At 40.4% G+C, this 576716-nt stretch overlaps 5 protein-coding genes across 7 annotated transcripts; 1 reads left to right on the forward strand and 4 right to left on the reverse strand.

Annotated features, from left to right (window-relative positions):
• Window positions 1–124675: 124675 nt before the first annotated feature.
• Window positions 124676–131645, reverse strand: pcare2 (photoreceptor cilium actin regulator 2). Its single transcript, XM_033648215.2, has 2 exons — window positions 128626–131645; window positions 124676–125351 (listed from the first exon to the last, which is right to left on the reverse strand). Exons 1-2 carry the CDS (start codon window positions 131349–131351, stop codon window positions 125282–125284), a joined length of 2796 nt encoding a protein of 931 aa, XP_033504106.2. The 5' UTR covers window positions 131352–131645; the 3' UTR covers window positions 124676–125281.
• Window positions 131646–141252: 9607 nt separating this feature from the next.
• olfcb1 (olfactory receptor C family, b1) lies at window positions 141253–159393 on the reverse strand. Of its 2 annotated transcripts, none has more exons than XM_078174098.1 (6): window positions 159166–159393; window positions 155186–155429; window positions 151145–151987; window positions 150724–150939; window positions 146082–146199; window positions 141253–144589 (listed from the first exon to the last, which is right to left on the reverse strand). In XM_078174098.1, the coding sequence occupies exons 1-6, from the start codon at window positions 159351–159353 to the stop codon at window positions 143457–143459; spliced, it is 2742 nt and encodes a 913-aa protein (XP_078030224.1). In that variant the 5' UTR covers window positions 159354–159393; the 3' UTR covers window positions 141253–143456. The 2 variants fall into 2 exon arrangements, with proteins under 2 accessions (XP_078030224.1, XP_033505186.2); XM_033649295.2 differs by having other exon boundaries at window positions 155138–155429.
• A 10768-nt stretch (window positions 159394–170161) lies between these two features.
• Window positions 170162–171835, reverse strand: LOC117270582 (ankyrin repeat domain-containing protein 9). Its single transcript, XM_033648261.2, has 2 exons — window positions 171783–171835; window positions 170162–171670 (listed from the first exon to the last, which is right to left on the reverse strand). Exon 2 carries the CDS (start codon window positions 171581–171583, stop codon window positions 170699–170701), a length of 885 nt encoding a protein of 294 aa, XP_033504152.1. The 5' UTR covers window positions 171584–171670; window positions 171783–171835; the 3' UTR covers window positions 170162–170698.
• A 36723-nt stretch (window positions 171836–208558) lies between these two features.
• Window positions 208559–451475, reverse strand: lrfn2b (leucine rich repeat and fibronectin type III domain containing 2b). Of its 2 annotated transcripts, XM_033648679.2 has the most exons (6): window positions 450979–451475; window positions 367216–367276; window positions 314507–314607; window positions 292221–292320; window positions 223402–224798; window positions 208559–209674 (listed from the first exon to the last, which is right to left on the reverse strand). In XM_033648679.2, exons 5-6 carry the CDS (start codon window positions 224790–224792, stop codon window positions 208708–208710), a joined length of 2358 nt encoding a protein of 785 aa, XP_033504570.1. In that variant the 5' UTR covers window positions 224793–224798; window positions 292221–292320; window positions 314507–314607; window positions 367216–367276; window positions 450979–451475; the 3' UTR covers window positions 208559–208707. The 2 variants fall into 2 exon arrangements, with proteins under 2 accessions (XP_033504570.1, XP_033504571.1); XM_033648680.2 differs by lacking the exons at window positions 292221–292320; window positions 314507–314607; window positions 367216–367276; window positions 450979–451475 and adding an exon at window positions 248162–248299.
• Window positions 451476–529527: 78052 nt separating this feature from the next.
• LOC144466599 (uncharacterized) lies at window positions 529528–544688 on the forward strand. Its single transcript, XM_078174150.1, has 11 exons — window positions 529528–529822; window positions 530385–530494; window positions 535491–535619; window positions 535810–535952; window positions 538482–538566; window positions 538897–539041; window positions 539189–539382; window positions 539806–539944; window positions 540778–540904; window positions 543632–543638; window positions 544292–544688. Exons 1-11 carry the CDS (start codon window positions 529756–529758, stop codon window positions 544595–544597), a joined length of 1452 nt encoding a protein of 483 aa, XP_078030276.1. The 5' UTR covers window positions 529528–529755; the 3' UTR covers window positions 544598–544688.
• The last annotated feature ends 32028 nt before the right edge of the window (window positions 544689–576716 follow it).

Consider the following 576716-nt stretch of genomic DNA (forward strand, 5'->3'; position numbering starts at 1 on the left):
CTGGCTGCTTCAAAAGTTAAAATAAAAAAATAAAAAAAGTAAAAATAAAATGTAGTGGGGTATGTATGCATATTCACTTCCATTGTTTGCAGTTAATCTTTCATCATCAAGGATAAGTTGTGTCATCTTTGCCCTTCAGGTTTCATTCAGTTCATGTTCTTGACACTAAGTGATATGAACTGAGCCTGTCCATGTTAAATACGTCCTACTCATTGCATCATCACAGCATCTATTAAATTCATCAAAAGAAGGTTTATAGTGACATTTCACACAACCAGTCCTGCACAAGTCAAGTTTTGCAAACCCACTGCAACAATGTAAATGATATGGTTATTCATTTTAACAGTATTTGTTTAAGAACTCTAGACCAAATAGCCCCTTTGAAAGCTAGGCCATGTCATCCCTCCAACCCAAGGCCCGGGATAAATGACAATATTAGAAAACCAAAAAGAGAATGCAGAAGAGCCGAATAGCAATGGAAAAACACCAAACTTCAAGTGAGAGTTAATCTCATCGTTTAATTCCCTGATGAAGACTGAGAGACTTTCTTACTTCTCCAATCTAATCACCTCAAAAAAGTATAACGCAAGATCTCTGTTTAACATCATCAACAGGTAGGTGAGCCCTGCTCCAGCTACTGTTTCTGCCACATCTGTAGATGACTGCGAGAAGTTTTTAAAGTACTTTGTTGAAAAGATAGAAAACATCAAATCATCGATTACTTCCATTAGCTTACTTCCTCTGTCACCACAGCCTTCGCTCTCCATCACAGTGTTGGATGAGTTTACCCCAATTAACCCGAGGGATTTGGTTAACATTGTGTCCAATACAAATCTCAGTACCTGTAATTGGATATTCTGCCTTCCACGTTTTTCAAAGAGGTCTCTGAAGTCATCGCCCCATGGCTTCTAAAAGTTGTTAATGAATCTTTTGTCTGGTCAGGTCTCATATTACTTCAAACAAGCCTATATCCAGCCTCACCTTAAGAAACCTGGTTTAGATCCCACACTGCCCAGTAACCAGCAACTTCTAGAAAGACAGAGGAAAACAACACATTTGATAAATTCCAATCTGGCTTTAGAAAGAATCACAGAACAGAAACTGCGCTACTTAGATTAACAAATTAGATTTTGATGAGTGCAGCCTCAGGAAACCATACCATTCTCATTTTACTGAACTTTACTGCAGCCTTTGATACAGTTGGTCACACGATGTTACTCAGCAGATTCAGGAACTGGGTTGGTCTAAGTGTAACTGCTCTTAACTGGTTTGCACCCTATTTGTCAAATGGAGAGCTCAGAGTCATTGTTGATAACTTCAATTCCTCAACTGCTCTAATGTCACTTGGTGTCTCACAGGGTTCAGTCCTTGGCCCTATTTTATAAAACTTGTCTCTTTTACCCCTTGGCCATGTTATCTGCAATTTCACCTCTGTGTCCTACCACTGTTACGCTGATGATTCTCCATTGTACATCTAATTAAGCCCTGAAAATAGCAACATGGACTCTCTGCACTGCAGCCTTGCTGCCATTAAGGACCGGATAGCTACCAACTTCCTACAGCTTAACACAAATAAGACAGAAGTCCTGGTTATTGATCACTAACTGGCCACCAACGATCCCCAGTTATTCTGACAGAAGCACAGAGTTCCAGTTAAGCTGCTTGCTCTGATTCATACAGATTCTGCATGCATGAATTTATTGTTCCCCATGACTGTAAGACATATGACTGGTCACAACATGCCAATTTGAGGACGGCCCATAGACCTGTGTCTTCCACAATGTTGACTGACTGGTCTGCAGTCAGTCGCCACCGGATTTAGTCGTATTTAGCAAGTGCTGTAGTAAGCTTCCTCTATTTAGTTTCATCCACAGGTCTGTGGCGATTTGCACACTCCTAAATATGGCAGATTCAGCGATATGGTTACCCGCTGACATCAGTCTGATTAGCTGAACCTGTGTGCTTAGCTCGTAGGATGTACTGTAGCTCTAACTTGAATTTTTCAATTCTGTTTGACACAAGATGCATATTATTTTTGACTTGTCAACCGAACCGTCTGGGGGTCCTTTAAAGTGAAAGGAGCCAAAGTGTCTTATTTTCCATCATTGCAGGGGCAGGAAACAGTTTTAATACAAGTAAGTGTTTTGAAGGGGCAAAATAGCAGCACACCATTAACACAAAAAACAAAAAAACAAAAAGAACAAAAAACACAATATGTTTGGATCTTAACAGCACTGCGATTGACACGTTAATGCTGACAGCCTTAATAGGCTATTACTTATTATACAACTTTGTTTTTGCGGGTTGTGCAGAACCCTCTAACAAGGAACAAAGTGTGCAGAATAAAAACAGCAAAAATGAATAATTAAAAGCCTCAGTTGTTTTCTGTGGTTTGGATGAGCACTATTATTAGTGTGGATGTTAAATATCTCAGTGTCTGAGGTCTCAGACTGCTCTTAGCTTTAATTTGAGGGTTTTTTAGAGGTTCACATTGAGCAGTAGACTTGTGACTTGAGCCTGTGATTTAAATCCCAGAGTGGACTACTGGATTAATGTGCTCACTCCGCTCCCTGCTTCTCTAAAGTTGTTTTTTTCTCTAATCCCTTTGTATTATTATTGTATTAGTATTGAATATATAATAATCATTTGATCTCACTTAACATCACAGTTACCCTTCACTTCCTTTTTATAGCAGCCATTTGTCATCTCTCCCTGAGTGGTTTCATTCCACTGCAGCACAGGCACAAACAACAAATAACTGAAAATAATGACCAACCTTGCTTAGAGAAACACGGAGAGGAAAACATACTGCAGACTATAATGTTCTTCTCATAATATGTTATAATGACATATTAAACCTCAGGTTTCTCAGATTGTTGTATAGTGGCTGATCTACTCTTCTTTTGTAATGAATGTTTATATACATTTTCAATCTTTATATACATTTTCCAGACTGGTAAGATTAATAAATTTCCTTTACATTCACATTTTAAAATAGGTGATTTGTCATTTCCTTTCAAATGACCCATAAAACTGCTACTAAAAACATTTATATGAGTTCTGATCTGCCACCTTTAAGAATAAGTTATATTTAGCAAATGAAACTACTTGGTTACAGTTAGGCAATGACCATGATAAAAGGGAAACAACCCTTACTACTGGTAGACAAGATGTGAACATCTGCCTCAAGTGTTAAAGGTATACTATGTATTATTTTCCTAAAAAATAATGCATAGACTCATTCACGCTTATGACCCAATCTCAGTGTGTGGCAGTATATTTCTGCAGAGACTCTGCCCTCTGCCCAGGTTTTCTTATTTTCCTCTTATTTTGCTGTATTTCAGATGTTCCTAGGCCCAGCAGGCATTTGTGGTCTGGACTTTAAAAAAAGTATCGACCAGGTGCCAGACTGCAAGCAGCATGTATCCAAGAGGAAACTGCAAAAATTACAGACACAGTGCCGAAAAAATGCAAATACAACAAGGTGAAATGCCAAGCGGATGAAGCTCATTCTAAGACAAGAGTGAAACTGGGGTTGACTTTCACTTTTTCTTTCACTGGTGATACAGTTTACAAACAGTGACAACAAACATGACAACTACAGCATAGTAGGCTATACCTTTACAGGATAGGGCTGGTGTTATTCTATATTTTTGTTGTTGTTGCCAACAGAGCCGGCTGCTGGCATAGAAGTATCAGCCTGTTCTCCCTCCGTACACCAACATATAAGGGCACCCTTTGCGGTGGTTTGATACACACTGGGCAGCAGCAGTTGCTGACACAACGGGCAACAACCCAACTCCTCAAATACTGCTGCTTTGTCAGTGAAGTGTAACTGTGCATTCCCACCAAAAGCTTCATGAGCATCATAAGCAGCCGGCTGCCATTCATTTTCAATGCACGCTGGCGACGAAGGGCTTCAGGGGTGTCAGCTGCAGCAGCTGTGAATCCGACTCACGGCCCTTTGCTGCACGTCAGTCCCCACTCTCTCTCTGTCTCCCCATTTCACTCTCTGTCCTGTCATTAAAGGCAAAAGCCTACAAAAATAATCTTTAAAAAATAAATAAATAAAAAATGTACGGACTTTGGTGAAAACTACGAACTCGCGCAAGTTTTCTGCAGAACCGGAAACAAAACAAGTCTCGCATTCTTGTTCTTCTTCTACGTTTTATGGCAGTTGGCAACCAGCTTGTAAATGCATTACCGCCTTCCCGACCCGGAGTGTGGATATTACCATGGAGAGAGGTGTGCTACATCAGACTTAATTCGAACATAACTGTTTCCATTCTCCGTTTTACGAATCAACATTTTTTCGAATCAACCAAATCCCGGCTAAAGTGAGCGTATTTTAGTTTGTGTGAATCAGGGGATTTTAATTTGAATTTTGGTGTTTCCATCATAATTTTCTGATGCAATACTTCTAGACGCACATCTAAACAGGCTGATGGAAACATGGCTAGTAACAACTGTACTTATTTTAAGCCAAATCATGATGTTTTCTTTTAAAAGAAACCACCAAGTTTTGTTGCTTAAAGCTAACCACCGAATTTTGTTACCTAAAGCTAACCACCAAATTTTGTTGCCTAAAGCTAAACACTGAGATTTGTTACCTGAAGATTACCAGAGTTTTGTTACAAAGCTAACCACCGAGTTTTGTTGCCTAAAGCTAACCACTAAATTTGTTACCAAAAGCTAACCACTGAGTTTTGTTACCTAAAACTAACCATCAAGTTTTGTTGAAGCTAACCACTGAGTTTTGTTACCAACGCCAACCACCGAGTTTTGTTACAAAGCTAACCACCGAGTTTTGTTGCCTAGAGTTAACTACAGAGTTTTGTTACCTAATGCTAATCACAGAGTTTTGTTATCTAAAGCTAACTACAGAGGCTTGTTGCCTAAAGCTTCTGAGTTAAAGGTATAATATGTAGTTTTTCCACATAAAAATGTCTAAAAATGACTAAACCAATATTATATATTTTGTTTAGCTGTGTACTCTGATTATCAGAAATGTTTCCAACAATTTTTCAGACCCAGATAAATATGAAATATTAATAAAAGTTACGGACCGTGTCATTAGATCGCATGTCAGTGGCTACGTAACTCCAGTTACCATAGCCATTAAATGAAGGAGAAGAAGAAGAAGGAGCAGACCGGATGAGACGTCAGAGAATGACCGTTACTGTTGCTAGGCTAAGCTAACTCGTCATGGATCATGATTATGCATTGACGGTTGCTGCACCTTCTGACACCGAAGCTGTCCCGGTAAACAAGCCGGTAAAACGGAAACGTACGGGTCAACCAAGCAATCCCAGAAGAATGTGGGATAAGAAGAGCGCTAAATCAAGGATAAATATTGGTGTGGCCTTTCCGAGATGGAGAGAGCTTCGTGAAAATCTAGGACTACAATTCGACACCGACCTCGTGTGTGTTCTACTAGACAGGTAAGCAAACTTCTGGCTGATGTTATCAAAATATTAATCATTTCCACCAGTGTACTGCAAGCACTGCTGCCCGCCGGGGCACCAGCCCTCCGGCCAGCGGCCTCTGCTGCGGAGCGGTGTGGAGTGGAGGAACGTCAGATCTCTATCTGTTATATGACTACAACTCCCATGATCCCACGCTACTTCGTGATGTCATCCAACTCCGTCTTCTGTTATTGTTTTGGTTTGAGACCCCTAGCGGCAGAAAATTACATATTGCATGTTTAAAGCAGACGAAATGAACCTAAAAACAAAGCCAAACCGTGTTTTAATCACTTGCTTAAGTATCTAAACCTAAGGCAATAAATGGAAAAACAAGTTGTTTTATCTACTTTCTCAGTTTATTTTGAAAAAGACTGCATGCATGAGCAGAAACGGAACATTTTCTGTTTAAATGGAGGTGTTTGAAAAGACACAATGCATGTAATGAGTATTGAACCCTGGCTTCCATTGCAAATCAACTTAAAAATGAAACCCACTGTTTCCCGTACTTGTAGCAGACCGTATATCAACACTGACCACTGCTAGGATACTACCGCTGTAGGAGTGTGAGTCCACCCAGCCACGTACACACAGAGACAGGACTAAGTATTAGCATCACGTGGCTAATGACAGAGTAAAGCCATTACGTTGTTGGTGTGACTTTGTTGGGATCATAACGCAGGATTGCCAACTTGGGGAACTTGGGTGGAGTGAGATTTTGATATTTTGGGCTTAATCACGTGCACACACATTTAATCATGCACACGGCCATTTCACCACGCACATTTAATCACCTGCACATACTCAATTTACCATTAAAGATTAAAAAAATGTAGAACCTGTGGCAGGGGCTTAGGTCTAAGATTTACACCTAAGATAAAGCCTGACACCACTCCGGGACTTACACCCAGGGAGATACAATTTCACAATATTAGACATAGCCTACAGTACACTAACCCAAAAAAGGACAAACAGGTCCATTATCTAATAAAGTCAAAGACCTGTTTTCCAATATCAAAATTGTTTTATTGATATGGCTCAAATTGTGATAATTAAACAGTATTCATTATATTTCCCAACTCAATATTATTTCCCAATTCAATATTAATCACATCCATTCATATAAGACAAGATATAAATTCCAAGTAATTACAAACAGTTTCAGCCTGTTACGCTTAGAGGATGTCACGACCCGTCCTCCGTGATGCTGTGTGTGTGTGTGTGCTTTTGTTTTTGTTTTTTCAGTCATTTGAGTGAGTGGGTGTATGGCTGGTGTGTTTTTGTTCTTGTCTCTCTACCTGTTCTCTCCCTCCCCTCTCTTCTCTCAATCAACACACCGGCCGCCCAGCAGTAATCAACACACCGGTCTGCTATCAAGCCATCATCCTCACCTTCAAGTATCCCGCAGCAACAATCAGTCTCCGCTGGATCGTTGCCGTTTACGGTAGTACGTCTAGCTCCTAGTTTGCTGTTTTGTGCCCAGCTTAGCCTCTGCCTGCTTTTGTTTTTTCCCGCTGGAGCTAACTGTTAGCTGTTAACGTCATCTCTATAACGTTATAATTTGATTTATTTTTTCTTTTGCTATCCAATTGCCTGAGAGCAAGATACATTTGCAGCCTGAGCCTACTTTTGGTATTTATGTGATAGGTAGGCTACCGAAGACATCAAACTACCAGGGAGCTGACTTACCTGTCTTCAAGTTCAGTCAAGTGTCTTTCAGTTCACTTGAAAAGTCACGTCCTCCCCGGGACGTGAAACTGCCCGTAGTCGGCAGACTGTGAGACTAGAGCTGCCCAATCAAAGCGCAAATATGGATTGCGCACCAATCAGAGAGTTCCACAGAATCATTTGGCTGCACTGAATTTCACTCAACCGGTACGCCAGTCAGGTGGAGTCTGCCCCTCTCCTCTCCTCTCCCCTCTCTGAAGTCTGGCTGCAAACTTCAACTCCGCCCACCTGGCACACCGGCTGTTTGAAATCAATTTAAAATACTCAGCTGCCAGCCTTTTTTCTAGCGTTCCTCGCTGGCATGAGAATTGGTTGGGCAGAGTGAGACCGTGAGATGGAAGGTGAATGCGTGTGTCACACGCCAGATATGTGAGAGTTGGCAACCCTGTTTAACGGCTCGTTGTTGGATGTTAGCCGCTGCTGCTTTGTTAGCTCAGGAGGAGAGCGTCCCTGGGAGACGGTCCTTCAGCGCTACATCTACCCTGTGTAACAGAAGCAACAGTGTTTGATGATCCAGCAGGGAGTTGGGGCAGCCCCCAGTCAGCTACCACCAAATAGAATCTAAATCTGTAAGAAACACTGAAACTGTGAATGCTGACCTCAGTGGCACTTTCATACTACAGCTTGCCGTGTGACTGTGAGTGGCTCACATTGGAATCTGATATTGGCCACATTTAACAACCAAACACAAAAAGGCTTGCTGTGTGAACATAGCCTAAAAGAGGCTGCTTGGCAGGAAAACATGAACATGACTAGTTTTATGCAACAACAGTGTTTCTGGTGAGGATAGTCTCCATATCAGAAGCCTCTGCTTCTGTATGATTGGTACACCATCCAGTATTTGATCTATAGCATGTCACTCTGTCTCAAAACCATTATTTCCAGAAGCTCTGTAATATAAACAGCTTACACAATGGCAAGCTGAGTCTGTAGTTATTTTAATAAGCTTGATGAGCTATAATGAACTTGCAGCCAATGTACAGTAGGAGGCTGAAGAAACTCATCAACACCCTCAGTGTAGAAACCCAGCAGGACGCTCTGCAGCACAAAGATGAATTGATGTCTTTCCAAACACAGATAGCCAGCATCTAGCAAATGTCTGATGTCTCATGCAGCAACAAAGCCAACACTAAATTGAAACTTAGCATTACTAAAGGCTCTACAAAATCCCTGAGAGGATTTCTAATGCTACTGGACAGCTTGAAAATAAATTTGCTGTGGATATTCATGAGACTCATGAGAACGTTTCTCTGGTGCAAATACACTGATAAGCCAAAGCATTAAAACCACAGACAGGTGAGGTGAATAACTTTGATTATTTTGTTCCAGTGCATTGTTCTGCTGGGATACCTTTAGTTCTGGCATTCATGAGGATACCACCTGACATGTTCCACCCACTCAAACAATGTTGCAGACCAAGAACCCCCCTCATGGCAACAATACTCCCCAATGACTCCCCAAAAGCTCAAGATGTCTATCTGGCTTCTAAATTTCCCAGGTCCCAATCTGCTCAAGGATTCTAGTGATGTGCCAGTACCCCAGATGTACCTCTAACCCAAGGTGGGGCCTCCTTGGATCGGACTTGGCTCTAACCTGTCGAGGCACTGACACAGGATCTCTGGGAGTGCCCTGCGGTGTCTGGCACCAGTGCGTTGGCAGCAGATCCATTTAATCCAGTGGGTTGTGAGGTGGGTTAATGGCATGTGCCACAGATGCTCATTCAGATTGGGATCTGGGGAATTTGGAGGCCAGGTTGACACTTTGAGGTCTTTGTCACATTCCTTGGGCCATTCCTGAGCGATGTTTGCAGTGTGGCATGGTGCATTATCCTGCTGGGAGGCCACTGTCATTGGGGAGTACTGTTGCCATAAGGGGGGGTACTTGGTCTGCAACTGTGAGTGGATGGAACATATCAGGTGGTATCCACATGAATGCCAGAACCAAAGGTTTCCCAGCAGAACAATGCATTGGAACAAAATAATCAAAGTTATTCACTTCACCTGTCAGTGGTTTTAATATTTTGGCTGATTGGTGTATATGAAAATGAAATGGACAGATTTCTATTAAATTGACATTAAGTGGTGCCAATGACTACACTATGCTCTGGGTAGAGGTACCAAACTTTAACCTCACTACTGATAAAGCTCTAAAGAGAGATTTATAGTTGTGTGTTAATTTAGTGTTCTTAGCACCAAAAACAATCTTAACTGCCATTCAAGCCGTATTTACACAGCATTATACTGGATATCTTCTCAGTAGGGTCTTAGTACAAGCACGGCTCTTAAGTTGTCAGTATAGTCCATCAGAAATGCCTGTCTGATGATCAGCCTCCATCGAAGAAAATAAGCAGGGTTTGAACATCTCTTATATGGGATGCCGTTTGTAAAGTGGCTCACGCTGAAAATAACATCAACATTTTGCCACATTTAGCTTCAAACAATGTTTAAAAAAGTTAAATCTAAATATTAAATGTGGCACATAAATGTTAAATGTTAAATCTAAATATTAAATCTAAATCTAAATGCTAAATCTAAATATTAAATCTAAATCTAAATGCTAAATCTAAACCTAAATCTAAATGTTAAATCTAAATCTAAATGTTAAATGCTAAATCTAAATCTAAATCTAAATGTTAAATGCTAAATCTAAATCTAAATCTAAATGTTAAATCTAAATGCTGAATCTAAATCTAAATGTTAAATGTTAAATCTAAATGTTTTGGGTGAAACTAAATATTTAGCTAACATGCAAATTCACACTGCTGGTCACCGGAAGTACCAAAATAAAAGCTCGAGATGGTCAGACTGTGTTTCTAGAATCAAATAATAAATTAAAACCAACTTATCGGGGGAAATGGACACTTGCATACATTAACATACATTAGCGTGATAATAACTACCTAAAATAACAAGAAACATTTTTGGAGAAATTTTATTTGACTTGTACTTTGAGTTGTTAGTGTCCCTTCGGAAGGAATCACCTTGTTGTTTACAAATACTTTCGGGTAGAAAACCAACAGAGTTTAGCTACATATATATATATGAATATCTCACATTTTTCACGTCACTATATCACCATTTAGACTAATCTGGTGTTTGTAAAGTCTATAAACACAATGACTGAACAAACATTATTATCACGTTTTGAAATTAATAACACGGTTATCGTAGATTAGCGGGGCTAACCGTTAGCTGTTAGCCCCGTTAGCGGTGTCTGTAATGACTCTAACTCTAAATGGTCCGTGAAAAAAATATTTTTTTCCAGCGGATGTCTTAGTTACAACATGATTGAGCTAACTGGAGTAGTTTCATGTCATATCCGACTACGGGAGGCTTTTAACAGATGACGTCCTGATGTTAGCTTTGCTGCTGCTGCTGCTGCAGCCACTGATGCTTTCTAGACATCGTGATTTCCCAAAACTGAATAAATACCACACATGGCAACACAAAACTGCTTTGCTAGCTCAATCATGTTGTAACTAAGACATCCACTGGAAAAAAATATTTTTTTCACGGACCGTTTGAGTTAGAGTCATTACAGACACAGCAAATGGGGCTAACAGCTAACGGTTAGCCCCGCTAATCTACGATAACCATGGTAATATTTACAAAACGTGCACACAGAAATAGTAATGTTTGTTCAGTCATTGTGTTTATAGATTTTACCAACACCAGATTAGTCTAAACGGTGATATAGTGACGTGAAAAATGTGAGATATTCATATATATATATATATATATATATATGAATATCTCACATTTTATATATATATGTGTATATATATATATATATATATATATATATATATATAGCTAAAGTCTGCTGGTTTTCTACCCAGAAGTATTTGTCAACAACAAGGCGATTCCCTCTGAAGGGACACTAACAACTCAAAGTACACATCAAATAAAATTTCTCCAAACATGTTTCTTGTTATTTTTAGGTAGTTATTATCACGCTAATGTATGTTCAAGTGTCCATTTCCCCCGATAAGTTGGTTTTAATTCATTATTTGATTCTATAAACACAGTCTGACCATCTCGAGCTTTTATTTTGGTACTTCCGGTGAACGGCAGTGTGAATTTGCATATTAGCTAAATATTTAGTTTCACCCAGAACATTTAGATTTAACATTTAACATTTAGATTAAGCATTTAGATTTAGATTTATTATTTAGATTTAGATTTAGTATTTAGATTTAACATTTAGATTTAGATTTAATATTTAGATTTAACATTCAATATATTTCTAAGTTAACAAATATTGCTGTAAATGTGGTAAAAGGTGACATTAAAAAATTCACAACACTTTTTTAAACATTGTTTGAAGCTCAATGTGGCAAAATGTTGATGTTATTTTCAGTGTAAGCCACTTTACAAACGGCACCCCATACTCTTAAACTCTTTACCCTCTATGACGATGGGCTTTTTACTACATCTTTGACTATGGCTGTTCGGCACAGTTAAAAACTTTTGCCCTCAGACCTGTCGTAGTTATTATTTTCCATCTAACCCTGAATCTTAAAAAAGTAAAAGCCACCATGATTTCAGATTGAGGTCTTTTATTCAAGTGTCATACACCAAAAGATGTCCAGCTCACATGGGCTTACATGACACTATGAAACATTATAAACAAGAGCAGTAACATTGTGGTACCAACTGTGATTGGTACTGTAAATGTACGATGTACCTGTCTTTATTGTCTGATGTTCCAGTTGCTGTTCGTAAGCTGTTGTTACGTGTGGTAGTTTTCTGGTTTGAGTGGAAAATTATTTTAAAAGTAACAAAAATGTCCCCCTGGAAAGACAACAAGGTTTAGGAAGTTTTCACGGCGAGGATGCCAAAATCTTCAGACAAATTAAAAGAACATCAAGACACTACATTGTGGTGAAATTCGAGACAAGGCACAGGTGAACAGCACAAACAGCAGTGGATGATGGACCGGCCAACTGACAGAAGAGCTGCTCAGTAAGGGGCTGTATGGAGCACTCCCTTGAACTGGCTATTATGCTTATGTAAAGAAAAAATAGAAAAACAAGCGAATGAATATATCTTATGGCACCACTGTCTGGGGTGAAAATGTGTAAAAGAATGATGGCTATACTTCAAGTAGCACAGTACTAATATGAGCATGGGTGATGGCATTGAACTTTGTCAGAAATCTGACTGCTGAGACAATATATAGAGACAGGGCTTTTTTCTCATCAGCCAGTCAGGGACTGCACCACAGGTCAAGAAAAACCTAGTCTGGCTTTGGAATAATAAAAATGCAGTAATGACCTTTGCAGACCAGCAGGTATGAAGCGATCTGTGACACGTGGCTGGCAGTATTATGCAGACTGTGTAAGTGGGAAGCGTGGGATAAAAGATGTTCTTAATCTTCTCTCACAAAGAGCAAACCATTATACCGAGAAATCTAAAAAAATATACCAGAGGAAACTAACACTTTCTACTGCCAAGGCCACAGAGGACTGTTTGAGGAAAAATGTGTTAACACTGCTCTGTAACACGGAGTGTACTTTCCATCTTGTCTCTTGAGTCTGTGATAAATTTCCAAAGATTTTAATTCACAATGTCAGCCTCAAGCTGCACAATGAAATATGGCTCAGTTGTCTCAGTCACAAGAGACCATTTTCAGTGCACTAAATATGCAACTGCAAATTTTATTAATTGGTGTCATTTCTAATCATCTACTATAACTAGTGTTGTTTTTTAGAAGCTTTGTTTTACCCAGCAATGCCAGAGGCCACAACATGCAAATTTATTATAAAATTAAATTTGGGGTAATGTGCCTTAGTGGAACAAAATGCTAGGGCTCTGTATCTGCAGTTTGCAAGTTTAAAGAGCATCTGTGTGTTAGAACAGTACCCATTAAAATAAGTAATCTGGACTGTGGACCTGTTGTCACCTAGTCAAGTATCCTTAGGAATTATGTCCATATTGGATGATTCTGCATCTCCTGATTTACAACCAATGCCAATGTTCAGTGCCGATGCAGGATATTATGTGCCCTGAGGTGGAAAGTAAGGGTGTGGAGGTCAGGGGGTGGGGATTGGGTGTTAACAAGTTTTTTTTTTGTCTCCAGTGTCCTTGCTTTTATGCAGGAGAATGGAGATCTTCCTGTTTCAGACCTGCAATTTACGTTTATCTCTTTAGTAACTCTAAGTATTTACTACTACACTCTAATAGTGAAGTGGGGATCACCTCCAGCACAGATACAGAACCACAACACTTATCAGTCAGCCCACTCATGTGCCATTGTTGTATTAAAACAGTTCAATTCTATCATGTATACCAACACTAAGATGTCTTGACATCATAATGTTAAGGCCTGATATCCATTAATCTATTCCATTAGCTACACCCACTTATTCTTTAGAGCCGGCAGACTGTGACCTGGGCATGGAAAAAGTGACGGTTTTACCTCCCTACAGACTGCAGGTGCTGTCATGCTCCTGGGTTTGTTTATAATCTGTTATCCTATGGACATTGTTTTGGAGTTTTCTGTTTGTGTTCCTTGTTTCGTGTTATTTATTCATGTTTAATCTGCTTCCTGTTTTATTTTGTAGATCCTCTCCTCATATGTCGTGTTTGGTTTTACTTCCTGTCTTTGTGTGTTTTGCCGCCTGTTCTCTGTCACACCTGTCTCATTAGTCCTTCCCTGTTCCCAGAGTCTTTACTTCACACCTGTTCTGTATTAGTCTTGTTTGCTCCACCCAAGTGTTCCCCTCCACACCCTTGTTGTTAGTCAATCTCCATTTCCCTCTTTTTGCCCATGCCCTCCTACTCCAGGGGCCTGTATCACGAAGCAGGATTAATGTCTTAGCAAGGTAACTTTAGGGTTAACCCTGGGTTTTCGGTCTCACAAAGCCGGTTCAGTTCTTATCGGGGTAGATCACCATGGTAACTTACTCTGAATGGCTATCCTGCTCCGGAGCAGGGTAAGTTCAGGGTTGAATCTGATCCTATAAAAAGCACCACCCACTGGCCAATCAGCTGTTCGGAAAAAAATGGCCTGCCCGTTTTTCCCAAACCCCGTTGACAGGAGAGCGCAAATTGTGAGGAGAGCGCTACGGCGTGAAAGGATCTTCCAGGACCGGGCAGATCCCTTACAAGCGGTAACGGATCCAGCCTGGCTAGCCCAGCTAATCCAGATCTGGAATCTGGATTAGCCTACATTTGCCAGATCTTGGAGCCCCATGTCACCCATGCGACCCGCAGGAGCGCTGCCCTCACTGTCCTGCAGTCAGTCTGCATCGCCCTGCGGTTTTTAGCCATGGGCAATTTCCTTTACAGCATCGGGGATGCGGAGTGGCTGAGTAGCCTAAGCCGCAGCCCTGAACCACTTGATCAATGAGTTCACTGTGTTTCCAGGCCACCTGCAAACACACGTTATCAAGCAGCAGCTTTATGAGATTGCAGGTAACGTAACCCATCTGACCACTCAATATAGCCTACTATGCAGACATACTATTATCACAGGCTTCCCCAGAATGCTTGGCTGTATTGACGGCACACTCATCCCCATCTCCGCGCCTCTGGGTGAGGATGAGGGGGATTATGTTGACCGTCACAACCGTCACAGCCTCAACGTACAGGTAAATCCCGGGGGGGGGGAGGGTTGACCCCAGTTGTCCATGTTAAACAGAGTGGGAATCACCATCACATGTCCGTATCTAACATGTCTTATAACTCGTGTTCTTAATCTGCAATTCACAATTGCAACTGTATTTATGTAGTCATGGTACTTATTCATTGTATCATATTATTCATTGTATTTGTATCATTGCATTTTTATTGTATTCAGTAGGCTATATTCTTTTATTGTATTCTAAAGCCTCACCAGGGACAAAGACTGCAAATTAGCTGAAGCTAGACATCTTATATGCATCACATTTTCCCATTCTATGGGGCAATGTTGTATGTATTGTCCCTGTTAAATGTTAAACTTTAATATAAATAAATATACAGGGTATCAAATATACATTAATGCTGCAGTGACTGATGCTGTGGAACTGTTACCAAATCTCTCTGCAGATGACCTGTGACCCCAACTGCATAATCACCAGCGTTGATGCTAGGTGGTCCGGGTCTGTACATGACTCTCATGTGTTCAAGGAGAGCACACTCTGCTGCAGACTCCAGCAAGGTACGGCAACTGTACATTGCATGCTATTGTGTGTTACAATATGTGCTTCAATCAGAATCGAGTTTATTGCCAATTTATTGCGAGTTTATTGAGAGATTATTGAGTTTATTGTGCCTCACCAAGGGCAGCCCCCTCACTCTCACATCTCTCCACTTTGTGCATGTATAGGTCCTGTTTGTGCATGTGTGTGTCTTTCAGACCTGTGTGTAATTGACAAGCAAGAGTAAGAGTAAATAAACTTTACACATACAAGGAATCTGACTTGGTCATTTTGGTGCTTATGTACAAGTTGAAAAAAAGGAACAAAAAGTACTGCAGAAGTAATTTCATAAATAATAGGATAAGATACAAACTGCAAATTGTAATACTGATCCTGCCAATTTTCCTTTCATCTACAGGAGACTTCAGTGGGGTGCTGCTTGGAGATAGGGGGTATGCTCTCCAGCCATTTTTAATGACCCCCTACCCTGATCCTGACCCGGGACCACATGCCCTGTACAACAGGGCCCACAATACCACAAGGGCCAGGATTGAGCAGACTTTTGGAGTTCTGAAGGCCTGCTTTGCCTGTCTGCGCCGGCTGAGAGTGGCCCCAGACAGGGCATGCAAGATAATTGCTGCCTGTTGTGTGCTGCATAACATTGCGACAATTAGGAGGGAGAGAGAGCCGCACTTTGACCTTCAGCCCCCCTGATGTGGTGGACCCCATCCACCTAGAGTTTCCTACAGGCCAGGCAGTCAGGGAGGCCATTACTCGGCAGTTTATGTAGATCCCCTCATAGATAGAGGCCGGTTTTTCTTTTCCCCTCAGATAGAGGCCGGGTTTTTTTTTCCCTCCCCTTAGAGATAGAGGCCGTTTTTGTTTCCCCTCAAAGATAGAGGCAGGTTTTCTTTCCCGCTTAGAGATAGAGGCTGTTTTTTGTTACCCCCTCAGACACAGAGACTGCCCCCTGCCCCTCAGAGACACAGAGGCTGTTTTTGGCTTACACTTTTTATTTGTCACTCAACATTTAGTCATTCATCCATCCCTGTCAGAAAGAAGAACATAAGCACATTAGTGATGCTTGCATCTTAATGAAGGTGTTTGAATTTTGACTTTAAGAAAGTGCTGACACCCTGAAAAGCTCTTTGTATTGAATGGTACAGTATGAATGTATCAACTTATGTTAATGGCTTAAATGGTGTGGAATAATGTTGTCAGGGTCACAGTAGCAGTACTGGGGGTTGTAGTGAGCTAATGTACTTATCCCTGTGACTACTGACAATGTAGTTGTGATGTCTAGTTTGTTAACTAACATACACCCAACAGTGACCCCATGCACTGTGCATTTGAGAGCTGAACACAAAAGAAGTTTCACTTAATTATTTAAATTAATGTGACCTTTATTTAGCCAGTTAACCAACTCCCACTTACAGTGCAATAAATGTCATTACTCACTTACCTTCCCTCTTTAACTTCTTGATTTTTAATTTCAAGTAGTCAATCTGGAGCTCTGTTTTTTTTTATTTTTCAAGGTCTGTTAGCCATGCGCTGATCATATGCTGATGTGTGACTGGTGTGTGACATACTGTAGGCCTACCTCTGCCTGAGACACAGTGTCCGATGGTGGCACCTCTGGCACCACCAGCACCAATGTATCTCCATCAACTGAGGGGAAAGTGGATGGGCCTGTGTTAGTAAGGTCACAATGATATGATGTAAATTGCCCAAGGTTTGACACTGACACTGTACTTGGGACATATTTGAAGTCCGAGGTGGAACCAGGGACAGAGGCCACCCCCCCTTCCACCCCGTCCATCATGGGGCGACCCTCATTCTTGGACAGGGCCAGCTCCTCAGCAGGGGTGTATTCTTGTGAGGGACCACCCAGCCCTGTCTGCTTGCACAGATTTTTCTTCCTGTTGGCTGTAGCAGTGTAAATCAGAAGGGGAAATGTGGTGACACTGAAGCTGCTCCCATGTGGGATTAGAGAGGTGACTGTCCAATAGGTAATATACAGTCAGAGGTAATATACTAGGAAGGGACAAAGGATGTAATGCTAATGTGAGACACATTATTTTATAATGTATATGAACCTCAGCCTGCAGAGCTCACATTCTGTAGGAGACTGAAACAGAAATGCAGCCCAGTCACTACAGGAAGTTTAATTATTAACTAGTAAAAGAAATTGAGGCATTTCACAATATTTTGGAGGCACTTAATAGCACCATCAATTAGTGCCGAAGGTCTGGGGGAAATTGTCCCTGTTAGAGATAATGTGCCTGATTGACAGCTTTGAGGCTGGAAATGTTAAATATCATTTCTACATGTTTTAAATAAAGGGAGAGTATATTTTGCTCAGCTGTTGATTTCTAACACTCCTCAATGGCAGGACAATTTTATTCAGACTATTAACTTGGTATATTGATATGCAGGGTATGACATTAAAGAGGCCAACTTACCAGACGCAATGATGTTTTTGTGCTTATTCTTTACTTGCTGCCATGTCCGTTTGACCCCTGAGGGATTGGATCTGGGAGAATTAGATGATAATTGTAGTACACGCAATTCATCTCTACAGAACATTGATTTCATGGGATTCACGGGTGTGATAGTGTCAGATGAGTAACTTATGCATTTATACAGCCGGCAATGCGGTGCCACGCATGCTGCCTCCTCTTCGCAGCCGCCACAGTGTTTCCTTTTTCCGTTATATATTTTTTTTCCTCTTCATATTTTGTGAGGATTAATCTTTGCTCCTCACAGGAGAAGTACGGCGCTCTGTCTGCAGTGGGGGTGTGTTTAGCGCTCATTATTGCCATTGGTCGGCTGCCTTGGATCCTACCCCTTTATACTTGCGTGTTCACGGCTCGATAAGACAAACCTGGGTCGAGTTACCAAGTTGATAACCTGCGTCATGATACTGATTATCCTGATTGCCATTTTTAGGGTTAGTCAACCCTGGGTAGGTCTGAGTAACCCAGGAAAGGTTGATCCTGCTTCGTGATACAGACCCCAGCTGTCTCGTTCTTGTGATTAGATTTTTGTGTATATATACCTGTGTTTTCCTTCATTCTTTGTCAGTTTGTCTGTGTTCATTCCTGCATACATCCTGCATTCATCCTTGCATTCATTACCGTGTTGGTTCCTGTGCTCACCCCCGTGTTCTTTGTGTCATTCCCTGCTGTTTTCGTTAAAAAGTCAACCTGCCTGATGGTCTGCATTTGGGTCCTCCTTGAACTGATATTTAACAGGTGCAGCTAATCCAATTGTTTAATGTAGTGATGGCAAGATGATGCTTCTTGAAGCCCTGAAGTCCAGCCAAATGGTTCACAAAAAGGTTAATTTCTCGAGGCTTCATGTGCACACAAACCCCCCTACTGGTCAAAGACTGTTAAATAGCCAGATATAGGTAATTTTATCAATCAGTAATTTTATCAATTTCTAATACACTCAAGACTGTCCTGCAACAGTGCAATCATATGAATGACTGCCAAGTAGTGATGGTCTGATGAAGACTTGTGAATGAGTCGAATCTTTCTGGCCTATTGCTTCGCTAAACGGCTGATTACACAAAGCTCTGTTTCACAGCTCATTTGGGAGTACTGATATCTGCTGGTCATTTGATGTACAGCAGTCCTACTGTGATATTATATGTGGGCTTCATGCCATCCATCCATTTTTATAACCGCTCATCCCCTTGATGGTGTATTCATATACACACACATCAATAGTTACAGGAAGTGCTTGTGTGTCAGGCATATTTGAGATTGGGAAAGTGGGAGGGGCGTGCTTTATTGATTCTTATTCAGGAGTAAAAGTGTTTTGACAGTGTTTGGGCTCAGGTGATTGCTTTTCTTTGATATAACTTCCCCAGCCTTAGAGAACACCCTCTCACAGTGGACTGAAGAAGCAGGCATACACAGAAACTGAAGTGCCAATTTGTACAGGTGAGGATACAAATGCTTCTGAGTGTGCCAGTGTAATAGTGGGTCCTGTTGTCGTTGAATGTTCTGTTCTGCCAGGTATTGCTGCATTTCCACAATGACCTCTGCTTTGGCATTGGTCCAAGCCTCTGAGTCACAGTACTGTCAAGCAGGTGCCACAGGCTACTACCACCTACAAAAGACTACATAACAGTATTGCAGTAAACACTCACAAATATAGAAAACATCATATAAACACTTACCTGAGCTGGATGTTGATGCTTTTGAAGCCCTGGTGCAGCAGCATCACGGGTGGCTGATGGAGGCATCTGTGGAGGAATATCTTGCAGTGTGAGTACATTGGCACACTCCATTGGCAGTCATTTCACTGCCTCATTTGCTTTCAGCTGGCTGTGAAACCCCAGGACTTTAAACCTGGGGTCCAGCAATGTTGCCAGCGTCGTCACACTCAGAGTCTCTAAACTGGCCAGATGTTCTGAGTCGATGAATTAGGATGTCAGCTAACAGTTTGACAGAGTCAGTCTGTAAATTTGAGGCCTCACACTGAACTGTGTGGTGGAGCATCTTCATGACGGGTATTACTTTTGAGGCTGACACACGCGTCTCCTCAGATAGTTCCACTGTGGTCTGGTGGAAAGGGCCTAACACTTTTAACGTTTCCTCAATTGTGTCACATTCACGTGAACTGAGTGGGCGAAGGTCTGTGGAAAGAGATGCCAGGGCTGCACCCACAGCTTTACGCTGTTCAAAGAGACGCTGTAACTGTTACAATTTCAGTTCAGAAGAGGACCCAAATGCAGATGAAAGTTTGCAGTTCTCAACAAAAGGTGAGCTTTAATGTAGCTGTTCCAGGTTTTCCAAAAGGCAGGCAACTCAAAACCAGGGAGCAGAAACTAAATCCAAACAACAAAAAACCAACCAGGAAAAGACATTACGACCAGGGATGGATGCAGAATGATGAACACAGAAGGTACACAGCGGGTACACAAACGGACGCAGAAGATATGCAGAAGTACGCAGACGGACTGACAAAGGGAAATATACAGGTATATATACACAGAAGACTAATCACAAGGACAAGACACAGCTGGAGAAGGAGGACATGGGCAAAAGGAGTGAGATGGGGATTGGCTGACAACAAGGGTGGAGCAGACAAGACTAATACAGAACAGGTGTGAAAGAAAGAATCGGGGAACAGGCAAGACTCAACGAGACAGGTGTGGCAGAAAACAGGCGGGAAAATACACAAAGACAGAACGTAAAACCAGACATGACACATGAGGAGAGAACCTACAAAATAAAACTGAAAGCAGATTAAATATGAGCTAAAGAACATGAAACATGGAACACAGAAAAGCTCCGACACAAAGTCCACAAGATAACAGAATATGAAACCAAAACCCAGGATCATGACAGTTACATAAATAGGCCATTATTCCATCTGGTTTCTACTTCTATTAGTAATTTATATTTGGGCCTGCCCATTGACTCCTGTATCTGGCATAAACGTTTCCTTGCTGTAGTGCTGGTCCGGAAGTACATCACAGTCTTCCTTGATTTTGCCCGTATGACTGCAAGAATGGGGACCTGCTCAAATGACTTGCGCACTATTAAATTGGGAGAATGGGCGACACAGATGCTGTGCCTGACCTGCAGTGCCCTTGCACAGACTATCATGTTGGATGCAGCATCTGTGACCAAGCACCTCAACTTACCCTTGATCCCCCATCTCCTTTACCTGGGCTAAGTTGTCAGCTGTGACTGTGTGGAGAATATTCCACGTCTAGCAAGATGGTATTTAGGATGTCCTCCTCTGTGATATAGTGGTATGTTAAGCAAAGATAGGTCTCAATAGTCATGGAAGATGACATGTCTGCTGTCAAACTCACAGCTGCAGCCCTTTGAACCTCGTCCTTTTCCTTTTCCTTTGCTGTAGTATATTTTTCTTCTACCATAGTCTTTAGAGCCTGGAAAAGAAAATGAAGGAGCATGATAGTCTATATACTAGTAGTATATCAATATCTAATTTAGCAGTAGTGGTATAATACTACCACTGCTAAATTACTTGCATATATGATGCTGGTGTTGGTGTTACTTAATTGTAACACCAACACCAGCATCATATATGCAACGCATACCTGGTCACTTTTTTCACTGTGAGAAAAAAGACAAGTCTTTTAAATATAGTATTAGTTCTGTCAATTTCATTATTATACAATAGTTGATAATAAAAATAACACTTCCGGGATTTCTTGACATTCGCTCCGAAGCATCTGCACGGTACGACCCATCACTAGTTTACTGTGATCATAGCATCACTCAAATCGATTATGAGAAGAGAGCTACAGGGATGAGAAGACATGGCTTGCTTGAAAGAGAGAAATGTGATTTAGTAAACAGAATGTTCAAAAGTGAATGGACAGACCAATATGTCCATTCTTCCAGCAGCCAGTAATAAACTTTTATTTTTTATTTGCAAAGTAGGACTCAAGTTCATTGCGTTAGCTATAGGACTAATTTTATTTATGATACAGACAACAATTTGTTTTCCTTGCTGGAAATATCCTACTTTGAAAATTGAAAATAAATATTGTTGAAATGATATGAAATATACGGTGTTGATTTATTTGATAGACATAAGGGTAGGCTACTGGATGCAATTTAGACATTATGAGGTAAATAATGTTAACTTTTCCATTATGGTGTCAATATTTTACACTATAGAAGTTTGTTTATTAACACTGTCTTAGTGTTAATAATGTTAACTCTTTCAAAAGTGTTAATTTAACACTGTACTAGTGGTTCCCATATAAACCCTGGGTAAGTGTTAATTTTAACTCTGAGGGTGTTAAATTTGGCACCGGTCCAACTTGTTAAGGAGTACAGCTCACAAACTCCAGGCATTTCACCACTTTACAGAGACAGGTGACATGGGAACAGAGTAAATGGCGCTTTGAATATCAAACTTCAGAAAAAAACACTCTTGGATTTAATGCAGCTAATGTTACTAATTTGACTACTCACGTTTTCTCCTTCAGCTCATTTGCAAATCAACAAACTGCCAAAAAAAAGGAAACTTTCTCCACTCGGCCTCTTGTATCTTTGAGAAAAGACTGAAAAATCAACTTCACCAGCATAACGACGAGTTAAACTTTGGAACAATCCAGGGTGCCTCTGACTCTGATCCCATTCAGCCAGGAGAGAGTAATAATTGGCAAGGGCTGAGCTTAATTGGCACAGAGCAAACAGGGCTCTGATTGGCTGATGAGGCAATCAGCCCTGTATCATGTGCACATAACATGAACACATCAAGTTCAGCACTATCCTCCTCCTATGTACCCTGAATCTTTACAAATGTTACAAAAATGAGCATTTTAAACACTTTCACCTCACTTTAAATGAAATAAAAAATTAGAGTTTTACATTCTTTTTAAAATGTATTTATCTATTAATGGACTCAACTTATCAATTTTTGTATGGAAAACATGAATTTTTACATAATAGCTTGTTTTTAACTGACTTGTTCTTCATCACTGTGTAACATCTCATGCCTAACAGCCTGGGTTACAATAGCTTTGTCAAAGCTTTTTTCATCAAACTTGTTCAATTTGTCAAGTTGAGAGGCCAGGATGGAATCTAACTGATCACGAATTAATCTTCTCCAACAAAAAAAAAGGTCATTTCATTTGGATGGAGATGTTTTATGAAAACCAAAAGTACAGACAGGCTATTTGTAATTTTAGTGTAAATAACACCAAACTACCTAAAGTCATTGGAATTTATAAAAGGTTGAGCAGAAAACGCAGGATCTGCAACTTCTGTGATGTGTCATGACCCGTCAAGTTACCTAGATTCATATTTATTTGTCATCCCTGTGTTTCCTGTTTTATTTTGATAGCCATTGTCTCATCTCATTTCAGATCCCATGTCCTGTCAAGTTTCCCTCCTTTGTGATTACTTGCCTCTGCCTAATGTGTTTCACCTGTGTCTCAATGTCTTTCACCTGTATCTAATTGTCTCCCTTCTTTTAGTTTATTTATGTCCCTGTCTTCCCTTTGTTTGTTGCCAGATCGTCCTTATCCTTGTGTATGAGTTCTAATCTTTCTAGTGTTCCCTCTGTGAGTGTGCTTGACTGTTTTTGCCTGTGACCACCCTTTCTGCCTGTATTTTTAAATTTGGGCCCTGGCATCAATTCCAAATTAAAGATGTGTTGTATGTCCGACAATTGCATTTGAGTCAGGCCCCTGCCCCTCCCTCTTCAACCTCACTTTTAGCAGCTTTTGGCAGGTAATGATAGTGTTTGCCCTAAACTTTGGCATTGTTTGTCACGGTTGTGAAATTGAACTACTATTAAAACATATTACAGCTAGCCTGACATAGGCAACCCGCCATGAAGCTTAACAACAAGTAAGCTAGTCTGGCGTAAAACCATACCGTCTCCCTCCAACTCTGTGTGAGCAGAGACAAACACCAAATTGCTCTTCCACTTTCACATGTCTTTTAAAACCAAAACTCAGTTTGAAATAATGTTTACATATCCCACCTCCCGTCTTTGATAATTATTCTAAACAAAACTGACACGCAGTTTGGGGCTGCGGTGTGTAAAGAGCACAGAGGAGGAGCGAAGGAGCGCTGTGCTCCATGTCTCTGCTCCCTAGGGATTCTTTAAGAATATTTAGCGCTTATTTAGGACATAATTATAAGAATTAGCGTGTGACTATTTAGAGAAGAGTAGAACAGAATGCATTTTTCTGATTGTTGCTATTGAATACAGGCCTCCTTTGTGGTTTGGAGGGTATATTGGTTGGCTTAATATTTTATTTATTGAGAGAATATATTGGTTGATTGTGAATGGTTGTTTATTAAATAGACAACTAAAGTGTGCACAGTGTAGCATTGTTGTCTTCGTTGTTATCTGTTATAAATAAATGATAAACGTAGAGAGTGAAAGTATGTGTGTAGAAAACACATTTAAAAAAAAGAGAAGAAAAAAAGAAAACAAGACAACAAAAACCCCATGGTGAGAGGCAGCAGGACCAGCAGTCCCCACACCAGAGGCCTCTCTCCTCTGCTGCTGCCACAGGAGCTCTTAACCACCTCCTCCATGCCAGGTGCAATGCACCTCGTTAAGTAACACAGTACACCTGGGCAGATCTACAATGGAGGGAAAAGGAACAGCAGCACAGAACACACACAGCCATAACAGTAAGTTTGACATTTTCCCTCCTCATTACTGTGCACAAATGTACTGTATGTGCTCAGGCCTCAAGAAACCCTTTGGTGCTGGCAGATAGAAACCTCCCAGCAGGGTGCAATTTGCATGCACACATTTTTTTTTCTTTCACCAGCATGTTGCATGTGCAAAAAAAAAAAAAAAGAAAAAGAAAAATGTTGAAGGGATGGACCTTTTTTCCACTTTTTTTTCTCCATGAAATAAACCAGCACTCTCCTCCTCTGCCCTCTTTATGCAGCGCAGCCCCAAACGGCATATCATTTTTGTTAATTGCGGAAGCAACAGGGCAGACGTAAACACTATATGAAATTAAGTTTTGGTTTAAAAAGACTGGTGGACATGGGAAAGCAATTTGGCATCTGACTCTGCTTACACTGGGCGGCTGGTGAACCTGTATTGAGATGTTTTAATGGTGGCTTAATTTCACAACAGAGACAAACAATGTTGAGACTAAATACAAACACTATTGTTGCGTGGCTGTTGATGATGGCAGATGTGGGAGACGTCATGCTGCTCTGCAAGGCGCTTGATTTGCGTGCAGCTGCCACAAGGAAACCTGAAGAGGGAGGGGCAGGGGCTCAATTCAAATGCTGTTGTGGGGCTAACAACACACTTTGAATTAAGAATTGATGCCCCGAGCCAAATTTAAAAACTAAAATATAAAATTCTCGAAAAGAAATAATCACGACACTACTAACAGAAGAAAATAAAATGTATGTCTCAACTCCACTTCGCCTAAAATAACTTCAATCTCAGTGTTGGAAAAGTTTTTCTTTCTTTTTCTCTTTAATTTTTTGCACCATGTTCGTGGGTTGACAGGATGCACATATCCATAGTAGTTATCACCTCCATATATGGTGGTTACTGGCTATTCATGGGCGTGGATGTATGCTAATTGCTGACTAACGGGAGCTCGCTGTCAGTTTACGATTGATTGGCTGTCATGAACATGCACACTTGCCTACGATCAAATCCAAGTTTTCTGCATCATTCATGAATTCAGCGTAGGTTTTTAGTACCAAGGTTTTTTATGTGCAAATGTACTCACAGAGATACTAACATTTCATGAATGAGACCCATTATTTTTATTGTCCATAGTGTGGACTGGGACTTAGTCACAAGTTAAACTAACCTGTGCGTCTTTGGATTGTTGGAGGAGGCCGGAGCACCTGCAGAAAACCCTCTCTGATACTAGGTGATCATGTAGACTCCACACAGAAAGACCCAAGCAAAACGATGGCTTTGAATCCTTCTTGTAGTTACTGTCCCTATAGCCTGAACAGAGTGTCATCTCTTTTGGGGCAGGTTAGGTGTGCAGCCTGAGTTACCATGGTGACGTACCTGCTTAAAATGAACCACTGTAGAGAAACAGAAATGCCAGAGTTAAGCCAACAAATGTGTGACTGGCTTCTGGCCAAGCAATCGCCGCTGAACGCTATTGATCAACAACCCCATCAGCCACCCACAGACACAGTATATTATCATGGGCACTTTGTGCTGCTGCAGTAAAACCTTCCTTATTGCGTCTTTTACCACATATATAACATGTTTCCATAAACAGAACTTACTACTGCAGATAAATTAGATTTCCTTACCAGAGCCAAATGCAGGATCCACACAGAGTGCTCAGGCTCTGTGGAGACATGCTGCTGCACAGAGTGAGTGAGTCCATTAATTGGAAGCAGGTGCACTGATTGAGCTAAATGGCAGAGGGACTCCTGCTGCTGAAGTTTATACAGAGGATTTCAATCCTTTCTACATTTAATGATAAACATCAGTAGCAACACAGTTTAAGCAGTATACCTCATTTTTTTTACAACCTTATTATAATCAAAAGGAGACATTACAAAGATTCTTACTTTCTTATTAATTATCACTGGCTACTACTTATTTATACACAGATACAGCTGTTGTAATTTCTCATATAAAAGCCTGAATATGAATAATGGTGGAGTCTGAAATAATACTAATACTATGCTAATAAAGGCTGGGCAAAACGGAAAAATTTTGAGGGGAATGAAGTTATATAGCCAACACCAACCTGCCTGAATACTTCCTGTACTTTTTTCAAATGTAAAGCTAATAACAGGACAGCTAAAGGACTTTTAAGGTGAAAAACCACCACACTGTACACTTTACCTTCATACTACCTTTCATCAAATGCGATCATGTCAGCTCCTTCAGCTTGTACATTGTAATCTCGTCCTTTTCCTTGCCTCTTATTAAATGTCAGGCTGCTGCTTTATACAACAATTCCCCATGTTTCCAGACCAGCTGCAGTGTGTGTGTATTATTGGCATCCTGTATGGTTCTGGTTATCCATGTTTTCTGGTTGTGGAATCATTTAACCATAGTTTTGGGAACACTTGCTTCTGTTGGCTTACAAACTAAATCCACCACAGACTCAGTGAATCCATTGATGTCATCAGTGACGTCAACAGTGGTGTCCTGGAATGTGCTCCAGACCCTTATTGGCTCTATCTCTCATATCACTGGGGGTGTGCCTCATGGTTTGTTTACATATCTTGACCTTAACAAGTTGGCTGTATGGTTGCTGCCCGCGAACATTGGCAGCAACTTTGCTCAGCAGCCTCCTTGCAATGGTGCATAACAGTGATCCAGAGTGTTTATTCCCCCTGTAGCGATTGGAGAGCAGGAACAGGACAGTGCCTCACATTCCCACTGTCACACCAGTACTTATTCACTGTAATGCACACTGCTCTGTCAGATCCACACATAGAAAAAGAGGCTTATTATTAAACTGATATACACTGACTTTTTTACAGGACACCAACATTTGAATATATACAATACAATTGATCATTTTGGATAAAAATACTAAATAATTTTAGATAAATATACTAAAGAATTAAATAATTCCAGAGAGCATTAGAGATGTCAGATAGTTGATCTCTGTAGGTAGACTCCCAGTGAGGGCTGTTGTATCTTGGAGTTGTTATGTTACTACTAAAGACTGTCCAATGATTCATTGTAACAAGGCTGAGACACAAGAACACCAGTTGATAAAACACAATAGGTCTGGCTCACTTTAAATGGTCTGGGCATATGTTTTAAGATATGTTACAACTTTTTTATGTATGGACCGTTTGAAGATAGGATGCCCCTGAAACATAAAGAACTGTTCCAACTCATAATCAGTACTGTATGCTTCAAACTGTGGAAGACCAGATGTGCTATGATTATACAACAGACTGTCATAGACGCCAATATGGTTATTAAACATATACTTACAGATCTCCAGAGGAGAACTCAGATACTGGATACAGACTAAATGACATTTCTTTCTAAATAATTTATAATACATTACATACAAAGTATATTATACTGCCTTGCACTTTTATTGTATGTTACCCCTTTTGGTTTTGTCTTGGTATTGTATGCTGTTTATAATTGTTGTTGAAATTTAATACAATGCTTTAAAAAAGAGAGAGAAAGAGCCAGCTGTAGCCTATCAAAACAAAGGTCAAAATGTGTCCTGTGACAGACAGTAAGGCTTGTTGTTTTTAGCTGAGCCTGTCACACCTTCACTCTCCTAGTTTCCCTGCTTTCCCTCTCCCTTGTAATATTCCACTTTTCCCGCCTCTGCTCCACTCTCCCTGCCAGCCACTCCCACCTCATCAGTCCAACTCCACTCACCTGCAAGCACAGCTGCAGCTCATCTCCACTCAGCCCAGTATAAGAGGCCGTTTACACGTACATGGTTATAGGAAGCCGACGTCACAGTATGCGCCGGAACTTGCGCCTGTGTCAAAAGTGCGACCTATGTTGCTACGATGACAATGGAAGGCTTGAGTTTCTCGTTACACTGCCACCTACAGGTTTGGCATGCTCTTGTGTGTATATACACGGGTAAGTGTAAACGAAGATCTTTTTGAAAACGGAGACGGTGAAATGTCCGTTTATGAAAATAGCCGGCCAAGTGTAAACGGCCTCTCTGCCTCTCCAGTTCACTCACCCTTGGCCAGATTGTTCTGCGCCCACATGCAAGACTTTCCAGAACTCCTTACCTGCCTGCATCATCTGTTTCCTGGGACACTCACTAGCCTTCTGTCCCCGACCATGACTTCTACCTCTGAGAACAGACAGATGTACACACACGCAGGGCCAAACACATGATCCCTTCCCGCCTGGCAGAGATAATAAATGTGGATCTTAAAGTTCAGGGGAACAGTAAACATTATATGTCGAATAGGTGAACAGTGTTATGTAAACTAATATTATAGATTGCTTAAGTGAATTTCTTTTGGCTGATGTGTAAGATACCCAACGATCATAAAGGTTTGTTCTTGACCTTGGAAATAGTATGCTGTTAGTGGCACTTGAATTAGGGTTTGTTGTCAAAGATGCATGATGTTTCGAAATGACACCATATACACTATCTGTCAAAAACACTGCTAATTTACAATCCAGGAAGGCACCAACTCATGACAGCAGCAGAGCCTCTGCAGTTTTATTCCAGCTTGTCTGGCAGGAGCCCAAATGAGGCTGCCTCCACATTAATGAAGCTATCTGGAATGTTACTGGAGTATGAAACCAGTTTACCACATGGAAAGCAGAGTAGCAGGATAATTGGAGACATAAAGTGCGTCAGCTGCTTGCAGTCTTCCCATCTGTCCCTGCTCCAAAGGACAGTGCTGCTGTAGAGACAAACAACATCAGCACTGCTGGATTAAAACTCTGTACCCAATCCCCTAAAGGTCTCTGTGTTTTTAATCAAGCTCCAGGAAGGTTTCAACAGCCTGAAGGTTATGGAAGCTCATCAAACACATCACCTGTAAGATAAAGAAAAGGAGACCCATGAAGAGTTTGGTGGATCTAGGAAGCCCAACTGTTTATAGGTGGTTTGACGGCTTTAATGCTGTTCATGATAAAAAATGTTTCATGTTACATGTGTATGTATCAGAAATCTTTCCAATGCACTACTCCCAATAGATGCTCAGTAGTAAACTATGTAGGGAGCAATAAATTGAAACTTTGGACACTAACTTTTGCAGGGAAAAAAAATGCTTTTTCTATTCCATGGTGAAACATTTTGAGGGTACTTTATAAAACCAACACATTTTCACATCCAATTCTTCAAATACTTCATCAGTGATCCTTTACATCAAACTAGAACAATTTAGTTATTCCTAAAGCAGTTTTAGAAGCTCGGGGATGGCATGTCAATTTACGCTTGTTAAATGCATTGTGTCTTTTCAATAAACTTCCATTTTCACAGGAAATGTACAATTTCTGCTCATTATATGCATGCAGTCTCTCTCTCTCTCTCTCTCTCTCTCTCTCTCTCTTTTTTTTTTTTTAAACTTAATTAAAAAACTTCCTGAGGTTTAGGCAACAAAAGCATGATGTTAGATTTCGAGGAAAACATCATGGTTTAGCTTAAAATAAGTACAAACAACAAATAACATAATGTGACGTCACTTGACATATGTCCCCAGCATAGTACTACACATACCAACACAACACGTTATAAAAAAGAAAGGCCTTAGTCATCTGACATTTGGTTTCACACTGGACATGAATAGCTCCTGGGTAAAAGTCCAGAGTTTGTTTGACCCATCCACTTCCCAAGTGTCAGAATATTCATGATTATAATATCTATTTCTTTTTTTGGTGGGAGTGGAACCAGTATTGATGATATGATAGTATTGTGTAAATAATCCAGCATCTCTGAAATCATTTCCATTTCTTTCTGTTGTCACTCTCCTCCATTATCATTCTCCTTCCCTTAATGCCATTTAGTTGCCTTTTCACTATCCATTAATGGTGCATTCCATTTGCACTTTGAAGTCAGAATTTCTGAGTTCCCAGTTGTAAATTTCAACAGGAATAACCCCTGATGTCAGATTTCCAACTCCAAAATTCTGAGGAACCTCACCAACCTAAACCTCAAAGTCCAAGCTGGCTGTTCTATGCATCAACACTATAGTGAAAGCTGTAGTGATATACTTTTTCGTGGCACTTTCTTATTTGTGTCCCATTAAAACAGTCACACATACAGCCCTGTCCAACTTTTATCTGTGGAAGATGTTGCTAGTTTGTGGATCGGATTGTTTTTATTTTCCGCACTTCTCTATTCCAGTATTGACTCTGACTTCTGATTGGTTAAAATTGCCTTTCTGTTAGAAGTTACATCACCACCTACTGCTTTGGCATGTGTATTACATCACTTGGTAGCAGGTTTTTTTTTTTTTTTTTGGTCTTAAGACTTGACACTTTCTGCAGGTTTTCACATTCAAAGCCCACAGTAAAGGGAAGAATAGTGCCTCCTAAGCCACTGTGACGGTAGCTTAACAAAAAAAAAAGAAAGAAAAGAACTAACAAGTTAGAAAAACGTTATCTGATTGAAACAAGAAGGTGTTCTCAACAGATGGCATGCCTCTTGTTGTACTGATGGAATCAATGCTGTGGAGATGTACATCATCCTGAATTTAGCACAACAGGTAACTTAAACATGGTAACAACAGCAAATAATGATTAACTGATTGATAAGAACACGAGCAGATCAGAAAACATGCAGGGGTCTCAAATATACTTACAAAGCAAGGAAACTCGGGAATAAAGGCTTAGTGTTCTCTGCAGTTGAGTTAAACAAAAGGACACCACTTGAAAACATATAGTATGTGGGTGTCTTTTCATCACATTCAATGAGGCCGGGCTGCACTGAACAAAAAGAACAAGGACTTAGAACAAGGTCTAGACTGATGATGCATGAGCTATAGCTACGCCATGAGTTTCTGCTGCAAAAACTTTGAAGAAACAACAAAGAGACTCTCAGAGACAGTTAAACATGTCACGCGACAGACTGTCCACACATGGCTATGCCAGACAGTGAGTACTGTATGTGCAGCCTGGCAACAGGAAGTCAAAAAAAAAGGAATTGAAGTCAGTGTGAAATCAATGAGGTTCTTCTCTCTGTCATTGTTGAAAAGCCCCCACCCACCTCGACAGACAGACAGACAGACAGACAGACAGAGAAAGAGAGACACACACACACACACACACACACACACAGTTGAAACAAGTCATCCTCTGTTGATTGCACTACCGTGGCTGCAGAGAGGTGGTCAAATTGACTGTGAGAAGATGAAAGGGAATTCAGGGTCATTGTGACAGAGACTTTGAGACCCTGGTGTTGGTTTCAGTCACAGAGTACTCAGTGCTTTAAGTCTAGTTGTTTTTTTAAAAGTAATGTCAGTTCTCTCTTTGGCCATCAGAACACAGAGATTTCAGATTCCACTTTAAAGCAGAAGAGATTGAAAAGAAAGCATTCCAGACTAAATCCAAGACTTGCCCAGGGCTAAATACGACACAAGCTGCAGAGAGTTTTGAACACTCTACAAAATCAGTAAGCATGGGCATCGGTTAACAGATATGCCAACTGATGTGCACTTGCAAGAGTTAAATGGAGTGAACATGGTTCGAGTTTTGCACTCAGGAAAGATGTGGGGTGATATCGACTATCATATTGCAAGAGAGATAAAGGAAAAATTGGCTAATGAAATCATCATAAACAGAAGAAAAGTATGTGTGGTAATTGACTAATCCTCCAAAATCAGTGGCAAGTCTGTGCTGGCAGTCTGTTTGCGGGCAACTATTGCAAAGACAGAGCCAGATATGAAACTTTTTGAGCTGCTTGAGTTGGATGGGACCACTTCAAATAATTCCACAGAGAAATATGGCTTCAATGAACACCTTTTAGGTGAGTGTTTTGTGACCTTTGTCAGGGCGTTTCTAGGGTTTGTGGAAATTTGGGGCTCAGCCTGGACCTCTGTTGGGGTCTGGGAATGTTTCTATGATAAGCTAGCTCTATTTCTATTTTTAATGCACTCTGGCAATATATCTACATTTGAAGTACATGTCTTAATCATTAGAATTCAAATAAACACAAGAAGTTTGTGCTCTAATAAAAAAAAAAAAAAAAAAAAAAGGGATCAGCACTCAGTGAATAATCCTCCTAAGCCCTACGATAAGCTATTATGGCAAGGCTTAACTATACAGACCCGTGAGCAGTGATAACTAACATGTCTTTGGGGTCATCGGGTGGGAACCTCCTTTCACCAGTGTTTCGTCTAGTTAGTCCCACGACACCTCCAGGAGGCTAGACAGTGATCTCTGGCGTCCCAGAGACACTCCCCTAATGCCAGGTCTCACTGCTCCCCACACTAACCGAACAACCTCCTTTACCTTACCTATACTACCACAGAGGAGGTAGACCCAGGGAAGGAAGCCTTGTTAGGCTATCACACTCCCCCGCCGGGTTAGGCTGTACAGTCTACCTCCCCAGGACGAGCCCTCACAACAATGACACCTCCAGGAGGCTGGACAGTGATCTCAGCCCAAACAGCACTGCCAACTTCAACCAAGCCCAGGCTCCGTTTATGCGAGCTCCAGGCAGAAGCAATGCTGATACTACCTTTACTAGCACATTCACCATACTCTATTTCACATGCTACATAGCATAACTACAATGTAAGCTAAAGTTAAAGGAGATAAATGAACTCACAGGATCAGCAAACACACTCACTTTGCAGCATGGTCTCAAACAAAATGGATTCAAATAGGCCACTCCCACACTTAAATAACCTTCCTCTTCCTGGATTTCCTTCTTACTTACACATGGCTTTCTCAGCCCAAACAGCACTGCCATCTTCAACCAAACCCAGGCTCCATACATGCGAGCTCCAGGCAGAAGCAATGCTGATACTAGCTTTCCTGTCACATTCACCATACTCTATTTCACACACTACATAGCATAACTACAATATAAGCTAAAGTTAAAGGAGCTAACTGGACTTACAGGATCAGCAAGCACACTCACCTTGCCGCATGGCCTCAAACAAAATGGATTCCAATAGGCCACTCCCACACTTAAATGCTTCCTCTTCCTGGATTTCTCCTGACAGGAAGTGGATCTCTCCACCTGATCTCAAGGAGTTATGTGCCCTGCTTAGTAGTTCCCCCTGCTGGCCCCCAGCTGACATTATTTCTTCTGTAATAGATAAACTGGCTGCATTTAATTGCTTCATCTGACATTTCCCTCACTGTCTTCCTCAAATTCTGTCCCCGCACTCCGAGTTCCCCCAGGAGTGAGACAGTTGATCTTGCTATGAATCCCCTACACCCCACTTCCACTGGACAAATCCTAGTCTTCCATCCTCGCTGCTCAGCTTCTGCTCCTAAGTCTGCATATCTAAGCTTTTTTCTTTCATAGGCTTCTTCCACTGAGTCTTCCCAAGGAACTGTCAGCTCAATGAAATAAACTATCTGTTGACTCACTGACCACAACACTAAGTCAGGCCTCTGCCTGGTACAAACTATTTCCTGAGGAACAACAAGCTTTCCCCCTAAATCTACTTGCATTTCCCAATCACAAGCACCTTCTAGGCGGCCACACCCTTGCCTCCTCACTAACTTATCCCTTCTGTATTTCTCTCCCTCACGGACAAACTGAATTACTAAGCCCCTATCCTTAACACCTTCTGAATTCACCTGTCTTCGTTTCCCTTCGATGCCTGCAGCTAAACATTTCAACACCTGATTATGTCGCCATGTATATCGGCCTTGTGACAAGCCAACTTTACAGCCTGACAAAATATGCTTTAAAGTTGCGGTACGTGAACACAATGGGCATGATGGGTCCTCATTTACCCACAGTTTTAGGTTCTGGGGGGTTGGTAACACATCGTATGTAGCCCCTACCAGGAATCTAATACGATTCTCCTCCATACTCCACAGGTCCCTCCAACTAAGCTTCCTCTTCTCTACACTTTCCCAATTCAACCACTGTCCCTGTTTAGCCTGGGCCACTACCTTTGCACCCCTTACTATCTCTTCCTGTCTGCGTATCTGTTCTACAACCAGCTTTCTTTTATCTTTGAGGCCTGCTGTATTCCATACCGGTTTACCTGAGCCAAGCCCCAGGCCTCCCCGGCCAAACTGAACATTACCTACAATCTCTGCATGTCTAAGAGCTGCCTCTGCCTCCTGAACTGCCGATCTTGGGTTCCACTTCCTCCCCTTGGTTGGATTTGGAACCACACTCCTAACTACCACGTCCTTACTCCCAGATAACAAGAGCTCTGTCCTGACCTTGGTACATTTAAATTCCTCTGTTAAACTAGATACTGGCAGCTGAAGTATCCCTTTTCCATACAATGCAACACTACTTAGGCACCTAGGAGCGCCCAACCACTTCCTAATGTAGGAGCTAACCGACCTTTCCATTCTCTCCACAACAGATATTGGAATTTCATAAACTGACAATGGCCACATTAACCTAGGATATAGCCCAAATTGCAAACACCACAACTTCAACTTTCCTGGAAGTTCTGATTTATCTATTCTATCCAATCCTTCAGCCACATCTTTTCTAAATTTCACCACCTGTTCCTTATCATTCAACATTAAATAGAAACATTAAATGTTTACCTTTACTATCAGATTAATTGTGAAATGTGATGTTAAAAATGTTAGTAGCTGTTAATAATTAGCATACGTATTGAGTAGGAACATAATACTTCATTGGGTTGGAGAAGCAGTTAAATGTATTTATGTTCACAGTAGTTCAATGTAAATCAAGTTTATTCACTCAAATACTTTGCTTAAAGAAGTATTTCACCACTGTAAAGATAGTCTTTTCATAAAAGCAGGCTGAAGTAGAAAGACGCAAATACTTTCGAACTTGTAGGTGATGTAATGCGAACTTGACCATTTGACACGATGTCAGCCAGCTTGTAACAAAAGAGTTACAAGTTATTAAAGTTAAATGCTAAGCTAAAAACACATTCCGAAAACATTTGAGGTGAGAAATATACAACTCAGTAACAGAATCTTGGTTTATATTTGATCAGCACTGCCTAGTTTAACAGTCTGATCTCAGTTTTTAAGGAACAGTATGGTGCCCACTTAAGGCATTAAAATATGTTTTGAAGAACATTTAAGGCGAGAAATGGGCAAGTACATACACATACTCTTCATTTATATTTGACCAGCAGTGCTTAGTTTTCACATTTGATCGCAGTTTGGGCTGAGCTTGACAGGGGGACGAGGGCAGGTCTGTCTCTTGATCCACATCTATGCTCTTTGTGTCTTTGTTTCGTTTTCCCATCTTTTGCTCAGTGGAGGGCAAGGAGATCTAAGCAGTGGCTAGATGGAGGGAAGTTTACCACGGTTCATTTATACATAATATCCACCTTGTTGTGATGCAAAGCTGGTTGAAAATCTGTGAATTCCCCTCTCTTGTAAAATTGTGAGGGACTAGTTATTAGCCCAGCCCATAAATCTTAAAATCTTCACCCAATGACTGCACCATTTTCAAGATATTTCAGAGTAAAATGAATATAAGATGTGAAACACTGTGCTTTGACATTAGGTTCTGTTCAGAGGGGTATTGCACAAAAGTAGAATAAAGAAATCCAGGATAACTGAGAAAGTGCGGCTTGACCTAGCTCAATCAGCGCATCCTGGCTTAATCAGTTGCACATTTGCCGAGCCAAGGTGTAGATAGTTGGGATAAGTGCACTCTTAAATAGACCATGGGATCGATCACAGAACCACTGATGTTGAAATCGACAAGACTTGTGCGCCATACTTTTCACCAGCTGAACAAGAACTTATCATGGAACCGTACGAAGAGGTGAAACATATCATACGAAAACAAGGAAATACAGCCACTTTAAATAAAGAACGAGAGAAAGCCTGGCAGACAATAGCCGACTGGCTAAATGCCTAAGTAGTCCAAAAATATACAATTAATAGTTCACTGAAACTGTCATAATTACTATTAAAGGAGTTACCTTTCAAGTCCATGAATTAACAGTTGTACATTTTGCCTTCAAAGTGGAAGTGCATATTACTCAGGAAATGTAAACTTATCAACAGTAATCCACAATGTGCATCTATATTAAATATTTTATATGTTTTTCCTTCTGTCCACTCTGTAACCTATTTTATCTTGACCTACCTACTTTTTGCCTATCTTATCTATCTTATCTATCCTATCTATCTATCTATCTATCTATCTATCTATCTATCTATCTATCTATCTATCTATCTATCTATCTATCAGGACCTGGCAGCAAGTCAAAATTAAATACAAGAACATTTTGCAGGCTGGTAAGTGGCTTGATTGTTTAGCTATATACAAGTGAGTAAATAGATGTGTCTGCTCTGCTGACATTTTATCATCTGTATGATTGTAGCAGTTTAAAAAAAGGCTCATAGATCCGCCACCGACTCAGGACTTCACTCCAGCAGAGGAACTGGCACTGGACATTAATAAAGGAAGGCCAGTGATGGAGGGGATCTAGGGAGGGACATCCACAGACACTGTCCCAGCGACAGAAACTGGCCTCTTCATACAAGGTACATTATTGCAGTACTACTGCACATGGAACACAATCAAATAATTATGTGTTGTGTCCGACTTTTACTTTCTTTGCAGTATCCGGTAACACATATGCTCCTGGAGCCACCACAAGATGATCCAGTGAGTGCTCTTTATTAAAATCCCAGGTATGGCATGTCCTGTCAAAAATACTAATACAAGTTCTATGTATGCGTGTATATGGCAGGGTGAAGGAAGGCACATCTGCAGCTGTGGAGCACACTCCAGAAGATGATGAGGAGACTGGACTCCAGAAGGTTTGGTTCATGTCAGGTTTGTGGAAATATCCTGCTTATTTAGTCCATAATGGATAAGAAGTCAGTGATGTGGTGCTAATTGAAAATATATTTGTAACAGGACTCAAACACTGCACAGCATCATCAGCTGCCTGGTAACCTAGTGTGTATCACCTGAAGTAAATTAACATTATGCACAACTCCTGCTGTGCTAATTGACAGGTGTTTTACAGAATTCACAAACTGTCATACATCTCTATGCAACACATTTGAAGAGACACATAGAGCTGGCGAAAATGAAGATGGAGGTGAACAAGAGAAAGGTCCAGGACATGGAGCTAGAGCTGGCGATAAAATGAAAGACACTGAGAAAACTGGACCTGGAGAGACATACATGATCTTTTATTAAAGGATGGCCTATATATTGTTCTCTGACTAGTCTGCCATTCATGTTGTCTGCGAAGATGGGAGGATTGTCCCAGTCAATATCCAAAGCCACCCTGGGAGCCCTTTTACTTTCTCAGGCTGGCAATGATATGCAGCACTGTGCATGCAGCAATCACATCACAGGCCCTGTCTGGGGAGACCCTCAGGTGGTGCAGGCACTGAAATTGAGATTTCAGAAGACCAAATGTCATCTCAATTTGAGCCCTTGTTCTGGCATGGGCATGATTGTAGGCCTGCTGTGCTGGGGTCTGGGGTTCTGCAAAGGGAGTCATCAGAAATGCTTCACAGGCATAGCCTTTGTCTCCTAGCAGCCCACCAGAGAATTCACCTGAGAATACAAGATATAATTCTTAAAACTATAAATAGAGGAGTAAAACACTCATGATGTCCAAGGTGCTTAAAAATAAACCGTGTGGCTTACCTTGTCAGAGTCTCTGGTAAATTGCACTGACCCGAAAGATTCTGGAATCATGAACTGAGCCAGGCCACTTTGCCTCTAAATTGCTGACAAGGCAGTCAGCATCACAGATCATCTGACACAATAAGATGTGATCTATTAAGGTCATTGAATGCACTAAATCTATGTAGCTGACAGTAACCATAATTCATTCTTACCTGAACATTGATGCTGTGGAAGGATTTCCTGTTGACATAATCTCCCTCGTGTTCCCCTGAGGGGCGTTTGAACCGGATTTGGGTGCAATCCACTACACCAATGACATTAGGGAAAGCTGTAACACAAAATAATGAGTATCCTACTGTGACTGTTAAAATGTAAAACTTTTTTGTTGTAATTTTAAATTCATGTTACCTGCAATCTTGTAAGACTCCTCCTTGATGTAGAGGGGTCTTCTGTGTCCAGGAAAGGTGATGAAAATGTGTGCTAGTGACTTCAGTGCCAGACTAACACGTCTTATTGTGCAGCAAATAGTTCCTTTATTGAGATTCTCTGCATCTCCAACAAAATATAAGGAAGGTGCCACTTGCCAAGGACCTTAGCATCACACAGACCATTTGTGGTACAGTGAGGGCATGGCTTCGCCCTGTCTGATGTTTGATTTTGGGCCCAGCAGCCTACATAAATACCTGATATCATCACCTGAGAATCTATATCTCTCAGTGAGATGGTCATCCTCAAAGGTCAATGGGTCTGACTTGTCTCGAAAGACTCTTTCACGCCTGAAAGCTCGTCCGATTATTAATGCTTCTTCATCTAGAAAAGGGCATGCCATTGTGAAGAGGAAACAGGTAAATGGGACTTGAGCCTTATATAGACCTAGTAGGCCTACTATGTTGCCCTCATCACAGAATTAATTGAAACCACCTTTGTGACTTCATCAGCCATTTATTAGAATCTCAATAATTGCTTTAATATACATATTAATCAAACTTCCAATGGCAATTTAACAAGCATAAATAAGTAGCAACTTACACAAATACTAGCCATTTAACACTAGTAACAGTAAACACACTTAAATTAAATGATGAATGACAATAATAGTTTAATGCAGAATGATTACAATGATGCAACATAGAAATGCTGTAAAACACAATTTCTCACAGGACTGACAGTCGAACTAACAGATGAATCACTAGGATTAATCTTTAGCCTGGTTGTTAGCCTGCTCTGGAGCAGGCTAACTGCAAAGAATCTCCATAAAAATCTCCATAGTAACTTGACCAGGTTTAATTTGAGCTGCTTTCATGCAACTGAGTTGAGGCTAAATTCAGCCAGGATAACTGGAAAATCCCGGCTTAATCAGTGCTTAATTTGTAAAATTAGAAGTAGGGGAACACTTTGGGCCTCTGAGAGAGCAGTGTTCCCCCACTCCCAAAAGCGGCACCCGAGCTGCCTCACTGCACGACTCCGAATGGAATGGTTGTGACATCTAGTGTTGTCACCGTACCAAAATTGGGACCCACGGTAGGATACCAGTGAAAGTATCACGGTTCTGAGTAGTATCAGGATACCACAGCAAAAATGAGGCAGATGTGCCTTTTGTCATTTATAAAAAGATAAATCACTTTTCTAAAATACATCACTGATATTTCAGTGGAATAAATTACTTATTGACTTATTGACTGAAAAAGCCTCAGGACTGCCTGTCACATACTGCTTTGTACTTGTGTTTGTGTACATATATATATCCGTGTTACTAAAGTCTTACATTTTTACATGTATCTCAGCATAGCAAGTTGGAAGTTGACATATTCTGCCATATATGAAGAGGGGAGACTCTCTAGAATCTGGTAATATAAGAACCATGATGGTGGGACATTCTGTCACTTCACAGCTGTCCAAGACATGTGGTTTGTGCCAGACGGACATGATTGCCAGTATTTTTTCATTATTGCGAAAAATTCCATTGACTCATTCACAAGTCAAAAATGTGTTTCATCTGAAAGAAACATGCAATATTTACATCTAAGATCATAGAAAAATAGTCAACCAAGTGCAATGATGTCCTCCAAGATAATATTTGTCACTTTGTTTGCAGTAAACAAAGTTTGTTGTTGTTTTTCAGTTTCAGTTATATATTGGGGGGACATTTTGGGCACTGGGGGGGACATGTCCCCCTCAATGTATATGGTGACTACTGCCCTGTCAGCATGCATAATTAGGCTACAGTTGTCTGGGTGCGCAAAGGTGAAGTGGCTGGTCTTGTCATACAAAGTTTGACAAGTGTCAACCGGACAATATGGAAATATTTGCATCTCGAAAGGGGTCCATGTCATTGGTCCGACAGCCCATTGGTTCGACATCCCATTAGTCCGACTGTCCGCGGTGCTGAATGGCTCGCGGCGGGCGTATGGTGCGCCGTGACCGGCTCTGGGTCAGCTGGGAAAGGCTTGAGGCAGAGGAGACTCACAGCTTATGTGTTTGTCACTTTCTTTTTCATTTTAACCCACACCATGATCTTTTCCTGACCCTAACCAAGTGGTTTTTGTGCCTAAACCCAACCAGACCTTAACCACAGGGCATCATGATGATTTCGGAACGGACTTTGGAACAATGGGTTTAACATGTTCGGAACAATGGGATGTCGAACCAATGGGCTGTCGGACCAATGGGCAGTTCCCCTTGAAAGCCGGACTACAAATGTGGATAGACAGGGAGAAACACACGCAAGCCTAAGACATGGTAAGATACGATATTCCTCACTATATGAAGTGACTGATAACAAGATGTGTATGTATGGATTGTAAAGAAATTCATCAGGTTTTTATTTTGTAGACAATTGATCTGGATTTATAGTGTGATGGGATGACAGCACAATGATGTGTGTGGTATCACTGGAAAGCTCTGCTCTTGCACTTTCATGTGATATGCGTGGCATTTCTGTGCGAGCCTGCATTCGCGAGTAATCCATCCAAAAGTAATGTGTGTGCAAAGCTGCATGAAAGCTCTGTTATACATAATTTTAGTGTAACTTTATCATTTTTTTCGCTGTGAAAACATTGGACTACCGACCAGTGCTTGGTCTTGTCATAATTCTGCTGTTTCACGTCATATGCGTGGCTTCTCGCTATGACGCATGGTCGCAGAGAAAATCAATAGAGAAGAACAGGTGTGAATTTGAACGCACTATGCGTCGTTCGGGCCCATAGGGTTAATACATGTTTTTTTTAATAGAGAGGTATGGAAAACACAATGATAATGTGGAATAATAACTGGTGCACTACCTGTGTTGTTGATGGCATTCCCCTCTCAGCCCTCATGACTCCATGTTGCCCATGGCACTATACACAGCATGGAAGAACTTCCAGTTAGCTGCTGTTGTTTCACCACCCTCTGTTCCCATTCCCGTTTTTAGTAGAAAGAGTTCCTGTTAAAATAAAGTATTACAAAAAATAAAACAAAGTGAGAAAAATGACGAATAAATCCTTTGAAAAAAATATGAATACAACACTGTTTTTACACCAGTGACATTCAGCAACCACCCCAATTAAAATTAAAGTGAGGAAGGGCCCCAGTAACCAACCATTAGTTGAACAGATATTACTTCATAGCTATCTTTTGCTTTACCCTTTTCTGTTTTGCTTGCTTGCTTGACACAATGCCACTGAGCTTCATTACAGTGACAGTTTTTCTGGGAAGAATCCACAGTATTCCACAAAAAGCACAAGATGCAATTCCACAGATATAGCTGTTTAATTTATTGTGATGTGCATAATGAAACTAAGCCCCAATAAGTGGGTTTAGCATAATCCATCATTACCATATTCACAAAAGCCCTCATGCCGTACACCTGTGAAAAGGTGATCATATCCCTCATGCAGTTTAATGAGCTGAAGTATTTGCTCATCTGTTCCTGTAGATAACAAGATATAAATCCCATTTATAGGTTTTTATTGTGAGTGAACAAAATGACATTCATACACACTGGCGAAACACATTCAAAAACAGAAATGTTTGTTAAAAGGAACCAGACTATTACTAAAAAATGTGGGTATTACTTACATTGGAAGATCCTTTTGTCATTTGTTTGGCCATTTTTTTCTTAGCCCATGAGTTTGGGTTCAAACTGCACATCTTTTATAGGCTAGGCTGCAGTAATAAAATGCATTTTGATTACCTCTGTAGTGCATACTTCTGCACATTTCTGCATCATGATGTGGTTGAATTTTATTTCTAGCCTACATTATTCAAGGTAGTGATGTTACGTTCCTGAACGAGCCTAGTCTTTGAACCGGCTCTTTTGAAATGAACAAGTGAATCGGCTCTTTAGAGTGAACGAGCCAGTTCCTAATTTCTTTTTTTTTGCTTTAATTTACTCTGTATCCATTAATTTCAGATTATTTGGTCCGGAACAAGTTGAGAGAGACTAGTTTGTGAGGGAGAAAGACAGCACAGCCACCCAGTCGTTCACTTCAAAGAGCCGGTTCAAAGACTCGGCTCATTCGCAAATTTCACATCACTAATTGACAGGCTTGTTGTTTATAAAGGGCGTTGCTATGGCTACACCAAACTTTATATCTGCTGAGTCTATTTTGGGTCCACGTTACAATATCCAGATCACGTAATACGATAAATCAGCAATGCGATTCGTCGTTGAACACCCCCCCCCCCCCCCCCCCCCCCCCCACACACACACACACACACAGAAACAAACAAACAAACAAACAAACTGCATCTTTGAACTGGCTCTCACAAGTGAACGACAAATCCCATCACTAATTCAAGGAACGTTTTAATATGATGTATAACATGTTCCTGTGGTTTTGTGTGTGTGTGTGTGTGTGTGCACTTTTTTTTTTTTTTTGCAATTTTAAAAAATTAAAAATGTCACGTCCGTATTTGTATTTGGTTTGTGGGTAATCAAACCAGTGCAGTCTACCAAAGTCTGCACCTCAAGCGGAGTCTTTGGAGGCCTGCCGAAAGTCTGTTTGAGGCCCCTTGTGGACTGGATGAACTGTGCGTTAGGACAGCCATCAGCACTTACAAGTGCGTTGAATCCCGGACATTTGGATTCAGCCTATCTGTAACCTTATCTGTATTCAGAGGTGCAGGGCTTAAACTGGAAATGAGTGGACCCTAACCCGAAGTTGTTATTTGAAGCCTGAATGTCATATGGGTTAATCAGACGTTGCCATATTTATTTTTCTTTTAAAAACTATTAACAGAACAGCCTCAAAATTGAGCTTCATATTATTTTTGATCACAAGAGTCAGAGATTGATCACAGCTACCCAAATGAGATTTTTTCTTCATCATGAGTACGAATATTGACTCATTTTACTCGGATGATACTACCGGACAGTATTCATCTCAACGCTATTCATTATTCCAAAGTACAATAGATTCATCACCAAACACATAGCGAACCTATTTCTACCTTTGTGTCTCTGTTTCTTTTTAGCCTCTGCCTGGCAATGGCAAGTAGAGATGCTGATGAAACAGGAGTCAAAAAACCTTCCTCAAAGTCAAAGTCAAAGTCCATTTATTTGTCTCCCTTGGGAGAAATTTGGATTGGAGACAGGGTACTGTTGCTTTAAACAGCACAAAACATACAACTGGTAACCAGATAGGGACTAATGTGCAAAAGATATTTGCTCATCTGAGCTGTGCAATTTTGCCATGCCTTCACGTTGAGTTAAGGTGCTGGTACACATTAGAGTGCTGATACATATTAAAATGCTGGTACATATTAAGGTCCTGGTACATATTAAAGTGCTGGTTCACAACAAGGTGCTAGTACACATAAGGGTGCTAATACACCTATTCAGTTTAACTCCAGAACATTCCGCTCATTCAGCCAGTGGATTATCCCACCCAGGAGCAGAACTGAATGATTCAGATGCTCTTTTGTGCCCACTGCCATCAGACTGTACAATAGTGGTTTGGCTTAAGCTACATCCAGCTCTCAACGGACTTATCTTGTCCAATATGACACTTTATCTGCCACCTGTCACTTTATTTCATTCAACACTTTGTCTGCCATTTTTTAGTCACTTTATTCATCTGATGTAGCAATTTTATTTTATCTTTTATTTATCTAGTATTATCGTTAATTTTTAAATTTTATTTTTTTCTCTTTAATCTTATTCTATTTAATTTTTTATTTGATTTTGTCTTGTGCTGCTGTGATACTTGAATTCCCCCCCTGGGGGATCAGTAAAGTATATCTTAGAACATTCTGATGACATCTCTGTAAGTATCTGAAGATCTTATTCATTATGAATAAAAGTGTTGTTTGTCCTTAAAAAATTCTAGTGCTTGCTGAATTTGTGCTACCACCAAATATTCAATCAGATAAGAAAAGCTATTTTTCTGCTGTTTCCTAATTACAGCCAGTTAGGTTAATCTAACACAGCAGTATGGCTATATTGACTGAATTCGTTGCCACCTGCGTAATTAACTACTCTGATTTTCTTTCTGCTTAACTTCTTCTTCTATTCCTGTCTGTCTCTGTTGTGTCTGTTCATAGGAAACATGGAGTGCCAGTTTGATGGGAAGAGACTACCACATAGATTCTCTGATAGATGTGGAGTCACATTATCTTTGCCCCCCAGTGGAGTTCTCCATTGCAGGCCTGATGACTTTATCACACCACACCACACACCATAACTGGTGTAGATACCCTGAAGCACAACTGAAAAAAGAGCATGGTGCTGAAGAGGTACTTAGTTTGTGTGATACACTAAAACTAGAGAGACGATTTCAGGCATTTTAAGGGCATCCTGGCCAAGTAACTCCATTGCACCACACACCACAGCAAGTGTACATAGTCAATTATTGTTTACCCTTATAATTGAAATGGTTGTCCATTAATAAACAAATTTATATTGGGAACATCAGCAATATCTACTTGTTTTTTTAATTCACTGTTGAAAATCAGAATATAAGAATGATTTGCTGACACTAGCCAATATACACATCAACATGTATTATGTATTATTATTATTATTATGTATTAATTTCTTTTCCACTTAAAGCCACATTGTGTAGGAATTTCTCCCATCTAACGTTGAAATCATATATTGCATTCAAACGGATAGCGCACTCTAGCACCTCACTGTTTCAAACGCGATAATACAATAAAGACGAGGAAGGCTGCGGGTCCAGACGGCATCAGCTCCAGGCTCCTGAAGTCCTGCGCAGACCAACTGTGCAGGATAGTTGAAACCATCTTCAACCTGAGCCTGAGGCTGGGGAGAGTACCACAGCTGTGGAAGACATCCTGCGTGGTACCTGTGCCCAAGACTCCGCACCCCAAGGACTTCAGCAGCTTCAGACCGGTGGCATTAACATCGCACCTCATGAAGACTCTGGAGTGCCTGGTCCTGTCTTGTCTCTGCCCCGCAGTAGGCCCTTCAATGGACCCGCTGCAGTTTGCTTACCAGTCTGGCATTGGGGTGGACGACGCCGTCATCGTCCTCCTGCATAGAGCTCTTTCTCACCTGGAGAAGCCTGGAAGCTCTGTGAGAATCATGTTCTTTGATTTCTCCAGCGCTTTCAACACCATACAGCCTGCACTTCTGAGGAACAAACTGGAGCACATAGGGGTGGCTAATCACCTCACATCCTGGATCCTGGACTACCTTACTAACCGGCCGCAGTATTTCAGGACCCAGGATTGTGTATCAGACTTGGTTGTCTGCAGTACGGGGGCCCCGCCGGGGACGGTGCTAGCACCGTTCCTCTTCACCCTCTACACTACAGACTTTTCATACGACACCCCCACCTGTCATCTGCAGAAGTTCTCTGACGACTCTGCCATCGTCGGCCTCATCGCAGATGGGGACGACAGGGAGTACAGAGAACTGAACCAGGACTTTGTTGACTGGTGCCTGAGGAACCACCTTCAGATCAACGCGGGGAAAACCAAAGAGCTGGTGGTGGATTTCCGCAGGCGCAGACTCCTCCCCCCAACACCGGTTAACACCCAGGGAAAGGACATTGAGATGGTGACATCTTGTAAGTACCTGGGTGTTCATCTTAACAATAAACTGGACTGGACTGATCACATAACAGCACTGTACAGGAAAGGCCAAAGCAGACTCTACCTGCTGAGGCGGCTCAGGTCTTTTGGAGTGCAGGGGGCACTCCTGAAGACCTTCTTTGACATTGTGGTGGCATCAGCCATCTTTTACGGAGTGGTCTGCTGGGGCAGCAGCGTCTCGGCTGCAGATAGGAAGAGACTGGACAAGCTGATCAAGAAGGCCAGCTCTGTCGTGGGATGCTCTCTGGACTCTGTGCAGGTGGTGGGAGAAAGGAGGATGACAGCCAAGCTGTCATCTCTGTGGACTAATGACTCCCATCCTCTGCAGGAGGAGATAAAAGCTCTGGAGAGCTCCTTCAGCGATAGACTGATTCACCCAAAGTGTGTGAAGGAACGCTATCGCAGGTCCTTCCTGCCTGCTGCTGTCAGGCTACACAACCAGCACTGCTCACAGTAAACTGCACCATGGACACTTTGGGGACACTATGGACACTTTATGGACACCATAATAAGCATAACTGTCCCCCATGTTGTTGTTGTTTATTTGCACATACAATATTCACTTTGCACTAAATATGTTCACTTTAATCCATTGCTCACTTTTTATTCACTGCTCATTATTATCATTATGTATTGCTGTTTCTTGTATTTTTGTACTCTTTTTGCATGCCTAGTTTGTTTTACGTTTTTAAATTTTGAAATCTTTAATCTGACTCTTTCCCCTTGACTGCTGTAACACTGGAATTTCTCAGTTGTGGGATCAATAAAAGGTGTATCTTATCTTATCTTATCTTATCTTATCTTATTGCAACGATAGCCGCTGTGTACCAAAAAGCTATGATAACATTGCTGAAACCATGTCATCCGATACTTGATGGAGTATTCATTCAGGCTCCTACACAGACAAACGCGATGCAAGTTGACAAACCCCCTCCTCACCATGCTGGCTGTGTTTACAACGTAGGACTGTTGGGACAGGTGTAAATTGAAACAAAGCAATCACGTCTTGTCTGACAGAGTATTTAAAGGGTTTTTTTGGGGGGAGTTTTTCCTTATCTGCTGCGAGGGTCCAAAGGACAGAGGGATGTTGTATGCTGTAAAGCCCTGTGAGGCAAGTTGTGATTTGTGATATTGGGCTTTATAAATTTGATTGATTGATTGATTGTGATTGATTGATTTTGACAACTGACAAGTGGCTCAACCACACACACCTCATCCCTCTCCTGGCATCACTGCACCGCTGACAGCTGTAAGCGACCAGCAATGGGGTAGCCTTTCCCGGGAAGACAAAGCTGCTGAAGGAGAAAGATAATGAAATCACAGCTAACAGCTAACAATGGCGCTAACGGCGCTAACAGCTAACAGTTAACAGTTAACAGTTAACAGTTAACAGTGGCACTAACAGCGCCACTAACAGCGCTGCTGTTAGTGGTTACACATCAGTCAGTTTATTACAGCGCTGCTGTAACAGCTAACAGCGCTGCTGTTAGCTGTTACACATCAGTCAGTTTATTACAGTAGCTACAAATGTATTACAGGTGTGTCTTGTCTGTGACAGGGGCCAAGGAACAAACGGTAATTGGAAGTTGGGAAACAAACTGTGGATGTACTTCAAGTGCTTCCAAAAAGATGCACCTGAACCGAGTTTTCATCATTCCAAAGGCATGCTCAATGATTGAGCAACCCTTGGAATGATGATCATTGAACCATTGTTCTGCCATGCCTCTCACTGGCCTCTTTTATGGTGTGATAAGGGCCAGGGGTTCCTATAGACATGGGTAACTGCCATCTGCTAGGATGAAATACCCAGGTGGAGGGTATGTCAATGAAACGACCCTGGTGGTTACAGACTTCTTGGAGCAGTATTGACGGAAAGAGCGTCCTGCTTTGGTAGTCGTGACCATCAGGGCCCCCAGGACATTTAATACTGATGTGGCAGCCATCCATTGCCCCTGCTGCCTTAGCAAAGGCACGGTACCGAGCCAATGTGGCGAATCCATCCCCGACTGCCTGGACCTCTTCCTGTGTGCGGGCTAGGTAAACGAATTGGGGCAGGACAGCCACCAACTTATCTGCCATCCTGTGGATGATCCTATGAACTGCTGGGAGTGGCATGTCAAAGACCATGGAGACCACCCTGTAGGCAGAGCTAGTGGCCAGCCAGAACAGGAACACCAGCATCTCCAAAGCTGGGCCCCATCCATGCTGCCGCTCTGTCCTCAAGGCCACCAGGAGCTGCTCTATGGCCTTCCTGCCCAGCCAGAAGTCAGGGTGGGTGTCCTCACCCCCAAAATTTGACTTTCATCTATTACTTTGTCATTGTATCATTTGTTTAATTTGTGTGTTTACATATATTATTTGATATTTTACAACTAAACATTTTACAGATGTCACTTCAAGCCTATTGTCATTTCAGTGTGCCATTTTCTCTTGCTGTTTATTACATTAGGTTATTATATAGTGGTGTCTAGGTATGTCTTTCAGTTGCTAATCACACATCATGAGGTCATAAGCTCAACATTTTGTATGAACGCTGGGAGCTACCAACTGAGGAGCTACCATAGGCTGTATGCAGTCAACTGCAAGCTACAGTTAGGTGACTGTCTAACCTCGATGGGGAAATACTATTTTTTTAATTGGTATGATAACTTGGAACATGACCTTTCACGGACTGATTATGGGTGCTTGACATAATTTATTAACACGGGGGAACTAACCTTTGACTATTAGTGTACCTGTTCACCCTCACTTTTTTTTACCTACCTCTCCACTTAGTTGGCACAGACTCCGACAGTACAATCTCCTTCTCCTCTGTGCTGACTCACGTCGATATCTCCACACATTTTCATCCTCCATTCCAACAAAACTGTTGTAGAGGGCATCTGCTACTGTAGCATCCATTGTCTTCCACGTATGTTTGGACATGTGTGAAATTGTCTGTTGGGAGCAGGGCCTCCTCATTGACGCACAGCTGCGCACTCGTAAGCCTGTTCCAATGTGTGTTCATCAAATGCTAGGGAGGACTCCTGCCTTGCCTTTGCAGGATCCTTCCTTTGGAGGAGGGGTCAAGGATCCTTGACTTTGAGTAACACCCACACACTAAATACTGTGGTGAGGGGAAGGCTAACGAGACACAGGTGAGGCTAATCAGGATGGGACAGACAATCAGACACAGGTGAAGTTATCAAAGGGGAGGTAAAACACAAATGGCAGGAAGTGATCTGAAACGAGAGGAGAGTGAGTTCCAAAGTAAATCAGGAAACAACATGAATGATTGAAATAAAAAACATAACCGTAACATAAACTTGAGCTGTAATATATGGTACCAGTTTGCCGTAGCTAACTTGTTTGTCGAGTGTTTGGTCTGTGACAGAATAGGTCAAATGGAAAAAGTTCCAATACTAACAAGCTGAGAGGGGCGGTGTCGGTGGCGACACGTCCCCTCTCAGAAATAATGTGTTAAATTTGTACCTTTTAAGGGTCCAACAGCTTGTCACTGGGGCAGTACCGTCAAAGGTACACCTATTGTACCCCTTAACATGGGAACATTTGTTAGTACCTCATGCAGGACATTTATGCACTGTGGCATACAAAAATGGACTTAAATGCTCTAGGGACTAAAATGTACCCTTGGAAATGGTGCAAATTTGGTCTCACAGAGGGTATAGCCCCAGTGACAAAGCCTTTGTACCTTATGATGGCAAATTTGTACTCAATACAACACAAAATAGTCAAAAAATGTGAAAACATTAAATCATTGCATTTTTTTATTACCTTTAACATTTAAAATGGTATTACAATTGTTATAAAAAACACCACTACAATATTTCATATTTATATTGCATTTAAAAATCAATCTGTTCGATCTGTAACAGTTTGCAACACAAAACAATCCTTTTAACTTTTACTTAAATTTCAAATGAACTTTTTGTTTTTTTGAATAGATCACATTTAAAATTCCCCTCAGCTTCAAACATTTTACAGGGTCACATACAACTTGTCTTCAACATGGTACAAGTAGAGGGCCTGAAAGTCCATTTCTTGTCCTGGTTTGATTACACTCCAGTCCAGATCAACTTTGACTCTGTATGCATGCAGGTATGAATCATAAAGAGTTGGGATAAGAAGCTTACCACACAGAAACTACAATGTGTTAATATTTAAAATGTATTTGATCAGAAAAAAAAAGAGGAATATCCTCTGCATGTAAGTAATCAACAATCAAAACATCTTTACATGCATATTTCACACTGCCAATAGTGACCCCTGAAACATGCTGCATGTTTTTAAATGCATCTTCACTCCCCTGTACATCAGCAAGACGTCTTTGTAGCTCAAGTGGGAGAGATGAAAGTAGGGTTTGTGTACTTGTCCCTATCACAATCTCAAATTCATCAAGGATGTTAGTTTGGGAAAACTCCCAGCATTTGGTGCCTGTCACTTAAAGTTTTTGCTACATTGATAAAATTCTGCAGGTACTCGCAACAGTCTTAAAATGTTGGTGCTTTGCTTCAAAGCGCACGCACCAAACCTTTCGTAGGGGGCCGTACATGGCTATAAATCTTGCATAATGTGTCATATAGTGGCATTTTGGAGTGATGACATTTCCAAAAACATCCTTAAGTAAGAAATTCATAAACAAGCAAGTTCAAAAAAGACAAACTCTCCTTTTGATTTTAGGAGCAGTTACTATATCAACTATGTCACAACAGATCAGGAGCACATCCCAATAACTGCAACTGATTAGAACGAGTTGCACAATTCCTGGAAAAAACATCGCAGTTCCTACCAATATCCAGCACCTTTGCACAGCCATTAAAGAGAGGTAGGCTAACGGGCCACAATCAACATCTTCATCAGCTTTGGATGAAGAGACTGTCGAGAAGCTTGAGGTCAGTGCTCCTTCCAGTGTAGAGCTGTAACCCATCATACATTCCTTCAATGTCAAACTAAAACAGAGGTGAGATGACCAGTTCTGCGGTTACCTCACAAAAGCAAAGCTGCAACGTATCTCTCCAGTCGATACAGGCAAGGCAAGAAAGAGTTCACTGCATTCATCAACACTGCCCTCAAGTACGTTGAGAAATGGTTCAACTTCTCTGAAAACATTTGGCTTCACTGTCTTCTTTCTCTGTATCGTCAGGACAATCTCACCTTCAATGACCTGGAAAAGATTTGTGAGAAGTTTTACCTCATGGCCAAGGCGAACACTAAAGACCTCTATGATGAGTACACTACACTGAACATCGCACTGGAGAAGCTCCATTGGGAGGATCAGTGGAACAAAAACAAGGTGGCAGCCAACTGGAAAGGCTGTATTTCATGTAAGTGATCTGCCAAATATGCTCTCCATATGCTCTCCAAAAATGTACACATGGAAGAAAAAATTGAGAGGTTGGGGGGTTAAGTTCACATAAATTAAGAACGACTTTGTTTCTTTGCATTTCCCTTACTCTGGAACAGGTTGATCTTTTGTTGTTCTGTTCTGATCAATTTGACAGATAATAATTAAAAAAGTTTCTTCATTTATTTTTTTTTACTAATAAATCTTTAATTTAATCATCCACCATAGTGATCTTTTTGGTCATTTGCTATTTCCGAGATAATCAATGAGTTCTTGCAGGGTGTGCAGAGGGTCTAATAAAATAGTGCTGGGTATCATTTAAAATATTTTTTAAAACCAGTACCAACACCAGTACCCTTATAGCGATGCTAATACCAATAGAGTACTTCATTTGATGCCTTTTTTCTACTTCACTTGATTTGAATACATTCATGTGAATAGAAGCATCCAGCTGCGTAAAATGCCACCAGATGCCACAGTCATGTAGTGTAGCATCTTAGTACGCTGAACTACCAACTGTCAAATAAACCATGCACAATTTTGTGTTTTACAACTTTTTGTTGTAGCTGCTGCTGTAGTGGGCCAATCACACATCGTGTCAAATTGAAGAATGCTTGACGTAATTAACTGCGAGACACACCATGAAGATAGTCATGTTTTTCTAGATTTCGGTACAAAAAAAGGATTGCATTCAGATATTGTTGGCACTGTGTTATTTCAGTCAATACCTTAAAGATATCGAGCACAGATACCCAGCCCAACTTAAAATTAATAAAAAGATGAAAAAATCAATTTTGCTCAAATTAAGACTGTTGAAAAGAATTAAAAAGTCTTAAAGGTAAATTTTCTGAGGTAATACATTTTGTAGCTTCTTTCTAACATGTATATTTGTCCAAAGAGGTATATGCTATGCTTTACATGAATTTTTGAATTTCATTGTGTTGGCAAATAGTGGGATTCTGTGTAGTTTATTTATGAAAGCTTGACATCATCGACATCATCTGACTGAACAGCATCACCTTGTGTGCACTCACTAACCTGCTGACTGACTGACTGTTGCTTGATAAAGTTATGAGAAGGTGGCTTTACACCCGCATGTTACTAACTAATGAGCTAATGGATTTATAACGCTACACTTTCTCCCTGATTCTGTTTTAGATATTTCAGTCACTGTGGAGCTGGGCGCACATGCACAAGGCTTGTTTCTACTCTCACAGTGCACCATAAATTTATGTAGAAACACCCAGAAATCAGTCTGCATTATTGTTATTTGTGCCCACTTCATCACTTATTAGACTTGTCAATAAGAAATACGGCCAAGAAGAAATGTAATTTTACAGACTGTCTTCAGTCATCAGTGAGGTTCTTCAGCAGAACAGCTGTTACTATGCGTGCCCATTATGCACGGCTGTGGCTATACAAAGTGCCTGTACTACTAATTCATCACATGCACCAGTAAATCATCATCATTATAAAATGTCAGATAATCAACGAGTAATTTAGAGCACTCACATTGCAACAGACTTTAAAAATTGCTTTACAGTTTTGGGTAAAATCAAAAGATCATAAACAGGGAGATAATTACTCAAAGGTAAGTTAAAGGAATGATAATAAGATTAATCACACAGAGGGTAAATAATTAATAATTTCGCACATTCCCACTGCAAGTTCTCTTTATTAGTTAGCAGCTTATTTGGGATATGGCATAGCCTATGCATGTTTTTGTGCATGCTTTAAATATCCAGGTCCCTAATTTTTATTGCACCTTTATGTGCATATGCCATGATGGATATTTGTGAAGAGGGAGCTCCTACATGACGTCACCCCTCTGAAGCTTGTCAAAGTTTGATTTATGACTTTTTTATGGTTCTACATATGAAATTCTTTCTGTTCCTTTAATTATCCCATACCATGAACATAAAAGACAATATCTTAAAGAATCAATATAGACCTATAGCAGTCTAACAACAAAGTGTGTGTGTGTGTGTGTATGTGTGTGTTATAGGGAACAGGATATATATACAGTACAGGCCAAAAGTTTGGACACACCTTCTCATTCAATGCGTTTTCTTTATTTTCTTGACTATTTACATTGTAGATTCTCACTGAAGGCATCAAAACTATGAATGAACACATGTGGAGTTATGTACTTAACAAAAAAAGGTGAAATAACTGAAAACATGTTTTATATTCTAGTTTCTTCAAAATAGCCACCCTTTGCTCTGATTACTGCTTTGCACACTCTTGGCATTCTCTCCATGAGCTTCAAGAGGTAGTCACCTGAAATGGTTTCCACTTCACAGGTGTGCCTTATCAGGGTTAATTAGTGGAATTTCTTGCTTTATCAATGGGGTTGGGACCATCAGTTGTGTTGTGCAGAAGTCAGGTTAATACAAAGCCGACAGCCCTATTGGACAACTGTTAAAATTCATATTATGGCAAGAACCAATCAGCTAACTAAAGAAAAACCAGTGGCCATCATTACTTTAAGAAATGAAGGTCAGTCAGTCCGGAAAATTGCAAAAACTTTAAATGTGTCCCCAAGTGGAGTCGCAAAAACCATCAAGCACTACAACGAAACTGGCACACATGAGGACCGACCCAGGAAAGGAAGACCAAGAGTCACCTCTGCTTCTGAGGATAAGTTCATCCGAGTCACCAGCCTCAGAAATGGCAAGTTAACAGCAGCTCAGATCAGAGACCAGATGAATGCCACACAGAGTTCTAGCAGCAGACCCATCTCTAGAACAACTGTTAAGAGGAGACTGCGCCAATCAGGCCTTCATGGTCAAATAGCTGCTAGGAAACCACTGCTAAGGAGAGGCAACAAGCAGAAGAGATTTGTTTGGGCCAAGAAACACAAGGAATGGACATTAGACCAGTGGAAATCTGTGCTTTGGTCTGATGAATCCAAATTTGAGATCTTTGGTTCCAACCGCCGTGTCTTTGTGAGACGCAGAAAAGGTGAACGGATGGATTCCACATGCCTGGTTCCCACTGTGAAGCATGGAGGAGGAGGTGTGATGGTGTGGGGGTGTTTTGCTGGTGACACTGTTGGGGATTTATTCAAAATTGAAGGCACACTGAACCAGCATGGCTACCACAGCATCCTGCAGCGACATGCCATCCCATCCGGTTTGCGTTTAGTTGGACGATCATTTATTTTTCAACAGGACAATGACCCCAAACACACCTCCAGGCTGTGTAAGGGCTATTTGACCAAGAAGGAGAGTGATGGAGTGCTGCAGCAGATGACCTGGCCTCCACAGTCACCAGACCTGAACCCAATCGAGATGGTTTGGGGTGAGCTGGACCGCAGAGTGAAGGCAAAGGGGCCAACAAGTGCTAAACACCTCTGGGAACTCCTTCAAGACTGTTGGAAAACCATTTCAGGTGACTACCTCTTGAAGCTCATGGAGAGAATGCCAAGAGTGTGCAAAGCAGTAATCAGAGCAAAGGGTGGCTATTTTGAAGAAACTAGAATATAAAACATGTTTTCAGTTATTTCACCTTTTTTTGTTAAGTACATAACTCCACATGTGTTCATTCATAGTTTTGATGCCTTCAGTGAGAATCTACAATGTAAATAGTCATGAAAATAAAGAAAACGCATTGAATGAGAAGGTGTGTCCAAACTTTTGGCCTGTACTGTATATATGTATGATGTATAATTCAAGAGTTATGGTTATCCCTCATTTTGACCTGTCTATCACAAATTTGGGAGTAGACATAGCTCTAACAGTCTCCCAGACTTTATTTTTTAGTTACAGCAACATGTAACCAATCAAATGAAAGCTTAGAGTGCTGGGCAGTTTTCTATAGCTACTAAAAAGCTGATGTTTCTCACCAAATACCGACAAATTGGGAAGATTTCCTATAGGTCATAGCTTTTTTCATATTTTTTCTGCTAAATTTTGCAAAGAAAAGCCAATTACGCATAGACATACATTTTAAATCATTAAAATAACCATTTTAATTGATTTTTCATGCTTAATGTATGCAAAAAGATGGTTTATTTGTCTCTGTATAATATATGGTTCAAAAGTTGAGGATACATTTGATTTTTAATTTTTTCCATATATTCCGATTGATGGAATTCGAAATTCTGCCGGAATTCCAAGGACTACCCTTTTTCGCGATGGGAACATCAAAATTCATTATCTACAGACCTTCACGATTCCAAAAATACAGGTTTCATTTAGAAATCCACCGTGGCCATGGGGACCCCTATGTGTCTAATCTTTTTCCGTGTTGAGGATCATCACTCTCCTGCCAACAAGCCTCACCTGCACCCCACGCTTCCTGCACTGTCTGCCTCCTCTAGCTTCAGCTCAGCTCAGCCTCCTCCTTCCCACAAATCCCGGACCCCAATCATTCCGGTTTAGTATGACAATAAACCCTTTCATCATCCCCATCCTGTGTCCTGCACTTGGGTTTCCCATGTGATCATAACAGTTTCTACTATCCTGATGTCAATAGGGAGCTTGTTCCAGTAGAACAGTCATGAATGAATGGTGGTTTGGAGTCCTTAGTATTAGCGTTTAATTGATTTAATTGTTTCAAGCATTACAGAATGAAAATGTCTTTACTGGTTAACAACCATCAGTCAACTGATATATTTAAGTTGATGGCTTAATTTGTGATCACTGCTCAGACATTCTTATCAACCAACTTTGTTACTGTAACATTAGGCAAAAATGTCCCCTGAAAGTAAACTGGGACTTCAAATCCTTTTTAAAGCCTAGCTACTCTGTAATCAGGCGAAACATATATCATTTTTGTCATTAGTAACCTGTGGGATGAATATTTAATGAATTTTATCCCCTCCCCACCCTTCACATGTTTTTTTACAAGTGGATCAGCAGTAGAGTTGGTATGGGTCATTATATTATGGATACTGTATAAGCCACAGCTTATACTCCAACTTATTAGTTGTTTGTACCTGTCAGGCATCATTTTATAATCCCTTCTACCTTAATTAGTATTTCCAACACAGGACATAATGTATTTGTTTTCTGTGATATACTACAAAGCAAGATGTTATCAACATTATATTTATCTTTGTCTTTTCTGATGTTGTTGTCTTTTCTTCTTCACGTTTGTCTGTTACTATTGAGGACTATCTTTAGATCAGAAAGACACCCTTTAGATTCATAGCCCATTTTTAAAACGATCTTGGTGGGTTTTTAGAGGGGAAAATGGAAGAAAAAGATTTTTGTAAGAAAAGAGAAACTGTTCTTAATGTACTGAGCTATCTTTAAATGAAATATATAACAAAAAAAGTGAGTGTTACATTTCAGTGCATGAAAACCTTGAATTAACAGGCTTTCAGGTATTATATTAATCTTTTCATCTGTGAAAATGAGACTGTCGCAGTGATCTGCATTCATGCTGTACATGCATGTGTACTATTAGATTTGTGTCGTTTTGCACATGGAAAGGGTAATAATTTGACCCAGCTCTTTGCAATGCTGCTGCCACTGACAGTAGGATCTGATTGTTTCTGCACGGACGTGTTGTGGGTTTGAATATCCATGGAAACACATTGGACAGCAGCAGTGGCCTGCTGATAATTAATGTTTGAATCTGTTCACTGAAAACATATCAGATATCTGAATCCAGATTTCGATAGCCACTGTTACATATTTTTGTTTAAAGAAACAGTTCAACATTTAATAATGTATATATATATATATATATATATATATATATATTTATAGTACAGGCCAAAAGTTTGGACACACCTTTTCATTCAATGCGTTTTCTTTATTTTCATGACTATTTACATTGTAGATTCTCACTGAAGGCATCAAAACTATGAATGAACACATGTGGAGTTATGTACTTAACAAAAAAAGGTGAAATAACTGAAAACATGTTTTATATTCTAGTTTCTTCAAAATAGCCACCCTTTGCTCTGATTACTGCTTTGCACACTCTTGGCATTCTCTCCATGAGCTTCAAGAGGTAGTCACCTGAAATGGTTTTCCAACAGTCTTGAAGGAGTTCCCAGAGGTGTTTAGCACTTGTTGGCCCCTTTGCCTTCACTCTGCGGTCCAGCTCACCCCAAACCATCTCGATTGGGTTCAGGTCCGGTGACTGTGGAGGCCAGGTCATCTGCCGCAGCACTCCATCACTCTCCTTCTTGGTCAAATAGCCCTTACACAGCCTGGAGGTGTGTTTGGGGTCATTGTCCTGTTGAAAAATCAATGATCGTCCAACTAAACGCAAACCGGATGGGATGGCATGTCGCTGCAGGATGCTGTGGTAGCCATGCTGGTTCAGTGTGCCTTCAATTTTGAATAAATCCCCAACAGTGTCACCAGCAAAACACCCCCACACCATCACACCTCCTCCTCCATGCTTCACAGTGGGAACCAGGCATGTGGAATCCATCCGTTCACCTTTTCTGCGTCTCACAAAGACACGGCGGTTGGAACCAAAGATCTCAAATTTGGACTCATCAGACCAAAGCACAGATTTCCACTGGTCTAATGTCCATTCCTTGTGTTTCTTGGCCCAAACAAATCTCTTCTGCTTGTTGCCTCTCCTTAGCAGTGGTTTCCTAGCAGCTATTTGACCATGAAGGCCTGATTGGCGCAGTCTCCTCTTAACAGTTGTTCTAGAGATGGGTCTGCTGCTAGAACTCTGTGTGGCATTCATCTGGTCTCTGATCTGAGCTGCTGTTAACTTGCCATTTCTGAGGCTGGTGACTCGGATGAACTTATCCTCAGAAGCAGAGGTGACTCTTGGTCTTCCTTTCCTGGGTCGGTCCTCATGTGTGCCAGTTTCGTTGTAGCGCTTGATGGTTTTTGCGACTCCACCTGGGGACACATTTAAAGTTTTTGCAATTTTCCGGACTGACTGACCTTCATTTCTTAAAGTAATGATGGCCACTCGTTTTTCTTTAGTTAGCTGATTGGTTCTTGCCATAATATAAATTTTAACAGTTGTCCAATAGGGCTGTCGGCTGTGTATTAACCTGACTTCTGCACAACACAACTGATGGTCCCAACCCCATTGATAAAGCAAGAAATTCCACTAATTAACCCTGATAAGGCACACCTGTGAAGTGGAAACCATTTCAGGTGACTACCTCTTGAAGCTCATGGAGAGAATGCCAAGAGTGTGCAAAGCAGTAATCAGAGCAAAGGGTGGCTATTTTGAAGAAACTAGAATATAAAACATGTTTTCAGTTATTTCACCTTTTTTTGTTAAGTACATAACTCCACATGTGTTCATTCATAGTTTTGATGCCTTCAGTGAGAATCTACAATGTAAATAGTCATGAAAATAAAGAAAACACATTGAATGAGAAGGTGTGTCCAAACTTTTAGCCTGTACTGTAAATGAACCAATTTTTAATGTAATTTTTTATTTTACAAATTGATTATGGTGTTCTCTTGATGACTGAAGTAGTTTTTATGTATTTAGTCCAAATAGTATTTCTATGGGCTGAAATATGTGCCACCAGAAACTGAATTTGAATCACATAATTTGAAATTGTATTGTTAATTTGAATCATTGCATTGAAAAACTGAATCTGAATAGTATCATTTGAAATTGAATTTATTTCTATATATCTTCACATTCAGTTCTCACAATTCAATTTCAATTTCATCCGGGTAGTTTAAGGATGAAAGAAGAGCAATTGAGCGCAGATACACAGGACTCCTCTTCGGCCAATCAGCACCTACGTTTTTGAGCACGTAGGAAGAAGCGCTCGCCTTGATCCATAGACAATAGACAATAGGCTTGTTCAAGATGAACTGCGCCTCGCCTGAAAAGTAGACGAGAGCAGGCGACCGCAGCGGGGGGCGGTGACAAAAAGCTGCAGTGAAGTCGGACAGTTTCCCGACAGTTTCCAGCAGCCTTCAGTCCGTACAGGAAGTCACAGACACACTAACATCCTGTCTGGAATGATGTCACCGGCGATCGGCGCACAATGCATGCCGGTTAGTTTTGTGTCCGACTTCATCCCAACTTGCTCTGACGTATTACAAAAGTGGAAGGCGATAAAGCCGCGAGAGCGAGGCGGCCGCAGTTTGTAGAGCCAGGCGCTGCAGTTGCTCTCCACCGACTGCACCGCCTGGCTCTCACCTGATCTAATAGCTGATTGGTTTAGATGTCGACTCAACAAGATGACGTTTCATATAAACTCTCTGTTTGTGATGAATGGGAGAGAGTTTGATTTTATTTGTCAGATTTGACGGTTTTGTCTGTGGCTGATGGTGACATTTAATTGAGATTTATATCATAGATCATAAACTGCACATAGACTATTGTATATTAAGACTTAACTGTTTTAATTATTTAAGTATTTAGCAGCGCAGAGACTTATGTTAAGTGGGGTGTGAGGTTTTGTAGGGGGAGACACCCCAGGTGAATAGGGCAAACATTATAATTACAGATACCACCATGACTGGCTCTTAATTCAGACAACAAACACCACCTTTATTCATAAAATCAGAACATTCACTGTAATTACAATATTTAACACTGTAGGTTATTGGTCTTATGCTGTGCAATAAAGGTTTAATCTGTTAACAAATATATCTTGTATGGTTGATATTATTATTTTTATTATAGGTTTATCAAACAAGCAAGTACAAAGTGCATTACAGGGCACACATGTAAACAAAGGAGAGAAGAAGAAATTATGAGAAAAAAATGATCTCATGTATGGGACAAGTACTTACCCAATTAAAAGACATTGGAAGGCAGCAAGAACAAATTATTGACTTACTAAAAGAAAGCAATACGAAATAAAAATGAATGAGATTTATGTGTCTGTCTTTTTGATATGTTGAATGTAAATGTTTGAAAACTGAAACACTCCACAAAGGAAGCAGTGGTTGGCTCGTTCAAATTCACAACCATGAAATGACTGCCTCTGGGGACCACTGATACTCCGAGATCCCCTGCTGATTTCGCCTGGGTTCTTACCACCCAGTTGCCATGAGCTGCCACTTGGAGGCACAGCAGAAGTCTTGATGATGTAGAGGCACTTCAGTCAAAGGGTTACTAACTTAATGCCTTAGAACATGACATTTGTAGTTTTTGATCTCCATGATAAACTTGCCATTTGAGCTGAGGTGCCTCACATCACCCTGTGGCATACTGCACACCAGCTCACAAAAACTTAAAAGACTGTAAAGAAAAGGGGATGAATGTAAAGGTGTGTCCTGTCTTTAAATTAGTGCAGAAATCCTGTCTCTGTACTGAGATGCATTTTGGTTGTTGGGCTGTGGTGGGTGTACATCAATGTCCACTCCGACTTGAAGGGGACCTTGCTCCTCTTCATCAGGTTGGTCACCAGAGTCCAAACAGATATTGTGCAGAATGCAGCATGTTGTCACAGTTGCACTGATGTGTGCCACTGTCTTCATGTGCAGACACTTGAGCCTCCTGAACTTTGACTTCATGATTCCAAATGCATGCTCAATTGCCACACGAGCTGCATTCAGCTTCCTATTGAAGCGCCTCTGCCTGGCCGTTAGGTGCCCATTATCCCTGTAGGGCTTCATTAGTTGTTGCAACAGAGGGTACGCTGAATTTCCAATGATGTACATTCCCTCTGGGACCAGGGCCTGGGGATCTTCCTCTAGTAGCCGCCCAACATCTGTGTGTCGAAATGCTCTCGCATCATGCCAACTCCCAGGGTGACCTACATTGACGTGGCAAAAACGCCGCTCACCATCACAGAAGCCGGTGAGGATAAAGGAATAGAACTGTTTCCTGTTATAATAGGCAATGGGGTTGATGCAGTGGGGTTTTATGATGGGAATGTGACATCCATCAACAGCACAGATTGTATTTGGAAATCCGGCTGATTGAAACTGTAACTGAGATAGGTGTAGTGCTTCTCCTGTGGGCCATGAAATGTGATGTGAGAGATGTGAATTTACCAAGGAACAAAACTGATGGACATGGGTTGACAGTGTAGACTTTGACATGTTGAATCTGTCTGCCACACCCCTATATGACTCTTGGTTGGATAGAGTCCACAGGCAGGCAAGAACACTGTTAGTGATGGGTAATTTTGTTTGTTGTGGGTTTGAATAGAAAGGTCCCAATGTGATCATAAGGTCCTGGTTAACAGAGAGGAGAAAATTATCCAAATAACATGCAACTATCAGTCATAATACTTTGGCCTTGACATGCTTTAGATAAGCCTACCTCTAGTACAAAATTCATTTCGCTTCCTGCCATAGAGAGATCCATGTAAAGCGGTTTGTTTTTACCAAGACATGACTGCATTTCCTAATACTTCCTCAAGGGTACAACCTCCTCCACAAAATGTGGCACTTTGGGAACAAATCTAGGAGAAACATAATGCATATTATTCTAAACAGAACTCAAAAGAACTCATTGGGCTTGCAGAGAGCAATTATTAAATGAATATCATTGCTGACCAAAGCAAACAATGTAGGCCTGTCTCCACAATGGCACCTTTACATGATATAATAAAGACACGACCTTGTTTTCAACTTTGGACAATAAAGCCACCAGATTATTCAAATTTTTATTTAGTGTTTTAATTTGCCTAAAAAGTAGCAGGATTTCTAAACCCATTAGCTGGTAACTTGACAAAATGTGGTTCTCAACATGTGCTGACTATTAAAAAAAAGTGCAAAGCACTAGACTAAATGAACTGTAACAGTGGACATAAACTCTGGTTTGTTTTAAATATTAAGAAAGAACAAATCACCTTCTCCGTCCAAGTTGATCTTCGTGGAAAAATACCTCTTCTGCCTCAATTTCATCCGCTATGATGAACGCGTAAGCTATATCTTCAGCCATACTGAGTATCCGATCGTTGCCTGAAGACTACAAGTAGCCTACAGATCTGTTCAACAGGATGTACGTATTTCTGTAACTTCCTGTATATACTCTCGAGGCTGCTGGAAACTGTCCGACTTGATCGCAGCCTTTTGTCACCGCCCCCCGCTGTGGCCGCCTGCTCTCGTCTACTTTCCAGGCGAGGCGCAGTTCATCTCGAACGAGCCTATTCATTCATTCATTCATTCATTCATTCATTATGATAGATTGAGTTATTAAAATGCTTTACAGGTGATCTGTAGTTTATGTTCATGGTTTATCCTCAATTTGATATGAATTCTCCTGTAAATCAGCATCATATCAGTTTGACCTGTCCCCTCAACTACACAGGCTAAATAAACTATGTTTGACTACAAGGTTCATATTTTCAGAGAAAAAAAATACAAGACAACAGCTTTCATTAAAGATCAGTCAGATACAGTCAGGGCTTCACATCTGTACAGATGTTAGTTTAAGAATCCTCACATCCCACTGACCACAAGTCTCTGTGTTGCTAAATACTTCAGTAATTAAACCGTCCAATATTAATATACAGTAGACTCTGTATAGTTTATGATGAATGTATTCAGTCTCTGACAACTAAACTTCACCATCAGTCACACAACATGTTTTCTGTTACAGAATAAACCTTCAAATCAGACAAATACAATCTTAATCTCTAAAATTCAACAAAAATGAAAAGTTTATCTAAAACGTCATATTGTTGAGTCGACATCTAAACCAATCAGCTGTTAGATCAGGTGAGAGCCAGGCGGTGCAGTCGGTGGAGAGCAACTGCAGCGCCTGGCTCTACAAACTGCGGCCGCCTCGCTCTCGTGGTTTTGTCGCCGTCCACTTTTGTAATACACCAGAGCAAGTTGGGATGAAGCCGGATACAAAACTAACCGGCATGCATTGTGGGCCGATCGACGGTGATCGAATCTGCGCAGGCCTGGCTAATCTCGAACGAACCTACGTAGACGCCGCATCGAGTGGGTTTGCCCGCTGCAGTGATACGTCAACGTCATTGCCATATTGGATGTGGCAAGGCTGCGCTGTAAACTAATACAAGTAAATGGACTTAATTTCATAAAGTGCTTTTCTACAAAGAGATTTACGTTAATGCCTCTCGTTTATTCATTCACACACGCACTAATATACTTGGGAAACAGTTAGGCACCAAAAACAATGTATTTAATCTTCTCAGATGGCTAAGATAAGAACTTTATTGATCCCACACAGGAGTAATTCACCTTACATCAGCTATAGAAAACAAGGTAGTGCCGAAAAACAATACGCGCAGATTCGATCACCGGCGATCAGCGCACAATGCATGCCGGTTAGTTTTGTGTCAAACTTCATCCAGACTTGCTCTTTTTAATGAATTGACATCATTCCAGACAGGATGTTAGTGTGTCTGTGACTTCCTGTACGGACTGAAGGCTGCTGGAAACTGTCTGGAAACTGTCCGACTTAACCGCAGCTTTTTGTCACCGCCCCCCGCTGCGGCCGCCTGCTCTCGTCTACTTTTCAGGCGAGGCGCAGTTCATCTTGAACGAGCCTATTGTCTATTGTCTATGGATCAAGGCAAGCGCTTCTTCCTACGTGCTCAAAAACGTAGGTGCTGATTGGCCGAAGAGGAGTCCTGTGTATCTGCGCTCAATTGCTCTTCCTTCATCCTTAAACTACCCGGATGTCTGTCACAGTAAATTGAAATTGAATTTTGAGAACTGAATTTGAATTGTGAGAACTGAATGTGAAGATATATAGAAATAAATTCAATTTCAAATGATACTATTCAGATTCAGTTTTTCAATGCAATGATTCACATTAACAATACAATTTTAAATTATGTGATTCAAATTCAGTTTTTCAATGCAATCATTCAAGTTTAGAAATTCAAATTCAAATATAAATGATTCAATTTCAAATTATGTGATTCAAATTCAGTTTTTCAATGCAATTATTCAAGTTTAGAAATTCAAATTCAAATATAAATGATTCAAATTCAGTTTTTGGTGGCACATATTTCAGCCCATAGAAATACTATTTGGACTAAATACATAAAAACAACTTAAGTCATCAAGAGAACACCATAATCAATTTGTAAAATAAAAAATTACATTAAAAAATTGGTTCATTTATATATGTAGAATGTATAATTCAAGAGTTATGGTTATCCCTCATTTTGACCTGTCTATCACAAATTTGGGAGTAGACATAGCTCTAACAGTCTCCCAGACTTTATTTTTTAGTTACAGCAACATGTAACCAATCAAATGAGAGCTTAGAGTGCTGGGCAGTTTTCTATAGCTATTAAAAAGCTGATGTTTCTCACCAAATACCAACAAATTGGGAAGATTTCCTATAGGTCATAGCTTTTTTTCATATTTTTTCTGCTAAAATAAAGAAAAGCCAATTAGACATACATTTTAAATCATTAAAATAACCATTTTAATTGATTTCTCATGCTTAATGTATGCAAAAAAGATGGTTTATTTGTCTCTGTACAATATATGGTTCAAAAGTTGTGGATACATTTGATTTTTAATAACACACGAGGAAAATGGTTACTAAGAATGTCTTAGTTGGCCATGAGGTTTATTTACCACATGGTTGAACAATGATCTGGTAGTGAGTGGTTGGAGAGCCAAAGTAGAAATACTGCATTTTGAGCTGATGAGGCAGGTGAGTATGATGAGCAGGAAACCAGCCGGGAACCAGGGAAAACAGGGTGGGGCAAACAGGAACACAGGGAGAAGGAAACGCAAGGAAACACTAGGAAACACAAGTTATGGCAATGCTGTAACAGAAACCGTATACATCTTACATTGCAGACTTAAACTTATCTGTTCAGACTGCACTCCGGCTCAAAATAGAATAAAATACACTCTCTGTCTCTTATCCCTTCAGCCCAGTTGCCAAAAGACAATCTTGGCATTGTATGTTTCTTTAAACCAAGAATAGATTACATTTGTACATTTTATATTTAGCAACCTTTCTAAAGTGATTTGGTTTATGAGCTGACTTTGTCATCAGGAGGTGGAGAAATGGTGGATAGTGTGACACCTCTGCAAGATGCCTGCTAAGCTGCAGACCACTGTTTGGGACCAACAAACAACAAACAGGTTGTATTTTAGCAATTCATTTTTTTTTTCAGCAGCTTTTTAACTCCAAAATGTGGGTGTTTCCTTAGCGCACGGGTATAGTGCCATGAAAAGCAGGTATTTTAAGCCAAACATGAACTTTTCCAAACCAAGTGGTTGTTTTGCCTGAACGTCACCACACATTAACCACAGCGTTGCTGAAAGTTTCCATGTATCTGCTACATAATAACATACAAATGTGTGGTTTGCAGAAATGTACAATGCCAACAGTTTTTCTGGTGATTGGGTTGATTTCTTGCACTTCACCATAGTAACCCACATTTTGCACAAATACTGCAAAGACATTGCAGTCCTGACCTTATCAGTAATATGTGGAGTTTAATCATATTGGGTCATGTGGTAATCATATTTAATCATAGGGACATTTTATTGAGTGAACATGGTATAAAGTAGGGTTCACGAGTTGTTAAAGTACAAAAGTCTGACATTTTGATAAAAAAAAAAAAAAAAAATCTGATGACCCTTTAAGAGACAGTGTTCCTCAATTTAATGGTAAAAATCCTCAAGCCAGGAAGTTCCAACAAAATACGATCACACCATATATAAACCTTTATATCACTTTGTTAGAACAGACTTTGTGGAACACCAATAATTGCAGTTAATGAACATGGTTTTATCAAAATCAAAGAATACTGGACAAAGTTTCAAAGACGCACTTGTAATGTATCTTCTGTTGTGGACAAGATGAAAACATATTTGCAAGACAAGTTATGGTCTCTGTCACATTTGTCATCCATAGACCTTTTTCACAACAGACATTTTGATTTGTCACAGCAGGAAAAACACAGGCGTGCTAATGACATTAATGATGGCTCTGGCCTTTTCAAGTGTCCCAATAAGCCATGACAGCATGACAGTGAGCGAGCATGAAGGATACCAGGAACTTTACACCTGTGCTTTTCCTACTGACACGTCAAAATGTGACCTGTGAAAAAGGCCTGTAGAGGAGAATGTTTTACCCTGTATAAAGTCTGCACATGTATTGCACACCCACACAGACAATTTCACATATTTTGGCTAGTTAAAGCTCTCAGGTTCTCAGGTCTGTGTGGGAGTGTAAAGACTGTTTGATTTACATCTCCGTCTCTCTCTTGTTAGCTTTGTTGCAGTATAGTTTTGCCCACCTGCAGCCTGAGCAGAGGTCTAACCAGCCAAAATAACTGAAAGCATGCATAGGGGTGCGCAGGGCCTTTAAACTGCAGAAGACTTGAGTGAGCACAGATAGTCACAGTGCTGATTCTTTTAATTGCCCTGTTTCACCACTCTGTGGCATCACTTCTTTATTTCCTAGCCTTAAGATATTTAGCAACCAGATACATATCAAGAATCATTACACTTTCATGTACTTGTGACATCAAGTAGTTCTGGACAGTGAGCTATGGAAAGTAAAAGCAAGACATTTTACAGCTAGAGTGGAGTTAAACAGAAAAATTAGGAAATAAGGTTGTGATACCTTAATGTTACATCCTTAACGTACAGTTAGATAATTAATGTAAAGTTACAGAGGTAAAGTTTAGGCAAGCAAACTTACAAAGTTGGTCAAGTGATCACAGCCTTTCAAAATGAGTGGGATGCATTACTTTTTGTTGGAAAAAATACGTTTTATAAGAATAGCCTGTTTGTTTTTCATGTGAAATTCTTAATAGGAAAAGTGGATAGAAATAATTACGTGATTTTGATATATAGTCTTTATATATAGCATAGCCTTGTATGTATGAAGTCAGAGCCTGTTGAGAGCTCAGTGTAGCATTGAAACATACTGTATACCAATTTTAAAGAGAAGAAAGAAGCCACTGATTGTTAGTGTATTGAAATGGCAGCCCATTCATCAGAGGAAAATGTCAGCATTGCAGAATTCTGTAGACAAAAAAAACATTTCATAAGTTATCATATCAAAATTTCTCCTGTTATGTAGACCTGACTTGTCATCAGGAAGTGGAGCAAATGGTGGATGGCATGAAACCTAAGCGATATGGCTGCAATGCTACAGACCACCATTCAAGACCAACAAGCAATAAAAATTGGTGTTTTTTAGTGAAAAAGTGCTTTAAATGATCGCAAAACAGGGCAGCAGTCTGGGTTCGACTCGAGCCTGTGGCCGTTTGCTGCATGTCATTCCCTCTCTCTCCCCTATTCACACTTGACTTCCCTATCAATTAAAGGCAAAAACTGCCCAGAAAAATATCTTAGAAAAAAAAAAAGATCACAAAACTAGAAAGGCACTTTACAAATACATGTCCGCCTACCATTTACCCTTACCTTCCACATTTCTACAAATAGAGCAGAGTGCTCCTGCATTGGCACAGAATGTTGGCCCTGGAGATGCAGAGAGATGCAGAATGTAGACAGAATTCCTACGAGGCTACACTCTTAGAAATAGAAGTGCTAAGTAGAACCATATAAGGTTCTTCGGCTTGTCCTCATAGGAGAACCCTTTTTTGGTGCCTGGTAGAACCGTTTGTAAAGGTTCCACCCTTTTGGAGGGTTCCATCTAGAACCCAACATAAAGGGTTATACCTAGAACCATCTGTGAAAGGTTTCACCCAGAACCCCCCATGAGAGGTTCCACAAAGAACCCTTACTGGGGGTTCCATCCAGAATCTTTTCACCTTCTAGGGGTTTTGTGTGAAACCCACCCAGGGGGTTCCAAGGAGAACCTTTTTATATGTCAAGAGTTTCATCTAGAACCCACCCAGGGGGCTTTAAAAATAACCTCAGCAACATGACAGATACACAATCCGGGCACATCAGGCCGTCCTCAGCAGGTGAATTCATGGTGACATGGTGGAGGGGGAAGAGAAAAAAGACAGTTAGTACCATCAATCAAAGGTACACTTACTACAGCTGATGAAGCAGTAAGCCATCTACAGACAACAAAGTAATGCATGGTTCAATGAGAGCATTCAGTGTATGGACACATAATGATAACAGTGGAACAGATTGAATAAGCCTGTCCTCCAACTCCAATACTAAGAGCCACCAGTGGCACACAATTAGGTGAACATGAGGGAACCCCACAAAGTTTTAACATTCATTCATTTATTTAAATAATGTTGAAATACTTTTCAGTGTTTTGTAGCAGGTACTAGGGAAGTCTGTAAGTCAACATAAAATATTTGAATGCTCCAAAATATGTATTAAATAAGGAATAATTTTCATCAATATTTAGCAAAACACAATACTGGGCAGCAGCAGGAATTTGACCATTCACATTTATCACAAAACTTAAATCAAAAAGCATACCATGCTACAATAAATCTACTCACTACTACCCACACAGTTGTACAGTCTCTTCACTGAAATTGGTACAACATTGTGGTCCTTGATCCCCAAAACAAATCTTTCCATGAAAATGAGAGTTTTTGTCAGTTCTTTTGGGTACTGGACTCCAAAAACAAAATAGAGTGACATCGATGCACTCATGGCATACTAACCCAGCAGGGCAGCCAGCTCCCAGGCACCTAACACCAGATCCCAGCCTTTCCCCTGGGAGACCAGGGTTCAATTCCCGGCATCAACACCCCTCCACACTGTAGCCTTCTATTCCCCCAGCCCTCCCACCATCCATAATAAAGGAATAGTTGATAAGGAGGGTCAACTGCCCACTCTCCAAAAAGAAATAAGAATACATTTAAGGCATTTCCAGAGGTTGAAGTTACAATGGTTAAATCAGGGTGACCTGGTAGTTGAGTGGTTAGGTTGCATACCATATAGACACAAGTGCTCTGAGCACTGAGTCCCCAGTTCAACTCCCGGCCAGCCGGACTATTTGCTGCATGTCATTCCCCTACTTTCTCTTCCATACATTTCCCATCTCTCTCCACTGTCCCTGTGCAATAAAGGCATAAAATAATAAAAAAACAAAACAATGATCAAACAAAACTAATATTGTGACTCAGTAGTTAAGAGCACAGCAGTGCTATTTTGAAGATTGAGGGTTCAAGACATCATCTTCCCACCAGAGAGCACATCATGTAGCTACATTATATATATGCACTGTATTCTTAGCCACTCTTTATAAACGCAACAATTAAGTATTGTCTTCAACAGACAGATCCCTCTCAACTCAACCCTTGTCGCTATGGTCTCTGCAGCCTACAACTGCTATGCACAGTGTATCTGAGAGAGACTAACCAATTAACATATTGTCACAAAGCTGGGGTTTGTTGTGACAAGAACTCAAGCAGAGAAATAATCTTGGTTTTTATGTCAAACCCTGTGCCCCATACATCATACATGTACAAGAGAGTTGCTGTTTATCAGCAACAGAACACATCATCTGTAAGGTACAGACTGAATGGAGGTTACTAACTGTGCACATAACTTACACTCATGGTGTGAAAGTGCCTATTTCTGTAACAATGGCAGTAAGCTACTAGAACGTCGTAGTTAGTGTGAAGAACAGTAACACTAATAACTGTGTACCAGATAATATCTATGTTGATTTAGAACACAATTTACTTGAACTTATGTCTATTACACATGGTCTCAAAGCATGCTGGGAAAACTCCACCCACCTACCCCCAACACACTACAGTGTTTGTTCAATAACAGTACACAATTAACTATTGTATGGCATGAAATGATGGAAAAGACCTTGGCAGAACACAAGTAAAATGAATTGATTAAGGGGATTACAAGCATCTACACACTTGAACATGGATAAACCTGGGTAATTTGAATATTTGAGGGTGAGGATCTAATACTCATGCTTTCAACAATCCTTGAAGAACTCTTGGTTCCAAAAAGGGTTGTAAGAGTGTAGGCTTATCAAAAGAAATGAGCCCAGCAATGACATAAGGGAAGTGGAAGTTAAAAAAAGAGATTCTAGTAATACAGTAATGGTTTGAGATGCTGGAATTGACTCCTGTATTTATGTTTTGGTCAGCCATGCCCATTAGCCACCATTCCTGTTGATTATCAAGCACCGAAAGCCTTGAGATCTGCATCACACACTCAGTATTTCTATTATTTTCATCAAAACCTTGTGATGTGCAGTCCTGCCCTCCAGGTTATTGTTCTGCACAGACCCAGCACATAGCATTCATTATTTTAAATGAGCTCCTTTTGAACTCTTAAACTTCTATGGACATTTGGCTTGTATGATTTATTAATCTATACAGGCTCTCTTCTCTTTGCTCTCTTCCTCGAGCTCAGGGTTGTGGCTAATTAGCCCCCGGCGGCCTCTCACAGCGAATGTCCTTGATAAAGATTTCATTAGGCTTCCCAGCGTCCTCTGGGCTTCACAGCTGCTCCCCAATCAACACTCACTTGCAGGCATTACCTTCAATCCTTTGCTCTCCAAGACAGGTAAACAGATCAAGGTGGGAGACATAATTAGTGCAGCTGCATCACAGGAGCCAGAGCCGCTGATAGATGCAGTTTGGACATTAGAGTTTAGATAACTCTGCCCTGCTTTGGCACATTATACCAATCCAAGAGTTGAGTCCCCTTGGCAGAGCAGATGAATGCAACAACATACAGGTCATATACAACAGTTGTAGCCAGCTCACAAATAAGCAGCTCATTCTTGACCTTGGAAATAGCAGTCTGACAGCAGGTCTCAGTGAAAGTGCCATAGCACTTGCAGGACTTTTTGGCCATTAAAGTTTATTCTTTACTACCAACTCAAGGTCCATTAATAAGCTTTTTCAATAACAAGACTTCCCCAGGGAAAAATCTAAGTAATGGAACTACTGTAACAGTGAATAATGTCTGAGACATTCCAGTAGAAACTCACGGTCACACAGTACAGTTAGCTTCTTGTAATGACAGTTTTGATCTACATGACATATTTACTGGATTGATTGATTAATATCAACATCACGGGCAGTTAATGTTAATGTTTGTCTAATTAACAAACAAGCATTTACTTGACTTTATCTGCCATAAACTCCCTCAAAACCCCAAATTTCCTCCCACCTCACTGTTTCGAATGTTTTGAAAATCAACATTCAACCCATTGTGGACCTGACGGCTTTTGGTCTGATGATGATAAGCCTCTGGGGGCAACGGGCAATATTTTGGCAGATCTGGTGTCGCTAGCAGATATCCCCGCCAATAATTTCCCTTCTGTGCATCAGTCATTTCAGCTTATCTCTATAAACAGATATCTGCATATCAATTAAATTGTTGTGAAATCTGCACACCCCCCACCCCCCCAAACACACACACCCTTACTTGCTGCCACTGAAATTCTAAAAATATGTACAAATTCACTAACACATGAGATACGTTTCTTTTTTCTTAGTGAAAAACATGGATTAAAATCTTATCAGCAAACTACTGACTAGAAAGAGTATTGATACACATCATACACATGGGGGCCAACAGGAGTCTGTACATTAACATAAGACTGCTGTAATGTCTTTATTAGATCTTAACCATCAATATTTGCTTCTTTCTCAATTCTCACTCACCTCCATGTCACCAGATTCTGTCCTCCTGCCCTCAACATGTTCTGCCTCTGCCTCTCTCACTCTACTCTGAACACACCAAAGGGACCATGGAAGAAATATCACTGATATCAGTAAATTATTTACTAGAAAGACTACTGATACACACTATACACATGGGGGCCAACGGGAGTCTGCTGTGATGTCATTATTCGGTCTTAACCATTAATATTTGCTTCTCTCTTAGGCTACGCTACTCACCTCTATGTCACCAGCAGATTAACACACTCTCCCTGTGCTTTCATCCTCCAAATGTTCTCTCCCTCTGCTTCACTCTCTTTATTCTGAACACACCAAAGTGAACATGGAAGAAATATTATCAGATAACAAGTGGTGTCTCTTGCTCAGATAGGCTACAAACAATTTCTAATCTGAATGACAATAATTCTTATATCAAGAAACACTGACTAATTTTTTGTACTAACGTTACCGTACCGTACAACTAACGTTACTTCTATAATCCGACTGATAGGGTAATGCTTCTCATTTTCTCACTGCTCTTAAAGGGATAGTGCACCCAAAAAATGAAAATTCAGCCATTATCTTCTCACCTATATGCCAAGGGAGGCTCAGGTGAAGTTTTAGAGTCCTCACATCCCTTGCGGAGATCCAAGGGGAGAGTGGCTAGCAGCGCAACTTCACCTAATGGAGGCTGGGCGCCCCAGATTAAAACGTCCAAAAAACACATAATTGAAACCACAAAAGATCTCCATACTACTCGTCCGTAGTGATCCGAGTGTCCTGAAGCCCCGACATAAAAAGTTGTTTGATGAACTCCCTTCCAGACGTCGCTCTCCAACCCACTTGAGATCCAGCCGCACTGACCGGCATAGTCACTGCGACTCACAGCCTGGTCACTCCGCCCGTTCCTCACCTCCAAACATATCTGACTGGACAGTCGCTTGTCTAAAGCACGCTCTCAGTCAGCGAAACATCCCTTTCCACCGCTCCGAGAAGAAAGTGAAACTTTTCAAACTGCTCACGGAATCACAGCGAAACTCTACACGCTCTACTCTCCCTCACCAAGCCTCCAGACAACTTCCGGGTTCCCAGCGTTGCGTCTGCGGCAAAGTCGATGACGTCACGACACATCCCTCATCCGAGCGACATCAGCCTTCCACATCAGCCCTCTCTGAGGGCCAGGTCGTATCGAACCTCGTTCAGGCTGTCTTCGAGCAGTCCATTTCTCCAATTTTCCTCAGGTTTCACACAATTCCTGTGCACATGCATCCCTCCATCCCCACATCCTTTCTTCTTCTCTTACTTCAACCGTTCCTGTCCCACCTTCTTCGGGCATTTCAGCTCCTCCCAGGTCGGTACCAACCACCACAGCTGCACAGACCGCTCCCTTGACCACAATCCAAGGTGGTTATGGCAGCACTAGCCAAAATCCATCGCTTCCACCTGCTTCCTCTTTTTACATACCGATCATAAACTTTTCAAACAGACTGGACCCCCGGAAAAAAAGCACTACTCACAAGACTCAATGACACCATATCCTCCAATTACAATTTCATCCCTGAGATCAATCCACTACTGTTTCAGACTGGTAACGATAACATACATTGGACTGCCCAGTTGGCCGAGATGTTGTTCAGGTACTGGAAACAGCAATCAAACTTAGGACGGGAGACAACTGTTCCATTACACCTCCCTCTGACTTATCCAACATCACTAACCTCTCTGCTGTTTTCTCTCTCACAGTTGCACAGTCGGAGATACTGGAAAAAGGGCTCACTTTCATCCCAACACCCAAACCTCCTACCCGACCGGAACTCAGGAAGGACCTCCATACATTTCACAGAAGGCTGAAAATAACTGACCACTTCCAGGGGGAGCAGGGGCGGGAGCCTGTGCTCTTCAAGGGGCCGTCCCACTGGGAACCACACATTGACACCATCTCACCTACTATATTACAGCTTATCCATAAAAACAACCGCACACTCACACATTGGCACCCCCTTCCACACAGAGCACCCAACATTAGTCAGGAACATAAACACATTCTCAGCACACTAGGTAACTGTAAACACATAGTTATCAAACCTGCTGATAAGGGGGGCCAAATCGTCATACAGGATAGAGATAACTACATATTAGAGGCACAGAGACAGTTAAATAACGGCATGCACTATAAACCATTACAATCCTCATTACAATCAGAAACACAGACACTAGTAAGGGACATTACAGACACATTATAGAGACAAAAATTCATCAACACAAAACAAAAACAATATCTGGACGGTCCCGATGAGCCCAGGCCCCACTTCTTTTATTTGCTTCCTAAGATCCACAAGCCCCCTGGAACGTGGACTGTCCCTTCTGTTGTTCCGGTTGGCCGACCCACAGGCAGCAACTGCGGATCAGAAACCTACTCCGTAACAGAATACATAGATCATTTTATCAATCCACTTGTCAAACTTCACCCCAGCTATATCAAGGACACATATGAATTTGTTAATAAAATAAAGAACCTTCAGGTATCCAGTCACACTCTTTTTTCCATAGCTATAGATTCTCTTTACACCAATATTGAAACTCCACTCTGCCTAGCTGCCATACAAAACATTTTCAATAAACACCCCAACCCATCCAGACCTGACAGGCAAATTTTACAGTTGCTGGAAATCACCCTCACCCGTAATGACTTTATGTTCAACAGCCAACACAATCTCCAACTGTGCGGCTGCGCTATGGGCCATAAATATGCACCTGCATATGCAGACATTTATCTGGCCCATTGGGAGGAAACGGCTTTCACCAAACTTTCCATAAAACCTCCTGTATTTCCGGTACCTGGACGACATCTTTGGCCCCTGGGACAACACACCGGAAGAATTCATCACATTCATCAACACACTCAACTCACATCACCCCAAAATAAAACCCAAACACAATCTGCAACCTTTAACAGTCGTACTTTTGGATACATGTGTTTTCTTCCGTGACTCCAGCGACCAGAATAAGGTACTGGCCACAAGGACACAGACTGCCATTCACTCCTCCATAAATCCAGTTACCTCCCCAGGGACACGTACAGAGATCTGATAAAATCCCAGCTGATACGCTTCCACAGGATCAGCACCTAACCGGGGCATGTGGAGGAGGCTACAAGCACCCTTTTTAGTGCGCTGAGGCCTAGGGGTTACTTCCTCAGGAATGTTAAGGCAGGGGTCTATTGGTTTTATTCATCTTCCCCACATTTTAACCCTTATGCTAAAACAGGAGTGAACCTGTGGCAGGCCTTATCAATCAATCAATCAATCAATCAATCAATCAATCAATCAATTTTATTTATAAAGCCCAATATCACAATTCACAATTTGCCTCACAGGGCTTTACAGCATACGACATACCTCTGTCCTCATGACCCTCACAGGGGATAAGGGAAAAACTCCCCAAAAAACCTCTTTAACAGTGAAAAAAAAAACAGTAGAAACCTCAGGAAGAGCAATTGAGGAGAGATCCCTCTTCCAGGACGGACAGACGTGCAATAGGTGTCGTACAGAACAGATCAACAGAATAAATTAACAGTAATCCGTATGACACAATGAGACAGAGAGAGAGACAGAGACAGAGAGAGATGCAGGACAGACGGTAATGACAGTAGCTTACAACAACATTACTGAAAGTAATAATATTATAATTATGATTCTGGCTATTGTGGTACAATATGTTGAAAGTAAATATTAATACCACCTCCTCCTCCGAGAACCGTCACCTTATCGTGGTGGAGGAGTTTGAATGCCCTAATGACCCTAGGAGCTATGCTGTCGGGGGCATTTTGCCCCTGGTAGGGTTTCCCATGGCAGAATGGTTCTGGGCGAAGGGTCAGACGAAAAACGATTCAAAAGACCCTTCATGATGGAAAACAATAGGAGATTGTGTACCCGGCCCGGAGGGTTACCGGGGCCCCGCCCTGGAGCCAGGCCTGGGGTTGGGACCCGTGGGCGAGCACCTGGTGGCTGGGCCTTTGCCCATGGGGTCCGGCCGGGCCCAGCCCAAACTGGCTACATGGGCTTGGTGATCTGATCCTCGGCTACGGAAGTTGGCTCTTGGGACATGGAATGTCACCTCTCTGGCGGGGAAGGAGCCGGAGCTTGTGGAAGAGGTTGAGCTTTACTGGCTAGATATAGTCGGCCTCACCTCGACACATAGCTCCGGCTCTGGAACCCAAGTCCTTGAGAGGGGTTGGACTCTCTCCTTTGCTGGAGTTGCTCCAAGTGAGAGGCGGAGGGCTGGGTTGGGCTTTCTGATAGCCCCCAGACTCTCTGCCTGTACGTTGGGGTTCACCCCAGTAGACGAAAGGGTTGCTTCCCTGCGCCTTTGGGTTGGGGAACAGGTCCTGACTGTTGTCTGTGCTTATGCGCCGAACAGCAGTTCAGAGTACCCGCCCTTTTTGGAGTCCCTGGGACGGGTGCTGGACGGTGCCCTGTCCGGGGACTCCATTGTTTTGCTGGGGGACTTCAATGCTCACATGGGCAATAACAGCAGGACCTGGAGGGGCGTGATTGGGAGGAACGGCCTGCCTGATCTGAACTCGAGTGGTGTTCAGTTATTGGACTTCTGTACGGGTCGCAGTTTGGCCATAACTAACACCATGTTCGAACATAACGATGTCCATCGATGCACGTGGCACCAGGACAGCCTAGGTCGCAGGTCAGTGATTGACTTTGTAGTCATATCATTTGACCTGCAGCCATATGTTCTGGACACTCGGGTGAAGAGAGGAGCAGAGCTGTCAACTGATCACCACCTGGTGGTGAGTTGGATCAGGTGGCAGGGGAGGACGCTGCGCAGACCTGGCAGGCTCAAATGAGCAGTGAGGGTCTGTTGGGAATGCCTGGTGGAAGAACCTGTCAAGATAATCTTCAACTCCTGACTCCGGGAGAGCTTCGACCGCGTCCCGAGGGCAGTGGGGGAAATTGAGTCCGAATGGGCCTTGTTCCGCTCTGCCATTGTCGAGGCGGTGGTTGTGAGCTGTGGCCACAAGGCCGCTGGGGCCAGTCGCGGTGGTAATCCCCGAACCCGCTGGTGGACACCAGAGGTGAGGGGAGCCATCAGGCTGAAGAAGGAGGCCTACAGGGCATGGTTGGCCTGTGGGTCTCTGGAAGCAGCTGGTGGGTAACGGCGGGCCAAGCGGAGCGCAGCAGCGGCAGTCACGGAGGCAAAGACTCAGGTGTGGGAGGAGTTCAGTGAGGCCATGGAGAAAGACTATCGATCGGCTCCAAAGAGGTTCTGGCAAACCATCCGGCGCCTCAGGGGGGGAAGGCGGCAACTTGCTCACACTGTTTACAGTGGGGGCGGGGAGCTGCTGACGTCAACTGGGGACATTGTCGGGCGGTGGAAGGAATACTTTGAGGAGCTCCTCAATCCCACCAACACATATTCCTGTGAGGAAACAGAGCCGGGGGTCTTGGGGGCGGGTCGTCCAATTTCTGGGGCAGAAGTTGCCGAGGTAGTGAAGCAACTCCGCAGCAGCGGAGCCCCGGGGGTGGATGAGATTCGCCTTGGATATCTCAAGGCTCTGGATGTTGTAGGGCTGTCCTGGTTGACACGCCTCTGCAACATTGCGTGGACATCGGGGGCAGTGCCTCTGGAGTGGCAGACCCCATCTTGGTGGTGGTCCCCATCTTCAAGAAAGGGGACCAGAGGGTGTGTTCCAACTACAGTGGGATCACACTCCTCAGCCTACCCGGTAAGGTCTACTCCAAGGTGCTGGAGAAGAGGATCCGGTCGATAGTTGAACCTCAGATTGAGGAGAAGCAATGTGGTTTTCGTCCTGGACGTGGAACCATGGACCAGCTCTTTACCCTCGCCAGGGTGCTGGAGGGGGCATGGGAGTTCACCCAACCAGTCCACATGTGTTTTGTGGATTTGGAGAAGGCTTACGACCGTGTCCCCAGGGGCATCCTGTGAGGGGCGCTCCGGGAGTATGGGGTTGGTGGCCCCTTGCTATGGGCCATTCAGTCCCTGTACCGTAGGAGCGCGTGTCCGGCAGTAAGTCGGACCTGTTCCCGGTGAGAGTTGGACTCCGCCAGGGCTGCCCTTTGTCACTGGTTCTGTTCATAACTTTCATGGACAGAATTTCTAGGTGCAGCCGAGTGGTGGAGGGTGTCAGGTGTGGTGATGGGAGGATCTCGTCCCTGCTTTTTGCGGATGACGTGGTCCCCCTAGCCCCATCGAACAGTGACTCTTGCTAGGACGGTTGCCGTGCACTGTAGAGCCAGTGCGTTGCTGGTTCTGCTGGCCTGAATAGAATATAATCCAATCCAATCCACTTTATTTATATAGCACGATTTTAACAAACACAAGGTTTCCAAAGTGCTGCACAGCAAAATAAAAACACAATAATAGAAGCACAATAAAACAATTAAGTACACAATAGGATAAAAGTAATAAAATAAGATAAAATAAATAAAATAAAATAAAATAAAATAAAATAAAATGCACTGCCCGCACAAGATAAAAAATATGCACATACACATAAAATCATAAAATCAACACGCTACATGGTGTCAAAAGCCAAAGAAAAGAGGTGGGTTTTAAGGAGAGCTTTAAAATGAGACAGTGAGGAGGCCTGTCTAATGTGCAGTGGCAATTCATTCCACAGTTTTGGAGCTGCAATGGCAAATGCTCACTCTCCTCTGAGCTTAAGCCTAGCTTTAGGCACTGTCAGGAGCAGCTGGTCACCTGACCTGAGAGAGCGGCTGGGAGTGTAGGGGTGCAGCAGCTCAGAGAGGTAGGGTGGGGCAAGGCCATTCAAGGCTTTAAAAGCAAATAAAAGAATTTTAAAATGAATCCTAAAATGGACGGGCAGTCAGTGGAGTGAAGCTAAAATAGGTGAAATGTGCTCATACTTGCTTGTGCCAGTTAAAAGACGTGCAGCAGCATTTTGTACCAGTTGAAGTCAAGCAATGGAGGACCCACTAACACTAAAGTGCATAACAGTAATCCAGCCAAGTGGTCACAAAGGCGTGGATTACTGTTTCAAAGTGTTGTCTCTGAAGGACTGGTTCAATTTTTGCCAGCTGCCTCAACTGGAAAAAGCTTGACTTCACCACAGCTTTAATCTGGCTGTCAAATTTAAGGTCTGTGTCCACTTTTACCCCCAGATTGTTCACAAAAAATTCAGAAAATTTAAAGACATCCAGGCTTTGATGTCATGTAAACACTTTAGCAATGGCTTAACACAGTAGGAGTCTGACTTTTTAAGGGGGACATAGGTTTGACTGTCATCCACATAGCAATGAAAAGAAATGCCATGTTTCCTGAGAATTGAAAATAAAAGAGGGTCAAGCACAGAGCCCTGTGGTACCCCACATGAGAGGGGAGCAGTGGAGGACACAGAGTCATCAAGGCTGACACAGAAGGTTTGATGTGACAGGTACAGGGGCGGAAATCCCAGGGGGGACAGGGGGGACATGACTCCCCCTTCTGTAAAGCTGTCCCCCTCTAGAATAATTTGAGACACAACTAATAATTTTTGAACAATGCAGTAGTATTTATTAAAAGCACAATGCACAATGTGTGCTCATTATAAAAGCGCAATAATGTGCTATTTAAATCTTAAAAGATTTAGTCCCCCCCTCCCATTCCTAGTAGTGGTATATCCCACACTCTTTCCAACGGGCGGGGCTAGCAGCCGTTAGTACTTGGCAGCAGTTGCAGCGTGTGGCTGGACCCGGCTGCCCACATCGCGCGGGGTAAGATGTATACTCGCAGATACAGTTTAACTTACACAAGTTACAACACATCCCATTTACTGTTACAACAAGCCCCAGGCCCAGGCTGATAATATAAACTGTCTGCAACATTCCTCCTGCATTGTTCAAAAGCCAGAGTTTAGTGATAGTCAGAGGGGACAGGAGAGAAGAAGAGGGAGAGGACAGGACAAGAGCAGTCAGTGACGGAGCGGCTCGTAGTTAATATCTGTAGGCTCTCCACCTGTCAGTGAGACACACATGACAGACGTGCAGTTTAACTGACATTACGCGCGATTATTACGCATGGTTTTGAGGTGCGCAGCGGTAGATCTCACAGCACACTGTTTATAAACCAGTTCACCAGTTTAATTGCAGGAAATGTTTATCTCACTGCCGGTAAAAAAAACGAAAAAAACAAACAAAACTGTTTGCTCCTGCAGCCAGCCAGAGATGAAGGATCCATTCCACACACCTGAGCCAGAGCAAAAAGAGGGAGAGAAAGAGAGAGATCGAGTTTCGGTCTTTGATGAATGAAGCCTTATTGTTTTGCTGCTATTAAACAATGAGAGACATGTTTTCTCCATTTACTTAATAGCATAAATATTCACACTACTGCGCATGGGGAGATAGAGACCTGCTCTGCTCCAGACACACTCAGCACCGTGGACAGCACGGCACACCTGACTGTTGTCGTTGTGTACATGTTACTTTGATTTCAGTCATTTTGTTTTAAATCTGGACATGTGCAGGTGGACTCAGCCAGTGCTAAGAAAGGTCCTATGCCTGCCTGTTGGAGAGATAGAAAAAAGATTAAAGCATCAAATTGCAGTAAAAGATGTTGCATAAAAGACAGGCTACAACTTTTTTTCCTTGTCCCCCCCTGGAATTATTCTCTAAAATTTTACTGTTTATTGTCCCACCCCAACTATGAAATGGGATTTTCGCCCCTGGACAGGTAGGACCTGAACCATTCAAGTGCGGTGCCACTGATGCCCACCCACTGCTCCAAACGAGCAATCGGTCAAATCTAAAAGTACGAGGACAACACAGTGACCAGAGTCAGTAGCTAAAAAGAAAAAACTCTTAAAAGCGCTGATTCAGTGCTGTGCAATGTTTCAAAACCAGATTGGAAAATCTCAAGAGTATTCTGTTCCTTTAAAAAGTCCATGAGCTGAGAACAGACAATCTTCTCTAAGATTTTAGAAAGAAAGGCAATTTAGAGATAGGCCTGAAATTTGCCAAAACAGTAGGATCCAGCCCAGGTTTTTTAAACAAAGGTTGCACAACGGGATGTTTAAAATGAAAAGGGACCACTCCAGAGGACAGACTGCTATTAATAACTGCGAGAAAAAATGGTCCAATAGTGGGGAAAACCTCCTTAAAAAATCGGGGAGGGACAGTATCATCTGGAGAACCTGTGGGCTTCAAATGATCAACAATCTCCTGAACAAAGGGTAGGGTCACAGGTTCAAATGTGTCCAACACAGCAGAGCAGGGGACAGACACAGAAGAATCAATGGCAGGAGGTGAAATAAGTGCTCTGGTAGAAGTGACTTTATCAATGAAGAAGTGAAGAAAGTTTTCACACACAGCAGGGGAGGCCTCAATTCCAACAGTCTGTGGTGCATTCAGAGCAGAGTTGATAACTTTAAACAACACACGAGGCTTGTGGCAGTTTAACAGAACAATATCAGAAAAATATTTTCTTTTAGCCTCTTTCACAGTGGATTGGTAATGACGCCAACAATCCCTCAACATTTGAAAATACACTTGCAATTTGTCCTTTTTCCACTTCGACACTCCTGTCTGGCAGCACGGGTCGTTTCATTCAGCCATGGCTCCGGTTTAGATTTATGCTGCCTGGCCTTTAATGGAGCTGCAATGTATGTGGCAGTTTGACAGCTGTCGAGAAACTATGAGTTAAGAGCCACTGTATCCTCACACACCGATTCGGGAATGACGCAGTTCTGACTGAAAACAGCTGAGAAGTGAGCAGCAGTGGAAGGGTTAATAAGTCGACATCTGCGAGCAGCAGCGCGAGGTTTAACTGTGTGACAGCAAACAGCAGCTTCAAAAAGTACAGGCATATGATCAGAGAAAAAAGCATCACAGATCTCCAGGTTAAAAACAGGCAAACCATAAGATAAAACAAGATAGAGTGTGTGACCACACTCATGTGTAGGCCCAAGTACAGACTGCATAAGATTAAAAGAGTCGATGTTTAAAAAGTCTCGCGCCAAAGGGTTTTCAGGGCAACACACATGAATATTACAATCACCAACAATAAGGACCCGGTCATATTTGGACATAATATCAGCCAAGAACACAGAAAAATCTGTTAAAAAGTCTCTCTCTGTTACGTTTGGGAGGCCGATAAACCACAGCACACAACACCGTGTGAGAATGCCCCAGCTCAAACAAACTCAGTTCAAAGCTGGTGAAGGAGGATGACAGCGATATCTGTTTACATTTAAAGTCACTCTTAAAAACAGTCGCAAGTCCTCCTCCTCGGCCAGACGTCCGAGGAGAGTTAAAATAGCAGCACTCGTCAGATAAAAGTTCTGTGAAGACACTGGACTCACCAACACCTCAGCCAAGTCTCGGAGATAAAGAGGAAATCCAGTTCCCGGGATATGAAGAAATCCTTAAGGATAAATGATGTGTTCACAACTGATCTGGCGTTAACCAGGCCATACCTGGCAGGAGCTGGTGGGTCAGCCAAGGAGAGCAGGGTCCGTGGGGCTGGAACACGACATCCGAGCCTGCCACCGGTACCAACCAGGCAGTGACAGGGTCCAGCGAACGTCAAGAGACACACAGGCGAGGCCCAGTTCCATATCCACCTCGATCAGGACGTACCAACCCGGCCCTTAGCCTCACCAAACAGCCACTACGCTTTCCCCAGCGGCGATGCTGTTTTCGTCGCGGGGGGTGGTGCTGGAGTGCGGCAGAGGTATGTCAGGATATCCAATAGGAAATGAGGCTCAGTTTTTTTGTCCATAACAATCAAAGTTGACAAGATTTTTGGCGGAGATTCTCAGATCTAGCAGCGTTTGGCGATCATACACCAGCAGTGTGTTGACGGTACATGCAACAAGTGTTACAAGCAGCAGAAACACACACAACAGTCGAAGCAGCTGACGGCCCGCCTGACACACTGCCGCCATCTTGCCCTCTGTCTATAGCCTTACTGTTGTGTGTACAGCCTTTATAGACTGAGCTGAGTAGTGATGCGTGGGTCAACCCGTAACCCGCGGGACCCGCAAATGGATCTGCAGGTCGGGTAGCAGTGATCGTCTGTTAAATCGGTCTGTAAATGATATTTTGACATTATTGGCTATTACTGTCATGGCATCCAAAGGTACTGATGCGTTGAGCAGGTGACAGTCCACGGCCGTTTTCAAAACACACTTGTGTCACGCACTCCAAAAGAAACTTGTTGAAACTTTAAACAATAATTTATTGTACAAAATGGGGGAAACAAACGTTGACAAAAACGGTTCCATTATTCCTATTAAATTCAAAAGATAACGAAAAAAACAGCTACAAGTTAGAGGGAATAGTGATAAATTGGTAAAACTTGGCATTGATCCACAGCCTCAGACGGATGCGCTCAAGCGTGCCATGCGCACAAGCTCCGTTGGTAGGCCATACTATATTTTCACATTTTTAACAATGCAATTTAAAAGTTTTGATTTTTATTGATAACCTACAACCAACAACAAAAAGACTACATTTAGCACCAAAAAATATGTTAAAAAAAAGTAAATAAAAAAACAAATATCGAATACCAAATTTTCATAACGAATACCTACCCATAGAAACAAATATTCGAATATCCGAATATTTGAGTACAACCCTAAAAAAATTACATGGCTGACTCACTTTCTTGTCTCTCGTTTCAGAGATTCAGACAATTGGCGCCATCCTCAGACCCTCATCCAGCTCCAGTCCCACCATTTTCAGCCACCATCTTCAACTGACTTCGCAGCAAGAACACCTAGTCACCATCTCCCAAGACGCTATCCTAAATAGCATTGCTCCCCGCACTCTCTCCTCCTATCTCACCGGCTGGAATTGCTTTAAAGCTTTCCACGCCTCCCTTAGCCTTCTATTCCCTTCATTCGACGTCCTTACCCTCTCCAACTTCATTACGTAAACCCATTCCATCCTCAAGATCAAATCCTCCTCCATACAAGTCATCAAAGGTCTACGAAAGACTGAACCACAACCTATACAGAAACATTTGCCCCTCACTTCCGACCTCCTCACCTTCTGCTTTCATACACTATCTGTCTCCACCTATAGACAAAGTCCTAGAATCCATGTTTCTGTTGGCATTCGTCGGTGCTTAGAGTTCACGGCTTCTTCTCTCGACTTCCAACCTTCCAGACACGCGACTATATCTGACATCACCGTTCATTCTCCCACCAATCTCATCTTCCACCTCAAACGCAGCAAGACCAGCCAATCCGACCTACCTCAACCCATTCACCTCTTTCAACTAGATTCATATTTAAGTCCTTACGAACCCATCCACAACTACATTAACTCGAGACTAGCTGGACGAGCTTCCCCTCAGGACCCTCTTTTTGTTTCAGAGACAGGCGGGGTAGCCACTCGCTTTTGGTTTCATCACCACCTCAGCCAAATCCTGTCCAGATCCAGAATATCCCCAGAGCTATACTCGGGGCATTCGTTTCACATTGGAGCCACCTCTTCCGCCTCAAGACGGGGAATCTCCGACCATCTCTTTAAAATTCTCTGTCATTGGTCATCTCCTGCCTACCTCACGTACATTCGTAACAATCTGGGCGACCTCAGAAATGCCCATGCCAACCTTTGCTCTTGAAGTTCTCTTGGGGGCTCTGATCGTACCCTATAGATCCAAGAGACGGCTTCCCCACCCAGAGTCTCAACTTCTTTGTTCCACCAAGCATCCATCCATCCATCCGTCCATCCACCCATATCCCTCTTTCCTCCTTTCATACCTTCACCCCTTCTTCCCTCATCCCTCCTGCCCTCATCCCTTCATCCCTTGACCCTCATCCCTTCATCCCTCAACCCTCTCCTCCTCAGTCATTCATAACATGTAATATATCATTCTGAAAATACTATTGGTGTGTTCTTGTTAGTGAAATGAAGTTTTATAACTAAATTCGGGAACAAGACCACGCCTTGAACACGTCCCATTTCCATTGAATTAGTATTTAAGCACACCTCATCCGTTTCCTACTCCTTTGACTCAGTTTCCATCTCATCATCCATAACATGTAATAAATCATTCTGAAAAAACTATTGGTGTGGTCTTGTTAGTGAATTATATATTAACAGTAACTGAGCATAAAATTATTTTAAAATTCAAATTGCACTGCTAACAATGTTGTGTTCATTGTCAAATCTTACTTACATAATATTGAATGGATTCAGTTGAGAGGGCTGGCTGAGCCTCACTGCGTGGGAGAACAGCTTGGTTGTTAGATGAAGCAATTACCCAAAAGAATCTCCTGCATTGTAATTACATCGTCTACAGCAACTGCATTTGTTCTTCCAAACAAGGACAAATGCTGTTCTTTTTTAGACCCTGACCTTTGTGAAGCCGCCTAATTTGTAGTTTCAAGTTTATGTGATTGAAAGGACAGATCCTGCATGCTATGTTTAAAGACAGTGAGTCACTTATTATAATACTGTCTTATAAAATTGTTCATTTATTCATTACTTTTCTTTTGGACTTCTTGATATGGTATACCATAGATTATATCTCTACACGGCATGTAGACATTTAGGATTTGCAGGAATAGTTCAATATTTTGTGTAATACCCTTTTTTGCTTTTCCTTCTTGAGTGAAATGAGAAGATCAATATCAGTGCCATGTCTGTGTGTTCTGTACAAAGCTGGAGTCAGGATGTGGTTAGCTTAGCTTAGCGTAAAGACTGGAAACAAGACAAACAATGAAGAACAGCTTATTCATTCACCCATCACATCCGTGCAACCTCTCTGGCTAGTGTGGGTTACCAGATATGGTCCACCCAACAACACTTTACTGGCTTTCTCCTCCTCCTCCACACCAGCTTCTCTCAACAACACTGCACGGCCTATCCACTGAGTGTAAAAATAATTTCTGTAGCTACTGTGACATCACTCATTGGTTTGTGGACTCCTGTTTTGAATCCTCAAGTTTGTTTTTTTGGCCATCTTGGCTTTTTAGAGCCAGAAGTTACCATATTTGGACGAGAGGCTGGTGCTGTGGAGGAGTGAGGGTTGGATCTGACCAAGAAGTCGGGGAATCTATCTGTAGACAGCCGGTCACTCAAGCGGCCCGCCTTTAAATATGCATAACTTTAAGCCGTTAAGAAATGTAAAAGGGTGAGTTATATGAAAACTCACCCCCATACAGTTGTCATGAACAGGGAAATTAGCTATAGAGACTCAAACCATTTTTGCACCAGGCTGTAAACATGTTTATTTCTGCTGTTAAGTTGGGCATTTTAAACTTTTAAACTTAAACTTGAAACTTAATTCACCGGGCCATCTGCCGACGACTTCTAAGGTGAGACATTAACTTGTAATGTTACTTAATGCATGAGTTGACGACATAAATCCATCAGCACACTTTAAATATTGCACTGACAACTGTGACCATCGCTTTCGTTGTTTTCATATGACATACACTTTTAGTGATGAGTAGATCCTCAAGTGTTTATATATATACTAATTATGGCTGGATTATGTGAACTGCATATAGTCTGATCCTCACTCAAAGAAAAAAACAAGCGCTGTGGAGCGTCGGACTACAGCAACACTTAACCCCTGTGCTTACCTGAGAAGGAGTGAATGCACAAAGCCGCTATTTTTAAATATCCCACGGAGAGACTCTCACTGCAGCCTGTTATATTTTGTTCTGAAAATGTCAGCATGCAGCCTCGATACAGTGAGTGCTGGATGGAGCAGGTAGTAACGCCCACACTTAAGGGTGCTGTTTGCTGACGAAACACTAGGGTCTAGGTAGCATGTCTGAAGGGTTACTTTTGGTTCCAAATGTACCCTACCGAAAGTGTGGGGTGGAAACGGCTTAAGGGGACTGACTGGCTTCTGGAGCCAGCCTCAAGTGATTATTCAAAGAGCTGCGTTTTTTGGCTTCATTTTTCAGCACTGCAGGTTGCTGCTTGGGCCCATCACATCCTGCACAACAACCTTCACCCCGCCAGAGGGTGGGGCTCCCAACAGCATCCCAAGGGTATTCAGACTGTGTGCTCCCCAGCTGCATGGAGTCTTCCAGCACATCTTTAATCTGAGAATGTGTCTGGAGAGGGTCCTGTGCTGTGGAAGACATCCTCCCTGGTTCCTTTACCTTAGAAGGTGTGCCCTAACACTTCTAACGGCTACAGACCGATGGCACTTCTTATCTTATGAGGTCTCGGGAGAGACAAGTCCTGTTGCACCTTCGGCCCCTAGTTAAACCACTACTGGACCCCCCTCAGTTTGCCTATACTCACCTGGACGAATCATATTCTTTGATTTCCTCAGTGTGTTGAACACGATTTGGCCTGCTGAGGTGCAAGCTGACAGTGATGCGGGTAGATGCTCCCCTGGTGTCCTGGATTGTGGTGTTTGGGACTGGTCCATCACACAATGTTAGACTGCAGGGCTGCTATCTGACACTATAATGTGCAACACATAGGCCTCACAAGAAAATGTTCCTGTCACCATTTCTGTTCATTCTTTACACCTCAGACTTCAAATACAATGCCAAGCTCCCGGACGACTGCAATGGTGGGCTACATCGGGGAGCATAAAGAGACTGAGAACAAGGGCGTGGTGCTGAGTTGTGTGGGCTAAACCACCTGGTAATATCAATGAGTTGGTGGTGGACTTCTACAGGCTGAAAGCACCCTGCACGCCCCTTTCCATCTAAGGGGGTCATGCTGACACCTTGCAGGATTACAAGCACCTTGGAGTACACCTGGACAACAAGCTGGACTGGGCTGAGAACTCAGAGGCTGTGCACAAGAAGGGCCAGAGCCAACTCTACTTCTTGCAGAGGCTCTGCATGTTCAATGACCAAGCAACGTGCTGAGGATGTTCTAGCAGTCTGTGGTAGCCTGTGCTAGTGTGCTAGGGCAGCAGGGTGAGGACAGTCAATGCTAGTGGATTTAATTAGCTTTATTTTTGCACCTTATGGATTGTTATGTTTTCGCCGGCGTTGGTCTGTTTGTCTGTTTATTTGTCTGCAAAATAACTCAAAAAGTTCTGAACGGATTTTGATGAAATTTTCAGGAAAGGTTGATAATGGGACAAGGAACACATGAAAAAATGTTGGTGGTGATCGGTTGAAGCGAAGTGGATAAAATAATAAAATGGTGGGAAATCCAAGCTGCTTGGCAGAGGTCTGTGCTCTCCAAGTGCTTTTCTAGTTTTATTTGCACTCTGAATATTTGCATTCTTTCCCACTTTGTACTGCAACTGCTGCACAATAATTCCCTCAGGATGAATAAAGTTTTATGTCTCTCTCTTATCTTTTAAAAGGTTTGGCTTTGGTCTCTGTACAGGGACGATGGTACCAAACCTGGTAGCTTTACTGTGAAGACAGCACTTCAGGAAGCACACTGTCACTGTACCCAGCTATTGTTAACCAGAAATACAGCATATAATTCCCCCTAAAGCCTCAAACTGTCTTTTTCTGCATTTCTGTTTGTGTAGTTAGTGAACATAAGGTTAGATTTTGGGGGATTTAGTGGCAACTAACAGTGAAGACTAGATTAGCATGAGCAGAATCATCCACAGAGGTCTCTTCCTCTCCAAAACAGACCAGGGGTCTCATTTATAAAACGATGCATAGGATCCATACTAAAAATGTACATATTGACAAAACCCCAAAAAAGTGTGCATCAAAAAATATTTTTTTACAATCAGGCCTCCACCTCACCATCTGAATCACCAATATCCCATCTCTAAAATGTTCATAAGCATAAAGCCTGATTTATGGTCCTGCGGCGTACCTACAATGTACCTACGTCGTTGCCGTGACGTCGTCGTGAACCCTTCGAACTTCTCCGTCACTCCATTTCATCGCGGTGCAATTCACCGCCAGAGTGGTAGAAGGCTGTGTTCCTTTCCTGAATGGTTATCGTCCTCTCTAGTTGATTCTTTGTTTAGCTTCCGGCTTTTCTGGTCACAGAGAAATGAACGCGGAGCACGGACAGACGGCTCCGTCCGTATCCGTATTGAACGTTGAGCATAAATGGGCCTTAATACTGCAACATCTGCAACAGAAGATGTTTAAAGACGGCGGGGATGGCGCAATCTGGAAATATGGAACCGGAAATGCGTTGCTACCAAGCAAACCAATCACAGCCCTCTCGGTCTGCACTGGGTCTGCGTTGCCTCGACGTGTAGTTACATTTTTGGGGAGGTGCACGTCATCTTGGCTTTTTAGAGCCAGAAGTTACCATATTTGGACGAGAGGCTGGTGCTGTGGAGGAGTGAGGGTTGGATCTGACCAAGAAGTCGGGGAATCTATCTGTAGACAGCCGGTCACTCAAGCGGCCCGCCTTTAAATATGCATAACTTTAAGCCGTTAAGAAATGTAAAAGGGTGAGTTATATGAAAACTCACCCCCATACAGTTGTCATGAACAGGGAAATTAGCTATAGAGACTCAAACCATTTTTGCACCAGGCTGTAAACATGTTTATTTCTGCTGTTAAGTTGGGCATTTTAAACTTTTAAACTTAAACTTGAAACTTAATTCACCGGGCCATCTGCCGACGACTTCTAAGGTGAGACATTAACTTGTAATGTTACTTAATGCATGAGTTGACGACATAAATCCATCAGCACACTTTAAATATTGCACTGACAACTGTGACCATCGCTTTCGTTGTTTTCATATGACATACACTTTTAGTGATGAGTAGATCCTCAAGTGTTTATATATATACTAATTATGGCTGGATTATGTGAACTGCATATAGTCTGATCCTCACTCAAAGAAAAAAACAAGCGCTGTGGAGCGTCGGACTACAGCAACACTTAACCCCTGTGCTTACCTGAGAAGGAGTGAATGCACAAAGCCGCTATTTTTAAATATCCCACGGAGAGACTCTCACTGCAGCCTGTTATATTTTGTTCTGAAAATGTCAGCATGCAGCCTCGATACAGTGAGTGCTGGATGGAGCAGGTAGTAACGCCCACACTTAAGGGTGCTGTTTGCTGACGAAACACTAGGGTCTAGGTAGCATGTCTGAAGGGTTACTTTTGGTTCCAAATGTACCCTACCGAAAGTGTGGGGTGGAAACGGCTTAAGGGGACTGACTGGCTTCTGGAGCCAGCCTCAAGTGATTATTCAAAGAGCTGCGTTTTTTGGCTTCATTTTTCAGCACTGCAGGTTGCTGCTTGGGCCCATCACATCCTGCACAACAACCTTCACCCCGCCAGAGGGTGGGGCTCCCAACAGCATCCCAAGGGTATTCAGACTGTGTGCTCCCCAGCTGCATGGAGTCTTCCAGCACATCTTTAATCTGAGAATGTGTCTGGAGAGGGTCCTGTGCTGTGGAAGACATCCTCCCTGGTTCCTTTACCTTAGAAGGTGTGCCCTAACACTTCTAACGGCTACAGACCGATGGCACTTCTTATCTTATGAGGTCTCGGGAGAGACAAGTCCTGTTGCACCTTCGGCCCCTAGTTAAACCACTACTGGACCCCCCTCAGTTTGCCTATACTCACCTGGACGAATCATATTCTTTGATTTCCTCAGTGTGTTGAACACGATTTGGCCTGCTGAGGTGCAAGCTGACAGTGATGCGGGTAGATGCTCCCCTGGTGTCCTGGATTGTGGTGTTTGGGACTGGTCCATCACACAATGTTAGACTGCAGGGCTGCTATCTGACACTATAATGTGCAACACATAGGCCTCACAAGAAAATGTTCCTGTCACCATTTCTGTTCATTCTTTACACCTCAGACTTCAAATACAATGCCAAGCTCCCGGACGACTGCAATGGTGGGCTACATCGGGGAGCATAAAGAGACTGAGAACAAGGGCGTGGTGCTGAGTTGTGTGGGCTAAACCACCTGGTAATATCAATGAGTTGGTGGTGGACTTCTACAGGCTGAAAGCACCCTGCACGCCCCTTTCCATCTAAGGGGGTCATGCTGACACCTTGCAGGATTACAAGCACCTTGGAGTACACCTGGACAACAAGCTGGACTGGGCTGAGAACTCAGAGGCTGTGCACAAGAAGGGCCAGAGCCAACTCTACTTCTTGCAGAGGCTCTGCATGTTCAATGACCAAGCAACGTGCTGAGGATGTTCTAGCAGTCTGTGGTAGCCTGTGCTAGTGTGCTAGGGCAGCAGGGTGAGGACAGTCAATGCTAGTGGATTTAATTAGCTTTATTTTTGCACCTTATGGATTGTTATGTTTTCGCCGGCGTTGGTCTGTTTGTCTGTTTATTTGTCTGCAAAATAACTCAAAAAGTTCTGAACGGATTTTGATGAAATTTTCAGGAAAGGTTGATAATGGGACAAGGAACACATGAAAAAATGTTGGTGGTGATCGGTTGAAGCGAAGTGGATAAAATAATAAAATGGTGGGAAATCCAAGCTGCTTGGCAGAGGTCTGTGCTCTCCAAGTGCTTTTCTAGTTTTATTTGCACTCTGAATATTTGCATTCTTTCCCACTTTGTACTGCAACTGCTGCACAATAATTCCCTCAGGATGAATAAAGTTTTATGTCTCTCTCTTATCTTTTAAAAGGTTTGGCTTTGGTCTCTGTACAGGGACGATGGTACCAAACCTGGTAGCTTTACTGTGAAGACAGCACTTCAGGAAGCACACTGTCACTGTACCCAGCTATTGTTAACCAGAAATACAGCATATAATTCCCCCTAAAGCCTCAAACTGTCTTTTTCTGCATTTCTGTTTGTGTAGTTAGTGAACATAAGGTTAGATTTTGGGGGATTTAGTGGCAACTAACAGTGAAGACTAGATTAGCATGAGCAGAATCATCCACAGAGGTCTCTTCCTCTCCAAAACAGACCAGGGGTCTCATTTATAAAACGATGCATAGGATCCATACTAAAAATGTACATATTGACAAAACCCCAAAAAAGTGTGCATCAAAAAATATTTTTTTACAATCAGGCCTCCACCTCACCATCTGAATCACCAATATCCCATCTCTAAAATGTTCATAAGCATAAAGCCTGATTTATGGTCCTGCGGCGTACCTACAATGTACCTACGTCGTTGCCGTGACGTCGTCGTGAACCCTTCGAACTTCTCCGTCACTCCATTTCATCGCGGTGCAATTCACCGCCAGAGTGGTAGAAGGCTGTGTTCCTTTCCTGAATGGTTATCGTCCTCTCTAGTTGATTCTTTGTTTAGCTTCCGGCTTTTCTGGTCACAGAGAAATGAACGCGGAGCACGGACAGACGGCTCCGTCCGTATCCGTATTGAACGTTGAGCATAAATGGGCCTTAATACTGCAACATCTGCAACAGAAGATGTTTAAAGACGGCGGGGATGGCGCAATCTGGAAATATGGAACCGGAAATGCGTTGCTACCAAGCAAACCAATCACAGCCCTCTCGGTCTGCACTGGGTCTGCGTTGCCTCGACGTGTAGTTACATTTTTGGGGAGGTGCACGTCAGGCTACGCCGGGGGCTACGGGGAGCCTTCTGCATAGCCACGTACCCTACGACGTAGCGACGCAGGAACATAAGTCAGGCTTAAGTCAAAGTTTCCTCCATCAAGTCTGTTTTTATAGCTCAACATTTGCATGGGAAATGGCGTATGCCTCTTTCAGAGCTTGTTTTGTGCATTTGTAATGTTTATAAATGAGACCCCAGGTGATTAAAAGCATTAAAAACACAGAGTAAAGCAGTTTCATATTACAAATTAGTGTTTTTTTGATGGTGCTAGTTGCAGATGGGCTTCTATCCTTAGTGGCTGACAGGAAAACAGAAATGGCTCTGTCTAGAACCAGTGTTTGGTATGTCTGTTCTGGGCTACTGTAGAAACATGGCAGTGCCACATGGTGATCGCTATAAACAAGAACCCACTCCCTGTATAGACAGAAACTCATTCTAAGGAAACAAAATCAATTGTTATTTTCAGGTGATTATACACTGAAAAAAATATACTCATTATTTTATATTCCATTTCTGCCAATATATCTCCCTAAATCATACACACTGGACCTTTAAGAGGTGTTAGCTGGTTGTCTTTATGCTAAGCTATAACCACATCTTGCCCCCAGCTCTATGCTAACACACAGACATGAGGTTGATATCCACCCCATCTCACACTCGGAAAGAAAGCAAATTAGAGTATTTTCCAAAATCTTAAACCATTCCTTTATATATATTACATGAAATATGGATTTTGATCTATTAGTATGTATGCTGTCGGCAAAACTACAGTCCACAAACTTTCAAGTTTCAAGCAGGTTTGTGTTTACATGCTTATATTCACTTACATAACTGTGGAACTGTGGAGACTGGTGAAGAAAGTATGCAATGTATATATCTGAAGCTGTTTTATGCACAGCATAGGTGTTTCTAGCCCATTTTTGGTGGTGCTGAAGCACCCCTAAATTGAATTCCAGCACCCCTAAAGTTTGAGAGATTTTTTTAATTATTTTTTACTGCATGTCCTTTTTTAACAAGCTAGAAAAGTGTGAAAACCATACAGTACTTGGTTGAAACATAATATTTTAACAACAAAAATACAGCAGCAGCAGCTTCTCCCAGAAATTAGGGTTACGATATGTTTCTTTTATGATTCCAATCCATTCCTCTTTTGCTGTGGCTCAGCATTTAAATAACTTTTATCAGATTTGATGGTTTAGTCACAGACTAAAGTGTTGTGCTTTCCTTTAACAAATGTGGGAATGAAATTGCGTTAAAATGTACAAAACAGTGAAATTTATCTTGCCTGGCCGGGCAGCTCTCTGGGTGCTCAGCACCCCTAAACCTCTGATCCTAGAATCGCCCCTGATGCACAGAATCACACCCTTTGCTTTACATTTTCTGACATACAGCAGGATGATTCATCTGCACAGCCAAAAGATCCAAAGTCCTCTCCCACTGGTTTCCGGCAAATTTACACCTGAATCAGATAACTGATCATCAGTATCAGTGTTCAGTCAGCTCATAAGCTCAAACCACTTTCTCTTCTTCAAGGGATACCTAACTTACATTTCATCAAGGAGTGGTTCTTACTTGTCCCAGAGACAGTTTGAACACCTACAAGTAATAACCCTAACAGTTTAAGTCAGAACACATTGTCAGGCTGTTCTGTACTGTGACAGCTGGACAGAGCAGCTCCTTGTCTTTATAAAGTCATTAGATTAAAGGCCACCTATCGACCCACAGTACTGTGTGACTGGCAAGCTGCATTACCTCACTGCACAAGCTGAACTCCTGCCTCCTGCTTCTCATGTCTGTCCACAGCTAATAAGCTCTGCTGGGTCATGGAACAGGTGGCAACATGCCCACAGTTATTTTAAATGAACTACGCCTGGCTCCTATACTGCTGCATGTAGAGTCTTATGAAACAAAGTCATTTAAAATCACAACTAAGCAAACCTTTGTAGGGTTTTTAAGAGGATTATGACATTTTTCCACAACTCAGACAATCTGGATGAAGTGGAAAAAATGTGTAATTGCAAAAGCTTAACTGAAACAAAGCTGCTAACAAAATTTCCAAACAAAAAATGCCTTGAAGCTCACACACACACACACACAGACACACACACACACACACACACACACAGAAACACAAGGAACAATCCAACATTTAGGAAAATATGCTTATCTGTTTTCTTTCAGCAAGTGACATAAGAGGACTGATATCAGTCTCATGTTAGAATGTTGTTAGCGTAGCTTAGCATAATGACTGGAAGCTGGGTGAAACAGCTAACCTGGCTCCATCCAGCGTTTCCTTGCAGCAAACAAATATCGCACTTATTTATGTTGGGTTTTATACAAATCATGAAACTTGCGATTCATGTTTTCTTGCATTGTGAATCAGAGGCAGATCAAAGTCTTGTGGCTTTAGAGTCCTTTCCATACATCAGTGTTAAGGCCCGAACATACTCAGGCGGAACATACGCGGAACGGACTCCGCGGAGGTCCGCGCGGACTCAAAGCGGACGTCCGCAAGGCCTGTGCGCGCAAAGCTCAGATTTTACGACCGCGCGGACCGCGCACCAGTGACTGCTCGGCATGTATTTTTCACATCGCGGGGATTTTTCACGGACATTTTTACAGGAAACTACAACGCGGAAGTGCGCTCGACTATGGAAGCCCGAATGACTGTGGACATTCCTCGTGGAGTCCACTCCGCTTATAGTACGCCTGAGTATGTTCGGGCCTTTACATGTGAAGTTCTGCCTTCAACCTGTATTTATCGCACTGCACTGTCTTTTTTTTTTTTTTTAAAAAATGTAATGCTATTAGTAAAAAAACCCCGCTTAGTGCATCTTTTTATTGTTGCTATGCAAACACCCGATCACTTCCTTACCCTAACCTTCCCGTGTAATCAATCTACAGTTTTAATTTATTCATTTTACAGTAATCAGACAGGCAGAGGATACCTGCTCTGTGAGATCTGTGTGGGTACATGAGAACCTAAACAAGAGGGTGGATCATGGGGAGTACTACCAATTCAAGAAATCATGAATCATCTTTTAAAAGGAGCAGATGTTTATGTTACAGGTACCGGGTTGCAGCACCAGTATACACCTGTATGAATAACTGAAACAAAAGAAAACAGAGGATGACACAGGAGACGTGGTTTGTCTTTACACCGGAATCAATCAATCATCTCTCTCCCGCTTACAAATGGTACAAAACGCTGCAGCCAGACTTCTAACAGGAACCTGTAAGAGAGACCACATTACCCCCATCCTGGCCTCTCTCCACTGGCTACCTGTTCAATTCAGAATTGATTTTAAACTGCTTCTGTTTGTATATAAATCCCTGAATGGTGTGGCCCCCACCTACCTCACAGAACTTTTAAGCCCCTATACTACCTCCAGATCCCTCAGGTTGGCTGACCTGGGGCTCCTAGCGGCACGACGCTCCAATTTTAAACACAGGGGTGACCGTGCCTTTGCGGTCGCAGCCCCCAGACTCTGGAACAGCATCCCCCCTTCTATCAGATTTGCCCCTTCCATTGACTCGTTTAAATCTAGGCTCAAAACATACCTCTTCTCAAAGGCATTTGTATCCCCCTGACATGATATTTTAATCTCCCACTCTGTGCTTATTTGTGCCTTGATTTTTTATGCTGCTATGGCTCTGGTTTTTGTGTTATTGTGTTTCTTCTGTATTTTTTCAGTTTTAATTTTTATATGTACAACACTTTGGTCAACGTGAGCTGTTTTTTAAATGTGCTTTATAAATGAAGTTGACTTGACTTGACTTGAAAGTTGACTTTGCTGAATCTTCCTCAGTTATGTTTATTTATGTCACGTCATTCACTGTACTGTTAACATTGTCCATTTTAATATTCACTCAGCATCATACTGTATTGTCTTTTCAGACACATTTCAGTGTTCATAAAACACACATTTTCCACAAAACACACTATCAAACCAAAAATAACCACCTTTCGTCACAATATCATCTTTATGTCACCTTTCAATGTCCCAGCTCAACACTGGTCATAATTGCACTTTAAATGTACCTTAAAGAGATTACTGTAGTATTTCCTGGACTTACATGTTACACAGTAGCATGTCAATAGACATGAGCTTTTAACATACCTGTCAAGTTTTGGATTTGAAAATAAGGGAAATTTTCCGGCACCCGCCGTGAGCTGTCCCACCACCTGAACCAAGCTCCAGTATCCCTTACATTTTAAGACAGGTGTACAGGAAATCTAAAATAACCACTTGTCAACCACTTACTAACTACAATTAAGTGATCAGAATCTGATAGACCAGCCTTTGTTGGCATTGAAATGCTGTGAACATTCCTACGTTATAATACAGCCTAAATGAAAACACAAAAGGATATATGAAGCACATTTATTTATTTTACATATTTTCAGTTTATATACAAGTCAACACATTACATATTTACTGTTCATTTCACATTGCTTGTCTTTAAGTTAAACATTGACATTTTATTTTCATTACACATTTTATTTTAATTTCTCACGTTCACTCATGTGGCTCTCTGGCATTCACTAATGACTTATACAGATTTGTTGCAGACTTTGCATCCTTTAACACTTTTTTGGAAGGAGTATATTTGTGGGCTGGGCCAGAGTGGTTGATTTTACATCCATCCATCTCTCTCTCTCTCGTTTGTTGTTCCGGGTTTGTTCCCACTATCGACCCTAACCTTGCGACAACTGCCACCCAAGCTACTGCAGGTGGCAGTTCTCGCGAGGCTAGTGACAGAGTTCAGTTTGGAGAGGCAGAGGAATGGTTTTTTTTTTAAATTATATTATAATACAGGAGATTTATGGGAAAATACTAATACGGGAGGACGGCGGGAAAGAGGGGTAAAATACGGTAGTTTCCCGGCCAAAACGGGAGACTTGACAGCTATGGCTTTTAACGTTTTTTTTAACTAACTACTATATCAATCCATTTAACAAACATATTTCTAATGAATTTGTATACTTTTACTCAATTACTTTTGACATATGAATTTTCAATATTTCTTATCAACTAGTTTTTTTTGGGGCGGCAGTAGCTCAGTCCATAGGGACTTGGATTGGGAACCGGAGGGGCGCCTGACCAAAGGGCAGCCCCCTCACTCTGACATCTCTCCACTTTGTGCATGTATAGGTCCTGTTTGTGCATGTGTGTGTCTTTCAGACCTGTGTGTAATTGACAAGCAAGAGTGAAAACATTGAATTTCCCCTCAGGGGGATTAATAAAGTAAATAAACTTAAAACTTATAAACTTAAACATAACAAAATAAATCAAGGAGTTTACCACGGCATGTATTAAACCAAAAGAAAAGAGTTTTGCAGCTCACACTAGCCCTCCACATCTAGCTACTTGCTAGCAACGACAGAGCACGGCGCCGCCACCACCACTTCCTCGGCAGGCGTCAGTTACAGCTACTTTTGTTACGTTTTCACATACCACATACATGAAACAAAAGAAAACAGAGGATGACACGGGAGACGTGGCTTGTCTTTGCTGAATCTTCCTCAGTTATGAGGGAAGACAGCGGGATGCAGGCAAACCACAGGTTCACAGTGCCTCCTACTGGCAGGAATGCGGCAATTATCTATACTGCGTCTGGCTTTCCTAATTTGTTACTTGTGGTATAAATAAGCATTTTTTTAAAAAACAAAACAACAAACAACTAATATTAAACCAATATACACAAATGTGAACACACATTAGTGGGCTTCATATTTACCATAAGCTAGCTTGGGCTCCATTAAAGGGAAGGTCTCCTATCGTCCTAAATTTGTTTCAAGTGACTAGTGACATAAAAATAATAGTTAGCATGTTAGCTGTTAGCCTAGATACAGCCGGGGCGCATAGTAGTGTCAGACCTGTTAAAACGTAAGTGAACGGGCATACCTTCAAGTGCAGTAACTTTGCACTCACTTGCAGTCACTTGAAACAAATTTAGGACGATAGGAGACAGATTGAAATAAACCGAAATTTCCCTTTAAATATGATGTAAAGTAGCAAGGCAAGTTGAACGCCAACTTGCTTGGTTGAAAATGAAAACACAGACAAGGATCACTTACAGACAGAGGTATGATCATGTCATAGCACCTGAGGTATAACAGGTGATTTATTCCACTTGTTTCAGTTTCCAATCACTCTAGAAAAGAGGATAAGCGTACTGCTGATATTGGAAAATGACAGTTCTGCTTCAAAGCTGGAAGTCATGCCCATAATTCACACAAGGTAGGAATAACGTGTATAAGAGATACTACAACTACACAAGGGTTAAGACTGATAGGGAGATTATTTTGTTTCCAAATTTATTATGGTATGACCAATTCTGTGGGCTGCATATACTCCCATTTTATTAAAAAAGGGAAAGAGAGACAGCCATTCTCCTTTTCTCTTCAGTAACCAGTCCTTGGAGAGCTCAGTGACCTCTTCACTCTCTGCATGTGATGTCTATTTTTAGCATTATGCAAATGCAGGCGCATTCAGCGCTTATCAAAGCAAAGACCTTGGACCAAATGACCTTTTCGCAGTGCTGTCTTTTTTTCCCCATTTCTGTTTTTTACCTTTGGGCTTCAACCATCAGGCACCCCATGGCTCACTGTGTGTTCCAGTACTGTTGTAAATCCTGGTAAACGCCAGCTTTAGGCTGGCCTCACACTTGCAGACCTGTGAACTAATGTGAGAAAGTGTAAAATGTAACAATTTCAGACAGTAGCTTAGTGCAGCCACAGCAATACCTACAGTCCAGGGTGATGATGCTTTAAACTGAAAGCGGTTCTCAATCAGGGCTTCCTTTTACTCCGTGTGCATCCTTACTGATTATTAAGTTAATGCCTCTGCTCTGAAACACAATGACATTTAAGAGCATTAACCTTAAAGCAGCTGTGCGGAACTTTTTACCATTTATAAAACTGTCTCTAGTTCGTATCACCCCCCCTTGAAGATCCGCATATTTATTTGAACCCAACAGCGACAAAAAAGCCTTTCTCTATATGGCTATTTAGCGTAGCCTCACTCGGGTCGGACACAGCGGAAGTCAGCAAACCAGAATACAGCACCCGAGGCGGAAGTGATTCTGCTCGCCCGCAGCGGCCCGCAGCAATTAAACCACAGAAGCAGGAGCCATGTTTACAGTGTTCTTCGAGTAAGCAGTACGCAACGAGCATTGCTGAACACATAACACCTAACAGTTTTACCAGAGATGTATCTGAGGACTTGGTTGTACTTTTGATGTCATGGCGGATAACGAAGGAGCATCATGTAAAATTATCTGTGACTGTGACCATGAACACAAATATACAGCAGGCAGTTGTCCTCACTTTATAAGAAATTCAGAGCTGCACCAGAACTTTTATGAACAGGTCTTACTTTACTACTAATTTGTGTGTAACGTTAGCATGTTAGCATGTTAGCATGTTTCCACTAATTACTTGGACTGACCTAACGTTAGTAGCGTTAGCTTTGCAAGCGAAGGCTGCAGGTAACAGCTTTGCAGTGTCAGGATTATGTTATGTCTTCACTGTGTATCTTCACATAAAAGAATACTCCATTTGGGAGTTATGCCCTTTCTCTATCATTTTCATATTGAGACAACATGATCGATATCTTTTTTGTGTCTGTACGTCTAGTGGCTGGGTCTCAGCGGTTAGCATGGCGCTTAAAGGGGGTCAGTACGTCCTGCGTTGTGATCCGCGGAGGGATACACCGGTGAGCAGGCACAGACGTAGCTTGTAAACAAAACTCAGTTGTTTATTTAGCCTAGCAATATCTCCGGACTATAGTAGCTGCAATGGACGACTTTGAACGCGATTTTGAAGAGTTTCTTGTAGCGGACACAGATCCAGAGCCATACCTGTTTGAGCCAGAGTACACAGATGAGGAACTCCATTTGTTGCATGCTGAGCAGGTGAGAAGAAAGGCTGAATCCTCCGCTCCCTCGGTGCTACCATCGTTGGGGAGATATATCATCAGGAAGAAAACCGCCACAGAGAGTGCATCACAAGGAATGAAAACTTTGCAGCAATCACTAATCCTGGCGTGATTGAAACTTTTTTTCATGTTCCTAAGATGAACTGGAAAAAACGCCCCAGGCCTGCAGGAGCTGATGGACAGCTTTCAGTCGGGTGAGTAATATCATCCATGTCGTCTCTTTGTTTGCTTTTACCGAGTGACCTAGCGTACCTGTCCCAGAGCCAGCTGCAGCTGTTGCTCACCGGTGTATCCCTCCGCGCAAGATATACTGACAAGTGCCATGCTAACCGCTGTCTCAATATGAAAATGATAGAGAAAGGGCATAACTCCCAAATCGTCGGAGTATTCTTTTCACATAATAATGCGGACTCAGCAGATGACTTGTTAACTGTTTATTCCTCCTTACACCGAACGTACACGGCTGCTTCTCATTGTTTCCAGTAGCACAACAACGGTTACTACATTACCCAGAATAACTTGAGGCTCGCACTACTACGGTAGCTTTAGTAGCTCAAAATACACAACAGATTACATTAGATCAGAACAGAAACACGACAGGAGAATTTACTGAGTAATTTTGCTGTTTCCACTAATTACTTGGACTGACCTGACGTTAGTTAATCCTCTTGCTCTCCAAAACAAATGCATGCAGTAATTACCGGCTGCAGTTGGAATTTTACGACACCAGGCTGTGGGTGTCATACCGCTCCAACCAAAGGGGCGCTATAATCAACGAAACCGAAAAGTTCCACACAGCTGCTTTAAGTTATAGTTGTACAGCTGCTAATATGATAGAAATGGACTTTTGATTAGAAATGACTCTGTCTTTGCTGGACAAATATCAGAAAGGCCTCATGCAGCAAGTTAATCTAAGTTGGATGGCAGTTGGAAGTTGTCTTCAAATTTTGTTCCTTGCAAAAATAAATGATGTGAAAAATTGTTTCTCCAAGTGCAGTTTTTTAATATGAAATCACAATGGCATAGAGTTCCACTGACTAGGATGTGAAATAAATCAATTTCACATGAAGTGTCGGGTGTGTTTGTAAGTCCCATACTCTGAGAGCTTCTTGTGAAACAATGGTGACTGGATAAAATAAAAAAAACACAAATCATGATGAAACTAGAGGGCACAAACCCATGCCTATATGCAGTTCGCCATGTCTGCTAATTTGCTGCAAGGAAGCCTTCAGTGAATTTGATTACAACATTTTTTCAAGCTCAGAATATTGGTTTTATTGTATCATTTCATAAAAAAGTTATGTTGTGCTGGACCTCAGGTGAGCAGGAAGCTTGTTCCAAAGAGCAAGCAGCCTTTCTTTAGGTTTCCACCCACAGACAAACAGTTAGACTGAGTGGGCAAACCAAGATTTGGAGACCACCCTGCTTTGCCTTGTCTCCTGTAACCCCTCCTGCTGGAGTCGACAGTTGGCCTGGTAAGTATGCTCATAATTCTTTCTTTCTTTCTTTGAACCCCCATTTGTACCAGCTTAAGCACTGGCTATTCTTCCTGGGGTCCACAGACATACATACACACTTACAACAATACTAGAAATAAACACAACAAACTAAACAGCTCATCTTGTTGGTTTAACATTGAGTACAGAAAAGAAACAAAATTGTCATCAATAACAGACCTGACTTGGATCTTCATAAAAATGCATAGTAATTTATAATAAGCATAAATCCATCCTCCGTTTCTATGGGGTGCTGTTTGTAAAGTGGCTCACGCTGAAAATAACATCAACATTTTGCCACAATTAGCTTCAAACAATGTTTAAAAAAGTGTTGTGAAATTTTTAACGTCACCTTTTACCACAATTACTAATATTTGTTAACTTAAAAATATATTAAATAGTTAAATCTAAATATTAAATGTGGCACCTAAATGTTAAATGTTAAATCTAAATATTAAATGTGGCACCTAAATGTTAAATGTTAAATCTAAATATTAAATCTAAATATAAATGCTAAATCTAAATATAGATGTTAAATCTAAATCTAAATCTAAATATAAATGCTAAATCTAAATATAAATGTTAAATCTAAACGCTAAATCTAAATCTAAATGTTAAATGTTAAATCTAAATGCTAAATCTAAATCTAAATGTTAAATCTAAATATTAAATCTAAATGCTAAATCTAAATCTAAATGTTAAATGTTAAATCTAAATGTTAAATGTTAAATCTAAATGTTCTGGGTGAAACTAAATATTTAGCTAATATGCAAATTCACACTGCCGGTCACCGGAAGCACCAAAATAAAAGCTTGAGATGGTCAGACTGTGTTTATAGAATCAAATAACTAATTAAAACCAACTTATCGGGGGAAATGGACACTTGAACATACATTAGCGTGATAATAACTACCTAAAATAACAAGAAACATGTTTGGAGAAATTTTATTTGACGTGTACTTTGAGTTGTTAGTGTCCCTTCGGAGGGAACTGCCTTGTTGTTAACAAATACTGTTAATAAACAAAAACCAGCAGACTTTAGTTACATATATATATATATATGAATATCTCACATTTTTCACATCACTATATCACCATTTAGACTAATCTGATGTTTATAAAGTCTATAAACACAATGATTGAACAAACATCACTATTTCTGTGTGCACGATTTGTAAATAATAATATGGTTATCGTAGATTAGCAGGTCTAACCGTTAGCTGTTAGCCCCGTTAGCGGTGTCTGTAATGACTCATTAACTCTTAAACGGTCCGTTGCGATGTGTGGTATTTATTCAGTTTTGGGAAATCACGATGTCTAGAAAGCATCAGTGGCCGCAGCAGCAGCAGCAGCAGCAGCAGCAAAGCTAACATCAGGACGTCATCTGTTAAAAGCCTCCCGTTGTCGGATACGACCTGAAACTTCTCCAGTTAGCTCAATCATGTTGTAACTAAGACATCCGCAGGAAAAAAATATTTTTTTCACTGACTGTTTAGAGTTAATGAGTCATTACAGACACGTTAGCCCCGCTAATCTACAATAACCATGTTATTAATTTCAGAACTCATTATCTCATTATCTTCCAAGAGGGATTTCTACTTTCACCCAGGTATTTAATTAATTCATAGACCAATTCCATAATTTACAAACACAATTCATATAGTTCCTAAATGTTTGGAAATGTTGTTTAAAACAGTTTTTAAGTGATCCTTAATATTCTCTTGAACAATATGGACTGGCATCTGTACATGACTGTTTACGGCATCATACTTGTTTTAGCATTACGTAGCAAGAATCTTTTTTCTGTTGTGTATCATGTCTGATAATTGCGTTGAGCAAACTGAGTGAATAACCTTTCACATAATATCTTTGGTGATTGTGTCACCAGTACATTTCTGACAAAATTTAACAAAGCATAGGTGAATCTCTTCCTTGCAGTTATCCAACTCAGTCTGACATGCATGTCTTTTACATTAGTTCTGTAAAAGCACTGTAATGCACAGCATGCCACTTTGTTTTGAGCTACCTGTAATGTATGTATCTCATTATTTAAAGCATTTGACCAAATCACAGAACAGTGATCGAGCATTCAGAACTTGTCTAATGACATCTTGTTGCATAACATACAACTCTTCTAACAGCTGACACACCCCTTCCCATTTTATTCACAATAATATAAATTTGTTTAGACCATGACAATTTATTGTCTATGGTTATACCAAACAATTTTATGTCATGTACTAGTTCAATGGGTAAATTGTTTATACTTAATTTTAGTGTTGGTTCAGCCTTTAACTGATACATTGATCCTAATACAATAGGCTTTGTTTTACCAATATTAAGTACCAGTTTGTTGTTTGTTACCCATCCAACCACTAACTGTAACTTGTTATTTAAAATATTATTCAGGTCTATCATGGATAACGCAGCAGCATATGTATTAGAATCATCCACATACAGTACATAGCAGTTTGAGCCTTTCCACAAACAACAGAAACTCATTAGTGTCGACAGAAAACAATAGGGGCCCGAGACAGCTGCCTTTAGGTATCCCACATGTAACAAGTCTGATCTTTGAAAAAGTGCCATTAAAAAAAATGTCTGCCTCCTAATTGTCTGGCTGGAGTAAAACTGAAGCCATACTGTTTGAGGAGGAGCTGATGAATACCCATGCAGAGTCATTTGACCCAGGTGTGAATGCTGATTGTCCCGTTTCCCATTATATTGAAGAACCAGATGCAAGCGGGTGTTAGTGCGTTTAAGTTTAGTCTACAAAAGGACTTTCACATGGCTTCAACTGGGATTTACTGCAGAGAAAATTACTGTTTTATCACAAATCAAATTCTTTGCTTAACAATCTAATTTGATAAGACTGGGTAAAGCTTGACAATATTGCAATCTCTGAGGTTTAGGATTTCAAGCTGAACACTGTCTTCACATCACTCCCGTGAGGCACAGACAATGGCTTGTATTTCATTACAGCAGAGTTTTAGCCTAGAGCGGTTTCACATTATTATGCTGTACCTCAGCGGGGACTATTCTTGTGATTATAGATATGCATTTAAACCAGCATTAATGCATAGGTGAAGCTAGTGATACCAACTGACATAACTGCTGTAAAGTACCAAAGTAATCACAGTGAATAATGAAGATATGCTTTCTAACTTTTATGGTGACGTCTAAATAAGGAGGCACATAAAGGAAGGCAAACTCACGGAAGCCCTGAGAGGCAAGGTGAAAAGTTTTGTTTTTGTTGTTGCTTCTATATGTTTGCTATTTTTCTATAGATATATAGTTGCAAATATCCATGTGGCAAAGTATAATGTTGCCTTTGCACCAAGAGCACAGTAGGCAGAACAATGGCAGAGAGAAAAGAAAAATGAAAACCACAGATTGAGACCAACAAGGTGCAGAGGCCCCCCTGAAAACATCAGAGAGGAATTAAACATGACAGAAAAATGTGATATTACACTATCTTGTCGAAAAGGGGGCTAAATAATGTTCCAAATGGACACAACATTTTGGTGAGGGGAAAAAGAAACATTGCCTTTTTTTTTTTTTTAAATGGTGTATTCAAATATTTCTGCATACTGGGGTCCCTTGAAATTACATAGATTGGCTATGACTGGAGAACTGAGAGTTGACAACCATATACTCTTTACACTATTTCAGTTCTGCACACAGTTTGACCAATATATAATTAAAGTAGCCTCAAGATTGAATTAATAAATGAAGAAACAAAAAATTGCTCACTCCTGATTTAATCCTACGATCGAATACCTTGCAGTAATTTCCTCAATCAGTGTTTTTATTATTATTATTATTATTATTATTATTATCATTATTGTTTTTAACTAATATCACCATTGTTGTCACTATTATTAGTAGTATTTTATTATCTCCATTATTATTGTAATAATTTGATTACTTCCTGCACTCTTAAATAACACACACAAACACACACGCACAGTCACAGATTTTTACACCTTGTATGTATACTGTTGTATGTCCACTATATGTTGCTTGTCTTGTCATATTTCACAATAATAAAATAAAATAAAATAAATAATTAAAAATACATGCCATCAATGATAATGAAAAAAAGGTAACAGAGATCATCATGAGGGCTCACTCCCAAATAGTGCTTTGTCATCTTTGGTGATGTGGTTGCTAAGTTTAGTTTGTGTAAAACTGGTTTTGCAGCTCATCCCCTGCAGAGTGGACCAATACTGTTGATATTTTTTAGAGATGTTTACAACTTAAGCTACTGGCCACTGATGATATTACCATGACATTTTCAAAGCAAGAGAAAACGTTTGTGAAAACTGTAATGTGTTACATTAAAAGCAACTCTCCCCTACTATTAAGGAGAATAAAAAATTCTTCACAAGAAAATAAAACTGTTGTCTATTAAGTTCCCCTTCGCTATTGTTTGAACCTTGAAGAATGTCAAGTTAGTAAATCAGGGCTCGGAACAGAAGTGATGTTGTGAAGTAATTTTCTTTGATGTGTTTTATGACAGGGCAAAGGTTCACAGTAGCCTTGCAGGAAGGCCTTGTGATAAACGCCATAACATAATTAAGAACAGAGACAAGACATTCCCAGTAATTAATCACATCTTGACCTTTCTTTGTTGCCTGTGGTCTGCTAATGTTGGCGTTATGATCCATGATTGCCAGCTGGGTTCAAGCCCTAATGGCATCATTTCTGTAGTGCAGCTTCTTCTAATCATACTTCAGCATGGAAGAATGGTACACCCCTGGAGATCTGGTCATAGTACACCTTCGAATACCACAGTTGGTGCTACATCCACAGATTCTAGGTAACATAAGGGTGCTATTGGCAATATAACTAAACATTGGCAAATCATATAAACAGACTTTAAAAAGGGGCATTTCGAAATAAGAATCATATAAATAAATAAAAACTGAACTCCATTAAAATACATAATAAGATTTCAATAAGAACAACATAACAGCGTTTCACTTTCACTTGTTCTAGCTGCAACAACATAGATAACTTTCTACAACCTGCAACATGCATTTTCAATCGTGATTGGGAATCTACAGTGGATTTTTGATTATGTTACATTTCAGCATATCCTCATTCAATGGTTTGTATGATATCCTATGAAAATAAACAGTGGTTTTTATGATGTCCTACATATGAGCACCATGTGAATAAGGTGTATATACTTAACACTTGTATAGCTTGTATACTCAAGCCTCTAAGTTATATTTTCAATCTTTCTTTTCTCACAGGTATTTTTCCCGACAGAATAAAAACTGCAAAAGTTATTCCACTTTTTAAAACGGGAGATAAACACAGCTTAAATAACTATAGACCAATGTCTCTGCTCTCACAATTTTTAAAGGTATTTGAAAAAATGTTTGTGGAAAAACTTGATAATTTTCTTGAAAAGAACAATCTGCTGAGTGAGAGTCAGTATGATTTTCGAACAAATCGATCAACAGCTTTAGCATAAATGAAAATAGTAGAAGATATCACAACAGCAATTGAATCTAAAAAATACACAATAGGGATATTTATTGATTTGAAAAAAGCATTCGATACTATAGATCATAACATATTAATTGCTAAATTACAAATGTATGGGATGAGAGGTGTAGTTTCAAATTGGTTGAGCAGTTATTTAGAGAACAGACAATAGTATGTGCAGTTTGCCGGTAATATATCTGAGTGCAGGAAGATTGAGTGTGGAGTTCCCCAAGGCTCGGTCTTGGGGCCTAAACTTTTTATTTTATATATTAATGATATATGTGAGGTATCAAAGATATTGCAGTTTGTGTTGTTTGCAGATGACACAATTTTTTTCAGTTCTGGAGATGATTTGAAAGTTGTTCACAGATAGTATTGGAAAAAGAAATGGTTAAATTGAAAAAATGGTTTGATGAAAATAAGTTATCACTGAATTAAAAAAAAACTAAGTTTATGGTCTTTTCTAAACGGAAACAGGATGGAAATGTTTCATTGACTATTGATGGATCTGCTATTGACAGAGTGTCTGAGTTTAGATTTTTGGGTGTAATTATGGATGAAAACAAAAACAAAGGTGTCCAAGAATATTTTTGTTATGAACAAAGTAAAACATGTATTAGACTATAAGACAATGAGAATTTTGAATTGTTCACTTATTTTGCCTTATTTTAGTTACTGTGTTGAAGTGTGGGGTAACACATACACAACTAATATCAAGCATTGATCATTTTACAGAAAAGAGCAGTACGAGTAATACATAAAGTGGAGGCTAGAGAACACACCAATGCACTATTTATCGAGTCAGGATTAATTAAACTTATTGATATTGTTGAGATACAGACCTTATTAGTTATGTTTAAGGCAAAAAGCAGAACATTGCCAGAAAATATACAAACATTTTTTGTTTTTACTTCAGAGAATAATAATCACAGAAGAAAATTTGATTTTAAACATCCCTATGCATGAACTACTTTGAAACAAATGTGTATTTCAGTATATGGTGTCAAAATATGGAATTCTTTAAAAAATGATTTAAAAGCTTGCACTAATATCCATCAGTTTAAGAAAACTAGTCCATACCCAGGGATGTGTTATGTATAGAGGAATAAGAAATCAAAAACAGTATATTAGAGGAGATGCACTGTGTAATAAATATTAATGTAAGACAAACAATGCACACTGTATTTAGAAACATGCTTTATGGCAAAATACATGGAGCATAGTTTTGGCTGACGGCACGGAGGCACCCGCGTGCGCGGGGCCATGCACGGGCACACAGGTACACACATACACACGCAACACAGAGAAAGAATGAAAGAAACAGTGCAAAGTGCAGAGTGCAATGTTTAGTTTGTAATGTTTGTAGGCTAATATCAGTAAAGTGAAAATACGTAATGGCTGGCTCGCGCACACAGACACATACGCACATTCATTCAGTAAAAATAATTACCTTAGTCTTCAGCAAGTGTTGGTGCTTGCAATTGCATGTCCCAGCCATAAACTGTGGTCCGAGCGCAGGTGGTCTCCGCGCATGTGCAGCTCGCGCTGCTAATGGTGCTCACAGTATGAATGGGTAGTGGACAAAAGCGCGAATATAAACAGTAGAATTGTAGGTTAAAATGCAAAAACGGCATTGTGGCTGTCTGCACATGACCAAGATGAAAGCCTGTGTGCAAGTTCAGAGAAATAGGTCAAAGCAGTGAGGAGGAAAACGGATGATGACAGACGGAGGGAGGGACAGAGGTTTCTCCATTTAATAGTAGGATGTATGTATAGAGAAAAAAAATTAGAGAATATGAAATTCTGCTGATGTTTGATTTTTTTGTTTTGTTTTGTTGTTGCTTGGTTTTTTTGCCGTTTTTTTTGTTTGTTTGTTGTCCCAAATTTTTTATTTTTTTTTGCTTTGTTTGTTTTTTGTAGACGGTAAGTTGTTGTGTATGGTTCTTGTTTGATTCTTTTGTGCTTTCTACAAGTAGTGACTGTGAAATAACTGACTGACAGACCATGTATTTATTTCATTGCTGGTAATATAAGACTTTCTTCTTCCTGCCCCTTTTCGATCATGGAATGAAAGTATGTAACAAAATTGTGATAGATCTTGCAATATTGTTTCCATGATGCGGAATAAATAAAAAAATAAAGAGAAAAAAGAACATAACTTAAAGTTTCTGTGGTTAGGTTTCCTCATACAATGGTTGGTATGATATGCTATGTATGAGCACCCCACAAATAATGTTACATTCTTAACATAATTGGTAAAAGGTAAATAAAAGGTAAATAAAAGGTACTGTGGTTAGTTATCTTCATACAATAGTTTGTATGATATCCTGTGTATGAATGCCTTGTGAAAAACGTTATGTTCTTAATGTAATTAACATAATGTTACTGTGGTTAGGGTTACTCATATAATAGTCTGAATGATATCCAACATACGGATGCCTTGTGAATAAAATTACGTTCTTAACCTAATAAATGTAAAGTTACTGTGATTAGGTTTAGGAAAAACAAATGGTGAAGACGTACATTAAATTGACTCAGTTCCCACATGGTACAGAACACTGTTCTCCTGCGGAAAGTGCAGTGTTGAGTAACCTATCACTCGCACCAACCTGCACCCTGCTTCCTTCTTAACTCCCATCAGCCCATTGGTCACGTGATCACAGTCCTACAAAATATGTGGTCTATGCACGAATTACTGGCTCATGATGACATGGGATCCTATTTACATAGGAAAACGTACGAATAGTGCATGAGAACATCCTGTACATTTACTGACTATATATGTCTGTTTTCAAAAATAACGTATTCAATATATATTGAAAACCTCTGCAGCAACTCATCAGCAATACAGGGCTCTGTGAAAAGATCTTGTATAAGATTCTAAGGACTAACTGTGATACCTGTTAATGAGAACAGAGGATATAAGCAGCATATCTGTATTTGCCTTATGTCCCCAGTTCGTGTCCATCCCTAATGTAAATACCTTGTGACAAACTAGAGCTTATTAACACCCAAAGCTGTTCAGCGGTTTGCAACATTATGCATTTTAAAACGTCAAGTCTATAATTGGTGATGTTTGCTCAAGTATGCTGTAAATTGATCAATGCAGGCAGAAGTCGGGCTGCGTTATCAGTATTTCAGTTAAATCACTGCCAACAGCTATGCAGTGTGGGGTATAAAAGAGGACAAAAATTAACATAGCCTGAGCATATTCAGCTTGTAATTAGCATGGTCAAATTTGAAGAGCCATCCTGGTACTAGCTTAGTCCTTTATAGTGCGTCAAACACATGATAACAATGACCCTAATCCTGAGAAAGTTTATTTGATGTTGAATATGTTTTGCAGCGCAGCCTCTTAGTCATCATGCCAATTCAATTAATGTGCTTGATATTATTCCAGTTTTGAATCCCTGCCCCCAGACCAACAAGGCAGACAAAAAGCATGAATATTACATAGGATATGTTATTAAATTTGCATCAGATACAAATATGAGTGTCCTTTCAACAACATCTGTCTGCACTCTAAGAAAAGCTGCTGTATTCAGCACAGAGGCATTTGGTGTTAGTTGCTGATTTGTAGTCTATGGAAGCACATTGCATTCACAAAAGAATTTTTTTTGACATTTTATCACAAAATTACGGGATAAGACTACATAATTCTGAAAAAAATAAATGAAGACCCATCATGGCCTTTATGTTCAGGCATAGCTTCACTTGAGCACATTCTGTCTGGGCGTAACACAAGCTTGCCCTTTTCTTTCTTTGTGTATATCTTTGTATTGACATCTCTTGTTTGTAATCATTTTAAAGCTCACAAAGGCCAGACATCCACTAGACTAGTTCAAACTCTCCATATTTGCAGGGGCTGTGTGGGACTTTGTTGCTGCTCTGCTGTGAGATAGATAGAGCATACGTAGAACTTCCTTCTATGCCAGTAAACTCACTGGGGACACCATGTTTATTATAAGACATTAAACTGGTTTGTCCTCATTATTTTCATTTTTGCGCCCCGGTCTAGGGCTCTGAGAGTGCAACACAAGGACAAGAAATGAAGAGTGATTTAATGTAACCCTGAGAAATTTACTGCCAATAGGAAGGTGGTTTTAAATAGTCTGCAGTGCTATTTGTGTTGCATTGTGTGTAAGGCAGTGGCTACTGTGCTGTTACAGGTGGAAGGTAATCAAACTTCATTTGCAGCAAACTCTCGCATACCATGGACAATCACTCTCACATAATTCACTTAAGCCTGAGCAAATACAGAGCCGCACTGTAGCTTCTAAACATGATAAGAGTAACAATGCACGTTTATGTTCGTTACGAAACTAGAAGCCTATCTCAAGTTTTGAGTCATTTTCTCATCACACACCTCCTGTCCTACTGTTGCAAGATCTTATCTGTGGACAAAGCAGATTTCTTGGTTCTGTTTGGCCAAATCACATAATGAAATGAATTACAGCTTTTGCAGTTACATTTACCAGGAAAAACTACATCCTCTCAATTCAACCCACTTTTCTCCTTGAAATGACAAACGGTAGTAAACAGAACACAGCCTCATGCTTCTGCAACCTGTGGTGTGTGTCTCATCTTAATAAAATCTGCTCTACATGCCTCTGATGATTCATTAGCATGTGTCATAGTGACCATCAGTAAAGAGTTGACACTGACCACAGCCCACAGAATGGGCAGACTTGCTGCTGCTGTGTTGGCCCAGAAAGAGCAACACCCGCACAGTAGGATTTTTTCCCACTCAGCCAACAAGTGACAAGTCCTAACTGGCTCTTAACTCCTGCACACAAATAATTCATTCTCCTTAAGTATTAACTTGTGCTCAAGAATTAACACACCATTAAACAACAGTGTTAACAATTTAACATATGTTAAAGATAATAATAAATGGTAATATACTTTATTTACATAACACCTTTCAAACACAGTTACAAAGTGCTTTAAAGTTGAACTAAGCATGCTTAAAACACAAGGAATGGAACAAACTAAAATGTCATAAAATGTCACCAAGATAAAAGAAAAACTTAATGCAAGAAAATAAACAAGAAATTAAAAACACTCTGGAATTCTCTCCCCAAACACATTTGAGACTGCACTGACCTGTCCCAGTTCAAATCATTACTCAAAACATATCTTTTCAAAACAGCTTTTAAATTGTGAATGATTTTGTGTGTATTTTATTGTAGTCCATTTTGTGATTGTTTTTAACCAATATGAAGCGTCTTTGAGTACCTTAAAAAGCGTTCTATAAATAAAATGTATTATTATTATTAACATTGAAAATAAATAACATAGTATAAAATAGATGGACAGCTCAGATAAAGTAACCTTTTAGGAAAGACTTAAACTCAGCATACTGAGGTCACTTAGCATAATAGCTGTGAGTCATCCCCGTAATAGTAAAAAAAAAACAAAAACTACAAATGACATCACCCAAAGGGGGCTTGTATAGGGAGAACATAACTGGCCCAAGGACTCACCCCTGAGGCACACCATACTTGAAGGCAGCACTGTATTTAACATTCAAAATCTGAAGTATATCTATGTATCTCTGATCAAGATTAAATCAAAACTGCACTGAACTGAAGCTGCTCATCAAGATTTGATTGTCTGTGGTTTGACAACTTTAGCTGTATATTTTTCATCAGACTTTACAATAGGAAGCGTGCAGCTACTGGAACTGCAAGCAGCTTAAGATGACTGGTATTTCTGAAACAACGTCCAACGTGGCATCACAAGGACACAAGGATATATGAGAGTGAAGTTATTTCAAAAACCTGCTTGAGCCTCATTTCCACTCCCATAGTCAGCCATAACTGATTATAGAGATGCTCTCAAACATCCGTTTGCACATTGATCCTTGTGCCTTCCCCCACCAATCTTTAGACCTGTCAGTGAGAAGAAAGGCAAAGAAAGTGCAATTTCACAGATGAGGTCCTCCAACAGCACCAGGGCAGTTGTCATTATGCACGGTGGTGGCTATTTATAGCAGCCATATCACTGATTCATCACATGTACCTGTTCCTTGGTGCGCTAATAGCTCAGTCATCATTATTAAATGTCAAAGGGGTGATCAATAATGGAGCTCATATTGAATGAGACTTTACAAAGGGCTTCTTCATTTAGGATCAAATGAAAGGGTCACTAACAGATAATGACTCAAATGCAAATGAAAAGGATAGTAAAATTCATAATTCATAAATGATTTAAAATTGAGTATAAGGACCTGTCTACATGTATTCAGATATTTTTAGAAAAGTATATTTCCCTCTATGTTTTGACCTCTCCTCCATGTGTAAATGGATTTTAGGTCACTAAAACAGAGATTTTATTGAAGCGTTCTCTAATGTTCAGATATTTCATAACTCCAGTTACTGTTTATTTGTGTATGTGTAAGGGCCATAATATACTTGCTGCAAACAACACAAATGCGACCGCATCATGGCTGCAACGCGTGATCTGCGTTCGTTTGATGCGTCGAACACACATCTCAATGCGAGGTACCGCCATGCGTGCGCGAGATGCAATATTCGTATAACTGCTAGAGGCGCTGCTGCGAATGCACACAGTGACCCGACCGGATGACCAGACCAGATCCTTCTTCTTCTTCTCATGAGATTCTTCACGATTTCCGGGTTATATTTCTGTTGTCTGCCCCAAGTGGTGACCGCCACTATTGTGTATTTTGGCTGCATAGTGCTGCATACACAACGTGCCGTGCACAGACACAACGCACTGTGTACGCATTGTGTACGTATACATTCGATCAAGCAGCAAGTATATTACGGCCCTAAAGCGTACAGAGAAACGATGACATCATCTTCTCAATACATGCATGCCTATTGTTGCTTTGCGTAATGAGCATACCCTAGAAACAACAACAACAATGACCACCCACCAGTTTGCTAATGTTTTGTTAGCGCTACTTTGTCTAATCACTTGAACTTGGTATTGCTGCACAACTTCACAGAGGAGCACAACCAACCCAATGTTTGGAGGTTTGGAATTTTTTTTTTTTCTAATTTAATCTTTATTTTATCAGGCAGTCTCATTGAGATAAAGATCTCTTTTACAAGAGAGACCTGAGAACAAGGAACATTCACAATCAGCAGACAAAACAACACACAACAAACAAACAAAAACAAGATATAAAAGGAATTAGGAGAAACAGTTACAACAATCATAGTAAACATCAGACAACAGAGATTTAAAATATCCAAGATGAATGAATGTCTCAAGTTTAAGGACAGATTGCAGTTCATTCCATTCAAAGGGAGCATAATATCTGAAACCAGTTCTGCCAACATTAGTGCGTGTATATGGAATATCTAAAGTTAGATAGTTACTGGATCGTGTTCTGTAGTTACTGGATTTAAATGAGAGAAGAGATGTGAGGTAATTAGGAAGTTTCAGCAGTAGAGCTTTGTAGATGAATAATATGAGATGGATATTTCTTCTAGACTGTAACGAAGTCCAACCAACCTTTTGATACAGAGTACAATGATAAGTGTGAAATTTGTCATTAGTAATGAAGCATAATGCACTGTGATACACAGGGTTTAAATGCTGAAGAGTTGATGGGGCATCGTGACAATACAAGATGTCCTCATAATCAAGGACAGACATGAAGGTTGACAGTACAATGATTTTTCAGTTGGAGGGAGACAGACAGCCTTTGATCCTGTACAAGAATTTGATTTTTAGTTTTTGAGTTAACTGCTGAATGTGAATCTTGAATGATAAATTACTGTCAAGCCAAATTCCTAAGTATTTGTACGAGTCAGTGAGAGTAATGTGGGTGCTATTTAAGGTCTTGATGGCAGGATAGTTGGAGTCACTAGTGGTGGAAGTGGAGAATACCAAGTATTTTTTCTGTATTTAAAACTAGTCTGTGGTTATGGAGGGATAATTGTAGGGCATCAAAGGCAGTCTGTAGATGAGTCAGGGCTTGGGATGATGTAGAACTGGGGGCATATAAGATACAATCATCAGCAAAAATGTGGATGTTAAAATATTGATTCGGGAGAATTATGTTATTAATGTATAATGTAAATAACAATGGTCCAAGGATAGACCCCTGCGGCACCCCTTTTCTGATAGTGAGTGGACTTGATTGAGCACTGTCTGTCAGTGAGGTAAGAGTGGAACCATTTAAGTGAAGAAATATCTAAGTCTATGGACTGTAATTTATGAAGTAGAATTTTATGATCAACAGTATCGAATGCTTTTGAGAGGTCAATGAAAAGAGCAGCACAAAACTGTTTACTATCCAGGGAGGAGACAATGTTATCTATGACTGAAACTGCAGCTGTAATTGTGCTGTGACCCGGGTGAAATCCAGACTGTTGTGTCTGAAATAAGTTTGATGAGTCGATAAAATAGCTTAGTTGATAATTGACCAATGATTCCAGGATTTTTGCTGAGAATTTTGGATATTGGACGGTAATTATTGAGGTCAGAGATGTCACCATTTTTATGTAGGGGAGTTACAAATGCGCTTTTCCAAGAAGGTGGAATGATGCCAGTTAAAAAGGTTTGGTTAAAAATGTGAGCTAAATGTGGACTGATTAAATGGGCAGTTAGATTAAGAAGATATGGCTCAAGGTTGCAGCTTGATAGATCCTCCTAAATCCTACACACCTGTCCTTTCAGTAGAAGACTATTTCTGTCTGAGTCATAAATATGATTGTTAGTGTGTCTGAGTGTGTAAATTGGACAACAAAATGATGTTTTTTTTTAGTGTTTCACCTCTGTGCCAGCAGACAGCAGTAAGCATGCTGATAGTGATTTAGTCAACTGTCAACGAAATGAAAACTACAGCCAGCACAAACTGAGATCAGACTGATAACAGGGCCGACCTGATTGATATGAATGTCACTCTCTGACTCACTGTTGAAATAATAAATACATCCTGTTGCAGACAGGCACGGTGTTTTGCATCCTCAGGCAGCATCATAACCAGGAACACTCTGTTCCACATGAATATCCTGCAGACTGAGAACAACTTTGTCTCCTAACAGAAAAACTGAGGTGTCACAAGGGTTGAAAAGGATCCTCATGTCTTCACTGACCAACTGACACCAAACTAATCGGCGTTCACCTCCCTGCAGTGAAATCAAATCACCACTGATGTGATGAATACATTAAATGATGATGTTCACATCAGTGTAAATCCTCTGTATTTACTTTTCTCATCACAGCGTGTCAGTCAGGGGATTGTGGTGATGAACTATCTTTCCTCTATATTTTGAATGCCTTTCAAATGATCTATCACACGCTTGTTCTTGGGCGGCTACCTTCTTGTCAACGAAATAAATCTTGCTGCTTCTCTGCTGCCAGATGTAAAGTACTATGCAAAAGAGATGGAGCTATATAAAATCCCCTGTCATGTTGAAGAACATGGAAGACAGAGTACTTTAGTGTGTATAAATGAGTTTTGGCAGAGAAAGAAAAGTAAAGTCTAATACTGATCATCTGAATTTATGAGGTGGAATCCATTTAAAATGCAGCTTCCTTGGATTGCAGGATCTATTCCATTTTGTGAATAAGATTTTGATCAGTTAAGAATTATAAAAGAACAAAGTGAATATACAAATCAAATTAAGTATTGAGTAATAGCAGTACTTAAAAAAAAGGTGGAACATCCTTTGAGGTTCATGTGTGCACAAATGGTTAATTATCTAAAGACCAACAGTGTAAATGTATTGAAAATATACATACACAAGGCATACAAAGTTTGGATTGATGTTGATGGACTTATAGTAGACCAAAGACTTGAAATAAATACTTAAAGGGCCAGTGTGTAAAATGGGTTGAAAACAGTGACATCAGTGGTCAAATTCTAGATTGCAGGGCTCACTCGCTTCTCTCTCTCTCTCTCTCTCTCTCTCTCTCTCTCTCGTATTCTATTACTGCATCTTGCTAACTCGGCCATTCTGGATGTCACTAACTCGGCTTCTTCTCCGGAGCCTTTGTGCTCCACTGTCTCTCAGATTAACTCATATCGCAGCGGTGCCTGGACAGCGTGACGTGTGTGGTTGTGCTGCTGCCGTGGTCCTGCCAGATGCCTCCTGCTGCTGCTGCCATCATTAGTCATTAGTCATACTTCTAATGTTATTATACACATATGACTATTGTCACACATGTATACTGCTGGATATTAATACATACTTTCAACATATTGTACCACAGTAGCCAGAACTATAACTATAATATTATTACTTTCAATAATGTTGTTGTAAGCTACTGTCATTACCTGCATCTCTCTCTCTCTCTCTCTCTCTCTCTCTCTCTCTCTCTCTCTCTCTCTCTCTCTCTTTCTGTCTCATTGTGTCATACGGATTACTGTTTTACTGTTAATTTATTATGCTGATCTGTTCTGTACGACATCTATTGCTCATCTGTTCGTCCTGGAAGAGGGATCCCTCCTCAGTTGCTCTTCCTGAGGTTTCTACCGTTTTTTCCCCCATTAAAGGGTTTTTGGGGAGTTTTTCCTTATCCGCTGCGAGGGTCATAAGGACAGAGGGATGTCGTATGCTGTAAAGCCCTGTGAGGCAAATTGTGATTTGTGATATTGGGCTTTATAAATAAAATTGATTGATTGATTGATTGATTGATAGTAGGTGGCAAACGATGAAAGTACAGGCAGAGGGCAGAGTCTCTACAGATAAATACACCCACCGCTACACACTTTCAGCCAGTCATAAGTGATGATTGATTGAGAGGGATTCCTTTTGTATGAGTCCATACATTGTTTTTTGGAAAACCCCGCATAGTATACTGATGAAAGGGGTTTATACAACAAAGAAAAGTATTTTATCATAATCTCTCCCAAATTAAGACTGATGAATTTTAATATATTACGCTGTAGAGTAATTGGCAGAGCTGCCATTGTTGAGAAAATCACTATGGAAATCAAGAGTGTATATTAAAAACAGAACCATTAGAGGTATTAGAGACAAGCAACAACAAGAAAAATTAAAAAAAAAAAAAAAATCACGAATATGCAATGGGAGATTCTGTACAACCCCTTTAACATTTAGAGAGGAATGGAGTCTGCAATGAAAGACATATGACAAACCCTATAAAACACAAGATTGATTCATCATCATTAAACTTCCATCATGAAATAGCCAAGAACAAAATCTTATTAGACCAATGAGGAAACACAGAAGATTTGGAGCCACTCAATAACTGACCGTTATTTCATGTAGGACACTGTTCATGAAATTTGCAGTTAATCCCTGAATATGTATGACATTGTTTCCAATTATCCACTGAGTTTACATCACCTACCATTCACATAGTGGTTCCCTCCTGTATAAAGGAGCACATGGAGACAGTTTTAACAGACCCCATCCTGAAACTAGCTGTAGCCCCTGACCACACAGTGTTCTCTGCCTTAAGCATCTCAGTTCACTGTTCGCAGCTGATTAGATTTACAGCAGCACTAACAGCTGCATGTCCCTGCGCTTCTCCGTCCTTTCATCTCACAACCTCATCAGGTATTGAGACTGACAGCGCTACGAACAACAAAGGAGCTCATTAATCATTTAGAAGGAGGATGGGGAGAATCAGAGGAATGGGAGTCTTTTTTAGTAGGAGATGAGGAGTGAAGGCCAAGTAGCAGCACACCACCTTCATGCTAACATTAAACTATATTTTATTCACTGATCTGTACTACAGCCTCACTGAATAGAATGCAGAGGAATGGTAGTGCATGTAAGAGGGCTCTTCACACTTGCATTTCTTAACCTAGAAAAGTTATGTAAAGCCCATGCAACACTGATATTATATTATTTTATACATTTGATCAAATGGCTGAGTGTAATGCCAAAGGTGTTTGTTGTAGTAATAAACCCACAGAGAGCTATGCTACAGTATATTATTATCTATATTATATGTCCACTGTACACTACCTGAGTCGGACATTTGTCACAAGAGTTGATGAAGACCAAACCAGAGCAGCTTTAAGCTTGTTTCACATTTGTATTTATTAATACAACACAGGTAAACATCCATGAACCAGTCAAGCTGCAGTCACAGTTTATATCTATGTCTGTCAATACATGATTGCTTCACACACATGTCCCTCCCCAGAAGAACAGTAGATCTAGACAATCAGCACAGTTTTAAGGTGGCTGCCCAAGATTATTGTCACCAATTCAGTATCAGACCAAATGTCTCTTCTTCTGTTCCTGAGATATGATGCTGAATAATGGCAAGAAAAATATTTTTGAAGAATATTATGAGGTCACAGTGAAGCTGACCTTTGACCTCTTGGATAGAAAATGTCATCATTTTATGCCATTAGACACATATTTTGCCATATTAAGCAAAAGAATTGTTGAGTTATGGCCACAAACATGTTTTGTAAAGTCACAGTGACTTCTAATCAGGTCATTGTTGAGTCCAAGTGGAATTTTTGGCAAATTAAAAAAAAAAACCCTCAAGGTGTTCTTGAGATATTACATTCACAAGAATGAGATGAATGCAAGGTCACAGTTACCTTGACCACCAAAATCTAATCTGTTCATCCTTTAGCCCAAGTGGATGTCTTTAACAAATTTCAAGGAATTCTCTCAAGTCGTTCTTGAGTTATCATGAGAATGGGATGGACAACTGACAAACATTATACCCCTGGACACGGCGTGGAGGCATAAAAAAAGCAAAACTATATTCATGTCTTATGGAAGTTATTGTATTTACCAGTTTCTGAATTACAGTATCATTAGATTGTAGTCAGGGAATAAATGAATAACTTGTTGGACAAAGAATGGATCGTAAACACCCCCATCTAGGGCAAATCTATGGCAAGAAAATGCCATCAATACAGCACTTATTTACAGTACACAAGCAGTACCAGGGTTCAGACATCTCATCCAATGTGTCACTGTTACTGTGCCCACAGTCGTTTGCACTCTTGCTGTGCACAGCCAACACAGACTCTAATATCTGCGGTGTGCTTGTTTTGACAGTAAGATGCTGCATATAAAGCAGTAACTCACTGTAGAAGTTAGATATAAAGCTTCTCCAAAACAAAAGGTATGATTTGGGGTTTTAATGGTAATAGAGGATAACTCTTTCATATTCAGTATATATGCCACTGAATAAATATATATTCTATTATTTCTAATAATGCTGCATTATGACAAAACGGCCATGAAGAAGTCAAGATCATTTGTATACAGCCACTTCAAAGAAAAACTCATTTATTTGAGGCCAACTCAAATAAATGCAGCTTAGTTTAATTTATATAAACATGTCCTTTTCTGAAAATACGCATACTATGATGTTATTTGAAGACAGAGAATGCGTGGGACTCAGTGCTGGCCATAATTTACTGTTTTAATTATTTCTTAACACCTAATGAATTATTCTATCTTTTGACAGGCATACAAACTGAAAAAATGCATGTGTTAAAATTGCTTTCTGTGAGCACATACACAAGGGCCTAAAACTTTCGTCTGATGAGATTTTACCTGAAAGGTGACTAATAAATTGGAGACTCTGGGCTGGATACGATCTTCAGTGTTAATTGTGGGGCGGTGATATTGAATATTGACTATTAAAAAGGAAATAGAATGTCATTTTTATGGCAAATGATATGGCAGTGATAATTTCCTGTGATTGGTATCAGTGATTCCTCATTTTGTTAAGAATCCCCTGGAGCACATTCAGGACACTTATTACAGGTCATTTTAAATGGTGCAGTCGGGGGTCTTTTATTATTACAGGGTCAGTAGTTTGATCCCTACCTTCTCCTGTCTAAATGCAAAGTGTCCTTGAGCAAGAAACTGCCCCTACCTTGAACGGCAGGGTGAACAGCACTATAAAATGCAGTCCCATTAGTGGACATGGTCATGTTGAAAAGTGCAAAACTCTAGGTAATCAGTAGTTTAAATCTTGGCAGAGATCAAAATTAAGGGAGAAAAGAAAAATAATTCCTAGAAATAAAGCAAAATGTATGGACAAAAAAAAACAACAAAAAAACAAAAAACAAAGATGAAATAAGTGATATCATCTGAGGCTATAAGCAGGGAATGTAAATGGACATTCCTCTTGGCAATGCAAGACAATAGATGGCAGCATTTCTTCACGAAGATCTGTAACAATGTTCAGTGTTCAACTCAGTTCAAGAGTCCCTGCTCCTATTCATTGATGCTTGCACACAACATGCTGTGGTGGTATGTGATTATCATTGATTTTTTTCACCTAACTAAACTGAGACATTCCACTACAGTCTTTTGTAAACATAACCATATAAGTGAGTCACTTAAACTCCTATAGAGGAGGTCAGTTTCTAGAAGCTATACAGTCATCACGATACATGGTAGCTGCAGGCTGCTGTAAAGTGATTTGAGTTAATAATGACTGGAGAACAGGGCCCTGTCTGGGATGTGTAGCAATAATATTTAGACAGACCTGTGTTATAGTGCAAAAGGTTGTTGTTTAAAGACACCCTGTGGAGTTTCTGACCACTGGTGGTGCTATGGAACAATGTTTTGATGACCGTGTTTCATTTATATCACATGTACGACGTGTTCGTTGACATGTAACTCCACAGGGTACCTTTAAGGATGCACTGTACTGATATGTAACACATAGTAAATTTGTTACATATGTAACACAAGTAAATTTAAAAGTACTGTGGAATAGCCCTCTGGCCCTTGTGGAGCTTTGCCTAAGTTAAGACAGTAATGCTGATGATAGGCTGGAGACTTAAAATGTATAACAGGAAGCCTGACTTAAATGGGGTGTCTGTGGGATTTTAAAGATGTTAACATCATTGGCATGTGTTGTAAAGAAGCGGTGACCTCTGGGCTGAAAAATGAAGCCAGTGCAGAAGTGACAAAAACTGCAGTTTCTCAAATTCCCACTTGAGGAGGGCTCCAGAAGTGAGCAGAGGTGGGTAGAGTAGCCAAATATTATACTCAAGTAAGAGTACTGATACTTTAGAACAATATTACTCAAGTAAAAGTAAAAAGTAGTCATCCAAATAATTACTTGAGTAAGAGTAAAAGAGTATTTGGTGAAAAAACTACTCAAGTACTGAGTAACTGTTGAGTAACGTCTGATTTATTTGTAAAATAAGAACATGAACGTAATCAATCAATCAAAAATAATAATCTGCAAATTCATGTATTTTAAACGATACCCCTTTAACTAAAACAAAAATAAATTAAGTCTTTACAAACATAACATAAATCAAGGCACAAGAAACACAAATATATTCTTATATATACTGTACATATATATATATATGTAATTATGTACTCAGAGGTGGGTAGAGTAGCCAAATATTGTACTCAAGTAAGAGTATTGTTGCTTTAAAACAATATAACTCAAGTAAAAGTAAAAAGTATTTTGCATTAAAACTACTCTGAAAAGTACAATTTATCCAAAAAGTTACTCAAGTAAATGTAACTGAGTAAATGTAACTAGTTACTACCCACCTCTGGAAGCGAGATAATAGAGTGTGCCAGGGCTGACGTCAAAACCCGGAAGTTTAGCATTGCGCTGGTTCCCGGAAGAGAAAGTGAATGTGATTTTTGCATTGCGTTTTGGATTATGTCAGAAAATAACCTCTGTGGCTAACACAAGTTTATGATACTTACAGGTTTTGTTCAGTGAGATAATCTTCACATATGAACACCTTTCATACTGCATTTGAAGCTTAAATGCAATCGCCAGAAGTAAAAAGCTAACGTTAGGCTTTAACGGACTACATGACTACTCCACGGTCGCATGACTCTTGACGTCACCGCCACTAAGCTTTCAACTGATTTCGGCCGCTTTATTTTAAAAACATTGTATAATTTGGAAATCGGACTGTTTAAGCTAAATAAGAAGCTGTAATGGCGGACTGCCAGCACTCTCGCCTGTTCGGGGGTGATTACGTTTAATGTCCCCGACAGGGTTTGTAGTTGTATTGAGCAACTTGTTAGCAACCGCCTTTTTTACGACAAGTAAAAGCTTCAAAATTCACAAGTAGGGTATTTACTGACGTGTTCTATGTCGTAGAACAAAACCTGAAACTCGCTTAAGCTTCTGTTAACCACAGACCTTATTTGAGGCATTTTACCAAAATCCCATTCAAAAAACGTATTGACTTTTAGACGAGAGAACTGGAAGTGCTAAAAGCGCTAATGGAGTTCCAGGTTTACTGGCACACTCTATTCCCATAGACAGCCATGTTAAAATGCTCAGCTTCACAGCAGAAATAAACAGGTTTATAGCCTGGTAGGGAAAAAAAAGTTTTGCTCTCCATAGTTAACATTTGTGACAGCTGCAAGAGGGTTAAATATTTTGCCCATATAACAACCTGTTTAAATGTTATTAAGGTTTAAAGTTTCACATAATGGCAAGTTGGTGCTGTTCATTGCAAGTTTGTTACCATGGCAATGTTGATTGGCGTAACCCCAGATTCACACTGTGTCGGTGTAGCTGTAGCCTTCACTATTTCAGTATGTTTTTAGTTCATGAAAGTTAATTGTAACATCTTGGTCGCTTAAAAAGTTGTGTTCAGCATATGGTTGCACTTTGATGGCCAAATAACATCATGACCCCACTTTTTGAACCCCTTTTTGAACAGAGAGCACATTCAGCAAATTGAGCAACACAGGATGATTGCATCAGTAAATGCTGTTATTTTTGAAAATGTGCTCTGTTTTATTATTTATATAACTAATTACTCCTACCTGCCTATTTGCCCTGTTGTATCTTGTATATTTGTACGTTTTCAGTGGTGTATTGTGTTATGTGTTTCAGTGGTGTAGTGGAGGGTATACTTAGGTATACGGGGTATACCCACTTCTTTTTCTATCCAGTGACAGTATACCCACCTATCAGCTAAACAGCCACTGTAATATATAGGAAAGCATGCCCACTTCCTCATTGGTAACCTACCTATCTACCTATAGTACACCCACCTAATCAACTACCACTACACCACTAATGTGTTTAAATGTATCTATCTATCTATCTATCTATCTATCTATCTATCTAGTGGGCTCAGAAAATAAAGAAAATGTTTCATGAGTCAAATGTTCATTGGAAAGTATCTTTTGTTTTAATGTTTTTAAGCCTGTTTTTCACTAGGAAAAATGAGCATTAGCATTATAACAGTTATCCACAGACTGTATCATGCCAACCGAGCTAGCAGCTAGTATTAGGACTTTTTGTCCAAATATGGTCACTTCTGGCTCCAAAAATCCAAAATGGCAACAGCCATAATGCCAAACACGAGGCTTCAAAATGAGAGCCCACAAACCAATCGGTGACATTGTAGTGGCTACGTCCATTTTGATAGTCTATGGTTGTAAAGCAGTTTTAGTGGTCGCTAAGACGAGGATATATTTAAGCTAGCACTATATTAACGCAGTCCTCAGTATGCAGAACACAGTGACACACCGGTGGTCATTTACAAAAACTCTACAATGTACCTTCAATGATTTTGTTGTAGCATACCATGTTTCTAATGATGCACTGGGTGGGAATAACAGCTGAACATTCCCACAAACAGCATTCAAGAAAAGACATGGTAAGCATGGCTTTGGTCAGATTTTTTTCTTTTATTGGGACACAGTCGAGGTAGAAAACATGGTTAACACAAATGGGAAGCTAGTACAAATGGTCCAAACACAAAATATGATACATACAAAAACATTTGAGTTCAACTGATTACATAAGTAAAAGGCGTACTCTCTTTGATTTTGGTAGAGCAGCTAAGAGCACCCCAGAATCCCAAAGTTTTCTCCCAGCTCTGACGTTCAACAGAGAGCTAAGGAGACATTTGAGATTTGGGGTGCCAGTGGCTGGAATAACAAAATTTATACATGTATCTTCAACTTCAAACAAATTCAAGGTAGATTATAGATTCAACATTTAGTACAGATTAAATATGCTCTTCTAAAAACTGATACAGACAAATTCTGACAATGTTTTTAGAAGTCAATCAGAAAGAAACGTTCAGGCCCTTCACAACTGCCTGATTTAATATAAATGTATCTAAAACCTGCCTGTGAACAAACCAATTTTATCAAGAGAGGGAAGAAAAGTGAAAGGGACTAAACCTCCTGCTAATCCATAATCCCTTTCTTCATTCCCTCATCCACATCGTATTTCACTTAAGCAACCCTGGCCAATCACAGCTGGCCTTTAGGCTGTAGTCACAGCGGCACTTGGATCCAACTGGGCATCGTCTCCTGTCATCAGAGGGCTGCCCGACCTATAGGAGAGCAAGAGAGGAGGGTAAAAGGAGTTTTAGTGCATGAGTGGATTATGTGGGGTAGCAGGCCTAGGAGCTCAGCAGGGGAGGACAGTGGGGTAGGAGGGCTAATCCTTTCTGGATTAGGCCAGGTGGTTTCTCTGGAGAGATGAGGTAAGCTGGTAACATACAACTGGGCACTGTGACTAAGTTTGAAGAGCAACTGTAGCTTGTGCTGCAGGTGTCCAAACACTTTGTAATGAATGCAGTGACTAAATCTCTACCGTTAATTTCCTCAGAAGTAAAGCTCTACGGAGATATAAATCATAGATGGTAAAACTGTTAAAAACTAACAAATGAGACTGAAGGCTAAAATATAATAGACTCCTTATCTCCACTACACAGGACCGGACCACAGAATATGTGTTTAAGTATAGAATGCATTGTTTTTGATGCTTGACCCATACTAGGGACTAAAAGTTGGGATATATTGGTCTCCAGCCTGGTCTCAGAAATATGTGACATGGACACAAAGTCTTAACCAACCGTTACATTGTGGTGGGCACAAAATGTGTTAAAATTACATGCTGGCAACAAGAAAACAGTGCCAATGCAAACTCAGTGAGGATCCTTTGTTATGGTGGACAGATGAATTTAGAATAAAGAGTGAGGAAGTCCTCATAGCGTGGGTGGGAGGGATGATGGATGGGTCAAACAAATATGGACTTTCAACCAGAAGACCACTGTTTGTGTCCCATGTGAAACCAAAAGTTAATGTAATAACGTAGCTTTATGGACTTTATGTAACTACGCAAAATTTACATAACTGATGTCCTTTACGTAGTTATTTTAAGCTAAACCACAATGTTTTTCTAAACCTAACCAAGTATTTTTTTTAAAATGTTTTTACTTCCCTAAACCTAACCAAACTGTAACCATTTCCTGATGAAACTGCGCCAGTTCATAAAAGACTTTGCATTGACATTGTTTTCGTGTTGTCAGCATGTAATTCTCGCAAATTTTGTACCATGTAATGTGTTTTTCAACAACTACCTCGTCAACCTTACCCCACCTACCAACTTTACTTTCTTTCTTTCTTTCTTTCTTTCTTTCTTTCTTTCCTTTAAGTTTATTTGCTTACCTATAATTAGTTTAAATAACTGAAATCAAAGGGCCTATATCTGAGACAGGCGCCTATATGGGACAGGCCTTTAATTCCTTTCACACAAAACTGTTGCCCAGCAAAGATGGGAAATACAACTGAATTGTTGATTTAAACCAGTATGAATATTACTTTAATGATTAGGCTTCAGATTATATATCAATTATGAATCATCCATTTGATCTAGCTCTGACAGACAGCACATCAGATAGAGAGAGTTACAGTATTTGAGGATTATGGCACCCAGCATATCGACACACCACTTTAACCTGTTAAAACAATAATCACAACTTTGATTGATTTGAATGAAAAACATTTTTGATTATTTTGATCTGAGGGCCCTTAAGAGTAAAGAAGTATGAATAACTTACAGGATAATTGAGGAATGGACACATAATTTGAGGTAGCCAACAACCGGGTTTTATACATCAGAAGAACTTCTATGAAAAAATTAACGACTTGACAACTAGACCAGGTGCCTAATTGAGACAGGTGTGTATTTGTCAGTGTGAAGCCACACTGGGCTAGTTAAAGGGACTGGGCATTAACTGGGATCAGGCTTTTAATTTAAATTTTATGGCATTTTAAATATTTTTCTGTCCCCATGCCCCTTGTTCTTTATCACATTTTCATACAAACATACATTCATATACATACAGTATACAGCACATACATGTAGATACACTGACATGTTCATCTAACTAAAACATATACAAAAACACTCAGCACTTCTTTGAACTATAATAAACTTAGTAGTGTAGTGGAGGGTACACGCAGGTATACATGGTATACACACCTCCTTTCCTGGCTGTTTACAGTATACCCACCTATCAGCCAAAAAAAGTCCAAAAAATTGAAATGTATGGAAAAGTATACCCACTTCCTCCTCAATAACCTTCCAATCTACCTAGTAGTACACCCACCTTATTAACTACCACTACACCACTGATACTACTATTGTAATTATATTGTCAGTGAGTCTGTTTTTTTGTTATTTTTTCTGTATTTGTATATTAGCTGTTTCCACCCACAATCCCTACCCCACTCCATTCTCCTATCAACCGCAGCATATATAGTATGTCTCATCCCTTTTTTGTCTCCGTTCTGTAAAAGGCCACCTTCCATCAAACAAAGACTTTTGAAAAGCTTGTTACATATGACTAATCGGAATTTAAGTGCAATCCTGGAGTTTCATTGTCTTCGTACACTTTATTCAGTGGATTCAATTTGTCATTATGCCTTGGAGAGCTGCTGAATGCTTTCAGTTCCAGAGAACTTGAAAGGGCAGAAATGCTACATCAAAGGCCTTGTTATCCTGACAAGAATTATTTTTGGTTGACAACAGAGCATTGTTACAGGAGGCGAGTACATGTTGTCTTTCATTCTTTCATTGCTTTCATTACAGTATAGTTGAACTTTTCTCACAACTTAAGTCGAAGGTATAAGTCAGGCCAGTTATATTTCAAATATGCAGCTGACATCAATTGATTTATGTTTCAATAACAAGATGTCCTGTTTTACAACTCCCACAAAACTTGATCAGGAAAGACAAGCTATTGAAAAACTTGAGGGCTATTTTACAAATAAAGTAGGGGACCTATTGTAGCACATACAAATAGATAAACCAGGTGTGGCACCAGATTGGTTTTGTCTGCTGGGAATGCAGATGATCAGACATGTTGATGTCATTCACTTAAACAATAATGCAGACAGCTGGTGGAATCCACACAGGTGGCTCCTGATTAAAAGTAAACAACCACCAAAGGTCAAACTAACCTTACTTACTGCTTTAATTACACTAATAAAACCCTGATCACAAGGATCTAACCCTTTCCCGTTTCAAACTCTTGCAATTTTTTTGTAGACTATAAGAACTTTAGCTACATGGACACCATGAAACTGTCATGTTTTAGAAGAATATACAAAATACCAGATTTTTAATAGTATCTAATTGCTGCTTCAAAACCCAAGTTAAGACTCGACAAGTGCACAAGTTAAACAATGGACACTGATGCTCAGTTTTGCCAAGTAACACTTGTATTGTTAACTAGTCAGGTTTTCTTTCATAGCAATGAAACAGCTACAAAACCCAGTGAAGTTTACCTGGACCCACAACTTTGTGATATTACTTACCTATATTTTGTGGTAACAGGCTCATTCCCCTTGGGCTGTGTGGAGGCTGAACAGCCATCTTTAGTAAACTCTGAATAGGAAGTCACACTAGGCCTCTGTTCTGATTGGGTGCGACGGGCATTGTTGTCTATCCCTCTCATGGGAAGTCTGCCCCGGGAGGCCTCACCCCATGGTTTGGGAAGTACAGAACTTCCAGGAGGAATGCAGGTCTTAGAGTCCTTTTGACAGAAAACTGAGCGGGCATCTCGAAAGGACACAGATGGAATGATCTCTTCAATGTTGTTATCTGTGGCACGTGTAACCGTTCTTGGAGAACTTGGGCGGGATGAGGGCTTTGAGGCAGACTGAGGTCTGAACACAGGAGGGCTTGGGAATCTGTGGCACACAGAAGGACAAGATGGTGGTAGGCGGACTCTAGAGACAGGTGGTGCTGTTATAGGCAGGCTGTAAGTGGACATCTCCCCCTCAGTGAAGTCATTGCTTCCACATCTCTGGCTCATTCTAATTTGAATAGGCGAAGTTCCTCTTCCGCTTAGTTCTGTAATATCTCTGTTATCAGGGGGTTCCTCTGCAATGTGCGGGTGATTCATCTTACGTGCCTGTTGATAGTGACAGTTAACCTTCTCCATTTCTGGATCCAGATCAGTTTCTGGTTGCTGCTCTGTATCTTGTGCTCCCATAACTGCATCCTGTCTGACAGGACAGGCAGAAGAGATACTGATCGATCTTGGCTTCATGCTGGCTTTGTTTGGCAGCAGTTCAACATTCTGCACAGATGACTTTAGGCGCTGGGAGACGCCACTCTTTTGGTTTATTATTGGGAGATGTACAACCGAATCTTCCTGTGACCCTTCTTTATTTCCTGGTATGCCCTCAGTACTCTGAAAGGAATTGTCCATGAGGACCTCTGGGGGCGGAGGTGGTAGGTTGTCTACATCTAGGTCATCCCTCCCTTCAGGCCAGCTGTTGTTATTATTGTTGCCATTGATGACTAACCCCCCCTCATTACTATTCACTGTGGCAGATGACTGAAGGATCCCAGTTTTCCTGGGCCTCCTGATATGAGGTGGAATATTAGCAAGGCTCTGCCCTGGTCTACCATCAACCCCTTGGCTAAAGGTATTTATCAGCCTTCTGACTGATTGGTGCTTGGGTGGTTGAGGTGTTAACATTGGTAAGGAACCAGGTGACTGATTTATTCTGAGGGGGCCTTTTTGAGCTGATCCACTTACTGAATGCCGTCTTAGTCCAGCTCTATACAGGTTATAATGAGGCCCTGCTATCTCTTTCTCTCCTCGGATTTCAGCCATCTTCTTCATTCGTTGATCCAAGTCCCTCTGGCTCTTTTGTAGCTCAATCATTATGTTTACACACCTGGTGGATGTAGAGTGTTCAGGTTTGTTTACAGAGATAGCAGTCAGGGGTCGTTTGACTGTAGGCTGCCGATCCTGCATGTAACTTGCACACATGAAAAGAAGAGGTTGACTGGGATCTGGTGGGGAAGAGTTAGACCTCTTCCTTTCAGGCCTGTCCCCTTCATCATCCTCATACTCTTCATCATCATCATCATCATCATCGTCCTCCTCGTCCTCTTCATCATCTTCATTATAGCCTTCCAGGTTGTGTAAATTACTGTGCAGAATATCAGATGCACCTCGAATGTTGTTTCCAGATCCACAACTTCCAGATCCGGCGCTCCCGCGGTGGCGGCGGTGCCTCTCAGACCCTGTCAGACTCTCATTTTCTCCCCCGATGCCGCTGTCCTCACTGTGCAGTGCAGAATCCTCTGGATTAGACTTCCTCATGGAAGCCCCCTCCACCCGCGCCAGCACTTGAGTCAACCTTTGCTCTGCTGCCTGCTTGGCCTGCAGCTTCTCAATCAGCAGTTTAGAGACAGAAGAAAAATACTCCACTGCCTCTTCAAGCGTGGTGTCACCCAGTGCCTGGACCGAGCCCCCCACAAGTCTCATTTTCTCTGTTGAATGCTTGAGCAGTTGCTGTAACAGATCTGGATGTGGATTTGCAGGGTTGGCTGTGTCAGTCATAGATTTAGCTGGCATAACAACTGGGCCCAGCATCCCAGAAGGCAAGGCCATGTAGTCCCCATGCTCCTTCAACATGAGCTCCCCCTCCTCAGCCATCTCCTCTAAAGCTTGGTTGATCTCCTCGAACCGGAACACCAAAGCAGACATTGCAGGCTGGAGAGCAAGCTGTGTCTGGGCAGCCTGGTCCAGCAGGCCCAACAGGGTCTCATATTTAGAGATGTTTGGGTTTAAATAGGCATAGGCTGCCTGGTGAGCCCTCACCATGTGTGGTGGGAAGTCAACCTTCTTCTGGACGATAGAGGATTTTCTGTGCTTGTCAGTAGACCTTCTCTTGCCTTTATTTTTCTGTCTTTTCTCTGTCTTTTTAATCTTATCTGTTTGTAAAACCTCATGGACTATTTCTTGGGGCATCACATTCACCTCTGTTTCTTTAATGTCCTCTGTGTTTTGGGCATCTGTTGTGTTGCAGTCCATCTGAGACCATGCAGTGTCTTTTGTAGAATGTTCTTCAGTGGGTCGAGGAAGTTCATTTTCTTTCTCATCAGTCTCGAAACATTTATCCCTCTCCTCTTCAGGTCTTGAATCAACACCATCTTGTGGTGCTTCAGCCAGCAGAGCCTTTTGAGGACTGGGGCCTTCTGGCTTTGAAAATAACTTTCCTTTGGATGGAGAGCAGCCCATGTTTGCATTCAGAAGTTATTCAAGAAAACCTTGAAAAATCTCTTCTCTGAAGAAAAATGATTCAGGAAAATAGGTGAAAGCCGAAGTGTAAATCCATAGGTAAGGATGTCTGTAGTTGCTTTGACAAGGTCCTCTAGAATCCTCCAACTCTGTCCTTTTGTCTGTCAAGCCTCCACGTGCAAGTCTCCATATATCTCTTCAATCAATGTATGCTTTCTCCTCAGAATTGTTGCAGTCAAACAGTGCAGGAAAGTCATCTGCAACCTGTTGAGTGAACTGACTACCTACCAAGACTTGCGATGGTAAGGAGCTGAGAGGATAAGACGGATTGGGGGGTTTCTTCCCTCTCTCTTCTTCAGCACGCACAGATGGTCACGTTAAGTGCATCAACACGCACACGCTCGCACACACATACACAAACAGGCATTTGCATGTAAGACTTTAAGCTCATCAGGTTAATCAGAGCCAAGTTTGTCAGGTGGTGTTTTTAGCCTCATCCAGCATGCTGTTGGTAATTTACATGCAACTGTTGGGTTCACTTGAGAGATAAACAACTCTGTTTTCTGCAGGCTGATTGCCAGACATGTCTAGTTTACGTTGATATAGAAATTATTTTACTTTATTCTAAATAAAGAAATCTACTACTATTTTTTGATGTTGCGTCATGGTTTTCTAACTATTCACACACACACACACACACACACACATGTAGCTTTTCCTGTAAATGCTGGGGTAAGGTAGCCTGGTTCCAGACCATAGACCCCGCCCACTCAACTGAGTAGGCTTGCATCTCTGGTCTGGCATACTTCAATGAATTTGCGATTTATCTCGTCCAAACGCTGGACGGACCAGTGAACGCCAGGGGTGGAGGCGGGTCTAGCGATTAGCCAATCAGCGCCACGCTGATGTCAAGCTGTACGCCGGTGGGTAACTGGTGAGGATAGCAACAATGGCGACCGCTACAGATCCTACAGACCACATTAACGATGCTATCGAGGTATTTCGCCACTACTCGCGTTATTGGAGGACCAAATTAAGGAAGCTGCTAAACTGGATTTAACAGCGATGCAGCTGGGCGTGCACGACGACGGAGACATTTTAAACAGGCAATGCTCGCTTGTTTTCGGCACCCCCGAGGCATGGATACTAATGACGTCAGATTCTGGGTGAGTCGTTGATCTCTACTGATTGGTTAGGGAAAAAATCAAATTCCCTCCCCCTCCCCACGAGGCACTTACAGTTTTTTACAGTTGTTTACGCACTAAAATGAAAATTTTCACACAGTTAACAGCTCTTTACACTCAAGAAGCAAAACACTTGTCCATAGTTGCGCAACAATAAGCACAGACTCAGCTTCACACTTTTTGCAAAACATTACACACAGTGATTTGCAAAACTCTACCCGCATTATCACACCTTAGACACAGATAAGGATTGTGAGGTTACTTCCTTCTCATTATAAAGCCCCTGCTTGCCAACGACCACACTAATGAACGAATTGGATAATCACATCCACCTGGTGTGGAAGCACACAGGTGCTTACTGTAAACCAAGTGGACCACATGCAGTACATTGTTGTTTGGGACAATGTATCTTTCCATCTATCTGCGCTGGTCCACAATTGGTTCCATGAGCACCCTGAATTTGCAGTCTTATACCTTCCACCATACTCCCCATTCCTAAACCCAGTAGAGGAATTTTTATTTGCCTACACTTTACAGTAGTAAGAAAAACTACTATTTTGTTCTGATTTTCATTGTTGATCTGTTACTGTAACTGAGTATGGTAAGAAATAAATATTTTCAGTCTGCAGCAGTCTGCAATCAGTGTTGTGTTTGTTGTATTTGTGTACTTTCTCTGTATACCTCAAAGTAATCATGAAGAATGTTGTGGGTTTGACAATATCTTTTTGTCATCTAAATTATCCCTTACATAAAAATGTCTGGCAAAAAAGTCTAGCACTAGACCAGCTATTTCCTAAAATAGGGGTTTTTACAAATGTATTTTGTACTGATCACTGTAGTGTGTAACTGACTGCAATAGTGTCTGATCATTTGAAGACTGTGTTAGTGAGATGAAAACAAAACAGCATTTTTATAAATATGTGTATATGTTTTGACTGAAGTGTATATGTTTTGACTGAAGTGTGTCATTTTGCAAACAATCTAGAAGTTATGCAAATTGAGTGTGGTGTTTGGATAGTTGTGTGAATATTTTGAAAAAAGGAGCCCTGTTTTCAAAATTGCAGGTAAACATTTGAGAAAAACTGTAACAGGTTTCACTGTCATACCTTCATGCCAAAGTGACAGTTTGGCGCTCGTAACTTTATCTCTTAGTAAAAGCTCTCTCTTGGATTAACTATTATTATCACCCTTGACTCAGTTAAAATCCCCATTCAAACTTGACTAACCTCAACATCATCAACAAAAACATTTTTATCACCTGGCACTAATCCAGCCCCTAAAATGAACTGCACCTGCATGCTATGTAGAAGATCCCTCAGAGCAACAGCTGAATAAGAGCAGAAGAAATCACCAGTCATTTGCAAAAGAAACTGGACGCTTAACATCATAATGTGTGCAATAGGAAATGGTTCCTGTTTCAGTGTCACATGCACAATAATACCTATAAAAAGCTGAAATGAACAAGTGTGGTGCTTTTGCGCCAGGCTGACAACTGGCAATTGTTTTGAATTGTGGAGATTTGGAAAATTGGCAAACTTGTGTATTCCTGTTGTTACTGAAGTTATTGTTCTTGGCCCCAAACAACTCAGAGACTCTTTATCTGATGACATAGTTTCTCCAGATGGCATTGCTCTAGCCTCTAGCACTACCGTAAGAAACCTCGGAGTAATATTTGATCAAGATTTGTCTTTTAATTCTCATTTAAAGCAAACCTCACGGACTGCATTTTTTCATCTGCGTAATATTGCGAAAATTAGGCCTATCCTGACCCAAAAAGATGCAGAAAAATTGGTCCACGCTTTTGTTACCTCAAGGCTGGATTACTGTAACTCTCTATTATCAGGTAGCTCTAGTAAGTCCTTAAAAACTCTCCAGCTAATTCAGAATGCAGCAGCTCGTGTACTAACAGGAACTAAGAAACAAGATCATATTTCTCCTGTTTTAGCTTCTCTGCACTGGCTCCCTGTAAAATCCAGAATTGAATTTAAAATCCTACTGTTAACTTATAAAGCTCTAAATGGTCAAGCTCCATCATATCTTAGAGAGCTCATAGTGCCATATTATCCCACCAGAACACTGCGCTCTGAGAACGCAGGGTTACTCGTGGTCCCTAAAGTCTCCAAAAGCAGATCAGGAGCCAGAGCCTTCAGCTATCAGGCTCCTCTCCTGTGGAATCATCTTCCTGTTACGGTCCGGGAGGCAGACACCGTCTCCACATTTAAGACTAGACTTAAGACTTTCCTCTTTGATAAAGCTTATAGTTAGGGCTGGCTCAGGCTTGCCCTGTACCAGCCCCTAGTTAGGCTGACTTAGGCCTAGTCTGCCGGAGGACCCCCTATAATACACCGGGCTCCCTCTCTCTCCCTCTCTCTCTCTCTCTCTCTCTCTCTCTCTCTCTCTCTCACTCTCATCCTATTACTGCATCTTGCTAACTCGGCCATTCTGGATGTCACTAACTCGGCTTCTTCTCCGGAGCCTTTGTGCTCCACTGTCTTTCAGAATAACTCATATCGCAGCGGTGCCTGGACAGTGTGACGTGTGTGGTTGTGCTGCTGCCGTGGTCCTGCCAGATGCCTCCTGCTGCTGCTGCCATCATTAGTCATTAGTCATACTTCTACTGTTATTATACACATATGACTATTGTCACACAAGTATACTGTCAGATATTAATACATACTTTCAACATATTGTACCACAGTAGCCAGAACTATAACTATAATATTATTACTTTCATTAATGTTGTTGTAAGCTACTGTCATTACCTGCATCTCTCTCTCTCTCTCTCTCTCTCTCTGTCTCATTGTGTCATATGGATTACTGTTAATTTATTATGCTGATCTGTTCTGTACGACATCTATTGCACGTCTGTCCGTCCTGGAAGAGGGATCCCTCCTCAGTTGCTCTTCCTGAGGTTTCTACCGTTTTTTTTCCCCGTTAAAGGGTTTTTTTTTGGGGAGTTTTTCCTTATCCGCTGTGAGGGTCTTAAGGACAGAGGGATGTCGTATGCTGTAAAGCCCTGTGAGGCAAATTGTGATTTGTGATATTGGGCTTTATAAATAAAATTGAATTGAATTGAATTGAATTGAATTATTTTCAGCCATAAGTGCAACATTTAAAAATGTGTAGTTAATCTAGGTGGTCTGACCTGTCTGATGTTTCTGCTGTGCTTATTTTATGTACTGTGTTGCTTTGATAGTTTTTGATAAACCAACTCTACCAGCATGGAAGGTAAGCAATATATTGCCGGCAGCAGAGGCAGCAGCAAAACATATTTTAGCCATCTAGAAAGACCCACTTTAAGAAAAAAAAAAGAAATCAATATCATTTTGAATATACTCTACTGTACATTGGGAATACTTTCACCACTTTACCTTACACACTTACTGATTGAGGCAGCAACTCCCACTTTCTAAAATGACTGTTTTTGTTTATGGCTTTGAGATAACAGCCTCATTGAAAGCAGTGAAAATATTCTAAATATAGTGCACCTAAACAGATATTGTTGTTTTTTAGGCGGCTAAAAACTAACCATCTGAGCTCAGTGCCGTTGCATTTGATGTATGTGACATAGGGGTTTTCTACTTGGAAGTTTCTGTAAACAAACATTGTGATTTGGCCTATTGGACTTGGATCATGGAATATCAGCTGAACATACTATGGACTCACAAACTACATTTTAACCCTATTTGGTCTAACCACTGAGTAGACTGCAGAGGACCCAAAGAAAAACAGTTTCTAAAATATTTAGAGAATTGCATCGTTGTGGCTTAATAATCATCAACCTGGTCTCACTTCAAAATCATCGAAATCTGGCACTTGGTCAGTGAGTTCTGGCATCAGATTAAAAAAAAAGCCATTCTTTCACCTCAGCATTGTACGCTGCCAGTAGCCGTTATTGTTTAACAGCGCCTGGTGGCATCAAAAAAATTGCGGCGGAAGTCCAGGTAGGGTAGGCGGGAGGGGTGATGGATGGGTCAAACAGCCACTGACTTTCACTTGGGAGGCCAGTGTTAACTTCCTGTAAGATTGTAAAGCCATACCAAGCCATGTGCTTTTGTTGTCTAAACCCAACCATGTGTTTCTGTTGGCTAAACTTAACCATATGCGTTTGTTGTTGACGCTAAAAAAAAAAGGTAATTTGCAGTGATGTGCCGACTAGTGTGTTTATTTTAAAGGGGCTGCATGCAAACTGTACATTTCCTGTAAAAAAGATAAGTGCATTCTGAAAACAGACAATGCATGTAGCTTGCAGAACTTGACTCGGCATCCCAGAACGTCAACAACCAACGCACTCAGTGTACCTTACATATATGTGATGAAGTCGGAGTGAGAATGTGTTGTAATGATCGAGGGACACTTAAGCTTTTCTGTACTGAAAAACAAATTCAAAATCAAAGGGTATTTGGGGGGAAAATGTTACAACAGTACTTTCCCCTGTTATGCAACACTGTGCAAATGCCCAAATTCCATAAACGAATTCCAAGAACATGATCCCCGTTGTAGGCTCACTACTAAACATATACTGTAAGGCTGTGCTACTTATTCTTGGCAGTGACTTCATTTTCACAGATTTCAGACACTGATTGTGACTGTGTGAATAGGCCTTCCCTGAAAACAAGCAGGCTCATTGACTCTTCCCCGAATTAACAGAGTTTATAAAAAACTGTGCCCTCAGATAGGGGGTAATCACAGCATCACAGAATGCCAGTGAGCCTGAGCCCAGCTATCTGTCTCTAAACATCTCTGTAATCCTTACCACCCACGCCCAGGTGTATCACATTTACAGGAATTGGCACGCTGTTGGCCAACAGGGCAGAAGCAGCTTAAGCTGCTGGAGGTCTACCGTCTGCTCAAAGGGCTGTCTCTTATTTACAAGACTTGTAGGCAATTTTGAAGTACTTTGCTAATGATAATTTAGTATATTTAGTAGATGTTACATTATACTTTTAATCCACTTAAATTCAGAGGGAAATCTTGTACATTTAAGTTTCATATACTCTCTTTTAATATACTCCCACTTATTATTGTCTGTAAAAGGTGTGCTTGAACTTTGCTCTTGTGTGTTTATGTAGTCTGTCTTCTTGTTCTGTATACATGACATCTTTTACATGACTGCCGGTGCAGGAAGAGGGATCCTTTCTTTGTTGTTTTAACTGACATTCATTCCATTTTTTTACCCACTAAGTGCTTTTTAAAAATCAAGGACCTAAGCACAGAGGGTAACATATGCTGTACAGATCAAAGGCCCCTTGAGGGAAAATTGTGATTTGTGATATAAAGCTACTTAAATAAAACTGACTTGACTTGATTTGACTTGTCAAACTCCACTATATTTATTTGACATGTATAGTTACTTGTTACTTTTACTTAAGATTTATAATCATAACATATGAATGGTTTTTAATGAAGCTTCCCAACACACCAATATAGCATAATAATAATCTCGGTATACTTAATTACTTAAGTCAATGTATTTGCAAACAATGGTTTGTTTGATAACCTAGGAATTGATGTCCCACATATGACGTTACACACTCAATGGAAATATACCTAATTAATATAAAGTTATGTAGGTTAGGTTTAGGCAGGTAAATGTTGACATCGTTAGCAACAGGAAAAGAAACATGGTGATGACGCACCTTAAAATAAGTCAAAGTTTACTTAAAGTTCAAATCGTTCCATTTCTGGGGGAAAGTCTTGTGTTTTGTGACCCTTCCACCACCCAAACCTGCCTAATTAACGGACTGCTTCCTTCTTTACTCTATCAGTGCATTAGTCAAGTGATCACAGACTTCCAAAACATTATGTACATATCGCTGGTTCATAACTACATGGGATATGTAAGAATTGTGGTGCATTACTTTTCATGGGAAAATGTACAAACAGTGCATGACAACTGCCTGCTTAAGTTGAGGACTTCATGCTTAAGAACTGCCTGTTCCTGATCGTCAACTCTGACAAATTAAAGTGAAAGTTAAAACTAGCTTGCAGGACTTGTGTTGTAATAAGGTTGTGATGTAAAGAACCCTGGAAGTCTGAATGCATGTTTTTTAGGTTGTTATTGGCACACTTCAGTTCCAAGCCAAAATAGCTCAGTCAGGGCATTCACTGCTTATTTTGCTCTCAATATGTCTTGTAGCATATTAAAAAGCCCATATGCAACAGAGGTAACAAAAATCGATTTTCACAGTTTCACATTTTGAAAAAGCTACGTTTATAACATGCATCAAACCCTGTCAACACCCTACAAAGATAGGACTGAAACATCACATGTTTGAAACACATATACAGGAAAATATAAATTTATACAGGAAAAAAACCCAGTGGTACCAAAAACGACAAAGTTTTAGAGCTCCCAATATAATCACACATAATCCAGGTATTGCAACTGACATACTGTATCTTGCGTTCTTAGACACATGCACAGGTGTAAAAAAAGTGATCTGATTGAGATTAGAAATGCTATCTTCTGATTGGATAAAAGATAACGTCTGCATTCTTGCATTGCAACACTTGATTACGGTAAATCTTTAGTTTATATTGGCACATCCTCCCAGTAACACAAACAGAGAGGCACTGTCACAATAGCTGCATTGTGACTTTGACTGTTGAATTACAGAATGGGCATTCACAGAGAGATGGAAAGTACAGCATGTTGGCTTCCTATCATTGCTGATACAAGGAAGTATTCAAACTGGGAGGAAAGATTTCTGCACGCTTACATGTATGCAGTATTTTACTTTATTCTGAGCTTTCAGTCTATCAGACCTTCATCAGAGTATACATCTTTACTTATATAGGATATAAGTTCTGATGAAGGTCTGATAGACCAAAAGCAAGGCAAGAAAAATATATTTGTACAGCACATTCATACACCACGGCAATTCAGTGTGCTTAACAGGATAATAGTAATACAACAAAGGTGAAAGATGTGCTTGCAAGCGATACAAGAGGAACAACATTTTAGAAGTAAGCCTGTGCAATTTAAGTCAAGTTTAATTAAAATAAGATAATTGCATAAATAAAAAAGCACATTAAGTTCTCCCATATTTAGATGTACAGGTAAATTAAATGGAAAACAATTAATAGGCAGATTATGCAGTTTAAAATAGGATTTCTTGTTTTTTTTTTTAGCTTTGACTTGAAAGTGGTCTGTGTTGCATGATAACAAAAAGCTCCTTTACCATGTTTTGCTTTAAATCTTGGAGCGACCAGTGGGCCAGCCCTAGGTGTACCTTAGGGTTCTTGGAGGTTCATTTGGCACAAGCATATCAGATAGTATGTATTTAGGCCCAGAGCTAGAATATATTTTCAGTTTTTGTCATGACCCTGGCAGCAGCATTCTGAATAAGTTGTAGTTGTCGAAGAACTTCCCTAAACCTAACCTCTGTAACTACTACAATTATATAACTTTACATTAAAGACGTAACATCATTAATGGGCTGCTAAGTCGAAAGACAACATACCAACTTTTGTGTGTGCATTTTCATAGGATATCATACGAAGCATGGTATGAGGATATGTTGTCCATAGTGTCGAAAGTGGCACTAAGATACAATCTCTAAGACCTTTGTGACCTTTAAGTACCTTTATGAGGGCAGTCTTGGTGCCATGATAGGGCCTAAATCCTGATTTTAACTTATCAAAGCAATGTTAAACAGTTACAGGTTGATGGTGACCAACATTTTTAATAACCTCAGCTAAAAATGGTGGCTTTTTACATATATCGATAGTTATTTAATGCATTAGCATAAAGACTGTTTTTAAAGAGACTTTATTACTGCAGTGTTCAAAGCTTTTGGAAAAATGCTGGATTGGAGAGGGTTGTTAACTATAACTAATAGTTTCAGGCAATAATGCTCGGAGTAAAGTGAAGCACTGCATAGATGTAAGTGTGCGGGAATCTTTTCTACCACTTTAGACTCATCTATGTTTCCAGCACCTTGCAAAGATTAAGTCAGGTGGAGGGGTAGATGTTGCAATATCTACAAGGAAGTCTTCAACCATTTCTGTGAAGGCTGACAGTCACGTCACTGTTTTTGAAAAGATCAGATTTGGATGTTGGACAATAGGGGCTGTAATCAGAGAGAAAATGCTGTGTTTTCTCATGTAGTCTTAACAATGAGGACATGCCACCAGTTGCAGTCGAGCATGGGCAGTGTGTCTGTGTGTTGGCAGGACAAGCCACCTTAATACCTCTGAAGAGATCAGTAGTGCCTACTGACTGACAGTTGTGTAACAGTCTCAGGTGGCTATGCTGTTCCAGCTATTTCTCTCAGGCTCGCACAACAACAGCGCCATAAAACTCTGAAGCTGACTTCCCCCCTGAGGACAGAGGTCACGTCAGGGATATCAGGAGCTATTTATTGTTGTGTAGAGGCATCAGCATCTTTGTATGAATCTATAGTATGGTCAGCACAATGTACAGAAGGCACCCCTGCAGGGATTGACTTTTCATTGTTATATTTTATAATTATATTAATAATGTTATGGTAATAATAGAATAATATTTTGGTTAAGTTCAGTTTTATCTTCATTCAGCTTTTTGGTTAAATGAAAGTGTTGTGCAAGTTCACACTCTAAAGTTCAGATCATAGAGATTAAAATTTTGTTTGTGAACACATTGAAGGGTTTTTTTTTTAGTGTTTCCCTCAATGAACTTACACACTAACAGACATACAGCAGAACAAGAACAACAACAACAAAGCTTGAAAAAGTCAATTCACATCAGTTTTATTCATGAGTATCCCTGTTTCACAAATCAAAAAATTGCCTCAAGGTGCTTTGCAATCTGTACAGCACATGGCATCCTCTGTCATTTCAAGGCAAGGCAAGATCAAATGTATTAATGTAGGACATTTCATACCCAAAGGCAACCAAAGGGCTTTTCAGATTAGTCAAGTCACCATGTGATGATGCTCTCTCTCATACTTCTGTGTAAAAATATCCTTTAGTGAAGACAGCATGTTTCTGACTGGAAATCATTCATTGGAATCAAACATGGCAATACAGTGATTTCCATTTCACCAAAATTACACTTAAAACATTTTATTTAATTCCTTCCTTCCTTTTCTCTTTATGAGTCTGGACAGATGTGACTGTAAATTGAAACTTGACTGGTTGGTGGAGGCATACAACCACAAGGAAGTAATTCTAGTTTTGTAATTTAGATGACACCCTTCCTACTTTTATGAGTCAACGCTGCCAAAATGTTGAGTTGGCTAGTCACATACATGCAAGCCCATATTCCTGGTGGAATTACTTTGCGACATGAATGGGTGTCTTTGAATTACAAACTGTTGTGCAGTCTTTGGTGTCTGTTAAAGATTGGCTGTAGGGTTTCTGACCCCTAGCAGCAATGTGGAGCAGGGTTTTTTGAGTATAGGTCCATGCGTTATTAGTCTCAGATACCTATAATTTAATTTTGATGGGTTCTAATTACATGTTAACATATCCATTTTGAAATTTTGATGACTTGCAAATAAATGCTACAACTCAATATTCACTAGTCAAAATGTGAATTCTTTATTTCAACAATTAAATTCTCTGTAGTGGAAATATACACTGTTACCAACAATTGAATTGCTATTAGTGGCAATGTTCATTATAAATATCTTCAATTGTTCTTACATTACAGATAACAAAAATGGAAATCTAAATATCTAAAGTTCAATTCTTACTAGTCAAAATTACATTATGGATATGTTGGCTTGGAATTCTAACTAGTCAAAAAGCAACTGGTAATATGTACAATTTCTGTCACTGCTACAAATCAAATGTTAAAATGGCTTCCCATATTGTTACTAGTCATAAATGTAATTTCAGATATCCAAAGTGAAAACCTTTCCAGATATCCATAATGTTATTTTAGCAGATATCCACAATACATTTTTGGAAATCTGCAATTTATAGTCGTAATGCCAATTGTGGATATGGATAATAACATGTTTACTTGTTAAAATGTATTTTGGATGTTCAAAATTACATTATGAATATCTGGAATGGTTTTTCATTCTGGATATCTGAAATTAAATTTATGAATACTAACAACTGAACTGTAGATATCTGAAATGCAAATTAAATGCAAACCTTCCCATCTACCTGGTGGTACACCCACCTCATCAACTACCACTACAGCACTGGTTAAAACAGCTTACCAAAGGGCCTCTAAAATCCTTTAAATGCATTAATCTGTTACTCTAACTGGACTTCCTGCATGTATTTGTCTCACCAGTACGTTAAGTAATACTCCCCGACCAATGTGCATTGTTTTAACACATGGTTGTTTTAGATCTGAACATCCACTCGGCTTGTATCAATCTATGTGGCCTAGCCACAAAGAGTGCATGCTTTTGAGATTCTTAGCAAATTCACATCACCTTGCCACAAAGAAGACCATGTTAACCCAGTTGGCACTAGATGTCGATGTGATGTCAAATAGACTTTGGACTCTTACGTTGAACAGATGTTAAATGTTAGTTGGAATGAAAATTGGGTTCACGATACTTAAATGTTTAATGACGTTAGAGTTTTATGTTGTGTGGACATTATGATGTTCTGCAGATGTTGTTTTTTTTCTCCATGTTTGTAGCCAGTGAGGAAGCAACAAGTTATCCAGCTCACCTACAGTAATTACATTGTTGATCTGTTAAACAGCTGACTTATGGGTTGTAATGAAGGAAAAATGGTGCACATGCTTTATGTTTGACTTTAATATCTCCTGAAGTTGTTCACAATATAAATGAGTCATATTTGGTTCTCTGTACAATAAAGAATACAACAGTTTTCAGCAGAAAACAAATTTAAACTTTACATGGATTTACAGTATAAACAATCTTAAAAAAAACATTGGCTCTAAAAAAGGGAAAAGGTATAAAAAAAATATCAGTGCAATACATATCAGATTTTCCTGGAACCAGTATTAGCAGGACACACTCCTACATCTCTGTATTAATTTTGTTCCTAACCTATTAGGCAGATGGTAGGCATGGATAGGCTTGGACATAGACATGTCAACCGGCACCAAAACGGGGCTGTCCTCGCCTAGTTCAGTTGTTGTACTTGATATGGAAAACCTCTCATTCTTTTTTGGGTGTGTAGTGTTTCCAGAGATATCTATATCTGTCTCCAAATCGACATTTGGGCTGGAGAAGACTCGCCATCTCCTCAGAATCTTCTCCAGTGTATCTGTGTTTGACCCCCAAAGTGCTTCGTGGCACTTGGGTAAGAAATGGCAGAAGATGATGCCATAGCTAGACACTAGAATGGCTGAAGCCTGCACAGAAGTGCCTTGTTCACTGTTGGTGATATAGACTGGGACAAAACATACCCATACAAACAAGTACATCAGCATGCTAAAAATGATGTAGCCTGTTTCGCTAAACTCCTGAGGAACCTTCCTGCCTTTGACGGCCAGCAGGAAGCCAACAAATGCTAGGAGAGCTATGTAGCTCAACATAATGCCAAAACCTATGTATGTGGCACCTTCACTACACTGCAGTAGTTTCATCATGCTTTGTGGGGATGGAGGTGTGTCATCAATATCAGGAGAATCAAAGATCAGCCAGAGAAGACAGATGATCCCCTGGAGAGAGGTTATGACGATGACAATTAGAGGTGGTCGGTAAAGTTTGTGTAGTCCTTGGTTCGTCAGCTGACCAAACGGAAGGAAAGCCAGAATGGTACGAAAGGCCTTGACTATGATACAGGAGACACACAGGGTGAACCCCATGGCATACATTACCTGGCGGGCCCGGCAGAGATGTACATTGGGCTTGCCCATGAAACATATCACACTTGCGAAGCTCACTGACAGACCAGCCATCATCACACAGGACAATCTCACCTCCGCTCTTTTCATGGGTGAGGACTTTCTGTACACCAAAAAGATAATGAAGATAACTATCAAGAGCAAGGTGCCAAAGCCTGCAGCAGCCATCATGGCGATGGGATGAGGATCGCTCCATCGCATGTAGGACTCCAATCTTGGCTTGCACTGAGTCCAACCCTTGAGAGACCAGGTTCCATTCGGACACTTTTTGCAGATATGGAGATCTGTTAGAGAAAATGGTGATGAACATATTAGCCAAAATAAGGCCATTGTGTGTATGAGTGTATGTATCTATCTGTCCACAGCTAATCTCGCAAACTACTGGACCAAGTAGCCTTATGTTTGTTTATGCATTTATGACTGTATGGTCAAAGCTCCATTGTGGTTACATTGATTCACAATTATGGCCGGTTAACTGTTTGTACCATCACTCCTGGCTCTTCTTAATGGTTGGTAGTTTTCTGGAAATCAGCTAAAAACAACAAGCCTTAGTGTTGCAAGCCACATTTTGGTCTTAGTCATGGTTCAAAAACTGCCATCCATAAAATGGTTTGGTCAATACACAGTGAGTGTGTCAATTGCTTTTGTTGTCTTCACCACTATCTTGACTGCAAGGTAACAATTCCACCAGCCATAGCTGTGCCACATTCCGGCCACCATCGCTGCAACCCAGTTTATTCCATCTGCCACATGGTGTCATACCACACCTGGTAACATTTAAGAAGTGGAGTGTTTTGCCTGCCCAATTTTGCAGACTTGCAGATTTTGTTGATTTGGTTATTTTTTTTCTTAATATTTGTGCCTCTACTCTAGTAGGTCGCTATGTAAATAAATTATGTCTTTTTTTTATGGTAAATGGACTTGCACTTGTATTGGGCCTTTCTAGTCGTGTGACCACTCAGAGCACTTTTACACTACATGACATTCACCCATTCACACATACACATTCATACACTGGTGGCTGAGGCTACCATAAGGTGCCACTTGCTACTCAGTGAACCAGTTCACATGCACTCACACGGGGCTCAGTGTCATGCCCAAGGATACTTCAACATGCAGAGTGGAAAAGCTGGGGATCTTCTGATAAGTGGATGACCCGCTCTACCTCCTCAGCCACGGTTATTATTTCCTACTTTGTTATGCTGTAGCCTACAGGCAGAGTTAAAAGTCCAGCTATAAACAATGAGCAGGAAAACTGGATCTGCTTTTGCAACCCACCATGGCTCTGTCAAAAATAGATGAGGGCCATATTTTTCTTTGCTATTTGGGTGCTTCTGAAAACATGCTGCACCATGTAAGATGGAATTATTACAAGAATTGTCTAGAGTGGCTGTGGTCAGCCCCGGCAGCCGTCTGGCAGACCTCAGCACTCTCTTTTTATTTGAAAACAGACCTCATATAAACAGCATTATTCAAATGTTGGCCAAGCATACAGGCACAGCCAAAATTTCACCTCTCAGAGACCTGTTGTCTCAAGTCGGTTTATATTTTGATAGGATATTTGTACGTTTTCCTACATAAAATGATGCACTCACACTCATTCGTAGGATATCCTACAAACCATTCTATGAGGATACTTTGATTTTGAAGGTAAACTATAACATTAAAATCAATTGGTCAGTCAAGCATACCATAGGCATCTGAATAGGTCCCCATTCTATGAGGATACTTGAAGCTAAACTTTAACATTGAAGTCAGTTAGTCATTCAGGCATACCATAGTCATCTGAATAGGTCCCTTCTGCACACAGGGTGCAGTTGTAACAGCAGGATACATTCAAGATCGTCTTTACCCAGCCAGGGGCGCAGGGCGTTGAGCATCTACACTGAGGGATCTGAGAAAGCAAGACAGAACAAGAGTGATCAGTCTGAGGAGAGATGGCCTGTACATTTTTAAGTAATTCTTTCTTCACTAAAGATTGTCTTTCTAAAAAGCTGAAACACACTGAGGTTTATAGGGGAGACCAGGGACAGTTGCAGAATTTTCCCAGTAAATAAAAAAACATTAATCAATCAAATACTCAAATGAAAAAGATTGTGACTATTCATTCTTTTTTTTTTCTAAACAACAATAACCTTTTATCTTTAGGCCACATGATAAAAAACAGATTGAGGGCTGTAAAATTATAATGCAAGGATATCATTTATGGGTAGAACAAAAACAGTATACTCCAATAAGTTTCAGCATGACATTAGAATGGATGAGTTTGAGGACAGCCTGAAACTCATCCATTCTAGGCAGAATGTGTAATGCAGAATTCATCTTCATCAGATGAGTCCTGAATTTCCTGTCTCTACCTGTATTGGGTTTTTTTTTGTCCTTAAAATTTAAATTTTCTGAGCTTTAGACCTGCTTTTTCACTCACTATTAGCATGCAGTTGATTATCATTGACTTAGCATCTAGTGTATTGAGACCTTCAGAATTTTAAAATATAGCCTAAATGAAATTAGCGCAGGGATGGTTGTAGCAAGGCATTACAATGGCCTCAGTATCACCAGCTATGTTTTAGTTTGACATGTTAGCCATTTCTAATCTGAGCTCACAAAACAGTGATTCCAGGCATTTGATCTTTGGACAGTATCCAAAAAACACGTGATAGAAAAGTTAAATTTCTACCTCAAAAAAGCACTTTTCTATGAAACTTCCTCTAGGAGTTTAAAATGTGGTTCCTTTTTTGAAAGCAAGAAGACAATCAAACTGAGCATGTGCACAGTGAGTGCAGTTACTTTAACTTGTTTCTGATTTGAGGAATTCCGGGTGTCATAACCATCCCAATTAACGTCTGTCTCTGGCCTCACCATTGTAAAAAATATAAGAGTATCTGTTACTGGAAAATGAGCCCTTTCTTGTCAGAGGTTGCGCTATAGTGCTGCTACGAAGTCCCTTCTTTATGCTACCTTTGCAGTTTTACACAGAGCCAAACAACGGCAGCATCATGCTGCTCCAGTGTATAATTTTATACAGCAAGCTGGCATCACGGAAGGAAAAGAGGCAGGCCTGTGACAGTGACAGGCATGACATAGAACATATGCGTTGGCAGCTGTTCTTATTTGAGTTAGCTGCTAACTGCCAACAGCTACTTTTAAAATCTCCCATGAGGGTTGCAGGCATAACACATTGTAAAAACATCACACCTGTGCCGCCCATGATCCGTCCTGCCAGCTGCCCTGTTCATACAGACATCTGTTACTGCCCCCAGTGCTGCCCTAAAGGCGAGACAACTCTGTCCCCCTATTCCGTGATTTTACCTTTCATACAGAACAGAAAGGCGGCATAATGGTGTAAAATTCCTGCCGCGAAAAGCCAGTATAAAGGGGCTATAGAGACTATATTGTTTGCATTCAACAGCTACAGCTTCCCTGTGTCTTAAGGCCCTGACACACCAAGCCAACGGTCGGCCGTCGACCAAAGTCGAGCTGTCGGTGAGCGTCTGTCGGCCTAGTTTTTGCACCGTCAGCACTTCGGGGTCGGCGTCGGCGGCTTTTCAGCCGATTGAGCATGTTGAATCGGCGGCGGAGCTCGTCAATGAGAGAGATCACTCTGATTGGCTGTTCAGGTTTTATTTCCTCGCTCCTGTAGCGAGTGAATCTTCCTGTTGTGAAACCGAGGCTTCCTCCTCAGGCTCCACTTCACTCAGCTGCCCACAGACCCGCTGCTTTTTCCCACTTTAACCTGAATAACAAACCGGAGCTAGCTGGGAGCGGCTAGCGGAGCATTAGCCGCAGCATGACTGGAGGGAAGCACAGCCAGTTAGACTCTGCTAGCCTCCCAGCTAGCCCCGGCTTTCCGTTTGGATTCAAACAGAGGGCTGGGGCTAGCTGGGAGCGGCTAGCGGAGTGTTAGCCGCAGCATGACCAGAGGGAATCACAACCAGTTAGCCTCCGCTAGTCTCTGAGCTAGCCCCGGCTCTCTGTTTGGATCCAACCGGAGCCCTGAGCTCTGGTTTGTTATTCAGGTTAAAGTGGGAAGAAGCAGCGGGTCTGTCGGGCAGCTGAGTTAAGTGGAGCCTGCAGAGGAAACAATGGGACCGTCTGGGTGTAATAGTCCGTGGAGGTGCTGTGGTGCTCAGCTGCACAGTTAGGAAACCCCTCGGCTGACAGGATGTACCACTCTGTCACTCCACTCTCTCTCACGCAGGTGCAGAACCTACGTGCTAATTGGCCGTCGGATGTAGTCCATGTAGTGTGTTCAAATGCAACTGACACAGGCGACATAGATGACGCAACAGTTGGCTTTCGTTGCTGCTAGTTCTAGCCACTGGCACTCTCTCAAATTCTCATGTGAGCCATCTTTACAGAGAAGAATACAGAATACAAAGAATTATTGTTTTATCATATGACAATGTTTTTTGTCCGGCGAAAGATATCTGCAAGCTAGATTCCTATATTGCTAAGGATGTTCATAGTCCCCAGATGATTTCCTAAAGGCTCAGTACACATTCAACACTACACATAACATCTTTTTCCTCAGCGATGGCATCTTTTTCAATTGCTCTCAATGAGAAGAGACTAGAGAGCACAAAAGCACCATGCACAGGATCTTTCTTCAGAACGCTCCGGCATTTTTGCGCGGCTGCTCTAAGTGCTTCTAGTTGAAAATCTCTGGACTTTTCAGAAAGGCCCTGGTGATGTCACTGCCACTCCTTTACCTAGGCCACGGTCACAACAAAGACAGAAAAGCCCAGTTGTGGGAGCAGATCAGCCGGTGGACACTGAATGTTGATCAGTGTGTTGTACTTTTATCACTGTACTGTAAGCTTCTCGGCAAATGTAGTCAACCCTCTGTTAATTTACTGTTACGTTAGCTATCTAGCTAACACTGATGTCATTATATTGTTGTCATAGAAACATAACCTACATGCAGCCATCACTGAAAAAAATAAAACAAACAGACAAACAAACAAACAAAAAAAAAAAAACACTGAGAAATGCTGGGATGAAGCCCTGCCACCTTTCTTCTGCTCAAGAAAAATCCTGTGTAGACACAGGCCCTAATATATTGTCCCATCACATATAAAGGAAAAACTGTATATACCTGTTCTAAATGGCCATACAAGGGAAGGTAGTAAAAAAAAACAAAACATGCCATTTTAGCCTCCTCCAGGCTACATCCTGCTGCCTCTCTGATCCCCCTTAGATAACTCTGTGTCTTTTGCATGTCTGTGTAGTTCCAGTGCTATTTATTGTACAAATGGCGATAATGGTACGAACTTAAAGTGATAGTTCAGGTTTTTGGACATGAAGTTGTGTGAAACGCTGACCATCTGTAGCTCTGATGTGACAGTGTCACTACTCTCAACGAGCCTCCTGCTCTGAGAAATGGCCCGTAGCTTACCGGAGAAAAAGTAGTTCTGAAGATGTACGGGGGACACGTAACCAAAAGGTTTTAAGCTACAAAAAAGTATGCATGTGTTTTGTTAGACTATTTCAATCATTTTAAAACATCCCCGCATTACGTCAGACCTTGCTATCAATTGGGACTATTTTCTGGCCAGTATCACTCCGCCGTGCAGGCCCGCAAGACAGCACGGCAACAGAAATCAATAAGACAGTTCATCACCACGCCGTGCAGGTGCGCAGGATAGCAACGGCTAACGAAAACTACATTGGCTGTTTCCAACAGAGAACCAGTAGGCTATTATTAGTGAGGAAAAAGATGTACTAGCCCTATATATACCTACTACTACAGCGCGAACACCGGCTCAGGCTCACGACACACCCTCGTCAGCTGCTGTAGGTAAACAGAGGAAGCAAGCGTGCTGTCTTGCGGCCCTGCACGGCGGAGTGATACTGGCCAGAAAATAGTCCCAATTGATAGCAAGGTCTGACGTAATGCGGGAATGTTTTAAAATTAGTGAAATAGTCTAACAAAACACATGCATACTTTTTTGTAGCTTAAAACCTTTCGGTTACGTGTCCCCCGTATATCTTCAGAGCTACTTTTTCTCCAGTAAGCTACGGGCCATTTCTCAGAGCAGGAGGCTCGTTGAGAGTAGTGACACCGTCACATCAGAGCTACAGATGGTCAGCATTTCACACAACTTCATGTCCAAAAACCTGAACTATCACTTTAAGCACAGTCTCCTCTCAAAGGCCTCAAGGTGTTGCACTCTGTAACACTGGTATGACTGAGGGATTGTCTGTTTTGGAGAGCTATGATTATTCCACCATCACAGAGGGGTTCTCAGAGTGTTTTATGATCTAACAAGCAGTTTAAAGTATGAGGGCCGTAATGAGCTGATTACCACTTGCCCTTTTCTCTTGCCTCAGGTACTGCCTTGCCTAAGGACAGTGACTACACTGACTACTGCAGCAGTCAAACCTATGAATGGATGCTGTAAGTATGGTGATGTCTTACCGTGGTATTGCCTGTTGAAAGCCAGGTGAAATTTTTAATATCGAGTTCAATTTCTTTATTAAGGACACTGTATTTCCCAATCCTGAGAAAGCTTCTGTGGTCTCCATCTTTTTTCCATGTGATCAAATCATAAAAATTTACAAAATCACCATATTCATCAAAGTAGAAATTGTGGTTGTCATACTCAAAGTTAACATTCTTCAGCTCTTGAAGAAGCTGCAAAGCAAAGGGGAGAATGGCAATTAAAATGGTCCTTTTGCAGTGGTTGGTAACCGTAGTATACAATTTCCCACTATCTAACTATAATTCACAAGAATTCTAAGGGACAGAAACACACACAACATTGTAATTCCTACATTATAAGGAAGCTACACTTACAAATTTAAATCTGTTTTCTTCTGTGCATGATATCAGTACTCACCTTCCATGGTTGGAAGTCAATTTCTCCCGAGCATGAAGAACTGTTGCACTTTAGTAGCTTTTTGAGAGCATGTGCTACAGCCTGCACAGCTACTTTGTGAAGGAAGGCATCACTGGTATCCAGAGCCTTTACAAGATAGTCATCAGTTTGCTCTTGGGGATCCGTGAAATTACATGCATTGCCAGATTTTATTTCCAGGAGATCAGGTGGGGGACAATAGGATGGAGGCTTGTTTGAAGAACATTCTGGGGTGCAGTTGAATCTCAGGTTCTTGTATTCTTCAATGAAGCGGTTATACCCTCCTGGGGTTGCTGTGAGATTCTTGAGATAATTATCAAATGATTCACTCTTGTGTGAAACAAAAGTAAAGCCCAAGATGTCCCCAACCTTGTTGATGCCAACCATTTGGGCAAGGGTCATGCTCCTGGACCAGGCATCACTGGCAATCCAGATCCTTGATGTGTTGGTACTGATCATTTCCTTAAAGAGGGCCTTCACCAGCTCTTCCCTAATGATCAGCAGTACCACGTGGGCAGTGGAGGAGCGGATCTGCTGGGCAACTTGCTTGATACGTTGATTGCTTTCTGAATGATCGAGGTAATGAGGCAGCACCTCTTGGAAGGCCAAACATACACTATTTTCCTCAGCAGCCCCAAGGAAGCTCTGGAAAGCTGCTCTGCCATATTCGTCGTCACCATACACAACCCCAACCCAGTTCCAGCGATAGTAATGCATAATTTTGGCCAGTGCTTTGGTCTGATGCTTATCACTAGGAACAGTGCGCATAAAAACTGGGTAGCGTGTCTTATCACTCAGCTCTGGTGAGGATGATGTGCTGCTCAGCTGAAAAGAAGATATAATTTATACAGAAATTATTTTAAATACACACAAAATAAAAAAATAAATATAAACTGTAAGCATGGTTTACATTTGTCAATCACATTCCTAGAATTTGTAATGGCACCCAAAAATCCCCCCAAATCCCCAAATTTCCAACCAACACATTTTGTTTTATATTTAAATGACAAAATTAAGGAGTACATCTTTATATCTTAGTGGTATTAGTAATATTACTATATCTAACATAGTACTAAAATAGTACAAATGTTACCAATAGCCCACTACAAACTTCTGAATCAAATTTAAAAATACAATCACAAGCAGTGATTCTGGCATTCAGGCCACCATGAATGATCAAAAGTTTTGACGGTTTTTGACATCTGCATTAAAGATAACATGTATTATGACAACTGGACAGACGCTCATTCATTTACAACCAATCCTGCTCTGGGGTGTGCTTTCTTTCAGCAACGCCATTACCCCCTATCAGCCAATTTCAAAAACTTTCCAAAAAAAATCCATAGAGAAGAACAGGTGTGAATTTGGACACACTATGTGTCATTCGGGCCCATAGGGTTAAAAATATAGTTTGGTAAGTTTTGGACAAACTGTTCAGATTTAAAGTAAAATTTGCATTTGGCCCATGCACGTTTGGAACTGATGGCTCCCCCCCATGAGTGATTTTAAATAGTTTTACACATGTGGTTTAACATTGTTATGTAACATATTGTGCAAGTTTCAAATGATTAGACAAACAATTTTTGATTTATAGTCTGATTTATACTAAGCCATGCCCATTTTTTTGCATTTATACTTTCAGGGTATGTTTCTGGTACAGATGTGGAGAAATCATGGCAGTTTCGAGATGATTGGCCCAACAGTTGCCATGTCCCTTTTAAAGTTTATTGGTAAATATCTAGAAAACTAAATATGATATCAATAGGCTTTATGCAACTTCTGATAAGCGTGGTCCAGTAATGATCCAGAGAAAAATTTGATAGGATTCAGACTCACAGTTTAGATGGAGATATCAAAGATGTTTTTACAAAAATTTTAAAATCCCATGTTGGCACCACCTAGTGAGCAATTTCAAAATAGTTTTACACACATGGTCTAACATTTTCATAAAAACATATTCTGGGAGTTTTGTAATGACTGGACAAATTATTTCTGATTTATTGTCTGACTTGTGTTATTCATTAGAGGCTGATTTTGGTACAGGTACTTTAGGTACTTAAAGGGGCCACGCCACTTTAAACGTCACTGGTCAATGTCTTCAAAACGCGATAAGATAAACTGGAGCTTTTGATAAACTTGAATCAATAATGATCTATTGGTAAAAATCTGACCCATGGTTTGGGAGGAGATGTCAAAAATGTGTTTTTCAAAAAAAATTTAAACTCAGGAAAATCTAGTCAGGTGGACCTCAGCCATTTGGGCTTGAACCCCTAAATTTGCTTGTTTTGGGCCTTACCAAGAGTTAGACAAGGAAATCATACCAATTTAATCTCTGACTTCAGATTGTTCCAGGATATGCTTGACTGTAACACAAACACAGGAAGCTGGCGCAAACAGCTAGCCTCTGACAAAATGCCGAAGATATCCCTTTCAGCTGTTCCAAATTTGTCTTATTTTAATGCTATAGCAAGCTAGGCAGCTATATTTAAAAAAAAAACAAAAAACTTGTGTTATATAATTGGAAAAATCCTGCCAATTCGTTGTGGGAATAGGACTTCTCAGGTGTTGGGCCTATCAGTACCTGATCTGTCACGGCTGGCTGTTCGATACTTTGCATGTGCAACCCTCAACTGTGATAGTTTTTCGATCAGCGTGACGAGGAAGTGGCTGACTTCTTTATGCTATGCATTTCAGAATCTTGGAGTAAATACACTGTGGCTGCGGTTTCTGATTTATTGTAATGAATATGAATTAAAAAAAACAACAATCTTTTGGTTCTTTTGCTCTGAGGAACCTTACAGACTAAAACAATATGAATAAGTTACATGGTAATTGAGGAATGGACATCAACAACCCGCTTTGATACATCACAAGAACAAGTCTTAATCAATAACATTTTGAATTAAACATCGTTTTTCTGGAGCTAATGATGGAAGTCGCCAGCACAGATCAGGCACTGATGGCGCTGTTGTACTATAAAAAAAATCTACACATGTAAATATGACAGCTTTGGAGTCTCTGGAAGGTGTCTTTGATGAAGCTGGGCTGACCATTTCCATTTGCTTTCATTATATGTGCTATTCAGTGATAAACATTATCTGTTCATTGCTTCTGTTATTAGTGGTAATAAGCCTCATAGATATGGTGAAGACGGCCCTGCTCCACCCACTGATAGGTTCAGAAGGCTGTTATCAGCCTATTCAATGTTTATTACCAGTTCATTAGATTCCACTTTCACTTTCCTTAGTGTTATTCACCAGAACCAATATGGTTAGGTTTAGAAAAAGATCATGACTCAAATCCTGGTGAAACAACTATGTGTGACCCACCCGCCACCACTCTCTTTCACCATATGTGAAAGTACTTTCCTGCAGAAAGCCTCTCTAGCAGAAAGTTTAATTTCCTGGCTTGATAATGGCCTTCTCAACTAAGCAGTAGGTATGGCAGGCCCCTACTAACCCATATGTATGACCCTTATCACCCCTAAAAACTGCCTTTTAATAGCCTCAAATTGATCACCCACCTCCCTATAAGAAGCCACAGATTTTTCCCTAATTTGTTGTAGTATATTGCAGCTTAAACATTAAAGTCTCCACAGCTAACACCAGTGCATTAATCACCCAGAAATTCTTATGATAGCTGAATGAGTGATCATGAATGACAGTGGCAGTAAAATGTATCAGCCTGTTCTCATTACCAGGTCGTCAAATGTAGACGCTTTGTCACACCCCTGTAAACCTTGGTGCCTTAACCTAACCATAACCATTTCACAACATTAACCACACATTACGACGTTTCACCCAGGACACAACTGTGCGTCACATACGGATGCGAAAGGGTCATTCTTAAGGAGATGCAAAGAGTGCCTTCGGCGTCAGTATCACACCGATGGACGTGAGAAAATGTCAGTATTTGACGACCTGTGATGAGAACATGTTGAATGTGCTTGCTAAAGAGACAGTATTTGCGACTTACTAGAGGGACCATGTACACATTAAGCAGTCTGGCCACAGCAATGGTCACCTCAGAGTATACAGCTCCCAAAATAATCTTGACTCTGGGCCTGTAGTCGGTGTAGTCGCACTCCACATCTAGAGAGCTGTTGACTGCGAGCATGGGTCCCACATTCTGTAATGCCTTGCTTGCAGAGGAGCATGTGTCACACAGCAAATATCCCAGACGCACTCCTGGGAGGAAGCCAGCTGCATTTATCTTCTCAATTTCATGGATTGCAGCCAAGGATCTCATAAATGACTGCAGATCAAAGCTGAAAATGGACAACGTAGAAAAACATTAATTTCTCTGTGCTAGAGGCAAAAGAAGCAAGCTGTATACACATGTACATCTTTTAAGACATTTTGATTAGAGGTGTTTTAGCTTATAGAGGAAGTCTTCAAAAGACCATGATGGGGAAACCTCCAGCTGAACTTTCTGAAGATCAGAAATCTTTGTTTAGAGTCATCAAGATCAAAGCACTGGAAAAAGGTGGGAAAAGACCACATCCTCAGACCTCGAATAAGTGAAAAAGTAAAATTCCAGAAGTACAATTTACAGATACATGTACTCCAAGAGGAAAAAAGTGGAAAAGAGGTAGGCAATGTAGTCAATTGAAAATTAGAATGATACATCATAGAAAAAAATGGTTACAAATCATCTTTCCCTCTCATAAATTGTAAAATTGTTGCCAAATAAACTTTTTTTTTCAGTGTAATAGCACTAAGACTGTGTCCTCTTTGGGGTTTTTTTCTCAGTCTCAAGACAATAGAGGTGAATAGAATTTAGTTGGTGCTCACAGTATTGATTAATTACATTGAGACCTAAAAGGGTAACACTCTCTATGAAGACCACATCTATTTTATAAGGTCATTCATAGTGAATTATAATGCATTTATAATGCTCTACAACTACACTCATAAACACACATAATGCTCCCTGATGAACTATATCAACAGTCACAAAACAATATAGATGCGACTAACAATGAATTATAAGTGTCTGTCTTATGGATGCTCGTGACTAGTTGTAAACGAGAGGATGACTGATGGGGCTTATAATATCACCTGTATACACCTCAACCATCAACTGTAGTAAGGACTCATAGCATGTGATAATAGTTAATGCAGTATCACCAGTTAAAAAAATTGGGCATCTTGCGAAGTCACTATTTGCAAGATTGTTAGCTTGAAAAAGGAAAAAAAATAGAAATTGTTGCAGCTTTTTAAAATCCCCAAGGGATATACTTTACTATAGCTAGTTAGCAAGCTAACAACTTTCCCCATTTCAAATAAGGCTGCTAGGTAAGCTAACGTTAGCTACTGTAATGTTTGCAATAGCCCACAAACTAACTGTACATTTCAGCTGAGGATTTCTTCTTTCTAGCTATGGACCCGCCATGTCATTGGTCCGACAGCCCATTGGTCCGACATCCCATTAGTCCGACGTCCTGTTGTTCCGATATGTGATTATACTAGGCTATACTGTATTTGTGTACCATAGAGAATCAGCAAACGCAACAAAAGTAGGCTACTGGTCGAGATACAAGTGTCATAGAGAGAAGAGAGTGAAACACCATAACCTCCTGTTATTAACTCTGGGGTCCGGGTTGTGTGGGGAGCTCTCCGCGGTGCTGAACGGCTCCCGGCGGGCGTATTTCTGCCTTGATGGTGCGCCGCGACCGGCTCTGGGTCAGCTGGGAAAGGCTTGAGGCGAAGCAGGCTTACGGCTTATGTGTTTGTCACTTTCTTTTTCATTTTAACCCACACCATGATCTTTTCCTGACCCTAGTGGTTTTTGTGCCTAAACCTAACCAGACCTTAACCACAGGGCGTCATGATGATTTCGGAACGGACTTCGGAACAATGGGTTTAATATGGTCAGAACAATGGGATGTCGGACCAATGGACAGTTCCCCTTTTCCTGACCCTAACCAAGTGGTTTTTGTGCCTAAACCTAACCAGACCTTAACCACAGGGCATCATGATGATTTCGGAACAACGGGACTTCGGAACAATGGGTTTAATATGGTCGGAACAATGGGATGTCGGACCAATGGGCTGTTCCCCTAGCTAGCTAGCTTCTAGCTTAAGTAATATGGACTGGTTAATGCCACTGAAGCGACTGTGTCGTTTCTCTTAGAATGTGGAAAAGGAGGAGAAAGTGGAGTTGTGGAGTGAACAGGAGTGCCTCTTTGACATGTCCTCGCATTTGTGCTACAATAGAGAAGGGAAAGAAAAAGTTGATAGAATTTGTTGTAGCCCAAAAAATCCCCTGCAAGTATGCTGTATGCTATAGCTAGCTAGCTAACCACTGTATAGGCTAGTTGCAAGCTAACATTAGCTACTGGAATGTTAGCCTATGAGCTAACTGTATGTTTCAACTACAGATTACTAGCCTCAAAAATCACATCATGTAACCACTTAAATGAGTAAAGCTAGAAATCTTCAGCTGAAATGTACAGTTTGTTTGTAGGTTAATAGTAAACATTCAAGAAGCATTAACTTGCAAGTAGGTTAACCTTGTTTGGGATGGGGCTGGTGGTTAGCTAGCTCTGTGACACTCACTCGGGATTTTCGAGGGCTGCGACAATTTCTCTCCACGTTTTTTACCTCTTTGAAGCTAACAGTCTTGCAAATAGTGGGTCTGCAAGATGCCCAGTCTTTGCAAAATCTGCTCCTGTGACTAAAAGCTCTTTGACTCATGTCATATTGTCTTTAGATGTGAGAGGGTGTCACACTTTAGATTTTAAAAGTATTTTCAAAGTATTCTAGTGTAGGCATTAATCACTTCAGTGTGTGTGTGTGTGTGTGTGTGTGTACACACACATAGATATTCTGAATAATCTGGTTAAGTACTTTCTACCAAAGGAATGGTGAGGTATCTGTGAACATCACAAACTCCGTTCACCTCCGTGGTTGAATTGTGGCGGTTGGGGTGGAGACAGATATTTCAAATTCTCTGACTGCATAGATACCACTGGAGGGAAGAGTCAACGTGTGTTTTTCATTTAACCCAACAGTTACCTTTCTGGAAATGTTACACTTTTCTTTGTTTAGGTTAAAATGTTATAAATAAGCTGATGGCACACTAAAATGTAAGTGAATTCCACCAGAGATAAATACTACTAATATTGCATTCGGACCAAATGCTATGATTGGCCGAGCATCCTGTCTGTCTTCCCCACGTGGTGGCCTCCGACTGACGTAACCACTTGCATAAAGCAAAACATATTTCCTCTGCTAGCTGGATGAGTTTGCAAATCCTGTGAAATCTGGAACATGGGCTGAGGTGAAAGGAACTGTTGTTAGTTTTACTCATTAAAGTGGTATTTATTAATAATTCAGTGAGCCTACTTTGTAAAGAGGGCCTCTGATAAAGGCACGTTAGGCTATGTGTTATTTATGACGTATAGTTTTAATTTATTGAGGAATGACTTCTTTTCGTAAATTGATTGATCAATCAATCAAGTTAAAATTAATAGTAAAAAACTGAGAAGAAATGTACCCAAGTGCTCTCAAATACAAAAACAGAACAAATTAAGTCAAAAAGAGATCATAGCAATGACAGAAACATGTAGACTGAACCAAGAGGTTATGACACCTACCCCTCTCAAAATACATAGGCTACATGATAAGACTTGTGAAAATATACATCATCAAGTTATGCATGTAGCTACACAAATTTGCCCCTTGTGTTTCTTTTTTTGTAATTCATGTAGCATAAAGTATATCACTCATATTTTGTTATGTTATTTTGTTATGTTTTTAAAAATGTATGAGCCACAGTTCACATTGTTGATTTTCTTTATCAAGTGTTAATGAATATGGCTGTATGAAATGGGGGTTTCCAAAAATGATTTCATTCCAAATATCAGCCATTTCTTAAAATTACTGAAAATATTTTTTCTCACAATTACTAATAACAGTACAACCCACATACTTCAAATGCAAGACATACTTCTTGACACATATATAAATAGCATCTAATGTATCTGTTCTTGTACTCACTCTGAGCATTGGAAGTTTCCAGGTCTAATCCGTTCTTGGAGACCGGTCACTTTTCGATGAGAAGGCAGCATCATACCTATTATAACGTCCCCGGGGGCTTCAGCCCCGCAGATGGGCTCAGCAAAGTCACATCCATCCACACTGCTCAGTATCATCAGGGCCGAGAAAAGGCTGCACAGTATCTGCATCTTGAATGGTGCAGGTGAAGAGGCACATCTAGGATGTGTCTCTCACATGGAATCTGGAAGGCACTAAACACAGTGTTCTGCAAACCTGTTTTAAAGCGGAACTGAAAAGAATGTTTTATGTGAGAAATGTTGCCCTGCAGGCATTTCCTTATGTGCATGCTCAAGGAAGTATCAAATAAAAACTTTAATTAACACAATTGTTGGATAGAATAATGAAGACGATCGTTTCTGTGGTTGCTGAAGTAGGGTCAAGGCACTTGGGAGTGGGTGTCTCAGTAAATGAGTGATTGGATCAACCAGTCAAAAAATGCTGGTTGTTTATTTGCTCCATATTCTGATAAAAGCAATGTCATTCTCATAACTGTTAGCTTTTTGAACTGGTATGCTCTTTGTTTCATGTGACAGCTCTGCAACAACTGTGTTGGTGTTTATGCCTTCAGCTTGGCTGGGCTCTCTCTTTTTTTACAGTGAAGTCTGAGGGTGGAGTGCCTAGCTTCTATTAGAATAATGAATAATTTGTTGTCAGACCTGAATTAACCATGCCAAAAAATCTGGCAGGACAAGAAAACATGTCAGCAGGGCGGCAGGCATAAGATGCTGGAGCCAGTAACACTGGCAGGCTAAAGACAGCATTCCACAAACTGCTGTGGGACTACTTGCCTTTTTAAACAAATGGATCTTTGTCATTCCCCTTCACTAATGTGATTCTGTTCACTGCAGACACACTGTTGACCCACTTTTGAAACAGGTTGTTTTGGGACTTGCATGTCATTCCAGGTTAGTTGAATGCTATTTCTAAACTCTTAATCAATCCATTCATGCAATCTAAGTCAATCTGTTATTCCTGTTCAGAGTCACAGAGGAGCTAATACAATTTACCATGTTAGCACCCTGATAAACCAAGCTGACAGTCGACCATTGGTCAGTGTCGAGCCGTCAGTGAGCGTCTGCTGCCCTAGTTTTTGCAGCATGTCCTGCATCGTTGGCTCTAGTTATGGTGTGATAACTGAGTGGGCCTACCAGGCACAGGCCTAGGGGCCCAAGGTGTTAGGGGGCTCCCCTGGCCTTTACTTGAAAAATGTCACTCAAATTAATAGGTACAGACCAGGAAGTCACTCGAAAAGACCACAAACAGACACAAAAAGAACACAAAGAGATGCAAAGAGACACAAAATGACCACAAAAATGGGCAAATCAACCACAAACAGACACAAAACAACCACAAGGTGACATAAAATGACTACAAAGTGTCATAAAAAAGCCAAAAAGATGCATAACAGCTACAAAGAGATGCAAAACCACAAAGTTACCTCAGAGATACAAAATTAGCTTTAAGAGACCCAAACAACTACAAAAAAAAAACAACCACAAAAAGACATAAAATAACAAAAGGCACAAAAAAAGACCACAAAGAGATGCAAAGGAACTGCAAAGACACAAAAAAACCCTACAAAATTGGCAAAGCAGCATAGAAGAGACACAAAATGCCTACAAAGAAACACCAAGCCAATACAAAGAGGCACAAAACAACCACAAGAAGACATAAACTGACCACAAAGCGACATACAAAAATCAAAAAGATTCATGACAGCTACAAAAAACGACGCAAAACTACAAAGTTGCCTCAAAGAGACACATTAGCTCTAAGAGACCCAAACAACTACAAAAAAACAGGAAACAACCACAAGTAGACACAAAACAACGACAAAAAGATACAAAATGACCTCAAAAAGACACAAACCGACCACAAAGAGATGCAAAAGAACTGCAAAGAGACACTAAACGGGCAAAGCAGCAAAAAAGAGACACTTACACAACAACAATGTGACACAAAAAGACTACAAAGTGACATAAAATGACCAAAAAGATGTGTAACAGCTGCAAAGAGATGCAAAACCACAACGCTACCTCAAAGAGAAAAAGTGCTTGAGAAGAAAACTGAAAGTGATGAAAGCAAATGAATAGAGGGTGTGACATCAAAACAAACTTGTTAGATAAGATTTTTTTGTTACCATTAGGTAACCATTAGTTACCATTTGTCAACATTAGGTTGTGTTGTCAATATGCTAACTGGCTAACAAGCCCTTTTAATGGTAATGTTTTAATGTTTATGATACAATGAGTGTGATTACATGAACATGAATAACCTGTTCATAACCAGGTTTTTGGAGTATCCTGCTTATGTGTTTGAGCATGTAAACACCATATTCCATTTGTGAGAAAACTGAATATGCTAGCTGTAGCGCTCTGAAAGAAACCAGGATGTATATGGGGAATATAAATAACCCGGTGTCTGTGCTCATGTAAACACCATATCCCGAATATGATCATAACCAGGATAAGCCTCATAAACTGGTTATTCATGTCCCTGTATATGCACGGAATGATATTTGGTGGCTGTAGCTCAGGAGGTAGAGCAGGTCATCCACTAATCGGAAGATCGGTGGACTCCAAGCAATGAACAGAAAACTGTCTGAACAGTTTTGAAAAAGTGAACTTGATGTAGAGAAATGTAAAAAAAAAAAAAAAAAAAAAGTAAAAAGTAATGGTGGCAGTACACATAGTCTACATCAGACTTTTTCTCCAGTTAGGATCACCTGACCAGCTGACAGTTTGATTGACAGTAGCGCTGGCCTCTCAGGTGGAGTATGGCCGGGACAAGGGCTCCAGCTGGCAGGTCAAATAAAGTTCAACATGGACACCTGACTGCATGATGAAGCTGCAGGAAACTAGATCATTGCTGAGAGACAACAGTGGTCTAAATGTGTTAAATCTACATTTTATTGAGAGCAAAATGTGTTAGTGTTCACTTCAGTTTGTATTCTAGTTTATTTGACTCTATTTATCAGGTTACACATAATACTTGCAATATTTAAATTTATTAAGTGGATGAGTGAAAAAAAGTGATTTAATGGAACCAGTGGTTGGTATACTTTCAGTACCTAGGACTGAAACTAGAGTTACAGTGAATAGCTATGTATTTCAGGAGGTTAATAATGAGCATGAAGAACATTTCTGAAAAACCTTGGACAATGCTGCCCTCTGCTGGCAATTTTAACAACCAAACATGTTGGACATGCACAGGACTTTACACAACTCCAGTGATCTGTGTGAAGATAGGTCTAGCTGGTCAGCAAAGACTTTCAGACAGGAAGCTGGCATGCTATCTGGGCCTGGTTGCTTCCCGACTTTCTGACTCTAGCCCCTTTGACACAGAGATTATGCAGTACTGCTGTAAAGAAGATCCTCCATTACTCCAGCTTTGCTTTGTTACACTGCACCAAACAACGCTGGAATCTTGCTTCCACAGTGTGTGATTACAAATAGTATGCCAGCATTAAATGAAAATAAACAAATCTTAGATAAGAATTTTAACTACTTATCATATAACTTCGGCAAGGCATTAAAACAAGCTGATATTGTCTTCACAGTGTGGGGAACACCCCCCTTTTTGGAAGAAAGGACACTTTTTAGCCTGGAAAAAGTAGTTTGACGAGAAAATTTTAACTCAAGGTCCACTTACTTTTCCAGAGCTTTCAACTCCTAAAAAAAGACCGTTGTGTTTGAGTGTCCTGCCTCCAACTTTATTATTTCAGACAGATAATTCCGCAAGTCCCTATTCATGGGGCACAGGAACATAAAATGAAATTCATCTTCAATAACACCAAGATCACAAAAAACATATAAAATATTGCTTCTGTATCTGTCCACCTCAGTTACCAGTTGTAAGGTGTCAGTTCTTAACTGAGCACAAAGGGACCTCTGCCCTTTCTAATTACATTTGACGTAAGGGTTCAGTGTAGTAATCCTCTTTGATTTAAACATATGAGCTTTGGCTTATTCCAGATCTTATCCTTCCACCGTTCCTTATGGATCTTCAGTAGTTTATTTATTTATTTACTATATTACACTGCAAATGATTCCTAAAAAATAAAATGTAAATCAGAAAGAGAAAACATTGCAGGGACCTTTATTGACTAAAGGTAATGGTGTGCTCTCTCCCATTTAAAGATCTTTTTGGTCAGCCTTTCCTCTGGCAACTGGACCTGGTGGCTCCAAAACTGAGCTTTTTCACTCCCCTGCTTTAGGACATGGGTAGTGATGGCCTCATGAAGCCTCATGAAGCCATATGTAGTGATGGCCTAATGAAGCCTCATGAAGCCTCATAAAGCCTTTTCTGAGCCCACTAGATGGCGCTTTTTGTTCAACAAAAGGTTGAAAGCACACTGAATTGCTATCCTTTGAGGCTCCCTCTTAAAACCAAGAGCACCATCTAGTGGGCTCAGAAAATAAAGAAAATCCTTCATGAGGCTTCATGAGGCCATCACTAATAAAAACCCTTTTGATTCTTTTGATCTGAGGACTAAAGGAATATGAGTAAATTACAGCGTAATCGAGGAATGGACATATAATTTTAGGTAGCCAACAACACGGTTTTATACATCCAAAGAACTTCTACTAAAAATATATATAATAATAATAATGCTTAACTTAACTTATAACTGCTTGGCAACCAACAAAAAGCACCATCTAGCGGACATCGGTAGTGTAGTGGATAGTGCCGGCGCCCCATGTATAGAGGTGATGCCTTGCTGCAACGGTTGCGAGTTCGACTTCAGCTTGCAACCCTTTGCTGCATGTCGTCCCCCCACTCTCTCTCTCTCTCTCTCCCCCCCATTTCTCACACTGTCCTGTCCATTAAAGGCAAAATGCCCCCAAAAAAATCTTTAAAAAAACAAACAAAAAAAGCGCCATCTAGTGCGCTCAGAAAATAAAGAAAATGTTTCATGAGGCTTTCATGAGGCTTCATCAGGCCATCAATAGACATGGGACCCATCCCACAAGCCCATCCATGGCCCACTTAACAGTATATTTATGCACTCCAAGAAATTACTGTCAGGGACATCTTTAAAACCCCATACTCTTGCATTATAAAATAAAACTGATCTTACCCCTAATTCATAAAGTTTTTGAACTGTTGAGAAACCAAAAACAGTTTTATTGTATTTTTCATATACCCTGATGTTTTCTGCTCACTCTGTCAATGCTTTTCCTCCCTCTGCAAAGCTCATATATTCATTAGGGACTAAGTGATGGTATTTATATGAACTAGTGTACTTTAAATGACATTGACCCGAACTGAAATATATGGTTGCTCTGCTGCTCACATTGGTTTCCGAAATGTAAAAACTGTTTTTTCACTGGTAATAGCAAGTCTGCATTTACTACACCATAAACTCATAATATGCATCATTTTTTTGTACATGGCATCTCTGTCTCTGCAACCAACACAATATCATCAGCTAACATTGTACTGTATGTTCATATTATCAATCAATGTAATTAGACCAGCCTGCTTCATTTGTTGAGTTGGAAAACTTACTAAAACTGAGCTTCTATAAGGCAATCAATATTGCGGAGGGCGTGGCTCATCACATAAAGGTGTATAACATCTCAAGGGTTTCACCGATCACCACGCAACTTTGTAGGCATATGACCACACATTATCTGAGGGGAGCCCTCCATTATTGACCGGATCAAACAAAATGGGGGCGTTAGAGAGCTAATTTCTTGTCTAGGCCTAACCGCCATATCGATTTTTACTAAACTTGGTAGATATGTAGAACAGGATGCCTCATTCTAATTGGCAACTGGGTGGCGCTATAACAACAGAAAAATGCTTAAAAATGGCTAAAATGCAACCGATCGCTGTGGCTCCCCCTGTGGACCAATGTTTTTGTTTTTTTTTCTTCTAATTTTTGGTATGACTAAGTCATGGTATGGTATGCTGTACATAATCAAGGAAACTGTCAGTGTGTCATTCTGTCAGTCAGTCAGTCATTCTACCAGTGCGCCCCACTTTTAAGTCAATACAACATATAAACACTTTAACTATCTGCCTTTCAACGTGCTACCTCAACTACTAATGTTTTAGCCCACTAACCATCCCACTATTGGCAATGGTACTACTGTACTTTCAATAAAGCAATCGTACTATCAAATTCACAAAAACTGTCTGAATACATTGCTCTTCTTAATGGGTTCAGTTGACTATTTAATGTGCAATTTCCTATGACCTATATCCCAAACACACACCATGTGAAACTGTACGTGGGCAACTGTGCACTCAATGGGTATGGACTAGTTTAACTGTAAACATACAACTGGGGAGTGCCGAGTAGCTCACCTGGTAGAACAGGCGCCCCATGCACAAGGGCTACGTCCTTGCTCCAGCGGCGGCAGGTTTAATTCCTACATGCAGCCCTGTAGTGCATGGCATCTCTCTCTCTCTCCCTTTCATTCTATCACTGTCATATTAATTAAAAGCCAAAAAAGCCTCAAAAATGATCTTACAAATCATGCAACATGCATGTTACAACATACATATATATAAAATTAGATGTCTTTAAGCCACCATGTAGGTTGGTGTTTCACAATTAGTGCAGCTTAGTGTTGTTTGATTTTTACCATGCAGGGATTGTTCTAGTTGACTTTCTTTCAAAGTTCAGAGGTTTCTGGCCGACAATGCAGATGTTTTACTTAAATAAAAAACAGACGATGAGACCATGAGACAGGCAGGTCAATTCAGACAGCCTCTCTGACTCTCAGCAAATCATTATGCAAAGATCCAATAAAGAACTTGTGCTGTACTTTGCACTACATGCTCTGTTGTCCTGCTTGTGTCACTGCAGACCTTCAAAGTCTTGTTTTTGTCATCACAGTCTGCAGTTTCTGCAAAAAGCTTGGAGAGAACTTCAGCTGTCCCAAAGTGAATCATCACACGTGATGATCATTAATATTCTTTAATAGTTCATGTTTATTGTTAAAAAGTTGAGCTGCATGATTACTTTACGTTATCTAATCATCACTGATCTGTTTTTGACATTTGGCAAGCTTTCTGTTAAACTTCAAGTTGGGTTTTTCTCAAGATTTATGTATTTGCTACAATAAATACACTGTTTACACTGTATTAGTCACACCAGTCCTCTGTTTACTTACTGAAAGTGAGCCCATGGAAAGTTCTGTCATCTTCTTATCATTGCTTACATAAAAAAAATACAGACAGTGGGGACTCATCAGTGTTTCTTTATAGTTACAGTAAACATGCAACCAAAACCTGACCAAACATAGCCTTAAAACTAAACCCAAGGAAGATGGGTGGCACCTTTGTATTCTCACTAATAATAGATCCTTTACTTGATGTAGGACTGTGTGTAACAAACTGTTGTATTAACTGTTGTGAATAGCTTCAAGAACATGTTGCTTTATCTGTTTGTCTCATTTTCCTTACATTTCAAATGTCACACGAGTATAGACTTGAGACAAACAACAGCAAAGCAAAGAAAAGGCCAGCACAGGGATGTTGGCGACTCTCATATGGAAGATTTCATCCCAGAATGAATACATTACAGGTCATGCATGTCACCAAGTGTGGGTTTACTGACTCAGTAAAAACCATACCAGGTCCTTTAACTTCAATCTCAGTGCAGTTTTGAGTATGTAGCAAACATATCCAGCAAACAGAGTAAATAGGGTTGAAGGGTCAGATCACCCAAATTACAAAGCACATATTTTGCTGACTTCCCTCAAGTTGTATCTATCCTTACAGTTTCAGTTTTAAGGATGTGTGATAAATTTGGTATTTAAAGGCAGTCTAAGTCTTCCAAGCTTGAAAAGCTTTTGTCACATATAGCAAACATCTCCTCACAATCCGCTAGCTACATGTCCTCTGAATATGCTGTGAAAAAGTCCAGTCTCTGTAGGCAGCCCAGGCTCCGCAAATGGCAACCAAAACACTTCACTTCTGTTTACGTTCAACAATGTTATCAAACACAACGGAGCTAGCACGCCTTTTAGCCTCATTGTAGCTCTCTGGGCACCGCATTCACGTGTGCGCGAGACCGTGAGACATGGGCACCGCGTTCATGTGTGTGTGCTTGCTTTCGCCTGTCTCGCACTGGCTGGTTGATGCAGCCTGGACCCAAATGTTTTTGTTGTCATTTGCGGAGCCTGGGTTGCCTACAGAGACCGGACTTTTTCACAGCATATTCAGAGGACATGTAGCTAGCGGATCATGAGGAGGTGTTTGCTGTATGTGACAAAAACTTTTCAAGCTTAGGAAGACTTAGAGAGCCTTTAAGTATTCAAGTGAGGCAGCATTCCTCTTCTATAGGAAGGAGTTGACACTAATAAAATTGTTACACCTCCAGTTGAGTCATTCCTATTTAATACCGCAGGGCTGGATCACCAAATGGGCAAAATGGGCAACTGGCTCAGGTCGAAGACCCATGGAAGCCTGAGAGCTCATGGTGGAGGAATTAGTTTGTGGTAATTTTATGAATTGAGAATGTGTCTGTTAATCCTATCCACCATGGTGCATTATAAAGGGAAATGACAGGAGCCAACACCTGCCGTTAAGTCGTTAAGTTATTTTCATATGGTGCAATAGAATAAACAGCCCAGTCTCATTTTGAGGTAGTCAAATACTGAGACTTTGTCACACACCCTGGCAAATGATATCAATGCCAAAAGCACCCTTTAGCTTCTTTAGGAGATGCAATGAGCTTTCATCTCCAATGTAAACCCAATCCCAGGCAATACTGGACGCTGAGAGTAATTGATGTGGTATAAAGAGCGAAAAAGTTTGCATAGCTGGGCTGGTCAAACAAAGCCAGACTTTTACTCAGGACACTGCTGTTGGTGTCACATTTGGAACCAAAGGTCACAGTTGTTTCAGTGCAATGTTACGTGACAAACGTACCTATTTTAACCCATAACATTATGTTTTCTTAACCTAACCAAGTTGTTGTGTTGCCTAAACCTAACTGTGACAGTTTCACAATATTAACCATGTGTTACAATGTGTTTCAGCTGTGCTTCATAGAGATGCTAAGGGGTGCCCTCTGCATCACTATCAGATTCTAAGGGGCATGAAAAAGCAAGTCGTTGAAAACTGCTGCTTGGTCAGTGACTTCCAGCATCAGACACCGACGAAAAAAGTTGTCCTTTCACATCGGCATGATACACTGCCAGCATCAGAAGGAAACGAGGCGGGACAACACCAAAAGTTAAAGGAGCAATAAGCGAAATTCATCATTTCTAGATTGAAGGAATTAAAAAATTGCTGTGAAACCAGGAGTGTATTTTGAAAACAGACACTGCATGTAACAGGCTGAAGTTGACACGGCGCCCCAGAACATTGACAACCAACGCACCCAGGGTACCTTGCAAATCATATGTCTCTGTGGAAAGACCACGACCAAATGTCCATATGTGGCGAGGTCAGAGTGAAAACGTGTTAGTTACTATAAAGTTATTCCTAATGAATGACTACTACATACACTGTGCATGGAGATTGGGAGCAATGGGGAGGTCACTATTCATTTTTGCCCCAGGGCCCCCCTGGTGGGTTAGTCCAGCCCTGTCTACAGGGTGGCATAATTCAACATACATAGATACTACAGTTTCTAATAAGGAATAAATTATTAAAACCATTTACTTGCGTTTATGTGGAGCAGTTCTTTTAAGAAAATTCCTCTGGAGATTGAAAAGATTCTCTACTTAATACAACTAATCTAAATCTAATAACTGTTGCAAAAATGTGTCTCCATTTTGCTTTATCTATTATCTAATTACATAGCTCTTTCTAAGAAGGTTTTAAGACATGATTTAATTATTACTGGATATGATGGACTACACGTTGAAAATAAAACCCTCTTAAGACTCTTGTATGAGCTTCCTCGATTGATGAAGTTGCCAGTGTGGTAGAGAGCTCCAGAAAAAAGCTGGGGCCGGTTGCACAAAACATCTTAAGTTAAGATTTTCCTTTAACTCCTACTTAAGGTTTCCTCAAAATAAAATCTGTTGCACAAAACACCCTTAAGTCTTCTCATTAAGGTTTCCTTAAAAAATTTGTCTTGGTCTTATACTTAAGGAATCCCTAGACCGCTGTGCAAAAGACCTTAGCAACCAAAGCAAGGTAAAAACAAAAAAACAAAACAAAAAACGTAGGGTACATCTGACTCTACCTTAACTGCATCATGACTGAGTTTATGGTGATAAATTAAAGAAACTAAAACACCCTGGGTAGAGTGTTTTGTGCCCAGGAGAACCCAATGGATATGCTTTTAATATTACACTATAGATTTGACTGAATTAATTTTTGTTGCAATTTCTTCCTGCAATCGTTTTCTGTTTTCTGGTATTTGGGGATCAAATTTACTTTGTACTTTGTGCTTTCTATGATTGTATTCCTCCAGAAGTATATATATTTTCCTCCCCTGACCAATTTGGTTTTCTTGTCTTCTTTTCTACTGACATTTTTTTTTACTAGCTAACTATGGGCCAACACTGTGAGATGATAACAGGCATCACAACCATGAGACCAAGCAAACAAACAATCTCCATGGAAACTTTTACCACTGGGAAATCCCTTTCAACGCAGTAAGTGAGCTGATGTTTTTCTTTAATTAAGGAAACCTTTTAAGGGATTCTTTGCAACTGTGTAAGCCCCTCAGCTAAGGAGGCATTAAGTGTCATATTTAAGGAGAAATCTTAAAGTGTTTTGTGCAACCGGCCCCTGGACCTTGAGTTAAAACATTTTTGGTCAAACTCCAAATTCGAGAATAAACTTTGACACTCAACAATTGGAGTTGGATTATTTTTTCACCAGTCATTCTTTGTGGGTAAATTGTAGTGAGGTGATGAAACCGATATGTTCAGTGGCGTTCAAGAAAGGCGTCAAGAAAGGCACAATGACATTATCTCTTGGATTCCTGTTTATTTAAAATAATCAGTCATCCAAAGAGTTTTCAAGTCACCTGATATTCTCCAATGATCTATAAGATCACTTTCTTTATCATTACTGTTAAATAAAACCCAGAATAAATTAAAATCACCAGTAACACAGGTCATGTAGACTGTACTCATCAGTATCTGTCTACTATGATATGATACAGTGGCTTAAATAGCAGTAGTATTAGTAGGTAACACTTTAGAATGAGGTTAGACAAATAAACTGCTTATGAATTCCTGTATTAGTGTAAAAAAGTTTAAGAATATGGCTGTATATTCCTTGGTGTTACCACTGATGGCTGCCCTGCAAACTGCCTCCACAGTCCCATCAGCCTCCAGCTCCCAGTAAATGCAATCAGTGGGCTAACTGTGTGATAAAAGTCACATCTTTAGGCAAAATTCATTCATTTGTTCCCTGACTGTTAGTGTTTATTTGTGCAGCCCTATAATGAAGTGTTACCGCTTTACAGACAGATAAGCTCTTCAAACACACACTCCCACACACACATCATGCTAAAACAGAACACAGCATGCATCATGTCATACTGATGCTACACCACCCTCCTCCTGTCCCGGGGGGTCACAGGCAGGCCGGGCGGTTTCAGAGAGGAGGGGATGGGCAGCTCATGCAGACTGTCCTGGAAGGTCGCAGGGCTCAGCTGCTTCAGAATAGTCTGCATGGCAGTGAGGACCAGCGGCGCCGGGCTCCTTCCTGTTAGGTACATGTACGTCTCCTCGCCCAGCACCTTGCTCCACCGCTCCGGCTCTCTTCTCAGAGCCGCTTTCATTTTAAAGTGAACATTTGGAATGAACATGAGCAGGTTGTCCAGACACTGCCTCCTCGCCCCGCCGTTCGCCTCCTTGGGGTCCCTGAGTTTCTCCAGAATGACATCCAGCGGCGTCAAGCCGTTGTGGTCCAGGGCGTGAGGGGACGCCCCGCTCCCCAGCAGCATGATGACCGCCTCGGGCCGCAGGAGCTCGCAGGCCAGATGTAGAGGCGTCCTGCCGTCCTCCATGTGAAAACACCCAGCTCGGTCCGTGTAGGAGGGCGACCTGGGTGACCGGTGGGTCTCCTGTAAGATGAGGCCCAGAATGTAGCGCCTGTCGTAGCGGACAGCCATGGCCAGGTGTGGAGCGGAGGACGGGCAGCAGCAAAAGCGCTCCCCGGGCTTCGCCAGCGCTTCGTCCGGGAACCGGTTGAGCAGGTACTGCGCGTACGCCTGGTGATCGTGAACTATAGCGTACAGCAAAGCCTCCGACGGGGTATAAATCCTCTGGCTGGAGTCCTCCTCCTGGTAAAAGGTCTCCATGGTCCTCACATCCTCCAGCATCCAGACCGGCTTCAAGTCCCGCACAGCCCGGTAGAAGAGCAGCGAAAAGGACTTGCGATGCTTGTCGATGCTCTGAGCCGCCGAGCTGACGGTTAGAGAGGCCATGGCGACAAGCGAAGCTGCCCGGGTAAACTTCTGTCCTCAGCGGGTTACACAGCGTCCTTCATCGCTCTGGAGCCATTACTCAGACAGCTGCGGAGTTACATGAACACAACACAAACTCGTTATGTTAGCTAAGATAACAGAGGGTAAAGATGTGACTGCAGATTTGTCTTTAAAGCCATTTATAAAGTGACACACTCACATTCCTGAACGCTCCTGACAGCTGCGGGATTCCTCTCTGCAGTACTCAGCTAGTGCGCATGCGCAGCATATAATAACGTCAAAACAGTCTTTGAAACTTTATTGACAACGTAGTGAATTATTATGGTCAGAATTAGAACCGAATACTACAACACACTCACATTTAGTCATTATTACTATATATGTGTTTCTTTTTATAAACTGAGATGCTTCGATAATATCTTTTAAGAAAGCACAGAGGTGAGTACAATCATGAGAAGTATAAACTTTCACCAACACTGTTACATCAGTGCCTGATCGACCACATTTGGAGCCCTAAACAATTTAAAACATGTTAAAGGCTACAGATTTACAACAAAAGAATAAAGAGAGAAAATATAAAAGGCAAAATTAATTACTCTATGATTTACATAAAGAAAAACATTGCCTTTAAAAATAGCAAAAGTGCAAATTCGTCTTCTTTTCTTCAATCATTATTTTATTGTAATTGTTGTTATCTTTTATATGTGTTGTGTTTATTACAAACATGAACAAGAGTGAATGAGAAATCAAAAATAAACAACATAGCTAACAAACAATAATACTAAAAAACAAACAATGGGTGCAAATTTGGTTTTTGGAAAATCTGCCGCTGTGTTGTATACATGAAAACGTATGTTACAAATGGTTATTTTTTGTTTGTTTGTTTTTGTTTGTTTTTTATTTGTACTGCACCCCATATAGCTTTTGCCTTTACATTCTTTACATTCTTTCTCTCTCTCTGTCTCTCCCTCTCACTTTTTTTAATTGATGAAATATTGTAAATAAAGGGTGGTACATGTACATAGAAGGCGAATAGGGCAATAACATAAAGCAGTTATGATGATGTATGTGGTGACATGATAAGAGTCCAGAACTAGAGTTTAGATTGAGGGTGTGTGTGGGTAATGTGTGTGTGTTCATGTTTTGATGTTTGTGTGTGAGGCAGCTGTGTGTGTATGTTGTTACTGATTCGAGAAAGGTTTGTTTGTGGGGTAAGGAGTAGGCTATGGGATGTGTGGCAGGGTGGGAGAGAAATACAGGCTGTGTTGATGTTAAAGTGACATTAAATATATCTAATGTAATAGCAATATTATTTAAATAATAATATATTGATTAAGTTATAAAATTAGGTGGTATGATAATAATGTAGTACTCATAATTACAAATAATACATTACAATATAATAAGCACTACTGTAATAAAGTTTGAAACTATACAGTGATGAAGAGCGGGCCTGGACTGGTGCAAGAGAGAGGCCTTTACATTTTCCCATACTCTATACTTCACATACACTCCCTTATGTTCAATTCTTTTGAAAAAGAAAATGTAGGAATGCGTTACAAATGGTTATGCTACATAACAGTGGTGTAATACTTGTTACTGCGAGCTAATGTAGATTGTTACTTGAGCATTTTCAAACTGAGCTTCCTTTACATTCCTCAATGTCACTGGGTGTAAGTCATTACCAACAGCTTTTACACTGGCTAACTTGCACGTTATCAGCTTACACTGATAAGGGAGACAGCTATATTTAGCAAAGGCATTCTATCCAGCTGTGGCTTCAGGGTGTGTGACAGAAAAAATATTCTACAAAAACCTAAACTTAGACTGAAACCAGGCCTTCTTCAAATCCGTATTATTTCTCAGCCGATGGAACATATTTTGGAACAAATGAAGCAGAGGAACATGCTGTGAAATGATAGGAGTGCTATATATGTCTAGATATTTTATCCAAATATGCAAGAATCAATCCTACTGTGAAGCAGAATCTGTGATTAATTTTAATACATGACAAAGGATTATTTTTGTTTCACCTCCAGAAAATAAGCTACTACAAACAAGTTTTGACTTTGTAAGATTAGCCTCCTTTTTTACTGAGGGTTTGGCCCCAAGTTAAGTCTGAGGGGTGTCAAGATAATTTATTAAGGAAGAAAAGCAAAAACAAAGAATATTGCTGAGACTTTTCTCAATTTTCCTTTTTTGTCTTGAAAAATACTGGTACTTTTATTGCTTCTTTTCCATAAAACCCTTCAAATTAAAAAAGCATGACAAGGTAAAATCACTTTTTGGTGACTCCATTTTCAGCAGTCACTGCAAAAAACAAAAACAAAACAAAACATTGCTTTTCTGTGTAGATATCCTAAAAGTTATTGGTAATGAAATTCCAAATTCCCAGACCATCTATTAAAGATAGTATATATCGTCTTCTCTTATTATGTGTGTCAGCACAAAAATGAGAGTACATAGCTTCAGTGCGCTCTTCCCAGTGCAGTGTGCATGAAGCCTTAGTGTTGTGTAGTAATCACCTTTAATCACACTGTGGCAGTATTGATCTACTAAATGCGGACTTACTCTGTGTTGTAGATGCAGAAATGTCCCCTAAACTACAGGAAACACACAATAATAAATGTTCTGAGTTGGAACAAAATCAAACAGCTTCATCATTCTGTTGCAGTTTTACACATCACAACATGTCTGAATGTCTTTAGGGGTACTTGGACAGGATAGTAAAGACAGAATAATGCTAGGGATCTGTTACAGAGAAAGACAACAGACTATGTTAAAGTGCAAATGGCCTTACAGTCCCATTACAAAAACAGAGTCAAGCTCTGACAAGCTCCTGAAGAAGACAACCTCCTGTAACATGTTAAAAAAAAGGAACACTGGGACAAAACTTAGTTGTGGACATTCAGACAAAAAAACAAAACAAAAACAAATATCAACCAAAGGGAATAAGATAACTAAATATGAGTCCAATCATAAGGTTATGATTCAAATGTTGATATAATGACCCCGTTTCCACCTGGTATTAATATGTGATCTGTATCTGGAGATCTGATCTTAATAAGGAAAAACACATGTTAATGCAGGTCTAAATGCAGACACTTCTGTCACAGCTGGAGGGGGTCGGGCTTACTCGCACTGTGATCAGATCTCAGCCAGGCATAAATCATATCTGTATAGTTTGAATGCTTAAAATTGTTTAAAATTATGGATATTACACTTATTTTCTTGCTTTCCAAGAGTGAGATGAGAAGATTGAAATGAATCTCCAGATCTGGAGCAACGATGTGCATGCAGGAGACTGACGTGAAGTTAAGTGGCTGCACCACTCACGACATAAATTATAAAGCAGAGACAAGAGCAAGACAATGAATTGAAGACAGACATGGAAAAAATAGCATCAACTAACAGCATGACTTTAAAATTGAGCTTGAAGGTTCATTCCTGACCTTAAAAATAACAGTTTGACGAAAACAATTCTCAATGCAATTTCCTTCTTACTACTGGTTTGGAAAGCTTTCAATCGCAACTCTTGGTCTTCCTCTGTTGGAGTTGATAACTAGTGATGGCCTCATGAAGCCTCATGAAGGATTTTCTTTATTTTCTGAGCCCACTAGATGGCGCTTTTTGTTCAACAAAAGGTTAAAAGCACACTGAATTGCTATTCTTTGAGCCTCTCTCTTTAAACCAAGAGTGCCATCTAGTGGGCTCAGAAAATAAAGAAAATCCCTCATGAGGCTTCATGAGGCTTCATGCGGCCATCACTATTGATTACCACTGGGGAGAGGTCAAAGGCTGTCAAAGATCAAGGACAACATTCCCTCCTGACACCAGGGATCTTTGAATAAAGACCAGGGTTGCCATCTCCCCCCATATATAACCAACTGTTATGTGATTAATCATTTATTATAACCGAGAAAGCAGCATATGCTGTGGAAACAAGTAAGTTGGCCCTTGTGTTGAAATTTTTTTTTTTGTCAGAAGGACTATAAAGACATATATGTAGGTCTATTTTGACAGAAAAACCTTAAATCAACGTCTACTTACTAGCTTTTCAAGAACTTTCAAGCACATCTTCTTCAGCAGGTGGAATTGGCTTTGTTGTCTCACTCTGCATACAAGAGATGAAGTTAAAAAATGAAATCATCATATTAAAAACATTTCTGGGGGCAGTTTACAATATTGTTCCCTTGACCATGGCACTAAACAGCCCTGTGCTCCTGTGATGTTTCTCATTCCCTGCCTCTCGCCTGATGTCACCTGGGATAGGGTCCAGCCCCCCCGCGACCCTCAAGAGGATGAAGCGGTTACAAGATGAATGAATGAACAATATGGCTTTTCTAAGAATACAGTACTGAGATGCTTTGTTAATTTGGCCACCATATATAAAGCTAAAAGAAACATTACTTTGATTGCTGCAAGTCCATGCTGGTTTGACTGTTATCAGGCCATTTAATGGTCATTGTCAGTGGTTTTAAGCATCATAAATATTAGTTAGAAGGGGCCTCAAGGAAGTTAGGTGATGTAGTACAAAGAGCGATAAAGTCCACATTGGGCAAGCAGGAGTCGTGACGGATTGGTCAAACATACATGGGAATTTCACTTTGGAGAGAGGGGTTGGGGTTTGTGTCCCCCTGAAAACCAAAAGTCAACGTTGACTTATTTTACCAGTGATGGTTGTTACCAGCCCTGATGTTGCTGGTATTATTTTCATCCCGTGAGTCCGTGTGTGTGTGTGTGTGTGTGTGTATTGTAGTGGCAACAAGATGCAGTCACGAAACTGGTGAAACTAGTGATGTTCAAATGAAGCCTCATGAAGCATTTTCTGAGCCCACTAGATGGCGCTTTTTGTTCAACAAAAGGTTGAATTGAACACTGAATTGCTATTCTTTGAGCCTCCCTCTTAAAACCAAGAGTGCCATCTAGTGGGCTCACAAAATTAAGAAAATCCCTCATGAGGCTTCATGAGGCTGCATTCAGCCATCACTAGGTGAAACATGTGAGGTGTGTAGTTATAGAGGTCAAAAGGAAGGCCAAGTTCAGCTGAACTTATTTTAAGAAGTTGGTCAAAATCAAAAACATTTTGACATTTTTTTGAGTAGGATGGAATTAAGATAAATAAGTAATCTTGAATAAAATAGCTTGACCACTAGATCTCAACAAAACTTTGGGATAAATATTTAGTCAGTTCAACTTAATGAAGTTTTTTGAGGTCAAAGCAAATCATGTTGGTTGTACTAAAATACTTTGGTTTGTCAGACTATAAAAGACTCATGGGATTGGCTCAATGATGAGTTGGAACTGCTTAAGATGATGCATGCAAATTGTTACTTTTTCTTTTTTTTTTAACTTACCTTCTTGTTTTGTCATCCTGTGGTCTGATCTCATGTAACACAGTACAGTGCAGCCCTGCTGAGTCACAGCTCTCAACACATAGGACATCTGCCTTATTGTCTGCAGCTCTCACTGTTTGATTTATTTGTTTCCTCCTGGATCGCACACTACAGCAGAATATGGCTGTGCATATTTCATATTTCACTGTGACTGATCAAATTGCCACGACTAATAGTGTACTCTAATCAAAGATTCTTTTGATTAGAGCTGCAGCCTCTCATCACCTCTGGCTAAGCCTTTGATTGAATTTGCATTTGGTGGGTGGTCAGCAACGCATTTCAGCTGTGACCACGTCCCTTTTATCCTCAGTAATTACACTCTTCTATTCCGACCAATTGAATTAAATGTCAGAATGAGCTGGCTCAACAAGCACTTTGGCACACTTTGAAATATAATGTGAGCACTGCAGATCTGTATGAGGCCCTGATTTCTATGCAAAGCGTTCGTTTAATTCCCCCAACAATTAATGTAGTGTCTGGTCGCCTCTGATCATCAGCGTGTGTGAAGATCTGTTTGTGAGATACTGATCTGGGAGCAGCATCTCTGATGCCACAAGCACTCAATGAGTCTGTTTACCAGGGTTAGACCTTTATATTAGCCTGCAAATATAACAGCGTGATATTTGGATTTTAAAGCAAATACTCACCACAAAAAATTTCAAAGATCCATTCCAAAAGAGTAGATATATTAAAACTGCATTCCTCTGCTGTTGACAGAAGTCCTTGTGTTGCCTGGGAGGCTGAAGTGAATCCTTGTAGGATGCAGTGTTAGTCCTCACCAAAACAACACACTCTGGTTTATTCAAAGGCCTTAAATGCATCTGTTGTGTTGACCTGATTGGGACCTCCAGGTGACTTTTGACTGTTCCGTGTCAGGAGCAAAGGTGTGACGCAGATGTCTGACCATTGTTAGTTTCCTGTCTCCTACTAACAGGCAACATCAGTGTCTTTAACTATGACCACCATCTTGACCTCAGCCGAGTCATAAACAGAACCAAACCTTAACCACAGAGTTGGCAGATTAAGAAACAGTTGTATGTATAATTTTTGCAGCACTAATTTGCAATGCTTATACACATGTATACATATACTATATACATCAGATCAGACAACATTTTAATGTTCATTTTAGAGCACTGGCTGGTTAGTTAGAAAGCCATCCCTGCAGGGACACATAACAACAATCTAAAGTCCCTAAAATGAGGAAAAGGAGACCTAAGAACAAGGAGGAGAAGCAGGCTGCAGTCCAACGTCGAATCTTAGCAATATATTGCTGTGGAGGGTCAGCAACAAAATGTATTTCAGGCACCCAAAAAAGTCCCACCTAAAAAAATGCTGAGCCCACTAGATGCTCAACAAAAGGTTAACAGCACACTGAATTGCTATTCTTTGAGCCTCTCTTTTTAAACCAAGAGCACCACCTAGTGGGCTCAGAAAATAAAGAAAATGCTTCATTCGGCCATCACAACTACGGCATAACTGTCCTATTAAATATTTTGATCTCCTTTGACGTTTTTTTTAACCTTTAAATCCATGTGTTAGAAAACAGCCTTGTCCCGGGGAGAAGAATTTACAACTTGAATCAATTAAAAAGCCTTAAAAAAAATCTAAAACTAAGAGTATGCACTGATAACACTGGTGTAAAAATGTACTGTTGTCATCATCATCTTTGTTTTTAAAAATATATTTTTATGAAAATGTTGGCCCTTTAAAGATGTGCCCCAAATTTTTATCAACTCCATCAGATTTCCACAAAAACAACATGCTGATTAGCATTGAGAGAACTCTTAGCAAGTCTGAAAAATACTCATTACAACTGCTATGAAATTAATAAATATCTCACTTTTTGTCAACTACATAAGACACCAACTCCATCAGATCTTACCTCCGACATTCATTAAGAATGCTACTCAAGAAAAAAATAAAATCACTGGGAGGCTGGCCCTTTACAAGGTTTAATAGTCAAGACAATTATCTTTTTAAATATATTTGCAGCCTATTTTAAGAGTAAAGAAGAAAAAAACAGTTTTCAAGAATGAGTGATATTTAAATACAGTCTGTTGGCTCTGGCCATTGCAATTTCTGAGCTGTTTGTGGTTAAACAAAAAAGTTTATCTCTGTAGGTTTCTTTCCATAATGTTGTTGGACACTTATAAAAACAATCTGAGCCTGTCAGTGGCAAAAACAAACACTTTTAGTGGATGTACATTGAGGGTGCACCAATACCCCAAGTGATTACATTGCAGCCTGTTCTGCCACTGCAGCTCAATACTGGACCAATGTCAAAAATTGTTGACACAAAAATATGCAACAATAGTTTATTAATTCTTCTCATTTCTGTAGCTAGGACATTGTTTTATAATAATAAAAATAACTTCTTACTCACCAAGTTAGTTGTTGAGATCTGATAACAGGATAACATCATTAAAGAGTATTATGACAGACCTGAATAAAAATAAATATCTGACACAAATGGCCACATAGTCACATCACAAATTGATATCAACCAGTGCAGGAAGATCAGATGGTAGATGCTTCTTTAAAAGAATCAGAGGGTCAGCCATGTTCAATAGCTGTGTTGAAGATGTGACTTGACTCAACACCTTCAGGCGTGTCATTGTGTAAAAACTGTTGTGAATCCTGCTTCAGCCTGCCTGGAACAACTACTTCCTCTCCTGCAGTACAGAAAAAATATTTTATTAGTCTGGGTTTCAGTGGAGAGCGTCACTGTCTCATAATGCTCTAAATATTGTTTTTACTCACTCAGACAAGAATAATATTTTGTAGAAATATTCAAATTGTTAGGCCCTGACTGAAAAAAAATAAATATTTGTTGATCAGCAACATATAAGCTGTTATTATGTTTTACTCAACAATAAAACCTCAATCTGAATGCATTCATACAAGAATTTATACACAGTGGCATGCACAAGTTTGGGTACCCCTCATCAAAATTTCATTTACCATGCAAACGTTTGGGCACCCCAAGACATTTAAGCTCTCAGACAACTTTTACCAGGGTCTCAGACCTTGATTAATGTGTTAGGGCTCTGGCTTGTTCACAATCATTATTTGGGAAGGCCAGGTTAAACAAATTTAAAAGCTTTATACGTAAATAGTCTGATTCCTGAAACCTTGTTCCAACAATCAGCAGCCATGGGCTAGTCTAAACAGCTGCCTAGCACTCTGAAAACTAAAATAATTGATGCCCACAAAGCAGGAGAAGGCTATAAGCAAAGTGTTTTCAGATAGCTGTTTCCTTAATGTAATTAAGAAATGGCAGTTAACAGGAACTGTGGAGGCCTTTCGAGAGAGCTGCTCGTAGGATTGTTAGAAAGGCAAATCAAAACCCCCATTTGACTGCAAAAGACCTGCAGGAAGATTGATCAGACTCTGGAGTGGTGGTGTACTGTTCTACTGTGCAGCGACACCTGTACAAATGTGACCTTCATGGAAGAGTCATCAGAAGAAAACCTTTCCTGTGTTCTCACCAAAAAAATCTAACATCTAAACAAGCCTGATGCTTTTCGGAAATAATCCTGTGGACTGATGAAGGTAGAATATAACTTTTTGGAAGCAATGGGGAAAGGTGTGTTCGGAGAATTTAATGAAAAGAACACCTGTCCAACTGTTAAACACGGAGGTGGACTGATCCTGCTTTGGGCTTGTATTGCAGCCAGTGACATGGGCAACATCTCACAGGTAGATATGGGGTGCTGTTTGTAAAGTGGCTCACGCTGAAAATAACATCAACATTTTGCCACATTTAGCTTCAAACAATGTTAAAAAAAGTGTTGTGAATTTTTTAATGTCACCTTTTACCACATTTACAGCAATATTTGTTAACTTAGAAATATATTAAATAGTTAAATCTAAATATTAAATGTGGCACTTAAATGTTAAATCTAAATATTAAATCTAAATCTAAATACTAAATCTTAAATCTAAATATTAAATCTAAATATAAATCTAAATGTTAAATCTAAATGCTAAATATAAATATAAATATAAATGTTAAATCTAAATATAAATGCTAAATATAAATGTTAAATATAAATCTAAATGTTAAATGTTAAATCTAAATGTTCTGGGTGAAACTAAATATTTAGCTAATATGCAAATTCACACTGCCGGTCACTGGAAGTACCAAAATAAAAGCTCGAGATGGTCAGACTGTGTTTATAGAATCAAATAACGAATTAAAACCAACTTATCGGGGGAAATGAACACTTGAACATACATTAGCGTGATAATAACTACCTAAAATAACAAGAAACATGTTTGGAGAAATTTTATTTGACGTGTACTTTGAGTTGTTAGTGTCCCTTCGGAGGGATTAACAACCTAAGCTAAGCTAACAACCGTTAGCTCTTAGCCCCGATAGCAGTGTCTGTAAGGACTCATTAACTCAAATGGTCTGTGAAAAAAATATTTTTTTCCAGCAGATGTCTTAGTTACAACATGATTGAGCTAGCAAAGCAGTTTTGTGTTGCGATGCGTGGTATTTATTCAGTTTTGGGAAATCACGATGTCTAGAAAGCATCAGTGGCTGCAGCAGCAGCAAAGCTATCAGGACGCCATCTGTTAAAAGCCTCCCGTTGTTGGATACAACATGAAACTACTCCAGTTAGCTCAGTCATGTTGTAACTAAGACATCCACTGGAAAAAAATATTTTTTTTCACGGACCGTTTAGAGTTAATGAGTCATTACAGACACCGCTAACGGGGCTAACAGCTAACGGTTAGCCCCGCTAATCTACAATAACCATGTTATTAATTTCAGAACGTGATAGTAATGTTTGTTCAATCATTGTGTTTATAGACTTTACAAACACCAGATTAGTCTAAACGGTGATATAGTGACGTGAAAAATGTGAGATGTGCATATATATATGTAGCTAAACTCCGCTGGTTTTCTACCCCGAAGTATTTGTAAACAAGGTGATTCCCTCCGAAGGGACACTAACAACTCAAAGTACACATCAAATAAAATTTCTCCAAACACGTTTCTTGTTATTTTAGGTAGTTATTATCACGCTAATGTATGTTCAAGTGTCCATTTCCCCCGATAAGTTGGTTTTAATTCGTTATTTGATTCTATAAACACAGTCTGACCATCTCGAGCTTTTATTTTGGTACTTCCGGTGACCGGCAGTGTGAATTTGCATATTAGCTAAATATTTAGTTTCACCCAGAACATTTAGATTTAACATTTAACATTCAGATTTATATTTAGCATTTAGATTTAACATTTATATTTATATTTAGCATTTAGCTTTAACATTTATATTTATATTTAGATTTAACATTTAGATTTAGATTTAGTATTTAGATTTAGATTTAATATTTAGATTTAACATTTAAGTGCCACATTTAATATTTAGATTTAACTATTTAATATATTTCTAAGTTAACAAATATTGCTGTAAATGTGGTAAAGGGTGACGTTAAAAAATTCACAACACTTTTTTAAACATTGTTTGAAGCTAAATGTGGCAAAATGTTGATGTTATTTTCAGCGTGAGCCACTTTACAAACGGCACCCCATAGGTAGAGGGAAGATTGTAATCAGTTAAATTCCGACAAATTCTGGAAGCAAACATCACACAATCTGTAAAAAAGCTTAAAGGTGAAGAGAGGATGACTTCTTCAACAGGACAATGATCCTAAACACACCTCGAAATCCACAATAGACGACCTCCAGAGGCACAAACTGAAGGTTTTGCTATGGCCCTCACAGCCGACTTACACATTGAAAATCTGTGGATAGACCTCAAAAGAGCAGTGCATGCAAGACGGCCCAAGAATCTCACAGAACTAGAAGCCATTTGCAGGAAGAATAGGTGAAATTCCTCCAAACATGAACTGAAAGACTCTTACAAAAAGCGTTTAGAAGCTATGATACTTGCCAAAGGGGGTGCTGCTAAGTACTGTCCATGCAGGGAAACTAAAGAAAAGATTACATACAAAGTCAATGCAAAGATGTGGTTAGACGCGAATTCGCGCCAGGTGGCGCGATGGACGGGATAGACGCGTAGGCGCGGTGCGATAGCCGCAAAATTTGCATCCATCGCCTCATCGCTCAAGTTGAAAATATTGAACTTTTGAGGCGAATTTGCATGATGCTGTGCTGCAAAAGCCAATCAGCGTTGAGATTCTCCCGATGTCACTGGCGTCAGTGACGTCTTGACGCCCTGACGTCCAGTTGTTGATGCCAAGATGGCATTGCGGTGTGCAGCTACCCAGAGCTATATGACACTACGTGTCTACTCTACAGAGACCGCAACAAAAAGGAGCAGACTTGGGTGAAAGTCGCCGAGGAGACTGGTCTACCTGGTAAGTTCTGTAAATATGTGTCTTTTATTAGTTTGCAGAATGGTTGTACTATGAACGTTAGCACTTGCTTAGCTCCACTTAGCACAGCCGGCTTCCACGCCATAACGTCCTTGTCTGTTACAATTGTGTTTTTTGTCAGTGGAACAATGTCGAAAGAAGTGGAAGAGCCTCAGGGACACTTATTTAAAGGAAAGGTGGAAGGAGACAGAAAAAAAGAGCGGGGCAGCGGCAGGGCCAGTGAAGAGGTGGAAGTACTCTGCGGTCCTTTCTTTCCTCGACCCCTTCATAACCCCAAGGACATGGGTCAGGGGTCAAGGATAGGGCCGCAGGGTACAGAGAGTCGGAAGCAGGGCCAGTTGAGGACCAGGGAGACGCAGCAGGCCCCTCAGGGATTGAGTCCGGAGGTTTGTTGACAGATGAAGATGAACACACATAAAGCAGTGCAAACTTATAGGAGAGATTTCTGTATCAATGGCTGAATAACTGACTTGTATAGATGTCTCAGTATAGAGATTTCTCTTCACAGCCTGTACTATAAAAACTGACAAAGAAAATTTGAAAATACCCTAAATGAATATGTATTCTCACCTACAAAACCTGAAATTAAAACACTTGGATATTGAATGGAACAAGCCCATGGAAGAATACAAAAACACCCGAAGTCACTGAATGGGAGAAACTGCTTCCTTTGAATCCTCAGTAGCTAGAATGAACAAAACAAAAGGGAAATTAAAGTAAGTCAGGGATCATTTCTTTCTTTACATGAAGGGTTCACTGCATTAAAGGGTTGTGGAGGCTAGATACTACCATGGCTGGAACTGTATGATGTATTAATATGGGTGCATTTGTAAAATGCTTTATGTGCTGTAATTGACAGTGAAAACTACAATGACTGAGACAATTAAAATGTAAACAAAAAACTAAAGACACCTTTGTCACTACTACAGACCACCCAGCACAAGACTCTCCCAGCAGCAGTGACACTGAAGCTGCTCCTGCTGCCTCTCCTGCTGATGGCCCTGCTACTGGCTCTTCTTCTGGCCTTGCCACTGCCCCTACTGCTGCTGCTGCTGCACGAGGGAGAGCACCCAACTGTATGAGTATAATTTTTGCATGGTGTTTTTCACTATGAAAAGTACCTTTCAAAGTTACTTTAAGTTTGACTCATATCTTTTTGTCTGTTGCCTGATTTCAATATTTTAACAAATATTCACTGAGATATTGTGTAACTCAGACCTATTGAATTGATTGAACGCAGCAGTTTATGTTTCCAAAAAATATGTTTCCATTTCACACAGTGACAAGGAGGGCCAGGAAGAGAGGGAGGGAGGACGGAGAGATGCCCAGGCAGAGCCAAATTGAGGAGCTGCTTCTGGAGGCCCTCAAGAGGCAAGCGCAACCAGGTCCACCTGCTCCACCTGATCCTCCTCGTCAACCTCCCTCAGAGGATGAAATGTTCCTCCTCAGCCTGGTTCCTTCCCTGCAGAGATTGTTGCCCCAGCGGAAGGAGTATGTGAAATTTAACATACACAAATTAATTTTTGAAGCCAGCCCTGTTATGCTAAATTTTGAACAAAGTGAGTAGCTTTTTAGCTAGTGGTGCAACAATCTCTGCAGGGAACGAACCAGGCTTTTCAGTTTTTTTTTTTAAAAATAGGTGCCCTTGAGGCCTCCATTTCAGATTGTTAATCACCCAAGCCTGCTCCTTTTTGTTCTCTGTAGACACATTATTTGTATATGTTCATCACTTTTTTATGTTTTGTTTATATCTATGTATATTTTTATAACTTTTTTATGTTTGTGTTTATATCTATGTATATTTTTATAACTTTTTTTGTTTGTGTTTATATATATTTTTATAAGTTTTTTATATTTGTGTTTCTCTGTATATATGTTTTATATTTCAAGATTTATATATAAAAGAAAAAAATAATCTACCTCAGCTGTCTTTCGGCTTCTCTTTCCTACAGAAACAATTCTCATCTGATTTCATATATTTATTACACACACAGAGCACTGTGAACTGTATTCTGTAGGTTCCAGCTGTGCAGAAGCTTTTAACATAAAGTACACAAAAGTAAATAAATATTGCAGGATGTTTGCTCAGTAGTAATGTGTAGGTGGCTCTTAAAAGAGCCGTTTTGTGAGTGCTTGCACACTAGACGTTGGCCTGCCACGGGACCGTTCCCTCTGCTGAGAAGTAAGCTGCGAAGGTCTTCCAAACCCTGATGGCCTCTCTTGCCGAGTTGTTCGCAGCCAGTCTTCCCAGACCTGGCAGAGGCTCCACCACACCATCGGAGATGCTCCCCCTCATTGCAGGCACTGGGGTCGTCTTCTGCAGGAAGTTGTGCAGGACACAGGTCGCCTTCACACACTTCTCTGCAATGTCGGGCTGGAGCTCCATGGCACGCCGGTACGTAGGCTGAGTTGGCCAGGATACTGCCACCACTGGTCCTGCCGTAGCCCCCGATATCGATCACCCTTAAGCAACACTGGGAAGGAGAACTATCGAGAATGTCCCCTTGTAGTTGTAGTACTGGGATCCCGAATGTGCAGAGGCTTTCAGGACCACATGCTTCCCATCCACAGCGCCACAGCAGAGAGGAAAATTCCACCGCTCCTCAAACCCCTCTGTGATGGACCTCCACTCCTCTGTGGTGGGCACAGCCATGAACTCCTCCACGAGGCAATCCCAAATAGCTGTGACTACAGCTGGAACAATCAGGGAAACAGTGGAGACCCCAACGCGGAAGCTGTTTGCAATGGTCCTGATGGAGTCACCAGTGGCCAGGTATCTGCAGCATAGAAGAAAACATTAAATGTAGCTGAGTTGAAGTGAATGTAGGTGGCAGTCTATATCAAATCTGTTGTTACTTGTACTATTTTATTGATATGACTGAACAGGTGAAAGTATTTATGCCATTACATTATTGCAGTGGATAAAATGAGCTAATTTTCTATTGAAATGCATGACAAGCAGGTCAAGATCTAGGATTTACCCATAAATTGTACAAATTGCACATGAATTCAGACTTTTCATAAATCGACATCATGAAGTAGACTAGTAATTTCATCAGCCTTTCACATGCTGTTATCTTATATACTGTATATATGTGTGTGTGTGTGTGTGTGTGTAAAATCTTATGTAACATTACGTTTTTAACATGTTTTTTTGTTCATTTTATGTCTATTTTTAAAGTGAGGCACACAGTGCATGTAATTTCTTTGTTGTAAAGCACTTTGAGCTGCATTTCGTGTATGACAGGTGCTATACACATCAAGATTATCATTATATTATGCCCTTATTACATCATTATACTTTTGATCCGTTTATTGAAATTGAATCACAGCAAAATGTAGGTTCATACCACTATAGTGTCAGATAAGCCGACGTATGACTTGCTAGATACAGTGAATATTTACTGATTTTGACACAACAATAAACTGCTACTCACCGGAGACAGGTGGACAGACACTCTGCAGCTGAAATGGAGCGCCTGTAGTTGGTGTCCTGCCGGGAGATCCTGGTGCCAACCCTCGCTAACAGGTCCTCAAACTGGGCCCCAGTCAGCCTCAAGTACCGCTAAAAGTGGCTATCATCCAGACGGAGTTCCTGGAGGAGGTGGTGAAACTCGCCGAGCTGGATGCGCTTCTGCAGGATAGGGTGAACCCAAAAACGATGGCGTTTGGCCCCCCAACACATCTGGGACTTCCAGAGCAGGTACAAAGCAGCGATGGTGGTTATCTCAGCCATGGTTGAGGAGAGAATGGCGGGCTAGATGTTGTTATCTAGTGAAAATGGGCGGGCTCGCAACTGACGTGATAATGCGAATTAACAAAATGGTCCGGCGTCCAAACTCACGCGTTACGCGCTAGTAATTCGCTTCATTCGCGCCCGGTGTGAACACACAGTAAAAGACTAAAATATTAAATAAATGTTTCATTTTAACTTCATACCTTTTGGAAACAGTTTATCTCCTACTTATCTTACTAATCACAGTCAATGAAATTTTTACCAGGAGTGCCCAAATGTTTGCATGCCTTATAGAATACATTCTGTGGATGCACTGGGATACATCGTCAGTGATGTATCCTGGGGTCACTGGGTGTTTCGGGTCTTTTCAAACTTTTCAAAGACATCCTCACCCAGGCCACCCAGCTGGGGGTGATCAGTCCCCAGCTTGCATCCCAGTATCAGCAGACTATAGGGCCTCCTTCCTCAGCCAGAGCCACCTAGTGCCTCTCTCTGTGGTACTAATGATATCCTTGATGGCCCTCTTCTTAGCCAGCCCCACTATCTTGCAGGACTGTTTCTGAAGTGTGTTTGTTCACAGCAAACATCCAGTGAACCAACTACACAGACGTCAGCTGGGATAGCTAACAATGTACATGCTGATATTCTACTATATCTTTACATTGCAAATAGTGGTTTGCTACTACGTTAACGTTTCGAATGTTGCATACAGAATCTTTAAAGGTAATTTAAGACTATTTCAATTAATATAGCCTAAATATGTACAGTATACGACATCCACCACTTTGTCTTTGGACCCCTGTAAAAGTACTGTCAGTCAATGGCACAAATCTGAACTAAACAGCTATGTGGGTTTACTTTCTATTTCTTTCTTTCTATTCCTGTATTTCACTGACAATCAGATCTGCTGGTATTGCTTGCTGAACTGATGATCTGCTGCGTCATAGGCTGTATGTTGTATTTCATGTCGGAGTCAAAATATATGTGTTCATAACGATGATGATGGCATCTTACACTGCAGCAGCAATTGTAATAGCAGAATTAACTGTTTCCATTACTAAAATGGTTTACCTTTTGTTAAATACAGTTACAACAGTTTTGAGCTGCCCCTGGCAATTGTTTGTGAATAAACTAAACACTCTATCAAAAACTGTCATAGTCCTCACAAAGGGAGAAAGTACCAGGGGATATTTACTGACAATGTCCACGTCTACATCACATGATGGTTTTTCCACTTTAGAAAAAGTCAGCAGTGGAGATATTCAGTTGTGCTTTTGTCAATGTGGACAGGTGGAGAAACATAAAAAAAACCTCACCTTAAGCTGCGGGAAACAAACGTCTTGGCAAACCGTTGCAACGTTTTGTCACTGATTTAAGAGGAACAACAAATCTTAACACCAAACGGCAGAATGGACATACAGGGTATATCACAATTTTTTGCTTCAAAAAAGGACATGAGGGGATTATCACTCAGTGTTGTCCATGCATCTTAGCCACACTTTGGTCCACTGCATGATTTCGTAACAACTATTGACCAGGTTGCCATTAATTTAGATATTCATGGTCTGGAGAGGATTGCTCAAAATGATTCAGGTGACCTCTTGACCTTTTGTTTGGCCCACTTGTGTAGTTGTAGTTGATGAGGTGGGTGTTTTACTAGATAGATGTGAAGGTTACTGAGGAGGAAGTATACTCTCCTACAAGCCAGATGTTAGGAAATATGGGCAGGGGAACAACATTTTCAAAAGTGGGTCCCTTATCTGCACCCATCGCGGGGGAGGGGGCAAAATCACTTTAACCCTATGGGCCCTAGGCCTTTTTGGGGTATTTTTTACTGCCTTTACTTTTAAACTCATATCACAGTCATTGTAAAGGCTACATACATATGCTATATCTTGTTTTTTTCAGGACAATCTGGGCTAACCAGATTTAGATCTTTCTTTCTTTCATTTACAGTAGTACAATTTATTTTTTTTTTTTTGTTACTGGAACATTTAACCTTGTACACTGTAAGGGCATGAACAAAATTACATCCACAACTGGAACAAATTTCACTTCAACTAAGAACAGTTATTATTACTGACTCCTTTATAGTCACTTTTAAACAAAACTTAATATAACTAACTAAATTATTCAAAATTTGCAACTAAATTTAGCTAGAGCAATTATGTTCAAACCCAGTGTACTTAAACTCAACTCAACTTTATTTATAAAGCACTTTAAAAACAACCACAGCTGAAACAAAGTGCTGTACAAAAATAAAAACATAAGACAAACAATGAAAACAATAAAAACAATAAAAGAAGAGCAGAGTCTCACGCTGGGTTAAAAGCCAAGGAGTAAAAATGGGTTTTAAGACTGGTTTTAAAAATGGACAGTGAGGGGGCCAGTCTAATGTGGAGAGGTAAATCGTTCCACAATCTGGGAGCCGCTACAGAAAAGGCTCTATCCCCTCTGAGCTTCCGCTTAGACCTCGGTACATCCAGGAGCAGCTGATCAGCTGACCTGAGGCACCGAGCAGGAGTGTAGGGATGAAGCAGCTCAGAGACGTAAGGGGGGGCGAGAACATTTAAAGATTTAAAAACAAATAAAATAATCTTAAAATGAACTCCAAAGTGCACGGGCAGCCAGTGGAGGGAGGCCAGAATGGGTATAATGTGTTCCCTCTTACGTGCTCCAGTTAAGAGCCGAGCAGCGGCGTTCTGAACCAACTGAAGACGTGCGAGGAAAGACTGACTGCCTCCAAAATAAAGTGCGTTACAGTAATCCAGCCAGGACGTGAAGGCATGGATTACTATTTCAAAGTGCTGTTGTGCAAGAAAAAACCACAAAGTTTAAATTGTTGGGACCCAACCAAAAACAAACAAAACAAAATATGAGATCTCATAAACCAAAATGTATACATATATAGAGACAGCAAGGTGAGTATGAATTAGTCTTTGGTTACTCAACCCAAGTTTGTGAATTGTTCCTGTTTGTTTGAGTGCACTCAAGTTCCTACCACCCTTAATGAGGAAAACTGTCCATCCTGGCTCCTCAGAAGATGAAAAAGATGAAGACTGCTAATGGGATGAGTAGAGAAGATGAGGGATGAAGATGGTGGGCGGCAGCGATGATCCAGTGAACGATGATGGAAGGAGACGATGAGGTGGAAACCAGGACGCAGCAAGATGAAGGCAACTTGAGCAGCTCAATCCAGTCTGTAGATCAGGCTCAGCAAAAAAAACAGCCTGCACCAAATGTGCAGGGAAATCATTAATTGTCCTTTTCAATAGTCCACTTTGTGTTTTTTCCCCTTCATCAATGTTACACAAACACACAATATCCCCACATACTACACATTATAATATTTCACTCACACATTTATGCTTGAACCTAACAAAGTTCACACAGCTTAATGACATAGCTTACAAAGAACATATAACAGTGCAGCAATTATATAAAACATGACCCTGCCTAAGTTAGCTGAATCAACTAACCATTATCTCAACATGTCTCTAATACACAGTATTCAAACATTTCACATACACATAAGCTTAACGTTACATCTGGTAATATCATCAGGTTATGAGCTTATCCCGACTGTTGCTGTTTTTTAGCACAAATAAGTCACAAATCTCAAAGTTAACACATTTCAAAGCTATCAACAACCAATGCTAGTTCACGGTTTTAGCTAGCAGCTAACTCACCAGGGTATTCAATACGCCGTTTGGACGGTCGGCAGCTCCGTGGCGGTCATGTAACTTCTCTTCCAATGGTCAGAACCTCTTCGGATGTAAGTTAGCCTTGCTGCTCTTTTACTTTATTCAAAGTTCAAAGTTTGTTTTATCTTTCTAACTACGAGTTTCTGCTGACGCTGTTGCACAGTGCTCAACGCTCGGCTCGTGTCTGTCTCTGAATGGAAAATTACCCGTCAAGTGCACTCTCATTTATCTCACTCAGTTACACCACTAGGCGGCGCCAAAGACCACCAAACTGAGGAAATAACTTCTAATACTAGAAAAGTATTTCTGATGACTGTTCTTATAATAGCTGCTCAGACTACCTGGCTACAATTAGACAAAAGTCAAATCAAACATTGACTAAAGAAATAACTGCAAGGTATTATCAAATTATAAGATCAAATCATGTGTGAACAATTTGTTTTTCTTCAGTTATTAATTCAATCTTGAGGGCTGCTTGAATCATATATTGGTCAAACTGTGTACAGAACTGACAGAGCGTAAAGAGTACATGGTTGTCAACTCTGAGTTTTCTAGTTATATCTAATTTATGTAATTCCAAGATTTGATAAAAATGGCAATGCTCCTTTTTACCTCACCAAAGTTTGGCGTAACTTTGGAGCATTATTTGGCCCCCTTTTCCGACAACATGGTTGGAACCAATGGATGCCTTAGGTCCTGTAGTTTAGTTTAGTTTAATATGATATGTGTCTTTACCGTAAAACTGAGCCTAATACAGCAGGTTTTGTTCACTAAAAATGACTCTCACTCACTCCTCACCTTCAGCTCCGCCTGTCATACCTGCTGCTTCTTCACATTTTTTTCCGCCAGACATCTGGCCACTGCTTCTCTGTTCCTTTCATTTTCTTGTTCTGTCTGTACCCTGACTTTTCCTTTAGGAGTCCCTGATTTTTGGTGAGGCATTCTGACTTAGTCAGGCTGCAGTCAGCCTCACATGTTTACATTGGCGGAGCCTGTGTGTTCTGCGCATCTGAACCCTTCTTTTAGATGGACTGAACCATTTCATAATACCTGTGGGGAGTGGGAGTATCAGATGGTACATTTTAATAATAAAAATACATTTATTTATCATGTAAATACATATAACTTGTACTGTCAGTGATATAAGTAAGTAGGGAAATTATTGTTCTTGATCCTATTTAAGGGGCAACCATGGACCTTTTCATCAGGCAAGCAGTAAACAGGTAGTTAGCAAAGGAATAAGTCTGTAAAGTAGAGATGCTTTCATAAGAATATGTGGGACGATGATCATTACGATGAGGAGCTCTGACAAGAAGGTGATTACACTTTCTACAGATCGACTGTCATGGGCGTAGAGTATCACTTTGAGCCAGAGTATATCCAGGAGTAAATCATGCTGAGAGCAGAGCGAAACAGAGAAAGAGCAAGAAGAGAGGACACTGCTGCTACGTCATCGGATCAAACAGAACACCAGCTGCTCAAAACCAACAGGCGACAGCTGCTGGTAGAGCTGCAACACATGACAAACAACTGAATGTTTTTGCTGCCATGAATGGAACATTTTGAAAGTGCTGTTGGAGGAGTCAGAGCAATGCAGTGATGCAGTGGAGGAAGCTATGTGTGTGACAAGCCATCCCGACCTGAGGGGAGTCTTGTAAGTACAATGTAAAGTTGACAAAGTTGTCGATCCCTCCTAGCTGAGGATTTGGTCAGAAACATTTGCATGATGGAGCAAAGTCTGTCCGCTATACTCAACTCAAAATAATGCCAGTCAAATCAGATTTGACATGTAATGTTGTAAACAAGCTAACTACACTAATGACAGATCCGAAATTTGAAATCACCTTTTTTTGCAGACACTAGATATAAAACAAAAGCCAAAGACTGTATTGTATCAAGTTGCTGGGAGCTCTAACCTTACCGCTTCTAAGCAGAATGCAAAAGATAACCTCACTGTGAGGCCTTACAGGGAAAAGCCTCTCTTCCTCTGGGCAGCTGCCTCGGTGTCCACAGCTGCCTGTACTGAAGAGCAGCTTGAACGTGAAGAGTGCTCATGTTGCAGCAAAATCTGTGGACCAAAATATTCCCAGAATTAGGCCACATTGCACACTAGTGATGGCCAAATGAAGCCTCATGAAGCATTTTGTTTATTTTATGAGCCCACTAGATGGTGCTCTTGGTTTAAAGAGTGAAGCTTAAAGAATTACAATTCAGTGTGCTTTCAACCTTTTGTTGAACAAAAAGCGCCATCTAGTGGGCTCAGAAAACAATGAAAATGCTTCATGCGGCTTCATTTGGTCATTACTACTGCACACTGAGTGACAAAAAAGGACTGCTTGAAACAGAGTGAGCTCTAAAGTTGCCTAAAGGGTATCCAAGTGATAATGTGAATCTTTGACTTTCAGGGGTCAGGCATATTCAAGAGCATGCCAAACCAACAGGTGATGATAAAACCCTAACCCTAAAGCCATGCAAAAAAGATGTTGGCCAAACAAAAGCTAGTAAAAAAGCTCAGCTAGCAGTGACATCTGTAGCACTTTCTGATGGTTCTGTGCCTCAATAAAGTGAAATAAGTAACTGTACATTTTTTGTAAACATAAAATTTTTCAAATTTGCATGGAGACAAAATGCCAAAATGTGGAAAAAGCTACACTGTAAAATCTGACAAGCTGATATTACTTAATATGGACGCCACGTCACCTTAAGCCTGTTACATGCATTGTTCTTTTTTCAAAATACAATTCTGTTTTCACAGGAAATGTACAGTTTGCATACAGTCTATTTCAATATAAACACACTATGTCAGTACAACGATGCGAAATGACGTTTTTCCTTCAACAACAAACGCACTTGGTATGTTTAGCTAAAACACACATGGTTAGTTGTAGGCAACAAAAGGATGCTGTTGGGTTTAGAAAAAAGAACAGAGTTTGGCATTACATGCAAACAGGAAGTGAACACCAGCCTCCTGGGTGAAACTCAGCCTCAGTATCACGCCTATGTGAAAGAATGGCTTTTTTTTATTGGCGTCTGATGCTGGAAGTCACTGACCAAGAGCTGGTTTATGATGACTTCGGAGTGAGACTGGGCTGCCTAACTAGTGAATGAAGTCACGCTACCTCCGTGTGTTTTGTAATTTGAACTTCTCTGTTCATTGTCATAACCGGTCCAGCCGCATGTGCATATTAATCCCTGTGTGTGTCTGACATCGGCTAGCTAATTGCTGCCTCTTACCACTGTGCTTATACAGTGCTTACCACTGAGTGTAGCGCCCACTCTCCACCGCTCCCCAGGTTTACATCATTAGCGCCATCAGCTCTCAGTGCCCTGCCATGTTACTATATTGACTCTGTGTGTGTGTGTGTGTGTGTGTGTGTGTGTGTGTTTATATGTGGGGGTGGGAGGGGCGGGTTTTCAATATTTGTAGTATTTTTGTTGTATGTTTTTATTTTGTGAAGCACTTTGTGTTGCATTTTTAATGTATGATGAGTGCTATATAAATAAAGTTTGATTTGATTTGATTTCACTTGTTAGCATTGTTTAGCACCATTAGCTGTTAGCTGCTAGCCGCCAGCTCAGACACCTCCGTGCTGAGAGCCATGCGGAGACAACCTCTACATCATAGATTTGCTCTGTGGAACACCTTTAAGGTACTGTATAAGCAGATAGTAGTTATTAGGTTTGAACATGCAAAACCACTGCTGTAGGCCCTTAATGCTCATTTGGTTGCTACATGATCTTTTGTCTTGCACCATGCAAATGATCCGTAGTAATTATGAACCTTGTTAAGATGATATCCAATTAAAATAACCACTGGCTGGGTTGTCACGGAAGTAGCTGTGGATATTTATACTTCTCAGAGAAAGAGAAAATTAAATGTGGTGTCTCCATGACCTGAGCTACAGCGCTGTCCTGAGGTAAAAGCTTACATTTCTGTCCCTCTATTCGTAAGACTAAAAGCAGCAAAATCATCAGTCTGTTGTTTGTTGTGCCTGACACTTTAGTTTTGTTTTGACCATTGTTCAGGTGTTTGAAGGTAGATTCTGGCTTGAAAGAAGCTCTAAGCCTCTGGCCTATCTCCCTCTAAGCACTCCCAGCACAGTCCCACAGAGACACACCTTTGGCTCTTTTACTTGCTGCAGCAGTGAGACTTGCTGGCTGGATATCAGTAAACACAGTGAGGTGGTTAGTCAGACAGAGGAATCAGAACAAGATGTAAAACACTGTTTTGATCCTCTCTCAATGTCTATCTAAAGGAAGTGGTTTTTGCCTTGGTGTGCCACAGTGAGTGTCCCCTTAAAATCAATGTTCCTTTTAATTTCCCCATAGCTTTAAAGCCCCACTCCAGCCAGTGTTACTTCCTGCTTTTCAGCTGACTGTATTTTCTCAGGCAGAGAATTGGGTGTTGTTTATAGGCAGATGTAATCCAAGCATCTTACCAATCAGTGAAACGACCACCACACTATCCAAATTCATCTGTCACTCACAAAGCAAGGCACATAGATGTGTCTTTGTAGCTAATGTATTAGTTTATTGGCTGGTCAGATGTTAGCGTTCTACCTAATGTTTGACTAGATCTTTAAAATTTCATATGAATGACCTGTCACTTGCTTGACATGAGTAATGACTTGACTTGTCTTGTTTAATTTTCACCACAGTAACTAAGACTTGAAGATTAAGATTTGAGACTTGAGCATGTGTGACTAACTCCAGCCTTGGCTGATGGATTGTTAATAGTTTTTAGACAACAGTGGAGCTCTATGGCAAAGAGGAAGAAGATACATCAGGCTTTGATACACACAATACTTGTCAGTAATGCTGGTTCAGTTTTGTTAACAATAAGAGAATATCATCACACTTATCTGATAACTGCCTTGTTTACCAGCAGGAACATGCAGAGGCAGGCTGCAGGGTCACAAACTGGCCTTAAAATGCCGTTTTACCTTTGCCTTACACTAAAGAAGCTGTGAGAAGCAGCTTGAGGACTCTCTGAGTTCACCGGCCCAGCTGCTCCACTCATCAAATCATTCCACGCCGTGCAGTTCCTCTAAAACAAAAGCTAAATCCTGTGACGGCCTGTTCTGAACTGCTGAGCCCAGTATCGCACTTGAGATTAAGTTGGGTGACCTGGTCGAGTCCTCTGATGACCTCTAATCCAGTTTTTCTACAGCATTGGAGCACGAGCAGTTTAATGATCTTGACCTCAGGATGACATGGGCAAAACACTGTTTTCTTCACAAGCTCCTTAAAGGGTTAGGCTAAATAAGTGGGAAGAAGTTCTTACACCAAAGTGTAATGGTCACAAGCAGGAGTGTAGACTTGAGTCACATTACTTTGACCTTGTGAATTAAGCAATTTTATGTGATTTTCATAAATTAAACATTGGTATCTTTTTATTGAGCACCTTTTACTTGTTTAGGACTTGAAAATCAAAGTTTAGGACTTGAGACTTGCCTATCTTGACTTGGGACTTGAGCGCAAAGACTAGAAACTTACTTGTGACTTGCAAAACAATGACTTGGTCCCACCTCTGGTTGTAGGCTCTCAGTTATTCCCTACTTTCAGTTAAGTAAAACTTTGGTTTTATTTTTATAGTTTTGGCTACCACTGTGATCAGTCATCATAAACATTGTACTCAATGTAAAATGAATAGTTTAAAGTTTTGGGAAATTTAATACTGATATGTCCACCGCTAGATGGAATTGAGGCAGCCTGGGAACAAGATCTGGGACCCAGATCTGAGGACCAATGGGTCTATTCTTTCAACAATACAGTACATAGATCCGCACTTTGTGCAAGACCTTGCTTATTACAATTCAAGGTGGTCTATAGGGCCCACATGTCTAAGGTTATGCTATCTAGCATTTGCCCTGACAAAACCGCCACCCGTGACAAATGCAAAAACGATGATGCCTCTGAATCTTATCTACAGGCTGTGCCCTCACTTACAAACATTTGGAAAAGATATCCTCCATACCCTGTCTAAAATCCTTAAAAGTATCCAGAACAAGACTCTACTGTTGCCCTGTTTGGCACTGCTGCTGGAGATGACCCCCATCTCATACCTGCAGAGCACCATATGGTGACTTTTGGTTTGCTCCTGGCCAGACGCGCCATCTCATTTAAATGGAAGGAGGCTGCCCCACCCATATCCGAGATGTAATGTCCTGCCTAAAATTATAGATGCTACGCTTCAACACCCAAACAAAATCAGCTCTCAATGCGTTCTAATTCAGCTCTTGATATAAAAAAGTAAAATCGGACTCCATGGAGGTTGCTACTCTGCACAATAAATCCAGACATTGTGCCTTAGAAATATTTAAAGGAAGGATAAAAACAGGGGACAGGTGGAGAGGTGGGGAGTGGGAGGGAAGGGTTGTTGTATCATATAAGGTATCACTGTAACCCTCAGGGTTATGTTTACTTCTGTTTGCTCTGCACACTGATATTTACTGTAGTGTTGTGGAATATGTCTGGCCAATCCTGGCGTTTTATCTTTTTGAAAACCCTTCTAAAAATATTTTGAAAATAAAAGTGTTGAAAACATACTTGATTTCCTTTCTGTGGTTTTGGTCAGTACCCTGTTGCTGTCAGGTTAGTATCCCTATGATTTAATTCAAGAGACAAGGCACCCTGAAAAGATTAAAACAAATAAATTGGATATTTCATAATTTATTTTTCTGTCCACATCCTCTGGCTTCTAAAGTCAGCAACAATCACAAACCTCTGAAGGGTTTCTTTTAAATTGCAGATTGGTTTTCCTTTGTGCCACTGGTGGCTTTACAGATGAGTGAGTACTGTACCTCAGCCTCAGGCAAGGTGACAGCTCATCAATATGACTGACAGGTGTCAGGGCAGGAGCTTGACCGACGGAGTGGAAGGAAGACACTATGAACAATACACTAACAGCCTCGGGGCCAGAGCTGCAGTTTGTGGCTTTAACACCATTTGTTTGAGTGGTAACAACACACAGCTCTGGTGGTGCTGATCAGCTCTGAGGTGCCGAGAAATCTAAAGATCATCATTTAATCAAGAAATTGGAAGATTTGATGAAAGCAGTGCTGATGTCATCAAAATAAAACCATTAAATAAAATGAAATCATTTCTTCCTCTGGCACAACATTTTATCATTCAGTATTATTCAACAACCAAATCCAATTTATCATTTCAGGTAAGCTCTGAGAAAGCTCGACGAAATATAAACTGACAAAAGCTGGTTATCAAAATGAATATAAAACAGCTTAACTGTAAAAACGTCAGTTTTAGACAGACGAATATTTGCAGCCTGCTAAAGCTGGGTTTATACCTGAAGCATGGGCTTAACAGCATGTTCTGCCATAGATACCCACATTGTTTGGATGTATAGTTAGCAGCAGAATTTCCCTTGTTGATAAAACCACAACATCAGATCAATGTGTTGAACATGACTCTTTGAGTCAGTGATTCAGGTCATGGTGGTCAGGTCGTCTTGTGTCATTACTGAATGAGACTATTCATTGCAGTTTCCATATTCATGTTCTTCTACTTACTGTGATAGAGAGTGCAGATTGTGGTGAGTGCTCCTTCAACCCATATGACCACATAGGTTGTATATTCCTACCTCTAAATACAACCCACAGTAACGATTCCTAAATTAGCGTCCCTACCAGTGGATGACGGAATAGCTTGTACGTGACCATTAAGTGTCGCAGTTTTAAACAAGTGTTTAACATTGCAACCTGGTCTCACTCTGAAGTCGTCGGAATCCGGCGCTTGGTCGGAGACTTCTGATGTCACACACTGACAAAAAAGCCATCCTTTCACGTCAGCACGTTACACGCCCGGTCGCTGTTGTTGTTTAATGGCGCCTGTGGCATCATGGGGAGACACGGCAAAACAACAAAGATGGTGTTGTATCGACGTAGTGTGTTTATTTTTAAAATAGACTGTATGCAAACTGTACATTTCCTGTGAAAATGGAGGTGTATTTTGAAAAACAGATAACGCATGTAAAAGGCAGCTTGTTCAAAACAGCACTGCTCTGTGTGGAGGGGATACATGTCAGCCTGTCATGATGAGAGCGGAAGACAGACTGGCATACAGCCTTATCCAGTACATAAAAATATCTGTGCCTTAAGAAAACCTACACACCTGTATTCACAGCTAACACTCACTAGCCATGTTTCCATCAGCCTGTTTAGATGCGCAACTAGAAGTATCGCATCGGAAAATTATGATGGAAACGCCAAAATTCGAATTAAAATCCCCTGTTTCGCACAAACTAAAATACGCTCGCTTTAGCCGGGTTTTGGTTAATTCGAAAAAATGTTGATTCGCAAAACGGGGGATGGAAACAGTTATTTTTGAATTAAGTCTGACGTAGCGCACCTCTCTCCATGGTGATATCCACACTCCGGGTCGGGAAGGCGGTAATGCATTTACAAGCTGGTTGCCAACTGCCAGAAAATGTAGAAGAAAAAGAATGCGAGACTTGTTTTGTTTCCGGTTCTGGGGAAAACTCGCGCGAGTTCGTAGTTTTCACCAAAGTCTGTACATTTAATGGAAACACACAGGATTCGTATTTCTTTTAATGCACGTTTCCCAATGATTCGAATCACTTTTGGATGGAAACATAGCTACTATTGATAGACACCTTCATGACACCAGACATGCCTGCTTTGGAAGCTTTACTGTAAGAGCCACTTAAGCACATATATTTGTCTGTGCTGATATGACATGTCATGTTAGTTTTGATATCATTTAAGTTTGCATAGTTTGTATATTTTGAATAGTGTATAGTCATGGACTACGCTAAGTTTGTGTTTATATTTACTTTATTTCTGCGTAGCTGCGTTCACACCAAACGCGAATTTGTGAATTTGCGTTTGGTGTGAACGCAGCTACGTCAAGATTACATACAAAGTCAATGCAAAGACGCGATTAGACGCAAATTCGTGCCGGGCGACGCGATGGACGCGTCTAGCGCGACGCAATGGACGCAATAGAGGCGTCTAGTGCGGCGCGATAGACGCGAAATTGGCATCCAACGCCTCATCGCTTGAGTTGAGAATATTGAACTTTTGAAGCGAATTCGCGTGACGCTGTGCCGCGAAAGCCAATCAGCGTTGAGATTCTCCCGACGTCACTGGCGTGTGTCAACAATGTCCAGTTGTTGACATAACAATAAACTGCTACTCACCGGAGACAGGTGGACAGACACTCTGCAGCTGAAATGGAGCGCCTGTAGTTGGTGTCCTGCCGGGAGATCCTGGCACCAACCCTCGCTAACAGGTCCTCAAACTGGGCCCCAGTCAGCCTGAAGTACCGCTAAAAGTGGCTATCATCCAGATGGAGTTCCTGGAGGAGGTGGTGAAACTCGCCGAGCTGGATGCGCTTCTGCAGGATAGGGTGAACCCAAATACGACGGCGTTTGGCCCCCCGACACATCTGGGACTTCCAGAGCAGGTACAAAGCAGCGATGGTGGTTATCTCAGCCATGGTCGTCAGTGACGTCTTGACGCCCTGACGTCCAGTTGTTGATGCCAAGATGGAGGGGAAACTTATCATTGCGGTGTGCAGCTACCCGAAGCTATATGACACTACGTGTCTACTCTACAGAGACCGCAACAAAAAGGAGCAGGCTTGGGTGAAAGTCGCCGAGGAGACTGGTCTACTTGGTAAGTTCTGTAAATATGTGTCTTTTATTAGTTTGCAGAATGGTTGTACTATGAACGTTAGCACTAGCTTAGCACCAGTTAGCACAGCCGGCTTCCCCGCTACTCGCGCGAATGACGCGATAACACAAATTAACAAAATGGTCAGGCGTCTAAACTCAGGCGTTATGCGTGGCGCGTTACTCGCGTTACTCGGTAGTAATGTAGCGTTCACACCGGGCGCGAGTGAAGAGAATTACTTGCTCGTAACGCGAGTAACGCGCCGCGTTTGGTGTGAACGCAGCTTAATTCGCTTCACTCGCGCCCGGTGTGAACGCTACATAAGAATACAGGCATAAATTATTCACAACAGGTATGGTGCAATAAGGCAGTTTAGTGTGTATGACAAAAGGAGATTGTTGACAATGTTGTGCATAACGACGACATGACTTTTGTGTTGGTTTGGATCTTAACAAGTTTTGACTGTTATGCAGTGTTAAAGTGTAACAAGTAATACACTGTGAATATATAGAAACAGGACAGTCGGTGGTGGATCGTATGAGATGTACTTGGCCTGCCGTTTTGTTTTCTTTTTTGAATTCTCAATAAACCTCATTAAATTTTTTCCCTGCCTCGTGTGAGTACTGTTGATTATCAGAAAAGGAACAGGAACACAAGTCAAAACTGAGGCAACTTGCAGGCTAAGTGGGCTAGGAACTTTGGTATGTTGAAATGGCCACTATACTTACCAAAGACCAGTGCTTTAAAGAAAACTGTAATGTACGGAGCTATGTCAAATTGGAATAAACCACCACTATATTTAACCCAGGTTATCAGTAGGATTAGTTTTAGAAAGAAACCAAGAACAGCAATTATTAAAATAGAAATTTGTTTTACCAACGTACGATGTAATGTTTGTGAATGTTAATTGTATGAGTGGCACTCACTAGGGTGATGCCTCACAGTACATCCACCCTGTCGTCACATTTCGTTCATGCAGTTGCATATAATTCTTTGTGCCTAGTTTATGGGCTCTATAGAGTGTGCCAGGGCTGATGTCAAAACCCGGAAGTAGTATTGCGCTGGTTCCCGGAAGAGAAAGTGAATGTGATTTTTGCATTTTTCAGAAAATAAGCTCTGTGGCTAACACAAGTTTTATGTTTTGTTCAGGGAGATAATCTTCACATATGAACACCTTTCATACCGCATTTGAAGCTTAAATGCGATCGCCAGAAAAAGCTAACGTTAGGCTTTAACAGACTACATGACTACTCCACAGTTGCATGACTCTTTACGTCACCGCCACTAAGCTTTCAACTGATTTCGGCCACTTTATTTTAAAAACATTGTATAATGGGGAAATCGGAGTGTTTAAGCTAAATAAGAAGCTGTAATGGCGGACTGCCAGCACTCTCGCCTGTTTTGGAGTGATGATGTTTAATGTCCTCGACAGGGTTTGTAGTCGTATTGAGCAAATTGTTAGCAACCGCCTTTTTTATGACACGTAAAAACTTCAAAATTCACAAGTAGGGTATTTACTGACGTGTTTTATGTCGTAGAACAAAACCTGAAACTTGCTTAAGCTTTTGTTAACCACGGACTTTATTTGAGGCATTTTACCAAAATCCCATTCAAAAAACGTATTGACTTTTAGACGAGAGAACCGGAAGTGCTAAAAGCGCTTACAGAGTTCCGGGTTTACTGGCACACTCTGTTGGTTTGCCTTGATGATCTACTGATGTGGTGACACTGTAAATGGAAGATCACTACTGCTGTCTTGTTTTTGTTTTATTCAGTGTTGTTAATGTACATTATCTGTGATGTGAAAATTTAATGTCTTGTTTTTTGCATTTTATGTGGACCCCAGGAAGGGTGGTCGTTACTGTGGTAACAACTAATGGGGTTTCTGACTAAAGAATAAAGACCGGCCTGTAAACTAGAGTGAGCTTTTCCACTCACTGGCCACTTTATTAGGTACCCCTATTCAACTGCTCGTTAGCGCAAATAGCTAATCAGCTAATCACTGATCTACTGGGACTTTAACATGCAACCATCTCTTAGGTTTACAGAGGATGGTCCGAAAAAGAGAAAATATCCGATGAGTTCTCTGGCTTAAAATACCTCGTTGATGTCAGAGGTCAGAGGAGAACGGCCAGACTGGTTCAAGATGATAGAAAGGCAACAGTAACTCAAATAACCACTCGTTACATCCAAGGTATACAGACGACCATCTCTGAACCAACAACACGTCCAACCTTGAATAAGATGGGTGACAGCAGCAGAAGACCACACCAGGTGCCACTCTTGACAGCTAAGAACAGGAAACTGAGGCTACAATTGGCCTGGGTTCCCCAAATTGGACAATGGAAGGTTGGAAAAACGTTGCCTGGTCTGATGAGTCTGGATTTCTTCTGTGACATTCAGATGGTAGGGGCAGAATTTGGCGTTAGCATAATGAAAGCATGGATCCATCCTGCCTTGTTTCAATGGTTCAGGTTGCTGGTGGTGGTGTAATGGCGTGAGGGATATTTTCTTGGCACACTTTGGGCCCCTTAGTACCAAGTAAGCATTGTTTAAATGCCACAGCGTACCTGAGAACTGTTGCTGACCATATCATTGACCATTATCACCACAGTGTACCCATCTTCTGATGGCTACTTCCAGCAGGATAACGCGCCATGTCACAATGGAGCCAATATGGAGTAAAATCTCTCAAAAGTTCTGAAGGCAAAAGGGGGTCCAACCCAGTACTAGCAAGCTGTACCTAATAAGGTGGCCAGCGAGTGTAGGTTTTGTTGTTCAACCACCAAATGTAAACATAATTTTATCCAATAACCATGAATTGATCAAATGAATAGATACAATAAACCATAATGTTTTAACTCATATAGATATTCATTGCCATTTTGTAAATCCAATCCACTTTCATCACCTTTTTTCTACCATGTGCTTCAACCTTGTGGGTCTCATGTTGATGATTGCCTTTGTTTTGATATATAGCATTCATTTTCATTATATAGTTTCTGTGATTTTCAGTTCCCATATAACCCAAGTGCTGCAGAGAAAATGCTGACATCACACGGCTGTCTCAGGAATTTTTTAGTTTTATCTTAGTAGCAAAAACAACAAATTTGACCACACAAACATCTTTTACAGCTCCAGGTAAGAAATGTGCAGTTAAGTTGCTCCATTGCCCCTCCCCTCCTCTCGTACTGTACAGTTCAACTGCCACACATATTTCAACTGGAGTATGGTAAAAAAAAAAAAAAAAATCCAATATATAGAGACACTGTACACACGCAATCATATCAGAAATATCACAAAAAAGTCATTCAGACAGCATGTGAGGAATGACAGCATGGGTGTATACACCGAACCAAACTGTCTCATGGGGTCAGTTCAGCAGAAACATGCAACACCAGACAGTAAAAGCAAACAACTTCATATTGTTTAATAGAAATGTTCATTATTACTTTTACTTATTAAACCCATATCTCCCGTGGGTGGTTTAATATCATCTGTAGGAATTCTATGAATACTGACTGGTGTATAAGGAGGAAATGGAGAAATTTAGTTTCCAAAATGTGATGTCAATCAATTGTAAAAGGTGTATTTGTATAAAATAACTTAAAGCACAATCTCAAAACAAATTCCAGGACTTTTTGAATGATGTTAGTAATTTACAACCTTGGTGGTCATGAAAGACTTACTGACTGGACCTGTATATTTTAAAGATAGCCTACTGATCGAAGGAGTAAAGGGGAAGGGGAGTGTCTGGTTTATACAACTTGGGTCCCAAAGGAAACATGGCAAGAGAGAATGCTATGTTGTGCTTGTTGACACTGGTTCTGTAGTTTTAACCTGTGTAATAATCAAGTACAATGCCCCACTTTGGATTTCATTGTGGTTTGTTACTAAATTAAAACTGTACGCCTCTCAGCAACACTCACACAGATTTCATGTCCTGCTGTGATAATGGACCATTATCACACCAATGGACTGTTATCACACTAATGGACCTCACATACAGATGACCTATTTTGGTAAAGAATCAATATATTGTTGCTGGTGGCATGACAGGAAGTGATGAGGAAAATCACAGTATTGACTTGTCCAAGTTCAAGTTAATTAAAATAGCCCATGATAGGCTAAAGGAAAAGTAAAGTTTTTAAAAATTATTTGTTGAGCTTTTTTTAGGAGAGCTGAAGGTAGCTAGGAAAGATTAGAGAGAGGGGTCGACATGCAGCAAAGGACGACACGACATATTTGTCTGTTCCAGCAGTCACTATGTCAGATTAGGGTGTTTGTGGAGTCATAAAATCTTGCTGTGACTTGGCCGACAGACAGACTACATGTTAGTCCACAACCAACCATCCCTGGTCGTCTTTTATGACATGCATGATGTCATCAGATCTTGTCCTGTTGTTATTATAATTATTACTATTTCAGTCACTATGGTTGTTCATGTCCCAGCTGAACTGTTAATGTAATAACGTAAAAAAAAAAGCACCACCAGATGGCAGGAGCTACATTTGAAGTACTGCATGCAAACTATGCAGGTCTTTGAATTTTCCATAACAAGTGCCTGCAAATGTTTCACAATAAAAGCCCTTTTATAAAATAAAGGGAATCTTTCAGCTGAAATGAATTAATTTTAATTTTAATTGGATACAGGAAGTGTTGAGTTTGAAGTGACAGCACACTGCCTAAAACTTATCAAGGCAAACGGGAGCAGATTATAAGTCAAAATATAAAAATACAGAGGGAATAATAAATAAAAACCCGTTTCTAATGCCCTCTGCAGTTGTGGTAAGTAAAAGCCCTGCTACTATTTTTACTTTTATAACTTTATATCCTCCATTATGAAGAAACAACATTCTTTGCTAGCCTTACGCTAATGGCAGTGCCTACTGGGTTGCTAAAGTGCCTCTGCCTCACGCCATCATTTTTCCATTTTTACTCTGTGGTAACATCCCTAGAGGAAATATCAAAAAAGCTGTTGCCGTACAGTTGGACACAGCAGCAGATTGCTCTGTGTTTCTATTGGTCAAAGTGATGGCTTTTGTCATGAACGACAAAACAGAAAATCAAACATGCTTTCTGTCCAGATGTTGTGAGGCATCCCAGATGTGGCGTCGGTTGTCATCTACTATGACACACTACATGAGAAAACGATGGATTATCACGTATGACACTTATTGTTGTTCACAATCCGAGCCGACACCGTACAACACTGTACCAGGCTATCATTGGGGTGATATCATGTAGTCTGGACCTGCCATTAGTACATGGGGTGCTTGGGGTGAAACTACCATGCCTGTGAAGTGATCATTATCACTATTATCATCATCATCATCATCATCATCATTACCCATATTGCTTGGAACTTTTGGTGAAAATAATATGGATAAATTATTGGTATTATGGTCTGACTACTTGTGTTTCTTGCCCTACTGGGCTTTGTTATGGTGATGCTGTGTTTCCAGATTTCAACAATACCTTTGACAAGTATAACATTATTATTACTGTTACAACTGATGTTTAAAAGTACAAAAATAAGACTCAAGTTGTATGAAACCAGAACTATGTATGTATGTCTGTATGTATGTACACTGAGCAAAGATAATAACACTTTTGTTTTTACTCCCATTTTTCACAAGTTAAAAAAATATCAAATACTTTTTCTATGCACACAATAAACATGTTTGTCTTAAATTCTGTTCACAAATTGGTTAAAATCTGTATTATTAATGAGCACTTCTCCTTTTCCAAGATAATCCATCCACCTGACAGGTGTGGCCAACACATTCATCACATATTGACTTTGGTCATGGACTTTCCACGTCGAGAAACTGTATGGTGTGTAGTGTACCCTGGGTGTGTTGGTTGTTGTCAACTTCAGCCTACTACATGTATTGTCTGTTTTCAAAATACACTTCCCTTTTAACAGGAAATGTACTGTTTGCACTTTCAAAATAAACACACTTAATATTTTCTTTCAACAACAAATGCGAGTGGTTACGTTTTGCCAACAAAAGCATGTAGTTAGGTTTCGAAAAAAAGAACAGGGTTTGGCTTTACATTGATTTGAGAAGCGGGCATCAGCCTTCCAGGTGAAAGTCGCTGGTTGTTGGTAGTGATGGCCAAATCAAGCCTCTTGAAGCATTTTGTTTATTTTCTGAGCCCACTATATGGCACTCTTTGTTCAACAAAAGGTTGTAAGCACACTGAATTGCTTTTCTTTGAGCCTCTCTCTTTAAACCAAGATCGCCATCTAGTGGGCTCAGAAAATAAAGAAAATGCTTCATGAGGCTTCATTTGGCCATCACTCGTTGTTGGACCCATACACCACCCCTCCTGCCCACTTACTCAGATTTCCGCCACCTCGGATTTCCGCAGCAGTACAACAACTTTTGTTGCTGTCCTCCTGCGTTTCCCCCCTGACACTGCCATACGCTATGGTGACTGGCCAAGTATTGTACAGACGTGAAAGGATGGCTTATTTAGTTGGTGTCTGATGCCAGAAGTCATTGACCAAGTGCTGGTTTTCAATGATGTTGGAGTAACAAGATGCTGATTAGTAGCATCATTACTACACAGGTGTACCTTGGGAAGGCCACAATAAAAGCCCATAATTACTACCAATGTTGCAAGTTTTGAGGTAGTGTATTATTGGTATGCTGATTGTCGAACTGAACTGAATGGCGTTTTATGAGGATTTGGCAGTACATCCAACTGTCTTTACAACTATGTTAAACCACAACAGCTCAGAACCTCTGCATCCAGCATCTTCAGTCGATTGGTCTGCACTACTGAAGAATTTCTGCACAAACGCTCACAAACCATCTGGATGTTCATGTTAGTAGCTTGCAAGTGAAGGTGGAGGTACTGAGCTGGTTTCACAAGGTCTGCCATTGTGAGGTTTGTTGCAGAGTCTCAGAAATTACAGTGGAGACAGCTTATGCTAGTGAAATAAACATTCAGTTCAACAGTTTTGGTGGACATTCCTGCAGTCAGCATGCCAATGGCATGCTCCCTCAAATTTTAAGGCATCTGTCAGGTGGATAGATTATGGATTATGTTAGCAAAATGCTCATTTACACAGATTTTAATTTTATTTATTTTGTGAACAACATTTTAGAGAAATAATTCTTTTGTGTGCATAGAAAAAGCCTTAGATCTTTTTTTTCGACTCCTGAAAAACTGGAGCAAAAACAAAAGCGTTTTATTCTTATTCAGTATATCTGTGTATATATGTTCAAAAATATACATCCTGGTTTTGTTGTAGTATCCAACATTGCCCTGAATGTGCAGTTAATTTCACTGAACTTGGAGGAGATGTTTGGTTTCAGGGCATTATAAGGTGGTGTAACAAAACAGGGATTTCATCTTTTTTTTTAAAAAAAAAAACTTCAATTAATAACAACAAAACCCATAAAAAACATCCATTTTGCTACTGGATCTACCAAATGTACATGAAATAAACAGGCCTAATTGTCTTGGGACATCCTGCCCATTGCACCACTTTCCTCCTCGATAATTTGGCATTTTTTAAACAATGAACTGAGTCTTCACATATAGTACAGCCATAGTTTAGGAAATGATGGGTTTCATAATCTATGCAGTCACATAAATTTTGATATGATAAGCATACAGAATCATTGAGTGACCCCTCAAATATATACTCTGTATAGAAAGTAAATATATTCACATACAGCTTTGTCAATAAATCTTTTTCTTAAATCTTCATGAATCATAGCATCACATCTACGTATATATACTTCACCATTCCGTCAAAGAAGGTTAAACAGCGTCGGTAGGTAACTGAAATGAGGATGAATTTACAGTAGAAGTTTTTATAGTGTAATGACCTTGCTCTTATGTCAAGGCAAAGGCCAGTAATGGATCATTTGTGTTTGACCAGCAAAATAAAAAATATAAAACTTTAATTTCATTACATACTTTAAATTTATACAGTATAATAACAGTCCACGGGCATGATCACTATAGCAGAGGGTACTGCTCAGTCATTTCCCTTCAGCTCTTGGTGCCGTGTTAATCCATCTCTGTACAAAGTGTGAGGCAAAACAATCCAAAGGTCTTATTCCTGAAGTTTGTATTTGGCTATGACTGTGAAAACCCCTCATCCTGTCCCACTTGAGTCTGAGCGGTGGAGTGGAAGGGATGAAAATGTGTGTGCTTCATGCGGGACAAAGGCTCTGAGAACAGTGGGTCTGTCTTGGCATGGCTGTTGGCCGTCCAATTAGGCAGTGTTTGACAGTGTGATGGTCCTCCATCTTTCCTAGACAGTACTCTCCATCACCCAGTCAGCGCTGTCTATCGTACCCTTGCTCCCTCCCGTGTCCCCCTCCTCCTCGCACTGCAGCAGCATGCCATTTACAGAGAGGCTCCTCTTAGTCCAGATACTGCTGATCCTGCGTGGTTTGTTGCACAGCTGTGTGGCCCCAGCGCTTGGTACGTCTCCCATGTCGAAGGACTGGCTCCTTTTTGGCTTGGAGTCCAAAGGTAGCATGAGGAGCCGGCTGAGGCTGGAGTCCAGCGTCCGGCCCAGCAGCGGCTCCCTGTCTGTGTGTGGTTTCCCTGTCGCCATTGTGGCGCTACTGGAGGTTCCTGGGTCACGGCCCTGCGCCCCCCGCAGCTCCAGCGAGGTGAAGGCCCCGAGCAGGTGGTCCAGGTTGGGCCGGGGCTTGGAGGGAGCTGACCTCCAAATGCTGGCAAGTGTGCTGTTGGGGCTGTAAGATCCCGCCGCCATGGAACCTGAGGACGAGGAAGAAGAGGTGAGGCTGCTTTGGAGGGAGCCGCACTTGAACTCCACCACCTCATCCTGCAGAGTCACTTTGGCCTTGACCAGCTCAGGCTGAGGCTGAGACTGGGGCATGAGAAGTCCATTTTGCCCGAGTCGACCCCCGTTGGTCTGAGAGTGTGTGTCGCTGACGTTGGTCAGTTTACCCACTGGGGGCTCAGTATCTGCAGCTTTGTAGCGCACCATGAGGATGACGATGAACACGAGCAGAGTGGCCACAATGATGCCCCCCACCACCAGGATCATGGTGCCTCCAAGCAGCTGGCTGGGCAGAGACTGGCACTGAGGGTAGTCATCCTGGGTGAAGAAATGGGTGCAGCCCACCACGTTTGTGGCCGTGAGCGTAGTGGCGGTGTCATCCCAGGCGGCCAGCACACACAGATCGTAACGCGTTCCCGACACCAGATTCGTCACCAGGAATGCTTTGCTGGAGGCCGGGATCATCCTTAACAAAGACAGAAAAAACAATTAACACCTGCAGGTTAATTACACTATTAAGATAAAGAGGTGCTCCTCCACTAATAACCTGGGCTGATATCTCCTTTAAAGACACAGAGGCAGCTGTAAAAACCTAGAGGAGTGATACAGCAAATGATTGAGCCATCAGCATCTGAACAGGGTACACATGTAATTTCAGCACATGGAGACTTAACTAACTGCTGCAGGAGGTAGCGAGAGCTCTATTCACTATGCAATTTTTCATTAAAGGAGAGCCAGGATTTCCATTTGCATTCCCTGGAGGTTCTCTCCACTGCTAAGTCTCTGCGGTGGCTGCTTTAACAGACAGCCAACAGTAATTGGCTTTATCTCTCAGAGCCATCTGTCTTGCTGCAGTGAACAGAGGGTCCATTTGATATTGGAGCTCTGGAGCAGTAATAAATAAGTAAGTTAAAAAACAGGAAAGGCAGAAAGACTGGAGAGTGAGGCGTATTTTCTGTGTGCCAATCCAAGATAGATTTGAACCTGTGGGAATTGTCAGGAGACCTTGTGGTAGAGACAACGAGAAAACAACCAGCCAAGTCATCAGGTGATAATGTTGGCATTGTATGCTTCTGCAAACTATGGAAATGTTTCATTAGTATGTTTCATACATTATCAACATACCAGCATTTCTAAAGTGACATCATTCTGGTTACATGTATATGGCTGACTTTGGGGGAAGGTTGAGGGGAAGCTAAATGATGTAACACCTGGGCAAAATCGCTACAAAGCTGCAGACCACTGTTCTAGACCAACAAACAGCAACACTGGTTGGTTGCGGTGGCATTTCTGGTGACAATTGTGCTACCAAAATTGGTTGTTTTTTGGTGAGATATTGACAGCATGTCTAGCAATGATTGTGCCACCAAACTGGACACTCTTTTTAGTGAGATAGCGGCCGCATTCCTGGCAGCAACTGTGCCATGAAAACTGGGTGTTTTTCAGTGCAACATCTGGGGCTTTTCCATCATCTGCTGAAGCCGGCGGTTTCTTAGTGAGAGATCAATGGCATTTACGGTGGGGATCATGTCGCCAAAACTGGTTGTTTTAAGCAAGAAATCGGCACCTTTTCCCCCTGTGAATGTGCCACCAAAACTGATTTTTTAGCAGGACATCTGCGGTATTTCAAGGGGTGATCGCGCCACAGAAAATGGTTGTTTTTCAGTAAGACATTTGCGACATTTCTGGTGGCAACTGTGCCACCAAAACTGTTTTTAAGTGAGACATCAACAACATTTCTGGTAGCAATTATGGCACCAAAACTGGTTGTATGTGTTTCTGGCGATTGGAGCATGTCCAATGTTGGGATATTAAGCTCTGGTGAGCTGCAATGCTGTATGCACAGGTATGTATCTGTGTGTGTGTGTGTGTGTGTGTGTGTGTGTGTGTGTGTGTGTGTGTGCGTGTGTGTGTGTGTGTGTGTGTGTATGTACTGAGGAAGAAATGCTACTTCCTGCTTTAACAGCTACCATCAAGATGCTAAGGTGCCTCAGAGAAAGACAGCAAACCACCAACTGCCTGAGGTCAGCTGCTCAGCACCCGGCAGCAGAGGGCTGGAGGTTGTACTGCTGCAGTAACACTCACACCAGCTGTTTACATGATATTACTCATTCATTTCCAGACCCAGTTTCCCCCGCAGAGTAAATTCACGAGTCATGAATCTGATGGTCTAAACTTAATTCGACTCTGGGTAAAGCTGCACGGTAGATCTGATATGAAAGTAACATGCCACAAAGGTAACAAGTCTGTTATCTCAGAGTATTAGGATGATAGAAATGTTTGTGTCTGTAAGGCTGAGTAAATCATGCCAGCTTTTATTTCTCTGCCAGAATTCTGCCAGCTTTGTCTATTTTTCTAGCTTTACATCTGAAAATCTACCCTCAATAAAAACTGTTTGTGATGTGATGTCAGTTTCATACTGGCTTATAATAGAGCTCATTATTATTTATCATTTTCTGCTTTCTGTATTACATTGATCTTTTTAAAATAGGACAAGGCCACATTAACCCACTTATAGGCCCAGGGGCCAAAAATTAAAAAAAGAAGCTGAACCTATTGATCAGGTTACAAAACACAAATACAGGTCATTGTAAAGGCAATGAGAACCACTGTATTTGTCATTTAGTTCAGAGGACTTTCTTCATTAAAGGGATAGTTCATCCTAAATCAAAAATACATATTTTTCCTCCTACCTGTATTGCTATTAATCAGTCTAGATAGTTTTTGTGTGAGCTGCTGAGTATTTGAGATATTGGCTGTAGAGGTGTCTGCCTAATGGAACTAGATGACACTCAGTTTGTGATGCTGAAAGTGCCCAAAAGACACATTTGAAAAACTCAGCAGCAATGCCTCTTTCCAGAAATCATGACCCAGTTACTCAAGATAATCAACAGACTTTGTTGTGAGCAGTTTCCTGTAGGAACTGTTATCTTTCTACCGAACCACACCTGCCAACCATATCACCACACAGAAGTTAGCATGCATCTACTGCTAGCTCAGCTAGCACCACTGAGCAGTTTAAGAGGACGCCATTACTGTTTTTATCTCGCTCTGTCACAAGCGCAAGCTTCTTGTCCATGAGTTCTTCTGTGTGGTGATATGGTTAGTGGTGTTCAGTAGACAGAAGTTATGCTCACAACAAGAGGCTTTGTGGATGGGAGAAACTGTTTCATAGTTGTAAGAACCCCCCTTTTTGTTGTGTCTGCTTTTTCAGAGTTGGAACTCTCCTAAAAGAAAAACCATGAGTAATGTAAACGTAGGTTGATTGGTCAAACACAGCCAATGCATTTAAAAAACCTAGTAGCTGTGTAAACAACAGACAACATAAAAAAAACAAACAACAGCTTGTAACCAAAAAAAGGGAAGAAAACAAGGACATATGGACCGACCGCGATGTCCAGGCTTTACTTAGCATATATGTGATTTTAATTCACTCAAGCATTCCTTTTGGGAACACTGAAAACAGTAGTAAAAATAGTACACAGTAAAAAAAGCCCTTGAAGGTAAGTAGTTCTCAGGGGAGCTACCTGTTTGGCAGTTTCTCTCAGGGAGTCCCCAGACCTATTTGATCTGAAAACGCAAGCAATAAAAACATTATGACATCCTCCTCGGCCTAGCTGTAACATTGGCTAACTCAGTGGTGCTAGGTGAGCTAGTAATGGAAATGGTAGAAAGGAAGTAGTTCCTACATGAAACTGCTCACAACAAAGTCTGTGGATTATCTTGAGTTACCTGGTCGTAATTTCTGGAACAAGACATTGCTGTTGAATTTTTCAAATGTATTTTTTCAGCACTTTGAGCATCACAAGCTGAGTGCCATCTAGTTCCACTATATTGGAGAGAAGTCAGACATCTCTACAGCCGATATCGCCAACACTCAGCAACTCATACGGTCTAGACTAATAAATAGCATAAATAGCACGACAGGTTAAGAGGAAAAATATGTATTTTGATTTTGGTGTGAACGGTCCCTTTAAGGTTAGGCATGCAGAAACATCCTTCATGTGATACAAGTATGATCACCGGGTTTGGACCCTACTTTTGTTTGCTCCTTGAGACTTTCCAATTTATCTCACATCCTTCACCAATAGGACATTTATCTGACATGTAACAAGGATCAGTCTGACCTCAGCCTTTTCCCAATTAGTTGCCACAGCTCAGACAAAAGAAGCTGTTTTGCAATAAAAAAGTTCTACTTCTCCAACAATGTGTGCTACAGTTCATTACACTATTATAATTGGCTGCCTGGGTTTGGGAGCGAAATTCTTTAGCCTAGTGATGCTTTCACTGCTCGCTCCTGTGTCTGGGTCTAATTGATTTCAGGTTGTCTGCATAGACTGGCTAATTCATTTTAATTCATAGGAATAAAGCCCAAGTCCAGAGAAACCTATGCCCACGCTTATCACAGTGAGATAAAAGTTTTTCCCGCCCCTTCAGGCTGCAAAAGGCAATTTGTGGAGTGGCCTGCTTAGCTCGCCATGATGGCGTGAGGCCATAGCATTAATCAGAGTGAAAGCAGAGGAGAGAGGAGAGAGAAAGAGTGGGAGAGGAGACATAGGAGGAGATGGGCTCTTGGCTTAGGCTTCTTTAAGCTTTTGCGAGAGATTTGTCAGTTACACTTTTTATATTCTACATATTTTCTCAGTTCAAAGAAAGAGCTGACAAAACAAATATATCATCACTCCAGGCTGCAACTTCCCTGTCCACCACCATTACACTATTTCCTCTTCTGGATTCTTTTTTCCAGCTGCAAAGAATCGCTGAATCATTATTCATTACCAATACTGAGTTCTCAAGGCCTTTTTTCCTCTGGACAAATACAGACAAGGTCATGCCAAATGGTCTCCTGCCCCATTGATTCAGCCTAAACATCGGGGTGCTGCTGGGAAATTTGATTATGCTTATATAAGCAAAATCCCTAATGGCCTCTCCCTGGCTGCTCCTCACTCTTAGACTCCACAGCTGTATTGTCGAGCATTAAATGGGCCGTGACATTCTTCTGTGTCTGTGTCTATACCCTTGAATATCTCCTGGTCGCAATAAAACATCCCCTCCGTCTAACTGTAATGGATGAATGCATTAGGAAGAGGAAGTTGTGCTGAAAATGGTGCCACCTCAGGCCTGTGGTTTGTGTTACAGCCTCCACTTGATAGAACTCTGATAACAGCACAGCTCATGGAAACATGAAGCCAGCACTGCAGGGAGCCTTCATGTATCTGGCAATAAGCGCTCATTAAAGACAATCATGGCATAGATATGAGTACACAACAGCCAACATAAAGGGAAATTCTCGCCGTCTATGCCATAAAAATCAAGCAGCTTGAAATTCAAAACTTCACAATAAACTGAACAACTAAAGCTGCATTAACTGAGTTTTTTAGGCAACTCAGAACAAGCTGAAGACATGAGACCTCATGCAATTGTTTTAACATAAGTGTTGAGTATGTAGACATGAAACAGAATTAAGGATCTATAGGTGAGACTATGTAATGTTGCACAAATGAAAATGATAGGATAATGCCACATACTCAAACCTACTGTAATATTAGCATAGGTGAACGTGTTCTCATCCCAGGTCCTAAAATACTGCTGCTTTCACATGCCCAGCATGTGATACTGCAACATGTTCTCATCCCACGTCATCACATACTGCTGCTTTGTCAGTGGCCTTTCACGTCTACATATTACACGCTAGGTATCCTGCATCTGCTGTTGATGTTCCAGGATGCCTCTACCAACACCAGGATGTCAACCAAACACAAGGTTAGGTTTAGGCAATACAAGCAGGCTAGGTTATGGAAAAAAACTTTATGGTTTGGCTCCTGGGTGAAAGTCTGGAGGGACCGTGGGCTGGCTAGCTAATTCTTGTCTCATTTGTGGCCTGAGAACCAGCAGAGAGAGCAATGAAATAAGATTTTTTTTTCTTTTTTTCTTGGTTTGTTTATTTGTTTGTGTGGTTGTTGTTGTTTTTTTTTTTGCCTTTTTCAGATTCCTAATGTCCTCAGCTTTAAATCCACACGTGCTTTTCTCTGCTGCTGACACTACTAAGACATACAAAATTCCTGCTGTAACACATTCTTTTACATTTCTCTGCATACATGATATTTTTCTGGAACACTGCCTTGCTCCTGGTGGAATTTCAAGCTCCCCGTGGAAGCTTGACATTTCAAAATGACTTGGTATGATCCTTGTGTTGTCTGAGCTGTGATCAGAACACTACAGTATGTTTTTCAGCACAGAAGTCATGAATCCAACAGGCCTTTAGGCTCAGCTAATAGCCAGTAATGGTAGCCTTGGGAGCTTGCTTTCACTCCTGACATACAGTACATCTCTGTAACAAAAGAGCATAGGCATTAAATCCCATGACATTTGACACTGCAACCATTATGTGGTTAAGTATTGCTCTGCGTATTGCAATTTGACTGAAATATCACTGACAGGCTGCAGCTGACCTGTACCTTCCATTAGGACAGCCACACACAGTACCGTCACACTGTTCACACATCTTAGCACATTATGGCCATGGACAGTGTGTGTTCCTGTGGTTAAAACAATATCATATACCCATACAATTAAACAAATTCATACATACTTTAGAAGTTTGTCACTTCTCACCTAGTTTTATACTCTTACTCAAGTTGAGTATAAAATCTGAACATTGCATAATGCCAGGTTTAAAATTCTTGTGTCATTTTGTTGGCATATTAGAGTCAAGGTTTTAAAGAATGAATTTCAGATCTCTTTTTGACATTTCGTATAACAGAAAATACTATCAGCAACCATGAATTAACACCTCACCATTGTATAACGCCACACACTCACCAAACTGCAGTCACAGTTTACATCCATGTCTGTGAAATCATGGATGCTTTAATACATCCCCCCACGGCAGCACAGAAGATCTCTACAATCAGCACAGTTTCAAGGTGGACACCCAAGATTAGTGTCACCATTTCAGTATCTGACTAAATATCTCTCCTTCGGTTCCTGAGATATGATGCTGAGTTATTTTTGCACTACATATGATGTGACAGTAAAAGTGACCTTTGATCTTTTGGATAAGAAATGTCATCAATTCATCATTTTATCCTTTTAGACATTTGTGTGAAATTTTGTCAAAATTTGCACATGAATTCCTATGTTATGGCCACAAACATATTTTGTGAGGAGAGAGTGACCTTGAGGTTTGACCTTTTCACCACCAAATTTAAATTAGTTCATTCTTGAGTGCAAGTGGACATTTGTGCCAAATTTGAGGAAATTCCCTCATGACCTTCTTGGGATATTTCATTCACAAAATGACATAGACACGAGGTCACAGGGATCTATGACTGCTAAATAGCAATCAGTTCATCCTTGACTCAAAGTGGATGTTTGTGCCAAATCTGACTTAATTCCCTCAAAGTGCTCTTGAGAAATCACATTCACAACAATCAGACAGATGCAAGGTCACCGTAACCTTGACCTCTGACCACCAAAATCTACTCAGTTCATTGTTGAATCCCAGTGGACATTTGTGCCAAATTTGAAGAAATCCCATCATGGCGTTCTTGAGATATTGCATTCACCAGAATGAAACAGATTCGGTCACAATGACCTTGACCTTTGACATACGACTTCCAAAATCTGAAAAGTTCATCATTTTGTCCAAGTGGATGTTTTGTTTTTTTTTACCAAATTTGAAAAAAATCCCTCAACGAGTTTTTGAGATACTACATTCACAAGAATGACACAGATGCAAGGTCATGGTGACCTTCACCTTTGACCACCAAATTCTAATCAGTGTATTGATGACCCCAAGTGGACATCTGTGGCAAATTCAGAGAAATTCCCTCAAGGCCTTCTTCTGATATTGTGTTCACGAGAATGGTGAAGGATGGACAAATGGACAGATGGATGGACAGGCAGATGGACAGCTGGACAGATGACAACCTAAAAAAGCATAATGCCTCCGGCCATGGCTATCACCAGCGCCGGAAACTGGAAAGCTACTGAAGTCGAGATATTTGGGTATGGGAAAAAAAAAAAAAAAAAAAAACCTTTAAGAAAACAGCCTTTATGTATTGTAAAATTCCATACATTTTTAGACAAAACATAAGACTATGGTAAAAAAAATTTTAATTGACAGATTCGCCATGAAACTTCCCTAGTTGATTACTTACATTTAGACAATAATTTTTTGTAATGCAAGTTTTCTTAAATGTCATGTTTAGATATATAAATATGATTATGCACTTTTTTGAAATCTAAATTAAATATATATTTTGGACGTTTTGGCAGCTCTACCCACCTCTGATCATACTGCAATCACAAACTTTGGAGCATCCCAGAATAGTACACTTTTCAGGAATTTAAAAGAACCTGGCAATGGCACTTTTTTTTTTTTTTTGAAAGTCCTGTTTTGAATAAGTTCTCTGGGCCCTCAGGCCTTCACATTCCACCATCCTACATAAAGGATCACGTAAAACCTTTAGTTCAAGTAACAATGTGCCAATCATGCAAACTGGAGCAGTGATAACATTGTCCTCCAGCTCCAGTGTTTGAAGAGGAAACAGCTGACAACTCTTACCTCTTGTGCACAACAGTGGAACACAGCTGAAATGATTAAGCTGTCTGGATCCCAGCAGCTACAGACCTATTTCCAACTTCCACCCTTATCTCAACTTTCACTGAGAGTTGTTTCCACTCAACTTTTCTGAATTCACTTTGGCTTTTATGAATCAATCTGTGAAATATTTCCGGCTGCTTTCAGAACAGGTAGAGACTGCCCTTATTAAGGTAGACAGCCACATTCTCATGGCAGCATGAAAGCTCTATTTTAATCCCATTAGATTTGCTGCAGCTTCTGCTAACATCTTAATTGATCAGCCTGGGTTAGCATTAAGGGCTTGTTGGTTCAGTTCTTATCTGTCTCGTATTCAAATTTGAGACATCTTCAGCAGACATCATCAATGGGGCTCAGCAAGGTTCAGTTTAAGGTCCCTGCTTTTACTCGTATGGCTCCCAGTGAGCCACATCATCATACACACAACTTATTTCACTTTTCCACTGATCATATGCAGCTACAACTAAGCTTAAAATACAAAGCGTCTGAGAGCTGCTGCTTCCAGAGGATTTTTTTCTCCCATTTTGCATTTAAATCTTTCTTTCAACAGTCCCCTCAGTGTTTCACAGAAGCACAGGGTCTCCTGGACAATGTAATGATTATTCTAATGGTTTGAAATTCTCTCCTCTACAGAACACTGTATGCTAAAACAGCCTGACACAAAAACAATTTCTTTCCACGGGCTGTTTTTCTGATAAACACTTACAGTAACATCAGTCTCATTTTATCAGGGACAATTCCTGTGCAACGACCCTGTAACACGAACATCCATTGTACCTGTGAATTATATATTTATAGTTTAAATACTGTTTTTAACATGTGCATCCATAAGTTCTGCTGTGAGAGGGGACTGTGTAACACCCTACACCTTCTTCAGTCACTGTAAGAGGTTCTCACCCTGTGGAACACCGGGTGCACTGAACTATGAAACTTAGCCGGCTACCATACCGTCACACTAAGTCTCAATGCCTAGCTTTTGAAAAGACAGACGTGAACATTTTGAATCTACAAAGTACATTGCTAATTATGATTATTATTGTCAAGACTGTCTGACTTTCAGCTGACTTATCCCCTTTTTGCACTCCCAAATTAACGGATTTGCGTGGGTATGTATGACATATTTACTAGTACTTAATTTGACAGTGTGGTATGAGTTTCTATAGTTGTGTCTGTGGACCCTATTTAAACAATATATGTTGCATGGTAAGTAAGTGGATTGTGCAAGAGCATTTAAGGCATGTCCAGCTTCACTTTTGACAGTTAAATGGCGCATAATCTGGGCGCAAAGTAAGCCTCAAGGGGTAAAGGGATTGTATTTAGTCCCTTAATTAATCATAGGTGTTGAATTCACCTGGCACACTGTGGGACATTTAAGCAACAAAACTAAAAGCTATAGTTATGAACTTGACAGAGGAAATAGAACTGAACTTTTAGCTTCTGAAATAACCAATGAAGTTATGCTGCTCTTTTTGCATAAATGTGCACAGCGTCTCTCTTTATGGGAAGTCGGACAGCAGCTCTGCAGCTCTGCAGCTCTGCTCTGATCTCTGCTACGTCCACATTTTAGTGACTTTCTCATTTATAACGTATTATTTTACCCACCTGCGCATTTTACTATCTGAATAATGTGCCCTTTAAATAACAGGAAAATAGTCTACCATTCTGACTTTAGACCAGCTTTTTGTTGGTCAATGGCACAATCACTTTCTGCTGCCTCAAAATAGCAACACATGAACAATGCATCTGACCACACCTCACTTTAAGACCCACAGCCCCATGGGCATATAATTTAGATGGGTGCTACTTAAACAACTTGGACACTGGCCATGAAACTGACAAATGCGTCAAACTGAAACAAGCAATGACAGTTTGTCACATCCCACTGTGTGGATTACATTGTTTTTCCTGTTTGTATTTATCAGTTATCATATCCTGTTTGTTTTGTATACTCACCTCTTGTCTCATTTCAGATAACTTCACTTCCTGCCTTTCTGTGCCTGTGTGATTGTGTCATTAGTTTCACCTGTCACTCATTACCCTTCCTCCCTTGTGTATTTAGTCTGTGGTGCTTCTAAAAGTCAAAGAAGGGTCCTTAAACGGCTGAATTTCAAGGAGGCTACATCATCAAATCCTGTGGATTCTTTGACTCCTACCAAGGACTGTGTCCTTCCTTAAGAGAATTTTCAAGAATGCATGTGTATGTCCTCAGTGGGCATGAAGTACCCACACCTTTTAGCGCACAATTTGTCTGATTGTCTTTAATGACGCACAGCTGGGCACTTCAACGTCCACTAGGGTTGCAACGGTACGAGATTTTCACAGTACAATAATCGTCTCAGAAAATATTGCGGTTTCATGGTATCATGGGTTGTTGTTGGTTGAACAAACGTTTTATTTCTATAATTCAAACTAGAAACCATTTTGTTAATGGAAGTATGTGTAAAAAGTCTGCCCTTAGAAAATAACTAAAATAAAGAGGAGATTCAACGTCCAGTTTAATCAGTATTTCAATATCACAGATAAGCAAATTTACACGGTATGATAACCGTCAACTTATATGTCATGGTATACCTTGAAACCTGTATCAAATCAAATGCAAGGAAGAAGTCTTGCTTAATCTCTGTAGAGCCTGACTTCGTAGGACCTGTCCTACCAAGGAAGCATTCATGACTTTGAGAAGGAGCATGCATTTTTCCCTGTTCCCTGTGCCAGTTTGTCTTAGTTCCATTGTGTCTGTGTTCCAGCGTTTATCTCTTTTTGGAACGTCTTTTGGTTTTTTATCTTGTGTTGTATTTTTGACAATATCTTAGCCAAGCATTTTTGGATACCTCTGCTTGTTAGTGGACTTATTCCGTAGTACCGAACCCAGCCTGTTAAGTTAACCTTTTTGACTTAACCGGCTTTTGTGTGTACAGTCTTGCATTTAAGGCCTCCTTTGTGCCAGGTGGAAGATCGGGCCTTAAAATTGTGATGCATGGCTTATGTATTAGATGTATGATATCATCATTTTACTACCTTGTAACAGTATATTGTAACATCAAGACCAACATTATAATTGTCAAGCATGGCTGCTCTTCATGGCTGCATGTGTTAGAAAACAGTTCTAGCTCTTGAGATTTGTATTCTGTTGCCCTTATTTGGCATCTTGTTGTCCATCACTTCACTGGTTTTAATACATCTCACACAAGGACTTCAGTTAAAAACTGAACCAGCTGGCACACTGGCACATTTACAGAAATGTTGATGTGATTAATGATTAATGTGTGTTGCCCTTATACATAATTAAAATGAAATTAGGATTTGACTTTACAACAGCTGTCATTTCTCTAACTCCTGTGTGGCTTGGTGCATACGTCATTTCAATATTTACATAACATGAATACTGTCAATTATATAATATAACCTTTACACATATTTAGATTCAAAATGTTGATTTTCAAATGAAAATGTTTTGTGCAAAAAAACATCAAAAATATGAATGCTGAATAGAACACACACTGGGTGAAACAAGAAAGAAAATATGCTTCATAATGAAGGGAAATATTGCAACAAAAGGGTGGCCACCACGGCCCTGAGGGTACAGCTCTAAATATCTTGCTTTCCACAGTTCTGAGATGAGATTTAAATGGCATTAAGTAATTGGATTTTTTTCTGGCTGGTTTCACATTCGTTTTAGAGGCGGTGGCGGTGGAATACAAGCCTCATCTAATACAGTTTCATCCCCATCAAATGCTGCTGGATTGACAGAAAGCCCTGCCTCCTCAGCTTAGAAATTGCTCCGGTTCTGGACCGTTGAGCATAATGGAGCCCAGTACAGCCCAGAACTGTGCTTCATCACATGATGAAAAGGTGATGAAGAAGAGGAAAGAGCTGTTTTCATTGCTGTCAAACAATTTGATGGACAATGTAGATATATATATATACAGTATATTGGATGTTGGATGAATCTCTTTGGATGTGCAACATCATTGTTAAACATTATAGAAAGCTCTGAATACACTGATTCTACAGGGAGGTCTGGCTGTTTTGTTCTGTAAACACTGCATCCTGTAAATAGACATCATTCATGTTTAAGCAAAATGCATCCATCTTTATCTGAGACCAGATTCCTCTCTAAAACTCAACATTCTGTGTATTTAGTTTTGTGCTGAGCCTCTCATTCAGATACCGTGACTTCTTCCCTCCATGCCATTCTCTCCTCATCTACCAGTAATGATGATGTACTCAGTGCTGAACAAATATTGAAACAATATTGACACTGCCATAATGACAAATGTAATTTCCAAAATGCATAAGGCTGCTGCCGTTTTAAATGAGACAGAAAGCTCTTCCAGACAGCTTCTCAACATGTTTCTGGTGAAACTGAATGGATTAACAGCATCAAACTGATTTTTTGACCACTTGGGGGGCAGTGGACCAAGCAGAAAACACATTATCTGATATATCTAATCCAATTATAATTATATTAGTGAATTATCTAATTATCTGATTTAAAGGCGCAACTTTTTCACTTGCTTTTAAAAAAATTAAAAGGGGACATGACAAATGCCACTCGACAGCCTCAAATTTTTTTTTCTTTGATGCCCTCTAAGTGTTCTATAAACTGTTTTTGGTTTTATTCAGTTTCTAGTATTGTGTTTTTTCTCTATTATTGTTTTAGTGTAATATTGTATTTTATGCACCTTTATTTCTTTAATCATATATACACCTTTATCGAGGCAGGTCCTAACCTGTCTGCCTCCACTGGAAAGCATTTTGGGTCAGCACTTGCTGTTTTTACATGTGCTATATAAATAAACTGACTTGACTATATGATCATCTTATCATCTAGTTATTATGCCAAATGTCTGACCAAACTATTACTAATTAAAGCATCTAGCAGACACAAATCAGCTTTCATCTGGAGTTGTTTTTTATGGCCACCTTATGAAGTGTTAAACAATCACGCTCTGTTTAGGTCTGATTTGTTCTCCACCAATTTCTAAGAGACTAGATGTTCAACCCAGTTGCAAGAGAAAATGCTGGCATTATATGTTTCTTCAGTATATGTTGTTTATATACTACCTTACTCTAGAAATGCGTATATGTATGAAACACGCAATAAAGTATTTATAATTTACAGAAACATACAATGCCAATATTTTCTTCAGCCAACTGGGCTGAGACATTTCACTATGTTCACAAGCCAGTTCCTAACTTTGCCTATGGTTTGGTACTGGGTCTGTAGTGCATGGTGAGTGTAAGAGTGAGAGCGTGATTAAGTTTTTCTTTCTTTTCTGCATTTTCCATTCCAGATCCTGCTCAACCAATCCTGTATAGAAGTTGTCCCTGATCAATATCTGCCTGCACATCTGCACCTAATTTCCCCTAATCAGGCCTCCCACTTCATTCATTTGACAGTCTATTTACAAGCCTTTTTCAAAGAGGATATTTTGAGAAGTGATAGCAGGAAAAGCACAGGTCTAAATAGTAACAATGATGGCAGAATTCCACTTAGCTGCATCAGTTTCAGGATCACGGTATTGTAGTTCACTGTCATAGCTTACTGCTACACTTCAAGATTCCTAAAAGAATATGCAGATATTTACCTGTAGATGAGAACCTCATCATCAGAGCAGTTGTACTGGAGCTGGTACATCTTCACTTTGGGAGATGACTTGCTGACTGTCCACTTGACCAGCGCTGAAACAGCTGTCACCTCAGAGACGGACACAGTCCTCTCTGGTTGGCTCTTGGGAGCGCCCTTGCTGATCCTAGTGGTCCCTGTGATATCAGAGAGGCGTGACTTCGGTGGTGCTGGCTGACCAGTGCCGTTGCTGAGGTGCGGGAGCTGAACGATGGACACCTCCACAGAGGCGGTGGACTCCCCGGCCACATTAGCAGCGATGCAGGTGAAGGTGCCGTAGTCCTTCGAGGTGGTGATTGTGATGCTCAGGGTTCCGTTGCTGTACACTGCGGTTCGGGAGGAGTTGCCAAGCAGCCGATCATCAGGGGAGATCCAATGGATGGTAGGAGAAGGGTCTCCAGTTGCTTCGCACCTTAAGCTGGCCGTTTGGCCCTCCAGTACCAGCATTCTGTGGGTGTGCTGGGTAATAAGAGGCGGCTGACACAAAAACTCCTCCTCCTTCACATTCCAAAAGTAACGACCCTTCACAGCAGGAGGGGAGGCACAAGTTTCCAGGTCGTCGTCTCTTTCAAGCCTGCGCAGCCACAGCATCTCACAGTTGCAATGCAGTGGGTTCCCACCTAGACTTAGAGACAGCTGGGGAGCATAAGGTGTAGTCAGAATCATTGAGTCCTGGGCACGGGCAAAGATGGGGTCTGGGGGTAGCTTTTGCAAGCGATTTGAGGTCAGGTCCAATCTCGCCAGCCTTTCTAGGTCAGTAAAAGTCCCCTCTGGAATAAAGTCCAGAAGGTTGTGGTCCAGACTAAGCTGGTGCAGGTTAATCATCTGGCGGACTGAGTCCCAGGGCAAAGACATCAAGTTGTTGTAGGAGAGATCCAGATCTTCCAAGGCAGGTGCCAGGTCCTCAAAGGCCTTGTCATGGACGCGTCCCAGTTGGTTATTGTTAACGATGAGGTGCTGCAGGTTGACCAAGCCTCGCAAGTCATCAGGGCCTAGCTCCACCAAGCGGTTGTTGTCCAGATGAAGCGAGCGTAGTGTTTCCAAGTCACCAAAAGAGAAAGGCTGAATGTAGCTGATGGTGTTCCTGGAGAGGGTCAGGTCCACCAGGTCGGTCATATTGGCAAAGTCCTGCTGCGTAATGCGGAGGATGTAGTTGCCTCCCAGACGGAGCTCCACCGTGCTGCGGTCAATGTCCGGAGGCACAAAAAGAAGGCCTTTGGAGGGACACAATGTCCCCAGGGATTCGGACAGATTCTGGCATACACAGTACTTGGGGCATGCATGGGTGATCATCACTGTGGATCCCAGGACCAGCAGGTAGCAGATGATGTGGTCCATGGTAGAGTCATACATAGGAACCTGAGTGAGAAACAGAAAAATATAGACAGATGAGGTAAGGTAATATTCATAAACTTAATTATTTTTCAAACGTTATCATTAATTCAACAGACCCCTCTGAAAGACCATAGAATCAGGTGCAAAACAGATTTAACGATCTGTTGGGGAGCTACAATCCCAACTATGCAGTGTTAACGGATGAGTTTTCACTCTGCTCACACACAAAAACTCTGAAGTTGTCAACAAACAATATGCAAAAGTATACAAAACAGGTGAATGGAAAATTACAGGCAGAGACACAACATTTTCCAACTTAATTCTACATCTGAAGTTTCACAAAGAACGATGGAAGTAGTTGAGGCAAATTAACATAGTTATTGAGCTAATGCGGGTGCTATTGTATTGTGCTAATTGTGGTAGTAGTTAATCGTGATGAAAGTGCAACGTCAGCAACTTCAGTCTCACTTGTTTAACAGATAAATACAGATTTTAAAAGCATTCATGACTTTTGTTACTTTAAATGGAACTTAGGTAAAGAGCACATTATGACTTGTTTAAGACTTGGAACTCAAAGGTAAGACTTGTTGTGGGACTTGTCAGTCTTGACTTTGGACTTGACTTCGAACCTGAGTGCAAGGACTTGAAACTTGTGATTAGTAAAACAATGACTAGTCCTACCTCCGACAACTTTATTATTACAAGTTAGAAAGGTGGCTTAGGAGACAAAAATCCAAGAAATTAAAGGCAATCAGGTTACAATAACTGTGTTTCCAAGGGATATATAAAGCATCTGAATATTGACATTTTATTCAAAGCAATATACACTCCATCGTCAGTGGCATTCATCTTGTGTTTGTCTTGTACAATTTGCTCCATAATGGAGCCTGTCAGTTATCGGCCCTCAGGAAGACAAGAGCGGCCTCTGTCTGGGACGTCATGTGATTCAGATCCATTTCTCTAGGTGGATAGAACACTCAGGTGTAGATAATTCTGCAATCATAATGTCTTCCTGTGATCAGGGAATACAGTGCAATAACTCAAGTGAAGAGCATTAGACAGCAGGTGCTCAGAGACGAGGTGCGAGCTGTAACAGCGGGCCACCAGAGGGACTGTGGTGATGAGCGGTATTTTTATGCGACGATCATAAATGAGCATATCTCAGTCGTCGAATAAAATAGAATCATTCCATCCTGCTACATATGACACAGTCTTCTCCCTTGTTGTTACTGTAGAGAAAACGGCACACCTGCAATTTTATGTATGCATTGTTTCACATGTGATAATCTTTCCGTCATGGAGTGTAATAACTCAGACAAAGACAGTCAACAGTCTAAAATAGGAAGGATTCCAAATGAATTCAGCATACCACTGTGCACATTTACACATCATTTCATGCAGTGTCATTATTCAATATTATTATTCAGAACAAACATGCAGATAAACAGCATGAAATAAAAAAACAGCATGCTTTCCAATATAAACTGAGATTATCCTTTTTTTCCTTGCTGGCTCACACCCACACATCTACATCTGTACAGCACACGTATACACTCGCAGATGGTGGCACACACCCACACTCACATGTTCAAACACCTAAGTACACACCATTGCATTACCAAATATTGTCTGTGATGAATCCTATCTTTGTATTGAGTAGAATTATCTCTATTCCTATGCACTTCAATTGAACACAAGGTTTTTTTGCCACACAAAGCATCATTTGCTTTATATAAAAGAGGTGCTAACAGTTGAGTGAAACAGTTGGAGGAAAGCATAAGGACAAGGTTAAGTCAATGGCTAACTCAAAACTCACTCAAAAAATAATGTCAATTTGATGGAGGGCTATGTGTATTTTGGTGTCATTGAAAAAAATCTCTTTATAAACTTTGGGCATAGTGTAATTCAAGACAACTAGGCTTCTGCACCTCCTCTTGGCTCTGTTTTAGGTTGTAATTAATCTAGACCGTAATGGGAGACTTTGGCCAATTATAGAAGATTTCAGAGTGAGGATGTTCAGCTGTTCTGCAAATGCAGATGCATGTGCACTTTCCTGAAAGCCTGATTCAACTGTGGAACATCCTGCAGAGAAAGCTACTATTCCAACATTGGCAACAACTGCCTACACTGCAACACAACCCAAAAAAGGAAGACAGACTTATCAAAAAGAGAGTCTAAAAGACAGTCTGACAATAAACTAAATAAAACGTGTCAGTATCAAGGAAGTGTTTCAGAGATGGAGAGAAAACGTTGTTACTAGTTTAGCCCTCTGCTAACCGCTGCAGCTAATTCAAGTTTCTATTTATGTACCTAATGTTAGCTACAGCCTTGAATCACAGTGTGTCCTCCACCTCCCCAGACGCAAAGTGGGCAGCAGCTCTGAAAACAGACCCCAGGCAGTGGCCACAGCAACCCAAATCCAGCCAGCACAAACCCCAGCTCAGGTGGGACCAGGTAGCTTCGACCCTGACTGGATTAGCAAACTTTCTATTGCTGCTGTTGCACAGGTTAGACCCATCGCTACTGCTGGTCACCAGCCTGCTGTGACACCTGGCACTGAGGGGGTTGTGCTGGCAAAATGTGCTATAACCATCAGGGTAAGGAGGGGCTGAGTGAGTGCGCTGCGCACAACTCTTGAATGAAATGAGATCAAATAAATCAGTGGGGAAACACTGGGTAACTGTTTCCATCCATTTTCACCTGCATATCCGTCGCCGGGTTGCGGGGACAGCAGACCGAGAAAAGCACCCCAGACATCACTCTCCCCAACAACGCTTTCCAGCTCCTCCTGGGGGACCCCAAGGTGTTCCCAGGCCAGATGAGATACGTACTCCCTCCAGCGTGTTCTGGGTCTGTCCCGAGGCCTCCTACCAGTGGGACATGCCCGAACCACCTCAACTGACCCCTTTTGACGCGAAGGAGCAGCAGCTCTACTTCGAGCTCCCTCCGGATGTCCAAGTTCCTCACCCTTTCTCTAAGGCTGAGCTCAGCCACTCCATGAAGGAACTCATTTCCGCCGCTTGTATCTGTAGTCATGTTTCCATCAGCCTGTTTAGATGCGCATCTAGAAGTATTGCATCAGAAAATTATGATGGAAACGCGAAAATTCAAACTAAAATCCCCTGATCCGCACAAACTAAAATACGCTTGCTTTAGCCGGGTTTTGGTTGATTCCAAAAAATGCTGATTCGCAAAACGTTGGATGGAAACATGTTCGAATAAAGTCTGATGTAGCGCACCTCTCTCCATGGTGATATCCACACTCCGGGTCAGGAAGACGGTAATGCATTTACAAGCTGGTTGCCAACCGCCAGAAAACGAAGAAGAAGAAGACTGCAAGACTTGTTTTGTTTCCGGTTCTGGGGAAAACTCGCGTGAGTTCGTAGTTTTCACCAAAGTCTGTACATTTAATGGAAACACACAGGATTCGTATTTCTTTTAATGAGCATTTCCCAATGATTCGAATCACTTTTGGATGGAAACATAGCTAGTGATCTCATTCTTTTGGTCACTACTCAGAGCTCATGACCATAGGTCAGGGGCGGACTGGGACTAAAAAACAGCCCTGGACTTTGACTCGGCCCAGCCCACAACAACCGGTGCGCATACGGTATGCGCTTCCTTCTTCTTCAATTTGATTGGCGGCCAGCCGGCTCATAGATATCTATGGGCATCCAATTTAAAGGCTGCCACCTAGCGGACTGGACGTGGAACAGTAGATTATTAGGAAGGAAAAAAAACAAAACAAAACGGTGATGACTGCGTGGCGGCCGCCGGCCGTTCTGTGATTCTCCAGAACCTCCAGATGGCCAGTCCGCCCCTGCCATAGGTGAGGGTTGGGACTTAAGCTTGTATATATGCTGTTTGGTGGGAGGGGCTTAGGACATAAGAGGGAGAGCTGCCTATCCTAGCTTTAAGGTTTGCTCATCAAAAATAAATTGAAAATCCCAGGTTAATATCACTTCATATTAATGATTCTCTAATCTTTGGCAGAATATGTGCTTTTATTTATTTTTTGCCACAGGAAACATTATGTCCCTTGCTCCTATGAAATAAATATTACTGGTTTATGGTCAAATCTGCAAAGGTAACTTGTGAAAGAATAGCTAGCAGGTGGCTATTTTGAGTCTAATATTTATTTTTTATATGTTTTTTTCTTACTGTACACCATTGCTGTAAGGTTAAAATTTACACACTGTAAATGTGCTTCGTTATTCAAAGTGCAATGAGTCCAATGTGTAAAGTGCCAAAAAATTGCATTTCCTCTATTGGCCACTTGAGGCTAGCTCCAAGAGCGAGTCACTCTCCATAGTGCTATCATGACAACTGTACAAGGGCTGAATTTTTATGTTACTCACCCATTTACATCTTATTATGGCTTTAAGTTTTGCATTTTTAAGAGTGTGGCCTCTTTGAGTGACAGGCTGTCTGTGAGGGATCACCACACCCCTGCTCCTTCATAGCTCCACCCTATCATCCAAATATGGTCACGTCCAGCCCCAAAAGAGAATTACTGCCTTGCAGTTGTATGGCTCAGTGCACCAGTCAAATTGCAGTTACAGTTTATCTCTATGTTTGTGAAAACATGGATGCTTCACACACATTTTCCCCTGGCAAAGAGGATCTATACAGTCAGCGAACGTTTGTGCTAAATTTGAAGAAATTCCCGTGAGGTGAGACATCGCATTCACAAGAATGGTATGGATGGACAACATGAAAACATAATGCCTCGGTCCGTGATTTTTATACAGTCTATATGTAAAAATGTACCTCAGTTTTTTAAAAATTCAGATAAGGTGGCAACTGGTTTTCATGCTATTTATACAGTTTTCTAGTTTTCAGTTTTTCCTACCTGCTGTTATTGTGTAAATGAAGATCAACCAAGTGATAAACAGTATAGCAGAAAAATGGCTCAGATTAATGCTGTACCCAAGGACCTCAATGACCCTGAAACTGTTATTTATATACGTAATGTACAGTTGATGGGTTATTTTTCCCCAAACTTCAGCTTAGAAAACCATACATTGCAAATGACCTGCAAAGTCCTTTAGAATGTGCTCACAGGGCCAAGGGAACACAAATAGAAGCGTTCCATCACAGAGAGCAGAGCAGCTCACTGACGAGAAGTGTTTAGTAAATCATCCGGTCAAAGTCAAGGGCGCTCTGCGGAGGATGGATGGTGTGGAGGTCAGGGAGTTAGCAAAACGAGATCTCTCCTGACAAGTCAAGCATGGCAGCAGTGCAGGTGACTCTCTTGTATGTTGAATGGAGCCAGGACAGCAGTAATCACTGGAGGCCTTGATGCGAACACTCATCACAGCTCCTGACAGACGCCGCCAGACCTCAGGGCCCACCAGGCTCCAGCGTCCGTGCCCTGTCTGGCCCAGAGGTGGACGGAGAGCGACCAGCTGCAGAATCATTTCACAGCAACACTTATCTCAGTGCAGGCAGGCCCATACTGTCACTGGAGATAGACTTGGAAATGTGGGTCTCAGTGTTGTCGTGAGATCCACAATTTCAATACTACTTCCATACTGTTGTGAAAGATTGAAGTCAATATTGAATTTCTGGAACATTCACAGCATTCACCGACTGTGTTGTGCAAGGTGAAATTTCATTTCAGCATGAGCTCCAGAGGGTATAGAGTCTGCACAGACAGCACCTGAGTTTGAATGGTAAAGAGGAGAAGAAAAAGTGGCAGAACTGAAATGTACAGAGCCGCAGTCTGTCTCCTGACAGCACACTGCTGCAGTTGATGCAAAATTCATCCGAAAAAAAAAAAAAAAGTCAAATGGGTGGAAAATGGGAACAGCATCAGTGTAGCTCACAAAACTGGATCCCAGTTCACCTACAGCGGCTGATTAAACTGTATCCAGCAGATGAATACAGACACTAAAACTACATATGAAAACTCTGTGCAAGTTTCTGTCTCACTGCTTCCATTGTCTCTTGTAGTATCATGACACTGGAGAGCACTGAAAGAATAAGAATTCCAATATGTTATTTCCATGGCCTCGGAGAGTTCAGTCAATATTTGTGAACATGAGCTACTTTCTCAAAGCCAGAAACCAGAGAAGTACATGTCAAGCTTGTGATGTCATCAAGTGTGAAGTGTGGAGCTGCTCCATAAACAATCAATCCAGAACATGTAGGTGGTTTTGGTGATTGTGTGCTAATGCTCTATAACTTGCCCATTTAAGACTGGTTGGACGACATATTGCGTGAATGCTCATCGTTTTAATCGAAGGAGACTTGTTGAATTCTGCTTACAGTACAGCTGTACCAACACCACTGCTTATGCGATTAGCAAGCAGATAGTGAAAGTGTGGAAGTAGTATCTCCCAACATAAGTGATGTAGGCAACAAGAAAATTTGACCACAAGTGGTCAGCTGGAGACGCATGACTTGCATTTGGAAGACTTTTTACTTGACGACATCATAAGTTTGAGTTTTAGCACTCTAGATGGGACCTTCACCCAGGAGACCACTGTTTGTGTCCCATGGGAAACCAGAAGTCAGCGTTGTTTAAGTGTACCTTACGTATGGGCATCAAGTAGTTACGCCATTCAAGTGATGTATTTACGTTATGTCTAACAATGGATGGATTACTAAACAGGCTTCCCTGGCCTTCCAATGCAAAAATGTCCCTCAAATTAACATGTACTGACCAGCAAGTGTTAAAATTACTTCAAAGAGACACAAACAGATCACAAAGAAACACAAAACAACCAAAAAGAGACACAAAAAGTCCAAAAGATGCAAAGGAGCTGCAAAGATACGCAAAATAACTACAAAAAGGGCCAAATAACCACAGACAAAAAACAACCAAAACAGAGACAAAATTACCTCAAAGAGACACATAATGACTACAAAGAACACAAAACAACCACAAAAGGGCACAACAATACATAAAACGTTCGAGAGATTAAAGTGTCTGAGATAACACGAAATGGCCTCGAAGAGGCAAAAAGCCATCAAAGAGATATAAAATGCTATTAGAGACACAAAAATGTCATTACAGAGACTAGAATGGCTACAAAAAGACACAAAATGATAAGGGGATACAAAATAACCATAAAGACAAAATTACTTTTAAGATACACAAAACTACAAAGAGATACAAAACAGACACAAGAAGACACAAAATGACAAAAAAGATACCAAATGCCCTCAAAGAGACATAAAATGCTCTTTAACAGACATGACATGCCCTCAGTGAGACACAACCTGCCATCAAAGAGACATAAAATGTCTACAAACAGATATAAACTGCCATCAAACAGACGAAATGCCCTCATAGAGACACAATATGACTACAAAAAGTGAACAAAATGACTACAAGAAGACACAAAATAACCACAAAGCCAAAATTACTTTTCAGAGAAAACAGATGCCCTCAAAAAGACACAAATCAATGACAAAAAAGCAGTACAAACACCACAAAGTCTATGTGAGTTGTGCACAGGTGGGGTGGTGGGGCCGCCCACATGTCTGTGTCCAGGGAACCATTGTCTCATAGTCCGCCCATGCATCGCACCGTAACCCTGTAACAACCGTACAAATTGTATCCAAATGTGATCTTTTTTTCTAAACATATCCAAGTATTTTTGTTGCATAATTCTAACCACAGCTGTTTCACAATGTTAACCATGTGCCACATTTTTCACCCAAGAAACTGCTGCGCCTCACAAACAGATGCTGAAGGGTGCCCTGTGTGTCGTTATAAGACACAGAGGGGTGTGAATCAAAGCTTCTGTATTTGACAACCTGGAATGAGATTTTCAGTTACTCTGTAAAGGGACTCTATAGAGTTTTCTTGTAAAGCCAATTTTGGGAGGGGGATTTCATAAATCCTGCCTTGTTAACATCCATGTTTGTAGGCTGCTGTAGTTAGCTCGCTCAGCGGCCATGGGTAGGCGGAGGTGGTGGGAGGATGTATTTACGTACCTCTGTAAGCCTGATGAGTACCAGCCTCCAAAATGAATCTGCACCATAGAGTTGTTCATTCAGTTTGAGCAAACACTTATGTATTCATCCGAAACCCAATGAAGATAAAAACCCTTCAGGCTTTCAGGCTCCCTCACATTAGTTTCCCTTTTTTGTCCATATGACAGGGCCAGCGTGTGTTTAGGTGGTACATTTTGCTGTTCTACATCGTATGCAATCCACTAATGATAAATGATGATTCAGACATGGTGAATAATGTGCCTCTCTGTCCTTACATTTCCAGAACAAGAAGCCTTCTCATTAGTAAACAGCTGGTGGTGGGAGGTTTCTCTGTTGGTTTATTATTTCTCTTCCATATCACAGATAGCATGTCGCCTTTTCTCTGACTCATTCACACCTTGGTAATTGGTGTCTACAAGTCCTCTTAAGAATATATCTTTAAATCAACTCCAAAAATTAAATAATGGATGATATAAGGCGATGTACACTCAGCGACAACAACAATATGAACCCTCTTGCAGGCGACACGGGCCCTCGCCTTTCATTTGCATAGACGTGATCTATAGACTGTGAAAGAGGCATAATCACAGGGACGGGGGTGTGAGTATTTGTCGAGACTGTAAAGCTGCTGGGCATTTTGAAGGGCAAACTCAAATGTGTACAATGAATGTTCCAGAACACAAATTGCAGGCTGCCCTTCATAGGCAAGTCTAAAACACTGTAAGGCAAGGAGGCAAGCTTGCCCCCTCTCCCTACCCCTCCAAAAATGTGTTGCTTGTTGCTACATGTAGCATGTTCATTGGCCTGTGAATGTGATACGATCATGCATGTAAGAAACAGAATTCCAGGACAGTTACTTTGTGGGTGGTTGAATGGTGCTTAAGCAAGACAATCATCCTCACCAAGTATTTTGGTCTAATTTCTATCTGTGTCTTACTGTTAAACTAAATAACTTAAACCAACTGAGCTCAGTGCACAGCTGTTAAAACAAGAGGACTGAAGCAGGCTGGCCCAACAGTTGAGTGAGCAACACTAGGCCTGTCACAATAACAAATTTTGCTGGGCGATTAACTGCGTCAGAAATTATTGCGATAAGCGATAATATTGTGCTTTTAAGACCATTTTTATTATTGTTGTAATTTTGCTGTTTTTAGAACATTTTTTAAACTAATATAATGATAATAAAGGCATAGTGATGCAAGTACACCCTTTTAAAGAGAAATAAACACTTATTTAACAAGAATATTTAGGAATGCAAAAAAGACAAAATAAATATCTGAAATAACATGTAAAAATATCGAAATAAATAAATAAATACAAAAAAATAGACTCTCAGTCTCTCACTCTCAGGTGTGCAGTTAAGTTGGTCATATTCGCTCTTTTTGTTGAGATGGTTTTAGAACAAACCCGGCACACCAGCTCATCCAAATTAATGGGCTCCCCTCTGTCATTTGGTTTAAATCCAAAACACTCAGGGGCCGTGGCATTTGGTTTAGGAACAAGCTGTCTTTTTCTTACGTCTCCCCCTCGTCTCCCCTTCACTAAGATCGCACTGTGTGTGTGTGTAGCCCATAGCCCCGCCTCCTCCACAGAGACAAAGACACTCGGTGACAAGAGCTTTCCCTCCGTTCATTATGCTAATGAACCAACTCACCTCGTTGCCAGACGATGCATGGCAGTGAATGCTCTTGTCGTCCAGTCTCTTTGGTGGAGAGAGACGAGGAAAACAAACACGCATGAATATGGCAATTAATCGTGGCTGGAAAAGTTACCGTCTCCCTTTTAATTTACCGTGCAATTAACCAACTTATGGCATATCGCGACAGGCCTAAGCAACACTGCTTGGAACGAGTGAAGCGAAGGTGGAAAGTTGGTCAACTTCATTGTAGTTTAGGTAAGGCATGCATTCTTTCCTTGTCGAATTAAAACCAAGGCATAACATTTATGTTGCGGCCTGTTAGTATCGCAGGCACAACCAAAACACTTAGTGGTAACTAATCCCAAGACCAAGCCACACATTTTCCCAGTGCTGCTTGTGCTGTGACTGGTGATGTCAGTTTTGGTTCATTTTGGCTTTGGTAGCCCCACCATCTGTGAACCTGTCACTAACCATAAATTTTCAAGTAAAATCACAAAATGACGCGAAATACAAAAGGCCTTTCATTTTAGTCCAGTGCTTCATTGACTCTTGAGCTTTTACATCCTATTTGGAAGTGCTATCCATTTAAAGTTGGTGAAATAATAATGTTTTGTGCTGTATGTCTTGCCTTTTATTTTATTTTCTAGCCAGCTAATTGCGCTCACATGCAGAAACATAGCACCCACCCTCCAGTCTCAACTGGTTAGCTAGCCTTAGCACTACCCAGGTCCAGTAGGGGCTAGCTAGGTGCACTACAGATAACTGCTGGTGGTCCCATCCAGACTTGTTGTAGCAGGCCGGCGGAAACATGGTGTCCATCCTCCAGTCTCCCTGTTATTAGTGGACCTAGTAAGCAGCTTAATTTTAAGTCAGAAAAAGCTCCTTTAGCACAGTAAACTATGTTATTACCACCAGCTGCACCGACAATGCTAATGGTGCTAACAGCGCTTTCAATAGCTAACAATGTAAAAGGGGGTTCGTGGCTCAAAATTAAGCCGCTTACACACCAGGGTGACCAGGGACCACAATGTTTTCACAATGTTTTACCAGCAATAATTACTGAATGTACAGTGCTTCTAGCTAGCGTGCACCCGACCCAGGTGGGGCACAGTGCAGTACACTGAAGAGAAGCAAAATTAGACCAACATGTGTAACCTGTCAAATTTTCTTGGTGGTTAATCCATTAATGGTTAACTCATTAAAGGTTAAAAGCTGACATCCTCAGCTGTAGCACAGTTAATACAATGATTTTGTTCTCTATATTTACATATTCATGGAAAAGTTACAATTGAATCACTGCAAAGCAGCTGCAAAATGTATTCACTGTGTCAGAAACATGTTAGCTACAGGTTGTCATTTAGAAGTGTCTCTGCTTGCTCAGCCAACACAAGGCGATCACACATCCACATGAATTTTTGTATTTCAATTATTTATCACTTACATTTCTTACAAATGTATAAAATGTTTAGAGGATTCAGTTTGATAAATGGATTCAGATGGATTAAGATAAAATGCCGTGTCCTTTCACTGTTTTTCTGAGGAAGGTCTCAGACAAAGGATTGTATGCATTTAAGTTCTTTGCTTATGACAACTGTCAGTAAAGTTGTCATAAGCAATTAAGCCTGTTTCATCTGACCAAACAGAGCAGATTTCTCCTTTCAACACTGAAAGGCATCAGATCACAGGGGGAAACTGTGTAGCTGTATAGAACTAATGCGATGCATATGTCACATGTAAGAGTGCATGTCGGGTTAATGACTCAACTTGCCCTGGGCATGGTGGTTTGCTTTACCCAGCCACTATGTTACCCTCTTCTATCCTAATGATCAGATCTATCCTGGAGTTTCCACTGCCACTGAATAAAGGAGTTGAAGTGTCACATAATTAATGCTGTTTCAGGTCCTTTTCCACACTAATGAAGATTAAAACACTGCACCATATGGCATAATAACACTCATTACACCTTAAACACTGCACTTAATATCTCCTTATATTCAGCAGTGAAGAATATAAATGCTACTGTATTAGAGAGGGTATATGACCCTTTTATATACTATACTTTGCGTTTCTGCTGTATATTCTGCTGCAATGAGGATTTGGCTGGGGAGGCTTCAGCTCAGATGTGACAATCAGACTTATCACATCCACAGACATGAGTTTTGGGTGTAAGTATGCGTGTTGAAACATTTGTCTACAGGAGAGCAGCTAGAGAAGCAGGATCAGGGCCTTGATATTTAATCTAATCTCCAAGACATGGCAGACTAGCTCCTATTAGCATTCTGCCACGGCTGGGTTTTGTGAACAGCTCTAAGTAGCTTTTGGGCAGAAATCTGCCTATCGTCTTCAGAAGGCTGCTGACTCTGCAAGATGATACATTGAGTTTGCACTTTAGCGGATGAATGCAGAGTGCAGAGCTTAATAGAGACAGTTAAAGTGTTAGACTGGGAAGGTGTGACCTTTAGAAAGGAGCTGTAGTTTAGGTGGCTGCAAAGCAAGGTTTAGAGAGGAGACTAGATGAGGAAAGAATGACGGGTATCATACGAATTAGCACCCCACAAATGATGTTACATTCTCAAAGTAAAGTTTTGTAGAAATGTAACGTTATCAAGGTTAGTTTTAGGCAAGTAAAATTACTGTGGTTAGGTATTGGGTGAGACATGGTGAGGACATACCTTAAAATCACCCAAATTTCACATATTTTCAAACACACGTCTCACACATGATCACAGCCTTCCACAATACGTGGGTTATGCATGAATTACTGTGTCATGATTACATGGAATATTTACAAATTAGGCAAGGGATAATGCTGGGCAAGATGTTTAAGGCAGCCCAGTCACCAGAAGAACGAATTCATTGTGCGTTCATGTTACATTTGTATGTTTTAAACGTATCTTATCAAAGTTTCTAAAGTGATGTAATTCTAAATACTGTCTGTGAGCTGACTTTGTCACTACCCAGCGAAGGGGATGGTAGATGGCGTGAGACCTAACCAAAATGGCCGCCTGGTTGCTGACCATTGTCTGAGACCAACAAACAACAAAACTGGGTGTTTTTAAAGTTTTTTCAGTGAGACATCACAGCATTTCCAACCATGACTGTGCCACCAAAACTGTGCATTTTAAGCAAAAACATGACCTTTGCCAACCATAACAGAGTGATATTTGTGCCTAAACATAAACACACATTGAAACAGAAAAAAATGTAAAGTTTCAACATATCCGCAACAAAATAACATACAAAAATGTACTGTGTGAACATTTACTCTGGCAATTCAGCTGATTTCAAACTTGGTAAGAGAAACATCGTTCTGCACTGAGGACAAATCTTATATGCATTAGACAGATGTTAAGGAATACAATAGAAAAAAATTACAAAACAGTGATGTGATGCTCTGAAATTCATAAAATATCTATAGAAAAATGACTTCTTATTATTATAAGAAATAAGAAAAAAAAATCCATCGAGCATTGATCATATAATTGGAGAAAAACTACAAAAAAAGCAAACCAAAAACAATTTCTATTTCTATTAATTTTGGTTACTTCAAATACCTTATACAAGTGCTTCCAGAAATGTGACTATAGCAATAGAGTGGAAATGGAAATCTTGTTCATTGTCTGGATAGACATTGTTACTATAATGCTGGGTTCACTATGTAGGCAGGAGCACCACAAAGCACGTGGGTGACTGTGTGACAACTGACATAGCGAGTGCTTCTGCACCCAGTGTGAGCATGATGTAAGTTAAGGGCTTAAATGCCCTGGTACACCAGGGCGATAGACAGCCATCAGTCTATATCAGGCTGTTGGTGAGCATCCATGCTTCTACTTTTTGCAGTGTGTCCCACACCCTTGGCATTAGTCTGCCTTTGTCGGCTTTTTTTCAGCTGATTCAGCATGTTGAATCGACATCTGTGCCAGACTAGCCTGTTGGTGAATGAAATCACTCTGATGGGCAGTTCAGCTCAGTGCATGAGGACAGAAACAGAAGAGAGGAAAGCAAACAAACTAGTAAAGTCGAAAGGGTGTAACATCAAAATGGCAGAAATGGTTCGTAATTGTTTGTGTTATTGGTCGCTAGCGCACAGTAAATATAATTTGTTCTTTCAACATCAGGTTGTGTTGTTAATGTGCTAACCGGCTAACTAGCATCTTGAATCTGTCTTGACAGTCTTCTGGTTTTCCTTTTTAAATTATATATTCAGACAACCACCACCTGCTGGTATGGAGAGTTATTACCTCTCATGCAGGTGCAGAACATTTGTGCTAGTTAGCCGTTGACTGTAGTCTTTGCAGTGTGTTCAAGTGCAACTTTTTGGTGGAGACACAGGTGACATGAGGTGGGGTGAACAGTCAGCCTTCATCCCCACTCATTCTTTGATGTCGCTTTGGTGTGTCTGGGCCTTGAAACTTAAAAGGCTTAGATGGACATGAAAGTGTCCCAGCTAATTATCAGCAAGACAAGTATGTTTGAAAATCTCAGGCCTGTGGACATGAAATTGTGACGCTCAAGGAGCATTTCAGTGACAAATGTCCAAAGCTGAAAATTCTTTTATGTGTTACATTGAGGGCACAGTGGAGATACAATTACACTTGATAAAAAAAAAAATATCAGCAGTTCAGATTTCAGTTCACTCTTACATTCTGGGACAATGTTATGTGAGACAGAGTTGGGATTTCTGGTACAACTTCACCTAACTCTGAGGTAAATGGAGAAGGGAAAACGTACACCAACACACATAGTATAAAGAATCATTTTATCGTGAGAGCAATGAATTGGGTGGCCCTGATGAAGCCAAAATGCCTTGGTCTCACAATAAAATTGTTCTACTGTCACTGGAGTCTTGAGCCCTTGGAAGAATTCAGTAACTGTGGTCTCTTGTCTCTTTGTTCCCAGCTGCACCTGGCTTTTTCACCATAGCAACAGACATGACAGAAAGCTGCTGCATAACACAGTTTAATTATCAAGCAGACACTTGGATTTCTATGTTGAGGAACACTGAGGATCACTAGAACAGAACTTTGAAATAGAAATATACATTGGGGAAAAACACTTCCTTACCCTGCATATCCCCCACTTGGTGACTCTATGTTGTGGTTAATGCATCTTATTAGTGATTTCCGATTGCTTATCTAATTGCTGATGTCTGTGTTTCCACACATTATTGTGTCAATCACAATCTAACACACACACACACACACACACACACACACACACACACACACACACACACCCATCCCCCACGTTTTTGAGACATAAGCACTATACTTTAGAATGTGTCTTTTTCTGCTGCAGTGCCATTTCAAGTTCTCCGGAATGGCTGCAAGTATTTTTCTAGTTACACCGATCTCATTTATCAAAAGTGACAGGGAGGCGTTTTCGTAAGAGCCACTCAGGGTAAAGATCAGCTTATTCAGCTAACTAACAGAAAGAACACATAAAGAAACCAGCCTGACAGTCATCCCACAGCCCTGTCGCTCTCTGGTTAATAGTTCAGACATGGCTCAGCGTCGGCCCAGCTCCACTTAACGCCTGCCTCTCTCTCTCTCTCTGTCTCTCTCTCTTAGACAAGTCTCAACCCCGCTTCCAGGAGGCTCTGTTCAAAAGATTAATAATTTCAGTTGGAAGCAGAAGTGACATCATGAAATTGCTTTTCTATTGTCTGGCTAATTAACCTTCTTGCTCAGTGCCCTGAATAGTCTCTCAGATTCCTCTTTGGTGTGACAGCAGTACTATGGGCCTGCTTCACGTTGCTTCCAAAGAACAGACACCAATACTGGAACAAAGATACTTTCCCCTCGAAAGAGCGACAGTGCTGTGAGGCGCCCTTTTGGGTCAAAATTCTCCTCAGATACAAATTCGCGAGGGATGCTGAGCAATGGCATTTTACATTTTAGACATTCTGCTTTCAATCAAACAAAGAAACTTCAGCAAGTATGGCTGTCAAAGAAACTTTAAAGCCTGGACTGGCAGCATCAATAGAATATTATGGTAAACTAGGATTACGGCCTTGTGGTTGTATGCATCCACCAACCAGTCAAGTTACCAGTCAGTGTACATGCATGTTTGTCCAGACTCCTATGACAATAGACAATGATTCACATAATGTTGTTGCATATAATCTACATATTTTAAACGTGGATGCTTCACATACATCTTCAACCAGGCAGCACAGAGGATCTGTACAATCAGCACAGTTTCAAGGGGGATACCCAAGATTAGTGTCACCTATTCAGAATCTGACCAAATGTCTGTTCCTGTTCTCTATCCAACCTGTTCTCTCTTTTAACTTATTAAATAGTGATGCTTGGTCATTGGCCCTTGGGGTCGGATACCTACACCCCGAGACACCCTTTACTGTCTGTATAAGAAACACTGTGTTATTATGTGTTATTATGTGTTATTATTAGACGCTCTGAGCAACTGACATAGTGTAAAAAGTGAGAAAGTCTGCATTAGGAGGAGGTCAGCCAGGGTTTTAGAAATACTGAGATCATGGCATTAAAATCCAGTGGAAAAATCCCATAGGCTTTTCGACAAGGGAACCAATGCGATGCTAACTTCCTCATTGGCCTACATAAAAATGTAATCTCTGGAGTAGTCTCGCCACCAGACAATCAGAGATCTCCGCCTTCTGATAGTCTGGGGACACTCCTTTCTAAAGTGTGTTTAACACACCGGAGTAAACGGCCGTCAACAAAGCAACGCCTCTTGCATTTTTGAAAAGGACACGCCCTCCCGGAAATGTGCGCTCCCCCTTTTCTCGTCCGCAAGGAAACAAACACACAGAGAGCTTGAAAATGGATGTCGAGAGATTTAACTCCGTTTTATCAAACGTGTGCTCAGTCCACAAGATTGTGGAGAAGGACTTACAGCGACTTGAGCCATTTTGTACCGCTACACGTGTTTCTAGTGGGACTATGTTTACGAGCACAAGAGTTCAGCGAGCCACCGAAGGACCACCCTGCAGATTTACTATTGGTTCTGCAACGTAAGGAGTTTTTTTAAACTCTGAAATTGTATCCGCCCATCTAAACACAAAATCAGGGAGAAAGTCATCAGTCTTTAGTTAAGCAAAGCGTCTAAAGACTGACTTGTGAGTCTATCTCTGGAGCACTCTATTTCATGTCATCTGTAGAAATGAAATCATAGCTGCTGACTAACTTCATAGTGCTAGCTAGTTGTTATAGTTACCGTCCCGCCCACTTTTTGACTTTTTTTTTCCCCTGTCCCATCCCAGTCACATCATGAGTAGGGAAATTGACTTCCATCCGGGGGAAATCCCACAGGAATCATGTGACCCACACGATTCCCAAAAACATGCCAGCCTTTAATGCTGATTTGTGACAACTACCAGAGTAATATTGACCCAAAACAGGGTCTGCTAGAGGTAAGTTGTTGTATAGCCTAAACTACTGGAAGCTATTCTATTGAGTTTCCTTTTAGTGAAATGCTCAGAGTAATTCAAGTTTCCTCTAGTAATCACTTGAGCGGTGTATATGCCAAGAATTTTTATTCTGAAAGGTAAGAATGGAGGGAATAGAAATTAAGTTTGCCATCTTGGTTCAGGTCCATGTCATTGGTCCGACATCCCATTAGTCCGACGTCCTGTTGTTCCGATATGTGATTATACTAGGCTATACTGTATTTATGTACCATAGAGGATCAGCAAACGCAACAAAAGTAGGCTACTGGTCGAGATACAAGTGTCATAGAGAGAAGAGAGTGAAACACCATAACCTCCTGTTATTAACTCTGTGGTCGGGGTTGTGTGGGGAGCTCTCTGCAGTGCTGAACGGCTCCCAGCGGGCGTATTTCTGCCTTGATGGCGCGCTGTGACCGGCTCTGGGTCAGCTGGGAAAGGCTTGAGGCGAAGCAGGCTCACGGCTTATGTGTTTGCCACTTTCTTTTTTATTTTAACCCACACCATGATCTTTTCCTGACCCTAACCAAGTGGTTTTTGTGCCTAAACCTAACCAGACCTTAACCACAGGGCATCATGATGATTTCGGAACAACGGGACTTCGGAACAATGGGTTAAATATGGTCGGAACAATGGGATGTCGGACCAATGGGCTTTCGGACCAATGGGCAGTTCCCCTTGGTTCATAGTATGGAGCGTGTTTTAAAAGTGTAGGCACAATGTGGTGCCTTGATTTGTGGTGCAAATGTTAGACACATCGTTCCAAAAAAAACTTTGTTTTATTGCTGCATATTTAAATTCTATGAAAAAGATATTGATGAGCAAATTAAAGAACTGCTCCAGTGTGTAAAGGCCTTAAGGAGAAGGAAAGAGCAGCCAATATCTACCACCTGACCACGATAAGCTGAAACTAATGTCATTCAAGCATAAATCATTTTTCAGTCTAAAAATCTATTAATGAAAATTTCATCACAAAGACACAGAAGATTTTAAATGGTCTGTTGAGAGAATAACATATTTGGTCAAACATGTATTGACTCTCTATTCAAGACATGATTTTGAGGCTTTCCAAAGCAAGGCACAAGTCTGCATCTCCATACACTTTCATATTATATTGATAAAGGTATCACATGTGCAAATGTGATATCAAATACTGATAAGAGGACAAAAGTAAAAAAAAAAAAACTTTTCAGTGAGCAGCATTCAGCTCATATCTGAAAATCCCCTGCTCCTGTAGTGTAGCAGCATCCTGTAACCTCCTTCTCTGCACTATAGATCACATAACTGACCTTCACGGTTCAGCCTCTCCAGGGAAAATCCTGAGAGAGATAACAGGCTCCAATGAAAGGAGTCTCCTCAAATGCCATGGCAGCTGAGTGAAGGGTAACAAACACCATGGACTGCTCAGTGGCATGGCCGTTCCCTCTTTGATTGTGTTGCACGTGAGCTCAGCTGACGTGCATAGGAACATGTGCAAGCAAAGATATTTTTGAGAGGCAACAAGTAAGAGTTCTTGAGGGAAACCGGGTGGGCTGCTGCAGAAATAATTATGGGTGTAACTGCTGTCAGAGGTATGATTACATTGTCCCATCTGAGGTGTAACAGGTGGTGTGCTCCACATGTTTTATTTCCCAGTTACTCTAGGAAAGAGGATTAGCATACCATTGGAAAACGTTGGTTCCGGTTCGGTAACAGAAGACGTGCCTATAATTCATGCAAGGAATCATGGGGGCTAGGAATATGGTGGATAAAATATCATTACTCGAAGGTCTTCTGGTTCTAGCCTTTTGGTTGTTCTAAGGGTTGGTGAAGGCTTATCGTCTTGGAATACCTCTCCTGTGCAACTGAACACTCTGAGTTATGTTTTCTGTGAAGCACTTTGCATCACTCCTACAATTAAATGTGCTGTGTAAGGTTCTGCTTGCTTGCCCCCTTTGTAAAAAGTGGCCTCATAATGGAGGAGGATGCCAAATATTCTTAGGCACAAAACATTGAAAGGTCAACAGCAAAATAGAACCACATCACAGCTGTAGGCCAGTACCAACTAATCAAGTTGCAGTTTACATCCATGTTTGTCAAGACTCATAATGTAGCCATGACAGGAGACAATGCTTCAAATATGGATGTTGCTGTTAAGAAGCTACATATTCTAAAATATGGATTCTTCACACACTAATTCAGTATCTGACCAAATGTCTCCTCCTCTGTTCCTGAGTTATGATGTTGGGTAACGGCCAGAAAAGTGTTTTATGCAGAACATTATGATGTCACAGTGAAGTTGACCTTGACCTTTTGGATATAAAATGTCATCACTGTATCATTATATCTGATTGGACATTGCATGGAATTTTGTCATATTTAGTATATGAATTCGAGTTATAGCCCAAAATGTATTTTGGGGGGTCACAGTGACCTTGACCTTTGACCAATAAATTCTAATCAGTTCAGTCGTGGGTCGTTTGTGCCAAATTTGAGGAAATTCCTTCAAGGTCTTTTTGAGATATTGCATTCATTAGAATGAGACAGACACAAAGTCAAAGTGATCTTGACACTTTGAACTTCGACCACCAAAATCTAATCAGTTCATTGTTGAGTCCAGGTGGACGTTTGTGCCAAATCTGAAGAAACGTCCTCAAGGTGTGTTTGAGATATCACATTCAAGAGAATGGGATGGATGGACAATCTGAAAATAAATGCCTTCAGCCATGGCTGTCGCCAATGCAGTGGCATATAAACTCAATGGTAGTGTTAACTGTTCTTATAGCCTGTTTTGCATGCATTACCATTTCACATTAAAATGTGGCTGTTAGCATCAGATATATAGTAGAAAACAGCGTTGGTTAAAGAGGAAAAATACCATTCTTGAAGTCAAAAGTCAGGTTTGATCCCAGGACCAGCCAGAACACCCAGCTGTCTGAAAGCTGTCCTTGAGCAACACTCCCACTCCCACTGCTATTGCTCATTCATTGTGAGTAACTGTGGATAAGAACATCAGCTAAATGTCAAAACTGTAAAATGTAAATTACAAGTTCAATAAGGCTTCAGGACATTCAAGGACACAACAAGCTTTGTCTCCCCGGCATGGCCCGAATACGTATTATTGTACACACTGCACTCTCTAGTTCCTGAATTTAGGAAGGGAGTGCAGTGTTGAAGCCACAAAAACACACACACACACACACACACACACAAAACACAAACTTCAGCTCAACACTGCGCAGCATCTTACTTTGATATTCTGTACTCTCACCTGCTTCTGATTATTTATGATGTGGCCTGCATTGCTCTGCTGTCGAGAGGGGACTTGCTTGCTTTTCAACCTATAAGCGAGTCATAACACACATACATTATGCATGCAGCTCAGCTCATACATCTCAGCTCCCGGACTCCGAGGCTCATCACATGAGGAGCCAGAGAGAGAGGGAGTGCGGAGTGCTGTGGTTGTGAAATTATCTTCCAAACATGAGGCAGTAAGCTATAGTTAACCCATCTGCCTGCCAGCGTTACTCTCTCACTCCTGTCCTACACCGTCCACACAGTCACACAATAAAAGCTTTTAATCAAAGGATGAAAAAAGAGCTCTCAACCCTTCTTTTGACTTTTTCTTAAAGTTTAAAACAAACCCCCAGACATTATTTATCATCTACTGATATCTTGACCCTCATCACAGTTTAACAGAGCTTCATCCGTCAAGTTTCAGTTCACCACTGGGATCCACCAGCCTCAGACAAACTCAGATTTACCTCCTGCTGCTGACACAAATCTGAGGAGAAACCCCTGCACCATTAGTTGCAACTAAAAAGAGATGTGTCTGCTCTGCTCTCTTAAAAGTCTAATTTCTCTAATATGGTTTATTGAACCAATTCCAATTGTGTGTCCATAAAAATAACAACTCTAAACATGCAGTTATGCCAAATATATTTCATTAAAGTATCCTAAGATGAGTCATATTACTCAGCAGGACTGCGATAAAGCCGTATGTGGGGTGGAAAAACTAGTAACTATCAGATCAATCAGATCCGATCACTCCAGCTGTGATACAGCCTCAAGTGGCCAATAAAGCAAATGTGGTGCATTTGCTTAGAGCATGTCCATCCTCAAACTCTGCCTACATTTTGATTGTGTTTTGTAACTGCATCTGGCACAGTTTTTGATGCTATTGCATTGACAGTTCCACAGACAGACATATAACACACCAGACAAAATACTCAGAACTGCTTCTGTAGTAGTTCCCCATACAGCTGGTGTCACCAGGACAATATTCTTGGCCACCCAGTAGCTCAGTGGGTAGAGTAGGTGTCCATGCACAAAGGCAATGTCCTTCCAGGAGTGGCCACAGGTTTGACTCCAACATGCAGCCCTTTGTATTTGCAATACTACTTCTCATTGTCATATCATATACAATATAACATGATTATCAGGCTCAATCTGCATTTTTCCACCATTTTAGTTAATTTTTAATAACACTTGTACAGTACTTATCTTACTTCTATAGTTACATTATTAGGCAACACGTTTGCTTTATGCTCCTTAAAAGCTGTATATATTGTATATTTTGAATATTTTGCCATATATCTAACACTCTTGTTTTTAAAACTGGGCTCAGTGTGTGACCCTGACCACTGGAACCCACTGGTTGTTTTGGTTATTACTGGTTTGTGAATGTTAATTGTTACTGTATTTTGTGTTACTGTGATTGAAGTAGTCTCTGGCACAATAATTTCCTTTTGGATAAATACAGTTCTATTGAGCTGAATTGAATTGAACTGAATTGCATTTTGCCATGATGGCACACACATACAAGATGAAAACTAGAAACTGTGTTGCAATGGGATCACTACAGCTGTGATACAGCAATCCGTGACTTAAAACAAATGTGGGCCAGGTGCATAAATAAGGGGGCCAACATTCTCGGAACCCATCGGCTGTATTCGGCGTCAGACTTCCGGCAGATTTTTTGACATTCCGGTTTGATTTGGGCGGAAGAGGCGAATTTCCGTTTCTGACGTCCGTTTATATTTAAGTAAATATGCTGAACCATTGCGATGGATTCAGAGTTTGCAGTGACGCCAATTATGTTCCGCCTCGTTAGTTCACTGCATGGACCGTTTAACCTGGCAACAACTGCAGCCGGCTCAAAAGTGATTGGTCAATATCACGCGGACTACAAACAGCCTACAACCGGAAACCAGGGCTCTTCCGCTCTTCTTCCGGAGGCAAGATCTCCGGGGTTTGCCTGCAGACTCTACATTAACTGAATGTAGAGTCTGTATATAGAGACTAGGGGGCCAATGACTATTTCCCTACTTGCTACCCCTGTACTTCCAGCTCCCTTGCTTGGACCACACCCGACTTCAAACTCGGCTTTCATTTTGATCTCAACTATACACCTGCAAAATTTCGTGATTGCATCTTGCACAGTTGTGATGCTATTGTGCTGTCATAATCTGTCCACAGATACAGAGAGTAAGCAATAACCCATCTGCTTTCCAGCGTCACTCTATCACAGACCAACATTTAAACACCTGGCAAAATACTCCTCTGTGGTAGTTCCCACTACAATAGGCGTCAACATTTGTGACAACATTTTGCCATGATGACACACAGACACACACAGACTCAAAACAATACAGCCATTGCACCTTGTAACAATACAAATCATTTTACTAGTTTACTTGTTTTATCAGTTTATTGGCTATTTCTATAAGCCCCAACAAGAGTGTCACCAGACAAGAATCCCAAATCAAGTCCAACAAAAGTTCTCACTTTCAACATCTGCGCAATACAATATTGAATGGATATGTTTAGGCAAAGCCTGTGGTTATGGTTAGTAAAGAGTGAAGGTCTGAGATGGGGCATGAACTTGGGTCGTTTGCATGAAAGTTGGGTGTGAAACACAATCTCCACACCCTTACTTTCCACCTCCCTGCATTTAGAATATACTACTCCCTGCATTGGCACTAAATGTTGGCAGTGGATGATAATTCAGAGGTCAAAAATTGCCCAATATGACTACAATTTCTTGGATACTGGGCTGTTTTACCCCAATAGCATTCTGAAACTGTGTGGGTTGTTGCAGAAGGTAGCAAGTCTATCAAGATTTGGGTTGTTAAAGGGGAACACCACCTGAATTAATAACTCCAATATGTTATTTGCATGAACTAGGAAAGTCCAATCAATATTTGTGATTATGAGTATGAGTTTTGAGAGTCTCTCAAAGCCCAATACCAGAAAAGGAAATCTCAAAGTTGTGATGTCATAGAGTATAAAGTTTGGGGCTGCTTCATAGAACTGTTTTCAAATTCAGACCCAAATGAGCTTAATTCTATTGTAGTGTTGTCGACTCTGAAACAGAAAATATATCCATATACTCACAGCATTCCCCTAGGTGCTCAGTGTTGTCTAGACCAGTGGTTTCCAACTGCTCCAGCCACATGGTCCAGATTTATCCTTAGCCATTCGTTCAAGGTCCACATGGTTTAATATACTCAGAAAAAAAAAATCATGTAAAGCTTAGGATTACAAATTAATGTTGCTATTGTTATTTTGATAAACTTGTTCTGTTCTCTTGTTCTCACCCACATCAGGATCGATGAGGCTGCAACCCCTGGGGCTGAAAAATAAAGCCAAAATCGAAGTGCCAAAAACTGCAGTTCCTTGAACGACCACTTGAGTTGTCCACAGTTACTGTATGCCACTGTGATGTAATCACCAGAGGACCTGCAGATCCCTCTTTCAACCTGTTGTTTGTCTCCCAACTTCAATTCACTGTTACTCCACTATCACTTCCACTCCACTCTGCCACTGAATATAGAAACACTGAGTAGCACATGTCAAGCGTGGATCATCCCACGCACTCTATTACTGTGTTATAGGTCAGCCCATTGTTCCTCGTCCACTCAGTGAGCTGCCGTTGCCTTCTGCACTTTCACAGGACACGGAACTTCAAAAATAACTGCCCAGTCGTGTGCTCTCTATCTCACAGAGCCTTTATGGATTTCCAACTTCGCTCTTATCTGTGCGCGTCAGACACGTCCCACATCCTCCCACACAAAGGCCTGGCAGGCACGCACGAGCACACAGTATTCTCACTTACACTGAGCACAGTTGGAGAGGATCACATTCCTTTTTTTATTGCGGGATGATTTGCTGAGTGCAAATGACAACACCCTGTTTCACACATATTCAAGCCAAGAAGCAGGATGCGGAGGGAACACATTGGCTTAGTTGGCAGGCTGATGACTACAATGCCCATATGGAAGCCGCTGTTGGCTACGGTGCAAACTGCAGCGACCCCATGTTGGAAATGGGACTAGTCTTGAGCAGCTTTACCAGTGTTAGGCCAAGGTAGGAGAGAAAATAAAAACATGTTTTACATTTTTATAATCAATGTGTTTAGTGTCATTTCAAAACAAAATACATCATACCAAGAGGGATCTCACCAGAAATAAAATACAGCATCTGGCATTTGTTCCAATAAAGTAAAATGCTTCCTGAACATCAAAGTATGAGTAAGAAAAACTGAGAATGAAAAAAATCTGGAGGTGTGGAGTTTGAAAAAAGTGAGTTTACCAGACCTCTGTAGCCCAGTACATTAGCTGCTAATGGCATAACACCTGGATCTCCTACTGAGCTGTGGGTGGTCCAGTTGCATTGTTGGTAATGTAGGCCCAGATTTCAACACCCCCCCTTCTGTATTTAATACTGCTTTAGTTTTCTAACAACATAACAATATTGTTTGTAATGAAACATACAGTATTATATCGTTTTACCTGTTTATGCCACTAAAAAAACGAGCCCGGTCTCACTCCGAAGTCATCAAAATCCAATGCTTGGTCAGTGACTTCTAGCATCAGATACTAGTGAAAAAAGCTGTCCCTTTACTTCAGCATGCTATGCAGCCAGTTGCCCTAATAGTTTAATGACACCCGGCGGTGTCAGGGGGAAACATGGTGAGACAAGAACGAAAGTCAAGCTGGCGGAATTCCAAGTGGGGAGGGTAGAAGTAGTGGTGGATGGGTCTAACAACCACTGACTTTCATCTACCTGTTCTTTTTTCCTAAACCCAATCAAATGCTTGTGTTGCCTAAACCCAAACCTCATTTTGCGGTGTTGTCCCAACATAATGCCTTCATTTGAAAGAGACTGTATGCAAACTGTGCATTTCCTGTGAAAACAGAAGTATATTTTGGAAAAAGATAATGTACGTAACAGGCTTAAGTTGACACCACGTCCCAGAATATCAACAACCAGCGCACCCAGGGTACCTTGCACGTCATATCTGGTAGTGGAAAATCCATGACCAAACATCGATATATGATGAGGTCAGAGTGAGAATGTGTTGAGGAAAAACAGTCTAAGAAGGGAAAATAGACAGACGAGGGGTCACAAGCAAGGCCAGATAACTGACCATGCAACTGCCCCTGACTGTCACAGGCTCCAAAAGCCAAAAAGTAAATTGGGCTTTGGTCATTTGATCAACTGCAAATTTTGGCAAAAAAAGAAAAGAAACATACTGCACATACACAATTGCCAGACACTGGGATGAAGGAAGGGGTCAAAAGGGGCCGAACAACACATTTTTGCAAATAGATCAATCCAACAATGGTCATAAATAAACACTGCTTAAGGAGTCACAACTAAAAACATGACAACCTCTGAAACAACTGAAAACAGAGAGGGCCTAAGGTGAAAAATGGAGCTCTACCTCACATAAATCAAGTAGTGTAAATAACCCCTGACCAAATGTTGCAAAGCATCTTGAACCTAAGATATATTTAATGTTTAATATTGTATTTTGGAGAACAGGGAACAGGATTGGACCCCAATGCCAATCTCTAATCAGTTTGTCATTTGTGCCAAATATAGGGAAATTCCCTCAAGGCCTTCTTCTGATATTGTGTTCATGAGAATGAGACAAACAAGGTCACAGTGACCTTTGACCTTCCACCACCAAATTCGAATCAGTTCATTCTTGAGTCCAAGTGGATGTTTATGTCAGATTTGAAAAAAATCCCTTAAGATGTTCTTGTGATATCACATTCAAGAGAATGAAATGGGTGCAAGGTCACATTGACCTTATGAAAAAAAGCCCTGAAAAAGACCTGCAGTAATCGAAACATGTTAGCTCTTTTAACGATTTAGCCTCTACAGTAAAGGCCTTTTAATAGTTCCTTACTGGTTTATATGTTTTTGAAGGGCCTGGATTGCCTTCCTGTGTATCCTGTTGTTTCCTGTTTTCCATGAGACACACGATTTTGATTTACATGTGATAATACAGAACAACCAGTAATCTCTCTCAGTTTGGATGTTTCCCCAATGTTCAATTTTTAATGTTAAGATGATGGACATATTATTGCCCCAGAGGATTCACCAGTGTTTTTGTTGCTGCTGTCTACATTCCTCATGATGCAGATTCAAAAAACACACTACACAAATGCACTACTCTTTTTGTTTATCTTGTGTAGCATAAAGGGACTGCAACCAGGGATGGTTTAGAGACAAGAAGGTACACTTTAATGTAATTTCCTCTATCTGTGTCTCATTGGTTTCGCTGCTGCCTGGCCCCTTTACGTGACTTGTGGCAAATCCCGCATCCTTTCACTCCACTGGGAGCTGTGGACATGAGCGCAGATTATGACAGATTATTTTGCCCCATAGTCACTGAAGTAAGGATTGGACCTTTTTTTTCACAAGCCACATCTTGCCAACATTCTAACACTAAAATGGCATTTTTCAGATAGACAAATCAGGAGAAATTGAACTTTGTTGGAGGTCTCTGTCTCAGCAGTACACTCTCAGAAGATCTGGCAACAACTGATGATCTTGTACCAAGTTGCAGCCTCTGAGGTTGAAAATGAAGCTAATACAGAAGTGCCAAAAATGGCAGTTCATTGGCTGGCCAACTGGCTCCAAAAGCGAGTTAGTCCCCTTAGAGCCCCGTGTTAAAATGCCCAACTTTACAGCAGAAATAACAGCCTTGTACAAAAAAACTGTTTTGTTCTCTACAGCTAATTTCAATGTTCATGACAACTGCACAGAGACCGAATTATTATATAACTCACCTGTATACGTCTTATTAAGGCATAAAGTCACACATAACTAAAGGCAGGCCGCTTTGAGTGACTGGCCATCCGCGAGGCCTTGCTACAGTCTATAGCCCTTTTTACAAGGAGATTGTGCTATAGGGCCACTACAAAGTCCCTTCTTTATGCCACCAAACGCAAAGGCACAGTAACAGTGGCAGTCATTTACTGTCCTTGTTATATCATGGCTGATCTCGTCCTCTGCTCGGAAGGTAAGGAGCTCCTGGACCTCATTGTTTTCCCAACTATTTTTCTTCTTTGTGTTAGCTGCTAACTGCTATCAGCTACTTTTTATATCTCCTGCAGTGGTTAGCATACATAATATATCATCAAAATGTCACACCTGTGCCACCCATGAGCCAGTCCTGCCAGCTATCCTGTTGAGACAGACATCGTTTTGGTGTTATAAACAACATCAACTCTGTCCCCTGTAGTGTAAGATTTAATCACTAATCAGGTAAATGTTTTATTTTGCATAAGCTGATTAAGGTTGGAGTTCATGTAACCATGTTTTATGTATCCATGTATGGCAAAGCACTTTTACACAAGTTTGCGTATTCATATATTGAAAACACACACATACCATACCATGTATTGCCTGGAAGTGTAATAGTAGACAGTAGTAGTAGGCCGGGAGAAAAAGATTAAACCATAGGGACATGTCTGGGCATGTCTGGGCATGTCCAGGCATGTCTGAACAAAGGCAAAAAGGCCTGCCACCAGTGGGTAGGATGGACTAAAGGAAAAAGGTGGAGATTCTCTCGAATCCTCACCAGCATAAAAGGGAGCAGCGCAAAAGTGAAATTTCAGTCTTGCTCCGGAGCTTGACTCATTGAGTTGTGATGTGTTTGTTGCCTGCGAGCACATTAAACTCAGTTGCATCTGATTCTACGTGTCTCCAGTGATTTTTTTTGACCTCTGAGTATTTGAGTTTTTGATATCTAATGGAAGACAAAGAAAGTCCGTTTGAGAAGAGAAGAGCAAGGTCGCGAGCTTTCTGGCACGGCTCAGGACCTTGACTTTTTTGCTCCAACGCCCCCCATCCTGTCCCATTTAACATAACGGCGAGGCAGTATAACTGTGTGAAATTCTCACCTTGAAGAGGCAGTGTAAATGGTGCTAATTAGTCAGGTCCACCCCTCCCTCCTACACAGCTCCACCCTATCATCAAAATATGGTAACCTCGGGCTCCAAAAATCCAAGATGAGGACAGCCAAAATGACAAACTCAAAGCTTCAAAACAGGAATCCACAAACCACTGGGTGATATCATGGTAGCTAGGTCCACTATTTTTACAGTCTATGTCTTGTACTTTGTTAAAATCGGATATTAAGCTAGCAGTTTAAAAACAAGCAGCAAAATAAGGAGCAAATTTATACTGTGTATAGTGTCCACACCATGTTCACAACAATTCAAAATGAGGTTGGGGGATGCAGGGGGAGGCAGGAAGTGTATGCCAATTCAAACTGATGGCATGGCTTGTCATGTGTCATCTTTTGTTATAGCTCATTTTTGCCACAACTGCATTTCGTATCCTGTGTTGTACAATAACAATAAATGAACCTTATACAGTGAACTTCTCTTGGTGGCCATGAAGGTTTGCTGCCCTAACTGGGTGACTTGGGATTTGAACCAGTAACTCTCCATTCTCCCTCCTCTAACCTTGAGCCTCTTTACCACCTACGGGCACAGAGATGCACAGGAAGATGTGCAGAGAAAGACAAAACAGACCTTTCACCACCTTTGAATAAAAGTATTACAGCACGGTGGGCAGAGGTTGGTATGGAAGTCGCTTGCGAAGATGATGATGATGATGATGATGATGATGATTGCAGTCTTACTGCTGCTGAGATATCCATTCATACTACGTGGCTCTCACACACTGCTGCTCTATTCCAGAGCCCAAATTGTAGAAACATGGCAATCTCAGCACGGAAACAGGAAGGGGGGAAAAAAGCCTACAGTTTGGATCAAAGTGTCGATGTGTGGCTTTGAAACATTAAGGCTAACCCGTCTTGGGATACATTATTATCATAGTAACTTGCAGATATTCATTAGTTCAGAAATGAGAAAGATCAACAGTTGAGGTAAATAAAAGCCGGCCTTTTCTGTTGTGAGCCTTTCAACTAACGAAAGAGCCAACATTGTTATTTTTAGCATTCTAATTTAAGGCTTATATAACTTATTTCATCCATATATCACAGCCTGAGCTTAATACTTAGCAGCCGCTGACAGCACTCCCCACATACTGCAGCATTAAACTACAATGAGACATGACAGGAAGTGTTGTTAACTGGTTTCCTGCAGCTCTCTCTGTGCTGTCAGTGAACCAACGGGGAGGTTTTTCTAGATGATTCTGAGATGAATGCAATCATCCACAGGGATGCAGTCTTTTTTGGACCATGAACCGTGCAGAGCAGCTGACCCACTTTTACACTGTTTACTGTTTGTTGACTTCGCTTTTGTTAAGATGCTTCACGGGACGTTCAAAGGAGGGTATCGCGGGCCTGGATTGTGGCTGCTTAGTGAAAAAGAAAGGGATTAATTACCTTATAAAAACGTATCGACAGAACACAGGGTAATCTTGAAGTAATGAGAGCAATTAAAGCACAAGGAAATATTAAGAAGGGTGTGTATTTCTGCTCTGTACTTTTCCCAGTCAATACAAGTCCCATAAATTGCTCTTTCTCCTGAGGGGGAACCACGGCCTCTCTGAATGCTGTTTGCATCTGTGGCGGAGGCGAGAGAGAAATTCAAAGAGGCATAAATTGTCTGGAGCATACACAGTTCCTCCATAAACACTCTGTAGATAATTTATGTGCCGCTCTCCAATGTCAAATAAGTCATTGGTGTAATGAAAAGCTGTGTGTGTGTGGCCGGTGGGGATAGTTAGCCATGGAAGCGTCAACTGCATGGGGATAAAATGCCATGATATTGTTCATTTCAAACCTCCATTTGTAATGATGAAGACATGTTCAGGGCCGAGCTCAGTAGTACAAAGCACAGCCTCAAAGTGAAGCGCTGTGGATGTACACAGTGAAGCAGAAAAACACTCGCTGCCTCCACATACTCACATTCCCACCCAAAACCTTTATTCAAAATCAGCAGTGAAAGAAAACCATTTTGTATTTTTCTTGGCCTCAACAGAAAAAATGATGGAAAGATGAGTCTTTATCATTTAGTCTTGTCACACTACTGGAATGTGGATTTTGGTTTTAATTCCCTGGGTTCCAGCACCTAACACAAATCTCGCAGAGTTGGCAGTTTTAATTTTGCTGCAGGTGGGAGCATGTGGTCAAAAACTAAACAGTGGGTCTCAGGATTTGTTGGAAAACAACAAAATTAGGAGTACTACTCCAGATCAGTGTGTTAAATGTCTGTCTGTTTACCAGCTCTCTGTGTGCCTGTCATATGGATTGCACATTGGAGCGCATGGGTTCACTGGCTTATCCCAATCCAGTTAGGTCAAATTGTGCTAATGTCAAAGGCTGATGCTGACAGTGCTTGTTGCTACAAGTTCAACAACTACTGTGCATGTAAGAGCAGAAACACGAGCAATCTTTCCATATATCCAGTGAACCATTTTCGACCACCTAGCTCGTACTTAATCTCCTGTTACCCCATCCACTTCAGGTATGTTATAGTCTATAATAGTAATTCATTCAGTTTTCTAGCATATGTTTCCTTGTTAATGGGTTTTTTAGGGAATTTTTCCTTATCCGCTGTGAGGGTTCAAAGACAGACAGATGTCTCCTGTAAAGCCCTCTGAGGCAAATTGTTACGATATTGTGTGTATTGTGTGTATTGTTTACGATACCCATCCCTAGTAGTGACAACTCAAAGGGCTAATTGGCAAACTATGTGAGCAGCGTGCTCACCCCTGACCCTCAAGAGATTTTTTTTACTACCACTAAAGGGGAACTACACCTATTTTTTATTTGTTTTATGTTATTCCTACAGTGATAAATCTCAAATTTCTGATGTCATAGGGTATAAAGTCTGGAGCCGCTCCATAACCAATGAACTGAGAAAGATGTTTCAGATGGCACTCGATGGCAATGTTCTGAGTATAGACCAAATCACAGTGTTCGTTGACAATAACGTCAGAGTAGAAAACCCTTGTCTCAAGTACGTGAAATCAAATGGTATTGAGCAAACGCCTCAATTCATAAGCTTTTAACCACCTTAAAAAAAAAAAAAAAATCAATATCAGTTTAAGTGTACACTATTGAAAATATCTTAACTGTTTAATCTTGTGATCAAAGCCACCAGACTCCATTGACAAAAACTGTGATTTAATTTAGCAGAATGCTGACTTGCTAGCCTCTATTGTTTAGTGTGTAAAGTAAAGCGGAGCAAATATTCGAATATAGCATACACTTACACTGGTAGTGTATTTCCTGGTGGCTAAAATACATTTTTTTCCTGCACACCTGATGCCAGGGCAGTACATTTCTTAACTTCCATGCCAATAGATTTGGATTATCAAAAATGATAGTAAAATAGAGGACATAAGCACAGCAGAAATGTCATAAAAGGTCGAACTGAGAACACTACAATAGATTAAAGCTTATTTTGGGGTATAAAAAACAAACATTGCTTGGGTTCACAAATCAGGCTCCCATGCATTGTCTATGGAGCAGCCCCAGACTTTGACATTTCCTCCTCTGGTTTCTGGCTTTGCGAGAGAGTAGCTCATGTTTACAAATGTTGACTGAACTTTCCTAGGCCATGTAAATAACGTATTGGAATTCTTCATTTAGCTGGTGTTGAGCAGCATTTCTTTTGACCTGGTTTTATGTGCATTTTTAATTTGCCTTGTGAGTAGAGTATTGCATAAAAATGTTTTTTCCACACTTGGCTGATGAGGAAAAGTTGGTTTAACACTTACATCAGCCTCAGCTATACTTTAAGTTTGGTGCTAATTAGAAAACGTAGGCCTGCTAACATACCTACTTATCATTAGCATTGTTATTGTGAGAATGTAAGCATGCTGAAAATGCTAACTTAACATCTCAGTTACCTGTAAAATAGTTTTATAAATTTAAGATCGAGAGCATAAACAAAAAAACCTCATAGTGATGATGTGTAAACAGAGTGAGATGTGTTAGCTTGGACAGCCTGTTAATACTCAGGCGATGAGCTGCTGGCTGGCTGCCGGACTTAATCAGCTGAATAGCCCCTGGCACCAGTTGTGTCAGACAGTTGAGGTGGACTGGGATCCAGTTCACAAGATTTTAATGCTAGACTGCAGAAAATGTCTAACAGCTGAGAAGATAGCAACAACATCAGAGTCAACAGCTCTGCCTGTAACGTGTGTTACACTATTTTTTTATTGACATTCATATGGAATCTTAACTGGCAGAATAATAAATGAAGCTATTAAATCTTTATGAAATTCAGTAGTGTTTGCTGACTCATAAAAGCACAGAGAGTGTGTGTGCTTGTAAGAGGAACATTAAGATAGACACACACAAACAGAAAAAAAGTGAAAGCAAAAAATGCAGTGATGTGTGGACAACTGGGAGATGCGGTTATTTTCAGTGACGATTTTTATTAAGCTACCTGTCTCAAATACACTGAGATGGATTCTCCCTCTGAGCTTGGCTTTCTGACCCTTTTATTACAGGTAGTGATCTAAAGGAACAGAAGTGTGATGGAGGTTTAAATGATATTCTAAAATAGAGACCTTGTGGTAGCTCAATCCAACTCCTGAAGAATGGTGTTTGTTTTACATCACCTTGTAGATATTTGGGCAGGACGCTTATGGCCCAGGGGGAAGCCAAACACAGCTCATCTGCACACACTGTGGTGACACAGAGCTAGTTAAAAATAGGCAAAGTTTCCCTTTAAGCTCCTTTTAACCAAACTTAACCAAAGACCCTAGACACTACTTCTCTGCACACACTGTGGTGACACAGAGCTGGTTGAAAATCATCAAAGTTTCCCTTCAACATAACATACTTAGTGGTACATACATAGATGTTCATTCTTGATCATGGAAACAATAGTCTTATAAATAGTCTTAGGGGAATGTCGAGCCTCTAGTTGCTTTTTCCTGGAGCTTTCAAACACAATTAGGAGTTTGTCCCTTGTGATGCATCTCCATGACACCACAACCAGATTTCAATCATATGTCAAGATTTTTTAAAAAGACAGTAAGTGGACAGTCAGTTTTAATATCATGCATTGTATCATATAGTAACATAGGGATGTCCCAATCTTATCCCAAAGATTGGGATCAGTGCTAATCAAGGCCTTTTTTAACTGACCAGGATCCAATATACTGAGCTGTACAGAACCCTATCCGATCCTTTGTTTAATGTCATAGTCACACAGGTGTTTTCAGTCACGGTTTCATGCACAGTATGTAAATATATACACACACACATATATATATATATATATATATATATATATATATATAAAAACAATAAAAGAAATAACTTATTTTTTCCTTAATGCTGTACACTGTACAGCCATATTTCCTTGTAAAAATAAAAGTATAGGACTGGGACTCGGTATTGGCAGATACTCATTATTAAAAGACTGACTGGGATCAAGGGCAAAAAAACTTGTTTGGGACATTCCTGATTGTACCCATGTGCCCCCATCTGTCGGACTCAGCAATGATGTTTCTTTCACGTAACAGTTATGCCCAAAGTTTTTTCAGATGATGGGAAGTAGATTTGTCTGTGAGTTGTTTTGTCACAGTTGCTACTGCAGTAGTCAAGGCTAAACAGTGTACACAAAAAATTCCACACCCACTGGAGGGTCAGCAATCCCAGTCCAGTGGGGTGTACTAATGCTAACTTGCTCACGGAAAATGTATGAATTTATGTCCATATAGGTGCAGTTAGTATGTTTATTAAAACTAATAAAAACACTTCTGCTGCTGTCACCACTAGGGTTAGAAGGGCGGGTCATGCTTACTGTTTTGAGTCTTTTGTTTTAAACTCAATTTTTGTCTCATGTGAGGCTGTTTTTTTTTTAATGTGATGAAGTGTTGTAAACCATTTCTTAATTTAAATTTATAGAAAAAATATTGTATTGCTATACAGTACATACTGTTACAATGATATAAAATTACATATGCCGTGATAGAAGACTTTTGCCATATCACCTCACCCTAATCACTGATGGAGTTGACTTTTTAAAAATTAACTCTGTACTTTCAGAAAACTCAAGTCACAAACCTGGACCAGCTGTATGGAAAGATACCACTATGTTGTTTGAGCTGGCCTTCAAGTTTTACATTTTTCTGCCTTAAAAAAAATCAAATATTCTATTTCACCTACACCCCATGGGACACTCTTCAGTAAAATTCAGCCAACAGCACAGCAGCCTGAGGCAGGTTGATCTCCAGCACTTATTCAACAGGGGCACCGGTGAAGCAGTGGAATTGGTTTAATATGCATTATTACTGCCCTTATATAGTGCAATAAGGTTAATATATTTAAAGGGGTAAGGTGGGAAATTCAGACTGTGAAACATTCAAGGACATATTGATGTGGCCTGAGACAATAATACTCAACACTTGGCGCACACAAACTTGGCTGCAACTAAATGCTGATTACAGTGTAGCACAGACGAGGAGCAAAGACGATGGCCAAATAAGTGGGCTCTGTTTCCCCAGCCGCTATTAGGCTTTACTCTGTCTCGCCTGTACAGATCCATCCATCAGTTCTGGAGGTGACAGATTTCTGGTGCCATGGCAGCCTGCACACAGGCACCGAATCCCTGTTTGTTTTCTCCAGGTGTCTCAGTGACACCAACCCCCCGCCTCTCCCTGGCACACAGTGACTCATAGTGCGATGCCTTAGGGCCAAATGCTGAAAAATAATGGCTCCCTCTGCAATTATCAACAATTATCTTCAGCGTGTATGTGTGCTGGTGGAGACAGCTGCCACTGGGATCAGTCAGGTCTCTGCTGCTCAGCCTGCACTGTGCTTGCATAGATTCTGAATAGAAGATAGATGGAGAGCCAAAAATGTGAAAGGTTTTAATACATTGATTACTGTAGGACAGTGTGACCTGGTTAATTGGTGCTGACACTACAAGACAGTTACATGGTGCAGGACTAACAGGACAAAACACAACAGGAACTCACACATGTAGTGAAGTGGATCAAATGAACTGGAGAACAACAGAGTGAGCTTAAAAATACTGCAGGTACACCCTCACACTCAAGGAACATCTTAAAGGATCATAATGGTTTATTACAACTTTTTTAACGTCTTATTTTATTATTCATTTCTATTAGTAATAATAATACTCAACAAAATCACTTCCTGCAAAGACGTTTCATATGAAAAGTCTTCCAGCAACTCCTGGATTTGTAACATCTTCAGAAAGTGTTGAGTTTCACTGATGGTAATTCAAAATAACTAAATTTACTGCCTTGTGTTTGTATGTCTCCATGAACCTGACAAGTTGCAGTTACATCCATTTCTGTGAAACACTGGATGCTCCACACACATCTTCCTCCTGGCAGCACAGAAGATCTATACAGTCAGCACAGTTTCAAGGTGAACACCCAAGATTAGTGTCACCAATTCAGTATCTGACCAAATGTCTCTCCTGCTGTTCCTGAGATACGACGCTGAGTAATGGCCAGAAAAGTGTTTTTGCAGAACATTATGATGTCACAGTAAAGCTGACCTTTGGCCTTTTGGATATAGAATATTGTCACTTCATCATTTTATCATATTGGAGATTTGTGTAAAATTTGGTCATAATTATTGTATGAATTCTTGAGTTATGGCCAAAACATGTCTTATGAGGTCAAAGTGACCTTGACCTTTGACCATTGACTACCAACATCAAATAAGTTCCTTGTTGAGTCCAAGTGGATGTTTGTGCCAAAGTTGAAAAAATTACCTGAAGGTGTTCTTTGAGATATTGTGTTCACAAGAATGAGACAGATAAGATCACAGTGACCTTGACCTTGACCTAAATGGATATAGTACCAAATTTAAAGAAATTCCCTCAAGGTGTTCTCAAGATATTGCATTCATACTGTCTGTGGTTGAGAGGGCCAGGTTGGCCCATGCCATGATCGAAGACCATACGGTAACTACTAACATCAAAAATTAAATAAATAAAAACTCTATGACCACTAGCTGGGTTGGCCTACCGGTACAAAGTACAGCTGAGGCTGATGGAAAATGTCATTACTTCTACAGTCTTGCATTTGGTCATGAAACTGCTTGATGTAGAACTGTTTTAGTCTTGACTTTGCTTCATCATTAACCAAGGTGTAGCCATTGCCTTAAGGGTCTGCAGTCAGCTTCAGAATTCCATTATCAAAACTGAAAATGCTAGTGTTAAAGCATTATTAAAATCTTGGTCAAAAAGTTTATGTTATTACAAAACCTTGACTCCTTAATAAGCGATAGTCTTTGATACTGGTCCCAAAATTAAAAGTCTATGCTACATAATTTACAAGAGGAGCTCAGTTTATGAGGAAATAATTTATGGTCTAAAATTACTCAAAATCAGGATCAGAAATATAGTAAATTAGTAGATTATCTGCATTTCTTAACAATTATGCTCTTCTCAAGGTCTCAGTAGCAGTCCCTTGAAATGAGCCTGAGATTGGAGCTTAATTGCAAGGAGTTCAGTAGATATGGCAAAGAGGAGGGGGGATACGGGCAGCCCTATCGTGCGGGGAACATACAGATTTATCATTTCTGGTTTGTAGTCATTCCATGGGTGGAGAATATTACAATTAAATCCATGCAACATATTTTATATCCATCTAACTTTAATAGGAGTGTTATTAATAGTCCCATCCAGTTAAACTCAGTATTTTTAATTAAATTAACCTCAAAAGCGAAAACTAAAAACCAGGCTCACAGTGACACTGTTTTTCTCATATGTAAACTATTTGTGTCTATGCCAAACAGATGCCTTCTATATTCACACCCACTTCTTTCAGCATCAGCTTCTCGGACACACAGACAGCATCATCTCAACAGTGTGGTTGGCATTAATATCTCCTGTGCCGCTGTGATTGCCGAGCCTTCAGACAAGACAAATTCCTGTTCATTAGTTATACTTTCATTTACATCACAGGCACTTTGCTGATGCTTTTATCCAGCGTGACTCTCTGACTTGCAAACACGTAGAAGAAGCTTAAATTCTTAGTGCAGCATTATCGCAACCAGTAGGGACTACAGCATCAATAATGCTAAGCCTCTGGAATTATTTTATGTGATAAACTGACAGACGTAACAAAATAAGAAGCTGAGACAGAAAAAAATGAAAGGGGTTGTGATTGTGATCACAGTCCCTGCTCACATATCCCCGAATGCTAATCTGCTCATTTTTCATCTATAGACAAGTTGAGCTTTGCATTGTCTGCATTAATGTAAAAAATTATTCCAGTTTACCACAACTTCCTTATGATTGATGACTTCCTTGATTCCCTGACATCTCCTCTTGCACCACAGGAAGGTTAAAGTTTGTATTAACCCTTGCAAAATGTTTAACAGACACATACTGTTTCTAGACAATGTATCCTAATGACTTTGGTAATCCTCTAATTTTTCCTCATATGCCATCATCAGGTCAAAGCTTTAAATTGTCCAATACAAATACATGCCTCAGCGGCACTCTGTGGTTTGTGGTAACTGGAAAATATTTGCATGCCACCATGCTAAACTAAGATGGTGATCATGAAAACTGTACTTACTGACTTAAAGGAAAATTCCTGTATATTTAAAGCTGTTTCACATATGCTGTAAGTGGCTATTGTGAGTCCATGGCTCATGCTGACTGTGCACTTGTCACTCCTGTTGTCAGGTTTGGGAAAATGAGGACTTGTGCAAAACATGTAAAAGCAATTATGTGTGAGCAATTGCAAGATGTATGACCCACCAACAATAAACACTAGCATGCTGTTATACATTGTCCTTGACCCACTATGATCTAACATGTCAATGGTAGCTGAGACAGAAAGCCAGCAAGTTGACCCAGATGTGGATCGCGTTGCAGTTAGCTGTGAAGGCTGTTCCAGGGGCTTACTGCCTGTGTTTACTTCTGGTTGGACTCAGAGACAAGCATTTGAAATTATTTATGTAAAAAACCATCTTTATTTGGAAACTCCTGCCCAGTCGCCAGAAGAAAATGTTTGCATTGTACATAAATGCAAACATGATTCAGATAGACAATACATGACACATGGCATTTCCATCTATGTTTGTTGCGACAAAAACTGGGCATTTTTTATTGTGATGTGTGCACACGTTTTAAACCAGTAATGGTTGTGACTACAACAGCTGCGTATTTTTAAGGTTACATTGGCACATTTCCAGTGGTAGTCGTGGCAACAACAACCACCAAGTATTTTCAGTGATTGTTGTGGTGAGAGCAACTGGGTATTTTTGAGCTGATTTTAGCAGCTTTTCAGCAGTGTTTTTGACAACAACAATTGGGTACTTTACGGCCACATCAGCACATGTCCTGTGGTGGTGGGAGCAACAACTGGGTATTCTTTAAGGCAACGTCGGCATATTTTTAGCTGAGTTTGTGGTGACAAAAAATGGGTATTTCTAAAGTGACGTCTGCACATTTCCAGCGATAATTGTGGTGAAAACAGCCATATACCTTGAAAGCAACTTTGGCACATTTCCATTTCTAGTGTTTATGGCGACAACAACCTGGTATCTTTTAGGCGATGTGAACACATTTCCAATGGTGTTTGTGGTGACAATAACTGGGTATTTTTTTATGGCGATGTTAGCACATTTCCTCAGCTCAGCTCAGACATCTGTAGGGAGCTCGGAGTAGAGCCACTGCTCCTTCACATCAAAAGGGGTCAGTTGAGGTAATTGGGGCATCTGATCAGGATGCCTCCTGAGCACCTCCCATTGGAGGTGTTCCAGGCAGGTCCTGCTGGTAGGAGGCCCCGAGGCAGACCCAGAACATGCTGGAAGGATTACATGGCCATTATCATAGGGTTCCCCAGTAGGAGCTCGAAAGAGTTGCTGGGGAGAGGGACATCTGGGGTGCTTTGCTTGGCCTGCTGCCCTGGATGGATGGATGGATGGATGGATGGATGGGTTGGAAATGATGGTGGTGAAGACACAGCTACAGTAACCCATAGAGTCACAAAGCACAGCTGTAGACTTGGGTAAGCCTACAGTCTACACATCAGCAGTGTCTTGATGTGTGTAATTAGTGGCTGACACGCCTTGTTGCATCAGCAATTTGATCACTTGTGCTTCCCAGACACATCCTGGCTACTGTACCCTGAATAATACTTTTGCCTGTATAATCTCTGTATAGTCTCTGGTGTGTGCTATGGGCATCAAATGACTAGCCTTGATGTGTGAGCCAAGGCCGGTGTGTATATTGCACTTACAAGTACACATGCAAACAGAAATATTTCTGAACTGGAACTCGAGAATTTTGCTGATGAAAAGTATCTGCATGAATCACTGTTGATGTTGACTTTTCTTCCTCCTCCCTAATCATTTTCATCCCTCTGAATCTGAATTCTCATTGGACATTGCCAATGGGAAAGTCCCTTTAACAGTGTTACAACTACATTTTGTTTTCATGCCTACATGGAGGCGGTTTGTGAGAGACAACCCTTAAAAAACACACACAGGAGCTGTGTCTGTGTACTCTTATGAGAGAGACAGAGAGAAAAGGCAGAGACAGAGATGGCGTGGGAGAGCGGGTGGGTCTGTCCTTTGTTCTGTCTGAATGCCTCCTCCAGCGCAGCAAACGTTTATCCCGTTGCTCTCCCACTCGTCCTCTGTCTCTGCTTGGACACGCAGCTTGCATTAAGATGGGGGGATTACATTTCTGCCTCCCTGTACATAACAGACAAACCTTCAACTCAACAAGTCCTTCAAAGGTTTATTTATTTATCTTTTTTGACAGCTTCAGCTCGAGCTTGATATAAAAATGTTGAAAAATACTATCAGTCAAGTGTGATAATCTTACTTGTTTTCAGTGCAGTTCAATCTCACCTGGGGACCTTAGCTGAAGACATTCAATTGTTTGAAAACAAGTGAAGCATTCTGCAGGGTCCTGTCATGCAACTGTATCATGTATCTGCCTTGTTTACATGCATATCCTTCACCTATGATAGTACAATGCTTCTTAAATGCTTTGTAGTTTTGTGAAATACATCATATATAGTATCCTGTCAAACCAGAACACACAGATGTCATAGACACACGCTACTACATAATATATCTCTTCCATGGTCAGTGGGCACTAATAAACATCCATTAATCTGCCAAAAGAGCATCAAAAACAGACTCCTTGTAACTTCACTTGACTTTTGTGTCATAGTCTTCATGTTCAGCATGCTTTTTCATGGTGTAGATTTGCCAAACTGTAAAGAAATATAGCATGAAATGAAGCTTGCAGCTAACTTACTGTCATCCTGTTTACATCACCCGAAGCATGATGGGGACCCTGATGGAAAAATCTCAAAAACAGATTCATCCCTTAACAGTAAGAGTTACAAAATTATTTTAAACTAAGTCTTGTGTTTACACTAAATTTTGTACTATGGCTCAGAATATATATATTGACAGCATGTCAAACCATGCTGTGTTAATTTGCGTTTCCATTATCAGTTTGAACTTGCCCAGTTGTACCGAGTCATGCGCTGAGCTGGACCATTCTGGAGTCAGGTCAAAGTACACCTGGCCACCTCCAAGGGGCTTGTGGTGATGTGAAATGGGCTTTGTCATCATTCAGGGTAATGTTTCCTCATACAATGGTTTGACATTTTACGCAAATGCACATACAACTGTACATGATAGCTAATCAATTAGTGCCGTCACATTATGCACTTAACATAAAATTACGTAGGTAAGATTTAGGAAAGTTAAGGTATGAAGGTTAGGGTTAGGAAACGAATGTGGTTGATCATCATCAAGTTCCGTACATCATGTAAAGTTATGTAGGTTAGTTTAATCAAGTGAGGTCGTGTGTTAGGTTTAGGAAAGTAAAGTTACATAGGTTAGGTTTAGGAGAAGAAACATGGTTGGGCGTTGTCACTTTGGGTACTTAACATAAAGTTAAATAAATTAGGTTTAGGCAAGTAAAGTAACATAAAATAAATCATAGTAGTATGGAGATACAAATCCCAGCTGCACTGAGTTGACACACAGAGTCAAACTGAGTAAAGCAAAGCCAGTATGTGTATAGAAAAGGGCTATTAGTCATATTGCCCCAGTACATTGACATTTTCCTTTATCTATTTATATGTAAATGTATGGTGTGGTGAGGTGCTCTGAGACATGTTTACTACCACTGATAGGCCAAATGATGGCATTTTTTGAGAAGCCAAATGTATCTAAAATTGATAACAAATACATTACATGCCACAGATAAGACATATTGTGACTATCCAAAAAGCATGTAGTAAGACGGAGCCATGGGGTCATAGGGTTAAAGAAATTATCCTGTCTTATTTTTGTCATTTTGTCCACCATTTCTATCAGTTACAGTAAGATTAGATTCACTACATCTGTGATAAAATCAGATAAAACCTGTGAACATGGTGAGACCAAAACAAAAGGCAAGAAACACGGACAGTTATGTAAACCACTTTATTTGGTTGTAACACTTAAAGTGAGCACACCTCAAATGTTACTACTAGTTACTGCAAAGTATCCTCACAATAGTTTGTATGATGTCCTACAAATTAGCGCCCTATGAATGACATTACGCCCTTAACGTAAAGTTATGTAATTAAGATAACATTACAGAGGTTAGGTTTAGGCAAGTAATGTTACTGTGGTTAGGATTAGGAAAAGGATGGTGATGATGGGGAGGACATAACTTAAAATGACTCAGAGTTCACATGGTTCCAAACACTGATGTCCTGGGGGAAAGTCCCATGTTTTGTGACCCATCCACACCCCAACCTACCTCCTAACAAGATGGAACCGCTTCCTTCTTAACTGCTGTCAGGGCATTGGTCACATGATTGCAGCATTCCAAAATACATGGGTAATGCACAAATTGCTGAGTCATGATTACGTGGGATATGTATGAATTTTGGTGCATTACTTTTTGTAACTAAACAAACAAACAGTGCACAAGAACAGCCTGATTACTGTGTGCATGCACACAATTTTTTCAGATCCTTCAACAGCATTCACATCCGATGCCAAACACCAACAGAGACACAGGTAACGATCAATACTTTTTGTCAAACTACTATTTTCAAGGTTAACCAAGACTTTTCACACCAAAGACGCAAACGTTAATTTTCCTTTAAGCCGACAGCATGATCAGGTGAAGGATGTTTTTGCTGTTCAAACACTTTTTGGATGAACAGCAGAGCTAAGAATCCTGTAGCTACACAGCGCTGCTGGCATCAAAACTAATCCCATGTGACAGGAGAGGCAGTTCAGACAGGAAACAGTGGGGTGTATACAGCTGTTTCCAGAGACACAACTACACAGATAAAGGCACAGTGTCATGCTTCAAGTAAGTTATTTGCACAGGAAGACAAAGACCTTTCAAAGCCTTCATTAGCCTTCATGAACATTTGATTGTGCGCTTTTTTTTTTTTTACACTTAGCCCACCTTGCCTTTCTGGTTTGTATTTTAAATAGGGTCAACATTTCTAGCCTAAATAATGCACAAAAGGATGTACTTATTCCACTGTAGTTAATCAATTTTTACTGTAGAACAATAAACTCTGAATAGTGCCTTGAATGCCAAATTCAAATCCTGTCCAAGTAAACAAACATTTTGAACTAACAGTTTGGTCCAGCCCCAGAGACAATGAGAAGGGAGACTGAGGTTTGTTAATCCTGATAACACTCTCTGTTGTTGTAGGTTTGGTTTGGAGAAAAGATGAGAATATCCCAAGGATACCTGCAGTAATGATGTGTCTGTTTTGGACAGTAATGATAACGCTGATTAAAGCAACTCTGATTTATGTATCGCTCCCATCAGAAAATGAGAGCGAAATGTGATATGGGAGTATTTCCTAGGGTGAAAACAACTGAAGCCACCACATTCGCTGATTCACTTAGATGATTAGAGGAGGATGCACATGTGTGTGTGTGTGTCTGTGTGTGTTTGTGTGTGTCTATAAAAAACACTTTAAAACAAAGCAGATAAACCGAAAGATGTATTGAGGGCAAGCCATTATTTTTAGTTCCTGAAACATAGGAAGGTTCTGAGCAGACAAGAACTGGTAATATACCAGTTCCTTCATAAAAAGAGCATATGTGCTCCTACAGTGTACAAACACCGAAGGCTAACTGAAAATAAAGTGCAAAGTCTTCTTGGTCTGTGCTCTCTTTTGAAATAGAATTCGGTACTCTAAAGGTAGAAATTTTTATCTGCGATGGATTTGTGAATAAACTCTCATTTAGATTCAATCTAATAACATTTTGACTCGCAAAAATTCAAACTGAGATATCTCTAACTAGAATATGACAAGTAAGATTGACCCATAGAGTTGCATGGATACTCAAAAAAGATATCTTTAAGTTTTGACTGTGTGATATGCGATTCCCAGATACCTTCATTCAGTGGTGTAAGGTAGTTACAATGGGCCCTAATGCACGCTTGTTACTATTTTTGCGCCTAAACTAGTTCTGTATAATCTTACCTCATCACATGATTAAATGGAGACTTGACACTGTATAACACCAACATACATATTACCCAGAAATTAATCATTGCATATAGGTATATGACAAAAATACTAAGAAAATAAGGAAGTTCTTTATAGCTTATGTATAGTTTATGTAGCATTAGCATATATCTTATCTTACTATATAATGACTTAAAATGACGAAAACTCTGTGTGTGGGTGTGTCTGTGTGTCTGTTCCACGTTTTTCTCCTCACTGACTTGGTCAATCCATGTGAAGTTTGGCACAGTGGTAGAGGGTCATGGGAGGATGTGAATGAAGCAATATTACATCAATTGGCCAAAGGGGGAGCTATAGCAACCAATTGAAATTGCAAACTTTGAATGGGCATATCTCATGACCCGTATGTCGTAGAGACATGAAACTTTGCACAGAGATGCCTCTCCTCGTGAGAAACAAATTTGTCTCAAGAACCCATAACTTCCAGTTATATAGATTTTCCACCATTTTGAATTTTTTTGAAAAACACTTAAAATCGATCTCTTCCTAGGAAGTTTGACCGATCGTCATGAAACTCGGTGAACATAACCTAGGGACCAATATCTAAAGTTCCCTCTTGGCAAAAGTTGGAAAACTTACTAAAACTGAGCTTCTATAAGGCAATGAATTTTTGCCTATATTTGACAGGACAGTGAAGCATGACAGGAAGGATGGGAGAGAGAGAGCAAGGAAGACATGCTGGAAAGAACGAAGGCCGGATTCCAACCCACACCAGTGCAACAATGGCTAGCCACACCTTTCCCATGTGAACTACCAGTGCGCCCCACTTTTAAGTCAGTACAACATATAAACACTTTAACTATCTGCCTTTCAACATGCTACCTCAACTACTAATGTACAGTTTAAGCTCACTAACTAACCCACTATTGGCAATGGTACTACTGTACTTTCAATAAAGCAATCGTACTATCAAATTCACAAAAACTCTGTCTGAATAACATTGCTCTTCTTAATGGGTTCAGTTGACTATTCAATAGGGCTGTCAAAATTGCTCAAAAATGACGTTCGAATATTCCTTCTAAAAATAACTCATAGGTTCGAACTATTTGAATATATTTTTTTCTGCCTTATGTCCACAAGAGGGCAAACTAATACAAGGAAACATGCTTGTATATGTATTTATACAAGGAAACGTAACTACTTGTAGGTATTTTTATTTCAACATAAACGTCTTTGAAAACATTTACATACCTACACATTAAAACACATAAAACAATTATCTATAACATTACGTTATAAACGACCGTGGACCTCTCGCTCACCCCCCCTCTCTGACCCGTCAGGCCACACCGCCCGCAGAAGCGCTGCGAATAGCCTCGAAGCACCGGACCGTGACCGGCTCGCGCCCTGCAGCGATCGTTTCGGCGTCTGGTCTATTTTCTGCGCGAGCTGCGAGCGAATGTGTCAAGCCGGGTGACGGAGACAACAGGTGGGAACAGAACCGCTTGTCGACCAGCGTGGAGAAATGCACGTCTGATGCCAACGCCCACTCACAAAGAGGACAGCTGCGGTGGTGTTTTTTTTTCTCTCCACAATCGAATATCAATTTTCACATTTGAAGGTCCTTTTTTTTTTCAAATTAGAATTTAAATTCAAATTTAGAATATTCGTTGACAGCCCTACTATTCAATCTGCAATTTCCTATGACCTGTATTCCAAACACACACCATGTGAAACTGTACATGGGCAACTGTGCACTCAGTGGGTATGGACTAGTTTTATAACATATTTTGTTATAGATTGCTACTGACTGTTTTACAAAAAAATACAGGAAAACCATGATGGGGATGGGTTAGCCTTTTCAAAGGCATATAGCCTAGCAAATGTCACCATTTTATTTCATGTGAGCTTTTTTTTTTTTTTTTTTAACACAGGCATATATCTAAGGGGTACCTGCAGTGTTTCAAAATGGTGCCTTACAGCAGCGTATCATACTAGAGCCAGTGTTTGGTTTGTCTGTTCTGGGCTACTGTAAAAACATCGCAGTGCAACATGGTGATCTCTGTATACAAGGACCTGCTCCCTATGACGATATCAAAGGCTTATTCTAAGGTAAAGAAAACACTAAGATTCTTTTTGTCCAGGTGATTATACACTAAAGAAAACATATTTATTAGATTATATTTCTTTTCTGCTAAAGGAATGAGATATAAATCCTACACACAGAAAATTTAAAAGAGCAGCACTTTTAACTGAAACCAAAATCACTGTCACAAATTATGTTGTCCTGCTGATAGGAGTGTCACATCAGAGAGGGCTTCTATGTGTCATGCTAAAGGGTGGTTGTAAAAAATGAATTTTGTTTTTTTAATTTGGAGGATTTGTTACTAATTATCTTTGGGGGTATATTAAATAATACAGTAATTCTAACTAGTTAAAATGAGCGTGTGTAAATGTAATGAAGTCAAACTTATTGTTTTCTACAAGACAAACACAGCTTTGTTCACCAAACCCACTCTGACAGCAGCTTGGCTAATCAGCTAGTCAGTGCAGTGAACAGCTTAAAAATGTACTTGCAAATGTCAACATCAGTCACTTCAGGGACTTACTGGCATGGTCCTTACTCCTCAGCACCACTGCTAACAAAGCATTGCGTGTCCTTGACTTGTAAGCCAGTTATCAGTTTGTTTACCCAGTGTCTCTGTGACCCTGCTGTTCATGAAGCACATACACCGCCCACCCAGAGGCTTGGAGAGTAAAGGAGCATTTCTGATGTAGCCTTTCTAGATGCCCTGTTTTTTCTTCCTGCAATAAAAATATTCAGAATACGTTTACAATACAATTATTCATACATTTTTCTGAAAGCAAGCAGTACTGTGATTTTATTTGGACCTGGAAAGAAGGAACACACACACGAAAACACACACACACATACACACACACACTGAGTCACATGCAAATTATGAATATAGTTCAGGGCACTATGTAGCCTCCATTCTGTATTTTGTAAATGCTGTCCTCACCATGCTAAATTTGACGTCTCACTGCCTCTGAAGTCAGCAGACTGTAAAATGGTCTGACTTATTAACTTTTCAAAGGTAACAGCCATGAAGACTGTAGTGTTAGCGATTTAGCCGTGGCCTGGCAATGCCCACGTGGCCTGTGTGTACTCATGGCAGTGTAAAGACAGGGGCTGGTAGTGCGCCAGGCAGACACACACAGTGTTTCCATATGGCGATCCCCTACAAGGGAGAACATATCTGCTGCTATGCCAGACTGCCTCTGTGATCTGGTCCGCTGGGTACTGAGCTGCTGCACACATCAGCACATTATACCATGTTTTGTGCATTCACATTCATGTGAGGTCCTTTGCTGCAACAGCAAGTTGGAGCAAGTTTTTTTATGGCCTACTGCAAATTCTCATATTTTTTGTGTCATAATATAGTTAAAAGCATTCATGGGTTTGGATCTGCTCCCAGATTTAATTCGTTTTTTGGCTGCTTGTGACAGTGGTGGCCCCAAGGGGGCTAGGGGGGGCATGGCCCCTCTAATACTATTGCTGGCCCCCATACTGTTCCCCCCTGGAGAAAATAATTGGAGGCTGACATTACTGCCTACATGAAGCTGTGGCAGCTTATGCAAAGGTGGTGGTATCCTGTGATACTAGAGAAGCTATGGTATCCATCAGTTACCATCAATATCAGCATAGCTTGTAAGATAGGGGGCTGAATAACATTCCAAATTTAGGCTAAATTTTGGTGAGGTAACTGCTGGCATGGCCATTTTCAAAAGGATTCCTTGAACTGTCACCTCAAGATATCTAAGTTAAAGCGGGTGCTATGGGTACCCACAACCCCCCTCATTCTTAACACGGTCTCACTCCAACCTCGTCATATATCGATGTTTGGTCATGGACTTTCCATGTCAGTATATGACAAAATATGACAAGGTACCCTGGGTGCGTTGGTTGTTGATGTTCTGGGATGCCGTGTTAACTTCAGCCTGTTACATGCATTGTCTGATTTCAAAATACATTTCCATTTTTCACTGGAAATGTACAATTTGCATACAGTGTCTTTCAAAATAAATGCACTACATCGATACAACACAGGGAATCGATGTTTTTTCCTTCAACAACAAACGCACATGGTAACATTTTGCCAACACTCGCACTTGGTTGGGTTTTCAAAAAGAGAGGAGGGATTGGCTTTACATTCATACAGGAAGCAAACACTGGCCTCCTGGGTGAAACTCGGTGGTTGTTGGAAGACTTGAAACTTCTCCATGCTTTGCTGTAGTATCAAACGTTATTATTTCCCTAAACTCTTCACCTTGTCCTCCAGTTTCTGGAACAACTGAATTAGGTAATGGAGACAATATTTCCAGGTAAATTATTTCAGACATATCTCTGGCATTTTTATATTTCTTGTTATGTATCGACCAACAAATACTCCATGACTGACATATAGTATCTTCAATAAGCTTAACTTGTCCCAAATAACGGTCCAGCAGATGTGTCTGCAGATTAAATCCAAGTGTCTCACTGTAATATTTAACAACAAAAGCCTGTCAGGACAGGGAGGGATCATGACCTTTGACCTACTGGGAGGTTTTTAATGTACAGTGTTTTGGTTTCATTGACAGTCGCTGAAAAGAAGACTTCTGCAAAATGACCATGGCATATCAATTAGTCACTATGTGTTACCATATATTTATGAAGAAATCTTTGCTTTTCTCACGTGCCTCCAAGGTGAGCGAAGAATCCAAACAAGGGGAACATTCATCATAAATTGAAGTCATTGGGGACCACATTTAACAACAGCAAAACTTTACCAAAACACTGGTTTACAAACTCTCACACAACTCCTGCAGGACAATCCAAGTCTCATTATCCAGTCGTATGCTCATGACTTCCCAAACACATGCATTTTCACTAAAATGTTACAATTTAAACACGTCAAACAGTCTCATACACGACCGAGTGGCACGCCTGTGCATGCCTTTCAACTCTACCGAAGAGGAGCTCATACACACACACACACACACACACACACACACACACACACACACACGCTCAGGCATGCTACTTGTAGGAAGAAGTGTTTTTTATAAAACTGCAAAGTAGAATGAATGAAAATAGTGTTTTTTTTAACCAGTGAAACTCTAGCAGAAGAGTGATAGAGTGATGAGTAATGGCCTCCACTCATCCTTCACTGTGAATACTGTTCTATCTAATCTCTTATCTTAGCAACCAGCCTTTCTTTACTCAAACTGGAGCCCATCTATTCTTCAACACTCACACACTGTTTGAATGCCATCTTTAATTTGAGAGTTTACAGTGTGAGATTGATTGGAGATTGGAAGGGACTGGGTAAAAGACACTCAAAATAAGATTAGAGCATTAGTGTGGGTAGTTTAGATTAATTCTAAGGGACTGTGCGAAACTCACTGATCAGGTGAAAATCCCCACGCTGATTGTTTTGCTTACGCCTATTACATTTATCCTAATCTTCAGTAATTTGAGGCACTGCACAGTGTAAGACATTTTAATGACAAAAAGCACAGGTGATTTATAATCTAGTTAGATCCAGCACAGGAGGAAACCAAAACAAAGCTGACATTTAACTGAGTCGACTTCAGCGTGTACTGCTTTTATCCCCTTTACGTGTCTTCTGCTGCTGGTTGGGAATACACAACCACCTCACAGCTGTTTCTCTACCGACTATAAAACTGTACAAAAATATTTTAAACTACAATGTAAGATAAGACTATAAATCAATCACTGGAATTGTCTCCTAGAGGCTAATATGTGGATATTTTGTCCTTAGGTGGTGTTAGAGGAACGTGGATGAAGCATCCAAAATGGAAAGAGTTCATCCACTAAATCCTTTTTCTGGGTTTAGTACATTTCATTTCAATAACTTTACTCAGTTTTTCAAGAAGTTACTCAAGTTCCAATGTAGTGAAGAAAAACACAGGAGGATGCAGAGGTGGATTTGACACATCTGACTTCCATGTTTTAGCTGCCTATCTTTAACCAAAGTGTAACGCTATTTTATCTGCCCATTATCACCATGTTTCCATGGCAACATCCATTTCTTCACCAGTAATGCGGAAATAAATGCTGGAGTAGTTTCATGTTGTATCCGACAACGGGAGGCTTTTAACAGATGACGTCCTGTTACCTTTGCTGCTGCTGTTAGCTGTCCCTGTCAGCTGCAGCCACTGATGCTTTCTAGACATCGTGATTTCCTAAAACTGAATAAATACCACACATAGCAACACAAAACTGCTTTGCTAGCTCAAGCATGTTGTAACTAAGATATCCGCTGGAAAAAATATTTTTTTCACGGACCGTTTAATGAGTTATTACCTATTACAGACACTGCTAACGGCTAAGAAATAGTAATGTTTGTTCAATCATTGTGTTTATAGACTTTACAAATATCGGATTTGTCTAAACGGTGATACAGTGATGTGAAAAATGTGATATATATATATATATATGTATAGCTAAAAGCTCTGCTGGTTTTCTACCCGGAAGTATTTGTAAACAACAAGGCGATTCTCTCTATAGTCCGGCCGGACAGATGAGTCATGGCCTTGTAAAGATTATGTTTGTTTCTTTCGTTGGCGAGAATGTGTAGCCGCAAACGCGACAAACATCCACGAACTTTGACGGCGTTTTCTGCGAGCGTGGCTAGGCCATTTTGTACCGCTGCACGTGTTTCTAGTTGGACTATGTTTACAAGCACATGAGTTCAGCGAGCCACCGAAGGACCGCCCTGCAGATTTACTATTGGTTCTTTGGAGTTTTTTGAAACTCTGAAATTGTATCCACCCATCGAAACACAAAATCAGGGAGGAAGTCATCAGTCTTTAGTTAAGCAAAGCATCTAAAGACTGACTTGTGAGTCTATACTAAGCTTGTCTATCAATTGAGTTATCATTTGGTTTTGTTGGCCAAATTTTGTATTAAGGCTCAAGCTGAGTAATTTTGGACTGCTCCCACAGAGATGCCATAATTTCATATATACTTTCTAAAATTTTGGTTGTACTTGCATTATTATGCTATTACATTATCATTATATCAGTAGCATAAAATGGTCTCAACATGACAACAATATTCTTTATCCCAATCATTTCTGGGACAATATATTGTCCAACAAAAGAAACTATCATGACAGGCCAGTTGCAATACCCTGGCTATGGGTTATGATATTTCTTATGCACAGGTGGAAAATTTTGACTGATGGCCATGCAAATGGGAAGGTGAGTGGGTCAATGAAAACATAAGGGTTTTTAGCAACCAAACCACAGGCAATTTCATCGCAATAATTAGCAAGTGGTAAGTTTTCAAAATCATTGGAATGATCCATTGAGGTCCTTGATTATCCATATTAAATGACATGGCAATCTGGCCTGTGGTTGTGGTAATCTTGTTCAGACAAATGGACAGACAAACTAGTCACCTGACTAACTGCCATCCTTGGGTCAAAACTGACAGCTAAATCATGTCATTGCACCTACTCTGCTTACACTGTGCCAGGGTGTGTAAATGAAAGTCAACAAATACCACCACTTGGTCACTGATTCCTGTGGTAGACAGCGAAGAAAAAACGGCATCTGTTACTTTACGTCACTGGATGGCATCAGTTAATAACGCCACCGGACAACAACTTAATTTAAGGATGTGAAAAGTCTCTATAGGGCAGGCAGAAGTGTTGGGTCCAACAATACCGGACTTTCACCCAGGAGCTCGCTGTTTGCTTCCTGTGTGAATGTTAAGCCAATCAATGATGTTTACTTCTAAACATATCCACATGTATTAATAAACCTAAACACGCAATGTTTTACTGATGTTGTAACTTAATTTTTAAAAAGACTGTATGCATCAAATGAGCAGAAACTGTATATTTCCTGTGAAAACTGAACTATATTTTGAAAAGGACGTCAACAAGAGACAGGGTACCTAGCATGTAAAATATAGACGTGAAAGTCCACTGACCAAGCTGTGATATGAGATGACTCAATGGAAAGTTCCTAAGTGGATGCAGACTGAGGAAGGAAAGATGTGACAATGTGAACTGAAAATGTTTCCACTTGACTTTTAAATTTGCCAAAACTTATTGAAGACTCTGCATTTGGCATTGACACAAGTATGAGATGGAACCTATTGGACTACTCTCACATTCCCATTGAACAGGATACAAGTGGTTATTCTGCATTTTGTCAAATGCAAAAAGAGCAATCCAATAAAATCGAGAAGTCAACAAGCTGACAAATGCTGGTCTCTTGTAACAGGCTGTTGGTGGAGAGGCATTTGAGGTAATGATATACACACCTTCTCTTTTCCCTGTAATTTAAGTGTTGGAATGGATGATGCTGGTGTGGAAGAGGAGAGCCATTTGTGTTCCTAGCCTCAGAAGTGGTATCAATTAACCTTGACAGAGCTCCTGATGCTAACGCTGATATTAATATGCTCTTCTCTCCCTCCTTCACACAGTACAGTAACGGATAGTTCTGCAATCTCTAACTGAGGAACACACTGAAGACTTACGCAGATGCTTGGTTTTTTTTTTCAGCTGAATTGCAGCAGAGTTAAATGTATTGTGTAAAGTCAGAGTATAATGTGAATGTATGTTTAGCATCACGCAGTGAAATGAAACATGGTGACTGTGGCTGTTTACAGTTACAATGTTCTTTAACAGTTTGCCAAATTGTAACAAAACACTATGGGCGTCCCTTGCACGCATTACTTTGGTGTCAAAATTTGAATCAAAATTTGCTGCTTATAAATGATATGTCACTCTATCAAACATCTTTTCCATTAGCAGCAGCACTCACAGGTAGCAGACTGGACTATACGTTTCACAGACCTGCATGCACTGCTGCACCACACCAGTATAAAGCGATTTAACCTTTCCTAACGCAAAATGAAATTTACCAGACTTGATAGACAGACTGGTTTCAAATGGATGGAGTTTTGATACAAGCCCACCTATCTGAAATCTGTTGATCTGCCCAGAGGCTTCTGGATTACAAATATACAATGAAATGAAAACTTCACTGTTAACAGTTTAGTCTGCCAACTCTTTAAAAGTGATTTTTTTATTTCATTATGCACATCTTCATTATGCATATCTTCATCATCTTCACTGGTCAAGGTGCCGACTCCCATGATGCGGGAGTTATCTGCCTCTCAGTCACACTGATCAACACTGGTCCCCTCTCTTACATTTTTTTAAATATCAGCTTTAAAAATGCATATTTCCAGTCAATATGAGCATTAGGATATAGGGAAAATCCCTACAATTAATGTAATCCTACTGCTCCAAAATTAATGTGAGGGCGACATCAGTTGATGGTATGAGAGAGTGCAGAGCCTGGTCCAAAACTGTATTAAAGTACATTGTATAACATTGCAGCTAACAAAGATGTAAGTGTTTTTTGCTCTTTACAGCTTGAAGACAGAGTTTAGATATGATGTTTCTAAACTAATTTTTCAACCACTACAACTAAAAGAAAAACTGTCACAAGGTAATTTCAATTCAGCTCCAGTTGTTTTCAGTGAGCTTGACATTTGCCCCTTTCTTCGGCAACATAATTCGGCTAATTTAATTAGCCTTCTGTTTTTCTGTTTTACCAAATCACAAGTAACATAGGTCAATTTAGCTAAATCTCAGTAATTTTTTATTTATATTAGGGATGCACTGCTTGTGTAATTCTGGGCCGATCCACATACAGATGGTTTGTTGTTTATTTTGTCTCTTGTGCCAAGGAAACAAAAAAATCCGGCAGACTGCTAACGGCGGATCACTAATTCTGCTCCTGCTGATATCAACAGTGATTTGTTGTTCACAGTGTGGCATTATCAGAGAGAGTTACTGATTGGCTTTTTTTTTTTAAATCAGCCTTCAAACTATTGTGTGTTCTACTTGTAATCCGTGCTCATCCCCGACTCTGGCTGCTTAAAGTGGAGATATATTGATAGTTATATATGGAGAGATATTATAGCAGCAGCACCAGGAGAAACACAGGCTAGCATTTGCTAAATCAAAACAACTCAGCCCAGTCAGGCTCAATAACAGTCCCAGCTTGACACAGTCAAGCCAAGTAAGGTTATCATAAGAGATTCTTACCTTAGGGCATACGAGCAGACTAAAACTGACCTCATATCATTTAACTCCCTAAAACCCTGTCGTCACTGACCCCACCCTTTCAAAAACTCATTGGATCTACACAAATCTCAGTTTTAAAGTGTTTGTTCAGATTAATCAAAATCACACAATACCACAATCAAACTACTGATCGAGACAGTGGTCGACCGGCAGCTCCCATGTTCAGCAAGGTAAAATTACTTTTTTTGTCAATGAAGTCTGGCTTTGAAGAGACATAAGTTTCACATTCAGTTCAGTTTCCTGTCAGAAAGGGCTGTCTGTTTGGCAGGTATTGAGCATATGTTGTTAAATGAGACTTGTGTTGGCTTTTAAACTGATGTTTTGTTATAGTTTTGCGGCTGTTTAATGCTGTTGCTTATGACTTCAAATGATCATAATTGTCTCCATTTTCGGATTCTTCATTTACTGTGGAGGCATGGCACAAAAACAAAGTTTTCTTCATAAATTCAACATAACAGGTTGAGGAACTGATAAACAAATTATTATTTGGAGGATTAAGTATTCCCTTAAGATAACTGCCCCTGACTTAATTTTCTCCAACACTGTTATCAGTATGCCTGGTTATTCAATTCAGGCATCATGTAATTGGTTTATGACATTAAGACATATGATTTAATACAGGCTACAGTATACTGTGATGGAAGTTCATTGTTATTTTTTGTATCCAGAGAGGAGTAAAAAATAATAGGGGGTGTCTGTACCTATTTATTTCATTCAGTTACAGTTGCAAAGCCAACTCAGCTGTGTGTAAAAGAGCTCACTGGTCAACAGGGGTTAAATTGGGCTGGGGCCATCTGGGACTCAGCCCCGGCAGATAGCCTGCCAAGGTAAATAAAATCTGATTTCCAATTTTCACAGTGGGCTGTGCTGGGTCTAAGCTATGGATCAGCAGCAACAGAAAGTTTGCTGATCTGGCAGGGAGTTGCTAGAGTTGTTAGAGCCGCAGTCCATGAGCTGCCAAAATACATCGCCACCTAACGGCACACTTCAAACAGTGGCCTCTATCATTATCTTCTATGTAAAGTGGAGTGAGATGATGGAACTAAAGGGTGTCCTTCATGGTCAGCCAGCCCCCCAACATAGCAAATCCTAATTTAACCCCTGCTGGTCAATAGAGTGAGAGTGCATGCTGCACACAGCTTTGTCTTTCTTTTGCATCCACAACCTGGCATTCGTTAGTTACCATGAAAAGCAACGGTTTGTATCGAGTGCTATTTTTGAGAAAGCATACAAGTTTCACCACAGACATCAGCTAGATTAAAAGCAAAAAAAGGTAGTTAGTCGGAGTACCATTCTGAGAATAGACGCAACAAACTTATTTGTTTGGCCCTAGGAAAGACATGTTACAGATAGACTCAGAAACAAGGTAAAAATACCAGCAGGGGACTGAGGCAGAGAAGGAGCTTTTTTCTGATGAGAGGAAATTAGAGTGAGAGCAGGAGAAGGATGTGGGAGTGTACAGGATGATTCAGTGGGGAGTGTAGGAACCGATGCTATTAGACATAGTTCACAGTCTTATCAGTGGATGTTGAGCTGATATTTTTGGAGGGAAGGCTATTACAGAGACATTAAGTTATTTTAATTAACTAATACTGTGCAATTTTGACCAATTTATTGGATTTAATTAGACTTTAAACACTTAATATCTGCTGAAAATTAGAAGTACATGTCTGGTATGAGAATGTTTAGTATGCAGGGTCAGACAAATTAACATGGACACAGTGGAGGGAAACAAAAAGCAGATATTGTATTCGATTGCAGTGGAGCGTTCCGGTTTATTGAAGAAAATAATTTATAAGATAAAAGTTTAGATTTCCTTTTTGGTAACATGAAGAGGCTTTATACTACTTTTCTTTGTATTATCCACGGGGGTGGACAAAATTACAGAAACACCTGACAGTAGAATGTAGCAAAAACAAAACATTTTATTGTATTTGCAGTGAGGTGTTCCTGTAAATTAATCATATTTCATATTTTCATATTTCAAACATTAGTTTTCTTGTTTGGTAACAGAGATAGCCTCCACTGACTTGCCCATAGTCAGCCTGATCTCATAGATATTCATGAAATAGGCACGAAGTCTTAAACTTAAACAAGTAATTATTTGTTCTCTAACGCTAAAACAAAGGCCTGGTTATGCAAACCTAGCACTAGGTTGACCGATGCCCCCAAGAAGTGTGCCACCCTTTGAAGCCAATTTTTGTAATGGTCGAACAGTGTAATTACACCGTCTCGTAATGCCCTGCGGCCCCAATAGACTTTTTCCTGTTGACTTATACATGGACTTATACAAGAGACATCTGTAAATTCTACATTTCTCTGAGCGTCACAAACCTCGTGAAATATTGCAATTTTTAATTCAAAAGGTCCATACAAATTGAAAAGTCTTCAAGGTAGCAGAGCACTAAACAGGAAGGGGCTGGCTCAGCTAGCGGAGGTCTCTAGGGCATCTGCTCTACGGACCACAGTGAAGCAGTGCCGATCATTCAGGTAATTTCATACATGGCAGTTAAACCAGTTTGGCTTCATGCACTACTGAGCAACCTCTGTAGACATGAACAGGGCCCCTCCTCTAACACTGTATCCAGTTCAATACATTCATATGGTTACAGGAAACATCAGGCATACATATTTGGGCCTCAGTCAGACTCAGATGAGAAGCCCGTTGTGCATCAAAATTAGTGACTAGCAGACGAATTAGAATGGTAAGCGCAGTATGCATCTTATATTTGTTAATATTGTTTATTAGCTTGTTAGCTTGTGGCTAACTGGCAGTGGCTGACACAGTGTTGGTGATTTTAAACAAACAGTAACATCAGCTACGCTGAAGTTTTTGGTAGATAGTGAAAGAAGGCTCCAGGATCTGGTTTCCATCCAAAAACTACGCACTCTACCGTGTTAGCTATCAAACTTTTCCTATGCTAATGCCAACTCTGATCTCTGTAATGGCAAAGTCTGTTCTGTGCAGGAGGTTTCAGGTTTCTTTGGTGGTGTTGTGTCCTTCTTCCATCAATACTGTATGTGCTTCCCATATTAGATAGCGATTGGCTTTTGTGTAGGTGAGTTACCTTATTTAGTTTGCCGGCATACATTTGAATCTCAGATCGAGGGAAGTACACAGACATCACCCACTTCAGTAGAGGAATGGAAAAACGTTTCTCTAGTGACACACTTTGCACAGAAACAAGTCAATATAGTCAAGGTCAGACATTTTAGGGGACATAAACAGAAGAAGAACACATTTTTGAATGGAGAAACTTTAAATGTTGGGGTATATTTGATGGCAATTTAATGTGTGTTTAAAGTCTTTTTAAAGTATTAATTTAAAAACTGAAAAAAATCGGACATCTTATCTGGTAACATTGATAGTCTTCCCATAGCTCTGCTGTCAGTCACTGTCCTGCCTGAGCACTACTCGAGCTGCCTAATGACTAAGAGGGCTATCTCCCTGCCCTCTGGCCCCCGTGACGCCTGTGGTGCTCTGCCTTTTGGGCGTGAGTGAGGTTTGCTCCACCCTGGTGGGTGGAAGGGGTGACTTTGATCTGCGAGAGCCAAGATTGCTGCAGCCCCTCTGGTTCTGAAGGATGATAGGCGGCAGCATGAAGGCCGACAGCTGTAATTCCACCTGCCAAACTGAATCAGATTATCAGTGAAGCAGACACTGCATCAGACTAAGCAGCAGGAGTCCATGTTGCCGAGATTTCCTTGTCACTCGTCTTGCTCTTGAACAGGTATGCAGGGTGACAAGCCAGCTTAATATAAAGCAGGTCTTAGAGAGCAGTAGTGGTGAACACTACCTGGGTTTTTGAAGGCTGATAGCACAGTCAATATTATTCTACTGAAGCTGTCATGTATTTCGTGTACCTACTGAATATTTACCAGCCCAGGCGCCAGAAGAAAACAGTCTCACAGGAAGAAATTAAATGACCACAACCTCTTAACACTTTCGTACCGGCATCATAGAAACAACAGAAAGTCAGTTAGGATCTTTTGTCATGATGGACACATGAATTCCATGATTAAAAAAACATCACGCAGTGGGCAGTGGTTAATGGTATGACTCCATAGGTAGTTTAAAGAGTGAGAAAGTCCTAATAGGGAGGAGGTCGGGGTGGTGGACTGGTCACACAAACACTGGACTTTCACCCAGGAGATTTCTGCTCATGTGTTGTTTGAAACTAAAAGTCAATGTTGCCTTCTTTTAACTTAATGTAATGACATACTTTACATAGTCTCATCATGTTATGTAGTGCATACCTATGTCCCATATGTAACAAACATAGTAATTTTAACTGACAACGCAATCTCTTTCTGAACTAAGTAGTTTTGGTGCCTCAACTCAACTATGCCACCACGGTTGGGTTTAGGCAGCCTTGTAGTGGTAGTTGATGAGGTGGGTACTAGGCAGATGGGTAGGTTACCGAGGAGGAAGTGGGTATACTCTCCCATGTAATAAAATGGCTTTTTGGCTGATACGTGGGTATACTGACCGTCAAAAAGAAGTGGGTATACTCCATCTACCTGCGTATACCCTCCACTACACCACTAGTGTCGAGTTACTATGGTCATTTTATGTATTTCTGTGAGATCACATTGGAATACAATGTTGGCATTGCACGTTTCTGCAAAGCACAGCTACTGGTATGTTACATCTGTACATTTTGTATGTATGACTTAGTTTCGATTACATCTGAGCTGAGTTTCTCATCAGGGGAGGGGATGATGGATGGTCGAGCAGCAGACAGCAGTGGACCACTGTTCGAGATCCAACAAAAGGAGAAATTTCTTCAACGAGACATTGGGGCATTTCCTTTTGCATTTGTAGTGTCCAAACTGGATATTTTAAGCCAAAATGTGATCTTTTCCTAACCATAACCACGTGGTTTTTGTGCCCAACCACAGCTGTCAAAACATAAAATTAACAATTGAAATTTAATGAAATTCAATAAAGCTATGTTTGTTGTTGTGTGAAACTTGTGAGTCTGTCCTCTCTTGCTATCTATTGGCTTTATCTATGCCATCATGTTTCAAACGGATGTATCTATTTCCATACATAAAGGGAGTTCAAATGAATGCGAAGTAGTACTATTTGGTATTTGTACATATACTTTCATTAGTTTGACAAAGATCTGCAGCATCTTAATCGTCTGGGCAGGCATGACTGCAAAGCGTCAGTGGAAATAAAAAAGAAAAAATGTCAAAAACCACCCCACAATCTGGATACACACTTGTTCAGTTAAATCTGTAAACTGAATGTGTCCAATTTCCTTTTTTGAGTTTCTCATTAAGAGACTTTGATAAACCTTAAACGAAGTTATTAAACGTTGAGATGAGTGTGAGAGGAGGCTGACATGTAAATGTAAAGCAAAAATGGCAAAATAGATGACTGAGTTTCTACACAGCATGCAAAATAAGGTACAGTGACCTGTTTTAAAAACATGCAAGCTGTGATTTTTAACAGAGATTACTTTCTTCTTAATTTTGACAAGTCTCTTTCATCAAAACAAAAGCCATACCTGTGTTTTTATTTGCACCTAAACCTACCGCAAACCAAAAGGAAATTGTAAAAATGACATTCCATTGTTTGTTTACGGAATTGTTGATTTGAAGCATTTTAAATCTCTGAATGCCTTATTTCACTTTTATCAAAAGTATATATTTTTTTCAGTGTGCATCCGTTATATGAGAATGCAAGCTCCCTGTAGGATTTCAAAATTTATCTACAGTTTGTAAGAGATGATTGGTGAAGCATGACTACCAGCATTTGTGATCTGAGTGTAAACAATACAAAGCTTTTAATATGAAAAGTAATCCATCTGAAGAATCCTTTTGTTAGCAATTATAGTGTTTTGAACGCTTCTAACAGTCATGTAAGTGGCATTATATACAATAAAATGTTGATATCGGCCCAATAAATTGTAGTGTAACTATAGAAAAAAGACAGCACAATGTGAAGAAAGTCGGACTGTAGATGAGACTGACTGAGGGAGTGAGTGGGGGAGAAGACTCTGATCCTTCATGGATTTCAGCATCCCATTTGCATCAGTCCTGAGTGGGAGATGCAGATGAACTGAAAGGTAATTTGAAAAGACTTTTAAAGCCTCCAGCCAGTGGAGTTGTTCATAAGAGGATGCAACTCAATACTTGGAAGGTGTGCCAGAGATTGTGTACACTCGGTGTGGCGCGTTAAAATCCTCACATTATCCATGAAACGTAATCAGAGGGATTTCAGCCTGGGAACGCTCTGAATTTCACGGGCATTTCTCAGATTGATCCACTCAGCTGCAATTGCTGCTCAGGCTCTTTAGGGATAAGAGGACCCGACAGAAAGAATGTGACTGAAGAAATACATGAAATCCTGTCTGTAGGAAATTTCATTGCCCTGAGAGAGAAAATGCACAACTCTGCTCTGAGCCCTCCCCAGTGGCTTTTAAAACTTCAAAGGAATACCAATTTTATAGGTCTGAAAGAGCAGAGTAGTAAGACAAAAGAGATTTAACCTTTAAAATAATACCTGTCAGGTGAGCCTGAGCGCCATATATACTTTTCAGTAAGGACTGATTCAGTGGTTCTCATTGATATTCTTTTAAAACAGATATGAAGTTGCATTTGGTTCGATGTTGAAAAAATCAATGTGTTCAATCTACAGTTTTGTGATCTTTCTCTAACTTTAACCAGGAGCTCAAGTTGCCATCACAGACCTATAGAGCCTTCACAATTTAGCTGCAGCCCTGTCTCTTGAAAATTAGCCTATATTCACATTCAACTAATTTAAAACAAGTAGCAATCTCAGGGGCTGAAAATAAAGCCAACCCAGAAGTGCCAAAAACTGCAGTTCTTTAAATGGCCATTTTCCAAAAACCAGTCAATCCCCATAGGCCTCCATGTTAAAATGGCAAACTTTACAGCAGAGATAAACATGTTTACAGCCTAGCACAAAAAACCCAGTATTAGTCTCTATAGATAATATCACCATTCATGACAACTGTACAGGGGCATAATTTTCATAGAAGTCACCTGGTCAAAATTTAAGGGCTCAAAATTACATAGTTTAAGGGCGGGGTTGTTTGAGTGACAGGCTGTCTGCGAGGCGTCGCCACAGTCTGTGAGTCAGATCCACCCTCTCATCATGTCTGTTTTCAAAAATCCAAGATGGCGACAGCCAAAATGCCAAACCTGAGGCTTTAAAACAGGATACCACAAACCAACAGATGATGTCACCATAGATACCTCCATTATTTTTTACAGTTTGACTTGTAACAACAAATAGGTTTTCTAAGGAAACATAATGCTGAGTGAATTGTGCTTTTATTAACATAATGAGGAATGTTGATAATTAGCATACCCATCAAGTCATAAAAATGTTTAAAATGAACGTCAGCAAAACAAATTTCTTTTGTTTTCTGCCGAAATAGGCAATGCTGCAATACACTATCCACTTGTAGTGACTACAGCATTATATTTTTTTCTTGCCTGTTTTTTTTATTTTAACATTTGACCAAAATCACAGTCTTTCCCTAACCTTGACCAAAGAATACTTTGATGAGACACTGGAACATCTCTAGCCATATTTGTAGCATCCAAACTGGATATTTTAAGTCAAAACATGATCTTGTCCTGACCCCAACCAAGTTGTTTTTGTGCAAAAACCTAACCACACGTTAACCACAGCGCTTTCAGAACATACAATGAAAAATCAGCTGGTTAGAATTTTTTTTCCTCATGTATAAATAAGTCTCCATTAATACTTTGTAAAAATTATATACATACATACATACATATATATATATATATATATACATATATATATATATATATATATATATATATATACAGTACAGGCCAAAAGTTTGTACACACCTTCTCATTCAATGCGTTTTCTTTATTTTCATGACTATTTACATTGTAGATTCTCACTGAAGGCATCAAAACTATGAATGAACACATGTGGAGTTATGTACTTAACAAAAAAAGGTGAAATAACTGAAAACATGTTTTATATTCTAGTTTCTTCAAAATAGCCACCCTTTGCTCTGATTACTGCTTTGCACACTCTTGGCATTCTCTCCATGAGCTACAAGAGGTAGTCACCTGAAATGCTTTTCCAACAGTCTTGAAGGAGTTCCCAGAGGTGTTTAGCACTTGTTGGCCCCTTTGCCTTCACTCTGCGGTCCAGCTCACCCTAAACCATCTCGATTGGGTTCAGGTCCGGTGACTGTGGAGGCCAGGTCATCTGCCGCAGCACTCCATCACTCTCCTTCTTGGTCAAATAGCCCTTACACAGCCTGGAGGTGTGTTTGGGGTCATTGTCCTGTTGAAAAATAAATGATCGTCCAACTAAACGCAAACCGGAAGGGATGGCATGTCACTGCAGGATGCTGTGGTAGCCATGCTGGTTCAGTGTGCCTTCAATTTTGAATAAATCCCCAACAGTGTCACCAGCAAAACACCCCCACACCATCACACCTCCTCCTCCATGCTTCACAGTGGGAACCAGGCATGTGGAATCCATCCGTTCACCTTTTCTGCGTCTCACAAAGACACGGCGGTTGGAACCAAAGATCTCAAATTTGGACTCATCAGACCAAAGCACAGATTTCCACTGGTCTAATGTCCATTCCTTGTGTTTCTTGGCCCAAACAAATCTCTTCTGCTTGTTGCCTCTCCTTAGCAGTGGTTTCCTAGCAGCTCTTTGACCATGAAGGCCTGATTGGCGCAGTCTCCTCTTAACAGTTGTTCTAGAGATGGGTCTGCTGCTAGAACTCTGTGTGGCATTCATCTGGTCTCTGATCTGAGCTGCTGTTAACTTGCCATTTCTGAGGCTGGTGACTCGGATGAACTTATCCTCAGAAGCAGAGGTGACTCTTGGTCTTCCTTTCCTGGGTCGGTCCTCATGTGTGCCAGTTTCGTTGTAGCGCTTGATGGTTTTTGCGACTCCACTTGGGGACACATTTAAAGTTTTTGCAATTTTTCGGACTGACTGACCTTCATTTCTTAAAGTAATGATGGCCACTCGTTTTTCTTTAGTTAGCTGATTGGTTCTTGCCATAATATGAATTTTAACAGTTGTCCAATAGGGCTGTCGGCTGTGTATTAACCTGACTTCTGCACAACACAACTGATGGTCCCAACCCCATTGATAAAGCAAGAAATTCCACTAATTAACCCTGATAAGGCACACCTGTGAAGTGGAAACCATTTCAGGTGACTACCTCTTGAAGCTCATGGAGAGAATGCCAAGAGTGTGCAAAGCAGTAATCAGAGCAAAGGGTGGCTATTTTGAAGAAACTAGAATATAAAACATGTTTTCAGTTATTTCACCTTTTTTTGTTAAGTACATAACTCCACATGTGTTCATTCATAGTTTTGATGCCTTCAGTGAGAATCTACAATGTAAATAGTCATGAAAATAAAGAAAACGCATTGAATGAGAAGGTGTGTCCAAACTTTTGGCCTGTACTGTATATATATACATATATATATATATATACACATATATATATATATATATATATATATATATATATATTGTTCTGACCATTTTATTTATGTAGTCTGTAGGCTTGGTGACACAAAATTGAAATTGTAATGAAGTGATTAGGGTATTGAAAAATGTGTTCGGTTATGCACTGTTGTGTTATTTTAAATTATAAACACGGTATTTTCTCCTCACGTTCCTAGCATGCTGTTATTTTATTTTGAAAATTGGCCGGATTCTCTTGTCTTTTCTGTGTTAGACTTCCTGTTTGGTACGATCCGCTCTATCCAGCTTGACAGAAGCACTCGCGGCTCGCATGAAAAATAGACCAGACGCCAAACTGAAGCACTGCGGTGTATGGATGTCTGTTCATCTTTTCGTTCATGTCCTTATTAATGCACACTTTATAACTTGCTTGTTGGATTTATTAAAAACGAACGAATGAAAACTAAATGTCTTTGAATATCTTTATTATCATTTAAAAACGAAAATTAAAATGACTGGTAAAAATAGATTATGACCAGATTTTTATGACCCTGTCGGTCAAAATGACCGGCGACAAAAAAGTCTAGCACAACGTCTGATATGAAGTATATATATATTTTTTCAAAACTATTCACTATTCAACTATAATATTGGGAAGAACAAAAAACACAAGAAAATATTTTCATCACTCCTCCTACATCTCCAGACCAAGAGCACCACAGAAATCAGACATATCCACAGATAAAGCCATTCATGCTTTGTGATTTATAAAAAGACACCTCCAGTCAGACACCTCCAATGTACACTGGTGCATTCACTGGAGCTGAATGCACCACATTGACTCCTTTATTTGACTGTGTTGCTCGTGGAAGCCTGCTGTCCTACCTGGTTGCTACAGATTGATTTGCTGTTTGAGGGCTGGAAGGTGACGCATGGCTGCCCTCTGTGGATGAAAGACGCATCTGCTGTCAATGCCTCTAAAGTCCAGCATCCGTCAATCCTAAAGACATCTCTGGATTAGCTGGAAGAATGATGAACTCCACGGAGCTCCCACTGCACTGATAGACCCTGGCTCTTATGTAACATGTGTATCAGCTGCTCTCCTAAACCTACTCCACGCTCACTGCTCAAATGCATTCTTAAATGAATTTTTTTTTTCTCTTTCTGCATGCATGTGAGCTTTTTTAAAAAAACAACAGCAGTGTGCATTTTAAACATTGAAGATGAGTAAATTTAGTTGGCAGACGAGGCAACAAGAGCAAACTCATGGCGTATTTGGATGAAAAATAAGACTGATGTTGTAGCTCAATATTTCAGGAGAACTGCTTGATGGTAGTGAGAAAGTTTTCCAGCCTCTAACATGGGCAGGAAGCTTGTTGCAAACATTGCTTTATATAAACTACAAAAGCCGCAGCCTGTGGTGTTTGTTCTACTGCTCTGCATGAGCTTGTGGACAATTTTAGTTAGTACCTCCTCTTCTCCTCACAGTCTTTTTACTGCAGCTTTTAGGATATGTGAATCCCAAAAAGGCTATAGTCAGCCTTAGCAATCAGACATAATGTATCTGTGACATCCATCCTGTGGTCAGCTCTGCCAATCAAAAGGAGTGCACTGAGGGTCAATCCCAGCTCAGCGGACTCGCTCCAGCATGGTAGTGTGCCAGGGAAAAAAAAAGTGGATTAATGTCTACTGTCTGATTGGCAGCCATGATAAGTCAGATAACAAAACATACAATTCTAAATAGGATAAAATCAATAAAGTTCAGGCAATTTTAAGAAATCATCTCAGTGATTTCGGCTTTCACTGGCATTAGATTTGGATTATGTGCACTCAATTGTCTTACTGCTGCCCTCTTGGTCTTTCCTCTAGAGCCATCATCAAGCCAAAATTTAAATCTATACAAAACAAATATTCCAACATGCAAGTCAACATGGGGTTTACTGAGCACATTCATCCATTCTGGGTCCTCCACAACCCTTTCTCTAATAAAAACATCAGAACTACCACACATTTTGGAATTTGTTGGATGATCAAACTCAGGCGTGACAGCAGAACTGAAATTGTCAAATGATTTCAGCATATCACACAGACTGTTGACAGTTTACATATTAATAGGTAGGTATTCATAGGATGTCTGTTACATTGTGGGTATAAGCCTGTGGGAAAAATTCATCTGAAAGGGACATCTGTGAATCTCTGTATGCATCACTAGCAACTTTTATAGGAATGAACCAGGCCCCACCTCAAATGGTATATCCGGTTCTCTTTATACATCCATTAAACAAAAATAGGACTTTGACTCATAGACTGCTGTTCTTGTCCTGTGTAAGTCAATGTTGACTTATTTTAACTTGCATACATAAGTAACTTACTTAATGTACGTAACATATTTAACTGACATAGGCAATATACTTATTTTAACCCAAACCATGATGTTTTTCCTAAACCTAACCAAGAAGTTTTGGTGCTGTTTCACAAACTCAACCATGTGTTAGTGAGTATATGTGTCTGTTGCTGATGTTCTCTAACGGTCATTTTGGAAGTGATAACCTTTTTCTGTTATTTTGGTCTGAGGACAGGTTTTCTTTTTTACATAGCCTACTTTTTCCAGAGAACACTGACATGTTTTATTTTTTCAACTGGAAAATGTAACCCTTACGCCATATCTTGGTCACAGTTCTTTAATAAACAAAATTTTGTGTTTGTAGTTCTATATAAAGGAACAAATAAAAGCTTACGTCAAATTATTAGCCAAGCTCATGGTGTGGCTTTGTGTGTGGCTGTGCTGGTTTGTTGATCACTTGGGCCCAGACTGAAATACCTTTGATTGGAATGCCCTCAAATTTGTACATGTAGGCCTATTCATGGTCCCCAGAGGATGAATCCTACTGACTTTGGTGCACAGATTCACGTTCCCCTTAGGATGAATTATATTAACTTTGGTGACCCCCTGACTTCTTATCAAGCAACATAATCAGGTCAAAGTTTTTATGAATACTGATCTGTGAAACTAATGACACCCCCTTCAGCCTCAGCTGTACTTTGCGTCTAATGCTAAATGTTAGCATGCTAACACACTAAACTAATATGGTAAACATGTGCTGTGTCTCAAATCGTGTACTTTTGTACTTACACTTACTATTTTGACTGCAGAGGTGTGTTCACACTGAGAAGTATGGAAAAATGCAGTGCACTATGAGTACCCGGATGGTGCACTCAAAACGGTCAAAAAGTTGAGTGTGGAACTATGGACACTTCTCGCACTCAATGGTCGCCATCTTGGCTACGTAGCAGAAGGGGAGGGACCACTTCTCAAACTGGAAATAGCAGCCGAGGACTGTGCGACCTTGAACATTGCTGCACTGTACAAATTCACGTGTTTTTTGCTCTAAGCACCACTATACTGTTGTCAGATATAAGCCAGCAGTATGTTTGTTGGATTAATTTAGCAGTCTGTAATGATTTGGTACCACGAACAGTAACGCGAATGCTAATGCTAGTTTGCTAACTAGCTAATTTGCGGTCGTCATTTCCGGTGAGTGCACAACAGCGGTGTTTGGTTTGAGACAACACTACCCTGTCGAAATTTGCGCACAACGCCAATGAGTACATAGTGCACACAGTATACTACATGGAAGTGTACTAACGGAAGTATGTGATTTGAGACACACCAATGGTTACTATTACACCTGCTAAACATCTGCATGTTAGCATTTTCACAGTGAGCATGTTAGCATGCTGACATTAGCATTTAGTTAAAGCGCCACTATGCCTATGTACAGCCTCACAGAGCTGCTAGTGTGGTGGTAGACACATAATCTTGTGTAAATTCTCAAATACAGTTATCACTATCAGCTTGGCTCTGCTACAAACATCACAGTATAATCCTCTGTGTGTTGTTCACTGTACCACTCTTGCATTTTTGGGTGTAATAGATCACAGTCACTAAGGGCTGCTACATGTAGGCAGGTTTAAGATAGTTAGTCATGTTGGACTACCATCTGCAACAGAAGGCTCCCTCCCCAGGTACATCCTCATACAGATTGTGTTGTTTTGTTGTATTAGAGTTGGATACATACTGTCTGTTTGTCTCGGTGTGTCTAGCAGTTCTTACCTGCACTGTGCTGTCTCTCTGCCATAGGTTCACTCACGGGCTCAGCCCGCTAATCACAGCCTCCACGTCTCCCACTCCCACACCAACAGAAAGAGACGACCTGGAGAACACAGGATGACAGCACACCTTCAGCTCAGACATGCTCTGTCCCACAAAACAGGAGTCACACAGTCAGACATGCAGGTTATGACAAGTACCCTGCAGTACACTCAAAGCAACAAACCAGTGTTTTTACATGGTTTAGCACATTTATTTTATAGCTATTGATTTACAAAAATGCTGATCTCTTTTAAAAGTACACCAGTTATTAAGAATGAATAAAGGAATAGTTCATACCTAACTCCTGACTCCAGCTCTCATAACACAGACATGATATTGACATTGATATTGATCTTCTTACCTCACTCTCGTAAAGAAAGCAGATCAGCATATTTTTCCAAAAATGTTGATCTATTTCTTTCCGTGTGTTTTCTCAAGTTAGATAATCTATCAATACTACATGTCTGCTTTTATTATTGTCAAAGGGACTTTATTGTGGGGCAATGCATTGTGCAGATTGACTACTAAGGCATACCTTTCAAATCTTGACCTACTGTGTGTATGTGTACACTCAAATACTGTTTTATTCTAAAAGTACCTCCACAGTACATATACACATCCAACTACGTGCAGCCCCAAAGAGCTTGCGCAGCCTTTAAGTTTTTTTCTCTTGGGAGCGATACAATAGAAGTGTAATGGATTCAGGAGTTCCACATTTTCATAGTGGCATAGCATTTATTTAGGCAGATGCTATTAGCACCTGTGTGTCCAGCATTTGGTGTCTATTACCAACAATACTATAATGCTATTTGTACCCGGGGTGTTAATATTCCTGGGCATTCTAGCAACATTAAAAAATTATGTTAGCATGAACGGCCATTCTGCTGTTTGAGGGCTATTCTGCTAAAGTTTATGTGGACTACACAGTGTGCTTTCAGCCAACACATTCTCACTCCAACCTCATCACATATTTATGTTTGGTCATGGACTTTCCACATCAACATGTGATGTGCTAGGTACCCTGGGTGCATTGGTTGTTGAAGTCCTGGGACGCTGTGTCAACATCTGCCTTTTACATGCATTGTCTGATTTCAAAATACACTTCTGTTCTCACAGGAAATGTACAGTTTGCATACAGTCTCTTTCAAATTAAATGCACAATGTGGGTACAAAACCATGAATTGACCTTTTTTTCCTTCAACAACAAACGCATGTGGTTACATTTTGCCAACACATGTATGTGGTTGAATTTATATTAGGCAACAGAAGCACGTGGTTGGGTTTAGGGGAAAAGAATAGGGTTTGGCTTTACAGTCTTACAGGAAGTGAACACTGGCCTCCAGCAGGAAAGTGGGTGGTTGTTGGACTCATCCTCCACCCCTCCCAACCACCCTACTTGGACTTTCCCCCCTTAACTTACACTGTTATCCCACCGCGCTTCACACGGGAACTGCCCATTGGTTCAACAGCCCATTGGTCCGACATCCCATTGTTCCGACCATATTAAACCCATTGTTCCGAAGTCCGTTCCGAAATCATCATGATGCCCTGTGGTTAAGGTCTGGTTAGGTTTAGGCACAAAAACCACTTGGTTAGGGTTAGGAAAAGATCATGGTGTGGGTTAAAATGAAAAAAAAAGTGACAAACACATAAGCTGTGAGCCTGCTTCGCCTCAAGCCTTTCCCAGCTGGCCCAGAGCCGGTCGCGGCGCACCATCAAGGCAGAAATACGCCCACCGGGGGCCGTTCAGCACTGCGGACCATCGGACTAATGGGATGTCGGACCAATGACATGGACCCCTTCACACTAATGCCGCTGGGCGCTATTAAACAATAAGAGTGACTGGATGTGTATCATGCCGGCATGAAAGGACAGCTTTCCTCATTGTTGTCTGACACCATAAGTCACTAACCAAGTGCCAGTATTTGATGAGATCAGGTTGATTCAGCAGCATTTTACATCCTAAAAACCTGAAAATAATAGATCAACAAAGTCTAACAATAAAAAGCCAATTTTCACCAATAAAATGATGAATATATCCGTCCAATGTGTAGTTTAGGCCCTTTTGGTTACTTCTCAATGACATCTGATCATTATGTCCCCAGAAATCATCAACTGCCTCACGCAAAATGCCGTGTACTGTGACACCTGCCATAGCGCTGGTCACTGAATGTTGATAGTTTGTCCGAGTGAGTGGAGGGGGGCGTGGCTTAGCCATAGGTCAATTGCTTCTTCAGTCCACTATATACATTTTGCTGCAATATAAATGACTGAAGTGTGATGAACAGATTGAAAACGTTATCATATTAGATAAAACAGATGTTGACAATTTTTTTTCCTGGGAATATAATTTGCAGTTTCAAGGTTCCGTGTGTTAGATTTAGGGGGATATTAGTGGTATCTAACAATGAGGATTGCAGAATGTAACCAGATGGAACTTCCCCTGGTTAGAATTCCTTCAGTGTTCATTGTTCAGGAGGTTTTTAACAAGAACCGAATCATCCACAAAGGCCTCTTCCTCTCAAAAACAAATGGACCAGGTGATTAAAACCAGTAAAAACACTGAATAAAGCAGTTTCACTCAACAAATCAGTGTTTCTCTGATGCTGTTTAGCACACTGCAGATGGGCCCTACCTGTGTGTGCTAACCTTTTTTCTCTGGTAACTTCAGATTCAGACATTCAGGGGATTTGAACCAGAAGCCAAATTATCTGCAGAGGTCAGAATTACCATCTTGTAGTTGTATGCCTTCAGACACCAGTCAAGTTACAGGTACAGTTTACATCCATGTCTAAGAAAACATGGATGCTTCACACACATCTTCCCTCCAACAGCACAGAGCAAAACAATCAGCATAGTTTCAAGATGGAGACCCAAGATTAGTGACACCAATTCAGTACCAGACCAAATGTCTCCCCTTCTGTTCCTTAGAGATGACATTGAGTAATGGCCAGGAAAGGGTTTTTGCAGAACATTATGATGCCACAGTGAAGTTGACCTTTTGATCATCATCTTATCCTATCAAACATTTGTGTGAAATTTTGTCATAATTAGTGTATGAATTCTTGAGCCAAAAGCATGTTTTGTGAGGGCAGTGACCTTGACCCGCAAATTCTCGTCATTTCATTTTTGAGTCAGAGTGGGCATTTGTGCCAAATTAGAGGAAACTATCTTAAGACCTTCTTGAGATAATGTGTTCACACATGAGACTAATGCAAGGTCAAAGTGACCTTGACCTTGAACACTGAAAAAAGCCATTTTGCAAAAAAAATTAAAAAATAACAGTGTTCATTCGATGCTGTTTGTTGCGGGAGGACTGCTCATTACGTTGGCCGGTGCCAAAACGCAAATGGCCCTGTGTAGAGTCAGTGTTTGGTTTGTCCATTCTTGGCTACTGTAGAAACATAGCAGTGCAACGTAGCGGACTCCCTCCCTGTCTACATACATAATATCGTATCATGGGGCCTCTGCTGATTTCCAATAGCTTCCTGTCCAGCTATGATTAATAGAGTAACAGCCAGCCCAGTACCAGAAAACCGCCCTGAGATCAGTTCCTGTAACTCCAGCGTCACTGTAACTAGTCTCAGTGGATGCTCTGCTGGGACGGAGATGAATGGTAATGACCTTTGGTTCTTGCTGCGCTGACATTTGCAGCTAATTTACACATTTTATATTTGAGATATTTAGCTCATGTTCCTATTCAGAGAGAATTACAATGCTAGATTTCGCTTCAGTTCCAACAGGACGAATGTATTTCCTTTCCTGTTGTTGGTAATTGTGATGTCTGATCTGTTTCTAGCGCAACCCTTGTGCCGTTTGAGTTCACGGAATGTGAATTTGACCGATGGATGCCCTCGGAGGGGGTTTGCTACTCATAATATTTCCTCTGGCAGTGCTCTGACTTGGGAAACAGAAGAGTGATGTGTTGGCATGGGGTGGGGCTCTCTGTCTTTGGTGAGTTCACACAGCGCAGAGCAGAACAGCACCACAGGCAGACCTCGTATCAATATCTGCAAATCCTGTCTGACAGAATAAGCCGATGAGATGCACTGACACGGCAGCCTGATCCCACAATCATTTACAGAATGTAAATAGGACGCGATCATCTAGTCGACCTGTCAGGGACCAGCCTCATCACACCTGCATCTGCATATTCATCCGACTTGTAACAGCTGAGCGATCACATCCTTCCTTTTTTATGTGGTATTAGTTTCTGTCAGCTTCAAAATACAGAGATCAAAACCTGTGATATTTTATGTGAGGGTTAAAAACAGAAAAGTGTGGGAAACTGCTTTCAGGTAATACTTGGCCCATTTATAGTTTTGGAACGGTAATCCTGAGAAAAGGCACTCAGATGGAAAAAAACAAGAGCAGTCCACAATAAGTAAAGAGAGTCACTTAAGCAGTGCGCACAGGCCTGCTGTTATCCAACCACACCTGTGTTAAACATACATGAGAGAAACTGAGCACATGCAAAATCAGATCAGTTTCTGTGCGGAATGTGATCTAAGCCCAGTGTTGTCTTCACTGAAGCATGATAATCACACACTTAAAGCTACAGTATACAGAGCTTAAAGTAAGGAACATTTCTGTGCCTGAAATATGTTCTGGGGTTAGGAGAAAGAATGGAAGGAAAGAGAGGATCATGAGAAGGAGGAATTCCCACTTACTCAGTTGACAGCTATTTCAGATTTAGTCTTAAAATGCTTATTAGTTTTAGTCACATTTTAGTCATTTTTATTTTTCATGGTTTTAGTCTATGAAAATTCAAAACATTTTAGTCAGTGAAAATTCATGACATTCATCGTAAAGCCACATTCAACTATTAGTTATTTTGTTTTCTATATGTTTTTTTGTTTTTATCTTAATCAACTGAAGGTAATTCATGTACCAGATATCAGAATCAAGGTGACAGGTTGTATAGAATTTCATTTAGACAACTAGGATTTGTACCCAGTTAAATTGTGAACTCTGACATATCGATCTCACTGTTGAGAAGCTGTGACATGTTAAGCAGGAATTATGACATAGGATCTATGTTGACGTAGAGCCTATGTGTGAAGACAATAAAGCCTCGAAAAATAGCATTTACGTCTTGTGTGTGATTTATCATGGCTTATCATGGCTTACAACGTACTTACTACATTACAACGTAAAATGCCATAGGCCTTGCTAAAAATGTTAGCATGTTGTATTTGTTTGGAAAACGTGTTAAGTATAAGACAGCTGTTTTGTGGGTGAACCTTGTGAGTTGCAATGAAGTCAAATTTTGTAACATTATCTTTATTAAATGTTGTTGTTGTCCCTGACTTTACATGAGTAGAGAGTGTCTGCTAGCCCCTAAGCTAATGTGTACAATGTAAAATGCCATAGTTCTACGCTAATAACACAAGCATGTTGTATTTGTGGGGAAAATATGTCCAGCAAAGGACCACTGCTTTGTCTGTGAATCCTGTGAGTTATTATGAAGCTGATTTGTGTACTTTTTTTTTTTTAATTGTCACTATTAATTCTCCACAGCACCTTAAAGAAATCCCACTACCGACTAGTGCTTTGGAGGTGTAATTGCAGAGTGACACAGATACAACACAGCACAAGTATGAATGCCCAAAACGGCGTAGGCCATGTACGTAAGCTACGGCATAGGCTCTGCATAGAGCTACACACACACATATTAATTCGCCTTTAGTCTGTTGGTTTAAAGTCATCCTCTCACAGAGTCTGTGATTAAAACTGGACTTTCAGCTGTCTGAGAAAACTGCGCTGAGTTCAGACTGTTTACTTACAGCACAGCTACACTCACTGAGCCTCCTACCTGCCTGTCAAACAGCATTAACTCATAAAGCGTCTCCAGTCCGGACTGAGTGGAGTCCTGCAGGGATCAGCTGTAAGGTCTGGCGGCCGGTGGCTGCTTGCTCCGCTGCCGTTCAGCAGCTAACAAGCAGAGCTAGCTGCTAACAGCCAAAGCTGCAACTAAACAAACTCCACAAATCAATTCAGCAGCTTCACCATCCACAGTCAGACACACATGGCTGATTATTTACTGCTGAATTACAGCTAACAACTCGCACCAATAGCTGACACTGCTCTGGTGTGTGTTTTTTTGCTGGCTAGCGAAACATCCTGGTGCAGACTTTTTCCTGGAGTTTACCAGCCTGACACTTGTGTGACGTTTGAAGTTAACTGTAAGTACTCAGCCCACCACGAACATTTTTTTCCCAGCTCGTCATCGTCTCATTTTCATCACGGAAAAAGGGTTGTTGATGAAAAATTTTCATCATAAATTTTGGTCAATGAAATTAACACTGCGACTTATGCTTACAATCAACACACAGATGAAAGATGTCAGAGATAAACCACTTTGTGGCGAAATAAGATGCAGGGCTTTTCTTCAGGAAATGAAGTAGCCAGGAAGTGGGAAAAAGTAGCCAGCTTTGTTTCTGCTTAATTTGTGCATTGACATGCGGTTGACCTGAAAAGCATCAGTGTCCTTCGCACTCACCATGTCTTATATTAAGAGGCTTCAGCCTGACCTTTGTTTATGCTCCAAAGTAATACACACTCTTTGTCTGAAACTTGTCTGATGAGGTGATGAATGAGGATCTGAATGATGAAGAACAGACACTGGGTGAGGCTGAAAGGCTTGTTCTGTACTTTACATTTTTGGTATGGCTCTGACTATGCACATATGCTGATCACATCTGTTTTATTATTCATCAAAATGATGACTGATGAAAGTACAAGTTTTTCCACATCAAGGAGGTTTAGTTAATGGAAGAAGACAAGAGGAAAAACGTTCTGCTACACACATCTATATTCATGTTTTTTGTGATCAATTTTATATTGGCACCATTCATTCAATACAGACACATTAGTAGTACAGCACTAATGGTGTGAACAGTCCTTATCCCACCCCCCACACATATACCCACCCACCCACAGCCACCTACATAATGCCCTTCTTAACACCCCTTCAACCCCCCACAGTCTCTATTCAAACTAAACACACCACGCTTTCCTGCTGGAGCACTGATTCCCGAGGCACTCTGATTATCAGGCTGGAAATCTGTTATGCTGAATCTCTCCAAAGGCTGTGGGTTGAGGACTTTGCCTTGTTGATCCTTGCTGTGGATAGTTCAAGCATCACCATGACACGAAAATAGGCTAACCACTTATGAATGCTGAGTGAGTGAGGAGGGAGCCAGTGTTGGGCTTTCATTTACTTGGTTTAACCAACAAGGCAGATTTTCCTCTGTTTAATTTAGAACTGTCAGCTCAATTGGGTTAACAGGGATTTGATGCTATTTTTATGTTTTTGATGTTTCTCTAATGTTTGCTTGTGAAATATTTGATTGTTTGTAGAACTGCTAACAACTCATAGACAGGGACCCCAAGCTAAACCAAAACATTCTCATTTCGACCTCGTCACATATTGACGTTTGGTCACGGATATTCCACGTTAAGATATGACTTGCAATGTACCCTGGGGATGTTCTGGGATGCTGTGGCAACTTCTGCCTGTTACACTTTTGGTTTTTAAAATACACTTCAGTTTTCACAGGAAATGTACAGTTTGTAAGGCTGTGCAATACTGCAAAATTTGATATTGCTCTGATACCAAGTAAATACAGGGCCAGTATTGCTGATACCGATGCCAATACTGATACTTTTTACTTAGAAAAGCAGCTTATCTACTTTTGTGTAGGGCAGAGCCATGCGTCATAATTTATGAAGTGAATGCAATATGCAAATTCGAATGAAAATTGATAATTTGAATTTTCATGATCATGATCCGCCCCCCAGTTTGTATACAGTCTTTTTCAAGATAAAAGCATTACCTCAGTACCACACTGCAAATTGATTTTTTATTCCTTCAACGACAAACTCACATGGTTAGGTTTTGCCAACACGTGCACATTGTTGGGTTTAGGAAAAAAGAAAAGGGTTTGGCTTTATAATATTATGGTAAGTGGAACCCAGCCTCCCGAGTGAAAGTCAGTGCTTGTTGGACCCATAGACCACCCCGCCCGCCTGCCCCTCTCGGATTTCTGTTGCCTTTATTGTTGTCCCGCCACATTTCCCCTAAAGCCATCAGGTGCCGTTAAACAATAACAGCAACCAACCATATATCACGTCAACATGAAAGTTGTCCGTCACCATAAGTCACTGACCAAGTGCCGGCTTTCTACTACTTGGGCCAGGTTTGACTTGGTTGACTTAAACAATGTTTTCTGTGAGGGTAACAAGCATTACAGTTTTGGAGGCACCAATTTAATCTTCAAAAATAAATTTTATTGTATAGACTCATATGTTTGTTTGTTTTTTGTTTTTTTTAAATTGTAAAATCCTAACCTTATCCTAAACAATAGCTGTCCAATAAATGTAATGGAGTAATAAGCCCAGTATCTCCCTCTAAAATGTAGTGGAGTATAGCAAGTTCATTTGCATGAATTGTAAATAAGTACATCAAAATTTAACTTAAAGGAGCACCTCACCCACAAAATGATCATTTGCATATCACTTAGTTATGCCATGTCATTACTTTGAATGTATGGAATAAAAACTTTTTATTGTATGCCTCCACAAGAAATGGGAAACACACTGATTTACTGAATGGATGGGGTCCATGTTTAACAAGAGCAAAACTATATCAACTCATCTGTTTACAAACTCACACACAACTAATGCAGTATAATCCAAGTCTCATTTATCCACTTGTATGCTCAGCACTTCCCAAACACATTCATCTTTGCTTGAAAAAAACAAACAAAAAAAACCCTCAGTATTGAGTCTGGCTTTGAAGAGAGCACAGATAAGTTTTACTTTTAGTTCAGTTTTAAAAAAGTTAGGTTTTTTTTGCAAAAATGCACATGTGTGGGAAGTACTGAGCATATGACTGGATACAGAGACTTGGATTACACTGCACCAGTTGTGTTAGAGTTCAATCAATCAATAAATCAATATGTTCCGTTTTCCATGGAGGCATGGGAGAGAAACAAAGTTTTCTTCATGAATTCAGCTGTTGGTGGTGGTTGGTTACTCATATAACCCTAGCACTAAGCTCTTTCGCCAAGCCTCACTTTCTACCTTTACCCACAGTTTAATACTATTAATCAACCTATTAAACAATCAAACATGTACTTCATAGGTGTCTAGTTATCCTGTCAGATACTAAACTTTAATCCATTTAACCAATCAGACCCAGAATCATCAGTGGTCACCTAATCACAATGTTTGTTCACAACTTCTGGGTAGAAAACCCCTGCGTCACGTCAAGTAAGAAGTTGCTAAGCAAATGCTGCCTCAATTGGTCAATCAATATCAGGTTAAGAGTAGGCCTATGCTATATTTAGAATATTTTCATTGCTTCATGTGTGTGGCTTTGAATTGAAGTCATTATCTCAAAGCCACCAGACTTCTTAGACAAAAACAGTAATTTTACTTTACAGTACACAAGAGTTGCTGGTCTACCACTGCCTCCATCAGTTAGTGTGTAAGTTAAAGTGGTGAAAATATTCTAAATATAGAGTACATGTAAACTGATACAGAATTTTAAGGTGACTTAGATTCATTTTGCTGCATCCCTCCTCCACAACAGTACATGGCAGCTTTTATGCCAGTAGATTTGGTTATCAAAGATGATAGCAAAGCAACACAGTACATACAATTAGCAAAGTAGAAATGTCAGATAGGTCAGACCACTGTGTTAAACTATGTATCTTTATAAATTATAGTTACAACTGAACATGACAACAAAAGTAACAAAAAAACAAAAGTTAAAAGCAAGGCCGAATAATAGCGGCGTTTTGATAACGCAATCAAACAACGTGCCGTGACGGGCGGATTAAAATGTCAGCAGTGTGGCGATCACTCGCATTAGCGACTAAAAATAGTTTTGAGCGAGCAAAATAGGCTTAAATCATTCAGCACGCTGTGCGAGCAGCCTATAGATTTCAACCAGCAGCAGAAACGAAAGGGGAATCCCACCGATTGTGGGTTGAATGGGGGTCACAGACACAGACAGTAATGTATTCCTGTCAAATACGGCGGCCATCGGCTTACCGGCGACAGAGAAGTCAGCTCCAATAATATCCTCTTCTTGGCGTCATGACTGCCCAGAAGTACCTGAACAGCCGAGCCAGCCTAACACAGGTATGTGACGTGTCAGAGGAGAAACGAGCCGTTCACGGCCCACAAACCTCACCGCAGTTTAGGGACTGTTCATTACTTATGAAGGGACTTGTCAGGGGAGGAGGGTGGCTGGTTGATTCTTATTTTATTTATTTATTTTATTTTGATCCCCCCTATGTTCATCACTCATTGATGCTGTTTTCGAAGTATGCATAAGTCAATAAGTAATTTATTCCATTGAAATATCATTGATGTAGCCTATAACAGAAAAGTGATTTATCTTTTTATAAATGATGAAAGGCACATCTGCCTCATTTTCGCTGTGGTATCGTGATACTACTCAGAACCATGATATTTTCATTGGTATCGTACAGTGGGTCCTAATTTTGGTACTGCGACAACACTAATCTGGAGGGGGTTCATCTGCAAAAACTAATGAAAAACTAAACAACGATATTTGGTATTCGGTACTCGGTATTCGGCCAAGCGTTTAATAGTATTTGGCTTCGGCTTCGGCCACAAATTTTCATTTCGATGCATCCCTAAAATCAACTGCCAGTTGTCTACCTGGAAGTGGTGGTTGTTGTTGGCTGGGTGTAACAGTGATTTGGTCTATAACATTCATGCTATTGAGCCACTCTTTCTGGGCTGAGACTGTATAAATTTGGTTGTTGTGTATACCCTGTTGTAGACAATAGTGTGCTACAAACTCTGTGGCAGTTTCCATCATAAGCATTCCTATTTTGGTTTATTATTGTATTTGCTACATTTTGATTCACATCCACTGCAAAGTAAGAAATAAAGTCACATGGAAAAAGTCTCGGTAAACTGTGCGCATGAGGCCAGCATTCATGCTGCCAATATCATCAAATCATCCGTCTGGTTTTCCTCAGAGAGAGCTTAGTACGATAGTAAATCTCTGTAGGGGATTTTGCCATGGCTTTTATTAGTTTGCTCACTAACTGTTGCAATATGAGCTTCTGGACTGTGAAGTGGTTGGCACATCATGAGCCCATGTGCACTCAATAAATGAGAGATGAATGACTGACAGGGATCCAGTTCCTCTCTGTGTGTACCCAGTTTAATTCAGAGATGAATGCTGCACAAACCATGTTAAAGTGTATTTTAGCCATAACACACATAGTATGTACTTTACATTAAAATCAAGGGGCTTTTAATCTCTCATCCATGATGCATCAGCACACCTGCTGTTTGACGCACTCATTCTGCTCAGCGATCATATTATTATATAACATCCATTATAAAACAAATATGAGCATGATGTTGTGGTTTTGCTGTGCTTTATGTGGGTTACTATACGGGTCCACTGACTGACTGGATTCTCCGTCCACACTCCATTCAACATCCACTTAAAATAGATTTACGGTCTCTTGTTTGTATGCCTCTGGGAACCAGTCAAGTCACAGTCTACATCCATGTCTCTCCAGACTCATGTGAAGCCATTACAGTTGATAATGCTTCAAATATGGATGTTGCTGCAAAGGGTCTGCATTTTCTAAAACATGGATGCTTCACACAAATCTTCAACTGGACAGCACAGCAGATTTACACAGTCAGCCAAGTTTAAAAGTAGACACCCAAGATAAGTGTCACCAGTTCTCTACTTGACCAAATGTCTAACCTTCTGTTCCTCAGACACTGAATAATGGCCAGAAAAGTTTTTGCCAAACATTACAATGTCACAGTGAATTTGACCTATGACCTTTTGGATATAAAATGTCATCACTTCATCACTTTATGCTATTAGTAGTAATGGACGAATGAAGTCTAATGAAGCATTTCCTTTATTTTTTGAGCCCACTAGATGGCACTTTTTGTTCAACAAATGGTTGAAAGCACACTGAATTGCTATTCTTTGAGCCTCTCTCTTTAACCCAAGAGCGCCATCTAAAGGGCTCATAAAATACCTATTAGACATTTGTGTGAAATTTTGTTTATTCTTGAATCAAAGTGGACATTTTCCCCACATTTTTTCCTTCAAGGCCTTCTTGAGATATCGCGATCACGAGAATGAGACAGACTCAGGGTCACAGTGACCTTGACCTTTGACCACCAAAATCTAATCAGTTGATTTTTTTTAATCCAACTGTACATTTGTGCCAAATCTGAGGAGATTCCCTGAAGACCTTCTCGAGATATCACATTCAAAAGAATAAGACAGACTAAGGGTTACAGTGTCCATGACCTTTGACTAGTGTTGTAGTACTCAAGATCGGTCTTGGTCTCGAGACCATTTTTGAGGGTCTTGGTCTCCTCTCGGAATCAAGGGCATTTTTACTCTGTCTTGTCTCGGTCTCAGACTGGGCTGACTCGGGTTTTTTGAACGAGACCACCACTGATGCTTTTTGTCCGTGCTTTACTGATAAGAGTGAAAAAGACCATCTCAAAAACAGCTAATAACTTCAAATCATTGGTAGCATAAATATTTCCCCCAGCTGCAATTGCTACCTGCCCGGTGTCAGTGTGAGTGACTGACACGCCCCCTGCATACAGAGGATGGAGATGGCAGGAGGAGAGGCTGTGTGAACTCGTCAACGTGAAAGATGTCTGCCAACTCGGCAATTATTAAGTTTGGTTTCACACAACACAAGGAGTTTATTTGTAACACTAAGCGAAAACACTCGGCAGTGTGCAAATTCTGCAGTGCACAGCTCACTGAAACCGCTGGGACGACGTCAAACTTTTATCGTCACCTCGAGAGGAAGCATCATCAGGAAGGAAAAAAGAGAGAGGGAGGAAGGAAGGAAAGAAGGAAGGGAAGGAGGATGGAGGAAGGAAAGAAGGAAGGAAGGAGGGAGGAAAGAAAGAAAGAGAGAAGGAGGGTGGGAGGAAGGAAAAGAGGAAGGAAGGAGGGAGGGAGGGAGGGATGGAGGAAGGAAGAAAGAAAGGAAAGAAGGAAGGAAGGGAGGAAGGAAAGGAAAGGAGGAAGGAAGTAAGGGAGGAAAGACAGGGTGGGAGGGGAAGATGGGAGGAAAAAAGAGAAAGGGAGGAAGGAAGGAAAGAAGGAAGGAGGGAGGGAGGAAAGAAAGAGGGAAGGAGGGGAAGAGTGAAGGAAAAAAGAGAAAGAGGGAGGGAGGAAGGAAGGAAAGAAGGAACAGTCAAAACAGATGGGGACCCCGGAGGACAATACAAAGGTTAATTTAGGCCTTGTTCTTTACTGTTTTTCATTCTTTCTCTCTGAAATGAAAGATTTATTGTGACTTGTCAGGTCAATTCAGTTTTGATATGGTGAACTTTTTCAAAAACTGAAACAACAAGTTTGCTAAGATTTGTTTCATTGTGCTCTGCAGCAACAGAGCAGATATTGTTTTTGTTGTTATATTTATTTAAAAGCAAACTTAAAAAAAAACCTCACATTTTGATGTTTTGTTATGATTTTCCTTTGATATATATGGTCTTGGTCTTGTCTCGGTCTCGACCTTCAAAAGTCTTAGTCTTGTCTCGGTTTCGACCTCTAAATGTCTTGGTCTTGTCTCGGTCTCGGTACTCTCTGGTCTCGGTAATGTCTTGGTCTCGGTTGGTGCGGTCTTGACTACAACACTACCTTTGACCACCAAAATCTAATTAGTTCATTTGTAATACAAGTGTATGTTTGTGCCCAATTCAAGGAGATTCCCTTAAGGCCTTCTCGAAATATCACATTTATGAGAATGACATCTGAATCTGAGTCTGAAGAAATTCCATTAAGGAGTTCTTGAGATACGTGTTCATAAGAATGGGATGGATGGACACATGGACAAACAGACAGCCAACGCCAAAACATAAAGCTTGTTGCCGAGGCTATAGCTGGCACGGATGCCTAACAAAAGCTGAGGAGCAGGTTTGTTGTTGTATGGGCCCTAAATCAAAAGAAAAATGTGTGAATAATTACAGAGTTTGTGTTATACAGAAAATTTGAAAGTAATTGTACAGTTTATCTGTCAAACATGTCTGAGCATGCTTTATATAAAATGCACCCCATTCAATTCTTCAAATAAAAATATGACAACCATTTAGGTCTCACTGTGATTTGCAGTTTTTAGAACAAATTGGGCCATAAACACCATTTCACTGGTGTTAAACTTTCACTTGTGGTATTAAAGGTTCAGGGAATCCATTTCATAGCATAACAGACCTATAATCCCACAAATCACTGTGTGGAGTCAAAGTGCAGGGACACAGTGTTATATCCTGCACTAATGGAGTATGTGATCAGACACAGGAGCAGGCAACACTCTACGTATGTTCATGTATGTATGTGTGTTAATGCTTTCTGCGCAGTGGAAGGCCTTTGTGTGAGGGAGCTTCTCCCAGAAATGAGGCTAATCCGTTCTGACAGAAAATCACTGCTGCACCAAAATGTTTAATAACCTACTTTCCATGATTACACCATGGTACACCTGCAAAGCTCATTAGCTTTAGGTTATCAAGATGAAAGATTCAAAGGCTTTTTATAAGTCAATTAACAGAGATGAAAGATAATGAGTTTGATGGAAAGCTTTAATAGGCTTTTCTGTTATATGTCTTGTTGAATAGGAGAACGCATTTTCAAAGGGTTCAGCTCCCAATACAAGGGCGGAGATAGAGAGGCATCTTTTTTTTTAATTATGGCTTATTGTTTGGGTCTTGGTGTAGGGGTGGGGGGGGGGGGGATTTAAAGATTTTGTTTAGTTTAAACTGATGATCATCCCAGATTTTAAAGTCACAAGCATCAAAGAATTGAAGTGCACAATAGTAGGGACGGCCAGATGAAGCTTTATAAGCTCTTAGTTGTATTTGTTGATCCCACTAGATGGCGCTCTCAGTTTGAAGAAAAAGCTCAAGAAATTGCAATTCAGTGTGCCTACAAACCTTTGTTGAACAGACAGCGCCATCTAGTGGGCGCTGTCTGTTCAACAAAGGTTTGTACAGACAGCGCCATCTAGTGGGCTAAGACTACTGAGAAAATGATTCATGAGGCTTCATTTGGTTATCACTACTTAAAAAGTGTAAATTTCCAGTATATTTCTACCTGGTGTATTTGCCTTTTTATGGCATTATGGCACTATGCTGGCTAGAAAAAAAACAACACTTTCTTGGTGCTCTCCCAGCAGGAAATGCAGTAATGTCTTGGCAAAGAATAACTGCTTTTCGTGGCGCTATCCTCAGTGGAAACACAGTGAAGGGTCACTAAAATACACCCATGTTTGGTGGCTCAAAGCTGCTGGAAGGTTTTGTCATTTGTTGGTCTTGAACGGTGGTCATCAGTGGTCTGCAGCCTGGCAGTCATCTCACCTAGGTGACACTCCATCCACCATCACCTCCACATCCAAATGACAAGGTCAGCTCATATACTACATTACTCAAAAAATATTGATATGATGAAAAATGTGAATGTAAGGCATCTGTGGTTTGAAGGAACATACAGTGCCAACATTTTCTTCTGGCTACTGGGCCGGCTAACTTTGCTCTTGCCATCTCTGTTGTAGAGAATCAGAGAAACTGGGTTTCACACAAAAGAGCGTGTATCAGGGCAAGCTCTGCTGCTGCTTTACAAATAAAAAGGATTTTTACCTGAATCATTTCAAATGCTTGTCAGACCCAAAGTTAACACAGAAAGAAGCCGCCTGTAAAAGCCATTATGGCTTACTGCATAGAGATCCACACTTGGTTCCCTGTCCACACATTTACCAATCTACTTTTATTCTGACCACATATACTAGTTGTGACTTCCCCACAAATGACATAGCTTTATAAAACGCTTCCTGCTCATCTCTCTGTTTTTTTTTATTTAATTTTAAATCTGTGATGAATAATAATAAAGAAAAGTTAAGGTGTCCTCTTTAATATTCAGAATAAATACCCTGATTATGTTGGTTGATTTATTTGTTCGGCAGCACAACATCAATTACCCTCTTTATTGTTTCACCTCACATTCATCCCACTCTGAGAGGGAGGACAAAGCGTCTTCCTCTCCTTAAAAAAAAAAAAAAACTTCCTTTCCCCATATTTGGTCCTTGAATGCACCACAAAACAATGAAAAATTCAGCAAGAGGTAAGAGGCTCTTGTTTTTCTCCCCACTTGAATTATCGCCTCCTCTAATACACATTCCACACTCATGCCTCACATTTATACTCTGTCTGGATATTTATGCTCATTTCCTTTGCATAATTTTTCAACTAATGGTAAACTAATGGAAGCATTATTCTTGAAAACACTCCTTAAAGCAAGACATGCTTCCTATTAACTGGCCTGTCTGTCTGCAGGGTCCAGCACAAATAGAAGTAGGAATATAAGTTTGCAAGGACTATAGCCGCATTCCCACCAAACACTTTTGTTATAGCACTCTTAGAACCTGCACGTAACTTGTACGGACATGTAGCTAAACCTTTTGTGTTTCCACTACAAACAGTACTCTCAAATGTAGGCAGGGTTTTTACCACTCTTGCTGTATTTCCTCTTTACCGACGATGCAGATTAACATCTGCATGTTGTTAATCATCCATGGAACAGGGTTGCACGTGGACATTTTCAGAACAAAAAAAAAAAAAAGACTGGATTGTTAGAGTTTCTGTTGTAGTTGATGGGATATTTCAAAATATTGAGCCGAAATAAAACCGAAACCCTAATGGTTACAGGTATTTTAAGCCAAAACATGATCTTTTCCTTACCATAACCAAGTGGTTTTTGTACCTTAACTTAACCACACCTTAACCAAAGCATTATTGAAACATAAAGAAATGTAAAGTTTGAACTAGGGTTGTTAAGCCAGGTACTCTGATGAAATGAGTGTCACTGATCTTTGTTTTGAAGTTCAATTCTGAGGCTATTCTGTAAATAGTTTTCTAAACAATGTCTATCTATCTATCTATCTATCTATCTATCTATCTATCTATCTATCTGTCCAGTTTAAGCCAGTTTAAGCATTCTGAGTACAGACACGGATACAGATAATTTTGTTGGATGAACAGATGCAGATACAGATGATGGTGCACTAGATTATTGCTAATCTGAACACATTATAAAGTACAAACATAACATATCCATGGCAACAGTATACCTATCTCTTTGATGTCTTGCACTAATGTATTGTTACAGACCTCCACTTGCAAACAAACTTCCATGAACTTCTGAGTTTTCAAACAAATCTTAATTGACAGTCATCAAAAGCAAGAATGGTCCACAGGGGCCAACAGGCTGTTTTATTATTTTTTTTTACATATACAGTGTGAGCATTCAGGTCGAGGCTTGACAATCGGATGATACAGTGTGAGTTTTTTTCCCCATTAAAGGGGTTTTTGGGGAGTTTTTCCTTATCCGCTGTGAGGGTCCAAAGGACAGAGGGATGTCGTATGCTGTAAAGCCCTGTGAGACAAATTGTGATTTGTGATATTGGGCTTTATAAATAGAATCAATTGATTGATTGCTAAATCATGAGCTTTGGCTTAACATCATAAGCCCCTTTTCAACTGCAGGAACTTTTCTCATTTACCTGAGATTTTGAAAAACCCCTGCATGTTTCCACCGAAATTACCCAGGTAAAAAACTTTCCCTCACCCCCAAACTTTCCCTGAAAAAAGTACCTAGTATGGGGGTAAGACTATTCAGATTACCCAGAATCTTTGAGGGGTGGGGCTGTGTGCTGAAGAACGCTGACTGGTGGAACACACATGCAGCGTTCCGCACTTCCGTGTCACTGTGGCTGCAAACTTTATTTCATTTCTACAAGCTCCACTTCGTTTCTGTTTTGATGAAGGATGTGTACCAAAACCCAGTACTAAATCAGCCCCGGGGCTAAATCATCAAAGACTGTAGTATTGATAAGCGCTAACGGTATCGGTTCTTTTGTGCCGGCACTGAACTCCTCCACATACAAACAGACACACACACCGACGCCACACGGTAACTGGTGAACAGCCGAGCAGCCGCGGTGGAAACGAATGAGGGGATAACTTGAAAATGACTCGAGTTAACGGAAGCTACACTCGTTACTGTAAGTGACATTAACCCTTAGCGAGTAAGAAGCCAATACTTTATCAATACATGTGTTCAACAAGCATGAACATGTAAACATGTAGACAGCGATATTCAATATGCTCCATCCACAGTCTCTCATCCCCCGTCACTAACGTTATGTCTTACACAAGGACAGCACACTAGTTCAGCTGATAGTGAATTGTTACTAATAAGCTCCAATGACAGCTGTCTGTATGTAGACTAACTTAGTTTGACACTTACCTTAAAATACTTTTAAACTTAGCTGCTGGCTGAGACAAACAGCCCCTCCTCTCTCTACCAGCACCATGTTACCAGTAAACAAGCTGGTGGAGCCAAATACAGGACACACGCCGAATCATCTACGTCTTTGCGCTAATTTGAATAACTTTTCCGGAACTTTGAGGTGCGGTGGAAACGCAAACCACACAGATTACCAGGAATTATTTTACCCAGGTAAATAAATTCCTGGTAATAAAAGTTCCTGGAAATGTTGGTGGCAAAGGGGCTATAGAGTATTTACTCCTACAGTAAGCTTTGGAATTAAACAACAGCATTTCTAAAACCAGTTCAAATCATACAGTAAATGCCCAGCTTTACTTTTTGACTCACTTCACATTCAGCAAACTACTTCATGCGTTGGCACTGAGCATAAATTGTGAGGTGTATAACAGTCCGATATGGATAAGATTCCTAGGGATATAGGACTACAACTTGTTTTTGTCAGTAAGGATTGAGGACATTCTGATGTACCATGGCAAAACACAACAAGAAAAGAGATTTAGATCTGCTCATCACCGTACCAGTGTGCCGGAAATGTCAGAAACTTTAGTTGACACTTTCCTTTTTGTCTCTGAGATAGACGGCTCTGTGCTGGAAAGAATGATGTTGTTAACAAGATGTTTCTTACAGTACAGTAAAGCTGACTCATACAATAGGTTTTACAAGAAACAGAGTTCCAGCATGGCTCTCACATTTCATGTACCAAAAAGCAATAAAAACAATTAGGAAAGCCAGAGAAGCTCATCTCGAGAAAAAACGACCTCGCACTACGATCACTTTTCACTTAGCACAACATAGATGAGGTCTTTTTCGATGCAATACCAGAAATTTCTAACAATGACTTCTAAGATGATGTTTTTCCTCTGTGCACACAGTCATTGTAAGGGGACATTCCTGTTTTGTTTAGTGCTGCATGTCCCCAACATGTCAGCCTGAGGAGACAATTCAGAGCTGACATTTTGGGGTCAGCGTGCAAATTTCCTGAAAAACAGAGCCCTGAAAAGTCGATTGTCAGGGAGCACAGTGTGCTGTCTGTGGTCTGCCCACTGCTAAAATATTAATCCAATCCCTGGTGATCTGCTCACATCCAGGCACATTACACACACTCTTCCTGGAAAGCCAGCATAAATAGCGGAAACAGAAGCTAAATTAAAAGCGGCAGTACTGTTAAGGTCCACATCATTGGTTGCAGATGCTTTTTATAGCAGCCCCCTGCTCTGACATGCCCCAGACCACCAACCTCACTGGATGAGCTTGGTGCTTCATTATAACAACACTGCTAGCTATTCTCAGCCATTTGGCTTCAACACAGTGGTATTTGACTTAAATATAAATATATTAAAGAAGGATTCACGGTTGAAATTTAAGATAAAAGATAAGGAATATTTCTCAGAGTATTCGTGACCTTGGTCTGTATACGTTCAGCATAGTGCTAAAATATAGTAATATGCAGCCGCCTCCAGTGGATTTGTCCCGGGAAGGACCAAAAGTTCTGGTTCCATTACAGTCAAGATGGTGGCAAAAATAATTGTGTCTTAATTTAGTGGATCAAAACGTATCAGGTATGGAAGTAATCTGAAGACACTTCGGTTCAAAATGAGACCAAACCTTTTTATGGATGTCAGTTTTTGAGCCAAGACGAAGGCTAAAATATGTCCTGCAACAGCAAGGCTTCTCGTTTTTAGCTGAGCTGATTTCCAGAAAACATGCGCCCTCTACAAGCTGGTTAAGAGGAGTGAGGAGTCAGCAGTCACTGACTGTATAAAACAATCAGTAAATCAGATTTTTTAACAATATCGAATCACCACAAGAGGTCTTTGAGCATACAGTTATAAATGTATTAGGCTGATTAGTCCAGTAGTATATGAGATTTGCAATGGACAGACAGACAGACAGACAGACAGACAGACACACACACACACACACACACACACACACACACACACACACACACACACACACACACGACTCAACCCATGATCCCCCCCCAGGCTTATGCCTGGTGAGGACAAAAAGTACTTGAGCCAGAGAAGAACTTTTTTGACTATGTGGTGGCATCAGCCCTCTTCTATGGAGTGGTCTGCTGGTGCAGCAGCACCTCGAGGGCCGACAGGAAAAGATTTAACCGCTCTGTCCTGGGATGCCCCCTCGATCCAGTGAAAGTGGTGGGAGAAAGGAGAAGGATAGCTGAGCAATCATCCCTGATGAAGAACATGTCCCATCCCATGCAGGACACTCTGACAGCACTGGGCAGCTCCTTCAGTGACAGGCTGCTTCATCTATGGTGTGTGAGGAAGAGATACCGCAGCTCCTTCCTTCCTGCTGCTGTCAGAGTTTTTCCAACCAACACTGTAGCAGTGGTCACACACCAAAACTGACAAGCATCAATCATGTGCAATATCAATTTAATCTAAACTGTACAGTATCAATATTTCCTATGTGCAATAATATGAATTTAACCATTCAGTCTTTCTGCTTATATCTTCCTCTTTACTGTGTACTTATTTATTGTATCTGCCAGGCACAAGCCTGGAGGGGATCATGCATTTGGTTGTGAGTGTGCCTGCGTGTAAGTGTGTGCATCCATCTGTCTGAAGCTAATCTCACATACAACTGGACCAATCAGTCAAATTTTTTGTGTGCACATTTTTGACTATATTCTTAAGGACCTGTGGTGGTTGTGGTGATTCACAATTGTCAAAAAAACTGTTTTATTGACTGTTTTATACCGTCATTGACTATTAATTCCTCATTCTTCTTAACTCCTCCTGGTTCCAGTCCTTCCTCCACATCTCTTTGAGGGGGACCACCTTAAAATACCTAGCACCAAGAGCCAATTGCCAGTTTTGCCTACCTGATATTGTGGACTTACAGCTTTTGTTGATGTGGTTATTTTTCCTTGATGTATGTGCTTCTACCATAAGTAAGTAAGTAGGCTGTGTGGTTAAATGGTTTCCTTTTTGGTCTATTTTAATTGTTATTGTTGTTATTTCCTGCTTGTTGTCCTGTTCTCACAAGTTGTCACAACATAAAATTGACAACATAAAAAACATTCAAATGTAACATACCCATGGCTGGCTAGGATGTACAATACCAGCATTTATTTTGGGTTGGATGAAAATATTTAATTGTATGAATATAGAGGAAGGCCTTACTGTTATAAAGGAAGATATTAATCTCTGTGTCCTTGGAAACTTGGACAATTTTGCAGCCCACAATTTATGTCTAGCACCAATGTTCGGTGTCAGTGCAGAAAGTAGTGTGCCCTTTATGTAGCTAAGAGGAGAGCAAAGCTTTGGAGGTCACATGGGTGGATGGGCATGCAGTGAGTCAGACACTCATGCAAGAGACATTAGTCTGTGTCCTGTAACAACACTTCATGCTTTCTTTGCTCTTCTTACACTTTAAGAAAGTGGTAAACAACATGCATGGATATCCAAAAAATAAATAAATAAATAAAATGTTGGTATTGAGCCTTAGAAATGAGAAATTCCATGGTTTGAAACCAAGAATCCTCCAAAGATACTGGAGGATTCTTACAGTGAGGATACTGTGCACTTGGAAAACCTCCCCTACATTAAGACTCGAATATCAATATTTTGAGCTGGTTTCAGGGATGCAGTAATACCTGAGTTTTTTTTAAAGATGCTTCTTAAAATCAGACTTTTTAAGAACACAACCTTTTAGTTCCAGAAGATTAATCCATATCTGCCAGCCCTTGTTTAAAAATCCTAACAGCCTGCCCTTTCTTCATCTGCCGCTCTGACATTTTGTGAATTCCTCTATGACTTTATGTGGTCTTAACACTCACATAGATGTCTTTGCGGAAAGCACATCAGTAACTGGATGAAATACTCACAGTGAGGATTATGAGGTGGAAGAACCACCTGAGGTCAGGACTCCATCTTCACACCTTTGCAGTGCCTGGGGCTCCGAACACATCCTCATCGTCACAACCTCCTGTGGGAAGACAGACAGAGTGGTACACTTAAGCAATCAATCACTGTCTACACACTCTGGCAGACTCCAAAGTGTATTGAAGCCATGGTTGCATCACTTTTCAGAGCATACCACGGACTTCTGTCTGTCTGATGACACTGTACATCGATCTAAGAGCAAATCTCCTCTATTCTGCTTTTAGTATCGACTATTCCAGAGCCTTCAGCCACAGACTGAAATGACAAGCTAAAAACACATTTGTGCATAGTGTGTAGGCCTGGAAATGTGTAAGTACTACTCTTTAAAACATCTGCTTTGATCAGAGACTTTAGCTGTGTCCAAATTCATTCGCATTTGGGATCCCTTTCTTGGCAGCTTCAGTGCTGATGAAAGTCATATGAAACCTTTTGTTTTCTCCTTGACTTTCATTAACATAGAACAATGTACAAAACTTTAATATTAGCTTGAAGGTTACGTTAGCAACCCTCTAATTTTAGTTAGTACAAAACAGCGGTGATTTTTTTATTTGCCCCTTTACTTGCATTGAATAGAACTGAACAGAAGGCAAATATTTGCCAATGTTAATTTTGCGCATCTGTGACCATACCCCAAAGAGCAACAAAGTCTGCATAGAGAGGCGGTTGGGGTGGATGGATGGATCAAACAAACATAGGACTTTGACCCAGAAGACCGCCGTTCGTATTTCGGTGAAACCAAGAGTCAACGCTGAGTTTGCATCACGTCACATTGTCATGTATCATTAAGGACTAATGTGATGATGCCCAACAATAATTCTTTTCCTGAGCCTAAGATAATTAGTGTGGGTGCTAATTTGTAGGATATTCATATGAACTGTTAGACAAGGATCAGTGATCAGAGGTCAAAATTAAACTTGGCTCTAGTCTGGTTAAAGGATTGTCCATCTTAATACGTCACTGACACCATATCTATATATCAAGAGTGCTGGCCACCATAATTGTCACCACCAACCATTATGGTAATGCAGTGATATCTTTAAAGAGACAAACTCCACAGTGCTCAGTCTGCTCAAAAAGAACCTTTTTCGTTGTCCCAGTTTCAGCCAAAGGTAGTCTTCATCAATCTGATTTAGCTGAAACGAGTCTTTTCAGCACAGAATTCTCCATTTGCGTTTCCTCAGACAGTGTTTGCATGCTGGAGGGATACGTCCTATTAATTGCATTGCAGGAAGAAAACACAAAAAGTAAACCTACATTAGGCTAGGACGAATATACCAGCTCGATTTGTCTAACTCTATCTGCTTGAGCCTAATTTTAGCTTCAGCTGAACTTGAGAATACAACTCTGCGCAGAACTATGAGCCTTGTATTTTCTCCTCCAGCTCTTCCTGATTGCAGTAACCCATAACTCTTTGGAAGCACCTATAGCATGTAAGCACTGAATTTAGACAAACCTATCCTTTGACATGTTCTCTACAAATTGGTGTGTGCACTTGATTGTAAGTTTTTTTAAGATCTACCTGTAAGTTTGACTAGTACATCAAAACGTACATTTAATGCATTGTGACGCAAGGTTTATTCATCTATACCTGATGAAGGTAGGTAGTGCAGTGAGCATAAATATAGAAAAGCTCCTGATCAGCAAAGAGCCCAGCTGTTTGTGATATAGGTGGAGGTGAAAAGTGTGGAAACAATGCAGAGAGCTTATTACACACTTGGCGGACTGCTGTTCCACTAAAGGGCAGCTCCATATATCTGGATGAATTATACTTGGTAGATTCTTACGCTCAAGTAGCTGCTTATCTTTCCTGTTTGTTCTATATGTCATGATGATTATGCTTTCAGGCATTTCTACAGTGCACCTCTGCTGCCACTAGTGCATAACTGTTATATCACAAGAGCAATATTACTTGACTTAAACCCTTTTGCTCCTTGGGGAGCATAGGTCATTCACAAACTTTCTCCAGCTGGTTCGGTGTTGGGAGCAACATTACCTCATCTGTAATGTTCTGCTTCTGGTTTCATCAACTGATTTTGCCTCCTTAGCCGAGGAGGACGCCAGTAATGTTTTGTCCACAAGTAGATGCATACTTCCCTCTGCATTGTGATACAGTTGGGGGAAGAGCGCCATCTCACTATATTCAAGAGAGGGCAGACATCTCTAACAATCTGGATTGATAAATAGCGCTACAAGCAAGAGGGAAAAAAATGTGGGTTTTTTTTATTATTATGGGGTGAACTGTCCATTGAAAGGAAAGCTGCAGGTTTTTACAATTTGGGTTTTATGTTTGTAGCTCTGGTGGGCTAATTGGTTGTATCAGTCATAATCACAATGTGTGTGGCATCTCTTAAAATAGATCCAATTTGGTAAGTAATGCTAGCAGTAACACAGTCATTGGGTTATAATTGTATTTTTCATTTTCTCTTTAAAATATAATTGTCTGTCATTGTGGTTCATTTATCACATCTTACTGCACATGTTTCTTGCCTCACTGGAAATGTTTTCAGCAATGTCACAATGTTTCCAGATCTCAGCATTTGCTTTGGTGAGTCTAATGTTATCAAAACTAATAGGACCAAAGACCAGAGTTTGAAACTAAAACTGAAGTTGTGCTAAACTGTAGCTTTTCTGTGAGTTCATTTCATGGGTGTAATCCACAGATGAGGATTTCATACAGAAGCTCGGAATCCAGAGTGTCCCATTTACTTGTGGGGAAGACTGTTTTGTCGACTGCTTCCTCCAAGGTCAAGAATGATCCTTGTAGCTGAACAGGAATAACAACTATAATACAAGTAGGGATGAGTTCATGTTGCAACCTTACAACTAAACTAAACTAGCAAACTAAATCATGTTTCTTGAGAGTACCATGAGTGCCAGTCCTGTTACGTAGCTGAATATGTAAGCCTTGTGCCGACAGAAGTCTTAGCCCAGCCCTAGTAAAAAAAAGTACTAAAATCAATATAACATTATAGCTTCTTTAAAAACCTGGCATAAGGTAACATCTTTGCAACCAAACTAATAATTGGAATATGATCAATCAAAGCACTGTAACATTTGCAAATCTCTGTTCAGCATTGACTGGAGTGATGGTACAAACAGGACAGAATGGTGAGATACTTTCTCAGAGCATGAGGCACGCATCCTGTGCTAGACTCATACTGGCTCTGTTAGCGGACAGAGGGTCTTCACAGGAGGCCGTGCTATTCATCAGAGGACAGTACAGGCTGTGAAGCAAACTGTCCACTTACAACAGCTCCACCAGAAGCACCAAACTGTGAGCAGGAGAACCGCAATGACACAAATCCCTCTTTCAGTCATTAGTGACCAGGAAGCTATCAGTCACAGTGAAGTGAGCCCTGCTCATTAGGTCCCACAAGCTGCTCAGTTCCCACTAGTTTAATGCCCGCTGCAGCCGTTGCTCAAAATGGATTATGATTTCTGATCACATTATTCTCTCTGTTCCAGAGAGCAGTCAGTTCTCTAATTACTGTTCTGAGCACAGAGGCCATGTTCATCCTTACCACGCATTCAGACTGACTCAATACAATTAAACGGTCACCAAGACATTTAGTCAGCTTTCATTTCAAACCTATTTAATGCTGACAATCAGAATTAAGTCTTTGGTGCAGAGCTGTTAAACTGGCTTTAGCAGCAGCCTCTGTCATGGGACTGCAAACACTGATGTCTGATTCTCTGCTCTACTTTTTGGTCTCTGCATACCTTTCTCACTCTGTCTCGCTCGGAGCTTCCTTCCAAGTATTTCACTCCCAGTTGCTTTCTCTCCCTATTAATATTATATATTCCTCCCTCTCCTTTTGTTTTCTTCTTTCCTCTCACATCCACCCAACCATGCACACAAGTTCAGGCTCATTATTGTCATGCACAACAATTACAGGGAAGCAGTCACTGGCAATGGAATTCTTAGTTCTCAGGCACCCTACGACAATGCTCAAACAAATATGTATAAAGAGAAAGTCATGCAAGTAAAAATGAGACCAAACATAGCGCAGAAGTTAAAATTTAGAAAAAAAAGCTGCAAGCAGCTGGTGAACAGGCTCTTGCACCTTCCTGCATGTTGGGGTTGCTGGCGTCCTGCCCGCACTCCACCCTATGCTTGTGTCTGACGGTTACATTTCTGTAACCATCACACACTCTGCCCACTAATAGACGGGGTTGGATGGGGCATCGCAAATTGACCTCCTTCCTGTCGCCAGTACGTGGCACACTTTTTTTTACTCAATATTGGCAAGTAGATAGCTTCAGGCCTGGAGTCTTATCCAACCTGTACAATTTGGGGCAGATTGGACAATATATTCTCAAGTTACAACAACTTCCAATTTTATGGCTAAGTCACGCTGTTCCATGAAAACTCTTTTCAATAACGTGTTCAGATTGTACTGCCCGGGTTTGAAATCAATCTGATTCATTCATAGGAGGGCTTTGTTACAGTATTCAACATGAAGTCAAACAGGGAAAGATAGGGACACAATGTACTGACGTTAGCGACAGACCTGTCAATCTTTAGCCCCTTTATTATTATTTTATCATTATGTGTCTGTGCATGGGTAATAATAATTCCATGCAATACAATGGGGTGCACCAGTTGGTGCTTGGGCTCTGATAATATATACTTGTGGTAGACAGGTGTGCAGAAGTTGCAGAGTGACTAACTGTAGTGTAAGTCCTGCTACTGCTTTTACCATTATACATGTGTCTCACACTGATATATCAGTAATCATGCTTCACAGGCAATTTTTTTAATCATAATTGCCCCCTTTATCTAGTTTTGCACAAATAACTTGAAAATGTTACCAAACTATGACACAGGTCTGTTTGGGATATGATGCTTAAGAAACCCTGTGTCAGCAAACGATACGGTGGCAGTTATGTAATGATCCGCTGTGTTAAATGAGAAAACTTGCTGGCACAGGCACTTGTGTACAAACAGTGCAGCGCAGTAAAAATATCTTGGTGCCATGAATTACTGTGTGCTTTGCTTTCATAGTTATTTCTTTATTAAAACATGGCATTTCACCTCCAGCTTTTTCCTTCCATGACCCAGTTGAGAGCCACAGTGAGTCTCAGCTGGCTGCTTCCAGCTGACGGTGCACTCACACCCAGGCAACTATATTGGTAACGGTTCCCACTTTAAAATAGGAAGGCGCCCAGCGGTGTGGTGTGATGTGCTCTGTAATTACATGCAAACACAACCGTGAGACAGAATGATAGTCTGAATGCAAATAAAAAAAAGTATTTTCTTGGAGTCTGATCTTATTACACACAAGAAGGCAGTGGAGGTGGAAATTACACATCACTTTGCTAATTCAAGTCATGTTATTTATTTCACTACAAAGATTGGTGAAGGGTAAGGTTAGAGAGTTTGTGTCCTGTCACAGATTTTATTAACCATAACCATTTTCCCCTAACCTTCACCATGGGGAGGCTGCCATCTTGTAGAAAGTGAGTCTTTTAATTTTTTTGATATTAGAAGGAGCCATGTTTACAGTGTTCTTCGAGTAAGCAGTACGCAACGAGCATTGCTGAACACATAACACCTAACAGTTTTACCAGAGATGTATCTATGAGGACTTGGTTGTACTTTTGATGTCATGGCGGATAACGAAGGAGCATCATGTAAAATTATCTGTGACTGTGACCATGAACACAAATATACAGCAGGCAGTTGTCCTCAGTTTATAAGAAATTCAGAGCTACACCAGAACATTTATGAACAGGTCTTACTTTACTACTAATTTGTGTGTAACGTCAGCATGTTAGCATGTTAGCATGTTTCCACTAATTACTTGGACTGACCTAACGTTAGTAGCGTTAGCTTTGCAAGCGAAGGCTGCAGGTAACAGCTTTGCTGTGTCAGGATTATGTTATGTCTTCACTGTGTATCTTCACATAAAAGAATACTCAACATGATCGATATCTTTTTTGTGTCTGTATGTCCAGTGGCTGGGTCTCAGCAGTTAGCATGGCGCTTAAAGGGGGTCAATACGTCCTGCGCTGTGGTCCGCGGAGGGATACACCGGTGAGCAGGCACAGACGTAGCTTGTAAACAAAACTCAGCTGTTTATTTAGCCTAGCGATATCTCCGAACTATAGTAGAGTTTCTTGTAGCGGACACAGATCCAGAGCCATACCTGTTTGAGCCGGAGTACACAGATGAGGGACTCCATGTGTTTGATGCTGAGCAGGCGAGAGGCTGAATCCTCCGTTCCCATTTTGCTGCACAGAATGGGATCGTCTACCATCGTTGGGGAGATATATCATCAGGAGGAAAAGCGCCGCAGAGAGTGCATCACAAGGAGTGAAAACTTTGCAGCAATCACTAATCCTGGCGTGATTGAAACTTTTTTTCATGTTCCTAAGATGAATTGGAAAAAACGCCCCAGGCCTGCAGGGGAACTGCCCATTAGTTCGACATCCCATTGTTCTGACCATATTAAACTCATTGTTCTGAAGTCCGTTCCGAAATAATCATGATGCCCTGTGGTTAAGGTCTGGTTAGGTTTAGGCACAAAAACCACTTGGTTAGGGTCAGGAAAAGATCATGGTGTGGGTTATAATGAAAAAGAAAATCACAAACACATAAGCCGTGAGCCTGCTCCGCCTCCAGCCGGTCGCGGCGCACCATACGCCTGCCGTGAGCCATTCAGCACCGCGGACTAATGAGATGTTGAACCAATGGGCTGTCGAACCAATGACATGGACCCGGCCTGCAGGAGCTGATGGACAGCTTTCAGTCGGTTGAGTAATATCATCTGTGTTGTCTCTTTGTTTGCTTTTACTGAATGACCTAGCGTATCTGTCCCAGAGCAAGCTGCAGCTGTTGCTCACCGGTGTATCTATCCGCGCAAGACGTATTGACGTACAGAACAGAAAGACGACAGGAGAATTTACTGAGTAATTTTGCTGTTTCCACTAATTACTTGGACTGACCTGACGTTAGTTAATCCTCTCGCTCTCCAAAATAAATGCATGCGGTAATTGCCGGTTGCAGTCGAGATTTTACGACACCAGGCTGTGGGTGTCATACCGCTCCAACCAAAGGGGCGCTATAATCAACGAAAATGAAAAGTATCATACCAATAGTGTTGGTATGATAGCAAAACCCCTGGTTACATTCAAGGGGTTTTATTCATGAAATGTTAGCAAATGTGTGAGTAGATTTGCACATACAAAACCTTGGTTATGGAAAACCTACACTGGATTCATGAACTCTGCGCAAAACTCAGATTTGACCATAGGCATGTGTGCAAGTTCACGAATGCCAATTGACTGCAAACTGACAGCGCGCTCCCGCCAGTCAGCAATTAGCATACATCCATATCCATGAATAGCCAATGACCACTATATATAGAGGTGACAATTACTATGGATAGGTGCTTTATGAAAAGGTCCTGTCCCCTTGCAAACATGGGGCAAACAAAGACAGTGAGAGACAAAGAAATACTTTTCCAGTGCTTAGATTAAAGTTATTTTAGGTAAAATGGTTAGAACATGTTTAGAACATTTTATTTTCTTCTGTAAGTAATGGTGTGACAGGGTCAGGTATATCAAAGGCCTGGAAAGAGGTAACAAGTGCTGTTAACTCCATATCCTCTGTTGTGTCTGTTATGAAGTCCAAAAATCGTCTCCTATGGATGTAATTCTTAACAAAATTGGGCTGTGCTGTCTTTTGGCCAAGTCACTGCAACAATTTATGACTCTCTGATTGCCTGATCTGACACAGAGACCTCAAATGACAAAAAGATCATGTAGCCTGATCCTGCCAACAAAGATTTGTTCATTTACCACATGATGAATGGAGCAGTAGCACAGCAATACATCCCGGTATAATGATACAAGGACAGGAGGAGCTCTCAACATGTACAAGATAAGCTGTAGACTTCAGCACATTAATCTCTGCAGACAAACTGTAACTGCATTTCTGCACCAGGATTAACATGAAAGTGATGGATGCAAGGTAGCATGTTTCACAATGAGCACTGTAACAAACGGACAGTTTGCCCGTTGAGTTTAGAGGAGACCTGCAGGACTTCACACTTTGTCAACACAGTTCACTGATAGCCCATTCTATCAGCATTTGACCTTCCCCATGAGGAGGAGGCTCATGAGCGGTGCAGCTCTCCAATTAAGTCAAATGAGCCAAATACAAATCCACTGCACTGAATGAAATAAAGGGTTTACAACTGCAGTCAGACTGAACACTATCTGGGATCCTGCCCTCTAATAATAAACTCCTGGTTATTTTAAGACTGGAAGAAAGGAAGATATGGAGCAACTTTTTCTGCATGCAGACAAAAAAAGAGTCAGCTGACGTTAATTAGCCGACAACATCGGCTCATTAGTTTGTTTGAAGCTTGTACAAACAACACGGCAACTTTGATGTAATCCAAGGCCTCTGCGGGGAATGGCACAAGTGAAAGAATGTTTTGATTGAACCATGGGAAAAAAATAAGACAACATGCGAGCGGATAATAAATACGTTAAGATGGCTGTGTGATGCAGAGAGACGGCTCAGCCAAGCTGCCAAACAAAACTCCCACGGGTGTCTCTCTCATGAGTTGTATCGATCTCCATCAGCTGCGGCGGCCCGGCCAGGCAGTGTCAGCCACTAGGCTAATTGGGAGAAAAACACACGGGCGAAGAGGCACAGACCTCATTGTGTCATTGATCCATAAAACATGATTCAATTCCTGTCTCTCCTTTCATTAACTTAATCAACATGTCAGGAAATGAATAAAACATTCGGTGAGAAAATGCAAAGTGAAAACAACAACAGGAAATGACTTCCTTTAATGCATGTGCATGCACATGTTGGTTGGGGAGAAACCTCTTTGAACAATTAAGGAATCTTTTTTTCCCATCACTCCACACAGACACGCTGTGGCAGCAGCCTAAAGGTCAGAGCCCTGGGCTAATGACTGCAAGGTTGCCAGTGTGTGTGTGTGTGTGTGTGTGTGACACTCTCCCCTTGCCATCTAACAACCATCAACACCTCCAGCAGTGCACTTAACCTCCAGCTGCTCAAGGGAGGCTGTGGTAGGACTGGGCAGATGTCACTGTGTCTGTCTGTATCAATTAGAAGCATAGTGTGCCTGTAGGATAGCAGGCACGCATGGTCAGTCAACAGTACATATAGTGAATACAGGTTTACATTTTATCTGTGTAATGAGTGAGCGCAGGGCAGGCTGTGTCTCCAGTGAGCATGCATGACAGTACTGGAATAAATTGGAGACAATACAGGTTACATTATTAAGGTAAACCAGAGCAGACAAGCTATATGGAGGCAAACCTCCGATGCAATGTCAAATAAAATCCCTCCATACCTCCTTCTCCCCTCCCAAAAAAGAGGAGTAGTAGAGTGGCCAAGCTCAGCTCCGATGGCTGTGTTGCAGCCGGATTTGGCGCAGAATGTGCTCGGTGGAATTCAGGGGTTACATTCAGTGAAGATAACAAAAATGGGGATTTATTCATCTTGCATCATGCTTACCTTTAGTGGATCATAACATATTAGGTATGAATCAATTAGTAGGGGCTCTGGTTCAACATTAGACCAAACCTTTCTATGGATGTTAGTTTTTGAGACAGGACAAAGACAAAAATGTGGCTTCAACAGACAGAGAGGTGCACTGTTTATACCCGAGCTGATTGCCAGAAATGTATTTTACTATGTGATTTTGTTGAACACTTGTGGCCCCTTCCAACAGGTTAATAGGAGTGAGGGGTCAGCAGTTAATCACAGTATAAAACAGTCAATAAAACAGGTTTGTCAACAATTATGAATCACTGCAACCATGAGAGGATCTTGAGCATACAGTCATACATGTGCACACAAAATATTAGGTTAATTGGTCCAGTAGTTTGTTAGTTTTGTTAGCTGCAGACAGACAGATGCACACAAACATATGCACACAAATGACCAAATGCATTAAATTAAACCTGAAGGGGATAGAAAAAAAACATTATTGATGTTTTAATCATTATCCACCTGAATACAGTCTCTGTTAGAGCTGTATTATTCAGTAGCAGCAGCTGTAGTAGTAGTAGTAGGAGTAGTAGTAGTTGTAGTGGTAGTTGTTGTTGTTGCTGTTTTGGTAGAATAGTACAGTAGTATTGGCACTGGTAGTGAATGTAATGCTCGTACAGGTAACAGTAGCAGTAATGGTAGTTGTATTGTTGTAGTGCAGTAGCTCTGGTAAGAATATGGTAAAGAAGCACTTGTGGTAGTAGTGATGATAGCAGTAAGAGGAACTGTAGCAGTAGTGCTAGTACTACCAATATTTGCATGAGTGGTACTACTGCTAACAGTTAGAAAAGCAGTAATGTAGAAAAAGTCATACTAATAGTAGTAGTTATTCCAGTGGTAGTGGTAGGAGTAGTAGTCATGGTGCAGTAGCGCTGTTTCATTTGGTTTTCAATTCAGTGTAGTACTAGCATTGGTATATATGGTAAAGAAGTACTTGCAGTAGTAATGGTACTGCACATGTACTTATTGTAATATTAGTAGTACTAGTCCATACCCATTGGTAGCTTTGTCACCTTCTACCTATGCCAATCCTCAATGCCTATGTGCAGTTTCACATATATTGACCACGTCAGTGAGTAGAAAAACGTGGGACAGACACACAGACAGAGTTTTCGTCATTACATAATAAGATGAGGAGTAGTACCAGTACTAGTACTAGTAAACAATGGGTGGACAGCTACTTAACAGAGACAGCAAACTAGCTTGATGACATGGCCAAGGGTGGTATGACAGTGAATATATTAAACTGTGTAGACCTTGAACTAATGACTAAGGTGAAATCTGTGGCTGAACCAGGAGGGAACCACTGGTCTAAAGTCCTGTCTTCAACAAGAAGTCCAGTCCAGTTCAGTTAAGTTCCGTACGCTTTTTATTTGTTTCCACTGTGAATAATTGTGAATAGTACCAATGGAACTGTTTCTTATTGTCCCCATTTTTGGTCACCCCTCTGTTTGGGTACACAGATCTGGTAACTAGAGGGTGGAGCTAGAAACACTGCAGTTGATTGCAGTGCTCTGCAATGCAGTTGATTGGTCAATAGAGGACAGTCACTCTGCTCAGGGCCAATTTGTGGCTGGTTTTGAAGCAGCATTATGTAATACATACACTTAGAGTAATTAGTAGATCTTCCAGCATTTAAAAATATACATTAATCTAATTTATGTGAACCACGTATATTCTAATCCTCACTTGGTGAAAAAAAAAACATTGCAGAATGATGTTTCTGCGGGCTCTGGCTGTGCTTGCCCGAAAGGGACTAAATGCACCAAGAGAGACTCTCATTCTTACCTGTTCTATTTTGTTCTGAAAATGTTGGCTTGCAACCTCGTTCTGTGGATGATAAACAAGGTGCTGCTGACTTACCTCTGTGTCACCATTGATGTGGAAACACAGCAAATGCTGGACTTAACAGTGAGTGACAACAACCCTGCCCACATTTAAGAGTATTGTTTGCGTAAATGCTGAATGGACCTTGGGTCTAGGTATTATGTATGAAAGCTTAATTTGGGTTCTGAAGGTACTATACCAAAAGTATTTGGAGTAAATGGGGCTTAAAGGGATAGTGCACCCAAAAATGAAAATTCAGCCATTATCTACTCACCCATATGCCGAGGGAGGCTCTGGTGAAGTTTTAGAGTCCTCACATCCCTTGCAGAGATCCCAGGGGAGAGGGGCTAGCAACAAAACTCCACCTAATGGAGGCTGGGCGCCCCAGATTAAAATGTCCAAAAAACACATAATTGAAACCACAGAGTATCTCCATACCGCTCGTCCGTAGTGATCCAAGTGTCCTGAAGCCCCGACATAAAAAGTTGTTTGGAAAAACGTCATTTAAACTCTGTTTTTAGCCTTATTGTAGCCTGTAGCTCTAACTGCCTCTCTGTAGACCGCGCTCACGTGTGTGTGCGTGAGACATGGGCACCGTCTTCATGTGTGTTCACGTGCTTTCCCTGGTCTTGCGAATTTTCATTTTTGGGTGCACTATCCTTTTAAGTGGTATGGAGATAAAAGTGGTACAAGTAGTATTGGAATACTGATTGTAGTGGCAGAAGTATAATAGCAATAGTAGTGATGATATTTATAGTGGTATTATAGTAGTAGTAGTAATGGTAGTAGTAGCAATACTAATGGTTGAATCCCTATTGGTACAAATAGCAGCACAGTAGTAATAGTAGTACCAGTAGAAGTATTTATACTAGTAGTTGTTATAGCAGTGGACAGTGAACGTAATTGCAGTAGGACTGGTAGTGGCAGTAATAGTATCAGTGAAAGGCCTGCAGCCATGTGTCCTGCTGTGTTCACAGTATGGGCAAACATTTTTATTCTAACCTATTCTAACAGTAAATGAGCTGATATCACTCATTGTCTTCTTTGTATTTTACATGTATGATTCAAAACACAAAGGCAGACCCAGAAGGAATGACTCAAGGGATGTAATTCTAAACCAGCAGGGGGGAGTGTGGCTCCTGAGTCAGGGGGCTTAATTTTAATACGACAACTGAGCACACAGAGTAAACCCACACTGTGATACCGCGTCAGCATGTAGACTGATGGGTTTAATGAACTGAACATTACTGTTGTCCTTCACTGGAAGGAACAGTCTGCACCAATGTCACCCAGGTAAATGTCAGCATGCTGTCATCAGTATAATCAGAGGTCTGTCCATGGTCTACCTGATTACTCTCTGCAGTCCTACATTATGTCTCTCTAATAAACACATACTAGTTTTAACATTCACTCATACAGTAATATGGCTGTAAAGCAAACTGAGGAACCAAAGACAGGAAAGTTATTTTTAGAGACATCATGAGGCTTTGTTTCTATTCCAATTCATAGATGTAGAGCAACAAAGCTTATTGGAATGGCTCTCATTTCCCCAGATAAAAATGGAAAACATTAAAAGTCCAGACTGCTCTAAATACCAGTGGAGCGGAAGGACACTCTAAGCAATGCAGCTGAACCGAGCAGTGTGTGCTGGTCCATGAGCTGAGCAGCTCCAGTTTAATAATAGCACTAACAAGATACCAGATCCCTAATATTCAATTTTTTATTTCCTCTTGCACACAGAGGTCAGGGTCAGCTGCTGACCCAGTTGGCGCTGGAAGGATCTCAGTGTCTTCATCATGGCCTCAGTGTGCAGACGCAGGAGCTTGAACACAAACTTGTCCAATTCAAAGAGCATCTCCCTAGTCGCTGTGCCACCTCGCCTCAGCTGACTTTCAGCTACGTAAAGAGGAACCTTTTCATGTCTGTATGCTTCTGTTTGAACAACAGTGCGATGACAGGTTAAAAAGATAGGAAACAAAAAATCAGGGCCTTGGCAGGAGACGTGAGAGCGCTGTGCTGCATGCAAAGCAGCTTATGGTTTGAAGACAGACAGAAAACATTTTATAGGTAAATGAATGAGAAACATACAATGAGGCAGTGCTTCAGGGATTAAAGCCTATTTCCCACTGGACAAAAAAACACTTAGACCCACAACATCTGGCTTTGACTTTAGTGGGAAAGGTTACAATCTGCATTAAAAAGGGATTCATTCATTCTACTCTGCAGTAGTCACAGGCTTTTATCTATTCCAGCTCTGATAAGCAGCGATGGGAACATGACACTCCGGGTGGACATGTTAACTTTCGTCCCTTTTCCTGCGCCTCCATCTGTAACTGTTGCCACTTTGCCACTTTCTTTGTCAGCTCAGCCACAAATTCTGTCTGTCTCTGTCCAAATTAGTCGGCATCGAGTTTGAAAGAGAGACTTGATAAGTATCAGATATAAAAAATAAGTGAACACCGTAACATTTTAACCGGCCTTCATGCTGCTTTCTATTGTTTAGGGACTGTTCTTCACTTATCAGAGGAGTGGGGTGGCTGGGTTTTTTTGTTTTATTTAGACCCTGCCAAAAGCTACAAATATTTTTCCTTGAGCCTCCCTGAGTGACTGGCGGAAAAACGCATGACCCTCACACCACTATATATTAGTTATTAGATTTTTAAAACTTAACATTTAAAACGTTTAAAAGTTAAAAGTTAAAAATTGAAGACAAAAAAATAGTGTATAATCACATGAAAATATGAATAATTGTGTTTCCCTTACCTTAGAATGAGCTGTTTCTATCTATATAAGAAGCCAGTCCTTGTACACAGAGATCACCATGTTGCACTGCCATGTTTTTACAGTAGCCAAGAATGGACAAACCAAACACTGGCTTTAGATAGAGCCATTCACTCTTTCATGTCAGTCACTGTAGTTAGCAGCCGGGCTAGTGTTGTGTCATTCGCGAACAAATCGTTCAAAAGAACGAATCTGTTGAGTGAACGTACTGAACTGAATCACTTCTGGAACTGATTCGTTCATTTCTCAGTTTAGTTGAGCTCAGCAGCATGCATGCAGGCTGGGAGTGGAACTGCCGATTTGGTCCATGTGAACGATGAATCACTCACGAGTTGCGAGTCAGCCAGGGTGCAGGGAGGAACTGCCTACTGCGTGATGAATCACTCGGTGAACGAATCACTCGGTGAATAATCCTGATCCCTAAGTGATTCACATCATTTCTTCTCAGCGATACACTTTCATAGGGACCGTTTTCTCCAAGCTAAAGGCTAATGTAGCCAGGAGTCAAGCCACAGGAACACAATCGCACACCTCCCCATTGTTTTAACAGACTTAGTTTCCAGACAAACAAACTTAAAATGCAGGGCAGACACAGCAGCAGCTCAGCCGTGTATCAGTTCAGTGAGTTGGACTAGGCAGTACACAGTCAGGGCTCCTCCCGCCAAGCACTGAATGAGTCGGTGAATGGATCTTTTGAACGAATCTTTTTAAAGGGAAATTAAGTTTATTTCAACCTGTCTCCTATCGTCCTAAATTTGTTTCAAGTGACTAGTGACATAAAAATAATAGTTAGCATGTTAGCCGTTAGTGTAGATACAGCCGGGGCGCATAGTGGCGTCAGACCTGTTAAAACGTAAGTGAATGGACATACTTCAAGTGCAAAGTTAGTCCACTAAACAAGCTTTTTTTTCCCACAAAGGCCGCCTCATATTGTTAGGATAAATGTCAGAGAACATATAGATAACGACATGTAAACATGTTGTCTTACCTTGCCGGTGTGCTGCCATGTTTGTTTACCATTTAGCTCTGCTTTCCAAAGCGCTGCCGAAATATCACGAGGAGGGATAATTCAGCAGTAAATAATCAGCTGTGTGTGTCTGACTGTGGATAGTGGAGCTGTTAAAATGGATTTGTGGAGTTTGTTAGTTACAGTGCAGGACTCCACTTGGATTCGGACCATCTGGAGAAGGTTTACGGGTTGATGGTGTTTGACAGGCAGGTAAGAGTAAACACATTTACTTCAAGTTGACTAAAATGTCATGAATTTTCATTGACTAAAAGTTTGTTAATATTTGTTTACTAAAACTATGAAGGATTAAAATATCTAAAATGTGACTAAAACAAATAAGCATTTTTGTCTCAAGTCTGAGACTAAATCTAAAATAGCTTTTAAAATTAACACTGGTGAACACACATTAAATGTCAGAGAAAAGGTGGGCACAAATTAGCATGTGCTGGGAAAATGGCCCGTTTGTAACGTGCCAAACAGCATAGGAGAAACACTGATTTGTAATGTGAAACTGCTTTATTCCCTGTTTTAACTGGTTTAAATCACCAGGTCAGTTTGTTTTGGAGAGGAAGAGACCCCTGCAGATAATTCAGCTCCTAGTAAGAACCTGAATGTCTGGATCTTAAGTTATCAGAGAAAAAGGTGAGCACCCATAGCAGGCACTGGCATTTACTAGCTGGAGGCAAAACAAGACTCTCCACCACAGGGCTGTAGGCTACATAGGAGTCTTAAAATGTCATCTTGTTGTGTTATTAGGTGTCAGAATAGAAGGAGTCATGGCTCAAAACTTAAATTTTATCATATACCAGCCAACACTGCCCGTCAACAAAAATGGAGGCAACTATGGTTAAAAGGACTGTACAGAGGCGATCATCAAAACTGCGCATACTAATCAACCACAAAGCCGGCCATTCCATCTTCAGCAATCCTGTCAAATCATCCATCCACTGAGTGAGAGCATACAGGTCGGCCAGTCTGGTCCCGTTGATCAGTTTTTACTTTTTCAAGTAACACTTGTGGTCCCCGAGAGTGAGTGACCTGACATGATGCATTCGTAGTCAGTCTGACACTCTACACTAAATTGAGAGCCCTGTTGGTCGCAGAGACAGAGCTCTATATTTCTATATAAATTAACAAATGGTTGAGTTAATCACACATGTGCTCTGCTGCTCCAAGAGTGCAGTGCTCTGGATAACTGAACAGTATGTTGCGACAGCGCTCTTAATTTACAGACGGTCCAGTTTGTGCCAGTGCGCTCCGGGACTCTGAATGAATATTTTTGAATGCACCACTCGCATCATCTTCTTCCACTTTCAAAAACAAGCCAACAGAACCTGCTAGCTAGCGTTAGCTAATGTCTGTGGAGAATTGCTTTGCCTCCAGGTAAGCCCTGCCCACCAAACAACATCATACTGTTTACTAATAGTAAAAAGGTCTACTATAGGCAAATGCTAAAATCAAAATGTTTACCTTTTACTATTTTTAACCAATACTATTACTACTATTATTTTGAAATATTACATATGACCACAACAACATAAATACATAGTAAAGCCTAGAACGAGATAATTCAGCTCCCAGTGAAAACCTCCAATGAACACTGAAGGAATTCTAACCAGGAGATGTTTCAGCTGGTTAAAGTTGCCAATCCTCTTTTAGATGCCACTAAATCCCCCTGAATTTTACACACTCCTTTTAGTTTTTTTTGTGTAATTATCTCGTGAAAATTTTGTCCTCACATTGCAACATTTAAAATTAAAAAAATGGCTTTGTATCTAGGGATCCATACATCATACATATTTATCGTCTTTGCTAAATTTTCTTCCCTTTTTCCCCCATTCCTGGCATTAATGGGCTTCTACATAATTCCATAGAATACAGATGTGTGTGTGTGTGTGTGTGTGTGTGTGTGTGTGAGAATGAACTGTATATTATCCTGCCTTCTAATCTGTTACATATGCTTCTCCATTACAAAGCTATACTGTCACACAGTAACAATGCATTGTCTTTGCTACTACAGCACAACACCCTTTTTTCTCATATGAGTTGGAGGAAAAGCTCTTACTTCGTCAAGTGGGAATAAAGATAAAGCTGTAATTTATTCCAGCAAATACTTTGACAATTACGGTGTAAGAACCCTTCTTAGAACAAAATGCGTGTCAATTCCAATTTATTTATGAAGCAGTTTTAACAAAACAAATCTGTCATAAGGGGCTTTGCAGAGTAATGAGTGACACAACAGGAGACAAACAAACAAATCACAAGAAACAAAGCTTAAATCCTTTTGCATCCTCACGCGGGTGAGAACGTGCACAGCCATGCGTGTCCAAGACAACTTCCACTCCCCCCTCGAGGAGAAATTAAGACTTCGCCCCTGCAAAATGTGTCACAGAGCAGGTGGGACACTTCAATACTTCATTTAATGTGTTAATATTATGCACCAACTTGAAAAAAGTACTTATTTATTTATGTATATCCTTTTTTGTCTGTGTCTCCCCTAACTTTATAAAGACATTAATGTAACAGCCTCAGAGTTGCCATCTCAAGTAAATGCCTTACAAAAAAATGTTTTAGCTCGCTACTCACAGATCCTACAAGGACTCCTTTTTTTTAAAGACCAAAAATAACAGCAAATAGCCATTCATTTACAGATCAATGTTTTGCATATGAGGGGTAGAATCTTAACTGTGTTTTGCTGTTGTCATGCTAGTTTCTGTCCTCTGTGTTTCACTGAGGCCAGGACTTTGTCTGTCACATACACGTGGATGTCTGCAGGATCCATCACTTTGACATTTCCCATTCATTGTCTATGTAAGCAACCATGTAATCCATTCTGGTAATGCCAGGCTGCGTTTTGAGATACGGGGTGTCACATTGGCTCCTCACTTGCTTGCAGCTGAGGTCTAGCCCAGCAAATTAGGGGCATCTAGCACATCTTGCCGCCTCTTGAAACTCCCAAAAGACTTTTAAACTAACTGTTGTTGATTTAAAAATGAAGACAGATTCAGTGACAACATGGTTTATTTCACTTTTCTATGAGAGCAAGCTGTTGAGAGCATGTTGGTCTAGTTTGAAATCCAGGAACACAAGGCCCAAGGGTGACCATCAGCTGCCAATCCCAAGCAGTTTAAAATTAGGGGTGTAACAGTTTGTGCATTCATCCTTAACTCTTTGGTACAGAATGTTTAGTTGGACAAGTGACTTGGTTTGGCACGCCTTATAAATGCATTATGAACTAAATTATTATAAGGTATGGCAAATATAGTATGGTTTAAGTATGGTTAAGGTTAGACAACTAAAACACTTGGGTAAGGTTAGGCAGACATATGATATCTTACAAAAATTTTTTGTAAGATATCATATGTCTGCCTTAATGCACATACCACCAACCTGGTCTCACTCCAAAGTCGTCAAAAACTGGCGCTTGGTCAGTGAATTCTGGCAGCAGACACTGACGAAAAAGTTGTCCTTTCACATTAGCATGATATGCAACTGGTTTCCATTATTGTTTAACGGTGCCCAGCAGCATCAGGGGGAAATGCAGTGGGACAGCAACAAAAATTAAGGGGGTTGATGGGTCCAATAATCACCAGCTTTCACCCGGGAGGCCACTGTTCACTTCCTGTAAGATTGTAAAGCCAAACCCTGTTCTTTTTTCCCTAATCCCAATCATGTACGTGTGTTGGCAAAACGTAACCATGTGTTTGCTGTTGAAGGAAAAAAAAAAAACATCAACTTGAGATGTTGTACCAACGTAGTGCTTTTATTTTGAAAGAGACTGTATGTACATTTACTGTGAAAAAAGAAGTGTATTTTGAAAACAGACAATGCATGTAACAGGCAGAACTTGCCACAGCATCCCAGAATGTCAATATCAGAATATCTTGCACGTTGTACCTCGACATGAAAAGTCCGTGACCAAACATCAGTGTGACAATGTTAGAGTGAGATTGTGTTGATACAACAGTTTGTAGCATATCTTGTTAAGTTCTTAATGTTAAGTTATATAGCTTAGGTTTAGGCAAATAAAGTTACAAAGGTTAGGTTTAGGAAAAGAAGCATAGATGGGCGTTGTCAAGTTACGTTCTTAACGTGAAATTATGTACTTAACGTTAAATCACATAGGTTAGTTTTAGGCAAATAAAGTTACGTAGGCTAAGGTTAGGAAAAGAAACATGGTGACGATGTACCTTAAAATAATTCAAAATTCACTTGGTTGTACATGTGACTAGTGATGGCCTCATGAAGCCTCATGAAGCATTTTCTTTATTTTCTAAACCCACTAGATAGCGCTTTTTGTTCAACAAAAAGTTGAAAGCACACTGAATTGCTATTCTTTATGCAGACTTTCACTTTTTATATTACCTCCTTCTTTACTGTGGTCAGTGCATTGATCACATGATCACAGCCTTGCCGATAACGTTGATTACGTGCAAATTACTGGCTCATGATAATGTGGGTAATATATTTATTCTGGTGTATTACTTTATGGACAGTGCATGAAAACAGCCTGCTTAGGTTAATAAATAGCCAAACATTTTTGGCATGTCTATGATTAGACTACTACTTCCTGCACTGGCACTGAATGTTGGCACTGGACGTAAATTGTGTAGCACAGAATTGTTCAAAAGGAATGCATTTCCAAAGCACACTGGACCACACAAATGCAAATAAGAAAACTTAGTGTTCAATGTTATTTAGATCTGTTGTTTGAAAGGGTTATGCTTTTCAAGTAAGCAACAGCAACACTGGACAAAGAGTGGAATGGATGAAAACTGTTTGCTGAACGACTGAACATATTTTCATCATTTGTTACAGCATCTATAGCCAGCCATGTTTCCTACAAATTACTTTCATATACAACTTATTTGGAATAGCAAATAATTTTTCAAAGGAAACATAATGCCAAGTCAATTCTGTTTTTTATTTACATACTGAGGAAATGTTGCTAATTCTATCAAGTCACAAAAATATTGATACTTAACAAATTAGCAAAATGTCCACTGAAAATGTAATGCATTCATTTGTTGCCACAATAGCTAACTTGCAAAACACGAATCACTCCTTGTTACTACAGCATAATTTTTATATTATCTTTTTTATTAACATTAAAATGATACCATGATCTTTCCCTAACCTTGACCAAAGTGCTTTTGTTGCCTACACCTACAGGCAGGAGTGTGCAATCCACCCTTACCTGCAAATCCAGCTTAATACATGAATATTGCGTTAAATCATCTCAAAGCAACATCTCTGAGTGTAGTCCAGGCAGTGATTACGCTGTCACCAAAACATAATTATGAAAACAGTTTAGTAATATACAAGCATTATTTCTATAAGGCAGTGTTGCTATAGTATCTAGGCATTTATTACAGAGACTGAACCTTGCTATAATGTTCCTTCACATTGTGCCTGTATAAACAAGAACAAGCTGCACAGCTCCATATGCAGTGGCAGATGGCTGTACTCTTTCAGCAGCCGACTGATATCCACACCCAGGTTCTCTGCAGATCTTGGGCCAGCTCGCTGCTGCCATGCTGTCAGTGGGTGGGTGATAGTCTGTTGGCAAACCAATGACAGAGTGAATCAGCTCTGTGATCACTGGATCAGGGCCGAACTAAAACTTTGCTGGGAAACTAAGACTAATTAAACTCTGGCTACATCACGTTAGCCCGACTTATTCAAGCGACATATAAAGAATTCCACCATGTCAGAGAACTAAGAGAATCCAACACAATAGGTCCTCAAACTGAGGGACAGTTGCACTGAGCTCCAATTTCTTGGCATTGGGAGAAACAGCTATAATGTGGATCAGCTGTACAGTGAGAATCACTGCAGTGTGGCGGGTCGTTAACCCAGCAAATTAATGATTCAAAAGAGAACATCTGGCTGCCATAATAGTGGTTTCTTCAAGTGGTGGTAAATAGCATAGTTTTGTTATTCCCAAACAAAAGTGACCTAATGTAAGCAGTGTGACATCTTATTTTGACATCATGCTAACATATTTTGATGGCTTTAAATGTTATCTGATACGGACATCTAAACTAAAACAAAACATCAGCCGTGAGAGGTATTAATGTGAGGCTTCAGTGTCATCTGTCAGAGGTGGGCAGCAGTAGCTCAGTCCGTGGGGACGTGGCTTGGATTTATCGGCACAGGTCCAGCTTGGACCAAGTCCGTGTTGTATGGCAGCTGGAGAGGTGCCAGACTGCCTCCCGGGCACTACAGAGGTGCCCTTGAGCAAGATACTGACCCCCAACTGCTCAGGGCATCATCCTGCAAGGTAACTTCCTCGCTCTGACATCTGTCCATAATAATAATGCATGTATATAGGTCCAGTTAGTGCATGTGTCTGTATTTTGTGCCTGTGTATCAACTGTACAAAAGGAAGATACCAACTGCTGCTGAAGTACAACAAAAAATTGCCTTATTGAAAAAGTCATCTCTTCACTAAACCAAGGCGTTTCAGTGTCAGGCTTCCATCACTGTGATTTACACATTTGGTAAACACCATATGCATACTACAAGAATCTTTGTCAATTATTTAACAACACCTAGACACAGAGAGTAGGTGGTCAACCTCAGAATAACAGAGAATGACTTCAGGCTTCAAGTGCACATCTAATCATTACATGATACATTAAACTTGCCATACTATTACAATAATACCATCATGAAAGTAGGACAGAATTTGTTGTGTCATAATAATATAATAATATAATATATAATATAATAATAATTAAAAACAGTTTATTGTATTTAAAAAGCTACAAAATGAACAACAAAATTGTTCTGTCATTCCTTGCAAACCTTCTGGGATTATAAATCCAAAAAGTTTCTTTCTTTCTTGCTTGACACTTGAGATGCCAGTTGAAAAAAATCTTTATTGTAGGGCTGAGCAATTTATTGATATTATAATGATATCGTAATGATATATTGGATACCACAGTATTGTAGGTGTTGTCTTTTCACAGTTTTAAAGGCTGAATTACGGTAAAGCAATGTAATTTTCTGTCTTACCAGACTGTTCTTTCTCCTCTATTATTTACCTTTACCCAATTAGTTATTATATCCACATCACTAATGATCATTTAGCAAAAATGTCATTGTGTAAAATAAGTTGTGAAAGTTCCAATAGTCAAACCTACTATATTGTTGCAATATAGATATAGAAGTATTTGAGCCAAAATACTGTTAGATTTGATTATCTCCATATCGCCGGAAGCTGCTTTACTGGCTTAGATGTCAACATTTTAAAACACTGGCTCAAGGATGATAAGGAAACAATATTTTACAATGGTAGAAATAATGTTATATCACAGTACTGATGTATAAAGTACCATGATGTAGCAATATATCAGAATTTTAAAAATGTAACCAGATAGGAGTATCTGTTTTTTGTAATCTAGTAAATTACATAGCTGAAAATCAAAATTCTAGGCCTGTCACAATAATTACTCTTGTTGGACAATATATTTTCTCAGAAACAATTGCTATATTTAAAATGTATTTTAAAAAAGTGTTTATTAACACATGTAAATATACAGGGGCGTCGTTTCAGCAAAAGCTAAGGTATGGCAATATGACATAACGTCACAGAGCTACTGATGATGGAGTTTCAAAAATATGAACTTATATAAAACTTCACTTTGGTCTTTGACCTGTCAGAAGTACATACTATGCTACTGAAAACTGTTTCAAAGGAAATGAAGCTGTTTCTCACGTTCATAATACCTCATGTCTGCATGTAATGCATGACGTGGTGAGAGCAGTGAAAACATTGGACCTATTTCGGCGCATATTTCAGCACCACGGACAGCGAGCGAACATTTAATTATCATTAGTCATGTGTTTAACTTCACAGAAAATAAAGAAAATTAATGAATTACAAGCTCATTTCTAGAAGATAACCAAGGGGTCCGGTGTATGAAACACAGTAAAACAAAGGCCAATTTGGTACAATACTGAATAGGCGAATTCATTGCAGTGTCTCCAGAGAGCGAAAATACAAGCTCAACATGCCGACATGAAGAAAAAAAACCCACATACAATCAGACAGGCTTCAAGACATCATTTAGACAGGCTGTCTACAGCAGCAGAGCAAAATGCTTTTACAACACATAGATACCATATTTTTCCAAATAGCAGCCCGGGTGTTTATTTCACAAAATCGATTTTGACCCCAGGCATTTAAAAGAACCAGGGGCTATTTGCTCAAGGCTTTTTTTTTTTTTTTTGCACCGACCTGCCGTTATTTGGTTACAGTTCCTGTCCAGTATGTTTTTAGTGCAAAAATACTGTAAGGTAGGGGTGAGTTCTTGTACAAAAATCTCTAAACATTTAGAGTGGGTCATTTTTGTCATGTACATGTGTACACGGGTTTCACCGTTGAGTGGTGCTATGGCATTATACCAGTAAAGCCCCAGTTATCCGAATACAAACGGGCCATTTAACCAACAGTTACAGGCTGCCACACCGAAATATTGCCATTCCGACGGTCCGCCATCCCGAATTCTGGTCCGTATGGCAAGCCTGTAGAAGCCGTATTCCCCATGCATGTCAGCGATTTTCATCGGGGACGCACGCGAGTAATTCAGGCTGACATTACCTGTTTTTCAGCGAACTCTTCTGGTAATTTTATTAAAAGGCATGGCATATAGGTCCACAGTAACTTATTATCATTATTATTATTATTATTATTGGGTCTTATAAGAGTGGGCTACAATGAGTACCGGGCCATCAAATCACAGCATCCGCGGTGAGAGGACACGGAATTGTGTGCGCTTTTACGCACGCGGGTCAAGGCGATCACGGATATTTGATGTGGGAAAGATGTAGCCAGATGTATTACCTGTTTTAGATACGTGGCTGTCTGTCCGTCCGTCCATAGCACGAGTCATATGCACCACTTCACCACCGACCCGCGCGTAAAAGCGCAAACAGTCCCTGAAGGAGGGACAGCCATGAGGCAATGAATGAGGAAATAATCGCCCGGGCGTTTAATCAGACCGGCGTTTAATACACAAAATGGGGTCAAACCCCCGGCAGCTATTAGGTGTGCCCAGAAGCTATTTGCCACCGGGCGACTATTTGGAAATATACAGTAACTCACATAACTCATAACTGGCGAGGAGCAAAGTGGCGAACAATTTGATTCAATAACACTCATATTCACTAACACTCCTATTCACTGATGAGCATGCTATTGACCTATTTAAGTGCAATACAATGAAAACAACCAGCCAGTGCGCCTCAAGTAAGATGACTGCAGAACCTCTCTTTTTTTTTCTCCCGATTCCAAGGTATGGCAGCTGCCATACCTTGCCATACCTAAATGACGCCTATGTAAATATATACAAGAAGTACATAAAAATATAGAACTACAGGACCTTTACAGTAATAGCCCAAAATTACTCTGTTTGAGACTTAATACAAAATTTGGCCAACAAAAACAAACCAAGTGATGCCGCTTGTGACTAATAGAAAAGCTTAGCAAAACGCTGGAAATGCTCTGGGAACACTGGGAATACTACAGTTATATCCATATTCCAGCCTGTGTGCCGCAGTTGGCTTCGGGGGATGGACGGCCTGGTTTGCTGGAGGATTTACAGAGTGGAGGATAAAGTTGTTGGAGGGTAAAACTACAAATGACAGGCTTTTTGGCTGGTTGCCAGGGGTTGGCAGGCTAATGACTATCAGGATGGTGCCTCTTCCACTCAAAAAGCACAGCAGCAGGCTACCGGTAAGCTACACTGTGTCGTCTTTGAAGTGTTGTTTTATTTCTGCGCTGTGTTGTCTTTGAGGTGTTGTTTTATTTTTGTGCTGAGCTGTCTTTGGAGAGTTGTTTTATTTCTATGCTGTGTTGTCATTAAAATGTTTTACTTTTCTTATAATGTCTTATAAGTCTTATAATGATTGGGAAAAAAACCTGCTGATTATTCTGGCATCATGTCGGCTAAAATGTTGGTGACAGTCCTCTATAAACAAACACACATGTAAACACATAGGGCAATAACAAGGTCAGCATAATGATCATGGTCATCTCCGTATACCATACGATAAGTCAATATCATAATTAATATGACAGGCCTACAAAGTACCTCTTTAAATTACTGCACAGAAATCCTGTTAATTTGCCATGAGCAGACCTCCTGATTGATTTTGCAACATTTCCAGACATTTTAAAAGACTAGCTACCTCAGTAAAATAAACATGCCTCACATGTCGGTGATGAAAGTATATAATCTCACAGTATATATATTCATACTGCACACTTCTGCCGGCTATTGTGTGCTGCTGAGGTGCTTTACTTTGTAAACAGTGATAACAGTAACAAATGGGGAGGTAATGATTTAAAGAGTGATAAAGTGCTTTGATAAAGCAATGTAGAAACTATCAGCAGGCCTTAATTTCCCTAGGCACATGTCCTATCTACATTAGACTCGCATCTGTAATTTACCTCAGTGTGGCCCTTTCTTTTAATTTTCAAAAGGAGAATGATGAGAAGATGGAAGTGAGGGTAAAAGCAGATAAGGATTTAAGGTAAGGCCCCAGGGAGTAGATGATTGAGGTAGAGCTCCTGCATAGGGGACTGGAGCTTTCCTTCTTTGCTTTCTAAACAGGACCACCTCTCTGTCTCTGGGAGGAAAAGAAAGGGCCATAAAACAGCTGTGGTCGGTACAGGAGCGAACACCCTTCAGCTTCGTCTGACAAACACATTAACCAGCATTGCCACACACTCATACGGGTGGCATGGGGCATCTGCAATCCGCCAATTGTTATTCATAGCAGACGGCAACAGCAACACCTTAGCTGTGTTATTAAATAAATCTACATGTCTGTGGAGACAGAAGATCAAACCGCAGGGACTTGTCATCCTTGGGAACAGGAATAAAGCAGAGATAAAGGCGAGGGGCCCATTTGCTTTGTTGTAGCACGAGCTGGTGAACGACTGGCCGCACCCATTCAGGATGTTGGACACGTCTACCCAGGCCAAAAGCAATCACACACTCTGTCCAATGATTAAAACAAAGATGAGACTATGTCTGTGCCCGACCCCATCCTCTCTGCTCCCGCTAATGGGATTCTTTGAGCCTCAGGACAGGTGTGGAGCTGTAATGAGTGACAGCACTGCGGGGGAAATATTTGGCCAGCACTGCTCGCCTTGATCCTCACAACTCTGATGAGGCTATACACACTGCCTCCCGTTTTCACTTGATCCTGCCCTGTTGGGCTTCTCAGAGCGAGCAACACACAGGATCGTATTTTTGAAAAAAAAAAACGAACAGGAAACCATGCCCAAGACATTAGTTCTGTATTGTTGCTTTATACATAAAAAGATGTTTTCCACCCTGGAAACGGCCAATTTTGGCCAGGTACTCAGGTGAATTACTGAGGAATTACCTGGACAGACATTGTCACTGAGAAACATAGGCTGTCAGATGATCAGACAAATTGGACGAAAACCTCTAAATGGAAGTGAATTGTATAATTCTAACCCAGCTGGCAGCAGATGTCAATATGAATTCAGAAGTTGGACTCTTCGTCGGACAGATTTTAACATTATGACATTTTTACGGATATTGGGTTTTGTTCTCCATACCTCACAGCTACATGTTGTTTTTCCACATTAAGAAGTTGGCAGGTGACTTTTGAACGTCATTTGTCCTCAGCATTGTACATCAAATTGATGTTGGTGTTAAACATTGTCCTGACATTGAAATTTGGTCAGCTGACTATATCCATCACAGACTTTGTTGTGGTGATGTCACTGTGGTTCCAATAAACTTGGTGATAGACATGATGGACAAAACTACAAGAATGAGACTCAAGTTGTAAAACAATTACATAACAAGTTATATTCATCGGAGTTCCTTTAATCAGTGTTGCATACTCTACAGTATGGGTTTTGAATGCTCAAGTGGCCTTACCTTAAAGGTGCCATACAGAGTTTCTGTATTAAAGGGAATGTACATTATTTGTATTTATTTATATTTTTTGAGATTTCTATATCAGTCTGTAGATTCCAAGTAGTGCTCCTTATGTGTTTAAATCTAAACTTTCAAAGTTTGGTCAATATCTGTTCTATTTTCCCAAGCCCTGCTAAAATGTTTTCTCATGTGACCTGACATAGATTTCTGCATGATAACAACATGATAGCAACATATCAACCCCCTTGCCTGCCTAATGGACCTCTTCAAGACTGAGCCAAGACATATTTGAGAATTATGTGTTATTGATCTTCCAAATTAGCTATATTCCTCTAATCGAATGTCCAGCAATAACACAAACAAACTAACCAATCAAGGTAGTGGTTGACAATCAACTCATGTGTTCTTTGAAGTAAAATTACTGTTTTTGTCAAAGGTGGCTTTGAAGATAGTGATACAATTAGAAATATAACAGCTTCATTTCCTCGCAGAGAGGGCTGTCTGACAGCAAGGTAAAGCGCTGAAAATATTACACTGACTATGTTTAAGTTCCTCATACAACCTCACTTAAAAATATCCAAATTAACCATTTCAGTTATTGTTATTGGCATTATCTGAGATCTCTGCTTTTACATACATTACTGCTTTCAACAACCAAGTCACCAGAATAAATGTTGGCATTGTACGTTTATGCAAACCATGGAAACTTTAAGCTTTAAGTTTCTTTACGTTTCAATAACGCTGTGGTTAATATGTGGTTATGATTAGGCACATATACAACTTGGTTATGGTAAGGAGAAGATCTGGCTTTGGCTAAAAATACACAGGTTTGGGATCATAATCCCGACTGGAAACGCAGTGATGTCTTGGTTAAAAAAAGAGAAAAAAAGTTTTATCTTTTGTTGGTCTTGAAAAGCAGCCTGCAGTTTGGCAGGAGCTTTGCCAAAATGTCACAACAACCACATCCTTTTCAACTGACAACTGGGCTGCTTTTTGATAAAAGCCCTAACAAAGAATGCAGAGACCTGTCCTTTAATGATTTATATTAGGGACAAGCCAATTTCTAGTCAAATTGATCATAATTAGGTAAGAAGCCTGCCTGTTTTCTGATGGGCTCCTGTTTCATTGATGCTGTTAGATGATTTAACACTAATTCCATGAGTGCAACCACAGTCATGTCATATGTTCACTCTGTCATTCTCTAATTATTTCCAGTCACTTCCACTTTTCCATTTTTTGAAGGCTATTAAACTAAAGCAAAATCCCTTGCTTTCCTGGTCGGCTTTTAATTCGAAATAATGGAGGAAGTGTTCAGTGTCAGTGACAGCAGCTAAACAGCAATTACAAAAAAAGGAAAATAAAAAGCAATGAAAAAAAACAATAATCCAATAATGTGTAAGTAGCATTTGAATGTTTTTGCATTTCTGCAAACCACTGATGTGTTACATTTTTATATAATCATGCACTGGACATGTTGAAACTTCATGTTTCTTTACATTTTAACAATGCTGTGGTTACCATGTGGTTAGGTTTAGGCATGAAAATCACTTGGTTATAGGAATGAAAAGATCATTTTGACTGAAAAAACTTTGTGGTGTTATCTCAGCAAGAAATATAGCAATGTCTTGGTAAAAAACAACTGCTTTTTCAGACACCATCCCTGGTAGAAAAACAGTGATGGGTTGCTAAAAAGCACCCACATTTGGTGCCTAAAGCGCCCCTGGAAACACAGTGATGGGTTGCTAAAATACATCCACGTTGTTGCCTAAAAAACTGTTGAAAATTTATCAACATGTCTCTAAAACACACTCAGGTTCTGTTGTTTGTTGGTCTTGAGTGGCCTGTAGTGGTTTCAATCAATCAATCAATTTTATTTATAAAGCCCAATATCACAAATCACAATTTGCCTCACAGGGCTTTACAGCATACGACATCCCTCTGTCCTTATGACCCTCACAGCGGATAAGGAAAAACTCCCCAAAAAAAACCCTTGCAGCTTGGCAGCCATCATGCCTTGGTGACAAGCCATCCACCATCTTCTCCATGTGCAGATGATAGTCAGCTCGTATACTACATCACTTTAGAAACATTGATATGATAAAACTTACAAACATCATGACATTACAAACATCAGAAATGTAAACTGACAACATTAACTTCTGGTGACTGGGCTGAAAACTTATGTGCTGTTGGGTTGTATTGAGTAATAGTGGGAAGTAGGTCTAATATTTTGAATTCCCTTTTTAAAATAAATGTGGTCGCAAATGCAATTGGTGCTTCTGAGCTACTGACTGACCACCACAACCTGAACATTTAATGTGGCTATACTTCTAGTTACTAGTTCTAGGTTAATCCTGGCCAGTTACAGGTCACCCAGTTAGTGAGATTAGACTAATCCACTTTAAACTGCTGTTTTCACGTTACTCTGGCATTAGAAGAAACTCACGTAGTATAGACAGCAAAAAATCTAAACAAAACAAAGTAAGATTGAGAGTAACTTTCTTCACCCACTGTTTGGGAATGTGGAAATGAACTACACTTAGATACATGTGAGTAATGCACTACCTTGTTTCTCATTCAAACTTGTAGAGAAGATGTGTTATTGAGCTTTGAGGCATTGACCAAACTCCGCCATGATCACATATCTGTTGTTCACTGATTCCAGACATGCTAAAACATATATGCGCTTCCCCTAATACTTTACGATACTTTAGTGAATAGCCTCACCAAGTTGCAAATGTGAGTTGTACTGTGGGATGTGATAGTTATTACTTTGATGACCTGGCTGTTTGTTTTCTTTATTGTTCTCATTGCAGCTGTAAAGTGTACTGTGGCGTTTCTACATATCATGCGGTTTTAAATTTGATATGAGGGTCCATGCTGACTCACAGCTGTGTACGTCCTCGAGAAATGCTTTACAGTAATTGACTTTAAAGTGTTTGAACACCATGATGCCAAACACTTGAGAAACTAAATCCAGAGACGCCCCTTGTATTTTAAGAGTTTGTTCTCTTTGGTTCAAACTAGAAAGGGCAAAGCGACACAGATTCACATGCAGAAAACATGCAATCTGTGTTTGTTGTAATACCAGGCCTTTTCAAATTAACAAGCATGAATTTGCAATAGCTGCAACCATATAGGTCTACACACCTAGCCTCCTTTTGCCAGATGGCATGAACAGTTCATCACTTGTTCTTTGGCCCACACCCAATCATTCCACAAAATCTTGGCAAGTCTGTGAATCCATTTGGAATTGTTGTGCCTTTTTCACTTTAAGCCACTCCCACTGCCACAACCATCACACAGAGAGAGAGAGAGAGAGAGAGAGAGAGAGAGAGAGAGAGAGAGAGACTTGACCTTCACGCCAAATTTCAGCCTCATAGGTCAAAAACTGTGGCTGTGTGTGGCTGCGTGTGTCTTGCTCATCCGCCCATATATGATATATAAATATATACACACACACACACATATATATATATATATATATATATATATATATATATATATATATATATATATATACAGTACAGGCCAAAAGTTTGGACACACCTTCTCATTCAATGCGTTTTCTTTATTTTCATGACTATTTACATTGTAGATTCTCACTGAAGGCATCAAAACTATGAATGAACACATGTGGAGTTATGTACTTAACAAAAAAAGGTGAAATAACTGAAAACATGTTTTATATTCTAGTTTCTTCAAAATAGCCACCCTTTGCTCTGATTACTGCTTTGCACACTCTTGGCATTCTCTCCATGAGCTTCAAGAGGTAGTCACCTGAAATGGTTTCCACTTCACAGGTGTGCCTTATCAGGGTTAATTAGTGGAATTTCTTGCTTTATCAATGGGGTTGGGACCATCAGTTGTGTTGTGCAGAAGTCAGGTTAATACACAGCCGACAGCCCTATTGGACAACTGTTAAAATTCATATTATGGCAAGAACCAATCAGCTAACTAAAGAAAAACCAGTGGCCATCATTACTTTAAGAAATGAAGGTCAGTCAGTCCGGAAAATTGCAAAAACTTTAAATGTGTCCCCAAGTGGAGTCACAAAAACCATCAAGCGCTACAACGAAACTGGCACACATGAGGACCGACCCAGGAAAGGAAGACCAAGAGTCACCTCTGCTTCTGAGGATAAGTTCATCCGAGTCACCAGCCTCAGAAATCGCAAGTTAACAGCAGCTCAGATCAGAGACCAGATGAATGCCACACAGAGTTCTAGCAGCAGACCCATCTCTAGAACAACTGTTAAGAGGAGACTGCGCGAATCAGGCCTTCATGGTCAAAGAGCTGCTAGGAAACCACTGCTAAGGAGAGGCAACAAGCAGAAGAGATTTGTTTGGGCCAAGAAACACAAGGAATGGACATTAGACCAGTGGAAATCTGTGCTTTGGTCTGATGAGTTCAAATTTGAGATCCTTGGTTCCAACCGCCGTGTCTTTGTGAGACGCAGAAAAGGTGAACGGGTGGATTCCACATGCCTGGTTCCCACTGTGAAGCATGGAGGAGGAGGTGTGATGGTGTGGGGGTGTTTTGCTGGTGACACTGTTGGGGATTTATTCAAAATTGAAGGCACACTGAACCAGCATGGCTACCACAGCATCCTGCAGCGACATGAAATCCCAGCCGGTTTGCGTTTAGTTGGACGATCATTTATTTTTCAACAGGACAATGACCCCAAACACACCTCCAGGCTGTGTAAGGGCTATTTGACCAAGAAGGAGAGTGATGGAGTGCTGCGGCAGATGACCTGGCCTCCACAGTCACCGAACCTGAACCCAATCGAGATGGTTTGGGGTGAGCTGGACTGCAGAGTGAAGGCAAAGGGGCCAACAAGTGCTAAACACCTCTGGGAACTCCTTCAAGACTGTTGGAAAACCATTTCAGGTGACTACCTCTTGAAGCTCATGGAGAGAATGCCAAGAGTGTGCAAAGCAGTAATCAGAGCAAAGGGTGGCTATTTTGAAGAAACTAGAATATAAAACCTGTTTTCAGTTATTTCACCTTTTTTTGTTAAGTACATAACTCCACATGTGTTCATTCATAGTTTTGATGCCTTCAGTGAGAATCTACAATGTAAATAGTCATGAAAATAAAGAAAACGCATTGAATGAGAAGGTGTGTCCAAACTTTTGGCCTGTACTGTATATATATATATATATATAGATATATAAGAGCCCCACAGTGCTCTTCATATTGATGCCTGGGTTACGTGTATTATGTCTGTTTCGATTATTGAAAAATGCTGAAATGAGTGAGTGAGGATATTATCTCATGTTTCAAACTATTGCTTACATGTTGCAAACCTTGTGAAAGGGCTCCTGGTGTATTGATTAGAAGAGAAGCACATGTCTTGTGTCAGATCCATGTGAGACAAATAACTGAAATGCATTGGCTAATATCTGCTACATCTTCCCTGCAGCCTGTAGCCTAGCAGTCATATCTTGTGTCACTTTGCTCATTTTTGCTCGAGTTCCCAACAGACTAAATGACTTGAATGTGGCTTGTACGTGTATTTGTCATTTACAGGTGGAGTCACAAATGTGCAGCTGGGGATTTCCCTCAGGTAGGGGGGGGTCAATGAGGCATGTCAACTCATCATAAAGGTTCAATACTCAATAAAAAAGGTCAGAACCACTGCTCCACAGACACATTACATACATAAAAAAGGCACTTTAAGCAGTTTGTTCACTCCATGCATGCTCCATCAAGTCCCCTGCCTTAGCTATTGCTGCCCTTATGACCTTTTAAGTGGCGATGTGGTGTTTGACTTGTTTAGTAATTTGAGGGCCTTGAGGTTAACTCATGGGTTGAGTCATAAAATTTGTGAGATCAAGTGGCAGGTCAAAGATACAAGATTGAAAGGAAATACATTATTTCATATGATTTAAAAACATCTTTATGCGTTGCTAAACCACTGTTATCATATAACAGCAGCCATAGGGGTTGATGTACTTAACTTATAACAAATTACCACAGACTCAAAAGTTTGCATAACCAAGTGTTATTGTTATAGAAGTTATTGTGATAACAGTCATTTTGAGACCATTTTATGTCACTGATATAAAAATATTCAGACACTGTAATTAGTTTTTTTAAAGGAATTCACACCTTTTAATATATACAAGGAAGTATACAAAAAATTGTAGTGCCTTTACAGAAGTAGCCCAAAATGATTCCGTTTGAGACTTACTACAATATTTGGCCAACAAAACCAAAACCAAGTGAAGCTCCAGGAACACTGCAGTTACCTCCATAATCCAACTGGTTTGCTGCAGTTGGCTCCTGAGGATGGACGGACTGTGAGCAGGGTGGTGTGCTGATGGATTGACAGAGTGGGGGATAAAGTTGTCGGAGAGTAAAACTACAAACGACAGACTTTTTGGCTGGTTGCCAGGGTTTGGCAAGCTAATGACTATCAGGACGGTGCCTCATCCACTCCACGCACAGCAGCAGGCCACTGGTAAGCTACACTGTGTCATCTTTGAAGTGTTGTTTTATTTTTGCGCTGTACTGTCTTGGAGGTGTTGCTTTATTCTACGCTGTGTTGTCTTGAGGTGCCGTTTTATTTTCCACTGTGTCATCTTTTAAGTGTTTTATGTCTGCGCTGTGTTGTCTTTGAATTGTTTAATTTTTCTTCACCTCACACAAGGCAGGGTGGGGATAAAAAAATTGCTGCACCCCAAGTCTAACAATGCTCCAGAAACCCTGCTGTTTATTCTGGCATCATATTGGCTAAAGAGTTAGTGACATTCTTAAGTAACAAATGGGCATGTAGCCTCAACACAATGGACAATATTAAGGTCAACAAAATGATCAAAGTTGTGTCGGTATAGTCTAATAAGTCAATAATGTAATTATCTTGGCAGGCCTTAATCGAGGATAAATTATTTGTATGAGAAAACTGGTCTCACTCTTACATGCTATTCAAATCTGTTCATATAAATGGCTCTTACATGAGGCCCACTGTAACCAGCCCCACTTATTAGAGGAACTACTGCAGAAAGTTACTTTGTTTGGTGAAAAAGGCCTCATGAGATGTATCTGCATTCTTTTGACACATGAGCTCGGTCCTTTGTTATCTTCTCCCATGCAGCTTGCCTAAAACTTTGGAACTTTTCTTTCTTTTACATAAGGGTATCTTACTTTTTAGGGTCATGCTGTCCCCAGTAGGGAAAACAAACAGATAAAATAAACTCATGTGACATTGGCAAAACAGTTAAAGACAAAACGAGGCCAGGAGGAACCAGACTGGGACAGACTAGTATGGAACACTGTGCAGTTCTGTTTGCTTGATCTCAAATGAAGAGCTGGAATCAGCTATCCATCTGCCAATTAGCCAGTCCACGTGCCTAAAGGAAACACAATATATATCCATTATGTGTGCTCACATGAGGCAGCCGACCCCACAGGGTTGTCTCCCTTGCAATTCATTACTGCGATACGCAATCCTTCCCTTGGGGCAGAGCCAACACTATTACCCTGGACACACACCGTATCTGGCTCCTACTGCTGATATCACAATCTGTGAAACTCAAGGAGAGCTGGCGGTCTTTCACACGTGCCTTCCTCCTTCACTGATAAGCTCATATTACACCGATGTCATACTTGCACTTCTTATCCAGACCCCCTCCAAGAACACCGCCTTCATGTGGACATATGCAGCCCTCAAGCAAATACTGTAGCACACACGCTAGACAACGCATTCTCACCTCATCATGGCCTCATTTGCCTCTCCTAGTCATTTCACTGTACTCATAATGTTTGTTATTGGGCATCACAAAAGTTCCACATATGTGTATAGGTGCTTGCTAAATTGTCCAGTCGGTGGACCACAAGATTACTGAAGGTCAATTATCATTCAGCTAAATATCTAACAGTCAGAGGCCCTTAGGATTTAACTAGTGACTGTAAAGGGACTGAATGATGAGCGCCCGCTCAATGTGACTGGTCTAATGTCCAGGTGTTTAGTGTAATTGTCTGGTTACATCATTACTGACTCCAGGTTTAGCATTTTTGCAGTCAGATATTCAACAAATCTTTTTTCAACCAGAAAAATATGTATGCATGTAACAACTGAATTTCTCATTCTCAGGGAATTTGTGGTTACTTCACTGATAGAAGGAATATATGCATTTATTTAATGATGACTAGTGGTCTTTTGTAACCCAGTCATCAGACTAAATGCTGGCACTGAATGTTTCTGCAAACCACAGATATTTCACATTTATATTTTATTGTGAGTTGGAATAGGTTTGTCTGAATTCCAGCAACGCTGTGGTTAACATGTGGTTAGGTATAGGAACAAAAAACACTTGGTTATGGTAAGGAAACGATCAAGTTTTAGCTTAAAATACCTGCGTTTGGAAACACAGCACTGTCTCTGTAAAAACAAACAAACAAACAAAAAAAAACGGTTTTGTTGCTTGTTGGTCTTCAACAGTGGTCTGTGGATTTCTGCAGCTTTGCAGCCATCTTGCAAGTGTCACACCATCCATCATGCCCCTTACCTGTCAGTGACAAAGTCAGCTCATGTACTACATCAGAAATTTGCAGAAATGTACAATGCCCATATTTTCATCTGGTGACTGGGCTGTCTTCTGTTCTCATCAATGTGTTTTTTAGGTCTTTGACATTTAGACAGTGGACTTACAATATAGATGCTGCATATGCAAGTGACATATGTCACGTGACGTACATGATATATGTCACATGACATTACATCACATTAACAAACATACTTATTTTAAGCCAAACCATGATATTTTTTCCTAACATGTGCTTTTGTTGCCAAAACATATATTGACACACAGCCCAGCATGTCTCATACAGCCATTAAAGGATGTTTCAGGCATTGGTATTTGGCGCGGAGGGCCACTAACTAAATGTCAGAATTTGATGAGTTGGGACTGAGAATGTGTTGGTCTTTTTAGGAAAAGAAGCCTTTATCAAATTACCTGAATGGCAGTCTGCGTGTTTTCTTAGAAATCATCCCTCCACTCATAATGTGTTAGTCATTGTTACTTGGCCGTGATATTTGAGTTCCACCGTTTAGAATGACTGTTTACAAATTTAGCATGCCCATGGTCGGACAATCTGATCTTTGGTGTGTCCTCTTGACACTCTCACTGTGTTTTTTATAAAGTTGTTATGTTACATTGGCTAAAACACTAGATTTACTAACCTCTTGTTACTGATTGCTGTTTGGCTGCAGTGAGTGCAAGCAAAACAAAAGAGTTATACAATGAGATTTGTGAGTCAAATCCACAGCTGCAATGGAGAAAAATTCAGGGTTTGGCCTGCAATGAATAACTTGGACAGCGTTGTTTATTCAGTTAAATTTGCAGCGGCACATAGAGATTGGAGGCCCCGGTGCACTGATGCTTATGAAGATGTATGGGTTAGTATCCCCTGGGATCCACCTGCTCAGGCAGCACAATCTTTTCCAAGCAATGACTCTGCAACAGCTTTTTTTTTCTGTCTCCTGCTGAATCTTAATCACTGTCACTGAAATACAGGCCAAGCGCTAAAACATTCTGATGGCCTTGCAAGAAAACAATGTGCACCATATATATATATATTGTATTCGGTACATCTGTTTTTTGATTACCTTGCAGAGTATAGGGTTCAACATCCTCTATCTTAAATAAGAGTCAGGGCCATGGGAGTTATGACCAGGGTTACTTTTAATGCCTTTTGACCAAGTTAAAAGTTCTTTTAGATCCACTGAAACATGAACTACACTCATTCATATTCATCACTGAACAAGTTAGTGGCATCATTGAAGATACATGATGTTGAGTAAAGTTCTCAGCAGGCTAGACTAGACAGAGTGAGCAAGGTTCAAAACCTTAACATCATTGCCAAGACTTTGTAAATAAACTTCATCAAATCATTTTTTTGAGTAGTAAACTTCTATTTACGATCCATCACAAATATAATACGAGACCCTTTTCATTTGTTTGAAGACAGCAAGATGTCAAGATCTATGCCTACAGATATAAATGAGTAGATAAGGTGATTTTGCTGTGTGCTAGTCATTCTGTCAAAGGTCAAGCTAATAGGCTATGTACAGGTGAAAGTGTTCACCTCTAATCATCAATCGGCTGAGTTGTACAAGAGTAATTCTGCTGACCTACATTATTAGAGAAAAGGGCTGTGGTCAATATAATTGTTCGGTCATATGTCAGCATTTCAATCAGCAGAATTTTGCAGGAAAATCAATTTCTTTCATTGAAGTGCACCACAATCAGTGTACTAAATCTATGAAAATCTCTGATGTCAACTTTAGTAAATTTTGACACAAGTTTGTTGACCAATAGCAATCCAACCTATGAAAATATCACAGCTTATTACCTGCCTTGCATCAGCCACTTTTATTTAATCTCCTGTGGCAGACTGTAAACTGTTCCACAACAGAGACATGGGTCTGTCATCAGTTATTAGTAGGGGTGTAACGGTACACAAAAATCTCGGTTCGGTACATACCTCGGTACACAAGTCACGGTTCTTTTTTTTTTTTTTTTGGTACAGTAATGAAAAAAATAGACAACTATTAAATATCTTTTACTTATTGGTAACCTTATTAAAACATACCACCACAGCAGTTAACTCTTTTTACACAATTTTTGAATAAAACAAATATATATAAAATCCTGCTTTTTCACATTGTTTGAATGAAAATAGAAATATAAAAGTGAAAAATAAAATCCTGCTGTTGTTTTAACACATTTTTTGAATGAAAAATATAAATATACATTTCTGCTTTAACAGTTTTACTCAATTAAAATAAAAAGTATAGTGCAGCTGGTCAGCTTTAAAGCCTGCTCAGATTCAGTTTTACTAGGAACTTACTTAGCTCTCCCACTTTGTTAAAGTGCAGTAAACAAAACATGCTTATATCTAAAGTGCAGCTTAAACATTTTACTCAACTCCAACGGTGTTGGTTATTTCTTTAGCGCGATGGTCAGGAAAACGCTCTTTCTTTTTAAACGACGACGATATTGTAGTTTGCACCAGATTGCTTTTTCTAGTCGTGCCGGTTAACGTTCAAACTCGGGTGGTGTCGCTTTAGATGCGTTAGCATGTTAGACGTGTTTCCAAGTACATACCCGACCGCTGTTCTGCAGTGTCAGCACACTGCTTTTGTCTCGTCCACTTGTTTATTTCCATCTTCATATTTTACCCTGAAACCAAAGTGTTCCCGAATGGAGGACTTAAGATTTGTGGGTGGGTCTTCAGGTTCGTCAGGCTCACTTGCCATGTTGTCAAAATGCGAGAATGCGCTGCACAAAGTGAAAGCAGAGATTTACGGTCGGACTCAGTCCGTCACTCAATTATGTCCGTCGGGGAACTAGTTATTTTAAATGGTTCGGCTCGCAAAAATGGAATTAAAATAAAACAAAATAAAATCCTGCGCCCAATAATTCAGTACAGGGTTGTGCCGAACCGAAAGTCGCGTACCGAACGGTTCAACACAAATACATGTACCATTACGGCCCTAGTTATTAGACAGGATTTGTACAAATACATCTCCTGAATAAACTGTTAACCCTGTGTTCTTTTAGCCATCAAGCTACCTTGCTTATTGGTTAACTGACACTTAGCAAGTGAGCTACCTTATTGTGACTGACTAATGTGCTAGCATTTTTGGGGGATGTCCATTGTTACTATGGGTCATAACATACAGTAGCCCCAACAGTCAGAAAAATTAATCATTGGACCAAAAGCCCATTTGTTCAACAGCCAGGTATCCTGAAAACAAATGTGAGTTGCTCCGAAGAACATGGCTAATTATTATGCAGAATAGAGTCATCAGACCGTCCTACTATTGTAAAAGCATCCCCATCCCTACTCTGTCTCTGATCGGGTCGTACTCATTGCCGTCATTGGTTGGGTTGGTTAGGTTTAAGCAGTGGGACTGGTCAGGGTAAGGGTACGACTGGCAGGGTAAGCAAATCAGAGGCAGAGTAGGGTAGGTCATGCCTTTGCCATAGCAGCGTCATTCTGCATAATGAGCCATGTGCTGTTTGGGAGAGTATGTAACCTATTTTCAGACAAACAGTCCTTCAGAGTTGCATGGGCCAAACTAAAAGATCAAACCTGAAAGGGAAGAAGAGAGAAAATCTGGAGACAACCAATTGCACTGGCTTTGATTCTCACATAAAATGGAAGGTCTTTGTTGTCTTCTCTACTTAATTATGCAAAAGAACTTAAGACAAAAGGAGGAAAACCTGATTCACCTTAACAGTTTCCATATCCTCTACAGAACAAGAAGAATGATATACACACACACACCACCCAGGGAATAACTTATTTCATAATGCACCAGAATACCGGCAATGGAAGAAAATAGCTATCTAATCCGAGTACATAAATTACATGCCTGCCACTTTGAATCTGCTTGGTTGAACAGAATCTTTTACAGAACTGAATCCCTGCACCTACAACGCCCTCACTGCCCTCACTAGATTTAGACCGCTTTAAACATTTTTGAACTAGTTTTATGAGCCAACACTGGACTGGACCAGTATTTGAAATTTTACCACTAGGTATTGCACTTGACTCAGCAGATGCTTCTGAGTGGAACATAATGACACTGTGTCCCAACAGAAATTGAGTGTCCAACTTACACCTTCCTCCTCTGTCCATATTGATTCCACTAAATATGCACTTTTTTTTTTACATCATGTAAACAAACCACATAGCAATGAGCTGTGCACTCAAGGTCAGACTAGAGATGTAACCATTTAAAAGAAGGGTGAGTAACCAACTTACTGTTGTCCTACATTTGTACTTCTTAAACAGAAACACATGTTTTATATTGTGTTATGTACTAGAAATGACATCCAACATCAAACTCGGTTGTTATTAGCGATGGAGATTTACTAGTAACTTTCAGCTTCCTGGTGATCCCCCTCCAGCCAGCTGCAACCTTACTTTGATTTTTGTGGTTACATAAGGAAGTATCATGTAGATAATTCCTCCCTTGCAGTATTTGACTACATGAATCAGCCGTTTCTTGTCCACTGCAACCAGTGAAAGGAATAAATTGAAACAGGATGTTTAACAAAAGCTGCCTATGCAAACTGATATACATCAGGCCAGACCAGCAAAACCAGAAATCAACCCAAAACTAGCCACCAACCTCTGTACCCTGGTGCATATGTAGCCAAAGGACCATGCTTTATACAGACCCCCCCCCCCCCCCCCCCCCCCGGCATTTTTAAAAATACACTGGAAGGGAGGTTACTTGTTTACTGTAGCATTTCTCCCAAACTCTGAGAGTAAAGTTAAAAACACTCAAGAAGGAAAGGGAAAATGTACATCCACTTCTTTACATATAGTCCCAAACAGACTGTAGACACTGGGCAGACTGCAGGCACTAATGCAGGACACAGTGGATGCAGCAAAGGCCCAGGTGGGGGGGCTTCGATTAGTGAGTGCATGCAAATATCCTGTAAATTATTAATAAGTTCTTGTGGGGAAAAGAGTGCCTTTGTAATCATAACTATCTGTGGACATGAGGGGATAGGAAGTGGGGTTTTAAAGTCCACAGTGGTGCCTTTGATCAAAGACTGAACTGAAAGGTGCTGACCTACACACTGCTAATACTTTCCACATCCTCTTTTATATGAGAGCTGCGACTGGAGGCGCCCAGCAGGTACAGTATGCAGCAGAGGAAAACTGGTTACGCATCAGTGCACAGCTGCAGTCTAAGGAGCAGACACTCCCACAGCAGCATGGAGAACCTTCACATCTCTCTGTTGGGTCATCAGGCTCAATGCTCTATGCTGCTGCAGCACATAACAAGACTCTGTGTTCCCTGTTGTGTTCATATGCTAAACACATTACTTGCCCTCTCAGGAATATGTACGGCAAACAAATGCATTAGCTGCCCTTGAATGGTTTTCCCCCTGTTCACAGTCTGTGAACACTGTAGTACTGCCAGTCCTAATCAGCGGTGTAGAGTCAGAATTGGAGTACATTATCTGCACAGCAACAGCGACAAGAAATACAAAAAAAGCTGAGAGATACACAAAGCTTTTCTCTGTCTGACAGAGCTTTCAGCCAGCCTGGTTTCAGACCTCTGGTCTCTCAACTACACCTCATAATCCACATCATTCTGGTGTTGTGCTGATTGATGGCTATGTTCTTCAGTTTGGAAAAAAACAACTGAGACAATTAGAGCTTTGTAGGTGGGATAAGAAATGGTGGCATTATTTTACTGTACCAGACCCAGAAACATGCCCACAAAACAGCCACAAAAATGGCCGTGGACACAATTGTACTTTACTTGTAAATACATTTGTACATTGTTGTAAGTTATAAGTTAAGTTAACAAATAGCAACTCTTAACGTATTCCTTTGACTGACATGCTCCTAGCATCTGCTAGGATGGAGGTTGGAGCGGTGGATGGGACACTTTCCCCAGGAGAGCAGTGTTCAGAACTGTGTGAACTTAGAGTCATTTTAAGGTATATCCTTTTTTTTTTTTTTTTTTTCCCTCCAAAACCTAACCACAGTCACTTTACTTACCTAAACCTAAGGATATCTAACCATGTTTCTTTTACTAGACCTAACCAAAGTAACTGACACTGAGCTAGCTTAATCTTTTGGGGGCTGTCCATTGTTCCAAACTTAAACACAGGACTTTCACCCAGGAGATCGCTGCTCATGTCCTGTGTCATGTTTAAACTACGTAATGTAGTTAACGTCACGTAACATATGTAACATACCTTACACGACAAATTTGTTAACACTTACATAAGTTATGACAAACACATTTATTTGAATCAAAATGTTGTTGTTTAAAAAAAAAACCAAAACCTAACCAACTTTTTTTTTTTTTAAATGAACGCGTAAGTTTATTTTGAAAACACACAACACATGTAAAGAGTGGAAACTGAAACACTATCCCTAAGCATCCAAAACTGATGTGTAGGGCCACTGACCAGGCTGACGTACAGTATTTGAGGAGTTGGGAGTCAGAAGGTGCTGGATTAATAGGAGGTTTTTCTGTACACATTCATCCAGGTGATCCATGTAAGCCTAAATATCTTTTTAATAAAATTAAGGATTTTAACAGATACAAAGCTGTTTGCACTAAATTCTTGTGGAAAAACAAATAAACAAAAACAAAAATAAAGGTGCCAACCTGTATTACAGTATAAAAACAATGTAGGCCTTTGAAAGCTGGAATACCTTCCTAGAATTCCTGAGCTAGCACCTGGTGACTATTAAAAAACTGCAACTTAGGATGCTTCAGCACTGGCCTTACCACTTATACATGTCCATTCCTGTTTGGCTTTTAAAGCAGAATTATTAGTAACTTATGGCAAGAGAAATGACACATTTTTCCTGTGCTGCTGTTACACTTCATGTCTCTGGCAAACATTTCTATGGTTTTATTTAAAAAATTAAAGAAGCAACAGACAGCATTTTTGCCTATATATACCATTATGTAAATAATGTGGGTTGCACAGGGTAGTATACACAGTAAAATCAGACTATCAGCGTTTACATAGGTTACTTAATGGCTTTGCAATCTTTGCAATATGCTTCTGCCACCAGGGACGAATTTTCGCGGAAAAAATCTGCTTTACGGCAGGAAATACGTTATGTATTGCCAAACTGGTCGGTCAGCCAATCAGGGACTGGAGCTGGTCCTTATGAGGAACTGGGCATGAGATAGTTGAGTCATGAGCACAATGGCAGACGGACAAAGTTTGGAAACAAGTGAAAAACGGCCTAGCGAAAGATAACAAGCTCCTCTGTCTGAGGAGGCAAAGAAGAGCAAAAAGGAGAGTGATAAAAGAAGAGGGAAAACAAGAGTAAACCTCAGTCAGGCGTTCAAGAGATGGAGGGAGCTCCGTGACCAAAGAGGCTCAACACCGGTGTCCTGCTAGCTTTCTTTCTAATGGCTCAGTAAGTAACATGGCTAAATGTTAGCTAACGTTAGCCGAAGGAGGACTGTACTGTACTGGCTGCTAGTTCATTCCTAGCTGGCCAGCATCGCAAATCGCCGCGACCAGGGACCGGGTAGCGAGTGTTGGGCGGCTGACATCCTCGTTGCCATTCTACGGCAGCCCTCGGACTGTGAATACCCCCCCCCCCCCGCTGCCGCCGCCGCAGCTACTGGGCACAGAGGCCTCTCCGACCGGGAGAAGTCTGTCCTCCGCTCCCGTTTGTCTGGTAAACGCCTCTCCTCTGTCAATACACTCTGCCAGCAATTTAATAATATTGATGCCAGTTGTAACATTTGAATGTTTTAGTAGTAAGCCATGTTCTAAGCGGGATAATGTATAGTGAGCCGGTGACCGTTGGAAAAATAACTCAGCTGCGCATCGGGGTTCCATTCCCCTGTCGGGAGTTATTTTTCAACAGGCACCGGCTCACTATACATCATCCCTTACGTGTCTACTGTTGTTTGTACTGATACTGTACATATTGGTATCATTTACTGTGAGCTGTTTGTACTGGTACTGTGCATTCTGGTATAATTATTTGCATTACTATTTGTTTTTTCTTCAGATAAATCTAATAACTGTTGCTCTGTCTCTTTACTCATTTATTTAGTATAGTGTCCACACAACTTCTCATTCTACATATACATAGAGGTATACTGGTGGCTTTACAGCCTACATTTCATTGATTTTCTCTGATCCCCACGGTCAATTTGGTCTTTGCGACAGTGCGAGCAACACTGCTGATGCTAGGTGGCGCCAAGCTAAAAAAACCCTGAATCCTATCTGTTGCCTCTTTAAACAAGAATAAAACACACTGCACCCAAACAGGAGACATATTCATTTTGTCTTGCTTCTGGTCACACTCCATAAACTCACATTCAATGTACCCTTGTCCTGTAGTTGAGGCTTTACTGCTTCAATACAAGAAACTGTAAAAAACACACTAAATCTGCAAACAATATTGACCCCGAACAACAACCAGGAGGATACCATTGTGGCACCCATCAGCTCACCTCTTTTGCCCTTTTGTATTGCATCGACCTGTAGTTAAGATAAATAACTGCATGCCACTTTTTCCCAACAGAGGTCGGTCATAGAAACTGGAATGTTTAATAAGCAGGTATATCACCGTGAAAAATACTGTAAAATTAGTTTCATTTTGTCATTTGTCTCACTCATGTTTCAGTCTTTTTGGCCTTGTCATTAGAAAGTCAGACAATTTACAACTTGCTAAAGTAATTGAATCATTAGTATTGATCAGTAATCCTATTACCACCCTCTCTTCCCCTCCTTGATATATTATGGTCATTTTGTAATATGAGGCAGTAAAAACCAACAGTAGGAGTACAATGTAACAGTGGGGATGTTGAGCCTGTTTGCTTCTATGCAGCACCCTGACTGGAAGCAGTCAGCATGCTGTGCTGTTGGATTGTGGGTCGCCTAGAACAGAAATCGATTCAGCTTAAAGACACAGTAGCTAGATATCTGTTCTCTCACAGTGGGGGGAAGTGGTTCTACAGGGAACGTGTTCTAAATGAGGTCCTCTGTCAGAGTGACACTTCCTCTGCCATAGGCTACAGAGACTATTCATGGTGCTGCTAGCTCTCTCCGAGTGAGAACTGACCTTCAGCAGAGATGCAACAGAGCCACAAACACCAGCAACAATCAGAGGAAGTCAACTGAGAAGCTTGGTTTGTACACAGTGAAGTGCACATTAAATATTGACCAAGGCTGGAATCCTGATCAGAGTGAAGCCCTTCTCTACGGAAAGATTTTTATTTCATCCTTTTAAAGTCATAATCTGCAGCTTGTTTTTAGATAACCAGATGCAATTTGCTGCTCTCTGAATTCTTAATTTTGTTTACAGAGGCAAAAACATTTGAGTAAATATAAGAAGCTTAGTGTGCATTATCACAGATGACTCCTTGAGAAAGCAGACTAAAGCTGTGGACAGCACAAACATTAAGGGGGGACTTTGCCCATTTCCAACCAGCTCTGTCATCACAGTGTGGGAAGTGTGTGCAAATGAATGGTGTTAGTTTCCCCGATGTGATGCGTCATTGATAACACCATCATGGAACCCACTGGCTGTTGTCTGAAGACTATGGTCCTCTGGAGACAACTGACGATATTTAAAAAACCCTGTTACAATAAGCCATGCCTTTATTTTGAAATTCCCATGGCACATGTGTCACCATTTCTGTCCAAGCAGACCTCCTTCCTAAACAGTCAATCAGTGCTACCAGCAGAACACAATGCAGATAATGGTGAGCAGCCAAAAGACAATGAGGATATTTACTGATATCGTTTCATTGTTAAAAAATACATTATTAGCATGGCAGACTTTGTTAATTAGTAGAAGCAAATATCATATCGTTGTCCAAAGAGTCAATGTAATATGATATTGTGATTAAACTAGTGATGTACAGCCCTAATACACATATTTATGCAGATGCAGATCAGTTTTAAAAACCTAGTAAAAAGCTAAATGGTCATCAGACGATACGATAAGTGGTGACGTTGCATTTTGGCCAGTGCGCTCTGCCTCTTTTGATCTCCACATAGACTGTTTACCTGCGGACAACAAAAGCCGGCTCGAACACGGTTGTTCAATACTAACCACATTATAAATGGAAATCAGAGCACTTCCAACATCAAAATCTTGTACAGTTGATTCTATACACATATGCAAATATCTGTTTATAGAGATTACTGATAACATGAAATGCATCACCCAGTGGATAGGAGCTCTGAGCGCTGACAGCACAGGTAAAAGCCAAACACCACTTATTTGCACACACTACAATGAAACAGAGCTTGTTGAAATTGGCAAACATTATTTTCAAATTTCCATTGTAATGATCTGAAATTTATTGTCATCAACTACAGACCCAGAATTTGGGGTTTGGGATGTTAATGTTACCTGAGAACATTTGATCTACCACAAATTCTCAAATTACAGCCAGAATTAAATTTATGGCTTAGTCTAAGATAATAAACTGGCCGGATGCTAATAAAGGCTGGATTAAAAAAAGAAAAAAAAAAGACTGAGACTACCTGTACTATAATTGCTGAATTCTGAATGTAGCTAATTTCCACAGCACTGATATTAAAGGGCCACTGTGTAAAATGGGTTGAAAACCGTTGAAAACAGTGACATCAGTGGTCAAATTCTAGATTGCAGGGCTCACTCGCTCACCCCTCCCGTCGGGTAAATGACAGTGGCCTGACAAATAGCCTTGCGCAGACACAAGTTTTTCAGGAGTAGGTCTATCTAGCGACGAGGTGAATGTTTATTTAGAAATCTAAACCATGTTACGATATTGTAATGAATCCCTCACGAGCAGGAGACCAGAGTAGCATTCGGGAAAAAGGCCCGTTTATTTGAGCACTCCAAAAACTCTCACTCCAGGGGATAAAAGACTCCGTCCCAAACTCTGACTCTTCTAGCATAACACACACACACACACACTCCATACACACATACACACTTACAGTACCTAGCGGGTACCCCCTCCCCTCTCTGCTCCACCAATCTCCAGCCCGCACACTGACTGACAGCTTAGCCTGTAAACAGAGCTCAGCTGTTTATTTAGCCTAGCGATATCTCCGGACTATAGTAGCTGCAATGGACGACTTTGAACGTGATTTTGAAGAGTTTCTTGTAGCGGACACAGACCCAGAGCCATACCTGTTTGAGCCGGAGCATACAGATGAGGAACTCCATGTGTTTGATGCTGAGCGGGCGAGAAGAGAGGCTGAATCCTCCACTCCCATTTTGCTGCACAGAATGGGATTCGGTGCTACCATCGTTGGGGAGATATATCATCAGGATGAAAAGCGCCGCAGAGAGTGCATCACAAGGAGTGAAGTTGCGTCTTCTTTTTCTTTTCCCTGCAGATGACGGTTCGGGTTCATTCTCTCCTGTTGCGTGGTAAGTGTGGTCCATTCGCAAACTTTATAACTAAAAAAACCTTTCACTACTCTATATCGACGAACTACTAACACTCTCTGCTGTTTCCTCCTCCTCCTCCTTCCTTCCTTCCGCTGTCTTCGTTGGTTTATTTATATACGCGAAACGTGTTCTCTGGCTGGCTGGATTGTCCGCTCGGTCTGCCGTACATACATGGCGGCGCAAGATGGCGACCTCTCTAAAGCAAGGCCCTTGCTATATATACATATGTATATATATAATATATATATATATATATATATATATATATATATATATATAAGCATAATTATAAGGCTACGAAAACGAAACAAATTTTATTTTATAGCGATTATACACTTATATAAACATATTAATGGGTAGAATATTCAGATTCAGATTCAGATTTGACAATAAACCATGCCAAATATTACACACTGGCCCTTTAATCTCCATCAGTACAATAGCAGAATGTTACCCAGTTTACAACTTGACTCACGCTTGTAACAAGAGGGACTCCACACAGTTTTCAAAACTAGTTATTAATTTGATAGTAAAAATAAGATGGGGTGTGGAAGGAGTGGGTGTTGTACGGGACTACCCAGTCTCATTCTGAAGTTGTCGAAAACCAGCAATTGGTCAGTGACTTCCGGCATCAGCGACGAAAAAAAGCCATCTTTTTACATTGGCGTGATATGCAGCCGGTTGGTTTAACAGCGCCCCATGGCATCAGGGGGAAACGTATCAGGACAACAACAAAAGGTGAGGTGGCAGAAGTCCGCATAGGGCGGATGGGAGTGGTGGTGGCCAAGCAACCACCAGCTTTCCCCTGGGAAGCCAGTGTTCACTTCTCGTATGATTGTAAAGCCAAACCCTGTTCTTTTTTCTCAAATCCAACCACATACTTTTGTTGCCTAAACCCAACCACATGTGTGTGTTGGCAAAACCTAACCATGTGTATTTGTTGTTGAAGGAAAAAAAAAAAGTGAATTCGCAGTGTTGTGCCAACGTATTGTTTTTTATTTTTTTTTTGAAAGAGACTATATGCAAACTGTACATTTCATGTGAAAATTAAAGTAAAAACAGAAAATGCATGTAAGAGGAAGAAGCTGAAGCAATGTCCCAGAATGTCAACAACCAACTCACTCAAGTTTTTCCATGTCATATCACAACGTGGTAACCTGGAAATCCAGATGCCCTGCCCCTAGCAAATTTGAATTTGCTTTGCAAAGGGATCTGGCCCCGACGAGCAGAGCCGTCGGACCAATCAGATCAGTCTATCTGACAGAGGCGGGCTCTGGGCGGGCGTAACATGATGAGGACAGCGCTGCGCTGTAGGGGTAGAAAAGTAAACAGCCCAAATGGCAGCTGCTGTGTCCATTCAATTTAGCTTTGGAAGAAACGCTAAGCCAACTACACTTATCTTTTTCCTTGAGAGAGGAACAGAAGACTGCCCTAGAAGCCTTCGTTTCCAGGAAGGACGTTTTTACAGTTTTGTCGATGGGATACGGCGAAAGCATAATATATTAGTTAGCCCCACTGGTCGGCAAACCAATGGGGCTTACTGCAATGTGATGAGGTTGGAGTGAGAACGTGTTGTAAGGGAGAAATGCATGAATAAAAGTACGTGTATGTGAGTGCTGTAATCTATGTAAACCTAAATTAAACTACAAAGATGGGAGTGCCATGAAGAGATTTTCAGGCTGCCCAGCAAGAGGGAGCTTAGCCTGGGAGAACAGCCCTTTTGTCACTCTCCCCTTTCAATTGTTGACAGTTGCTCTGACGACCAACCCAGGCTCAGCAGAGCAGCACAGGAAACCAGGCGGGCGGGCCATTGCAAGTCATGTCACTCATTCTTTCTCCGTAAAATAAATACTGTTTCCATTCCACTTCTGCTTTGATGTTTTTTTTTTTTTTTTATCATTCAAACTCAACACTTGCTGGTGTTTGACATTAAAAGCCAACTTGGAAAAGAAGAGATTATGCCTTTTGAGCTGCTGAAAGGCTTTTAGTGTGAACTGTCTGAAGGACATGTTGAGTTTCTCCGACTTCTGGGAAAGTACTTTAGAATGACTACTCATTGAAGAAACGATTCAGTCAAATGAATGTAAAATATTAAAGCTACAATAACTTATAAAAATAACTTTCTCATATTTACTGGAATTTCACTTCAAACAGTAGTATATCAGAAAAAGTCATATTCCTCTGCCTCCTCATAGTGCTTCTAATGGCATTTGCAAAATCAACCAGGCCTGAATGAAAACCACCAATCAGTGCTGAGGAGTCTCTATCACAGCTGTCAATCATGTCGATCAAGTCAAGTGAAAAACCAACCACTGCCCACCAGCTGAAGCAAGCGCTGCCTAGTTTGACCGGTTGACCGCAGCCCACAAGCACTGATAGACGGCTTTGGCACAGACTTCTTGGCTCTTATTGGTTGTTTTTGTTCAGGTGCAGTGGAGTCTTGCAAATGCTATTAGAGGCCCTACAAGGAGGCAAAGAAACATGATTTTTTTTTTTTTTTTTTAGAGAGATTATCTGTCTTGCATTACCGTGGATATACAGTAGTGAGTTTAATCAAATCAGTATATCCTCATAGTTTGTATGATATCCTACAAATTAGTACCCCAAAAATGATGTTACATCCTTGACGTAAAGTTACGTAATTTATGTAAAGTTACGGAGGTTAGGTTTAGGAGAGTCGTGGTTTGGTGTCTTTATGTGTGGGCAAGTAAAGTTACTGTGGTTAGGTTTAGGAAAAGAAACATGGTGATTGCGTAATACAACTCAGAGCATAGCTAGGCGTATAACAACTATGTACGATACGTCAATATATTTTCAAGCAAGATACAGATTTAGACAATACCATTTATATCAATGTAGGATCAAGTTGCATTATCAAACACAGTTCTTCTAGGTAGCCATGCCAGTGTGCACCTCTCCTCTCTCACACTCACTGCATAACTCTGCTCCACTCACACAGAAGATCTAGCAACACTGACAGCGACATGGGAACTGTCCATTGGTTCGACAGCCCATTGGTTCGACATCCCATTGTTCCGACCATATTAAACTCATTGTTCCGAAGTCCGTTCCGAAATCATCATGATGCCCTGTGGTTAAGGTCTGGTTAGGTTTAGGCACAAAAACCACTTGGTTAGGGTCAGGAAAAGATCATGGTGTGGGTTAAAATGAAAAAGAAAGTGACAAACACATAAGCCGTGAGCCTGCGCCGCCTCAAGCCGGTCGCGGCGCACCATACGCCCGTCGCAAGCCGTTCAGCACCGCGGACAGTCGGACTAATGGGATGTCGAACCAATGGGCTGTCGAACATGGACATGGACCCCAGCGACACAGAGCTGCTCCTCTGTTTAATCTGTCGGTTAATTAGTCAACAGTGCCGCATCGGTCTATACTGTATGTTGCACATTATACGCTGAATCAGTATGTGAGATGAATAAAATGACTGCAGTAGCACATGTATGTGGGGGAGACAGAGCTGCTTGATTCGGTCAGGTCAGGTCAGGGTGCATTGAGACAGGCACTCACTGAGACAGCGCCTGAATGTTTTAAAAAACACAGCAACAACACAGGCATTTCATATACAAGATGTTTACAATGTGTCTCTTGCTCCTTTCCTCCCTCAGCCTCTCTGTTGATGCTATGTGCATAAATAAGATTAATGGTCATCTGAAGGGCCACGGAAAACCACATAGATATTCAGTTGTTTCAGACCTTGATACTTTTAAACTCATGTTATAGTTTTGTGTCCTGTGCAAACCTTTAAACCGCTGCAGCTCCAGTGCTATTTGCAAAATGTTAACATACAACCCTGCTATTCCTTTTATATAATTTTTCATTTACATGTTGTGCAGCTGTTTATTTTCAAACAAGTTAAAAAAATCCCTGTCTTTGCATTTATTTTGATCACAGTCTGTTTTATTAAAAGTGCTTGTGACATCTCAGTGTGGCTTTGACTTGAACTGAGAATTTCGTAGAAAATACCGAGATAATAATGTGTATCGCCACTAAGACTGAAAATACTGGGATATGAATTTTAGTCCATATCGCCCAGCCCTAACTCAGAGTTCACTCAGTTCCGAAAACACGTGTCCTGTAGAGGGTCAGTGATTTGGTAAAACATCCACCACCCCAGCCTACCTCCTTACAAAACTGCTCGGGAACGCTTCCATCATTACTCCCTTCAGCGTTTTGGTCACATGATCGCAGCCTTCCAAAATACATGGGTTATGCATGTATTACTCGCTCATGATAATGAGGGGGGAATTTGGGTGCATTACTTTTTGTAGAAAAACATATATACAGTTAATGAAGCAGCCTATCAATATGACAAAAAGTTATTCTATTAAAGTTACCAACTGTAGCTTAAATAATTATATAACACATTTAGCAGGCAAAGTTTCCACATAGTGAGGTGTATCATGAATCACTTCTCTGATCTGTATAATGGCACTGTAAAGGCTGAATTGGTACTGTTACCCCTCAGATTGCATAGCACATAAGGTTCTCCATGTCATTGCACTCACAAACACAATCAACACCCCATGACACCTGGCCAAGAAAACCTTTTTGATGTTTGTAGAGGATGTAAATAATGGATTGGTGACTTGTGGTGCGTCACAGGATGGGTTCTGGGGGCTCTGCTGAGACACAGTGATCTCAGCGGATCCTCCTGCACTTGTCTCTGAAAGCTGTCAGATGATCAGGGAGCTTCACAGTGACTCTTTGGCAGAGATAAACAACAACACAAAGCAGCTCAATGAGTCCTGGTGGGCCTCTGGCAATCAACCAAATGTAATATCACTGTCACAGATGCAAATGATCCTCTCCTCTGTATCACTTTCCTCATGGTATACAAATTATAGCTACACATTTTGCGGAAATCTGGAGACTGTCTAAAGATAGTTGGAAAGTCAAACCCTGAGTTAGTTACTGTTTGACATGTTTCCAGGAACAAATGCTTGAACTGTCAAGCAGGTGAAAATGAGATTTTCCTCTATGCTTTCTTGCCCAAGCACCAAAAATTTCCAGTCACCACAAGTCCATAAAACAAGCCTAGCCGATTGCATTAAGTTTTGTTGGCTCTGGATGCGCTGACGTGACCTAAATCCGCTGCCTCGCTGGCTGCCTACTCACATCATGGTCGTCTCGGCCTGTAAGAGCTTCTCCTTCATCAGGTCCGGCTAAAGCCTCACACACACTGCCCATCACTGGCAGGGATTAGAGGGCTACTGCTTGCACACGTCTGAAACTGTCTGCTCTCACTGAGTCATGAGAGGCTGCAGCAGTTCTTCCCAAACCCAAAACATTACCTGAAACCCTTAAGTCAAGAGTTTTTGGTAGAACTTATCCTCCTTAAAACATAAGCCCTCAAATCCAGCACTCTGTGGAGCATTATCTAGTCATGGTGTAGCTTATAAGTCTGCAAGTGTTAACAGAATTAAAGGCAAGTTTACTTTGAAGTTCTGCATACAACATGCAACCTAAATCTCATCCAGGATAGTAATGAGCTGCTTAGAATGTTCAAACTTCTACTTAAGTTTTTTTGGTCCATGTTATCTAGTGATAAGCAGGTTACTGTTGAGACGAATTTAGTTTTTTACAAAGTTTTCTCAGCTGTAACAACTTTTGACTCACCTGTTAATTGTGGAGATGTGGTTGCAGGTACTCTGCTTAACAACAGAATTCAAGGCCATCTCTGTAAAAAAAAAACACAACAAATATGGTGATCAATATTTAAAATAGTCCAGTTTCACATAAACAGCTACACTTTTTAAAGATAGCAGTGGTTGGCAGTGACACATTACAAGTAACACACAAGTAAAATACTGTAAACTTCAATTAGTAGCCGGTGCTATTATTTGCTTAACTCGCTGGAATGAACAGACCTATATTTGGGACAGGCTTAAAGCAGTGTTGTGTCAGTATGTATGCCAAAATCCTAGAGTGCCGTAACACTCTCTCTCTCCCTCTCTCTCTCTCTCTGATGCGCTGTCTGTCGGAGCTAAATCGAACGAATGGTTCATAATTGATATATTTATCTGAAGCCTTACATTCATATGAGTAATATTCATGCTGGTTTAAATAAACAATTTTAATGTACTTCCCATTCCCAGTTTTGTGTGAAGTGAATGACAGGCCTGTCCCATAAGGTAAACCTCATATTTCTGCTACCAATTAAAAGGAAGTACAGGCATATGGCCAGCGGTCGCTGTGTTCTTCTGTGTTTTACCAGTTTTCAGACACAGATTTTTTGCTGATATCCAATATGTCGATATGTAACAACTAATTTGGCCAATCCACTTTTTTCCCCAGATACTTTTGGTGCTCATCAAGTCTCTTCTATAGTGGAATTACCATCATATTATGCATGCATACTCTTATTGTGATGGCCCACCGGCAGATGGACACATGAATCACAATGCTTTTAAATGTATGCAATAGTTGTTCATTGTGTAGAATAAGAAAAAGAATGTTGGGCGATTCTCAGAGTTCATTTCAAAGCCGATATTGACCGATGCCGACAATGTACTGATATCATCAACATGTTGGCTGATTCCGATGGTTCATTTTAAAGCCAATATCGGCAGATACCGATAACTTCCCAATATTTTTGTGTATTCCTAATCAGCTTGGCTGTACATCATGACAACTAGAAGTAAGAGAGGCAATAGGGAGTGCTACAACTATTAACATGGTATATTTGCAAATATGGTTTGACGCCCTGCATCACGCATCAATTGTCCTGGTCTTTCACAATGAAATGTGGCAACTCTACAGTTGTCTTTTGGTTTCACAGGGGGCACAAACAGCGGTTTGACGGGTGAGTTTGGAATCAAGGCTAAATTCATTATGGCATCAACAAATAGGGTGAAGCTGCATATGCTTTGCAAAAACACAGAGAAGGACAAGAATCAGTCAACATGGCCCCTGCACTGCTGGCTACATTTCTTCTTTACTACTTCTGGGGATCATTAAAGTACTCTCATGTAATTACTTCTGACTACAGACCAAGTTAGTCTCTCTTTACTGTAGAAAGTTACTTAGGGAACATGTTTTTCTGGCTAACAATAATTCAAGTCATCTTAAAAATGGGTCAGCAACCAACCTATCTGTCCTTCTCCAAATCTCTTAAAAAATTACTACAGAAATTAAGGAAGAAGTAAGCCTGGCTGACATTGTTCATCTGATGATGTAGCTATAAATTGGCTGGCTAGTTAGCAAGCATTTTGCTAACATTAGCTAACATAAGATGTGACTATTTACAATGATTTGTGTTCTTGAAGATGATAACAGTCCTCCAGCCTCCAACTTATAACTAATTTCAACATCTGTGTGTCAGACAAGCAAATAGCATATCGAAGTATTACAGGGAAGGGGAAACTTGACTGAGGTTCTGTTGAAGCTTGCTCAACTTTTACTGGAGCAAAGAGTGAAAAGGAGTGAGATTTAGGAAGGGTCAATTAAACATTTGTCAAAAACCAATTCATTTTATGTCAACTGACTAATCATTCAATCAGCTTGTGACGCTGTGTGGACTCTTTCCCCACAGCCCTGCTAAGCCAAGTTGAGGCTACAAAGTAGATTCCATGGTAATGAGGTGAGTTTGAATTTCTGGACTGGCTGGGAAAACAGACAAGGTAATTATGCAGTGACTAAGCAATAACATACTGAATGTAAAGCAGTGCCATTTTCCTCCAAGCACAAAAGTATCTTTCCTTGTCAGTGTAGCCTCATCTTATTTATCCTTGAAGTACAATGTGGTCAAAATGTATGTGACATTTTTTACTTAACAAATCTTGATAATTCCAGTCATCCATATTTGTCCCTTGTTTTACCAGTGCCGTGTGCTTTAGAACAGACTTTTATTGTAACTAATTAAATATGCATAACCATCCTGCACAACACTAGAGCCAGCTTGTTCTTTGTACTTCAATTTCCCCTGGATATTGAAGCATAAAAGGTCAACATGCGACAGCTGATCCTGGGAATGCTTCCCCTCTGCCTAAAAATGCCATTGTACCTGTGATGTATCTGTCCCTGTCAGGGTCTATATATAGGCCATCAGCTGGGAAATGAATAAACATCAGCGTGATCTGCGCGTCTGCCTGCCGATGGGGCCATCCCCAGTCACTCAGGTGGGCTGACACTGCTGCCACAGCGACGGCATCTCTATTCTGCCTGTCAACCTCTGAAGATGCTTAGAAAGAGCCGCCAGTCTGGCTCAGGCATTTATATAGAGACAATTAAATTAAATATCTTTTTATAACATGCATCACACACATAGAGCAGATGAGATATAATGGTTAGTGGCCAGTTTGCTGCTCTATTAAATAAATAGTTTACAGCCTGTTAATCATTAAATACTTTCACAAATCACATGAATGAATAAATCCTGCAAACATGACTTTAGTCACAATCACAGTCACGAAACAGTCATGCTATAGTCTTATCAACTGATCTGCTGAATCTTAAACAGTAATCTTAAACCCTATTCGTACGGGACTAGTATTACCTGGGGACCTCTAGTCATTTGTAATACTTGCGGAGGTTGTCTGTGATCTTAATCCCGTGAGAATCTAGCGTGTCCATAATTTGTTCCACCGCAAATTACCAACCATATTTCACCAAACACAGATGTCACGTGATGATATAAGTCCTGTGCAAATCGGCTTCTTGATGATAGGCTGCTTTAGACTGCATTATTGTTTGTCAGCCCTATGTGTCTTATTGAGCTCTGAATATGGCACAGTTATGGATGGGCCACTGTGTTGTGTTTACTGCCGCAGAAGAGGAGTAAATCTCTTTTTGAGCAATCCGAGTCAAGTCAAGTCTGATATGCTGCCAAGTCTGTTGAGTGTGAAAGGTTCTTCAAGAGCAGGAGATCATGTTGAATGCTCTGGAAAAAGCAAGTAACATAACCTTGACTAAATAGGGTTTTTTTTAATTAAAATTGCAAGTTACCTGCAAGTCTTTCGGATCTTTGGATGCTTGCATGTCATTTGTTTGTTTTGCTCTCAAAGAACTTCACCAGGTTTAAACCCCAGCCTTTAGATTTTTGCTGTCAAGTATTCAATTCCAAATCAATTCTCAAACTCAATTTTTTTTGGTATTGTCTCCATTTACGAGGGTTGTACCTGTCAGTCAAATCAGATTTGGCTGTTCAATACGAATACTCAACGATTTCTTTTTTTTTTTATTTCATAGAATGTTTGAACAGGCTCAGTGGGATGTTCAGAGTGACAGCCGCATTCACACAATACAGCAAACACATGCATTAATGTTGGATCAGAAATCTGCAACAACATTTTTTTTCTGACACTAGATACCAAGCAAAAACCAGAGACTGTCTTATTAATACATATTTCTGCCTTACAGTGATGGCAACACAGCTTATTTAATCTAAAGTTGCCTATAAACATTCCTAAAATGTATAAATGAGCATTAGTACCATGTTGTACAACAAAGCAGCTACTCTGCAGTGGGCATTTTATGATTATTTGGTACTTCAACTTTGCAGCGTTAGTGGTGAAAGCAAACAAATCTGTCCACTCCGTATGAGGTTTTTTTCTCAGAGACATTTTCTTGTTTGAATTTGGAATCAATAGACAACCTCACTATGGAGACTCAAGACTAGCCATCACTATTTCAATGTATGATGCACATTGCTAATGAGATGTTAAAACTTTTTTTTTAATTTGGTGAAAAGGCTACATATTGATACAATTGGAAAATGTAAGAATCACTTTAAATTGAAATGTTAAAAAATTATTCATTTCCATATAATTTTTTGTCAAAGCCACAGGGAGACACTGGAGAAGTGCTGAGGAGCCACTTATGGTGTACTGTAATATCATGGTATAAACCTAGTTTGTTTCACATCAGGACGTATATATCTCCAAAAACCTCCACCAATGAGAAGGTTAGGGCAGCCTATAAGCCAACAGAGGCAAAATAGTTGAGGTACTGGCTGCTGCTTGTAGATGTTATTGCTGTGAATGCAAAGTAATAATTCATGACAACCTTGGCATCTTTTTATAAGTTCAGAGCTTTCTTTGAAAAGTAGGGGGAGAAGCATTTGATTTGTGCTTGTATTGCGTGCCCAGTGACTGGGGTCCACATATGAGTTGGTGATGAAAATGTCGGATGAAAGATTTGCACAACAAGAAGGAGCCATTAAGGCTGATGATGAAGTAACAACTTAACTTTCTGTGCAGCAGTGCCACTAAGACGAATACCTGTGTACACACTTGCCCATTCTCACTCTGAAAGTGACTGATACACTCGTGTATGATTAATGAATCCATTTGCAACTAAGAATTTAACTGGAGCAAATTTGCATGCGCACAAGAGAAGGAGAATGAAGAGCAATGATTTGGTAACTGGTTGAAGTAGCTGATAGGTTGTTTGCTGTTATGATGTATCACTGGCTGCAGGGCAAACAAGTATCTGTGGCTGACTCAGGGAAAAGCTCCAAGCTTTTTCTGGGCTTCAGACTGGAGGGAGCAGATCCACTTAGCTTTCCACTGCACTGCTTCCTATTGCTTTGGCCATTCAATTGACAAGCAGCCAGCCGGCAAGAGCACATTAAATTTTAATCTGAGCGTGATGCATGCTTATCATTCCTGACGGGCCCAAATGAACTTTTGTCACTGTCTGAGTGAAACAAAGCAAAAACAAGGGAGGAGCAGTGCAGTGTGCACTGAGTGATGTTACAAGTCTTCACTCTCATTTACATTCTCAGATCACAGTGTATATGAAGTGATATTATGGCTGCTGCTGTGCTGTTTCACCAGTGCCAGCTCTAGCATAGGTGGAAAGCTCTAAATAAACACCTCAAATATTAATATACAGCGTTTATTACACAGCATCCAAAAGATACGTTCAGGGCCAGATGACTGTGTTTGAATTTACATTTAGGGAGACACTGAAAGTGTCCTGAAATTGTGTCTATGACATGTACAAATGTACAGTCCATCTAAAGGCATTTATCAAGTATCAATACCATGACTGCAAATGAATTCTATTGCTGACATGTTCACCATAACAACTTTATAAGTGATAATAAGTCAGTAGCCATGTTTCCAAAATGTCTTTTTATGCTTATTTTTGAAGTAGCACATTAGAAAAGCTGCATGGAAATTCACTAATACTTCCTCAATTGCGCAAAAAAGCCTTTACGCCTGTGCTTAAAGTGGTGTATGCCTTTGTCAAAAAAGAGCTAATGTGATAAATGGGATATTGAAATGCCTTCAATAAATAGTTTTGACATCGCTAACATTTCACTTACATGAGTGATGATCAGCTGTCTCCACTGTTGGCTTCTTCCCGTGCTTAAGAATTGTAGTTGTGCCTTTTTATGCAGATAATGAGATAACTAGAATTACTGCCTCGCAGTTATATGCCTCTTAGAACCAATTAAGTTGCACTTGCAGTTTACATCCTTTGTCTGTGAATACATGGATGCTTCACACACATTAACTCACTGTCCGACTAAATGTTGCCCCCTCTGTTTTGGAGCTATGACATCCCATAACGGCCAGAAAAGTGTTCATTATGATGTCACAGTGAAGTTGACCTTTGACCCTTTGGATATAAAATGTCATCATTTTACAATTTTATCCCATGAGGCATTTGTTGGAAATTTTGTCAGAACCACAAATTTTGTCAGAACCACCAAATTCTGATCACTTCATTCTTGAGTCCAAGTGAACATTTGAGAAAAGTACCTCAAGGCCTTCTTGAAATATTGTGTTTATGAGAAAGAGACTGACGCAAGGTCACTGTGACATACACAGTAGCCATGTTTCCATCAGCCTGTTTAGATGCGCATCTAGAAGTATCGCATCGGAAAATTATGATGGAAACGCAAAAATTCGAATTAAAATCCCCTGATCCGCACAAACTAAAATACGCTCGCTTTAGCCGGGTTTTGGTTGATTCGAAAAAAAATGTTGATTTGCAAAACGGGGGATGGAAACAGTTATGTTCGAATTAAGTCTGACGTAGCGCACCTCTCTCCATGGTGATATCCACACCCCGGGTCGGGAAGGCGGTAATGCATTTACAAGCTGGTTGCCAACTGCCAGAAAATGTAGACAAAGAAGAATGCGAGACTTGTTTTGTTTCCGGTTCTGCGGAAAACTTGTGCAAGTTCGTAGTTTTCACCAAAGTCTGTACATTTAATGGAAACACACAGGATTCGTATTTCTTTTAATGCGCATTTCCCAATGATTCGAATCACTTTTGGATGGAAACATAGCTAGTGATATCATACACTGTTGTATGAGGATAGCCCAGGTGACTTGTTCTGTTTCCAGTTTGCAACTTCAACTTCTACTCTTCTTACTGGCAGGTTACAGCCATTTGTAAAGTGAGGCCTACCAATTTCTGACCAAACTACACTTTGAGGAACTTTGTTTATTCACTCTAAAGGAGTTGATGGAAACCATAGCCTATAAAAAAACAACAACATGAAAACAGTGACTGGTTTGTAGACTCCCATTTTGAAGCCTCGAGTTTGGGATTTTGACTGTTGCCATCCTGGATTTTTGGAGCCAAAAGTGACCATAATTGGAAAAGAGGGTGGAGATTTGGAGGTGTTTGAATAATAGAGACATTAGAGACATTTGCTATTTTATTTCCAGCTCTTTACTGGTGGGTTTTTCTTATTTACATATTGTTTTTAAATATCCTTTTATAATGTGTTTCTTTTGCACTTTATCTCACTTTTGAGGTTTTATGCAAAGGTCTTTGAATTGCCTCATCGTCAGCATGTGCTATGTAAATAAACTTGCCTTGCGACCAATAGCTTTTTTAGACTGCAAACATGTTTCTTTCTGCTGAAAAGTTGGGTATTTTAACACAGGGTGTCTATAAGGATTGACTTGCTTTTGGAGCCAGCCTCAAGTGGCCATTAGAGGAACTGTAGGTTTTGGCACTTCTGCCCAACAGTTGCTGCGTAATGTCAATGCATCTAATTCGAATTTCCTTTGAATGAAATTATAAAACTTGGCTGAACATTTGCTTGACAATTTAATGGAATCACAGCTAGTGTTGTATTTACAGCCTGTTGCACTACTCCCAAATGAAGCTTTGTGTCAGTTCATGCAGGACACAGAAGTCATACGCCCCAGCTGTAATCAGCTGACAGCCAGCTGTTGGATCATTGCTTCTATTCAGTCACACACCAACCACAGGTGGCCCATTTAAATATGGCCTCCCTCTCACTGATCCCTGCTACACCAATGCTGCCACACACTGCTGCTGCTGCTGGCAAAGCTTTACTTCCTCCGTCCCAGCCCCCACCTTTCTAATTGAAGTCTTAGCATGGCTCAGAGGTTAAAAAGGTATTATATGTCTTGCCTTGGGCCCACTCTTGTATACCCAGGGGGGGCTTCTACATAGCATTTAGCATGCTGCTTGTCCAATCTAGGGGGCATCTTTGGAGAGTAGCTATCAGTGCCAAGCATAACTGTATTTCCATTTGTTGCAATAAAAGGTTAAATCTATGATGATCTATGAATGGATAATCTATTCAGAATGTTCCTGACTGAAGTAACTAAAAAGAAAATTGTTTTGCTGTTTGTACTTCAGCATAGATAAATAGGGGAAATGTCACTTCGTCTTTAAGTTAGTTAAAGGTAAGTGTTGTATATTATGCTAGCCCCAAAAAATGACTTAATATGGTCTAAGATTCATGGCACATTATATTTACCGCACCTCCTTTTAAAACTGCAATCACAACTCCCTACAACAGCTCGTAAGTGGAGCAGGTCAGTTACTGTTAGATTCAGGTGCTGTGTCGTATTAAAATAATTACTCAAAGGTACCCACGATGTAGAAGCTTTGCTTACATCACTCCAGATGAGACACATAAAATCTTGCTGCTGCTGCATGAAGTTGAAAAGGGACTTTAACTCTTTCTACAAACAATTGTGAGTAATATTATTATTAAGAATCAGCTATTAAGCTCACCCACAAGCTTTGCCTTAAAGGCTTTAAAAGTTACAGCGACCGTGCCAGCAGCCAGCTCTGTCTTTGTCTGGTCTATGAAGAAAATGGGAAGTGATTAACAACTTGTGCAAGTGTGCCGAAGCTGTCAACTTCTATTGGCAATGGTATACCCTGACGGAGACCTAATGGCTATAATTACATTGGAGAGGAGGGAAAGTACAATCGGGCACACAAACAAAGTCTGATGATCCCATTCCATAAAAACACATTAAATGCTGCTAATTGTCATTGCATGTAAAATTTGTTCTTTAACATATGTTCGTTGGAGATAAAATGAGATGAAAGTTTGGTCATTGCTGCAGGGAAATTAGGTCACAGCAATAAACAGTAATAAGTTAAAGGGAAATCCTGCAGAATGTAGCTTTAGATAATAATTTATGACGGTTTTACTACACAGTGTGTTAAGCAGGAATGTGTGGAGTATTATTGATGTAATATATGTTCACACTGAAATACAAGCTAGATGATAATGATTTTGTATGCATGATTCATCCATCAAGAAAAGAACATTTTAACCTAACAGCTGCAACATACAAACACAATCTACTCCTTCTGATTATTGAGGAGTTTCAGAGTCATACATGTTTAAATGCCTTGCTCAGGGGCACTTTACAGTAATTACTGAAGGAAGGAGAATTATACCTAGGTGACAAAATAGGTCTTCTATAACCTTTTTAGTCCTTGGGATCCCTTGGAGCATCCCTGCCTCCAGGTCCAGTTTGAAATGTGAGGGGATCGGAGATGATTTTACTTATAAAGGTCAAAAAACTAATCACCTGGAGAAATACTCTGCCTGACAACAACTGTATAATGTTTGAAGTCTGAGGAACAATGATAACGTCATAGTGATGTCACAAGGGCTTTCTCGGCTTGGGCATGGAGGTTACACATTGATAACAGAAGGCCGTTGTGCTACAAAATGAAGGTTTTGAGTTTGAAAAACTTGGATGTTTATCAGGCAGGAAGGTGTGTGGACAAAATTTGCGCAAGGTGACACAGATAAACGCAAAGACACATCATTTCGAGGTGAAGAATATAAATTTGAGTAAAAGATTTGCATGACACTTTCGCAAGTCTTAAAGCGTTGAGATTCTCCTGACTGACTGAATTAGAAATGGAGTACAAAGTTATTGTCCCTGTCTGTGAGCACCTGCAGCTCCACCACTTAATGTCAGTACTGTACAGAGGAAGAACAAAAAAGGAGAGGGCTTGGAGAAAAGTGAATGAAGCATTAGGACTACCAACGTGTCTCATTTCAAGCCATCACATATCGCCATTTTGTCAGTGGCTTTTCATGTCTACATATTATGTGCTAGGTATCCTCCTGCATCTGCTGTTGACATTCCTGGACATCGCTACCAACTCGGGGACATCAAGAAAAGCATGTAGTTAGGTTTAGAAAAACAAACATCATGGTTTGGCTCTACATGCATACAGGAAGGAAACACCAGGCTCCTGGGTGACAGTCCGGGGTTTATTGGTCCCATTCACCACCCCTCACTCCCGCCCTATAGGAACTTTCAAGCTCCTTATATTACGTCGTTACCAAGAGTGTTTTAACCTGACACTGTCCAGTGGCATATCATACTGCTTCGACAGGTGTCATCCAGCCGACAAGTAGCATATCAACACAGCGTGAAAGGTTACATCTCTCTGGTGCCACTGCATACCGCTTCAGGTGTCTGACACCGAAATCGCTGACCAAGTGGCGGTATTCGACAACTTCAGAATGAGAATGCTTTGGGTCTACATGGAAAGTAATCTGAAAATATGTATTTGTTACTTTTGTAAGCTATTTTGTTGAGTTGCCTCTCAGCAAAATGCTCTGTGTAATTAAAGTTGGGCTGTTATACTGAAGGGAAAAAAAACATAAGTTGCAATGTGACAATTTGAAAAAAAACATTTGCTGTGTTGGTTTAAGCTGTTTAGACGGTGGGCCAAACGCGTTTTTCGTGTTGTTGATCGATCTCCATCGATAGAGTACACAGTTTTTTGTGTGTGATATTAAACAATTCTATAGAGTCCGGGAAAATTTGTTGGCAGCTCTGGTTTGATCATATATTTTCACAAACTTGTATTTTAATTGTCACTCTGCTCAGGCAACTTGCGGGATAACTCTAGCTGATGAACCAATCAGATTGTAGTTTAGAGAATATCAACCAATGGCAGACGGCCTTAGGAACGGAAAATATAAACAGGGAAAACTGACAGCTCCGTCTTTTTTTGACTTATTATTGTGTCAAAATGAACAATTTAATGTAAATATATGGTATATAATCACCATCATCATTAATATATGTATGTAACATGATTGTATAATCTTAGGGTCTACACAAATCCCTTTGCAGGTGATAAAAATGGCCAGTGTTGTGATTTATTTTTCTATGTATGCCCCCGTTAAGTTTCTTTTATATTGCTGATACCGGTAATAGCGACAGCCTACAGTCTCTGCGTTGTGTTGTGATAATGATGGTGGACTAACGGCTAACAGTTAGTAACGTCAGTTGACTCCAACAAAGACACACAGACGCTCCGATGTCGATTCAATGATGACTGTTTATTGCTTACAAGCACTTCGGGGTCTGGGGGATACAAGCCCGGTCTCAGTAAAACTATTTAATATAAATAAAATCATAATCAAAGGAAACTTACAATACCAATAAATGATGTCAACATGACGAAGCTTAATAACCGTTAAATAACAAATTACATGGTCAACGGTCTAACCTTGACCAGGATCAAAGACCATACCTGTCAAGTTTTGTATCTGAAAATAAGGGAAATTTTCCAGCGCCTGCCGCGAGCCGTCCCACCACCCCAACCAAGCTCCAGTATCCCTTACATTTTAAGACAGGTGTACAGGAAATCTAAAATAACCACTTGTCAACCACTTACTAACTACAATTAAGTGATCAGAATCTGATAGACCTGCCTTTGTTGGCATTGAAATGCTGTGAACATTCCTATGTTATAATACAGGGTTATTATGTTATTATAATACGGGAGATTTACAGGAAAATACTAATACGGGAGGACGGCGGGAAAGAGGGGTGAAATACGGTAGTTTCCTGGCCAAAACGGGAGACTTGACAGCTATGTCAAAGACTTACTATATTAAAAATTACATAAAAAACACTATTGATACAGATGAACCAGTACACATTGATAATCACTCTGAATGTCAATATAGTTATAATTAGTAATAAAGTCTCTCTCAGATCAGCTATACATTTATATTTACAGGTTTCCATTTAACATTTACACACTGACGTGGGGTATACAAGCCCGGTCTGACTTGTTCCCCCGGTGATGGGCTTTATAGCTGCATCGTTACCTTGGATACTGTGTAGCAAAGTATTAAATTTGAAATATAAGATAACAGCATAAAAATATGAAAATAACACAAATATGTACACCTTACAACTATTAAATAAAGGTAAAATTACTGGCAAAATTATATTCTATATTACAAGATTTTGCTATTCGACATAATGACCATTTAAAGCTCAACTGATGTATTTAATGTAACATGCAAGAGGCATATGTTACATCTGCTTCTCATATTGTTCTAATACTATACAGAGTAATACTATACTAGAGTAATTTTAATATATATGTATATATTTCTTAATAATAGACCCTAAACTGACTAGTTTATAAGCTTCTAGAGTCTAATGAATGACCTAATAAACTACAATATACAACAAGTGATGAGTCTGAGTCGTTTTCTCCACTTGATTTGATTTTTTTTTTAAATGTCATCTCATTTGCATCAACCCAAACACATGTTTACCTTAGCTAGCACATCTGCAGCTAAGGATGCATCCTGGAAAATATGGAGTGCTGCATGCAGCACAACTCCTAATATCATACAGTTTTCAGCCGAAAGTTGGGCAGCATTTGTAAGAAGTTCTCTGAAGTGGGTCAGTTTTGATACTAAAGAAAGCCAAGTTGCAGCAATAGCTGTAGAAAAATATGAGTTAAAGGAAAATGTCTTTGTGTGCCAGCTAATGTTGGCTACCACCGAGAATGTTCTATGCAATATGCCAACAGAAGAAACATTGAGAGAGCTCGCAAGAGTAAAGAGAGGGCAATACAGCAGATTGGTTTGTACAACATTGTGGTTTTGACTTTGGACAGTACATTCAATTTCAATTTTCATAAATATTCATATATCATACAGTGGTGACGTATTCAGATCCTTTTGTTATTCATATATCATACAGTGGTGAAGTATTCAGATCCTTTTGTTCAGTAAAAGTACTAATATCATAGTCATCACATAGTTTGATAGTTAGTTTGCGTCTGATTTCCTGTCAACTCCATGGTCTCTCGAACCAGCAGGCGAGGATCAAGGTGTCACACGTGCCCAGACGATGTGTAACAGCCTTTCAGTCATTCATTCAGTCAGTGGCGAAGATGAAGACGGCCCGTCGATGTCGTCCATGACAGCGGGGCCCGAGCAGTGCAGTCAGGATACTCTGAGCGTTAGCTGGGTTACTCACAGCACAGTCCGTTTATTCCTCAGGTTCTCCTCATCGGAAACTATGAACTGCAGTCTCATTAGTAAGCTGAGCTGTACTTATAGAGGCTGTACTGCGGCTAAAAGTCCATTCACTTTGCTAGTGATGAATGCTAACAACACATCGGTGGCTAATGAGCTAATACACAACGTGAATAACTGTTCAAAACACTTAAACTAAGTTAACGTTAGAAACGTCTTCAGCTTCTCACAGAAGATATGCAGAAAATGTCCAGGTGAATACTGTCGGTTAGATAGCATAAAGACACAGACTACATACTGTTTATGGTTAACTCCGGTCAATTCTGGTCAACTCCTCTGAGCCGTGTTTATTCGCCCAAATAGGAAGTAAACACGGCTCAGAGGAGCCGTGTTTACTTCCTATTTGGGCGAATATCATTGGCACACTTCAAGTCAGGTGACGCTGGAACTTGTTGTTGATTGGTTTGCGGTATAGTACGCCATAGCGTTTGCCTGATTAGTTTATCAAATGTAAGTTTAGTTTTCATAAAAATATGATCAAATTGAGACTGCCAAAAAACGGAAACGTGTTCAGAAAAAATATATTAAGTTAATGTTAAAAAAGCAGCTACTCTATCGCTGAGGATCGATCATTTCAAAAACAAAAGCAGATAGCGACCTTCGGCCCACCGCCTAGTTCCAGACTGCAGAGCCTTTGTATTCTGCTAGAAAGAGCTGTACTTTATTATAAACCAAGTTAGCACTAGGCTCTAAGCGCTAAACACTTAGCTACCCCTGCCTGCCCAGTTTTTAGCCCAACCATTAGCACAGCTGATAAGATAAAGTTAAAATTTGTGTGTTGTGAAATACCCCAAAACTCCTGCTTGGCACTCAGCATCAGGGGTTGGAATTGGGGGATTAGATCACCACATGATTCCCAAGTGCGGCACCGCTGCTGCTCACCGCTCCCTCAGGGGATGGGTCAAATGCGGAAAACACATTTCACACACTCAGGTGTATGACAATCAGTGGAACTTTAATCTTTAATCTTTAAAACACTCCAGTGGTCATACCTGTGCGAGTAACACAGGTCTGTGTCACTATAGTGTGAGGATGCATGGTGCCCATCCACAAGCTTAAATGTGCCAGATGATGCAAGATTCATCATCACTAGTGCAAAATGCTGCATTTTGCACTATTTGGCAGGTTTTTGCTCACAGCATAGGTGGGATGTTCTAAGCCTTGCTGGCAAGGGGAGCGCCTTTACACTGTTTACCTGCACACACTCCCCCCTCTGTAATGACACAGATCTGGTTGAAAATCTGCAAAGTATCCCTTTAGTGCTTTTGGAGATTGACCAATACTAAGGACTGACATCATCACCCCACTAAGATGGCACTGAATCACATTTGGGTGATTCATTCACAGTGGGGGGAGTGTGTGCAGGTAAACAGTGTAAAGGCGCTCCCCTTGCCAGCAAGGCTTAGAACATCCCACCTATGCTGTGAGCAAAAACCTGGCAAATGGTGCAAAATGCAGCATTTTGCACTAGAAAACCATGTCCATTTTCACTAAATTGTTTTCAAAAAGGCCAAATCTCTTCATCCTTTTTCAGCAAACAACTACAATCAACTTCTGGTAAGAAGATGGACAGTGTGGTACTCTGCCGGATCTAAGCCCATTAATAAACCTCTATTCTATCCTCTTTAGCAACATCCGTTGTGTATTTTATACAGCCAAACTTAGAATTTAGTTGTTCTCATTTACATATGTCTCCGTTTCTGTTGACACTAAACAGGCTCATTGTGTTTTCCTACTTTGTGTGCTCACAGAGCTGTGGATTAAAATGTACTTAAGGTCACATTCAGGAGGAAAATGTTTTTTAAAAAGTTTTCGTTTTGCAAAATCACTATCTGCCTCTACCTCTGTCAACTTTACGTTTGTGCTGCTGACCTGACTACATATGCAGAGCAGTATTTCACAAAATGTGTAAGAATTACAAGAAATAGATGTCATTTCAATTTCATTGTTTCTCCCTCTCTCTCTCTCTCTCTCTCTCTCTCTCTCTCTCATGCACCCACATCATTACTGCTGTCATAATTGCTTATGAGCTGCTTGAGAACCTCTTCATATCTGTCATTTAATTTTATTATTGTTGAACTAGTTATGTTTGAATTACGAGCTTTCATATTTAATCAAAAGTGCAGAGTGATTTTCAAAGTCATGGAAATGATCTGATAATAACTAATGCTTTTCGAAGTGTGTCAGTTTGGAAGGTTATTCATTTGCAATATAATGACAGCATAAACTAAGTGCATTTATAACAAATGTGTTACGTCATCATGGATTTAGGGGTGTGCGATATGGACAAAAAATAATATCTCGATATTTTGGGGGATTTTGACCATAACGATAATTAGACGATATTCTTTTAAATATGTGTTTTGAACAGCCTGAGTTATAGCTCATTAATTGTTTCTCATGGATGATATTAATGGACACAATGTTTTAAAGGAAAAATGGTCTTAAATTTCTTGCTGCTTTTTTACCTGCTCGCTCTGTTTGACTCTGGTGACGGCCTTTTGTAGCGTCAATTCCGGGTCCATTTGCAACTGTTCAGATAGGTGTTTGTCCCGCAGACTCACCACAAGCCTGTCCCTCACCATCTCATCATGTAGAGCCCCGTAACCACAGTGCTCCGCCAGGCAGTGCAGCGCCGTAACGTTAATCAAACTGTCAGCCGTCTCGCCCGTTTCTTGAAGCCGCTGATTAAACTTTGCTCTCTCAAAGATCACATTCCTGCGATTCTCTTCTGCTTGCGTCTCCAATCCAGAAGTAATGCGGAATCTGTCCAAGCGTTTAATCCATTTAGGCCAGTCTTCAGCCTTGAAAGTGAACTTTTCCGGCGGGGAGACTTGAAACTGTGCCATGTTGCCGCTTCGTTTAGCTAACTGTGGCTAGGCTAGGTAGCTCCATAGATGGTCTTCCGGTACTGCGAACTTTCCCGACCTACAACTAGACACTTTTGCGTGTCACTATATGCAGACTAAGTCACTAGTACTGTCGCTCGCGTCTGACTTTACTTCTGACACCATGTTCAGTTATTTATTGGTATAACCGCAAACCACTCATGAACCACGCAGGCTTCAGGTACTTGAGCAACCCTTTAATTGTTCCCCTGCAACACAATACAGCATGAGTTCCCACCTTACAGGCTGGGACCTATCACTAAGGTTGACCCACGTCTTCCGAAGCTGCTGGAGCATCCGTGGGCGGTGTTGCCATGTTGTCTCGCTAATGTTTGTTTAGCAGCAGGCTAACCTGCTGGGAAGGTGTCAGTAAGAGATCATGTGACCATCTAGGCGTACTGCGGCGTGCTGCTGCACACAAGTTACATAACTCTTGTTCGGTGGATGTGTGGGGTTTCAACCTGGTTTCAACGCGTGTTTTCAGTTGTTTTTGTGAAGACATTTGCATACTGGACAATGTAAATTTGCACATTGTTAAAACAACAATAACGATATTTTCGTTAACGATATATATCGCCCACCCCTACATGGATTATTCATTTTATTGTTACTTAATGGTATTGTCGGGGGAGAATGTCTGCAGCTGGTGACCCTGCTTGATCACCATCATCAACATCTTATTTATCATCATTATAATAGTCACAATTGAGTGTTAAGATGGAAGGACAATTTGGGATTTGTGGGCACTGGCAGATGCCATAAAAAACACCAGGACATGTCTTTAAGCTGACTCTGAAATACAAAGTTGCACTCTACTGTTGAGCCCCTTTGCCACTGGACGAAAAAAAAAATAAAAAGAAAAAACTTATACCCACTAGCATCAGGCTTTGGTACTGATTACTTAGTATTTATCAGCTTCAGCTCCTATTGGCTCCGATCAGCAGTGATGGGAATACAAAATCCAGCCGGACGTGCTAAATTTAACCCCTTTTCCTACATGATACAGTGACGTGCCACCATACTATATGTCTCCATTAAAGCAGCACCTGAATATTGTATTAGTCAGCACCGAGTTTGAGAAAGAGACTGAATAAGTAATATCAAGAGATATAAAAAGAAGCAACCACCGTAACATTTTCACTGCTCCATGCTGCTTTCTACTGTTTACTAACCTGTTTTACGGCCAGTCCATTTCACCGTATGTGACACCACAGGGAAAAAAAAAAAAAAAGTCTACTGGCAAAATACTGCCAAAAAGTTTGGTGTGTAAAGAGTATTACTGTACAAGATATTGGAACTGTCAGTTTCCATAATAATAAAAGTATCCCTCTGCAACACTGAGTGAAACATGCGGATGCTTGGAACTTTACCTGTTTTCTCATGCTTTTCATGTACAGGTCTGCAGAGAACACAGATTTGCACATCCTAAAACACACAGCCAGCAGTGTCCCATGAGATGCGTCAGAATGAGATGCAGCAAGTCAAAAGAACTGCACACTATATAAGGACAGCTTTCCAAGTGAGATGGCGCTTTTCTTCTTTTTGTCTTAACTTAATAATGTCTGTTGACCGTTGTAGTTTGACCTGATGTCAGCCATTTGTGATTGACATTCTTAAAGGTATTTTCTAAAAAACAATGTATAGACTCATAAAAAAGTAATCCCTTTGTGTTTCCCTGGATAGCAAAGGTATGGTCCACCCTACTTTCTCTGTTACCCCTTTTCTACACGGGTAAACCCACTAAAAATAGCCTTAAGACTCGTTCCCCATTGCGGGAGAGAGGAGTGGGATTGGTTAGGGTAAGAATGTCATCACTTCCACGTCACTTTCTCCCATTTTTCTCTGCTGTTGAACTTTTGCTACTTTCTGCCTAAAGTCAAAGCCACAATCCTATTGGATGGGGTTCAAAGTTCACTTCTACCGCACACATTGGTATTTTATGATAAACAAAAAAAAAAAAAAAATCAAATTCAGCACAATGGGAAAAAAGGCAGTGGAAACACTTGTTTTGTAACTTGGGTGAATCAACCCTTTAACTGTTGAATAAAGGCATCGTACAACAGAATGTGTTTAATTAGTGCGCTTCTTCCCAGCGCTTCATAAAAAACTGCTTCCAGTGCTTCTTAAATGATATGCTACAGGTGATTTTTGTTTCTATGACAACAATATCTTGACACTAATGTCAGCTAGGTAGCTACAGTGACACTATGTTAACCGAGCGTTGACTACACAGTTAACAACAAACTTACAATGTGTACATAAATAAAAACACAACACTCACCAACAGCACTCTGTGTCTGGCTGATCTGCTCCTACAAATGGGCTTTTCTGTCTTTTTCGTGACAGTAGACAGTAGGGACGCACAATAATATCAGCACATCATCCGTATCGGCAGATGCTGGCTTTAAAATGAATCATCAGAATCGGCCAACATTTTCTTTTTCTTAATTTGCACAATTAATGAATATTACTGTAAATACATTGAAAAGTATTGTGTTTCATGTCTCTGTCTACTGGTTGGCCATCATGATAAGAGTATGGATGCATAAAATGATGTTAATCCCACTACAGAAGAGACCCACTAAAATTAGGTAAGGAAAAAGTGGATATATAAATATCGTTATCAGTTATTGGTCAAATGAGTTGTTACCTGTCAGCACATCAGATATCGGCAAAAAAATCCAATATCGTCCATAGTAGACAGTAGCCTAGCTAAAGAAACAGCAATGATGTCACAAGCGTCAGAGATTTTTCATCTAAAGGCGATCTGAGTGGCTGTACAAAAAACCCCAGAGTGCCCCGAAAAAGACACTGGGCACGACGTCTTTTCTATAGGTGACTGCATGCTGCCACAGAGTGCCCAGAAAAAAAATGCTATGTGGACCTTTTAGCACACAGACCTTTGAGCGGAAGAAACCTATGCAGAGGGCTTTGGTTTCATTTTCCTATAGTTTTGAGATACTTGTCTCCACGGGAAAGTATCAATGTAAAATGTTGACATTATAATGTGTGGATTAACCACAGTAAGACAACAAATGGTTTCTGGAGAGAGAAGTTGCTGTTGAAATTCCTAAATCTAAATTCTTAATACTCGCAGGACCACAAGTAAAATTTTTATTCATCTCAGTTGTACTGTGGTTGAGTTGAACCTTCCAGAGACCAACATCTAAAAGCTGGACACATAAAAAAACTAATATGATCTGCATGACTAGATGCCATCAGAGGGTAGTGGGAGAATCTGTTTTTGTGTTGTTTTGTAATTTGGGTGAATCAACCCTTTAACTGTTGTACAAAGCCATTGTACTACAGAGTGTGTTTGATTAGAGGCACTTCAGTGACTTCTGTGGTACTTGGCAGCCACAACACTATCATAACTGTAATAAGAGTAAGGAAGTGACTGTGTGGTATTATTACTGCTGTGTGGAATCTACAGAAAGCTTTATGGCTCATCACGGAGCAGTAACATCTACACCAAACCAATGAATACAGAGTAATGTGGCTGTTCTCAGTTTAGCACGTGGAGCTTCCAAAAGTGTGTCCAGATTCTTCACTAAGCAGTGACCTGTTAGAGTGAGAATGCTACAGTTAAATAGGTTGAGCACGCTACTGCCTGAGGCCCATTTGTCTTTCATGCCAAGTTGATCTGATTAGCTGGGCTAAATCCAGGATCCTCTACACACACATATACACACAACCACACACAAACACATACTGATCTGCATCCTCGCAGGCACCCTAAGTGCAACACTGTGCTACATAGACCTGAACGTGTTTATGTCCCCTGGCAGAGACTATATGGCGGAGGCTCATGGGAGAATCCAGCTGCATACATTTCATGCACTGCTTCCTCAGCAGCGTCTTCATGGGCAGTCAGGGAAAAAGACCTCCACTACTAACTGTCAGGCGTCGGATTCTTAATGTTGCAACATGTTTACTCTACTCATACTGCGAATAGGTGATGCTATTTGTGAAAATGTCCACCTGGTACTCAAAGATCCCCATTAATTACACATATCTTGTAGGGCTAGGCAATATGCCTTAAAATAATATCACAATATTTTTAAGCGATATTTACAATAAAGTTATATAAAGGAGCTATTGTTATAATAAAGTTAGAAAAGTACTGTCATAGTAAAGTTAAATAAAAAATGTTATAATGAAGTTAAATAATATATACAGCTATAATAAGTTCAAATAAAGTACTATCATTATATTTGATGGAGTGACAACACTCTTTTTTTTACTTATTTATAGTTTAAACATCTAACTGCTTGTGTTTTTTGTCTTGTGTGACTCCTTTTTAGCCGAGGAACCAGACAAATTTGCGGGGACTTCAGAAGCCCCATGGTCCACAAAAATGTCCAACTGGACCAAAAGCCTACGTATTTCACTTACAGCCCATTATTCCCACAACATTGCTCTGAAGTGCTGTTTCTCAAAAATACACACTCTCTGCAGTTATACATCTCTAACACCCAAAAAATGTGCTCATTGTATGTTTCTGTAAACCATACGTCAATAACACTGTTGTGAAATGCTGTTACGAATATGTGATTAGGTTTAGGCACTTCATTATGGTTTGGAAAAAGATGTTTTGGCTTAAAAACAACTGGGTTTGGTGGCTCAAATGCCACCAGGAAACTGAAAGTAACTGCAGGAAGTGTGTATTTTTGGAAAAAGGGGAGTTCGGAGCATGGGTGTTTGTTTATGGAATGATGGACTGTCAAAGAAATGTGCTTTTGGTCCAACAGGACATTTTTTAGACTTATGAGTCTTTAGAATTTTGGAGCATTCGAACAATGGCATGGCACCACATCTGTGAGCTCATCTTTTATTTGCTCTGACAGATGCATCTGTTCCCCTCCTGTTTGGACAGCTTTACAGCCGGCCTGGTCAACTTTGGGTGAATCACAACCATTTATTTAATATTTGGCATTTTTAAGGCCCAGTTCAGACCAAAGATTCAGGATGAGATTAAACCATTTTAGAAAGTTGCAGAGAAAAGCTGCAGCGATGTAAACTGGCCGTTCTGAGCTCGACTCAAGCCGGCTGATGGTGTCACCTGCAACTCAGCTGGTCAAATCCCCTGCAGCTGGTTTTAGATCATAAAGCTCATCACCTGTTTCTGCAGCCAGCCGGCTTGTAGTGAAGTCAGCTGATCAAGTCAAAATGACCGTAGATGGCATTTTTGCTTGCTGTGGCAGGTGTTGTGTCCCTGACACTGTTTCTGTCCCAGTGTCGAATAGTGGGTCGCTGCTCTCTGTATGTGCTTATGCCCCTCACACACACACATTCTCACTGACTGATTAATTGGCGCTGGTTAGTTATATTATTATGTCATATTTATTGTGAATACAGTCCATCTGATGTTTGTTTTGTTTCTGTTTTTCACTGTTTCATTGCTACTACAAATGCATCTGTAGCCAGTATCTCACTATCACTATCTTCATTCATATTTTAAGAATCTACAAATTATATTCAGTCACAAAATAAGCCTAAAAAGCTTGAAATCAGAACAGACATACAGAGAGTTGTTGCATAGAGATGATACACCATCTCATCTCTGTGCATTGGTGTGAACCTTGCAGAACGGCTCCTTGCAAGTTGTTGCTTGTTTCAAATTGTCTCATGGCGTATCTCTGGGGTCTGAACTGGACTTCAGATGATGACTGACAACATGCAGAGCCATCACGCCATATATCATTGATAACATCTTTGGAGCTGTGCATATTTGGACAGACGAGGAGACACAGTTTATGCTGTATCAGCTGAAAGAGTTACATATTTAACAGTACGTACAAAATGTACAAACTCTAAAGTTGTCCACCATGGTATCAGTTTGCTGCTAGCTAACTGAAGCTAACTTGTTTGTCGATTGTTTGGTCTGTAATGAAATAGCTTAGGAAAAAGGTCCAATACTTACAAGCTGAAAGGGGGCATATTGCCCCCTCCTGTGCTTGCATACTGGGACAAGGACAGTAGTCTGATCAAATGGCCTAGCTTTAACTGTAGCTCCAATTAACTGTGCATGTAAACTTTATCACGTTTCTCTGATTGGTTGTACATCTGGTCTACAGCTGCTGATAATGGCCCTTGGAAAATGAAAGATTAATTCACATTTGCAGTTTGGTCTGGTGATGTCTGGCTAACTTCTTTTAGTCATGATAGATAACAGTAAGAAAATAAGACCGAAGTTGTAATATACAGGAATATAATGATTTGACTTCATGTGGATATACAAATGCATATTCTTAAACCATTTTACCAAACAGTATATCAGTAACCCTTGCTAATAGTGAGCCATGTCCCTGCTTTCATTAACCACTCCACATTGTATTTAAGTTTAAAATGCCTCTTTATTTTATCCGGCTCCCTCTCTCACTATCAGCTCAGCTAAAAACCTGTAACTGCAAGTTTTTTTCATCCTCACAAGTTAATGCATTTTAGTCCCCTGAGTCACAGAGCACACAAGCTGTGTATTTATGTTTTAATCGTTTCCGCCAGCTATGAGAATGAGTCATCACACTCCTCTTGCTGCAAAAATGTAGATGGTAAGAAGTGAAACTTAACTATGGAAGTAATATGTAGATACATGTCGAAGGTGGTGAGGTGGCATCACCCACACATGTTAAGACATACACGTCCACTAAGCACGCACATGCATGCATACACATTCCCAGCAATCACTCTCACACCCTCCTAATTGCTGATTTAACAGCAGCTTAAAGCTTCTTTCTCTCTGCATCAATCCTCTCTTGTCTCCCAATCCGCCCGCAGAAGCGCTCATCATCAGAGATGGCACGTCTCTGTGGGTTAGATTCTCACCTGCCACTCCACACTGCTCGTTTCTCTGAGCGGAGGCCTGTGTGGTCTGTTGAGGCAAGTAGAACATCAAAAATGTTGTAACATGCTGTACACTGTTTTATGTTTTATACATCAGTTTGCAAGATGGAGAAATCCAGCTCTGGATTTGGAGACTTTGATTTTAAAATACTTCAACTTGAGGTGTCAATTTTGTCAATAAATAATAAATCACATGTTTTTATCATCAAAGTGTTTAAATGAAATGGACTGGTTGACTACAAACTTCAAACATGTTCAACACGGAGCTGCTCTCATGTAACATCAGTTGTTCTTTTAGGAAATATGCTTAAGGTATGAAAACAAAGGTGCATTTCAGTTATTATTTTGTGTGATTTGCCCTACCCTATCAGTAGTGAGTGACATTTTCTTCCCACAGTGATCCTTTGTTGTTGACACAGAGGTTGCAGTAGTGATATTCATATGCCGTTAACATTATGTTTTTCTATAACAACGGAGGATATATTCAGATCACAGAGTTGATATTTCTTCAAGTCAGCTTGAGTCAACTATCTCATACATGCCAACTGCTATATTCCTGCTGCTATTTCTACTGCATGCAGTTAGGCATCTTGCTAGCTGTGCAGGAATATGAGACCCTCCTTCTTACTAGGGTTGAGCAATACATCAATATCTTCATGCTAGACTTGATATTGTGTTGGATTTTGGATATCATAATATTGAAAGTGTAACAGTGAAGTGATGTAATTTTCTGAACTTAACAGACAGTTTTAGTTATTCTATTATTTGCCCTACCCATTTTAAACATATAAACCTACATAGTATTCCAAAAATTCTGAAAAAAGACTGATTGTCAGGGCCTGCTCATAAAGACCAAATGCCTGGTCGGTTACTTTCCTCCAGTTCTCTGAACCGCACTGATGGTGCAGATCATCATAGCTATGCACAGGGTAACCTCTGTGACTTCCCTGGCCCATTATTGTTTAAGGCAGCAGAATGTATAACACATACATTTAACCCTTTTTAAGCTTGTACTTGGAATTTAATCTTCGGTAAGCCTGTGCATTAAGGCGCCATTGCATACTAACTAGTTTCTATCCATGGACTGCTTCACATACAAATACAACTTTATGCACACAGTCCATTGCATTGAGAATTAATTTCTGTCTTTAGAGAACAGACACAAACTCAGAGGGAGTGAGCTTTTATGTCTTCAGCCTTGGAGCAGATGTAGATTGGAAATGGATAAAGTTCAGTTCCACCATGAAAATGACTGACCTGAGTTTGGGCTTGACCCTTAGATCCCAGCAAGTGTAATGTTTCTGAAAATAATTTGCCTCCTAGCTTGGTGCCAGGCCTCTAAATCATTGCCCAGATCTCTATTTTTGTCGGTGTCCTCAGTGATTGCTGTATTACTGGTTAGAAAAGCAACAGTGGCAGAGTTATGTCAAAATCAAAGTTATAACTATGACTGATTTTTCCAAAAACTCAAAAATATCTTGGGGTTAAAAGAAAGTGCTCGAGAACCAGACAAGCATAGATGTTTCCATCTGCCAAATTTCATTACGCAGAGTACTCAAAAATGGACATAGTGTTATGCTTTCAATGCACAGTATTTTTAACCATCACTTGACCAACTCCTCAACCATGAAACCATCTTGAGTTGGTCAATAACATTAAGGCTCATGAGATTCTCACAGGATTATTTCCTATCTCTACTATCCATAGTATACGATGTTAACACGCTATTTGTAATCATAAGAAGTAGAGCTGGGTAATACAGGGAAAATCACATATGATATTTTTGAGCAAGTACCTCCATATTGGTACTAGAACTATATTGTAGGGTTGACTATTGGGGCTTTTACAAAATATTCACAACATGCTTATTTACTGTATATTTATTTTATGAAATGCAGTTCAGTCAATATTAATGAATTGTGACCTGACAGTGCAGCCTATTATTTCTAAGTATGGTAAAGAATGCTAAAGTTGTGTATTCTCAACCCACTATTAAACCTTACAATTCCCACACAAGCAGTCTGAGGCCTAAGCCAGTTATTAGTGCAAAACAATGTTACTAAAACAGTGACACTGTGACAGTTCAGCACTGTAGACAGCACTACACAGCAAACAAGAAAGAGTATGCCAGTGTGCAGCTCAGGGGACATTTTATTCTACTCCCTCACAAATCTATTACTCAGTACTGACAAACATGCATGGAAACCACTGACTGACCAGAAGAAAGCACTTCTGAAGGTAAAATAGCCAGTCTTATACTAGTTTTTATACTGTTAAGCAGAGTTTTCAATTGAAAAGACTGATCTTGCCATGTTGCCGCTGTGCACACAGGCCTACTTTGCTGATAACCTACCTTTGTCTTGCCTGATGGATTTTCTTATGTTGATGAGTTTTGCATTTGTATCTGTGCTATGACAGGACGTTCTGAATCAATGTTGCTTGGGCATATTGTAAAGGGAAGGAAGGGCCTCCAAAATGTCTGTGGCCCCAGGGCTTAAAGTCAACTCTCTTGTATCTACTGCTTCTTGACAGTGTACTGCTGTGTACTGCTTCTTGACAGTGTACAGAAACATCTTTACTATTGATCTGATGATGATACTGTTGTCCTTGAGGACTTTTTTTTCCATTGGGACACAAACTCTGTATCTGACAAGACGAAAAGTGTTCCCCACAGTTTGAATATTAAAGAACAGACAATTGCACAATGTGGTTCTCAAAATGGTCACTGCTACAGGGAAGCTACTGTGGGTTTTTAATAGAAGTCAGGTATTATTATTATTCACAGCAAATTATAAGGATATTGCCCCTCTTTTCTGCCAATTTCAAGTCAAGATTTTTATCTCATGGTGGTATAGTCATAGTGCTTTATACTATAACGTATATATATATATAACATATACCCACCAATGCCACTAACATTGTATCCTAGGGTGCTGTGTGGTTCAGTTAAAACGAACTCAGGTCCGTTTGTGCAGTTAGTGCAGTTCGTTTGGGTGGTTGTGGAAGCTGTCAGTCGAACCCTGGCGTGGACCAAACAACAGAACCTAGACCGCTCATGAAGATGGGTCTCAGTCCGCTTCCAAACTGACTCTGGTGCAGTTTGTGGTATGAAAAAAAACGAACAGCAGATATGTGATTTTAGCAACAGCCAAACCAATAATAAATCCATCTGCTGATAGTGAAATCTGTCTGATCTCATGTATATCCCATAACCTATCTATGCTAATGCATACATGTAACCATGGCAACGTATGCATGTCAGTGAGGGTATTTTCCCTGATTAAAATACTGTTCAAACTGCCATTACCGTAGCCAACTCTGTGTACTTTGTCTGTTCATTAAGCTCATTAAAAAGTTTGTGACAGTGATCCCACAGTATTAAGCCCCAAATCATTATTGTACCCTCTTTTCATCCTGTCTCTACATTAGTCATCATTCATAACATGAGATTGATTTACAATCTAATAATAACCCACTAATAATGCTTAAAATCAGTTATTTCTCTATGAGCTCTTTGCGAAACGAAAAAACATAAATGTAAACACTTTAAGAGGCATTAAAGTGCTGCTGTATAAACGTCTGTCAGTCACTGGAATTTGATTTCCCCATGTGGGTCCTGATGATGCAGGGTGACAAACACCAGAATAATCCAATCCTCGAGTTACCTGTCAGTCGATAGAACTTGATGTTTACTCCTCTTGGTTCATTAGCAAAAAGTCAGTGTGAACAGGAACCGAACCAAAACTAAAATGCAACAATGTATCATTCTTTCCGTCTGTTGCGACCAAACAGACAAAACAGCTCCCGTAGACTTAGATGAATATGGGTCAATAGATGACTCCATAAAAGAAGCAGAGCATGAATAATGGAATGAATGCTATAACCTTGACAAAAACTATGTTGCGTTCAGTATATCACATCAAAACGTAATTAGAGCTCCAATCAAACTTTATTGTTTAAACTTTGTTATTTTTAAGCCAACACAAATCTATAAAGTCAAGGTTCCATCCAAGCGTAGCTCTGTAGGATTTTGAGTAATCGGCAAAGGAAATGCAAATTCATGATAATTCCATCCACTGCCGTTATGGAAATTTTAGTAGTTGGGCTCATCAAGACATACAGTTAGTAGTGCTAATTATTTTGGCGCTAATTAAACCATTGCAGAAGTAGAGGGTACAAAGAGATGATGTAATTAAAGCGTTCCAGCCAAATCTCAGATGGAGGAAAAACAATGTGGAAAATGTGATGAAACATGGCATCTCTGTTTGTTTCATGTAATCATTTGAGGAAGGTTACAGTCTCCTCATCGCTTCACACAGATCTATTGTTTTGTCTCTTCACTGGAAGCTTGAGTGGTGCACTATTAATTCATAAAGTCTGTTTCCAGTGCAATTTGTTGAATTAATTTTTTTTTTTTCAAGACACCAGCCTCAGAGAAGCATAAAAACTTTTTTGCAATATTTTTGGGGGAATTTCTGGTTCTTTAACTCAAGTCTTTTAATTCAGGAACTACAAAATGCACATATAAACAGATGGATGGAAATGCACTAAGGAAATAAATCCAACCCAGCATGGATATTCTCCAACAGTATCAAAGGCATCCTACTGCAGAGCTCCAGGCCCATCTTCGGCACTGGGGTCCATCTCAAAACAGAGCATGTTCCATGTGTGTACTGTAAACTGTAAAATTGTGTGTGTTTATCATGCTTCTTTATCAATAAATGTTTCATCACAATAATAATAAAGTTGCCTAAAAATACTATTTAGTACACTGTATGACATCCATGCCATTGTGTAAATAGCATGCATCATAAGATGATGTAGCCTATACATGTATGTTACAAGGCTTATTAGAAGCTGACTGGTCACATGCTTTCATGTTTAGGCTGTAGTTCTATTGTTACCATTAATAAATAAGTGCATTATATGTTTAGATGCCACTGTATTACAGGCTATAGAGCATAAATGTTTAAATTAGATGCCATGTAGGCTAATCTCTGCCACACAGCCTCCAACAATAATCACCATGTTAACAATGCAGCCTTAATATTTTTCGATATAGCTGTTACTTACAAAGTTAGGTAACATGGGGTTAAGCAGCAATTACTTACTTACTAACCTTATGAGTTTGCTAACATATATTAACGTTAAGTTACATGAGAGTAGCATAGCTAGCTAACGTGAACTTATATTAGCTTATGTTAGCAAAAGTTATTTGCTGCTCACAGTTATGTTACCTAACCTGACTTTCTTCTTTCTTCTTCTTATTTAAGTTACAGTTTTATCAAAATATTAAGGCTGCATTATTCACCTTGGTGTTATAGAGTGCTGCAGAGACGAAATTTATTTGTAGCCTAGCACAGTAGTTAGCACCACTCTTGTTCCATCAACAAAAAGCCATCGGGATTCTTCAATTTGATTTTGGATCACTGCAGAAAATAAGCTCTGCGGCAAAGAAAAGTTTGATGCTTACAGGTTTTGTTCAGCAAGATAATCTTCACAAATGGACATCACTTTTATGATTTTTGAAGCCTAAATGCTATTGCCAGAAATAAAAAGCTAATGATTGTCTATATACAAACTAAATTATGGTCACATGACTTCAACACTGCCACCACCAAGTGGCTGTAAACATAGACATATATACATAGACGCCGCATTGACTGCCGCTGCCTATCAGAGCCGACGTCCTCACCGGCCGCCATCTTGGATGGATCTCGCTTCGCCTCCACAGTGCATTCACTTCTACTGAGGAAGGAGCTGTATGCAGAAGTAAAATATAATAACTCACTGAATTTTCAACTGATTTTCACGCGGTTTGGTTTGTTACAAACAGCACACATGTAGTTATGATACAGGATGCTTTCGTACATTAAAAATGCAGGATTTCATGCTTTAATACTTTCTGCAGATAACAACAGCATGTTATTTAGGTCATAACACAGTTTTTTTTATTCACCTCAACCCCAGAGTGGGATATATATATATATATATATATATATATATATATATATATATATATATACACAGTATTTATATACTGTATAAACATACTGTATAAACACAATATACACAATACAAAACAAAACACAGTATAGCATATTATGTATAGCACACCTTTGTGCACATATTCACTTTTCCACCAGCTGTGCTGCAAATATCCCCTGCTGCTCATCATTCTGTATCTTTTTTCAAATTATCTTGACCACAGTCCTATTTTCATAGTTATAATACCAATACCAAAATTAATTTCAGTGTTTATGTAAATACTGAAAATGTTTTTTACTACTTTTGAGGGCTCACAACAGTCAGTGTAATAAGAATAAGAAGAACTTTATTAATCCCCGAAAAGAAAATTTCAAAGAAGTCTGTAAGATCATCTATTTAACAAAGAATTATTAAGTCTGATGGCTGTGGGTATAAAAGAGAGTGGGTGTGTGTGAGAAATAAACTCAATCAACAATCAAGCTTTTTCTTTATTAAAATATATTAATACATTTATTAATATGCTATACTATGTTTTGTATTGTGTATACTGTGTTTATACAGTACAGTATAGCCTATATATGTATGTGTGTGTATATCAATCAATTCAATCAATTTTATTTATAAAGCCCAATATCACAAATCACAATTTGCCTCACAGGGCTTTACAGCATACAACATCCCTCTGTCCTTTGGACCCTCACAGCGGATAAGGAAAAACTCCCCAAAAAAACCCTTTAACGGGGGAAAAAACGGTAGAAACCTCAGGAAGAGCAACTGAGGAGGGATCCCTCTCCCAGGATGGACAGACGTGCAATAGATGTCGTACGGAACAGATCAGCATAATAAATTAACAGTAATCCGTATGACACAATGAGACAGAAAGAGAGACAGAGAGAGAGAGACAGAGAGAGAGAGAGAGAGAGAGAGAGAGAGAGAGAGATGCAGGACAGACAGTAATGACAGTAACTTACAACAACATTAATGAAAGTAATAATATTATAGTTATAGTTCTGGCTACTGTTGTACAATATGTTGAAAGTATGTATTAATATCTGACAGTATACATGTGTGACAATAATCATATGTGTATAGTAAAATTAGAAGTATGACTAATGACTAATGATGGCAGCAGCAGCAGGAGGCATCTGGCAGGACCACGGCAGCAGCACAGTATATGTGTGTGTATATCTATATCTATCTATCTATCTATCTATCTATCTATCTATATATATATATATCCCACTCTGGGGTTGAGGTGAATAAAATAACTGTGTTGTGACCTAAATAACATGCTGTTGCAGAAAGTATTAAAGCATGAAATCCCGCATTTTTAATGTACGAACGCATCCTGTATCATAACTACGTGTGCCGTTTGTAACAAACCAAACCTCGTGAAAATCAGTTGAAAATTCAGTGAGTTATTCTATTTTACTTGTGCATACAGCTCCTTCCTCAATAGAAGTGAATGCACTGTGGAGGCGAAGCGAGACCCATCCAAGATGGCGGCCGGCGAGGACGCGCTCAGGCAGTCGATGCGGCGTCTATGTATATATGTCTATGGCTGTAAAGCCGTGTGCGGCTTGATGATGATCTGTAGTCTCATTTAGCCACGTTAGTAAATGTCTTGTTTAAAGTCATACCAAGGCCTCAGAGTTCTTACAAATTTTATGTCGTAGAAAAAAACCTGTGAAATTCTCTTGAGATTATGCTAACCACAGACCTTATTTCAGGCATTTATCAAAAAACCCATTCAAAAAGCCATTGACTTCATGACAAGGCAACCTGGAGTGCTAAAATGCTAACTCATTCCTGCACTATTCTATTTGTGGAGTCATGTGGCTTATTCAAATTAATGAAGGAATGCTATTGTGTCCTGATGATCGACTCTGGCATACACAATTCACTTCCATCTCCAAGCTCCAGACCAGAAGGGTCCGACGGAGGAGGTGAACGGCAGCCTGAAGCTTTGCAGCTAGATCCATCTCAACAGAATAAAGCTGTACAGTGCAGACGTAGCCTATTGTATCAAAAAAGGATAACCTGCAACACAGCTTTTTGAAATGGTGGTATTGGTATCTGTTGTCACAGAGAGGTTTGGACAGGATTTGGACAGTCTCTTTCCATCCCCAGTGGTTTAATTGAAGATTGAGATAGCTGCTGTGCCCAGAATGCAATGGATAACATTAGACCAAAGACCAGAAAAACACAGAGGTTTTTATGGCTGATCAATAAAAAAAAAAATCCCTTAATTTTCCCTGATACCTTTAAACTCGGGAAATTGATATTCTTTCGACTGCCTGCCATTAAACTACTCATCGAGTCATCAGTGTGTAAATATAATAATGCTCCTTTTGATTTTGCTCCGATTTCATTCCCCCTTTCCCTTTAGATGCTATTTAATCTGGCTGTGAGGAAACCAAAGAATTCTGCACACTGTTGCTCACTTATACTCACTTTATTAACAAGAAATCAATTGCCCAATGGAAATCAGCCTTCATCCCAGCCTGATTTTTCAAATACATTTTGCCATGACACTGTCCTGTGTAAATGTAAAAATGTTTAATTAAAAGTGGGATAAGGGATAATATAGTACATGGACACAGTTATAAACTGACATTAACTGTAAAAGCGACCACTGGTTCCCTACTACTAGCATAAATAGCCATACCTGCACCTCCTGACGCTTTGTTCCCTCCCTCCTGACTCTGAGAGCCAACAGGTGAGGGTCTCATCTTAAGGTTCTAATTTTAGATGGAAAAGGGGCTTATAGGAGAGTGTTAAGGCAGTGATTAAATCAGCCCTAGGACTTTGTCTGCAAGGAGCTTCATTTACTCTGCCTTCACTAAGAGGAGTGTCTTCAGTCTGTCTCAAACTGAAACAAAGGTGTTAATGCTGTCATGATTCCTTTAACTATTTGTAGAGTAAAAAAGACATCAAAAGGGAAGTTATATTCCAAGTAACATTTGATCAGATACAGTATGTTGCCTTTTTTCAAGTCACTGTTGGCCTTTTACTGGCACTCAGTGAGTCAGTGTGGTTTACATATGATGAAGTGCAGTTTCTTTGAATACTGATTTATTTATTGGATAATTGACCAGTACCATATTGGCTGTTAAGTGAGGCCACATCCTAACGTCATGGTTTCCCTTTGGATTTGATGTGACATATTTATTTGAAAAAATGTGTAAATTATAGTTTGTAAACATGCAATCCATTCATAAAAATACAAAAAACATAACTGATAAAGTAGATGTAAAATAGGCTTAAAGGTTAATTGTGTAGGATAAGTGGCATCTAGCAGCGAGGCTGCAGAACAGAAACTTCTCCTGTGTGCCAAGCATGTATAGGAGAACTGTGGTGGCTGAGGCAGAAACGCGAAAATGCAAAAACATGAAAATGTGAAAATGCAAAAATGCAAAAACATGAATGGCCCTATCTAGAGTTGTTACAGTTGTGTGTGTTCTGTGCTGCTGTCCCTTTTCCCTCCATTGTAGATCTGCACAGGTGTGCTGCATTAGTTAACGAGGTGCAGTACACCTGGCATGGAGGAGGTGGTTAAGAGCTCCTGTGGCAGCAGCAGAGGGGAGAGGCTCTGGTGTGGGGACTGCTGGTCCTGCTGCCTCTCACCATGGGGTTTTTGTTGTCTTGTTGCTTGTTTTAATTCTAATAAATCCCATGGATTTGAGTGTTTTAAAGGTGTTCATGTGATTATTTTGGGTCAGTGTTGTAGTTTTGTTCGCCCAATAGGGCCACCTAAGGGTGGGGCATAACAGTGTTTGTTTGTCCACTCTGGGCTACTGTACATGGTAGACTCATGGTACAGGACCCACTCCATATGTAGCTTGCTCTTAGGTAACAAGAACATAGTTCTCATTTTCAGGTGATTATACACTAATAAAAACGCATTAATATATTATATGCCCTAGGTTTTCAACAGGGGTCCACGAGACCAAGGGGTCTTCAGAGTTACTGCAGGTAGGCTATCAATCATTGTTTGACAATTTTTTAACTTTTTTTTTTTTTTAATTCTTTTTTAAAAAATGTCTAAAAATGTGTTAACGTGAATTCAACATATTGCAACAACTTATCCTTCTGAAAGTGGAAAATCCTCCCTCACCTACCTGAAAAGTAAATACAGATGAAGACTGTAGCCTGAGGCTGATATAGCCCTCTACCCAACAACCTCCATCCACCTAGTTTAATGTACAACTGCATTTTAGACAGTATATGTGGTAGGGGTCCCTGCTCCGTCTGTTTTTCAGCCAAGTCTCCTGTTACCTTATCTGCTATGCTAGGGGTGAGAATAACCCATGATACAATATCGTCATGATACTCAAGTTACGATACAATATTATTGCAATTTCAAACATGTTGCTATATGCTGAGTATTAACATAAATTCATTGCTATATAATGCAATTTATTACTTATTTCATCTGCAAATTATAGCCCCTTTCACACTGCACAAAAAACCATTAACACCTGCTAACATCTGGCTTTTAATGTAATGGGAAAGCTCACAATTACCACTCACACCTGGGTCAAATAACTCTGCAGGAGTAATGGGTATTTGTCAGCTCCAGCTCCAGTCAGCAGTGATGGAAACACAACACCTGGGTAAACACGCTAATTTGCAATGACGTGCCAACACAATTTATCATCCATCTCCGTCCAAGCAGCGCTCAAATATTGTTCTGAATTAGTCTACACTGAGTTTGAAAGAGACACTGAATAATGGAGAGATATAAAAAGAAGTAACCTCGGTAAAGTTTTTACAGGCCTCCATGCTGCTCTCTACTGTTTACTAACCTGTTTTCCAGCCTGTCCATGACATCAAATGCGACACACCAAAAAAAAAACACACACACAGAAAGCATCCTCTGCTGCAGAGCCATGTACACAGCCCTGGTCCACTGGCAATGAGAAAGGAGCTTATCGCCTATTTTATTGGGTTTACCCATGTTTTAAAAAACTACATTTTTAGTTTTTTAGTCCATTCATCTCACTTCATTCATTTTCATTGGAGCAAGCAGCATCTAGTGGACTAAACTGATACTTGCCGTCCCTGTATTGACACAATATTGCTGAAATATCATACTATGCGGTATCGTCTTTTTTCCCCGCCCCTAATAAATGCTCCCTACACACTATTTTTGTTCTTTTTTTTTGTAACCAAAAAATATCTGCTTGTTATCCAAAGCCTGAAATAAATTCTTTCTCCATGCCATAGAGCTTGATTATTGTCCAGAAACTATTAAAAACACATTAATGAGTCACACTGTTGCTCTGCATGACATGTTCCTTCATTACCATGAACATACACACTGAAGTCTATTTTGACTCAGTCCCACACACACACTGTCTTGCTGCCCCAAATACTCACTAGAGCACCAAATGTGGAATAATCCACCTCTGAAAATAGTCCCAAACAAACATAGTAAACATTTCTAAAAATATGACTTTCTCCAATTTTTGCGCATGGCAACCATGGTTACACTTCATAAAAAAAAAATAGAATACATTTTTAAATAATAAACAGAAGGCAACAGTTATTCACTATGTGATATCCACATAAATAAGCAGGCAGTATGAAATTTTCTCTAAATTGTGTATTCTTGCTGGCTAGTCGGACAGGCCTAAGAATGGATACAGCGTGGAGCCACAGTAAACACACACACACGCGCGCACACACACACACGCATGCTGCTAAATTAAAACACATAAGAGTACAGAGGATGGTATCAAAAGCTATTTATAATGTGACCTGCTTTCTGCCGGCAGAGCTTTCACAATAAGAGGGACAGAGGAGGTACATTGATCTGTTTAACCAATTTGTCTGAGATGGCACATACATCTATAGGTGATGTTAATGAGCGCTGTGCATGACACATTAATTACACTGTGAAGAAACACATTAAGAGGGACTCTGAGGACATAATTAAATTGGTTTTCTTTAGAACCACACAAATGTTTCTGCATGTTTATGCTCATGCAGTCATGAACTAAGGTTCTGCGGACTAACTTTATCAGGTTAAAAATAAATTATTTAATCTTTTTTTGTTCACAGTTAAAACTGTCCTAAAAAATTTGAACACCATAAAAATAAATAAATAAATAAATAAAAACTAGTTAAGATTTTTTTTAATAGTAAAAAAAATTGTCTTTTTGGTAAAGATGAAAATACAGTACAACATCATCTATCAGAAAGGTATCAAGGAACCAAATGCCCTTTAAAACCAAACCTACACCCTTGAGTTTTGTGATAGGTGATCATTAATTCCTCAAATAATGTTACATAAACAGAAAAAATTATCACAGTGTAACAGAACGCGATCACAAAAAAGGATACAATTAAAAAGGGATCTGTATTTCAAAGGCTAATGCAGTGCAGAAACTACAACACTTAAAACATAAATAAATCAGTGGATCGACATCTATAAAAACTTAAAATTTGTAATTTTAGAGTAGGCTTCTGAGATTAGGAGACCAAAAAAAAGCCTCTATCTGCATTCTAATATCCACCACATCCCACACCCCAAACCCCACATTCCAACCCAACAGCCATCACCTGTTTACCATCACATCTGCAGTATCATATAGCCTGACAACTTGAACCCACATTTTTTTCACACTGTAGTCTGGCTATGGCTCAGTGGGGATGTGCGTGAGGCAGATGTCATTTAAAGTAGGCTGTGCATGACTGACAGATTTGTGCCTCGCTCAGACATCAACATGAACACCTGGACGGACAAACACACCAGTCACAGTGCTGTCATTGGTCTCTGCTACAAAAACATACTAGCTGTTTCACAAGGTGTCCATCTCACCAGGTTTTAAGGTGAGAAATAGACCAAGCAGTCACACAACCATCCCAGCAAGCAATAGTCGTGATTTAAACGTATTGGCTATATTTAGCTCCGATTTAGTCTAGCTACATGTAACCCAAATCTAGCTTATTTAATTTTGAAATTGATTAAATGTAATTTTCGCCATTGCAGATGGCGTGCGGTATGATATTCAATCACGTATGGAGAGTCAACAGTAATTAAAATATGTTTATCTCCATTTTTTGGACATGGTCTCTACATAGCCATATAATTGATGACGTCTACACTTTGGCTATGGTTTGAAGTCTACCAAATTTTCACTGACAGCCCACATTCAGCCGTGATTTAGCCTAGACGTCAGGTCATGTAGACGGCTATTATACGTTTTTTAAACCAAAAAATGCTTGCTGGGATGCTTACATTAGGCAGTTGTTCATCATGTTTGAGGTTTCAGGAGATGGTGAGTCATGTCATCATCTAAAGACTTCCAGCTGCTGGGTTCAATCCATTTTCATTGGATATTTGCCAAAATTACTTTTTTTTTTTTTTGCAAAGGCTGAGCTTGCAACAAGTGCACTGACTTGGCTGTCTATGCAGTAGGAAGATGCATACACTTTAAAATTGACCACAGAGAGCATTCTCTTTTTCTCTCCATCTGCTTCCATACTCTTTGTAAGCTAAAACATGTTTCTGAAAATATTTTAGGCGAGAATAGATAATGGAGTAAAAGAATCTTGGTTCATGTTTGATCAGTCCTGCCTAGATTTACAGTTGATCTGAGTTTGGTCTGAGTGTAACAGAAAGAGACTGGGATGGCTTTTTCTCTCGATCCACTTTTGTACTCTTTGTAAGCTAAAATATGTTTCCTGAAAATATTTTAGATGAGATATAGGCAACACTATGGAGACCGGGAGGTGACATGCATATGTTATTTTTTTTTAAACGCACATGCGTTTTATTACTATTTTGCGCATGCGTTTCCCTGGCTATCGGCGCCTCATACTCCCACCAACTGCAGCAGGAGGACAGACATCAAGAGGACGGATACCACATTAATTCATTGTGTAGTCCATTGTTTTACATGTTTGACATGTATGTTCTTATACTGTGGTTCTGGCAGAAGCATCCGTGCAGGTTTTGTAACCTGGATTTGAGTGTAGCTTTTCAGTAAATACGTTGAAAAAAACCTTTCATATGACATATTGATGTTTCTTTATTTCTTCACTCTTCCCTCATCATTCACATTAATCAGGTCCACCTGAGCATTTAAAAAAAACACCTCCTTCTGCTCCGTAGCTTTCCCCTCTTCCAAATGGACCAATATTGCATGCACAGCCTTTTGAACTATTGCTTTTATAAAACGCACATGCACTTTAGTAATAAAACGTGCGTGCGAATTAGAAAGCGCACGTGCGTTTAAAAAAAAACAAAACATGCATGTCACCTCCCGGTCTCCATACAACACAGTAACAGAAGCTTGATTATTATTTGATCAACACTGCTGAGTTTTACCGTTTGATCTGAGTTTGGTCTAAGATTGACAGAAAGACAAAGCTGCCCCCCTCTCTCTCAATCTGCTTCTATTCTCTTTGTGAGCTAAAGATGTTTTTGAAATCATTTGATGCGAGAAAAAGACAATGCAGTAACAAATTCTTGGTTAGTATTTTATCAGTGCAGCCTAGTGTTAGTGTTTGATCTGAGTTTGGTCAAATGAGTTTTAGAGAGAGAGAGAGAGAGACATCTCTGTTACTTGATCTGCTCCTTTCTGTCTGTGGTGGCAGCAGGTTTACAAAAACAAAGAGCTACAATCTAGAGAGCCAGCGAGAATTTGTCAGATGAGCAGGAAGATCTGGGTGCTGGATGATGGAGGGATGTTTACCACAGTTAATTTACACATCCTAATTTGGGGAAGTAACAAGAGACAGAAAAAAAAGAACAAAATCGAGGCAGAAGAGGCTGGGGTATCCAGATTGTAAGGGTCTCAGTGCACTTCAAACAAACTAATTAGTGGGTCATATTGTCCAACAATGTGTAAAGTGTTTCTGTTTCTTATGAATGGCAACACTTGGAGGGGTGAACGCCATCACATCCTCCTGGCTGCGACCCCTTGCCTCTGTGATCTCACTTCAACAACTCTGTCTTTGCAGTCTTGACACCAAAGACATTCATGGTGTGGTTTGTTCACATGTAACACAAGTTCAAACCCCACAAATAATTTGAACATGGAATATAGGTTTTAAGAGACAGGAATGATGTATAGTTGCACAATATTTTATAATACAAAAATCTTCAAAGCTACAAAGTGTATCACAGTATCAACAAAAGCAAAACAAAAGCAACTAAAACAGCAGTTTCTGTGGCTGAATTGCTTTTATTTCATAAAAGCAAGAAAAAGTAAAAGGCAAATTCACAAGCTTTTGTGTGGGTGTCCAATCGGTGTTGATGGAAAATGAATGAAGTAATGAAAACCTCTGTGTGTGATGTACTGACCATGAAACAGGACTCATTCAGCTGCAAAATCTATTGTTCTTTCTCCTTCCAGCACTGTCATTTGACACAGCAGTGTCATTGCTGGAAGGAGGAAGAGCTATAGGCTGTTCTAGCATTGATAGGGGTCATGCCCTAGATGCCGCTCTTAAACAGAACTTCCTTGTTCTTTTGGTGAGCTGGCTATGTTTCCAACAGCAATTCCAAAACATGGGTGAGGAGGATGTTATGGATAAGGATACATTTTAGAGTGGTTTGGCTGAGATATATAGCTCGGATACGCCAGCTGTTGCTGCCATGCAGAGGATGTGGCTGGCAGGGACCCTCTGGAATCTGAGCTGCCGAGAGCAAACACTGACTGGTGGTGTCTTGCCCTCCAATGCCAACAAAATGGAATCATTCTGCTGCACTGACTTTCAACTGAGGCAGTTTTTGTTTTGTCTGATGCTCTCAGATGCCTGGAGAGCTCCGAGAAAGCAGGCTGCTCTTATGCACTATCTGTACGTTTTCCTGTTAAGTAATGCACCAAAATTCATATGTATCACACGTAATCATGAGCCAGTAATTTGGCATAACCCACATGCTTTGGAAGGCTGCAGTCACGTGACTAATGCGCTTATGGGAGTAAAGATGGAAGCGGTCCTGGGGGGTTACCTTAAGGAGGCAGGTTGGGATAGTGGGCGGGTCACAAAACACAGGACTTTCCTGAGGAGACTGGTGTTGGGAACTATGAGTGAACTCCTCAGTACCTCCTCACCATGTTTCTAAACCTAACCACAGTAACTTCAATGTAAATTTACATAAAGTATGCAGTGGCAGCTGCTGGTCTTTCAAACAGGGGAAGCTCAATTTAAGTTTACATCATAAAATTTGTCATATTCTAGCGAGACAGTAACTTATTTAAGCAACATTTAATTGAAGCTGTTTTAAAACCACACTCATGCCATAGAATCACAGCAAAACACACCTCAAAGACTTTCAGATGGGTTTAACGGTGAAAATGAGCTGTATCGCTTATGGAAATAAGGCATTCCAGACGGCACTCTGTCAGAAGACTCCACCCGCCGATGCCGGTGTGTATTTTCAAATCACTGTCAATCGCAAAGGGGTTCAGCCTTTTAGACAATTCCTCCAATCACCATGCAGACTGGTGGAATGCTTGGAGGCTCCGCGTCCACCGTGCTGACACGAGAATGTATGACAGGGAGGTCGCGTTTGAAAACTGGTGATAAACAGCTGACGTTTAATACAATGTAAATTCTTATTTTGATCTAAATTCAAATGTGCATATTTGACCATTTCATCCATGAAATTTTAGGGGAAGGTCAGCCTCCCTTGTTGTCTCAGAGCAATCAGCCCTGTAAGTATATAACGTCAGTGTGAAGGACATCATATGAACCACTGTATGAGAATGCGTTGGAGAGAGCCCGTGTGCGTGTTACTATGCATGAAAGTTTTAATCCTCACTCGGACAGAGGTGTGCTGGAGACCTTTTTCGGGATACTGAAGATTAACTGGAGAGAGCAGATGACCACTGAGTTAGTATTTTTGTCACCTAATGATTTGTGACAAGACAAGACAAACAGGCAACTACTTGCAATGCGCTGTTCTGCAATGCTCTAAAAACATGGCGGTTTACACCAATGCAACTAGATGAGACGATCTATCATCTCTATGCAACAATTCTCTGTACTTCCGTTATGATTTCCAGCTTTTCAGGCTTATTTAGTGGCTGAATATAATTTGTAGCTTCATTGTAGCTTCATAGTGAGGATAGTGGTAGTGCAGGTGACACCATCAGCCAGCTTGAGTCAAGCTCAGACCGGCCAGCTAACACCACCGCAACTTTTCTCTGCAATGTTCTAAAATGGTTTAGTCTTGTCACAAATCTTTGGTCTGAACTGGGCTTAACACTATTGTAACTTTCTTTGTTGAGCTGCCTCTTTACGAAATGTTTAGTGAATTTAATTTGGGCTTTCACTGTGAAAGGTAAAAATAGGTGTGAAGCAGCAATGCGCTGCTGTTGACAGTGTTGAAAGTAATAGAGTGTTGCTATCTGGGTTTACGCCAGTTTGGACTACGGACGCTCCGTGTTTTTTAAATTTACCACCTGCAAAGGCACTGTGTTTTAGCTGGGCATCAGAAGCTTGCCTGCAATGCATCCTGGTACATGTAGGCACTGCTGGAACGACTCTGTGAGCAGTAGAGCTCAGCTCTCTCAGAGCACACAGTGAGGAAATTATTGCTTCAATAGGCCCATTACAAGCAAGTACATTGCTGAGTATAACAATGTATGAAAATGTGTATTTTGCCTTCCCTAGCTGCTCAAAGTGAGAACACAACAACAGATGGCTAGTGAGGAAGTCATAGAAGAGTTATAAATATATCTGTTTCTTCCAAGTTATTTTGGTGTCTCTTTATGTATTTTAGGCACTTGAAGTGATAGTGTACCCAACCTGTGACACAATGAAGTAGCAGTCAGATTAAATTGGTAATAACGCTACACACACTTATATAGTACATGCTGTTCCACACGAGAGACAAATCAGTGAAAGCCTGTAATCAAGCTGGGAGACTGCAGCAATTTGTTATGCTCAAAGAAAATGGTGGCATTTTGAAAAATATTATGACCAGTGGCACTTCGGCAGCACAGAGAGACTCATAAGTGCTTATTAATGTTAATAAGAAAAAAATAGCAGCACAGTGGGAAAAACGATCCAATGGGAACGCTGGCAATTTTAAACCAAGAGGAACAGGGAGGTGATTTGTATTCCCCTGCTGTCTCCCTCCAGTCCTGGCATTTTTGTTAAATTTGGGTTCAATTCAGGGAAAGCTCCACTTAATTTTCAAGCAAATAAAAGTCATAAATATTCCATCGGAGGAGTATATGAACAGGGCTGAAAGTGCTTAGCCGCTCACAGGGATCATTGGTACAAATAAAAATTATAAATATTTAATATCGGAAGAGGCCTGGAAATGCTGAGCTGAATTTCCTGCATGTCATCACTTCTCATGATTCTCGATCGATTCAAAAGGCCTGCTAAAGCACATTACCAGTGACTGGTCCTCACTGAGTATGTTAGTCATTAATAAAACACACTGCATGTCTTCAGGAGCACTTAAGTAATTTGTAATCAACATAGCCACGGGATATATATGACACAATTATTCATTAGGTTGTGTGTGTGTGTGTGTGTGTGTGTGTGTGTGTTTTTTCTCCCTGGGATGACTGTAATGCAGTGAGATTTAATCAGTGAGGACTAATTTAATTGCAGTCAGTTGGAAAATACCACAATCTGATATGTTAATCTGCCTCTAAAACCATGCTGGATATTTCTGTTCCTCTTTTGTTCCACAAAGAGCAGGGGAGCTGATAACATGTTAACACAGCAACAAAACACATACACAGGATGAGAGCAAATACATACTGAATCTCACCAACTGTACAATACAGCAAACAAGCTTAAAATATAATGACACACAACAGGAAATCGCGGCAGTAGGTTTGAAAGGAGAAAATGACTGACAGCATGAAGACTGCCTTTACCAAACAAACAATGATATGGAAGCCCATTTCTGCCAGAAAAACAAAACAAAAAAACAATAACAAAAAAAAAATGGACTGTCAAAAGAAACACTTATAGAACGTCAATCTTCTGAGATATCAAAAGTCTGAATCTCTAAGACACAATTATAGGATATAATACCAAACTTCAAAATTTCTCAGCCAAAATTATGAGACACTAAGTCAAGATTTTGAGTCAAAAATAATGAGGTACTACAAAATGATCACATATGACTTTATTAAACAGAAAACACTGCAAAACTTCAATCAAAAGCCTAGTAATCTGGTGTAGGCTAGTTACCGCGCATTGGTTCGGACAGCTATAAACAACAATTTATGCGTTTTGTAAGAATTCTGCTGGTTTGGCGTGTCAGAGAATCAGTGTGCCAAAATAATTTTATGCTTTTGTATTTGTACAGCTGTCTGTTATGACCGCAATGTCCTGAAACAGAGAGGGAGCGGATCGATAAACAGGCAAACAGAACATAGATCATTGGGTGGCTGTGCATAGGACCCTAATTCCAGTATGCTTACTTAACACAATATCATCAGCTGCACTCAATAACATCTTGCCAATGTCTCAAATCAAGCATGAAGTAGAACTTAATCAAGTTGTGTAAATGAGCCATATTCCTTAATTTAGCTGTTCTCCAACACTGTTTCCTCATTTAAACATGAGTTTCACATTACCTTAAGTAAAACATAACATATTATAACGTAATAACACGATATATTTCATATCACCACATGATAAGTGATGACCACATTAAATAAATTGTTTTAGTGTCATAACAAGAAAAGTTTCTAGTTATAAGGTGAAAATATCTTATTATAACAAGAACATTTGTAAAAACATGAAAAACATCCTGTTCTAAAGAGAAACTTTTCATGTTGTTACCTGATACTTAAATTTTGTTTTTTTTTTTTTTGTTTTTGGCATCGCAACAATATGCTTTGGTAAGAAACAAAGTTATAATTTTAAGCAAAATTCTAAGTAACTCTCTAAATTCTGAGTTAATTGCATGAGTAAAATGACTGACTTTGACTCTTTAAGTTAACATTATTAGTAAAATGTTGAGTCATAAATTTGGGTCACTATGAGGGATTTTTCTGGCATTATTCCTAGAATTTCATTTTTCTTTTCCTCCTGGCTGTGACAGGCATTCATATAATCAGTACATAACTGACTGAGAATGTACTGTCACTTAATATCTTTTGATGCCTCTCAAAGTCAAAGACAGATCCTTAAATGGCTGAATTTCAAGACGGCTACCTCATCAGATACTGATCAGTGTCAAGGATACTTCAAATTCTACCGAGGATCCAGTCCTTCCTTCAGAGAATTTTCAATGAGGCATGTGTGCATTTTCAGCGGGCAAAAAGTACCCAAAATTTCTTTGTGTATGATCTGCTGTAATTGAAGGTGGGGCCCATAGGTGTTTCTAGCCCATTTTTGTGGGTGCTGAAGCATCCCTAAATTGAATCCCAGCACCCCTAAAATTTGAGAGATTTTTTTTTTAAATTCTTTTTTTACTGTATGTCCCTTTTTATGGGCCTGAACGACGCATAGTGCGTCCAAATTCACACCTGTTCTTATCTATTGATTTTCTCCGGGACCGTGCATCATAGTGTGAAGCCACGCATATCACGTGAAACAGTGGAATCATAGCTTTCCAACAAGTCCAAATGATAAAGTTACACTAAAATCATGAATAACAGAGCTTTCATACAGCTTTGCACACACATTACTGTTGGATGGATTACTCGCGAATGCAGGCTCGCACAGAAATGCCACACATATCACATGAAAGCACTGGAGCAGAGTTTTCCAATGATAGCCTACCACACACATCATTGTGCTGTCATCCCATCATGCTATAAATACAGATCAATTGTCTACAAAATAAAAACCTGACGAATTTCTTTACAATCCATCTTGTTATCAGTCACTTCATATAGTGAGGAATATGTGTCTTACCATGTCTTAGGCTTGCGTGTGTTTCTCCCTGTCTATCCACATTTGTAGTCCAGCTTTCAAGATGCAAATATCTCCATATTGTCCAGTTGACACTCCATCAAACTTTGTATGACAAGACCAGCCACTTCACCTTTGCGCACCCACTAACTGAAACTGAGAAACAACAATAAACTTTGTTTACTGCAAACAAAGTGGCAAATATTATCTTGGAGGACATCACTGCACTTGGTTGACTATTTTTCTATGATCTTAGATGTAAATATTGCATGTTTCTTTCAGATAAAACACATTTTTGACTTGTGAATGAGTCAATGGAATTTCTTCATATATGGCAGAATATGTCAACTTCCAACTTGCTATGCTGAGATACATGTAAAAATGTAAGAATTTAGTAACATGGATTTGTTTTTTTCATTGATATAAAAATTAATATAAAATACAGGCACACAGAAGGACATGAAATGATGGCAAATCTGGTTAGCCCAGATTGTCCTGAAAAAAACAAAACAAGATATAGCATGTGCATGTAGCCTTTATAATGACTGTGATATGAGCTTAAAAGTAAAGACAGTAAAAATACCCCAAAAACACCTAGGGCCCATAGGGTTAACAAGCTAGAAAAGTGTCAAAACCATACAGTACTTGGTTGAAATGTAATATTTTAACAACAAAAATACGGTATATACGGTAAAATATGGTTTGATCCACCCCATCCCTCCCACCTTTCCCCGACCTGGGCTCTGAGCGCTCTATCTGTACAGAGCAATGCGCTGCCTTCCAGAGTGGATGATTTGCATTAGTGGTGTAAGTACCTGGCTGAAACCAGGATATGTGGAACATTTCTTAACTTCTACCACTCAATACCAACACATTATTATCATTACCAGTCCTCATTTTTGCTGCATTTAATCGTAGGTCACTGTTTATGTTGTTAGGTAGGAGTTAGCTGACGTTTTTTCTAGCTAGGAAACGTTACAGGTGGTCAGTACCACTGTCCTCTGTTTGAATTGGAATGAGAAAAGCTAGCTGTTGTGTCATGTGCATGTGTTAATATTAAAGCCAAGGTGTTCCTGACTAGCTAACTGACTGGATGCCCATTAACATTATAACTCCTATTGTGTGTATTTATTATTATTATTTTGTAGATTTCAAGCACTTTTCTTTTTTTGAAGTGTATTTTTATCTATGTATTTGTATTATATAATACAGACAAGAAGGAAAAAGGCAGAGACAAACATTGAAAAAGTCAATTACTCTTAATGTGTTAATGTTACATGTTGTGCATTGCATTTCAAATAAAAGTCCAAAAAATAAGTCCAAGGTCCATTTTTGGTATTTTTGGTACTCACTGTAGGGGGCTGGTTTACTCCAGAAATATACATACTGTTTATGTGTATGTTGAGGAGCTGCTGTATCAAAATGAGTTGTCTTCCCCCAGAAATTAGGGTTACGATATGTTTCTTTTATGATTCCAATCCATTCCTCTTTTGCTGTGGCTCAGCATTTAAATAACCTTTATCAGATTTGATGGTTTAGTCACAGACTTTCCCAAAAAGTGTTGTGCTTTTCTTTCACAAATGTGGGAATGAAATTGAGTTAAAATGTACAAAACAGTGAAATTTATCTTGCCTGGCCGGGCAGCTCTCTGGGTGCTCAGCACCCCTAAACCTCTGATCCTAGAATCGCCCCTGGCGGGGCCTCTTCAATGATGCACACCTGGGCACTCGCTAAGTTGTTCCAATGCGAGGACAGAGTCTTGCCTGGCCTCTGTAGGACTTGACTTGGAAGGTCCCATTCTACCAAGGAAGCATCCTTGACTCTGAGAAGCAACATTTGTCTCCTGCATTCACACAAATATTTTTCCACCTTACGCAGATGTAACTTGAGTGGCAATTAAGCTAATAGCTTATCTCAACTCCTTATCAATGACAGCTCTCCTAATATAAATAGCATGTACATTAACCTAAGCATTTCTTAATGATAAATGCTCCCTTTAAACATGTATCTGATAGAAACACCTGTCTTTGATCACAACAAGAATTACAGAGAGTTCGCAGCAGCTACACACTTCTCTCACCCCTTCATGCTGTACTTTCTGTGTGCTTATAATCTTTAACAAGTGTTTTTCCCCCTTGCTGTAAATCTGCAAGAGAAAATTATCTTTTATGGATAAAGAATTTCACAGTCTCATTTATGTGGTTATCAGTTGGAAATATTTTTTCCTCACCTTGTTAAATAAATCTAAATACCACAGTGCTCACTTGCTGAATTAATCCAAAATCTTAAAGTAAATTGATTCCCCAGATCAGAATTGATTTGAGAAGGTCTATAATGCCAACCTCTATTTTCGTTCAGAATTTAAGCTCTCTGATTGGATGAGTCTTATTGCACTGTTCTAGCAACTGGAAAATAGTAAAAGCTCAATCTTTAAAAATAGACAATAGTTCAAATAATTATGTAATAAGAGTTGCTCTTAGTGATGTTACACTCAGCTGTACTGAACTTTATAGCCTATTTTAGCTCATTGTTTTGTATTTAGTTTACCCACCCTTATCAACAATAGGTTTTCACTAATTAAGTTCTGATAACACTGTACGCTATCTGCTAGTGATGGCCGAATGAAACCGAATGAAGTCTCATGACACCTCATGAAGCATTTTCTTCATTTTCTGAGCCCACTAGATGGCGCTCTTGGTTTTAAGAGGGAGGCTCAAAGAATAGCAATTCACTGTGCTTTCAACTTTTTTTTGAACAAAAAGCGTCATGTACTGGGCTCAGAAAATGCTTTATGAGGCTTCATGAGGCTTCATGAGGCCATCACTATCATCTGCTTAACACCAAACAGCAGACACAGTTAGCAACTAGCTAGTGAACATAGCAAAGCATTTAGTAGCTAAAGAGTCAGATATTTTTCTCAAGAGTTGGTGGAGACCAAAACAGAGATAAAAGGAGAAAAAAAAATACACAAATATACCTGAAAGATACATAAAACAACCACAGGGGACACAAAGTGACTACAAAGAGATGCATAACAACAAAAAAGACACAAATATATCTCAAAGACCCAAAAACACTAAGGAGACACAAAGTGACTACTAAGAGACACAAAACAACAAAAACAGAATTATACCTCAAAGACAATATAAACAACCACAAGGAGACACAAATGAAATAAAGACAAAAAAAATCCACAGTAGGACACACAAAACAACTTCAAGGAGACAGAATAAATACAAAGAGATATAAAAAGATAAAAAAGACACAAATCTATCTCAAAAACCCACAAAACAGCCACAAGGAGACACAAAATGGCCACAAAGAAACACAAACACACAAATAGATGCATAATGTGTACAAAGAGACACAAAACTACCACAGTTTGTGTGTCTACCTAGGAGAGATGGAGGGGCCCTTTGCATGTATGTGCCCAGGGGCTCATTGCTTCATAATCCACCCATGCCTGCCGGTGTACTTATGAACATCCTAGCATCACTGTTGAGTGTGGTCACTTAACAAAATGGCCACCAAAGTTTGCCTTATGTCATCTGAGAGGCATAAAAAACCATCACAAGCTCAACACGAAGAGAATACAACTGTTAGAGGTTACGTTTTGTTGTTAAAGCTGCATCCTCTTTTCCCCACCCCAGTCAGGGGACTACAATGTCACCTTGCAGTGTACCTGTGAGTGTGTCACCCACCCACTGCCCCCAGCTGAACAGACAGGAAGTGCTAGAGGAGAAGGACTGCATCTTTGCCCTGGCGGTGCAGTTTGCGTGCCTCTAATGGAAGCCCGCTGGGCCATGTTTAATGCATCGGGCTGCATTAGTGTTCTGTGTCCTTCTGACATCATTTACTTCTCTTGTCACCCTGAGAGCCGGCCCCTACAGAGACTACAAGACTCATTTTAACCAGGAGAAGGAAAATGCGACGAGCAGACTTACATTAAGATGAAAAATGAAGTTGAAGAAAGATCAAAGTGTTCTTCTGCTGAGATCTAAAGGATGAACTGATGGCTCAGAGTTTCTGTCTTGTATGCTGGTAGCATGAAAATGTTCTTAAGTTCTTCAGCTGTATTTTTATGTATGTTTTCATTAGAAGGAACACAAAGAAACAGCATGGGGACAAGCTATAACATTGTTTTCCTTATTGTGAAAAGAAACAACCACGACTTATGACATGACATTACTTAACATGTATTAAAGAGAGTGTTTCCATCAACCAAGTTTTCGTCAATAAGGAGGGTCCCTGAAGAATTTTAACTCTCAAACAATGCATGCTGGGAAGTCTGCTTATATGGTGATCAAGTGTCTTTAGAGACATTTAGAATTTAATTAGACATTTAGAATTTAATTAGTTAAGTTAACTCTCAGCATTATTTTTTTCCAAATTAGAACAACTCATGTTTGTAAGTTCTGGTCAGAAAATAAATAACAGAAATTTGAAGTTGAATTAACTTGAAAGTATTAAAACATATATGGTTATGTTTAAGTTGATGAGACATGGATAGTTGATTTCACCGAGTTCCTGTATAATGTTTTACAGTGTAGACAATGATCAATTGTAACTCCCCTTGGCTTTAAAGAGCTTTATAATGAGTTACAGCTAATGTCTGACCCACAACTTTACTGTTTTGGTTGATTCTCTCTGCTCTCATAGCGTTTTTTTTTTTTTTTTCCTTCTGCTGCAGCAGGCAGCTGCTTTCAGAGAGTAAAAAGCCACGTAGACTAGCCGATAAACCTAGTCAAGCATCTAATGAAACAAAAATGATTATGTTACTCTGTAACTCTTAGAATGTATATAAGCAACAGTTTGCTTTCAAAAAGCTATACTAATTTAAAAGGTGATCATATCACACCATAAACACATTGTGTGTGTCCTTAAAGGATAACTTTGGTATTTTTCAACCTGGGCCCTATTTCCCCATGTGTATGTGTGCGTATGATTCATAGGTACAACTTGTTTTAAAATTGGTTCAGTATTGAGGGAGGCGGATGCAGCCGGGAGCCACGAAACGAGCTAAAACGGTAACGGGGGCAAATGCGTCCCGTATAAGTTTGCGCATTAAAAGTGCTTTTTTTCACCACTGACCGGTTCAGATCGCCAGTGCTATCTCTGTAAATAGCATACTAAGCGTTTCCCTTACCTCTGGGCTGTGTGTGACGTCATCTCGCGAGAGCTTTGCTCCACTGTGTCTGTAGCTCTCTCTACTCGTGGGACAGCCGTTTTCTTGAGGAAGAGGTGTTTCGGGATTGGAGGTCTTCTCTTCTTCAGCTGGCAGTAGTCATCTTGGGAGAAGTGAGCACTGCAGACCCGATGGTCTGCAAGGCGCAGTGTCTGGACAGGAGTGTTAGCATCCATTTGTAGCACAACTAGCCACAACTTCAGCATCTCGCTGTCCGACAAAGGCAGCTTATGGAAGCTGTATGGGGTGTTGCACGACATCCTGTTCTTGCAATTCGGATAAGCACAAACACGAACCATTGTTTTCAATCGATGCAGTAAAACTCTCAACTGTACTCTGGGACAACCAGCGCCACTCGCAGCGGCGCTCTGCATGGCTCCTCTGTTTTCTTCCGGCAACAAGCAAAGCTCTCGCGAGATGACGTCACACACAGCCCAGAGATAAGGGAAACGTTTAGTATGCTATTTACAGAGATAGCACTGGCGATCTGAACCGGTCAGTGGTGAAAAACGCACTTCTAATGCACAAACTTATACGGGACGCATTTGCCCCTGTTACCGTTTTAGCTCGTTTCGCGGCTGCCGGTTACATCCGCCTCCCTCAATACTGAACCAATTTTAGAACGAGTTGTACCTATGAATCATACGCACACATACACATGGGGAAATAGGGCCCAGGTTGAAAAATACCGAAGATATCCTTTAAATTTTAATAAATGTGTTGAATGCATTTCGTTCCTCCGAAAACATTTGCAAAGATGATTTGTTTGCATCCATGTTCACTGGCCATCAGTGTTTTTCTTCCCTGCTTTTCTTGCAGTATTGCTAAATTTTTTGGTAAATCATCTCTGCCTATTGACCAGTGGAATAGTGTGAAACCACTGGCAGGAATGTAAATTGTGTCACCTGCATGCACCCATATACAAGAAAAGCAAAACTGACAGGGCACCTTAAAGGTTGTGACAATGTCAATGACAATGAAACAGCGACAGACAATGATGTTATTGGGATGGGGAGGTCATCTTATGGACTACTCCTGCAATGTTACTATAAATATTTGTATGGACTTTCTTTAATGCTTTTATATGTATGTATGTTGGATATTATTCACTACTTTTTGCACATTTGAGCCCACTTACATCTCATCTTCACCTACACCCCTGGTCTTTCCTTACTTTTCCTCCCTGTACGCTAAAAGCCACCTCATCTGAGTCTTCTGATTATAAAAAGTATTCTAAATACTGGTCATAGTGATGTAACTGCAATATGTTCCAGTGAATTTAAATTAAAAAAGGCAGTCAGCCCAGCAGATGTGAGCAGATATTGATAAATGATGCTGGCAAATCTTCACAATGGAGGCAACAAACTTTGTCGCCAAAAAGGTACCACGTTGCCCATCTGGCAGATAACGCATCTCAAGTACGACATGTTTGAATCCTTTAATTTCACTTGCAAAATCAATCCACGCATTATTGATACATCAGAAGTGTTACTTTTTAAGCACACAATGAATGCCATTAGCATCACCGTAAACTCATGCCCTGGTGTTTGTGGGCTTAGCAGTCGATGACTATCAACCATCGGGAGATCTGGGAACATGCCGTCATCACTAAAAAGAAGTCAGATGTGGCAAGAATCAAGAGCAGTTAGACGATCAGACAGGTTATTAACTTACTTGTACTATGCTCCTTGAACTTAACTTTTAAACTGGAGAGTACAGTGTTATTAACAAAACAAAAATAAATGCAAAAACAACAAAAATTAGACCCATCCAAATGATTATTTAATGTGACACCTTACGAGTCATTGTTTTGTCTGTTCTATTAGTTGTAAAACACTTTGAGCTGCATGTCTTGTCTGTAAGATGCTACAAACATAGTAAATAAAGGCTTGTCTGATGGACGATCTGGCTGTGAGCAGTCAACACTTCATTTATTATCACTGAAACGCAAACCACATTCTTCCATTCTTCCTCACGAGGTTGTTTGTTCATACAGGACACTGACAAAGAATCTATGCACATGCTGCTGGATGTGTGTTAGGCAAACTGTGACTGGTGACTCATGTCCATTTACTTCTGGTTCTTACAACTTGTCCTTTCAAAAAACATTCTAATACAATTACATTTTGAGTACTGAACATCAAAACTGAAATCATATCACACATTAAACCATTCTTACATAATGTGGGACACAATCGCCTCACTATGGCTGTGCATTCTCTGTGAATCTGTAGGCATCCTGACCTAAACTATATCAGATATCAACATGCAGCCTGTAATTCTGCCCCTCTGATCCTTCATTTACAGAATTAGAGACACCATACTGATCTGGGACAGTCCAGGAGGCTGGCAGCCGGCCCAGGGCTGGATGGCAGGCCACGCAATGAGGGAGAAAGGGACTAATCCCTGGGACCGTCCATAGTGATATGTCAGCGAAAATGAAACGCTGCTGGACACTGAATGTCGGCCAAAGGTACAACATCAGCCCTGCCAGACACATCCTGAAGGAAACGCTGTGGTCTGCTCGACAGTAAACACTGGAACCAGAAGTGAGCAACAGTGACCTGACACCACTGTCCACAGTATTTTAATTACATACAATAAAGGCATGCAGGATAATCATTGCTCTACAATGATGCTGGACGGATCACAAGTGACATACAATTAAAAAAATAAATAAAAAAAAAAACAACAAAAACACTGTTATTCAAGTAATAGCTGAGTCACACACTCTTAGAAATAAAGGTGCTAACTAGAGCCATAAAGGCTTCTTTGGCTTGGCCCCGTATGAGAACCCTTATGGATATAACATAAAAGGTTGTACCTAGAACAATCTGTGAAAGGTTCCACCCAGAGTGCCAAATGAGAGGTTCCATCTTCTTTTGGTGCAAACCCACCAATCCACCCAGAGGCTTCTACCGAGAACCCTTTTATGTTCCAAGGGTTTCATCTAGAACCCACCCAGGGGAGGCTCTCAAAACAGTAACTGATACACTACCCATAGATTTCTCTCCCACTAAAGCTGGATTTATACTTCTGCTTCAAACTGACACCGTACCTACATCAACACAGAGCCTACGCCGTAGCCTGACGTTCACCTCCCCAGAAATGTAAATACATGTCACAGCAATGCAGACCGCCTGTTTATTTTTGTAAGCTGAAACCATTTCCCTCAGTGGACAGAAAGCTTCTGTTTACTTTTATATCACAGATAAGACACAACAAACTGTGAAGACAATAAAGTCCCTCAAAATAGAATTTTAAGCCTTGTGTGTGATTTATCCTGACTTCATATAAGTAGATTTCATAAAATCACCACTACTACAGCTGTTACTATTTCAATGGTTTAGTAAGGTTGAGAACCTAAACATGGTTCCATCTCAGAACTGAATACAAAATACCAAGTAACAGCATTTTATAAAAGAAAAAAAAAGAAAAAATTCAGCAGACCATGTGGTATTGTATGGCAAGAAATTTTATATATATAAATATAAATATATATATATATAGAATATATATAGAAATAAAAGGTTCTCTGTCAATAAAAGAAGCCTCTGTCATATTTACCACTCTGCCTTTCTGAATTTGTCTTTTCACACACACATTAATTCTAGTCGCTTCAACTTTGCAGTTTTTTGGATCAATAAAAAAATCAGTGAAACTCAACACTTTACTCAGATTTAAAGGTAAGACTCGGTAAACTTTGAATTTAAACCACCTGCAGTAAGTGTTGAATTTCATTGAGTGCATTTACATGCACATTAGTATTCTGGTTTAAAGCCTCATCCTGGTTTTGATCATGTTCTGGATATGACATTTACATCTCAGCCCTTTTTTCTGCAGCAACACAGTTGCTACAGCACATACTAATTAGAATACCTGTGCACATGTAAACCCACTCACTGACAGTAGCTTAACAGCAAGTTATAAAAAAAGAAAGAAAAAAAAACATCAAAGTAGAAGCAAGTGGAAATTGTTAATAAACTAAAACAGAGCAGTGACTATGAAATAACTGTTGTTGCACTGGTGGAACATATTATTATTAATGTATCAAGGCTACCGGTAAAAATGGAAGGTACCCCAAGAACACGAGGTGAATTGACTTGGCCAGTCAGAGGCCAAGTTAAGTGCAACACACACCGCCGCCGTACACCGCGCGTCAAAACGCCCGCCTCCATTATATTCTATGAACCAACCCACACTGGCGCCGGCCGCCGCACCGTGCCGCTCTGCTTCAGCCCACTGCTCTATTTCCAGCGCGGCCGGCGCTCATGGCGGCGCTGCGAGAAAAGCCTTTTATGTACGTCTCGTCTCGTAGGATCAACTCCGGTTGTTTCAAATTTTTAATAAGACGACTTTGATAAGAAACTCACCCGTGAATTTCAAGTTGTTGTTGCCTCAAAGTTTTTCCTCTTCTTCTTCCGTTACTACCAGTTGGCAACCCTTGGCAACTAGTGTAGGTACAGCCACCTAGCGGGCTGGGGTGGGAAATACATGTTGACGGTGCTGCTGCGCGCCGCTGCCAGTGTGTGTTGGGGGGCGGCACTTGACGGCCACAGCGCTGCGCCGGCGGCGGTGTGTGTTGCACTTTAGGCAGAGCAGGATGGGTCATGCCTTCATTATCCCAGGAAAAAAAATTCATGACCAGGGGGTGTTAGGTATAAAGACCTGTCTTTCTTATGCATCTGTTCAAAGTAAAGGCCTTGTTCAACATTGCTCTCAGTTCATTTTGGCATCAGATATGAGTTGCTAAAATAGATATAAACCATCAACCATGAAAATCTGATGAGACACGATTCAGAACTGCATATGAAAGCTCTGAGAGTGATAGGCTGAATGCTACCTAAGGTTAAATTTTGACTCACATTTCATTTTATCACCAAAGATCAAACCAAAACATTCTCTTTTTTCTATGCATGACTTGCATGGCCCTACTTTCAGCAGACAGTGAGCTGGCCTAATGTGCCTGAGTAAAGATGGAATGCCATAATCTGAGACACTATTAGAGTATAAGTGAGTGGTTGGTAATCACATTTTAGAAATGGATCTTTGGCTCCTCAGAGGACAAGAAGATTCTGATCATAGAGGTTTTATAGTATTAAACAACAATCATTTGAATTGAAAAGTGTGATTAAAATACATAAAACCAACAAAAATACATAACAAACTTAGTTATTTTAACCAGAAATCATGATCTTTTTTCTAAACTTAACCAAGTGGTTTTGTTGCCTGAATCTAAAGTAGTTTTGGTGATGAAATGTAAGTCTCCTGCAAACAGGGAAGTTTGTTTTTAAAAAGACCCTATGCATACAACAAGTGCAAATTGACATGCCATCCCTGAGCATCCAAACTCGATTCTAGAGGGGTACTTAGAGTGTCATTGTTTGAAACATAGAGCCACTGACAAAGCTACTACACTGGGAGTGAGTTAGTAGTGAGAACGCACTAATACATCTGATGTCATTCACTGTAGCCTCATATGATGGTTTGTGTGATATCCTATAAAAATGCACACACAATAGTTCATATTATATCCTACAAAATTAGCGCCCTGCAAATGATGTTACATCCCTGTCATGAATTAAATTATTAACATATGGTTACAGAGGTTTAGTATAGGCAAGTAAAGTTACTGTGGTTAAGTGAAGGAAAATAAACATGGTGATGATGCAACTTAAAATGACTTAAAGTTCACATGGTTCCAAACACTGGTCTTCTGGGGTTAAGTCCTGTGTTTAGTGACCCATCCATTTCCCCAGCCTGTTTCCTAACTGAACTGCTTCAGGACTGTTTTATTCTCTACTACAGTCAGCATGTTGGTCACATGATGGTAGCCTTCCAAAATCCATGGGTTATGTACTAATTACTGGATCGTCATTACGTGGAATATGTATGAATTTTGGTGTGTTATTTTTCATAGGAAAACGTACAAACAGTGCATGAGAACAACCGGTGTCATTCAGAAACTCCAGAACCAAATGGATCTTGTAAGATTGTTTTATCAAGTGTTGTTTTCAGAGTCAAAAAAATCTTGGATCATATATGGAGTGTGCTTGACTCCAATTCTCTTTACACTTAAAATGCTTTTTAGATGATCTGATTGCAAGCTCATAGTGCTTGACCACATGAAAGTACAGGTGTATATCCACCCAAAATACACTGGAGACAGATTGTGATCCAACTGGCCAAACCACCTCTGGAGATGGTCAGGGACACATTGGACCACATTGAACATAAATGTAAATGCAACTGTGTTTTCAATCCACATACAACAACTACATGGGTGGAAATATGCAATTGCATTGGTCTGTTCCAAGATAGCAACAATTAGCCTGTTAGAAAGCTAAGCTACGAGCAACAAAGGAGCAAGAAAGCTTGTGGGAATTCAAGACAGTCATGGAGGAAGTCAAGACAGCACCACAAGCTTTCAATTTGGCCTGACAAAAGTATACAAGCAAAATCTAGCAACGTGTATTGCAACCAAGCCATTTATGAAGCAGTGGCTATGCAAATGGTGGAGGACAACCAACCATCCAGTTGTTTGAACTGGAAATGTTATTGGGATAAATCTACAATCTGGATGGATTGACTTTTAATGCAAGGTGTAAATGGGGTCTCTGAATGAGAGGGAGCCTGTTATATAGCATGATTACTAGGACTGTAGTCTCCTGGTCGACTAGTCGATTATTTGGTCGATTTGCTCTCATCCAACTAAATTCTCACTGGTCAAATAATCGCTGTGTTACTTTCATAAGGAGAAAAGTGCTACATCAACAGCAGGATTAATCCATTATTACCCTGATGCTCAGCATCGCGGTGACGCAGACCTCCTGTCAGTTTCTGTATACTGACACCATTTCCTTCAGTGGAAACAAAGCTTGTATTTCACAGATAAGAAACAATAAATTGTGAAGACAGTAAAGCCTCCACTAAAATAGCATTTTAAGTCTTGTGTGTGATTTATCTTCCAGGGATTTATACTTTGGGATTTATCCTGCTTCATATGAGCAGAGGAAATCTCTGTTCGTCGCTAGGCTAATGTATACAATGTAAAATGCCATAGGCTATTGTATTTGTTTGGAAAACGTGTTTAGTATAAGACAGCTGTTTTGTCGGTGAATGTTGTGAGTTGTCATGGAGCCAAATTGAGTGGCGTTACCTTTGTTAAATGCTACTGTTGTCCCTGTTTTATATGAGACAAGGGGAAGATCGCTAGTTGCTAGGCTGATTTATACAATGTAAAATGCCATAGACTTAAAATACATAAAACCAACAAAAATACATAACAAACTTAGTTATTTTAACCAGAAATCATCTTTTTTCTAAACTTAACCAAGTGGTTTTGTTGCCTGAATCTAAAGTAGTTTTGGTGATGAAACGTAAGTCTCCTGCAAACATGCGTTACCTATGTTAAATGCTGCTGTTGTCCCTGTTTTATATGAGACAAGGGAAAGATCGCTAGTTGCTAGGCTAATTTATACAATGTAAAATGCCATAGACTTGTGCTAATAATGTTAGCATGTTGTATTGGTGGGGAAAATGTGTCCAAATAAAGACAAGTGTTTGTCTGTCAATTCTACGATTTATAGTGAAGCCAGTTTGTGTACTTGTGTTTGAAATCTATTAAGCCATATTTAATGTGTGTTTTGAATCAACTAAACTTCACAGCACTTAACACCGTCCTCCACCGCCAACTAGCGTTTTGGAGGTGTAACTGCAGAGTGACACAGACACACCACCACAGAAGTAAAAATAACGTGATTTTTTTTTCCCATGACTAATCGATTAGTTGAAGATTATGTGCGACTTTAGTCGACCAAGATTTTCTTTGGTTGACTACAGCCCTGATGATTACACCTACTTCACATTCTTAACCATTCACATACTTAACACTCTCACATACACTGGCAGGCAGACACACACACACACACACACACACACACACACACACACACAAACTGTACAATAACAGCAGGTGTAGATTCAGCATTGGGGAAAGTGAGTGCCTGCAGCAGAATGACAGAGCAGTGTGGATGTGCTCACCAGGCAGTGTCCTCTTATTGTCATCACTCATATCCGTCTGTGCTTTGGGCACATTTGTTACACTTCAGTCTGGAAGTCATTTGAACATAAACATAAGTCGTTTTGGGGCACTGGCTCAAACTGTCATTCTGCTTCTGAGGACAGTCTCTTCGTGTATGTTTGTGCATCCCAGAGGAACCTCATTACACTGACACTTGCAGAAACCCTGCTTTTGTTCACTCATTATTTTCACTCTACCCTCAGTGATCCTCTTACAACGGATTTTTAACATTCAAGATGTGATATGTAACTTTTCCACACTAAATGTCAAAAATGACTTGACCAATGTTATATGTTTTGTTGAGTTGTGTACTTAAATTATCCAGAACATTGTTCACAATGTTGAAACCCCAAAAATTCTGTAATTCTGATCAAAGACATGGTCATTGGCAACGATTCCTCATACAATGGCTTATATGATATCCAACAAATTAGCACCCCACAAATGTCGCTGTGTCCTTAATAAAAAGTTACAGTGGTTAGGTTTAGGCAAAAAAAAAAAAAGTTACTGTGGTTATGTTAAGGCAAATAAACAGGGTGTACAACAGTTTGTACGAAATCCTATGAAAATGCACACACAACAATTCATATGAAATCCTATAAATTAGAGTCCAACAAATGACGTTACATCTTTAACGTAAAGTTATATAATTATTGTAAAGTTAGGAGGTTTGGTTTAGGCAAGTAAAGTTACTGTGGTTAGGTTTACGTAAAAGGAACATGGTGACAACATACCTTTAAATTAGTTCACAAGATTCTAAATTTTGGTATATTACAATTTTTAGGGAAATATATGAACAGTGCATGAGAACGTTCTGCTTAAGAAAGGTCTTGAGTTTGCATAAACCTAGAAACAGGAGAAATTAACACACGGTCTGTCTCATATACATTAGCTCTGAATAAAAGCCAGGTTGTCCCTACACTGAGGTAACTACAGGCCCTGATTACCATTTGAAAATTTATGGTATTGTGTTGAGAGCCTGCCGGGGACTGTGTCCAAAATCATTCAGTATTAATTATACAGTCCACTGTTGCTAATTTGTAGTGTTAGTGGTGAGAATTACACTGTAATGAACTCTAATTATCCCATTGAGCTTAAAAGTAGTGACCAAAACAACAACCAAAACCACCCCTGATTCAATGACGAGTAAATGAGTGCATGAAACACAAATATGGCTTTCAACATTTTGTGCTCATGTGATAGTGAGAACAGCAGATGCAGAACACAGGCCCACACACCGCAGCGTGCCATGAATAGCAGTCGCACGTGTTCCTTGCTGTGCTGTACTGTACAGTATGTAGGTTGATTTCTTCCTCCACGATTAGCTTCACTTCAAAGCTTTTTTTTTATTTTTTGCTGCTCCAGTCCCCTAGGCTCCTCCGTCCTCTTTTCAGGGTTTGTCTCACGTCTATAGCTATGCAGGAAGATCAATTACACAATGCATGTGTGTGAGCAAAACGACTATAAACAAGCTCTGGCTTGGAGTTAGCACTCCCACGTAACACTCGGTCATTAGGCTCACGTTATACCACAGCCTTTCAAACAGAAAACTGTGGGCAGTTTTGCCACTACACCATTAACAACATGAAATGTGATGCAGCGCTTAAGTGGAAGGAGTCTCAGATTCTTTGTGAAAATTCATGAGTCTGTAAACTGAACTTGCACTTTTGAGGGTCTGCCTGCTTCAGTCAAGTTTGTAATGAGCAACTATAAAAAAGGAGATAAGAAGCAGCCCAACAACATCAAAAATGATGTTGGCCTAATTAAAGACAGTCTGACTCTTTGTTTGGTTGTATCTTCCACTTAAAAAGAACTGACACAGACACAATGATAGCAAGAACTAAAGGAAAGCACATCATGGGCCATTAATCAAGATATCAGTCATAGACAGGGGTCCATGTCATTGTTCCGACAGCCCATTAGTCCGATGGTCCATGGTGCTGAATGGCTCCCGGTGGGCGTATTTCTACCTTGATGGTGCGCCGCGACCAGCTCTGGGTCAGTTGGGAAAGGCTTGAGGCGAAGCAGGCTCACGGCTTATGTGTTTGCCACTTTCTTTTTCATTTTAACCCACACCATGATCTTTTCCTGACCCTAACCAAGTGGTTTTTGTGCCTAAACCTAACCAGACCTTAACCACAGGGCATCATGATGATTTCAGAACGGACTTCGGAACAATGGGTTTAATATGGTTGGAACAATGGGATGTCAAACCAATGGGCAGTTCCCATAGACAGTCACTTGCTACACGGGGACAATAATAAGAGCTGAATGCCAGTCTCAAATAATAACCACGGCATGGCCAGCAGAAACAAAGTTTAACGACAATCAGGTTTTTATTACCTGTACTATAATGGCTCACATGAAAACTTCACCATAATGTGCATGTCATGGTCACCTCTTGGCTTTTTTTTTTCTTTTACATTCAAAGCTTGTATTGAGTTTTTTCAAATGACCTTCGAGTGTCTGTTGTCACGTGTTATGACATCATCATGCTAAAAATGTTCTTTAATCCTTAATTTGAATAGACTCAACTTTCTTTAACAAGACAGGATAATTACGTACAATGTATGGACATGACCTTGATCATTTTGCTGACCTTGATATTGCCCGTTAGAAATGTCACCAAAATTTTAGCAACCATGATGCCAGAATACACGGCAGTGTTTCCGATCATTATCAGTCTTGGGCGCAGCTATACTCCTTCTTTTTCTCTTCACACACACAAGTCCATAGAAAAATTAAACAACACTTTAAAGACGACACACCATAGATATAAAACAACAAATCAAATATGACAAAGTGCAGAAATAAAACAATACGTCGAAGACGACATGGCACCATAGTAAAACAACACTTCGAAGACAATACCATGCAGATAAAATCAATACGCCAAGACAACATGGTGCAGAAATAAAACAACACTTCAAGGACAACACAGTGTAGCATACTGGTAGCCTACAGCTTCACTTTAGTAGAGCAAAGTCCTAATAGTGATTATAGTTTGCAAACCCCTGGCAACCAGCCAAAAAGTCTGTCATTTATAGTTTTACCCTTCAGGGCAGTTTAACACTGGGAGCTGACTAAAGCTCACCAGTCAGATTACAGAGGTAACTGTAGTGTTCCTGAAGCTTCGCTAAGCTTAGTTATTAGTCGCAGAATGCATCACTTGGTTTTGTTTTTGTTGGCCAAACTTTGTATTAAGTCTTAAACTAAGTAATTTTGGACTTCTCCTATAAAAATACCATCATTGTGTATATATAAAATTTCTTGCATATATTAACAATGTTAATTACACTTTTAAAAACATGTTGAACATTTTTTTCACATTCCAATGTCTGAATATTAATAAGAATTAAAAGTTCATTGCTTTTTTAAAGGAACACACTTGCTTTATAAAGCTATAATATTATCATTATATCAGTAGCATAAAATGGTTTTAAAATGACAATCATATTGTTTATTGCAATTTTTCTGGGAAAACATATTGTCCGACAAGAGCATTTATTGTGACAGGCCTGACAGTAACTGATCAGAAAAGGGGGCAATACAGCCTCTGGGGGCAGACCCCCAATTTTTTGGCATTCCGGTTTGATTTGGGCGGAGGAGGCGAATTTCCGTTTCCGATTTCCGTTTATATATAAGTAAATATGCTGAACCACTGCGATGGATTCAGAGTTTGCAGTGACGCCAATTATGTTCCGCCTCGTTAGTTCACCGCATGGACCGTTTAACCTGGCAACAACTGCAGCCAGCTCAAACGTGATTGGTCAATATCACGCGGACTACAAACAGCCTACAACCGGAAACCAGGGCTCTTCCACTCTTCTTCCAGAGGCAAGATCTCCGGGATTTGCCTACAGACTCTACATTCACTGAATGTAGAGTCTGTATATAGAGACTACGTTTTAATAGACAATGATAAAACATTGAAATTTAGGAATTAAGATCTGGTTCTGATTAGAAGTAAATAAGGCCCCAGCTACTATTTGAGTAAAATACTCAGTGAATTTAACATCTGTGAATGACATCCCTACATATTTGACTCTCTTCCCTGCTGAAGCCCAAAACTGTATGAACAAATACAAAAACAGTGGTAACACAGCTGGCACTGTTATCTGTTTCCCCTCAAGTGCCTGGTTGGGTGGCATAAATCTCTGAAGAGGGAGGCATTAATTATGTCTAACAACAAAGGAGGCTGGACATTTCAGGAGCATGACAGCAAATTTGTCACTGATAAAACTTAAATGTTAGTGGAAAACAGGGCAAGGCTGTCAAATGCTTTAGAGAAATATAAAGACGTAAATAATTCCAGGGCGGGCACTCTGGCTCCTGAGAGACGTCAGTATTCACTCACCAACCCTCCCAAGACACACTGATTTTACAACGGACACTTCATAGAAATAGTGGCTAAAAATACCAAGAAACCCCAGCGCCAGGTTCTATAAAACAAGCCTGTGTGTGTGTGTGTTTGTGTGTGTGCATAATGAGAGGGAACAGGGAATCAGCTGGCTGATTGGGCAGTGGCGGGACAGAGCTCCATTCATTAGAGAGCAGGAACAACACAACAACAGAGACCCCGAGAGGTGCCTGCTCTGCCAAAGCAAATAGGATCAGCTTTTGATTCAATCTACCTGTTTTCCATTAAGTCAATTAAGGTGCACGGAACTAGAGAGACAAACAAAAGTAAAAGCATCCTCCCTTTCAGGTTCAGGTGCTCAGCATGCAGTGGAGGCAGAGAGGAAGTGAAGGAACCAAGACTGGGCTAGTTGGAGCCTCTAATTGGCTCAAGGGCCATGGTGCAGTGAGTGGCAGTGTGTCAGCTGCGGCTCACCAGCGCTGACACAGTAACCCTCTGATAGGCCTGCTAACAAAGAGGGAAGGGGGGCAGGCTTGTTTGTGCAATGCCAGAAACAACACTTCACCCTTTCTTCTTCCTCCTCTCTTCCTGCTCTCTGCATGCATCAACCTCCCTCCACTTCTCTTAGCTTTTTACCTCTCGCTGTTATTATTCTCACATCTTGCTTTTTCACACACACCACAGACTGTACAGAACCATACTGAGGTTAACATGTTTGTATTGGAAACTCATTATCTGCTTCAAATACACACACTCCACCTCTGAGAGGTACTGAAGCAGGTGTGTTGTCACTTATTTATCTTGCACAAATACGTGGGAATGCAGGTGATCGCTAAACTTCCCCTTCATACGTTCTGCTAATTGTTTGCAGGTATCACAGACATATCAGTTTCTTTCCTGAGTGAATGAGGTGGGATTACCCAGCTCAGACCCCCAGGGTGCTTTGTTTGTCAGTAGGCTGTTTGGTAATTTAATTCATTGCAAATTTGTTTGGGAATTTACACCACTTAAGTACAATATCAGCTGAGGAGTATTAGTGGCTCTCTGGACGTACAGTGTAATTAAGTTGTCATGTATATTCCTGTGTGTGCACTGTGCTTAATGGGAACTCTGAGGTGACAAGGTAAACACACAATGCACAGTGGGCAGTAGGTGTGGGGTGCAGGGGTCAGCAGCAGCCTGTGAACTGATTAACAAAACAGTGATTTTGAATGTTTTTCAAATTTGGATAATATATCACAATATTGTAAATATACTGTATGCAAAATGACATCTGAAATGATAAAATGCATTCAACGCATTGTTATTCTTAACACCAGACTAAACTCTTCACATTTGTTAACCAAACATTTACTGTTAATTCTTGAAAAAATGTATGTACCTCAGTGGCAGAGATGAACAGTCCTTTATTTGGGCTTATATTGAGTCACTCCGTTATTTTGTTCTTCCCGTTCCCCAGTTAATGCAGACTCACAATTCCATCTTAACCTGTTGTCTTGATAAATTCAGTGTAATGTCTATTTCCACAGCATTAACTCATACCAGTCCCGTTCCACTAAGCCTTTTTTTCCAGATGATGTTAAACTACCATTGACAACACTCAATAACTCAACTTTGCAGTCTTCCATTTATAGGTACACTTTTAATGTGAAACTATAATTATCACCTCATGGTCTTTTGCCTCCGCAAACCAGTCAAGTTTGACTTTACATCTACGTGAGTCCAGACTCATATATATGTTATAAAGACTCTAATAAAAGGTATTAAGTGCATTTTGTTTTGGTGAAATGTGGATGCTTCACACACATCTTTAACCTGGCAGCACAGAAGGCAGTCAGCACATTTTCAAGGTGGACACCCAAGATTAGTGTCACCAATTCAGTATCTGACCAAATGTCTCCCCTTCCTGAGATATGATGTTGAGTAATGGCCAGAAAAGTATTTTATGCAGAACATTATGATGTCACAGTGAAGCTGACCTTTGACCTTTTGGATATAAAATGTCATCACTTCTTAATTTGATCCTAGTAGACATTTGTGTGAAATATTGTCAGAATTAGTGTATGGATTCTTGAGTTATGGCCCAAAACATCCTTTGTGGGGTCACAGTAATCTTTGGTCACCAAATTCTAATCAGTTCATTCTTAAGTCCAAGTGGACGTTTGTGCCAAATTTGAGAAAATTCTCTTAAGGCAATTTTAAGATATTACATGTAGGAGAATGCAATGAACAGAGAGACAGATGAACGGAAAACCCAAAAACATAACACCCCCAGCCACAACTGTCCCAGCATGTAGAAACATGAGGAAGTGAGTTTTGTATGTTGTGGCTTACCAGTGATCAGAATAGGGATGCATGATATTGGATTTTTTTGCCGATATCTGATATGCCCATATTTAACAACTCCTTTGACTCGTAACTGATACCGATATATCCACTTTTTACCCCACCTAATTTTAGTGATCATCAAGCCTTTTCTGTCAAGAAATTAACATCACACTATGCATGCATGCTCTTTTCGTGATGGCCCACCAGCAGATGGAGATGTGAAATGCAGTGCTTTTCAATGTATCTAATATTTATGAATTGTTTAAATTAATATAAAGCATGTTGGCTGATTCCAATATTTCATTTTAAAACCAGTATAAGCCAATACCAATGACGTGCCGATATTATCGTGCATCCCTAGATCAGGAGTATGCCAAGGGACTGCATTTAGAGTATATAAACATTATTTCTGCCAAAAAAGAGAAAGTGACAGTATCAGAGCGGTGATTACGACATGACTCTGTTGTTGTACTAATGGAATCAATGCTTTGGAAACGGACATAATACTGAATTCACCATGTGAGCTGTTGTAATAGGCTCCAGGTAATTCAATGCCCTCAATGTCTTTTTTCACCCATTCTTTATTTGTATGTGCTGGCAACATCCCCAGCTATTATTTGATACCATTATTTGAACATTGGATTTAATATAATAGATTTAATATACTGCTTGGAATCATTAATTTTACCAACATAATTTTGTAAAACATGGACACAATATGATCTTATCATCAGAATATAATTCCACTGAAGGTTAGTCATATTTTTCCCCAGCCCTACATGAAAATCAGTTAATGAAGTAAAAATAAGTAATAGTTTTCATCACTGTCCGGTCACATTCTATTTCTTTTTTCTCTCTCCTCAGTCCAAAGTGCCATTCTTCAAGCGGAGCATTACATTCATGAATATAAACCGAAAATTCCAACTAAACACCCCAGAAACAATGTCCCCATGTCTCAAACCATCAAAATGAGAAGCGGAAATAGTTGTGTGATCCATTTCACTTTCTTGCACCAACTCATCTCATCACTGAAAAAAAGATAGTCAGAAGCTATCAGGAAACAACTTGGACGTATTAAAGATGGAGTGTTCTATGAGAAACTGAATATGGGATTTTATTTGTTCAAACTGTGGTGAGAAATCCTGATTTCTTCAGAAAAACTCTAAATTTGTGCTGAGGGGAACTTTGACCTAAAGTACAAGACCACAACCAAAGTAAATAGATGAGTCAGGGCAATCACTTCCTGTGAGATACGATTAGGGATGTCAAGAGAATCGATAATTTGATACTAAGTCAATGCCAAAATTCTGAAAACGTAACTGTAGTCCTCCACTACCGTAAGTACCACGAATGCAGTTCTTCATAGACTAGTACTCTGTCTTTGGGCAAATCATCAGGGATCAATAATAACATTAAAATTAAATTAGAATTAAAGGTTTTTAATGATGGAGTGTATTGTATTTTCAAGTACATGGGAATTGTTTTGTTTTTGTTTTTTAACATGGTACCAAATTGGGTGTGGAGAATAATTTAATTTTACTGGTACTGGAATTGACTAATAAATTTCTGTTGTTGTGACGTGCCTAGATATTATACGGAAATGTACAGTTTTTGGGGAATCTGTACAATAAATTTTGTACGGTATCTTTGGAGTTCAGTATTAATATTTATCTTATCTTACTATATAATTACGAAAACTCTGTGTGTGGGTGTGTCTGTGTGTCTGTTCCACGTTTTTCTCCTGACTGACTTGGTCAATCCATGTGAAATTTGGCACAGTGGTAGAGGGTCATGGGAGGATTTGAATGAAGCAATATTACATCAATTGGCCAAAGGGGGGCGCTATAGCAACCGATTGAAATTGCAAACTTTGAATGGGCATATCTCATGACCCGTATGTCATAGAGACATGAAACTTTGCACAGAGATGCCTCTCCTCATGAGGAACAACAAAGAACCCATAACTTCCGGTTATATAGATTTTCCGCCATTTTGAATTTTTTGAAAAACACTTAAAATCGATCTCTTCCTAGGAAGTTTGACTGATCGTCATGAAACTGGGTGAACATAATCTAGGGACCAATATCTAAAGTTCCCTCTTGGCAAAAGTTGGAAAACTCACTAAAACTGAGATTCTATAAGGCAATGAATATTGCAGAGGGCGTGGCTCATCACATAAAGGTGTATAACATCTCAAGGGTTTCACCGATCACCACCCAACTTTGTAGGCATAAGACCACACATAATCTGAGGCAACCCTCCATTATTGACCCCATCAAACACAATGGGAGCGCTAGAGAGCTAATTTCTTATCTAGGCCTAACCGCCATATCGATTTTTACTAAACTTGGTAGATATGTAGAACAGGACGCCTCAAGGTGACTGGAGAAATTTAACTCTTATTGGCAACTGGGTGGTGCTATAACAACAGAAAAATGCTTAAAAATGGCTAAAATGCGACCGATCGCTGTGGCTCCCCCTGTGGACCAATGTTTTAGTTTTTTTTCTGATATTTGGTATGACTAATTCATGGTATGGTATGCTGTACATAATCACGGAAACTGTCAGTGTGTCATTCTGTCAGTCAGTCATTCTGTCTGTCCCACGTTTTTCTACTCACTGGCGTGGTCAGTGTATGTGAAACTGCACATAGGCATTGAGGATTGGCATAGGTAGAAGGTGACAAAGCTACCAATGGGTATGGACTAGTTCATTATTAGTTTATGGTTGTTCTTCTCTTGTATCATCTTCTTTTTCCTTGAAATTTGTTGCCATTCATCTCTACATGGCTGAAGAATGGCAGTGAATTTCTGGCAACCAATTCAAAGTGAATATAAAAACCTATACGAACACCAACTGGAGCAGTTGTAAAACTGATGGTTTAGATGTAACGTTTCATGGCCACGTGGGAATGAGCTGACACAGGGCTTCTGTGACTCACACAGCTCCATGTCTCCATTTTCATATCTCTTTACAGGGGCTACCCACCGAGACAAATACTGCAGGTTATTAACTAGATATTAGAAATTTAAGAAATAGCAATTGCAGCCAGGGAATAAGCTGCTTATGCTGAATGTTCACACAGTGTGCAGGCACAGCCTCATGATCTATTTAGAGCCGGAGCACAGCCGTATTTCCAATGAGAAAAGTGTATTGTGATTAAAAGATGACATCTCAAAAGCTTTTCTGTTGACCGATTTTTCCGCCGCAGTTGTGTGACCTCATTTCAGAAACAAAGAGGGTTTCTTGTCAGCCCGGATAATCTGATTGGAGAGGATCCTTATGTTACGGATACGATGTGGTGAAGGAAAGATAAAATGACAAAGACTGCAGAGTAGAGGACAGAGAGGCTACAGAGGGTAAACACCAAGAACCCCATTTCTACCAACCTACTTTGGTCCCATACATTCAGTATAGTGCGTGGTGTTAAGTGTCGTTTCTATTTCAGTTATTAAGGTGGTGCTAGTTTTGCTCTCACACATTATTATATTTGAATAACAATACACATATTGACTTTTATGAATTTTGTTTTTCAAAGAGGTCATTCTGATTTTTTAAAAATAATATATAATTAAAAAAATGTCTCAATTAATTAGTTGATTAACTGATGATTTCTATTAAGTAATTGATCAAGAAAATTATCAACTCGTTTCTATTGATGGTTGATTGTTCATTATAATGTATTGTTTTGTAGTGTTATTTGGATCTTTTTTTAACATTTTAGTTTAAATTATTACAACAGATTAAACTAAACAATAAAAATCATACAGAGAGAACGCTTCATAAAAATATCTTTAGTGCTATATAACAAAATACATAAGTTGATAAAACAAACAAAAAGAGAATAAACCAATACAAAAAAAGTAGTTTTTTGGTCAATTCTGAGTTGAGATTTTGTTGAACAATCCAAAACTTGGGGCTTTCTTTCTAATCAGGTGGTCTTGCATGAGGTATCCTTTAGAAATGTCACAATTTTTTTACATTTATAGATGATCAAATAATTGATAATCAAAAAATATTAACAGATAAATCAATAATGATTCAAATCAATTATTGTAGTTGGAGCCCTATTTAGGATGAAGTTTGAGATTGAAGAGTGTCTGTGGTACCACTCAGGGATGTTTCTAGGTTTTCAGGAAATTGGGGGCTCAGCCCAGACTTCTGTAGGGGAGCTAGGGGTATCCGATATGGTAATTAAAAAATAAATAACTAAACAAGTTGGTTTTTTTATGCTTTTTTTATGAACTTGGCATCTTCCTTACATTCAAAGTATGTCTTAATTATTGAAAATGTAAATGTGTACCTCTAAAACTACTACTTTCCAGAGTATTTATGATTTGTGATGTTAAAATGAATTAATCCATGCAGTGTAGTATATTAATTGTTCACCTCTCCATCATCTGCTGCTGTCTGTCTGTCTGTCCACTGTGACTTTAAGAAAGTTTGGAGCCACATTGTAACATAATGTTATGTTCTGTGAGGTTTGCATAATAATTTGGAAACCTTTTTTTTTTTTTTTTTTATAGAATTTTGATGTATCTACAGGACAAACCCTGCTAAGGTAAGATAACGTTCTGTAGGATCACACGAGTATGGAACGTTAGCTAAACAAGGGCACCCACAATCATAATGAGGAGAAATGTAAGTCATACATATATTGTACTATACAAGGGTGTAGGGCATATATTAGGTGTGGGGTCTGGGTGTCCCCCCTGCAAGAAATTTTGAGCATCAAAGACTCGTGGCATGTTTGGAAATAGTCATTCTGAGTGCCAAAGCACAGTCTGGCACAAACTGGACCATTCGTACATTTGGGGCTCTACTGAAGTGTACCATTTGGTTATTCAGAGCACCACACTTTCCGAGTGGCAGAGTGTAGTCTGGGCAATCTGTTTGGGGAGATGGAGCAGCAGTGTGCCAAGTGGAGTGAATGTGTGATAAACTTAAGTGTTTGTTAATTCATGTAGAAACAGAATGCTGTATTTCTTCCAACAACCGCCCTCTCATTTGGTGTAGAGCATCCATGGATGTACCAAGAGACCTGGATGCAGCATTGGCAGTGGGACTCTGTTCATTACTATGGAGGATGCTCAGGGTTGCATGACGCCACAATCGCGTTATTTCCATAGTATGAAATTACCCACGTGATCAGCACTGCTTCCACATCATTGGGCCCATAGAGCGGGGGCAATACATAGTACTTACAGCCCCTGAGCACGACTGAGCATGACCAAGTCGCTGACTCCTAGTTTAGTCCTCTGCTACCTTGAATGAGGATAAAATAATTTGCAAGTTGTTTTGACTTTTCAAATGTTATCGGATTAAATTGATGAAATCTTAACAGTGGAATGAGTCATTTCGCGGGGCAGTGACGCTCAAACAAATTTATCCACTGATTTATAGATAGATTTTTTCCAATGTAAGTATATGGAAAAAAAAGTCTCTTTGGGCCCAATGGCATCACGCAAGGACCCAGAAGTTATAATTCCACGGTCTGACCACAACGAAAATTGGCTTTAAAGGCTGGCACACTTCCTGAGGGCCTGAGAGCGTCAGACTGGATTTATGAAGACACCCTTGACTTCCTGCTTTCTGATTAATTTTTATGCACCAATTTATGGTGGAAATGTCAGAGTACTCCCTGATTTAACCGTGAATAGTTGCATCATCTTCTTTGTGTTTTGTAGCAGATTGCAAATGTTGCTTTGGAGGTTTGTTGCTGCCATCTGAAGCATTGTTGCGTCTATGTATATTTATACTAAGGGGGGGAAAAAAGATTGATTTTTTTTTTCTCCACCTGGTCCTGTACGCTTAATTTTCTCCTCTACTCTTCCCTTGTGTCACTCAGCGCTGACCATCAGACCCCCATCCTGTCCAAGAGCCTGTTGCTGATATTTCTCTGAGCAGTTAGTTGCTAAAAGGGTCTGAAAAGTCCAAGGCTGTCCAAAAAATATATATTTTGGGCTGCAGCCTTGGACACCCAGCCTTAACGACGCCAATGGGCCTGACGCCAAGGCCCTGCTCATTTATTCATGATTTCTGATCCCCTCTCATATGGCCAGCCCAATCCTGGTGCTGACAGGTCAGCACTCACAGAGCCAGACAGCAGTCCCTCAAGACTGAGCTCAACAACAGGCTAGAGCCTCATTTCCTGCCCTCTCTCCTCTCTGTGCCAGAACTGTGCGGTGGCCTTGTACGGACCTGTTTCATTGTGTTTACAGAGACTGAGGTCAGTTCAGCTTCTACTCAGTCAGTTGGGAGGATCATTTTAGCTTCTGTTTGGGTTTTGTTGATGCTAGCGTGTGCATTCTCATTTGTCACAACACAATAGGAGCTGTCCCCACAGTGGGCAAATTGTGAATATTCGTGCATAGAGGTGCATATTTTGAGAAATTTCTTCCTTGGCTAGGTAATCAGCGACCCATTACCACCATGACTAGTGTGGTCCCCAGGTAACTTAAGTGTTTGAACAATAAATTAAACATATTTTAAATCATAATAACAAAATTATGCCTTCACATAAAAGTTACTGTGCATCAACTCCATTTTGTTGCTATTTAGTGAATGGCAAAATATTAACCCTTTAAAAACAGACAGCCTATGGACGGCCACAGAATGTTGTTTGCATGATCCTTTTTCAATAGATCTAAAATAAGAACCATAATAGCTGCAGCATTCATTCTTTCCTTTTTTGTATTTCCTGTCTCCACATCATTATCGTATCTTACCTTCACGTGATGCAGCCTTAATATTTAGCTGTACTTTCCCCTAGAATTTCTCTGTAATAGCCACGGGGTCATCCCTATGTTTCCAGGGTTCTGTGTTTCCCGGGTTCTATGTTCCCCATTTAACCCTGCAAAAAAAGCTTCTATGTTCCCCGCTTACACAAAAAAGGTTCTATGTTTCTATGTATATATATATATATATATATATATATATATATATATACTAGGGCTGTGGTCTCCTGGTCGACTAGTCGATTATTTGGTCACTATGCTCTCATTCGACCAAATTCATTCTGATTAGTCGAATAATGGCCATGTTACTTTCATAAGGAGAAAAGTGCTACATCAATAGCTTTCCAGGATTAATCCATTATTCCCTGCGGTGGGGGACAGGCTAAGTTACCTGTGAAAATGGGGGTGTTTTCAAAACGCTCAGCGTCGCGGTGACGCAGACCTCCTGTCAGTTTCTGTATACTGACACCATTTCCCCAGTGTAAACAAAGTATTACGTAGTTGTATTTACTTGTATTTCACAGATAAGAAACAATAAATTGTGAAGACAGTAAAGCCTCCACTAAAATAGCATTTTAAGTCTTGTGTGTGATTTATCTTCCAGGGATTTATACTTTGGGATTTATCCTGCTTCATATGAGCAGAGGAAATCTCTGTTCGTCGCTAGGCTAATGTATACAATGTAAAATGCTATAGGCTGGCGCTAATAACGTTAGCATGTTGTATTTGCTTGGAAAACGTGTTTAGTATAAGACAGTTGTTTTGTCGGTGAATCTTGTGAGTTGTAATGGAGCCAAACTGTGTGCCGTTACCTCTGTTGAATGTTGCTGTTGTTCCTGGCTTCATATGAGAGGAGGAAAAGATCGCTAGACGCAAGGCTAATTTATACCATGTAAAATGCCATAGACTTGTGCTAATAATGTTAGCATGTTGTATTGGTGGGGGAAATGTGTCCAGATAAAGACAAGTGTTTGTCTGTCAGTTCTGCTATTTACAGTGAAGCCAGTTTGCGTACTTGTGTTTGAAATTGTCTCTATTAAGCCATATTTAACGTGTGTTTTGAATCAACTGTATAAATAAAGTTTGATTTGAACTAAACTTTACAGCACTTAACACAGTCCTCCACTGCCGACTAGTGTTTTGGAGGTGTAACTGCAGAGTGACACAGACACACCACCACAGAAGCAAAAATAACGTGCAGATTTATTTTTTTTTCCCCACAGCTAATCGATTAGTTGAAGATTATTTTCTGTGGTTGACTACAGACCTAATATATACATAATTAATCTAAAATAAAAACCATAATAGCTACAACATTCATGTGGTGGAATCCATGCGAAAAAGCACAGTGGTGCCACTAGAATGAATGAATGCATTTACACTTTGCTCAACTAAACAACTTGCATAGTTGAAATTACTTATGGAGTGATAAGAAATACTTTGTTTATGTTTCTACATTTAAAAACATTTTGTATCAATATGTTTTGTGTTTTTATTATATAAAATCTGATTAAAAAAACATGTCCAGAGTTCCCACAGTCATGGAAAACCTGGAAAATTCACGGAATTAGTAAAAAGTATTGAATGTTTTGGAAAGTATTGTACATTTTGTTGTGTGTAATGAAACTGTTACAGTAATCTTGGGGGCTAACCCTCATGAAATGTAACAGTACAGCAAATTAATGATCTGTAGCTCTCGACAAAAAACCATCACCATCATGTACATTTCTTAATTTTCTCTCTGCCTTCCTTTCCTCCCTTTATGTATGCCAGCTAGCAAAAAATCGTTTGAATAGAGTTTGAGTCTGATATGTTTGAAAAACGCTGGGCAAGTTGGGAAAGAAAGTCGTTGAACTGTCTATGAAACTGTGTGGAAACTCTGAATTTCACTGCTTTTATCAATGTTTATGGTGTATTGACATAACCTTTTAGCTAAAATTGTACAGATTTTAGGGATATGAAGCATGTAAAGATACACCAAGAAATAACATCACAATGAGCATTAATACCAATGTAGGCCCTTGCGGACTATTTCTATTGCAGAGTTCAAAGGGTTAAATATAGCAAATAATGCTTCACAGCTTTATTTCACTGGAAAGCATGGATCAGCACAGATCAAGCACAGAGAGTGTAACCACCATTTTTCTACATAAAAAGGCCTGTAGTTTTCAATAGCTACTGCTAATTAAATATAGAACACTGATCTCCAGTCAACAGATGTCTGTCCTATTCATTTTATTTAAAGTAATTATCATATCCTAGCTACAAGTAAGGGCGAGCTGCTGGCTATAGATGGTCCAGCTGCTGAAAACACCTGCTCGAATGGGACAGGTGTAATGGGGATGCACAAATACTGCAATTCCACTTTTACCAGCCCAAGGAGTCTTGAAAAACTCCCAACAACAAACTGGATTTGAATTGATGACTTAAGTTTTAAAGAATGTTTGTAAAGTACTGCTCATCACCAACATGAGCACTGTCGCCACATGTGTCCCAGACTACCTCCAACTGGGCTGAGCGATGATATCTCAAGATGCATTGGGAACATTTTGGATGCATTCTCACCTGTAGGCCTACTTACAGCTTTCCACAAGTATGTGTAGCATGTCTGTGTCACTTTTAACAGCGGTATGAGTCAGAAAGGGAAGTAATTGAGTGCTAAGGGTTTTAAAGTAGCTCCCCTAATTGCCTCCCTAAGCTGTGTGTATCAGCCACTGCTGCTGCTGTGTTGACAATCATGCCAAACTGCAATATCTAATTTCACGTTGTTCTTAGAACCCCAGCATGCACCTGTCCCTTTCACCTCACACAGTATCACACATCGCTCATCCTACCCCGCCCCCCCCTTCTACTCTGTCATCAGCATTAGCGGCACGCATGACTGCCACAGTGAGCACAGCATGCCATTATTTTTTCATCCATAGAGGGCTTATTTATTTCTTGTGTGTGACCCTTACAGGCCGCCAGCCTCTCAAACAAACAGAGGCACCACCTAACGACTCAAGCCTGGACACCACCAACAACAGTATGTTTTCTGCAAATGTACACCAAAAATCCATCATCTTCTACATTCTGTATTGATATATTGTTAATGGATTAAATCATGAGTGGGCTTACACTGCGAATCCATTACTTTTTGATATCCCTTCTCGGACTGCAACTAAAAATGATTTATTTTTTATTAATGGACAGATTAAAGATTTAATCTACAATACATGGGCAGTAATGACAAATGCAGACCATCAAATACCAGATGTTGTTGAGTTATTAGTTGACTTATCGTTTAAGCATTAATTCACCACTCAACAGTGCCAGGGCTGCTTAATTGTGTTAAAACACAGCACCTTTCCCACCGGAGACCAGCACTGAAAATTGTTGTGGACAATTAAAATAGTGCCATATGTGTGTGTGCATGTATACACACACACACACACACACACACACATATATATATATATATATATATAGTGACACAATAAGCAGCTGTTTTTTACAGATACATCACTGTTTTTCCGCCAGAGAAAGTGCCACCAAAAGTGCTTATTTTCCAAGACAGTGCTGCATGTCTAGTGGGATAGTGACACGAAAAGTTGTTGCTTTTTACAGAGACATCGCTGCATTTCCAGTCGGGATAATAAGTGGGTTTTTTAGCCCTATGGGCCCGAACAACGCAAAGTGTATCCAAATTCACACCCGTTCTTCTCTATTGATTTTCTCCATGACCGTGCATCATAGCAAGAATCCACACATATCACATGGATGCGCAGGACTGGAGCTTTCCGATGATACCAAACACATCACTTTGCTGTCATCCCATTATGCTGTAAATACAGATCAGTTGTCTACAAAATAAAAAGCTGACAAATTTCTTTACAATCCATTATACAGATCTTGTTATCAGTCACTTCATATAGTGAGGAATAATATTATTACTATTTTTCTATGATCTTAGATGTAAATATTGCATGTTTCTTTCAAATAAAACACATTTTTGACTTGAGAACGAGTCAATAGAATTTCTTGCAATATTGAAAAAATACTGGCAATCATGTCCGCCTGGCACAAACCACATGTTTTGGACAGCTATGAAGTGACAGAATGTCCCACCATCATGGTTCTTATATTGCCGGATTCCAGAGAGTCTCCCCTCTTCATATATGGCAGAATATGTCAACTAAGCCTTAGCATGATATTTTCCTAACCATAACAAAGTGGGTTTTGTCCCTAAACCTAACCAAGTCAACCACAGCTGACACTTAGAGAACGTACATTTTTAAGCTATCTGCTTCATATGAAATAACTTACTAAATTAATGTATGTATGTATGTTTAGCAGAAATGTACAATGGCAACATTTATTGTGGCAATTGGGTTGCCAAACATCTAGGATGACTTCAATGTTTTATTCCGAAATAATTGCAGGGAACAACTAGCAGAACTTCCTTGGTGACCAGAATGGGTCAATGAAGTGATGCCAGTTAACTTGCATAGTTTGTAATTGTAAAATGGTAAATGGACCTGCACTTGTATAGCGCATTTTTAGTCATACTACCACAGAAAGCACTTTTTACACTACAAGTCACATACACCTATTCACACACACATTCATACACTGGTGGCTGAGGCTACCATACAAGGTGCCACCTGCTTCTCAGTTTTTAACACACACACCGATGGAACTGCCATCGGGAGGAATGTGGGGTTCAGTATCTTGCTCAAGGATACTTCGACATACAGACTGGAGGAGCCGGGGATCAAACCGCTGATCTTCTGAGTTAGACGACCCGCTCTACCTCTGAATGAAATTATAGTTATTATGTAGAATGAAAGAAAAAGACTTCAATTTGGGACAGTTTTGAGTCTGGGACAGCTGAAAGTAGAATTCGGGACAGCTGTGGGACACTGAGGCGAAAAGTTAATTTGGAGCCCTGCTGGAGACTCACCAGTACAACTGTTTTTTCTTGTTTAGATGGATGTCATGCAGAATCCCCACAGGGCTGAGCACTCAGTTAGGCACTTTTCTAATATATGCATGTTTTGGTGTTCCATTGGAAAGAAAACTGTGTAATCCTTTGTGCACACTGGAGCAGGAAATGCTAATCTCACCCAGATGGTCATGTGTTAGTTCAGGCAGGTGGAGGGCATATGGACAACAGACCACTGACCCAAATGCTGCTTCCGCCACCTATGAGAAGGCTCAGAAGGCCTGGCATGCTGCGCGTTACTTCCTCCCAGCCTGCCAAGGACACACACACACACTCACACTTACACTGTCCAAGGCTGATCACTCAGGAGTACGAACACTAGACTCTCATACATATCCACTCGTACAGCTCTTCTTGGAGAAAATTGAGGCTGAAGAACTGGCAGGCATGACTATATAATCCCAGCTTTAGGGATGTTCAGGGAGAGGCAGAATCGATGGCAAATGAGGGGACAGTGCAGCCGTCCATAGCAACAGATGAGAGTCTGACATCAGGACTCACACAGGGAGGAGGGGGGAATAAACGGAGCGGAGTCCCGCTGTGAATCGCTCTTTCTACCTCCAGCCTTTTTTATACCTTCCAGCCCAGTGCTAGGCTGCTGTAACTGACTCAGTGGCTGCTCCTTTACTGACCGTCACAACAGTAGGTCAGGCTAAATGTGACATTAAAGCAACACTGGGCCGCGGGGCACCACAGAGGCAGGCACTGCTCACTCTGGCAGCAAGGCTACGTGTGGTCGAAGCAAAGGTTTGTCTCTGGATTACTGATCATCAGCAGTCGACACAAACATGACATCTAGGGCATCCTCCTCCCAATCAATTAACTGAGTCATTAGGGATGGTGAAAAATCAATTTACATAAGTGTTCACATTAATACTCAGAATTAAGATTTGAGATTTATAATCCATTTTCTAATGTCGGAATCATTAAATTTCAAATGCAGAGCTGGAAAAAAGCTGCTCATATTGTGGTAGTCTATGACATGACGTCACATCTGTTTCAAGAAAGCCAAAGCCAGAGAACAAAAAATGGCAGACGGCCTGAGAACACGGACCTTTCGCTGCTTGAATACCAACTCAAATTCAGCCAGCCAAGCACTAACTCCCAGCCAGACAGCCAGATCAGTAAACTCTCTGTACCTGCCATTACACAGATTAAACTCAGCTTGCTGTGAACACTGGTAGTGGGGTTTGCACCGGCTGAATTCAAGTTGCTACAGTCGCTACTAAAGCTCTGTCTCCAGAGCTCACACTTGCTCTACCCCTTGTGAACAGTCTTCTGGTGGTGGGGAGCAGGCTGTTCTCATGAACTGTTTGTACATTTTCCTACAAAATGTAATGCACCGAAATTCGTACATATCGCACATTATGAGGAGCCAGTAATTCCTGCATAACCCATATATTTTGGAAGGCTGCGATCGCATGACCAATGCACTGACAGGAGTAATGAAGTGTTTCAAGCGGTCCAGTAAAAAGACAGGTTGTGGTGGTGAATGGGTCACAAAACACAGGACTTTCCCTTGGAGACAGGTGTATGGAACTTGGTGAGTGAATTTTGAGTCATTTTAAGGGACATCCTCACCATGTTTCTTTTCCTAAACTTAACCACAGTAACTTTACTTGCCTAAACCTAGCCTTCGTAACTTTAGATTCAGATTACCTAATTCACAGAATATCATACAAACAAAATATGCTACTAACACATTAGTAGCATATTTTACCAACAGTTGTATGAGGATACGTTGCAAGATTTATGGGGATTTAGTGGAATCTAGTGGTGAGGGTTGCGGAATTTCTTCTGGTTCGAATTACTTCAGTATTCATTGTTCAGAAGGGTTTTACCGGGAGCCAAATTATCAAAAGAGGTCTCCCTCTCAAAAACAAACAGACCAGAGGATTAAAACCAGTATAAACACTGAATAAAGCTGTTTCACGTTACAAATCAGCTTTCCTCCAATGCTGTTCAGCCTGTCCATAACAACTATCTGCTAATGTGTGCTCACCTGTTTTTTTGAACCAGACGTTCAGGGGGTTTTTACAGGGAGCAAAATTATCCATAGAGGTCTTTTCCCCTTCAAAATAAATGTACCCAGTAATTCAAACCAGCAGAAACACTGACTAAAGCAGTTCCATGTTAACAAATCAATATTCAACCATCACAATACATAGCAAATTGACATCCGGGTATCCAGACTGTATCAAATCAGGAGATAAGCATATTGTTTCAGCCCTGTGAATCATTGTTTGTTAGGCTCTTTGTTGATACTGAACTTCTTGGTAATTTGTTGCTCTTTATGCTCTTTTCATTAGTCATTAGCTACTGGTGTCACATCTCTGACACATTAATTATGACAAGCAGAGAGCCTCAGATTGAGGCATCCTGGTAGGCAATGGTCTAAGTCAGTAACCAGGTTCAAATCCAGCCCTTTGTTGTTTGACCTCTCACCCTTATTTCCTGTCACCTGTCTTCTTTCTGCTAATGAAAGGCAAAATGCCCCCTGAAACACTCATTTGCATTCATTTATGGGAAGCCAATGAGTCTGGAGAAACAATCTGACAAATGTTTTAATGACATCAACTCATTAAACAGACAAAGTCCTCTGACTGTTAGTTGAGGACATTCCCATTTTTCACTATCTTCCTACATATAACTGCTGTTGCGTTAACCCCTTAAGAAGTTAATCTAAAAATGAATGAATTAATTCATTCTAAATTTCATAACCTTTATGTGAGTCAAAACCAAAAGTCAAAAGTTAGTAAGACAATATATTGAACTCATCTCATTCTACCTCAAAAATAACCATAAAATGCCTTTTATGTTTTCAGTTTCAAACATGTCAGCTTATTTACGCTGACATCACCCCAGTGTGTCAATTAGTGGAATGAGATGTAAACAAGGAGCAACAAACACTACAAACTAACGTTATCCCTGCAGCATTTAGACAGTTGGTGCTTCTCAAAGTCAAGGATCCTTATACTAATTTTGTAACTACTAAAATGACAAAATATACATGACATATATAAATGTACTGTCACTTCAAATCTTTTGGTGCTTCTCAAAGTCAAGGAGGGATCCTTAAACAGCTGAAGTTCAAGGAGGCTAAGACTAGTGATGGCCAAATGAAGCCTCATGAAGCATGTGTGTATCCTCAGCAGGCATGACGTACCCACAATTCTGCCTGTTCCAATGTGTGTTTACCTTGGTAGGACGGGTCCTTGGAAGGACCCGTCCTACCAAGATTTTTTTAAACATTTAAAAAGGTAAAAAATAAAGACATTTCTCTGGCATTTCAGAGACACAATTGTTTCTTTGAGCAATGCCACTTAGAAGACGACCCAGATTGGGTCACTCAGGTGTAGCTCCATCATTGTTCAAAGTCAAAAAGTAGTATAAATAAATCAAAAATGTTCACAATCAAGGAAATTTCCTTGGCATTAATACTTTTCGCTGTATCAAATACGTACCAAACTGTGACACCACTGTATCAAATCAAAGTGAACCATGAATTTTGTGACCCATAACATAACTTATAAATCATACCTGTCAACACTGCAGTTTTTTTTCTGTGTTTCCTCTGTATGTCAAGGCCATCTCGAAGTACCTTTGCATTCTGTTATTTCTCCTGGGAAACCGTAGTTTTTTTTTTTTTTTTTTTTTTTTTTATGTATAATGTGTTATGTTTGTCTGATGACGTCCTAGGTGCCAGATCACATATGAAACACAATCTACGTATACACCATTCACACACTACATGCAGTTTCAACCTGCCTGGTTGCCTGTCAATCTGTCACCACAACCTGGAAACCCAAGACCTAATTCAAGGTACATGTGCAGAGTTGATTTCTGCAGGCAGACAGGCCAGCTAATTTAACGTAGCTGTCAGCTTAGCTGTTGTCAAAATGGCAGGGCAGGACGGCATTCCATTTTATCAAGCTAATGTAACTTTTCAGTCCGATTGTGTGGTTGCCTAGATTGTCAGTATACTGACAGTGTTGAAACCTAAATGTTGACAGGTATGCCTACCTATATGGTTTCCTTGGCTGGGATTTAATTTTCACTCTCAACTTTTAAGCGACATGGACAAAAATTACTCACAGGAATGGAGTGGCCATGACAGTTGGGCAACTCCATGCTGGTGGAGGATCACATGATATGATCACAAGTTCTAGCAGCTCAAAAATGAACTGTCAATTTCACAGTGTGTTTGTTTAGAATATAACTCCACAGTTTAAAGTCTTACATTTTGTGTTTGTTTGACTGATTCAACCTCACACTTAACCATGGTGGATACTTTGTATTTTTTTTTTTTTTCCCAGTCCAAGAAGTGGCGCATTCATCCGATGCTCAAGATTTTGACACAGGGACCTGAGGTTTCTGTTGGTGTTGACTATTTAAAAATTTAGACCAACATCTTTCTCTAACCTTAACCAAGGGTTTAAAATTAAATCATGCTTTAGCTGGCAGAAGCAGAAGATTGCAGAAAAGGAATAAAATATTTTTTCAATGAACATTCATAAATATATGAGGTATAAATATTTTGTGAAATTGAAAATACTTGGAAGATTAAAAGATTTTATCATGTTGATAAGAAATTTGACCCGGGCTGCAGTCCATTTCTTTTATCTTGCAAATTAGTAGACTATAAAACAATTTCAAGGAGACAGTGTTGGTGTCTTTCACTCCAGTAACTGCCAAAGATGGCCGTGAGTGTTAAACCCAAATCCAAGGTTGTAAATGTCTCTCCAGAAAACTTTAACTTCAGTCTATCAGTGTCTGGCATATTGATTTTACTTTGTACAAATGAACATGCAAAACTTTACAAAAACCTGTTGGCTACAAGAAGAGCTCCTTTATTTGTTGGTTTCATTGTTGGTTTCATTTTAATAATATTTCTAAAAAATCAAAAAAACAGGAAAAACGGTGTTTGCAACCACAAGCCAACCATAACCCAGTACCAAATAGTACTGAAACTCCTCCAGTCAAACGATACCTGCATTGGATGCTTTTGTACTCAGATTGTACATGGATGGTATCTATGTTTGATGGTATTTGTTTTTCATTGTACCATGTATGTTCTTGTCTTACCTACACTGCTAGCCTACTTAGACAAGTCTTTCTGGGTTTAAATACCCATAACATAGTGCATAGATAGGAAATAAGCACACTTTTTACAGGACCCAGTGGTACTTGGGTCAATGGAAATGATGTGTTGGATAAAATCATTAGGCTAATAAACTGCTTTCATAATTGGAAAAAGTAATCTTAAGATAAAGTTACATGTGGCAATACTCATAAACATGGGAAGGAGGCATTTTTCTTTTACTTGTCCTGTAACATTATCCCCACCACTTGCATCTTTCTCAGCTCAGCTGCCCGTTCCATCAGTAGAGACTGACCTCAGATGGTGTGTGCTGTGCACTACATCACCCTAAAACAGCATCTCCATATCAGTTTGATATTAGAAGAAGCATCTGTACTCTTGATGGTATTCAAAATCATACCTTCAGGATTTCTAAAAACCCTAGTATACCTTGATACTCTCCAAGCCTAAATCAGATCTAGAAAAAAAAGACTATTTGTATGTTTTTTTTTTTCTTTTTTTTTCTTGTGACCAATCACTGCAAGAGTTCTTCAGCAACGTAACTGGTCCAATACCACAGCAGATACAACTAGGGATGCACAATAAAACCTCATCGGTATCTGCCGATATTGCCTGTAAAATGAAATATCAGAATTGGCCTCGGTATCAGCCAACATGCTTTTTCTTATTTTGCACAATGAATGAATATTACATACATTGAAAACTGTTGTATTTCATGTCTCCATTTGCGGGTGGGCCATCACAATAAGAGTATGCATGTATTATATGATGTTAATTCCACTATAGGAGAGACTTGATGATCACTAAAATTAGGTGAGGTATAAAGTGGATATATCAATATTGGTATCGGTAACAGTCTGTGGTGTGGGGAAGGTGAGCGCTGTGTACTTAACAGAACTGGCAGTTCAGCATGCCGAGATGTCACCAAAACATTTAAAAGTATGACTATACTACATGCCTGGAGTAGAAAACAAGAGGTATCAAATGAAGAACTCCACTGGTATTGGTATCACTGTAAGGTCACTGATATTGGAACTGATATTAACTGACGATACACAAGCCCTAGCATTCACTTAACAAGAAACAAGCATTCACTTTTTTTTTCTTGTCATGTGCAGTTGGTACGTGTTCACAGAGTGCAGCACGACGACTTGGGCAGGTAACAAAATTTACGTCACACAGACCCTTGCGGCCGTGCACATGCAGAGACCATGAATTGGCCCTCAGCCCATTATATTGTTCTATTGCAGGAACAAACAAGCTGTTAATCGTCTCGATGGTAAACACAGGGTCAGCCATACAAACCATGATTCATGTGTGCATATGACTGTGCTGTACTGCTGTTTAAAGCCCTGCTGCTGCTGTTTCTATGAGATGATGACTCAACGACTGGTCTCAGTGTGTCCCAGAGTGCCGCTCCTGTCTCCTGCTGCTCACAGTGATTGGACTCCTCACAGCACATGCGATACTGTTAAACAAACAAGCTGTTACTAATGCTGCTCTTCCATCTCTACACAGGCTGCGCGGGGAGAGGAGGTGGAGGTGGAGCTGGAGCTGGAGCTGGAGGCTGATTCAGGGAATGAGCAGAGAGAGGGATGATGAGCAGAGATGAGGGGACAAATTGAGAAAGGAGGATGTCAATGGAGCGTTAGGTGTGCTATAGTCTGTGTCCAGACTGAAACACAGCGCTGTGCTTGTCCCTATGGAGCTCAGGATGGGGCTTAGTGTACGTCAGCCAAGAGCATGGTGACATATGTGCCATTATTTATAGCCAGCAGATCCGCTGAGAGGCCCAGGGGCTGCTTAGAGAAGGTATTATTTGAGAGCACAAAGACCAACCTGGCAACCATCAAGCTCACAGGACATTTAGCAGCAAACACATTTCTTCTCAGGAGAGCTGCTAACACAGTCATCAAAATCGAATTACAACAAAGATAATCAAGTGTGCACTGAGACCGGTGTTAACCAGATCCCAAGTGATCAGCTGGAATGGTAGCACGGATATTAGACAACAGGAAACCCGCTTCTCATCCTGACATGACACTTTCTGCTACACCGGAATATTTCAAACTAAATAACTCTCGTGATACATTTCACGCTTTGCAGTCAAGTGTTTCCGCTCACATTTAGTGCTACAGTGAGGTAAAGCAAGTCATAGCTCTGACAGATTTAAGCTATGCTTACTGAGGGATTAGCAGTTTCACTGTGGTGCCCAGCCTGGGAACTCAGTGATGGACGACGAGGTAGATTAATGCCCCCCCTCCTCCTCCTCCTCTCCCCCTCTCCACACACACAACAATCTGGACATGGTGCTGCTCCGGCTCCTGCAGCTCAGCCGCCTCTAGCATGACACCAAATATGTGTTGGAAGGGGTTAAAGGTAAGTCAATTAGAGTGTGGCTCTAATCTGCGCGAGGCAAAGGTCGTCTCTTAGTAGACAGTGGGATTGGGGCCGGGAGGTTCCCTCGCTTGGCGTGCTGCTTCACCTGAATCCACACTCCCTATACATCCCAATCCTGTGCATGAAAAAGCTGCAGCCCAGTAAACAACTTCCAGCCCCCATCTGTGGCTACCTCAGTGCTGAGAGGGATGAACAAGGCCATGCATTATTCAGCTCCTACAGTACCACCCCACCCACATGGTTACCCCATCATGAAGCATGGGAAAAGTCAAGGTCGTGAACCGTGAAGTGTCGATAAGGGCCACACACATTCAAAATTCTTTGCCCTCAAGGCCAAAACAAGAAAAGAAATTGAATTCCAAATGTGCACAGTGTTCAATAATCAAGCTGCAAATATGATCAAGAAGATGTCCTCAGGCTGATTCGCCTGCTGCAGTCTCACCTCAGGCTCTTTGCTGGGCTTTAATCAGCTGATTTGATCACTGCAGGGACACACTGAAGTTTCATGTGTCTTTCCAGCCCATTAGGACTGTATGCTGCTACTGTATGTGCTCTGCAAATGTGAAAACACTCTTAGAGGCTATATGAGTATTGACAGATGATGTTGACTGAACATACAGCTGTATTTCATTTGTCAGGCAACAATAAGTTGGGCTGGATGAGAGCTGTGGTGGAGCGCAGGGGCGTAGTGTATTTTAACTGGAGAATATTTTATCTTACAGCACATTACGATCGACCAGGGATCCTGCAAGAGGGGCGATGATATTCCACTCCGTTTGATGAGCAAGCCGCGGATCCATTTCAGCTAAATAGGGCAGTGTGATAAAGGCGGAGCAGACGCGGCGACAGATAGTGGAGAAGCATCGGAATCAGACCACAGTTTGGTCCAATTAACACTTAGTGGAAAGTATTACATTCAAAGATTCCCAGCTGTAACATCTGACTAGTCACTAGATTATATGCATAGACAACACAGCAATGTGTCAGACAGTTGAAAACGTATAGTTAAGTTGCCGCGTCCACATCAGATTATGAAAGGAGTCACCGTGCGGCTCACTGCGACTTCTTACCTCTTGTATCAGGCGTTTTCCAGCGGCTTCTCAGTCCAGGAGATGCAGTCGATGATCAAGACATTGTCATTTCAACATTTAATTCCAATTTGTAATTTCCATTTCTCGTCATGGATTCCCGGTGTTGCCTGATCACTCTTTTCCCTTTGCGCGTAAAGAGCGAGCGAGGCGCGCACCGCTCCGCCGCTCACAGCCCGCTCTGACCACACTACTGGCGAGCAAACCACTTCGCTGGCTCCTCGCATCGATCAGCTCCCAGTGTGAGGTGTTTTAAGTTTGAGAAATTGGAACAGTCTGAATAAACTTTCAAGGAGTCAGATAATTCTGTTCTGACGCGCGTTTAAATAAAAATCCACTCTGCGCTGATGAGAAGGAAGGAGATAATATCCTCGCACAGCGGATACAAATATATTTTTTCCTCCGCGCTCTGTGCTGTTGTCTGCGTTTTGATCTGACTGCAAATCCCCGCAGCCTGTAGTCCTCTCCATGCACTGACTGCGCCCTGTGTTGACGGCAGAGAGAGACGGCAGATGGACTGGAAATTCATTGGGCATGTGACACATTTAAAATGCAAACACTGGGCGTTTCAGATCGCACTCAGATAGCTCATTAATAGCAGCAGCAGCAGCAGCAGCACTTGTGAAAGAGATGATCGTGATGATGATGATGATGCTGAGAACATTCATGACGAAAAAGCCATTCTTTTTTTTTTTTTTTTTTTTTTTGCTAAACGCGCTACAACTTTCTCAAAAGACACCCTGGTTTATAAGTGGCAGCCTAACTAATGGCTTCATTAATGGTTAATGAATCACTTAATGCTGTTTCATGGTGGAGTGCCCTTTCACTCTCTAATAAAGCTTATTAATGGTTAATAAATCCTTAACTAATGCTGTGTAGACTTCAATTTTTAAAGACAGCTGTGTAGCCTACATGTTAGTCAATACTTAAAGGGACAGTTCACCCCAAAATTAAAAACACATATTTTTCCTCTTACCTGTAGTGCTATTTATCAGTCTAGGTAGTTTTGGTGTGAGTTGCAGAGTGTTGGAGAAATCGGCTGTAGAGATGTCTGCCCTCTCTCAAATAAAATGGAACTAGGTGGCACTCAGCTTTTGGTGCTCAAAGTGCCAAAAAACATTTGAAAAACAGCAGCAATGTCTCTTTCCAGAGGTCATGACCTGGTTACTTAAGATCAGTGGTGGCAATGAGAGGTCTTTCAATGAAATGTGGGCTCCTCTGCTTAACTACCTACCTGAGGATTTGACTTGGCTAGTGATGAGGGGCCAGTTTTCCCTACAATGGCCACGCCCACCTGGGATAAATCATAAGTGTCTTCTCTTGTACTGTGGTTCTTAAATACTGTCATATTTTAATGTTTTAACTCTGCTTGATGTATCACTGCTTACTTTTGTAGAATATTGAAGCTGTTGTGACTATGGCTACACTAATGGACAATGTGTGTGCATGCAGAGCAATATGGAGAGAGGCTTCTGTATGTACTGTCAAGGTGAGAGGGGGGGCAGTAGACTGAGACATTTTCCTGCTAAGAATAGATGGATGGCAATATATATATATATATATATATATATATATATATATATATATATATATATATAGATAGATAGATAGATAGATAGGTAGATAGATAAAGATCAGTGGCAGCTGCTGGTCTTTCAAACAGAGGAAGCTTGCTTTAAGTTTACATCATAAAATTTGTCATACTGTAGCGAGACAATAACTTATAAAAGGAACATTTAATTGAAGCCGTTTTTCAACCACACTCATGCCATAGAACCACAGCAAAACACACCTCAAAGATTTTCAGATGGGTTTAAACACCTGAACTGTGTCTACACCACCAGAACTGATTTTCTCTCAAAATAAGTTTCCCTGAAAGGAGCAGCACCTTAACACTGGCCCAGGTATCAAACAGTGCTATATAGCAACATTCTCTAAACAATCTCAAATATTATTGAAACACACATTACACATTCAATAATGCAATGTTTATGTCTTTATTTACAGTGTGTGTTGTGTGTGTACTGTACAAACGGTGAAAATGAGCTATATGGCTTATGGAAATAAGGAACTCCGGACGACACTCTGTCAGAAGACTCCACTCGCAAATATCCGGACCGGACTGAGCTCAAAATGCGAAGCACTGTCAATCATAAAGGGGTCCAGCCTTTTAGACAATTCCTCCAATCACCATGCATACACCGAGTGTCCTTTACCACCTACCGCTCCATTAGGTCCCAGAGAACCTGAGCCTCCCTGGAAGTGACGATTTTGCCACATTTATCCAATGACCGTCTCGTTTTGCTGCATGAAAAAAACCTGCTCAGCGCTGTGTCATAGGAATGCTTGGAGGGTCTGCGTCCACAATGCTGACACGAGAATGTATGACAGGGAGGTTGCGTTTGAAAACTGGTGATAAACAGCTGACGTTTGAACATCAAATGCATTGTAGCGCATGTTTAATGCAATGTAAATTCTTATTTTAATGAAAAATCAATAGTGCATATTTGACCACTTCTATGAAATTTTAGGGAAAGTTCAGCCTCCCTTGTTGTCTCAGAGTAATCACCCCTGCTTGCATGTTTGAATGCAAAAATAAAAACCTGTTATTTTTTTGTACACCAAACCACACGCTTTTGTTGCCTAAATGAAACCATGTGCGTTTGTTGTTGAAGGACAAAAATGGCAATTTGGGGTGTTGTACCGTCGTAGTACATTCACTTTGAAAGAGACTGTATGCAAACTGTACATTTCCTGTTTACAAAAAGTGTATTTTGAAAGCATACAATGCATGTAACAGGTTGAAGTTGACACTGCATCCCAGAATGTCAAAAACAGATGCACCTATGGTACCTTACATGTCATATGTCAGTGTGGAATGTCCACAACCACACATGACCAGGTTGGAGTGAGATGTGTTGAGTCACAAAATGCCAATCTGAGGACGTCCCATTAATACGTAATGTACTTGTGCAGTGGTGTTGTCTGTGTGGCTCTGCAGTTACACCTCCAAAACACTAGTTGGGGTTTCTGTGAAGTGCTGTAAAGTTTGACTGATTCAAAACACACTTGTAACACACATTAAACATGGTTTAATAGCCACAATTTCAAACACAAGTATACTAATCAACTTCATTATAACTCACAAGATTCACAGACAAAGCACTTGTCTGTTGCTGGATATATTTTCCCGACTAATACAACATGCTAATATTATTAGCACAAGCCTATGGCATTTTACGTCGCATAAATTAACCTAGCAGCTAGCGGAGTTCTCCTCTACTCATATGAAGTTGAAAACAACAGCAACATTTAACAAAGGTAACATTACAAAATTTGTCTCCATTACAATTCACAAGGTTCAATGACAAATTAATTGTCTTACACGAGACACGTTTTCCATAGAAATACAACTTGTTAACATTCTTAGCATAATGCTATGACATTTACATTGCATAGCACAGCCCGGCGGCTACTCACATGAAGCTCGGACAAATCGCACACAGGACTTTAAATGCTGGTCTGCAGTCAGTCCCATCCATTTCGCAAGCGCTGTAGTTAACTTCCTTGATTTGTTTAATCCACAGGTCTGTGGTGATTCACACACTTCAAAATAGTGCTTTCCCAGCTTGGGTAATGGGGTTGCCCACTGACATCAGTCTGATTAGCTGCACCTGTGTGCTCAGCTCGTAGGTGGTAGCTTAAACTCAAAGTACTCTGGTGATATTTTAATTATTTTTGACACAAGGTCCATTTTACTTTTGACTTGTTAACTGAGCCATCTAGGAGTTTTTTAAAGTGAAAGGAGCCATTCAAAAGCACGGTGGTGTCTTATTTTCCATCACTGCGTCAGAAGGAACTTGCTGCGGCGGCTCAACTATAGGTGAGCGTGTGTCAAAGGGACATAATAACAGGATGCGATTAACATAATTAAAAAAAAAGGAATAATGCATTATGTAAAAACTTAATTTGCATCGCAAGTAGCTAATGCGTCAACACTGTCTTTATTATTAATCATTTTTTGGCTGTTTGAGAATCTCTGTTTGAGATTACTTGTTTTATTTTTTGCTAATTATCGCTCGTTTTCACTTAAAGATCAAAATAAAATTGTTTTTTCACAACCTGGCACCCAAAAAGATTTCAAGAACTGATGTATGAAGTATTGTTTAATTAACCTTAAAGCAACACAGTGGAGTTTTTGAGCCCTCAAAATATATATCCAAGATCCTTGTGATGATACATCAACTCACAATAGGTTGGATGACACCTTCGTCATTGCTTGAGAGCGTCTGTTTCGCTTGCACTGGCACTATGTCGTTTCAGGGTTCAGGTAGGAACCCGGACACAAAACATTACTACAAAATTTGGCTGCTTTACGGCATATGTCATATCTACTTCCTCTCTTTAGAATAGAGTAGCCGAACCAAGGTGAATGAAGTTAGACATGGTTGTCATGGCTGAAGTGACAAAGAAAAGGAAGAAGGTGAAGGTGTTGTCCGAGGAGACAAAGAAAAGAAAACAGGAGAGCAATAAAACAAGAGCTCGAACAAGGATTAATATTGGCCTGGCTTTCACACGCTGGCGAGAGCTGAAAGAGGAGGAGGGATGCCTGACTGATGGTGACCTGGCGCTGTTACTGCTGTTACCCTCTACTGAGGAGACTCACTGTCTGCAGGTCGGCTGCCTCAGGTACATCTTCAGATAAAGTGTTAGCCTACGTACAGACAGCTTTCATTTTAGTTTGTCTTTAACACTTTGCTGTTAGCACCACTAACAGCAAACATAATAGTGATGAATGAGAGACTGCAGACAGAGCAGATTGAAATATGGCTTTCTACATGCTGATCACATGTATTGATAAAGTATTGGCTTGGCTGGCAGAGGTTTTATCATACTTACTTACAGTAACAAGCGTAGTTGTCGTCAACTAGAGTAATCTTGAAGTTATATTCCCTTCATCTGCACCGCGGTCTCTCTGCTGTTGTCTGACTGCACTCTGTTGAGTTTGTGTGTGTGTGTGTGTGTGTGTGTGTGTGTGGAGGAGGAGGTTGGCCCTGACATGCAGAGAGCAACTCATTTGTGAGTTTCGAAAATGAATAAATAAATAAAGCAATCGGCCTAATCATGTAACATATTTTTTCAAATAGTAGCCCGGGCATTTATTTCACCTGCACACAGTTCCTGTCCAGTATGTTTTTAGTGCAAAAATACTGTATAATGTAGGGGTGAGTTCATGTACAAAAATCTCTAAACGTTTAGAGTGGGTCATTTTTTTCATGTACACGTGTACACGGGTTTCACCACTGGGTGGTGCTATGGCATTATACCAGTAAAGCCCCAGTTATCTGAATACCAACCAAACGGGCCATTTAACCAACAGTTACAGGCTGCCACGCCAAGATATCGCCATTCCGACGGTCTGCCATCCCAAATTCTGGTCCCTGAGTCCTGACAGTAAGCTATGGCGAGCCTGTAGAAGCTGTATTCCCCATGCATGTCACCGATTTTCACCGGGGACACACGTGAGTAATTCAGGCTGACATTACCTGTTTTTCAGCGAACTCTTCCGGTAATTTAATTAAAAGGCATGGCATGTCTTCACCACCGACCCGTGCGTAAAAGTGCAAGAAAGATTTTTGCGACAGTTGTAACAGACAATACCGTTTTTGTCTGCAGGGGGACCCCATGAGGTAAAAAGGGCAATCCTCCATTGTGTTGCTTTAAAGGAAATGGCCACTTTAGAATGAAAATACAGACAGTACTTACTGACCCTCATGCCGACAAGAAGTACAGTGTAGTTTTTTAATCCACAAAACTCGTTCGGGGTATCCACCAGCTACACTTGAAGTGCATGGAACCCACATTTTGAAAATGTAATAAAACTCTGCTAATGCATTTCAAAAACGTCAGAACGGCTCGTCTGTCGTAATCCAAGTGCCCTGAAGCCACGGCATGCAAAATTGACTTGAAAAGATGTAATTTACTCCACTTTTATAGCATAATTTCTCACCGTGGTCAGTTAGCCTGCCCTGCAGGCGTGCTGTGTTTACATGGCAACTTGCGCGAGACTAGCTGACGGCTAGTGGTGGTGCTAGTTCTCGAGTCTCGCACAAGTTGCCATGTAAACACAGCACGAGAGAGGTAGCTAGCCTGGCTCTGTCCAAAGTGCAAAAGTACATCTTCCAACACCCCTGAAGCTCACTGATTAACATGTTGCATTTCATTTGTGTAATCTGTGTGCAACCAGGAATGTACAAATGACAATTTGTGATTCTTCAGGAAGTTACATGCAAAAGACAATTAAACAGACATTGTTCCAGACATTTCACAGTCCAGTGAACACAAAGAAAAGAAAAAAAAATAGATAACAAAGAAATAATGTGAGATGGGTTAAAAAAGAGGGTTTCAAGACAAAGTTTATTCATATCTGTCTACCGAGTTTTGTTTAGAAGTGGAATAAAGGGGTTTCATCATCACACAGTCATTCTTTAAGTCGCTGACTTTCAGCGATTCAGTTAGTTATGCTGGTAGAGTCTAATGTAGCTTGGACCTGCAACAGTGAGCAGCAGGCTACAGACATGAGTTAAGCTCACTTTTTTCTATGCCTCCAGATTCTTTTCATTTTCAGACAGACCCAACCAACAATGACTCAAGTCACATCCCTTGAGGACATTTATCAGACTTCACACAGCTCCCTCTGGAGACACAAAAGGCTGTGTACAACTTTTGTCACAAATGTAGTCTCCCCAACACCCAGAAACAGACTTTGATGTGTAAAATCTGTGGAGTTCACCTTTAAGCAAAGAAGTGTCACCAAGAAGTAAAACCAGCTGTTAGCATGTAATAGTTTTTGTAAGACGGTTGTTTAGAATGTTGAAACTTCCTCCCTAGGGGATGCACTTCAGGGCAATGGCTTAATTTATGTCAGCTCAGTATAGCCTAACTGTCCCTAAGTGTCAGGTGTGTGACATATCACAGATCTGCAAATAGGTGTCACTTAAATATTAACTGTCGCCATTTCTCTTCCTAATTTCAGCCATTTATTAGCCATAGTTTATTTGCTCACATCTTAAATTAATCTTCAGTAGTTTCTATAGTCAGGTAGGTAGGTGACTAAAAGAGCACTCTATGGCAACCCAGAAAAAACATGCAGATTCTGCCAAACTATGGATATCTTAACATTTGCCTGTTATTATGTAGTAGTTAGGTTTAAACTTTACGTTTCCGCAAAGACATGGTTACTATGTGGTTATTTTTTTACAAAAATCACTTGGTTATGTTTGGGAAATGATCATGTTATGGCTTGAAATACCTGGTTTTGGGAGCACAATCCCCACTGGAAAAGCAGTGATGCATTTTATGCCACTATCCAAGCAGGAAACTTAGAGCTGTCTTTGGAAGAAGCAATTACTTTTTATGGCACTACACCCACTGGATAAAAAGTGATGGGTCGCTAAAAACACCCACATTTGAGGGCTAAAATTCCACAGAAAAAAACAGCCACAGTACCCATGCTTCTTATGGCACAGTGATGGGTTACTTAAAAAAAAAAGCTGGGAAAAACAGCCACAGGTTGCTGAAGAACACCCACCCTTTTTGTGGCACTGTCCTCGCTGGAAAAACAACAAAGGGTTGCAGCCACATTTGGGGGCCAAAATGATGCTTTAAAACTGCTTCTGCTTTATTTGGTGATATTTTATGGTGTTTCTGTGTCAAAAACAACATCAGCTATCATAATCACACCTGATTGATTAGACGAGGTACAGTGTTTGAAGCTGGCTGAGTGTTGTTTGATCACTGATAGTAGCTACTGTTTTGAAGCCGAGTGACCAACTTGTCATTTGGAGCTCTGCCTGGATCTTTTCATAGAAAAAACACTGTAGAATGGTCATACTTTGAGCAATCTTCTTCAAATTTGAACTATATGTTCACTGACAGTGTGCCCACAGACAGTTATTCATCCTGAAAAACATTTTTTATTTTATTTTAGGCAAAATCTTCAATTTTTTACTGACTCCAGAGGCCCTGTATTATCTCTGTATTATCTAGAGTGTTTCTAACACTTTCACAAGAAGCTTCAAAGAGTTTTCTTTCTGGCAAGACATCATGCATGCATGTAGTCAGAGTGGTTCAGAAGCTACAGTCATTTTAATTTAGGTATGTCATTTTAGGCATTTCTGCTACAAAATGGGGGGTGGAGTACAAGAGGTTAAAAACAGACACAGGTCCCTGAAAAACACCCACACTTTTGGTGGTAGTATCTGCGATACAAAACAGCAATTAGTCACTAAAAAACACCCATATTTGGGGGCTTAAAGGGATAGTTAGACATTTTGGCAAATTCGCCTATTGCCTATAATCCCTATGGTCATATGGGTAAGTACATTACCTTTAATTGTCAGTGCCTGCAGTTCTGAGATCGGTGGAGCAGAGCTGCCCGCTGAAATGGAGGTGAATGGTACAGCCCCTTCTCTCCCTCAAACAGGGCTTGACGCTAACCTTTTTCCCAAGGAGCACATGTGCTCCTAAGTTGAAAAAGTAAGGAGCGCACAAAGAACTTTAGGGGCACAATGTAAATTGATCAAATAATGTGTTTTCTGTAATAAACGTGATGCAAATAGACATTTACAAGCAAAATTATTTAATGAATTTGTATACAAAATGTACAGAAAGGTAAAATCATTAAGTTTTGAAAAAGTAGGCCTATTGCAATGTAATTTTGTCTTTAATGTTATTATCTTATATATATGTCATCTCTGCAATATGATGATCTTATATAATGTTATTACTATCCTAAAACATTCTCCAGGTCCTCTGAAACTTAAGGACTTAAGCCTCTTTCACACAGAGCTTTCGCGGCCCCCACCGCGGGGTAGGGCGCAGAGGACAGGATTTGGGGGAGTGCAGGCTCGTTCAGGAGCTACAGCTCCATGGTGACCACTTCCGGGTCTACTTCAGGCTCTTCTCTGCTATTGGACGCGCGGCGCTGAGGTGTCGTCACAGCGCGTTGCGGTGAAATTAAAAAAAATTCAATTCGAGCGCAGGCTGGGGGCGCGCAGACACTCGTGCCGCTCAGCTCGGCGGCAGAGCGGTGCGCTCTTGTGCCGCGGTAGCACATACACATTGAATGGTTTCGTCGGCGGAGGTCTGCGCTTTGCGCGCTCTGTGTAAAAAGGGCTTTATTTCCACCCTGTCCAGCAGCGGTACCGTGGCGAACGGTCCCTAAAGGCCTCTACACATAATCAGCTGTAAAACCGCTTTGCGCTGGCTGTTCCATTGTCTGTCTATGAAGAGGGCAGCAACGCCTGACAAAGCGGCACCGCTACCCTTGGCGTCGCACACCGCTCTGATTTTCCGCCCGAGCGCTGCGCTCAGAGTTGAAATTATTTGAACTACGGGGAGAACAGAGCAGGCTTCCCTGGAGATCCACCCGGTCCATCTCCTTCACACTTTGACTTAGGCTATTTCCACGCTGCCGACAGTGGGACTTATATTCATTGTGCCGACAGTGGCTTGGAAAACCGCCCATAACCATGTCACACGGGAAAGAGGGAAGGCGGCTGGAGTTCCTCCAACATTTGCGGTTACATTATCATATTTTTTTATTGACAAAAATATAGGCTGCTTCAGCTGATTTTTTAATGCGCACATGTGCCCCTAAATATTTTTTACAGTTCGCACACACCTATTTTTAGTCGCAAATGCGAGTGAAACGCTCGCACTGTCGAGCCCTGCCCTCAAAACTAATCAAATACACCATCAAATGACTCCAAAATGCTCTAGTGGACAACACATGGCTTGCGGATTCCCCAGGCTATGAAATAATAATGTATAATTAAGTAACATTACAACACATGAAGCAAATACTCGGAACTACTTTCTTGAGTAAACCCCCTGTATCGTCAGCTGGACACACCAGAAGGTTTGAGGAAAGTTTACAAGTGTTTCTGTAAATCATAGTTTACACATGCATTGTAAAAGGTTGCAGTAACAAGCCGAAGACATGGAGAGTGAAGTTTCACATAGTACCAACCAGTAATACGGACAGGATGAAACAATGGCTATTTGTGCTGGACATCGACCCCCACACGCCTGTGGAAACGGTCCGGAAAATGCTTGTGTGCTCCTGCCATTTTTTACCGGAGGACTACGCTGAAAGGATGGAGCGCAGAAGCTCAGGAATGGTTCAAACGCTTTTCTTGAGAGACACTGCCATACCATCTGTCAGCATCACAAAACGAGCAGACGTGGTAAGTGATCGTTGTATATTTTGCTCAGCAATCTCTATTGTAACGTTACCTCCATGTTGAGTAACATTAGCCTACAACCCAAGCATGGTAAATAAGGCTAAAATGCAAATGTTGTTGTGGTTATGTTGTGGATAAGTGCTTGCCCAGAGCATATAGTGAAGTGACTGGCATTACTTCTCATTGTTGGGAATAAACAGACTGCTCAGTAACATTTTATGTTGTTGTTCCCTCAGGAGTTGTGGTGATTTATGAGTGTGGAGTTAGCATGTTCTCCCCTTGTTCCGGTGATTATTTTGAGGCGTACGCTATATTTATATTGCACAGGTGTACCTAATAAAGTGGCCAGTAAGCCCCACATTTACACCACCGGCTCTGGGTCTCCCCTCAGCCCATGGTTGCTCGGCAGCCTCAGCCTCTCTTCTTGCTCTCTCTTCTTCCAAAACCTGTAACTCTCCCTCTGTATATTCTGGCTTCTTCTCAACAAACTTGTTGTTTTGATGACGGGAGTAACTGCACTAAACATACGCTGTTTGAAATCACTCCGCCCAGCAAGTACTGTATGTCTGGAATGTAGTTCCGGCTGTGCATTTGGCTTCAAAACAAGTCTGTCTCGTAATATTACATTATTATTTCATAGCGTGGTGAATGTGTAAGCTACAAGTTGTCCACAAGAGCGTTTTGGAGTCATTTGATGGTGTATTTGATTAGTTTTGAGGGAGAGAAGGGGCTGTACCGTTCACCTCCATTCTGTGCACTAAGCAGCGGGCAGCTCTGCTCAACTGATCTCAGAACAGCACGCGCTGACAATTAAAGGTAATGTACCTACCCATATGACTATAGGGATTACGGCAATAGGCGTATTTGCCAAAATGTCGAACTATCCCTTTAAAAGCAGTTGGATAAACAGCCTTAGGTGGCAAAAAGACTTTTCACAACACCATTCCCGCTGGAAAAACAGCATCAGATCATTAAAACACACCCATGTTTGGGGGCTTAAAGCAGCTGGAAAAACAGCCACAGGTCACTAATAAGCAGTTGTCTTGTGGTATAATTCCCACTGGGAAAACAGGAATGGTTCACTTAAAAACAGCCATGTTTGGGGCTTTAAAGCGACTGTAAAAACAGCCACTACTCTCTTCATGGCACTATCCCTGCTGGAAAAACTGCCACATTTGGGGGCTAATAAAGCACTGGAAACACAGCAGTGCCTTGCTAAATCACAACCGCTTTTGTTGTTTATTGGTCTTGAACAGTGGTCTACAGCTTGGCAGGCGTCTTGCCCAGGTGACATATCATCAACCATCCCCTCGACCTGCCGATGACAAAGTCGGGTCATATCCTCAGGGGTTAAAGTTCTCCGGAACAGCGCCGGATTTCCGGCGTGGCGAAGTTTCTGTCCGGCATGGGCAGAAGTGCTCTGCATTGCGAGCATTTCACTCGCATTTGCCCCTAAAAATCTATATATGTGTGAACCGGGAAAATGATTTAGGCGCACAGTGTGCGAGTAAACACAACCTACTGTTTACCGTAATCGTCATCGGATGTTTTTTCATCGATAACCGATCAAATAAATGTATTTTAAAACTCGCTCCTTTGGCTCTGATACAGCATCTCCCTCCATGCCTGCAGTCCTCACTGCACTGGGCTTTGTAACAATGTCCCGCCTACAGCCCCCTCTGATTGGTTACACGGCACAAGTGATAGCCAATCAACACTGATGCCTGTGCATGCTTTTGGCTCCGGTAAGCCAGCGGTAATTTTGAAGGTAAGGAAACAGAAACCAGACAGAAACGAAAGTTGCGATAAAAATCCTCTATTCTGAAGTTTTAAAGTCACCACCACAACGTTATATGATCCATTTCAATGATGACATTCTTGCCCAGAGGCGAAATTTCGATGTAACTGCCTGTTTAATTCATATCAAGCGCGATACAATTTTGCAAACAGCCTAAATGATTTAGCTTCTAAAAATAAATAGTACCAAGGCAAAAAAGAGATGTAGGCGCTATAAGTCAAAAAGTCTGGTAACCACTGAAAGTTTAATCTTTATTTATAAACTCCTTATGCTATAAAAGTTTAATCTGAAAAATAACGACTAAAGCTATAATCTTTTTGTTTGTTTTGATAATAAACATGTTCCTTGCACACATACACATACATACAAACACATACATTTCTATTTCTTCATTTTGTGACTGCAACACCAAGCCCCCCGCTCCGGAAAAGATTTCAGATTTCAGGCACACAAATCTTCCGTGCTCCATATTTCAGGCACAAAATTTTTTCTTGCTTTAACCCCTGTATCCTGCAGATCTTTAGAAACGTTGATATGTCACATAAGAAATGTACACATTTAAAGTATCCGTTGTTTGCACAAATATACAATGCCAGCATTTTCTTGTGTTGACTTGACTGCTCTGGGGAAGCTCTTGTTCTTATGAGAATGATAACATATAATAGGTTGATTGTATAAACTCTTGATTTGATTTACAGATGAGAAAGGCCTACAGCAAGCCTTGATCATAACAAAAGACATTCTGGCCACAAGCCCATTGGACCACAAAGGATCCAAATCAGCTTGGATGTCTTTAAACATTAGTAAACCAATGTCATCAAAAGCTACTCAGTGTGTGGTAATTCCTCAGTGCAATAACTCCTTTCATGAAACACATGATTCATTGTTAATAATAGACAAATGTATTGCTAGTAGTGTAGCTGGCAACCTGAAACATTGTGAAAATGACAAAGAACATGCAAAAATGCACTGCTAGACACAGCGTTATTCACACAGTTGTTCAAGCAGCAAAGCAGACAGCTGTTTTTAGTTATTTAAATACATTATGAAATGTGATAGGTGGCATTTCCGTTTCCATTGAAAGGTGGATTATTTGAAACATCAGTTGTTTGCACATGGCTTATAGAGCACTGTCTGCCTCCCAAAAAAACTGCAAGAAAAACTGAAGTTTCTGAATGGTGCAAAGAGAAGAGCTTTGTCTTGTACTGTGAGAGGATGTATGGAGGTCCCAGCAGCACTGACTGAATGTGAAAGCTAATCTCTAATGCACTTTCATTTTACAATAAACCACATAGGAAGGGAGGAATCAGTGAATTCCCACGCTCTCCCGCTGTGGAGTCAGAAGTCTTTGAATGCAGTGCCACAAAAATATAAAAGCTCTTACACAAACAGAAATGGTCCAGGCACTCAGAAAGCCTGCAGGAGCCGTGAGGGAATTGAACTCTCCACATCCACATAGGCTCACTACTCCTGCCTGAGCAGGCTTGACTGGGGTGTAGTTGTCATAGTTTGTCACCATCAAACCTCATATATTGAGTGATTACTGCCAGTCCATATTCTCTGTGAATTCCTCAACACAGTGGATAGAGAAGAAACACACTGTAAAATCTCCATGCCGCAGTCCAAAATGACGTAGGCTATCTGTCAACCTGACTCAGTCATGTATAGGATCGTGTATAGTAATTCATTAATTCATGCATGCCTGTCATATGGCATTTCAGTGTCTCCTCACTTTCCCTGAGGGTCATTCAAGATAAATTATCAGCTGCTGTGATTTTCAGCAGTTAAAGGAACAGTTTGGGGATGTGATTGATATCAATTCTACGTCTGTGGGTCCAGTATACTCTATATTCTATCTAGGAAGATACAGAGAAGAGGACTATCATTTTTCACCCAAGAATCTCCCTGTATGGGTAGGCACACTTCCCGTCACTGGTGGGATTTGTTAGCCCTTCCTTTTTTTGTTGTGTCATTCAAAATAATAATAAAAAAAGATTTGAAATTGCTGTCCATATCTTTTTAACCACTGTTTATAGCAGACCCATCTAGCATAACAGTTGGTCATAGGAGGTGCACAGGCATGGTAGAAGCAATGCTGAGCAAAGCTGGCCTTATTAAAGAGGCAACACTGTCCGAGGGCTGCCGTAGAATGGCAACAAGGATGTCAGCCAACCAACACTCGCTACCCGGTCCCTGGTCGCGGTGATTTGCGATGCTGGCCAGCTAGGAATGAACTAGCAGCCAGTACAGTACAGTCCTCTCTCGGCTAGCTAACATTTAGCCGTGTTACTTACTGATCCATTAGAAAGAAAGCTAGCTGGACATCGGTTTTGAAGCCTCTTTGGTCACGGAGCTCCCTCCATCTCTTGAACGCCTGACTGAGGTATAGTCTTATTTTTCCTCTTCTTTTATCACTCTCCTTTTTGCTCTTCTTTGCCTCCTCAGACAGAGGAGCTTGTTATCTTTCGCTAGGCCGTTTTTCACTTGTTTCCAAACTTTGTCCATCTGCCATTGTGCTCGTGACTCAACTATATCATGCCCAACTCCTCATAAGGACCAGCTCCAGTCCCTGATTGGCTGACCGACCAGTTTCGCAATTCATGACACGTTTCCTGCCGTAAAGCAGATTTTTTCCGCGAAATTTTGCCCCCGATGGCAGAAGCTTATTACAAAGATTGCAAAGCCACTAAGTAACCTCTGTAAACACTGATAGTCTGATTTTACTGTGGACAGTACCCTGTGCAACCCACATTATTTTCATAATGATTAAGAAAAGATGCTATCTGTTGCCTCTTTAATGTAGCACATTTAATTTCAGAGGGGATTCAATGTGCTTCACATAAAAACACATGTAAAAACAGTATTTATGTTATGTACACATATAAACAAATAACTACAACAATCCCATACCAATTGGACACCATAATAGAAACAACCCAATCGCTAAAATAAATGTTGGCATTGTACGTTTCTGCAAACCACAGATACCTAACATTTGTACATTATTATTATAGTTATTATTAGATATTATTATTATCATGTTGCAGATATGTTGAAACTTAACATTTCTTTATGTTTCAACAATGTGTGTGTTTAATGTGTGGTCAGGTTTAGGCACAAAAATCCTTTGGTTATGATTAGGAAAATATCCTGTTTTTGGTTAAAATGCCTGGTTTTTGTAGCACAATCACAGCAGGAAACAAAACAATGTCTTGGTAAAAAACAATCACTTTTCGTGTCACTATTGTTGGGAATAGAATGATGTTATGTGTTTTACTATAAGTTGTGTTTCACTATATAAGTTTTAGATGTGTGAACAATGAGAATACTGAGATGATTTCAGCTGATCTGAATGTGTTTGCTTTGCAGAAGTGGAGAAGTACAGGAGAGGAAGAGACATGAAGTCTGAGGAGCACATACCGCAATGCTTAGATAATTAGTTTCATATATGGTAAAAAGAATAGAAAGTGATATACAGATAGTAAGGTACAGCACGTGTAGGGAGTTGTGTTGTTCTCTTGTCTTTCAAAACAGGAACCACGCCCCCACCGCCAGCGGGAAGGAGTCAGATTAACACGAGGCAGGGGCGTGGTGTGGTGAAGGAGGAAGTGGAACTGCCAATGAGAAGAGGACGACGCCTTGCGTGCACAATGACACTCTGTTACGCTCAAATATACTGGGTCAGGGAAAGGACAGGAGGTCAGACTTCGTGAACTGACACACCTTTGTTGTTCGTCAGGGACGTGAAGTTGAGACCCAGAGCTCTGTAATTTTATTCCTTTACTGCTTAATAAACTACATTAACTGAGACCGAATATCTTCTCCTATTGCTTCATTAAAGAACACGCAGGACTGAGCTCACACATAGCACATTAGAGAGTAGGATGAGACTCTTAGTCCATCACTATGCACGCTGGAAATGCAGTGATTTTTTTTGGTAAAGACAACCACTTTTTGTGTCACTATTCAGGCGAAAAATGTAGTGATGTCTTAATAAAAAACAACCCCAACAAAACTAGTTTTGGTGGCACTATCGTGGCTAGCAATGCAGTGGTGTCTTGGAAAAACAACAACGCAGTTTTTCATGGTACTATCCAGGCTGTATATGCAACAATGTCTTGGTAAAAAACAACTGCTTTTGGTGGGACCATCCCCACTGGAAACACACACAGAGATGTTTTGGTAAAGACAACCACTTTTTGTGGCACTATTCAAAACACAGTTATTCATGGCACCATCCCCAGTGGAAATGCAGTGATGGGTAAAAACACACCCATGTTTAGTGTCTACAAGGCCTCTGGAAACACAAAGATGAATCATCAAAAAACAAGTTTTGTTGGCACTGTCGTGGCTGGATATGCAGCTGTGTTTTGTTAAAAAAACCACTGTGTTTCATGGCATTATCCTGACAGGAAATGTAGCGATGTCTTGGGGAAAAAAAACAACTGCTTTTGGTGGCACGATCCCGAGTGGAAATGCAGTGATGTTTTGGTAAAAAAAAAAACACCCATGTTCAGTGGCTACAAAGCCTCTGGAAACACAATAATGACTCACTAAAAAACAACCAGTTTTGTTGTTTGTTGTTCTCCAACAGTGGTCTGCAGCTTAACAGCTATTTCACATAGGTGTCACACCATCCATTACCTCCCTCCACCCTCAAAGACAAAGTCAGCAATGTCACTTTAAAAATGTTGCTATGATGTGTATGAAACTAATGTGCCATATCCATGGTTTGCAGAAATGTACATTTTCTTCAGGCTATGAGGCTGACAGAATGCACAGGAGAACAGGAACATTTTCAGGCTAATTTTAAACTATGTTAAAGTTGGAGCTCATCAACTACAATCTGATAAAGTGTTAGCTGGGACCAAAAAACCACACTCTGCTCAACCAACTTTTGATTTAACTCTTGGCTCGACTGGAAGTCTTGAGCCAGAAGGCACTAAAGTAGGCATGTGTGCTTGACTTGATGCAAAAATTGCAGTGTATTTTTTGCTGAGAAAGTTGCTCATAAATGCCTTTTAATGGACATCTTTGCTTAATGCTTTGCTGACTGTACATATCATATAGACTGAACTTTCCATTAGGACTGGATAGAGGATGAAATCACCTGTAGATGTGGGTATTTCCTGCAACAGAGACTCAGACTGTGGCGGGTTCTGAGTCTATGTAATTCAGTCTAGATAGCATTGCACTTCCATCTATCCATTAACAAAACGCTGGACGCTGAATGGATTTTAATCCCCTTTCCCTATTCTCTGAAGACTCTATATGCAAAACACAGGGATGTCCGCAGATGGCCTGTGGGACGGACATCTCCCCACTTTGCATAAGCAGTCAGGTAGCAGGCTGGCAGTGGGGCTCTCATTTCCATCCAAGTTGCATCAAAGTGAGGTTTGCTTTTGGAATAGAGCTCCTATGACACCAGGAGGGAGGGCTGCAGTGTTTGCAGCAGGCTGTTTTTCCTGGCACCTGCCATAAATGGAAGCCATGACAGAAGGAAGGAAGGATGCTTGTCAAGAGATGCCCAGGCCTTTCAGAGCTGAGGATTAATCAGAGGTCACGTAAGAGCACACGATTTCATGTTCCCTGTGCAGCTCAGAGGTCGGGTCGAGACACCAGACAGTCATGCTTTTGGCCGGTTTATACACCATCCGGATCTCATTCCCCTTCTATGTGCATTAGAACATAAGCCCTCTCTGTGGCATTGACAATACACTACTGTACCATGCCGCCTTAGTCAGATAAATCCACCATCTGCTTTGTGTGATACCATAAAGCTGAGGACCAGATCAGCTTTCAGATCCATTAGCACCCAGACACATAATGGTTAACAGATAGATGAGCAGAGTACTGTAGAGCTTGGTGAGACTGACAATTTACAATTAAAATGATTGAAACACACCAAGGCAGTAACACTACATTAGACTGTCTCTCAAAGTGTCATCTTAACTCTAATCACCAGGACTTTGATGAAAATGAATAAACGTTTTATGCTTTATTGTACATAATAGAAGTGTGGAATTCCAGTTTACATAAATAAATCCAAGCACAAAATTTATTTTTTTTTTTACAATTCTGATGGTGTCACACTGTGTCAATACAGGATGCGTTAAGTAAGCTGCTTGTTGGATGAAATACGCAGTTCATTTCCATCAGTGTCTGCACAGTCATTGGTGTCTCTACAGGCATTTTGTTTTATAAAAATACTTAGCTTCTAAGAACACTGTGCTAAATTGCTATCTTTTGCCTAAAAACACTGTTGATATTAACTTTCTTCAATTCATAAATATGTAAAAACCTGAGGACAAATGCCATCCAAAGAATGTCTATGTGTATTGCCCAATCCTTTGGCTGGACAAAGGGCACAACAAAGCAGGATTTATACCTCTGAACTGAATCAATGCCAAATGTACTGTGTAGGCTCTGCATAGATGTGTAGCTTATTCCATAGTCCGACGTGTGCCTCCCAAGAAATTGCAGCCCCCACAAAATAGCATTTTAAGTCCTGTGTGTGGTTCATCCTGGCTAAAATGAGAGAAAAACCACTAGCCAGTAAGCTAATTTATGCAATGTAAAATGTCATAGGCTTAATCTAATAAGGTTAGCATGTTGAATAGGTGGGGACAACGTGTCTAATATAGGACAACTGTTTCGTCAGTGAACCTTGTGAGTTATAATGGAGCTGAATTTTGTAACATTATTTTTGTTAAATGGTGCTGTTATTCCCAGCTTCATATGAGTAGAGGGAATCTCTGCTAGCCGCTAGGCTAATTTATGCAGTACAAAATATCCTAGGCTTATTGTAGTGGCAAACACTTCAGGACTAGGTTATACTTTGACCCATTTCAGTTTCTTCTGTTCTAACGACAGGGAGAGTGCAGGTGCAGTGTGTGTCAGACTCAAGGCTTCCTCCCAATAATGATCCAAGAGAGGTTCAGCGGTCACTGCAGCTTATAATTTATTGCAAAAGAACATAACATGATGCAGTGATTTCAGAATCCTTTTATTTTAACTGTAGCGTTTGCAGGTTCCATTCAACCACGGAGCTTATGACTGCTGTGATGATAAGCCTGAGGTCGATGATGGTGTCTGCTGTCCCCTGCCTTCTCTCCGCCATACACCATTCACATCCACTGAAAGGACAGCAACCTCACTACCTCTGGTGGGTGCACATATTGCAGACACACTTATACTCAACTATAAATCAGCAATAAGTGTAAGGTGATGGCCCCCAAACAGTTAGAAATTGTTATTGGGGGATGGGTGTTAAGTGGTTAACTTAAAATAGGAATGTTTAATTGATATAACAGTTAGTCTTTCTAAAATAATTGTCTCTTTTGGAATAACTATGACAATTATAGCTGCTGCGCAGCGATGGGTCGGGTCCGGGCATTTTTAGGCAATTCTGAGCAACAAGCAGAAGAATTGGAAGACATTTAGCAACACAATCTGCCTTTTGCATCAGCTGAGGCTTGAACTGACAACCTCTGAGACTAATAATCAATTTCTATGTCACTGAGCTAATTAGTCAGTGACAATTCATGTGTAGCTTCACAAATTGACTAAGCCAGACGTGCAGGTTTAGTAGCCGTTCATGCATGGAAAAGCAGATTTCAAACCACTGTAAAAAATTCAGTTATCGAAACAAAAATCTGAAAATACACATATTGCATCTAGACAGCATGGAGATGTTGGTCATTTATTTTAACAATGATTGATTTGCTCCATAAGTGAAAAACTGATGTTTAAAAGTGCCATTTTTACATTGACTCCAGTTGTTCACATTAGAGGAAAATTTAAAATGCTGTCAAAAATTCAGTTTTTGAGATAAAATTCTGAAATTTGCCACACATCATCTAACATGACTCTAGAATTGTCATTTTTTTCATGAACATTGAAGATTTATTTAGCAAGAATTTGCATGTATGTTTACAGTATCGTTTACAGTCAAACATTTTGATGCACTGTAGGCTCAATTTGATAAATCAAAAATCTGAGAAATGTAGTTTTTGTAGGACAGTCTGAAGATGCTCTGTAGCAAGTTTGGTATCAATTGAGCAAAAATTGTGGGAGGAGATAGGTTTAAGAAGTTTTAGAGTTTTTGAAAAAAAAAACAGAGTGATGAACTTCATAATTTTTAATAGGTTTAAATGTACAAAAGTTTCTTCAGTATTGGGGCTACAGTTTGATGAGAGTTGTGAAGTTGTAGCACGTATGGTTGATTTGTTTCAAAGTTTTGAACTTTAGACGCTTGCTGTAGTGCCACCATCAGGACTATTGGCTTGAGTTTACAGCTGAGGATATCTGGCATGAGATTGGACCTTTGTGCAAAGTTTGGTGAGTTTTCACCCATAGGAAGTATGATTTCCTTGGAAGAAGAAAGAAGAAAGAAGAAGAATACCTAGGATTACAATAGTGTCCTGGCAGCTTAGCTGCCCGGACCCTAATTATGGGAAAAAGTATTAGAAAAAGAGAATAATTGCATTTACAGGTACTTTTATCAAAATAGTAAAATGTCTTGTTTCATGATGGTTTAAAGGAAAACTGGTTTATGTGGTTCTGTCATGTTATGTACTTCAATACAGCTAATGGAAGTCCAAAGTAGCAACAAAGTTGAACAATGAATAAACAGATGTGCATCTCAGGCTACAGTGAAGGTTGGCAGGTTTGGTTGACGATCCCAGGCTTTGTGTTTTTGTCTCTGTGAGGAACAAAATCTAGCAACCTCATTCTCTCAGCAAGACTCCTACACACAGGCCCTGCACCTGACTGTTATTCACCAAGACATAGTTCCAGCACATAACTCCCCCAAAAAGCACAAACAGGTGCTTTTATATTTTCATCCAAGAAGAGATACAACGTGTTAAATAAAGATTTTTTTCAAGGTGTTGATAGGTGAATTTTTTAACATTTGTCCCTGCCTCCAGTCTTGATGCTACACTAATCAACTCCTGGCTTCAGCTTCAAAAGATAACAAGGTCCAAGGTTTACAAATCATTCCTTTATATACCATTAAATATTCATGACTGACAAAGTAACAAAGTGAAAAAAAAACTTCAAAGGTTGTTGGTGACTTTTAGATTGTTGTCACTTTTTAATGGTGTTTTAACACTTAACGCAAGGGGAAATTCGCTGTGCGAAATGTGTTGCATCACTACCTTCAACCCTATTGCTTGGCACGAATTTGTGTCTATTTATGACTTTGCATTGACTTTGCCAAACATTTGCTTTGCGTCAGGATTGTGTGGATGCGGTTTGATCAGATTTGACTGACAGTGACCAAACAATCCCCTAACTCTATCACATTATGATTCAAATGGTGCCAAATTCTGATTAATGCTCCGAAGTATGGCTGACACTTTACAATACAGTACATGAAGTTGTGAGTAAGGCAAGGTGGGTGAATATATATATATATATAGCATCATTCAGACGAAGCAATTCAAAGTGCTTTACAGGAGCAAAGAAATATATGAAATGTATATATATACTAAGAAAACAACAGAATTGCATTCAAAAGACAATAGGTATTGTACCAAGGAGTGAAAAATTAGAATACCTGACAAGAATTAATCATAAAAAAGCAGTTCCTGACTTACTTAATCAATGACTTTACAGGAGATAATAATGAGTTACTAGAGAACAGACTGTGAGGTACTGTATTTATGAGTCAGTGAGTAATGATTAGTTCATGACCACTGTCCTTATGAGTCATTTCTAATTATCTGTGAGGAAACATTTGCCATGACCTTCTCAGGAGTTCTTACATTTTTGATATAATGATGATACTTGTTTTGATGTATTCCGTTTTCATGACCATTAAATTGGTTTCACTGTGAATTTTTTCGGAATTCTGAATCTCCTCTATGCTCAACAAATTTACCCTTGAGTCCTAATAAAGAAAGCTCAAACTCTGAACCTTGAGAGAATAAAGAGAGAGAGAGAACTTAAATTTCTTATGTGAAAAAAAGTACTTTTGTAGTTTTGGCAGTACATAGTGGTTAGGATGATCCCATCACTCAAAGTAAGAAACCAATTGAGAAAATCTGTTTTCAAGGTCTTAAATGTTTTGTAAGTATGGCCCAGGTTTTTGCATTGATAGCACAATTCACCAGGCACTTCAGGCCTTACTTTAACAGTGTGCAGAAAAAGACTGTGCTCCCAAACAGAATGACAGCAGCAGTCAAAATGACAGCATCCTGTAGCCGTTGTAGTAATTATTGACGGGAGCAGAGGGGAAAGTCAGTTGATGTTCTGAAACCATCTGCTATCGTCTGATGACAATAACCCTTTTGGGCAATGGCCAATATTTTGGGAGATCTGGAGTAGCCAGCAGACATCCTCTTTTGTGCGGCACTCATTGTTTACAGTTTGATTAGCATCTTGAGACAGGTCCAGGCAACATTCTGGCTAATGTCTATAAATAGATATAAGCCTGTGGGTGCAGATAAATTAGAAAAAAGCTATTAAACGGCTTAATCATCATTAGATGATAGTTGATGGGTTTTGAGATTGCGTACAGACTCTTTACCTTAAGGTTACCAAAGCCAGCTCAAAGTGATTGCTCAACCGCTAAGACCACCAGAAACCAGAACGATCCTGATACCAAAATCTTGTCCGGTAGCCAACAGATTCTGCAATGATTTGCAGATATGTCTGTTTTTTGAGATGAACGTTGTTACAGAGTGACAAAGTCACAAAGTCTGCCTATTGTAAACAATTTTAAAGCATTGCCACATCACTCAACAACCTAAATCATCTTCCTGTTACTGTAACCATGACAATTTTTCATTTAAACACAAACCATTACCATTCCTGAAACCTAAACCTAAGTCTAAATGCATAAATGATCCCAGCCAGTGCCTGTTACTGTAATTAGTAATTAAAATCATGTCTAAGTAATATATACACACACATTTTATCACTTTAATTTCAGTCACCAAAATAGATAAGCTGCAGACAGGAGCAATGTCTCCTTTTAGTAATAACTGCTGAAAGCTAATGAATAGTTGCAACCTGAAGCTGTGAAGTCTGCAGGAAAGCGTGCAAGAAATCACAGTTGCCTGGAGGCGAGAGGAGCCGAGGCCATCCGTTAAATAATTTGATTGGAAGGCAGGTGTTTGTTAATAGCTGACAGCTCCTGCTGCGGGATGCAGTCTCCCCCCATGCAGAACAAACAGTTGATGAGAACATTGATGTTTTCATCAGGGAAACCTAAATGTCTCCACCACTGCTTACTCATAACAACACAATTAGGAATTGAGGAATATGAAAGCTGAAAGTAATATGCTACTATTTTCCATGTAGCTGGTCTGTGCTCAGGTTATTTAGGATATAGAGTTAATGAACTATTTTCACTTCATTGCAGTCACAGCATTCAAACTAATGCAAAACCAAAGGACGCATAAAGGGACAGGATTGTTAGCGGTGTCATCAGATGACATGTATAACATGCTGAGATGACACTGGAGTAAAAAAAAAAAAGTCTACTGCTATAATATCCACCTTACAGTTGTTTAGAAATAACTACTAGAATTTTAGTGATAGCAGTGTCTGTTGTCCAGACTGAAGTATCTCAATTATTACATTTTTGCTATTAAATTTTGTGCATATACATTTATGATCCGTAGAGAATTAATCCTGTGACTTTGACTGTGCAGGGGAACAACAGGTTGTGTCACTGGGATTTCTTTTTTTTTCAAATGCTTTTTAAAGTTTCATTTCATATGGAATTTCTCTCACTATCATGTAAATTTCACAGCCTCCTCTTATATTTTGTGCCCTCTAACACCAGCGCAAATTGTTGGGAAGACGCTGCAATTCCAATTTGACTATTAGGCACCTAAAAACAGCCTGAAAATGGATGGACACAAATTTAAGAAAAAAAATCTGTCATGATTTAGTTAATGTAGATTTTGCCTTTATGCACACATTAAGCAGTGACAGTTGTTCTTGAATGGGTCAGTTATTCAAAATTCAGGCAGGTGACATCGTTATGTCAACAATTATGTGATTACCTCTGTCAACAGAGAGACACCTGTACAGCATAAAAACAGCTAAATTTCTTCTTTGCCCTAATATCAGTTGGCAAACAAAAGTGCATGACCAACATATGACATATTTTTTCCTTCAATAACAAACACATGTGGTTACCGCGTTTTCCACTGAACCCACTGGGTGCAGTTAAACAGTAATGGCAACTGACTGTGTATCATGCCGACGTGAAAGGACAGCTTTTTTCATCAGTGTCTAATGCAGGGAGTCACTGACCAAGCGCTGGCTAACGACGACTTTGGAGTGAGACTGGGTTTGATGTGCAAGGTAACCCCATTGGGGATTGGGGATTACAACTGGCTGGCATCCAAAACAACATCTGGTGAGAAGCGAGACAGACAGCCCAGACTATCTACTCCTTATTTCAGTCAGGATGGACACAGAAATTAAGTAATGAGTGTACAAATTACCAGATGATTTGTACTGATTAAGATTTGACAGAAGTCTTTGGCTCTTTGACACCAGAGGGAGATATTTTGTGTTTGAGGAACATCTGAGCGGCAGCAAGGTGAATCCCCTCATGGAGTCCAGTCACTGGTGGTGGTGGCTGCTGACTCTTAGGCTGCTGACTGCTGAGGCTGCTGAGGCTGATGAGGCTGATGGGGCTGATGAATCCATAAAGACTAGGTGGTGATGGGAAGGAGCAAGAAAGACCTACAGTAGAGAAAGAATCATATTTAAAATTAAGAGCAGTAAGATGATAGGCCGACAGAGAAGGTGTGTTGCTTTCCTATTGGTTGATTGTGAATCAGCTGAAAAACAGTTGACGACTCAACTGACAGCCCCAGACAAAGACAGCTAGATAGAGAGTGAGCATGCATGCAAGGAGTGAATGGCAGGGCGGGTAAGAAAACTTACAGCCTGAGCATGAAAAGTATTGTCTTCCTGACTGAACTTTTGCTAGAGCTTCATATCCTGGTTGTGATGTAGTTTTACAAAATCCAGGTTAATGACAACAGCTCTGCTGTGTGATTGTCAGGACTGATATTTAAACTCACAGAGGATCACAGAGGAAGTTGGGGACGACAAAAAGTTGTCCTTGACTCTACTGCCCAACCTGATCTCACAGAAATATGTGAATTGACCAGTACCTATTAACACCTTACATGGTAGTGGCATGTAATGTGTTTACACCACAGAAAACAATCTCTCAAATAGACAATTATTCAGGCATTTCTGTCTTTGTCAAGCATCTCCTTCTTGGCACACTATGTAAACTGTTTTTAAGAATAAATATAACAGAGAATGCATTAATACATCTTACAAAAGTAACATGAAAAAAACAAAAAGCAAAATGTGCGAACATGATGTCTCTCCAACCATCTACTTTGACCTCAAACATTAAAAAAACAAGTCAAGCCTTGCAAGACATTCTCAACACTACGGTGTACACAGTCCCACAGCAAATTCTGCTGTAGCGGCACACCTAACACTGAACATTAGGTCCGCCACAGAAATACAGGTAAGTTAACAATGAACTAATGCCTTAGTAGCTTCAGCCTTTGCAATCATGCAAATTTTAACCTTGATGAATTCATAACTACATACAGTACTACGTCACATAATAATAATAATAATAATAATAATAATAATAATAATAATAATAACAATACATTTTATTTGAAAAGCGCCTTTCAAAATACTCAGTGTCACTGTACAATAGTAAATAAAGTATTAAATGACATAACATGATGCTGTTATACAGTACAGGCCAAAAGTTTGGACACACCTTCTCATTCAGTGCGTTTTCTTTATTTTCATGACTATTTACATTGTAGATTCTCACTGAAGGCATCAAAACTATGAATGAACACATGTGGAGTTATGTACTTAACAAAAAAAGGTGAAATAAGTGAAAACATGTTTTATATTCTAGTTTCTTCAAAATAGCCACCCTTTGCTCTGATTACTGCTTTGCACACTCTTGGCATTCTCTCCATGAGCTTCAAGAGGTAGTCACCTGAAATGGTTTTCCAACAGTCTTGAAGGAGTTCCCAGAGGTGTTTAGCACTTGTTGGCTCCTTTGCCTTCACTCTGTGGTCCAGCTCACCCCAAACCATCTCGATTGGGTTCAGGTCCGGTGACTGTGGAGGCCAGGTCATCTGCCGCAGCACTCCATCACTCTCCTTCTTGGTCAAATAGCCCTTACACAGCCTGGAGGTGTGTTTGGGGTCATTGTCTTGTTGAAAAATAAATGATCGTCCAACTAAACGCAAACTGGATGGGATGGCATGTCGTTGCAGGATGCTGTGGTAGCCATGCTGGTTCAGTGTGCCTTCAATTTTGAATAAATCCCCAACAGTGTCACCAGCAAAACACCCCCACACCATCACACCTCCTCCTCCATGCTTCACAGTGGGAACCAGGCATGTGGAATCCATCCGTTCACCTTTTCTGCGTCTCACAAAGACATGGCGGTTGGAACCAAAGATCTCAAATTTGGACTCATCAGACCAAAGCACAGATTTCCACTGGTCTAATGTCCATTCCTTGTGTTTCTTGGCCCAAACAAATCTCTTCTGCTTGTTGCCTCTCCTTAGCAGTGGTTTCCTAGCAGCTATTTGACCATGAAGGCCTGATTCGCGCAGTCTCCTCTTAACAGTTGTTCTAGAGATGGGTCTGCTGCTAGAACTCTGTGTGGCATTCATCTGGTCTCTGATCTGAGCTGCTGTTAACTTGCCATTTCTGAGGCTGGTGACTCGGATGAACTTATCCTCAGAAGCAGAGGTGACTCTTGGTCTTCCTTTCCTGGGTCGGTCCTCATGTGTGCCAGTTTTGTTGTAGCGCTTGATGGTTTTTGCGACTCCACTTGGGGACACATTTAAAGTTTTTGCAATTTTCCGGACTGACTGACCTTCATTTCTTAAAGTAATGATGGCCACTCGTTTTTCTTTAGTTAGCTGATTGGTTCTTGCCATAATATGAATTTTAACAGTTGTCCAATAGGGCTGTCGGCTGTGTATTAACCTGACTTCTGCACAACACAACTGATGGTCCCAACCCCATTGATAAAGCAAGAAATTCCACTAATTAACCCTGATAAGGCACACCTGTGAAGTGGAAACCATTTCAGGTGACTACCTCTTGAAGCTCATGGAGAGAATGCCAAGAGTGTGCAAAGCAGTAATCAGAGCAAAGGGTGGCTATTTTGAAGAAACTAGAATATAAAACATGTTTTCAGTTATTTCACCTTTTTTTAAGTACATAACTCCACATGTGTTCATTCATAGTTTTGATGCCTTCAGTGAGAATCTACAATGTAAATAGTCATGAAAATAAAGAAAACGCATTGAATGAGAAGGTGTGTCCAAACTTTTGGCCTGTACTGTGTAAATATGTAAAGTTAAAAGTACCCAGCATTGACTTTTGGCTTTACACAGGACATGGACAGCAGTTTTCTGGTTGAAAGTCCTAAGTTTGATTAACCCATCCACCACCTTGACCTCCTCCCTTTGTGGACTTTCTGGCTCTTTATACTACGTATTGTGTGACGTTGTCCAGGAAAAAAATCTTCTTAACTTTACTGTCAGACAGCATCTGACTGCCACTGGGTGGTTTATGTCACTGATTTGCAAAAGCTCTGTTTCTCTTTTACACACCAAAATACCTGTCCAGCATTCTGAGATTTACACACAATGGACATTGTCTTTAGGGTAGAAAAGCAATCTGGCCAGAAATAAATAATTACCCCACATACACACTGGAATAAAGACTAAACAGATATGAAAAGCCGAAGCATCGTGACAACATGCATTTTAGCCTGATTACACTGTGTTACTAAAACAGAATGGCCTACAATTGAAAGTGTTATGTAATCATCACAGTGACAGCTCTGCTGCATTCCTGCTGTCTGGTCCCTGAGGACTAAGAGACACATATCAGCAGATGTAAAACAGTCAGGAGATACACAACACAGTCAAGGAATATGCAACACATGGCTGGTTTGGCCTAAATCAACATTTTCATGGCCTGTGGGGACCCGTCTCCTGAACCTAACCTGCAGCAGTGCTGGAAGAAATATTTGCCTGAGTAAAATAGGAATACCAAATTTTAAAATAATCCATTAATGAATAAGAGGAAAGCTGATACCATGCAGTTTTAAAATTCTTGGTGGTGTAAGACGTAATTTATGATTTAGAATGTGATTTTTTTTGTACTGAGTACCACAGAGCTTAAAGTAATTTCTGCATGAATATCAGAACCCTGTGGATAAAACAAATATCAAAAAATAAAAAACTTTAGAAATCCAGCAAGGGAGTGTGTGGATCAAACATGTCCGGTTTGAGGTTTACAAGCTGTTATTCACCATTAGGTAGTGTTAACATGCTTTGACTGGAGAGCTGCTAGCCCACTCTTACTGCTGCTTTGGCTCAAAGCAGAAAGTGTGGGGTGTTATAAAATGGGAAAAAATAGCAATGAAACTTTTTCTTGGTCTGATGTTGAATTTTAATACAAATGTTTTTTCTGCATAAATTACACAGTATTAGCATTAACCCTTGAGGTCATGCTGATGTTCATTGGCAAAGAAAACCAAGTCCAAATTTTCAAAGTTCAAACTGTCCTCTTTGGGATTTTAAATGTACTTTAGGCTGTTCTTTGGGCTTTTAAAAAAATCTTTGACATTGAAAATTTAAATGAAAGTCTATGGACATAAACAGTTGGACATACTGCAATGATCTTGATTTTAAGGAGTACTAAAGATCAATGCAGTATCTCCAACTGTTTTGCTCTCTGTTCATTAATCACAAGGGCATCTCAAAAAGTTCAAAGTGTGAAAAGTCTGGAGTTCACAGTCATCTGTGAAATTACATTGACTTGCAGCAGTGAAAACATCTACAGTAAGAGTCTGAGAGGATTTTAAACTCCCCCTCAAAATAAGTTTGAAGTAATGCCAGTGGAACCAGCTCATTGCTCGAGCACATTTCCAGGAACACAGAAACCCAGAACTCTCCCTGAATCCTAATGAAGGCAGAGTCAAAAGCCCTCATATGGAGACACATAGACCAAAATGTAGTTATAGCTTGCAAATAGTGGAGGTAAAGGGTTACCTAAGTTTTTTTGTTTGTGCTTGTATCATGGTTTCATTGCTTGCGTTGTCATCCAAAAATTGGTGGTTTAATTTTAAAAGGTATTTAACTGAAATAAAGATTTATTCTAATCAAATACTGTAACACTAGTTCACCAGCTCCATTCACATTTATGACTACATCTGTTATGTAACAAATTTTACTCACAAGAATCACAAAAACAACTTATCGTATCCAAGGTTCAGCTTTGCTTCTTTGGGCTGTTAACAACATGGCAACCGCAGGGTTGGACACATGTCCTAGAAAATATGCTTGTATATCGCATTTATAATAACTGTTGTCAGCAGGTGCAGTATTGTACATTCGAGGTCAGGTATGGGTCCTGAGAATCATAACTGTGCAGTCAATGAAACTCTTCATTCATGTACAGTGCTGGATTCACAGGGAGGTGGTCAGGAATCTTTGGCGGACCTACAAAATGCAGGACTGTTCCACCAGAACCTGTCTGTGTCTATACTCCTGTCTGCAGTTCAGTTCAGGCAACAAAAGCACTTTGATTGTGGATAGTGGTTGGAAGTGGATAGTGTATTGCAAGGTGACCTATTTTGGCGGAAAACAAATAAAACACATCAGTGAAGGTTTTGCTGATATGTTCAGTATCAACATTTTTTTAACTTGTCAGTTAATAAGCAACTCTTTCTCATTATGCTCATAGAAAATATAATTTGCCCTGGAATATGTTTCTCTCAAATGTATTTGTTTCAAATTAGCAGTTTATAAGTATAATTTCTAGAAGACAGGGCTCAGGGATCATTATTTTCTATCTCAGTTCCTGGCTTATTGCCTATATACTTTGTAGTGAGGAAGTTTAAATGTTTTTTTTTTTTTTTTTGCCCTTGGAGAACAGCTGTCTGTGGTCCCCAACCAGCTGGTTTGTCAGTGTTTACTTGCATATTACAGGCATAGCTACTTCTAGCATCACAGTTTGCCGATGCAGATTTTCATGCCTCATATTTCCTCAGCTTAGGAGGCATATATGGATTAAAGTGACAGTGGACTCTGAGAGGTATCAGACGTTCATCCACTCTAACTTCAGGGCCTGTTTACTGTGTGTGTAAACAGTGTACATGCTGACTAAAGAGCAGCCAGGGCATGAGTCTTTCATTGTATGAAAATGCTCTGGTAGCAGTTTTGATGCATAAGACAATACATTTCTTGAATCTTTGGATCGTACATAGCTAAGGCGCTGAACCCACTTTTTCCAGACATTCCTAATGGCACCAAGTTTGACTTGTTCACAGACTTTACTGCAGGTCTTCTTTCCTGACTGATAGTTAACATTGTATATGTTTTAATAATTATGTGGTTACCTCTGGGAGGAAAGCTGGCACAAAGATGCAAAAACAACACCATTGGAAATTTCATGCATGCCTGCCACAGAGAAGCTTTTATGAGACGTCAAGGATGAGGAATTCCCAATGTGTAATTTCAGGTGATTTTCCCTTTAATATTTTCAAAACCTGTATCGTGAAATAATCTGAGTTTTTGCTTGTCCATAGTCAGGGTCGTTCTAAACAGGATAAGCTGACCTTTTAGGTTGATTTCCCTGCATTTCACAACCAAAGAACACCAGGTAAGAAAACATCCTCACTTTGTGATGAGTCACAGCCAAAGATAATATATTATCAAGAATTGCCCACAGATTTTAAGCCAGACACTAGACTGATTTGTTGGCACAACTTCAGCTGTTTCTTTGAATGCAGTTTATTTATGACCTGATGCACCAGATGGTTTGTTACACAGAACCATCTGAGAAGCCATCATCGTTTAGAAAAGGCCAGGAACTTTCAAAAAATACTTGGCAGGTGATTGGCTCAACCATCTGTCTATAAATGTCTATCATGGACCAGAGGGGAGAAGAGTGAAAACATCTTCACTACCAAGAAGAGCCTTTAGTTCTTTGCTCTTCTTTACTTTAGTCCTTGTATATTGCATTGGTTGTATCTGCACCCCTTCAACTTTTTATTGCAACTGCTGCACAGCAAATTGTCTCAGGATAAAGTTTTATCATAATCTCTTATCTTGAAGCCAGACAAGATGGATTTTCATGTGATCTCATGTGATTGTATAACATCACTAGCATCCAGCTGCTGAACAAGGTAATATAGAATAACTTAAAATTCCAAATAACTTGTAGTCCTTATTCATGCCAAATACTTTCAGTTGATGTTTTTATAGGGTAACATTTAAAGATCCACTGTGTAGAACTGAGTGGCATCTTGTGGAGAGGTTTCAGATTTCAACCAACTGAAACATCTCCCATGTGCCAAGCCTGTAGGAGAACTACAAAGTTTGGTTTGTCTGCTCTGAGATTGTGCAGAAAAACACAGTGAACTCCATGGAAAAGGACCCACTCATACAAAGATATAATTGGCTCATTCTAAGGTAACGAAAACACAATGATTCTTAAGCTCTATTTCCACCATGCAATCCGGTATGCATTTTTCCTTTTCCACTTTGAAAAGTTGTGGATGGTACCAAAAGAACTGTTACTTACCACGCCATATTCTTAGTTACCCCTCTGTTGGCGTACTTAGCACACAGATCTGGTACTAAAAGGTGGAGCTAGAAACTCTGCAGTCTGTTGATTGGTCAATAGCAGGCGGTCACTCTTGCTCAGGGCTGAGTTGTGGCTAGTTTCGAAGCTTATGTAACCACTCCTCATACTTAGTCTTAGATACATTAGTAAACTATGACTATAAAATGAAATGATGTATTACTGCCTCTCACAGCAGCTGGAGTCTGAGAAAAATAAAAACAACTTAATTCACTGGGCCAACTGATGGCAACTTTTAAGGCCGAATGTTTACTTATGTTACTCAGTGCATGAGATGACGACATGAATCCATCAACACACCTTAAATTTCAATATGACATCTGTGAACATTCATTTTTATTGTCTCTTGGATACTTTTAATGATGAGTGGACCTTAAAGTGTTTAATATATATATATATATATATATATATATATATATATATATATTAATTTCGACCGGATTAGGTGAACTGCATATATTGTAACCCTCACTTAGAGAACAAAAAAAAAAAGGATTGTGGAGCATCGTTCATGGGCTACAGCAACACTAAACCCCTGAGCTTGCCTGAGAAGGACTAAATGCACAAACCCACAATTTTTAAGTATCCCACGGAGAGAGATTCTCATTGCAGCCTGTTTTATTTTGTTAAAACATGAATGAGATGATGAATGGATGATGAAAAAGGTACACTCTTCCATCTGTGTCACAGGTGATGAGTAAATACAGCAAGTGCTGGATGGAGCAGTGAGTGACAACCCCACTTACATTTATGGGTACTGTTTGCGTACCTTGCAGACCAAGGGTCTAGGTACCATGTCTGAAGGGTTAATTTAGGTTCTAAAGGTACTATATCGAAAGTCTTTGGTTGAAACGGGGCTTTAGTTTCAGGTGATTATACACCAATTAAAAACAGTGGTTAATAGTTAGGAAAAATTATATCCCATTTAGGTCGATATATCCCCCTTTGTCCTACACACTGCACCTTAGGGTTACTGAATTTCCGAAGTACCAAAAAGTGGATAATACTCTAAAACTTTCTGATTGGACTCAGTGTCACTGAGTGAAATTTAATGAAGCCAATATGAACCGAACTAAATTTAACTGTAGGTCAAGACAGATTCATTATTTCAAATTTACTTTAGAGGTAAAATGCAATTAAATAACATGTCATGATGAACATTTTCTTGCACTCTGTCAATTATGGAGTCACCCTCATTTAAATACAAGGCAGGAATATGCCCTTTTTTATTATGCGACAGCTGTACTCTGACCGATGTCAGGTCTAGACTGACGCTGAGGCTGAGGTTGGCTGACCAAGCACTAATAGGGAGCATTAGTCTACTTTATGTCTCCTTGTCGTGAATGTCACTGGTGTAGCTGCACAGGCATCCAGCATTCTTCAGCTGTTGTAACTGTGAGAGAGCATGAGCTCCATTGGTGGCAAACAATAGGAAGTTAACATGATGGGAGGATTGAGCTGGGTGGGGACAGGGAGTGCGTCCTAAGCCATTTTAAGCAAGTAATAACTGTGTCGTGCCTCTTGGAATGAGACGGCGGGTCTGTGAAAGAACAGCAGGGGACTCTTGAGATTCAGCCCGCCCACTGATTCCAAAGCTCTGCAGGGGGGGTTGGCAGTTCAACGGCCCAGCAGAGCAGCACACAGCACAGGGTACGGACTCTTTCATCACCACCTTAAATCCACCGAGGAGGGGTGTAAAATACTAACAACATTATATCTGCCAAATACTTAACGTGATGCTTAAAGTGTGTTTCAGTGTGCTGCTGTCCTTTGTGCAGAACGCTGCGAGCTGAAGAGGGTTCACTCAGACTCTATCCATGGTGCTGAAATACACAGAGAGAACTGGGCTCAGATACAGCTGCCAACAGTTTGGTCTGTGACAAGGCATATTAAAAATGATGGGCAGATTTTCATGACATATAATAAGCTTCTCACTGTGAGATGAAGGATAACACAAAAAAAACATCTAATAATAGCCTGCATGTTGTTTTTCTTTCCAATACTGACATTTTCAGCTATTTTTAGCATTTTTAGATGTAATAAAGAGTGATAAGCTGTAATGGACAGCCCATGGAGAATACTAATAACGGGTTCCTTCTAGTTTTAAAAAGTCTTAAAAGGCATTAAATGCATCAATCTAAACATCCACTAATCGCAAGATTGATGGTTCGATCCCCAGCTCCTCCAGCCTGCATGCCAAAGTAACCTTAGACAAGATGCTGAACCCCAAATTGCTCCTGGCTGTTCCACTGGCGTGTGACTGCAAGTGAATGGTTAGGTAGTGGAGGGCACCTTGTATGAATGTGTGCTCGAATGGGTGAATGTGACGTAGTTTTACCATGGTAGTTAGTCTTACCATGTACCATTCACAACAGAATGGCACCAAGGTCACCAGATCAACAAACTACCTGCAGCTGGAAAACAGGTTAGACACAGCACTGAAGGACCTTCTCCAGACTGTTAGCACGAGCTAATTAGCAGCAGGAGCTTACATCCAACACCAAGCTTTTAACCGCTAGCCATGTGATGCTACAGTTAGCAATTATTTGTATCCTTACCTGGTAACCCAGTCTGGAGCATGTGTGACGATATAAACATTTCGTACACCAGATGTAATGCAGACCTGCTGATGCACATTCAACCCGCTCATACGAGTCAGCTGTCAGTGTTTGTCTCCTTTAGTAGAGACTCCATTCTGCAGTGTAGCTAATACACTCTTCTGATACAGAAGAGTTACAGAAGTAACAGAAGAGAATTACACAGTAACACTGGGCTTCATAATTTACCTCTCTCTTACCGTAAACAATATCTTACTATATAATTACGGAAACTCTGTGTGTGGGTGTGTCTGTGTGTCTGTTCCACGTTTTTCTCCTGACTGACTTGGTCAATCCATGTGAAATTTGGCACAGTGGTAGAGGGTCATGGGAGGATGTGAATGAAGCAATATTACATCAATTGGCCAAAGGGGGGCGCTATAGCAACCGATTGAAATTGCAAACTTTGAATGGGCATATCTCATGACCCGTATGTCGTACATGAAACTTTGCACAGAGATGCCTCAAGAACCCATAACTTCCGGTTATATAGATTTTCCACCATTTTGAATTTTTTGAAAAACACTTAAAATCGATCTCTTCCCAGGAAGTTTGACTGATCGTCATGAAACTGGGTGAACATAATCTAGGGACCAATATCTAAAGTTCCCTCTTGGCAAAAGTTGGAAAACTTACTCAAATTGAGCTTCTATAAGGCAATGAATATTGCGGAGGGCGTGGCTCATCACATAAAGGTGTATAACATCTCAAGGGTTTCACCGATCACCACGCAACTTTGTAGGCATATGACCACACATAATCTGAGGGGACCCCTCCATTATTGACCCCATCAAACAAAATGGGGGCGCTAGAGAGCTAATTTCTTATCTAGGCCTAACCGCCATATCGATTTTTACTAAACTTGGTAGATATGTAGAACAGGACGCCTCAAGGTGACTGGAGAAATTTAACTCTAATTGGCAACTGGGTGGCGTTATAACAACAGAAAAATGCTTAAAAATGGCTAAAATGCGACTGATCGCTGTGGCTCCCCCTGTGGACCAATGTTGTTGTTTTTTTTCTAATTTTTGGTATGACTAAGTCATGGTATGGTATGCTGTACATAATCACAGAAACTGTCAGTGTGTCATTCTGTCAGTCAGTCATTCTGTCTGTCCCACGTTTTTCTACTCACTGACGTGGTCAATCTATGTGAAACTGCACATAGGCATTGAGGATTGGCATAGGTAGAAGGTGACAAAGCTACCAATGGGTATGGACTAGTATTTAATACTGATTAAAAGTAATTTTACTTGTACATAATATGTTCATCCGTAGTGTAGGGGTAGCATAATATGGGGACAGGGGCGTTGATTGTAGACCATTTGACAGTACCCCAGAAAATCTCCCTTTTTTCACAGTCTAATGATGGTAGGTATGGAAGAGTCACAACTCTTCTTTGTTTTTGTTGTTAACAGCAGTGATGTCAGTTTGATTTGGTTAGGTCAGAGCTATGGAATATTAAATCAGCAGTGTTTTTGCACTACATCTTAGTCTTTATTACGCTCAGGTGTACATAAATTACAGGTTATACACTTATTTTTAAAATACAAAAATGTGAAATTAGTGGTTATCATTTCGGTTATCGGCCATGAGAAGCAGATAATTATCAGTTATCAGTATCAGTTGAGAAAATCCATATTGATGCATCCCTTCTTCTTTTTATGATGTTATATTGTGAAATCTCAAAATAATTGGTAACATACATTAAAAATAAAAATTCCCGATGCCTCTTGCATTAACATCACACAGATCAGGAACCGCACCCCCTTTTTTAACAAGTGTGCCTGATTGTGAGGCAAGAAGGAAGCAAAAGACATGTTTCAGTTTGTAAATCATTTTGTGTAAGTATGTAATTTGTGTTTAAACTGTGTTTAAAGTAAACATGAGATGTTTATTACTTCTATGTGTCAAAACATCATTTTCAAATATGTCCATTGATTACAATGGAAGAAGGATCTGATTGTCTCCAGAAAATGAAAAGGGGAAATACTGTTCTGATCTTGTTTCTAATGAATCAGTCAGCTTACAATACATTCTACTAATTATGTAAACATGAAGCTCAGCGTAAATTCAACCAGGAACACTTTCTGCTATATTCATTCACATGTCTTTCTCTATCCCACTCCCACGACTTCTACCAATCTGAATGAGTCTCTCTTGATTGAAATAATATTAATCTCAGGAGGCTTTCAAAATACTGTTTTCTGGAGATGCTACAGAAATTGAGAATTTGTGCGTCATAATGACAAATACAATGCAAATTCTATATGCTATGTCTTTTGAAGCATCACTTTGTTCATCAAATAAGAGTAAAAATAAATAAACTTATGTTTTCTGTTCATAAAAGGTCTTTAAAGACCATTCATTGTCATTTTTCCTATTAGGTGGGTAGTGCGTTAGGATTCTTCATCCATTGGAATTGACAAAAAAAAGTATCTTTTTTTTTGTCCGAAGAAGGGCAGTGACCCGACACGTCACATGTGGTGATACTTCATTAAAAACTGGCTTTTGGAGCTATTTCTGGTGTGCAGACTTTATTCCTTTTATTTAAAAAAAAGTATCCTCATCAAAAGATTTTTTAAAAATTATTTATGAGTGCATTTAGAGTAAAGATCCACCATTACATTATTTATTTATTTTTTATCAGCGTTTGGAAAATAATTGGACCTGAACGGGTTAAACCCAGCAAGATGGGAATCAAGGCAATGGGATGCCTCTTGCAAAGTAAGGGGCACAAGCTCACAAAGTCATGTTTTGTTACAACAAATGTTTGGGCAAAATTGCCCTTGGGTAATTGATAACCATTTTATGATTGATAACCGTTTGTTTGTTTATTTCTTTATTTTTTACTTTTTTTTTTTGTAAAACTGGTCTGGATTTTATTGCGAGTGACATTCATTTTTTCAAGTCTTAAAATGTCTTGTATCTAACTTGCCTCACACTGTAGTACCCTGTAATAAGGCTTTAGATCAGGGGAGTAGAAAAAAAGGTATATCCACCTTTTATTTTAAGACTGTCTTTCTTTTTTTGTATTTATTATATTTTATTTTTGTAAATTTTCAGTGGTATATACATGAAACGTTTAAAGAGACTAAGGCAAATCAACAACAAACTAGAAAAAAGTTTATAGTAATCAAAACTTAAAATAAAAAAAGGCTGCCAAATGTATGTGCAGTGGAACTCATTTGTAAACCATTTTATTTTCAAGATCTTACAGTCAAGTGTTACAAGAGTATGAGTGAAGGATAGACATACATATTTAACAATACTTTTTCTCGGAGAAAGTTGATGAATAGACTGCACAAGCTCTAAAATCAATTGGATGCTTTAATGTTGAAGGACCATATTCTCTCCATTTGTATGATTATGATCATTTTGTGTTGTTTCTGAAAGCAGGGGGCTAAAGGAGATTTCCAGCTGTTTATAATCATCTTCACAGCAGCTACCATTCCGAGCATCAACGTCAATCGTTCCTCAGATGTATAGTTCAAAACAGACTTTGAGCATCAGAGGAGTGCCAGCTCTGGGACCTGGGGAATATCCCTTTCCATGGAACCACTGAAATATTTCACACCAGTAATTGTGGAATTGAGGACAGAGCCAGGAAGGCTGTGTTAGAGGGCCCTCTGCACCTCTGCATCTGTCACATAATGAGGAGACAGGCAGATAAATCTGGTTTACCTTGGTCTTCGAATAATGGAGTCTATGGATGACTTTGTATTGAATCAGTTTATACCTGACATTAATCGAGCAAGTTGGAATTCTAGAAAAGTCTTCCCTTCTTTCACATAGTCAGTGAATGATGGTGTTGCGAATAGACGTACAAAATGAGGTATCAGGTGTTTGGAGTATGGGGGAAGCTGCAGGAGCTCAAAAAATGGGCAAATCTGTCTCAAATATTTGGACTGTTATCTTTGACATAGTGCCTAATTTTGAAAAAAAATGTGAATTGGGAGTGTTGAATTTCATTTTCAACTGATTAAATTATGCAGAAACCCTTGGTGACCTATATCTAGGTCACCAAGGGTCCTAAGTCCCTGTACCGCCAGACATCAAACATCCCATCCGTCTGAGAGGGTGACAAAGAATGTTTATGACACATAGGATTGTATATCTATGAGGCTATCTTAATGAGTGAGTTCAAGGCTCTTTGTGCTGTACACTTCAATCTGCAGTAAGATGATTTGAGCATTGTTAAATTTCACACACCAGTAAATATCCCTCCTAATGGAAACAGTAATGCGGGGCCTTGAACTGTCAGGTCAGGTGTTCGTCTTGTAGTGGAGATTCAAAGTACATCAGAGAGGCTTTTCTTTCAAAGCACGATCAATTTCACACCTCAGAGTGTAGAACCACTTCAGAATGCACATATTTTGCATCAATTTTTGACAAGAAAGCCTGACACTCATTAATTAAGCCCTCTTGATTGGATGAGATGAACAGTTTGAACAACAGTACTCATCACATCATCTAGCTGTGGTTTGCATAATGTGCATACGCTGACAAATAATGCAGACAATTAATGCCAGTTTTGAACCTGTGACCTAGTTGGGAGACGTTTACCAACCACTGAGCTACAATGCTTTGTGACATTTTATAGTCTGTAGGATATGTTCTTGAATTAAAGGGATAGTTCAGCCCAAAATCAAAAATACATATTTCCCTCTTACCTGGAACCCTCTTTATCAATCTAGATTGTTTTGATGGGTGTTGCAGAGTTTGGAGATATCAGCTGTAGAGATGTCTGCTGTCTCTCCAATATAATGGAACTAGATGGCACTCGGCTTATGGTGCTCAAAGTGCCAAAAAAAAAAAGAGATTTGAAAAACTCAACAGCAATGTCTCTCTCCAGAAATCTTGACCTGTTACTCAAGATAATCCACAGACCTTATTGTGAGCATTTTTGTGTAGGAACTTTCTACTTTCTACCAAACTACACCTGCCAACTGTATCGTTGCGCAGAAGGAAGTGTGCATCTACTCATGGACAAAAGGCTTGTGCTTGTGATGGCTGAGCTGTAACATTAGTTAGCTCAGTGGTGCTAGGTGAGCTAGCAGTAGATGGGCATTTCCTTCTGCGTGGTGATGCAGTTGGTGGGTGTAGTTCAGTAGAAAGAAAATAATTCCTACATGAAACTGCTCACAACAAGGTCTGTGGATTATCTTGAGTAGTGGGGTCATGATTTCATGATTACAAAAATAATTGTAAGTTCTGTGATCCTCTGACACTGTTGTTGTTGTTTTTTCAGTGAGCACTCTCATTACGTCAAAATTATAATTTGCCTTACACCTGCAAATCTAATAACATTCTTTGCAGTCTCTTTACCACTGTACTTTGTGTTTAGTGCTAATTAGCAAATGTTAGCATGCTAACATGCCAAACTAAGAACATAGTGAACATAGCAGACATCAGAATCAATAAGACTTGCAGCTTGACTTAGATTTGAGAATTTAACTTAAAAAACCTTGATACCAGACTCTTTATCTGGGTCACATTATGTTAAATGGCAAGCAAAAAAATTAATCACTAGAAGGTAGCTAAACCCAGTACCACCTATGATAGAAGACTGGTACTAAATAATTCCATTGGTATTTAAAATGAAAAGGCTGGCCTTCACTTTAAGGATTCATAAAGAACAAATTCTATCAAATCTTGAACAAACTGATCGAATTTATAACCTCATTATGAGCAGACTTTGTATGGCTCCACTAATGTTTAACCTTCCTCTCTTCTCTATAGGACCAGTAGAAATGTAAGCTCCCATAGCTCCAGTGTTTATAATTAATTTTTATTACAGAGTTTGGGGTGGGCAAGTTTGCATGTATATGCTTATGTGTACATATGTATATGTGTAAGCTGTTAAGCTGTGAGTATATGTTTATTTGGGCATATTATGTACCTTTTCTTTTAACAAAAAACAATGAGAGAAACACCTGAAAGTAGGGGAAAAGGGAAATGCCGCTATTCTTTAAACTGTGCTAACTCTGCATCACACAAGCAATTCTTAATCTAAGTATAGTACATTTATTTATTTCATTTCATTTTACTATTTACTTTGTATCTGTTGTTTTTGAACCACAAATGAAAAGAAATTTAAAAAAGAAAATAACTGATACCATCCCCCAAGCCCAAAGATTAGAAAGTATGTTATTTAGAAAGTGTGCCATGAATTAATTCATTTCCTAAATTAACAAATGTTAACACTAAACCAATCCAACACATCCAATCAAGTTGCAGAGAGAACCATTACATTACTTAGCACAAGTTGGAAAAACCGATACCAAAGATAATTTTATTTGTGTTAAAAAACTATGTAGTATTTGTGTTAAAAACTATGTAACATAAATAATAACATAACATAACTGTAACATAAATAATTTCCCCTCGGGAATCAATAAAGTATTTCTGATTCTGATTCTGATATTAACATAGTTACAGTAGTGAGCTAATGCTAAGCTAACGTTAGCTTAACCACTAAGTAACTTTCTAAAATTTTCTTTATTTCAGCATTTATTGTTTTTGTTAATTTAATATTAGCAATACATTAGGTGAGAAGAACATTATGACTTGTTTGGCGCTCAAAAATGTTCAGGACACTGGAGTTGACTTGTAACTTGTCAGTCTTGACTTGCAACTTGATGGCAAAGATTTGAGACTAATTTGTAACTTGCAAAACAATGACTTGGTCCCACCGCTGGTAAACATTATACATAAACATATCAGTACAGTCACTGTACTTTGAAGGTTGTGCATTTTGTTTTGTCTGTGCTCAAAACATCAGTTATATCTGGCATAGATTTAACTGTCGCTGTCGTATAGTATGTGCTATCCTGGTTGATCTCAATGTCATTGTCAGAAAAGTCTGTTAGATCTCATGAGTTTTGTTTTTTGTTAAACTGAACAGGATGTAAACAATCTGGCACACATCAAAGGAATGTCAGAGGTTGACAAGACTAAAGCTTGAAAATAGATATGATATTAGAATAGATATTTTGTCCTCAGAGCAAGTTGAGAATACACCCTCATACAAGACAAAAGACTAGTGTTACAGCATACTGGAGGGCCTATAACACACATGTCCTTGTAGTGAACCCAGAATGAGACAAAATTGCAGAGAGGAGAGACTTTAGGTTCAGTCAGACTAGATCTTTAATCTAAATACAAGATTTCCTACTTATGTAGAAATACAGTTTTCTCCCTTTTCATCAACGAGAGGTAGAATTTACTTCGAGAATGTATCGTGAAAACACATAATCTCATTCAGGAACACATTCAATGTTGGATACATTTGGATGTTTCAAATAGTGAATCAGGACGTCTAAGCAGCAATTATTCTGTTAATGAGGATCATTAAAGCTCCCATCACATTTGCTCTGACCTTTTGTTCCTCCACTGACTTCTATAAACCACAGACCAATGCACTGCACTTAGAACAGAGGGAAAATGACTCCCTGGCAGGTGGGAGAGCTCTTTTCAGTCTGCCTCAGTGTTTCTGTGAGCTGCACCTTCATTCACTGACAGAGCAGATGGCTGCTTCCATTGATGGTTTTAATGAGCGCTGGAACAGATGTGGCAGGTGTCACTCATCTGCTACAAAAAGACACATATGAAAGGTTCAGGAGCTGTTTGAGGTGATGTGCAGGTGATCATTATTCAAACTTCAGAGAGTGTTGTGCCTTCTTGTCAACATGCATATACATACACTGATGGAGCTTTTACTGCTCTCTCTGTCATGTCTGGCACTGTCCATTTGCACTTTTTGTCAAATGTACTGCACATTTTAACCAACAGATACACTGTAGGTGAGTTGCTGTTTTTGTTTGCTGTTTTATTTTAGCGCTTATTTGTGAGATTGTTTGTTCTGCTGGTGCAGCCCAAACACCAGAATAAAATGTTGGCATTGTACATCATGCAAATTACAGATGTTACATTTGTACATTTCATATGTATCATATTAACATTTCTCAAGTGACACAATCCAGACTACATGCATCCTATATGAGTGTCTCATCACAAGGTGGAGAAAATGGTGGATGGCGTGACAAATAGGCGAGACAGCGGCTACCCAGCAGACTACTGTTCATCATTCATTTGTTCATCATCATCAAACAACAAAAGCAGGTATTTTTACCAAGAGGTTGGGACATTTCTAGACGTGCTTGTAATGATATGACCAGGTATTTTTTGACAAGATGTCGGAACCTTTTCAGCCCTTTGGTGACAAAACCTAGTGTATTTGATGAGAAGAAGGGACATTTCCAGTGATGTTTGTAGAGATCAAGCTATATATATATATATATATATATATATATATATATATATGTTCACAATCAGCTGTATTAGAAGTTGTGTTCAGTTGCTGCTCTTGCGCCAGGTAATTTGCGTCAGGTGTAAAATAAAGCCCAGTAAGGCCCAATATTATTTGTTCTATTTGTTTATTTCACCCCATTTCATGTTTCTTCTACTATTATTTTATCACTGGTTATTCATTCTGTTTCACTGTCTGTACTAAGTGCCTCATTTTATTGAATTTTAATTGTACTGAATCATTTCATCTTGATTTTCCCATATAAACACTTTTTAAACTAAAGAGCTTTATAAAAAGGTGTATTGTTATAGACAGTGCTGTGGTTTCTGTAGGTGCAGCTCTTTTCTTTGCATGTTCAGCCTCCCTTGTTCTTCTGTTTATTTCAATCAAAGCACCTTTGTTGCTGCTATAAAAAAAAATCACTTCCAATCTCCACTGCAATTTTTTGTCTTTTTCCACCAGCACAGTGTTGAGAACAGCGCATGTGAAAGCTTCCCTACAGAAGATATAAGTTGAATTGCTCTTACGACACATCAATCAGTGATAGAGCAAAGCAGGCATGTATTCATATAAACAAAGGTCATTGATTATTGCCTTAAATGATCTGGTTCGGGCAGCTGCCTGTGCCTGCTTCAGCATTTACTTACCTGTGCTTGTGTATCTGACAGTAAATCCATCCTCTGGCACAAACAAATAATCACACACAATCACTGGGAGACTGGAGCTGACCCGCAGAGAGCGCACCAATCACCCTGCCAGCCCTGCTCTGGATTGGGCTTTATCCTTGATAATTTGGCTCCCACAGCCTCTCTTTCTCCCCTGGCAGTTTACGGCCTCGGACTCCAGAGAAACCGATGCAATAAACAAGTCCAGTGACAGCAAAGGTGAGGGGAAACACAGTCCTTAGAGAAGACAGCTTTGGGGATTTTCTTTATTGCTGTCTTCCAGTGTTATTTTACACAGGAGATTTCAAATAAGTCTTGAAGGAACACTATCGGGCTGCCTCCTCTGTTTGTGCTTACTGTCTAAAGCTAACAAAGGCCATCACAGAGGCCTCCACCTCCTTCCTTCTGTTTAACACGCATGTTCTTTCTTTTTGTGTGTGTGTGTGTGTGTGTGTTTAAAAGGCTAAGATGACTTAGCAGGGACTGTAAACAGGTTATCCCACTTATCTTGAATTCAGTCACTTAAGCTGATCTATCAGAGTCTGCGGTTCTGGGAAGTGCCAGATCAATGACTAAAAGGGATGAGAAGCTAATGGGGTGGACAGACACAAATTCTAGCGTTTGACACCGGATTTGCACTTAGCTAATTTGTCCCAGCTGTAATTACCACCAAATCAGGTCATTAGCTGACCACGGCAGCCTGACAGAGCTGCTGGATATCCTTGTCTGCCAAGCAAAACGTTTCAGCTGGAATAGTGATTAAAGGCCCACTAAGAAATTCTTCACCAATTGACTGACAGATCTTTTTATTGTTGTTTTCTAAAGCTGTAAAAGTTCAAAAAAAGATTACTGTTATACCACACCCAGCTTTTGATATTATTTATGGTCTGCTTTTGTTTTAAATATAGTGTATTCACGTACAGCCTGGAAATTAAGTCTTAACAACGCATTGTGTGATGGTGGGCGCAAAATGTGTTAAAAGTACATGCTGGCAACACATAAACAATGCCAATGTAAAGTCAATGAGGATATTTTGCCATGGTGGACCATATAGGCCTTGTCCACTGTCACAGCAGCTTTTCTTCAATAAAAACAAGTCAAGTCAACAAGGAGGAAGAGTATAAGCAGAAACAGCCACAGTGAGATGTTGATGAAGAGCTGCAGTCAACAGGCTCTTACTGCACCTCTGCAAACAGCTCACCTCCACTGGTTAACTTCTGTCGCTGTGCGATGGAAAAACACACACAGCAAAAATAACGGGGAACGTTAGCCATGGATCAGCATGCTGCTTTTGAACATCATCACTTAAGACAAGCCGCCATCAGTTAAAGACACACTTTCAAGCAGGTAGCCCTTTTTTAACGGTAATGCAAATCCCTGCTGTGCTGGGCTGATGGCCCAAACCAAAACAAGCCAAGCCAAGCCAACCCATGACCGTCAGAAAGGAGTAATAGACTGTATTCTCCGCTTCCGCCCACTGTATAAAAAGAAGCCAAAATATCCCTGATATAGCCATCTTGTGTAGGTGACATCATTTGAAGCCAGAGTTAATGCAGTAGCAATCGCTGCAGTATGAAGTTTTCGCCCTTACACCCATCCAACCAATCATGAGCAATGCCACTGATGGTGAGCACACTAACTGGCACACACAGCTGTCAATCATGACATCAAAGACCCTTTGAATAGCATCAACTAACTAGTTAAAATTAAATTTAAAAGAAAAACGAACACTTAAACGAACATTAGCATGATTAGAACTATCTAAAATGACAGAAACCATCCTTTGGGAAAAACATATTTGATGGGTACTTTGAGTTTTTACTTTTGCCTATGTCCTATCTGCTAACATGGAAGGGGCAGGGTCTGTACATCAGCCAGCCACCAGGGGGCGATCAATGAGTTTTTGCTTCACTTTTGGGAAGCTGTCATGTCATCCATCTCTAAATAAAATCTATGTGGTGGACACACGAATTAAGTGCTAAGTTAAGTGTTAAGTTAAGGAGACTGCTGTTTGTGTATTATGTGAAACTAAAAGCCAACGTAGTTATGTGACTTAATGGACTTTACGTAACAACACTAAGTATGTGCGTTTATGTCACTTACGTCCTGTAAGTAGTTATTTTAATGGAAACCACAATCTTTTCCTAAACCTAACCAAACTGCAACCAGTTGTATTAGACTAGACATTGGCATTGTTGCATTGCACTGTTGAGATGTTGTGTCTATTATACGTAGTTATGTGAGACTGTGTTGTTATATAAGGCAATTGCCTCTATGTCATTTTATTCCAACTTCACAGTAAATCATGCATTAACATGCTGCATACAGTGCAGAAGGAAAATGTCTTGCATTCACAAACATTTCAGATGATGACAAAAACATTAAGTTCAGTGTTGCCATGCCAGACAACACTGTTGTTGTTCTTCAGTTGTATTTGTCACAGAGCAGTACTTCAGGGGTGTTTGCTGCCTTTGTTATGTATTTTTCTTACTGTCAACAAAAAAATGAATAAATGAAAAGACCAAAAGCAACAATGTGTTAGTCTGTCTCTCAATACATTCTGACTTCCCTGCAGCCCCTACTGTTCCTGCTGAAGACACAAGTCTGTAATAACAGCTCATGAATATATTGTTTCATTTTAAAAAAGCATCAGTTTTTTAAAGGGGGGGGGGGTGAGACAACAAAGGTCCCTGGCTGGAATTGAACCACGGTACTCTGATCCCTTGCCTTTGGAAAACTTAAACAAGTGCATTTATTGGGAACTATCTCAGCAAATTAATAAACAAGGCTGTTCAAGTGAGTCTTTATGGCAGCAGGGTGGCGTTTGTAGGATCACTTTGTTGTTGGTTTGAGTCTGCATGTAGGCTCTGTTGTGAATTTCTGCTGTGCATTTTTAACAGGGTACATTGAGGTTATTTCCATAACATTCTGGCCACTTCTTTTTGTGAATGTACACCCATATTAATCTCTGTAAAAAGATATTTGCATATGCAGAATCAAAGTAGGCAACAGGACAAGATTTTGATACTTAAAGTGCTCTGATTTCTGCTTTTATTAGGGACCTTGGCCGTTCAAACACGCACACATGCCAGGCCAATGCCTGCTAAACAGATCTTACTCATAACTTTGTAATTACTCAAATGGTTTAGATTTTATGGCCTCTTCAAGGTGACAACCCACAAAACCTCCTGAAGATCTTCTTGCCACCTAGAAACACTAAAATGACCGCTGCCGCCGATAAGAATGTCATAGAAGACAAAACCAAAACTGGCTTGTTCGTCTCACCAAGACCTACAAATCACGTGCTGACACCCCTGACCTAAGTCCAACAGGAAGTGAGCTATTTGCCCTTTCAAAGTAAGATGTCATTTTTCAAAAATTCTCTTTCTCAAAAAATATCTACTCCTACACAGTTTATGGTATCGGCTTCAAACATGCACACATGACAGGCCAAGCCCTGCTAAACAATTTCTCTGAACAACTTTGTCATTACTCGAACGGTTTGGATTTTATGCCCTCGTAAAAACAGTGGTCCAACCTATCTGACATTTCTGCTGTGCTTATTTTGTGTACTGTGTTGCTTTGCTATAATTTTTGATAACCAAATCTAATGGCACAGAAGCTAAGCAATGTACTACTGTGGACGGCGCTGCAGCAAAATGTATTTTGCTGGCTTAAAAAAAAATTTAGCATACATTTAAAGTGATGTTGATTTTTTGAGGTGAGCCTTTTTTGGATAGTTAAAAAAAAACAACTGAGGCAATGCACCATTTCATTTTCTGTATGTGACATGTGGCTTTCAACCTGGAAGTTACTGTAAACAAATATTGTGATTTGGTCTATTGACTGTTAGCCCCAGAGGCTAAATTAGTGAAGGGTGGTCTGATTCATTTTACAGTTCCAGTTCCTTCAAGTTGATCTCTCTGTGACACTCCATTAGTACAATAGTACATGCACGTTCAACAGTTAGTGCTGCCTGCCCCACAAAACTTCTCTTCAGTGCAGTACCAGTCATGTGAAGGTTTACATCAACAGAGCTAATATTCATTTTAATGCATTTCAGTATCCCAATAGGCCACTTAAAGGGATAGTGCACCCAAAAATGAAAATTCAGCCATTATCTACTCACCCATATGCCGACGGAGGCCCTAGTGAAGTTTTAGAGTGCTCACATCCCTTGCAGAGATCGGCGGGTGGAGCGGCTAACAGTCTGGGGCGCCGTCTACCATTAGGTGTGCTAGCTGCTCCACCAGCCGATCTCCGCAAGGGATGTGAGCAGGCTGAATTTTCATTTTTGGGTGCACTATCCCTTTAAGCGCTCTTGAGGGCAGGTAGCACTGCAGACATCTCAGTTACCTCTGCAGTTTTGTGCTGCATTCAAGCAGTATCAGAAAAATCTGAAAAATGGTCCCCCATCATATTTCATGGCTCACCTGATCTGTTTCCTTTGCTCCCCATTATCAATGTGTTGTTTAAATGCTCTGAGCAACAAAATACAACATATCATGTTTGTAATGTCCCTGTTGTGTCCACATCACAACTTTAACCTCATTAACACATATAACTCGGACGGACAATCGTCTGAGGCACACTAAATGCACCATTGGCGTTGGCTGGCTGAGGTTTCAACCTGAGTTTGATTTAAATGGTCCTCAACTGTTTACATCATGTTTTGCTCATTTTTCACATTTCATGATACCCCTTTTTCACCACGCTGCCATGTGATCACACAGAAAAAAAAGCTAGACAGAATAAAAATCAACAAGTGATTCTTACAGTTCTGTAAGCCACAACAGCTAGTAGCCTATACTTAAGGCCTTTCATTCAGTCTAGTGACTCTCTTTATGGCAATGTGAAGACAGCAGGCATTCGTTCCATTTGCTCTCTGTGACTGCCGTGATATTGCCACTCTCAAGCCACAATTACAATCAGCACATCTGCTGGCAAACTTTGTGCAACAAGCCTTCACACTGTTTTGAAATTACCACAGAAACTTTCGTGCACATCAACCTTGTCATTTGGATGAATTAATATTGACAGGTTTGTTTGTTTGTTTGTTTGTTGTTTGTTTGTTTACGTCATTTTTGCAACAAATTACTGGCTACACCTTTGGCACTTTGATGACAGAGCAAACATCTATTCACAAATTGACTGCCTATCAATCCATGACAACCCAAACTTAGCAATATAATATATATTAACATAAATATGCTCCTCTGTGTGAGCAGTACACATTACTGCCCACAGAAAGGCACCTGTTGTTTACACTGTTTCTACAGGTTATGTTTTATATGGTGCTGCCTTTTACAGATGATTAAACAAATTATGTATGCACTGGGAAACCCTGATGAGTTTTTATCTCACACCAATATGCCTCTATAAAGGCAAATCAAATGAATAGGTAATTTTATTGAAGCTGAGTTGACCGGTTAGGGAAAACAGTACAGCAGTTTGAGTGCTGTGATGTGTAAGGTTTAGGTAAAGTGCTGCATCATTTACAGAGGGATCGGCGTGCTGCATAAATCTCTCACACAGCATTAAGTCGACAGGTTCATTAATTATGAGGCCGATCAGCAGCGCGGACCATCAGATCCACTAACCTCTGTGTTGGGGAGCAGGCTGACCCACTTTCCTGACAGAGCTTTTCATCACCTCGTTTTTCATCAGCTCCACTGCCTGCCTGGGCAAGCTGGACTTTGTCAACTGTCTGAGACTTGATAAATTGTTAGAGGGGTGCTGATATTGTGCAGTGAATGAGTCAGTGTATGAGAGTGTATGTGGCTGGGTGGTGGTACACAGGGCACAAAGGCTGACAGGCTGACAGATAGAAGGTAGACATTAACTGATTGGGTGACAACCCTGATGGGCTGGTTTGTGAAATCACCTCTTCTTCTGGAACACTATTGACATCACTAGAAAATACAGAAATATTCTTTATTTTGTCTATTAAGACCACAATAAGAAAACATTATCATAAAAACTAGCATTTGAACAGACACAGCATTTGAAATTAACTGTAATCATACAATCCCATAGGTGACCAACAAGCCCCTTCAGAGATGTACCCACAGCTCAGACCTAATTTGTGACTTGATTTGACTGTAAAAGATCTACCCAAAATACAGTCCAACCTAATCACCGGAGAAATATTGATATTGGCTGTCTCTACAAAGCACAAATAAGTTATATTTGCAGGTTATTTTGTAGGTAGGTACTGCAGGAGCCTAAATGCAATTTATTGATGGTTGGTTACAAGTGTTGGGCAAGTTACTCTCAAAATGTAAAATATTACATATTACTAGTTACCTTAATTTAAAGGAAATAAATTATTTTACAATATTACTCTCTGTGTAGAGTAATAACTTACTCACTACACTACTTTTGTGTTGCTTTTACCAAAATGCCCTCAGTAGAACTAACAGGCATTATAAAGGGTCATGTTGTTCACCAGCAGGTAATCAAAGCACAGAGGCTCCAGTTCATGACAGTTCATTTCAAATCCAGATCTGACCCATTAATGTACTCACATACAGTGGTGAAAAACATGATAATGAATGGTTAAATAGCTTAGAACTTTTAAAATAAATGAATAGCCTCAGACACAGGGAGGGTCAGGCAGAGGATCAAAGTCTAATAATAAACGCCTCAGTGTGTAAAAATGGTGAGTAACAGTGACATCAGCGGTCAAATTCTAGATTGCAGTGCTCACTTTTTCGAGTTTTTCAGGAGTATCTAGCGATGAGGTGAATATTTATTTAGGAATCTTAACCATTTTACAATATGTTATAGCCGACCAGTGAGATATAGGTTATCTGTGAGATATATGTTAGGAGTGTTTTATTTCTAATTGTTTTGGTAACATGAGCAAACATTAGCACGGTAATGCTAAAATAACAAGTTTTATGTGATAGTCACGACACAGTGTGGCAAATATAGGTTGGTATGATTATAATACATGCGTTTCCAGAGTGTTCTTCCACAGGACACAGGGAGATGAGGAAGAGGGAGAGGGAGAGGAGGAAGACCAGGGACAGGAAGGGGGCGAGGGAATAGAGGCGATGCAGGAACGGCCAAGCAAAGAGGTGTGTCTCGGCTACCCAGAGGGAAGAGGAGGAGGACAGGGTGACAGCCTTTGCAGCAGCGCGAGAGGAATCAACAGATTAGGCTGTAGGCTAGGCTAACCATCTAGTTGTAGCTCTGGGATAACTTCAGCCATGGCTAGGATAACGTTAGCACGTAAAGGTAGCCGTCACTCAAACTTAGACGAGAGGGAAAAGTAGTTGCAAACATGAATTACCTGTCTAGCAGAAAGCAGGCAACCTCCGCATCCCTTGTGAAATCCTTCTCCTTCAGGAGTTCTTTCCACCTGGAATAAGCAACACCGATATTCACTCGCGTTTTGTCCCGTCCTCGCTTATCTGATCTTTTTCTTTTATTTGGTAGCGTGGTTTCCCTCTTATGGGGCAAAACATGTGTGTGCTCCTCCATTTAAAGTGCGACAGAATCATAAAAGTACAAAGCAGGTTCATGCAGAAGCGCCCCAGATTGATCTTCACCTTAACCGTCTCCAGTGACGGCAAGTTCTGGGTAAACGTGAAAGGCGAAGCGTGTATATCCCTTTCGGCCACTGTATTCAAATATGGCGACGCAAGAGGGCAGCCTCCAGCAGGCCGCGCCCTGCCTGTGTATATATAGAGAAATCATTCTAAGCCTATGAGAAAGCCTCCATTTGTATGTGAATTGCATTACACTTTAGTAAATATATATTTATGAAAGCAATAGTTGATATTTGCTAATAAACAACCACGTAAATTACACATTGTAACTTTAAAAGACATAGATAAATATATGTGGGCCTATGATATAACACACAATAAACAAACATTGAGGTTAGCACAACAAACAGAATGATGTGTGACAAGTGCAAATTAATATGCCAGAGCTGGAAGACCCACCTGCCGGTTCCTGGTGCGACAGTCAGCTACAACAGCCCCGGAGAGACAGTTATGCATAAGAACAGGACAGTGTGCCGGCGTTGCTCTGCAGTTGTAGGGGATGTGAATGTAAACACATCCAACATACACTAACATCACTCAGGCCAGATGTACTGATCACTGGGACAAGGAAAAAAACAAACCGGAGGCCAACTCCTTATCCCTGCTGCTTTCAGGCATTCTTAGGACACAAAAGCAGAACAGGATACATTGTAGTTGTTTCGCACAGTACCAGATGTGCCGATCACCAGCATTCTCTTGTAGCCTATAATGACATGACAACACACAACAGGCTTTGGGGGATGATTTTTGTGGTGGCACTCTGGCAGAAGTGGAGCGGTGTGGATCAGTGTGGATGAATGAAATATGAAAACAATAAAAGTTTATTTCAGGTGGTAATGTGTCATGTGACATTGTAAATGTTACAATATTACCCATACCCATACCTATATTACATCATTATTGCTAAAAAGTAATATATTACTGTAACATGTGTTACCCCCAAGCACTGTTGGTTACCTATGGCTAACCAACAGTGCATAATTTAAATAATAATTTAAACAATAATTTAAATGGTTCATCCATCTAGAAGAAATATTTACAGGTTGATGTAGTTATAGCTCATATTTAGAATAATGACTGTGGAGAATTTAAAATGCATAACACTTATTTATAATTACATTTGTAACATTTGGGAATAGAAGATTATGATTGTTGCTTCCTAGTGCTGCCAAGGAGGATTAAAAAAGGAGAAGTCACAGCATCGTGTAATTTTACATCATTGTGGTACAACACATGCACAGTGAAATCTGGGCTGTACTTGCTGAAATGCTCAATGGCTGGCAAACTGTAACAGAACATGGGGAACGATGGATTTGTTACACTGAGATGTCCACAGTCAACCTTGGGTTAGAATATTGTTGTACAAAAAATAAACATGTATATTGGCCAGCATCCGATTAAGGGTATCCAAAAGTTCTGTTCTGGCACCCAAAGGAGGCTAAAAAGAGCACACCCAATAAGCACCCGAGTGAACACCGTCCTTTTATTTCTAGCGCTGTCTACACCCTCCAACATCGCAGCTCCAGTTATATTACACGTGTCACACCCCATAGCTCCCATGGGGTCAGAGAGCGTGTTCCAGCCTTCTTTGAATAGCCTTGGTAACTGCGCTCCTTTTATTGCCCTTTTTATACTCTTGCCAGTAGGGAGTTCTCAGATGTGGTAATGAGAGGGCAATCAGACAAGCGGAAAGTGGAGTCACACTGTTTTTTGACCTCTCAAATCTTGTTTGATAACTTTGCACTTTTGGAATGGACAGTTGTACTGTACTAATTGTATTTTTGTACCAAAATAAACAGTTAAACTTTACCAAATGGTCCTGCAAATTTTTTGGCGTGGATTATAATAAGGGGGGTTGTTCGAGCGTCAAGCTAACGCTATATTCATTGGAAACTTACAGCTAGATTAAAACTTTTGCTGTGTCTTGAACAAGACATGTGACGAGGTTTAGGCACAAAAGCAGAGTGGTTATGGAAAAAATCTTGTTTTGGCTTAAAATACCTGTTTCTGTTAGCCTGGAAATTCAGACTCAAATCTAGAAAGATTTAGAGTCCGACCCTCACCGATACACCCTTCCTACCCAAGTGGCAGCATTAACTGAGGCATTTCAAATGCCGCCGCATGCAATTGGATAGCACAATGGCCAATCAGAGCAAAAAAGCGAAGGTTTCTAGGGCAGTCTTCTGTTCCTCTCTCAAGGAAAAAGATAAGAGCAGTTGGCTTAGCGTTTCTTCCAAAGCTGAATTGAATGGATGCGGTCCTTCGGCAGCTGACATCTTGGCTGTTTACTTTTAGACTCCTATGGCACAGCGCGTTCGTCATCATGTTACGCCCACCAAGAGCATGCCTCTGTCAGATAGACTGATCTGATTGGTCCGATTGGCGATCCAGCGGGCTCTGCTCGCTGGGGCCAGATTCCCGTGCAGTGCAAATTCGAATTTGCTAGGGGCAGGGCATCTGGATTTCCAGGCTATGTTTGCCTCTAGTGTCCAGCGCAAGGAAGTGCATTCCTTTAGGGATGGATTGAAACTTTTGATGGCTGAATGAAGCCTTATGAAGCATTTCCTTTATTTTCTGAGCCCACTAGATGGCGCTCTTTGTTTAAAGAGAGAGGCTCAAAAATAGCAATTCAGTGTGCTTTCAACCTTTTGTTAAACAAAAAGTTTGCTCTCTCATAAGGAACAGTTGCTGTAGCCACTTTGAATAAATGTCATTGATGATTGACTCCAAATGTGATCAGATTTACTGGAAAATATCCATAAATAAATGATAACAAAAGTAAATTAAACCTTTACCTTTCCAGGCATCAAAAACTTGCTTGAATTCCTGTTGCAAGAAGACAGCAGCAAAAAAAGTTGTAATTGGGTTACACATTTTAAAATTGTTTTTAACTTATTTTATAATTGTATTTTTTTGTGTGTATTTTCTATTATTAAAGTTAAACAAAAAAGCCCAGTGTGTCTTTAACTCACTTAAACATATTTAGTGAGAAAGACTTTTACGTTTGGTCAAGGAAATTACCAACCAAAATCAAGCAATAAATCACAGCAACATCAAGAACAAATCAACATTTAATTTTCAAAATAATGCATCACTGACTATGGTGTGAAACTGAAATTTTCTTGGAAGCAAGTCAGTCCATCTATTTTTATTTTCCAAAGGTGATGTCCAATAGTGTCTGCAAGCCCTTTCTTACTGCAAAATATCCACCAACACCGGCCAACATCTGGTTTTTTGATGCAGGGGGAAAGGTTTTAATCGGCATCAGCACCAAGGTTAAATGGCTCTGCAATAGTCACGAGTATTTAGCATCTACAGCTCTGATCAGCATTGATGGGAACACAAAACTTGGGTGAACGCATTAACTAGCAAGATGCAATTAGGAGCCGTCACAAATACCGTCCATCCTGCCCAAGCAGCACTTAAAGGCGAACTAATGTTTTTTTTAAACCTGGGCCCTATTTTCCGATCTACTTTTGTCTAAATGAGTGATAGGATGTTCAATATTTGACATTTCTCCAGTACAACACTAGGGCTGACCTGCCTTCAGCCCGTGAGCCCTCCCTATATTAAATAATAGGACACTCAGACAGTGTCAAACAACGTCAAAATACGTCCACTAAATGTGCATTTTTTTCACACAGATAGGCTCGAATTGTTAGTATAATTATCCGACAACATAACGGAAAAGAGAAATGAATGTCTGTGTTTACCTTTAGCTGGATTCTGCTCTTCAGTTTCAATGAGCTCTGCGTCTGTGTACGTCCGTGTACTCAAATAAATTCAAATAAATACGGGCGGTCATCAAATTCAAATGGCTTATCCAGATCCAGTTGGTCAAAATCGGGTAAAAATTCAGCCATGATTACTCCAAACAGAGTATCTCCTCACGTTTGGTAAGGTCACTCCAGCGCTAACTTCCTGCAACAACTCAACTCTCGCTAGACTTGAGATTACAGAGCCAGACTTTCACTCTCTTGAGTGAGTGTTTTGACATGCCACAACAAACATGTCTGAATTTGTAACTGATTTTGACCAACTGGATCTGGATAAGCCATTTGAATTTGATGACCGCCCGTATTTATTTGAAAAGAGCTCATTGAAATTGAAGAGCGGACGAGGAGAGTGGGAGCAGTGTTACTTCTGTAGCACATACACTAAAATTGCAACAGGCAGAGGAACATGTCCGAATCCAGCTAAAGGTAAACACAGACGTTCATTTCTCCTTTCCGTTAGCGCAAGCATTCACAGACTGCAGGCAGGTCAGCCCTAGCTTCATACTGGAGAAATGTCAAATATTGAACATCCTATCACTCATTTAGACAAAAGCAGATCAGAAAATAGGGCCCTTTAAACATTGATCTAAATTTACCTATGACTAAGTCCTGCCCTGAGCCAATCACAGTGCGTATAGCCATTCCCATACACTCAGACATTCTCTGCCTGGACATTCATTGAAATGCATTACAGAAAGTCAGTTTTGTTCGGTTTTATGAGTTTTTTCAGAGATTTGAAGTTTAAAAATGGTCAACCGGTGTGCATGGGGTACATGCAACTCCCACACAAGGTATCCTGAGAGGCTGGGCGGCGGGGTGTATTTTTTACACCACATCTCAACCGAGAAAAGTGTCTCCTTTGAATAAAGTGTGGTTATGGTAGACCACAACATCAACTCAGTGTGAATAAAATTAACAAGGATGTCTACATCGGTTTTAAGGTAAGACAACATTGTGTTTGAGGTAACATATTGTCACTTTGTTGGAAAGAAATATAAAGTTATTTTTAACATCTAGCTAATGTTAGCTAAAGTTAGCCTAACGTTAGCTCCTAGCTGCGTTGTTCATCATGTCACCTTGTTTGCTGGAAGTTCATTAGCCTATTTTGTTCTAGTTTTGTACTTTGGTGATCGTACATCATTGTTAGCTGTTGTCCAGAGGGCTCTAGTTAAGCTATCGTTAACTTCTGGATCTTAGCTTCATTAACTTAGCTGTAATCGCAGAGATAACAAAGGTTGGCAAACATTACGCTGAATGATTCAATGTAAATACTGTAGCACCAAACTGACAGAGAGACACTCTTGGTAAAGATGTTAAAAAGGCTGTTATGCTTTTCTCCTATTCTGAGCCAAAAACCTTAACTTCAAAGGCACTTTATCTTGTTGTCTTGGTGACGGCAACGAGATGCGGTTCACAAGCGTACACTGTGACCTGTAAATTTTGGCTTGTAATTTAAGCTTTTCATTGAGCTTCTCAACAATAAAATGATGAATATATCCCTCCAATGCTTAGTTTAGGCCCTTTTGGTTACTTTTCAATGATATCTGATGGTTATGTCTCCAAAAATCATCAATTCCCTCCTGTGAAATTCCGTGTACTGCGACACCTGCCATAGTGCCCGGTCACTGAATGTTGATATTTTGTCCGAGTGAGTGAGTAGATGAGTAGACCTTTACTGGCAATGGAAAAGGAGTCTACAGCCTATTTTTTAGCATGATTTAAAATCCATGTACACACGCTAATTTTGGTGGAAACTGGATACAGGACAGCACTGTGCATTATTGTACTTTTAATGTTTTATATTCAATTTTGCAACTGTTAATGTCATTTCACAAATAAGCTAATTTGTGATAATGTATTAAGCATTATAATAGTTTCTTTCATTAGTGTTTAAAATTTACACTCACCGGCCACTTTATTAGGTAGGCTACACCTTACTAGTACTGGGTTGGACCCCGTTTTGCCTTCTGAACTGCCTTAATTCTTTGTGGCACAGATTCAACAAGGTGCTGGAAAAATTCCTCAGAGATTTTGCTCTATACTGACATGACAGCATCACACAGTTGCAGCAGATTTGTCAGCTGCACATCCATGATCAATCAATCAATCAATCAAACTTTATTTGTATAGCACTTTTCATACATTAAAAATGCAGCACAAAGTGCTTCACAGAATAAAAACAAACAAAAATAATACATATATATTGAAAACCCGCCCTTCCCACCCCCACATATAAACCCACACACACACACACACACACACACACACAGTCAATATAGTCAATAACATGGCTGGGCACTGAGGAACCAGGTGAGGAAAGAACCACCTATGGGGAGCCATCCACACTGAGAGGCGCTACAGCCCACGGCCACAGGGAGCGCCGCCACAGAGTCCACCCCGACCAGACAGACCGGGGTGGACTCCACACATGGTGTGGAGATTAGGAAAAGTTAAAGAGTTAAAGATTAAAATAATATTAATAATAATAATAAATAAATATGATACAAATCTCCCGTTCCACTACATACCGAAAGTGCTCTATTCGATTGAGATCTGGTGACTGTGGAGGCCATTGTAACCATCAGAAGATGGGCACACTGTGGTCATAAAGGGATGGACACGATCAGCAACAGTTCTCAGGTGGGCTGAGGCATTTAATTAATGCTCAGTTGGTACTGGTACTAAGGGGCCCAAAGTGTTTGAAGTGTGTGCATGCTTTCATTATGTTAACCCCAAATTCTGACCCTACCATCTGAATGTCACAGAAGAAATCCAGACTCATCAGACCAGGCAACGTTTTTCCAATCTTCCACTGTCCAATCTTGGTGAGCCCATGTAAATTGTAGCCTCAGTTTCCTGTTCTTAGCTGTCAGGAGTGGCACCTGGTGTGGTCGTCTGTTGCTGTAGCCCATGTGCTTCAAGGTTGGACGTGTTGTTGGTTCAGAGATGGTTGTCTGCATACCTTGGATGTAACGAGTGGTTATTTGAGTTACTGTTGCCTTTCTATCATCTTGAACCAGTCTGGCCATTCTCCTCTGACCTCTGACATCAACAAGGCATTTTCACCCAGAGAACTGCTGCTCACTGGATATTTTCTCTTTTTCGGACCATCCTCTGTAAACCCTTAAGATGGTTGTGGGTGAAAATTCCAGTAGATCAGCAGCTTCTGAAATACTCAGACCAGCCCGCCTGGCACCAATAACCATGCTCCATTCAAAGTCACTTAAATCACCTTTCTTCCCCATTCTAATGCTTAGTTTGAACTTCAGCAGGTCGTCTTGACCATGTCTACATGCCTTAAATGCATTGAATTTCTGCCACGTGACTGGCTATTTAGCTATTTTTGTAAATGAGCAGCTGAACAGGTGTACCTAATAAAGTGGCCAGTGAGTGTATGTGGAGCACACATTTGGAATGGTGATAATACTACTGGCAGGTGAAGTGATTAACATTGATCATCTTGTTACAATGCAATGTTCTGCTGTGAAACTTTTGGCTCCTGGCATTCATGTGGATACCACTTGACACACAGCACCCAGAACAATGCGCCATGCCTCACAGGATTAGCCCAAAGTATGTGACGGAGAGCTCAATGCATCGACCTGGATTCCCCAGATCCCAATCTGACTGAGTATTCGTGGGATGTGCTGGTACCCCAGAGGTACCCCCGATCCACAGTGGGGCCTTTTTTGGATCAGACTTGGCTCTGACATGTCAAGGCATGGACACGGGACCTCAGGGGTTGTGCTTTGGAGTCTGGCACTGGGGTGTTGGTGATAGATCCTTTGATACCTGTTGGTTGTGAGATGGGGTGCTGGCCCATCCCACTGATGCTCGATCAGATTGGGATCTGAGGAATTTGGAGGCCAGGTTGATGCCTTGCACTTTTTGTCATGTTCCTCGGGCTGTTTCTGCGAATTGCAGTGTTTGGATGAGTAAAGTGCTTCAAGTGGCATCCATATTAATGCCAAAACCGAAGGTTTCCTAGCGGAGCATGGCATTGTAACAAGATGGTCAGTATTGTCATCTGCCAGTGTTTTTAATGCTTTGGCTGACTGGTGTAAGTTCTCATTATTCATGAGCTATACATTTTGAAAATAAAACCTGTAAGTCATAACTAAAGCTGACATAGCATTGTATGTATGGAATTCTTTTGAAAAATGCACTTGGTTAGTGATATTTAAGTAAATTTTACTAATATGTGTATGAGGCAATACATGGTTTGCAGCCAGATGAATCTATCACAGCCATGTTTATATATCAAAACATAATTTTGGGTATATTATAAACCAAAGTCTCTCTCTCTCTCTCTCTCTATTTATGTATGTAAGGATTTGTATAAGTAAATGTATATATTGTTCATATTATTTCATTTTATTCTGTTCCCATTTAGATATTTGTGTATATGTTCTATGTGTGTGTGGCGTTCAGTGACTACAACTTGCAATTTAATGTGAAACCCTGTCTTGTAAAATGATGAATAAATGAATAAATGTACATCTGTAAAATTGTAGACTGTGCTTGTAAGTGTGTTTACACAAATGTACTCAGTTTCTTGAGTCACCTAACACTGTTCTCCTCCTTTTCCTTGTTGTTATTATTACACTCAGCCCTGCTGTCATAAGCAGCCATCACAGGTTAAAAGTTCACAGTCAGCGGGAACATCATTACACATCAATTTCAATTTCCTCTCTGTAAAAGATAACCTCTGTGTAAATGCTGTCTCGCCTCTTACCTGACTATAACTGAGAGCTGGTGCACTACTCAGGCTTCACTGAGAGCTCAGTCATGCAAAAAACATGCTTTCTACAGGGAGGGGAGGGAAACCCAAAATAGGGCATGCATATGTAATCCATTCATATTGATGAATGTATCAACGGGCACACTAGAGACTTGCTGATACTGATTTCTGACTGACTCACATGTTCAGTATCCAGCCTCCAAGCATGAAGGGGGACTGCCTATTGTTTTGACAGCTCATGATGCCGAAGCCCCAATAGTCCAAAAAATGCCCCACTGGAAGAAAAGCCCATTTATCTGACAGCATGTTATCCCGAAAACAATGAGACAATGCTGCAAAGAGACATTTCTCCAATGGCCCTCTCTCAAACGGTAGCACATAGCTAATTATTATGCAGAATGAGAAAGTATGACCCGCCCTACACTGCCTCTGATTGGCCAATTCTCGTTTCCTTCATTGGCTGGGTTGGTCAGGTTTAGACATGATAAGCCAGATTTGTATCTTTTTTTTAAATACTTTTTTAGGGCATTTTTTGCCAGGACAGTGAAGCATGAAGGGGGGAGAGAAAGAGGGAGAGACATGCAGCAAAGGGCCACAGGCTGGACTGGAACCCGGGTCGCTGCGGCAACAGCCTTGTACATGGGGCGCCTGCTGTACCACTAAGCCACCGACGCCCCGCAGATTTCTACTTTTGCATCAAATCAAGACTGTACTGATGGGCTGTGTGTAGATGCAAACCCTACGCTGTAGCCCAATGTGCACCTCCCCACCTTTCCTAAGTGTCGAGGCATCACAGACGTAGGCCTCTAGTTTCCCGGCGCGGCGCAGGGTGGCGAACCCCGCACAGAGCTAGTTTCGAGCAGCGCAACCCGAGGCGCGCTCAGTTTGGTAGTTTGGCAGACCAAGGTGCACTGAGATGGGTGTGGCGGCGCAGCAGGGGGAGGTGTTGACAGATCTTGGCGCAGTGACAGTTTCGTGCCAAAAGGCTTCGCCGAAGGTGTGCTAAAAGCTCGCCAGCTGAAACCAGGTCTACTGTCAGCACAGGCGGAGCGTAGCCAGTGTAAGCCGAAGTTTTGCTGACCGGCGGACAGTGCGCACACGTCACCAAAACCTCACAGGCAGGTTTCCAGAATATCAGGCACATTAACAATGCAATAAATACCCAAAAAACCACTATTCAATGCAACTATCTGCAATCAGCACATAAATGTATCTCGATATCGACTGTCCCATCACATCTGATGTCAGATCAAAGGGGATTGGCACCGTTTGGCACGTTTAGCACGTTTGGCACGTGTAATGGAAACCCAACCTGATTTGATTAACACAGCTGCAAACTAATGAGTTCACATCCCTCTCAGCCAACCACAAACAGCCACAGCATCAGATAGGGAGTATATATTCAGCATCTGTCATCTTAGAAAAGTCAAAAGAAAAGAAACAGAGTGAGACTGCGAGAGAGAAAGAGAGAGAGCGCGCTCGCGCAGGAGAGAAACGCAACATTGATTTACAATTGTGGTGACCTCCTCCCAGGCTACCTTTGCATCATCAGCCCGTGGAGGTCTGCTCGCAGTTCCGTATATTCGGACACTGCGAGCAGACCTCCCGGACCAAAACATCAGTTTCAGTATTTTTTTAAACATCAGTATTTTTATAAGCTGAAACGATTCTCCTCAGTGAAAGCAACGTTTTTCATTAATCTTTTCTTGTGAAGACAATAAAGCCCCCACAAAATGGCATTTTAAGTCTTATGTGATTTATCCTGGCATCATATGAGTAGAGAAGCCTGCTAGCCACTAGGCTAATTTATACAATGTAAAATGCCATAGGCTTGTGCTAAAAAGCACAATAATAATAAGCATGTTGAATCTGTGGGAAATATATGTCTAGTATAAGATTATTGGATTGTCAGTGAACCTCATGAATTATGACTGAGCCAAATTTTATAACATTATCATTGTTAAATGTTTCCAACTTTTTTGCTTTATTACGTACGTACTTATAGTTTGTATTTTTATGACTGACATTTTGAAGCTGTGCCCTCTCCAGACATGCTGATCAAGAGAGTTCTGGTCTGTTACTTCACTCTGAAATTACTACTTTCATTCAACAATGTCCCCCCAGGGATTAATACAGTATCTCTGATTCTGATTGTGTGCACCTGGTCATTAGTCAGCAAGATTTCATTGGAAAGAAAAAAAGTGAAACTGTGCCTTGTCAAAATAAATCAAAACCTATATGAATGGCCCATGTGGGAAGTTAATTTGAAAAAGCAGACAGATAAGCAGGACACCCTCAGCAGTCAGACAGGAGTCATGTTACCAACCAATCACAGCCAACAGATATCTTTCTCCTCTTCTGAAAATATTCAGTCTGAGATAAGTACAGCGGAGTTGATCATTTTAGTACAGAGCTGCCAGAGCTTTACATCTGTCCTATGGACGATAGGCCTACACACTTACAAACAGCGCCTGGAAGAAAATCAGCTCCGCACTCAGGATTTCAGGTAAATAGGCTATACGATGCTTGTTAAGGTCGCTCCGCAACTTCAGATCTTCCACCGCGTTCTTGAAAGCTGGCATAAAAAAGGTACTAAAGTAGCACCAGTGCCCGACCTCGTGTTTTCCAGGCGATTAAGGATGTGGTGTTTGTACGGCCCCTCATTTACAGGGCTTGTACCTGCAGTTATTTCTCAGGCAAGTTAATAACATGTCAGGCAGGAAAAATCAAAAGTGTGGGATCATTTTGAAAAGGGGAAGGGCAAACAGTGATAAACTCTGCAGGCAAATATGTGTCTATCATTTGTCGACTGCAAACTCTCAGGCGGCTCTCTCAGTGTGTGACATGCACTTTTAGATAAAATATAGGTATATTAGCTATAGCTAGCTATATTAATTAGCCTAAGGTTCATTAGTCAAGTTTTGTATTCCTCTGTAATGTAGCAAAGTGTTAACAGTGTTACTTATCATATTCTTTCTCAGACCTTAACTCAAACCATTGTGTTGCCCTGCCTAAAATATATAATCCAATAATAAAATTTAAGAAATGAATGTTATAATTGAAGACTCTGAATGGAATGACATATGGGCAGGATGCCATAAGGGAATTAATAGTCAACTATGGAAAGAATTCGATTGGAAGGTAAAAATTAGATTTTTTAATACTCCCCTTATTATTTCTACGTATGTGAAGATTTCCAGTGCTGCATTATGTTGGCGAAACTGTGGAAATATTGGAGACACCACACACATCTTTTGGGATTGCCCAGTATTGCGAGGATTCTGGGATGACATCAAAAGGGAGATTGATACTATGTTGGAGATAGATGTTGCTTTAGAACCAAAGTTGTTTTTGTTAGGAATCATACCCAGAGATGTATACAATGCCGAGCAACGATATACACTGAGGATTCTCTTGCTAGTAGCGAAAAAAATGATAACAGTAAACTGGAGAGACGTAAAACCTCCAACTATAGGTCAATGGACCCAGAGACTGAAGAATGTCTATTTGATGGAAAGAATGACGGCCAGTCTGCAGCTGAAAATGGACACTTTTGATCGTAGATGGTCTCGTGTTTCAAGATATCTGGGGGTGGAATGAGCGGAGTGAAATGAGAGTGAAATTTCTCTCTTTCTCTCCATTATTGTCGCTTGTTTATTAATTCTTATTCACTACCTGGTTGTTCATTTGTTTCTGTGGCAGCTGGTTCTGCTGCGTGCGTCTACCACCTCTTTTTGTGATGTGATGTATGTATGGTATGTCAGGAAATGTCTTGTTGAGTGTTCTGTAAAATGTTGATAAAGCTTAAATAAAAAGTTCTAAAAAAAAAAAATAAATAAAAAATAAAATTTATACGTAAACATGCAGGGGACTAGTCGCTTAATGGCCCTAAATGAACAGTATTGGTCGACTAGGAATATTCTTTGTCGGGAGCAGCCCTACATTTAAGCCATGTTTAATGTGTGTTTTTGGTGTGATTTGAATTAATCGAACTTTACAGCACTTCACAAAAATCCCACTGCTGACTGGCATTTTACAGATGAAACTCCAGAGCGAAACAGACACGTACGAGTATAGATGCTCAAAATGGTGTAGACCAAGTACATAGGCTATGGTGTAGGCTCTGCGCATAGGGCTGACGAAAGACTATAAATCCGCCTTAACCTTTTCAAAGCTAAGCCTATTTTATAGGCCTCTGCTCGAAAATTGCATACCCATAATGAAATGAATATATATCTGCAACCACAAGGTCTATAAGGTAAAGGGAACATTTGTGAGATTTGTTAAGATGTGTAAATATCAGTATATGTGTTATATGTGAAGAGTAAATGAAGATGGCACACAGCACAAATGAAACATTTCAAGGTTCGCCTAAAAAAAAAAGAAGCTTTTTCAGGATGAGTATCCCTTTGGAATGATGCAACTGCAGCTCTAAACCTCTAAATCATAGTACATTATGTGAACATTAACTCTGCAAAGGTTGATTCTGATGAAGTGAAGCAGAGAGGAGAACATATGGAGCAGCATGGAACATGGAGCAGAGAGCATAAGAGAGGTTTTAGTACAGAAAATTCAGACGAGCTCTCCAAAATTGCATCATATTTGCATGTGATTTTTGTCATGTACAAGCCTATATCTTTCATTTTTTGTTTCTGTAAATCCCTAATGATGTTTAGGATATACACATACAATTGTCCGTTTCGTTTTTTCCTGTATTTCCCACTCCAAACTGACCAATACACACCTACTACATTTGAAACTGATTTTCTATTCTGAGCTTTGGAGGCTGGTATCTCCGTGACGGCTTGGCCGATTTGAGTCATTGACACATTGTTTGATTCGTTAGAGCCAACAGAATGACGCTATACCCACCAAAAAGAGATTGACAGCACTGTAAGCCAATCAGAGTCAGCAGAATGTCGTGGGGAGATGTCGGCTGCTGTTAGTGGTCATTGTTATGCTTCACCCGGAACCTCTGGCCGTCAAGTTTTCTGCCTGGATTCATTTGAATGACGGACAACATGTCGGTCAGCAGGAATGAAGCTTGATTTTAACGGCAGAATGAGCTTTTCATGCAAAAGATATTACAAATATATTTTGGCGAAAAGATTTCTGTTATTCTTTGGCCTGTAGATCTCTGATGGTTTGGTTTAACGTGCTTTGGCACAAATGTGTGGAAACAGCGGAATCTCAGCTTTCATTTGAGATGAAAGGCGTGTGTTTTGAATAACGTGTGGTCGAGAGTGGGTCGGGATATCAGTGCTGTATGGAGTTCAATTTGTTGTTGTTTATTTAGTTGTTGTTTGAGCTGTGTTTGGGGCATGTAAAAAGGGTTTTTACAGCCTTGTAGCCCAGGTTCTGCTGTTTATTTTGATGTGCAACATCACTATATTCTTCGTGATCAGTGTATTGTTTCACACTGTGCTTGCAAAGTCGCTCTCAAAGTCTTAAGCCCAAAAGTCTCAAAGACTTTCGGGTTTAACAGGTGGTTACACCAAACTGACATGAAAGCACTAATGAAGGTGAAGGTCGTTGCCTCTAATGCCTGTGTCTCAGTCAAAAAAACAGCCAGCCAACAAACATGTGCGTTCTGTGCCTGTCTGAGAGGGAAGTGATTCCTCATACTAGCAGGCAAGGAAAACCGGTAGACAAACAGGACCGATTGAAGACACAATGTATGCTACGTTAACATGGAATCAGGCACATGGTAGACGTAAAACTGAATATCATTTTAGTGGATGAGAGCAGGACGGTAAAACTAGGTGAGGCCAGCAGAGAATACCAGCAACAGTAATGGTAAACGGCACTGCCCTTCAGAGCTAAGTGTATATTAGTATATTAGTATTAGTAGTATTAGTATATAATAGTATATTAACTTTTTGCCATCCTCTGCAATGGAATTTAATGGATGTTAAGTAGCTGCTTCACACAAGGAGAAAACATGTGTGAGCTGGACAATTACTGGATATTACTAGAATAATTATAATTTATAAATTCATTTAACATGTTTTATTCCATTCTATGTAAACAATACAGTGTCATCAGGGCACCATAAGTTTAAGGATGTTTCATTTTAACACTGCCATTCAATGTGTGTTTTTCTCGTGCCATCCAGAAGGTGTTGTCCGTGTTCCGTTTACTATCTACTGTGTGCTGTAATTCGACCTTTTAAAATCACTAGCTGTGTTTAAAATATTTATCATGTTCTCCTACTTTTTATGTGGAACTCTGAGAGGCAAAATACCCCTTTTTTAGATGTTTTGATTTTTTTTTTTTTTTTTTTTTTAACTTTTCAGCTCTTTAGCTTTAAAAACAGGGCAGGGGAAAACTTCAGTGCTCACAGCTATTAAGCTCTTCAGACACATTTAATAGCTTTAAATGATCATATTTCTTCTCTCACACAATGCAGCTTTCTACAGAACCCAGGAAGGGGCATGAAGGGACGAAAAATCACATGGTTAAAAAAAAAAAAAAAACATTTACTTTTGTGAGAAAAATGTCTTTTAGCTTAAAAAAAAGGGTTAAGGCTTATTTATACTCCCTTTACATTTGGAAATAGACTAGTCTGTTTCAAACTTTGTAAATGCCGCCCTCACACTTCCTTTATGATGGTATAAATACAGCCAATAGATGGCACTAGAAGCCAAAAGTTTCATACAACAATAAACAAGGCGATGGTGAAGGGATCTGCACACCCATATTATACATCCCAACGTGTGGACAGAGAATTCTATCCACTAATCTCACTATTACTACATATTACTACATATAGTTATATATTACAGATTCATTCTGTTCCATCATTGTTTAAATTTCTTCATCATCTCCTACAATCGCATCTCGTTTGAACTACGCTACACTGCCTCCATGATCTCTGGTGGTACTACTCCATTTCGACTTTACATTTGTATCCATGAGCTCTCAGAAAACTTGCACAAATATGGACGAAATGAACACAGAATACAGATAGAAGGCTTTGTCTGTCAGCGTCTCTGTAGCTAACCACTAGTGATGGCCTCATGAAGCCTCATGAAGCATTTTCTTTATTTTCTGAGCCCACTAGATGGCACTCTTGGTTTAAAGAAAGAGGCTATTCAGTGTATTTGAAACTTTTGTTGAAGAAAAAGCACCATCTAGTGGGCTCAGAAAATAAAGAAAATGATTCACAAGGCTTCATTTGACCATCACTACTTTTTGTTCAACAAAAGTTTGAAAGCACACTGAATTGCTATTCTTTGAGCCTCTCTCTTTAAACCAAGAACGCCATCTAGTGGGCTCAGAAAATAAAGAATATGCTTCAGGAGGCTTCATGAGGCCATCACTACTAACCACAACAATGGAACACACCGAGGGGTCGTTCAGAGTAATGTAGAGAATAATATTAATTTATTCATTATCTGTAACTGTTTATCCTGTTGAGGGTCGCCAGACCATCACAAGGCTGACCTATGGAGACATGCAAACTCCACAAAGAAGGGCCCCATCCGGCCAGCAGGTTCCAGCCCAGAACCCTCTTGCTGTGGGGCCACAGGGCTAATCACTGCATCACCAAATGGTGTATGGCATAAACAGAAAGTGTAATAAACATTAGGAAGTATGAATACGGTATGAAAAGTATTAACAGTGTGTATAAATACAATAATACACTATCAATACAGTATGAAAAGTATTAACAGTGTGTATAAATACAATAATACACTATCAATACAGTATGAAGATGGTAGGTTATGCAGGTACCAGTATAAGGTGTATAGTGCAGAGTGCAATCACAGAACACAACATTTATGGTATACACTGTGTTCTACAGTCATGCTGTTTCAATTAAATATCATTTATGAATGATCTATAGGAAAGTTTCTAGTCATATTACAACAGAAAATTGACATCAACCTGATTTCGTCATCTAAATATTTCAAATAGTGACATTTCCATTGTGGCTGCAGATGTTGCAAACAGTCCCTTATAGCTTTAAAAATTAATCAGAGACATGACGCTGAATGAATTATAAAAAGAAACCACAAAGATCATCCACACAATTATGAAATGTACTGTTGAGTCTTCTGCAGTGGTCATGTGAGGTCTCTTTAATGGTAACAATGTGCATGTAGGCTTGGAAACATCAGCTGTTTGTAGTCTGCAGCCTTTAATAATCCAGACCTTGATGCTGAGCTGTAGGGCAGAAAAGAAGAAGAATTTTGTCATTTGGCTCAGGAGCAGACTCTCGAATGTTGGCCTTTAACGTAATCTGTGTGGTAAGCATTCATCCAACATGAATGGAATTCATAGGGCTAGAAAAGGTCACGGTCAGTACAGAACAAGATCAAAGAGGACATTTACATCCAACACCAGAGATCCTCTTTGAGCGGAGAATGCGATTACCACCTGTTTTTATGATAACTGAAGCAACACTATAACAACTGACTGACCAAGAGATCCAATTAAGTTGTCAATGTCATGAATACATTTTCATGTCTAGACAACATGGTGCTAACAAGTGAGAACTAATATACTGAATTACCGATGTCCAGATTAAGTTTTTTGACTTTGATTGCAATCTGAGTCCTGTAAAACTGAGTATGTGCTGACACCAAGTATAAAGGCAGAGAATAGAGCCTGTTCTCATTACAAGATCAATAATACCGTCACTTAGTCATGCCCCTCAGAGTGTGATTTCGACCCAGAAGGTAGCCTTTAGCACCTTAATGTGACACACGGTATTTCAACCAACTCCAGTGTAAACCCATCTGCAGCAATATTTGATGCTAATAGCAACTGATGTAGTATTAAGAGTATTATTATTAATTAGTATTATTATTAAGAGTATTAGGGTGGGAAGTATGGGGGTTTGGACTTTCACCAGGGAGTCTGCAATTTGTTTTTCTTGTGAAACCAAAGGTCAGTGTTGTTTTAATGTAATGTTAGGCAATTTCTGTACAGTCGTCACACACTGAAGTCACTCACATGATGCCATGTCGAGATATGGTGTGCAACGTACTCTTGGTGTCTGTTTTCAAATACACTTTCATTTTCACAGGAAATGTACAGTCTGCATACAGTCTCTTTTAAAATAAATGCACTACGTCAGTACAATACCACAAATCGACATTTCTTTCCTTCAATAACAAACGCATGTGGTTGGGTTTATGAAAAAAAGAACAGGGTTTGGCTTTACTTTCATACCAGAAGTGAACACTGGCCTCCAGGGTGAAAGTTGGTGATTGTTGGACCCATCCACTACCCTTTTGTTGCTGTCTCGCCACATTTCCCCCTGGTCAGGTGCTGTTAAAAAACTAACAGCAACCAGCTGTGTCATGCCAACGTCAAAGAACGGCTTGTATCGCTGGTGTCTGATGCCAGAAGTCACTGACCCAGTGCCAGTATTCCTTAAGTTTAGGCAACAAAAAGCATGTGGTTAGGGTTAAAAAAAACTTTTCTGTTTCTTACTTATGTCATGAAACGCCATGTGACATATGTTATGTCACATACATCACTACCACTGCGTGCCACACATACTAACAGACTATACAGTGATTAAAATAACTCTACTGACATCTGGTTTCACATGGGACACAAACAGTAGGCTCCCAGGTGAAAGTCCAGAGTTTGAGCTCGACAGTGCGAGCGTTTCACTCGCAAAAAATATTTAGGGTCACATGTGCGCATAAAAAATCAGCCAAAGCAGCCTATATTTTTGTCAATAAAAAAATATGATAATCTAACCGCAAATGTTGGAGGAACTCCAGCCGCCTTCCTCTTCCCTCTTCCCTCTTCCCCGTCTGACACGGTTATGGGCGGTTTTCCAAGCCACTGTCGGCAGGGTGGAAATAAGTCAAAGTGTGGAGGAGGCAGGGACGGTTTTTGCTATGGGCAATGTGGGCGACCGCCCAGGGCCCAATCTATGTGAGGGCGCACGAGTGCCCTCCAAAAAAAAAAAAAAAACTCGCCAGTTTTCTAGACTACCGCTCATTTCCATGTCAAGTTAGTGGAGTGGGCGCTGGGGCGCCCCTATTATCACGTTTCAACCAGCAGCAGAAAGGAAAGGCGAATCCTGGCGGTTGTGGGTTGAACGGGGGTCACAGACAGCAATATGGCGGAGGCTCATAGTGCTCTGTGGCGCAAGATAATGGCTTACCGGCGACAGAGAAGTCTGACTCCAGACAGTAATTTCCTCTTTCGTTGGTGTCATGACTGCCCAGTAGTACCTGGACCACCGAGCCGTGGCGGCACACAGGTATGTGGCGTGTCAGAGGAGAAATGAGCTGTTCACATTTCTGTCTTTGTGTCAGGTAACGGCCCACAAACCTCACCGCACTTTAGGGACTGTTCTTTACTTATGGAGGGACTGTTGTTTACTTGTCAGGGGAGGAGGGTGGCTGGTTGATTTTTATTTTATTTTTTTATTTTATTTTGATCCCCCCTATGTTAATCACTTATTGATGCTGTTTTTGAAGTATGAATATGTCAATAAGTAAGAGAGGGATGGTTCGCCCAGGGCGTAAAACTAGCCAGGACCGCCTCTGGAGACGTACCGGGTTAAGTGGTGGACCTCCGGGGAAGCCCTCTCCCCTCTCCCCACAGTGAGGGACCGTTCTCCAAGGCCAGGCTGTTGGCTGGGTGGGAATAAGTCCTGCAGAGTTTCAGAGGACCTGGAGAATGTTTTAGGATCCTATTAACATTATATAAGATAATCATATTGCAAAGATAATATATATAAGATAATAACATTAAAGACAAAATTAAATTGCAATACTTTTTCAAAACTTGATGATTTTACCTTTCTGTACATTTTGTATACAAATTCATTAAATAATTTTGCTTGTAAATGTCTATTTGCATCACATTTATTACGGAAAACACATTATTTGATCAGTTTACATTGTGCCCCTGAAGTTCTTTGTGCGCTCCTTACTTTTTCAACTTAGGAGCACATGTGCTCCTTGGGGAAAAAGTCAGCGTCAAGCCCTGACTTATATGCAGTTAATTGCTACACTGCCATAAAAGAGAGCAGGATAAGTTGGACACAGTCCAGTTCAGTAAACAAAAGAGTCATGTTTCATCTGGTTTATTTTCGCCATTACAGATTCACTGAAGCAGTGGTTCACACATTTTTTTTCAATGAAATATATTTTCAGCCAAGTACCTCCTGAGCAGCACAAAACATGTTTGATAGGGGGAAAAAAACCTATATAAGAAGGTAAGATACAGCACTACTCTATCCATGTCCGGTTTACTAAACAACGACCTTGTCACTGAAAAACAATGAAATACTAAATTTCAAATGTTTAGAATGATTTCCAGATTCATAGATTCATCATGCAATAACCTGAAACAGACATTGTTGTTGCACTGTACTGTTTCTTTTTGAGAAGTTTATTATTTCAGAAATTAAGCATGACTGATATGTTTTTAGTTACCATGTAAAATAAATCACACGTACCAATCCCTAAGACTGGCTCAGGACAACCCTTTTTTTAACTGCCTGGATAATGTTTAGGGAATCTTCCATCATAAATATAAATAATGCAACACTGTGCTTCTCTACAGGGGGACGTTACATTTAGAGACATAATAACAAACCTGCTGCTGTGATGTTACCTTATCAGTTTGTGTTACAGGTACAAAATAACTTCCTTCTGTGTACTTATGTAATACCAGAGGTTATGTCAGGGTTTGAATATACGGGAACTGCCCATTGGTCCGACATCCCATTGTTCCGACCACATTAAACCCATTGTTCCGAAGTCCGTTCCGAAATCATTATGATGCCCTGTGGTTAAGGTCTGGTTAGGTTTAGGCACAAAAACCACTTGGTTAGGGTCAGGAAAAGATCATGGTATGGGTTAAAATGAAAAAGACAAACACATAAGCCGTGAGCCTGCTTCGCCTCAAGCCTTTCCCAGCTGACCCAGAGCCGGTCGCGGCGCACCATCAAGGCAGAAATACGCCTGCCGGGAGCCGTTCAGCACCGCGGACCTTCGGACTAATGGGATGTCGGACCAATGGGCTGTCATGGACCCAAATATACTGTATGCTTCCAAGGTTTTATTAACCATAATTTATGAACTACACTTTCCCCAGCAACATGTCACTGTGTGTCTGTGCTAATTTCATTTTCCTCTTTCCACTGAGCGCTGTTTAACACTACATGGAATAGATGTCCTCCAGATGACATTACTTAGAGAAGAAATTCTGCCTTATTATCTGCCAATAGCTCTCACAGCAAATGACTCTGAGTGAGACTGTCAACAGTTCAGAGGATATGTGTGAGATTACCTGCATGACAAATTAGTTTTTGTTCTTGGTTCAAGAACCTCTTTAAAATTCTGACAGTCACGTCATCCAGGAGCCTACCACACGTGTGATGTGATGGTGATTATCATGTGATTAGCCATGTTTCCATCAGCCTGTTTAGATGCGCATCTAGAAGTATTGCATCGGAAAATTATGATGGAAACGCCAAAATTCGAATTAAAATCCCCTGTTTCGCACAAACTAAAATACGCTTGCTTTAACCGGGTTTTGGTTGATTCGAAAAAATGCTGATTCGCAAAACGGGGGATGGAAACAGTTATTTTTGAATTAAGTCTGACGTAGCGCACCTCTCTCCATGGTGATATCCACACTCCGGGTTGGGAAGGCGGTAATGCATTTACAAGCTGGTTGCCAACTGCCAGAAAATGTAGAAGAAGAATGCGAGACTTGTTTTGTTTCCGGTTCTGCGGAAACCTCGTGCAAGTTCGTAGTTTTCACCAAAGTCCATACTTTTAATGAAAACACACAGGATTCGTATTTCTTTTAATGCGCATTTCCCAATGATTCGAATCACTTTTGGATGGAAACATAGCTGTTGCTGACTTATGGTAGTTGTGAAGGTTTACAACAACAGGGCTGAGTAGAATTCAGGAGGACTGGTTCGGTGTCTCATTCATGCTTATGCAGAAGGATATCGATCACAGTTTAGATTTGTAAAGTGGTCTGAATCTAACATGATCTATCATGAAGCTGCAGTACAGGCAATGTCATAGAGAAACAACATGACACAGGTGAGGCAGAAAGCCTCTCCGAAGCTAATGAGGGTGGAGGTGTTGAAGAGGTTTACCCGTCAACTGTGAACCACGTGTTCCCTCGATGCTTTTCATTACACTGTTGCTTGGATTGAAAGCTTTGATTCATCATTTAGACTGTTCTCATACACTGTTTGCACTGTATCTTATGAGAATGAATGCACCAAATATTTTCATGTAATGTCCCATGTAATGATGACCTAGTAATTTATGCATAACCTACGTATGTAATTTGGAAGGCTGCAATTACGTGGCCGATGCCTTGACGGGTTAAAGACTTTAAAGCCTATGAGAATTTTCTCCCTGAAATGAATGACAGCCTTGGGATCCTATTCACTGGACTGAAAGCAAGGCAGACTTGACCATTAAATAGTTGTTTGACCAGTTAAACATGAAGAGGGGGAACAACACCAGCGGGATACTCTCAATACATACAATATCACCAGTTTTTGTTCTGGTTTCACGCTCACTGAAATGGAAGAAAATCTATTAGAAAGAGGACTTAACCCTCATCCTGATGCCGAAGCTACCAGACTTATTACAACTGAAATATGATCTTTATCCTTACCATAGGAAACTGATTATTTTCAAGGTAAACATAACTACAATCAGGAGCCATTTACCTATCCTTCCCACTGGGAATCTCCGCTAGATTCAATGACAAATGAAATTTTGGAATTAATCAGGGAAGACAGTGCCACTCTATCCACCTTTATACCTACATGGATAACTAAATATAACATACCCAGGGCACAAAGGCAGCCTTTATTAAACCTAAGTACAAATAAAAACAGAATCATCAAACCAGTGAATAAGAGAGGACAGATAGTACTACAGGACAGAACTATCTATTTCAAGCTGAGAGCCAACTCAGTAATTCAATCTATTATATGCCCTCACCCAAGCGACTTCAAACTGAAACACAAATAATCATTAGAAATATCATTACTAAACTCTATCTTTTTTGCCCTCAAATTCCACATTCCGCATTGTTCTAGGCTACTCATTACCAAAAATTCACAAACACCTAAATACATGGACAGTTCTACATAAAATACCAGAAGGAAGACCTACTGTAAGTGATTGTGGTTTGAAGACCCACTGTTGCAGAATTACAACAATTTTGGTTATCCCCCAAAAACCTCTAATTTTTTTTTTTTTTTTGGTTCAACCATATTAACATGATCATTAGGTCCTATTGTTTGTTCTCACAATGCGATTGGATCCAACATTTGTATATAAGGCCCGCCCTCAGGTCAAGAAGTCACACAACCTCCAATATTTTGATCGAGCAACATCCCTTCGATTTACTGGACTGAATTCATCTGATTCAAGTAAGTAAAATGCTTTGAATATTTTTTTTGTGTTTATTACAGTGTCTAGAACGTGAACATATGTAGTTATTGTGGAAAATATGCCCTACATTTTATTTAGAGCTTGTTTTATAATTGTAGCAATATTACAACGTTGGGTGAGAGTGGTAGTCAAAACAGCCCTGTTTTTGAGAGGAACGTCTTGAGAGGAACTTCAATTAAAATTTTCACAATATAACTTTAAACTACACATGATTTACACATTCTAGCCTTTAGCCTTATATTGGATTACATATTCACATATTTTATTGTATTAGAAACTAAAGTGCAAAGATATATTGCCGTATCTAAACATTTTCATTTACTTAGAATGATTTCTAACCACCTTCAACACTCAGTATTTTCTCCTTATCACAGAATGCAGGACTTTCTAACAAAGAAATTCTGTTTGTGCATGTCTGCCCTTTGTCTTAGTCTCTATTGATAAGAAAATGTTCCTATCAATTCATAGTCAAAGCAGTTGTGGGGGATGCTCCTGGTGCATTTGTGGCATTGTTCTGGAACAGGTGTTAATGTTCATGACTGTAAGGTGTGGTTGTAAACTGGAGGCTACATGCATTCCTATTTGGATGATAATCACAGTCTACAATAGGTCAGCCATACAGTATTGTGACCAGTGAAATGTGTGAATAGGCTACTTCAGTGCAATGTGTAAACACTTCATAATGAAATCATTCTCCCCACCACCCCATCTTTCCTGCTGGTCATCTAGAATCTAGTAAGCATGTGTGCTATTTGTATATACAGTGTACATTTGTTTCAATTTTATTTTTTCCATTTCAGAATGCCACCAGCAAGGAGAGATCCTCGGTACAGTGCGCAGGATGTAACTGCCATCGTCCAAAACGGAGAGAGTGATGTGGACATGGATTTCGACGACACTGATGCAAGTGACGAAGAATCAGATAGCGATGCCTGTGTGGACAAAGAAAACCAAGAACCTACTGACTGCCCAGCCAATGTGGACATTGAGCCCCAATCAAGCAAACACATCATGCCCTGTGACAGATATCGCTGGCAAAAAAAAGATTTTATCAGTCCCAATACTGATTTTTCTGGTCCAGCTCTCACAGATGATGTCACCTCCCTCCACACACCACTGCAATACTTCCAAAAGTTTGTGTCAGAAGACATGGTTCAAGCTCTGGCAACAAATACGAATGAGTACAGCATTCAAAATCACGGAAGATCGGTTAACACTAATGCAAAAGAAATACAGACAGCGTTGGGCATGTACCTGAGGATGGGCCTGGTACAAATGCCTGGAACCCGTATGTACTGGGAGACGGACACACGGCACCCACCTGTTGCTGATGTGATGTCACGCAACAGATTCCAATCGCTGTTGACAACATTACATTTTGCAAACAATTTGACAGTGTCAGAGACTGAAAAGAGGGACAAACTCTGGAAACTCAAACCATGGCTTGATTCACTCAGAGAGAACTGCCTGCAGGTGGTACCAGAAGAGCACAATTCTGTGGATGAGATGATGATACCTTTCAAGGGGAAGTTCAGCTGCATCAAGCAGTATATGCGCGGCAAGCCACACCCATGGGGGTTTAAAGTATGGGTGAGAGCTGGAATCCCTGGCATGATGCTTGACTTTGATGTTTACCAAGGGAGCAATAATGGAGTACGAGTCAAATCTGAACTTGGATTGTCAGGTGATGAAGATGAGAAGAGCTTGAAGAAGAAGGGCAGAGGAAGCTTTGACCACAGAGTGGAGGGGAAACACAACATCTGTGCTGTCAAATGGTATGACAACAGGGCCGTCACACTTGTGTCATCCTTCGCTGGACCAGAACCTGTGCAGGAGATTCAACGCTGGGACAAAGCCACCAAAACCTACATTGACGTCAGAAGGCCTTACATTGTGGGTACCTACAACAAATTCATGGGAGGTGTGGATTTGTTGGACTCATTTACAGCGAAATACAAGTATGCCCTGAAATCCCGGCGGTGGTACATGTACATCTTCTGGCACACCATCACCCTCGCTGTGGTCAACGCCTGGCTCCTCTACAGGCGGCACTGCCAAGCTCTCAAGATGCCAAAGAAGGAGATACTGAACATGAGAAAGTTCCAGGCACAGCTAGCATCCTCTCTCATTCTGGTGGACACAACACTGAAAACTCCAAAGAGAGGACGACCATCTTCAGGCAACGGGAGCCCAGACGCAGCAGGGAGCCCTTTGAATGCTGGAAAGAGAGCATCCTTAGGTGATGGGAGTCCAAACGGTCCCTCTTCCAAAAAATCATGTGCACACCCCCCTCTGGATGTGCGCAGGGACCTCACTGGACATTTTCCACTGAAGACAAAGAGAGGACGCTGCAGACATTGCAGTAAAGGGTATACTAATAATCAATGCAGCAAGTGTGATGTCCGCCTCTGTTTTTCAGAGGACAAGAACTGCTTCTGGGACTATCACTGTAAATAAATGTGGATGTGCACACGGACTTCACTGGACATTTTCCACTGAAGATGAAGAGAGGACGCTGCAGACATTGCAGTAAAGGGTATACACACAAAAAAATGCTGGGTTATTTCTGTAAACACATTGTTGGGTTGTCCATGCTGGGTCATAATTCTGGGTTATTTGGGGTACTGTAAACACGTTGTTGGGTTGTTTCATGCTGGGTCAGAGGGGTTGGAAGGGGTTCATTCATAGCTAAACAGTTGGTTGGGTTATTGTGACCCAACCAGTGGGTTATTAATTTTCCCGCTCTTCTATTGTTCAACTTTCTGGAATTTTCCATGAGACATCACAGGACATCAAGCAGACAGACACACACAGATTTTCTGGTAAGTTAATATTAATACATTTATCTATATTTTCAGTAGTTGGTGGTAATAGAGTGAGCTTATTATTATTTCACAATCCTGGATCTTAGGGGGGTTAATTTTTTTTTATTCTGAGACATTTATTAATAAAGTTGAGCAAGTTTAGAATTTTTCCCTAGATGCTAACGTTAGCTGACTTTAGCTAATCTTTAACAATGCTATAACGTTAGCCGTTTTGAATTTTGCAATTTAATGTGTTGTAGTCTCCAGGCTTTATTGGTCATCTGGCTTTACTACCCACTGCACATTTATATCTTTACATTTTTAGGCAGCATTAGCTGGTTATCTATCATTAAGTTAGCCGTAAGGTTAGCTAACATTAACTAGCTATCCTAGGAATCTCTGGTGTAACGTTAGGTTAACGTTAAATTAAGGGGACTTGGCGTTATACATGCCGACCATGTTTTATTACTATTACTTACCTTGATGCGGTGTTTTAACCGGAGAAAAACCTGAGCAAACTCACAGCTCCTGCCAGAGTTTACGCCTGCCGAATAGCATTGGCGTAATGGTGATTTTTCATTTGAAACGGCTATATTCAGTGCTATTTATTTTAATCACTGGGTCTGTATATTTTGGAGAGGAGTAGACCTCTGCGGATAATTCGGCTCATGGAACAAAATGCTCGAGCTTGTAGATCAAAGGTTATCAGGTGGGCTACGGGTCAGCGGCAGCTTGGCTCACAGCATCTGCTTACATAAGTCCTGTGTAAACCGAACAGCTTCAGATAAACACAGATTTTTAACGTGAAACTGCTAAATCCATTCTCACTGAGGATTATTCTCGCGGAAAAATATAAAAGTTGATTTCATGGATTCTTATGGAAGTTTGCACACCGGGGCGGAACTTTCGTGCGGTGAAAAAAGTTTCCGCCCAGACTTTGACGCCCCGCGGAATTCCAGTCAGGCAGGACAGCATGGGAGAAAGGTTGATAAACCTCGTTTCACAGCACCCCGTCCTTTTTGATAAAAGACGGGATGATTTTGTGCACAGTGAATTAAAGGACAACGTCTGGCAGTCCATTGTCTAGTTTGGTGGCAGCGATGAGAGTGGTAAGTGCTAAAGAAAGTTGATGTTGACGCTTGTTAAACGTTAGCTTGCTAGCTCGCTGCTGCTGCTGCTGCTACTCTCGTCCATGTTCAGCCACACCCGTTCACGCAGCGCGGACTTGGAACACAACAACAACGCGAAATCCCGCACCACATCCGTACCACGCCTGTGTGTATGGTTTGAGCGAGGAAAAGCACTGCGGGAATATTCCGCAAATCCGTCCCGCATTTCTGCATTATTTGGAGAGGAGTAACGTTAGATCTCTGCCGATAATTCGGCTCATGGAACAAAACGCCTGAGCTTGTAGATCAAAGGTTATCAGATAAACTAGCTGGGCTATAGAGCCACTGATGCTTTCCAGATATCGTGATTTCCCAAAACTGAATAAATACCACACTTAGCAACACAAAACTGCTTTGCTTGCTCAATCATGTTGTAACTAAGGTCCTGGTATTGTACATAGAGGGATATTTTGCCCCAAAATAATAAAAAAAGAGAGAATATAATTAAGTGTGCATAATAGGTAATGTGTGTATGACTGAGATGTCAACGCGCATGTAATTGTATCAGTACCTGGAATCAATTTTTGGCAGGTGAAATACTCTGATTTATGCATTGTAATGGCCCTTTAACTCACTTTCAAGTGGTAAAAAGCACTGGTTGAAGTCAAATCTTGTAAATATAACTCTGCTGAGTGATATTAAGTCATTTTGAGGCAGAATACCCCTCTCTGTGCAATACCAGGGGCTGGACTCAATTTTTGGGAAAAAGTGAGGGGGAAAAAATGGAAAAAATTAAAAAAGTGTAGATAGCCATTGCTGCAATCAGGTGGTGCAAACATGATCAAATGTAATTTTATGAGCTGGAAGAATCAAATGAAACATTGATCATAGGCATCTTTTATACAAATACATGGAGAGGTTATAAGAAGCCCGTAACATGTCAATGTGATCTGTGAAGTGTGGCATAGATCCATTGATGTTACTTAAATTCATTTACTCAATCTGAAATTTCATTCCAGGGATGCAACTGAGTGATGGACAGTTTTGTGAGAGAGAAGTTAACTGAATGGCAGCTTGACAGCCTGGCAGACACCTTTGAAGGTAAGTTCACATTTATTAAGACATGAAGTTGAGATGTTAGTGTTAAGAAACAGAAAGAGATCATTTCCTTGATATTTGACATAATGTTTAATTGCAAAACTAAAATGAAAATCTGCTCCGGGCTGGGCACTGTCCGGTGCTGAAGGCTTTCAGCAGCTTTGAGCAGTACCACCTGAGACAACTGTGTTAATAATGCTTCTGATCAAATGGTTATCACAATGTCAAAAATGAATAGGCTGAGGGTTGTTGTTCCCATTCATTGCTAAAAATTTCATTCACATTTTTTTGTTTTATGGCATCAACAATTTCTTTCTTTGTATAAGCAAGGAAGAAAGGATTTCACAACAACTTCACATCTGTTTCAGTTCCTGGTTGTGTTTCAGATTACACAAATATGACAAATTAAATATTAAATATGAAAATATGTATTGTGTGATCTTGTTTCAACAAGGCCAATAGCTAACAGCTGTTTTTACGTTTTAGTGGATAACTTAACACTACCCTTCTTTCCCCCCACTCAGAGCTGTCGTGTCATTTTCTCCATTGCCTTTTTGAATTTCAGACCAGGAAGTGGATAAGGAGAGTTTCCTTCTTTTAGATGACTGTGCCATAGCCTGCCTCATTTCCAAAGTGGGACTGCGTGTCAAATTCCAGAAACACCATAAGGAGCTTGTGAGTACAGTTCAGTAGTAGATTTAACCTGAATTAGGTAAGCTTCTGTTTCTCCACCATACACTTCTGTGTTTCTGACCTTGCCTTTGATGTACTATTAATGCCACTGACTATGTGACTGATGGCGGGGTAAATTAGGGTGTTTTCACGTTAGGAACACTTTAACCGAACCGTGCCCAGGAACACTTGCCCCCCCTTTCCAGACGCCCGCTGGTCAGCTTTCATACTAGTATTTTTGAAGCGTTCCCTGGCATGCTTGTGTTGGTGGCATTATATACTGTCATATACGGTAATCACATGCGCCTGCGCATATGCGGTGTTACTTATGGTAATGCTCCAGTAACTGCAGAGAGTGCTGCACAAAGTTAGTGAGAGTTAGCAGACGTGCTATGTTGTTGTAGCCTACTGCTCAAGTGTTTCATTAAAGCTTGTAAAAAAAAACCCATCATTTCGCTGTCGGACCCGGACCACGTCGCTCCCTTTCCTGCTGTTATGTGGCTGCTTTGAACACAACGGTTGATTAGTTAGGATGTCGCATGACATTGTAAACACTCAGAGGTTCACTTTGAGAGGAGGTTTGTGTTCACACTAGAAGCGAACCGAAGTGTACCGTGCCCTAGACCACCTTTCCCAAGTGGACCAGGGAACGGTTTGCTTACCGCACGGCACGCTTTTGTTCACATTTATCAAGCGAACCGGACTTTGACGTCAAGCGTGCCAGGGCACGCTTCAGAGTCCTAAGTGTGAAAGCCCCCATAGTCTCTCACCACGGTTGAAGTATTATTTAAACTGTCATGCTACACATGTAGTTTAATAATGGCATATACGTGCTTCCGCTGCAAACAAAAAATAGCCGGTGATGCAAAGGGTCTGTTTGTTCACTTGAGAGCAGTGCATGGTATAAACAATGCTTCAACATTCTTTCAGTGCTGCGAAGGTGGTTGCAGGCGGACTTTTAGCTATATTCGTTCTTTCAGGAGACATCTGCTTCAGCATTCAGTCCCAGAACAGCATTTTGAAACTGAGCAGCATTCCAGGAGGGGCACAGAAGTATCCATGCAGGGCCGGGAAGTGCAGAATGCAGATGTTTCAGATCCTTCAGAGGCTCTGCCTCAAGACAATGAAGACAATGATTTCTGGGATGACTTGGAACCAGAAACCATAACTGAGCGAATAGCTCTGTTTTTGGCAAGCTTAAAGTCCAAATCTGCACAGACCTACAGTACAGTCAGCTTTGTTGTCCAGCAGACATCAAGCTTGATTTCAGACATTGTTGGTTCACTTCAGAGGAAGACTTTGTCTCTGTTTGGAAAATTAGGTCATAAGGACAATCCAGGGGTCCAGGAACTTCAACATCACTTTGAAGAAGCAGCACATCCATTCAAGGGATTAGAATCTGACTTTAAACAGATGCAATATTTTGCAAAGTCAGGCAACTTCATTCACCCCGTAGAGGAGCCTTTGCCTGGAGTGTCCTATGTGCAGAGAAGCAACACTACTGGGTCAGTTAAACAGGTTGCAGTTCAAGATGTGTTTTATCGTGTCCCACTGAGACCTGTCTTGACTAAACTGCTTGAGATCCCTGGCATTTTGGATGCCATCTTTTCATGGCAACAGAGAGAAAATGGAGGCCTCTTAGACTTCAATGATGGTGAGTATTGCAAACAGCACCCTCTCTTCTCCAGGAAACCATCTGTTCCTCTTCTTTTGTACAATGATGACTGTGAAACTGTCAACCCACTTGGCTCAAAGGTTGGGGTGCACAAGTTGGGGCTCCTTTACTTCACAATCAAGAGTCTGCCTCCAGAGTTTCTTTCAAAACTGTCATCACACTTTCTGGTTGCAGTTTACAAATCAGACGATGCCAAAACATATGGAATTGACAGTGTTTTGCTCCCAGTCATAGAGGAACTTAAGGATCTTGAGTTGAACGGCATCTCCCTCAACACACGTCATTTCAAGGGTGAAGTGCGGGTTTCAGTTGCCCAGTTCTGTGGAGACAATCTTGGCTTAAATGCCCTTCTTGGATTCACAGAGAGCTTCTCAAGCAATTACTTCTGTCGTTTGTGCAAGGCACACAAAACGACTGCAAGGGCACAGACAAAAGAAGACGCTACCCTGATGCGAACTGAGACAAACTATGCTGAAGACGTTCGTCATGCTAATCTATCTGAGACAGGTGTTAAGAGGGACAGCATTCTGAATAATCTGTCCTTCTTCCATGTCACACACAACAAAGTTGTGGACATAATGCATGATTTGTTGGAAGGAGTGGGACCATATGAACTGAAGTTGATACTCAGGTCACTGATTGAGGACAAATATCTCACCCTTGAAAAGCTCAACTTCCGAATCACGAGTTTTGATTATGGCTTCCCTGACCTGAAGAACAAGCCATCTGTGATTGGGAACCATGAACTGAAACATCCAGAAGGAGCAATGCATCAGTCTGCAGCCCAAACATGGTGTCTCCTCAGGTTGTTGCCATGTATGATTGGAGACCTCATACCTGAAGAAAACAAGCACTGGGAGCTTTTGCTTCTTCTTCTGGAATGCATGGAATTTATCTTCTCTCCATCTCTTACACCAGAAGCTGCAATTTACTTGGCCGCCATCATTGAAGAGCACCACTCTCTGTTCCTTGAGCTGTACCCCACTTTGCATCTTCGTCCAAAGCATCATTTTATGGTGCACTATCCAGATGCTATTCTAAAGTTGGGACCTCTGATTCAGTTCTGGTCTATGCGATTTGAGGCCAAACATGGCTTTTTTAAACGGATCAGCCACATCACCTGCAACTTCAAGAACATTTGCAAGACCATGGCGTTTCGACATCAGATGATGTTATGCTACTCCCTCCTTTCTGGTTCTGTGTTCAAAACTGACACAGAAGTTGGTCCAGGTCACAGCACTTGCTGAAATGGATGGGTTTAGTGACGTACAAAGTGGACTCGAAGATATCCCACCTTTTACAGAAGCTTTCGTGCCAGCTTGGGTTAAGGTACATGGTACACAATACAAGCCTGGTATGACTGTATTTCTGTCTTGTGCTGCTGATGGTGAGCCTCAGTTTGGTCTAGTGAAAACTATTCTTGTCCTGGATCACTCAGTCAAGCTTGTTGTCCAAAAGTGGGATACAATAGGTTTCGACAGGCATTTTTTTGCCTATGGTGTAACAGCAACCACCAGCATGTTTGCTGTTGATCAGAGTTGTCTCCTTGACCATCATACTCTTCATGCAGTCAAGTCATACAGGGATAATGACAGATGCTTATATGTTTCACTTAGATACAGAGTCTTTTAAAAATTCTGTATTCCGGTCATCTGGGATTCATCTACACATTCTTGAAGAAATACAGTGGGTAAGGAAAGTATTCAGACCCTCTTAATTTTTTCACTAATTGTTATGTTGAAGCCTATGTCAAAAAAAAAAATATCCGCATCATTCTACACTCAGCACCTCACGAGTGCTAACACTAGGAGACGAGGGGCAGCTGGCGACCGAGGTCGGCCGCCAGCTGCCCCTCGTCTCCTAGTGTTAGGAGGGATTGCTCGGTCTTGGTGCAGCGCTGCGCTTCTCTCCCTTGCCTGAGGAACTAGATCCACCTGTGGGCTGAAGGTGTTCTGGCCCTGTTTGCTTCCAGCTTGTGGGTTTCTAGTATATCTGCCAGCTTGTGAAACACCTTATCGCGTCGCCATCTGTACCTGCCCTGTGACAATGCCGACTTGCAGCCGGAAAGAATGTGCTTCAGGGTTGGGTTTGAAATATTACAAAGCTGGCAGGGTTTAGCCAGTCTATGGCCTGGTCTACTGCCTGGGTTGCTTTCCACTTGTGTCCTGTTTGAACCTGGGGATTGGCCATTTGGATAGCTGTGTCCGGTGAGTCTCTAAGCTCGAATAAGAGTCTCACCTTCTCCTTTTTGTACACTAGGCTGATTGACTGCAGTGGGAGCTGTAAGGTGTTTCTTCCAAAGCGCTGTGGTGGAGAAACATCTAGGAAGGCCAAGCAATTTCCGGATGAAGCTGTTGGCTTTTGCCACCAGTTTCAGGATGGTTGTCCAGGTGATGTCACTCAGTTTCAGAGGCCACATGAGGCATTGGTATAGTGTAAACTGGTAGCACCAGACCTTGAATTTTCCTGCCAAGAGGCACTGGTCGATCTTGTGCAGGCCGTCTTGAAGTTGGGTTATATCAGTTGAGGCAGTGCTCATATCTGGACATAAGGCTTCAACTTACCAAAGTGAAAAACTGAAGGAGGTCTGAATACTTTCTGACTGTAATGTCACCTTACTTTTGATTTATGGAGATTTATGATGCCATTGCCTGATACCAGCTCTGTAAATAAGTTGAGTCTAAAGTTTTTTGGTAAGTATAACTGATATGTGGGTTCTAAAAAGCAGTACACATATCAAATTCTGTGGTAAGTATGCTGCATTGAATTGTGCATGAATTTGCATGTTGAATAAATATGAATCGTTCTTTATTTCCAACCATGACTGTCTAGGTTGCCATTCACAGCAACCCACTTTTCACCTAGTAGTTGCTAGAAATGTTAGCATCAGCACTGGCGACTGCCTGGAGCTCACATAAACGGAGCCTGGGTCAGTTGAATGTGGCAGTGCCGTTTGGTAGCATCAGCACTGGCCACTACCTGGAGCTCGCGTAAACGGAGCCTGGGTCAGTTGAACGTGGCAGTGCTGTTTGGGTAAGGTGATAGGATAGGCAGTATTTGCTAGGCTCTGACCACTTTTCCACTAAGTGACGCACCAAGCATCTTGCACCATATCCACATTCCTCTAGTGGTTTTTGTTTGTAGCATCGTATCTTCGATGTGTTTCTGTTACTTGGCAAGTATAAATGATATGCAGGTTCTAAAAAGCAGTACGCATATCAAATTCTGTGGTAAGTATGCTGAATTGCGCATGTTCTACAATATTATCTGTATAGTACAAGAATAAATTTGAATCCGTCTATATTCCCAACTATGACTCTCTAGGTTGCCATTCACAGCAACCTACAAAGTTCCAAAGACAGTCATGGTTCAAGAGAAACAGTGGAGACAGGGATGGAGGTGCAGACACAGCCAAATCCCATCACTCTGACTTTGCAACTTTCTCCAGTATTTGTAAGTACTAACTTTCTATGAAGAAAAAAAAAGATGAAAATGCAATGCCAATTCAATTGAAATATTTAATTTATTCAGCAGTGAGTTGATTTAACATGTTCTTGCATAGTCAGTAAGTCCTGAAGTTATTCAAAATGCCTCACAGAGGTTACTGTATGTCACCATTTGTGGTCCATTCTATTTTTTATAGGAGATTCGCAAGGTTTTGGAAGGCAGTATGGACGGGAGGTCAATGTTAAAGAGTCTTGATGAACTCCAGTCCATCACCAGCAAGGAGAGAAAACTTCTTGTTAGACTGCTGGTGTCCCACTTGCTGGAAACCAATGGTGAAACGTGAGTCAGTTGTACATAAATTGGCCAGTGAACATAAAGCAGAGGGGTGATCATGTCCTACCAAGTGCTTACCATAGTTATTATAGTTTTGTATTTTTCCATTAGGTTTTATTTTTATTTATTTCTTAATTTTTGTTTTCAATTCAGTTTAGTTTCAGTTTAGTTTCCAGAGTTTAATTTCAGTTTAGTTTTTGTTAAAAAATGTTTATTTTTAGTTTCGTTTTTATTAATTTCAGTATTAGTTTTATTTTTTTTCATAATGTGCCAAATAATAATATATAATGTGACAAAAAAACTAAAGAAATTTTCTGTATATTTTTATTTTATTTTAGTTAGTTTTGTAAGTACACAATACTGTTTCAGTTAGTTTTCGTTTTTTTCTAAAGTCTAGTTTTATTTTTATTTCAGTTAACTAAAATAGTTTGAGTTTATAGTTTAGTTTTAGTTAAATATAATAACCTTGGTGCTTAAAATACACATTTCATTGACATATCAAACCAGCTGATTTCATTGACACTTTCAAACTGTATCATCAGTTTATAGGAAATTTCACTGAAACCACATTATATATGCTCTCAACTAGGCCTGAACAATTTGGGAAATTAATCTAATTGCTTTTTTTTTTTTTTTTTTTTTTGGACCAATATTAAGATTTAATGTGCGATTATTTTTTAAGTTCATTATCATTTGTGTTATTCAATATGGCCTAATTGTTCTATATCATGGCCAGCAACATAAATTGGTCTTGTAGGATTTGTCACGCCTGGAATCCACTGGCATTTCTTGCGTTCGTCATGACGCCTCACTGAGACACGGCGCCTGTCCGAAAACAGATGTCTGTGGGCAGAACCCGTCCAGCTTTTTGAAATAGCCCTTATTACCAACTTATGCTCAGTTATGTTTGAAGACATGGCTATTTCTGTACACAACTGAATAAATATGCCTATACAACTGGTTTATGACTTCTAGATTATTCTGAAGTTTGTTACCTACCCAGCTAGCATAACAAAGCAGGCTACTCTTAGCTGTCGTATAGAATCGGATCGTTGTAAGCCGCAATAATTAGCCTGTCCCCCATCACCATGCTGTTTGGGAGGGAGTATGAGTATCACGACAGACCTCCCCGAACTGTTGTCCAGCTTTCTCTCCATTGGCTGGAGTCCTCACGTCTGACGGATTCATTTGCATAAAGCTGAGTTGCGGTCAACTTTTCGATGCGCTGGAGCTGCTCAAACGGCCGCGCCACCTAAAATGCATTGTGAGGGCATCAGTAATGGTTTGACGTGCTCAATAGCAAATGAATAGGGATACGCGTCGCCACAGACACAAAAAACGCCAGTGGATTCCAGGCATTAAACTTACAGGCTTGTTGCTCAGCATTTATTAATTATCACAACAACATAATGAAGCCCTGACAAATAGCCTTAATATAAATAAACACTGATACAAAACTCTGTAACACACTCACCACACAAGCAGCTCCATATTCTCCTGTGAAATGTTCAGGGACAGATCAGGACAGTCTGAGGACAGACAGCTTTGAGGTTGAACTTCATATTATGGCTGCCACTAACAATTATTTTCTTTGCCAAGTAATCTGTCGATTATTTCTGCGATTAGTCGACTAATCATTTTATCGAAAAATGTGTTAAAATGTTGAAAAATGTCAGTCTGTCTCTCCCAAACCCCACAATTATGACATCGAATGTCTTGTTTCGTACTCATGCCAAAGGGTTTTAGTTCACCGTCATGGGAGAATGTGTAAAGTTGCCAATATCTGAAAGTAAGAAGCTGCAATAAGAGTGTTTTGGGGTACTTTTATAGTACTTTTCTATGAAAAATGACTCAAACCGATTAGTCGACTACTAAAATAGTCACCGATCATTTTGATAGTCGATTAGTCATCGATTAGTCGACTAATCGTGGCAGCCCTACTTCATATTAATGAAATATACATCGTCAGACTGTGATAGATCTCTGCTGTAGCCTATGTCTCAACCACATGTTAGCTGCGGTAGAGAAAAGCTCAGCTGATTTCAGCTCCTGCTCCTGGTGTTCATATTAAGCTATATTTTCAAACACTTCACCCGTGTCAACCCATGTTTGTGGCTTTTTGACTTGTTAGACTCACTGGTCATCAGCATTTTTTAGCCATGCAGCGATCGTACACGGTGAAGTCATAGGACTCATACAGGTCGGTGGTGTTGCCCTGTGAGACAGCAACAGTACCAAAACAGGTTCTGCACACCTGACGCTGTGCAGCATCTTCTTTTTCAATAGGAATAGTCCCACACAGGGACATCCCCTGACATTAAAGATCCTGTTGTGCTACATTCAGCTCAGTCTGAGGCCAAACAGGTAACAGTGGTGTTGTAGCGTCTTTTCACCGACAGCTCCACTCTCCTTTGCAATAAACATAACTAGAGGATAATGAGCGATGAGCAGCCTGAGCGATTACAAAATCGTGTTTTATACATATCGCAGTTTAATTGCAAAATTTTTTTTATTTTTTTTTTGTCTACTTAACAGGCCATCCTCAGACATCAAGAGAGCACTTGCCATGTCACTGGTGAATGAATTTCCATGTCTCAAGGATGATACAGGCAGTGGTTATGTAAGTTTATCAAGTGATACACAAGTGGAGCAATCAATAATATTTAGCCCCCAAAACGGAATTACATACAAGTAAGTTAGTTGTCAACCTTGTTTTCCATAGTGCACACTCAAATAAAGTGATGATTCAAATTGTTTTGCAGACTTGAAAACTGGAACCATTTTGTTCAGAAAAAAACAAAAGTAAAACAAATTATTGCCATGACTATTTAGAAAAAAAAAACATTCTCAAGGAAAATTGTTGATTGCTCCTTAAAATCCCTTGTAGTCACCTTGGTATACAACTCCCTCATTCTGGACACTATAAGATGACTGTAATCTAATGTTACAGGGAGCTTGGTTCACACCTGGTCGCAAACATAGACCTGCCACAGGTTTTCTGGAAGAGCGGCTGAGGAATGTAAGAAAACGTTTGAGAAACCTGAGACGACCGCATCACCAGGAATCAGAGGAGGAACATACCGTCTCTGCACAAGGCAGGGATCATAATTTCCATTCCATTTACACTTTCCATTCTAAATTGTTGCTTAAAATTGTTTAGTGCCGCTTTAAATAGCATTGTTTCACAAGCATGTAAAAAAATAGTAGCTTCATGCTTGGACTTTATCATCCTCGTTCAGCAGAATCTTGTTTGGCTCCTGAAAAACTTCAACAGATGGTTGACTGGTTGAAAGTCAACAAATACCCAGTCTCTGAAGTCGAAGTATACATGAAGGAAACAGTTATATACCAAGGCAAGTGGATCCGCAGTAATGGATCTAAAAGCATCCCAGAAATATTGAAGGAGTTCCCCAGGCTTGTTGACAATCCTGGCATGGTAAGAAATTCTTTTACTTTTGTGTTTTTGGTTATTTTGTCTTTATTGTCCTCAGATTTCTGATTATGTTTTATAAATAGACTTGGAGGAATTCCATGCAATTTTTACCTACCAACAAATGTACAAATGTAACTGTTTCAGATCTAAAAATTTGACATCAATTAGCGGTTAGTGGAATTTTATGTATTGACTTATTGACTCTTCTAAGTAACAACCTGTCTGGCTGTCTAAAGTGATAGACATGTCTAATTAACTCACTAACAAACTGACATTTACCTATTGAACTGTTGTGCATCATATGTCAATATGAGCTTGCAAAATGACAGCTTGACTCCTTCACAGGTGCTTCCTGCAAGATCCCATAAATTCTTTAATCACTACCATTCTAGTTACACTTGTTTTCCATGTTTCAAAATGTATCAGATATCACAAGACTTCCAGCAGCTTCATCCAGAGGCAGCAGGAAAACTTTTTGAAAACTGGGCTGCTATCAGTGACGGAATCCTTGCTTATATCCAGCGTGAAGGAAAACTGAACGTAGCACTGGATGACATGACACCAGGTAAGCTATCTCTCATAGTAAATATGTCAAAAATCTATTTAAAAATAACAGAACATGGTTAAAATGTTTTTTGAATTTAGACTGATTTTTTAAGTTTATAATCATGTCTTTTTGTCTGGTAAACCTGACTGTCTGCCAGCTCTCATGATTCATTTGAACTGGCAGGACAGTCTGGAAACTTACCTATTGTTACCTGACTCTGCTCCTAGGGAACTTTCCTCTTCTTTTGAAAATAATTTAAAATACTACGGGGTCCTGTGCGAGCAGGCGATTCCGGTGCATGTTTTTCAAAATAAAATGTAGTGAAACATTTTTATGATATTTGAAATTTAATTTCAAACTAATTATGGTCAATATGTGCATAAATAATAGGCTATATATGTATCTATAAAACATATATCTTCCATTCATACAATATACTACTTAACATTGTTTTCACATTAAAAACAACAACAACAACTCATTTTTAAGGTGTGGCGGCTTTTATTTTGCCGAGGGAAAACCCTGCTAACACTGAATAAAACTTACTGACACATTTCCTCATTTTGATTTTAAAGCAACACCATGTAACTATTAGTTAATGTTTCCCCTGTGTGGTTGTATTTTGGTTGTTGTTGTCATGGATACATTGTTGCTTCTCTGACATGGAGTGATATGCTGTGATTTGCAGCTGTGGGCATATGCTCATTATATCACTTATGAACCAATCAGATTGTCTGATTTCACCTTTCCGTTTTAGAAGAGTTGTTCTACCACTGAAATAATTTTAGAAACATTATTCTAAGGTCGAAAAACAACATACTGTACTGTGTCTTATGTTCAATTTATTTTAGCTGCCAACGGCGAGAGAGCCCTAAAGCTGCTGCCAACCTTGCTTCCTCCTTCAATTTATAGAGACGGAGGAAAAGTGTGCAGATCGACGATTGAAGAGTCAAAGAGAGAAAGAGAGAGACTCAGCCTGTAAGTTTCACTTTAGTTTTGATATTTCAATAAGAGTGTACATTTGTACTGCTTGATATGCATGGTAACTATTAAAGGGAACCCATTATGCTTTTCCTTCTTTTCAGACATATATATATATATATATATATATATATATATATATATATATATATATATATATATGTATACAGTACAGGCCAGCAGTAATCAGAGCAACTACTAGCAGCTACTCTGCTCTACTTTATTATGCTCTGCTCTACTCTACTATGCTCTGCTCTACTCTATACTCTGCTCTACTCTGGCCTCTATTCTATAATCTACTCTACTATGCTCTGCTCTATAATCTGCTCTACTCTGCTTTGCTCTACTCTACTCTGGTCTACTGTATAATCTACTCTACTCTTCTCTACTCTCTATTCTATTCTGCTCTATTCTTCTCTGCTCTGTTCTACTTTACTATACTCTGCTCTACTTTGCTCTACTCTGATATACTCTGCTCTGCTTTACTTTGCTCTACTTTGCTATACTATGCTCTGCTTTACTCTGCTCTACTTTGCTCTACTCTACTATGCTCTGCTCTACTCTGCTCTTCTCTACTCTGCTCTACTATACTCTGCTCTGCTTTACTCTGCTCTACTTTGCTCTACTTTACTATGCTCTGCTTTATTCTGCTTTGCTCTACTCTACTCTGCTCTACTCTACTATGCTCTGCTCTACTCTATAATCTGCTCTACTCTGCTCGACTCTATTTTGCTCTACTCTACTGTGCTGTGCTCTACTCTATACATCCTGATATGCCACGTCTGTGAGGTGGGATGGATTATCTCGGCAAAGGAGAAGTGCTCACTAACACAGATTTAGACAGATTTGTGAACAATATTTGTGAGGTTCAGCTCATGAAAAATGTGAGCAAAAACAAAAGTGTTGTGTATACATATATATATATATATATATATACACACAGTACAGGCCAAAAGTTTGGATACACCTTCTCATTCAATGCGTTTTCTTTATTTTCATGACTATTTACATTGTAGATTCTCACTGAAGGCATCAAAACTATGAATGAACACATGTGGAGTTATGTACTTAACAAAAAAAGGTGAAATAACTGAAAACATGTTTTATATTCTAGTTTCTTCAAAATAGCCACCCTTTGCTCTGATTACTGCTTTGCACACTCTTGGCATTCTCTCCATGAGCTTCAAGAGGTAGTCACCTGAAATGGTTTCCACTTCACAGGTGTGCCTTATCAGGGTTAATTAGTGGAACTTCTTGCTTTATCAATGGGGTTGGGACCATCAGTTGTGTTGTGCAGAAGTCAGGTTAATACACAGCCGACAGCCCTATTGGACAACTGTTAAAATTCATATTATGGCAAGAACCAATCAGCTAACTAAAGAAAAACAAGTGGCCATCATTACTTTAAGAAATGAAGGTCAGTCAGTCCGGAAAATTGCAAAAACTTTAAATGTGTCCCCAAGTGGAGTCGCAAAAACCATCAAGCGCTACAACGAAACTGGCACACATGAGGACCGACCCAGGAAAGGAAGACCAAGAGTCACCTCTGCTTCTGAGGATAAGTTTATCCGAGTCACCAGCCTCAGAAATGGCAAGTTAACAGCAGCTCAGATCAGAGACCAGATGAATGCCACACAGAGTTCTAGCAGCAGACCCATCTCTAGAACAACTGTTAAGAGGAGACTGCGCGAATCAGGCCTTCATGGTCAAATAGCTGCTAGGAAACCACTGCTAAGGAGAGGCAACAAGCAGAAGAGATTTGTTTGGGCCAAGAAACACAAGGAATGGACATTAGACCAGTGGAAATCTGTGCTTTGGTCTGATGAGTCCAAATTTGAGATCTTTGGTTCCAACCGCCGTGTCTTTGTGAGATGCAGAAAAGGTGAATGGATGGATTCCACATGCCTGGTCCCCACTGTGAAGCATGGAGGAGGAGGTGTGATGGTGTGGGGGTGTTTTGCTGGTGACACTGTTGGGGATTTATTCAAAACTGAAGGCACACTGAACCAGCATGGCTACCACAGCATCCTGCAGCGACATGCCATCCCATCTGGTTTGCGTTTAGTTGGACGATCATTTATTTTTCAACAGGACAATGACCCCAAACACACCTCCAGGCTGTGTAAGGGCTATTTGACCAAGAAGGAGAGTGATGGAGTGCTGCGGCAGATGACCTGGCCTCCACAGTCACCGGACCTGAACCCAATCGAGATGGTTTGGGGTGAGCTGGACCGCAGAGTGAAGGCAAAGGGGCCAACAAGTGCTAAACACCTCTGGGAACTCCTTCAAGACTGTTGGAAAACCATTTCAGGTGACTACCTCTTGAAGCTCATGGAGAGAATGCCAAGAGTGTGCAAAGCAGTAATCAGAGCAAAGGGTGGCTATTTTGAAGAAACTAGAATATAAAACATGTTTTCAGTTATTTCACCTTTTTTTGTTAAGTACATAACTCCACATGTGTTCATTCATAGTTTTGATGCCTTCAGTGAGAATCTACAATGTAAATAGTCATGAAAATAAAGAAAACGCATTGAATGAGAAGGTGTGTCCAAACTTTTGGCCTGTACTGTGTGTATATATATATATATATATATATATATATATATATATATATATATATATATATATATATGTGTGTGTGTATATATATATATATGTGTGTGTGTGTATATATATATATATATGTATATGTCTGGGTGAATACTCAATTCTCATTGGCTGCAGGATATCCGTTAAAAAGTGTTATAGCTCAGCTATAAAGACAAAAACAAAACATGAATCTGAAATGAAACCCATAAACAAAAAAGTTAAGGTCAAGTCCATCGCCGTTCTTTTCTGGGGTTTTCATATGGAAACGCCCACTCTGCCTTTACAAAAAAGCAATGACTTAGGTTAGAACAGTGTTGCCCTCCCTTCCTCTTCCATACCTTCCCCTCCCCACACACAAAAGGTGTCCAGTCCTCTAGTAGTCTCTGCTGGGAGATGTATACCAGCAATGCTGTTGCAACTTTCAAAAGCTCTTAGCTTTTATAGTATAAAAAACAAAATAAACTCACAAAAATATCAAGAAAGGAAATATTCTTACATCGGTTGTCCGTTATAAACCGTACACCTTTTGAATTCATCTTTCTTTCTTTTACCATACTAAGACAAGCTTGTCTGTAAAACACACTTAAGACTCAACAGACACAAAATAAAATATAAATAAAATGTGAAATGTGAAAATATTGTGGCTCCCTGCTGCCTCTCTGATGCCCAACTTCCTTCTCACTTCTCTCTGCTTCACACCTCTCCTGTCCCCACTCAACATGTTTATTGTCCTATTGATTTAATGTAATTTCAACGTTATATTGCATCACTGAGTGACTGATGTTTAATCAACAGGTTGGGACCAATATGGTCGAGTACCTCAGTAAGACCAGCCAGCCATTTCCACATGTTCTGTGCCTGGGAGATGACACCACAACATCCCAGGCCTTCACCATCATCTCTGGGAATGCCTTGGAGTCGGAGTCCTTGCTGGGGGCAGTTGATGTATGCTTCAAGGCTTTTTATGTTTTCGACTTGAACTATACCAAACAATGCAAACAAATTTGGGAGTTTATCCAGCACGCAGTGTATGGTATTGAAGGGCACGAGTCCCCCTCTGTCTCATTTTTGAGGACAGCCATCTCTGCCCGCATTTGGTGAGTTTGGGTTTTGGATAGAAATTTAGTGAGACCTCACTAAAACCCAACCCAAAGGAGAGAAGAGGGGAGGGGAGTTGAGAGGAGGGGAGGAAGAGAAAGGGAAGGAGAGGGGAGGAAAGGAGAAAGGATGGGTGGAGATGAAAGGAGAGGGGAGGAAAGAAGAGGGAAGGGCAGGAAAGAAGAGGGGAGGAAAAAAGAGGGGAGGGGAGGAAAGGGGAGGGAAGGAAAGAAGAGGGGAGGGAAGGGGAGGAAAGAAGAGGGGAGGGGAAGAAAGAAGAGGGAAGGGAGGGGAGGGAAGGAAAAAAGAGAGGGGAAGAAAGAAGAGGGGAAGAGAGGGGAGGGAAGGAAAGAAGAGGAGAGGGGAAGAAAGAAGAGGGGAAGAGAGGGGAGGGAAGGAAAGAAGAGAGGGGAAGGAAAGAAGAGAGGGGAAGAAAGGGAAGGAGAGGGGAGGGGAAGAAAGAAGAGGGAAGGGAGGGGAGGGAAGGAAAGAAGAGGAGAGGGGAAGAAAGAAGAGGGGAGGGGAAGAAAGAAGAGGGAAGGGAGGGGAGGGAAGGAAAGAAGAGGAGAGGGGAAGAAAGAAGAGGGGAGGGAAGGGAGGGGAGGAAAGAAGAGGAAAGGGGAGGAAAGGGAGGGGAGGAAAGCAGAGGGAAGGGGAGGAAAGAAGAGGGGAGGAGAGGGGAGGGAAGAAAAGGGAAGAGGGAAGGGAGGGAAGGAAAGAAGAGGGGAGGAAAGGAGAGGGGAGGGAGGGAAAGAAAGAAGAGGGGAGGGGAGGAAAGAAGAGGGGAGGGAGGGAAGGGAGTAAAGAAGAGGAAAGGGGAGGAAAGAAGAGGGGAGGAAAGGGGAGGGGAGGAAAGAAGAGGGGAGGAAAGGGGAGGGGAGGAAAGAAGAGGGGAGGGAGGGAAAGAAGAGGGGAGGGAAGGGAGTAAAGAAGAGGGGAGGAAAGAAGAGGGGAGGAAAGGAGAGGGGAGGGGAGGAAAGAAGAGGGGAGGAAAGAATAGGGGAGGGAGGGAAGGAAAGAAGAGGGAAGGGGAGGAAAGAAGAAGGGAGGGGAAGAAAGGGGAGGAGAGGGGAGGGAAGGAAAGCGAGGAGGGGAGGGAAGGAAAGGGAGGAGGGAAGGGGAAGGGAGGGAAGGAAAGGGAGGGGAGGGGAGGAAAGAAGGGGGGAGGGAGGGGAGGAAAGGAGAGGGGAGGGAGGGGAGGAAAGGGGAGGGAAGGAAAGGGAGGAGTGGGGAAGGGAGAGGAGGGGAGGAAAGAAGAGAGGAGGAGAGGGTAATTGCATTACTATAAATAGTTCACTTTTTTATTATATTTTAAAATACTTGTAATCTGAATTTTTTGTGTTTTAACTTTTTTGAAAACACGTTTTCAAATTCACACTTGTTCAGACAGTTTTTATACATGTTCTTTTTATTTTTATTTACCTTCTTTGTGTGCTTGTTACAATTGTGTGATCCTACTTAAAACATTTATACAATTTTTATAAAATGAAACATAGTTAACTATAAAATGCAGTTACAGTGGTCTTTTTGTGTAGTGTGTTTGTATTGTTGTGTTGTGTGTTTGGAAATTATGGGAAATTGTACTATTATTATTATTATTATTATTATACTTTATTATTTAATGAGACAGGAAATAACCCAACATATGAATAACATTCAACCCAGGAACAGTTTTAATTTCACTCTCTAGGTTGGTTAAAAGGAACAACCCAACATATGAATAACATTCAACCCAGCAACAGAGTTAATTTCACTCTCTAGGTTGGTTAAAAGGAACAACCCAACATATGGATAACATTCAACCCAGCAACAGTTTTAATTTCACTCTCTAGGTTGGTTAAAAGGAACAACCCAACATATGAATAACATTCAACCCAGCAACAGAGTTAATTTCACTCTCTAGGTTGGATAAAAGGAACAACCCAACATATGGATAACATTCAACCCAGCAACAGAGTTAATTTCACTCTCTAGGTTGGTTAAAAGGAACAAACCAACATATGGGTTGAATGGCAAAACCCATCTGTTGGGTCAATCCAACCCAGCACGTGTTCTGTCCCATAGATGATCAGCAGTTGGGTTAAGGTTGGGTTATTTTTCAACCCAGCATTTTTTTGTGTGTACTAATACCCAAAGCAAGTGTGATGCTGTGAGACTGGCTTGGATGTCTGCCTCTGTTTTTCAGAGGACAATCTGCTTCTGGGACTATCACTGTAAATAATGTAAATAAATGTCAATGATCTTGTTGTTGGAATAAATGACTCTTCATAACAACATGACTGAGATTATTATTCATGTTATATACTGGTTTGGGAAAACCAAAACCCTGCAAATGAATCCTTAGTTCTGTACTGTTGTTCAGACAATGAGTGGAAATACAGGAGATTCTGCTCCCCATTAAGCCCAATGTTGCAATATTACAACATTTCCGTAAAAACTTACTAAAACATAAAATTTTTGAAAACACTCCATTTTCAGCCCCAAAGGCCTCCTACAACAACATCTGAATGGTTGAATTTTTTTTTTTTTTTTTTTTTTTGCGTTTTTCTATATTTGGGTTTTACAGGGTTAAAATCATACCACATGGCCAAATATATGAAATAGTTCTTTAACCCTCTTTCACAACAATATCCAGGCTGTGTTAAAGACGCTTGGGAGTATAGTATATATAGCATATAGTAGTGTCATATATAGCTTTATCTTGTGATGACTTGTTCTGACTACAAAAGCAGTTAATTAGCAACAAGATTTTAATTGAACACATCATCTCTGTTCAGCCCCCTGATGTGTTGGTATCTGCCACGGCAAGTGTCAGCGGGTTCTCCAGCAAGATAGCTGTTAAGTTCCTGTCAATTCTATGGCTCAAAAGTAATTTAGCCCAGCAGGACTTACCTCAGTCAGCTAGAAACACAGCATTGTAGGCTAGACAATGGCATACATTACAATGACTTCTATTACCATTAGTTGCGCTTTTACGTTAAGCTTTTTTTTTTTTTAAGTTTTTTTCCCCCTCAAATACAGCAATATACTCCATGCCAACAGTTTATAGTATACAAAGTTTTTTACACACACTCTAAAATACACTAAAACATTAAAACAGACCAGAGTAGAACACATTCAATGAAATAATAAAACATTAAAACAAAGACCATAAAAAGTTCAAACAAAACAGGTTGGATCGAAATGATGATGTAGACAAAGTTACTGAAGTGAAAAAAGAATACCTTTTCAATAAATACGTTCTTAGAAATTAACATAAATTCAGAACTACTGAATGTTACTGGATGACTTAGATACACTTTACACACTTCGGGTGCCAGGGGCAGACTATGGATAAATTTTACCCTTGGAAATTTTTCTGTTTCTTACCTGTTGTATTTGTATGTGTTTATTTTTTCCCCCTGTTCCTGTTTTCCACTGTAGTCAGCCAGCCGCTGCACAGCTGTACAGGCGCTTTCCTTTTCATTTGGCGCTGGCAGACTGTTAATACTTTAACCATGCAGCTAGTGGGATTTTGCATGGCACTGGGATAACATTATTTTTGAATAATGAATAATAATAATAAATGTGCCATGAGTCTTGAGTTGTTGTTTTTTGTTTGTGGGTTTTTTTGGAAGCCCAAGGTCAGTGAGTGGTTCGGGAGTCCTGGGGTGTGAAAAAACTTAAAATAAATTAAAATAATTATAAAGTAGGCCCTCATCTCAGTGTTTCATTCAGTTTGTTATTTCATTTTTTGTTATCAAAGGTATAAACCAAAAAAAAAAAAAAAAAAACCTTACAGGATAAGGGACCTGAGCAGAAGCTCTTATTACAGAGTCTTTACTCTCTGCCACCCCAAAACACCCAAAACGAAGAGTTAAAAGAACAATGGCCAAGCGTCAGGGATAAGAAAACACTCAATTTGTTAAAAAGCTTATAACGTGTGTATGATTGTTGAAATAAAAAAAAAATTAAAAAAAATCATACAGAGAGAAAATCATATAAAAGGTTTCCTAAAAATAATATGAAAACTCTGGATTAATCTGCTCAAAACTCATCCAAATTTCTTGTTTTGCACTTCCTGGAGTTACTATGTTTACTGTTTGGGTTTGTTGTACTCTTTATGAGTTGTTCTGTACTGTTATTGCTATGCATTGAATATACTATGAAATTGCCTTAAAATAGGCTATGTCACTTAGTCAGGGGCATCAGCGCACTCAATAAAAGAAAAAGGGGTCCCTTAAGGCAGAGGGTTGGGAGCACGATGTGATTCGGACATGTTCCTAGATCAACATTCCACATTGTGTTCCTGGACCAACATTGCAATTAACCAATCACAACCCTCTGACATCATCAGTGCGCTTCTCCTGTGCTTCTTTCTTTCCTTATGAGCTACTGCCATGTGAGTGAGTTAGTTTGGGAAGTGGGTAGGCTATGCTAACAAGTGAGCTTGCCAGTAGGCTGGAATATAAGCGAGTTAGCTTGCTGTCTAAGTAGGCTATGCTACTGTGTAAGCTCACCAATAGACTACAATATTACCAAGTTAGCCTGCTAAGTAGGTAGGCTATGCTAACATTATTTTTCAGTTGTAAATACCTGTGATTAAAACATTTCCCTCCTTTTTTATGGCCTATCATAAACTTCAAATTAGAACCAACATGGCTATGATGAACCCGGAGCACAATATGGGATGTTTTACTTAGCAAAATCACATTGTGCAAGGCTGGGAACCACTGCCTTAGGTCACATACTGATGAGAGAATATTACTTGATCAATACACATTTTGTAGTATATTCAATTATGTTTCCCTGTGTTTAAATATTGTCTCCAACAGCACAATATATAATAATACTCTACCTAGCTATACTATTCAGATATAGTAAAGGTGGTAAAGGTAAACACGGTATAGAAACTCATGTCACTTCATGCTCATCAGCTGTCACAGAGGGTAATTATTTCATCACTGTGTTTTGGATCCACTTGTTGAAATGAACGCTTGATCACTCTTTCTAACAGAATACAATAACAAATGTTTCTCAGGTTGGTGCAATAGTCTGAAGTGTTCCCCACAGTCCTCATGTCAAAGTGTGGCAGTGTCCCCCAAAAGGCATGTGAGCCTGTAGGTTCTCTTCTTAGTTGAACACTCAATTCATTAGGCTTGATCAAACTGTCAAATGGACAGCGGTCAGACGCCGAGGCTCTCAGAACACATCCCTGTGAAGGTCAGGAATGAGAAGAATATCGATTTGGAGGCATTTGGCGATCTAGTCTCACTCCTCTGTTCCCTGCTCATCTTCTGTTACTGTGGTGAGACATTGTTCAGTCCTTTATTTAATGTTGATACAAGGGCAAAATTGTGCACTGCTGCTCCCATGGACTCTTGCAGTGATGCTGAAGATAGTACATGCAGCTTGATGTCTGACACAATTTAATGAATAATGGGATATATACTTTCCTACTACCCCTAATCCCATCCTTATAGACTCTACGGTGAGTGCTAAGAGAGCACAAGTACATTCTTGAAACCCTTACATACTGTTATGTATTGTAGCCTAAATTTAAACATGAAAACCTGGATCTTAAAATGACCTTTGATTTGCAGTTCTCAGATCAAACTCTTCAGCAATAATCTGTGACAGTATATTTTAGCAACTGACAAAAACAATAAGAAATAAGAAAAAAAGCACTTTTCTTTTTGGACCACTCTTTGAGTTCGTTCAGTCCTGATTCAGCTGATCGATCAATCAATCAGAACAGCCAAACAGAGTGGAGTTTTTCCTCACAGTGTCTGAATTAACAAACCATCAGTTATTTAGTGGTGGAAAAGTGATTTATTTAGACTTTACAGGCTACTTTGTTTTAGTTTCAGTTTTAAACAGACTTTGGATGGAATTATTCATAAATACAAGAGGACGTATCGTTTCATCCTTTCATCCAGCTGCTATGCACTGTGCTATCAATCCAGTCTCTCTCCAAACTTGTCAAATACTCACACTTGATCAGTGGCCCTTAGTGTCAGATACCAACACACTGAGGCACCATTTAACAGTGGTGTAAGACCACCAGTTTGACACTCCAAGCAGCTGCAGTAGTAAAAAAAAGCCAGCCCATTCTCATTTTAAACTCCTCAAATTCCGCCACTTTGTATCGGTGATTTCAGTGTCAGACACCTTTTGTGGTGGAATGTTATGTAGTCAGGTGGCAGTACGATACGCTGCTGGGAGATGTCAGTTAGAAACACCGCCAGTAACATCTATTAAGTGGCTGGACAGTCCTTCTAGGGCAGGTGGAAGGGCAGGCGACCTTGGACTATCACCAGGGAGACTGCTGTTCACTTCCCGTGTGAATGTTGAGCCAAACCATGTTGTTTATTTCTAAACCTAACAACTTGCTTTTGTTGCACCAGGAAATAAACATACAAATGAGGTGTTTAATCACCATTGTAAGTTTATTTTGGAAAAAGGGCATGTGCATGTAATAAACAGGAACTGTAATGAATGGTAAATGGACCTGCATTTGTATAGTGCCTTTCTAATTATTTGACCACTGAAAGCGCTACACTACAAGTCACGTTCACCCATTCACACACACATTCATACACTGTTGGCTACCATACAAGGTGCCACCTGCCACTCAGTTTTTGTCACACTCACACACTGATGGAAGCATCATTGGGAGCAATTTGGGGTTCAGTATCTTGCTCAAGGATACTTCGACATGAGGACTGGAGAAGCCGGGAACCGCTGATCTTCTAATTGGTGCACAAATATGGATAAAATGAACTGAGAGTACTGACAGAAGGCTCCATCCGTCTCGGTTTCTAACACTGAGCATAAATGAGTCATTATTTAGAGCATCGTAGCTTGATGTGTAGGGCCACTGACCAAGCATCGGTATTTGATTTGTTGGGAGTAAGAATTTGTATTTGTGCTTTCATTATTGTCATTGACAGATTTAGTAGTGATGGCCAAATGAAGCCTCATGAAGCATCTTCTTTACTTTCTGAGCCCACTAGATGGCACTTTTTGTTTAACAAAAGGTTGAAAGCACAATGAATTGCTATTCTTTGAGCCTCTCTCTTTAAACCAAGAGTGCCATCTAGTGGGCTAAAAAAATGAAGAAAATGCTTCATGTGGCTTCATGAGGCTTCATTCAGCCATGACTAAGATTCAGTGATCTGGGGGCTTGGGGGCCAGGCAAACTAGCTATATCTTCACTCTTTCTCTAATTGGGAATGCTGGTAGGTTATTGGCAGCAGTGGAGGAAGTACTCAAAACTTGTTTTTCTTTAATAAAACTATTAATGGCACACAGCAATTTTGTTAAATTTCTCCATTCAGAAGAGGTATTATTAGCACAATATATTCAAATTTACCTAAAGTCTGTTTTAGGTGGAGCTTTTAATTCTTATATAATGCTGGATAGTTTTTTTGTGAGTAAAAATCTGAATCTGCAGTATAACCAGTAACATTTATCTGTAAAGTAAATGCTAAAATGTAATGTAAAATACTACAATTTATACAAGTATACAATTGCTTTTTTTTAAAAAGTGCTTTAGGGGTACAATTAATTAGAATAGTAACATAGTTCAGTATTTTTCATATCTAAATAGAAAAAATTAGAAAGATCTATGACTGTTTGGGGCCCTTTTAGTTGCAAGCTAATGGTAAAGTCCACCCCTCACCAATCAGATTCTGCCAGCCTGACTTCAGGGTTTTCTATCATGTGCTGAGTGTGCAGTCACCATCAAGACTGATATACTTTTGTCTTATGTTCATTATTGACCATAAAATATACTACAAACAAGACTATAGCTCTGCATCAGCTGTAACCAGCTGTCAGACGTCTTTCCTTCCTGCAAAGTGTTTCACATTAAAATACTTCAGAGCATTAAATTGAGATTTTTTTTACAGGTGCAGAGTGGCCAGCTCGGCAGATCTGTGTGGGTCCTCTGTTAATGCGTCTTATCTAATCGCGTGAGAGCAATTCAGCATACAAGCAGGCAAATCATGGAGGGTAGTGACAGGAACAAACAGATGGCTTGTTCAAAACTTAGAGATGTTGACACTGAACATAAAGAGTAAAAAGATGAGTGGACACACAAATAAGCCTTTATTCTCCCAACAATAAATGCATCAAGGCCAGTATGCCTGATGTGTGCTGAGTCTGTGGCAGTGGCAGAATTAAACGCAATTACGAAACACAACACAGATACTTTGAAGAGAATTATCCGCAAATGTCTGAGGTAAAAACATACAATATAAATGAACTCAGAGGGCAGAAATATCAGTCTACAAGAGTCCTCTCCCACTCTGTCACAGCTCATGTGCAAGCATTGTTTGCCAATTATACAATTAATTTTTGAGAAAAATGAAAAGCTGCTTACAGAAGGGGGATGTGTGAAAGAGCGCATGAATGCAGTTGCTGAAACATTGCTAGACAGTAAACAAAGAGATGAACTGCAGGGAAAAATCAAGCAAATCCCGCTGTCAGCTACGACAGCTACAGAAGAGCTGACATTTTGGCAGAACATGTGCAGTCACAGCTGAATGCTGCCATTAACAGTGCACCATGCAAAGGCTTAGCAGGATATGAATTGACTGATATAAGTGATAATGGCCAGCTTTTGATGTTTGTGAGCATTTTACCATGCAGAGAGGAAGGATCTCTGTGAGAACCTGGCAGGTATGATTATGCTGACAATACACACAAGAGGAGAGCACATGTACCTGGCTATAAATGAGATGTTAAGAGATGGATAAGTCTAAAATCTGTGGTCTCTGTCACCACCCATGAGGTGCCCTCAATGAAAGCAAAAGAGGAGGAGCTGTTACTCAGATGGAAGAGGACAACCCAAACCTGTCCTCATACCACTGTTTTGTGCTCTATATTGCTCTATATATATTCATATTTTACCCACTGCCAGTACCGGTGCCGGAACTCGGAATTTGGTACTGATACCAAACAGTACCTTTTTTTAAGTACGTTCCCTTCTCTGTAATAACAAAGCTGCAGAGATGACATAACGTTAAAGCACTGATGTGCTTCGATAATAGTTTTAGCTTACTGGGAGGCTGACAGAGTGGCCTTGGAGGTCTGGGATGTCTTCCAGGCTTTGTGGCACTTCTACCTCCTCTCTAAGGCCTTGATCACACTAGAAGCCTTTTTGCAGGTTGCATAACGCGAGGTGCACCACACTGCCTTTTTTTTTTCTTTCTTAATTGAATGCCACTAGCAAAAAAAACACTTGCTGCACCTTTTTATTGTCGCCAGGCAACCACCCCATCACCGTCTTACCCTAACCTTACCATGTAATCTACCATTTATTTTGGCTAGCTGAAACTACCCACTTCTTTTCACATTAATCTGTGGCAAGTTACTAAAATGAACAGGCAGAGGGTACTCGCTGTAGCTCTGGCTGAGGGAAACAGAGATCTGTGCGGGTACATGAGAACCTAAAAAAGAGGGTGGATCACGGGGAGTTCCACCAGTTGGTCCACCACAGAAGGCTCGCCTTTCAAATCATCCCATTGGATGATGGGAAAAAAGTGGCAATGACATAGGGCGCTTTCTCACTCTGAGTTGAAGTTGAGGAGTTCAGAGTTCTCCGGCAAAAAAACCAGAGAAACTCCAGGCACGTAGCAACATAAAAACAGTGAGTAAAAAGCTTAATTGCCATTAAGAACAATTACAAAAAGCTGCCTCCAGCTGCTAAAGCGCTTTCTGCGTGATCGGGGCCAAAACTCCGCCGTTCTCACCCAATTGCTCCTTGTACAGCAGTTGGCACTGATGGAGTAAGTTTTACCAATGTTGGTACCATTAAAAGTACCAAATTTGATACTCAACCCTAGTGCTAACATTACAATTAGTGATAAAACTTGTCATCTTTCTCTGGGCATCCTTATCCCATCAACATCACCTGCTTAAGGAATTCCTATAAAAGTTGATGCAAATGACCCACTGCTGCACTGCAACATATGCTGGCTGAGCAAAGGCAGGGTGTTGGAACCAATAACTGTATATGAAAATGAACCACATGTCTTCACTTTCTGCCACTGTATGAAAATTAAACTAAAACATCTTGGATATGGCTGTTGCCATTTTATACTGGTTATATCATTTGAAGCTAGAGCCTGGACAGTAGCAGTCTCTGTGGTATCAACGTCCAGCCATCCAACCCAATCCAATCACTCGTACAGCACGTACAAACATGACGTCAAACCCCTTTAAACACATGCATGAACATACATCAGTGTAATAGAAAACTATGTATAATGACAGGCACTATCTTTGTGGGGGGGGGGGGGGGGGGGGGGGATGTTGTTCTCAACAGTCACTTCGACACGAAAACATGGGAAAATAGGATCCAGGTTGAGAAATACCGAAATTTCTCTTCAACTTAAAGCTGTAGGGAAGGAAAAACTCCCTGTGTGATTTAATAGCAGCTGTCTAGTCTTTCTGGAGAAAACTGGACATTTTCAAGGTTGATTTCCAGGCAGACTGTGCTCACTTCCCAACAGTGAAACAACATATTCAGGGAAAGACAGAGTTTCTTCTCATGTTGGGTTTATAAAGAAAGTCAAAGGAAACGTTAGTGATCATTGTGGCATCTATAGAATGGGAGGGCAGCCTTCAAGGCCTCGTAAGAAATGCTAACACCTTCTCAGACGCTTAACAGACCTTCATTTGGAAATATACCTGATTTCTGCAGATGAACTGACTGATATGCACGCCAATGCTGCACTGAGAGAGACGTTGTGACCATGTCTTTTTTTTTTTTTTTTAAGATATTTTTTGGGGCATTTTTTAACTTTATTTGATAGGACAGACAAGTGTGAAAGGGGGAGAGAGAAAGAGGGAGTGACATGCAGCAAAGGGCCACAGGCTGGAGTCGAACCCGGGCTGCTGCGGCAACAGCCCCACACATGGGGCGCCCGCTCCACCACTAAGCCACCAACGCCCCAGTGACCATGTCTTTTTGTCCACAGGCAGTACCTCAGGCTGCGTTTCCTGGACTTACCTCACCTGAAGTGGCAGTACACACTAGGGATGGGCATCAATTTTCAATTATCAATGATTGATTGTTAAGGCTTTTGATCGATCACAAATAATTTTGATCGATAGTCGCAGTGTTTCCCCTACAATGCCTGACATAGGTCCGGTGCGCCGCCGTGCCAACAAGAACCCCCGCCCGGCCAGTTGCCGTGCCAACGAGACCCTTCCGCCCGTCGAGCACGGCGGCTTGACGGGCCTACGAGACCCCTGCCGCACCTATGCCAGGCAAAAAAAATCATAAACACACCGAGGCTCTCATCGCTCTCCAAAGCCTCGGCGGCTTCCCTTGAGGCCTCTGAAAACACTACGCCATTGAAAGACGGAGGTTTTGCTGAAAACTGAAGCCTGTAACTCTGGCTGGCAACGGTTGTAAACACCCCGGGGTGAATTGCGCATGCACGCCATTCTTCCTCTTTGGTCTGGGGAGTTGTTCAAAACTGGGGCAGCTGTGCTCTCTTGCGGCGACAGTCTGCACTGCACTCTTTTGTTTTCTCTTTTTTGAAATACTCGCTTATCAATTAATCGATAATTGATCGTTAATTTTTTTGATGATCAAATAATGAATTTTGATCATTTGCCCATCCCTAGTACACACCATGACCATGTTTAGCTTCACGCACAGCTGTGAATAAAAATCCTCAACAAAATGGAAATCATCATAACAAAATGTTCAAGAATGACCAAAGAGTACCTACATGCCTGTTTGGGAATGGCACTGACTCCATTCCTCGCAAGGTTGAAAATAGTAGAAGGGAAGTGAAAAACTAATTTCACTAAATGAGAGAAATGAAGAAAGAGAAAGAGAAATTGTGAAAAAGAAAAAAAAAGACATGATGAGTCCATGTAAAAATTGTTTTATCTTCATTCAGGTTAAGCACAATTAAAAAAGTACACAATGGAGGATTAGGAAAAAAAAATTGTAGATTTTGAGAAAAAAGCTGTAAATCTATGAGAATAAAGACGTAAATCTACGAGAATAAAGTTGTAAATCTACAAGAATTAAGTCATAAATCTATGAGAAATAAGTTGGAAATCTCTGAGAACAATGTTGTAAATCTATGAGAATGAAGTCATAAATCTATTAGAATAAAGTCGTAAATCTATGAGAATTAAGTTGTAAAACTCATAATATTAAGAGAAAAAAAAAGTCACAGATTAAGACTGGAAAGTCGGGTAACAAGGTATAAAAAGTGATAAAGTGTGTACAACTGGTGTTGGGGGTGACATTAATGTACATTTTAGCAGTACCGAAATAATATAATGCGTCACCAACAAGATCTTGGGTGACATGTCACGTAATGCGCTATCACCTGAAATCTGTTAATTGTTATAAATTTTTCGTTCATCCACACTGATCCACACCGCTGTACTTCCACCCATGCGCCACCAGAAAAATCTCTCCTAAAGGTTGTTGTGTCATATTACAGACTACATTACAGAAGGTTGGCGCCAGTAATTACACATCTGGGGGGATGCTGCATTGTGTGTTATCATATTCAGTGTGTTTTCATTCATATACAGTACAGGCCAAAAGTTTGGACACACCTTCTCATTCAATGCGTTTTCTTTATTTTCATGACTATTTACATTGTAGATTCTCACTGAAGGCATCAAAACTATGAATGAACACATGTGGAGTTATGTACTTAACAAAAAAAGGTGAAATAACTGAAAACATGTTTTATATTCTAGTTTCTTCAAAATAGCCACCCTTTGCTCTGATTACTGCTTTGCACACTCTTGGCATTCTCTCCATGAGCTTCAAGAGGTAAGTCACCTGAAATGGTTTTCCAACAGTCTTGAAGGAGTTCCCAGAGGTGTTTAGCACTTGTTGGCCCCTTTGCCTTCACTCTGCGGTCCAGCTCACCCCAAACCATCTCGATTGGGTTCAGGTCTGGTGACTGTGGAGGCCAGGTCATCTGCCGCAGCACTCCATCACTCTCCTTCTTGGTCAAATAGCCCTTACACAGCCTGGAGGTGTGTTTGGGGTCATTGTCCTGTTGAAAAATAAATGATCGTCCAACTAAATGCAAACCGGATGGGATGGCATGTCGCTGCAGGATGCTGTGGTAGCCATGCTGGTTCAGTGTGCCTTCAATTTTGAATAAATCCCCAACAGTGTCACCAGCAAAACACCCCCACACCATCACACCTCCTCCTCCATGCTTCACAGTGGGAACCAGGCATGTGGAATCCATCCGTTCACCTTTTCTGCGTCTCACAAAGACACGGCGGTTGGAACCAAAGATCTCAAATTTGGACTCATCAGACCAAAGCACAGATTTCCACTGGTCTAATGTCCATTCCTTGTGTTTCTTGGCCCAAACAAATCTCTTCTGCTTGTTGCCTCTCCTTAGCAGTGGTTTCCTAGCAGCTATTTGACCATGAAGGCCTGATTCGCGCAGTCTCCTCTTAACAGTTGTTCTAGAGATGGGTCTGCTGCTAGAACTCTGTGTGGCATTCATCTGGTCTCTGATCTGAGCTGCTGTTAACTTGCCATTTCTGAGGCTGGTGACTCGGATGAACTTATCCTCAGAAGCAGAGGTGACTCTTGGTCTTCCTTTCCTGGGTCGGTCCTCATGTGTGCCAGTTTTGTTGTAGCGCTTGATGGTTTTTGCGACTCCACTTGGGGACACATTTAAAGTTTTTGCAATTTTCCAGACTGACTGACCTTCATTTCTTAAAGTAATGATGGCCACTCGTTTTTCTTTAGTTAGCTGATTGGTTCTTGCCATAATATGAATTTTAACAGTTGTCCAATAGGGCTGTCGGCTGTGTATTAACCTGACTTCTGCACAACACAACTGATGGTCCCAACCCCATTGATAAAGCAAGAAATTCCACTAATTAACCCTGATAAGGCACACCTGTGAAGTGGAAACCATTTCAGGTGACTACCTCTTGAAGCTCATGGAGAGAATGCCAAGAGTGTGCAAAGCAGTAATCAGAGCAAAGGGTGGCTATTTTGAAGAAACTAGAATATAAAACATGTTTTCAGTTATTTCACCTTTTTTTGTTAAGTACATAACTCCACATGTGTTCATTCATAGTTTTGATGCCTTCAGTGAGAATCTACAATGTAAATAGTCATGGAAATAAAGAAAACACATTGAATGAGAAGGTGTGTCCAAACTTTTGGCCTGTACTGTACCTAAAACGCATCCTGTTCTACTTTGCGTCCTAAGGCTGCCTGAAAGCAGCAAGGACAAGGAGCTGGCCTCCAGCATGTTTTTTCCTTGTCCCGGTGATCAGCACCTTTGCGTTATGACATCATATATTGGTTAGTATGTTGAATGTGTTTCCATCCACACCCGCTACAATGGCGGAGCAACACCGGCACACCATCCTGTTCTCATGCATAACTTTTGTAGCTGACTGGCACACAGAGAACTGGCAGGTGGGTCCTCCTGCTACGGTGTATTAATACGCTAAGTATTTGTCCATTGTGTCTCATATGATAGGCCAAAAATATTGATCCCTATCTCATGATTCATCAGATTTTGATCCTCCGTCTGCCCGTCTTTGTGTCCAAGGCTATTGGTTTCTATAATTGCATTTCCATTGGTACTTGGTACCAACATTTTGCTAAATGGTGGAAACTGGCAACACTATCACCATAATGCAGCTCATTGATGAACTGATGAACACTCAAGCTGCAGTTGCTGCCTGCCTCTACTTCAGGTTAATACATTTGCATAGTTGCATTTATGAATTTTGAACATTTTAAAGCTGTAACCACTGTTTCAGGGGCAGACTGGGAACAAAATTCAGCTGCTGTCAGTAATACTCAACGGCAACAGCACAATAGCTACATAAATTCACCTGTATCCTATTAAGACATAGTTTACAGCATAGGATGCAGCTACACTCAACTAACAAATTAATGGTTACATAGCATATCAGCTAAGCTATATATTCACCCTCATCTCAACGGGATTCACAGTACAGGAACACTTGACGCCAACAGCACAATAACCAAGAGATAATGCAAGTGAACTCTGAGAGGATGATGCACAAAAGGATCCTTCATCATCCCATATTGATGTAAATATTATTTTATTGCTTGCACTAAACATCTGTGATCAGCACTGCAAACACAGCAGTGGTCTGTATTTATAGCAGCAGTTTGCTATTCAGACATACCAGAGAACGTATTGAAAACAGGATTTACAGCACATATACACTCAGTCAAAGCCCAGTAAGAGATAGTCTAAGCCATCTGAGTGGTCTAGCATTGCCACTGACAGGACTCCCATATTTGGTTCGCTCCGTTAACTGTCACTACATGAGCTAGCCAAGCACTAGCGGCATCACCTATTGAGAAGTTGTCATGTTGTCGTCCTCAGCACCGGGCAACAACATCTTCTTTGGTGCCACTGGCAGACTGTTGTTATTGTTATCACTGCTGCTAACGTGAGAAACTCTTTGCAGCACCAGCCTCAAGCACCCTTATCCATCTGGTTTGTATTAACCTTCCACTTACTCCACTCTTTTTGTCTTGATTTCATTTATTTGACCTCTGACAGTACATGATGGACCACTTGACGGGGTGGGAGGAGGTATAACAGCCAGTACCACTACATCTACCTTACAGCATAGGTATTGCATTGAAAACTTTTGGACTGTTTAATCTCTAATCACATGGACTGTTCCAGCATCGAGTGGGCCGCAGCCAGCAGGTCTTTCTTTCATTTCCGTAAGTGTATTTTTATTTCTATTTTTAAAGTTTGCAGTGTCTGTTGTCTCATAATCATGAGATCTTTTCTTGTAGGTATGAGATCCAGATGTTTTATGAGATCTTTATGGATACAGAAGTCATAATTTAGATTATATTTACTAGTGCTGCACGATTTGGGAAAAATGTGCGATTGCGATTATGGTGGACAATATCGCGATTTGCAATTGCGATTGCGATTACAATATAATTACAATAAAATGTAATAAATAAATGGTATCATGAGTCTTTTTGCTTGATTCAGTGTTTCCCCTACATTATATCAGGGGGGCACTGACCTGACCTGACATAGTTATTGTTATGGACAGACAGTGTGTCAATGACCATCAACAGACTGAGCACAGTCAAACACACTGCTCACACAGCAGCGCAGCACGGAACTGTACACACAGCGGAGTGAGCATATGTTGCGTTCAGGCGTTGTCACGTAAATGACAAATTCCAGCGCCATAGCACAACACAGCAGCATGTCAAGTGGGCCGAAACCAAGCAAAATTGCCCAATTTTTCATTTGTTATGGAGTCCATGATTTCCCTGTGACACTTACAAATGTTTGCTTAACTGTGCTTGGATGTTGTTTTATGAGGCTCTGGCGGCTTTCAGTTGTCTCTTTGTCTTTAACGTTACATGAAAACAAAAGAAAGTCAAATATCCAACACTTTCTGTCAGGATGGCGCAAGGTGTCCCAGATGTGGCTTGGTTGTTGTCTACTATGACATGCTACACAGGATAAAATGATAGATTAACACGTTCAGCACTCATTGTTGTTCATGATCTGAGCCGACATGGTAGGGCACCACGTCAGGCTATAATAGGACTGATATCATGCAGTCTGAACCCTGCATAAGCCAAGCTAATCACATCCTGACTCCAGCTCTGTACTTAATAAAAAGAAACGTATTCCCCAAAATATGATAAACTATTCATTCGGTGGCTCTCTTATACTGATCTATATTTAGAAACTTTTCAGTAGATATACCGTGAGAACCCCCTGACTGGGAATAAAGCTTTTTTTTCCAGGCCTGCAGTGACTGAATGAGGCCAGCTGGTCACCATACCAGCAGGCACAACAGGGAGCTCTGAGAAGAGACTAATAAGATAATGGATGTCTTGCTTTCTAAAAGCCTCACTGCAGGTAAGGTGGAGAGGCTCGGGTATAGATTGATTGAAAAACGTTTCATGCATTGTTCTTTGTTCTTCTTCATGGCAGGTGATTTACAATGGCACCTGAAGCTGCTGTGATACGGGCTCTTACTTTAATTGAAACTGGGTGAGTATCTTTCATCATCCAAACACAGGCTGAAGAAGAAGTTTGGATGAGGAGAGATAGTCGAGAAGAAGCTTTAACAGCACATAGGAGCCCTGTGGTTTAATGACAGGACCGCTTTGCTGAGCTCGGCCTGGGCTGCACAGCGCTCAGCTCGGGAAGCCTGCAGAGGATGTATAACCTTATTAGATACAGGAGTACTTGGAGGAGATAAGCACCGGGCTCAAAGCAGAATTATTCACAGATTAACTCATTTTAATCCCTGAGGCGTTCAACAGTTGGGAGTTTTGTTAGCTGTTATAAACTTCTTCATGCGTGTGTATTTTTTTATGTGCAATATGAATGTTTTATAGAGGAAAGCACTCCATCTACAAAAGGCTTTTATATTTAAATCTTGACATTAGGAGTCAGTGCTGTTAATGTTCACTGAGTCGGAGGCTGATTGGGGAGCATAAAGGATAAAAACCAGGGTATTGTTTAACATCAGGAGAAAAAACTTTGTCTCCAAAGTGTATTTCTTATGAACAGTTTAAGACTACTTAAATACTGGTTTGGACAGTAGGGATGCGTCCTTGCCAATACTGTGCTGAGGCAAAGCCTTTGTATGGTTGCCACATTTGTGTGTGTGTGTGTTTACTTTGATGGACAGTTACAGAGTTAAGTATGGGGGATACCTAATCTAATACATCTGGAAAATCTCAGTCTGAACCCAACCAGCACCGGAGGTCAGAAAGACGTTGGACTCTTACATCGGACAGATAAGTGTTGGTTGGAATGAAAATCAGGTTGACAATATTTCACACATCTATCTGTGTTATAATTTCACTTTGTGTGGATGTTAACATTATGAGTTAGATAAGTTAAGATGAAGTTGGCATTAGGATAGCAATGGTGTGAGATTTTTTATGGTAGGTCTCAGAAAATACCGCGATTTCACTGTATCACGGTATGTTAGAATCATTATTATTATCAGTCATAGTGATCCTTAAAGGAACGTTTATTGTGTCTGTATTATTACTAGGGGTAGAAACCACAGGTTTGATATTGTATTGATTCTTTGGACAATGATACGATATTTTCTGATATTGCTGCAATCCGAATTCGATTCAACGTGATTCAGGGGCCTGTGATCGATATAAAACGTTATCATCGCCCATATAACAATCAATTACAGAAGAAGCTGCCACCCCTTGCTTTTTTGCTTTTGGCCATAAAAGATAAAAACAACACTTAAATAATGTAAATAAATGGAACTGCTCAAGGGCAGTAAAATTTACTTCATACTGATTCCACTAACACATACTACACAGCACATGGAATAAGTCAGAAAGCCCTTTCTGGAAGAAATCTTTTCATTTTAACCCAAACCATCATCTTAAAACTTCAGATCCATCTAGCTAGTGTTGCTGTTGTGAGAAGTTAGCAGGATGAGATGCCCGTTCAGGGAGGTAAAGTTACCTCTTATTTTATCTCATAATGGCATTGCTTACATACGGCATGTGCTTTGTCTGTTGACCCCCATTTTCTCTGAAATCAAAAATAATTCCACACTAGGGATGGGAATCGAGAACCGGCTCCTGTTAAGAACCGGTTCCAACTGGTCCAATTCATCGACATCATTAGCCTTTATGCTTAACGATTCCCTTATCGATTCTTTTCATTACGCCTAATCTATGCTTGTCAGTCAGCAGCCCATTCAACAACAAAGAAGACGTAATGGCGGAGAGACAGAAGCGGTCAAAGCCGTAGCTTCACTTCATGCTGTTGTTAGCCTCCCTGGAGCTGCTAGCTCACTGTAGAGCTTCGGCGCATCCCCGCTCCAGGTGGACGGTGGGCGGGGCGCTGTTGTTGTTAGCCTCCCTGGAGCTGCTAGCCCACTGTGGAGCTTCGGCGTATCCCCGCTCCTGTTGTCGGATTTCATGGGAACACCAAGGATGGTAAGATGAGGGCAATTGAGTTGATTTGCACGCTATTTGTTGTTGTAATATGCTGGGCTAGCTGCGTTAGCTGCCTCACCTGAGTTAGCTGCACTAGCTGCGTGGTGTTGACACACTCAGGCTGGGGATGCTTTTTTTCAAATCTTTCTCATCATCTTTCTAAACTAGACCATGGCTTTAAGGTTCATAATAAAATGTTCTGAAAGCAGATGTCTTGGGTTACAAACAACAGGAGGTGATATCATTAATTCACAGGAGGAATTGATAAGGGAATCGATAAAGAATCGGATCGATAAGCAGAAACGATAATGGCATTGATATCGATAAAATCCTATCAATTCCCATCCCTATTCCACACTGCTGATTTATTCCCAAATAAATAACAGTATCCTCATCTTATTCCTCTTGGCTGCTTGCCGTTTGCCTGCCACTGTTTGACCGTGACACAAACTTTCAAAATAAAAGTGTATCCTAAAGATGATGGTATAGGTTGATGTCTTCACTTTGCATCAATGACACTGGATCTTTGATCATTGAATTGATGTATCGAGTCAGAGCGATGGATCGTAAAACCCTAAATTATTACTACGATTGAAACTAATTTTTAAATTGAGGTATAAAATCAAAATAACAAAAACAACGATGAAATTCTCCACCCAGTGGGTTTTTTTTTCCATACCACACATAAGCAAATGTACACAGTATGTACACAGTAGACATCAATTTTCATATCACGGTATACCTTGAAACTGGTACACTGCTGCAACCCTAGTTTGCATGAGATGTTTTTTTTTGTTTACTAACAACTAAAAACCAACAAGATATCAACACCATTTGTTGTCAGCGTTCTAAGTCAAATTGATGTAGCGAACTTGTAGATTTTAAAATAGCATCACTGATGTACAAAGCATACAATAGCATGTTACCAGACTGTATTCAGAGGTTGTTTCAAATAAGAGAATGTCAGTATGAACTGAGAGGAAATTGTATGTTCACAAAACAAAGAGCAGAACAATTGTATGGCTTATAACACTCTTATTCACTGAATCGGTGTTTTCACATTTAGTCATTGTTAAATGAACCGAACTCAGTCCTCTTAAAGTGGACCAACAGAAAAGGGACACATTGTCAGTTCATTTGAAAGATGACTCAGTTCGCATTCGGGTCAGCTTCAGCTCTGATGGGGCCTCAGTCATTTTTCTGTTCACACTATTGCCTATATATAATAAAAATTGATATAGTTTTGTTTTTACTTTGACGTGGCACTGCAGTGTGGTTATGAAGCCCCTCGCTTTCACATGAACATACAATTGGAGGAAAACCTTAGTGTTTCTGTGTGCTGTAGACTCTTGCCATTTGATGTATTCTACATTCCACATCTGGATATGTGCAGTATCTTCCATGGACCAAACTACTCCTCGTCCTGCATTCTTGCAAGCGTTACAGGCTGATGTGGTTTTGTCCATTTTTGTCAAGTGCCCAGTGCAACAGCATGCGATCTATAGGGCTGAATACAACGGCAAAGAGCAAAGCCAACCTGGAGTGCTTTGTGTTCACAAAGCACGCTAAGTGAACCGCAACGAAGAAACTGAACTCAAACGGAGTTTAGTTCATTTCAGAGGGGTTTGAGTTCTCTTGGAGTGTTCACAAAAGTGCAAAAAATGCTGAGTCACAGCTCAGAGTCCACTTGGAGGGCTGAAAAGGACACATTTAAAGCTAATTAAAAATGCTCATAAACAAAGGTGGATGGAAATACACCTACTAAAGTTAAGAGAGTTTACTGTAGGATAATTGTAGGGAATGGAGTGGGGAGAAGATGATGGCTGGCTGAGCTGGAGGGCAGAGGGGCAATGGCGGATGGCAGACTAGGCAGAAGGAATGGAGTGGTGTGGGCAGGCTAGAGCTGCACAACGGTTAGCAGGCAGGCAGATCCTGAGGTACACGGGAAAAGCCAGTTAACTCCAGGCTAGAAATCAACACGAAGAACAGTTCTTCGAATTCACTAAACTAGAGGCCTGAAAAGTGTGACTACTATGGTAGCTGAGATAACGAATAGTGTGAGAAGAGCCGGAGTTGATATACAGGAGAGGTGATGAGCTGATTGATGGCAGGTGTGTTGGCTGAGCAGGGAGCCACGAAGACAGGAGAGGAAAAGAAAGCCTCAGACACACCACAAGCGCACACACACACACACACACACACACACACACACACACACACGCACACACACACACAGGGAGCACAGGGGAAGTGGAAAACACAAGGTAAAAATACAGGAGCATGGCTGTTCCTGTGACAGTTGCATTAATGTTTATTACCTAATGCCATCCCTCACCTGGCCTTTCCCATCTGTGGATTGTGAGTTATTATGGTATGGGGCATTATAAATTGGACAAGGTGCAATACTATGATTTGAAAATATTCTTGTAGGCTGAGGCTGTACCTTATGTGTGGAGTTTGCATGTTCTCTTTCTGTCAGCGTAGGTTTTCTCCGCATGCTCCAGCTCTGTAGGTGTGAACATGCTCATGAATGGTTGTCTGTCTCTATGTGTTAGTCCTGTGATAGTCTGGCGACCTGTCCAGGGTGAAACCACCCCTTGCCTAATGTCAGCTTGGATAGGCTCCAGTCCCCCACAACCCCTAACAGGATAAGCAGTTACGAAAAGTGAATGAATGTCCAAAGCATGGCCTTGAAATTAATGCAGCAGCTTTACCCTCACAATTATACAGTAATTGGAAAACTAATACAGATGTTCAAAAACTGTGGGACTTAAGCATTAACTGACTTTCTCTTCATCTTGATGAGAGCAATTACAAACTGTGGCATTACAGGTTATTGTGGAATACACAACTTGGGAGTTACTTCTTTTTCAGAAAATGTCTTCTCAACCACTATTAGTTTTTTAAATTATTATACATTTCATTTAGCTTATGGATTAATTACTGAATAATTAGTTAATATCTTGTCTGTAATTTAAAAGGTTAAAAAGAAAAAGACTTCCCTTGAGCAGTATACAGTGTGCAGACTTCAGCTTTAGTGCTCAGTATTTTCTACATCATGTTACAGCACACATCTACTGTAGAGTTTCCTGGTTATTGATTGAGAAAGATCTAAAAAAAAGATTGTCCCAGCGGAGAATTCAGTTACTGGCTTTCCAGTGAAACTATCTAGGGCTTTTTATGGCATTCAGTCTCTCCTTTCTCGCTGTCTAACCTGCTACACATACTGTGTAAATGATAGAGCTGTGAAGGCTGTAAGATCTCAGTGCAGAGTAAGGTAAAATAGGGTTGGTCTTATTAGAAAAGGGGGAACAAGATCAGATTACCTGGACCAGCAGATGAAACATTTTGAAAACAGTGGCAAAAAATCAACTGCTAAGGTGAATTTATGCAGCTGTCTGAATGGTGGATTGTATTGCCTGAAATCCCTCTGGGAAACAAGCCAAGCCAATTGGCATTTATTGGGAGCGGAGGATATCGGAAGCAGCAGCGTTGCACTGAATACCCAAACAGGTCAAGGCCAAGCCAGCGCTGTGAGAGTGAAGAGAGACTGTGTCAAATAAAGCATCTGGGGACTTTAGAATGGGGCGGCACAGAGACGAAGCTCCTGTTTTTCTTCATCACCCAATTTTCAAGGCACAGAGAGGCACGGTAAAAATAGCAGACCCTAGCTTGTTCTTCTAGGGCAGCATAGCGCTGTTTCAGATTACTGCTCAGCCACAGCCAGCTGATTAAGTGCTTCTGCATCTGGCCTTTGAAGAGACAGACAGACAGACAGACAGACAGACAGAATGAGGGAGAGACAGAAAAAAGTTTCCGAGAGTAAGAGAACATTTGAATTTAAAATGAGAGTGTTTGAGCCAAATTAGAGGACTGAAAACAGGCATCATTCTGGGCATGAAAACAAGCAGCGCTTTCAGAGCAGCAGGAAATGAGAGCAAAATGGAACAAAGAAAAACAAGGCAACCACTTCCCAACAAGGCATACATTGTTTACCCGTGGACTATTATGTACTGAAGGCTGGACATGGAATACATTGACCTTGACAATGTACACTGGTACCAATAAAGCTGGCAATGAAAATCAAGCTTGTTTGCAGTTGAGTTTGAGCCATCAAGTCCCTCAGGACCAGGTATTATAGACGCCAAATTAATTTTTGCCTCAACACATGAATATTCAAATGAATCCTACAAACTGAGCAAAACCTGTCATATAATGATAAAATATTAGGCCCTCTTTTACACCTAATAATGATGTGTGTCATAGGTGACTTGATAACATGTGGGCCGCTTTGAGTACAGGTGTGAACAAACCCAAAGCGCCCTTAATGCATCTTCAGGTCCAATTGTTGTCCTTTGTTTACTTCTATTCGTCATTCATGCTTAGTGTTTACTGTTAAATTTTGTCACTCCAGTTTTGATTGTCTGCCCTGCCCTGATTAGGCCCTCAGTAGACCTGCAGTCAGCTAACCTGTTCTCACCTCCCCAATCAGTTTTGCCTACTTATACCTGCCCACAGTTTCCCTGTGTTCTGGGATGTTCCTGCTCATGAAACAGGCTTTTGGTGTTCTGGAAACCATCAACCTTGTGTTGCTAGTTTCTGATGACCTTCCAGGAATCTGAGTCATACAGCAATAGGCCGTGATGTTGCTCTTGTAAGCCTCCTACAGACTGTGAGATTTTAGCAATCTTATAAGTTTAGCGCAGCTGCACTGTGCGACATGGATCTTATAACTTGGGTGCGACATCAAGTGCAGACTCTATGATGACAATGCCTACTGAATCATAGGCTAGAATGTAAGATGCAATGGCTTCCCATACTGAGTTCACAAGGATGCTGCATGGGTTATTACTTCTCTAGCTGTGAAGCACAACATAGAGGATCACATTAATAAATAACTTAAGTTTTGTGGGCACTATATACTGCAGTGTCTTTTTGTGTGTTTGCTAGCTGCTAGGCTGCTCACCTGGCAGCTGCAACTGCGACGCTATTTCCTTCTATGCTTCATCCTTCTTTACGCGATCATGGTAAGAACTGGAGGACATCATACAGGCAAAGCTTCTGTTGCCACAACTCCACAAGGTTTTCCTCTTTGCTGAAATCCCACGTATTTCTTTTGGTGTGTTTTGCCTCCATGATGAGCTGCTACCCATCTGTCTGTTTGGGTTTAGCGCCACTGCGTTAACACTTCTAGATGGGACGAAGTCGACTACTTAACTAGCTTTGTTAATCCAGGCTTTGATGTCTTCCTTGGCTACATTGTTATTTAAAGGCCAGCAAACCAACATCAAAGCATAAGTGGCGATGACAGCCGACTGGTGCTGTTGTCTGTGTGTTGGCTAGAAAGTTGCACTTGAACACACCACTACAATTACAGCCAATGGCCAACTACAGTAGCATGTGTGTTCTTGGCTTGCATGAGAGAAAATGGCACTAGTTTGCCAGTAAGCACAGGAGCGCACAACTACACAAACCGTTTTTGCGTAATAGCTCAGTGGCTTAAAAAATAATCTTGTCTAACGTAACAAGTTTGTTTCAGTCTCATGCCCTCTTGATTTTAGCTTTTTATTTCCCTCACTTCCATTTCCCTTCTCATAAACAGAGCTGAACTGCCAGTCAGAACGATTTCACTCACCAGTTGACTCCGCAGTTTCTGGCACTGATTAAGTGTGCTCGGCTGAAAAAAAGTTAACAAGGGCTGACCAACACTGACCGACAGCCAACCATCAGCTTGGTGTGTCAGAGTCCTAAGGTGTCAAGAAGCTCCAAAAATGCTAAAGCAATAGCCATGTTAATCCACATTTAGGCTTTGCACTAAACATACTTTACAAAGCCTTTTACCAAGGGAAGGAACTTTTATTCTAAAAGCACTTTCATTACAAGTTAACCTAGATTGCTGTACATCAAAATACATAGAACAACATTTTACACACAGAATACCATAATAAATAAAACAAGAAAATATGACAGCAACCCAGAGGTTTGTCAGAGGACTTTCAGTTGACAAAGACAAAATCACAGCCTCCTTTATGTCGAATAATATGATCTCAGATGCATCAAAACAATTCTCAAATGAAATTACATTTGTTATCAAAATCTAATCTATTCAACCATGCCTTTTATTATAAGCAAAATTACTTTTCCAAATGATGTGTACAATCTTCACCAACTGAAAAACAAATAAGCCCAGTACATTGGGATAATAATAGCAATTAAATGCACCAACTAAACACCCAAATTATAGCACTATTCAACCATGAAGACAACTGAAATATATATTTGACATTTTCTAGCTGTTTTATTTCAGTTTTATATCACAGCACAACAATACACTTGCCTCTGTGTCCAAGTGTTGAGACTGGAGGTCACATGGTGGGTGACCTTGTCTGTCCCTGCAGGCTGCATCTCTTCACACATTACATCCACCCACAGCCATTCTTCAGTTACATTAATGCAACATGTAAGCTCACAAAGGAGGTCACAGAAACCACCACTGTGTGTAAATATGTGTGAGGATTTTAACTCAACCTTTTTCTTTTTCTTTTTTACTTTAAGATTTTTGTGACCTAACCTGGCTTACAGACTGGAACAATGGGAAACAGGAAGCCTGCCTCTGTTCAGAGTGGTTAATACAACAGCACATCTAAAGCTTTGTTCAAAGTGCACCATGTTTGTTTTATCAGTAAATGACAGTTTGTGGTTTTAGGGGGAGTTACATGCAGGAAATGTGCTGGAACAATTTTTGGTGAACAACAGCTGGGAGCAGTGACTGTGTGCAACCTCCTGAAATCTTTACAGGGAGGTTTCCAGGTTTTGTACCACCATGCCTGTACACAGACAAAATCTGTTCTTACCAACCACATCTGATTGGACTCACATTGTATTTCACCCTGATAGGCATGCTACTGCAAGCTCCGTGATCATCTAAACCCGTGCTCTAAGTGCACATTCATACATTACATGATAACTACTGAATTAATTTGGTTTGATAAAAATTAGAAGTTAGACAGAGAGTGTCAAACTAATAATAATAATATAATAATAATATGGAATAATACACACTACAAGTATGAAGGCCTACAGAATATACTGTTCATGTTTTCCTAGAATTAGTATATTTGCTGGGTGCTGGGTGATACTCTTGTGCCTTTTTTGTGCCAGCTTTCAAGAGTTGCTAAAGCTTGCTAAGCAACATTAACAAGCATTGTACACAGTAGTTACCTGAAATCCTGAGTGCAGAGCTGATCTTCTTCCAGGCACTGTTTACAAGCTTGTAGACCTATTGTCCATGGGACAGATGTAAAACTCTGGCAGCTCTGCACAAAAATGATCAACTTTTCCATATTCATCACAGACAGATATTTAAGAAGGGAAAGATATCTGCCGGCTGTGATTGGTTGTTCCCTGTCACATGACATGCAGTGCGCTCTGCTGCGTTCCAAAGATGAATTCGGTTTATCTCAGGGCACAATGGCTGTGCCCTGGACATAATTTAGTCCATGTAAATGTCAGTATATTTTAGCACAGTTTTACAGGTTGACCAAACAAAATACAACTTGTTATTTAATGATCTTCAAAGGTGTTGGAAGGCTAGCTGTTTCATCCTGCTTCCAGTCTTTATGTTATGCTAAGCTAATTACATCCTGACTCCAGCTTAGAACTTGTAGCATGCCTCTGTACACGTGGACATGATAATAACATCAACCCAATCTGCTGAAAAAGTATTTGCATTGTAAGTTTCTGCCAACTACAGATATGTTACAATTGTACATTAATTTGTAGTGGATACATTGAAACTTGAAAAGTTTCTCAACATAGCTGTGGTTAAGGTGTAATTAGGTTGGGAAAAAATTAATGTCTTGGCTTAAAACACCCACATTTGGTGCCACATATGCCGCTGGAAAAGCAGGGACAGGTCGATGGAAACCACCCAGGTTTGGTGTCTCAAAACACTGCTGTGAAATTCTGTAATGTAAAAATGCACAAGTTCTGTGAGTCACTCCCCACTGGGAAACACCAGGATGTGTTAGTGAAAATATCACATTTGGTACCACAAATTCTGCTGGGAAACGCTGCGATGTGCCACCAAAACACCCAGGTTTTGTAAAAAACAATTATGTTTGGTGTCATAAACACTGCTGTTAAATGCTGCAATGTAAAACACCCAGGTTCTGTACCACAAACACCACCTGGAAATGCCAGGTTGTGTTGGTGAAAAACACCCAGGTTCAGAACCACAAATGCCGCCTGGAAATGCCACGATGTGTTCGTGAAAAGCACCCAGGTTTAGCACAAACACCTCCGGGAAACACTAGGATTGTGTCGCCAAGTTCAACCAGTGTCATTGTTTGTCGGTCTGCATCTTGTCAGATGTTTAACTGAAGTGACACACTGTCCACCATCCCCTTTACCTCCCAATGACAAAGACAACTTATATGTCATTTTAGAAATGTTGATAAAATACATGTGAAACGTGCAAATAGAAAATATTCATTGTTTGCAGAAATATATATGCCAACATTTTCTACTGGCAACAGGGCTTTAAATATCCATCTTCTTAGCTTACTCTTATCTAAGAAAGCAACTTAGCATTCTTCCCAAAATGTCTTTAACTGACTGTCTTTAATAGGAAACCTTTTAGTGCTGTTAAATGAAAACTTTTAGTGGCTTCATTAACAGACCCTAGATGTTTTGGCACCCCACGCAGCAGCTGAGGATTTAAGTCAATTTAGACTAAGGCTGCACCTTCAAAGTTGGAGATTTGAATCATCCTTAGGAGAAACCTCAGTTGACTGAGATTGCTTCAAATCAGCAGATTAATATGATACAGTCTCTGGCTTTTGTTCGGTATCTAGTGTTGGAAAAATGTGGCACATCTCCGGTCCATTGTTAGGGCAGTTGCTTGTTCGCTATATTTTGTGATTGTCACTGTCACACTTAATGTCCCGGGTACAGCCGTAATTTACACATTTTATAGTTAATCTTAGCATTTCAGTACATAACCTAAACAATCAGAAGCATGAGCACAGATTAAAATACTCTTTAATCTGACTCCCTAAATAGTGACCACATTGATTTACCATATGAAATTATAACTAGCAAACACTGATAAAACCTGTTTCCTTCCTCTGAGGACGTGCAGCTGGGAACTGAGTTACCAACCAGTTTTACTACTTCTGCTGCTCTTTAATTTGGGCTCACAGGTTCTCTGCGCTCTCAGCATAATGAATTATGTTTGATAAAGAACAACTGTTGTGTGCTCTGGTGATTTCTGAGGTAAATGTTTACCAACTTCAGTTGTTCAACACGGCTCCAGCGCACTGAGTGTAGAGAAGCAATTAGCTCTCTGATTAAAAGTCCATCAGCATTAATGAGCGGGTGAGTGCATCCAAGCAGGAGCAAAGCTGTCAACACTTCAGTCCCATGGAGAGGCGGGAGAGAGAGTCTGGGGAAGTCAGTGGCAGTGTGTGTCCCCAGGTCCAGTCTTGGGTTTAATAACCAGATTCAGAGCAGGAAACTTGGCAGAGAGCTACATAAAGTTATACAGTCTGAAGTGGGTCATTATCCAAGCCCCAGGGCTGTGCTGGATGTGGCGGTGTCCCCTAAGGACAGAGAACCATGAGAGCTCTCAGCTGATGCATGTGGAGAACCCTTCAGGTGCAGGTGAGTAATTATTCTGAGGTGGCTGAGTCTCTGTGGGAGCACAGGACCGGAGACAGCACAGAGCTGAAAAGTGACCGGCCCGGATTCCAGGAGTAAATGTCCCATTTATTTTCTCTGTGCACATTTCAGAAAAAGCCCTTTGCAGACAGTTTTAAGCTTCAGACTGAAGCAGCCAGTTTCCAGATAAATGATGACCTTCCAACAACTGGTTCTCCGGGAAAAAATGTACAAAAAGGCCCAAACTATGAATGTAATATCTTTTGAGGGAATGAACAACAAATTCAATGAAGCGCTGGGAATGTCATCAAAACTTTATAACTCTAAGCCGCTTCTTCACAGGTAAGACTGGCCCTTTTACTTTGTTTCATTTCATTTCACACATTCCTTATTGTTCTTTTGGACCATCAACTGACAGCATTGTTGGCACAGCCACATCACTGTCTCGCCTGGTCTGGCACTGTGAATGAACAGGATTTAAGGATTGAGGCTGTGGTTTAAAGGTTCTGCACAGCCACACACTTATTCTGGCTGATTAGACCTCTGCTCAGGTTGAAGTTAGGTGACAGTCTGCTGGAATGACATGAAGTCCCTGGACTCAATTTACATATTCAGGCTGCAAACAGGAAAAGAATCCAGACACTCCAAACAAAAATGAGAATGAGGAAGGAAAGATTAGATTAAAAAGCCTTTAATATAATGCCTGGATTCTTTTCCTGTTTGCAGTATTTTGGAGTTCCCTCCTTTTTTTCTAAGAGCACCCAATACATTTTTTGATCTACACTCTACAACACAGAGCAACCAGTTATCTTTTTTTTACCTATTCAGGCTGTTTTCATTTACTGTTTGTACTTATATCTATGAAAAGTAAGGCACTATAATATGTACATTGCATGTAATCATGAGTCATGAATCAGGAGGATCAAATGACCTACGCACTGCAGGCTGTTGTCTGTCATATGACAAGAGCAAAGGTGAAAGTTAGGTCACATAATATAAAGACTGACAAACACAGGACTTTGTCCCAGGAGGAGACCAGTGTTCATGTTCGATGCAAAACTAAAAGTCAGTTGTGAGTAAAATATGTCATATGCATGTCACATCACATCACGTCACGCTATGTGTTCTCATAGAGCTATTCGTATGATATGTTAACGATTTAGCACACCATTAGCACCCCTAACAGTTTGGTTAAATTAAAGAAAAGAATTATTGTTGGGCTTCGACAAGTTATGGACTTAATGTAAAGTTACACAGGTTAGGTGTGGGCAAGTAAAGGTATATAGGTAAGGTTTGGAAAAAGAAACGTGTTTGGGTGTCGACACATACTTAACGTAAAGTTACATACTTTACATAAAGGTACATAGAATGGGTTCAGGAAAAGAAACATGATTGGACGTTCTCACGTTACGTACGTAATCTAAGTTGCATACTTAACTTAAGGTTACGTAGGTTAGGTTAAGTAATTAAAGCTTTGTAGGTTAGGTTTAGGAAAAGAATTATGTTTGTATGTCAACATGCACTCAATGAAAAGTTCCGTATTAAGTTAGGTTTAGGAAAGTAGGGCTACGTAGGCAATATTCCTTCTAATTTTGAAAACTCCTGAGCAGACATTCAACTCCTCTGATCACCTACTTGAGCGACTGTGGGCGACATCTGACGGGTACACACTACATCCACATAGCGGTGCCATGGCATCACCTCTCCGACCCCAAATATCATTACAAGTGAATATTACTATGAAGATTAATAATAAGATTATTTTAACAACATGGACTATTGAATATCGAGGTCAGTTACAATTAACAATAACAAAACATTGTTTTGGCAAAATAGATTTTGCATTTATTGCCATAATGTGACCAATTAAGAGAAAAATGTGCTCCATAAAAGTCACTTGGAGACAATACACAAACATTTAAGAGTGATGGCAACACAAAGAGCAAACAACTCTTTGGAATACAAAATAAGTAACACTCTTTAATAGTAATTGCCAACTACTTTAGGCCTCTAAACTGCAACAAATATAATGCTAGATCAAAAACTAAATGTAAACTTAAATTGTAGTTGTACTACTACAGACAGCGCCACTGTACTGGGTGAAAACATTTTCCTGGCAAAAAATATTAGTGGCCAGGCAGTGCAATCAGTGCATGTAAACATACATTGTATCACATCCATTCTCGCTTGAAAAAGAAAAAATATCGCTGAGTTTCACCGGTGGCGTTCACTCATCTGTTTGTATGTACTCCGACAGCCACTCCACCTTAAATGACACGCGTTTTTTCTTAAGATTTCCTGAGGACGAAGCGCCACAGCCCACACATTTAGCCATAGCTACGATGCTATGGTTAAAGGCTAACAACAAATACGACAGCAGTGAATACCTAACATAATGCCATTGATTGGCTGTCAAGCTAAACAACCATTGCAGGTATTGGCTGGGCAGCGCCTGGTGGGCATGTTCTTTTAATCATCACTGACTGACAGTTCACTGTCATCTGTCACTCATTGCACAGACAAACACCCATAGTGAAGTACATATTTACTGTTCAAGTCACAAGAGACATGTGAGCACGCAACTTTTTTGTCATCTGCACAAAGAGGTGGGGAGCGGGGAGCAGTGCGCAATTGCGCAGTAAAACAGCTTAGAGGGAACAGTGTAGGTCTAGTCAATGTATGTGCTTCCACCGGCTGTGACTGTGCTGCGTTCCGGCTCCGTCTCAGCTCCGGCACTCCGGAGCCCTCCGCAACAGATATGCAGGACTTCTATTTTTGCCGTACATCAGAGCACAACGCAGCAATTCAGCAATTCAGCAGGAAGTCGTGCACAGAAACAAAACAAAACATCCGGTTAGTTTTCAAAATAAAATACACAGTGTTCATGGCAGATCATATTTCCCTGCACTACACCTTGAAAACTACAAAATGGGTAGAGGCAGGCCTGAAGTCAACAGGTCAGAGGTTCTCAGATGTCATTTCACCCTGTTGACACCATGGACGAGGAGATATTAATCATGGAGGTGCACCGAGATGTCTTCGGGCGGAGCTGCACCGCTCCGCACAGCAAATGCAGCCAGTGGATGCTGACGGACGGCGGAGCACACAGCGGATAACCAGCGGTGCCGTTACGCAACGGACATGCATCCAGTGGAATTCTGGCATTGGCTTTAAAACTTAAGGGGCGTCGGTAGCATAGTGGATAGTGCCAGCGCTATATATACAGAGATGATGCCTCACTGCAGTGGTCACGGGTTCAATTCCAGCTTGCAACCATTCCCCCACTTCCTCTCTCCCCACTTCACTCTGTTCTATCCATTAAAGGCGAAAAAGCCCCCAAAAATAATAAAATAATAGTAATAGTAATAATAATAAAAAAAACCCAAAAACTTTACATTTAGTTTCTTATATGTGTTGTGAGAGCATGTAAAGGCATTTGGAGAGCTTTGTGAATGTCAAAAATGCTAAATTAGCAGCAAAGAGTACTTT

The sequence above is a fragment of the Epinephelus lanceolatus genome, chromosome 13 (genome assembly GCF_041903045.1).
Source record: "Epinephelus lanceolatus isolate andai-2023 chromosome 13, ASM4190304v1, whole genome shotgun sequence".
Classification (NCBI taxonomy): Eukaryota; Metazoa; Chordata; class Actinopteri; order Perciformes; family Serranidae; genus Epinephelus; species Epinephelus lanceolatus.

Excerpts from the sequence above, each read along its gene's own strand:
- pcare2 (XM_033648215.2), bottom strand. The coding sequence starts at position 131,351 with ATGGGCTGCTCTCCATCCAAAGGAAAGTTATTTTCAAAGCCAGAAGGC. Across the intron at positions 125,352-128,625 it reads CCTGTTACCACAAAATATAG|GTCGGGCAGCCCTCTGATGA; the intron begins GTAAGTAATATC and ends GCTCTCCTATAG.
- olfcb1 (XM_033649295.2), bottom strand. The coding sequence starts at position 159,353 with ATGCAGATACTGTGCAGCCTTTTCTCGGCCCTGATGATACTGAGCAGT. Across the intron at positions 155,430-159,165 it reads GGAAACTTCCAATGCTCAGA|CTTTGATCTGCAGTCATTTA; the intron begins GTGAGTACAAGA and ends GTCCATTTTCAG. Across the intron at positions 146,200-150,723 it reads TTTCAACAGGCAATACCACG|ATCCCTCAGTGTAGATGCTC; the intron begins GTAAGACATCAC and ends TTGCTTTCTCAG.
- LOC117270582 (XM_033648261.2), bottom strand. The coding sequence starts at position 171,583 with ATGGCCTCTCTAACCGTCAGCTCGGCGGCTCAGAGCATCGACAAGCAT.
- lrfn2b (XM_033648679.2), bottom strand. The coding sequence starts at position 224,792 with ATGTATGACTCTACCATGGACCACATCATCTGCTACCTGCTGGTCCTG. Across the intron at positions 209,675-223,401 it reads GATGAGGTTCTCATCTACAG|GATGATCCCGGCCTCCAGCA; the intron begins GTAAATATCTGC and ends GTCTTTGTTAAG.
- LOC144466599 (XM_078174150.1), top strand. The coding sequence starts at position 529,756 with ATGGACAGTTTTGTGAGAGAGAAGTTAACTGAATGGCAGCTTGACAGC. Across the intron at positions 530,495-535,490 it reads AGAAACACCATAAGGAGCTT|GTTGCCATTCACAGCAACCT; the intron begins GTGAGTACAGTT and ends ATGACTCTCTAG. Across the intron at positions 538,567-538,896 it reads ATGATACAGGCAGTGGTTAT|GGAGCTTGGTTCACACCTGG; the intron begins GTAAGTTTATCA and ends CTAATGTTACAG.